This window comes from Parambassis ranga, chromosome 16 (assembly GCF_900634625.1).
Source record: "Parambassis ranga chromosome 16, fParRan2.1, whole genome shotgun sequence".
NCBI lineage: Eukaryota > Metazoa > Chordata > Actinopteri > Ambassidae > Parambassis > Parambassis ranga.
The window spans coordinates 7912552-8373335 of NC_041036.1; the positions used below are offsets into that span (position 1 = coordinate 7912552).

Below are 460784 nucleotides of genomic sequence, written 5' to 3' on the forward strand. Positions count from 1 at the left end.
AGTGTCACAATGCTACTGATGCCTATAACTCCTTTTTCAGGAAGACAGTTATTCCTTTACTTTGGGGGGAACCAATATTATTTGTAACAAAACCACAGATAGATAGATAGATATTCATAGATCCAGAGATATTTGGGATCTCCCAATCCGATCATGTCATCAGAAATTGGGCCGATTATGTGATTTCAGACTTGATCGAAATCGGGATACATATGTATCAGGGTGTTTCCACGGATTCATCCAGCGTAATGTCAATTTCAAACTTGTTAGAAAAAAAATATAATGGACACCATGTCTAAACTTTAAAATGGAAAACCACAGAAACTAAATCACAGAACCACTTTTCCAGCACCCTCTCCAAGCATCCTTGCCACCAGCCCATACGTATAATCTCAATCTCATATGTTAGCCCATACAGTGTTTCCACTGGTTCTTCAAGACAGCCAGAGGTTCAGGAAGCCATCCACTGTAAGCATCTTAATTCATAGAGTCATTGAGGACCACAATTTGTCTCATGTTGGCCAACCGGTCCAGATTTGTGTGCCAGGCCAAAAGGCTTTATCCTTTGTATGGCCTCGTCACATCTCTCTCTCTCTGTCTCCCTCTTTCTCTGTGTCTCCATCTCTTGCTGTCTGTCCCCACTCTGCTGTAAGTGTATTCCACATCTGACTGAATTATTGCCTAGCTGTTAGACGTTTGGCTGCAGTTCCTATTTGTGCTACAAAAAGACATGAGATTTGCATTACACTCATTTCAGGCGCTTGCCAAAATATTTCACATTAGTTTCAGCTGGATGTGTGAATTATTGTTCAAATTTGATGAGCTTAGTAATGCAAATAAAGGTCACATCAGAATTTCCAGATGTGCTTGTGTCAGTGGACGTGAGCGCGTTTGGAAAACAAGGATACCATTCAAACGGCAATGTGTTATGATTCTGTCATACTAAACTCATCCGTCAAAGTGCATGTTTGCAACTGGCCACTGAGAAAGAGCAGATTTGAATTGGAAGAGCCTCTGTCAAATCACAGTGTATCCCTTGTGTTTACAATCCTTCCCCAAAAAAAAGGTCATTGATTTAAAAAAAAAAACGCAAAAACACTTGAACCTGCTCTGAGCGGGGCCTTTTTCTTTATCTCACCCCAGCATTCCAGCAGTGCTTGAGGGGTGTAGCAGGCAGCAAACTACCAAGCACAGAGAGACAGAGAGAGAGAGGAAGAGAGGGAGGCAGGCATAAAATCTGCATGCTGGAAGAAACAAGATGGACATAAAAGATGGACTAAATTGCAGAGAGGACTTTTCTTGTCAAAGGCTAATGGAAACATTTCCACACAACACAGAGAGGGGAACGGAGGCTCCATTATCACAGCCGAGCAGACGGAGCTGGCAGCCATTCCAGAGAAGCGCTGAGATGTGCACAGTGGCCCCGGCTTAGCGCCCTCAGCCAGCCCCTCAGGCCTCTACCTGAATAATCTGTGTCAACAGGTTCCAAAATGCCCAGAAGAATCACATAAACAGACAGAGAAAAACACTTACTAAATAATTGTTCTTATGTTTTGTTTTTGTGCCCCCCCCCCTTTTTGTCTTCACTTAAACCTCTAATTAAGTCACCGCAGCCCCCCCAAAAAGCCCTAAGATTTTTGTAGTACCTTGTGTATCGAAGGCTTATGTGTTGTTTGCCAGAGGGGACCAAGAGATACCTTCCATTCATTTCCTTTGATTTCAGATCTCACCTCATATCACCCAAGATATGGAAAGAACTTGAAGCAAAAATAAATGATAATGTTACAAAACACATGTTATTTTCCTGGTGCTGGAATCAATTTCAAAAGCATTATAAGATAAGCTATACATGTTAAGTTCCATTTTGTTTGTTTTATCAAATTAAAATGAACTCTTTACCCAAGAGTTTCTTCCTCGTGTTTATTCTCCAACGCACAACTATGTCTCATGAGGCCCATGGGAGATTGATTCGGTGGTAGCATTTTTCACTGACAATTCCTCAAGGCAAGGGTTGCATTTGCGTGCTCTCTGACACCCAACATGCCCCGAGGACAGTACCAAGCCACACAGTCTGTTAGGGCCAAATCTGGATTTGTCGTTTTCCTGATAAGTAAACAGGAAAAAAAAAAAAGTGGAGATAAAAACAGACGATGAAGGACAGGATGACTTTTCAAATCTCTGGCTGCCATTTCATGATGTCAGGAATCACCACAGCATCACTGAAGCAGCGACTGAATTTGAGGGAGTCTAATAAAACAAAACAAAAAAACAGCAGACTATATGGGACTCCATAATCAAAAACAATCTGCATGCAAAATGGTAAACAACCAAGTTGAATAAGAGAGATGGGGAAGAAGCCAATCTGATGACTTGTTCATCTCATCTGCCTGTCTTCCACTCCAAATCATCCATTTATAATAAGCCTAGCTGATAAATGTTTTAATAAAATTATTGCATAATTCATTTTTGGCAGGCCTAGTTTTAATTGACTTATCGCAGAATTGTACTGAAGATCAAAAGCTTGATTAAAGCAATGTATATATTAGTGCCCCGTGGTTTCCCCCTAACACTATGTTTCAAAAAACATGAGAGAAGTGCGCTGTAAAAAATGTGATCAATTATTCACCAAGGTAATCAATTAAGTGATTGATTAGTGGATTGTTTTTGACAATGTTGAGGTCAGAAATACTTAATGTAAAGTGATGATACACAGCAGCAGCTGAAGGCCCACAAGGTTGCAATACAACGTCACAGCTCGTATTGGAGTGGCTCATTATTTGTCCTCTAAAAATGTAATTCTTTAAGGAAGCAGCAATGTTGACAGATAAGACAAGCGTTCACACATCACAGCTATTTGACACCTAATTACAGAGCTCTTAATAAGAGGTTCTCTGTGTGTGTGCCCCGAGTTCACACTGTCTCACAGCTATAATTATCTCGTCTCGGTATTTGACAGTGTTTTGTTTAACCTAGATACAAAAGGGGATTCTGCATGTCTTCCACCAGCTTACATATGAACTGTTAGCTTTCCTGATTAATTTTACAAAAGACGTGACATTACAGCATAGGTTGAGGTTTAACAGCTTTTGTCTATGTCTAACATGACCCTTGACCCCCCCGGGCCCAACTGGAATTGGTCAGAAGTGTTTGTATAGCTAAGTGCTACAGTGTATGGATGGTGAAGCGACATGTTTACCAAAATAATACATAAAAACACACAGGAGCTTAAGTTTGGCTTTAAAAATGAGAGTAAACGGGTATTTGACACTGAATGTTTTAAAAATGTGCACAGACCACAGCTACAACAACAAGAATGTGCGTTTCCAGGAGAAATTGCAGCATGATTGTTGAAACCATTTGCAGCCTGCTTGTATACCACAGCAACATGAAAACAGAAAAGTGATCATGAAGGAATGTGAGTATTATAGTGTGATAAAGCCAAAAATTATGATAATGCATATATAGGCTATATTCAAAATAAAAGCTTTGGAACCATGTTTCTAGCTGTAAAAGTGTTACTGGATTATGAACACTGATGACATATCTCATCACAACATGGAAACAATACAGCAGCAAAAGTACGAGTAAAAGAATAAGGAGATAGGTTGTGGGTGCTGGGGGTACATGCATGGAGTCCCACTAACATCGCAAGCTGTTTTGTTTCCATCTGCAGCCAGATTTTGCTTAAAAAACTTCTGATTAAGTTTAGGCATTGAAAACATGGCAAAGGTGAAGATAATCTTAAAACACACAGAATCCTACTGTTACACATTTAAACTAATTTTCGGCAATCATTCTGATGAGTCCCCGCCCCCCTTCACACGTAGAGATGTGGCTGGAGAAAATATTGACCTTGTTGCGCTGCCTGGTGAAGACAGGCTGAACAGGTATATCACACTGCTGTTCAGCTGGGAAAGGCGGGGCTGTTTAAATTAGGTAGCTTAAGAATTCTTACCCGGGGATCAATAAAAACTTACTACTACTTACTGTAGCAATATATCATTGTTTATTTGTTGATTATATTAGACATTATACTAAAACAGTACTTTATGACTGTAACTATAGTTTGTATTTGATGAGTTTTAGTCGACATAGCTGTATATGTCATATACAGAATGACACATCAAAGTGTGAGTTCCAGCTTCAAAGAGCAGCGACAGCACCGCTCTGTGTCACTGTTTAAGAAGCTATTATATAACTTGTGTTTATCGTTGAGTGATAGCATTTATGTTAAACATAGTTACAAGCGTATCAGATCAGAGCTCTCACTCCTGGCTTATTCTGACACTCCCTGCATATCTTTCATAAATATTAGACAGAGGTCATTGCAGAGCGATTCTACTGCAGCTGAGAAAGTTTATGTGACGATAACAACACATGTGCTGCGATAAATTCAAAATAGAATGTTTAACTACTATTTTGTTTTAACAGCAGCTCTACCTGACATTAAAAGGAAGAAGCGAACATGTTTGCTTTCCTCCTGTGGTCACAAATCCTGATATGTTTGCAGCGCTGTACTGTAAGTTACAAGGCGTGCTTAATTTGACACAAATGTGTTCTGAAAAGTGGGTTAGTGAGGAGAGAGTGAAATTTCCTGCTTTGTCACTTGGTGCTACAGTGGTAATTACCATGTAATGAAGCTAATATTTTCTGGAATTTACAACCTTGTATCGGTGGCAATGGTCTTTATTTTCATTGTCTTCTCTTTGTCCTTGCACATTGTATTTAAACTTCATATTCTTTTATTCTCCCAAAGCAAAAAAGGAACCATATATAAGGGTTATTAATTTACTACCTCTTCTCTCCTCTTTTTTAAGCCCTTATGTAGCTAAATCAGCAGTACAATCTTATTGACAGATGCCATATACTCAACAAAAAGGGTAGACAATAAAAAATATTTATTATATTTACATTTGCATATGAGACTTTTTCCACTTTAACTCACTCCCATCACTCTCCTTCTCTCTTTACTCATGTACCTCAGAGGTAAAATGAGAGTGTGAACCTTTAGCTCCAACCATAAACTAACCAGTGCCAAGGAAATTGAGAGTAGCAACCGCAGCAACAACAAACAAACATGACTCAGCCCACAGCGCTTACTGGGTACAAACACACACACCTACACATACATGGAGACGCAATCACAAAATCAAATGATCATGAAAGTAGACGACACGTCTCTTTTTTGCTATTGTCCCATGCACTATTTTTCCTCATCTTGGCTTAAATGCGTGCTTTTTTACAGTTCATTCTTTGGCTCTTGGAGTCAGAGGAACGAAGCTTTAGTCAGCAGGTCTCGACAAACCAGATTCGAACATCCACTTTGGGTGGAGAACTCACATGCACATGCATCACATCGCAGACTCTTACACACACACATTTACAGAGAGAGTCTCTGGGTGTATTGTTCTGACCTCGGGCCATCCTTCTTACACTGTTACTGACCTTTTAGAGCTGGAAGAGAAAAAAAAACAGCCTGAATCGTTCACAAACCAACCTGCATATAGTTGGACATAAATGAACACACACCTTCCATGCACCACTTTATAAATACAGTCGCACACCCTCACACACACACATGCGCACACACAGGCTAAAAGGCTGCTGCCGGGTACAAGAGGTCAGCTGGGGTGAAATCAATGGCTGTAAAACCAAAGGTGATAAATTATTGGGGGGGGGGGCTCAGACAAACGGCGAGGCAGTGAAAAACTTTGTATCCATCTCCTCTGTGCTCCACCCTTTTGTTTTGTTTTTTTATCATAGATCTTGATACAGTTTAATTTGTGCGTGGAACTGGAGTTGCTGCAAGATAGCGAAGCGTATGTTAAGTGGAGCGGCAAATTCCATCCGAACTTTAATAGGTTGTTTTGTTTCTCCTGTGATTTTTATACAATAGATGATTTACTGTATGCATGGTGTGTTTTTATGCCAGCTGTTGTTATTGTTTAAAATGCAATTATGATGATAATCTGTAATCAATTTTGTGGTATTTAAGTACCTTCAGCACTGCAGCTGTACTTGTGTGTGTGTGCATATGTATCAGCCATGAGTGAGCTGAGGTCAGGTAGTGATCCTATAATAAATACAGAAGTGTGGCCGTCTCTCTTCGTGTCTTCCTCTTTTTTATTTTCTTTTTCACAGTTGCTTAATTTTTTCCTTCATTCTTTTTTTTTTTCTCGGCAGCACAGAAAAAAAAAGAAAAACAGCCCTGCCATCTATGTGTCTCTCTTTTCCCCAGCAGATAACTAACTGGCTTTCTCACTCAAACAAACTGCTTGATAATGGAATCATCTCTATTCAATTAGTGGTCTAACAGTCTCCCATCTCAGCAGCCCAAGACACACACAGACACACAGACAGACACACACACACACACTGCAGCCCTCTCTCTCTCAGCTTTAATGCAGCCAGACACCAGTAATGTTGATGATGGCAGTAGATGCTGTTTTCTCCTCTTTCCCTTCCTCTTATTCTCTCTTTGTCATTAATCAGCGGTGAAGGAGAGAGAGGGAGAACGGGAGCAGGAAAAAGAGAAGGGAGAGGGAGAGAGAGCTGTGAGAGTTTGGTCGGTCGGCCGCACCAGAGTGAGTAATTAACTGGCATTAACTCATTAAACTGTCCCAGATGTGGCCATGAATATGTGAGAGGTGGGGAGACACTGAGAAGGAAAGAAAAAAGAGAGAGGAAGTAAAATGTGAGTTGTGGAGTGTTCTGTGTCCTCAACAAATCCTAACATACATAAACAACCCAAAACACAAATCGCAGTTCCTTTAGTGGCCACTTGAGGCCGACTCCAAAACCTCCAAAACCTCCAAAACCTGCATCTTTTATCACCCTGCTGACTTGAATAAAAGACAACCCAGGCGGTTACAGTAGCTGATTACAGAGCTGCTGTATGAAGCAGACCTTTTGGATTTTTGGGAATGGTTATTTGCATTTCTTCCAGTTTGAAGTTTCCAGCTGAGTCAGACTCATGTGTTTATACTGAGCTCCGTCCTGATAACTTGTGGCTCTGAGATTAGTGTGAATAACTCACTGGTTTGATTACATTGTATATGTTGCCGGCAAGAAAAAAGAAACCACAATTCTTACATCATACCTCTACCACATCACACCACCTGACTTTCTTTATGTGTTGGTGTATTCTCCCTGTCATTAGCATATGTCGATCCCTCTGGGGCAAATATTTGAACTTTTGTGGTGTAATTGATTTCTCTTGCTGGAGTCTTACAAAAGCATAGAAAGTGCACACAGAGTATAGCACGATAAGATAAGAAGGTTCATGTGGGTTTTTGTTTTGTTTGTTTGGTTGTCCTTGCTCTTGTTTTACACTGTGAAGTAATAATAAAATATGCGCTATTCATTTCAACAGACTAGAAATACAGCACTTACATGCCTCTTTGGCTCTGTCAGCTATGCTATGTGTAAGACTGATTGAATTGAAATGACTTACATTAACATTACAAATCTAACAACTGGTTGTTAAGCAAGGTAAAATATGTAAAACATGTGCTGGTGTAGGCGAAGGAACACCTTTGAAATGTGAGATGGCTGCTTGATAAATTGTCTTTCACAGTAATTGCTTGGGAGTTTGTTTTCTTCACTAACAAAGTTTTTTTTTTCTTTTGTTGAAAGTGGTGGGGTTTTTTTTGGATGCTATTTGTTATTTATGCATTGTTTATTTCTTTTAGGCTTACAATTAGCTGTATGTTGAAGAAGTGCCAAAAGCACCCCCTGGTATTTAGTGAATAGAACTGTCAGAACTAAAAATAAAGTAAGTAAAAAAAACAAAATAATAACCTGTGTTATAACCTTAATGATAAAAAAATCCAACTATTAAAGTTTTAAATGACAGTTAAAGTCACTTTAAGTCAGCAATACCTTATGAAGAGTATGAATTGCCTCACATAGTTGAAACTAGTATCTGCAACAAATAAATACAATTTAACAAAAAACTAAACAAAACAAAACAAAAAACACATGATTCATTTTGCTGTATGAGATCTGCCCCACAACTTCATTTGCATTTATCCAGTGTCAGGCATTGAGAGAGAGAGAGAGAGAGAGAGAGGAGTGTTCATCTGAAATGATGCATTGCTGACACACTGTGAGTGATAAAAGTAATCACTCTAGATGCCATCTTTGGAGTCAGTGTGTGTGTGTGTATATGAGTGTGTGTATGCATTCATGCATGCAAGGCACATGCAGGGTACAATGCAGGGACTAAGTGTGTGAGCTTTTGTTGCTGCATGTTTGTTATGTGTGTGTGCAGTTTTGTGCTTAAATTTGTGCTGTTTGTGTAAGAGTGTGTGTGTGTGTGAGGTATGGCTACTGTGAGTCTGCATGAGCATGTGCCTGCGTGTGCGCCTGCACCTTTTGTGTGTTTGACGGCGTCTTATTAAAGTGTCATTTAGACAGACACTTCTCAGAGTCTGGCCCCAGGCAGCCTGATAGATTGTAATCATGGACTAAATTACTACTTTCCCAAGCTGTAATCACAGGCTATGGGTGTGTGTGTGTGTGTGTGTGTAAGTGAGTATGGTTGTGTGTCTATTTGTAAGCAGTAGACGAAGAACCTCATTATTGTTTGGCATGTGTCTATAATGAGTCAAGTGAATATAACAATCCTTCTGATTGATTTACCGCTCACTTTGTAACTTATCTGCGCCCCCACACAGCTTTCACTGTCAAAGAATTAAACTAGATCTCATGTCATCCAACTCACTCACAGGCTGGTAAACATGTTGTAAAGTATTTTAGTTGTTGTTTTTTCAAATTGAAAAGAAAAATTTTATGATTAAAGGGTGTCTGGTATGCACGGAAACCTTACACATTTAGCCTCTGTGTGTGTTTATAGGCCTATATGTGTGTCAAACATTATTTTTGTCTTTTTACAGCTCTGTGCTGTAATGGGACTGCTGTGATGTAACATATATTCCAGACATCGCATCGCATCGCATCACCACTTCTTTATATGTTTTATTGAGTCAGAGCTACCATCCCAAATTCCAAGCTGTTCTACAATCATGCTGTTTTCAGTGACTCTGGCACTCAATAGTTTTGACAGCAGAGATCAGAATCCTGGGATCATCCTCTGCACCTCCAGGTTCATTTTTATACTTTTACATACTACTGGATACAGCCAGACAGTGTGTGTTGTTCAGGGATAGATTCTTTGTTCTTTGATGTCTACATTGATGCCAAAGTTGAGGTCAAACTTTGTTAAAGGCCACTCTCAAAGCAGTCAAAGAAAGTGATGGTCAATGGGTTTACACTGAATCCTGATTTTCATCCAAGATTCATCATCATCATCAAGTGCTTTTAAAATAAAACTGCAGTCTTTGATGTAACAGTGATGACAGCTCTGTCTAGCAGCACTCAGACTTGTTGAACTGTGACTCCAAACTGCTTAAGGTTTCTATCTCTGTTGCTTCCAATGCTTGACTATTTTAAGATACCGACAAGAAACACACACAAATACACACACGGGACAATTACAAGCATTCACATGCACTTGTTTTCCACCTGTGCACACACACACACACGTGGAGCTCCCAAATATCTCTTGACCTTTAGCAAAGCAAATGATGACAAGAACTGTCTTTCCTTTTAACCTCCTTGCCCCGCTCTTCTGCAGTTATCGCTGCCCTCTCAGACTTCACCCAGATTATGTCTCTTCACAGCTCGGCCACTCTGAACAGAATGTCGGCTGAAGAAAAGCAACAAACTGAACCAACAGGAAACGTCATGTTGTATTTCAGAGTTGTGACTCATGGCAATTAAGATCACAGGCTTGAGTAATGAGTTGTTAAGGAAATAAAATGGGACATTAAAAGGGGCACATGACTATTAGAAAGCTGACAGTTTTGTATTACATGGAGCACTTTTGAGTGCATTACTCATGTGTGTAATGTAGCTTCCTGTTAAGCTGTAATGCTCGAGGATGGCATTATTTGAAGTATTATGAGCTTACACATTAAAACATGCACATTCCCAGCTCCTCCTCCTCCTCCTCCTCCTGCTTTAAAACCTGCAGTACTTCCTCTGGCCTTTTTCTATTTGGCTGGCGAGGTGGTAACTTGATTGGTCAGCTGTGTGCCTTTCCTGTCTGATGATTGGATTTGGTTCTCATGTGTCCGGAGCACACCCCGGCGCACCGGGATGAAGCAGATTAACTAGATTTTCTGTTTTTCTATGCTCTCTCTTTCCCTCTCCATCCCTGGCACTGTTATTGGAAGAAAGTGATAATTCCCCCGCACTTCAAACACAGCCCCCTAACTAAGACTCTGCTTAAGTCTTCTCCAAGGAAAAGCTGCCTGCCTGTGCACAGATGTCTCTGATTAAATTGTATCTCAGAGAGAAAAAAGAGTCCTCCTTGCAGCCTTCCCTTCTCTTCATACTACCCCCTCCACACCCCCCCCCCATGTCTCTCTATCTGTCTCTCTGTTAGCTTGCTCAACTGGCTGTTGCCAAAAGAGCCTTGGGCGACGAATAAATTGCTTTGGTTTCAGCAGACAGAGAAGTTGGCCGAGACAAGCTGAATCAGTGCATTAGATGCGAAGACCCCCTCATAGACTGGAAGTTAGCCTTTAGCGCAATCATTGACCGTGAGTGATGATTATGTCTAATTGAAGGAGACTTTCGCTACCTGTAACACAGCTGGGGGGCCTTGAGCATATTGGACAGATGAAAACAGGCAGGCAGAATAGAGTGTGTGTGTGTGTGTTACAGGAGATGGTGGAGGGAACGAGATAGGTTTACAAAAGGATGGAAGGAAGATAGATGTGAATAGTAAATGAATGAAGGAAAGGTGGATAGAGACATAGAGGTGGCCTAATATGGCAGAAAGAACAGATCTAATAAGTGGCATCCAGTGTACATGCTTAATACATTTTAATCAAGTCATGGTGGGGCATAAGAAGTGTAACTACCAGCAGTCTTCTTTTATGTGAGTTCTATGGATGTTAAGCCTTCAGTATTTGGATAGATGAACATATTGGCTGCTACTGTAAATATGCATCTGCTTAAAATCTGCTTCTAACAAGGAAAATGAGTGCAGAAATTACTGCAAACAACCAGATTTCCAGCCTGTCTCATCGCCTTTCAAATCATTCCCAGAAACCATAAAAACAGTGCATTTCAATGCGGACTGGACTCGAGCTCAATATACAATATGCAAAAGCTTCAGGGCAATTTAGAGAAAAAAAATCAATATGTTCATTGTGCACTGGGAGGAAAAAAAACACATTCTCTCTAAATTTGAAGACTGGAAATAACAGGATATCATGCCATTTTCTTCAGGCTTCATTACAGCGAGTGTTTGGGACTGTGTATGTGTGAGCACATGAAGTCGCTCCCCCTTTGTCTGTGTATGAGCTGCTTGTGTGTGTAGGTGAATGTGGATATGCTTGCATTTGCTCGTAGGCCCCTCTGTGTGTATCTGTGTGTGCAGGAATGAACGGTTGAGCTGTGCAGACGGGTGCCAAAGACAAAAACAGCCACAGCCCCCCCCCCCCCCCCCCCCCCCCAACACACACACAAACACACATAAACACCCACCCACACCCCCCCTTTTCCCTCCATTTCCACATGGCACTGGGCTCCCTGGCATGAACGGTGGCCACGGGAGTCGCTTCAGATCATCTAGGAGGGTATTGGATGGCCGTGACTGCCTTTTGCAATAACCTGGCAAGGTCCAAATTCATTAGGGTAAAATTTGGCCCTGGCTGCAGTGCTGTAGTGCCCACAGCATTTGGCCCTGCTGCGCTGTGCTGCGCTAGGCCGAGCTGCGGAGCGTTTTTGCTGGATCCAGAGAGAGCCATTAGCGGCTGCTTGTGATGATGGTTATGCTCCCCAGTGTCAAACACAGATAGTTGCCTTTGAATGATTTGAGCGATTACCCTTTTCACACAAGCTATGGAATAATGGGTTAGGTGAGAGAGCGGAAAGAAGAGAGAGGGCGGGGGTAGAGAGAAAAAAAAGGGAACTGAGGAGAGAGGCTGATATAAAAGCGGGAGTTCATTCACAGAGTTTATCTTTTGAAATGAACGTTTTTAAATGCTGTCCTCTCATTGATTTTTATTTAGTCTTAAAACAAAAAACAGAATTTGTAAAAAGTATGTTGAACTACAACTCTGTGTTGGCTAACATATTAACATAGGCTGCATTTCACCTAACCACTCGACCAAAAATTCTCCTGCAACCTTTGTTTCTATTATTTTGACGGTGTCTGGGTGATGACCAGTGAACTGCCAGTAGGCCTACTTGCTGACTTCAGAGAGCAAAGTTGAATCAATACTTTGCCAAAAACAGCAAACAGAACCAAGGTGCTGACGAGAAACTGCCCAGCGATCAGAGTTCATACTGTGCAGTTTCTGTTCTTCTTTCAGGTTTCGCTCCTCTGGGGTTGCTTTCTCTGCTGAAGTTAACATCGATGTGATCTGAAACTTACAGACTTGTCTTTAATCTTTCTGTCTGCTTTCTAGTGAGGTATACAGTTTCTGGTCGGTTTCACATAAGACTTTTGTTTGTTTGTTTTTCTCTCCTTTTCTTACTTTGTTTTTGTCTCTCATGGTTTTACCTGCACACAGTAGGGCCAACACATTTGTCTACATGATTATGTTGTTTCCTTTCTCACTGCCTGTAGGTGTTCACTGCAGCAAGCTGCACATCTTTATCCTGAGTTCTTGTACTTTAACTCTGGCATAGCTGAAACTTTAAATCAAGCTGTTGAATGATTTAAGGGTTCTTGATCCAACTTCAAATTACACTGTTAAAACTCTAAATTCTCCTCCAACAGAGATGTCAGAGTGTGGACTGATGCAACATTCCTGCTTTGTAAGAATATCCACACTTACAGTTAGTTGAGTTCAGTTACAGTTTGTTTTGGAAAGCATAATTAGTGTTTTCGGATTTTGATGTTTGGCCTGTGGTGCTTTACTGCTGTAAATGCTATGAACCCTCATTGATTTCACTTTATCCTGCAAACAGTATGTCAGATATGCTTAAAGTGGGGCAGTGTGCGGTACTAACACTTCAAGATTTTAGTCTTTGGTCCATTCCATATCAGGGTCTCATCACCTTTTCCAGTCCTCGCCATGATTAACTCTGTTTGTAACATTGTATGTTAACCTCACAATAATGTTGTCCTGGCCTCAAATGGGTGCACAAATACAGTCAGGTGATGGCAGAACACAACTTTTAAGGTCAAATCCTACCCAGCCTGCATTGCACTACATACCAACTTGACATCAAGAGCACGTAAGAGCATAAGGGCCTGATCCTAATGGTCATCTTAATTAAATCTGTATGTTGGAAATGTCCACAAAATCTTCCACTAGCTCTAATACACTAGAAGAACTCCTGATTTGTGACCCACACCATTACGTGTAGAGGCACTTTTTCCCACTTCAAGCACTATACAACATACCGTAACTGAAAATGGCATGCACTGACTGCATGTACTACAGTTCCTACACAAATACAGGAATTACCAGCACTATAGTACACAAACAGATGGCACAAGTCCTAACAGAATTATGGATCTTATAACACAAGATGCCTCTACAACTATATGTTCTGATCACACTAAGCATGCACAACACTGTATGTGCCAGGATTATACTGTATGTACCCTGGGTGCCTGTGTTAGTGAACAGACATCTGTGTGTACTTGCATTCATATGTGTGTGTGTGTGTGTGTGTGTGCATGCTAACACAATCCCATTCTGCTGTACAGTTCAGCAGGGCCATAAACAGGGGGCACCTCTCCTATTTGATAACAGATAGGCTCCCGTAGGATCAGCCATTATTCCTTTGCATTTCGCAGAGCAAATGAACTTGACAGATGGTTGTGTCACCCAAACCCTTGACTACCAACCTGATTATGCAGAAAACAATACAATAGAATAGAGCAGGGGAATCATTACAGGAGGTAGAGACTGTGAGCTCCAGAGCACCCCCACAACACCTTACCCATAGTCGAGGACAATGCAGCGCGGCCAAACAAAATTACACTTGTGAAACTGAACAGGAAGAATGAGTTTAACATAAACTGGGTTACGGTCAGGCAATCTGTCATCAGACTAAAGCCATTGTCTAGGGCTGCTTGCATGGCATATGAACTCATCCGTCATCTCCAGCACCATTAATGGCTGCAGCTCAGGTTTTAAACTGTAGAGGTTTACTGGCTGGGGCAAGGTTCCCCTGCTGCCTGTATATGCTTTATGAGGAATGTGTCATTTTGTGTATGAGATGTGTGTGGGGAGGGTTAGCCTGAGACACGGGTGATGAATCCTACAGTTAGGTAAATACTGAGAGGATGCCTTTGTTTGCTCTCAAAAAAGAAAAAAACACATGTGCACAGTTCTTTTGCAGTTTGACTGCTATGACTTAACATATTTAATATGTTTGAGACTTCAAAAGGTGAAAATATAAATGGACTGAATTATGTTACATTATCATTTTATGTGAATAAGTCTTCTGTAAATGATTACTTCTCATCCAGTCACTACTTCACATTTTATAGCAGCCTATTGGACATTATTGGATATGAGCGTAACTTAATTTGGCACTAAAAACCTTGACCATAGCTTTATTACTCTAAATGAGTTCATAAATAGCTGTGTGTAGATCTAGAGACTTTAGAAGTGTTTACTGAACTACTTCTAAAATATGTAACCTATTTACCTTTAGGCCGACTCATGCAGCAGAAACGGGCGATGGTGAAGGGCGAGGTTGTATAAAGGCAGAAAAGAAAAACTCGAATCAGAAGACTGGGGTTCATGTCTTTTACCCATTACTTTTGACTTTTTAAACACTCATCACCCTCTAATGTTGTTTTCCTACTTAGACCGCTGCTTCTGACATGCAAGTTATCCGATTTGAATCTACAGAGACACTAAATTGTTTCGTTTGTTTGTTTGTTTGATTCAATTTTTTGTACAGGTCATTCTAACTATACTGATCAAAGCCTCTGACGTACAAATATTTCCTTATTGTTCATGCTTGTGGCATTTGAAAATGTGTTTTCTTAGAAGTTGCATGTCTCTCTCAAGCAATATGTATTTTGTCATGCAAATGAAAAAAAACACATACTTGCTGTCCAATGAGCTTTTGCCCTTACCCTGAGGCATTTTTGACCTCATCCCCACCACTTGCATAAACACAGAGGCTGCATTGCACACATTCTCTCAGTTCAGGTTGTGTGAGTTTCATTAAGTTCATGTTTGAATAGGCAAAACAGACTTTTCTCCATCACTCTAAACATTAAACTGTTAAGATAACAAAATGAGTTGAATGTGTTTCTTCTTCTCAATGTAACATGAACTTTAGCAGTGTAGTGGCAAGGGTGTGCTTTACTACTTCGACCTCATATCCTGAAGTTGGCAGTTTGGTCAAAGTATTTGTAAAGCACACCGTGTAAACAAAGCTTAACAGACTCTGAATGCCATAAATAAGAGACCTCAGGTCTGCTGCTAGAAAGTTTGTTCAACCTGTACCGCTTCCCCTCCGATTGCTGTGTTTCTCTCCTTGAGCTGTTGACAGTGTGTCATGCTGCGTTGCCAACTCTTAAAGCAAACCAGTAGTGGCCTTGCATCAGTTTAGCACCCTGATGTTGGGTATGTACACACGGCAAGTCAAATCAAAGACCTTGTTTGTGCTTCAGGCACAGTGCTGGTTTTCAGTGGGGAGAAATAAACCTTAAATAGGAAATCTCACACTGTCTTGTAAGTGGGCTAAAGAAGGCACAGCCTGAAAGGAGGTGGGCAAGTAAGTAGTGAGAAAAAGAAACAGTCTTTAAATGACTTCGATCTCTGGTGTGATGAATCACAGAGTTGCAAATCCCTTTTTAGCTAATTGCTACCAGCATGTGAGATTTCTCCCCTACTCCTCCTCCATGTTCAATATCAATTTTCAGGGAGAGATAGCCCTGGTCTGTTCCCCTGAGTCTCACCAGTGGCCTCACTGATAAAAACTGCACTAACAGCACTTAGCCATTTCAGAGACTTGGGGAACGGGGCACACAAACACACACATGCACATACACACACAGACTCTCTTATTCACAGCTGTGTGTGGTAATGAAGGAGAAAAGATGGGCCAATCGAAGTGAAACAGGGAACAGGCTGGTGTCATCTGCTCTGTGACCTTCTGAGAAGACTGTGTGTGTACACGCGCATGTGTGTGTGTGAGTGCTCTCCTCAAGAAGTCTGGAGGTCAGACCTGTGCTCACTGAAGGGAATTAACATTTGTCTGCTTCGCTAAGGACAGGCTGTCCCCCATGGAGAATGCAGGAAATGTGTGCATTCTCCATGTGTAGTTATGGGTCAGGCAGCACCATTTTCTGCTAAGCAATTAACATTAAAACGCTATACATGGCAGTTTTGTTCAAACAGTAATTGTTGTATATGGAAATAAGACGCTAAATAAGATGCTAATTTTGAGAATTAAGAGGGGAAATAAAACAGAGGAAGTTGCATGAAAATTAATTGGATGCCGGTTTGTTTTCTAACTCATATACATATACATATACATAGACATAGACATATACATATACATATACATACACATACACATACAATTCATGTCTTGACCATATGTACAGTGAGTTTCCAGTAGCTGCTTGCCCTTGACCATTATAAGAGGAAGGGCAACACAGCAGAAGTCCCATGACACCTTCTGCTCCACTCAGGCAGCTGCCTTGACAATTAAAGGACCACCTCCACCTCAGAATCCATCATGAAAAAGTGTGAGCACAATGTACTCCAGTCAATAACAATAACCAGGCACTTTAAAAGTGTGTGTCTGAGAGAGAGAAAGAGAGAGAGAGAGAGAGAGAGAGAGAGAAAACTAGCAGTCTTTCAATTTCTTAAAGGAACGTGAAATGGTGACATGCAGTTATTAAGTTATTGGTTTATGTTAAGAGAGACAATTTCCCTACACAATAGTCATGTTACCAACCTATCCCATGCAACACGTTTCTGCACCAGTAAGGAAATTTTAAATACACATGTATCTCAACCAATAAAGGGTATATTTAGCAATGTAAACACTTCGTTTCAATCTTGTTAACATTATGGTCACTACAGATTTTTCCATGGTGAAGCCTAGACATTCATGACATTGTGACATGAATTTGTAATTAACACACTTGTCTCAGTGACTGGACACTTATTAACTATACTATATAAACAGTTCAGAAAAGCTAAAAGGTAATAAGTGGATAACACTTCCTATGTTTTGAACTTTCTGGCTGCATTCTGCATTAAAAACAAATGAGCCACTTTAGCATCTAAGATCATTTGTAGAAGTGTAGAAGGTCAAAACAAAAGGCCCAAACTGCACCACCACTCACGTGTTATACAACTCTGGTCAGTTTTGTGCCAGTGATGTACCACATAGCGCTACACATGTAAATGAGTAGTTCAGTAGTAGGTTCAGATGACACATTAATATTATTACACGGCTGCAAGCTGTGGTAGTGGACATTTCCCTTTACTTTACCTGTCTTTAACCTCTTCATGTTTTTGTTTCATCAGTAGCTAAGAGGCTTTTTTTTTTTTGGGGGGGGGGGGGGGGGGGGTTACCTACTCCCCTCCCTGATTATGCAAAAAGCTTTTAAAGAGGCAAGGTGGAGGGAGGTTTGAAAGATCTGTGGCCTTCGCACCCTGCTCCCTCTAACCCCTCTGCTCTCTTCTTTACTCTAATCTGATTTCTAGCAGACATCTTTGATCTAGGCCAGGGCTGGAGGAAAGCAAGCTGCTGGGGCCTTGCCTCTACAGATGAAGTGAGTATGGAGATTAGCAGCCTTCCCTTACAGCTTTAGTGGCTAATACCTGATTAGGGCCCCAAGTCAGCCAATTGTCTCAGTGCTGGCTATCAATGCTAGCATTGGCTCTAGAGAGAGAGGGTGAGGGGGGCTGATGCATGGAAGTGAGTAGGGGAAGAAGGGATGGAGTAGTAGGGGTGGTAATATTGGGAAAAGAGGGTTGGGATGAAGGTTGATTCCGTAATGGATACTCATTTTATCCCACCCCACTAAGAAGATTAGGCCTTGGGGTGTCATATTAGCTGTGCTCCCTGGGCCTCTGGTGGTCCATACAGCTGGTTCTCCTCTCCTCTTCTCTCCCGTTGTGGAATATTCTCTTGCATTACACTGTACTACTGGATCACCGAGTGTTAAATATCCCTCTTTCCTTTTTTTAAAGGTATGATCTGCTGCAATGCTTAACATCTGTTTCAAGTTAGAGAAAAGCCCTCTCATCTTTAAAGGACTAAGCTGCACCAAGCATACTTTTTAATAAGAGATTGCAAGACTTTTTTGATGTATGAGGTGAGAGACATTGCTGGTGCATGCTGACAAAAAAAGACCTTTCCAAATCTGATGATATTTGCCAAAAATGACACAACCCATCCTTGTTTTTTTTTTCCTTCTCAGATGTAAACTATGTTTAGGGAGTGTCGTGTCATAATTAATTAATGTCACATCATTAATTCAAGACCAACACAATCATAAGTGTTCTCTTACACTGACGGTAGAGTGCTCTGAGACGTAGCTGGCAAAGAGGCCAAACAGAGGGCCATGAAAGTTTTAAAAATGTGTTGAGACAGAGTGTAGACATCTCATTCCAGTGGAGGGCAGTTTGCTCTGTCTGCAACATGCTCTGACCGACTCTCTATCGTTTTAAATCAGTCAGTTTAACAAAGACAGAGCAGCCCTTTCCAACAACGACAAGCTCAGCCAATTAGAGCACTTGAGACAGCCAAATGCCTCTCTCCTTTATTACTTAGGTTTATGCTCCCGTTAGTGCAAATAAGTGGTTATTAATACAATAGGGACTAGTATAACAGGCTACTCACAGTATTTAAGTATGTATGAGAATTTGTCTGGTTTTATAAACTCTACAGTTGGAGGTTGTTAGTACTTCACTGTCAGTCAAGTTCAGCCGTTGAACCTAGTTAGAATGCAATTACACAGAGTTTTATTTTGAAGTGAAAACACTATTTGTGCATGTCATTTAAAGTAAGGACCTAAGCTCAGAGACAGAAAACTACACACACACACACACACACCTGTGTATGCATAAATATGATTTGTGCTTTAAGTTTTGCTTTGCATTTCTTTTTTGAGCATTGTTAAAGAAAATAAACACAGGGAAGGGTGGGGGGGGGGGGGGGGGCAGGGAGGTAGAAAAAAAGAAACAAAATCAGTAGCAAGGTGCAGGAAGAGAGGTCGAGGAATAAGAAGAGAAGCTCATTCAGTCAAGCCTCAAATGCCTCATTATCCTAAGAGCTGCATCTTCTTATGAGCATACTCTTTATCTACTTACAATCTCTCACTCTTTGTTCCACAGTCCATGGCTCAGCACCTTTTAATCTGTGTGTGTGAGAGGAGGGGCCCAGGCTGCATGCTCGCTTGGCTGTGTGAGTATGCCTTATTAGTGTGGTGATGAACCTCTGGATGGGAAATTAATAAATAAAAGGTGGAGATTAGCTGCACGTGTGCACTATTTTGTTTTTAGGGAAATTAGGCCTGACGGACTTAACTCATGCAGATGATTAGTCCCTCATTATCTGAACCCTTTATCTCAGACTTGCTCGTCAAAGCGGCCTATTTGTCTGCTAACAATTTCCAGCTACCTGGTAGTTTAATGGCACTGTGTGTGAGATTAATTAACTTAAGAGTAATCTTGTTTGCCAAACTGCTGTGATGTCTTCTTCTTCTTTAAGAGGTGCAGCTATTATGTTGCTTATTTTTTCATGCTGATGTTGTGCACTTGAGTTAATTTGCACACAAAGAATGTTTGTGTCATGCATCGCTGGCCATTTTGCACGAGATACACAGCAGTTCATGTAATAAAAAAATAATAAAATAAAGTTAGTTTAACTCAATATTCAAGCCAGTTTTGTGGTTGTGAACTTCCCCCCCTTGCCCATCAGCAGCAGCCATAGACCCATTTAGAGTCCCGGTGGAGAAGCCCAGTTAACGCCTCCGCTCCCCCATGGTCAGCTAATGAGAAGGGGCATGCATTGCTACAATTCTCCTTTCTCTCTCACTCAACCTGCTCTGAGTGGAATCGATCCTTGATGTCAAAGGCCTAACATTTCTGGACTACTTAGCCCAGACTCCTGCGCACGCACACACACACACCTACTGACCTCCCAGTAGAGCTAAATTAGCAAACCTTCAACACTTCAGAGCCTGAATAAAATAAAGGTTACACTAGGACCTTTTCCTCTCCACTTTAACTTCTATGGTCAGACCACCAGCTTTTAAAGGATTATAACTGCAATGAATGCTTTATATTGAAGTCATGGTGTAAAGCATGGAACCATTCTGTGTCATTTAGCAGCCGAGTGCCATTGATACCATGGCACAGGATGCAGCTGACACTGCCTTTGTTATTTTCAAACTCCATTAATAATCTATGATCTCCTTGCCGCTCCTCGCCCCTAGAATGGTTGCAGGCTGTTTACATAAATTGACAAGGATGCCAAAAGGCATGCTGTGATTTTTGAAAAGTATTTTAGCCCCCAGAAGACACGATAAAAAAATGGTATTTATTAATTGGATGGTATCCGGGCTCTGTTTACATATTTCATATTCATTTATTATGTTTTCTTTGCTCAGCTATGGAAAGGAATTTGACTGGCACAAATACATTATTCTATTTGTGTGTTATGTCCCATGGGGCTGTTAATTATTTGTTTTTTCTTGAGTGAGGAAATTTAAAGGAAATACATCACAAGGACGATGTCGTTTTTTTTCTTCTTCTTTATCCGTCCCTTTCTTTACGTCTCTAATGTTTGCATTTGCTCAAAGGATATCGAACCATGGTACAGTTGAATACATTAATTAAAAGCAAAGTTTAAAAAAACAAGGATTATAGAAGGATTAAGGAGCATTCATTTTATCCTTTTAGGTCATTCTCCAATCTAATCATGTGTTGGCAAAGGACACAGAGTTTTGTCAACAGGCTGCTTATTGGAATTTATCATTTTTGAAGACAGAATAAGAAGCAAGGAAATGCATAGCTAGAACAATCCATTCTGCCATTTATTATTCTTCATTTATTATTCAAGTAATGAATGAAATGAATTCTCTGCAGGGAAATTGAGATCTGTATTTAGCTGCCAGGACCACTTTGGTTGAAGGATGATTGACATTTTGCTCTGGCTGACAACTAGTGATTTGACTAGTCATATTTACTTCATCACTTGACAGAGTGTGAACTAGATTATGCTTCATGTGGAACATGCAAATGTACTCTTTAGATGGGAGGAAGAAGACAAGGGTGCCAAAAAAGCCATTTCACCTTAACTTTGAAGTCAAATGACAATACAGATTTTCTTTCTTGAGTTAAAAGAATATATGCATTGAAATGTAGGTATTCTAAAAAAATATTATGCATGCCCTTGTCATTCAGTATTTGCAATATATCTCCACTTAGGTTGTTAACCAAATATGGAGATATTTCTGAGCTGCAAGAGCCTCTGTTAAGATGGTGTCTGTGTCTTTCATCCACCAAGGTTGAAGTGGAAAAAAAAAGTGAGGAAAAGAGTCTTCAATTTAGTGAGCACAACCTGAGTCATTATTAGAAATGACAGTGGAACCTGATGAAATTGTATTCCCAATTGAAAACCAAATTGCTATCAGGCCAACATGATTTCCGTGTGCTAGGACCATACTAATTTTGCGTCAAAACATCGGTAAATGTATTTAAAAGCTATAATAACATATTACCATGCAGTCTTCCTTCGCCCTCACACGTGGACCCCATTAATCTGGAACTTCGATTTGCATGTAAATGTGGTCAACTTTCATATCATCAAAATACATGAGTCTTACACCATCAGCAGGCCGGCAAGCGAGGGAGCCATGTTTGTGTGTGTGTGTGTGTTTGTGTATGTATACATAAAAATGTGACCTGCAAGCTTGCATTAGAATGTATGCAAGTGTACTTTTATATGCACAAGTTATTACAGATTTATATGTGTGTGTGAGAATGTCCTGTGTGTGAATGTATTTGTGCAGATATATATGTGTGGGTGAGCATAGGAGAATTCGGTCTTGAAATAATGCATTGAGGTTTGATGTGCAATTACTGGCATGTATTAGGGATTTCAGAGAGGTCAGACTAACAAGGCAGAGAAGGTGACAAGATGAGATGAGATAAAGAGGGAAAAACATATCAATATTGCAAGTGTGTATGTGTGTGTGTGTGTCAGTGAAGCAACACTATCTAGTATGATAACGATGAGTCCCAGCCCATTCTCACCAAAACACCAAAAGCAATGGTTGAATATTCAATGAAAACAATCAGTGTTTATGAATTATGCTCCTTCCTGTGGTCTCCTGAATAAGTTCCCAAGCAAGGCAGTGACTCGTCACCATGGCAACCAAAAACATGTAGAGAAGCTTGTTGAAGATGGATTAAGGTAACATAGATACCTATACATTCTGCCTGTTTATAATTATTGTATATATTATTATTATTTATTAATTGTATAGAAACAAATATTCAGGAACTGATGCCACAGCCTTTATAGCCATGTCCACAGCTATATGGATATTTTTGTGGTAACATAACTAAGAAACCTTTCACCTGCACAGGTTCCGACAATGCGAACTGTGAAGTTTTTATCTAGAGGGAACCAATCACACAGAGTGACATAGCCAGCCTGTCTTTGAGAGGATGTAAGAATGAGTGGATGGATTGATTGAAAAAAAAATCACGGAGGGAGTTTAGAGGAAAAGTGGAATTCGTTGGCATGGGTGGGGCAGAAGAGTAGCTCCAAAGGATGGTGAAATGGGTTGGGAGGGAGAGACTGAGGGAGAGCGTTGCAGGAAGCTTTAATTGGTCCCTCTGTCCGTGGATTCATCACTATTTCATATGCTGTTTCACCTTTGTGAGGTGAACTTACTTCAGGCCTCAGCAGCTGTTTGATCCGGCAAAGGACAGGACGATTCATTTCATAGCACCCTTATCTAATCTGTGCTCACACATCCAAGTGTTCACAACACACAGACAGAAAATTACCAACATTTCCGGATACAATTACAAATGAAAGATCAGAATAAAACACATGGCATTATAACTGTAATCTGGTTGGTCTTAAACACAACACCTGTGTGGACACACCACTTTTCTGATGTGACATCATGATACATTTGTCTGCTCAATCTGTAACTTCTGCAGCTCTTTGTAGAGAACACAAAGGCAAACTTGTCTTCTCAAAAACAAAGTTGATTTGGTCTTTTTTAAATGAGGTTTCTTTTGGTGTCAAACAGGTAAAAAATTAATAACAAAAAGTTATTTCTCTTTGTTTCAGTTCAAATATGTCATATTTATCATTGGTCATTACAATTTTGTTATGGCCCATAGCAAAGGTGATGGAGAAGAGGAGGTAGAAAAGAAAGTATAAAGGAAAAGACAGGTGTAGAAAGAGAGAAAAAAGGAGGGAAAAAAGAAACGAGGAGGGAAGTGAGTGCTCACTATGGAGGCAAACCTACTTTCCATCATTATCCTGTAAAATATCATTTGATTGGCTGCTCAGTGGCAGGGGCCCCTGGTGGCTGCAGCTCTGTCTGTCGTCGGAGCTAAGGAGGGAAACACACAGCTTTTCACTTTTTCTGTCAAAACTAGCTTTGCCCAAATGGTATCATTTTAAATGCCATGACAGTGGAAGGTGGAAGCGAGGAGTGTGATGGGCCTAAGGGTATACATAGACCCCATATGCTAGTGACACTGATACAAGTGTAATTCTAGACTATTAGAGTGGCACAGGAGATTCTCCCAACCCTTAGCCTCACACACACACACACACACCACAACCCAGAACACGCAGCAGCCGAGGGGGGGGGGGCATATGTGGAACAGGCTGTCATGCCATGAAAATTTAAGAAATTCTTTAACCTGGCCTTTCCTGATCCCCTCCTCCTTTGAATATTTTATAATGCCAAAATGATTTATTAACTTGAGACAGGTACAGCTCAGTAGGGCCAGGTAGAGCCACAGGGACAACAGCGGGGTAAGACCCACAGGGTGCAGCATCGATCAAAAGGGAAAAGGCTGATTTCTACCTTATTTTACAGTGACTATATATATATATACCTATATATATATATATATATATATATATATATATATATATATATATATATATATATATATATATATATATATATATACCTGTATATATATATATATATATATATATATATATATATATATATATATATATATATATATAGGTATATATATATATATATATATATATATACTATTTTTGATGGAAGTAGGCTGAAGAGAATATTTCTATTAAGCATCAAACAAGTGTGAACAGTTTAAAAAGCTAAAAGCATCAGTAAAGTTTCAGATAAACTACACATATATTTCATTTGTTTTTATTTATGGTGGAGCTTTATACAGTAATATGTATGATTTATAGGCTATCTAGGCTAATAGAGTAAGACTATAAACAGATCTCAATTCGAACAGACAAGAAAGCTGCAGCTGTGATATGAGTAATATACATAATGTGTCTCTCTGCACATTTTAATGTGAATAAAATGCACACAACATAATTTGTAGCCTGCTGTTTAATGTGTGCTAGTTAGACTAATCAGTAATGGTACAATGTATCAGTCTGAGAATATATATACCTATAATTTCATCTCTTTTATGGCTCATGATTGCCAGAGACAACGTTTGGCCAACAATGTCACAAAGGTCACTGGGCGAGGGGCGGGTGAGGAGGAGAAATATGGCAATCAGACATTCAATACTTCAAAGGATCCATGTCATAGAGAGAAGCAGGAAAGATAAGGAGAGAGAGGGAGACAGAGAGAGAATGTGATGGACAGAGTGAAGATACAAAAGAAAGAGAACAGGAAAGGAGAGCACTGAAACAAAAGAAATTATACAAGCAGCGAGAGATAGAGAGACCATGAACAAATAAATGAGACAGAAAGTGAGAACCATCGAAATGGAGCGAGAGAGTGAGGGAGCAGTGAAGCAGATAGGGCCCATGGGAGCCGGTGAGAGAACAAAAGCGGCCCTTCTGCTAATTGACTGCAGAATTAGCCCCATCTCTCCCAGTGGGACTGTGGTGAGGCAGTGGCAGATGGAGGCAGACTGGACACCGGAGCAGAAAAAAGGCCTGCAAAACCTGCCGTGAAGCTGCCCACAATTGTGGGTCACAACACCGCAACACGTTCCTTGTTTAACAGGACATGGCCAGGCACAGAGAAAGGACTGAGAGGGCTGAAGGGGGGGGATTAAAAAAGGTCAAAAGAGGTGGTTGGAACTACTGGAAGAGAGAGAGAGAGAGAGAGAGAGAGAGGGAGGGAGAGATGCTGGAGGGGAAGCTTTTTTGTTGTCGTTATTCTTATTTTCAATATTGCTATCTATGAAAGGCCTAACATACTCTTCTTTTTAAGATTTTATATAAATTCTCATGTACAGTATTGCCATTAAAAACAACACAACATTTGAGCAATAAATTGAACCAAAATGTGTATTTTATGCATTTTAAAGCTCCTTAAATGTGATGTTTTAAATGTTTCCTAAAATTCTATGATAGTGAGCTAAATAGCTGGAGACTTCTGACCTTTCATTAGAGAAACCGAGCTGTTTGGACATGTCGTCTTCTGCATTTTCACTGGTTTTAGACATCCGAACTATTCACAGAAACAATGAAGAAATTCAACAGGTTTATCACACACCATTTTTGTCTAACCTCAGTTATGTACTACAGCCCTGTCTGTTTGTGTATGTGTGTGTTTGCAAAATGGAGATTCTAAATCTTGCATGTATTTACAGACTTAGACAAATGTGTACCTTATACGTCTGGTTTAGAAAAATAAAGGGAATGACACACTTTCTGAAGTTCAAATACTCCTGCAGATGTATATATTCGGTGTTATGTGTAATTGCTCTCGAAAAGCTGCTTCTGGCAGCATACATGTCTACATGTCGCTACACCACAGAGCATGTGTGCATTTTCTAAATCTCACCTGCGTATACGGTAATGCTAGATTGTTTTTTTGGAACATGATCTGAGATTACAGAACACCTCAGCTTTCAGTAAAAGAGAAAAAAAAATATGCTGTGTCAAATTATTTATGAATTCAGACTTTGTTTGTGTCAAGTTTCCGAGCTTAAATAAGTTATTAAAATCTGAATCAATAACTCCCCAGATGCCAGGTTCCGAAACACTGATAAAAATAGATGAGAGCAGTACACACACACACTCAGAGACCAATATACCACCCTGCATAACCAAGTAGCCACTGTTACTATGAAGTTGAATTACATTGCTCAAAGCACTTTTTTTAAAGTGCCAAAAGCAACCATTCCTTTTCTAGGGATTACTCTGAGGAATGTATTTACAGTTTCTTTCTCTCATATAAAGGCTGTATGGAAATCAGAGGACTACAGACACCACTCATGGGCTGTTTTGAAATTCAAAGAAGGTGGGGAGTAAAACTATATTGTCCTTTTGAGGATGCAGGAGGATGCTTTCCATTCTGCACTGCACCATGACTGTCATAGTAATCTGATATGACAAATTCACATACAGTGGATTAGCTGCCGGTGGTGAAAGCCAGAGCGGTTAATATTTGTTGATGTTGCTTTTATCCAGGAGGTCTGGTGTCCCAGGGCTGTGGTTACCCTGATGAGGAGAGAGGAGAAAGGAAAGGAAAAAAAGGAGAGGAAAGGAAAGGAAAGGCTTTCTGGCTAGCAAGAAGAGTACAAGAAAAAAAATCTAAGGGCCACTGGGCTCACTCATCACTTTGTATGCTGTCAAAATCTTTGATGTTCCCCGACTCTTGATGTCGGGGGCTATGAAAAATGCTTAGCTCAATTTAAGCCTCTCGCAAAAAAGGGCTAACAACTGTAATTAAATCATTAAATTCTTGTCTACGCTTCACAGAGCATAGAGAAAATTAACTTCCCACCAACCTCATTTTCTACTTGAACATGAAATAATGATTTTTTTTTTCTCAAGCTCATATAATTACAAAGCTAACATCTGATAGAGTCAGCATCCAGGGGGGATTATCACATGCATGAGTATTAGACCTCATTACCAGCTTGACTGCAAAATTATTACATCTTGTAATTGGATGGTGAGATTTATACACAGATTGGCCGGGTTTCTGTAAGATTGTAATTACAAGCTTCATTGGTTTGCTACTTATCGGAACTTCACAGAGAAAACAACTGGTAAAATGAAATGAGCATTTCATTAACCTATCGCCTTATCAGGGGAAAAACCTGTGTAACGTTCATGTATGCATTAACATAAATAGGATCATTCATTCTGCCGCCAGATAGCCTGCTCTCTCTTTTTTCCCAAGCAAAGAGGGTATATAGAGAAAGAGGGTGCTGCTGGTGGTGGTGGTTTGATTGCAGTCAGGGTAGGAGGGGAGGAGGTTGGTGGCAATATTCATTCATTTTGACAGAGTTTATTTAACCTTCATAATCCTGTGTTGATGGGGAATGAGGGGGAAAAAAGGCACAGGGAGGGAGAAAAAGGAGGAAGAGGTGCCAGGGGAAAAGGAAAAAGGGAGGAGGGCGGGTGAGAGAAAAAATAATAATAAATTAGTTGTCTAACGTTACAAGGGATGAACTCAATATATCTATTACTTAAAGACTAACTGACTGTGAAAGTGCTCATTTCACGAGAGACGAGGCAGCGAGCTGGCGGGGACTCATGGGCCTCCAAGGTGGCTGCTCTTCCCCTCTTCTCTGTCTTTCTCTCCCTCTCCCTCTCCCTCTCTCTGCTTTGATGTTTCCCCTTTCACTATTAACAAACTCTGGCCATGTTCCTCTCCTGCTCAAACACAACAGCAGGTGCAGATTGGATGCCCACATAAATAACCTCCTCACACAATGACACCAGGGGATCGATCCAGATTTTGATGGGTGCTGCTCCTCATACAAAAAGAGAGAGAGAGAGAGAGTGTGTGTGTGTGTGTGTGTGTGCATTAAAGATGGGGTGAGCAGAAAATGAATGGGGATGAGCAAGATGGGCCAGAAGGAAAGAGGTGGAAAAAGGGGGTAACACAAGTGAAAGGGGAGGGGTATAAAATGGTTCAATTACAAGGCGAACACTATTTCTCTCTTCTTAACAAGAGATTTCATGGTATGGGCCAATGTTTGGCAGAAACAGCTGAGTGCCACTAATGCTAAAGCATTACACTCCACCAGATCAGCTGGGCCCTTTTTGAGATGGAGTCAGTTGTTATTGAACTTCATTGTCCAGACTGGTTTCTTTTTCAGCTGGGATCAATGATGCTTCAACATGGACGTGATGTAAAAGGCCATGTTGCAACCTGCCACCCGGTCTGAGTAACACAGTCACTGAAGAGTGCACCCTTTAAAGGTTTGTTCATGCACCCTTATGAAGGAGAACCTTCTCCCAATCTATGGTCATTTACTGTTTAGTTGCTGCACCTTTTTGGCATGTCAGTTATATGAACTGTGTTTTTCAATTGGCTGCCCAACCCATTCCAAACATTTTCCCCATCATGAGCCACCTATAATTAAAACAATAATGTTAACCTATTGTCATTTAAAATAATCTAGCAGCACACCTAAAGCTAATATAACACATATATTATTTTTGTTGCACAGCCTGGGCCAAACAGTAAACAAGCCAAAAATTACCAAGAAAATGACAGTATGTGGTCACATATTTAAGATGATTAAAAAATTATTGCAGAGTGGAACTGTGCCAAGACCATGGCTGAGAAACTTGATGCAGTTTTCTTCCCACCATGGAATGTGAATTACATGACTGACCTGCATACCAGCAGGTACGAATGACAAAAGTTAGCATTTGGATGTTGGAAAGTATGGTACCCTGTGACCCTGCAGTGAAGGACAAAGCGGGTTCGGATGATGGATGGATGGATGGATGGAAACTATTGTAGAGGATCTAATCCTGTACACAGGACACCTGAATCATTTTCAGTAGCAACATCTAAGCAACACAACTATTTGTCGTACTGCACTCTTTCATGACCATGAAAGCTCTATTTTAGAGGTTCCCAAGAAGTCCTGTCCTAAAACAATAGCCAGAATTGTATGCATCTCAGCTATTGTATAGCTTGGCACTGTTCATTTGTATAAATTGTATATCAGTACAAATAGGTGTCACATGGTTTCTAGCCTTACTATGCTAAGCTACAAGCCAGTGGTGGTAAGCTGATTGCATGAATAAAGTATATGACAAAAACCAAATTATTGCTTCACAATCACCAAATAAGAACCGAGGTTGCATACACTGAGGCAGTCAACTTGATTCACTTTACAGCTCATATTCAGGTTTGTCATGGTTGTCTAAACTGATAAAAGGAGATTCCGTGTAGTGCCTTTGCCTTTGCTCATCCACACAGGGAGATCTAATCTGTAACACAAAGAGCTAATCTAATACATCAATAGCCTGCTAACCCTTTTGAAAGTCTGTCTTTTTTCTCAGGTGGTTTCACTCTAACAACTCCCTACCCTCTCCTCCCCAGATTACTGCGTCTATAACTCATTACTACATAAGTGAATTTGACAGGTTGCTGTTTTCATCTGTGACCCCATAACACCCAAGGCCAGAGGGTGGGACCAATGGTTAGCCTACTCAGAAGCCATGATGGCATCAATAATTTGAATTCTGATTGTACTTTCTGGTTTTATAGATAGTCAAAAACAATGAGAAATATATTACTTGAAAGCTAGTAAGCCAAATTTAATTCAAACTTCCTACAAGGATATGAAACATTTCTGTTTACAGCGATATCTGAAGTCTGACTTTTTTTCTCCAGTGTTTTTTTTTTTTCCAGACATGTGTGTTTATAACCAATTAAACAGTCCATAAAGTTAAACCCCAAAGCATCTGAAACAGAGTCAGTCTGATCAGTGATCAAGGTGATAGTAGTGTTGTTTGGAGTGAGAGGCCGTGGCGTCCTGGGAAGCATGTCCAGCAACATAAAAACAGCAGGTTTCAACTACTATCAACAGTTAGAACAAAGACACACCAAAGCGAAAAGCAGCACAACATGATAACAGATGAAAGAAACAGCCTCATTAAAATTCCATTTGTCATGCTGTCTGTTGATCATTTTATCTATAAGTCTATCCTTTACACCACTATCAAAGAGTGTAATTTCAAAAGAATACTTCAGTGTAAAAAAAAATTAAATAAATAAAAATTTCCCCAAGAAGGCCGTTCCTTAAAATTCAATTAACTCAGTTCATAAATAAACGTGGGAATTGTATCATCTAAAAGAAGATTTGCATGCTCCCACCCCCCCTCCTCACTATTTCTGAGGCAGCGAGTAAACATTTGAAATGGGAGACTAACACTTATGAATATTTCTAAGCTAGTGTTTCAAACCAATATTTGTGAGTCTCCCTCATTCAGATTTAGCATATAATTAAATGCGGGGGGACAAAACAAGGACTTTGATATCTCTGCTCTCTTTGTCCAAAGTCTTTTTTGTACATATTACACGTTTACTGTACTTAGCATACATCTGCAACTGAATTATCCAGATATGCATATACTGTATAGGCTGAAAGTGTGTGGCTCGCTGCCTGTTGGCTCACTAGAATTTGATTTATTATTCATGGACAAGTTAAATACCAAGTAATGGAATTAGTTTGTGAATTGCCAAAATGGTTAATTAGCTTCTGCAGCCTGCTCTGTTGTGATCGAATGTATGCTGACGTGTACAGTGTTTATAGATAAGAATGCAACAGGTTTAAAAGTAGACAGTGATATTTAATAGAGTTACATTAAAAATGATAAATTGGGTGACCGTGAAATCAATTCTTCTCCAGACTCAAAGATGAAGCTGTCCTTGAGCACTCTCGCTTTTGCTGGAAATAGCTAGATTTGAAAAAGGAGTGTGTGTGTGTTAACAACTTTCATGAGTTCTTAATGTTAATCCTCTTAGGTCAGTAGAGCAATAAAACACTCAGCTCAATGCAATTAAAACCTTTTAAAGGCCAGTAGATGCTGCATCCTCTTCTTCTCCTCTCTCCCTGCATCCGTTGCTTTCGCTCTCCCTTCTTCTTGGCTAGCTAGAGCTATTCATTAGCTCCAGCCCCTATGGCAATGAGAGTCTTTAACCTCCATTAGATCTAATGTTGATATGTTTCCCCAGCAAAGAGCCAAAACAATTAACACCCCTTCTCACATTTCTTTCCCCTTGGCCCCTAACCACATCAAAATCTGGGCCCACCCGTTCATTACCCACCCCTGAGAATGCCCTTGGGAGGAAAGAAGTCAGATCCTTGGCTGTTGTCTTTTGTATGGTATGCAGTTAGAAGCCAGAAAGACTTAAAAGAAACTTGTCATCGATAATGATGTTCTGTGTTTTACCTGCAACGTTGCCTCAGTGTAGCAGCAAACGGGCGATATGTGGATGAAATACCTAATTGTTTAAGTATAATGAGGCAACACCTTCTGCTCTTAGTGTTCGGTGTTGTTTCTTCTACCTTCAGCAGCAAGTGGCTGCAGCATTTTTACTGCAACAACCAAACATTGCTGCATAACCATCGCTGCTGAAATGAACCTATTATGTGTTTTATTTATATTTGTGTGTATGCAGCAAGTTGGAAAATGGGTAGAATGTCGATTAGAATTCCTGCCCAATACTAAAGACTAGAAATGCTCAGGTGGTCGGTCACAGCACTTGGCTTCTTGGTGTAATCAAGCATGCACAAAGTTCTTCTTTTGTTTGCGTGTAAACTTTTGTGCCATGTTAGATGTTGGAGTACAATATACTTTAGACTGAAATGACCGCAATAAACTATGTAATGCTTATTTGAACAAAAATCAGGAGCCATAACTGAGCAACCCGTGTTACCTCAGCAGCTGCTGCTCTTTAGTTGTAAGAATGCATACATGTATTTTTTAAGGAACTGAAATCAGAGTTATTTTGGTGCAAACCATTGATCATGTATAAACATGGATACCCAAAAGTAAGGCCAAAATATATTGATTGCCCCCTGGTGGCTCTCTGTAACATAGGTTATTAACCCCACCTCCCTCCATGTTGGTGGACACAACCCATACATTTACATCACATTACAACCTTAAGTAATCCTTAACATACATTTCCCCCAACATGGTTCATGTCTTGTTAGCTAGTTCACATCACACTGGTTGAAGCTTAAACTTTGATACATTCATATTTAATTAGTTATTCTTGGCTAAAAATAAAAAAGAGGAAATGATGTCATCAGCAACCAAAAAGTTGAAAACGGGGTGCAACAGCTACCATGTGGCATCGCCCACAAGTGAGATATTTGGGGTAAACAATAGCCCAGTGGAAAACTTATTTTTTTATATTTAACCTTTATTTAACCAGGTAAAAAAACCCATTGAGATCCAGATCTCATTTACAAGGGTGACCTGGCCAAGTGGTCAGCAGCACACGTCAAGAACATTAGAACAACATTTTAAAGTTGGTAAACAAAATGAAAACAGTTATCCGAGCAGTAAAAATAAGTGCAGCAATAGAAAGATATCTTAAAAACACAGGCACTGATGAATGGACGCTTTTTGCCTAATGTGTAATAAAGAATTAAAGATTTTAAATGAGATAAGCTCAGAAATGTTTAAATCAGTTTGGAGGGTATTCCAGGCTGAAGGGGCAGAGTAGCTAAAGGCCCGCTTTCCGTTCTAAACAAACAATCTCCAATATTCTAAATTTTAATAAATTCTTGTAAAATCATTGCTTCAATGCACCACTAATAGAATTTACAATATAATGAACTACCACTCCCATTACTTCTGCAATTACCACTTCTCACCACAGGTGTCCTCATTAAATAATGACTTGTGAACATGCATGCCTAGACAAAGACAACACACAGGTATCTATGTACCTGCGTTCGGAGCAGGGCTAAACTTGTAGAGGCACCTTTAAATTTGGCAAAATTCAAGCCCAGAAGCTCATTGTCTCATCAAAATGTGGAAACACCACCCCTCCAAGTGTTTAGCTGTCAAGTGTATAACGTCTTGACCTTCTAAGACCCAGAATAGACCTCTTTTATTATCCAGGAAATTCCTAGTTTCCTTACCTATAGGTGTGGTGCAGTTGTCCGTGTATCAAATGTCTCATAGTAACACCAGTGGTCCTCTAGGTCTAACTCACAGCTGAATAGTTCAGTTGCTCTGACGCAGTTCAGGGAGAAGCGAAGCTCGAGTGTGTGTACATGCATGTTACAATAATAAAGGAAAGGCGACAAACAGTGGTGGTGATCCATTAATATCATTGATATTCATCTAATCTCCTCTCTTGAGGGGCAAAGGGAGGTTTGGTTTCAACACTTAATTTGATAATCTGTGAGAAAAGCACAAAAGGAACATTCTAAAGATTCTTAACCTTTCTTCAACTTTGGCACTCCCAGAGGCAGGAAAGGAGTATCTTTCACCACAGTTATTAGTTCACAGAGACACCCTTGACCTCTGCGGTGGTAGCCAACTGTCAACATAACCAGTGTTATTGTAATGCAGGTTACTCTCTTTGACTTCTATTGGAGTCATTCAGGTCTACCTGTTGGCCCGGGTCCTAGAAACCCGAGTTCAGGCATACAGTCGTCTATATAGGTTTTAATTAAACTAAAATAAGGGAAAATTACAAGACTTCACTGACATGACCTCAGACTTGGTTTTAAACAGTATGAATGACAGAAGCATGCAGGGTTTTTAGCAACGTTGCAGTTGATCGCAACAAAATAAGACAAAGATAAATAATTGCAGTCATGGAAAATCTACATACTATTACAATTATTATTTTGACATTGATATTGTTGTATAAAGTCTGCTTATTAAATTACCACCTGTATGTCAATTACAACCTCTTTATGTCAGAATAAAACAGTTATATATACTGTGTGTTTTTTTTCCATTTGATAATGGAGAAATAAACACACACACACACATATAAAATAAATAATGTACTTATATAGACTTCCTGTGTGACTTATTAAAAAGCCATTAAGGCATAGCAGCTTATGAAGAGCCTCCTGTATACATCACAAAACTATTGATATGAAAAGAAGAGCCTTTTAAACAAAGACAGAGAGAGATAGAGAGAGAGAGAGCGAGAGAGAGAGAAGTCAAAAATCGTTATGACGACGTGAGTGTGTGCACGTACGTGCGTGCGTAAAAGCGCGCACACCGCATTGTAGCGACGGATACAGATGGTGAAAAAGCCCATCTGTGTTCGAGGCGCTGCATTAGAAGTGAGTGTGATGTGGACGAGCTGAGGAGTGGATGGACGACGAGAGGAACCGGAACAAAGTTCCCCCCCCCCCGTGCTCTCCCCCTCCACCAACCCACACCCTCCGCCCCCAATCCCCCCCCCCGTCTCTCTTTTCTGTTGTAATGCGAGTTTAACAAGACTCAATAAATCAGTTAACGATAATGGTTTAATGCCCTCAACACGTGTCATAGCTTACCAAATCCAGCATTTTTTTAAAAACTTATTTAAAAATATATATAAATAAAAAATACCTTTTTAGGAGAAAATGTACAATAAAACCCATATATTTTTGACGTTATTATTATTGTGGTTGTTATTGTTATTTTCAAGCCCATTTATTTTATTTATTAAAATGTATTATCTTTCATTTCTGTATAGATATATTTTCTGTTTCCTTACACCTCTCCAGCACAGCCACCATCATATTTAGCCCCCTGCACACACATTTCCAGCGGGTTATCACAATTGCCATTCCTCCCCTCCTTTCTGATGTGTTACCCAGATTACCATCAGTGCCCCTCAGATATTTTTAACAGATCCTCGGCAGCTCGGCAATATCCACTCGGAGCCATCTGGTGCAGATCAAAATCTACTGACTTCTTGGGCTTCAGTCGTTAAGGCATTAAATCTAGATCTACAGAATACCCCCTTTGACTCGGGCTGGTGGGTGATATGAGAATCAAATCAAATAGAAATAGAACAGTTAAAATATGAACACTCTCCCTCCCGTGAGCCACATGGCTGTGTCAGGAGTGGACAGCTAAGCAGAGAGGTGAGTGCCCGACCCTTTTTTTTTCTTTCTTTCTGTGTGAGCTGGAAATTGGATAAGCAGTTCAAGAGGAGGTGACCAAAACTATCAGATTTTTTTTTCCCCACTTAAAGTCCCCGGAATTTAATTTTTCAAAGCCCAGTTTAATACAGCAAATTCATGATTTGTTAAATGTCCAAAATATATGAACAATAAGCAGATCTTAAGAAATAAATATATGATTTTAATTTAATTTAATTTTTATTGTTTTTTTTTCTTTTTGTTCATGTGCTAAAATTGTTCCACGTCATATTTAATTTATTTAGAGGCTAAAGGTGCGTAAAACGTTTCATGGCGCGCACAGGGACGTGCAGACTTCACAGCCTGGTGTCTCGGTCTTTGGCTTGTTCCTGGCTTTTCCTCATTCCTTTTCACTCAAAGCAAGGAAACGTGAAGTGACTCTGTTGTTACAAAGGACAACAACAATCTGGTTTAAGTCCACACACACACACACACACACACACACTCTCACACACACATCCAGGCACGCACGCAAAGAAACAGAGGGAGAGAGAGAGAGAGAGAGAAGAGGAGGGAGAGGACCTGGGTGATTAATCCTTTATGAACAAAATCAAAGGAAATCAAAACAGAAGTCAATAAAAACATACATAATTTATAGATTATCTGAAGAAATTTGCATGGATCTTCCTGTTAAATGAAGATCGGTGAACTGTAAGCTTTTAGTTAAGCTTAATTTCTTTAATTAGACATGTGTGAGAATAAAATATGTCTTTGTAATAACGTATTGTGTCTTTCTAATAAGTATATAAAGTTTTTAAAACGTTATATGAGCGGCTAAATTCAACTTTATGAAAAAGACTTCCAGAGAAAATGAGTCACTAATAAATAAAAGCACCAGCTCGTGTTAGTAAAAACTAATTCCTCGGCGGTGAGGCTTTCCCTTTAATTACAATTTAATTCTATTCAAAGTAAGTTCCTTCTTCTGACGGGTTTACTTCCCCCTGTGTCGGACAGCTGTAAAATCGTGTAGACAGGTTGTCATACAACAATCAAAGCCTTCGCTGAATGGACTCTAATGCTTGAACATTTAACATACAATAAGTCCAAACACGGAGGGAGAGAGTGAGAGAGAGAGAGGGGGAGAGAGAGAGAGAGAGAGAGAAAGAGAGGGAGAGAGAGAGAGAGAGAGAGAGAGAGAGAGAGAGGCCCCAGCCAATGTGCTCACTCTATATTCACATTATCCACATTGCTCCAAACGAGGAGGAGCTTGCAGGCTCAAGTAGGGGATGCCAATCAAAGCATCAACTTCAAATTGTATCTGAGAGATCAGCCTGGAGACCTCAGGGCCAGGCGCGTCAGTCGGAGCGCAATTGTTGATCTGATCACATCCAGCGGACTTTGCGCGAGAAAAGAGAGGAAGCCGAGATTTAAAGGCGGTTTGTTTTGACTGCATATACCCAGTGCATGTCTGTAGTAGCTGTGACTTTGGCTTAAAACACTTTCCCTCCACTCCTTCGGGTTCCCCCTTTTCTTCCTTTTTTTTCCACCCTCCTCGCACACTTTTTTTTTAAAAAAACGCACAGTTTGTCGGACGATAGAGCTGTGCGAGACAACGGTGGAGATGTCTTTCCCCCAGCTAGGCTACCCGCAGTACTTAAGTGCCTCCCAGGCGGTGTACGGCAGCGAGAGACCGGGAGTGCTTACGCCTTCATCCCGGGGAGGGAGCAACGAAATCGGTGGAAGTCCGTCCGCCACCGCAGCAGCCGTCACATCGGTGTTAGGCATGTACGCCAACCCGTATGCACACAACTACAGCGCTTTTTTACCGTACACCAGCGCGGACTTGGCTCTTTTCTCACAAATGGTAAGAATGGATGTTTTCTTTTGTTGTGTTTAGAGAAGTGCACAGAGGAGGGTTATTTCTTCAGGTCTGAAAAGAACAATCATTTCTTATATGAAGACAAACAGAATGGATGCATGTGCATTTTACAATGTGTTTTATGTTGATTCTTTAACGCAAGTCGCTGCAGAGTTGTTCGATTTTTGTTGGTCTCTCGGTGTGTTTGGCTGCAAACTGCAAAGTTTGTCAGATCAGTAGAAAATCCTATATATAGAAAAATACGGGTTGAAATATTCTCCCTGTTGTTTATTAAGAAAATGTGGATTATTTCCTTAAATAAAACTACAATGAGCGCACAAGAAAAAAAGAAACTGAAAAAAAGTTGCTTCTGAGACATTTTTGCTTTTTTTTAATTTGTTGCAAAAACAATTCTGTGTAACAAAAGATCTAAAAGTAAAAAATGCACATTATATTCAAGAAGCTATACGTTCGCTTAAATGTAAATGTGTGTGTGTGTGTGTGTTTGGTCTAAACACATTGGTGATAATAATTAACTTGGCAGTGTGTTCGTGTGTTTGGCCAATGTGTGTGTGTGTGTGTGCAGTATAGGCCCAGAGACAGCGTGTGCTGAGCTAAAGTTTCAAAACAAGACATATTATCTAAAATACGAGCTCCTGCGTTCCATGAATTGACGCTTGACGGCTTCTCCAAAGCAAATAGGAGCAACCCGGGGGATTCAATCCGGCAACAGAAGTATGAGACTGTGACGCGCGGAGGAAAAACTTCACTTATAGGCCGTCAGGCTGCTTTGTAGGGGTGCAGAGGGGAGCTGGCCAGGTAGCATCTATATATTAAAGCTGTCAACTGTTTGTTTACAATCAACTTTCTCTCGCCCTGCTCACTTTATTATGCGGATGATGTATGAAGAACATTTGCCAGTAAAAAAAAAGTCTGTGAGAGAGCAGGTGCCGCAGGCCTAGCATGTGGCATGTTGCAAGTTGAGAAGCTTATTTGTGGAAAGCTCTGAGTCAGGTGCAACTGTAACTCCAGGATTTTTTTTTGATAGAGGTCATTTTAGGTGTTTGAATTATGGATGAAATGCGTTTTTGATACGTTGTAAAACATTGCAGCACATCAATCTATTTTTTTTTCTAAGTTTGCCACGAGTAACACATTATCCTTGATATTTAAAGGGGTCCCAGTATGAGCTGAAGGACAGCCCTGGCGTCCATCCTGCCAGCTTCGCTGCCCACACGTCTCCTGCTTTCTATCCATACGGCCAGTTTCAGTACGGGGATCCGGCCAGGCCCAAGAACGCCACCCGAGAGAGCACCAGCACCCTGAAAGCCTGGCTCAACGAGCACAGGAAAAATCCATACCCGACGAAGGGGGAGAAGATCATGCTGGCCATCATCACTAAAATGACGCTGACGCAGGTCTCCACCTGGTTCGCAAACGCCAGGAGGAGGCTTAAGAAGGAGAACAAGGTGACCTGGGGAAGCAGGAGCAAAGAAGGTGGAGAGGACGGTAACTTGTTCGGCAGTGGAGACGAGGCGGAGAAAAACGAAGACGAGGAGGAGATTGATTTGGAGAGCATAGATATAGACAAAATAGACGACAACGACGGGGATCAAAGCAACGAGGATGATGACGATAAATCAACAGAGGGGAGCAGGGACCACAGGGGCGGTGTCGGAGCGGCTGGAGAGTTGGACAGCTTGGAGAAAAGACGGGCCTTCGCCCTGCAGGCCCACGAGGCCTTTGAAAAATCTAAGAGCACTATTTCAGTTCTCCCGGGGAGTAAAGAGAACTCGGACGGCAACAACAACAACACCACAAGAGTTTTGTCTCCGGACAGACCTGGGAGCTTTCCTCTCCCTTCTAACAATAAGCCCAAAATATGGTCTTTAGCAGAGACCGCTACTAGTCCCGATAGTTCATCCCAGAAACCCACGTCCCCCTGTGGCCCAGGAGCCACCACGCACCCATCAGCGCCCCACCATCAAATCCAAACGCACCCGGCCTTCCTGCCCAGTCATGGACTGTACACTTGCCAGATTGGAAAGTTCCATAACTGGACAAATGGGGCTTTCCTGGGCCAGAACTCCCTGCTGAATGTCAGATCGTTTCTGGGAGTAAACCAGCACCATCACCACCACCACAACCACCACCTACCGGCTCAGCAGCAGCAGCAGCAGCAGCCGACATCAGTGGTGGTGTCACCGGTTGCAGCTTCAGCAGCACTCAGCAACGACAGCAAGGCCGCGTCAGAGACCCACAGTCCAAAGCACATAGGTACACACGCACACGCACTGTTTTGACACGCACGCGCAAAGAATTTTATTTTGAAAGTACTCAGATTTGTAGTGTTATATGATTGTTTTAATAGTGCCTGTTACTGTTTATTTTTACAATATCAAAGCACAGTGCACACACATACACACACACTCAGACACATCCTCAATATTTACAAACTAGCAAACACTTTTTAAAAAGAGAAATAAAATGTGGGCCTGTATTTAATCCAGCGTGTAAATACTGACATGTGTATCTGTTTTATTTTTAGACCATGAAAACGGTGTAAGGTCTGAATCACCTCCAACGCAGACCCTGAAGTCTTCCTTTAGACCCATCCACGACAGGTGAGACAAGTTTCTCTCTCTCTCTCTGAAGTACAGACACGTTGACATAATTTAAAAAAATAAAAAGTGAATTTCAAATGACATGATTATTGCATATTTAAAAATACATACCTTATTTTTATGGCAATATTGCTAACAGCATTTAATAGAATGCCGAATTTAGGCCTTAAAGGCCTAAATTAAGCATGAATATATGAACAAATTATTATTAGTTATAATTCAAAATATATTCTAATTAAACGGCTGCAAAAACCTATAGTAACTGCTTTCCTGTATAAATCTTTTTTTTTAAATATTTTACTTAATATACTACGTAATATTACTACAAAAGAAACAAAAATTTGAAAAAAAATACAGTTTGTTTTGCGGGTGACAGGGGTCTTGACTCCCATCCCACACCCCCTTTAATTCTTCCCCTCTGGGGAGAGTGTGGCTACTTATCAAGTCACCGAGTAAAACGGGCTCTGTCTGGGCTGTGTGCTTTCCCTAAAGACCCATGGGAGACCCGGAGCCCAGGGGAGCGCTCTACCCCAAAGAAGAAAAGGAAAAAAGTTCACCTCTGTATTTAAGTGTTAGCCGACAAAATACCACCTCTATCTGTGCAAAATGATAATAACTTCAAATTATTAAGAATACACAAAGCAGGTAGTCCTTATTATTTTTATTATTATAATTACTATTATTACTGTTTTGAAGGAGGACTGCCGTCTGTTTCTACTCAAAAAAAAAAAAATCTGTTCAGCCAGGCACTTGAGATGCATATTGGAACCCGCTGTCCAAACACGGCGGGGGTATTTATCTACCTTTCTGTATTATTCTTTATCCAGATCCTCTCTGCCTTCCAGCGCCAGGAGTCCACAAGACGCCACGCAACGGGTCCTCACTGCCCTTTCTTCGGCTTGATCAAGACATTTTTTTTCGTGCTTTAAAAAAAAGAAGAAGAAAAAAAATAGAAAAAAAGACTTTACACTCCCTAAAAAGGACAATGACGAATAATAATGCAGCGTAGCATTCAGTCGGTACAGAACAAATGGCGTAATTTGGTAATATCCTGTGGATGGATGGATTACTTCCTCTATTGTTGTGTAGCCTATAATCGCGCCTATAATGTTACTCTCTCTCTCTCTATCTCTCTCTCCACTTTGCCCAGGCAGGCTGGGACATTTTGGTAGGCTTTTTATTATGATTATGATTATTATTATTATAATTATTTTTTTGTCTCTATCTTGTGTTTTTTGGTGTCCTTTCTTTAATGTAAATACCAAGTGATTTAAATTTGTAAATAGGAAACGTTGAAGGAATTTGTCCAGATCGTATATTTTGCTTAATAAACTAAATGAAATTATAGAGAAAACCTACGATTCTCAGCCTACATTATTATTATTTTTACATGATTATTATTATTATTATTATTATTATTATTATTATTATTGCGACGTAAATTATTATTATAAACAAATGTTGGTGTGGTACCAATTTAATTATTTATTTATTTATTTTTTTTTTAAAAAGGCTGGGAACTGGATGGAGGGGGGGGGGGGGACAAAAAATATATTGGCAGTCTGCATGCAACCAGGCTTAATTTTATTCAAGTTTGGGAGGAAAGCAGCGTGGATGCATTGAGGTGCTAATAAGTGTCCAGATGGTTGCTGGTGACAGAAAATGGACAGGAGCAGCTGGGAAGGTCATTAAGTAATAATATGGGAACGCCCAGTCCAAACAAAATCAAATGGTTAAAATCTAATCTGTCAGAGGGAGAAGTCGATTCGAAGATAAATTATTAATATTTTCTTTTTTTTTTAGGAGGGGGGGGGGGGGAGGAGAAGGCTGACACCCTGTGGGACCCTGTGGAGCAGGGTCACTGTTTTTGGGGGCCCTGTCTGTTCCGAAGCTGATAGTGATCATTACCTTATAAAAGCGGCTTCTTTGCTCCTCAATCGGTGACCAAAAAGCAAATATTGATTTACCACAACAGCCTAATGGGGTTTAAACATAATAAGGGGGGAAGTGCAATAATTAGTTGTGATGGTGGGTGATCTAATCATTGAGGTTTTTTCTTGTTTTCTTCTTATTATTATTATTATTTGCTTCAGTTATCCATACTTTAATTTTACTAGGAGAGCAGAAACCTATTTATTTTTACTGTGTACTATGAAATAGGTGATTTTAAAGCGTTACTTACATTGTTAACATGCTATTGAATACGCAAGAGCCACACAAAATAAGATCTTTCTTACAATAAGTTGACTACAGACTGACAACACTAATTTTGCTCTTTCTGTTAGGACCCTTTCTTTAATCACAGTAAGCTGCAAAGTGAGCTCTTCCACAGGATGAAGGATTTGAGCGTCATAAACCTGTGGAGTGACTTACATACATCTGTTTTGCAATATCACAGCGACCTCTATAGGCGGGGAATATATAGATTCAACCTGAAGCCGTTTTCTCCCATAAAGAGCTTTAAAACGCATAAAAACACTCAGTATTATACATGGTGCAGCATTAGGCTTCAAGGTTGTATAATTTCATACATTCTATGAGAATATCAGAATAGATGTCCCCTTTATATTTACTGAAACCGCGTGATCCATCAAAAACAAAGCCCATAATCATAATGATTATGTGACATTTTCTAATAATAATCTACAATAAATCATTCGCAGTTTGCAATTATTACCTTTAATACCTCCATTGCTTCCAAATGAAGTCATTAGAAATGCGTGCACAAGCCAAAAGGGCAAACCTGTTCTTTCTTTTTTTTGTTGTTGGTAAACGTTGACTAGACCGTAGCTGTGGTGGCATAGGGGAACGTCTATGCGCATAAATCCCCGTCACTTAAATGGTCATTCGCTAAACAGTCACACAGCGCAGGACCGTGTTCAAAAATTAACAGAGGTCAGTGAAGGTGTTGTTGTCCGCAGGAGGGTCATTGCGCTTTCATAATTACACGAAACCAACTTTACGCACAAAGCAAACGCATTATAATGTATGCGTGAATATGAACTTAACACTTCTTCCGTGTAATAACTAAGTTTGACATATTGTTCCAGCCACCGTCGAAATTAGAATAATATTAATTCATAAAAAAGACAGACATGACTCTTGTCAATTTAACTCATGCTACAGCACGTGTTTGGTGATAATGACTAATATAATGTAATATTGCGTCGGAGAAAAGGCAGGTGTGTAAATTTCATATCGCCCACCCTCTCCCTCCCTCTCTCTTCCTTTCCTCCGCATCCCATTTGCACATGACATCCTCTCATGAGCTGGCTTTTGGGGGCTAAAATTAAATAACCTCTCGGTGTCCCATTTATTTCTTTTGTACCGAAACAGCATGAGGTTAGCGCAAAAGGCGTTAGCTGCAGGCCATAATATTGTGTTTCCATAATATATACAAAATTATTCATTTAGTAAGTGGATGTACAGTGGATTGTCTAATGGGTAATGAGCGGAGTTGAAGCTGATAATTAGGCTGTCACTTCCAGCCATTTCTTCCCCGGATGCCCTGGGCCAAGATGCAGGGGAGGGGGAAAAAAAAAGAAAATAATTGAACATGGAAAAAAGAGGAGATAAATGAATTAAATGTAAATATAGCTAGATAATAACACTGCTTTGGTAAACAGATAATAATGTCTGTAGCTGTACTATATAATTACCCTATATTGGTGAACACAATTTAAATTAATGGCACCTATTTTGTCATTATTATAGTTACCATTTACTAAATCAAAAAAAGAGGAATTTGTTGGAGGAAAATATCAAATCAAGTCATCAAAACTATTTTCAAAGCTTATAAGTCTTTCAGAGGTTCGACTGTTTTCATCTGAGGACTGGGTGCTGAAGCCTTCTTGGGTAGATATGTAAATTATGGCTCATGCAAAGACAATAAGTTGTTGACCCTAAAACAATTTAGCATTCTGTCACAGGCTGTGCTCCCCATAATACCACAGTCTTTTGTTGGTGAACAAGGACCATCTCCCCCTGCAACTGAGACGTGTCACGCTGTGGCAATCCATTCATTTTAGTGGTTGAATTGTGCATTGTGACACTGTGTGTGTGTGTGTAACAGGAAGAGTGAAGGGGGGAGAGAGCTGACTGCATGGGGAGGAAAGTTTATCACTGTCTTGTCTTTTTTGGCAGAAGCAGGCTATTCTTACAACAGGCTCGACCCCTTGTTGTCCAACAACACAAATGTCTTTGCCTCTTCCTTTCCCTTCACCCTCCTCTTTCAACCAACACCCCCCCACCCCACCACCCCGCTTCCCTTCAACATCTCCGTTGTCTTTTCTCAAAGATGCCCGCCCATATCTGTGCCCCTCTAATCCATTTATCTAGTTTCATGAGTGCAGCACTGGTCGAACACTGACACAAAAGCACCATCCCGGGCCCCCCGGCTTCAGCCGGGGGAAAACACACAACAACAACAAGCAACAACAAGTCACTGGAGCCCAGCAGCAGCAGCAGCAACAGCAGCAACCCGCAGCGGGGCCACCATCGAACCCTGCTACACCATGTTCATTTGACTACTTTGGTCCTGCTCCTTGTTTCAGCGACACAATGGCAGTGAAAGGAACGGATGCCTTGGTCACAGGCTTTTCATTCCAGGAGCGATAGGCTGCTGTAAGACACGGTTCTTGCCACAGGAAGAGGTTGGAGGATTCGGTTGGAAAAGGGAAAGTGGAGGGAGGGAGGCTCTCAGCACGGCTACAGTCAAACACAAATAGCAACAAGGAGCTAGTACTTGCCTGACAACTGGCTGGCTGGCTGGCTGGCTGGCTGACTGACTGACTCGCTGCCGGTTAAGCAGCAACTCACAACAACTCAACAACCCATGCAGACCCCTGCTGACACACAAAAATCCTGGCCTGCCTTATAGATATACTCAAAATAAACATGGTCTCTCGCTCATGTTTGCCTGGTTCTCTTTCATTTGGCCACTCAAAGCGACATTCTCCTGTTTTGATCGGGCAAGAAAGACAGAAAGAGATAACAAAGTGAGGCAGGGAGAGCAGCCGAGTAAAGTTTTCTCTGTCTTAGCCGAACGTTCTTTCCTGACTCTGAGTGAAGAACACAGAAAAGCTCTTTCACTCTTCCACGATGAGGACAATATGCTTATTTGGATCTCACTCAAAGCACTGTGCCAGATATTGGGGCACTAATTAGCTGGCCTAATCTAGAAATATTATCCTCAAATCTGATATATCCTAATTGAAATGGTCTATTTTAAGAGACCTCGGCTGAACATAGAGGTTCATTATTATCTCCTTGTTTGCTACATGTTTGTTGATCAAAGTTATTTCCATGTGTCTGTTGTTGTTTAAAGGGCATTGACAGAGTCCAACATACACACAAGCTCTCTTGTTCAGACACACACACACACTTGTACTGGAGTTGTGCTTCTGTTCCATTAATGACTCCACAAACCAATTAAAGCCGGTCTGCCTTGAGTTTGCCTGAGTATCCGAACATTTCAGCTCAACCACAACAGAACTATATTTAGGGGAAAGAATGCCTCATGATTCGCCACCCCCCACTCCCCTCCATACCTCTATCTCGAACACCCACAAGCACGTACCCACGCACACAGACGAGCGCACACATTCCCCGTACAGACTGTTGGAGGATCAGAAATATTTTGCCTTAATTATCCTTCAGTATGGATCATGTTCTTCAGGAGGGACTAGTAATGATGGGGTTATTTATAGTCATTCATTCTCTCTCTCTCTCTCTGTAATTATACACTCCTCAAAATTGGAGTTTTTACATTTGGCATGTGCTTGAAAACGTAAATTAGACAGACAGCACTGTTGTTAAGATCTCTTTGAAGTGAATCCCCCCTCTCTAAACACAATATACGATGGAAAGTTTTATTCACTGCAATAGCTGCTTCTCTTTGTTAGTATAGAGTTTGTTTTCCAGCACTAGTTGTGAACTTGTGTTTTCTTCTGTAACAGTGACATTTGTAAGGCTGCACCCAGTGAAAACTACTGCTGTGAATGACATGTACAAATATGAGAAATGCCAGAAAACTCATATGATCTAATCTTGTTTTTACTGCCTACAAATTAAAAAAATCATAATAATAATAAAGATATAATTGTTTACATTTTAGCATAGCACCAAGCCATTATTGAGCACATGTATAGCAGCTCATAGGCTACTCATTTGAAGACAATTGTGTGTGCTTTTAAAATAATATAATGCAGGTTGACATGGCAGGGAAGCCAAGGGCCTTGTGCCCCCTTTTCCTCTCTGCACAAATATTTCCACAGCGACAGATAATAAAGTCTGATTTTCCTGTCTTCTTTTCTGATGTGATGCCATTGTGGTTTGGGCTAATTCCAGGGGGCTGTACAAAGGGAAGCGCAGCCATCTGAAGTGTCATACTGCAGCTGTGGCTGAAGCACAGGAATTTCCATTTAGTAGAGGATGCTCCTCTCTCTCTCTGTCTCTCTTTCTCTCGCTCTTGCTCTCTCATACTCTGTGAGCAGTCCCAGCACATGTGCGGCGCAGAGGGTGATATCAAATGCAACTCACCATTTCTTTTTTTCTGCCCCGCTAATGTGAAATCTTTACTCTCTCTCTGTCCAACTCTCCCTCTCTGCCCCTGTCTGTCTTGGTTTTTCCCTCATTGTACTGTGGTGAAAATCCACTTAAGAGTGTGAATGTAAATAAATAAACAATGTCCAAACTGCAAAATATATAATATAATTATTATGTTTTAAAATATGTTAAAATTTATGTCATGTATAGACAGAAAAATCCAATTAAAGTTTCCAAATGAACAATAATTTAAAAAATTTTTCATGCATGGTTTAGATAGGGTTAAATAATCTATTTGGTATTAATTAGTAGCAATAAAAACAAATAAATAAATATACTTTTTTTGTTTGGATAGAATAGGTTGAAATTATATGTGCATTAGGTCAAGCATTTGATATTTCAAGTATAATTGCATGATTTTTTTTTTTATTTTTTATTTCTTGGTTAATTTTTGCTCAGTCGAGGTTTCTGATATACACCTCTCACCATCACTTATCAATAATTTCTACTGAAAGGAAACATAAGATGTATTACACCCTCCATCCCCTTGCCCAAACCAGACAATTACAATGTCAGAAGCTGTCACCTAGAGTACAGTAGCCAGTACATCCAATGCCGGGTCACCTGCCAAAGCTGAAACTGAAGAAGAGCAGAACAAGAACACAATGTGTTGGTACTATCACTTCACACAGACACACACACACGCAAACCTGAACTAAATAGAGCCGGCCGGTCAACAGCCAGACTACCTCGCAGTGATACCTTTCCCCTCTACTTGAACTGCACGCTCTTTCTTCACACCTGCCGTTCCTCTGCATGGTACCCCGTGTAATGTTAGCCAGGGCACATACCACAGAATGCAAGGAGTTTTAACAGTAGCTAGCTCTGCTGAATATTAACCATAACAGATGCAAGGTTGCATTTAGTACATGTAAATTGTGTTTCCTTAAACATTAGTCTGGGACTGTTTTTTGTATGCAGAACGTGTTAAATGAGGGGAACTGGCAAATGATGCATTCAGAAAATCAACCATGTAGCAAATAGAAACAAATAAATGCATGTTTCCATTCAAGACAATGTTAATTCAAACTGCTACCTATTGCACCAACTATCACCAAATTCCTTTTCCACTAATACAAGATAATTATTCAATGTACACAGGCTAAATTGGAAAGAAATATTTGAGTTACAAGAGAAGAACTGACTTCAGATGATTCTACTACAAACATGTTGTTTGGCTGCTGACGAAAATATCCATCTACTATCTTGAGATGTTGCATGTGTATGACAGCCTAAGTCACTTTACCTAAATCGTGTCTTTTAACCGCTGTGCTAATTTATTAAGAGGAGCCAGCACAAAGGACCTGTGGCCATAAATGACCTCAAAATGAAGACTATCACATAGTTCTGTTGTAGCCATCATACCCACTGCCTCAGCCACTAACATCCTAAGCATGTTATCCCTGTCATCGAAGTATTATTCAAGTATGTGCCCATTCTGCATGCTACTAAATGTCCTGAGATCAACCTACACTATGCAAAGAAAGAAAGAAAAAAGTTCTGGATAAGCATACAATATGTATGAGCCCTGTTATTGAGACCATGTGAACCACACGAACAAAGCGTTTTTTCATGGCAAATCATGTTCACATCAAAGTTTAAAAATACACATGCACATCTTGAGGAAATGCCATCACGTTTTTCTTTTGTGATCTGTCTGGGCACATCTGTAGCCAATACTGTCTAGCATGTGGTCAGCTCGGTTTCAACTGCTTTATCTGTACTTCAGCCCACAGGAACAGTGGCATGGACTCTAGGATGGCTAATGCACTTCTATGCAGTCATTTAGATATGAACATACTGCATATATATATATATATATATATATATATATATATATATATATATATATATATATATATAGCAGGCATGTTTGTAAGCATACATCAGAATATATGTAATATAAAATTATAGATTAGCTTGTTGTGACATCTGGTGTTTACTGAGACTGTGTTGATGAATAGTGAATACTGGTACCAGAATTATGTATTCTAAATATGTAATTAAGAGTTAAATTAAATATTGGTGGTGATTATGGCACAGTTAATTTGTGAAAAATATAATAAAATTAGTTCTTTTAATGTATGCATATTCCCTCCCAAATATAAAAACAGCTTGCTTGCCAAACTGCTACCTGTTATTAGCATAATAGCTGCCATATGAAGCTGGTTTAGCTACATAAATGATGTCATAATTTACTCCAATGTAATAGCATAAATGTAGAAAACCATTGCAGAACTATAACCTCTCAATACGGTGCCAGGTTCCTGGTACTATGCAGCATTACAAATGTACATTTATTGTTATCTACATTTTCTTCTTTTAACTATACACACACATTTGCCAGCATGCAAATGGTTGGTTTACACAGTTTTCTGTGTCCCTCCATCCCAGCAATTAGCAGCATTATTTGATGCAGGAAAAAATGGTATACAGTGAGTTGCCTTTTAACTAAGATTAGTACAGTACTGATGCACTGCAGCCTTTAAAATATGTATCAAAGCTGTTCAAATGCCAGCAGTTGGTACGTGGCAGGCAGCGGTGGCAGTGGCTTGGACGATTGGAGTTATCCCAACTTCCAAGTCCTCAGCAGGCTACCCCCTGCCTGGTGTTGGCTTGCCAACCATTGCAATCACTGGTTCTTCACATGAAAAAAAAATAGGGGGAAGGAGTGCAGTCAAGAAGGGAAAGAGAGATGGATAGATAGAGGACCTGAGAGAGGGATGAAGTCAGGAAGCGTAGTGACTCTATCTTGTCTCAGAGCAAGGTCTGCCCCTTGATTGCCCAGCTGCCTTCCTCACCCCTCCCTCTCTTTCTCTCAGTCTCCCCCCTCTCATCTTCTCTCTTTCCTTGGTAAAGCACTTGCTGAGAAAATCTTTATGAACTCCTGGGCCTGTCGGCGTTGCTGGGGCTGCTAAAAAAAAAAACCTGCCTCTTTAACAGATGTGTGTATGGGCTCGGCCCCGGATAAAGCACTTGGAAGTGGCAGGGCTTACACCATAGGGTGAGTCTTTATGAGGGGCCCTCCTGTGTGGTGGCCGCTGCTGGGGCTGTTAATTGGCACACTCTGAAGTGCTGTATATCTGCCCTTCATAATCCGGACACAGGCGGAGGCAGCAGGGAAAACCAAACGTTTATCCAACGCTCAGGGCCCAAGCTCGCTCTCTGCTCCCTCTACTTCACCAATTATTTGTATAGCATATACATAGGACCACCCTATTACTGACAGGGCAAAAGGACACACACACAAAAATCCACACAGAAAGACACACACACAAGGCAGTGGTGGGACTTTGACCAAATAAACACAATGCCCAAGAAACCCAATAATAACAGTAAATATATATGCACATGCTGCAAACAGTTACACATATAGTAGAGGCCCACAGGAACCCCAGCTTTGTGTTAAGCAGCTTCACCCTGGTGCACCATGGGAGAAAAATAAACACACTGGTCCAGCTAAAGACCCCAGGATGCCATTTCCTCCTCAGCTGTGTTTTCTCTCTCTCGTGTGTGTGTGTGTGTGTGTGTGTGTGTGAGCCAGTGTTTCTGCATTACCTGCTGCTGGTGTTAGTGGTGTTTACAAAGTCTTGCAGAGATCAAACAGTGCTTATGTCACTATGATTAGCATTCAAGATGTTCTTTTTTTTCCTGTCTGCATTACAGCTTAGGTCAGAAACTTCTTCAAAGGCATCGTTCTCTTACTCATTTAACAAGATTAACTGTCCAGCTTGCTCTGCTAACTAAAGAATCTAAGCATCTTATATTATAGATATATTATACTTATAATATTCAGTATATGACAGTGCAACTACCCCATGATTTAAAATTAAACTGCCACAGTAGTGGAAGACATGCTCATGCTTTTTGAGGGAAGTAATATAGTATAAGTATATATACTACAATGTAAACATACTTGTTTACAAGTAAAGGTTCTATTTTTCAAACCTCACTCAACTCTGTAAAAGCAGGCAAGAGTGTGTATCAGGTATTCCAAATGTCATAAAGAGTCATTGTATTATATTGGTTATAAAAAAAAAAATCACATGATGATAATAATAACAATAAAAAAGGACTGTAACAAGCTGCCACATACAATGAAGTAAAAAGTACAATGTCTGCTCTGAAATCAAATACTTTACACAACTGCCTTGTGCCTTTCAAGCACTGAACCTAACAGCACTTTGCATGAGTCACAATATCGATGATGTAACAAATGATGGAAATGAAAGAATAAAGTCTTGAAAGTTATTACAAGATCATATCAAAAACATGTCTTATACTGATGGAAACCAGCAGCAGAGGAAGCAAAAAGAACGTGTGCTGTTTGTCCTCATAGGAAAGCAAACACGCCCTAACAGAAAAGGTCAACTACACTGAAGCCCAAAATGACACACTGTGTCTGTAGTGATTTGGCATAAAGACAGTGAAATAAAGTTTTCAAAATGGCGGCTGAATTAACCTACGGTAGTCCAGATTTTAACCCACGGAGACTGAAGCCTATGTCATGTTGTTGACCTTTACTTTTCCCTCAATGGACACTGACTGAAGAGATTAAGGCATCAAAACTACTTGGTTAGGTTTATTAAGCTGCAGCTGTGAACAGGATTATTTTACATGCACTCCTTCACATGGCTTGAGGTTGCTTCTGTCACTTTAAACACTGTTAGTTTAAATCATCTGACAACACAAAGATCTTTCCCCCCCCTCACCAGACATTAGATTGTGTATCTGTGTCATCATAAGCTTAAAAAACTGTAAAGAGTTAATATTACATCTCAACAGAAATAATTTTGGTTAACCCAAACCCAAACGTTTTTAGAAGTAAGGAAAAATCTTTTCTTGAAATTATAAAAAAAGGGAAAATCGTTTTATGAAGTAAGTCAGAATCCCAGTTCTGAGAAGTTGAAAACAGATGTAGATGCCTCCCCACTACCCCAACCACTGCAGCCCTCTGTTCCAGCACACGTTTTTACTGTCAAAGCATTTCTACTTCTGTTTTCTTCGCTTCTCTTGCATCCATGTGTATATAATAAATTCATATACATTTTACAACCTTTGACCGACCGGAGCTCACTTCATTTTAAATAATTTCAGGAAGTCTGGCTCTCAGCAGCACTCATTTAAGATAACCATCCTACAGCACTTTCTGCTTATTGCATACAGCGCAGTGATGCCAGCAGTCATACAGACGGCATCAGTTGGTGTCGTTTTTTTCAAATGGGAAATGTTTCAATTAGGAATGAAAGACTTAATATCACTCCACTCATTTATTTCTTCTGGAAGTGACCTCAGTGCTGAGTCAGGAGTTTTTATGTCAGTCTAGCATTAAATTTGTTACGTCAGTCAGGGCTGTTAACTGAGCTCAACTAGGCCACAGATAACGTGACAGCCTGGAATAAAAATCAGTTTTAGAGAAATGTTTGAAACACTGCTTAACATCTTTCCTTACCGGACTGGATCTCTGGGGCCATTTAGGCACAAACAGAGACCGTGATGGGGGAGCAGACAGAAGATGAACCGCAAAACCTGCACATGAACCTATGCACTCAGCAGATTTTACTCATCTGACAAATTGATTTACTCATGCTACAACCCATTCCAGCCTATTGCTGCACATGATGCACACATGAAAGCGGTACTAAAACTCAGCCATCAGCACATACCGGCAGATGACATGTATGAATAGAGACAGCTGATACGATGAGTGGCTTCACGAAAACAGAAGAGACAGTTGGATGGAGAAACAAAGCTGTGTTAAAAATAAGGGTTCAGGAGAAAGAAAGAAAGTAAAAAAAAAGGAAAAAGTGAGAAAAAGAAGAGGACAGGAGAAGAGAGGAAGGGAAGGGACGACAGGAGCTTTGGAGTGGATGAGCAGCCCATAAGGTTGCCAGATGAGCTTCAGCTTAACCACAATCCTCAAAACGGAGACAAACATACGCCAGTGTCTCCTGTATGCCTTCCACAGACGCCCCTAAACGACTGTAAACATTATTTCTTGAGAAAAAAGGGAGGGTTCCCCGAGGCCACTGTGCAGCAGATCACACTTACCTCAGCAGTGGTGCTACATAATCACCAACAGATAATGTTTGGTTAGCACGGTCATTTCTAAAGACTCATTTCACTCCTGATTGTGAAGGCGGCACGTTTCAGAGCAGCTTTAAAGCAAACGTCTGTAAATGCTGTAGCAAACCTGGAACGTGTGCTATTCAGGCGTCTTCAGTCATCGCTAAAGACGCAATCCTAACACTAACAAGACTCAAACTAACAGCGATGAACATCTGCAGAGGTTGAAAATGGGCCATGCTATGAGGTCAGATTGCATGGGTACATTTTGACAACATGACATGATATATAGATCAACGTTAGTCCCTTCGTTTGCAGATGTCTTTCTTTGTACTTGCCTTCACAAATATTTTAACTCTGTATAAATCTTACAAGTCGTAAATAAAGGTTAAAGAGATATTGTGTTTCTGTCAAACACGAATATTTCAAATTGATTGCATGATTTAAACGGTATTTAAAAGAAGCTGGAACGATAAATTATTTGTTATATTCAAAATATAATAAGAAAAAAAAACATTTACAAAATAAATAGGAATAAAATGTGAATGATTACTACAGGAAGCTCACTCTATCTTACATAGACCTACCTGACATATTTTACAAATCATGCCAGTTCCATAGGTGTTTATATCTTTCGTGCTATTGTGGCCTTGAGGTTACATTTCTGAGGAACTCCACATTGCTCTGAATCAGCTAATTATTTACTACATTTGTAACCAAACAAATCCAACCTCTCCGAGTTTACATTGAACAGGCCCCGGTTCTCATGGCATCTTTCACGGATGAAACATTGCGCACGTCACACAAAGTGCGTCTCCCTTTGTGCCTTGTTTTTGTATCCCTGGAGGACTACTTCACTTTGTTTGAAGTCTCATTTATTTTACCTACATATCAGCTTCAGAATTGATTAGGCTTTCCCTACATATACCCACCATGCGGTGTTAGTTTTACACCGACGTTTGGAGGCAAGCTCCTCCTCGCCTGAGCCATTAAAGACATAGCACGTCTTGACATTATTACCATTTCCAAGCTTCCCCAAAGGAATACAAAAGGAAGCAAAATGTAAACAAACCAGACATGTGAAAGGAGATATTTTATTCAAACTCTCACATCCTCTTTTCTAAGGTTGCCTGAAAATGGAAACCTGGGGTTTGTTTAGTTTTGACTCCCATGAGATTGGTAACATTTGGCCTCTAAGTATTAATTGGTGAACTGGCAGAATGTCCACAGCTGCTTAAGAAATTTAACAGTGCCAGAAAGTAAATACAAAATGTAATGAACACTGTGGGTAGTCTCAATTTAAGCTATAGGCTGACTGTAGACTGTAACTACACATTGGATAGGATAGGATTGAATCTCTGAAAAGCAGCCAGGCCCAGAAATGACCTTCTGACTCACATTGTGATTAAAATCCCCTCTCTGTAGACAAGAATTGATACTTGAATTAAACAACCATCTAATTAGATTATACCCTTGATGTGTGACACTGAACAGAATCTCCCATGTATTATTCTTGTTCCCATTTATATTATTTAGGGCTCTGATTTATTGTGCTAAGCAAAATGTCCGCAGTGAGCAGGATCAAGTTTAACGGTAGAATTTGTCACATATATTTACAAAAATAAGGGCACTTGTTATTAGGTCATGTTAAGTAACCTTGGGGGGAGAGAATTAATATCATAAAGTATGCAAGAACGTCAACAACTCGAGATTCAGACCGTCTGGAACGGCGGCCTATCCAAACAATGAGAACATTGTTATTTTCGTAAACCTGTTGACACAAGTCATTGAGGACCGTATTATATGCCAGACAGCTGTTTCGACATGAACTCAGGGGTAAAAACGGAAAAGAGGGGGGGAAAAAAAAAATTAATGTGTAAAACCCTGACTGAAGTATGATTACATTATCCAGTGTCCCAGGCAGTATACTGTAATCAAACAATTACAGGGGAGCAATTTACTGGTTGACTACTGCTGCATCCAGTCAGCTGCAGAATGGAGGCTGGTGCTGTCACATGTGACATAAACAGGACAATTACCATTATTAGAAGATATGATCAGGTTTCACGTTATGACCTATAAACATGAACAGAGGAGAACATTTTCACAAGTCTAAAGAGGACGATTCCCATAGGTTGATATAGCTTATTAACCTCTGGAGGGTAAAGAGATATGTGTGTGAGGCCATGTGGCAAACTTATGTGTAATCATACTGGAAAGGAGCAGGCAACTTACACTTCGTTAAGTCCGACCCTTGCTTTGTTTGCCTTCAAAGAGACAAAATGGTAGAAGAAAAAAAGGAAGAAAGACTGAACAAGAAGTGTAGAAAGTGCCCCACTCCTGGCGGCTCAACGCCGTCCAGCGGACATGCTTTAGGGGGCTGCATTGGTGGCATTCTGCTAGAGAATCGGGGTAGCATTCATCCGAGCCTGCCACACAGAGCCTCTGTGGCCAATCCACGCTGGAGGCCCTATAGGACAGGGAGTTTGTGCTGCTGAAAGCTTGGGACAACATAACTCGACAGCATCTCACACACACACACACAACACACACAGCGAGAGAAAAGGCAGGCTGGTTTCCCACAGGGCAGGGCTGAAAGCTACACCATGTTCAGCTGGTACAACATGATGAAAGTGAACTGGAACACATTGTGCTGGACTGCCACCGAAGGGACATCGCCTCTCTGGTGATCTTTTTTAAGCATGAAGTGGTGTTTTTTTTATTTGTGTGTAAACCCTGTAATGTCAACTGGAGTTGTTGGAAATACTGCTACCATGTAGGCATCAATCGATTATGTGACTTAAAGTTGTGAAGCAACTCGGACAGTGAGGGATCTCTGTAAGTCTGCTGTAAGCACGAATCTCTCAGTATTCAGGGGAAGCCATCTTGCTTCAACTTAACTTTCATTTAATAAATCCATTAAAGAAGACTTTTATCTCACTTTGCTTGTAGTCGAGTAGAACTGGACATGTTAGCTGGCATTTAGCTGCCATAGGTGCTTTTAAAGAACAAATTAAAGATGTAATAATTTAATTTTAACATTTTTAATTGATTAATTTCAAATGAAAAGCAAATGAATACTATGTCGAATGAAAGGCTTCAATGCTGACTCCTTACATAGACACTGGACAGCCGTGCACGTCCCTCACCCACATGGATACACTTTGTCAGCCATGTTTTGTGCAAGATTTTGTGTGTTAGGGTCAAAGGCGACCTCTTGACACAGGGAGTTTATACATGCTAATGAGGGCTGCACTCTAACCTCGCTGGTAAGTGCATATGGTGAGCACAGGCTCGCTGCTTGTGTTTATGTGGGATCAGTGTGTTGATCATTGAACTGAGTGCTGAGAGGCTTTCAGTCAGAAACTCAGAAACAGACAAAGGAAGAAGGATTGCAGGATTTTTTTTAACAATATATCTGCTTGTAGGGCACTGAAATATTTTTCTTATCTATATTTTAATTATCACATTATTTTCCCATAGAATAATATCAAATTAAATTAACACTATCTTATGATTATTTTTATAATTTTAACTCCCATGCCTCTTGACATTGTGTAACATTTCATTTGTACTTAGTGTCTTTTAACAGGGTGACTCTCATTCAACACCCACACACACACACACACAAAGTATATATATATATATATATATAAATAATCATATGCTTTAGAAAAAGTTGCAGCTTTAAAAACTCACTTTTCTCAGCCAAACTTCTTATACATATTTTGCAAGGAAATCAAAGCGTCTTTGTGGGGCTGGCCCTAATCCTTTCTCCGGCACATAAAGGATGTACCTTTAAACTGGCTTTCACTCCTCTGACAACCATGCAAATTGGTGAAAGGTAGGATGCCATCTCATTGACATTGTTTGTTAGAATAACATAGCGCAGGGGAAAGGTCCCGTCTCAGGCATTCCACTGAAGCCCTCCCCTCTGTGAAGTTGCCTGATGAATTGTCACAAGCTTGTTATTTGCCATTAGTTTCTAGCATTTCTTCATTCTGTTGGCCAAACTAATTCAATCTCTTTTTTTTTCTTTTTGGGGGGTTGGGGTAATCTTATTGAATCCCCCAGGAGGTTTGGAGGAACTTTTTTTTGTTCACTCCCCTTCACTTTTTTTTCCACCATATTGTGTTATACCTGACCCAGTTTATTTGGATGTAGTTCTTCTTTATGTTATTATCTCAACATAGTTTTTTAATTGTTGTATCAGAGTAACAAAAGTTAAGTATGACTCTTTTGAAGGTTTAATTTTTTAACTATTGTATAATGAGGTTCACACTATAACACTATATTAATGTAGGTTGTAATTAACATGATACATTTAATTTGCAGAGGAAACTAACAATGATCTTTGTATACATAAAAAATCCCATTAACACAAAGGGGGGGACAATATTCTTAGAATTTTTTTTCATGACTCCTGGCCAAATTAAGCACCCATATCTGTTCTGTAACCTGAATATTAACCCCCCACATTGTGACAGAAAAGGACGGGGATATGTATGTTTACTCTCAATGATCCACCCTAAAGGGCATCAATCAGAAGTCACATTGTAGAATGATCCAGAAGTGTGCTCAGATCAGAGCAGAGAACTGCTAACAGCCATATCCGTTTGATAGCAGTGTGACTAAGAGTTTAATTTGGGAGCAGCCATCACTTCAAAGGGAGATGTGAGTATTTTCCTGCTTATTTGCACCCCCAATGGGGCCTATACATTATAGTATAACCATGTCCCAGTCCTCCGCTCATGCACTAATGCCATCCTGATTACCTAATTTCTCATGTCAGCAACTTCTTCTGGGGAGAGAGAAGAGGACAATTAGGGGACAATTGAACATGATTGTGATGGGAATGTTCTGTGCAGCAGCAGGCAGCCCACAAGCTGCCTCACTGTAGGCTGGTTTTGGTTAAAAAGAAGATGTTTTTTTTTTTTTTCAATCCGTGTTTTTCTCAAAGTTCATCCTCAGGACACATCAGGAAGTGAGTGTGACGGGCAGGCAGTGAACAGTCACAAAAGGAACACTGCGGCTTCTAGCTAATTAAAAACATTTAGACACTCAACAGCAAACGGGTGGAATCACGGGTGGTTTGGTTTGTTTGACGATGCATGTGGCTTTTTGTATGCATGTGTCACACCTCACATTTAACTTGTTTATTTACTGTAGTTATCTTGGGACTGTGTATGAAAATTGATAACAGCGGAGAGACACATTTCTCTGTATTAGGGAGATTAAAATTCCACACTGGATGTGTATCAAATTCTTGTCAACAATCTGCATTTTCATGAAAATTATACTGTACCATGTAGTCACCACTGCACTATAACTATTATAATTCAGCACTGCAGTGATGCATACGTGCAGGCTGATACAAACACACATATAGATGTAATTTATGAAGTTTGTGTCAAACAGGTTACAGACAAATGGTCTGAACCCTGAAGTTGGCTTTCTATGGAGGAAAACACTGTTCAGACTTCCAACAAGCTTAAATTTATTAAGTTGAAAATGGAATATATGTAACAATGATGTACTGGAATACTCTAAGGACAAAGCTTGCATAATGGAAAGCTCAAGCAACACACTTTTTTTAAGTACTATCTCATTTCCAAAATGTCAGAGCTTTCAACTATTTTCCAGACAACAAACTCACCCGTGTGTGTTGGGCTCTCGAGTTTCACTGATACAGTATGTCCTTGGTTAGTACAGTGATAAATGCTGCTAAAAAGCCAAAAAACACAACATCAAAGTGCACCTAAAAATGGGGGATTCGAGGTGGGAGGGGGAGAGAAAAGTGAAGGTCTAATAAGTTTCAGTCACACATCTCAAAAGTGGCATTATCTGCTTGAGAGGCCATGTATGCATTATCTTGTGTTATTGGACTATTTGTCATAAGAGAACACTTCCCTTTGTTCAAACAAACCGGTCACTGTTGCAGGTCCAGAGCAGGGGGCTGAGAGAGTTCTGGTTTATCTTACCTCTGGACAAATAAACTATAATGCTGACTAATAACTGGCCTGGAATGTGAGGAGAGCTTAACTCTGGACTCAGTGTGTTGTTAAGTATAATGAATATTACAGGCCCCTCTGTATACAATGCCAAGACTTGGTTTACTTTACTACACATGGCTGAGGCCTTTTACTGAACATTGACCCCTGACTGAGACAAGAGAATTCACTTTGCACATAAATAACTGACTTGAATTAGCATAATGATGAAGCCTATAACTCAGCTTTTCAAAATAAAAGGCAGTGGGAGGTTGTAAAGGAGAACATGTTTAGTGCACAAGGGTATAAAGACGTGTAAAAAAATTAGAATTATATCTATAAATTCAGATTATGTATAAATTATGAGGTATCTAATGCAGTTATTTTGTGTCATTCAGCATGTATAAGACCCCAATAGCTCTCACAAAGCACTGATTATAGCAAACAGAACTGAACGGTCTTTTTATACATATAGCCATCGTCAGTTCTTTAGATATAACAGCAATAACAAGTATTTAACACAGCTCTTAATAAATCACATCTTAAACAACCAGGAGCTTCATTGGTCCCAATTCTTTATTTACACTGAAGAATACTGTGTAGATTTTCTCTGTTGCCATTCTCCAAGTTATTTAATTTCAGTTTAATGCACAAAAAAAGAATTATGTCTATAAATAAGCAGGCAAAAGGTTCATGCCACTCCGTGTTATAAGGGGAAGAATAGCAGAGTAGCATGGCTGTCCCGGCTGTCTATCGTTAACAGCAGAAGACACAGCAAGGCCACTCGGTGCCTCAGCGGGCTGTAGCTGTCAGGCTTTCCTGTGAGTCGACAGCCCTGGTGATAAGACCACTTTAAAGGAGAAATACCCTCCTCTCCTCCCCTTTAAGAGGAAATCTGCTTAAAATACCATGAATGTCTTGTATGTGGCTTATGCAGGGTGCGATCACTGGTGGCTGCTTTAAACTCAATGCAGTGACGGTTTGGCTTTGTTCAGGGCCCAGTGACTGGCACAAGCCATCAAAAACAGAGAAGGCTGTCACTATTTCTGTCCTGCTATAACCCCTCATTCTATATCTGTCTTGATGCCATCAAAGTTTGATAAAGATGAATGAGCTTTACAGTAGGATCAATTGCTAGAGTAAGTAATCAGTACACTGAATGAATATTTTGATCCATACACGCATGTTTCTTTACAAAGCGATAACGTCCTTCATGTGCTGTTTCTCCATACATATTTATACAAAGAAGAGATTTTATGAATAATGGCAACAAGGGCTTAAACTGACAATGAGATCAAGGTTAAGGGGATCAAAAGGATGTCAGGGGTGAAGTATGAAGGACACTAGATAGGTTACATTCTGACAGAGTAATTCAGTCTTCTGAATGTATGCTGTAGAGGCAGTGTACAGTTGAAGCTATAGAAAGGCTACCCAACTCCCCTGAGCCCTCTGTCTCTCTCCCATCCCTCTGTGACCTAATTCCCCCAGGGTTTCCAACTGCCTGTCAAAGTTTTGCACCAACTATCGAAATGGGAAGAGATTTCTGCGGAATGAATACCCTTTACGTTCAACCCAGTTGTAGGTATCTGTTTTGCTTGGAGTTGCAGAACTGAGGCAACATTCTGATGAGGACGTGTGGAGGTCAACACCTCGGTGAAAACAATGACAGATGCAGTAGCACAATATAAATTCACCATGGCATCCAGGCTTAACTGTCAGCAACATCAGAGGGCATCAGGGGAGCCCTGCGCGCAAAAAAAAAAAAAAAAAAAAAAAATGAGGGGGGAAAACGAGCGGAGGAGAAAGGCAGTAGAGTTTGTAACAGTGTCTATTACGCTGCAGAAGAATTTGCCTGGGAGCTCGGCTTGACAGATTAGCCCAGCGCTCGGATGGGGCAGTGCATTGGTGAAACAAGAGCTACTTTTATGAGGTACGTAACACAAGCCTGGGGTAGCTACGGCAAGGCCAGGTAAGCGATCTCTTGATGAAAGTGAGGGCAGTGCTCCACCTTTCATGTTTCCATAGGTTTTTATTTGGAGCACGCACAGACGGGGCTGCAGACAGAAATGACAGACAATTAAGATTGCACAAAGGCAAGGGAAATTCAGTATCGGGCTACATGACCCCTGCTTGCCGGCAGTATTTCAATGCATATGGCTGCCTTTTGTAATGAAATTCTTCGGGAAAACCTGTGTGTGTGTCAGTGAGAGACACAGAGAAAAAGAGAGAGGGGGGAGAAAAGAGGGCCTGAAGCTCAAGCGATGGGTAAAACACGCAGTTATATATACCTGGCAGATTCCAGTTTCTAAACCCACCTTCATGCATCAAAGAGCCAAAGCAATAGACGGGTGTGGGGATTAATGTGGAAATAAACCTTGGGCTTTCTACATATCAAAGACCAGATAAGCTTATGAAGTTTAATTCATATGTTTTATTCCGGTGAAAAACGGCCATTTGTGATGATGGCTGGGCTGTCCCAGCGGAATGATAGCATGCCGATAACGATCCGGCGCCAACACTTCAACTGAATCCATTTCTAAGGAGAAAGGAACAGGTCTGAGAAATATAAATTAACCTCACCTCGCTGAGAGTGAGAAAAGGGGGGGATTCTACCATGAATGTCCACTGACAGGGATTTCTTCATCCCAATAACTAAGACATCTAGTTTGAGCCAATAAGGAACGATGCCGCAGACAGGCAAGCCAGTGGCTCCAGACAGAATAGAACATTTTTTTTTTTTTGGTGGCGAGAGATGTCTAAATCTGGGAATGGATTTTATATTTCCAGCGTAATATCAAGGGCGAGCAGGTGAGCTTCCTGGGTTTTCATTCTGCAGACACCTAATCTTGATCTCCCCGCACATGTGGATGAGGGAATGAAGTCAGACAGCATTGAAAATATGCCCATATTGGGAAAGAATTAGAATGTGGCACATCTTTTTTTCAAATAAAGTTCTCAGAGTAACATCCCCAAACTAATGAAAAAAAATATGTATTACCTGCAAGTGAGTGTAATGTTTAAAATACGTGGCTTCACACACACATTACATCTGTTAGATGTATAGCTGTATGTCGCTGTTTATTGTTGTACACAATCACATTTTTTGTATGTGTACATTATAGAACACATTACAGAGGATCAGCTGTTGCCATTTGTATGGCATATATGATGCTAATAAAGGTTTGAACTGTAGAGGAACCTTCAAACAAAATGGACTGGATTCACTAATACAATATTACTGTGAAATTAGTCAACCCTTTGGATTATCACCATGTATTTAGTTTGTATCTGGAAGACTTAAAATGAAGTAAACAAATTGATCAATCTCGTAAAATAAGGATAACAAGTTCCCCAATATCAGGGGGATCAGGTACAGGATGTTTCTCTTCAGAGCAGCCACCACAACTGGAAACATTATTTATTTTGTCCCTCATTGAACATGTAAATCATTACAAAATGTTGCTCTGCAACCACTTTTAAACAGTATGCTAACATTTCTCTCTCTCTCTCTTTCTTTTTTTATTCACAGGGCTTCTTCACTGTAGAATTTCACCCAGGAGGTTTTACAGGATTGTTCCCTTTAATGAGTACCCTGGAAAAGCTTATTTTCCCATCTGTGGCCTCTCTCATTCCCATTCAGTTAATCAAATTACACGGCATCTTTAATCTTGCCTTATGAGCCAGTTTATTAACTTAAATTCTTCAAACCCTGCAGCAATGAGTGGGTGAGATTCAAAGGAGATCTATATGCAGCGCAGGGAAACGGTGCGTTTCCGTCTCTTTGACAGTCAGCCGTATCGTGATGATGACACCTCTGATGAATTTCTCGCCACAAACAGTACCTCAATTGATATTTACTCTCGACTGGAAGAGTAAACACATTTCAAAATGACAATCTACAAATCACAAGAGTAGCTTTATTAATTTTTCCAAAAACACTGATGTGAGTGCAATTACAGCATGCACTTGGGGACTACTCCAGCCCCATAGGGTGGAGTTATTAATGAATGCAACTGTTCTGCCAATCCGTTAATCGCAACCACACTGAACCACATCATATATCACACAACCTCGCTCAGACAGCCAGCCAGCAAACCGATCCGTCAACCAGCCAGGCACTGAGGCAGCACGCCAACCAGCAACTACAACAACTGATCAGACTGCAAGGCAGTTACTTAGACGAACATTCAGCTAGAAAGTTGGCCGGGTTGTCAAAGGCAACAAAGTTAACCTGACAAAGCTTGAATCAAGCCTGTCTGCAGAGTCAGTCAGCCAGTCTGTCTGCCAGCCAGAGCAGACTGTCTTGGCCCAAGTGTTGGAAGAAAACAAGCAGTATGCAATCTGTACACCCACCATAAACACAATGTGACACTTAGCACCACGTTGAGCAAGATTTATCACGCACATTCTTGGCTCTTCAGTTAATATACTGCTGTGACCGAACTTTCACTTCTGGCTCTCAGGCAGTGATTCTGTGACACCCCCTGCCCCTTACTATTAACATCTCCCTATTTCACAAACCAAAATATTTTCCAAATATCTTACTAGTAGTAAATCTGTTTTTGGGATTACTACTGAGCAGCATGGCATTTGAGCTCTTCTTGTCAAAGCCAAACTAAATCTTTCTAAAGCAAAAGCAGTTTTTGGTTTTAAGCTCTTGATATATGAAATAGTACATTGGTATTAGCAGGGTTCAACAAACAGGTTGGTAGCTGGATTCACAGCGCGTCCAGTATTGGTGGGGAAGGCAGAATCATGTTTCCTCGTTGTTATGGAGCTGCAGATTATTTTTAGGTGCACATATTAAAACATTTATGTTTCACTCAAGTTTCACTGCAGCACATGAAACTGCATATTCTTACTATGTCGGACATCTGTAGTGCAAATTACATGTGCGAGAGGCTCTCTTTTTAAACTTTCACACCATTGGATTCTCACTATATGATCCAGGAAACTATAAATCATCAAATGTCAAATGTCAGGAGGCATAAAGTGACGGCATGTCGTCTTGGTTGTAAGAGGGTCAAATGAATTTGTTCACAGCTTGCCTATGGACTTATAAACAGGTTTATTTTGTAATTTTACAAAAGAAACAGCTTTCTATATCTTAACTTTAACTGTTATTTTGAATAAACTGAAACTGGCCAACAAGTTGGTGTCACATTTTAGAAAAACAGATTGTGAACACATGTTAGAACCGTCTGTGTTCAAGAATTTGTCTCGCGTTGGAATTCAACTGCAATATATTTACTTATTTGGGAGCCTTTCCAAAATAAGGATAGATGTCTTGTGCCTTTCATTTTGTTATTTGCATATCCCTACTTCCCTTGATCTATGATAACTGCATGCTTTAGCTGCTTGAGCTAGAATAATGTCAGGGTCCTGTAGAGACTTGGCATTTTCAAGTGTCAACTGGTCTATGCAAAGTATGGAAGGTAGAAAGGCAGCTGCATTTGGTCCCTAAACTGCTCTGACCAACATACTATATTAAACCATATCACATTTCAAATGACATATTTACCAACCATTACGTATAGGCTTAAAACTGAAAGGATTGGTGTAGTTTGTAGTAACTGCTTTGACTGACACATTCTGATATATAAGCCTCAGAAAGACACTTCACATGCATACATTGCATTATTTTAACAACGCCCTATTGTCATGTACAATGGAAAAATCACCAAAACTGGACCTTGTGGTACACCACAACTATGAAGAAGAGAATGATTGTTTACAATATATTATCAATGATAGTGAATGATATTAAAAACAGTGCATACATCCATTTGGTAGAAATTTAGATAATTTTATTAAACATTACATTGCACTAAACTCACCCCAGCTAACCTTAGCAGGGATGAATTCCTGTTCTAAAGCTTCACCGATCAGTATGGAACAGTGATGGGGCGGTTTGCTGCCCCCAATACAACACATGCATTTAGAGGGGGGAAATAGATACTCAGATACCAACCCGTGTTGATAAGGGAAGTACAGAATTAAGAAAATCTAACAAAAAAGATCAAATGAAAATGCTAGGATAGCTGCTTTATCAGGTTTCCCATCAAACCCACTGTGGAACACCCATCTGTGCATCAGTCTGCGCCTCTGTGTCCAAAATATACCTTAACTCCAGTGTTGACCCAAGATTTGTTTCCCACAATGTCATTTGAGAGCAGCTCAGAAAGAGTATCACTCTGCTGTTGATATGACAAATATAGAGTCCGAGCCTTGAGAACGTAGCATAAAGGTCAGCCAGAATACAGCGATAAGACGGTATACATCCAAGACTATCACAAAGCTTTAAGTTTGCCAGATGTAAGGTAGCATGTTACAAAAGCTGCTGCTTATACAGATAGGGTAATTTCAAGCTCTGTGTTTGCTGAGATGAAACGATGAAATGATGAAAAAACAAACAGGTGAAATGTGATACTTTAATTGGGAGTTGCTTGTTTACTTATCAGTTTTCAAGGGTCAATAGGTCAGTTCTTGTTTGAATGACCTTTGCACATTTAATTCTCATCAAATGAAACATTCATTTGAGTACAAAGAATTTAAACTGTCATTCATAAAACTAATGTGGTGGTTATATCTGGATATGTCTATCTGTTTTTCCATATTCACCATCACTATCAATTTCACCTATTTATAGGTAAATATGTAAACAGAATCTTCAATCCATACATCATATTAAGACCCAAAACTTATAAGACAAATAAATATTTTTGAGAATATAATGCATAATCATCTGAAGCTATTTCTATGTTAAACGTGACACAGAAAGACAGAGACTGTTCTTTCTATTGATGCAGAAAAGCAAACAAAATCCTCCCCAGGCAAACATAAAGCAAGAAAATGTCCAGATGGAAATTAAGCCAAAAATTATATGAATATTTGTGGCCAGAAGCCCACTGTGAAGACATCTCATGCAAAACTGGTAAATAAATGCATTTCTCAGGTAGGAAAAACCACTCAGGTATTATTTCATTCAAATGAACCAATGTACAGTTGCAGGCTCTCTTGTCTCATTTGTTCTTCATACAGTATGTTTGTACACATGCTGAGCTGGTCACCTGCCCCAGAGGATTAGAATGCTAACCAGTTTACATTCTGCCCACAGCTTTTGAAATGATTCAATTTTCCTAATCTTGTTTAGCTTTAGAGTATGTGGCTTTGAGGCAATATGGCATCCTTTTTCAATCGTGCATCCTTTGAGGACATTTGCATATCTAAATTTTGTACTGAAATTCAGGACAGGCTCTGTTTTGAGGCCCAAACTAAGAAGCAATGCTGAGTCGACCTGGAGGCACAGTATATGTTTGATTGGTGGAGATAGCCACCTGCTTTTTTTCTCTCCCTCTTACTCTAGTCTCTGAGAAATGCTGAAACCCTTTATTGATGTTGAGGGGGATAGTCTGCTATTCTTAATAAGGCACATCCTCCATGGAAAACATGAACAGAGCTTCTCTTTTTTTATAAAAGTAAAATTTACTTTGAAGCATCAGTTACGTGCATTTTTTTCTTTTCTTGTTTGGACTAAGCCACTTTTCAAACATAGAAAATATCATATTTTAATTACTTTCAGGAATTCAAGGCAATAACAATGCGGCTAATCCACTTTACCATCTGATTCTGCACACAGATTAATTTGAATTAATTCCATCTGATGCAGAAAAAAACATGTCTCATGTCCTTCATTGGTTTGTACTCACAGGACCGGGTTTTTGCTGCAATTACCTGCAAGAGTTAATGTGCACCGATCTGTAAAATAATTGTGAAGTGCTGAGAGGTTTTCCATTCCAAGTGGTCCCCTATGAATTGAGTGTTAAGTCCTCATGGCACGATAATGCAGAAGACATTTGTTCCTCAGATTTAGCCAGCAGGGAAGCAGCAGACTAAATGAAAGCCAGATTTTCTCCTCATATTTGTGCAACTGCTTGGTTTACAAAGAAAGCTACAACTATGCACTGTATCTGAAAAGCTGGTTTACACTGTCATGTAGATGCTGCAAATACAGACGGTAAATTTTTTTGATTTTAGTCAATTCCAGGCTTATTATTTATTATAAGAATATACAGTAATATGTATTTTTTGTATGACAAAACAATAAAATACGCCAAACACATCCTTCTGTTGCAACAGGATTTTCTTTACACTGATATTTGCTTTAAACAAAAACTATTTTAACTTAACACTACCACATAAATAATTTATCTTTTTGAAAAATAGTATCTCTGTCAGTATTCTAAAATGCTACTTGTACAAAGAGCATAAACAAGTTTTTATCAGTGGAACTATAGAGCTTCTTCTTGTGTAAAAGGATGCATGTCACAGAATATGAATATTGTTTCAGAAGGCTTAAAAATATGACATGAAAAAAAAGAGATAAATCTTTCTAATCCCAAAAGACCATCTTGATCTCGGAGCTTGGATGCTCGCAGTGAAAAAAAAAAGAAAGTATTAAAAAGGGACAAATATCGCTTCTCCATTCGCCGCTAGATGTATGTGATAAAGCGAAATGTCAGCAAAAATACTAAAGCGGTATGTCAGCAGAGCCAGCTGACAGACGGGAGGGAAGAGGTAAAAATGTTCTATCATGTCCGACAAGGTGTTCTTTTTGAGATTTAAAGATCACTGCACAACTTTAAACATGTTTGTCACTTTTTACTCTGACGCCGAGAACTATCATGGGCTTCACAAGAACTTTATCTGCTCAGGCTCAAGGTAAGGGAGAGGCGAAAAAAAAAAGTCCATTCCCATTTATCTTAGCCAGGTTCCCTTCAAAGGCAACAAATAAATTACAGTGTACATTTGATACAAATTGATTTCTTAACTCAAATAACAATGTTGTCCCCCCAGTCAGGGCCATGTGTCACTCAGTCGCCAGTCTGAGTGAAAGCCTCAATCTGTCTCTGTGATAGAAATAGGGCTGACACATCTCCACCAAGGAATGCTAATCACGCGGGCCTGGCCTGGCCCTTTGTGGGCAGGCCATGATAAGGAAAATCAGTTTCCCCTCCTGTCAGACAGTGGGGCCTGCGCCCTGATCGCTGTCTGGGAGGAAACAAGCCATGGGCCTGGAAGTTACTGTCCTAGTTGTTTTGTTGTCTCGGTGTAGCTACATGACGGAGGATAGAGCAGCAGAGAGAGAGAAGGAGAGAGAGAGAGAGAGAGAGAGAGTTAGAGGGTGGGATTTTTGAATGAGGTGTGGAGAGACAAAAAAAAGTGAAGGAAATGGAACAGAGACTGGGAAAGACAGAAGTGACAGGTGGATGGTGGAGGAGCATGGAAAAAGACAAGAGAGGAGAGAATGGTGAGCAAGAGAAGGAGAGGCAGAGAGAGAGACAGAGAGAGATCGGGACAGATACTATGGTTTTAAAGCCTCAGTGGCAGCTGTAGCATCAGAGATGGCGCTGGAGTGAACCCCACTGAATATCTTGAGCCGATCTTATCAACGGCTGGGAGAAATGAGATATTGGCAGGAGCTGTTGAGTGCTCTCACAGCTGAGCAGGTTAATAGGGTTGGAAGGCAGGCCACAGGCTAATTGGATTTGCCGTGGCTTGATAAACAGTGGCAAGCCTTTTTTGCCAGCCAAACATACAGGTCGACTTCACCGCCCCACTTCACCCCCTGCCCCCACAACAGCCCACTCCTCTTCCAAACCCCCTTCGTAACCACAACAAGAGAGAGGGGGGGAAAGCAGCATGAAGGCTATTTTCTTCTCCTTATTCCCAACAGGCCAGACTAGGAGGGTCTGTTTGTGTATCTGTGCTTGTGTGCATGTGTGTGTCGTGCGAAAGAGAGAGAGCGCAGGAGAGAGTGAGTGAGAGAGAGAGTTGGCCATCTACTGATTTTAATCAAATACCATTTAACCTGTCTGACCTCCAAGAGTCATCACACATGGCCAGATCAAGCAGGGTTGTTCTTCTCCCTTGCTCGGCATTAGAGCAGCGGGTGTAAAGAGGTCGTCTGTGTAGACTGTTATTTCAACACCTTTCCCTTAAGAAGAAATCCTGCTTTCCACATCGCCGCCCTTTTTTAATCTCAGATCAAAGTATTATTTATTTGATAAGACTCAGTCAGGGAGCAATTTGAACACCTTTAAAGATCACCAGCTGAAAACTGTGAGAATACGAAAAAAAAGGAAAGATATCACAGAAAATATATATTGTGTCCTTTTCATGTATTGATGTCTTAACAACCACGGGTAAACACCCACAAATAATCCAAGTCAGATAATTTACCTGCACAAACCTATGCCCAGCAGGAAGCTCACATCAAAGACTACCACTTCCCACTCTTCCAGTTAAAGGTCATCCAATCAGCAATACAAAATCCATACATCAATGTTTGAGTGTGCAAGGCAGGGGCTTCTCTGACCAACTTGTGTTCCCACACTTGTTTTGATCATATTCTAGTAGGTGGCCAGTGTTTGATTCAGTATGTTTGTATACGTTTCTGCCAGTGTGCTGTGTATGCTCGCAATGAAGTGGGTATAGTGGGTCTTGTGTGTGGTAGAATTATTTGTACTTGGAGTGTGAGGGCAAGGAGGAAAGCGTATCCATCAAAATCTATTTACAAGGCGAGGGACTTTGAGGAGCATGCGACACAGACAGATTCATTTTTTCTTCTTCAATTTTTTTTTTTTGGAGGAATAGTACCCACTGTGAAACACCCTGGGGTGTCACACTGTCCTCATTTATATAAACAGCCCCGGCCGGTGGATAACTCCTCTGCATGCTTGGGTGTAGCCAGATTGGCTTAGTTAGTGAGCACCCCACACAAGACAACCCAAGGAAAAAAAGTGTTTGGAAATAGAGGGGGAGAAAGAGAGGACAGTACACCAGGCTGCCTCTGGATATCCATTTGCAAAAGAAAAACATCAAGGCCTCAGACAGCTTTGAAAGGAGAAACTAAAACGGTGATTGATGTGGAAAAGGATGTTGGACGTCAACTGTTGGACAGACTGCATTTGGTAAAAGTTCACAAATTTGCAGATAAGCCCCAATGTAAACGGAGGGGGAACCAGCCAAAAGAATGATAATGGCCTTGGGGACAGGGAGGCTACTATCTGTTTGTAAAGTCCATTTTGGGATAGGTTTGTAACATTAGACAAACAAGGCCAATCTTACGGTGCATGTACTTCTGTAGGAAAAACTATCGGCACTTTCAGTGGGGATATGAGCACTAAAAAAAAGTCATAGTTTGCTCCTGGGGTTCCTACTAAATGGACAGAGTCTTTACATTATATAAGGAAAACATACGGAAAAAGGGAAAGTATGGACACAGATGAAGTACAAAAAGGAAACAAGGATGGAGACAAAGAAAAAGAGACAGATACTTCCTTCATCTTTTTATCTCAACCATTGTGGGCGATGGCCGAGTGGAGGGGGTTTGGCATGAGCCATCTCACAGACTGAATTCATCAGCCCCTATAACTTCAACTTGGTCATAAAGAATTTATGAATCCTCCGATAGTAATCAGCTGCTTCTATTTCCTGTAGAAGAAAGGATAACTGATGTCTGTAAAACAGCCCGAAGGGACTGACCTCTACTTCTGGGTACAGAAAAGGGACACATGTGCACACTCACAGGCATGTATGTAGGTACTGCAAACACACAAAGCTGGTTTAACAGTATTATGACAAAAAATCTGGTATTGATAACTGATGTACGAACAAAGATATCAAATAATGTCGGGAAGAAAGATGAAATATGTTGAGAATCTGTCACTATGAATGAAGGCTCCTGTATTATTGGCAGATGCAGCTGTGTCTGAATCTTCTTTTTATTTTTAAGGTAATTGCAATAAATGGTGTTTCTGCAACCTGTGCACACTTCCACATGAGGTGTGACTTGCCACAATGGTCACCAAAAATGGTGGAGAAGCTTGCTTGTGATGGGAGAGGTTTGGAATGTGTTGTAGTAGTAGTAGTAGTAGTAGCTTATGCTCAACCACAACCTTTTTCCTGAACCTAGCTTCTGGCATTAACTCCAACGTTGACAGACCACAGAGGAGGTTAACTTAAAGTTAGGGTAGGAGATTTCATTCTGATGCACTTTTTGTTAAATTAGTGTAACTTCTCTTTACAATCTGATAGCAACCAATTAGTTTGGCAGTTTCACATTAAAACAGGAATATTAATCATCTGTGGAAGCTATAAAATGTTAAAAACATCAGCCAATCCTCCGGGACGACCCTGCGCGGAGGATTGGCAGGTTGTCAGTCTCTTCCTGCTCTGCGCACACCAGAAAGGTACGTGCAGGTAATGCGCATCCATGTGGTTGGGAGGCGTGGCTTCGGGGTGAGCTCCGAGAGAATGGGGCGTGTGTTTACTTTCAAATCTGGCTGACTCTCAATGAGTTTTCAAAATGAAAACATGAAAGCATTGGCAAAAACCACATTTTGTTGTTTATGTGTGAGGATATATTGAAAGTATACAAAACAAAATGTCAACACGTCCTCGTGGAAAAAAAACACCCTGCCACATTTGGTCAATAATACACCCACCAGATACGACTCATGGTTATGACATATGTGAAGGTATTTTTAGAAATACGACATTATTGGAGCATATGATGGTATTGGCCGACATCTTATCTTGAGACCAATAAAGCACATAAACACCTAGAGATGCAGCTTTAGGACAGACTGAAAAAAGCAAGTCCAACACTCACAGTGTCCAGAAATGATAGAGGATCTTCCACTTTTAACCAGACATGTTTTACTTCATCTGGTGTCATTCTGTGTCTATTTTAAATAAATAAATAAAAATATGAAGCAGAGAACAGTCACTGCTACTGTATGTGTGACAATGTCTGCATAAAAATGAATGAAACTAAACATTATAATGGAATCGATTCATTCATGTATTCTGTTTACAGTGTAAAACTATGGCAAAGCGCACCCTTACCTATAACTATTCTCCGTTTTGTTTCCCCATGTCTGCAGCAGTAGGTAGCAGATCATTAAACCCTTTAGTTGTTTTCAGGCCCATAAACTCCTTCAGGTTTGGGATCTGGCTCTGTAAGAAGTGGACAGAACATAAGCACCTTATCTGGTGTTGCCTGTGTTTTCACAGCTGACCATTCCCTTCTTTTTCCTGACTATCATCTTTCAGGCTGTGCTTAGATTCCATTCCTCACACATCAGAACGGAGACATTCATCTTAAGGATGACATCTGTGGTGAATTTCTCAATAACCTAATAGTCATTCAGCACAGGAGGGGCTGGGAAGAGGGTTTTTGAAAGTGGGGAATAAGGGATTATGACATATAAAATGCTAAAGCCCTGCTAGGTGGGCGTGGAGCGGTTGCGCATAAAGTTCAAATTTGGTAATTCAAGTTAATGTGGTTTGTGGTCCTCCAGAGGCTGGACCATAATCCTTAGCATGATACGTTTTACCAGGGCCATAGGTTCCATATAATATCATTACCTTGCAGTTAACACAAGACTTTGTAAGAGAAGCAAGTGTTTGTTTGCCTTCCTCTCAAGAGAAGACAATTGAAGCCAAGAGTAACACCACATTTTACATTGTAGAAGCACGTGTCATGCACTGAAATGCTTATGTTGGTCTTACTTCCATGGTTACAGACGGGATTGAATTTCTTCCCCTGCCTCACACCAGACATATTAGCAGTCTTTTCTTTTAAATTTAGCATTGCCAATTTGTACAAACAAACTACAAATCCTCTGTTTATAAGGCTCCTAATACTGCACCCTGACACATTGTCAGACAAAGGTGTTTTATATGACCTATCTCCTGCCCCATCACCTAAATATGTGATTTGTATCTGCCATGATCCATATGCTGTGGATGATGTGCTTTGAAGAGGCCCATCAGTCAGTTAATCTAAAAGAAAATAGTAGCAGCAGATATCTCCTTCTCTTCAAGACAAACCAAAGAAAGAGAGAGAGAGAGAGAGAGAGAGGAGGAGAGAGGGGGGGATTCAAAGGAGAGCAAAATCAGCTCCTCTCAGAGATGGAGAGGGTGGTTTAGAGGGGGGATTAAGGCACTCCCTCACTGTGGAGCCAGCTTTTATAAGGTACATCATATTACTCCAGCTTCACACTTTCATAGATATATCATCATCTGCCTCCCACCAAAGCCTGGCTGTTATGCCTGCGTATTCTGTCTCAAACAAGATTAATACTTACACACTTGGTGTGTAAGGAAACACTGTGACAGTAAGCTGACAGTACCTACTGTATGTAAAGCTTACACTCAATTCAATATCTTGTTTAATGTGTAACCCTGTGGAGATCGCACTCTAATGCACCGTGGTTCCTGATCAGCTCTAAAATGTAACCTTGTGTATAAACATGTTGTGTATTATCGTTATTTTGAGCTCCTTATAATGAGATATTGAATAGACTGATGTCTCTTAAGTGGAGATTTTAGGAATAGTCTACAAGTTATGTCCAATTTACTTCATCTCTTAATTGTGAGAGACTCCAAAAAAAACAGGAAATCTGACAAAGGTGTGGAAAAAAATATATAGAGATATATAGTGTTTCATGTCAAGTTGGCGTCCTTGAGTAAGATTAGGGCTGCTGTGAACATGTTTGACTAGTCAGTTCATTGCCTGGGGAGAGTCCCCAGGCAAAATCCATACAGTGAGTGCAGGGCTGCCTTTAGAAGCAAGCCACGGAAATGATTAGTGCTGCTCAGCTGAAAGGCACAAAGGGGCCCGTTGGCTGGGCCTGAAAGTTTCAAAGTGAAACCAGTACACCTTGTGTCTGTGTTAATTGATCACAGGCACATTATCTTGCCTGTTCAAGGCTTAATTTGCCCTCTGAATCAACACCTTTTGTCGGCTACTGCAGTCATTTGTTGGAAGGGGGAAAAAAAGAATCACTACAGCTTAATCATTCCAAGCAGGTATGAGTCCCAGCCAATTTTCTGCTCCCTTTTATAAGATAGTCTTCACATACAGGTTGTGTTTCATTGTAGAAAGCAGGAATTTACCATTTATTTCCAGTGTAAGGAATGAATATTACAGAAAACAGTGAGAACAGGCCTGTGTGCAATAAAGGAAAATGTTGTCAGATAGGGAGAAGACTGAGTTGTCTGGTAAGAATACTAGTCCTGTAGCCAAAAAAACATCAAGATCCAGAATTGCAATAAGTTTATGTGTATGTATGTGTTTATATTTTTAAATAAATTACATGTCTTGAATATTTTCTATACAAAAAAAATGCAGCACAACACAATCAATATTTTAACAATAGCTATTTTTATTTAATCCTGGCTTTTGACAATTCACGCATCAGTGCTTCAAAAGATCAGGAATCCATGAATACATAAAGTCAGAAAAATAATATGAAAAAGAGTAGCGTGACTTAAAGAATAAATCTCTCATGTAGCTCGCTGACAACTATAATACATTTATACATTATTTGCAGTGATATATCCCAAACCTATTTTACTGTGGAGCTGTAAACAGTGTTGAATGCTGGTACATGATGCATGTTTTTCAAAAGCATTGTCAAATGGATGGGGCTTGTTTTTATTCAAATTGAAATAATATTGTCATGTCGGTGGAATATTGATGTGATGGGCGAAGCTTTGCAGGAGAAAAACACATTACAGAAACTTGAGAGCATCTAACTAGATGGAAATCAGTATCACATGACTTGTTTATTTATTAATTAATATTACTTTTCCATCTGTGTTGCAAGGAGAAGCAAATTTGGTAAGAATAATTACATGATGGTATTTTTTTTTATATTTGTCGACACATTTTTTCATTTTTTTTAATATAAACTAGAGATGACATTTTTTGGGGTTTAAACTTAATTTCCTAAACATCTGTCCTTTATCTTTCTGCTCAATTCTGTCTTCCCTGCACGTCCTTATTATTATTATAAAGCCAAATTCCCGTACAAATAAATCTTCTTTTATTAACCACACATGTTTTCCTCCTAAGACTCAGTAGGCCTTTGACAAGGTGTTAAATGCCATTTGAAAAAGTGACTCATAGCCTGATTCTATATGACACGGTTGGCTTACTACAGTCGACAACTCACCATGCATTTGCTTTTGAGATAAGAGTGTTATCAACACCCTGGTGTCTGTGCAATGAGGGTGATTAGAAGACATATAGTACAAACACTTCCATTCTGACTTCAGAAATCTTACCTCCACCCATTTGTAGCTGCACAAATCTATCATAGGAGGGGATCAGCTGAGGGAAATGTGTATTTCATTTCAGTTGCTGTCCCCATTCTTAATGGGTAGCCATCCAGAGAGAATGAAATGATTGATTTTTGTCATCCTGAATGAGGATAAATGAATGGAAGCTAAATCTTCCATGAGGAGGAGGAGGAGGAGGTGGAGGTGGAGGTGGAGGAAGAGGAGTCGCAGGAGAAGGGTGGGTGGGGGGCTTAGCTTTCCTTGCACGTCTGGCTAGACGGAAACTCAGCAAACCTGTACGGCTGCAACAGGGGAGAAAGAACAGCATGTGTGTATGTGAGTCAGAATTACAGCTTGTGTGTGTGTGTGTGTGCACATGGGCATTCATGCACGTGTGTGTTCACTTACACTTTGCTTCTAAGGTTACCTAATGAAATATTGATGGGAGATGTGGGAAGTGCGGGGGCTGGGGTTGGCTGGGGCTTGGTGGTGTTGGAACTGTAACTGCTGCTTCCTGTAGCTTGGGACATCTCTGTCACTCTGGATCTCAGCGAGACAGCCCTGCCCTAATTTAATCTGACTTTGAATGAGTCTGTATCACAGGAGGTAAAAGAAGAAAAAAAAGCCAACTTACTGCACTGCAAAGAGTGAAACTGACAGAGGAAAGGTGGTGTTAAAATGTGCCGCCAAAACATTTCAAACACATTAGAATCAATATTTAACACTGCCTGTCAAAGATGCCTAATATATACTTTTTTTAAAGTGTGACAAAACAAAGAGCTGACTATATATATATATATATATATATATATATATATACGACAGAGCACTGCTCGGGCCATTATAATGTCTGACTGATGTTATACTGAGAGTGCGTCTCCGCTAATAGACCGAGATACATCTTGGGATTCATTTCATGATTAGATGCAGCTTCGTAGTTTCTCAGGCAAAAGATGGCAGAACTGTGAATTGAGTGACAGTGATGAGCTGCTCTACAGAGCGTCTGCTACATAATTACCTGCCTCTGACACCATTTACTGTGTCCATCTCTCCACAAAACCTGAGGCAGAGGGCTTTCGGTATCTATCACGAGTCACATTGTTTGAATCAAGACCGATGTTTTTTCAGAGTCGGCTTTGCTCTGTAATGTAAAACAATAAAGGTGGTAAATCTTCTTACTAATGAAATCGCAAAACAGATGTGTCTATAATGTTTAAAGTAGAGGTCATCTAAGGCCTATTTATTTAAAGTACCTTTGAAATCATGTTAAATGTGCTTTAAAGGTGAACCAGAGCTCAAGAGCAGACATTAAATTGGACGAAAAAAATGTGATCAATCCTCCGTTACAAACTCTGCCACGTTTTCTCTGTTTTTTTAGGTGACATGTAGTATCCTCACTTCCACTGTGTCTAAATAGCTGGATAAATGAGAGCACATGTGCCAACAGTTGAGTTCCCAATATGGGAGTAACTGATGCGAGCTTATGCAAGTTCAACCAAAGGATATTGAGACGTTTTAATTTATCGAAAAATGTAGCAAATCCAGAACACCACTGAAATTAGATATTATCATCCCGCCAACATTCTGAATGACATCCACAATAATTACACAGCAAGTTAAAAGCAACTGCCAAACTAAATGAGACACATGCTTGCGAAACGCGAACATGGTGTTTTGATTTGTTTGGCGCTCACAAATGCCAAAAAGTCATCTCATCCTTCGCCGTTAGAGATATTGAAATGTGCCAACCTGAGAAAAAAAAATGAGGTCTGCAGGGAATGAGAATGAGTTTTATCTCATCCATCATTATGTGTGTGTGGCAGGCATTTGGAATAATCAGTAAATACCAGTACAAAGATTTTTCATATTCCACTCTCAAGTACTCAAGTATTCTATTGTAGCAAGCCAAGCGTAAAAGCCTTTTAAGGTCCCGTTCAAAATAAACATATCTTACTTATCCATTTTCACCCACACATTCTCAGACTTATTCTTTTTTTTCTACAAACCAATACAGAAAAAATAGAATTAATAGGTTATATTTTTATTGACCCTCTTATCAGAGTTGGCGAAATGTATTCAACAACAGTAAACACAATGTTTTCCCTGTGCTATCTCTGCTAACATGATGAAGGCTAGCGTGCACTAATCTTGTAAAGTCAACCTTTTAAAAGGGAAGAGGCTGCAGATGGGGCTGGGAGAAAAGGGGGCTGGACAGACAGCTATGTACAGGATTGTATCCGCACTAGGAGCTGCCCCTGTCCATATCCAATGTAAGGTTATAGGAATATCATAATCCCTCCTCTGAGCTCCTTTGCGCGGAAGATGATGACTAAATTTCCAGTGTCTTATCACACACTCCCAGACTGGAACTAGTACAAGGGGTTCTGAGGGAGGAACCCAGCATGAAAAGTGCTGGGGATGAGATGATCAGATTAGCGGTGGCTATTGGATTTGTTTGTGGTGGTTGCAATCGGAGCAAAGCAGGCGTTGTTCAAAATGCCCATGGAGATGCAAAGCCTCCACCGATCCTTTCACCCTTAAAAAAATAAATAAATACTCTTCTTGGGGGTTTTTTCAGGAGTGTAATGTGGGGTACTCCTGCAGGGGTAGGTGGGGGGTTGAGTTGGGGGAAACAAATTTAACACTTCAGGGGTTGGAGAGGGAGGTGTGTGTGTTCAGGGAGGGGGGCTTGTGTATTTTATCAGGTGGGTGGATGCTGGACTGCTTCACGCAGTGAGACAAGTGGGATTGACTGGCAGTATTCAGCAGAATGGCTGGGGCTGGTGGTGGAGTGCTGATGGCTGCCTGCAAGGCGGAGGCTCTCCAGAAACCTCACCTGAGGCACTATAGGGAGGCATTGTGCATTCAGGAACCTCTCCTATATACACCATGGCTTGCCATGTGTGGGGCTGGATCAGGGAGGAGACAACAGGAAGCTCTGCTGATGCCTCGGAGCAAGCCAGAAAAAGTAGGGAGAGTAAAGAAGTGGGGGGGGGGGTCTGAGAGAGAGAGAGAGTTGGCACATGTAGGGGTGAGCTTCCAAAGATAACAGAGCGCAGGAAAGTGTGTCATTGTTCAATTAGACAGGAACGAGATCCAAGTAAAGGGATATTGCACATAGAAAATATGTCTTTTAAGGTTTCAATGGCAGTATCAATCACTGTAATGACTGTGGGATGGACTCTTAATGATGATGAAGTAAATACTACACACTGTATTGAGGAATGGAGGCTATTTCAAAGGAATCATTGCAGGACTCCTGGGAAAAGATTCCAGTGGTGCAAAAAAAATCCGCAGTGAAAACTCATATTAGGTGAATATATATTGCTGTCTTTTTGGTAAAGCTAATATAGGTGTTGCTTACATTATATCAAGACTTTTTTTTTACCTCACCATGGTGTAAAACAAAGCTGTCAGAGTCAAATCACACATTTGGCAGGTTTAAACGCCTGACTCCCATTAGGATTCCAGTCTTGCAAGCTATTTTCCCACATGTTTAATTTTGTTAAGTGATGCAAAAGGATGTCAATACCGGTCTGTACCACTTACCTTGAATATGTTGTGCGGACAGCAGACAAAGACATGGCTTTGCTTATATGACATAATACAGCGGTGCACTTTGTACCCCTAAGCCAGGTCATTTCAATAGAGAAAAAGCCACTGAGTCAGCTTGGCGAGACAATGTCGATAAGGTAATGGCACAGATCAATAGCAAAGATTTGAGCCAGATCTTAATTAAAGAAACAGCTGCTGATACAAATGATGTTTTCAATGTATTGATATTGAGGGGGGGGGGGGTGGAGTGGCTGCAGTGGAGCACCTGATCAATGTACTTAACATTAGCATTCCTTTTCATCGTGTACCAAGATCACTTAATTCTCCCTCTCTTCTTCTTGTTCTATCATTCTCTCCCTGCCTCCTTCCAAGTGCCTTTTTTAGAATCAGCTGTGTCCCCTCCCCCATGTACAAGGTGAACTTGAAGGTCTGCAAGGTGGTGCTTTAATGTGTCTCAAACTTCCTCTGGTCATTGTGTGTCAAACCAGAAGAAAATCAAAGACACTGTCAAGACAGCATCCAGCGTCAAGTATATGGAAATCAATTGTCTTTCACACAATTTCAGTTACACACGCTAATCATTAAGAGAAGCTAGTTTTCTGTCTTCAAATGTTTAGGTTAATGATGTCAAACAATACTTACTTTTTAACTTTTCTTTGTACTTTTTCCTTCAATGTTGTTCTTTGAAAGAACAGGTTGAAAAGGAAGAGCTTGTCACAAACAAAAAAAATAATAACAAGACAAGTTGCTGCTATCTCCAGGCAACAGTACAAAAACAATAAGATGCGGAAGCCTCTTGTGAATGGTAAAACAATAATTATTAAAAGGGAAGCTAAATTGATGGATCCCATTAAAGCTAACACTAAGTCTCCAGAGGCCTAGCAGCACAAACAGTCCAAAGTCAATAGTGTGATTCCCCAGGTATCCCTGACCAGGACCTAGTTTAAAGAGACATCAATCTGGCATGTCAGTTCCCAGCTAATGAAGCTACAGCCGATCAATATTCAGGATACTACTACTACCTTAAATGAAGTACTAATGCTTGTAGAGATTACACTGCATGGGTTCACACACTGTGAAGTGTTTTTGACCTATGACAGTCTGGCAATATCCTCGGTAAAAATTTTAAATAAATAAATAAGAAACTGTAGTAATGACTGTTCGGTTTGTTTTTCTTCATAAAGGGCAAAAAAAAAACAAAAAAACTTTTCAGATTAATACACCTAAAACAGAACTATACCAAAGTAACCTTCATTTTATAACTGATGGTAGTTACATAAACATAGAAATAATTTAGCTCCAATGATAATTTCTGCCTGCCACCAACCACCAAAAAAATTGAGTAAATGTGATAAGTAAATGAATTATATATATTTGGCAGCCTAGTTATCCCTTTGTGACGTGCACATTCTGTCCAAAAAAGTCTTTTTTGAACCTTTTCCCCCTCATTCTTTTATTTTATGCATCACATGTTAATGCTACTGAAAGTTTTATCATTCCCTTCCATTATCCTAATGCATGTGATATGTGAAAGCTCTTTAAATCATGTATTAGGGCATTGTGCTATGTAAAACAGACTGTGAATTAGACTGTATTGGGGGATAACAAGGACATTTGTCTTTGAACTCAGCTGATGCTTTCTAAAAGGAGACAGTAAGGAAGTGTTTGCTGTCTGCTTTTAAGTGCTGGAGAAAAATTAGATTTGTACCTAAAAATAAGTAAATAAAATATCTCATTATAAAGCATATACTGCTATATATACTTATGTTATATTCTTGTGTTATTGCAAACAACAACACATATTTTCCTGAGGCACTGTGAGGAACAAAACAACGAGATTACAGCATCCACAACCTTTGTCAAACCAAGAAGGTAATGTAGTCAATGTAGTAGCTCAATCATTACCAGTTAATAAGGGGGGGGGAGTTAGGTGTGGTAGTAGAGGATTGACTGACATCCTAATACTGAAATAATTTCCACTTTCTCACCGCCTCCCTCTCACAGGCAGGGAATTATTATTATCACATCAAAGGCTTCCTTTAAAATGGGTATAAAAATCATTTAAACAGAGAATGGTGGTGATTATTCAAACTAGGTTATTTGCCAGGGAGCGTATGTAATATGGCATCGTCGTCAAGACAACTTCATTTCCTGCTAAATTGCTGTCTGTCACCAGAATAAGTAAATTTGCCAGTGTTTTATCAGCATCATTGTGTCAAGTTAGAGGAATACATCAAACAGTCAATCTGATCACCAGGAAATGAACACACAGTAAATAATGCAATGAGTGAAAGGAGAGCGTATTGGTCTATTGATGTGCCGAATGTAAATTTCCCCTCCCGTGTTATTTTTTTTTTTTTAAACCTCCCATCATGCACTGAAACGTTGGCTTATCATAGTGAGTCTATGACTGTATTTATTACCTTGGGGAGCTATCGTATGAATTTCAAATGTATAATAATAATTCAGGACCTAAATGTATAGAGACACATACCTGTAGCTTAACACAGACTAAAGTCAATGTCAGCCTCCGCACATATTTCTTGTGAAATTATTCTGCTATTTGAATCCAACAGATAAATATGACCTCAGTGGGGATCATTTAACCACAAGATTCCAACACACTGAAATTACCTTTTCTTAAACTCTGCAGAGAATTGTGATACTCTCCAAAAGATTGGATGAGATAGAAGTGGGAGAAAGAGGCAGAGATAGAAAAAAACCATAATGGAGTTTGGAGGTCTTTTGTGGAGCTGATATTGTCTCTTAGTTTGATGTTTGCCTTCAGGATAAAAAGAGCTCCTTTGGAGTAACAATATACACCAAAATAAAGAATTGAGCTTGAAAGAAAAAGGGACAACAGCAATAACGGAACAATGGTGCACAATGGCAGGTATTTAACTGCCCTAGGAGAAGAGGGATGGGTTTACGGTCAAGTCTCCCGGAATAACGCCTCACAACTAAGGTCACAAGAAATGTTTCCTGGCTTGTCAAAACCTGCCCGGATTCATTATATTTTGAGGAGATCAGACCAAAGATTCATGAACAGTGGTTTAACCCCCCCAATTAGTCAAAGTCCCTCTGAGGCATTCTCTATCTCGTGTTGATACATGAGGCTACGGTGACAAACCTGCCCCGAGGTGAGGTGATCCAACTCCAAAGTGAGTTCAAAGCACTCTTGTTAAACTTGGAACACAATACTGCACTGCCGAGGGTATAGGTACACCCTGAACAGGCAACAATGGCCAGGCACTGTATTAGAACACCTGAAAACTATAGAAGGACATGGATGATGGCGTCACGTCATCGCTGTCCTCAATGTTGATTTGACACCAATGAGTTTATGACAATGATTAGACATGAGAGGTAAATCCCATGACAAAATAAGACATCATCAGGTGAATAACAAGACACAGGATTAAAATGTTACCCTTTTGGCAAGTATTAAAAGAAAGTCCTAGCTCCTTGTCATGTTATTTGGCTATTTCTGATAGGGATTGAAAAGCGTTATGTTGTTTATAGGTATACGGTTTTGGAGTACAAACCTACTAAATAGCAAAAAGACATTTTCAGTCACAGGTCTGCTGAAGACTAGGAAGAGTTCCCTCTGATAATACTTGATATTACCTGAGCTTCATGAGCATTGCATGCACACACAGCCAATGCTGAGCTTCACATACAACGCCTAGAGTCTTAAAAAGTCACCGATCTTGTTTCCATTTTGGCCCCAACAGAGGAACATAAATGTGTCCCCATTGCACAGCCCGTAATTCAAGATATCTCACTATAGTGGTCTACTCTAAAATGAATGCTAACCACTGTTACACGTAGGTGAATTCACAAACTATGAGTCCATCAACATGACAAGACAAAGTGGTTGGAGTCATACCGTAGACTGTAAAAGTGGGTACTGTGCTACGGGATCTAACAGTGTGCATGGTATTTTACGTAGGTGTGGTCTGGTTAACATGCAAAAAAAGACATGCAGACATATTTGACATAATGTCCTTGCTATTATTGATTTTTTTTAACATTGTGATTGTTACAGCTGCATCTAACTAACTGTAGTTATTCCTTCATTTCACATACAGTGCCACATTTACTTCCAAGTGAGACATCCATATAATCAAGTACAACTTGATATGTCATAAAGTTGTTGTTGCTAATTTAAAGAGAGCCAGATTTAATGTTATATAGATCAGAAATCCACATGGGTGCTTTTTAGAAATTACCTATTTTGTCATTTGAATATGAAGACCTCAGTGTTACAGTCGTGTAAGCTAATAAAAGGTCATTTTGCTCTCCTCTATTCTTACTAGAAAGATTAAACAATTTCTAAGGTCCAGAGGAAATGGCTCAAGTCCAATTCCATTTTTTCACCCTCATAATTCTGTAATAGAATTGTCAGGAGACTGGAGGTTTTTTTTTTTTCCTTGCCATTCAAAAGTGCTTTTTGGTTATCTATATCTCAAAAGCCTTCTACTCATCAGTGAGTAATTTCAAACTGTTCCAAGATGATAGGTGAGTGAATAAGAAACATTGCCTGCAGCAAATAAAGAAGGTGGTGGAAAGAGAAAATATATATCTTTATAAATATATAAATATAAGGGGCCGCGGTGAAGAATGCAAGGAAGATAAATAAGACAGATACTTTGTTTCATTGTCAGTGGCACTCCGGGGTTATTTGAAGCACTTATTTATGCACTGTAAGCAGAACAATACCGGCGAGCAGAAATGATTAAATACAGACTCTTCAAGCAATAGACATCTCATTGTGGTGGGCCCTGGCTTGCCACTGGGCCAGCTTGATAAAAGCTCTATGAGCTGATAGCTGATACAATTTGCCGGCGATTTGAATGGGAGGAGGCTGGGAGGAAAGGGGCTGCGGCTCAGTTGGTCTGTCGCTGACAGCCTGTATAAGCTATAATAAAATCATTAGAATGTAAATGCTTTATTGCAAAATAAGAGCCTCAAGCTAGGGTGACATTATCTGCTGCCACCCGAATGAAAGCGCCGATTAGCATTCCCTGATTCAATGATAGAAGCAACTTATCTTTATTAAAATTTTTCAAATCGAGTCTTCATTTTTTCATGATTGAGTTTTAAACAAATGTAATATCCAGTTCAGTTTGTGTATGAAATGGTTGGAGGGAGGGAGCATGATGCCCCAGAAATAATTAGTGTACACATTTCTTCCCTACATGTGTTTCATAACCAACAAATTGGATTTCATATTTGACGTGTCACTATCTAATGCATTTGCATGAAAATATGGGGCTGAGTTTACAGAATAATTACTGAAAGTGTACACCTCTTTAACATGTGTCTCATAAGAATGAAATTTGATTTGTTTGAATGTGACTATCGTGGTGTTGCCAAATAATTGTCGCAAAAAAAAAAAAAAAATGAGGGTGAGAGACTCTGACTTGATTTAGACGTTCATATTCATGACACACACATTTTCAGCTGAGTCCTTAAGCAGGCCATTGCTTAGTAGGCAGACAGTCAATTCTTATGCAAATAGCCTGGTACTGAGAGTGTGGGATATAATATGCTGTAGATCAAATGTCACGCTGGGAGTAAGAGTCTGTGTGATATAAAAATGGCTGACTTACATATTGTCTGTAATATATGCCTCCTCATTTAGATATATATTTTATCTTTTAGATGTAATTCCTGCAGATGTAAGGTTGTGTAGGAAAAGATGGTGACACACACACAAGATGTCCTCTGAGTTGTTTGTGACACCGTTGAAGAATTGATGAAAGTGATGATGTTGAAACATCTCAACATTCTTTACAACTGACTTATGTATTTGCTGTCATTTTTGATCCATTAGCCTTTCCCCCAGCTTTTCTCTTTGTCTACTACTACAACAAAAATAAAGCGTTGTATGCTTTAAAAACAATTTTGCAATTTTTAGTAAAAAGGAAACAATTGCATATTTTACATGTAAATAAATTAAATTCCTGACAAATAATAATGCTGAGATGTATTAGTCTCCCCTTCACCACCAACCACATTCACCCTTTGAGCTTTAGATCATGGGGTTGCTTCCCTTGTGTCCTTTGAGTTCTCTATCCCTCTGTATTGTTCTGAAGAGCACCGATACCACCAGAGCCGACAACAAGGTGTCTACAACGCTGACAAGCCAACACGTTGCTTTCAGTTGCAGTCAGTGTCAAGGTTTTCACATAGAACATCCTACATGCATGCTTGGGAGCGGTATTGTTAAGAGCTCAGAGTAGTCCTACACAATGCGGTTGTTATGTTGCACCCAGGAGGATTTGCAGTTGGAGTTCATGTGTGCCCCTCTTATAGCAATCACTGGGTCATACATCTTGTGGAGTAAATTCAAAAATCCCAGACCTCTGCCCCATTCATTGAAGACAAAAAGAGGGGGGACACAAATTGGTCCGAAAACACAGTGTAAAAAGAAAAGCTTACATTAAGCTCAAGGGGACTCAAGGGACCTGGGCCAATCGTTGTGTGCGAAGAAGAATGGTTGTGGAGTTAGGGACCGGGCACTAGTAGATAAATCACTGCCATCATGCAGATTTACTGTGTTGGAGTGAAAAGATAAATGTGTAAAAGGGGTGTGTGTCAGAACCCGCGGTGCAGGGCCACACGGTAATGCTGTGTCAGTAATTGAACTTTGCTATAATTATCCTGAGGAGATAATATTAACTTATAGTCTTTGCGTGAGAAAGAAGCTGGTCCATAATTCATTTGCTGGATAGGGTGATGGTGCTGGATGGCACTCTCTCACTGTCCCTCTCCCTCTCTCTTCCCTTTTTCCCCTGCATTGTGTTACTGAAATATGACGGCTCCATTTTTATCCTGTCACAATGACAACTGATGGGCTTATTTTCCTGTGGCCCCGGGGGATGATGAAATAGTAAGCAAACATTCTTTCTCAGGAGGAGAAGGGTGCTCCATCATAGTGGCTGGGGCCGCCATCGCCGCTTGTGTTGTGTGGCAATAACAGGAGGTTATGGGATACAATACACTTGGCCTCCCTCCTCTCAATACAGAGGGCCTATATGCACTGTCGCGCCTGCACAGTTTCTTTAGTGTCGCTTTTTTGCAGTTCACAACACCGCCAACACGACACAAAGAGTTCTCTTTTGGGTGAGTTTGAAGTCTTTTCATTTTAATTTCGTGAGCTGGATTATAACAGAGCGTCATTATTTAGCATTTGTACAGTGATGGAGTAATCATGGGTGGCGGCCTTGCTGCTTTACAAGAAGTATGATATTCGCCACATTTGTTTTAACAGACATACATGAGTCTTTTATCACTTTTCTATTTCACAGACTCCTTGTAAATTAGCCAGGTGTCAATTTTCCCCCCTGCTTAAAATTGATGTCATGGCCAAGCTGGGCTGATTTATAGAGAGGCATCTTGTAAAAACCTGACACCCAAGGGCCCATTATTTACACCAGGCAGCACTCCTTCACTCTAAGCAGCTATAGGCATAAGGTACCGGGGCAAGGTTGCGACATCTACAATAGGTCAAAATAACACTGCCACTTGGCTCTCGCTCTCTGACAATAACCCATTCATCTAATTTGAATAATGAGGGATACTGATGGACATTAGCTGAGGGAGTGAGGCTGCAGGCACCTAAAGGGGGCTGAACACTGTCAGCTCTGATATTCCCCGTCTAGTTTGTTAAGCAAGTGTGTGAAGCGGCGGCAATAAAAGCGATAAGAGCATTCCCTTCAGCCGCACTGCTGCTACTCCAGAGTAAACAGCGTCAGACCCCAGTTTATCACCATGCTAACTGGATTTAGACAAAGAGCTACAACAGGCAGCTTGAGCAGATATCCAGTGACAACAATCAAACAGTATAACAGCTCTCATTGTGTGCACAGTCATTTCCATTATTGATATCCAAAGGCGTTATTTTGAATTATAAATACACAGCTCTCTAATCCTCATTACTGCGTCTTTCTGTTGGTGGAATATAACTGCCTGCTGGAACACCCACCTTGGTGTCTTGTCAAGTCACAGCCAGCGGGAGCTTTTGTCTCCTTAGTGTAAAGAGAAATGACAGTGTAATGTGATTTACAGGCGATCGCTTCAGCTCAATTAAATTAAGTCCCCAATAATCCATGATGAATGCACACCTACGCCAGCCATTAGGATTCAAAACAAAATATGGGCTTATCGTATCACGGCACCATGAAGGGAACACACCCTTTAATAGATGGTGCTGATTCATTTAGTCATTTATGTCACAGTGTGTAATGCATTCACTGTCTGTTGGCTGCTAATGACTAGTAAGCCTCTCAAGATGCCCGATTCCTAAATCCAGGGGAAAAAAAATGACTGGGAGGCGAACCACCTCACAGAACACACGGCATATCAAAAGCAATTTTAATTAATAGGATTTAAAATTCAATTTTATCACATTTTTGGGGGACATTTCAGGAATTTAAACTGAAAAACAAACAGAGTGAATGCAGCAGCATGTTGCCGTCCTCCTCCCTTCTTCCCTTCCTGGGCGATTTTGAAGGCAAACAAGGAGAGCGGGGCAGTCAGAGATGGCTCGGCCACTACATTTTGATTGACAGTGTCATATTTGTAAGAGGGTTATGAACCACAAAACAAGGGTTAAAGGGAAATTGACCCAGCAGTTGACGGGTGACTGATACACTGAACTGGAGGTCTTTAATCTTGCTGCTGAGCTTACATGAAGCTTATATAACAAATTACAATGCCTACAGGGTAATACATCACCTGATGGACTCCTGCTTCTGTCTTCTCTCCCTTCTTTTCCACCCATGAGAGACGTAAATGTTCTCCGAATATTATCAAGATGGATGATCTCTCAGTGTTGACTAGATTGAAAAGCACTTTTTTTGTGTCTCTATATTTTGTTTAGATATTGAAAACTCACAGCTTTGAATTAAAATGACTATTTTTTTGGAAATATTGACTAACTTTTAAAGTTTTTGGACATGCTGTGACAATGTGACCCTAACACAAAACACATTTTAAAATAATGCATTACATTCTGTGCTCTTTTGCACACATTTCACAGTAATACAAGTGTATATGTTAAATTAAAATCATTTAATTTAAAGATGTCAGGGCTGTATATTGTGTAGTTTTTATTTGTTATTTATGCCTTATTTGCATTGGAAATCCTCTTTTTATAGATTATTTATCTTCACTTTATGTCTATTTCTCCTTTAGTGTGCTGTGTATAGGGGATGTGTTAAAATAACTTCTATAGTCATCTCAGTTACTTTTGTTTGTACAATTCAGTCTCACTCTTTTGCAGTACTGCTTATAAAAGAAGTAAAATAAATGCAGTTGACGTCATTCACAGTCAGTCATAGCAATTTGATTCTCAACCAAAACGACAGACTCACTACATTATCCATCACGCCAGGTCCCAATGCCGTCATTTCCCCTCTGAATCCCTGGCATCAGACACCTAAGATATATTCTCTCGATAAGAGAGACTCTGTCTGCCTTAAACCATGTCCTGGCTGCACCTGGTGAATGATAAAATGTATGACTTCTCAGATAAGCCCACAAGTAGAACAACACTGTCCAGGTGCAGATTATTGGCGAAGTATAAGCCCCGTCTTGGTATGCAGAAGGAGGCAGATTCTTCCGATAGCTCTGCAAAGAGGGATTCAGATTCAGCACCCCGGCTTTAGATGTATTCCACTGTTCTGATCTCCTCAGACTAGTGTAAGGTCAGAGGTCATCATAAGTGCTCACTGCAGTACAGTTTGAGATACACTGTCCGGATGTTAAGTTTTGATCATTGTTAATGCAGGCTGTCAAATATCACACATGTCTGGACACTCTAAAACTATGTAATTACAAAAAAACCCCTCCCAGCTCAGAGTACAGACATCACCGTTATTACACCATTTATAAAAAGTCTGGATCACACTATGTACAAGTTTAACTTCACTCGCAGTTCAACAAAGGTTAGAAAGTTACCTGTGGATATGGAGACCTTAACTGTCAAAATCCACACTCCCAAAGCATCTTTAAACAGAGCTACTGATCTCGGATCATAACCCCTCATACAGTAATTGGTGGTCCTGGTTCAGGGGCATGCAGTCAGCACTTCTAGCAGCGAATAAAGCTGTCTGAAGCTGTTCTGGCAGGCTGACTAATCAGGCGTTACCCCACAGGCAATTGAAGTGCATCTTAAAGTGGATGACAGAAGCATCTTAAATTTCGGTAACCTGGGGACGAGAGCGATCAATTTAAAACAGTGGTTTCAGCTGGTGAATCTGTAAGCTGTACGTCAGCTTCCAATATGAGGCAGATGCAGCATTTTTGTTTTTTTCATGAAGTTGGTTTTTCGATGGCCAACTGAAGGCAAAAGTCTGCATTTACAGCTGTCTTGAACCTGTATATATATATATCGTCTCTGCCTCTTTAAAATCATGTTTTTTGCCAAACACAAAGCTGATATATGAATTATACATTCCACTTGTGCTCCCGATTTTACAAGATATTGTGTACACAGTGTATAATAAGCATTACTTCAGATTACTGAGCATTCAAGACAGTGTTGTGTCCTGTTAAAACAGGGATGATATGTACCTGCATGCGTTCAAATACTCAGTACTTGCTTACTTAACCTTTATGCATCTTACTACTTCTATTCAGAGGAGAATGTTTGCCAAGTACAAAATAGTAATAACAACCACAGGTGACTTTGAAATGACTTTAAATAAGTATATTTTGATTATGTTCATCTTGTGGTGACAGATTGAGATACACATGTATCATTGAACATGTGTTTATAAGGCCTCCTCTGTGGGTGCACCGTGTGTGTGTGTGTTTAAAATTTTTATCAGTTCACAGTATCATGTCATGCCATTATGAACCAAGCCTGAGCCTAGCCAAAATATATTACTTCTACTTCCAAAACAAGTCCTGGTTTCTCAAAATTATGAAGCTTCGGTTCAAGGTCCAAAACTAATAATCAAATTCACAGTTGTTAACGTCTAAATGTTACTCAGCCTGAGCTCTTCATGCACAAAATTCTGTTCTACCCAAACGTTTATTGTAGTGTCAATTATTTAAACAGGTGTGGTGAAAAGAAGAATGAGCTAAAAGAAAACAAGGAAAAAAAAGTTATAAATCCTAATAAAACATTAAATGTGTTGCTTTAATTTCTTTAATATGGCTGTATATATTGTGCAACAATATTATTTTGGTCTGCAGACAAAAGCCCCACATGTCTTGAAACCAAATCCCCCTCCCACCCAAGCACACAGATGCCCGGGACTATCTCCCTTACCCCCGTCTCTCAACAGCTTTTGAGAGGTCTAAGTATAAAATAGCGAGGTGCACTAACAGTATCTGTCCATTGCAGGATACATATAGAGGGTACGTGGGAAGGCTCAGGTAAGAACTTGCATCAATCTGTCATTCGCTTCCCTCTGGGTGATAAGAGAAATTCCAACAGAGAGATAACGCTGGACATTCAACTTAATTCCGAAGGAAGAACTTTTCATCAGTGGGTCACATATTAGCTTTCAGAAAAACTCGGTGCTGTGAGTTTCATTTTTTTCTCCTCCCCCCCTTTTGCTCACATTGCACAGTCCGAGTACGAGGATGACATTGTGAACCCGTGTGTGCTCACAATTCCACTGCAGACATGCAGTTTTAAAAAACTGGTCTTATTTTTTTCAACATTTTCTATCACCATGTTTCCTCTCTTGCTATAAACTTGTTAGATAACAGTAACCAGACCCTTGGATGTGGGTCTTCTATGTCTTCTATATCTTCTATGTGTTGGACCAAAACATTACAAAATAATAATATTAAAAAAAAAAACATATGAAATTTTGAGGTCAACCGAGTCCTCCTGCTTGATTTGAAAATCCAAAAAAGAGTTGTCATTTCTGCAGGTTGATGTAGCTCAAGTAAGTATCTGTGTTAATTTGCAAGCTGTGGGAGTTGTGTGAAAAAAACAAACCCAGATTCCCGAAGAAGCAAATGAAATGTAGCATGCAGTCAAAGGGAGGAGGATACTGGATCACTAATTTGAGTGTACATGGCTTTAGTTAAAGTTCAAAGTGTCAACTGAATTGATTTCATGAGGTGCAGCTGGCAGCAAATTAGGTGCTAATCATTCACAAATCCCTCTTAGTCACACTTATTATGCTGAAAAACCATGGGCGTGCGCACAGCTGAAGAGTTATTTTTACTTTAAAAAAACGTACTAGTAGCTAGTATTGCCACTTCAAGAACAGTGTTCTGAAGGTACACTGAATATGACATAATCTCAAATGCAAAAAGAAAGTCGGCCTGCCATGTGTGAGTATGCTCAAAATGCATTTTGCTACATAAGATCCCATAAAGGGAAATAATGCAGTGAGAGAACACTGACATTGTGACATGGAAGACAAGTCCTTCCATACAGAGACAATTGATTAGCTTCATGGTGCAGCAATAGCCCTTACTCAGCTGGGGTGGTGTGTAAGTGCTAGTCTGGCTGTTTTTTTTTTTTTTTTTTTTTAGAAGGATCATATGGATCAATACAACATGGCACATTTAGGAGACCCCTACACTATACCCTGGGACATGAGAGGCAAGAATGGAGCCCCTCCTGCACCAGCACCAGCACCTCCACCCTTTTTTTTTTTGCTGATTGGAAGGGGGGGGGGGTTGAGATGGTGACAGTAATGATAGCAGATCCAATACCTCATACCCTTGTTCAAGTGCACGACCAACTGAAAGGTTTTTGTGTTTGATCGTGAATCTTTTATTTGGTGTTTTTTTATGTGGCACTTGTCTCTGACTGAAGGATGTTTACTGCACATAGAAAATATGAATGTTGACCTGGGCTTGGTTTAATAGCTGCTTTTTGTTAGTTTGTTGCAGGACAGCTAATAATCAAGATGTCCTCCTCTGAACAAAGACTTGGGCAGGTGGGGAGGTGAGATAAGCAATTAAAAGTGACCAGAGCCATATACTGTTAGAGTTGTAAATCAATCACTCAGGATGATGTAGGAATACAGAGACAAAAAGAAAAAAAGGATGCAAGTTTTAAGGTTTTTCATTATAATTAATATTATTTTATTTATGTATTAAAGAGTGATTCAAACATTTTTAAATAACACTAAAACAGTAAATTATGTAGTCTTTCATGTGACCATTTTGCATCACAATAACCTCTATAGTATAACACATTTAACCGCCCGTATGCTGCACATGCTGGGTCATTTAAATAGAATGAATGAATCATTTGAGCACAAAACACAAAAGGGGAACCTCAATTAGTACTAGTAAAAGCTGCTGGGGGCTGGAATTAGAGGTGGCACTGGGGTAATACATTTTCATTGGGGTCACCACAGCTACATAGGCCCCACTAATATATTGCTTTATCCTTTCAACTGTGTTCAAAACAGCTGTTTGGGGCTGTAGTATAATTCAAGTAAGGTTTTTTTTTGTCTATGTGGGCTTGCAAGGAGACAATGGAGACCCATCGATTGGAAGGGAGCTCGACATCCTTGCTTCTTGTCAGTTGAATAAAAAGACCATTACTCCTTCAGCTCTGGTTTGAAATACACTGCTGGGGGAAGGAAGAATTAGGACTTTTACTCCAGTCCCATCAACCCATATCTCCCCCTTTTCTTTTTGTCTCTTTTTCTTCAGTTTGTCCCATAATCATTGCAATCTTTTCTACATTACTGGGCTGAGTTTGTGAAACAATAGATGGAGACTAATAACTTCTCTCGGAGGCGCAGCGTTTTTTTTTTTTTTTGCCAAGGGGAAGAAAAGGGGAAGGACTGAGATGATAAAAGGACGGTGGCCTTGGTCAAAGGTCAGCCACTGTGATCTTATTGTCGTTTCTTTTGGCCCTTTCAAGAAAAGACTTCTGTATTTCATTACCTTGTGATGGAATTTAACCTATTTCTGTGAAACGTTGCAAAGAAATAAAAGCTGTTAAGAGCTGCAAAAGGCATGGACTGACATGCAAACTTTATTCATGTCATGTAGCCCACATTTTAGTTGGACGTTGTCAACAACAAATCATAATGAAACATTAATTGAAAATATAAGTAAACTCAACTTTACTTTCTTTTTTTTCTTTCTTTCTTTTTACTTTAAATGTTTCTAGTTGGTCTCTAGAATTGAAAATACATGTTATTTAGCCGAAATGGTCATATCTGATAATTCAGTATACTTAGTTTGACTGTATTTTATTTATTTATTTATATGTTGTTATATTTGTATATATATATTCTTTACATGATACAATTCATCACACCTGCATGTTCATTTTCGTGTACTGGCCACATATTGCATGATGCAAGGTGCACTATTTTCATACTGTATCGAGCCTAATGTGTGCTAAAATTGCCATTGAGAAAGGTTGTGTAAATCAATGGTGTACTCTGTTTTGGTTCAGGAGACATACTCCTGTACCTTGTAATGCTATTTGAGGATGCCATTGTGCATCAAAACGCAGCACGAGACCCCTTAACTTGGATACGGATCATGGCTCAGATTTAAGTTGATATGCCCTCACACTCTCCGCCCCCCACACCTTCATCACCAATTTGATTAATACACACCAATTTTCTGAGAGATAGTTTTCTTACAAAGAAGAGATCCATTTCGCCCGCAAGATCGAAAGTTAGAAGCCGCGGCATAATTGATGACCTCCCGGGACAAACGCTCTCATATTTATCACCACCTGACCTTTCCTCCAATCTCATCCATCATAAATTAAAGTTGTACAGCGGTGGCGTGGCCCTCTCTCCTCTCTCAGCACAACCTTTTGTCCAGAGGTCCCTTCCTTTGCTTCATTTGGAGCTGTTGGAAGGAGCAGCTTTAAAACCTGCAGTTCAGCACCTCTGCTGTTCAGGGCAGATGGTCATCACTGAAAGCATCTGTCAAACTCAGGCCCCCTCACTAGTGGCCAACCGGCATCCTCACCCTTCCATATTTTTTTTTCTTTGACACTCTTCATCTCCTCTTGTTTTTCTTTATCATCAGATTACCCTATGTATAATCTTATTACCTCTCCCTTTTTTTACAGGTTTTCATCTGCCAGTGCCCTTTTCCCTGTTGTTTTGCTCATGTTCATGTTCACATTAGAATTACATGAAATTATGCACTGCTGATTTACATCTGTCACTGTTAGTAATTAATGGCTCCTGCTTAGAAAACCAATAAAATTGTAGGAGAAACTACAGCAACAGCTACAGATTGAATTTCAAATCATCTACAACAGGAAGAAAATATGAGGAGTGTAACTTTCTTAACTGTCTTCTTCTCCAGCCTGCAACCATTCACCATCCATCTCTCCCCCTTCTCTCTCACTCCTCCCATTCTCCATCTAAAGACCCCACCTACCACACACACACACACACACACACACACACACACACTTACTAAAGGCTCCTTTTAATATTGATGAGAGGTAAGGCATTAATGTTAAAACTGAGCTTTGGGGCCGAGCCCTTATGACTCCACTGTAGTGATTAACACAAAGCAATGGAATAATTTATCACTTGTGCCATATTAACCAGGCGTATTTTCAAAATCTCCAATGAGAGGGGGTCAGTAATTATGGGCTAATATCTCTGCCAATTATGGATTTTATGTGTTTGGCTTAATGAAGGGTAAAATCAGTATTGTATTGATATAGAAAACATGCATTTTAACTATCTTGTCAGATCATCGGGTCACATCAATAATTAGTGGTAGGCTATAAACCAACTGTCTCCTTTTGTTACCTGCCAGAACAGAATTAAATACAATTTGGGTTCCCAAGTGTCTATTATTAACCAATCAAATGCTTTCTTTGTGTAAATTAAGATAAAACCTAGAATCCTGCAAAGCTGCTCTTCAACTGCTCTTGAGGAGGAGAATAAGAGAGAAAAGAGAGAGAGAGAGTGATTCATATGTTTATACATTGTCATTCAGTGCATGACTACCTCACACTCCCACCAGAGGCAGCCTACAAGTGACCCCTGAAAAGAGAGGGTCAGGGAGTAGGTCGTGCGGAATGGCCCGGCTGTTGGCTCTGACACTCTCTGACAGCTTTAAGTAGATCTCTTTTTAGCCATTTATTTGGAGGGTCTAGGGGGAGAGAAAGAGAGCAGGAGAACAAGAGCAGAGCATGACTTCCTCCTTAAAGGGAAACTGAAGCTATGATGCTGGAGTGAACTTTCTCTGAATGTCAGAGCAGATCCCCAAATCGAAGTCAAAGTTTTTTTTCGCTGTTTTCGCCCAACAACATTTAGACTAATGTAATAACCCCATATTTTGCAGCTGTGTAAATAGTCCTTTGTGAAACAAATGCTAGACACATGCATATGCTGTGGTGACTGTATGTCATGACAGTTTTATGCATCTTTTTTAGTCATTTTTTGTCTTAAATAAAAATAATAGTCACCTGCTGGGATATGGAAGGTTTGACTGGTCATTTCAAGAGGCAGCGTGCTGTGGGTCTCTGCATGAATAACGTAAGAGGGGAGTGACATGTTTCTGGACTTTTTGGGGAGCGTTGTCTATGTCATCATTGCAGTGACTCACTATTACTTTTGTCACTCAAATCATATGAAAGTGCTTTACTCAGCCTATCAAATGCAGTAGTGAGGGAATCATTTGGTAACACTGTACACTATAGATCAGGATTCCTGCTGCTATTTTTTATTATATTTCCTAAAGGAATTCTATGTAAATTGTGTAAATGTATTGTGTTGTATTGCAAATTGTATTGTGTAAATATTTTGACCTCATTTGTGTGAGTCATGCAGCCACTGACACCTTCTTTGGTAGACAGGGTGGAGCCGCACGGTCACCGTTCTGACTAGGCAGAACATTGAGCACACATCAATGCTTTGCATAGCTTGGCTGCTTCATTAGTCACAATGTTAGCTCCTGCTTTCTTAGGATATCAACAATACATACGGTAATTCAATATAAATGTGCATTTAAATACGTATCAGTGTAATAAGAACAAACTGACAATATCTGAAAAATATATAAAAGAAAGTGCTTTTAGGCTACGTTCAGACTGCAGGTCTGCTTAAATCAGATTTTTTGGTGTTTACAAAATAATACGCGACTGCTACCACTCTGCTGTGTGAACGGACTGCGGCCTTGAAGTGACCTGCATGCGCAGAAGAGGACATGACGTCACACAATGTGTGCTTGTGTGGCTTTGTTTATGTTAAGTCCGATCATAGCCAACATAATTACAACCAAATAATATAAAGAAGCAGAATGAGAAGGAAGAGAGCAGTAGCTGGGTGTGGGTGCGGAGTGGATAGTGATGTGACTGCTTTTAGCGACACTGACTTCCTTCATAATTTCATAATGACGAGAACCTTTGAGCGCCATTCTGTATCACTTTCACGGCAAGAGAGTCGACATCTCCCTCATCTGTGAGCAAGTGCGTTGGTGTTGGGCTCTACTTTCTGGCTTCCAGGAGCTCGTTGCTAACAACACCACTTGTCTGCCTGCTCCTGTGTTACAGAATTGTGACGTCCGTTGCCTCTTACTGACGCAAAACTCGGATATAAGATTTCAAAAGATTGCATTGCAAAAATCGGATATATATCTATCTATATCTATATTTAGGACGACATATGAAAGTGGCCTGGGTTGGATATAAAAAAAAATCAGAATTGAGCTGTTCAGACTGTCATGACAATATCAGATACAGGTCACATTTGTGCAAAAAAATTTGGGTCACTTTAGCCCGCAGTCTGAACGTAGCCTTAGTTTTTTGGGGCCTATGTCCCATCCATGTGGATGGGACATGGGCAGCCACCAGGGGGCAATCAGGGTGTTTTGGCCTTACTTCTGAGAGGCTATAATGTCATCCAGCTTTATATACAGTCTATGGCTTTAACTGTGAATGTAGTGGAGAATATAACAATGGACATTAGACACAGGGCCCATTTGTTAAAGCACAAATTTAAATCTTAGCGTAAGTTTTTTGAATTCATAAAAAAGACTGCAGTCAATAGGCCACATTTGCATTGTGCATTGCACTGTACTGAGAAGAGTCCAGCCCAAAACCATGTGTCTTGTGGTATCTAATGCATTTTTATCTTCACTGAACCAACAGACCATAGATTAGCATTATAGATTCTAATTTGAAGTCTTGTCACTGCTTTCCTTGTCTAGAATTGTAAGCACAAGGGCTGCCATCTGCTTGCAATAATGAGCCTGACAACCCTGGTAAATGTGCTTTTTACAATCATAATGGCTGGCGTATTGATCTTAATGGACGTAGCGTTGGCTTGTTCTATCAGTCAGGGGGAAACAGTGGGGCACGGTGAGCAACACCACTCCGCATCTAACAGATTAGTTGCTCCTAGGCAGCCCTCATGGCCACTTCATTGATATCATTAAGTCGCCATATGTTTTGCTAATTTACCGCAGTTTTCAGATGCCGTGCATAATAAGACACGCTCACCGTAAACTTGCTTCTGACACTGTGACAGGCCGTAAAGAATTTTACTCACTCTCCCCTCTTTCTCTCCTCTGTGTGTGGGTGTTTGTGGGAGTGTGTTTTTCATTTTAGTAAAAGCCTATCACGATTTTACACTCAGTGTTTTACCAGAAGCAGCGAGATTTTAGGAAATGCTGGATTTTTCTTAATCCCATGACCATAAAAAGGGGACAATTCTGCCACATATTTTAAGAAGAAAAAAAAACAGGTATTAATCTCTTTTTCCTGTCTTCTGACCAGAGTTTTATTGACTTTCAAAAAAAAGCACGGAGGACTGCTGTGATTGCACAGAACCCAATCAATTGCATATCTTTAGCTTGCAGCCATTTGTAAGCTTCACTTTGTTTGAAGTGGTGGGAAAAGATTCATCACAAAGTCTCATTTGTAACATCATTGACACGACAATAATGATCTTTTAGCGGTACAGAGTAATGGGTGGCTTTGCCCTTTAACCCCAACCTATGAACACATTTAGTTTAGGCCGGTGCCCAGTGATTTATTTCTGACAATATTACAGCTTCTGAAGTCGTAGAGCTGGACACATAAGCTCATTGAATGGGGGCAATCATTAACTGTGCAGGGCATGGTTCACTTTTACTCTCATTCCACTCTGTGAAGGTATTTAGAATTCACTCACCTTTTCAGATTGCTACTGGTTTATGGAGAGTAACTAATGGGACTGCATGTGATCCGGATAATGTGTTTGCAGTCTGAAACTGAATGTCATGAGATTTTTACATTTATTAACAGAATAACGAAAAGCACATGCCACTAACGGAAAAAGTAGACATTGCTTTTTTTATCGCATATACTACATTTTTCACATCATGTGATTCATTCTATATTATTTGATCGAATACTGGCAGAGCTTGTCACATACTGTAGCAGTAAAGATTGAATAAGGTGTTATGTTATTTACACAACTATTGGTTTGAGCGCATACTTAAAAAAACATAGCAAAAACTCTATATATAAGTGGAGAGGTGAGGGGGGGAAAGGGTGTAGGTAGAAATAATATAGAGAAGCAGTGAATTGATTAACACTGAGAGAGAGAGAGAACAGAGAGAAAGAAGAGAGAATGGGCTCAGGCTTCTATAAACAAATCAACACATCTATCACCCTGGGCCTCCTGTAAGGGCCATTGGGTCACTGGTGTGTTTGCACCAATCCCATCACTCACTCAGAGTCGACAGGCTGGCCATTCCCAACCAACCACAGTCTGCTTTTCCAATCCAGTCAACAAAGCCCAGGCCCTGGCACTGTCTGTTTAGCTAGAGGGGAAAACTGTCAGGAAAAGTAAGACGAATGAGCTGCCCTGATTGACTATTTCCTTAGATACTGAATCAATGGGCTTATTATCACCAGCAATTACAGTACTAATACAAACAGATGCTTGGGGAAAGACATCTGCTTAGAGAGATGAGACAACTAGATTTTCAGTCAATAGAGTGAAGAAAGCTCTCCGCTCACTGACCCTCAGCAGAGGTATTTGTATTCATGTGACACCCACAAACAAATGCACAACAGTGCACATGGAAACACACATGAATACTAAAGACTGAGGATATTTATTGCCACTAAAAGTGCGATTAATTTGAAATAACCACACATATACAACAAGGGATAACAGGCATTTTCAAGGCCATCCATTTACCAATAAACAGCTCAATTCTACAGGGAACAGATATATTGATTAACTTTAAATTAACTGTTTATAGAAGAAAATGAACTAAATAGCTTAAGGGGACAACACGATACATTTAAATTGAGTAGTTTTGTGTTGTCATATGTTTTTTTTTGTTTTTTTATTTGTTCATGTGTTACTTTTCTTCTTGCTTCTGCTTTCGTTGAAATGATCACAATCCTCAGTGGATGGATTATTGGATTTACTTTCTTAGGTGACCTCTTGTTTCAACATATTTGACCTGGAGACCAAAACATGGCTGCCATGTTATGCCTTGTTGAAGGAGAATAAAAAGGGGACCTGCTTCGCTTCACTTCCTTATTATGATGTGATTCAGTCCACAGATCTCTACACTGAGCCCCAACAGAGACACAATCATTTTTAACACTTTCCTCTCTCTCCCATTATCTCTCTTCAACAATAGCCGCGACTCAACACCTCTCCTCCCGTTGCTCTGACAGTGAAACCAGTCCATGGAGTTTTGGAGGGGAGTGAGGCATATCATTGGAGCTCAGGCCACGCAAACAGCAAGAGGGCCCATTCAGAATGGTCTCTGATGGACGTGTTGCCACTTGAAGAGGACATGCCTGACTTGCCTGTCCCTGACAACCGTCTGTGTTTGCCAGGTGGAGCATTGAGGGGCTGTGCAGTCGTTTTTGTCACGGTCTGCTCTGTTACCGTTTCCTCGCTGCAGGGCCCTTGCTATATGCCACCATGGCTAGCTCGCTCGCTAGCTCCACGCCTGAGCAGGTAGCCTCAGGAAGGTAGCCGTGCATAAAGGGCCATCCCCTTTCTCTCTTTCTATGCTGTTTCTCACATTTAATTATCTGATTTCTTCTCTTCCCTTGGCTGAGAGGAGAGAGGGATTGCTCCTCATGCCTTCTTGCTGTGGAGGGCTGTTGATTGTTCTCACGAAAGCCCACAGTGGACTGAATGAAAGGGCGCCTTCTTGTTTCACATGACATATTAGACTGCGCCACGCAGGCCCAAGTGTTCGTGAGCACTGGACCCGTGTTTGGAGTCAATGAGGAGAGCATTTCAGCCGTGTCACCACAGAATTTCCAAGAGAGGGGGAAATCTTTATTTGAGATTTGTTGCTCTGGAAACCAGGCTGTACCTCCATTCTCTCCATTGATTGAGGTTGCTGTTGAACCAGGATACTGTTCCGTATGAAATTGGATTCAGGTCTCCCTTCACTAGAAATTCCTGCTAAGGATTATTGGTAGGTTACATATACAGATGTTTTGCACACATGTGCCAAAGGACAGGACATTTATGCTCTACTGTTATCCACTTTTCATGCATCTTAATATCATAGTTACCGTCAGGTGCTCCTACTCTTTGTAATCCCTTTTGGTCCATACTTGCTTACATCCATACTTACTTGGATGTGACTTCGATTCCTAACCCCTTGATCGTGTTTTCAATATGTGGTGTAGTGTAGGATAAACAATGATGTGCCAATGAATATGAGGGTTCTGTCAATATTTTCTTTTTTTCAAGAACCGATTCAAACATGATCCAATCCAATCAGTCCGAACCATGTAGAAGTGTTATTTAGTGGTCTTAGAGACGTCATTGAATGTGCTATTAAACTTCAACCCTCCCCTTTTTTGTTTAAACAACCATGTTTTTAATTCTGGTTGGGAAATGTCGAATACAAATCTACTGCTAGTGTGGACAAAATGGATCCAACAACGTGCACATTAAAATTTAGGTTAAGATATAAAATGGTAAAATGGTCATTGCAAGAGTCTTTATTACAGAGATTTGGTGATGAAACTGCAGTCAGTGAAGTCACAGTCATTTAGTGTGAAAATGGTGCCTTGATGTAATAATCATGCAACAGCATTCATTTATAGTAAACCTACAGTCAAATGTGATCACGTTTTATATCCAATAATCTACTCACCACGTACCACATTTACTGTGCAGCTCTCCTGTCAATTACTGTGTTTTCTTTGAAGGTTTTGTCATGTCGCCTTCTTTAGTCTCCTTCTTGAAATGACACTGTAGGAACTAGTGACCTAAATCGCCAGCAAATCAGATGAATAGGCCGGGAGGAAAATTAACCCCCTACTTATGTGGCGATTCCATTTGAAAATCACCTAATTACGTGATTATGTCATTAGGAATGGGGGACATTTCAAAAGCCCCCAGTGAGTCTGTCTGTGAAATAAAAGACGCGAAAGGACCTTAAAGGTAATTAATCCATTTAACTCCCCAGCTCAAGCTCCACATGCCACAGCAGACAACACAGCGGTCCCACAGAACAGACCAAGAAGGGGAAGAATGCTAGTGGATTGCTTTACAGGAGTAGCCCTTTGAAATATATACATAAATGACAAACGTACCATTCTTCTGAAGCATAAGGCACAATGGGAAAGTCCATTTCCCCCCATCTCCCTTTCTCTGTTGTGAGAGTAGTTATGTGGCAGCAATTACAGGTTTATGTACTGTACAGGGAATATGGCAAAACAAGTGAGCGTACAATGGTTAATGAAGGCATGCTGATTGCACTACAGCACAGATACTGTATTGTATCTTGAGAAGTTGACAGTTTTAAGCTGGCTTTATGCTATTATTTAAACTTTTGCTTGTCATTTTTTATTTTAAAAACACAATCTAACATTAGAGGCTACAAAAACCAATACATATTAAATTAAATTAAAATTATTATCATTTGCCCACTAAGAACTAATATTAGTATACTAATTAGGTATCTTTTCTCAAGGCCTGATAGCCTAGATTATCTGTATACATCTCAGTGAGCACTGTGCTGCTTTGCACTAATACAGACAACATATTTCCTTGACATTGAATGGACCTGAAATTTAAATCAGATGCATAGATATTCAATATTTAATTCTCTAAATGCAACTGGTAGCTGTTGTGCAGCTCGGTTAATTAAGGAGAGCTGATTTATAGAAGGTCAGACAGCTGAATTGTGCCCTGTAAGGAAAATAACCATATAAGATTCATAACAAACTACAAACAGTTAAATATTACCTCTGTCGATAGGATTTATGATACAGACTGCAATAAAATGGTGGCTGATAAATTTTAATGGCGCTTGTTACTAATAAGGCCTTGAGGGAGGAGGAGGGGCAGCGTGCACAGTTGGATGGTGGTGTCAGAGAGAACTGCAAGAAAGCACAGGTTGCAAAACTAAAGACTCGAAAATTATATTCAGACAGCTTTTACTGTAATAATAAACTTTTTTTTTCTGATGCCGTTCCGATGTCCACACTCGGTGAAATATTACCAAAAGCCATACAGGCTATTTGGATAGGGTACAGCAGCGCACTGCTACAGTATACAGCGAAGCCAAGTTTCCGCTGAAGCCCCCATCCTGTGTACTGTAATAACTCACTGTGGCTGTCCTTGTCAAACCACCTAGCCTGAAGATAAATATGTCATTCTTTATGGCCCCCATCAGAGTCCTGAACAGATTCATTTGAGAATAAAAACAGGATTCCCCCTCCCAGTAAATCCATCAGGGTGATGAACAGTCATTGAAAGTGAGTGCACAACTCTTGACATTTGACTTTATGTGTCCAGTAATTCTATTTGAGATGGCCCTTACTGTAACTCCTGTACTTTTTTTTTTAAATGTGGTTCAGACACACCGGTTCAAATCAGTCTTTCAAATTCAAGGTTTACAGATGTAGGCTTATTTTATGTCACATAAACAAAGAGGATACAAACTGAGTAAAACTTTGAACTCCATTGGTGTGCAGTGATAAAGCAGCCCACCGCAGACCTCAGGATGTCCGCAGGAGCATTTTAGAGCCAAACTCCAACAGATTGGCAGAACAGTGTGGTGTAGGCCATTTGGCACAGAACACAGTTCACTTGCTGCTCCACAGGGAAACACTCCCTGACCTTATCCCTCACATCCTATATATGCATACTGCAAACAGTTAACTCCAAATGTTCAATATGTCCAATAATCAGGTTATGTGAAATAATCTGAAATACTTTTATTATTTTGTTTCACCACAAAACAAGAAGAAGACATTGTTTTGTCTTTTTTTTGGGGGGGGGGGGGGGGTGACTGAGCCATCTTGAGTATTATTCTCTCTGTATTCATAATGATCCACTAAAGGCTAAAGGATGCACATTAACATCATCAGAAGGTTTGCAGTGAGCCCTCCAAAGAAAAGTTCATCACCGTGTTGTCCACAGACACCCAAGTGAGCGTCTGCAGGATGATTGTGTTTCAAGTTGTATGATTATCCAGCTCCTCTCTAGAACTGAGCCAGCCTCCTGACCCATTTTAAAGGTTATTGGGAGTAAGTGCTCAACAGTGAAATCATAATATTACAAAAACAGAGAGGCTTGCAAACTCTTTTCTAAAGTTGCCGAATCAGTTAGCTGTTGGCAAAGAAGAAGAGTAGCCAAAATCAAAAAGAGACATAAAAGCCCTTGTGCCATGGTACCACTTCAGTTACCTATTATGGTTTCATAACATTCATAATATGTATCAAATCTTGCATCCTGATGTCATTAATAACAAGATCATTGTGGATTTTGATGGCTTTCATTTACTTTTTAACACTGTCTGTTTATAATTACATATATTGTAAGATGTCCTAATTGAAAGTACAAACTCTACCTAGAAAGAGGCAGACATGGGGAACAAAAGCGCACCGGGCCTGATGGTTTAGGAGGGTGAAAGGCATTCTGGTGTGTCTGCAGTTAAGTTAGAAAGGTAGAGAAGAGCGATTCCTCCTCCCCTCTCTCCCCTCTGTGCTTACCTATCCCTCTCACCTTGCAGTTTCTCTTTATCACTAAATCGTTCTCTATCTCTTTCTAACTCTCTCTTTAACTCCTTTTCACTCACGTTCACCCTCCTGTCAATTCTGGTCCTCTTTCAATCTCCTCAGCCGCTCTCACTCTCTAATACTCTGAAAACTACTCACTCTGCACCTCATTCTCTCCCTGAACACTTTTTTCTAGCATTTACCAGGCAACCTTAGTGACTGCTGGGCTGTAAAATGGCCATATGAGGGAGAAAGAGCAGCAGAGAAAGAGTCTGAGAGAGAGGTGTTAGATTCTTGACAGCGGGGTCTCCCATTATCTCTGTAATCTGGTGATAATTAGAATTAGTGCTTCGGCACCCCCAGGGTGAGGCTTTCAATGACTCACAATGTCTCTAAAGAACCTGAGGGTACACTCCCTCCAAAACACACACACACACACACATTCATTCACACACGCAAAATCCTTGACCTAACCTCACACTGGCCCTCAAACCTTTTCTTTCTCAGTGCCAACTATTAAAACAATATCAAAAACCCTCACATACCATGTTCACCTTCAACCTCTAAAATGCACACAGCCACTGCCTCAGTCCACACACATACACACACACACTTCACTCCAAAACTACAACCCCCACTTCACCCCTCTTCCTCGCCCCTGGGCGGTGCACAGCTGAAGGTAACAGTGGGTCGCTGGTGTTGGTAGTGTGGAGCCTTCACTGCCCATTAATCTGCTGCTAATTAGAATGCTCAATAGACTCCTAAAATAGATGTTAGCTGTCTAATTATGCTATCAGCCTGCTAGCTCACTATTAAAGGGAATTGATAAGAACGGACAGGAAGCAGTGAAAACTTGAGGTTGAGAGACGTTAAGTAGAGGAGGCCTGTCCTTTTGTCTATTACACAGTCCTGAAGGGGGAAAAAATAGTTCATATTGTGTTTATTAGCAAAATGGTGCATCACAAATGTGTTTTATTGAGGTGAAATTGAGTGAAATTAGTGATAATCAATCCATAGATCATAGTATTAGTGTAACCAAAAAAGCTCAACGAGTGTAAAGAGTTCAGAAAAACAGCATGAATGCATGAATACACTGCATTTTTTAATCCACATAGCAGTAAGTCCTGTTGTCCTTGGTAGATGTTGCACTGTTGAGTGCTGCATAATGGATGTGCACAGATGCAAAACAGTAGTTATTTCAGTTTAAATGTTAAGCTATTTTTGTAACAAATTAACTTGGATAATAATCTCTCTCTCACACACACACACACAATCCCCTACCAGTTTTATAAAAAGGAGATCATGTCTTTTTAGGAGTTTTATATCAGATGTCACACGGGTCTTTTCCTCACAAGTAAAAACTGTAGTTCTGTCAGGAAATGAGAATAGTAGAGTGCACTGGGCAAATGGTTGTTGATGAGGTGTGGTCGACCAGCAGAGGCCTGGCCACGGCCTTTAACCAGTGTCGTCTGCCATGAAATGTTGTTTTGGTGTCAGTCACAGCCACTGTGACCCCTGCTGCCTCGACACAATACCTCCAGTACCCCCCCAGCCCAGTGTGCAGCTCATTCACCGAGCCTCAACATGCATTCCAACCATTCACTTCCCCTGGAGACTCTCTTTTTTTTTTTGCCCCCTCCTCCTCTCTCCTTCTCACCCCGTCACTCGCTCTCCCTTTCTTTCACTCCGTGTCTCTCGTCCTCTGTTTCCATCCACATAGAAAGATTCAGAACAGAGCGGCACAGAACTCAGCAAGCTGGTAGAAAGAAGGAAGGAAGGATGGGTGGGAAAGAGAAAAGACACCTTAAATTCTGGTGTGGTAAAACTTCACCTTTTTTTTAAATTTATGAAAGAAGCATTGATTAATCAGACATAATCAGATATACAAAAAAGGTTCCCTAAGTTAAAAAATATGTAACAATTAAATGAAATGATGTTAAAAAGAAATAGTATCAAACTTTTCTTTTACTGTTAAATTCTCAAAACTCTATTTAGTGCTATGCTAACATGAAAGTGCGTTTACTGTAAATTTGGTCAGCAGTCTTTTAAAGCTTCCAGAAAAGAGAGGGAGAAAAATAAATACTGTGCTTGGGCACATTTCAAAATCTAATGCAATCAATACAAACAACATTTGTAAAGAGGACCATTAAAGCAATTTTCAATGTCCGACAGACAATCAATTTACATGTTTGAAGAATCAAGTGCTGACCTAAACTAAAGTATGTTCAGGGAAGAACAGGTTACTATTGATTTACTTCAAGATGAGTATGAGCCCTTGTGTGTGTGTGTGTGTGTGTGTGTTTTTTTCTCTGTGGGTTGTGTATAATGTGGACTCAAATTGACAAAATAGCCATTTAGTCAGGCAGGACAGCGTTTCCTTTATGTTGATTGTGCATTAAACTGCATACAACATAAATAAAAAAGATGAAATACACAATAGGCTGAAGCACCATGCAGTTCCAGAAATTAATTCATATTAGGATTATAAATTATACCTGATAGGCTGTAACAGACATAAATTTAAAAAATCATGCAAATATATTTTTTAAACTATTTTGAAAAGTTTGCAAAACCCAGAAATAAAGTGTTTTATAACAAGGTTACATTCAACAACAGTAATGAAGAGAGAACAAAAACCTTAACCCCCGAACTGTCCATTTGGAAACATACTTTTTCTCTCTCTCTCTCTTCCTGTGTCTCTCTCTCTGGCTGTTGTTTGGAGATCGATAGAGTCACCTTGGTTAGCTATTTGTAGCCTCACGGTTGGTGGGGTTATAACGTGTGTGGGAGTGAGTGCTCCGGTGCATGCGAGGGATGGGGCGGGTTGCATATATATGTGTGTGTGTGTGTGTGTGTGTGTGTGTGTGTGTGCATGAATGTACAGGAGCAAGAGCACACAGGGTGTGAAGAAAGCCATGGGGATCAGCATTAGCTACAGAGCCCTTTTTGCTCCTCTTTAAACTTGATCAAAGGCAATAGTAGTTGAAGCCTATTAAGCACGTCCCTTCTCAAGTGCAGGATAAGAATACCACATATTCAGAGAGGGGGCCCCCATATTATAAAACCGCCACCATTGAAACTGAAATGTATAGTTACTGAAAAAAAACACACACACATTAATGCCTAAAAAAAAAAAGTGAATTGGAAAATAAAGAAGTTTCCTGAAGGGGGTAAAGGCCTGAATTCAAAGCCACACCTTTGAAATCTTGCATGGCTTGATCCACACTTGCTAACTGGTTTATCAAAATCGCCACAGCTATTTGCTGTGGTTGTCTGAGCTTATAAAAATACAATTTCAACTTCAGGGAAATGTTTTTGATGGCTTTTCAGTCACATTTTTATACAGTCCTCCAGGCATAGGCTGCTTTCTTTTGAGAGTTTATTTTTCCTGTTCTCTACCTTATATTGTTGAAACATAATCACATTCCTCTGTGTGTGTGTGTGTGAGAGTGCACGCCTGTGTTAAAATACTGAATTAATTTTGTCCATACAAAAACTTACAGGTGATGATAGAAAGACTAAGATAGCTGACTTAGTATTATAATATGTCTGGATATCTCTCCATTAGATGTCTGGTTAAATATGTACTAATAAATAATACTTTATCGCATTAAAGGTGTGTTTACTTCACTGAAAGGCAGCTCCAGCTCCTGTATGAAGCTATGCTAAGGGTTGAACAGTTTACAGTTTGCAGTGGAAGTGGTTTGCGAATGAAACAGATACACGTATTATGACTTAAATGACAGATTAAGAACGGGCAGGCGGATGTTTCGTGGAGAACTAAACTGTGAAGTGAAGAGGTGCGGGGAGTTCCTCGTGCCACTTAAAGCTGGTGTGTCTGGTCGGCCCTGTATTTTTTTGCAGTCCTCTAGAGGGATGAATTAGAATAAACATATATAATCAGATAATTAGGCATTCACCACACACATAAGCACACATTCAGCTGCATGCCTCGGGCTTGGGAAGCCAATGAAAGTAGATTAGCAGATATTTAAAGACATTAGTGTGTTTATTTTTGTGTAATGACCACTTTAAGGTTTGATTTTTCTTCCTTTTGTCATTTATTTCAAATTGATTAGGAGGTTTTTATGAAGTACAGGATGTCATTTGTGATGAAAAATATATATAAATAGACATGGGCTTTAAATGCGATGTGGATTGACTTGTTTTAGTGCACCGCAAATTATGAATGTCAGCTACGTGTTCATCTTGAGAGGAACTCTAATCGAGACAGAGGCCATCCTTTCATCAGCCGTGGGTGATGCTGCCCTTGCTCATCCCACCCTGTCAAATTAATTAGTACCCATCATTAATTTGGTACCCAAACTGGCTGTGACCTGCTAATCCAGCTCCACATTGGTATCAAATCAGCCGTGTATACCTGTCAGATAAATTCTCATATCCTGTCCCATTTCTTATTCAGGAAATCTGTCAAAGTTACCTCAGCCTTACCCCTTCTCCCCACAATGAAAACAATCAAGCAGGAAGGATTTGCATTTGACAGTTATGGCAAAGTGGAGGGGGGCTTGTTCTGTTTCATGGTGGAATGACTGCACCCCCTAAAGGTTTGAGGAGGAATTTCATATCCCTACAACCTCCACTGGCCGTCCACCCCACCTCCACCACTAAGCTACCAGACAGTCAGCGGAGAGGGGAGAGTGAGGGGTGAGGATGAGGGAGAAGACAGAAGGATGTTCGTGCCACCAACATCATCCTCTCCTCTCCACCAGCCTGCTCTCGTCTGCCAGGGTGCTTATGATCCATTTTCCCCCAGATATGAGAAAGTTGCTCGCTCAGAGGAAGAAAGCAGTCAATCAATGCTACTGAAATAGCCCCACTCCATTAGCAGGCGGTAACAGGAGCTGTGCCCTTGCTTAGGGGACTTTGGTTCAGGCGGCTCCAGTCCCCCAGTCTCTCTCTCCTGTCTTTGACTTACTGGCTCTCTCTCTTTCTCTCTCTCTCCTCACCCGCCCAAACTAAAACCAGATCCAGATACTTTTACAGATATTATGGCATATCTTCCAACAGTTCTCTCATTTCCGCCTCTTTATTTCCTCTTACCTCAACACCTGCCACGACATTGCACTTTGTGTCATTTTAAAAGCCTGTTTGTGTCCGTCTAAACATCCTTGTCTTTGTCTTGCCAAGACAGCCCGGCAGTCGGTCAGTCAGTCAGTGCCCCGTTTGCCTGCTTAGCCGTGCTGCCCGTCTCTAAAGACCTCTAATTGTATTAAAAATACTCCCCTCTGTAGGCCCTTACACCCCGATCTTTGTGTCGCAGAAAGCCGATACCTCAAAGCTCCTTTTGTTTTATACGGGGAAAATCGTTTGGGAGTGGACCCCAGGATCTCCACCTGGCGTGCATGCCTCTCTCAACTGCAGATTATTACAAGGAACATCTGCTCGGGGGTCACCAACAGTGTCAGTTGGCACAGAAAGATAGACAGCATGGGTCATCTTCACTTAAGCCCTGCACCCTCCCTTATTTGAAGTGTACAGAACAAATGGTTTAATCCAGAGAAGTAGGAGAAAAAGAGAAAGTTTGATTATGCTAGAAAAACATATAAAGGATAAGATTAATTATTTAGGTTAAGCTTTAGAGGTGGATTAGGGTTAATCCCCTAATGTAGATTTATTGCAAAGGTGAAATATATATAATATATATATAATCATCCACTTGAAACAAAGAACAAGGTGTGGTGTTAAAATCTGTAAGAGAGACCTAAACTTGGTAAAATGTCATTTTATTAAATTATATCCTTTATTTGTCACCATATCATCAAGTAACACTGGAGAAGAGCTGCAAAACTGCATTAATCTCACAGATGTGCACTCTAGTCTCTGATTTGATGCTGTCTTTCCTCAGGCACACCCTCCCACACATCCCGCCCCACCTCAAATCCCCCCTGTCTTCTTCATCCCCCCACCTCGCCTGTCCTATCCTAACCCAAACTCAGCTGGGCGGCACAGAGATTGTAGCTGTGTGTAACGCTGTGTCAGGTGCTATTAGAGACTGTTAGGTGGCAGCCTCCATCACTCTCTGCCTCTCCATGTCCACTCCAGGGGTGAGGCAGTGCAATTGCCTTACATACGCGTGCACCACAGTGCAGTGACAGGAAGGCCTGATTGGCAGTGACATGACCATGTTGCAGAGGGATGGTGCAGCAAGAGAGAGAGAGAGGGGGCGAGAGGAGAGGGGGGGGGGACCCAGGTGGTATCGGAGCAGCTCCACAGGGTGTTATTCTATCCAACAGGACCTGAGGAGCTGATGGGAGAATCTGTGTGTATGTCCCAGGTGTGAGCATGGCCAGTTCCCCAGGTGCTCTGTTGGGACATATTACATATACTGTACAATGACAGAGATGGCCCTGGATGAGACCAGATGGACTGGTCAGGGGAAAAGGTGGTGTAAAACATGTGACAGAGTGAAGGATGTACTTGTCTGCTTCAGTAGAAATCTCCAGACACTGTGCAGATTACAAATGATTGTGTTGGACTGGATATTGCTGTAAATATGGCAGATTATGTTCCTCATTTTGCAAACTTAGGGAGACATAATGATGAAAATATCAATATTCTCTTATTATTATGAACTTTTTAATAATTTATATTTAGATTGGAAATAGTGTGCAACACAGAACAGGGAGATTAAAAAGTATCTTGAGCGAAACCTGTTTTATGATGAGGAGAACTAAAAAGGTTCGAGAGAGATGTGAGCATTAGGGCCCCCTGTGGGGCTGCCCTTGTCGCGCCTGATCCGATGCGTTGAAAAGCGATGGCAGCTCTCTGGCACGATGTCTCTCGTTTGTTTCTTCTGTTACTCCGCTTTCTTATTACCACCATCTGCTCTGTGTCGCCACCTTGAACCCCCATGTAATATTATTGAACAAATATGGCTCTTGATTTCCACAAGTCATTTGATATCTCCATATCAAGCACGCTAAATAAATATGTCTCATCCCTGCTGTTAATTGTTTTTTTTTATGTCCTTTATGGAGGAAATCTCACACTATGCTATGCCATCAGGTGACAATGTTTCTACAGATTCACGCCACCGTGTCACACTGCAGTTCATTCCTTCTTGCTTCATATCTACTTCTGCTCCATTTTTTTTTACCTCTGATTACATAGAATTCACAATAAAAGCACTACCTCGCCAGTAAATCCACCAGCTTCCACAGACATGGTATATTGTACTCCATGTTTCTCAGGTCACCAACAAATAGGATCCATCACACAATAATACCTACACAAGTAATTGCCTTTCTTCAGGCTATAAGGCCCCGAGGTCCTCTTGTCCAGCGAAAAGCTTTGCTCATAAACTCGTGATTCTAAAATTTGATATTGTGGAGGCACCGCTATTGTTGCTCTTACCAAAGCCTGGCTGATACCGTGTTAGCGCCTGGGCTAAATCTCATGTTCTTCACATTGTATCTTATAACCCGGTTAGCTTTTCAGAAACACAAGATGTTTTCACAACGCTCAGAGGGAGATGACTAATGCATCAACTGAAGAACTCTAAAATTATGACACAAACAAGTTGTGAATCATTTTTTACACCACACTATCATTTTTCTACTATTTCAACCACCATATCAAAATGAACAGTCATCAGAGATATTTTCTGATTCCTGCTTCGAATTATCAACAAAATATAGAAAGGCTGTCGGCTGTAAACAACCACTTTGCTGCCCCCAACATAAAAAAACACTGTCCCAACGACAAAGAAGGAACTCCAACAAACAATAAAGACAATTTAACAGTAATGCTCAGTGTAATTTTTAGAATCAGACAGTGTGGTTTGTCATTTCTTATTTGATTGAGTCTCTGTAAACAACATTACAACCTTTGCTTATGTTGCTTTGTTGCCTTTGGCTATCTGCCAAATGCAACCAACAAATCAGAGCTTATTTCATAAATGCATTTTCCGGGCTTATTGCATCGGACACAGGGAGATCAGATTTATTTAGGTATACAGTATGTTTACCACTCACTCGCCCGCTGCTCCATCATCACACCGTATCAGACGCTATACCTCTCAAAATACATCAGAATGGTTCATATTTCAAGTTTTCATTTTGAAGCATGTTGATACTAATGAAAGCATGTTGACTGAGAGTGGGCAAGAAAATAATTAGGCATATTTTCTCTTAATATATACAGTACAATATCACCAAATGGCCTTTACCACCTCACAGAGAGCTGTGTTTACATGGCCAGTTCTCTTTGAAAAGGGACAGACCTTATTAGCATTTGTTTGTCCCTTGCCTTGAAAAAAAATCCTAGCAAATGACAAGGGAGTTCATTTTCTAACATCTTTGAGCTGAACATGAAAGAACCTTGTGGTAATTAGTATATAGTGATTAATGATTGTCAGTAGCTTCTTCTGCTTTAATCAAATAAACACACACATATGAAAACACACCGTGTGTGTGTGTAACCAGGGTTCTATTCCCACTTAGGCATGGTTTTGTAGATTTTGAGAAATGACTATGTGCACAGGATCCTGCAGCACAACAAGGTTTTGCTAAATTAATGAGTACATAGTGCATAATATTTCAGCTTTTATCTGAAGCAGGGATGTGCACTTCTGAAGAATGCTGTACACATGTAATAATATTTAAAATGTTGAAAAGGAATGCCAGTTCAGTCAAACTAAAATAAAATAAAATAATAAATCAGAGTGCACTAGCAGTGCTACAGAGGTTAGCGAACATTTACTCATTCCTGAATAAAAATTACTATTAACAATATTCCCTGTCTGCAAGCACCTCTGTATCTTACGCATATATTTTCAAAGACATCCCATCAAACAGCAGTTGCTCAATAAGAATAGGTAAACAGATCTATGCTAGCAGGAGAAAACGATACACATGCAAGCAGACACAATGCATGCGCCAAAAAAAAATCATTGCTAATTATTTCAAGCAACACACTGATCAATCCTTCATAACATAACATCGTTCCACATGTAGGTTCTGGGCTACAATCTGATTCTGGTAATGTTTTTAAGGCTCTCATGTCTTTAGCTTTTCTATTGGCTTTATGGATTTTACTGCACTGGAAAAGAAAAGGAGACCAATTGTGTTCTGAAAGAGTTTATCATAACCCATCTGATTAGATTGACAAAATATTCAATAAAACGCTTGTTAAAAGTAATCTAATAAGGAGCCTTACAATGTTACTCAAACTAGGCTTATTGGTGAGGGTACATACTGTATATCATTAGCTGTAGTGGCAATTTTTTTTTTAGCTTTTTTTTTGTTTTAAAATACAAAAAGAAACCTGAATCCTTTCCTTCCTTTACATTTTGAGAAGATTTTCCAGACAAGAGCAGGTAAAGGGTATTAACACCTCTTGAAAATGTGCACTTCTGCACATTTATGAACCCCGGAGCTTCCCCTAGCCTGGATTTCTCAGAGGTGAAAGGTTCCAAATCCCTCTTTAGATGGGTTGATCTCCTCAGGCCCATTATGCCCCTTCACTGTGACAGACTGGAAGCCGAAAGGCAGTTCAGGCAAGAACAAAGATAAAGGAGGAATTAAAGACGAAAACCGAACTTCACTTCAGCATTTGTATAACTTACCCTATCTTACACCTGAGCATTAGCACAATTCAGTTTGTATTCCAGCCCTAATGCCTTGTTTCCCATCATCCTACACAACTACCAAAGCTAAAGCCCTTCACTATAAAATGTCAGTAAATCATTCTGAGACAGCCAAAGACAAAGTTTTGGTGGAAGTGAACTATTCTTCATTAGTATTAAACATCACATTGTATCATTTCCCCTTATCTGACCCTGCTTCTCCTCAACATTAAAAATGACCTGAAATAAATCCATAATTTTTGTACTGTACTAGTTAATATGCTATCACCAGAGATGGGTGTCTGAAGAGGGGCACATAAGAAAGGATTGCTGACTGAAAAATGGGTTTTCTTTTCTTTTTTATTTACTGTTTTTTATCATCTGTAACTGGATTATAGCAGCTCTGGCCAGTCCGCTTTTCTGGTGGGACAAAACGTATCTCATGACAGTAAGTTGACTTGAGTTGTGAGGGCAACAGCTAAGTCCCCAAAGAGAAAACTGAGATTGAACTGTTGGAAAACCTGGGGACAAGTCATCGCCTGAAGCGGTTGATCATAACACAAATGACAAATAATTGACTGGATGATAGATGATGAGATTAGATTTATGGGTTTAAACAAGGTCAAACATCTCCCTCCCTCCCATCCACCTGCTAAACCACCACACTGCTTCCAAACGATGGAATCAAAATTATGGTTATGTGCATGATAATTTTCCTATTGCAGCCTTGGGAAGGTTGTTAAGGACTTGGTGTGATATTCAATAGGTGTTGGGTTTAACAGCTGAGCCTACTGGGTCAAAACACAAGGTCAGAGGAACAAGGAGAGGGATCCATTTACTGCTACACGGGCTGAAGCAAAGGAAGTGGTTAAGTATCCTAGTCTGTGTCTGTATTTGTATATTGCAATATTAAGGGTTTACACAGGCTAATACTCAGAAAGCTATTTTCTTGGTTTTAAAAAAATAAATTTATGTCATAAAGTCAATCTCATAATTTTTTTTTTTTTTTTTTTACTATTAAAAAAAGTAAACATTATGAAGACTACGAGGTCTGATTATAGTTCCTGCATTTTAAAACATTGAGGCATATTTTAATTTCATTTATTTATAAAGGCAATTTTCACCGCTGATTTCAGGGCTTCACTTAAAGTGTGTGGTGTTTACCATAAATCCCTTTCTCTGATTAGATCCATCATTTGGTCATGAACTCCACACTTGAGTCACACAATGAAGGCCACCCTCTCTTATATGGGGTATTTCTTCAAGACAAAATGGAGCTTGTTTACTTTGCTGTTAACTCATGAAGAATAAATTACCCACTTTAAAGGTTTCCAACTTCACCACCGATGTGGGGTGGGGTGGGGGGGTCGGGGGTGAAGCAGGAGAACTTTACTATATATAGAAGGCAAGTGGTTAACTTTTATATGCACTTTGGTAGTTTTTGCACAGTTCGTCTCCTTCATCCGCCACGGCTCGAGGACAAGGAAGCTGTTAACTGTCGAGCCAATAAAATTGTTATTGCTGCTATCTTTAACATGCTGTGAATGAGCAGAGCCTTAAACAAACTACAGACTGCAGTGGAAGAATGATTAACTCTCGTACTTTTAATGCTCACTGTGTAAGGCAGCCAACCGTATTTTTCCAAATGGTTGAATTTTATTTATAGGACATAAATTTCCTTAATCTTTGCCAACACATCCACTGTCAGCTACAAGATGAGATATATAAATGTGTTCTTTCCTTTTCTAGAATAACTGATTTCATGAGAAACATTACTTTATCATCAGGTGGGATTAAGTGAAGAACCACTTTTGTTTTTTAACAAAACAAGCCTTTTACCCATTTTACTTTTTTTAACTATATTTGCAGAGGTTGTGCCAATGATTCAGACTAGATAAGCGTAATACTATTCTATCATAAAATGTGCATATACGACATGCATTTGGACCATTTTACCATATATATTTATTTACACTAGTCTAATAACAACATGTATTGCCTAAAATGCTACATTTCCTCAAAATACCATGTACCCTGTAATGCTGGAGCCAGCAAAACAAATGCAATGCACCTAACAGAGGGCAGCACTCCATCCATATGGATACCTATATGTTATGTTTATGAGTACCAAGTGAGTAAATACTTTGCTGAAGACAGGTCATTACTTAAGTAGCCATTGCACACACTTTGCTTTTTTATATATAATAATTTACCCAAGACCAAAATAAATCAATGCATAGTTACAGAACATATGTTACTAGATTTGGACATGCTGCAAAGCCAACCTCCATTAATAAATTGAGAATGTGAGGATTCATTACCGTATGGGTTTCAAGAGCATATCCATGCAAATGGCAAAGAAATGCAAATGCATAGGCGTCATCAAGCAGAGTGCTCTAAATAGATTGCCACAGTGGTGTAATCATGGAGCCCCACCACAAACATTTCCACCAGACTATGTGTGCTGGTCTATCAATTCAAAAAAATCACAATGTCCAATGCCTTCAAGATGGGCATACATTATGTCATGGAATATCTATTTGATTTGTTGATCTAAAGCTGGAGAGGTATAAGAACTACACGCTTTCTCTGACAAATGGCATTTTAACTTCTAAGTGAAGATATGAAATTGCTCTCCTTAATTGCCCTTTAGGACTGCAGTACCAATTATTAATCAATGGGTGTCAAGGGAGCCTGGCTCTCCCTGTATTTAAAGCAATAAATTGCTGAATTATATTCATATTTATTCTAAGTAGGTCTTCATTGTAATTGGCATGTTATTAGGCTGAGGGCTTTTAGTCTGTATCAAAGTAATTCAATTAAAAAAGTGAAATATAGATCTGTCTGGGATAAACAAACAAGCCAGCTGTAATATGACAGAAATGCGGTGAACGGTCTGGTTAAGTAGCTCATTATTTTTGCCCTTCCTTGAGGAAAATAGCTGCTTCAGGAGTGTAGAGCCTGTTTCCATTGTAGCAGCCGGGGACTATGGAAGCACCTCATCAATCCACTTATCCCTGTTCCGTTGGTTGGATAATCTGAGTGTCTGACACTAATGGTGAGGTTGCCTCAAGACTGAGAAAATATACAGAGAAGCCAGCTGAACCCCCCACCACCACTCCCTCAGTTCTCTTTCTCTCTCTCGCACACGCAAACACACACACACACACGTATGGACAAACATGTAGTGCATACTCCATCTCTCTCTCTCTTTTCCAGTGTTCAGTCAAGAGGGTAATCCTAAGCTCCTTTACTTATCTCAGGGAGGAATTTCCAGCATTAGTCATGATAAGACACAGGTCCTCACTGATAAAGCGAAGGAAAAGCTCTCCAAAGCTAACTAACGTGGAGATACTTCAGGAATGCAGTTTCTTGCAGGAAACCTGCTGGATGTGGATGAAAAACTATTGTCTCTAGTGATTTAAAAAAAAAAAACACCGTAAATTAATTTTGTCAAGACGTCACACATAATCTGTGTTTTGGTCTTGATGTTCTAATGCACCACAGTGTTAATACCCATAAAGAAACCGGTCTGCAGCAAGTTCTGTTGTCATGTTCTATAGTAAGCCAAACATCATCACAGATCTGTTGCTAAGCCAGTGTTAAATAATGACAATAGAATAGTTGGCCTGCTTTCCACCTCAGCTGTTTAACTTCAGCAACACAGACAACTCAGACATCATGATTCAAACTTATTAGGCAGAGATGATCCTCCTGTCTGTTGAAACGGTGGCGTTTACTTTGGTAAGATTTTGCAATTAGTTATGTTTTGCTACATATTGTTGAGAGGGTTTTGCAGGTCAGAGTGATTTACACCTTTGGAGAGAGTCTGGCTCATGTGAGGGTGAAGTGGAGCCATGAGAGGAGGGGCTGTGGGATGTAAAGATTTATCATTACTATGAACTTTTTACAAGCACCATGCCTTATCCAGAAACAACAACACAGGTATTTAACCTGTTCCTTGTCAAGCCATGCCTGGAAAACCTCCATTCCTCTTTAGGGAGTAGGTAGACATTTGTTTATTTTCAACTTTGGCTAATTGACCAAACTATCTGTTCAATTTTCCATAAGTACATGACTGAAATGAACATTTTACCTCACAGAAACAGCATCTGACGGATGGCGCGGGTTCAAATGAAGGTTAGGTTCCTACGAGCGTGGAGAAACTAAAACATCCCCCCCCTCTGCAACCCTGGATCCTGCTTTAAAAGAAAGCAGCTCTGTCACATTCATCTTGGAAGCAAACTTGCAAAGCAATTTGTTGAAGGTCAGCAGAATATGTGATAAAAGTGTAGTCTTGTTAAGCATCCATCAAAGGCTGATTCGGATTTTGAGCAAAGATGTAGTGACAAAAACACACAATGGGTTCAGGGTAATGGGTTTAGGCAGGGATATTGGTTTGGGTAATACAGTTAATAGGTCCTTGGATCTGGGGGCTCTTTTAGGCAGATATGAGAAGCATCACCGGCTGTCATATTCTCCGATGAGAGTATGCATTAGAGCAAACTCTATTTAGTGAAAGACAATTCAATTAGGGACTATTCAGAGACCCCGGATTATTTCCCCACGGGCATCCGCTCATTCCAGGCAATATTCAGATTTCATTGTGTTTTCAGAGTGGAGAAATGTCAGCGGCTGGCTCCTGCAGTGGTCGGGGGGCCTGTATGGACATTTATATTTCAACGGTCAAACAAATGAAGACAAAATTTTCTCAATACAGCCCTAATGTACAGTAGCAATATTTTATGGATTGAGTGGCTGCATTCATCTTACAGCACAGGGGGTGTTTATGACTCATCCTTCCATTTTCACATATTCTCCTTTAAGAATTGAAAACATCATGGCAGCCAACACCGAACGTGGAATTCATTCTACAGCATATTGTGCACACAGGTTTAAAACTTCATGTATGTTCCCTTCAAATCTGCAAAAACATGACTTAAATCTTTAACAGATTATTTCCATTTATACAATTTACATTCTAGAATTTATACCTCATGACATGTTGGGGCTTCTAACATTAAACATATGCTGTACATATCAGGTGTGACCATAGTAAGCAATATATCTTCCATCACGATGAAGCATGAAAGTATATTTCTATGTCATACACACATATGTTGCACATATTGTGTATGTCAGTGTAGTGCCGATATATATATATATATATATATACATTCTACTATGTCAGTACATAAAGGCATGTGTCTACATTATACACACATATGTTACACATATCATCAGACGCTGAGACTACACCTGTCTCTACATGAAACCAGAGACCCGTGCCTGCATCCAGGGGCTAACGCAGCACTGTGACAATGCAAGTGGGTCACAGATAGTCATAAATCCAACCTCCTAAGGTTATTACACAAGAAACTGAGATGCCAGCAAATCAATTCACAGTTTGGCAGTGGGCTCATAAAGCGTCTTTACTAGCTCATCTAAATCCAATCAGCATGTTTCCTATGTAAACAGAGACGTACAGTATTTCATGCAAAGGGACTTCCTGAGGATGACATTGCAACGGGGATGTGTCACATAAACAAGCAGGCCATTGTTAAACATTAGCAAATGTGAATCTAATCATTTCATTGTGATTCGGCAAGTCTGCTGTTTTGACAGTTGCTAACTATTTTTACCAAATACACTGACAGATCTGTGGGAGCACTGGAGTCCCGACAACTTCTTGGAAAACATAAAACTTCTCAATGTCTGTGCAATTAATGAAGCGCTTGAAGAGCTCTTTTCTTGAGCAAGGAAAAGGGCAGACAATTTCACCAGTGGAAAGAAAGCAAAGAGAGATGTCTCAGTAGATTAATTCATCGTAGTCACAACGGTGTTATTACCGGGAACAGCTCCAGGATTTCTCTTTTACCATGAGACCGCGTTGATAAAGTGCTCAGAGCTCGGGACATGAATCTACCCGTGCAACACAAGTTGGGCAGATTTTAACAGTGTACATTAGATATCTCCTGTGCAGACATATTGAATGACGAAAGACATGACATGATAGTGGCAGGCTACTAAGATTTATTCTGAAATCCAACCATATCATATAACTGCTTTGAGAACAGTAAACTTAGTTCCTGACTCCAGCTGACATTCATTTTAATCCACACTGAATCATGTCCTTCCTGCAGCTCAGCCCCATAGACACTACAAAAATGCTACGAATGCATTTTAACTTCAGGTCAAATAACATGCAGTATTTTTTTTTTCATTATACACATGCAAGTTTAATCATCATCAGCTCACTGGTGACTGTCCGTCTGTGAGGTGTATGATGTTGAAATATGCTGGCACTTCTATTCTTAAACTCTCAATGACAGGAGGGACCTTGGTAATAAAGAGCAAATGTCCGTATTCACATGTAGAACAAAGGAGCTTGATATCAGCACAATGCTTATAGGCCAGTATTTCCACCAGCACCATTTGTCCCAGAGGGGCTAACATTTTACCTCTGACTGACTGGCTGGTCAGTGCCCTTCTCCACAATTATATGGACATTAACTTGTCAAAGGAAAAAGGGAAACAACTTTGAGTGTGTCCTTTCTCTCTTTTTTTTCTTTCCCCTCACAGATCTTTGCTTTGCTGTGGCAAAGTTTGTCTGAACCTTTTGTCTGGGGAGAGAGAAAGAGAGAGAGAAGGAGAGAAGAAGGGGGGAAAGGGGACACAACAGCGACCATATGTTCAATGTGACCCTCATTATTCTCAATTAGGGCAGCCATCCATGGAATGGTCTTGCTGATAACAGCCCATAACACCTTCAGTGGAATGGAGCACAATCTTCCAGTGGCACGATGGACAAGCAGGGTGGCAAGCAGGCACGTTCACTCATACAGCGTGTGTGTTGATTTGTGTTTCTCAAGTAAATATGCAGAAGCTCCTTTTGTAATCTTAGTTAGCATACATTACACTGATTGTGCATCCTTGTTCATATGTATGTACACTGGATTTTGAATATATGAGGGACCTATGGGAAGGTGGGTAGGGTGGGCAAGGAGGCAGGCTCTGCCAGCTTCTGGAAGCCTTACAGGGGGTGTTCAGGGCCACAGCCCATGTCCCCAGGATGTCTGGATGGGTACGTTGATGGAGAGTAATGAGGTCACATTGAGCATATGATGTAAAGGCTAACCTTATGCCTAACCGTTAATGGCATTATGAATCTGGCAGCATAATTCCTCTTCACCACTTAACATAGGGCCTATAACAAGAACAATATTTAGACTGGAGTTGGGGGGGAGGATGGTGAGGGAGATACATGCTGGTCTTTGTTCCTCATCTCTAACCCTCTGTCATTCTCTGAACTCATTATTAGTGCAATGCTGGGCTGAAGGTGACCCACGCCAGAAGCGAGGACAGCAAGCGAGTTCAGTGAAAAAGTTTGTGAGCTGCACATTTCACGGACTCGTTTCAGCCCCCAGAACTGAAAAGGTTAATTTATTTTCCCCAAAGGTGACTGGTTTACATATTCATTCATATCCAGAAGTGCACATTTTCACAATATTTATTTATTTTACATACTGCATCTTATAAATAATGTGAACGTCTTTTATGGTTGACACTCAAAGTAAATGAACTTTCTTGCTGATGTAAATGAATGAGGCTCATACAAGTCATCTGTGACCATTTGGCCTGGCCTGCTTCCCGAGCTCTTACGGTAACCCAAGGAAGCGGTGACATCACCCCTCATTCCTCCTTCCACTGAATTCAAAATGGCCTAGGTGATTAAGTTCCCGATAAAGAGACGGGAGTTGGTGCAAGGCTGTGGCATTAAGCAGGCTCATTGATTAAAACCAAACGAGGGCCCATAGCACTCAGCAGGAACAGCAGCGCTAACTAGTATGTGTCTTTGATCTCGTTCCTCCTTTGACTATTGTCTCCATCGGCACACTTTTCCGTGGCAGCTGGCATCCACACACACACACGTTTTCTGCATTATGATGGACAGTATCATGACCCTTAAGCATGAGTCACCTATATAAAAATGCAGTTAATTTATAAACAATATGTAATTATTCAATACTGATTTTTTGATATTTAGATTTTAATAAAATTTATGATTGCCTAAAATTCAAAGCGTGACAGCCTATGTGGCTTGTGAGAGGACGCAGTGCTTGCTGTACGTTACATGTCGCTGTATGGCTCTGGTTTCCCGAAATGTAGTAAAATAAGCACAATGTCAAGAAAAGTAAATATATGGTGAGTTAATTATGCAGTTTTGACCTAAATTTACTCTTATTTTGAAAATTCCACTCCTAGCATTTCGCTAATTTAACTATTATCTAAATAAACACAGTAATTTGGCAATGCTTTAGTAAACCACGTTAACATTTAAACTGTCAAAGAAACAGCAGCAACTCTGAAGTTAAACCTTTTCATGCAACAGATTAAAAAAACACAAGCCAAGAAAATGAGGACATGAGTCTATACTGTACTGGAGTATTGCAAAATGAAATGAAAACACTATACACACAACCATAATCAGGCCACAACCTTCTCCTCCTGTGTATCTAAAACAGAACAAGCCCATACAAGTTAGAAATTGATGAGTGCACCACTACAAGTTCATGACTTTGACCTCCAGGGTATTTGATCCCTTGACACAGAGTTTATTTTTCTAAAGCTACAGCTTGATATTCCAGCACTTAATTTAAGAGTGCAGTTAAATCACAGAAGCCATAATATGTCAGGCAATCCCACTACTGGGGGTAAAAAGAGAGTGAAAACGTTGAGGGGGAGGGAGGGAAAACAGTAAGTAATGAAAAAGCTATGATTGCTTTTCTGTCCCTCCAAATGACAGTTAGCACCTCAATGACCTGCTCGGGGCAGGGCCATCTAGAAATGACACGCTAAGGCACAACGTCATCTAACAGGGTAGTTACAAAAATCAATACAAAACCCATTTCAAAGATGCTCGGTGAGCGGCTGTGTGTGAGAGACTGCGTGTGTGTGTGACAGAGAGGGAGAGAGAAGGACCTGCTGTTATGTTCATTTATTGAGTAGGCCTGAGGGGCAGAAAACAAACTTTTCTGATATACACATTACCTCGTAAGCAAAGGAATTCTGAAGGCTAAGCAATAACTGCACTCCCAGTCTATTACTTAAGTCATGAAGAGCCCTCTCCCACAGAAGGGGGTCTTTCACTGCATGTCAAGTACGGCTTAATTCTAAACTGCCCCCAGCCCTCTTCATTGTCACACTTTTAACTAAACTAGGTATTGGCCACTAGAAGAAGAATGACTCTTTGTCCGCTGGGGAATCGATATTCAGTCTCTCTGATATTCACTGAGAACACATGTAAACCAGCCGGGCCGGCCGTACGACTATCTTGTCTTGTTGGGATACGGGCAAACATCACCATATATTATCCCCTTTGATTTGTTGTCAATACCCAATCACGGCGAAGAAGTGCAGGTCTAGCGGACCACAAAGACACTAAGGAGTGTAAAACAGACAAATGGGCAAGGGGAACATCAATCCGAAGGGCACGTCAGGCTGGCCCCTGATGAAATAGGGCGCCATGTCGACGGCTGAAATTTATAGACAGTAACATGTGCAAGTCCTCACTCCTCACAGCCTCGAGAGAGGTCAATAGCCTGATGCCTCTGTCCAAATGGGCTTCTCATTAAGCCACTTCATTCACTGTGGCTTTCTCGCTCTCTCTGTCTTTTTTTTTGCACAACAGGAAAGAATAACTGGCTGTTTTGTTGTTGAAATCAAATTAACCTTTCTGGCCTTCTTCTTACAAAGGCTTTATGTAATATAAATTAACACCTTTGCCTTAAAACATGTTTTTTTTAACCCTTAAATAGATCTTAATTAGGTCATTAATTAATTTTTGGGCTACGCTGCCTGGAAAAAAAGCTGAAAACCATAAGATTTACTGTCTGTTTCTAACTTCAGCTTTTTTTGTGGCCTGTCTAAAAATTGGAATACTGCAAACGATTATGAGGAAGGATTTTGGGTCAGCGATGTGCTGGATTCAACAGGGATATTCCCTTAGAAACACAATCAAATATAGCTTTTACTTTGTGTCAGCTACATTTCCTGAGAGAAGCAGCAGCACTCCGCAGATCCGATCAGTGTTTCAGCCGCAGCACTGTTATATGCTATATGTGGTACCAGTAAATTACATACAATATGAAAAGGGCTGGGCTCTCGTCAATGGACCTGGGACAATCTCAGAGAACACACAGGTACATCGTCCGGTCGCATACACTCGCGCACACATATGCACACAGAAAATAAATTTAATGTTGTCACTTCCTTCAAAGCCATCAATGTCAAGAGAGACCACTGGCAATTCAAAGTAATCGGGAAGCCACGAAACAAAAATAAATTTGGGTCTTGACACGCTGTTGGAAAAGAATAGCAATCAGCAAATTTAATGCATTTCTGATGTATATTTAAGGCTCTGACACTAGGCCACAGATGTACATGTGTTGGGTTTCTATTTTGCAAAAGATATGGTTGGTGATAACCTATTATAGGACATCGTCAGCTTCCCCGCAGTCTCAGATAGGAAAAATTCCATCACTTGCTCTATCCAGGAGATGTAATATCGAAACAAATTATGGTTGGAATTGAAAAGTCACAAGCTTATTCTGTCTTGATCAAACCACTGCCAAGAGGCTAAGTGCAGAAGTGGAGATACCTCCAAAATGCTTTTTATTGCATTATCATCAATGACATCTACGGCACTACCAGTTCCCAGCCTTAGTGGAAGATATAAATATATATATATATATTGTTTCTAAAGCTGTAATCCAACTCACAGGGACCCTAAGACCTGACAGGAATCAACACAGGAATAATTGGCAGTTAGGTTGTCATTGTATTTGTTAAAAATCTGCAATTATTCATGCACGCATTAGCAATTGACAGACTAAGTAGACGAAGAACTCAAGACCTGAACATACTGCAGACAGTAAAGGAGTCTAAATAATGTAACAGTAAGTAGCACCTCTGCTATCAGTCAGTGTTAAGGTGTCAGAAGTCAGACCCAACAAGAAAACAAGCCATTAATGTGAGCCTGCTGCACAGACAAATTGGATTTGGTGGGACGTCGTTTGTAAGATGTAATGATCGCATCTCAAAGTACATAACGTTTGATTGGATGGCAGGAGTTTGTTCCGGTGGCAGCAATAATAAAAAGAAGTCTCATCTTGGTTTTATGGTGTAGCATATTGAACCATCTGAGTGCTGCCATGCTCTGCGGTGGCCTGGAGGCGCTTCTTCTTTCTCAGCAGTGATCAGTCGTGACACACAAGAGGTCTGCTGAGACCCAGTTAAAGATTTCTATTATCATATCAAATCACACACCAGTGCTCTCATTATAATTGACACATCTCGAACAGTGAATAAAGGCTGCTCTACATAATGCATAATTAGAAAGTTTTTTGACTTTTTTTATGCGTATGGTAATATATGATAAGAGCTGATGTTAGAGAGAATAGCCTTAGCGGGACATTAAAAGATCTCATAGAAGTTGGAAGATTATGGTTGGGTACACTGACCTCCTGACCTGGCTGGAACCCTCTAGATGGCTGAACTAACGGCGAAGCTGGATCCAGCAAAGTGAAGGGCCCGATTCACCCTGTCCTTGCTGAGACCTCGTTAACGACTCAGAAGGCCCCATCAATATTTAACAACGCTATGATTGAAATTTCAAATTCATCTCCTCAATGGTAAATCACAAAGGAGAGGGAAGATGGGAGCAAGCAGAGGAGGGAGGAGAGGGAGGACAGGAAGAGAGAGAGAGAGAGAGAGAGACTCATTTTATCAGAGCTATTTTGAATAAAGACTATGATTTAGTGAGGCCACACCAAGTCAATTAGGGGCAGAATATCTGAGCCCTGTTTAAGTAGTTACTGAATCACCACATTGGATCTGACTGTCTAACAATCACTCTGATATAAAAACACACTATTCCCGCTGTGGGGAATGAAGAGTGTGCGATACAAGACTGATCCTCCCTTCTCTCTCTCTCTCTCACTGCTCTTTTCATTCCTCCCCCTCCCTCTATTCCTACGCTGCACTTCCCTGTGTCCTTTCCATTTATACATTTCTCAACCCCTGTGCCCTCTCCTGTTCATTCGACAGACTTTGAGTCAGAGAGCAAGAGATAGTTTTACTATTTCATGAAGGGCTGAGGTTTCCAGGCAAGTGGCAGAGTTTTCTATGTCCGACAAAGTCCACTCGCTCGTGAGAAGATACTGAAGAGTCTGAAGTCACATGTTTAAAAAAGAGCTGTTAAATACTAGTAGAAGGTCAGAAAATAGTATGTGGATTATTTATCTAAGTAAAAAATCAAATATAAAATCAAAACATTCACAATAAATGAACTAAATGAACGGTTTTTCTTAACTCACTCATAATATTTCCTTATATATTACATCGTGGGTGTAGAGTATAAATCTTACACTGAAAGGACAGACAAAGAATACAGTGTGTGTGCTTAAGTAATTGCTTTCCTCCCTCTCTTTAAGTGCGTTGTGATGTGGTTGCTCTGAGTTTAACAGAGCAACAGTAAAACCAAGAAGAAATCACTTCCTGATGCAGCACAGTCATATTCTTCTGTGTATCAAAGACTATTTTTGTGGGAGTACCCCTCCCTCCCTACACACACGCACACACATCACATCCCTCCCCAGCCGTGTGTGGCTTTTGGTTCACTGGAGGTCAGGACGATCATTCACCCCAAGGCCTGAGGGCGCCCATATACTCTCCCCTTTATGGCCACATAAAGAAAGCCAAGTGCTCAGGCGTGCCTGATTAGCTGCCCTAATATGCTATTTGTGACTAATTTCAGAGGCGCTAAGTCACAGGTGATGGTCCCGGGCTGTAAATCTAACCCGGCCCAACCGCTGCGTGTGTATGCTTGTTTGTGTGTGTGTGTGTGCCCTCTCCCCCAGGATGCACTAGTAGGTCCCATGGTGAATATGCAGAGGCCATTTAGGTGAAAGGCAGGACATAAAAGTTATTGATGGTTGATGAAGCCATCTCGAGCTGACAAGTCAACTTATGCAGGGAAGAAGTGCATGTGCACCTGTGTATAAGTGTTCATATGCAGAGGAGAAAAGCTGTTTTGTTTTAGCACAATCATTACTCTTTGCCTCCAGCAAAGATAGACAGGTGAAATTTGGAGGTGTTACATTTGTACATTTTATGTGCTGTACTGATTGACTAGTTCACACGATGCAAGTAAGAATAGTTAAAATATAGTTAATGAGTGTCTTTTTGCCTGTATTGAAGTGGAACAAAGTGTTTTACACAAAGAACAAATGATTTTTGACCTTGTCCTATGTTTTTTCACTAAATATTACATTGCAGTCATTTGTCATTTTTTCATGTACAATGGTATTAGATTTTGTTTTACTTCTAAATAAGTGTTGACATCAATAAAATATTTTTTTCTTTTCTCAGAATGAATGCTAATTTGGAAACAACTGTCGATAGTTAACAGACCTTCGCTCTTTCCTCCTGCCTAAATCTTTTACTGTCTCATAATGTGTCAACAGTTCCCTGTTTGAGCTGTTTTCCTATTATCCCTCTGACCGCTGCTTTTCTGACCCCACAGTGGAGTTTTGACAGGATAAGGGTAGGAGATGAGTGAAGCAAAGCTGCTGAAGTGCTCCATGTTTGTGTGTGTGTGTGAGGGAAATAAAGAAGAGGAGACAGAAAGACAGTGTGTGTGTATGAGGGAAACAGTATGCATGGTTGGATGAGTGCATTTGTGTTTGTTGTGTGTGTATGTGCTCTAGTGACCTCTGCGCTGGCTGTGCTGTGTCCTCCAAGCTGACAGAGTCCTCTCCTCCAGCTTCTCTGTGTTAAACACCCAGGGTTTTTTCCCCAGATGGGCAGCCTTAAACACCCCCCCCCCCCTTTGCTTGATACACACACACACATCCTTCAGCGGTGTGAGGGCTGCGACTCTGCACCCTAACATTGCTCCAGCTCCAGAGAGGTGAAAGCCGTGGGTGGGTGGGTGAATAGGGTTGGGGGACTGAGCGACACTCACCTCAAAGCCACACAACCCAAAGGTTAACAGTTTTGCCAGATGTGGGGTCACCAACACTAAAGAATCACATTATTTCTATATGAATGACAATGTACAGCCTTGAGACATTTAGACTTGTATTTATTCAGCAGAGCTGACAGAATATGGCACCCAAGACATTTCCCGGTGAATTGTTGAGATATGCAGCAACAGGACTGAGACATTTTTAATCCATTTGCATTTATGAGAAATGAATGACAATATATTGTGAGTACAGGGCAGCAATGTCAGTGAAATTTCAGTAACGTTTTCCAGAGGTTAAAATATAACTATTATTATTATAATTATCATTTCGCTGGGACTTGTTTCTAAAGAATTGATCTCAAAGTATTAAGTGTATTTTACTTTGTAAGAGAAGGAGTACATCAGTACTAATTAAAAAAAAATTAACAGTATCTAAAATAAAGAGTCATATAATAAAATGATATTAATTGAACAAATATTTTAAAATGTATTTCTTTATCTATGTTTTGTAAATGCTTTTCAGAGGTGCTGTGTCTTATATCCCTGGGAAACCTGCCCACGCAGGTCATAAAAATCTCAGTCTCACACAATTGAACAGCCGAGGTTAAAGAATAGTCCAAATAATAAGATGCAAGCCTTCAAGTCTGGTAAATCAGTGTAAAAAACTGTCTTCCCTGCAGCCAAAATACTTCAACCTCCTGTCCCTGTTTTAAAATCATAAACAGCTCACCATCCCTCAACCAGTGGTAATGGAATGCAAAACAGTGTGTAAGAAAATATCAAAACCTGCCCGAGCTCTGTGTGCACCCCTTCGAAAAACACTTCAGAAAAAGCAGGCAGTATCACGTGGCACAAACATGGTTTCTGTCAGAGCCAAATTAGGAACATTAAAAATCACAGGCTGAGAACTTGCTAATTATTACACCCCCTTACAAACAGAGACAGTCGAGCTCTAACAACGAGCCACTGGCTGACTCCCAATGTCACTTTGTCCAGGTAACAAATATCCAAAGGTCAGAGTGTGTTCCTGGGGAATAGGGGAAAGCTCAACGGGGCTAAGTGGTGTGTGTCTGTGCTTGTATGTGTATCTTTGAAGTAATCTAGCCTCTTATGTCCTTTAAGACTATGCTGCCACCTGCAGCTCTGGGTACGAACAAAGACACTGGAGCTGCTCAGCACAATAACAGGCAGTAGGTCATATGCACAATTACCTTTAAAATTTGAAGCCAATTTAAGGGATAAGAATGATACGTACACAGACTTGTGTATAATATAAATTGAAGATTTCATTATCCTATATAGTTTTAATAATAACTTTATTTTTGAATAACATAGCTCGATCAGAGAAAGATAATTTTATTATCAGACACCCTATTAAATACTACTCAAAAAATGATTACTATTATGTGGAAAAACTGCGATATCCTTACCTGGAAGAATCCCTGCAGTGTCCTTATGGGTGAACTTGCGTACATTGAATTATCCCATCTCAGACACCTGCTTATTGTTTCACAACCCATTTTTTGTCGCAAAGGACAGCAAGATGTATGACCCCACAGCAATTAAAATATTAGATATCAAAGTGTCAAAGCCAGGCTCTGTTAAAGAAATGTGATAGTGAGCATGAGTAATGACAGCACACATGACTTGTCATAAATAGAAAAAAAAATGAAAGCGAGGGGGGTTGGGGGGGTGACCTCAAATGCAAGGATTACATATAACAATATTCCATTTCCTAACAATGAGAACAATATATATATAAATTTTTTTAAGGAACCCTTTTTCCACAAAGTGTACTGAACTTTGGACTGACACTTGTACAGATGTGGTAAGGCTAGAAGCCACGCTGTAATTAAAGCACTCACCCTGGGAAAAAAGGTGCGATCTTCTGTCATCTTTTGACAAGGCTCCGAGCACCGGGCAAAGCAATATAGTTACATGCTTGGTAGCAGCTGGAAAGAAGAATGACTGTGTGTTTGATTGCCTGATAGCCAGACTGTATCTCCGAGCTATTGTTTTTTTGTGATAGAGATCAAAGTTGTGTGTGTGTGTGTACATGTGTTTTTCCACATTATGTGCCACTCTAAACAGAAATCTCCCCCAAAAAACACCATTGTTATTAATTTCTGATTTGACTAAAGTAGGAATTAAAACAGATGTGATGTCTTCCAAATGTAACATAATCATATTGCTATGCAGCAATGTAACCAAATCCCTTTTTAAGTCGATGAGCATTTCAGTAAATATATTTTGACTTGACTTCACCGCCTTGTAGAAACCTGAGACAGACACCATATATGCTCTGTCAGAATCATTAAGTCAACATGCCATCAGGTTCAACTCAGAGTCTCTCCTCAGAATTTGAGAATGATACAGCCTGACGCAGCTTGAACTTTGCGTCTGCCAAGAGGGGCTATTCTCTGTCGGCTTCGCCATTCTCCCATGGCTTTAAATATTGTAGGCATCTTGGGGATGTGGAGACGCATTTGTCATCCTTGTTTGACAGGCTTGATGAAGGGGTTTGTCTGTCAGTGTTTCACAAATCCGACCAGACCACAAACCCCGCTGGTGGCGCATAGACAGTCACGAGCGGCGGGGAGTTCCCTCCCCTCCCGGCTAACGGGGGTAATTGTGATAATACTGAGATGGAAAATTATAGAGGGCTGAGTTAAGGAGATACTTGAGTTAAATGCAGAGGCTTGACACAGTGAGGAGAGTGTGGGTGGTCTGAGACAGTGAGGGCAAGTTGTTACAGTTCGCTCTTAAATGCTGTGATACTTGTAGCACTTACATGTACTCTGGTATTAAATCTAATAAGCCAAGCTTTTTATTTTGCCGTCTGTGCACACGACTGCAGAGGCGCTGAAAACTTCAAGCTTTCAAATTAGACCCTGCATTGTTTAACCTGTCACTTATTTTATAATAACTTTAAATGTCAACTGTCTTATATTTTCAGGTTCAACCTGTCAGGGTTTGAGAGAAGAAAAAAATAGCACATTTTCCAACCTTTTGCATAATATACCGAGATGATCTAACCCAGTCAGCAAACAGTGTAACAGTCCTATAAACTAACTTCAGCTGGAAAGACACAACAAACACTTTCTTTCTCTCCCCTCCCTCTTCTGCTCTGTCTCTGACATCAGGGTCAACCTAGCATATAATAGACAAACTTGGCAGTAATCTGGGGACTCTGAGAGAGGTCCGGGAGATTTATCAATCAACTGGCCACATTAAACGGATTTCCTAATGAAGTGAAGTCTTTACAGGGATTAATCCTCTACCACCTGCGAGGAGCCACCTGCTCGACTGCCATAATTGGCATGGATGGCACCGCCACCATCAGCAGAAAGAGGAGAGGCACAGAGAGAGGGAAAAGAGAGGGAGAGAGAGAAAGGGGGAGAGAGACAACTGAGAAGAACAGAGCAGGAAGGAGAGAGAGGAGGAGACAGACAGAGAGGAAACAAGTTGGAGAGAGGACAAAGAAGCTAGACATTGGGGTGTCAAACTCATGCAAATGATGACACTCAGTGTGTTGCAACGACACAACGAGGGAGGAAAATAAATAAAATATTTTAAAAAAGGAGACGAGACAGCACCAGGTCTCTTATGACATGGCGATGAGCATCCAACCCTTAGTTTGTGCCAGTCTTGCAGCAATCCAAGACCTTGACAGCAGCTCCTCGCTACATCTTCCAGCTGTGTCAAATCTGCCTATGTGCTAATGAACGTGTCAGCACCCCAATCGTGCCATTGCTGTGTGTGTTTCTATTCACCTCTGAGCAGTGAAATCCTACCCAAGGTGTACCAGCTTACACAATACATTTACCCACAAGTATTTCTGCATGAATAATTACACAGTCCCAACTTCGAATCCAGACTGGTGTCCTGATTTTACTGCCAAACCAATCTTCTTGATTGTGTTGCTATAACTTGACGGATGCTGTGCACGCAGTATGGGCAAATTTATAAAGTCTCTTATGAGACTCATCATTCTAGTTGTTTTTTCATTGACACACATGTGATTAGCCCAACAGTTTTTTTGGCACAGATTTGAAGATCCTATTTTCACAAATTAAGAAGGCAACTTAGGTAATGGCATAGCCTCATGGTGCATGCATGGGGGAGAAAGAGAGAGAGCTGTAGTACCTTTAAATTGGTAGTGGTCAATGAAATTACATCTCTTTGTGCCAGACATATGCACTTTGCATGCACATCGCTCAGAATGTGTATGAATTAAATACAAAATGTCACTAAAAACAGGATAAGGATGTTCATACATGTGTGTGACTAGTACAATTCTCAAAACTGGTTTACATTAAAAGCAAATTAACCTGCAATTAAACTATTTGTTTGAACATAGAGCTGGGCTTTCAGTAATGGGGCTTGTTTGGATTTTGCCAATGTGTAGTCATCAGTGGTCCTCACATGTTGACAACTTGTCCCAATGACCTTGATTTGACTTTGACCATGACTTTGTGTTATAAGGTTCCAAACTGCACTACTTCATTACTTTTGTACTTCAACATTTAGAATGCTTTACTAGCTGTGTATGTTTGTGTCACACCATTGACCTTAATACATTATTTGATTTTCAGGCTGTGCCTTCACTTAAGTCAAACATACAAAACAAACAATATCACAAACAATCTGCACACTAGGGTGTTTCCCACTTTTAACCTCAGTACAATTATAGCAAGACATGGAGTTACTAAAGGTTTTTACAGCATCACATAAAGTGTCAATGATTCTTAGTTGATCTGTTACCATTGCAATAAATTGTTTCAAATGACCCAAAAACAGTTAAAATACATATTAAACCAAAATACTTGATCAAATTATCCTAACTAATCCAAAAAGTTGACTTCTGTGCTTTTCATCCTACAGGTCACCTCGATCAAGTTAGTCACAACCCGAGTGGCATATGATGAGTGCGTGCCTGCGTTTCTGTGATTCCTGACTAATGATCAACTCTCTAGAGTCATAACTCCTGGGAAGAAGAGATGATTTTTGTAGAGTCTGCCAAGGGACGGAGATTATTGGCACAGCTAGGGTGTCCCTCATTTGTTATGGAGCCATACCGCCACCTTGCCAAAAGAGGTGCCAGGCCAAGGACAAACTGTGTGCGAGTATGGGTGTGTGTGTTTTTGTGCATGCAGTGTGACCCCCATCCCTGGACTAAAACCTTGGTGACAAGCCATACTGGCATCTAAAAATATTCTAATAGAGCTATAAAGTAGAAGGTTCTGAAAGACAGTCAGAACTCTGGTTACTATTCTTTAATTAGGTGATACGTACGAGTGAAAGGAGTTGGTTTTGATGTGTTTTTTACAGCCTGTTCATTGCTATGGGCCAAAATTGCTGAACACGTCCAACTTTACTCCATAAAATCTGTGTAACCTACTTAGATGAACATGAACGAATGCCATGTTTGTAAACTTAGAAATACTTTTTATAATTTACAAAGTTAAAGGTAAACATATATTTGTGAGTATAGTCAGAGGGCTTACTTTTCTAGTATACACACACACAGCTTCATCCAACTCTTCATCTTAGTCTTCAAGCTGTATTGTTTTGAGTGAAAGAAGAACCATCCCTAATCCACTTCACGGATCAGTTTCACAGAGACGGTAAAGCCATTCTCCCTCCAAGCTAAAGCAATTCAGATCAGACACCTTGATGTCTCAAAGAGCACACAGTGAGCTCTTGTTTTCTGTTTTGACTGCTGGGAATCCTTGCCAGACAGCACCCCCTGATTCCAGCTCAAAGATAAAACTAATGAGGTTTTCATTCAATCCGTTTTATAACAATAACTGAGTCATCGACAGACATGGCTGTTTTCACTATAGTGCCTTAGATTCTATGATCTGCTAATCTAGGATTTAAGGGGAGCTGGATTTCCAAAACTGAAGGTGTAAAGGCTGTACAGCATCTCAAATGTGGTTCCCCTTTCTTTCATCATTACTTCTAAATGTTATTACAAATGATCCTGCAGCAAGAACTTTCATTTTTGACTTTATTTCTGTTAACAAATCATCAAATTGCACATTTTGCAGCAATCTAATTATTTATTGAAAAAGACATTACTAATTTAATGCATTGCCTCAGTGTCACATACGCATTAGGAGTTTAATGCGTATGTGACACCCAGTAGAACTTGTGTCACAACACACCCTTGTTAGCGCTGCTCTGAGAGAGGTATCAGTATCATTAATGAGTTCATTTGCACCTAATTGTGCAGTAATAGGTGAATAATTATAGGGATCAACTTGCTGACGTATGCCTGGATACCTACCTACCTACCTGACACCTATAGGAGACACATGGACACTCCCGATGCAGCTATGTGTCCCAAACATTCCCCTAGCCACTCTCACCAGGAGGTGACACTGGCATTAGCGGCCGACTTAAAGATCAAAGGAAAGGCCTTAATCCTTTAACAATAACCCTGGATGTCCCTACAAAGACTTTGTTTACATAGACATCTCAGGTCTGACACCTCATCTGAACGTCTAATACAAGCCTCAGGGCGGGTGAGCTGTCAGGAGAATTCCTGAGAGCAGAGAAACTCCTAACTTTTGACCAATAAGGTCACTTTAACCTAAAATAAACATATTATGTATTTCAAATATACTACCAGGCCAGTTCTATATCTTTTTGTGATCAGCATAACAGTTCTGCTGTGCTAACATAATTTCACAGGAGTTTTCTAATCTTCATTAGGCTTTTTAACATGATTAGCTAACACAATGTTCCATTAGAACATAGAAATGATGGTTGCTGGAAAAGGGCCTCTGTGTACCTTTGAATAGCCTATATTCCATTAAAAATCAACCTTTTCTAACTAGAATAGTCATTCACCACATTAACAATGTCTAGACTGTATGTCTGATTATGTTATCTTCATTGGAAAAACAAAAAACAAAAAAACATTTAAAAAAAAAAATAAAAATTAAGACATTTCCAAGTGACCCCAAACTTTTGAAGTAGTGTTTATATAAATAAAATGACTTCATTTTCCTCCGGGGATCAATACAGTCTTATCTTATGTAATGTATGTGTGTACAGTATTCCTTCAAGAGACAATAGCAAATGAATAATAATATGGAATACACTAAGTGCATGTTTACGTGAGTATTATAGTATAATCTACAAAGAGTGAAACGCATCTTAAAAGTAACATCTGCAGTCAGCTTGCACAATAATGCCACACAAACAGCAATCCCATTAAATTAAAGCACACACAGTACCATAACTCCTATAATACCAGAGCTAAGCGTAGCTGTCTGGACTTGTTTTGAGTAATGACATTTTAACTGTTGCGCAGGTTTTGCTCAAACTTGTTTATTTATTTTTTTTCTCACTTACATCATGATATAAGGTAAACAGCTACAAAGTTGGCTCTAAGATATAACAAATGTAGGTAAAACTTTTATCCATAAGGAGAAAAAAAGCTGATGAAACCATTTTGAAAAGAAATGTGTTTTCCTGTGGTTTCCAGAGGTCTAATAAGTTGTGTGAACTAAGAGCCATACACCTCCTGGCCACAGGGTCACCACCAAACATAAATAACAGATTGTAGAGCCACTCTTGAGTGTTGGCAGGAGCTTAGATGGGCTAGATAGTGCAAAATAATATGGTATATATAACGCACACCTGGCAAAACAAAAAGAAGCACAAGCTCCTTCTAATAGGATAATCAGCCATGTATTCTTTTACAGGTACTGTGACAGAGTCCATCATTTCCCACTAATGTGTTTCCCAGAAGGAGGTCTAGATGCCCCGAAAGACCTTCTACCATACATATTTGTGAAACCGCACTTGATATTGTGGGTACTCAGCTTTTTCAGCATTTTTTCCCCCCATCCCCGCTCCTCCCTAGAGAACTTCCACACAGTTGTGGTTACATCAGCAAGTTGCCAATAACATTGTCTCACACACCATTTTAAGTAAACAGAGCTGGTGATATATTGGAAGAAATTTCTTGAAAACTCGATTTTGTCCGCTTGGACTCAGACACCGGTGCATACAGGTTTTCAAAATCCGACCCCCAGGCGTGACGGTCCTTCATCACAGTGATGTCATTATGTCAGTCTATAAGAAGACAGTTCAGCAATCGCAAACTGTTTCTATTGGCTTTGTCTTCATTCAAACTTGCAAACGCATTATGCGTCCCATGGATCCAAATTAATCACAACTCATGACAATGTCACTTTCAAGCAGTGCAAGTAATTATCAAAGCAAATCATTGTTCTTGCAAAGTCAGTTTGTGCGGTATACGCACCGACCGCGTCTTTCCGCTAGGCTTTCCTAATGTCAACGTTTCAAAGTAAGAATTCACCTCGTGCCCCAAATCAGAGGCTCAGTTAGCACTGACTTAAATCTTATGTAACTCTGGGCTTTTGACAGGCAGACACCTCTGCTGACTACAGATAGGTAATTTGTTTTGATCTGTGATTATACCCCTCGTGTTCAGAGAAAGATGTAAACCCTCTTGTGAAGCTGTTAGGCAAATCCTCACAATGTGGGGAGAAGTGCCCCTGGGGGTCTCAAGTTTTCACCCTCCCTTCTTCGTCTTCTTTCTTTTCTCTCTCTTTTTTTTCATCTCGTATGAGAGACAAAGCCTCCTGCCAAACACTGAAGCCCCCCAGGAGCTCATCATACAGAAAACTAGGGCTCCTCGGAGAACAAGAAGAACGAGCGGAGAGCAAGGAGGGAGGAGGAGGGCAGAGAGAGAGAGAGAGAGAGATGGAGTGAAGACAAGGGCTTGTATAAAGGTGGGAAGAGGGTGTGTACATGTGTGAATTCTGTCTACATTGTTAATGACTGTTAAGAGTCTATCAGAGCCATTGGGCATTTTGCACATCCCACACGCCTCCATCCTTTGACACCCTCCCTGCTACTCTCCTTAACACTGGCTTTTGTGGCTTGTGCCAGACATACCTGCAAAATTATCTACTAATTATCTGCTAAATATGTTTGTTCATGTTGGTTGAACAGCTTACTTAATTGAAGGGGTGCTCTACCTTCCCTCTGCTCCCCTCCTTCATGCCCTCCAAGTATGGGGAGGTAGGTGGGGGTTGTGGGCTTAGGAGAGTGGCTTATCTCCAAGAGCTCGTTATATTAATGCCAGTAATTATGTGTTTTGCTTACTTTTGATGTGCCTCTGTTCAAACGGGGAGAGTTAATAAGAGGATGATGGCAAATATGTCAGAGGGCCCTGTGTGTTGTCTTTGGGCTCTGGAAATTTCTGTGTGTACCCGTGGGGGTTTTTATATGAGTGTGTATGTGTTTCCTTTCGGGTGGGTGTGGGTGGGGGGGATATAAAGGGGTGGCACCTGACTCACAAGAATGTCAGTACACAGGTAATGGCAAGAGCTTATGATCAAGTCTTGACTTCATTTTTTATACTAGTGCTCTTCTCGGACACACACACACAGACACCACCTTCCTCTTGGAACCTTAAAAAGGGTGGGGATGGCAGAAGGAAGGGGTATTCATAGAGGGGATTGTTTCAACTCTATTTAAGTGGGTTCGAAAGGGAGCCTCTCTTGCCAAGAAGAGCGCACAGGTCTCACCGCTCTCCCCCAGGAAAAATGCTGGCACAAAGAGGCGCTCTCTAATGGAAAGAAACAATTACTAATGAGGGGAAATAAATAACAGGCTCATATAAAACCCAAAGAGGAGGGGGGTGAAGAGGGAGAGACGAGGACGGGAAGAACAAATGGTGTAAAGTTAAATTTGAATGATAGTCATGAGCACGGGCAAATACGGCACAGATAGACACGTACATGAACTCAGTGATGTTTAGCTGTCACTGCTAATAAGAGAGTGTGTGTGATGTAAGGACAGGAGCTTGCTGATGGAGATCCAAACAGACAGTTGAATAACATTATCTTCTCTTTCATTGTGCATTGTTTGTGTTTTCTCTTTGTTTCGGTGTAATGATTAATATGCTAACACAACACAAGCTCTCTCTCCTTTTTTTTCTTGTCCAATACAAGAAAGTTTGTATGTGTCACATTACTGTAGATATTATCCCCACACACAGACTGAAAGAAGAATAAATTAACAAAGATGTTAACTTTTATTTCTTTTTATTTTCCTTTGAAGTAAGCAAAGTAAAAGTTGAGGAGAGCTGCGTCCTTTGGGTCACAGGAGTAAATGTCATTTTCACAAGTGTGAGGTGAGCAAAAGAGATATTTCAGTCTCTGTATATGGCAACAAACTATTGAATTTTCTTGAAAGCACCATTCAGTGCCTGCGCTTTTATCACCTCAGTCATCGCAGTGTAGCTGTACACCACTGCACTGAAAGGCATATTTCATTATTTCTTTGCAAGTAAATATGTTTTTTTTGTGACATTTTTAAATGTAATGAAGTCATTTGAGGTTTGGTTTCTGCAAAGTTTAGCAGCCTGAAAAAAAAAGAAAAAAATATTCTGCTCCACATTCATACCCCTTTCTGCCTGTATGTGTCTTTTCTCATTTCATCTCTTTGTACCTGTCTATGTCCCTCCTGAGCCTCACTGCTTTGTAAATTCACTCCCAGGGACTGTAAAGGTGGAGACAGAGACTGGTTGAAACGCACTGCGGTTTCGGTGTTCACATTCCACCTGTGTTTTGACAACACATCTCACAAGAGGGATCTGAAGTGGTTTTAGAGTTTCTCTCTTTTGCCATTTGATATCAAAGAATGATCCCCGGCGATGGCAGAACACACAGGGAACTCCGTGGGAGGGATTAACGCAACATTAAAAGTAATCCCCGGAGTCAGACACCGCTCCTCAAACCAAAGGGAAAGAAACAAAGAGGCAACGGCACGGGATGTCTTTATCGGAGCGCTGATAGTTCCCATGAGTATCGGGAACAGGAACGTCTTCCTGTATGAAATGTTTACACTGCTAATATTAAATAGGACGACACTAGTGATGACAAGAGTAATAATTATCATTACATGCATGACTGCCAAGCTACCTCTAAGCCGAAGAAGAGATTAGGCAAAGATTACTGTCGTTTTCACAGTTGTTTGCCCTTGTAGCAATTTCTTTTTGTTTAACACCTCCAATAGGATGTTGCTACAGTGTCAATAGCTTCTTATCATGTCAGAAGTTTAGCAGCACGCTAAAGGTAAAAACTGTCTGAAGATGGTTCAACTAAAGCTATGTAAGAATTCTGCTGATATATTATTATGGAAAGTCCTCCAATGATGAGATACGGTACACACAAGGACAGTGATAACCACTACACACGAAGATTGAAATACATTACAAATATCCCAACCATATGGGGCACCAAAGCCATGTACAGCAAGAAAAGAGCTGCAAGTAACTTAACAAAGGCCTACACCGAGTACCAGCATGCTCTGATCAAGGAAAATACTTTAAGTTCCTAGCCTGAGATATGGCATTTCAGTTCTGCTGATTAGCATATAATTCAGGATTATTTTACTGTATGCTGATGATGGAACGCTCTCTTCAATACCCGTTGACCTCTTCTCTCTTAACCTCCTCCCTGATATCTCTCTGACTTTTAACACTGTCCCGTTCAACAGCAGCTAATGATGTAACGGTCTCCTTAAATATGTAAAGTATATAAGACTTAATAAAACCCAGCAGTGTGATTATGTTTTAAGTCTAAAACCCCACTCCTGGATATGCAGTTCTACAAGGTGATCCATTTTAAATCAGCCTCTTATCCACAGGAACAAGAGGAGAAAAGTTCATGTGTAATTTTTACGGTGGTAAGTTTTCCTGATCGCAGTTCCTCAAATTTTTATGGCAAGATATCAAACACTCATTAAAATAAAAAGGTGAAAGAGGGAAATGTCACAGGTGTCAAAAGGCAATTAGTCTCTCCGTGCTATCACAGTGTTAATCAGAGAGATGAAAATGACGATATGAAGCTCATTATCATGTATTCAATAGTAGGTATTGCTTTCATGAAAGATGAGACGGTACGAATAATGAGAAAACCTGAGACTGGCTCGCTGCAGAGCAACTTTGTTGAACATTTGATGATTTTGGATAAGATGAAACTGGCGATATGTTCCTAGAGGTTTGCTTTTAAAGTGGTAAGTTTTAATTGCTGGATGTTTTTTTTTTCATAAGCTTTTTCAAGTCAGTTAGTTCAAAACATGAAAATAAACAAGCAATCACCCAAAAAATAAAAATAATCTCACTTTTTGGCACTGATTTGGTCACAACAAGAGAAGACAGATCTCATTATCTCTGTTTGGAAATAACTGGAATGTTATCTTGAAACAACAGACAAACTAAGAGATGAGCCACTCTTTAAATTTGAGTGCTTTTATGCCAAAACACAAACAAGTAGGGGGAGGAGGAGGACCGGGGGGGTAGAGAAAGACAGACAGCCAGGAAGACAGAACAAAACAAATTCAAAATAAGAGAATGCGAAAGGGGAAAGGCATAGCTAATGGCATTGGTATCAGATTTATTCCAAAGAGGCAGCAGCAGCAGAAGAAAAAGGCAGGGAGGAAGGCTGGATGATTTCTTCGCCCCGTCTTCCCCTTTCCCTGATTATGAAAGGAGACATGGCGCGAGGTCGAGGGTCAAGCCAAAAGGAGACAGCATTGTGTAGAAACTGTCACGCACCGCCACCTATTTTGACATGCACAGGCCCGTTTGTTGTCTGTCGAACATGCAAATTGGCGAGCCCAGGCTGTCATATAAAGGCAGGCAGATATGTGCCGGTCGGGAAAATGAGAGACCACCTGTAACCAAGAGAATGGGGAGTGATGGACAAGCATTCAGTCAGCCCCGCTCGTCATTTCCAGGCCCGCCATTCACCCATCAGTAGAGTATCCCCCCAGCGCCCTCCTCCTCCTCCTTCTCAATCCTATCCCGAGCGTACACATATACATGTAAAATCTATTCTTAATATTCAGAAGCAGGAAGTGAAGGGAAATAAATATATACGATGGATGGGGATTGGAGGGGGTCTGTGGTGGTGGTGATTTCAACCTGCTGGCTGCCTAATAGGATCCTGCATGGAGACAGCTGAGGGTCAGACCCAGATAATTAGTTGTCCACAGAGGAAACATCACTCTTCCACGGGGAGTGGACAGGAGGGGGGACCCTGTGAGGTGGCCTTAATGTTGTGAATCCCAAAGAAAGTCCAGAATGTGTCAGGTAATCAACATTACACGTTTTGTCCATCTGAGGCTAGAAGCTACATTGTGTTGGCTCTATATGTTTAGGTTACCTGTGAGTGGTCACTGAGGCTAGACATAGCATTTATGCACTTAATTATACAAAAAGATGACAGTGTGTCATGTAAACTTGATGCCCTTATGTAAACTAACCAGGGTGTAAGGATGACCAGATAATTAGCTGTCCAGTCCAAACATCACCCTTCTGGAGAGGCTAGACAGGGAACAATGGGGAAAATGGCCGACAAATCTAGTGTAAATATAGCCTTTTATTATTTTTTTTATTATTATTATTTTGCATCTGGGTGTTTTGGGTGTGATCCAGACAGGATTGAGAACGTTATAAAAAACAAATTAAAATTATACACACACACACACACGTGTGGTAGACACTGACAGTATTAGGAAGAAACTGCATAAAAAGGAGGCTCAGGTGAATGGTGTGTGTGTGTGTGTGTGTCCATAAGCATTTACAGTCACAACATGGAGACTCATCTTACTTTTGTTGACAAAATGTAATTATCCAGATCACAAAACCCACCAACATCTGGTTTCTTTGTGTACGGCTGACATTTACATGACTCCTTGGTGGACAAGCCAATTGAGCCCTAACCGCCATATTACAGTCAGTAACTGTACTTTCCTATAACCCAGGCTCCATGAGTATTGGTGTTAGCATGAGCATCCCAATGTTAAAGACATTCTACTTTCATAATAATAATAAAAAAGTTACAAATCTGTTTTTATCCAATCCTGGTTCAGACCAACATGCAGGCTGTAAAGACTCGTAAACACCTCTGCCTGCATATACATATAAAAACAAATACTTTCTGACACACAAACATACCGAAACACAGACCGAGGCACTTCCAAAGTTCAGTCAGGCAGGCACCACATGTGGTGGGTGATCATGTGTAATTTATTATGAGATGTTTTGAAGTAAAAAAGTTAAAAAGAATTATTTTATTCCCCTAAGACGCCCCATTCCTGAACTGAGCTACCAAAACAAAAGGGTCACTGACTCCTTTTTCCTCTCTCCCAGTCAAGTTAAGCACTAAATCATTACTCATGTAGACTGAAGCTAATCACTGCTGTCCATTGTTGTCAGTTCACCAGTTCTTTCTTTAGCCAAATGGTACATTAATATTAAGAATTAGGGTCTCTTTTTCTGTTATGATATAGGGCAGAAACTGTCCTCATTATGTGATTTAGTCCAGTCAAATGTATTCAAATGCCACCTTTATTACCCTGGAGGTGCTTTGCATAAATTGAATAAATCCAGCGGATACTCTGCGAGAATCAAACATATCAAAGGTTTCCTGTCTTTGAAGTGTGGGTAGTCTCTAATTCCAAAACAGATTTTCATGATAAATAAATACATTATTTATGAAATATGGGATAGTGGCGGTATAAGAAGACCAAGGAGAAGACCAAGAAGAACAGGCAAAAAAAAAAAAAATGAAAACAACGATAAAAATGCATAAAACATTTTACGCTGCAGAAATGTCAAGAGACATAAAATGACACACAGAGTGGCGTGTGCCGACCAACTGCCTGACTTGATAAACAAACTGATTAGCATATGCACATTGGAGCATATGTTGTGCTCATTTGCTTACACAAAGTCTCAATCAGAATAATACACCGTACTCGACGCGTGTCATAAAAGTCTAGAAATATGTTGATGGAAATGATGAAGATGGAAACGTTTCAATTATTTCATTTCTGACAATTACACTGACGATGTGACAACCTCAACAACCAGCATGCAGCGTGCTGCCTAATTGCCCTCAGGAAATTTATGGAAATGAGAAGTAAATAAAAATAAGCCAACATGTTGACCAACTGCAGCTTGAGCTCGAGCATTTCTGTATGTTGACACATTGTCATGATAACTCTTCCACATAATTTAATGTCTTTTTACATGAAATGGAATTTGTAAATGTGCAACAAAACTAAGATGCTGCTTGCACAGGAGGCCGTGACAGAGAGTGATATTGCTGGTAACTACGCACGTTTGGGTGCTTTTCTTTTACAATTCCTTTTGGCAGAGGTGCAAACCAAAAAAATCTGAACGTGGACCTTTAAGGAGGTATCAGGGGTGGATGTTAACACAGCAGCAGATCGGGGAGGGGGTGGAGCAGCCAGTCGGGCGGCATCACTAACCTGCCTGAGAAAAGAATAAGCATTTAACGTGGCATAGAGATGGTGGGGCCATACAAGGCCTTTGAAGTGCTGCAGGATTCATGGAGACGGGTGGGGATGGATTCTTTGAATCTAAATCACACATTGGGAGTGCCTTTCCACAAACCATGTGATGTTAAGGTTTCCCAGCAGATTATTTGATTTATTAGCGCTGCGCTATGTTCAAGGTATATAAACTCTATAAACACAGTATGTGTGAGCATTCTGTACATCATGATGTGTTTCTTTTTCTATGCATGCACCATAAAAACTATTTAAACTGTATGTAAGCCGCAGGTTGTGTCTGTACAAGACGTATTACTTGTCTTGGTGCTATACAAGCTCACGCAGCAGCATGGTCATCATTTAAAATACCTATTTTCTTTCTGTCCCCGAAGGACCATGGAAAATGTGTATTAGAAATATTACAAAAAATATATTGAATGGAGTGTAAAGGGGATTAATCAATTAAACCTTTGAGTAAATAACCACAAAGGGAGAGCCCCATTGGGGGTAAATAATGGAGGTGCTGCACCTACGCAAACGTTCATTTAACCTACGAACCACAAGGTTATTTCTGTTAGAAGTGACGTTAACACACACTTACACATACACACATGCACACACACACGCAGCCAGCCTGGAGGAAGGATGATTTATGTGCAAAGATCCATCTTCATCATCTTGCCTCTCACCTTGGTCTCCATCAGTGTTAATTAAAGGAAGGTCAGTGTCACCCTCCTTACCCCCCCACCCCTACCCCCACCCCAAAACCAGCCCTCTTTTACATAATAAATCACTCCAGACACACAAAGGGAGCTGTTGACACAAACAGAATGCTCATAGCTAACTAGCTAACTGCAGTTGGTTGGGCAGAGGAATCAATTCAAAGCCTGCCATAAATAATACTGAATGTCACAGTGTTGCGTCTTTGTCTTCTACCCCTTTGTTCCGAGACAAAGACAGGTTGTTCTGGGACTAAATTAATTCAAAATATATACAATATGTACAAGCATATACAATATACAGATCCTATAATAATGATAACAAATAAGAATCTGTGAATATGATTTAAATGCTTTTGCTTGTTTTTAAATTTATTTTTCAACTTTTTATAATTTCTCGGCCACAAGCCATATCTGTAAGCAGCGGCAAGGCAATCTGTTGAAAACTTTGTGGTAGGTTGTGTCATTATGTCAACAAGTTTATCTAAAATCATCCGTGACTGAAAACAGTAAAACCCCAGAGTAGTCATTATGTGGGTGACTTACTGCACATGCTTCCATTCTTTCTTCTTCCACCCAGAACAGAATGTGAGCGTGTGGCTTAACTTAAAAAGAAAGATCCATTGGCATGAATGCACCACCTTCCCCTGAAGCGCTACATCAGTTTGTGTCTCAAGCTTTGGTCAGCCTCACATTGTCTACATCATTACTTTCTGGGAATCAATTTTCTTCCCCAAACGAAACAAGAAACATATGCTTTGTATTGTGTACAATTTCCTAGGTTTTCTAGGTTACTGTCAGACTTGCATAATGAGGGCCACGGCGCTGCAGAGTTCCCTCTCTTATCACAAACTAGCATGCATGGCCCTGCTGCTCTCTCCTCAGTCATCAAGCAATTGATGTAATTGAACCAGCCCTTTGCTGTCAAGCAAGCAGCGCAGCTCAATAGCATATGCTCCGAACACTCTGGACAATGAGAGCCACGCAGCCAGGCAGGAAGGCAGACTGGCTCGTTGCTGTTCTGTCAATAAATTTCAATTCCACTAATTGTCCAGAATTCATTAACCGAGCCTTTGAGACAATGTGGTCCCACGGAAAACAACACAACGGTACAAGGGAAAAAAAAGGCAAAGGAAGGGTTTTGATGATATGCGGTGCGCTGATATTGTTTTTTTTTTTTTTGCATTCTGTGGGTGGTGTTCCAAATGATGAGGGTACACTGGGGCTGCTCTGTCCTTTTGAATAAATATATTGAGTTAAGCAGTGAGTGATGGTGTAATACATCTGCAGAGGACATTTGGCTGTAGAGGAGTAATTAATGACAAATACATTGTTTAAACAGATCTGTTAATTGAGGTACAATTTGGATGAATAATTCCACTTTCAGCAAATATAGGAACACACTAATTTATCATGTAATTCTTATGCTTTTTAAAAAACTGTAAACCTATTTTGTAGCTCTAGCTGTGATACTACAATTAGAAACTATTTTTTTATGTTTTTCATCTTGAAAGGATTTATTTCTAAGTCTTTTAGTACTTTTATTCTTGCAATCCTTCTAACATAATGTGAAAACATGGCTTCATTCGGCATCATCCTCCACAGTGTTTGCTAGACTACGACCTGTGGTGTCCCTGACTGTATAAAAAAGAGGAGGGAAATATCTTTACACCCCCCTCTCCTCACCCATCAGAAGTCACAATAACAAATAACTTCTTTCTCCTCTGTTTTCCTCCTTCATCTGATTAGGACTGGCCTTGCTTTCCCTGAGTCCTTGTCGTCCTCCGACAAAGCCCTCAATGTCCTACGTATCTGCTTAAGTGACCAGCATGGGTTCAAGGGTCACCTGGAGCTGCCACTACCCCTGTCACAGGAAACAAGCAGCAGGAAGGCGAGAAAGGAGAAAGAGAGGAGTGCAGAGGAGGGAGGTGTTATTAAAAGCAGAACAATGACAAGGAGGTGCCTGGAATTAGTGCTTTCTTTCTGTCTCTTACACACACACACACACACACACATACACACACACAGTGGAGGGCAGAGGTTTAAGGTGGATAATAGCAGTGACAGGAAAATGGTTTAAAAGGCGAACACCATGTAGGTTTAAAATTATATGGGTGTTAGAAAAATTATAGTTTTTACATGTATTCTTCCAGCAAGAGGTGCACTCACATTTCCATAAAATGCAATGATATAAACAATCAGCACTCGTGGAAATCCATACACACACACTTCTTTACACACATATACTGTCCCAGTGAGAGCAGGGTTATGGTTGAGTAAGCATGGAGCCACTGCCTTTGTTCGGCCCTGTGATACTACACAAGAGGGATCACTAGATCACATTATCAATCATACAATGCTGTACAATCACACATGCAGTATATACTCTGTGTGCATGTGTGTGTGTGTGGTGCAGCCTTTCGATGTGTGGTACAATGGATCTTCCAGTGAGATCCGTGTAGACTGCATTACAGGCTATACTTTATGCATGAGATTTTAACTGCTGTGAAAACTGTGTAAAATATTCCACATATTTAATATGAGGCAGCACAGAAGCCTTACTTGTGCACTGCGGTGCAACAGTGCAACAGCAGGGCAGTTATCGTGTAAAAAAGCCTTAAAACTGGTGCAGTGGCTACATCCACAGAACCACTGATTCTCTTAGAGAGTACCAAAACAGCACTTAGAGTGGCGACACTGTCATCTCTCTATTCATAAAAGAGCATAAGCGTGGTTCCGTAAAATGAAAATAACTATTATCAAGAAGCTTCCGAATGTGCAGGCTGCCACAGCAGAAAAAAAGGTCCTTTGTGAGGCTATGAGCTGACATATACATACTGTATGCGAGTGCAGTTATAAAAGTTCTTTAAAATGCTGTGCACCTAGTTATTTCCAAGGCTGGCCTGTCATTATGTTTGATGTTGGTGCATGCTCCTCTCCTCTTTTTTTACCAGTCAAGCTTATTTGCCTTTGTTTTACAAAGAGCCGTGTGCAAGTGCTGAGGCCAAAGGAGTTAAAGAAAGGAAGAGTGTCTGGGTGTGGAGATGACTGGGTGAGGAAGTCAAAAGGTTTTCTGAAAGTTCTGTACTACTCAGGGTAATTTAAAATTAAAAATAAAAGGAACATTACTAAATATGAAACATTCCCACTGTCCACATGTGCGCACAATATCCCAATAAATTACATCCTTTGAAATCTTCATGAGAAGACCAGAAACACAGTGTTAAATATAGCAGCCAGGCAGACCAGAAATAATATTTGTTGTGCAAAGGTCAGTTGGGAGTATCACGCACATAAATCTAATATAATTTTATCCAATCCAAAAATAAAAAACTATACTCGATATTCTCCGACAGTCAACAAATTATGTTTTATTTTGAAATTTAAACCTTCAAGTTAATCATGACATGTAAATAACTTGCATTATAGCAACAATCTTTCATCAAGTACTGCCGTTCTTGTATCTTTCACTCCCAGTTTTTCCTGCTGATCCTGCTTACATGTAAATGCTAATAAAAGCATCAATATCATTAATTTTAATACAAACAATGATGCTCACCCTACAGACACTTTGGTACAGACAGCTCCTAAGATAGTAACAATCTTTCTGTCCTCTTTGACTAAACATTCTGAGGAAAAGGTGAGGCAAAACTTTGACATCATCCTCTTTGTTGAAGGCGTAGAGAGAGTCTGTGGTTAAAACTGAGGCAAACATGTACTCGGCCTGCGTGTTTACCCAAAACCCTGAGACTGCACTGCCCTCAAATGGCACAATGAGGTCAATGCATACGACTCTTTCATCCCATCCCTGTCTCCCTTCTCCCTATAACCGCTCCAGGACAAAGAAGCATTAATTAAGAAGCAACCATGAGCAGCCAAGGAGTCTAATACACACAGAGGAGCACACACACACACACACACACACACTGCAGTAACTCACAGCTATTCTTTCCTATTCTCCACAGCTTCTGATAACTGTGAAATTCACTCCCTATGCACAAAGACTGGGGAGAAAAATAATTTCAGTAATAGAGCTAATGGGTTTAAGTGAGACTGAAGAGCAGCCAAGAGCAGCTAAAGAGGAGGAGGAGGAGAGGGAGGGGAGGAGAAAGACATGCATGTGTGCAAAGGCTTGAAGAAAGAAGACAGCGACTGGAAGAAAGAAATGCAGAGAGTCTTTTGTATTGTTTCACGATTAGATTGTTGAGGAACAGAAGGGAATGCTCATTTTCTCCTGACTGCCATGATACAGTAGCTGATAAGAGTCACTCAATGCGCACAATGGGAGGATTTGGAACGGTGGTTAATTTAATTGATAAAGCCAAACAATGGCACAATGCTTGCAGAACGATTACATTTCTTTTTTGTGTAATCACCATACAGGGAGATAAACAAAGAAAAGTGAAGCTTCCAGGCAATCTGTGACAATTCTGAATACATTGCATTTCTTTCTTGTGAATAAATACACACAAATAGACAGAGATCTGTATTTAGAACAACATGGCTATGTAGTATATCAATTGAAATGCAGATGTGTTTCCTATTGGTTCACCATGCAGCCCTCTTGTTTATAGCCATATATATGTTTTTGATGGTAGAAGTAGTAACTTCAGTGTAACTTACTGACATGTAGAAGTATCTGCAGGCTGTTTAAGTGTCTCTATATTACTTAAGTAAATTAAGGGATATGTGAGGATGTTCCATTTAGGAAAGTATTTTTTTTTTTTTTACACTCTTTCCGTTATGCTTGGCTTAATGTGCTCCACACCTAGAGGCTGTCTTTGTCAGGATAATGATGCTGCACTATGCCAGCCCAGTTGTGGTTGGTTACCATGGTTGCATTTAATGTCACAAGCGTCTAATTTCTTAAACCTGACCAAGTAGTTTTGGTGCCTAACTTATACTGCACCTGAAAGCCTAAGTAAAGTGCTGGGTAAAGGTCTTAGCCTGGGATTCTGTTGAAATATACATGTTTTGCTGTTCACACGTGCTTTGTGAGTTAAACAGAAGACCCAATGAGTAACTTTTAATTACTGGGTTGACCACCAAATGCCCCCAGTCGTTGCCAGATAGTAATTTCTACTATTGTAAAAGTGGATATTTCATCCAAAGTAAATTGTGATTTCTTTTCTTTGCTGCTTGCAACACTGTAGTTGCATTTCTCCCCAGGGAACAAAGTTTCTGACTCTTAAATAAGCAATCCCAGCTAAAAAGCAAAAGAAGGCACCAAAGTATGCTTGTGATGATGGATGTGATAATTAAGCAAACTGCTGTGAAAAATAGCTATATCATCTCAGTTACTGGCTAAAACTGGCCTTAATGTAATTGCATTTGGTGGGATGCTTTCATTATATAAAAAGCCTGTGTAGAAAGGAGTTAGCCAGCAGCTGCTGACTGCTACATCAAGAATCAACTGTCACATCCTCAGCAGAGACTCAGCGAGAGAGAGAGAGAGGGCCAAATGAACCCCCTTTTCCTCTCCTCTTCTTCCCATCCACCCAGCCAACCATCCCAGTATTAAGTGAGGCGAGCGACAGAGATATGAATGTGATATTCCCTCTGGTATTTTTAACCGCCGTATTGAATTCTTATAAAACACTTAAGGCTCCTCAGCTTCTGCCTGATGGGAGCCTCTCACCAGGGCTATCTTTGAGTCTCTAGAGAGAGCTTCTCTCCTGCCATGAAAAAAAAAATTCTGTTTTCTCTCTTACACATTCATCCATCCCTCTTTACCTCCATCCGTCCGTCGCTTGCTCTTTGATGCATATGGGGGATTTCGTGTGGAGGCTCCCTTACCCGCCTTCACTCATAAAAACCTAATGAAGTTAGAAGGAAAAGTCCATAAAAATCTCATTAGGGGTTCAACCCCTGATATTGGATACAAATCAAACTTAGAGGTCCTCCTGAGGATTGGTGTAATGAGTAGTGATAAGTAGTATGTCTTTGAGAAATTCCAAGACATGTGCAAGACATGTGCTAACAGGATGTTTGGTCCATGTCATGTTACAGTAACAGGAAGACAGTGAGACGTAGAGATGACATGATGACTGAGGAGAGGTAAGCACATCTACAAACCAAATAAGGCAAAGGAAGACATTTACACTTCACTACTATTTTCAGTCATATGTTCAATAACTGTCTCTGAATCTGACCATAAAAGAGAAGACCATTAATGACTCAGTCTGAAAGAGGAAGTCCGCAGCATATTAGGGTTTATTATGAATAATAGACAACCCTGAGAGACGCCTACACTGATCGAACACAACCTTATGAATAATACTGTGATGGGTTTTCATATTTATTTCCAGGGCCTCGGCTATTTCTCATGCTTGAACGAGGCTTATCACTTAACAATCAATTATTAACATGTGTCAGAATAAGGAGTGCTATTACAGGGATTGAGGTGCGTGTTGTACTGTACCGCTGGCCAGAACTGACAACACTTCTTGTACTTTCACTCTCCTGTCTGTTTTGGGAGACTTGATTTTTTAAGGTGAAATTTCAGGCTCTTAATTTGTGAATTATGCAGCAACCCCAGAGAGTATGCATTATAACAAAAAATGTAGGAATAAGTGGGGTGGTACATCGGAAAGGTTTCCTAGTCTACATGCTTGCTTTTTTGCTATCATTTGCTGGAATATAATTAGATTTGATAGATATGGGCAGCAATTATTCTGCTCTTCAAGTGAGAAAAGTTAAAAGTTCTCTGTCTGTCATCATGATTAAACACAGCATATGATGTAAACACTTATTCTGAAGAGTAAACAACACAAACTGCTCAAGGTGCAAGGTTTAGCAATGCACATTATGGTTTTAAGAATTCAACTACTTCTCCTGATTAAGGTTAAAACTGGATGCCCTCGCTGCGGGAATATTAATAAGGCATGCAAGTCAGTCAAGAATATCATCATCACCTCCCCTTGTCCATCAACAATGGTACAGATGTAAGCTGTGGTAAACCTGATGACCGTTAAACAAAGACCACATTCATTATGCAGACAAATCATCGCTCCATATTCTATTCATTTGCATATATCACAATCTCATCTATTTGTATGTTAATCTGATGGTTGATGAAAAGTGCATATGTTCTGACTGGGGCTGAGAATGGAATAGGAAGGGGGGAAAAAAAGGGTGGGTGTCTTAATGCGGGTTTTGAATATGCAATGTGTGTCTGACCTCGTCGGGTAAGGAAGAGGAGGCATGTAAGATTTATAAGTCGTCTGCAGGCCCCTGATTGACTAAAACACAGGGGATCGTTTAGATAATGTATCCCCACTGCTAACAACTGCTTAGGGTCAGAAAGTAAAAAGAAGTCTGCATTGACAGCTGGAGCTTCAAATCCCAGTCATATAGATATATCACAAATATACAGTAAAGTATAAGTTATTGTCTCAGCTTCCATGTTTGGTTTGAATTGTTTACTTTCAGTTGGGTTGTGTATGATCTGATGTCATATTTTGTGTGTGTGACCTGAATCCCAAGAATGGGGAGGAGGAGGAGGGAGGACCCTTACCTTACTTTTTTTTTTTTTTTTTTTTGCAATGGCAATCTGGCTATGGGAGATAACAGAGTGAAAAATGTTGGAAGCAATCCACTCTGCCTTGGAGTAAGACCTTTACGATTTCACCACTTCATTAGGAAGTGGCTAATCTCTCCACTCGAGAGGCCTGATAAGGACTCTGCGCTAATGCAGGGGAAGTCAAAGTTCAAACAGCCTTCGATGTTTTGATGCTTAACTTACTAAAGTTCCTGTATGTTCATTAGACAGCTTTATCAGGAAACTCTTCTCTTACATTCTCCAATACCCATCAAGATTGGAAGTAGTGGTGGTGGTGGTGGTGAAGGTGGAGGTGGAGTTGGGTGGGGAGGGGACAAGGTGGAGAGCGGCGCATGCTGCAGCTCTGAGGAGATAACAGATAGCAGGGATACTGGGCTCTTGTAGAAGGAGAGATGGAGGGATGAAGTGGAGAGAGAAAGGGAGACAACTGGTCTGACCATCTTCTCTTCTCTACTCCACAGCGCTCTCTTTATCTCGATTAAGCCTTCAGCCCTGACTAGAGTGTAAAGCCAATAGTGTAAGTGTGTGTGAGTGTGTGTGTACTTGCTCATGTGGGTTCCTGCATGTGTTCTGCTCACATTTGCATGCATCTGCACAGTTCTTGGTGTGCACACATGTGTGTGTTTCAGGCCTTGATGTCCTTATGCAGTCACATCTCCATCCACACGACAACAGCCCAGGCCCCTCCACTCATCAATTTTGCATTGCCATATAAAAAAGCCTATCACAAGTTCCCCATCAGTTTCACATCGGCCCCTGGTGCACATAAAAAGGCCTATTTATACTGATCCCCTCTCCCTGAAATTGTTTTTCAAAGGGAAGATATTATTTTGTGCCCTTCTAGTATCAAAGGCTCGTCAGCACTCCAGAGAGTCAACCAATATCAAAGTAACACAGGAGCAAGAGGACACATCGAAGAGAGCATACACATTTAGCATGAACTACTTTGGGATGTTTGGATGCTCTTATTTTTGTTTACTGAATCTGGATTCTGTCACTTTGTGTCAGGCGACATGTGGGCTGCCTGTTAATTGGGTCTGACATGTTTCTCATCTTAGACTAACTTTACCGATGTACAAACATGCTGTTCATCCTTCACAGAGGAAGTTGTGAAAAATATAGAGTACAAACTCCAGAGAGTGACTGAATCAAAGGTTACAAAATGTTCAGACATACTGAAGTGCTGTGATGTGTTTGCGTGCACTCGATAAAGTGAGGTTGTACTGGGAGCTCCTGAGCACAGGTGCATTTAGCAAAGCCACGGATGGCACTAAATCCTTTAGACATGTATAAGAGAGAGCAGGGACAGTGGGTATGATGCTCAGCCAATGGAAGAGGATGGGTGCAGTGGTCAATGGGGGTGTTTTGGAGGTAAGGATTTGCTATTCCAAAGAAACGAGAAAGAATGCCTAATCATACCCAGTCATGACAATATCAAACAAATCCATATAGTGGTTTTATGTTCAGGTTTATGCAATGGTCAGATGACCCTCGACCAGATAGCCACTGCCAGAGCCTGAACTCAACAGAAAGCCTACAGTCATAATCTAATCCAGTCTCCTACTTGGTCTTTTTTACATTATACTGCTGAAATAATCCATTCTGTCTATTACATATAAATGCATGCTGGCTCACTACACCTGAAGCCCAAAAATGGTGCCCGTTGTCTCCAGAGGCTGCTCCCAGTTCATCAGACAAAAGACAAGCACAGTCAATTTAACCAATTAAGAGGTTTATAACAACATATTGCTATTGCAGTAATATATCCTACATTCAATCATGATCCAGTTCTTCCTCTAGACAGGTTTCTATTGTGTATTTCTGTAAGTGTTCCAGCACAGCACAGACATCATTGGACTTTTGTTACTTCACAGACATCCAACGCATCACTTCGAATAATAAAGAGAAGAAGTGAGCATGTCTTAGATGTTTTATTCTGACATTTCTCTCTACCTACACAGACTGTACCTCAGTGTATCTGTGAGCAGATAACAAATGAGGGTGCCAACTGGGCCACAAAATGCCGCAGAGATAATCTGCTATCAGTGAGCCTCACTGATCCCGGCGAAAAGAAATAGGGCTTAGAGGGCGAAGTGTCAACACCTTCGATATCTGTACATACTTAGCCCTGGAATCAAAGCTAAGGTGGCAGGACCTGCTCACTACTTAGCCTCATATCTCCACAACAGTGACATCTCTGTGCTACAAACCAAAGTGTCTCTTCACTTTCTGCCTGTGGAAGGCAGTGAGTATGATCTATAGGTGTGTTTGAGACAGAATGTAGTCCATATGTTGGTGTTGATTTCTAATAAAACAAACATTGTGGACAAACTGATTGTGCTTTTGTCCTGCTGTCCTTTTATGACCTTGTTTTACAGTTTATTTTTAGATTAAATGTAGTGAAACTAAAAACATGATGTTTTATATCTACAGTTAGATTGAAAAACAGATATTTTGCCTACTTACTTGCTTAATTATGCATAGTTTGTTTACTCACTTGGAAGGAAATCAAGAAAAACCTTGAACTTTACATCGACTTACAAACCAGATTATTTAAAAGAGACAAAAAGAAAGATGATCTGATCTAATCTAATGAAATTTAATGCAACAGGCTTCTTTTGTGACCATTCGGGGAAAATGAAAAGACAAGCCAGATTCAAACTATATTACACAGGGTATGCAATAATATGAATAATATGCAAGTTTTCTTTTCTTTGTGTTGGAGATGCTTGAGGTAAAATCTCATGGTATTAGGAGTCTGTATACAATGCCAGTATGTGATAAACATGAATCTTCTCCCACATGCTTCAACAGCATTTAACAGTTTTTTTACTTCCAAAAACTCACTCACAGGAGCGTTTGTCATGAATTATTAGGATTCTCTTCCTTTCTCTCATAGGAAGAGCCAATGCACATTTCTTAAGCAGCATAAATCTACTTATTGCAGTACAGTACAAATACAGGTAAATGATTCATATTGGTCTTTTCTGAGGCACTGGATTTCCCATACACATCAGCATTTATCAGAGAATTCCTTTGGCTCTCAAAAGCAGCAGAGTGGAAACTTCCACCATTGGAATAGCTTGGCCATCTCTATGTGCATGTGTCCCTGAACACGAGCGTGAAGGCACGGGCGTGCATACCTGTGTGCAAATGGGCCCTCCTTTTAAAAGGCTTCAGACAAATGCGTCAGCAAATCAAACATGAACTTTCCTTTATCCTGCTTTGCCATTTTTCCATTGATCTTAGTGCAGTCACTTCAAAAGACACAGACAGCTATAGCAGTACAAAGAGGGGCTCAATCCCTCTTTTACATGTGAAGGGCAGCCTTGGCCCTGGACGGTGCAATTCCCAACCCAACGCTAACAGTTCATATATGGTTTGAACCTGAGTAGAACAGAATAGATGTGAAATATTAATTTGCTGCTGGCATTAAAACATTTTACACACACTCCAAACACGTTTCATTAGCTGTCTATTTGCCTTTGATAGTGGACAGTAATTTACTTAGACACCATATTCCTTACCTAAATCACACAGTGTCACACACCCATTCTGAAAGGTACTCATGATATATATATATATATATATATAATACTGTACATACCTGTACACCATCAGTCATTTTCATACTCGCACTGAACATAAATATTCTGCTACCTCCACACACATCCTCAAACACCTTCAAATCGCAGCCCAGCAGCTTGATCTTTAGAAGTTCTCTTAATCAAAGTGCAGTTGTGAGGCTAATCAAAGTGCTCTAAATAACTCCATCTCCCAACACAGGCCATAGGAGGATTAAAAATCCACTAGCCAGAACTGGGTTTCTTCGATCTGGGGGCCGCTAACGCCTAATGAGAACTCCCCAAAGCCCCAGATCACAGCTGAGCTGCTGGGCGCAGCATGCTGAGGCCCCTCTTTAAATCCTAAAGAGATCCTATCAGGACGAGATGAAAATAGATATTGCCCTCTCTGGGTGTCAGATGATTAAAAGAATGGCAGAGGATTATAGAGTCCAGTTTGGATGTTAGTTCTGGGAGAGTGAAAAAAAATAAAAAGAAACTCAAAGTGTTTCTGTATTTGTGTGTGTCCTTTACATGGCATTAATGCCCTAACAGAGAGCAGTAGTCAAAGACCAAGGGTGAATGTAAAGACAGCAGTGTTATGCAGTCTTGGAAGGTCTACATTTTGTTTACTTAGATCTTGTAGGGATTACACAAGCGTTTGCAGTGACTCTATTAACCACTCTTTTGTTCTAGCTTGAGGCATGATGACAGTTAAGTGTGTTTGTCTTTGTTGAACCGCTATCTCTTCATTATGACATTTTGCCCTGACACTATAAAAGTGGATTATGGTGCTTTGGATGCGATGCTTCTGAAATTGCAGAGTTTCATTTGCAGTAATCTGGAAATGACAATGGTTATTATGTGCTTTAAAGGGCCACAGCACTGCATTTGCTGACATCTAGTGGTGACAGTGCTGATTGCAACCAACAGATGGCCACTTAAGGTAATTTTGTCTCTATAGCAACAGTGAATTTAAGCTCCCTTTTTTGAGCCTGCCTTTATTTAAGGTTTCTTAAAGGATATTCAAAAACTTAGGTAGTGAGATACATACAAATATTTGCTCAAAACACAGTACCAAAATGTATATTAATATCTGATATTTCTTAATAACTACAACTCCAGAAAACCACACCTATGTGTAATTTTGCATGCCCGTGCATGGATATTAATGCTTGCATTATTAAAATTGTGCAATTAGTCACCCATTTCCTTCTCTGAGCAAATAGACACACGCTCTCAACCTAACTACCTGTCGATCTTTTTAGAGTGGGGGATCTTTATGCTCTAACTAGACCAACACAGATCTGACAAGGTTGTGTGCACCTGTCATGTCCCACTCTCTTATAACTTTAACATGTTCATGTCTGGGCCTGGCAGGTCATTATAATAAATGAGGTGGACTCAGTGGACAGCCATACCTCGTTCCTCTGCCCTAATGGGAGCGGAGAGAAATCTGCAAACCCACTGCTTTACTTTGACTGATGCTGAAGGCTCAAAGAAACTCGTTAAAGTGGACAATTAGAATTACAGTGGGTGGGTGGGTGGCGTATGTCTCCCTGCCCAATCACATGAAATGTCCCATGCTATTTTAATAATTCAGACGGCAGCTAATTTCTACAGCCCAACAGTGTCAAGGTAATGTGCAGCTCACATGTCCTGGATGTGTCACTTTGAACTTGGTCACTACAGCTTCCAGAGTAGCACAGACAGATTCCTAGCAGGGGGAGATGGTGTGTGCTTTCAATTAAATCACGCACGAGGGATGATACTGAAAGAAGAGAAATGCAAGAGCTGCAACGCTTTTTATTGTGTGGTGAAACAGCTGTGGTGGTGCCTTTCTCTGCGCATTGTACATGTACAGAGGGTTGTATCTCTTTCTCAATTTGACATCAACCACATTCTATGCTCAGCCCTGCAAATGCTATTCACCAACAATATGTTGAATTGAACATAGAAAAGGCATAACTTGTATGAAATTCTCTCCCCCCTCTTCTGGGGCATATTCTGCCCTCAGTGCTTACACAGCTCAACAACAGACCTACACACATACCTTGATGCTCAAGTCTAAGGCTGTTAGACCCTCCACTCACATCTGAAGTGGCTTAGCACAAGTGCAAATCTCTCCAAACCAGACCCTGAGGACTCTATTTCATACTCACAGCCCTTCTCTGCCTCTTCCTCTTCCAATATGCCTGACCTAGACGTCTGCGCTCCTTTCATCCACATTCCCATGGAAACTCATTTAGCCTAGCTAGAGGGAGAAGGCAGCCCTGGGTTCAATTGGCTGGATTTACACTTGAGATATTATTCATTACATTAGCTGCCATGCTGATCTCTTGCTCGGCTGTTCCCTCTCTCTCTCTCTCTCTCTCCCCCTGCTCTCACTTTCTATCTCTCTCTCATTGTCTGGTGCCAGGTCTCTCAATATATTCCCTGTCTTAAAATTCATGGACTTCTCCTCAATACTATATTCAGTTTTCTTCTATTGTTACCTACCCTGTCTCACATAGCCACATGGAAATTGCATTCTTGAATGTCAAGAGCAATTTTTTTTCAAGGACAAATTAAAGCAATGACACAAAAGCTACTGCATAACAAAGTAAACTTGTCTTAGATTCATTTGACTGTATGCCGGCGATTGTAACAATATGCAAATGTGGAGATATCTCCTCTTTAAAAAAACAAATAAATAAAAAAGTAAGAATAATTGAATTGTTGCTGCTTGTTAAAACAATTCAACATGGTGTACAGACAATGTAACAGTGAGAGGATTTTTATATCTTCAAAAGCCAATGTGTGGCTATCAGTACCATGGAATGTAATGGCTAATTGTCCTTGCTGCTGCAGATTTTATGGTCTTTAAGCTTGTTATATAATTGCTTGCCAGAGCTTCTTTCCTGCAGTGAACTGAACCATAATGAGCCCGTGTGCAAGTGTATGTGTGGGTGCATATCAAAGAAATGTATGATTCTTCCTATTCCTATTTGTTCTAAGTCCTCATCTGTTATCCTCGTCACATTCAGTATATTTAATTAGGTTGTTCCTTGTTGGGGTACAGAACAATATGTACAATTTTAATGGGAACTACAATGGTTTAGTGCAAAATCTGCATGATATTTCAGCTGAAGTATTGGGGGGAGGATGGCTTCCTGTTCTGGTTACGATGTGTCTTAAAGACTCTTCTTCTGCTGGTTTGTATTGGACATCAATGGTGAACACACGGTAGTGTTATAACACTGTGCTTAGCAACAACCTACATCTTGGTCCCTTGGTAGGCACAACAATTAAGAGGGCCCTCAGCCTTAGCATGGCACCCCATCACCAATATGCAGGCTGCACTCGTCCTAGCACCTCTTTTTCCCAGCATGCAGCCTCAACAGTTATCTGCAGAGTTGGACCATGCTGTATTACAACATCCAATCAGAGTGGGCAAGCATTGAACAAAGATGGCTTAAATAAAGAAATTATCTAAAAAAACACACACATTTCTATCCAACTTATCAGGCAGATGGCTTTTTTGACCCACAGTTTAACTTTGGGGCTCTTTAAGATCACCTGCCATAAGCATTACAACACAACCTCTCTGTTCCAGAAGCTGAAAGGTTTCTAGCTGCCCATTTTGCCAAGCTGCTGTATGTACATGTCTCAAGAAGAGTTTTTTCTACTAGACAGAACTACTGGCAGATCCAGGTGTATTATGGTAAGATCTGATTGGTTGAAGCCGAATCACCTGCTTAATATATAAATACTGCTTTCTGTGTAACAAATCCAATTGCTTTATCCTGCATTAGTTTTGGTTGCAATATCATTTGAAGTTATTTTTCCTTTATCTAGTTTGGTTTTGATTTATTAATTTATTATAATGTTTGATGTATTTGCCGTGCACTTTGATATTTAAATCTTTACATCTGAACTGCCTTTAGAGCAGCTCGTCAGGAATCTGCAATGCATGTTAAATCACTTTAATCAGTATGAAAGGAGCACAGATTTGATTTTTTTTTAACCTGATATTACCTGTCCGTGTTCATATTTCCGTGTGTCCGTTTTACCTTTTTTATCTGCATGCATACACACAGAGACATGCAGGTGTATCTACGTTTGTGCGCTTATAGGTGTTTTTATATGTGCTTACATGTGACCGTGCGCATCCACATACTGTATGTGCACATGCCGTGTTGTCACACAGAAGAGGGGGTTGTATCCATCTTTCCCAGTCCATTTTTTGGAGATAATGACGACCATTTCTTCTTCTCAGTGACTGATGACAGGCAGAACTAACCGCTAATGGCATGCCAGTGCTGGAGCACGCCACTTATGTTATTTTTCCTGACAAGGCTCAGGGGAAGACTTCATTTTTTTGACACTTGACCATGCAAATTCACTCCTGCTACATTATTCCACATTTACATCCATCTCTCACCCCCCTCCCCAACCCCTGTGTCTGTCTACATCCACCCTAACCCCACCCATATCTTTGCTTTAGAAACGGCTAGTGGGTGCAGACAGTGAAAACCAGGGCATTAAAGCACCATTAAAAAAAAAAAAAAAGCTGTAATAGTGATACAACTGCAATCTGGAATAAAAGGTCCAACCTCCTATGTTCTGTAGTTTTTCAGCTTACATTAAAGCCGGTGAAGGCAAAGTGAACGAGCGCAGTGAAGATTAAATGTGAGATCCACCAAATAATTCATTGACACAGGATATTTCAATCTATGTCTTTGTTGCTGTACATTACAGAAGTGTCTTGTGACCTAGGAAAGCGCTCAGGAAATTTGCAAGATTTAGTAAGCACATTTTACAGGCTGCTATAGACTAATGCACAGATAGAAGCAGATGAGAGTTAACGTCGATTTGGACATCACATCAAAGATGATTCTCATATTTGTATTGCGCATGCATTCATCTCTTGCTCCAAAACTATTTTGTATAGTGCTGGATCTTTTTTTCTTTATTTTATTTTTATATCTGTGATCACAGAAAATTCTCTCAATTCCCAGATATTGCGTGTGTGTTATACTATTTTCAACTCCTTACAGGCAAGAACTGCAGCCCTTTTCAAAGAATTTGAAGAGGGTATTGTCTCGAAGGTTTGGTTTATGTGCTTGGCTGTGTAATTTGCTTGTGTGCGTGTGCAAACAGTCAGAAATTTTGTGCTTGCGCTTTCCGGCTGAGATGTAAGTTTGTGTGTGTAGGTGTGTGTGTCTAGTGTGAGAGAGGGAAGCGGGGGGTTGATGGGTCTTGGTGGGTCAGCACACCTGCTGAGGCTACAAGCACTCTGGGACAGCTAATGTTCTCCGAGCTGACAGGAATCTCCCCCACCACTCCGATGCCCATCCCTCCTCCTCCTCCTCCTCCTCTCTCCTTCCCCTTTAGCTTGAGCTTAGATAGATTGCCCTTGTAACGGGGGCTAATAATGTGCCACAGAAGGCTTTTTAATGGGGAGGACTTTGATAGGTTTTCCAGGACGCAGAAAAAGCCACACAGAGGAAGACATATGCATGGCATGTGCGTGAAGACAAGAACGGACACACACGTTGACGCACACATGCATGCCTGTGAACTCGCAAACTTAACCAAATATGTGCGTGTGTGTGTGTGTGCATGTGCGCACGCCTCTATGCACACACTCTACCTGTCGGCTTGTTTTACCACATTATTATGGCTGGCAGGGGGTCTCTGGCCCTCTGCTGTTCTCCAAAGGCAGCCTGTAATGTGTCAAGAGAGAGAAAATGAGGAAGGAGGTAAAAGAGGGAGGAAAAGAAAGAGGAGAAGGAGGAGGAGGTAGACTGCCAGCTGACAATGAAATAAAGCCCATTAGAGAGAAGTAAAATAACACAGGGAAGGAAGTGACAGCAGGCCTGTTACACATACAGCTTTACTGTCTTTAACTACTGTCAGCCCCATTGGGTGACAGCAGCTGCCATCTCTCACACACATAAAAGAAGCATATACACATGCACACAGGTACAAAAACATAAGAGCGCACACACACATATTCTCTGCTCGTAATCATCCACAAGCAGCCATGTGTAGACACACAACCACAGTTCCTATATGGACAGCATGTATATCACAAACGCACATGGCAGTGGAAAGATTGGTGTATGTAATGTTTTGAAAGTGTCATTTTTAATTACCAGCTGGTGTAATATATATAAACTGGTTTACTATTTAATACACTTATGAATATCGTACACTTTCACAATAGAAAAGAAAAAATCTTTTTTTAAAATGTCTAACAACACATACAGCATGTTGCAAATCTAGCAATTGTTGATATAAAATATTTTAAGAGGTGACACACTAAGGCCTTCTTATACAACAGGCAACAAAGGAAAAGAAAGGATCCTATCAAGACAAACGAAGCGCAAATGAGGAAGCATGTAGCAGGAGCAAAATGACAGCCCTGTATTAAAACCGAGACATCCAATCCAAAGAGTTAGGGTTTGTGGAAACATGAAAGACTTAAAAAAAAAATCATGTGCATCAATCAAAAACTATATATATGACAATAATGTAAAACATAAAACAGTTGGCAAGGAAGTGCCTCAATACTTACATTCACTGTATCATGGTTAAAACCTGGTGATCAAATGTACCTTAATAAGAAATAAGGAAATAAAACACTAAATAATCAATGCAAGCTATAAATGACTGTATGTTTTGTCATAAACTGTAATAGGTACTGGTGTGTTATTTCTAAGTAGCCACAGGGTCTAGTGGTCTTTAACCGCCTCCCTAAACTGTATGAGGTTGGCCCTTTGGACAGAAAATGGATGTCATGTAAAAGCAGATTTTTACTAATCTTGTCACCACAGTCATTCAAATGCACATTTTAAAGTGACATGAGGCTGACCTGTCAAGAAAAATGGACTTTTAAATGGTATAGACAGAAGACTTGTAAGGCCAGGTCTCACTAATATTCTAAAATATTCATGTGTACCCCCATCAATGCATGACTGAGGGATATTCTAATACATGCTCAATTATTCATATCCATAAATAAAACCTGCTTACCTAGATTAGGACTAAAAAAACCCCTACTGTGATGGCTTATGAGGACAGCCTAATAATGTATGTATGCAAAGGTTTTTGATGTTCAGCTGTACCTGCACATTAAGCTCAGGCCAGACTCTGTGAAAGACGGGTGTCACAACTAAAAGCGTAGCCATCAGATAAGTGCTCATTTAATATTCACACAGCACAAACTTTTCAGACCTTTACAGCTCTATATAAAATAGTTCAGCCACCTTGCACACGTCAGTATGTTTGCTGAATACATGAAGGCCAGTTTGTTAGGCTGTCAAACCAATGCTATAACATCATGGTTCAGATGTGTGAATGAATCGCCACTACACATGTTTCTGGCCTGGTTGATCCTAGCGGTGCTGTGTATCAGCACTTTCAGACCCTTCAGTCCCTGAAGGTAAACTCCCATGAGAGGACATCAAATGCTCGAGGGTGTTTTCTTTTTTTTCCTGTTTGCATTTGCAGTACCAATAGAAAAGCTGAAGTGAAATAATACCCAGCCAGCAGTGATGTCACCAAACCCCTCATGAGGATATGCTCCATCCCCAAGGCAGTGGAACAGATTCATTCAGATATTTCCCCTTTTCAACAAGAGCCTGAACTTAGGAATCAATAACTGCAGTTCCTCAAATGGCCACTTGAGGCTGCTGATATGCTGAAGTGATTGATTCCCATATATACACCTGTGTTAAACTGCACATTTTTGGATAAGCCAAGAGTCACATGATGCATAGCTGGCCACCGCCAGAGCAACTTAAAGGCATTCTTTAAATCATCAATTTATTATTTGACTCTATATTGATTATATAGGTCATTTTGAAGGTTTTAATGGCTGGAGTTTTTACATGTGTTGTTGATTTTACTGTCTTAATGTTTTATTTTGTTCCTCATTCTAGGTGAAATCATAGTTTATCTTGGCCCATATTTTATATCCTATTTTTTATTCATATGCACACTGTTGGATGGGTAGATATAAATGGGTATATATTTTATGAGGGGTAGCAAAAGAGTTATAGTATAGATAGCAAAGCTGAATTTCTATTATGTGTAGAAAATACTTTGGAAAGACAAAAATCCAATCCTAAAACAAAATCCTAATTTAAACATATATGCAGGGATTATTCAATAAAAAAAACAGAGAGGAAACTCATAAATTCATTACAAATAAACATGTAGCGGAAAACTCTCTCCACACTGTAACAAACAAGTACCTTGTTTCACCCTGTGGTTGTTGACAAGTCTAGTTTGTTGTATCCTCCAAATCTCTAAGACCACTTGTGAGACAGAATTAACTGCTAATCAATTTTATTCACAGGCTGTTAATATTTAATTGCATAAACAAACAGACACAAACAACTTAATGGGGAGTGCTGTGATAATGTTTTGCATATTCTCTTACTTAAAATTCTGTCCTTAAAAAAAATGCCATTATTGTTGAGAAAATTAATCGCATTATAATTATGTTGTGGTAGAGTTGTTGGAGGTAGGTTCAACTTTTTTTACATTGTTGATCATGACGTTACTGTGCAACATTTGTTGTAGCATCTTTTATGCTACCCTGAGCACAATTGGTTAAAGGAAACTCTTAATTAAATTCAGACTTCTGCTGTTGATTTGTGTGGCAGCACGCTTCCTGTTTTGCGTTTGTGTCGTAATATATTAAATTAAAAGATGTTTCATTCATTTTCTTTGATCTCATCAAACTACAAAATGTAAAGAAAGAATGCTTTCATCTGACAGCATTAATAAATCTCTACATTCACTTAAAAGCATGATGTAGTCAATGAAAGCGAACGCTCTAATAACCAGCGACCGCTGGCAGAGGAAAGGCCAGTTGATATTATTGAATAGTCGGTGAGTGCTTAAAGACCTCTGATGAGACAAGCGCAGTAAGCCTGTGGAGAATCTGAGAGGCAGGTTGCACAGATAATGAAGTCTTCAGCTGTGCTGTGGAACTGACTGAGTGTGTGTGTGTTTCTGTGAATAACAATCCCAAATTGTGTAATTAATTATGAACACGTCTAAATAGGGAAGAGATTTCAACAAAGGTCTGAGATACATGCAGAATGAGAGGAGGAGAGAGAGGCAGAAATACACAGATCACTGTTGAGTCGTTTCCGTCTTAATAAAGCTGCGGGGGTGAGAGATGAGCCTGCTGTGCCCTCCTGTGGCCACCGTAGTGAAATATTGTCTGTCCCAGTTCTCAGTCTGCGACTAATTGCGACTCACTGTGAATTCTATTACCCAGTGATAGAAGTGTGTTTTTTATGACTGGCAGGAGGAAGCCATTTTTAACATCAGGTCTGTCATAACATAATGACAATTGTTTAAATAATTGAATTCAGATATGGACAACAAAAAAGAAGAAGAAAGAAAGAAAGTGTAATACAATTGCTTACACTTAATATAAAATGTTTTATATTGAAAATTGTCTTAATTACTGGATTACCGATGATTCTTACAACAAAGAGTGTTGCAGATATAAGGCTAAATATTCCCTGGGTGCAACAGAATAAACACAATAAAAGAGAGGTTATAGTCCTTGTTACAGCTAACCTAATTGGGTGTATGCATCATTAACGAAAAAGAAATAACGCCACTGCAGTTTTCAGATCATTACCAGTGTTCAGTCTGCTATTTTTTTTAAGCGATTAAGCACCAGCTATTAATAACACTTACTATTATCATTCCTGTTTTGTTTATGCTTTACCCACCGAGTCAGCTTTACAGTATATGGAGAGACAAACAAGCCAGTCAGACAGCTGGCCAACAAGCAGACAGGCATCTCAGCAGTCAGTCAGAGTGACAGTCATTCCACCAACAAGTCAATCAGACACTCAGCTAATCCTTTAGTCAGTCAACAAGCCAGTCAGCTTCCCCAGTCAGCCTGCCACTCATCAGGTTATCCACAGTCAACATGCCAACGCATCTACCACTCATTTAATTTGCTCCCACACAGCCACCTAACCAGCAGCCAGTCAACACTTCAAATAACCAGTCACTCACTCAGTCAGCCAGACAGGAAACCAGTTAACCTCTGCCAATGAGTCAACCGCTCCATCAGTATAACCAACACCCGGACTGTCAGTGTAGCACAGTATATATTAAGTAGGGCTGGAGAGCACACATGACCTTTTCTTGCTTCCAACAGTAGAGGAGCCAAATCATTAACATTACTATGGAAACCACAGGGCAGAGGCACAAACTTCAGATACATAAAGACACAACCATTTAAGGATGGCCTCCCCCCCCGCAAACACATGTGCACGTGCACGAGGACGCGCATGCACAAAACACACACAAACACAATATATGACATGTGCCCATCTCCTCTGTTCTGCCCTTGGAGAATCTAAATGCTAAATGTATGTGCATATTTTTTCATAGCAAGAGAGATATTAGAATTTTTCCAACGACCCCCACTAACCCCCACCCTCATTCGCCATCTCCCATACGGGAGGACATGAAAGAGTCTGAAGCGCATAATGCTGGAGGAATTAAGGGATTCCTTGGTGGCCGTGAGTACCAGGGGCCATCGTAATGACGAGGAGGCTTAAGCGCTTTGTATCCTCCCTTTTACCCCACTCTGTCTCTGCCTGTCTTGCAGATTTCATTTTTCATATTATTTTGAGGGCGTGTGCATCATTAAAAATTCATTTCAAAGTAATAATCATCCTTTTTTTTTGAAAGAGGCACATAACAGAAAAGAAATATATTTGTTCCCTTGTTCGGAATGTTAAGAGACACAGCAACGAAGGAGGAGGAACATATCCTTGTCATGTGTTCATGCATGTCATGCAAACAATATAAAAGTGAGTTTTATTTTTTTTTTATATTTTAATCTGCCAAAAAGACACATCCTCCCCTGTGAGTCAAGATGATCTCACTCTTCTCTTTTATCTCTTCTTCTCCAATGATGGTTATTGATCTGGGTCAAAGGGAGGAAAGACAAATTGATTGAGAAATTCTAGCATGGTCAGAAAGGAAGGATTCCCACAAGACCTTCTGATTAGCGTTTGCTTCATATAGATTGCCATCTCCATCAGGGGCCACTTATAAAATAACCACCGCTGTCAAACAATATATGGCAGACAGACACTCTCACTCCTTTTTCTGAAAAACCTGTGTCAATTAGAAGTTTTTTGATGGCTGATCTTTAAAAAGTTGATGGGAGCCAGCAGGAAGCTTTGATTCACAGCAACAATAAAAAGCAATACCTTTAATTCTAACTTCATCTTTTTAATCCAAATTACCTGTAAGTAATATCCAACAAAAACCCTGATGTGGTTCAGGAGATGTTTGCAACAAATGTCCACTAGAGGGAGAGAGTGAACTGTTTACATCCACATTCTTTGTGGCAAACTCATTCATCCAGTCAGCGTACCTCCTCACAATCACTGTATCCACATCAGTCACTGTAGTCTTGACGTTTTACCTTTAATATGTGAGTGAGTATTTGTAAAATAGATTACTTAATAGATTAAGTAATACATAAATATTGCACTCTCACACATTACAAAAAACATATTGTGTTTCAAACAAACTGATAATTAAAACAAATTAAGGAATAGGAATTAATTGTAGGAATACATTTTTTTTCATTTCGTAACTATGTATAATAACATTAATCCCAGCACAAAGAACTCTTCAAACAGTCTGTAAATCAGTGGTGTCTCTGGATGGATCAAGCCTCTAATAGTAAAGTACTCTAACAATGATCTAAGACTGTGCACGAGACTGGACTGAACTAAAGTCATGGTCAGTAGGCTTACTGTAGTGTGGCGGGTCAGAGTAATGTTTTGTGTTAGTTTTGGCATTCTTCCCTGTGAGAAGCAGTGTGGACCTCTGTCAGTGTCATTTATCTTGAGCGAAGCAGACACCAGCCTGGCACAGCTACTCCCGTTACCCATATATGCATATACTGCATGTAAGTACATTATATGTAGTATATATATATATATATATATACACACATACATTATGTACAAAGAATTGAGAATGATTAGCACAATCGCCAAACACTCATCCATGCTGATACAGTATCGAATAATATACTATTCAACACACATGCCATAAATGAGACAGACAGGAGAGAGAGAGAATCAGTAGAGGAATACATTTGGGAGGGGAAAAAAAGGGAAGCCTTTCCTTGGAGTGTTAATCCCTTTTGTTGTTATCGTTAATTGAAAGAAGGAGCTCTATAACATGGTCCCCTACTGGGTCATTACTTAGCCCAGAAACCTCTCATACAGACTTCTAGGAAAAACTGAATTGCTGCTATTCTTTGAACCATCACACCTCATAATATAACATTTTTTTAAAAAGGCACTGACGCGTCTTCAGCTTTGGATGTGTTTTCACATTAAATAAATAAAAAAAAACAACAAAGAGCTACAGATGAGACGGTCCCTTGGTAATTGTAGTGACCCATATTGTGGTGAGCTTCAGGGTTAGGGCAGAATTCAGCAGCAATTTAGAATCAGGTTGTAATTTTTATATTTTCCACCTCCATTCAATTGTATAGAGAGAAACTCAGCCGACCACCAAACAACGTAAACACAGCAGTACAATTACATCTCATGCAAGACATATCTATATAGTTATATTGTTGTAGTGTTTATCAATGGAAGTAAAAACATCACTTGTAGTAACTCATTGTATGAAACTAACATTTAAAGTTTGGGGCATCACTGACTTTAAGTGTTCCACTCTTCCAGTTCTATAAAGCAGCCCATCCAGATGATTGGTGCACAAAGATGGCAGCGCAATTGTCTGCATATTTCAACTTTAATGACCTGCGAAAGGCTGCGCTGATATCCGTACTAGGGCTTATATTTCTGTGGGTGCAGCTTTATGCACTTCCACAGGGATCCTAATGTGGCTCTGGGGGGCTCTCAATGTAAGAACAAACCCTGACCAGCTGTTCACAGGATCTATAGCAGAAATGAAAGGCATCTTCCCCAGAAATTTTCACCTCATGGACCAAGCATGTGTCACATATGGGGAGAATGGTGCCCCCCCCCCCCATTCAGCTCAAATTGTTGTATGGATTTCCTGCTTTCTAAAAAGGAGTGATAATAATTTGTTGCTATGAGGGAAGAAAGTTTGCTTTCATAACATCAACTATATGGTTTCATATTTTAACTTACAAATGTCATGACACAAATAGATGTAAAATCATTAGCAAGTTAGTATTTTTTAAATGGGAGTGGGAGGTGGGGGGTGCACAATCAAGTCATTTACTGTGTGGATAACTCCCTCTGGTGGCCAGATAGTGTACAGCTAGCAAGTATCAAAAACATTTTCACAAATAAACACACATGAATCTGTTCCAAAAAAATACAGTGCACACATGCAAACTGATAACACACATCTGATGATCGGCAGTCAGTGGAAGGTCTCCACTTGCTTTCAATTTGGCTCAAATATCAAAACCTCATCAATTCTGCCTGACCAATGGCACATTCAGATAGGAAAGTGGAAATGTTTTAAGTGATAAGTTTACACCGAGGGCACATATTGCACATTATCGCTAATCTCCAAACTGCAAATGAAAATAATATGCATACTATGTTTGTGCACGCATGTGTAACATCTAAGCAGGTGCCGGTCATTCATCTTGCCAGTCTTTTCTCTTTTTTTAAAGTACAGCTCTAATTATCCTACAATCATAGAATAATATTTCTCCTTTGAAAACAAAATTACAGCCCCCACTCTTTTTCAGACATTGAGGAATGCGACCTTGGCTGTGTGTGTGTGTGTGTGTGTGTGTGTGTAGCACAGAAAGGTTGTCAGTGTTCAAAGATTTGGCACAGTCCCCTAGATACAGTATGTTACCATCTTAATTAGCTTGATTGAAATGCAGTCCTGGATTATCACGTAAAGGTTTCCACTCATTAGAAGGAGGCTGTTTGTCACAGAATAAAATGCATGAATTCCAATCTAGTTTCCATCCAGTCTAAGGAGGTACAGAGAACCTGAGTGCTTCACACTAAAGTACAAAGTACGGAGCCAACTGTCAGAATTACATGATGTACAGTACGATGTGTAGAAATTCATTATTACAATGACTTCCTCAAATCATTACGTGGTGACCTTAGCCATTCCTCTGTGATATGTCATGTCGTTTAAACAATACATTCAAGTTTACTTTAAACAATATGCAGTATATATACATGGATTCCTAAGACAATGGAAGCCACATGATGTACACTTTGTATTAAATCAATCAGGAACTTTAGTAATTTAAGATAACTTTAATAGAGTTAAAACCTGCAAACTTGTATTTATTGCTTAAGTAAGTTTAGAACTTTACTTTTGCTGGCATCTGGTAATTATAATATCTACCAAGCTATCGTACAGTTTTAAACAATAACTCACATTAATGTAAAGCATTAAAAAAACAGATTGGTCTTGCTGGAATGTAAGTCACCCACTGGTCAAGGCCACTAATCATTTTTAGAAACATCTGAAATGATCATTTCTGTCCCTGGAAAAAAAATATATAACATATCTTTCAATGCCTGACAAATCTACACCCTGAGCATCTGCAGGAACAAAGCAAACCAGAAAAAACACCTGTTTCAAGTGGCTTTAGAATCACAACAGGTGACTGTTCACTTGTCTCTTTCTCAAAAAACAGATCAAATGTATAACCCACAAAACAAAAAGTGGTATTTAGCATTTTGGAATTTTTGTTTGTGCCTTTTTCACCTCATCTTATCAGACAACTTGAGACTATCTGATACAATCAGTGCACTCTGCCTGCAAATGGCTTTTTACACTTACATTCAGTCTCTTATTGCAGCTATTACTGACTGATTATAAAAATGTCATCAGCCACCGTACTTCTTCATGTTTTTGGCATAAGCCAGGTTCTGCATGGTGCCACGATCATGACAAATTAATATCCGACTCCAAATTGGACTGGATGAAGGTTAACGTGCCTCTGCTGCAATGTAGTCGGGGCAGCTGCTACCAAAAGAGTCTGTTTCCAAAGAGAGGGATTAGTGTAAACCAGTTGTCACTGGATAGATGAGAGTCATGGGAGAAAGAAGACAAAAGCGCACACACACGTCCTTATTAAGTCACATGAGTACACACTGGCACCATGAAACAGATGCAAAGTTTTCATGAGAATGCTGAAATACACATTTTACAATATTGAAATTCAACTAAACACTTAAAGCAACTTATTTCTGATCAAAACATAGAGGAGTTATTCTCAGCGTCTTCCTTCCCCTCCCTGCTTTTGTTTTTTTGGAGCCCTGTTAAAGGTCTCATTTTTTCCTCCACTGCTGAATCCGCAGGCTTCCTTCATGTGGGATCTGTTGTGAAAGGCCCTTCACGCCAGCAGAGTAATGGTCTGCCATTTACAGATAATGGGCTTTTAGTTGTCTCAGCAATATGGAGAAAGTGACAACTACTGTGGGACTGCCCACACAAAAATACTTTTCACACAAGGCCTCACTTGTGGCAGAGAAAATTGATTGAGGACTGCTTAGAATGGCTGGTTCTATGAGTCCTCTCTGATTTAATTATTCTTTACGGACATTAGCTTTGTGTTGTTTTAAATGAATAAATAATTGGACTGAACAACAACCACCTTAATTCCTGTGAAGCAAAAATGGCACACCTGACTTGTGGATAACCACATCTAAAAAAAGGTGAAAAAAAATAGAATGAGATGTGCAAGATATTCCACCCGGGATATAAACACAGCTTGCTTACGCCATTTTCTGTCTGTATGAAACATCAAATTATTTTCAGAGTAACTGCAAACTTGTGGAATTTGAATCACAGTGAAATCCAAGTGACATAGACCTTTTAATCTTCAGGCAAGGATCAATGCAAAACTATAACTGTGGTACTATATCAAAACGATACGGTGGCCATAGTGGGGAGAAAAATACTGATACTAGGACTATACTGATTCAAGTTAATAGTCCGTGAGCTGGATACTAATAAGCAGGGGAACCAGGTATGGATATGCAGGGTCACTGCATAGCAAACAAGCAAAAACATTTAGCAAGAAAGTTGTGAGAAAAATGCACTAATACTCATCTAACTTATGCACAACAGCCAATCAAAAGCAACAGACATCAATAGAATCAGTTAGACAGTCATAGCATGGTGAAAGCATGGAGAGAATGGCAGACAGACAGACAGACAGGTGTGCAGATTGCTGCACAAATACCCAGGTTGATAAATATAAGCAGATACTCTTCTCAATACACCTGACAAGCAGTATGATCAATGAGAGGGAGTGATATATGTATAGATGTACGAGTATGACAAAGCACAGTTGTGGTAGCGCAAACATGTATAATAGTCAAGGTATGGCAGCCATTTTAGGGACAAAAGAACATGGAATGACAAACGGGTGTTAAATGATGGCTCAATGAATAATTACAGTAAGTTAGGCAAGCGGCCTAACACAAAATGAGACAGATAGGGCCTACACAACCAGGCCTCTCACAAACAGTGCAAACACATGAAATCATGCTCTCAAACTGAAACTCTATATTCTTCAACCATGAGGCCATAACAGTAATAAGTATTGCTCAGAAAGAAGTCATTTAGCATGTAGCTTAGCCTAAGCATTGTAGTTTAAGAAAAGCCAGACAGCACCAAACAACCAATCCACAGCTCATACTGCAACCAAGCAGCTGCAAGTGAAAATGGCCGGTAGCCTACTCACTGTGGGCGACGTTTCATGAAGATTTCTCTTCCCTTCTCAGACTTTGTTTGATGTCCACTTCCAGCTGTGCATTTTTATCCACTTTGCTTTGCAGTTCTTAGTCATTGCCTTGTTTGAACACATGGGCTAGCTCCACTCCTTTCCATTCCTCAACAGGTGCTTTTAAAACATTCTCAGTCTCTTTTACTGCTTAGTCTGTGTAGACTAGTTAACTAAACCAAAAACTAAAACCAGTCAAATCCATCCTGCCATGCACAGCAGGATTATTTTTTTTTTACTTCCTGGAGAGGGGGGGGGCACTTCCTGGAAATGTATGCATCCTGCTGGTGAAATGCTCCACACAGTGACAGGTCTGAGAATTGCACAAGTGAGCAGGCCGACAAAATGGAGGTTAGTAAATTTCCACTGTTTTCACTGCCCAACCCTGTCACACTAAGGAAGTAAATATATATACTGTTGGGTGCTTGCGACTTTCTGCGTAGTACTTGTTTGACCTGATGCACGCCGGGTAGAAATTTAGTTTGATTTGACCCGGAGCTGCAGACTGTACAAAGAGTTCAAGACTTTATTATTGCAAGATGAGTTAGTCACTTGTTGGTTGTATGTGATTCTTTACATTTCTTTTCATAGAAATAAAATGTTGCAGGTATTCCATCTGTGGGTTATTTTGCAGGCTCACGTCTTGTTCTTCTTCTGCACCATTTATTTCAGATTTCATTTCTGTGTGTTTTTCCACGGTTGGCCGAAGTGACCGGCGGGCCTGTTTACTGTCTCTTCCCGTCTCTGGAGACATTTCCAGTTGTCCACTTACAGGGAAGAAGAAGGTCTGTATGTGATTTCTTTTAACTTTCACAGGCCATTGCCACGAATAAATGCCCTTGTCAGTTTGCCTGGTAAAATATTATTGAATACATCTAGTATGAGTTGAAACGAATGTATTGAATGTGGTCTGATGATTGATAAGGAGCATTAGGTTTAAACTAAGCGGAAAAACAGCCAACGGTCACCATCGCTGTTCTTCAGTCAGACGACGGCTTTTGTTGTATTGTGTAAATAGTGAAGCTTGGGAAAATATTGTATGCCCTACATTATTAATGATCAGGGGACAATTATTTTTTGTTATTACAATAAATCAGTGGATTTGTAGTGTAGCAAAAAATGATTAGCAAGGTTTTCTCTTGCTAATATATTCAATGGCTTCACCTTTCTTGTGAATTTGTTGAACACTTGATTTAAACTCGTCAGAATTATTTTTATTTTTTCTGCATTTTCCCACTATTTAGAAAGGACAAGCTAAAACGAGCACAGATCAAACGTATGTGCACTACATTTCTCAACATCTGCAGGTCATAATGTGTGGTTATATTTTATTTTACAGTTTTTTTGTGTGTGAGCCCTTTTAAAAAAAAAATGTCTCAGAATGTCAAATCTGTCTGGCTTGCCAGCATCAGATCCCTCTGTCATCTTTTATCTTTGACCCAGATCGAAGGTAGGAATGTGGTTTTTACTGGTGGAGACATGGATATGTAAACTCCCTGCACTATGGGGTCAAAGGGCACGCCACATTCCAAAAGAGGCCTTTTTTTAAAGACATAACAGTAACAGCAGAATCATATTCACAAAGAATTTATGGGTGATGGTTTTATTCCTCATTGTCATACTGAGGAAATAAAAAACGTATGAAACATTACAAAACTGGGACTTTCCATGTTATTGTGTTTTGTGGAAACACCAAAACAAATGTTAAAGTCTTTATGAGGTTTGGCAGAGAGGGACAAATGCATGCAATGTCCTGATGTGTGACCAAAGGAAAGTGGGGAAAACACACACATTTAAAAAAAAAAATGAAAAAACCTTCCATGCAGACCCCCCATCCCACCCCTCCCCCCCCAATGCTTTCATCCTACAGTTTCTCATCCTCAGGTTTCTTTCAGTGTTTGATGCTTCCAATGAGATATTTTCAGGTTCACTCACTTTGCTTTTCAGGCAGCCACGACAAGCCTTTGAGCGTTGTTGAACCTCACAACCAAAATAGAGCTTTGCTCCTGCCATAGATGGTCACCTATTCTGTCGCTGACAGGACACATCCTGACGGAGGTGGTGACCTGTAATGATTGTCCGTTGCACGGAAAGCACAGTGTGTGTGATAAACCACTGAAGGAGGCCATTGTTAGAGCCAGGATGAGCCACTGGGAAGAAAGAGTGTAAGCAAATACATCATAAACAGATATGACACATCTTTGATCTGTGTCTTGATAGTCTTAACTCTGATTATTTTATCTATATTGAATCTGCACTAGTCCTCCTTCATGATCCTCTTACAGACTCACTCGTGGACAGTAACTCATTGCTGAGAGAAACCCTAGATTCAATGCCCATTAGTAAAATGCTTTTCAGCTTGTCTGCACTTTGAAGAAATTAAGCATTATCAAAAGAACAAAGCATGGCCTTCAAAGGGGAAGGTGCAGGGTTCCTGCGACCACACAAAGCATTCTCTTTAGTCATGACTGGAAATTTGTTGTAGATTGGAGCCATGGCAGCAGAGTTCAAAGATCCCAGGTTATTATCCAGGTGGAGAATAATTGTGCCACTGAGGCGCCTAGCAAAACACCTGCACACGCATTTTACAGGCAGCAATAGCCAAAGATGCTTTTGCTAATTTCACAACACTTGTGGAAAAATACAGTTTTACTTTCAGTCCAGCAGTTAGGCTGCTTCTGAATCATGCAGTGATTGTGTGTGTGTGTGTGTGTGTGTGTGTGTGTGTGTGTGTGTATTCTTGGGTGGTCTGTGAACTTTCCATAATTTGGATTGAGAGGGGAGTTTGGTCGTTGGTTTGGTGACTGGTGGTGAATTGAATTTTGTCAGCATTATGATCTTGATCCATACAACCACGTTCACACAGTGTAGTACTGTTATTCGAATGGTGAGAAGCCGGTGTGATCGATATCAGAACAAGCGGTAAGACACTTCTCTGTTTATTCATCTGTGAATAAACTAGCTAACATTAGCTGGGAGTCCGAGGTTCAAACCCCCCAGACGCCATGAGTTGTTTTGTTTTCACCATAACAATTGGTTAATGTTAGGCATTAAGCACTGGATACAGGGCTGAGCAAAGATCATCTTAAAATACACATGTTGTCATAATTTTTCTGCTATCATCCGGCCCACGAACACGAATGTGTGACCTAATGTTATAGTTTCTTGGTGAGGACAGGTTGTCCCTCTCCTGTCTCAGTGAATCAATAAGCTAATATAATCAACTATTATAAAGCCATGGAGGTTTTGTAAATTCTCTTCCACTCAGCAGGGATTTTGCAGGCATAGGATATGAGCTAAATGACGAGGTTTGTTCTTTTCCTCATTTTCCAGTTCCACACACTATGGACACTGGTGGGTTGTGTGGCACGGAGGTTCTTGCCCAGACATCGGTGACCACAGGGTGAAACCTCTTCTACTCTTGCAGACATGCAAATGTTTGAGTGCAGGCAGAAAGAGAGAGAGAGAGGGGCACTTTCCTTTGGGTTTGGCACTGTAAAAACGAGCTACTGTACAGTGCAGACGGTGGGGCCTGAGACTAGCATCACATTTATTTTGCATCAGTGCAGGATTCAAGCAAGCTTTCAGAAGCTACAGGCTTATTTTGCTTATTTATTTCTGCTTCAAACAAAGCTTTGTTACATACCCTCAGCAGCTCCTCTTCATCTTCTACCTCTCTACATCATCTCTCTGCAGTCTTTTTTTTCTTGCCTAAGCTGAAGGCAGTTTAATATAACAGAGCTGCTTACACAATACAGAGGTGGTGAACTTTAGCAGGCTCTCACCCCTGCAGAGTGTCATAAGACTAGCCACTTTGTTTTTAGGTTTCACCCCTCCAGAGATGCTCTTTCTGCCCCAGTGATCACATACAGCCGGCTACCAATAATTAGCACAATTCTTCAGGCCTTCATTTTCATTTTGGGTTCTCCCTGGAGTGAGAAGTGTTTTGTTAGCAAGTTAAGGAAGCCCTATTTAAAAGCAATAGAAGTAAAAATATGTACATGGGTTGTTGTTATGGGTGTCAAATGTTTCCTTGATTACTTACATTAAGGAACAGGGGCATAGTGTTATTGTTAATTACAGCATTTCAAAACATAAACAGTGTTTTTGATGGGACACTTGTTGCTGAAAATAACATGCAACTGATTGGATTAATAGTCTTCACCACTACTTGGATAGCAATACATCAACAGGATGATTACTACTATAAATCAGATTAATCAGGAATATGTCAGCTTCACCCAACATCGTGTCCCAGTGTGAACTGTAACTGCTCACATGATCAAACAGGGGCAGAACAGGACCTCCCATGCCGCACCACTTCTCGGGCCAACTGATGTGGAGCACTGACATCAGCACAATAACCTCACTAATCAGTGGTTATTATGAAGACTAATGCTTGAGTCACTCAGCCATGTCCAATACATTATCTAGTTCAGTGGATGCATTTTTGAAAGAGGAGGGGTGGAGTAGTACAGTAAGATGTTCCAAGTGCGAGTTTACCATTGGAGTGCCAGAGGGCCTCAAGATCATTAAGTGCTTCAAAAGACTTCCAATCTACTTTTTTTTTTCTTGAAAGATTAATATGTAGGTTTAAGAGGATTTGGAGTCTCTGACAATGGTTATATTTGTTGATTGCGCACAAGGACATATTGCACTTGACATACAGTTATTCTGTGTGTTCCTAGAAGGTGACAAAAAAGTACCATTTGGATGCAGTGTGCAAGCTCACTATTAAGGCCCCGTTCACACTGGAGAAAGTCATTCCAGCTAGAGTAGGATTGTATCTGGATAGTCTTTAAGCTGGATACATTCATACGTTCAGACCTATTTTCAAATCTGGCTATCACACAAGCGTGTCCGCACTTAATCCGGCTTGTTTGCGGTCCTCCAAACCACTAGGTGGCGCCGCGTAATATACAGAGTCCATTCAGGCTGCGGTAGGACCGCGTGTGCACATGCGTTGTGCCGTTTTTTTGTCCCGTGTCGCGCCCCGTGAACTGGAAGTAGCACATCTAACACTAACCGGAAGTGCCATGTCGCTAACCGGAAGTATCACATGACTAGCCGGATTCGCTAGCCACATTTGCGTTCACACCTGAACCACATTCGCCGGATTCGAGGTGTTCACACTCAGAAAAAAAACATCTGGATACATCTGGATGCAGCCCTTATCCCGCTTTAGCCAGATTTATTTCCCCAGTGTGAACGGGGTATAAGGCCCCGTTCACACTGGGAAAATCAATCCGGCTAGAGCGGGATTTGGGCCATATCCGGATATATCCAGAGAGACCTCGACCCACCCTTTCGGATTGGCCAGATTGGCTTGAATGTGCCTCAGGTCTGAACACAAATGCAGCTAGCAAATTTGGCTAGCAACATGATACTTCCAGTTCACAGGGACAGTGCCCGGGTCACGTACAAAAGCCATATGTAAACAACCATTGAGCTACGACAGCTTTGCCCCGAGTTTATTTTACACAGGGCTACAAAGGAATAAACTGCTGTTTGAAACGGGAAAAAAATGAAAGAACGAGCAACATGGGATAAAAAAAAGCTTGGTTTGGAGGGCAACAAACAAGCCAGATTAAGCCAGATTGAGTGCGGACATGTGTGTGTGATGAAAATAGGGCTGAACGTATCCAGCTTAAAGGCAATCTGGATTCAGTCCTACTCTAGCTGGATTGACTTTCTCCAGTGTGAACAGGGCCCAATAGAACCTCTGGTTCTTCACAAGAGGCCGATGGTGACAGATTTTGATTTTATTTGGCTATTTTATATTTTCACCAATGTAATCCAATGTGGAAAAAAAATCATGACTTTTAATTCAGAAAATGATCTGAATACATCATGATCTTTCATCAGCTTGCCATTCTAAAAACTTTGACATTCCCCTCCTCTTTCTCTGTTCCTCTAATATATTTCCCTACTTCCCCCCTCTTCTTTTTGCATAAAATGAATCTAAATTAAAATAAAATAACTATTTTTTCTTCTAAAACATAAGAGGATCCATGAATTACTGGGAATAGATCCAGCAGTGAACCCTTAGCCAAAACCAGACATCAGCACCATCTGCAAGTATTTATGGGAAATAGTGTTTCACTGTGTGCTGATGCATCCAAGGTGTATGGTTTACACTAGATAAGGTCAAGACAATAGCAGTGAAGGCATCAGTATTCTTAGACAGCAGTGCAGAATTTTAGCAAAGCCAGACTAAACCTTCAATCATAAAGCTAGCTGGCAACCACTGCCTCCTCTTGCCCCACTCTCACCTTCATCTTCCTCTCCCACCTCCCTCTGCTCTTGCTCCATGTCAGCTCCCATCAGCCTCCCCTCTGTGATGCTCAGAGAGGAATTTTACAGCTGCTGTCAGCTTGCTGCGCACGCACGCACACACCCGCCAGTACAAGCATACACGTGTGTGCAGCTAACAAAGACACACATGGACATAAATCACATAAAAGAGCAAGCGCACAAACGCCATGTGCTTACCACAAGTGTACACTTTCATGCACATTAACACACATGTTTTGCCTTGATGACAGTTTTAGACAGCTTATTAAATGAGGCCCCTAAACTACTGTACTAACCCAGTGAGGACTGTAAAACTTGCTAAATTATTACACTTTTGCAGCAGATAATTTAATTTCGACAGTTCACAGTGAGACATTGTGTGTTTAGTATGGCCAGTCCTCACCAGACAAACAACATTAGGTCGGTATTCCAGTCCTTAAAAACAGAAAATGCATATTAATTTCCCCAGCCACATCTTTACATGTTTGTTGGGGGTGCACTCATCCTGATAGTAACTGAAAATGGTGACCATGTGATGGGAATGGTTTTCTTTGGAAAATGGGTTGATATGTTGAATGTTATGTGTATTTTAAGATTATCTTAACCTAAACACTTACCCTGTTTAACCTATTTTTAATGCAAAATCCACCTGTGATAAAAAAACTGTGGCCAAAAACAAAATGTGATAGCGGATGAAAACGAAACAACTCGCAGTGTCATGGGAACTCAAACCTCAGACTCCTGAATGAAACGTCAAAATGACAAAATGCCACTTTAAGGATCACCTTTATTAAAAGAACCCGTTTCAGACATGATGTGTTCACTTGTCAATATGGAATGTTTTCTTTTTGGGTTTTTTATGACTGTATGTGTTTTGCTTTATGCCTCAGTGTGTCAAAAAAAAAAAACACACACCGGCATGAGTTCCCCTCATGTGTCAGTTCTCTGCCTTTGTACATCCCCTAGATGATATTGAAGACAGACAGTCAGGCAAATAGCCAAGCTGATATGAGACAGGCAACCAGAGGAACAAGCAGACAGAAAAGCCAGGCAGACTGAGAGGCATGGAGGAGCTTAGAAGTTCAGAGGTCAAAACACTCACGGCAGTCAGCTTCACTCCTTCACACAATACAGCATCTTCTATTCATTTCTTAACCTGTCCACTGAGCACCTCCCACTACACAGCATCCTGCTCTACATCCCACATACAGAGTGGTCAGACTGCTCCAGGGGGCGCTGGCAACTCTCCAGTCACCTGTAAACATTTGTGTTTGCTAAACAAGTCTGAAGACCTGGCTCGTGCAGAAATATGTTAGCAGCATATTTTCCATTATATTCACATGATAGCAGTAACACAGATGCAGCGCGGGTATTGTATTGCAGCGAGTGCACACATGTGTGTGAATGTGTGTATTCATGTAGAAGGAGGGGGGGTTACAGTGTGAGCAGCAGCTGACACTGTAAAGCACACATTTCCTCAGCCTCCAAACATATGGTAAGAATTGCATTCATGATGACATTTATCACGGATTAATTGCACGATTGGCAATTTTTGGTAGAAATCTGGGAGTAAATTTTGTATATGTATCCATTTTTTAGGCTGATGATGATAGTTCACAGATGACTTTGCCTATTTCTTATCTTATGAAAGTTCCATTTAGGGAAAAGATGGCGTTCAGCTTTGATGTCACTATATTGTCTTTATTATTCCTTGTTCTGTCAATCAGAACATATAAATCCTTTGCATGTGATCCCTAATCTTACATTGTGCAAACCATCTGGAAGATACACTAAACACCTTGCATTCCAGTGCAAAACACACCCTGAAGACTGCAGGACATTTATTTACCATGCTGGACAACTGAAACATGGCTGGCTTTTTATCAATCAGAATGGAGAGACTCCTCACAAACTGTGTGTCTGCATCAGCTTTGCAGAAACCATAAGCAGAATTTCAGCCTCTGTTCCATAGGCTATAGGTTATAAAAATGGGGGTTGTAACATCAACTTGCTTACGATCACCTCTGATTCCTCTCACTGATGCTGATATAGTGCCAAAAGGATCACTGCGTAAACCGTCACACATTTATTTCTCCTGCTGCACAGCAGAAATCTCATCTGGTTTTCCTTTGGGGAGGATGAAATGCTCCAGAATATGAAACAAAGCGCTCCCGATCCTTTTTTTTTTTGGCTCCCACACTCCTAAGCACTTCTATGAATGATTGTGGGGAGTTAAGAAATGTTGGCAGTCTGCCTATCAGTGCAGCTGCGGAATACGGGAGAGATGGGAGAATGACGAGAGGATTAAACAGGGTCAGAGGTTACATTTCAGATTGTAAACCATCACAAATTACTGATTACCTGCTGCAGGGTGAAAACTTGGCTGCCAGATTTAGACCATTGAATTCAAATAAATATTTTCGATCCTATTTTGGAAAGTATTTCTAATGAATGTGGAGAAAAAATATATTCTCTTTACAATGCATAAGGAGGAGATGTAATTGCAGCATAGGCTGTCGCTGCCAGCTTCCTCTGACATACACCTTCTGCAAGCCAAGAAAAGGATACAAACCACATCTCTCAACACAGGTGTCACATGTGATTGGCTACAGCCCCCCCCCCCACACACACACCCCACACCCACTCCTCAAAACACCCACCCACTCACCCAGTCTTGTGTTTTGTGCTCCCTCAAGAAACATAGTGGGACTCTGTGGGACTTTCATAGAAGTGTGCTGTTGCCAAGACGCAGACCTATTTAAGACAATCACATGATTTCTTTGGGAGTCAAAATGGTCCGCGGGGGTCACTGGGTAGAGAGAGAGAGCGCGGCAGAGTGAGAGAGAGAGCGAGAGAGAGAGAACTTAGATTCTAGTCTGAGTGGAAAAAAAGGAAAATGACTCGCCGGGAGAGAGAACTTGAGTTCACCGCGTCTGGATACTGCGCTTGGGAATGAATGGAGACCACTGTGGATGAACTAAAAACGGCAGCATCTTGAGCGTGTTGATGCTTCACCCATCACAAGCAGAACTGCTGCCTCTGCTGTTGCACTGTTTTTATTTGTACTTGTTGGTACTGCTGGGAAGTGGCGGTGTCATTTAGACTTTTTGCGCTAAAAGGTGATCTACAGACATGGCTTTCTTGCGTCTTTCTCGTGAAGAGTGGAGAAACCGGACGCTGCTCCTTTTCCACCTCTGTTGCTTTTTTCCACTGAGCAAAGTAAGTCTGTTGTATTACTTGGTGCAAAGCGTATAAAGTTGTCAACACTGAGGATCGTGATACATTTGCAGAATATAAACATGTTATGTTTTACACTTCCTTTCTTCACAGGGCGACATTTTAAATAATGGTGCTAACAGTTCTGAAGGCGCATCGGTTCTGCTCCGATCTCTCAATTTACCTCAGCACACAGGTATGTATGTGTTAACTGTTGGACATAATATCTGATATATTTCGCTAATATGTCTGTGATGAATATCGTAACTTTGATGACGTTTGCTGTGAATTATGCAGTGCTTTTTGACGCACACTTTCAGAATAAAGTTTGTCCACTGCATCCATTAAAACGGGCAAACAGCGCTCACCTGCGCCGGGTGTTACCTGTCTTTACCGCTGGGGGGCGACCTGCACCCTGACACAGAGACACCAGTGTCTGCTGCAGCACTTGATTTTACACTGTTAAATTCATGTTTTGAAAACCAAAGTTTACCTCCACCTATTGTGGAGCCATTGAACATAAAGAGTTAAATTAGTCCATCAACATGACACTGTGACATTCATCTTGCTCAAAAAAAAAACAAAACAACAATAACAATGCACTTAGATGGGTGAAATGAACTGAGGATTGACCAAACCTCTCTCCTAATGACGATGCACTGGTGCCTGTTTAGTCAATTATTACTGCAAGCAGTTGAGTGCAAGACCTTCATCTGGTCTTTGTTTTGTGGATGCACTGAGTCAGCAACTTCTTCGACTGTGCATCCCCCTTCAGATCATGTGTGTGTGTGTGTGTGTGTGTGTGTGTTGTTATTGTTGCTGTTTAGGAGTAAAACAACTTCTGGGTGCATGTGGAGATGATCCTCTCCATCATGTTTGTTGTCAGATCATCATAGCCAGAGTGTCAATAACTATTTAACTTTTTTTCATGTTATCGTGTATCACATGCATAAGTGCAATCAATTGTAAACTTAAAGGTAAGGTACCTACTGGTTAAAACTCCTGTCAGTGCTAATGGTTCTGAGGAGCCACTAAACTGAAAAACCAACAACTGCAGGATTTTGTCTCAGTCTAGCAGACAAGATGTGTGTGTGTGTGTGTGCTGCACTGTTCCCGTAGGCTCTTTGTTTGTATACTGTCAGACACGGGTCATTGCAGCTGTTTTTTGAGTTAGGGTGGGACAGTTAACAAGATGTAAGTGTGCATGCAAGTGTGTGTCTTGAGGGGGGGAGGTGGACAAAGAGGCATAGATATGCTCTGGTTTTGCCTAAGTGCTTTGGTGTCTGCTTGCAGTCCTGCAGATAGATAACACAGGTAGCACTTCACAAGGGTTGGAAGTTTGCTTCCCACCATGCACAGACACACTAAGATGCATGCATTTATATTAAAGCAGGCTGCTTTAAATAAATGCATCCACTAATGAGCATATGTCATGTTGCAGTTAGGGGCTTTGAGTCAGCCTCAAGGTGCACCAAATAACCAAATTAAATCTTCAAGCATTCAAGCTGCCAGTGATGACACACTGTCTGCCACTCGGCATGTTTCCCCACTGCCAAAACATGTCTGTCTCCGTGCTATATTTACTTATTATTAAGGCTTGCTAAAGCAGGCCAGTACCATAGAGTAACTGAGACTGTCACTTGTTGACTATATGTCCAGGAGTTACTGTTATATCTGTGCACTTCAACTTGAAAAAGTGACAGCATATCACATTGGCATGGCCAGGCTAGCCATATTTGCATAGACTGCGACAACAGTGTATCGAAATCAGTGGTGATGTTTTTTTTATTTAATGACTTCCTGGTTACTTATAGTAAGAAATGCATATTTTAACACATTTTATACATATATGTATTATAGTCAGAGTGCAAACCATGCAAAGTTTCCAAGAACTGATGTGCCTCATTAATTATATGGACACCCTCTGTTTGTCTGTCAGGCCTTTCCTTCCCACAGCATGAACATGAGCCGTGTGTACTGTCATGATTTCCCCTGGAAAAGCCATTTCTGTGCACCTCAAGGAATCAGCTACTTTTGGTTTGACCTTTTGAGGAAAGCCCATTAGCTTCTGTGACTGCAGCAGCATTAGGCGAAGATGCCAGGCTGATGACCTGCCTCCATCCCTCTTTATGACCTGCAGTTATCCAGCTCTGGCTGTAGTAGTAAAAACTGTAGTAAAACATGAGGTCAAACACGATTCACTCTCTGCTGAAAGGGGACAGCATTGAAATTGTCTAGAAGTCTTCCTTTTCTTGTAACTCTTCCTTGACCCTGCCAGCAAAAGTATATGAGGCAGGTCAAGGAGAACTGACATAGGAAAGGGAAAGGTTGTGGTTTTTCATCCAGCCTGTGAGGCAACTGAGGTACTGCAGCGCAGCATGATGTGCAGTGTATCGCAGTAAATGACGATGACACATTCAATTAGTACAGCAAGAACAATATGTGTTATTTTTGCCAAATAACATCTACAAGATACAGTTTCTGATGTCTCATCAGTTCTCTATATTTTTGATATGGCTACATCCAAAGGGTTTAATCTGGCTTTAAATGTTTTAAATGCTCTCTGTGTGCTGTTTGTTCCAATTTTAACACCAGGCCATACTTTTCTGTCTTACCCAGAATACGAGATTGTATCTCCATACGAAGTCAGCCACAGTGGTGTTTACATCTCTCATGAAATTGCCCACCATCAGCGCAGAAGACGACGTAGATCCCTGACCCCAGATGCAGACTCATCAAACACAGACAGCAGCAGTGAAACAGTCCACTTCCGACTGAGTGGCTTGGGGCAGGACTTCCACATGGAGCTGAGGGAGGCCTCCGAGAGCCTGATTGCACCTGGCTTCACCATCCAGGTCCTGGGAAAGAACGGCACCAAGAGCCTGAAGGCCTACTACCAGGACGACCTTTGCTTTTACCAGGGGTCACTGAGGTCGAGGGTCAACTCCTCAGTGGCACTGTCCACATGCATGGGAATGGTGAGTCTGAGCATGCACAGAGTCAACTTGCAGGAGGGACTGGGTGAGAAAGTGGGGAGTAGATAAGTCTGGATTGATGCACGTGGGTTTGTTTCAGTCACAACAACTTCAGGGCCTGTTCATCAAGTTGGTATTTTGGATATTTTTATTTTAGTTTGGGTTTGGCAGCATTTATATTGTATCATATATATTATATCATATATCAGTGCATACTGTAATCGTACTCACTGACCTAGAAGAAACAGTAAGCTTGAGAGCTGAAAAAATTTGGCTCATTCAGCAACCCTCAATAATATAAACACAGTGTCAGGGTTCCAGTGAAAGAGAGAGGTCATTGACCCTTTAAAGGTTTAGAAAACACAGAATTAACACTGAAGACGGAGCAGAACTAATTGACTGACAGCATTAAACACATCATTCACTGTCATTTTAAGTTAGACGATATTAGACCCCAGATGACATTCAGCAGAAGGAAAGACTGAGAGGGGAAAAGAGGGATGGAAGGAGGAAAAAAATAAAGTCAGCTGGTACATTCTAGATAAAACTACAATTCTCTCATTGTGAGACTCTGTCCTCATCTGCGACACATCATGACTGTCATCAATTAGTTCTTTCAGCATGCTTCTGTCGGGCTGCCTCTCACACAGCACTTGAGTCAGAGCATTGTCTGCTTGGTGTGGTCAGAAGATTGACTTATTTTTGACTTAGGTTGACTTAAAAACCCACTGAGTTAAGTTGGCGAGTGACGCACAGGAGTTTCTTCCTCCAGTCTGTCGTGCATCATTAGTTCTAACTCATTCCATGTATATTGTACTTTTGCCTAAATCAGCTAATGAATAGCTAATGAGTGGAAAAGTCAGGCCTGTGAACAACCACATCATGTTTGGTCTATAAGCCAGGGAAAAGAGACATACTAGCCAATTGTGCCAAAACAATGTGGTGGTGGTGTTTCATCTTCTTATTTAGCACACAGTATACTAGTCCCACCAGCTTTCATGGCTGACACGTGCATTTCAGTACACATATATATAACACGCCTTAACACGGAGCGGCATCTTTGCCTTAGCTGCTGGCATCATAAAAAAGTGAAATGACTGTGTTCAAATTGCAAAATATAGCGAATATAATTCAAGTTAATTGTCTTATAGGAAGGGTGGGGTGGTGGCATTTGAATGGATAGTAACAGGGTAGAAAGCTAAGTTGACACTGGAAGCAATGTTAATATTACTGTAATGTAAAAGCTGCACTATTAGTAACCTGATATCCAAATCCAACACCGAGCAGATTTATTGGTTAAAGTATGATGTGCAAGTTATGTTGTAGGTGTTAGGTAAGGCTGTAGTGTGTGAACCTAAAACTTGTGCTGCATTTGTTCTGATGGGGTTTTCGTCCTGGATAAAAGTCATTGTATTGTTTAGGCAAATATTCTGAATAAGGTGAATCCTAATTATCTGCCTCAGACTACTTTGCATTCTGTGGACAGTTCTGGCAGCATTTCTACTTTTTGCCTTGGTGGTCCTCTTCTTCTGCCACAAGAAAATAAAGGAAACATTCCTGTAAGAATGACATTAAGTATGCTGAATTGAGGCAGCTTCACCCCCAAGAGTCCAAGTGTTACACTAGCCCTCTCCAGCAGTCTGGACTGGAGAACAAAGGACTTCATGAATACACACACACATAATCCTCTCAGTGTTACGCTTACACGTAGACATTCATTTAGAAGTCAGCAGTGACTGGAAGTGCAGGGAATCAAGCTAAACTAAGCAAAGAAACATCTGCAGTGTTACTTGGTTGTAGATTTCACATTGAGGCCAGTGATCACATCATTTTTCTTCTGAAGGCAGATCAGATCTGCTGTCGTTTTACAGTTTGAACACAACAAATGTCTTCAAAACGCTTCACTCAGCATGGCCTTTCAATGTTTCTAGCTCTAATAAATTCCCGTCCTTGGCTCGTCTTTGCTGTTTTGTTGTTTATATTTTTCCTGTAGAGGACCACTGCTGTGTCTGAGAATTGCCCTCTAAAACTACAGACACAGAATGGCACATCTCCAGGGATGCCTCTTATTCTGTGTGTGCGTTCAAGTGTGTGTGTGTTTGTGTGTGTGTGTGTGTGTTAGTGTGTGTGTATGTGTGTGTGTGTGTGTGTGTGTGATCAGACCAGATCTCAATAAAAGATTAAGCCAAAGGGTCCTGGGGTTGTAGGGACTGTAAATGTGGTTCTCACGAATTGGGCTGTCTAGGCCAGAGTGGGTCAGTGCAAGAAGGGGGATTTTTCTGATGTGAATGAGGGAACCACCAAGCAATATTAGCAGACAAAGGTATGTAGGCTCCAGGGGAAAGATAAAGATGGAATTTGACAATAAGGGATTGGATGAGTAGAAGTCTCCAGAAGAAAAAGTGTAATGTTGTATATGAGTTTGCACTAAATGTTTGATCTGACTGGACAAGAGAGTCCACTAAGACACCTGAAGGCTTATAGGAGACCTTGCACTTTGACCAGTTTCATGTGGCTGGCAATAGGCAAATATTGACCAGAGGAGCACAGCACCTGTTCCCCCAACTGCACCATGATACCACAAAGATGAGACCATTTCATCATCCTTGTTTGCTCTGTCATTCTTGTGAGAAATTATCCATCTGCATTTAGAGTGACTCACACTGATGGGCCACTATGTTAAAGTTTCTCTTGTGGGAAGATAGATAGATAAAGAAACATCAGAGTGAGAAGAGAGGGCCATTGTTCCCTGTCTGGCATTTTGGAGCACTGAAACCCCCTTTGTAGAGAGTGTGATGTTGTAAAGTTGACGTCTAAGTTGCCTTTTCAAGTCTCCTCTTCTGCGACAGCCCAGTGGTTAGCTAGGCTTTGATGACAGTAGAGAGATCAGCCATAAAAATCTCAAGCAGGGAAGTGGTGGAATAAAAGTAGCAGGTCAATCCCAGCGATGGCACTCTTCACCTGCCAAATGGTTTCCAACGAGGTCGCACACATGTGGAAAGAGAGAGGATAAAACAGTTCCTCCTCTGTGTCGACTCTATGCTGCAGCATGATGCCCTTTACTGCAGATGGGTGCTGTGCAAGCATTGTTTCAGTACGGCACCATGCATCTTTATTTCTAGCATAACTCAAAGCAAAACTCATTGCATGGGCACAACTCAAGTCCAGACTGAAATAAGTTTATTAAGTTTAATAATAAGTTAAATGATACATTAAAAAAACTTTCACAATCATTAAGTTCTCACTGGACAAGCTTTGTAGTATTTTAACATCTACACTACAAGTAAAGTGTAGACAGATGTTAGCATGCTAACATGCTAAACATTTGCCTGTATGTAACTACTACCTTAGTCTACTTCTAACATTACCCAAATTGGCAGATCATTCACAAATGTCCCTCCACCCACTGCATCACTACTGCCATTGATAATGCTATATTCTGGCTAGCATTGCTAGGCAGTAAATGGGCAAAAATGATCCTATTCTCAGTAGCTTTAATGTCTTTTTAATGTGTCTATAAATATTTGAGAGCATTAATCTCATTTAAAACTATATTAGATGACGCTTCAGCACTGCAGCTGTTTTAATCTTGCTTCCAGATGTGGGTCTGCTTCATTATCACTGTGCTTACCACATTATCCTTTTGTATCAAAGGGAAATGTCCAGCCTGCTACAAATCACTTGGAGGGCATGTGTTTTCCTCTTGTAAAAAAAGGACGGGTGTGTTTCTGGCCTCAGGGCTTGTAGTAGTGGTAATAATAGAATGCTGCACATCGGTCCCACCTCTGGGATTTCCAAGAATATATGAGGGATGATCTACTGATGTGATGAAGCTTTGAAAAGCACACAGTGTGGTCTTGGCAGGTTGCTATCATCAATTTTCAACATGATATACATCAAGTGTTTTGCAAGGATTGTTACTAGTTTTATCATCACTCATGGTTTCCCCGGTCACACAGAGCAGACTAGGCACTGAGTGACGTGCACATGAGATGGGCTGCAGTGAGTTTGGAACAGTTTCCTAATTGTGCAGACCTCCAGTTTGTGTAATATAACCTGGAAATCCCTAATTGATGAAGAAATGTTGACTGTGTTAAAGTGTGCTGCTAGACTGTCAGTTCCAATTTTTCAATAAACTCTGTCAACACAAAGCAAAAGTTTGAATCCATGCCCTCGGTTACTAGAAACTGAGCCTTAATGGAATCAGTCTTTCTGAATCAAATGCAATAAATTATCCAAACATAAATCCTAGCTGAACTTTATTCTGTCAGGTTTTTTTCCTCTTGAAAAGCAGATGTGAGAAGACAAATTCTCCCCTTGTTTTTGCCTAACTTAACACAGCCTTATGTGAGCAGGAGATAAGGTTGCTTTAGACATTTTAATGTTTTACAGCAACAAGCAAGAAGATGTTTCAGCAGGCACATGGCTCAGGTGTCAAACACAGGCAGTACCTGCAAAAGTAAGGCTGGATAGTTCAGGTAGTGGGATGTACAACTCTGGCAACAAGTGAACAACATATCTAACAACAAACAAAGATACTAAAACACAGGTTAACGCATACTCTGCTGATTTTTCCTTGCTATCTTAGTTTCTGCTAGGAATAGCTTCCTCTAACAGAACTAAAATCCTTTTACTAAAAATAACTCGTAGTAGTAAGTCTTTGGTCTCCATCCTGTTGATGTGTTGCAGGTTAACGAGCGAAAAATGTATACTGCTCACAGTCAGGTGCACCTTGTAATGCACTGAGTGCCCCCCCACCCACCCCCATTTCCGTTTTCTTTACCCTCCCAACCCCCCGTTCCTGTCGCTGCTTGTCTGGATGAGTCTGTCTCCAGAGAGTCCAGCTGTTTGCGCCCTCCCAAGTAGTGTTTCAGCATTTTATGACTGCTATTTGCACCTCGTCGAGCGCACTGTGTAATCTGAAGACTTCGGCTATTCAGGAAAGGCACTAGTGTGGCCTAATCTCCTAACATAGTGGCCTGCATACACACATGCGCTTGAAGAAAGTGCAGATGTGTGTTGTTTTGTGCATGACGGATGGATTTACAGACTGAAGACATCACACAAAGAGGGGAACGTTTTTTGGCAAACATTTTGAATTTATTGTACTATACACACACAATACACGTACAGCACACTGTTGTTAGTTGTGGTCTCCATATGTGCCTTTCTGATATGGTTTACTCACAAAAATATATTTTACTCGCATTAAAATCTACAATATGAACATCTGGATTCAATATCGTCAGTACAGGACAAACTACATGAAGACAGCATTTCTTAAATAATTAGAGGCATTGATGGCAAATGTTGATGAAAGGAAACAGGAGGATGTGTGGACAGTGACGTCCAAGATGGTCCAAGAAGTTATATTTATGATATTTATTTAAAAGTTATTTGAAGATATAGATTGTTGGAAATATCTTTATCTGAGCTTGTGTCACATGCAAATACAAAACCATAGAATTTAACACATTCATGTTTTAAAGTGTCACTTTGACACTATATAAGTGTCAAGTGAAATTGCTCAAAAGTCTTTAATCTTAGAAATTATGATTAAATTCATGATTCCTGAATTATGTCTCACATACATATCTCTATGCTGTTCTAATGTAGAGTCATGTGCAGATGTAAACATAAGTCAAAGCCAAGTCATGTTTGCCACGTGAGTTAGAGACCCTTGGCAGCAAGCAGTTGAAAATAAGCTTACTGTAAGTAATACAGCAATGTAGATATCTTCGCTGTAAACGCAGAGTTCCTCTACCCTGTGCACTCCAAACTATGCTTTAATATGTATCAGAACATGACAGTTTCCATAGCGACTCGTAACTAAACAGTCCAGTCAGAACAGGCTGCAGGTGTGAGTCCTGTGATTGTCTCTTTCCATCATGGATTTTCAATGCTTTTATCTGTCCCATCTCATTTTACTGCCATTGGACTGGGCTGACCAAAAATAACCCCTCATGACAAAAAACATCATAAGACGGAAAATTTGATTCCTTTCTTCCAAAAGCATCAACACATGGCACCCATTTTACTGTACAGTATCTCCTCACTATAATGCTCCTATATTCATATACCACCCACCCTCCCACCCAGACAGAATAAATACTTAGCACGTGAAGTTTTGAAGGTTGACAGCGGCCCAGTTTGGGTCAGAGGCCTCACCGTGACTTGGAACTAAATCTTGACAATTGTCAGTGATTACACAGCAACGGGGCGGGTGCCATGTGGAATCATGCACCGGTTGTCACATGTGATTGTAAGTAACAATTCTGGCTTGGATATTTGTCGACCGCTGGCAGGCAGGCAGGCAGGCGACAGTGGAAGGTGGTAGTGCATTAGTAAGCCTCTCTCTTTTTTGCTCAATAATTGCTCCCCCCACCCTCTTTTTTCTTTTTTTTTTCTTATTCCCCAAAGTTAATTTGAGTCAATCATCTGTAGTCAGCGTTGCCTCTTTGCACTTGGAATGACATTGTTTTGGATTGTGAGGAAAACAACAGCTGCAGCATTTTAGGGGGTTTTTAACACAGACAGCAGTGGTAAGTTGCTGATGTAGGAAAACATGCTGTGTGCTTTATTATGAAGCATCCATTGTTGTTTTTTTTGTGTGTCTTTAAAAGATGGTAATCATCTCAGTAAGTACTGGTCAAGTGTGTTTCCGGCTGTAAATATGTCTCCAAAAAAAATATGTCTCCGCATCACTCTTTGTGGTTACCTTTTGTCTTTGAAACACTGGTTTACTGCAGGGTGGGAAATGATCATTATGTGACCCACAAACACCTGTAAACAACCGCTGGTTTGCAGTAAGAACGTGAAACCTAACAGTGGGATTTGAGCACGTATTCTTTCACACTTGACCATGAACCTGACACTCAGCAGCGCAGATGTGCATGTGTTATATAGATCAAGATAATGCAATGTGTTAGTAGTGATAGGCCAGTTTGGCAGCTGAAGAACTAATAAAAGGATGTAACTTTTAATGTGATGAAAGCTTTAAACTGCATGGTGACTGCTGTCATGGCTAACCTATCTGTTATTGGCTTGTATTCATCTGCACTCAGTTCATTATTTTCACATTGAATGCAGTCCAGAGACTCAAGACTGCTCCACTTCTAGAGTTAGCAAGTGATGATGAAACACATCAAATTTTGGCCATCAAAGAAACATCAAACAAATCACCAATAGAGGATCGCTCCTGCAAGACTGACTAATTGCAACGAGAGACTTTATTGCACACTCACACATGCATTTATAATCTCACTTTTTCCAGCTGTCTCTCATCCTTTTTTTGTCTCACATCCATTCACCTTGTATTAATTCACACATCCAGATATGCACACACACACACACACTCTGGACCCAGTCAAAACTACTGTGACAGTGTTTTTGTCAGCCAGCGAATTGGCTGCAGAGATGAAGGACCTCACACTCCCCTCACACAGTAAAAAAAAAGAAAGAAAAAAAAGGAGGCTGTAGTCAATTAAACGTATTTTAGGGAAATCACAGTTACTGCCAAGTGCAGTTAAAGTCCAAACTCTACGTGCCAGTTGACTGTCAGCGCAGATGTGGTGCGTGTTTAGAGAGACTGAGTGAGACAAAGAGACAGGCAGAGAGCTGTGTGTGTGTGAATCTGCTGGAGAGAGAAGTTTGTTGAAAATGGAATAAGGGTGAAAATGTCTCTGTCTGTTTGGGACAGGGACCGAAATAAACTAAAATAGAGAGAGATTAAGGTCAGTGAAGACATTTAAACTCGTCTTTCCCAAGATTGCATCTACATATGTTTTTGGCAAACATCATATTTCATCCATAGTAGATATGAGGAGTTGAGGGTTGTTGTGGCTTAGGGTTTAAATAATAACATTTTTCATTTGCTACATTTCTAATAAATGTCATGTGTTTACTAAATAATATACCATTAACCCTTTTGTTTGAAGTTCAGTCTTTCTGATGAAGGCTGGGTGACCCTGAACAGATGTTAAACATGAAGAAACAAGGCCAGTAATTGAGCAGCACAGAGGTTTTACAGGGGTCATGCTGTAGTGACCAAGAGTCAGATCTTGACTAATTGCTGACAGAGATGGATTGGACACTTAAAGGAGAAGCTAAATAAAGTTGTTGGTTAAAAGTTATTACTGCTGCTCTTCAGTCTGTTTTCAGTGTAAGACAATGTGCCAGCATATGAAGTGTTTGACATCAACAGTGTTTACTGCATAGGTCATTGTTTGTAGTTCAGCTTTATTACTTCATTTTAGTCTAAAGTGCATACGACTCAGGCGCTACAGCAGATTAGACCAGGCTAAATGCATCAAAGACAGAGTGCTGTAAAACTAATTGGACTTTCTGTTTTGCCTCTAGTCAGGTTTGATCCGCACCCAGGATGCAGACTATTTCCTGAGACCTGTGTCACGCAGCCTTGCACAAAGGGAGAACTTCACAGCACCCTTCAATCAACAGCCACACATCCTCTACAAGAGTGAGAGAAACACCAGGATGGACGAGAAAGGTCAATGGCCTCGGGTGCTTCAGAAGAGATCTGCAGATTCGTCTCATCACAAATCACACAGACACTTTGTTGCACAGACGGACTCCACCGTCAACATGTTTAATAAAGATCAATACAGGGGGCCGCAAGAACAGCGCGGTGATGACCACAGTTATCACTTTGACAAGAGTAACAGCAACAGCAGCAGTGACCAGATGAAGCATCATGAAAACCAGCATCACCGCAGCAGCCATCGCCATGACAGCGACTACAGGCATGGGGAGAAGCAGAGGCAGCACTTCTGTGGGAGAAGGAAGAAATGTATGTAAGGGCAATTTCTCATACTAATCTCTTTAGAGTATATGCAGTACCACAGCTACAGGACCACAAAACCGACATGTTCCCACCTAGAAATACTTCTCACATTGCACATTTTTAGAAGAGATTATCACAGTTTTTACAATTTTCACACAGAAAATAAGCAGCCAGCAGTTCACAAGGTCAGAAATGGTGAATGTTATGATGTTATAGTAACACAACTCAACACAATTTGGTGACACCTTTCAGTTATGCCACATTTTACAGGTTGACGCCACTTTGAAGGTAGCAGAGCGTGTGTTAGCATGTGGTTGTTAACACATCATTAGCCCCTTCTGTGTTAAAGAGAGAAACAGCAGTGTGTGATGCTGTTGATCCTCAAGCAGCAAACTGTAAATCCAAGAATTCAGCATAAGATGTGGCTTATTATATTGATCTAAGCTAGATTAAAGACAGCATTTTCACTTGATAGCTTTTAAACACAACAACATGTTTGAATGGAACCTCAGGATGGGAAGCTTTCATAAAAAAAGCAGAATCTCAATTTACATGGACATTTTTTTGGTTGACTTCACAAGTGACTTAACCTGTGAAAGGTTAAGGGAAAAGGATTATGTTCACTAATATGCACTGTGACAAATGTTTGCTCTCAAGAAATTACCACAAGATCAGTTAACATTGCTAGTGTGTCAGAGGTCATTTGAAAAAAGCACAGGGAGGGATTGGGCTGATACCACCTCCATTACCCTGCAGAACCCCAGCTGCCTGTCCCCTGTGAAAACACACGGATGTTTACATTTCCACGAGGTGACATCACCGAACACCTGTGCTGTGTTTTAGTCAAAAAGGCCGCTCACCTGCTTTCATACCAATATAAGCAAACTTTCCAGCCTTTATAGTTTATCTCAGCCCAGGCAGTGATAGGTGAAAGTTTTGATAACCTTAAAACACAAAAGTAAAGATTTGAGGCGATAATAACGTTAACATTGACACAATGGTTTTAAGGCGGTGCTGCTGCATTGACAGGTGTACTGTTGACCTGGTGTAGTGCAATGTAAGGTGGTGCTTTGATTTACAGAGGCGACCGAGCTTCAAAAAGGTGCATTAAAAGCATTTGATGGTTGAGATTAAGTGTATGAGTCACATGTTCAGTCATTGTAAATTAACTGCATTTTATATATATAAAAAGCTTTCCCTTATCTTATCTCTTGAGCAATGACACCATTTCTGGCACCATTCAAAATTACCCTTTATTCACAGATTCTGAAATGGTGAATGAAGCACGGACATGTTGATAAGTGAATTTGTTTTACGTTCTGTAATAAATATTGTGTCAGATCGGATTGTGAAACCGCATCTCCTCGGTGGCTACGCCGACAGAAAAATGGGTGTGATTTAAATCTTTCATGAGGCCAACAGGTTGTTGCGTATTGTGACTTTCAGTAGGCGCAGCTAATGCACAGCGTTTTACACTTTACTTAATAGTAGAATAACACTAAGACTGCCAGAGTCAACAACAGGAATAAAGCCCAGTCTGCAGTTTATCCCATGACATCAGGTCACAAAAGTAAGAGTATAGTTAATCATCTGGAGTGGTTGTCAGCTACTTGCCAGAGTCACTGGTTAAAGGTAGGGTAGGAGATTTCATTCTGATGCAGTTTTTGTTAAATTAGTGTAACTAACAATCCGATAGCAACCAATTAGTTCAGCAGTTTCGCATTAAAATGAAGAATATGAATTATCTGTGGAAGCTATAAAATGCTAAAAACATCAGCCAATCATCCGGATGGGCCCTGCGCGGAGTATTGGCTGGTTGTCACTCTCTTCCTGCTCTGCACGCACCAGAGAGGTATGTGCATGATGGCCGAAGTCACAGACTGCAGCTCATGTTCAGGTAATGCACGTCCATGTGATTGGAGGCGTGGCTTCGGGGTGAGCTCCGAGAGAAAGGGATGTGTGTTCACTTTTAGCCATTGGGCTAATGGCTATAAGTCAATTTCAGATCAGGTGTGGAATAGAAAGGTTCTATGTATGCCTCTGTTTCCACTCGTTGTAGCTCTAGCTGGTGCACTCCATAAACCTCCATTAAAGGGAATCAAAACAGTTAATTACTTCATTTATTTGTTTCCACAGACATGCCCAAACCTCCAGAAGAAGATGTGTTTATCCTCCCAGATGAGTACAAGTTTATCTCCAGGAACAAAAGGGCAGCACTGACGAAGAATCAGGGCAATCAGAAACTCAACGTAGAGACACTGGTGGTGGTGGACAGAAAGATGATGGACAACCACGGCCACGAGAACATCACCACATATGTTCTAACAGTCCTCAACATGGTGAGAGGAATGGGACAGAGCTGTGTGACGTTAGGATGCTAATGCTAATGCTGCGCTGTGACTTTGCATTGGCTTGTGATTTCCTTTGCTTTTCATTACACAGCCGATAATGACGTTTAAACCCACACAGTTTACTTATCAGAAACAGCACATCTAAAAACATGAAACTGATCCCTGTGTGAGACGATCGCCCTCACAGCACCCCCCCTTCCCACTCTCCTCTCAGTGGATCAAGCAAAGCAAATTCTGTCACACTTCTTTTGCTACTTATTGACTGACTGACAAATCCAAAGATAATCCATCTATTTTGAAAACATAGCCCCCTTCTTGTGAACACTAAGTTGGAGCAGGCGCAGGATATCACCTAAATACAGTATGGAGTTTCACAGAAACCACACACCCCTCTATCATCGCCTGCATCGCCTGCTCTCATGGATCTTAAAACATTATTGAATATTTGTTGAAAATAAGCCTCCTAGCCCATACTTAGATGTTAAAAAACATGCCGTACTATTATGCACCACAGAACACCGAAGCTCTATGGAAACGGATTGTTTCTTCTTCACTGAAAATACAGTGATTCACTGTTTTGATCAGATCAGACTTTACACATCCAAAACTCTGTCAAACACTGGTGTTCTAGGATGTCTTAGTTTAAGTAAAGTAGCTTTGATTGCCTCTTTGACCTCAGCATTTTCTCTTGCTCTTTGTAATGAACCAAAGCCATGTGTCTTCTTATGAGTCAGAGTAAAGGAAGACCGAACATAAGGAATGAATGAGAAGGGGAAAAAAAGATTTGTGAGTGGCACCTGATGTATACACACAGCAGGGGAGAAAGACAGATAGCGAACATGAACAAAAGATTAGCAGTCGACTTTCAAAAGCCAGACTGTTATGACTGATCAGATGTCTGCACAAGATGGTGAATTGGAAACAGCAGTTGGGGTTGTCATTTTTTACTGGCACCTTAAGGAGGTTTTTGTGTTGTTATTTTAACAAGAATGTCAAAGTGCGTTGTCTCATTTCTTTGATATATGATTCTCTAATGCTTGTAGCACAATTAATATCAAGGGTACTCATATGTTTGATGGCCACTACCTTTGCTCAATGGTTTTTAGTTGAGTCAAAGTTGTATATTTCATTTGTTCAATCATTGCAATAAAGAGTGTTTAACAAGCTGTAGCATCAATAATATGTCATCATGTTTTTTTCTGTGTCTACCAGGTCTCCAGTCTGTTCAAAGACGGCACAATAGGGGGAAATATCAACATAGTCATTGTCGGCCTCATCCTTCTAGATGAAGAGCAGGTGAGCATCTTCATCATGGTGCTGCAAGCACACACATAAAGCACCAAGTAACAAATCATTTGTTTGTTTGTTTGTTGTCATGCCTGAAAGGCTAAATCTCTTAGGAGATTTTCCCGGGGTCGTCGTAACTACTGAGGACTTTTACAGTGGTTAATTACAGAGTTTACGCTTCCTTGGATCTCTGCCACTTTTAGAAGGGAAATTCTTTTGGAGTGGAGTTGGAAAGCAAGCATGAGCAAAAAAAGTGTGTGTGTGTATGTGCGTGTGTGTGTGTGTGTGGGGGGGGGGGGGGGGGGGGGGGTTAGGAGAGGCAGGTGGGATACTGTCAAAAATAAAAGTCAAGCTGATGGAGGACAATGGCTTCTGCTTTTCATTCACCTGACTTATGATTACTAAATCTTACTAAAGAAGAGCAACCAAGAATCCAGAAACGTGCATTTAAAAACTCTTTTTTTTATTATTAGGAAGAGTAAAGTCATTCATTTGTAAAGACACCTTCTGCTCTCACAGGATGGCTTGGTGATCAACCACCATGCAGACCACACACTCAGCAGCTTCTGCCACTGGCAGTCTACGCTGGGCGGCAGGGACGGCCGACACCACGACCACGCCATCCTCCTCACGGGACTCGACATCTGCTCTTGGAAGAATGAACCCTGTGATACTCTTGGTATGTGCTTGTTGCTGTTACTCTAGAGCAGATTCTGCGGTAAGAAAAATGCACAAAGGTTTAACTTGCCCATGCTTGTGTGTGTTAGTGTCGTTTTCTCTCTTCTGTGTTGTCTGGGAAGACATCAGTGTCCTCTGTCACACTGCGTGACCCACAATCCCAACAGACAAACCCGATGTTAAAAATATCTGCTGCTGTGTGGCTCCCACAGCATTGCACACATGTATACTGCTGAACATCATTTCTGAATATTGAGTGTGAAAGCTTAAAGCTTAGAAGAGGGAGTGTGAGCTTTAAGCGTTCACACTCCCTGTGCCTTTGTGAATGTGCACCATCTAACAAACTAACAACAGCCTGTTTGTGGTAATGACCATGCAAACACATTGTTGTCTTCCGAACTGTGAGAAGAAACCTTGATTTGGAGTCCCAGAGGAACACAAAGTGACTCTCTCTCTCTCACACACACACATGGAGGGACACAGACTACCTTTAAGTTTTGACTTCAAAGTGTTGAGGCTAGCATTAGCTCTAATCATTGCTACAAACGCTTCAGTTCAAAGGTGTGAGTGTGCATGTGTGTGCATGGGAGTCAATGCTGACTAATTCCCAAAGGTGCAACCTAAAATGGCCATTTTTGAGCCAGCGGTCACAACATAACACAGTTTATTTGTGTTACTGTTACAGCCCTATTCCTCTATGTTTTCATCCATATTTCAAAACGGGTGTATAATACCAATGACCTACGTCTTTTCCCGACATAAAAAAGCAGCTAAATGGTAGTTCTCACAGTCAATCTGCCTTGTTATGTTTAATATCATTACTCACATTCGTTACGAACATGAGAACATTACTTTTGGGGGTTTTGCACTCTATGGCGAGTGACTTGAAGCTGTAAATTAAACAAAACACAAGGCTAAATTCTCCATGAGACGCCGAGACAAAAACGTTAAGAGAGGCCCCCCCGTGTGTATTACCCTTTTTGATTCAGAGCCAGGGGTGCTGTAAGTGTGTGTGTGTGTGTGTGTGTGTTGGATTGAGGGATTAGAGAAACAGAATGACACAGGCATGAAGAGAGTTTAATAGTAAAAAAGGAGTTTAATGAGAGATATAAGAAATAGGTAGCAGGGGGGATCTGGGAATGATTCCACAGAGACCCGTATTTTAACCATTGGATGAATTTGTACTCAGTTATGCAGTGTTTAATATCCAGCACATGCTGTCAAGCCTATTGCAAGTTTTCTATATTTTTTGTAGATTTACATTTTTGACAGGATATAGTCTGAAAGCAACCAATTGCAATTCCTGTTGCTGGTTTTCGCAGGATTTGCTCCGATCAGCGGGATGTGCAGCAAGTACCGGAGCTGCACCATTAATGAAGACACTGGCCTTGGTCTGGCATTCACCATCGCCCATGAATCTGGGCACAAGTAAGGCTTTAACCATACCCTCCCACGATCCCAGTGATGACAAATCAAAGTGTTCCAGATGTTACCACAACTTTGTGTATCCCGTTTCCAGTTTTGGCATGGTCCATGATGGGGAAGGCAACGTCTGTAAAAAGTCAGAGGGCAACATCATGTCTCCTACCTTAGCTGGTCACAATGGTATCTTCTCCTGGTCTGCTTGTAGCCGCCAATACCTCAGCCGCTTTCTCAAGTAAGAAGTCATATTTTCTGTTACCGCCAAGCCTTTGATGTGTTAAATGAATTATTGTTTATATTGAAGTTTATGGGTACATTTTCCTTGAACTCTTAAGTTTTCAGAGCTGCATCATATCCATATGGCACATCGATGAGTAATGAAAAACTCCTCGTGCCAGACTTTGTTATGGTCTCATACAACAAAGACATTTTAGTACTGTGTCAGTTTATAAAAGAAATCATTCAATCCAGCATTAGCCACTTTTTAATGTGCATTGTGTTTATATTGTTCAACATGTGTGACTGATAGATGATCATGTGTTATGTCAGTCACTAATGCTGGGTTAGGTGAAAGTGCTGCTATACTACTATGTTTATTATGTGTCAAGATACATGTAAGGGTTTTCAAGGGAGAAAGTTGTGTGTGTTTGTGTGGCAACAGCATTTTCATGCAAGCAGCTTAAGAAAAAAAAAACAGCCACACGGACATAGCGTCCATATGTCTAGCTGTGTTTCTATGTGTCTGTGGATGTGCTTGTGTGCTTGAAACTAGATAGGCCAGAGTAGGTGCCCTCCACTAAATTTACCAGTGTGTTAACTGAACTGTCAGGTCTCTCCTCTTAGAGCGGTGGAGACAGACAGTGTATTTCCTCGCTGAGTTATTAGAGCCGGGATGACCTCAACCTTGTTAGGCCTGTCAGCCTTATATTAAACTCCCGTCACCCCCTTTGAGGCCACGTGGAGGGGGATCTCTGCACAACTGAAGTAACCAGGGGTCGTCTTCCTGTGAATGATAAAATGGGTTGAAATGCTGTATGTTTTCCTAATTGCAATCAACAGAATGTTATGATGTCTTAGCTAAATGTGTCCCGTTGAGTTAAAGCCAAAATGTTTCCTTCATGTTCCTCTGCTATGAAGAGGAACGTTGTAGCAGCCAGCAGAGTGTTCATCACACTCTAAATCTGCCTCTCCTCAGTCAGCTGTGACAGAGAGGCTGGTGCCAGTGCTGCATGTATACTCTTTATTTGAACTTGCCTGAAATGGATGAGCAACTTTCATATAGGGAGAGAAGCCCATGAAAAAAAGTCTTTGAAAAATTAGTGACACATGAAAATGTTTGTCTTGGGATATTTGACAAATGTGCTGCTTTTGTTTCTTGCTTAAGTTTCATCAAGAAGCTTTGGCCTCACTTAGTTTATTCTCACTGGGAGCAATGACACAGCTAATCTGGCTGTGTTAAAGTAACAAGACCTTATCAGTACATTAACTTAGTATAAATAAGAAAAGAACACATGGTAGCAGGTAAATTCAGCAACACGTCCTCATAAAAAAATGCTACGCTTGGTTGATAAAACATCCGCCAAATAAGACACATGGTTACATTTATGCTAATGCAACAAGGATAGACCTTTTGCCTGACAGCATAGAAACATAGGATGGATACAGCCACAAAGGTAGAGTAAGGAGAGAGTAGAGAAAAAGGAGTCTGGTCGGGGTACATACAACGTGGCGTCCCCATCCCCATGAACATGTGGAGATGCAGCTGGAAAAATGCCTGCTTACAGCTTTCATTTTAAAGGAAAACGCTTTGTTATGAACTTCATTTGATCTCTGTGCCCATGCATCCTTGCCCATATGTGTACATGCATGCATCTGCTGTAATGTATTTTTCAGGAAAACCTCATTAGGTTGACAATAATATCAGACAAGAATATCAGCATATAGCAGAGCAGCCATTGTTCTCTGTAGAGACACATTGGGGCCCATAAAGCGATGGAAGATCTCATACACATCACACACACACACGCACACACTCTGCTAAAGTAATCAGGACCACTCACTAACACAATGAACCATTCCAACATATTTTGCCTTTTTATGCTCTTTCCACCATATTCCTGTATTATATTCCCGTGACTGTAGTGTTTAAGCTGTAAAACATCTCTGTATAGTAACCGTGATATCAGTTAACATTGGGAACCCCCCTGCTGGTGTTAGGATATGAGCGATATGGGCAAGGACTTTGTTATGTCTGTCATAATTGAGTGTCTGATGCATTGAAACTATTACATTCAGGTTTTGGCACACTGTTATGTTACCATAGCAACACTTTAAGGTTGTCCCAGCGTTGGAAACATGGGCACATGATCGCTGTCGGGGACTTTTTGTGTGCACAGCAGGGATTCTTTTATACCATCTACTTTATGTGGTGGCAACAGCTACATTTTTGTCTCAATCGACACAGGTTATAACACAGAAAATGTTCAGAGATTACCGATCGTTGTCTTTTCACCTGTTTTCCTTTAATCTCCTGTCCTCCCCTGACCTTTTGACCTCCCCCCTCCCTCCATGCTGTGGTCTTCTGTTCACTTCATTTTCTTGTGCCCTCGTTATCTGGCCTTTTCCTATATATTTTCTCTCTTGTTGCTCCAGTTCTGCACAGGCATTATGCCTATCAGATGAACCCAAAGCAGTCAAGGAGTATCGGTACCCAGAGAAGCTGCCTGGCGAGCTGTACGATGCAGACACACAATGCAAATGGCAGTTTGGGGAGAAGGCCAAACTCTGCACCCTCGATTTTAAAAAGGTAAATTTGATTTTGATTCCATGCATAAAATCCAGTTGTGTCAGCACTGTACAGCCCAAGTGTTTAATTGGTTTTTAAAAATCAGATGTACTGTTTCTAAGGAAAAACAGAGAAAGCAATTGAATCTAGGATGGGGTGACTGAGGTAGGGGAAAGATGGAAGAAAAAGAGAAGGAAAGAGGAAGGACAAAAGAAACATTCTCTGATATGCATGCATAGGCTTCGTCTCTAACACACACACACACACAAAAAACAAACAGCAAGAGTTATAATACCCATGCCCATGAAATACTCACTGGGACAGATGACTAAATATACACTGGAGCATTGCCAATGGGAATCTCTCCCTGTTGCTCTCCCATTGTCTCACTACTAGATATCCCAGGATTTGCTTACAAAATCTAAATTTAAGTTATTGAAATGAATGCAAATAATATATTAAGAAAGATTCACCACTCACATGGAAAGAATCCGGTAAAAATGAAAAAGTGGAGCAACAGGTTTGCCTGCCTTTGCTTGTGAAAGAATGGAAGTTCAAGTCCCCACAACCCAATTAAAGAGCTTATGCACAATCAAATTCCCCAACATATTAACAGTAATACCAACTTTCCAAGACAGCCGACACCTTGAGCCATAACATATGTTCGTGCAGCTGGTAGCAGCAAGGTGCACAGAACCCCAAAACTCTCTAAGAAGTCATCAGGCTCACTGTCTCTCCAGGCACTTGTTACTCATAAAAAATACCTCAGTGGTGCACTTCATTGTGTAATGAATTCATATTTCATGGAAATTTTTGGCAGGCGTAGTAGAGATAAGGTACCACAGGAGGAGACAAGTGATACTCTCCATGGTGTGAGTGGTTAAATAGAGATGGGTTACCATTGGAAAAAATAATGTATACAAGCTAGGTGTTTGATTTTTTTTTTTTGTCACACTCCGTCCATCATGTCTCTGTGAGCTCCTTCCCTCTTTGTGGCATTTTCACTGCTACAAAAGCCCTGAGCAAGCAAAACAGCTGGACGAACAGGCCTTGGGATGAGTTCCATCATGGCTTTTGGCAGTAACAAACCGAGGCTGAGGTGCCTGTCAGCATCTGCACTGAGTTGTCAAAATCTGATATAGTCATTCAAGATAGTAACAGAGTAGACATGGCAAAAAAAGTAGCAGGCTCTGTTTCTCAGGAAATCCGAGCAGGGAAACCACCGGGTGCTCCCATCTGAATTTTTAGACCACTGCTGAGAAGCACAGCCATGACATCATGTGAGTTTGGTAAGGCAATTGTGCCTGTTTAATAGTTTGTCTTCATCTTGACGAAGAAGTGTGTTTGACTTGTTATATTCTGACAGCAGAATGAATGAATGAATGAATAAATAAATGAATGAATGAATGAATGAATGAAGACGAGCTGGAGCAGAATCCTCCAGAATTCTTTTAAAATGTTATCCTAGCTACTGAGGCATACATATTGTGGAGATACACGATAGATTCCAGAGGTTTAACAAGGTTTAATAGCACTTAAGGGGCAAAATAATAATGTTATCATAATTTATTGTTGTGAGGAGGATCCTGATTGTCTCGTGTTGTCATCAGCTCCATATAAATGACACTTTCCCCTTTTCTAATGTTGTTCCACCAGGATATCTGCAAGGCTCTTTGGTGCCACCGTGTTGGGAGGAAATGTGAGACCAAATTCATGCCAGCTGCTGAAGGCTCTGCCTGTGGCCCTGATATGGTGACTTAACACGTGTTTTTGTGTATGTGTGTGTGAGGTAAATGGGGATCAGTGATACACTGCACAGGCTTTTTTTCACCTCAAGAATGGCATCACATGAGTGGCATGGGAACCACCGACTTCTATTGGACTTTTTTTTTTAATCCGTCGCCTTTGAGGCAATTCAAGTGGTCATACCAAAGACACCTCCAACAGCTATAGCAGGAGCATGCAGCTAGATACCTCCTTCTTCAGCATCTCATTAATCATGTTGTTGGGGAGGGGAAAAGAACCTTCTATTCAAAAGGGAGAGTTACCCTTTAATCATACCATCACTGCGATAACCTTTGTTCCACTTTAGCCAAAGGAACACAAATGATCCTACGATTGATACGTCTTTTGAAAAAGCCTTGCTTTGTTTTGTCGGTGTGCTGCTCCATGGCAACATCTTACCAAATAACACCAAACAAGAGCTTCTCACAAACAATTCCTTGAGGTGTTGGTGAGAAATGCTGAGAAAGCAACACAACTCCCAGCAAGAGCATTAAAAGTGACAGCTTTCCGATTAATATAGAATGAGTAAATGTTCCTCTTAATGCATCAGTTTCAGTGTTTCTGCTTAACATTAGAACTATGCGATTTAGCATGAGAGGGGGTCAAGCTTGTAAAAGTACACAAACACACGCATCCCTCCTCTGAGGGATACCACAGAGCTCAGGCAGTAAATTGCATGGAACAAAAAGTAACAATCATTTATACAGTGAAGATACATTTACAGAGCATTTTACTGTTATATACTGCTAATACTTCCTCTGAGTCTGTCTATTCCAATACAAAAGGCTTGAACCGAGTGACACTACATTAATGACACAATTACACAACAATGTCATTGTCCCAGCAGACTGTTAAACTTACTTGTAAGCTAAGTAAAGGATTTGGAAAACTTTATTATATTTCAGTTTATTTGAGTGCAGCTGATAGAGGTACCACGCTCCCCTTCTATAATTTCACCTCGACGAGCAGCTGCAGTTGGTTTGTTGCTGATGTGGCAGAAATATGCCATTGGGACTGGGGCCAAAAAGCAATCTGCAAACTTTATTTATTCTTTGTTTCTTTTTCCTTCAAGATGATTCTCCCCCAAGGCTCGCTCTCTCTTTTACCCTCGCTCCCCTGACAGCCTCTCATCGACATTTGCCTCTCAATATATTGAACTTTAATCTCGCCCTCTCCCCTCCACGGGACAATTAGCTGAACACAAACAATGACAAGCTCGCATAGGAATCCATGGCACTCAGCCGCAGGGGGAAAAAACTGAGGGGAAATCAGCTGTTCTAGTTCTTAGTCAAGGACCATGAGATTAGTTGGAGCGGTGTGTGTGTGTGTGTGTGTGAGAGAGAGAGTTTTGCTTGTACTAGTGTGTTTCTCAAGTGCAGGCATGAACACACAATGAGAACAAGAACAGCTGATGTTATGCCCCTTGCACGAGTGCACCGTGTGTGTGTGTGTGTGCGTGTTTGCACAGGTTCCTGTGTTCACTCAAAGGACAGCAGTTCAATGTATTGGACTGATGTCATCTTGACATTCACAAATCCAACTCATAACTGTACCAGGAAACAGCAGTGACATAATGTTGCTTTAATCTAGGTTGTGTTTCGCCTCTCACGTTACATTTTAGGGATTTCTGAGTGAAGTGCTGCTCATTTTGGACCTTGGGATGTGTTTGTTGTTGGTTAATGACTCAGTCTTATTTTTTTTAAAGTACACTGTATACTGTAAATTCAATAGAGTCAGGAAGGTGTGATGTGTTGATGTTCCATCATATCATGCAGTACTGTGTAAAAAAACTGCACTCCCAAAATTTAGTTTACTATTCCTCCTTATGTCTTGCCTGATTGCCTCATGGAGCACATTTTGGAAGGGTTTAGGGTTAGAAGCGTGACCCAGAGGGGGTGTGGATCCTATAAGAAGGTAATTGTACACCACAGTGAAGTTCCTCTCTACAGGCCAAAAAGAAGCAACTGGTGAAGTGGTGTGTGTGCATGTGCACATGGCTGTCTGCACACTCATCAGTAACCTAAACAATGTGTGTAAGAACATGCCCCAGGTTTACAAATATAAAGGCAGATTTAAATAAAAAAGAAAGAAGTCTGACTTGGCATTTATTTATTTTTTTGAATCGTGATTTGTTTGCATTAAGTGAGTATTGCAACAGGTTTTAATGCATGATATGGGCAAATTAATGCAGACTATGACAATACTAATATAACAATAGCACAGTATTACTTCACTGTCCTTTTCAGACATGAGACAGTTTTTCCACATTTCCTTTTTGTTTGGCTTCGCTCTATTATTTCTAGCTGATGACAGTTCAGGGTAGACAAGGTCCAAAAGGTAGCACAACTGGAGTTTCACTGACTCTGAGCATGTAACTAAGTCTGGACCGAAGCCTGTGTTTTGCATGTTTGGGCCTCCACTCCTTTGCATCCTTCTCATTCACTGTTCTTTTCTTTTTTTTTACACTCAGTGGTGCCGTAGGGGCCAGTGTGTGAAGCAGGGCGACGAGGGTCCCAGGCCTCAGCATGGACGCTGGTCAGAGTGGTCTGCCTGGTCTGCCTGTTCACGGAGCTGCGAGAGTGGAGTTACCTATCGAGAAAGGCAGTGCAACAACCCCAGGTAGGGCAACAAAGTCCATATTTAACAGCAGCTGCAGTGTATGTTAGTGAAGATAAGAACAGCAAGAATGTAAATATCTGCAACTCAGGAACTCATAGACTGGTACCACGACCATTATTTATGAGGTGATTATCTAAACTCAGTGAGTGGATGAGGCTCCAGTGTGCTTGAAAGAAAGTGTTAAAGTTAAATTAATAAATAATAAAAAAGTTAAATATCTGTATGCTAGGCTAGGCTAACCTCATCATAATGCAGAGACCTTCAAACTTCTTATAACAGGCCGAGATAAACCGTAGTGTCAGTGATTGTTTGACAAGTGGCCAAGAGTATATTAAGATGTGATTAAAATAGTGAAGATCGTTCACATGGGTTTGTCGCTTCATCACTTATCTGCTCACTTAGTCCGCTACTCATCAGTCACTCAGGATTAGTCAGTCAGTCAGGGGCCCCTTGTCCCAAATGCCAGGACCTCCTTTTTTATCATTTCATGCCAAGATCCTGACAAGTGGCGGGCTAAATTAGACAGAGAGTGATGAGAAGAAAGAGGGAGGAGAGGAAAGATGGTAGTGGTGGCAGGTTAGAAAAGGGGAGATGACAGAAAAGGGATTAAAAAAGTGAAAGATGAAATGTAGAGATATGAAAGTAAGGAACCTGAGAGTGAGAGAGAGACAAGTGACAATGTGATTGGAAGGCTTATAGAAGCTGTAATTGTCCTGTGGAAGGGATTTTTTTTTTTTAAAGAACATAGCCCCGGGATAAACACCTGTGATTTGAGAAGCCTTCACAAAGGCCCACTCACACACAGCCATTAAAGAACACTCATGAATTAGTCATGAGTGGACAATGAAGTTCAATGTTCTTTGTAACAGCACAGTTTAAATCTAGCTCAGTCTGCAAATCGGGAGAAGAGAGTTCTTTAGCATTTTCTTCCTTTAGAGAGAATTATGTCAATGTTTTGCAACCACATGCAAGCACATAGAAGATGTGCTGAATCAATGAAAACAACTATTTTATCTCTGCAGACCTTCATATGGAGGAAAGTTCTGTGATGGCCCCACAAGATCATACAAACTCTGTAATACTGAGGATTGTCCTCCAAACACCGTTGACTACAGAGCTCAACAGTGTGCTGAATTCAACAGCAAACAGTTCAGAGGATGGTACTACACCTGGAGACCGTATACAAGAGTGGATGGTGAGACAAGTTTTACAACAACGGATGGAAAAGTCCTGAACGTTCCCTGCTCAGCCTGTGGTTTACTCTTCTTTCAGATCAAGATGTCTGCAAGCTGTACTGCTTTGCTGAGGGCTATGATTTCTTCTTCGCCCTGGCCAGCAAAGTTAAGGATGGGACACTTTGCTCACAGGACAGCTCGAATGTCTGTATTGACGGACTGTGTGAGGTAATATTAGCTGCGCTGCAAAGTGTGAGAATGGATTTAGCATTAGGGAACATCAAAAGACGCCCTTATTTTCTTGCTGTCATCGAGTGCAGAATAAATGTTTGTAGTTTTTCAACTGTTTGTAATCGAACGTGTAGCATGATGTAATTCTTCATTTTATGGACTGCTTTGTCATTAAAAGCGATGATGTTTTTCTTCCACAGAAAGTAGGCTGTGACCGTGTTTTGGGCTCCACGGCTGTGCTTGACACTTGCGGAGTGTGTAAAGGCGACAACTCCACCTGCAAGATATACAAAGGACACTACACAAAGCAGCATTACACTAACCGTAGGTCATCAATTTTGTTGCTCATTTGCTAGGTTTTTGCCATAATTACATTCTTCTAAATGACCAGCAGGAAACAACTGTTTGCAAAATGTCCTCCCTCTCTCTCTCTCTCTCTCTCTCTCTCTCTCTCTCTCTCAGAATACTATGGAGTGGTAACCATCCCAGCAGGAGCTCGAAGTATCCGTGTGGTGGAACTGAATACGTCTAGCTCCTACCTGGCTGTCAGGGACACCCAGAGACGGTACTACCTTAATGGACACTGGACAGTGGACTGGCCAGGCCGACACCCCATCGCTGGAACTATTTTTGAGTACAAGAGACCGTATAACAGACCAGAGAGCCTCATATCAGTTGGTCCCACCAATGAGACACTGGTCATTGAGGTAATTTATCTTCCTTTAAACTTCTTCAAGTCTTGATTAAAGATGAATGACCACCATGTTGTTTTTCCTTTAGATATTGTTGCAGGGCTGGAATCCAGGAGTACGATGGGAATATACTCAAAAGAAAACTGATGAGAAGCTGATGAAGAATCACATCAAACACAATTACACATGGGCCATCATTCGCTCCCAGTGCTCAGCAACATGTGCCGGAGGTATAAGCACAATCTTTTTGTTGAGAAGAGTTTTCTTTTAAAGTCTATGCCACTGATGAAAAAGGGCAGATTGCCTGTAATCTAAATCTGGGCCAGGCACTAGATGAAGAGGGCAGGTTGTAGATCAACCGACAAGCAGCTAAAGCTTAGTCTGGCTACTCTGACCTATAATAAGGCTTTTAGCTGCAGGTTAAATGGAGAGGAGAACATTCCCATTATTACTGAGGGGACATTAGAGGCTCTTGTTAGGACCTGGTGGGATCTCTTCTTGTTCTTTTGGAGACCCACTATTACACACACACACACAGCTAGCAAGCACACACATGCACGCCAGTGGTCTTTGTCCCATCAGAGACCTGGTATTATACTAATACACAGGCAAAGACTGCCGTAGTGTCCTAGGCAGGTAATTTGTGGCCAGAGGTTAAAGGACAAAGGTCTGTATGCACACATGTGTGTATTCTCATATAGATGTGTTTGTGTATTTGTGCACTTGCTTGGTTTCATGACCATGAACAAAGCCCCCAGTGTAGAGTTCCTATTGATTGACCCTGCAGGTTAAAGTTCCCCACCCTGGTCTGGTGGAGTCCACCCTAAGCACCTCCACCCCTCTGTGTCCTGATTGTAGGTCGTGATGGGTTGGGCTAGTTTGCTTTATTAAAGAGTGTGACTGATTTTGTGACCTGTATGAGTTCAAATGTGCAGATTGACCTTGCCTAAGGCCAAGGGATCCATTAAGCTGGGATTCAAGTTTCACTTGAATCAAATTCTTTTTTTGTAGGATGCCGTAGTTAGATGTTATTTTAAAAAAAGACTCATAAAGAAAATGAGGTTTTTCTTTAAATATGATATGCCTGAAATTATTGCTCTCTGACCCATGCAGGCCAAATGAACACCAAGTCAGCATGCTACAAAGACTTGAGAGTGCAGGTGAATGTGTCATACTGCAATCCCAGATCAAGACCAGCTACTGGACTGATGCCCTGTAACACCCAACCATGTCCTGCCAGGTAAGAACCACTGTACTTTTTGTTGTGTTTATCCAGTGTCTGTGTGAATTCAGTCATTCATTGGCTCATTCATTCACAATTCACAGTGGCTATGTGTCAATGTCCACCATCGGCCATTCTTGTTAACATGCTATCAATGCCGCTCTGCTCAAACACGACTGTGCAGCCACACAGAGCTACTAACACAGCTCCAAACCGTCGTTATGAAGATGAGATTAGTTATTACAACTCATTCAGCTCAGTAAAGTCAGTGATAATTTGTGGTTCTTACGTTTGTAAATGACGTCATCAGTATATCTCTGCTCTGGTTTTAATAACTGGCTCTCAGTCTGGACATCATTAAAATGGTATTTTAACTGTGCAGACATTTCCTCATATTTTCCTGATACATACTTTGGATGGAAAACGACAAAAATGTTTGGCCCTCCTACACTTCTGGACTTCAGGGCATGATACTTATTTAGTTGTCCAATGGGTTTACCTAGAATCAGCTTGATGTTTTTTTTTTTTGATTTTGAAATACTTTAATAATCCCATCAGGGAAATTGCTTAAGGCTGCCCAGCAAAGAGCGCCACACACCAGTGAGTGCACTGGAGGCAATGCAGGTAAAGTGCCTTGCCCAAGGACACACAACAATGACTAGGGATTGAACCACCAACCTTCCGGTTATTGGACAACCCTGCTCTACCACTGAGCCACTGCTGCCCAAGGATAGGATAGTGTACTGCTGAGAATAGTTACAAGAGTTTGTTCATACATGTACATGTTTAGATGCTATGGAGGGTGATAACTTGCAAAAGAAAGGATTTAACATTAACTTAATAAGAGATGATCTCATGGACATCACTTTTAGTGTTCTTGATTTTTTTTTCCTATTAGTCTTTTCTCTGGGGTTTAGTCCTTTGTGTCTCTACCTTCTGTCCTTTTCACCTTTCTCACTCTCCACATATGTTACTGGTCTACAACACCTACACATCTGCGCTGTAATTTCTTCACATGCAGTGTCAGAAGAGCTGTTTATTGGTTGAGTCAACTCTTCTGAACTTCCCACACCGTCTCCTCATAATAAAGTGAATGAACGGTAATCTCCACCCTTTTCCAGCCTATTAAAGCACCTGTTCGGTGATGACGACATTTTCCTCCCTTTTAATGAAAAATAACTTGCATTCTATCCAAAAAAAAACATGTGTGCAAGACACAGCAAAGAATGGGAAGTTCCATCGGACATTCTGTTCGTGTCTTCATCCAGACCAGCATGATACCTCACGACCTGTCAGGACTGGTTAGCTTCTGTGTTTGTTTAAAACAGCAGGCCAAGGACTTGTAAACCTCTTAACATGCAGCATCACTGTGGGACACAAACTCATAACATAACACAAGTTCTCTGGCCATATCAGGACCCACCTACAGCTTTTTTTTTGTTTTTGATGCGTAGCTCTCTGTTGTGTGCAAAATTCGAAAGGACATGCTGGTTCACTTCCAAACTCTGGTGATTTTCCCATAAGTTTACACAGGTCCAAAACCAATTCACATATGGGAAATCAGAAATGTTATCATATGCTGAGGTTCACTTCCAGATTGTGGACAAGCAATCATTCCCGGACGTATTGAAATGTCACCTCGAGTGGCACAAATATTTCTCTATGATGAATGGCAATACCAGACATAGAGTGTAGGAGCAGGACCCATGATGATTGTGTGGTTTCAGGGTGCGGTTCTGAAGGATCTTGGCAAAGCTCAGTTGGTTTGGTCACTGTCACTCAGGGCCAAGGCAGAGGATCAAAGATCAGTCAACATGGTCGGATGCTGTGGACATCATTGGGAGTGGTTCACCCGTTGACAGGCAGAACATATATGAACACACACACACACACACACACAAGGGAAATGTCCCTCCCTCCCTCCCTCCCTCGTCTGTGTGCTGCTCTGGACAGTGTCACGTATGGTAAAACCATGGCCAGAAAACATATCAGTGAAAGACACACTTGGGATAACAGTGGTTTTAATGAATGACTTTGTTTCTAGTGATAAGGTTTCATTTAAAAACTATTTAAACTAAAACTATTTCTTGAAAAAAAATGTGCGCAGCCATATAAAAGAGAAAACACACTGTATGGGTATTTCAAAGGTTACACATACAGTGTGTATAGAGTTTATTGGCCACAGAAGCTTTAAATACCAGTCAAGTGTGTGCAGAAACTAACTGAGATACAGTACATCTTTCCAACAGCTGCAGCTGATGCATTAGCTCCCTTGAGTGTATTTGTAGTTGGAGTAATAACTTCTAAGATATCACGCAGAAGTGATCTCCTGGGCCTATAGAGAAGGTTACCAGTGCAACATATGGTAAAGATGAATGATGTTTACTTCTTTGGCATGGCGAGAAGCCTTTCTAGAGTTTGACACATATTGTTCACAGCTTCTATGGAATACAATAACAAGATTCACACACAAAAAAAATGAGCATAACCAAAAAACTGCTTGGTTATCTTTAGTTGAAAACAAATCATGATTCTGTAATTAAAGAGACCTTTACAGTGCTATAGTTTCAGAGCTATGCCTGTATTTCGAGGAATAACGTGAAATTATCTCAAGGCTTTTGACAGCTGCTGTTGAGGCGTCAGTTCCTTGGTGCCTCTATTCTGTGTATTCCCATGTACACCCTTAGCAATGGTCTGAAATATCAGCCAAACTCTTGCAAATGAAGGGGACACTGCTGACAAGTTGTGCCTTGATTTATGAGCAGAGAGGGGTTTTAGCTGAGACACTGACTTCATCTCAGTGAGTGTTGCATGCGCATGTCCAGAAGAATTCTGTTATGCGGTTATGTCCAAATGTGACTTTGTGTCCTGCATTTAAATGTCTTTTGTTATGTTGTGGCCAAACCAAGCTATTAAAATGCTTTAAGAGTTCATATAATCACTAAACATTAGAAGGCCGTGCAAGAGCGAGGCACTATAAAGCCTTTTCCTTCACTGGAAATTTCTGCATGATTGTTTACTTGAATTCTAAAAATAAGGAAAAATGAAATAGAACTTTTAAACAGAGGTGTGAGAAACACAAAAAGTTCTGCACACATTTGCTATTGTTACAAGATGGTAGAACGGCTGGACATCAGCTGCTGTCTGACACACACAGAGGGAGACGACAGGGCAGGGCAGGAACAGTGGTCCAGTTACTCTGAGGCTCAAAGACAGTTTAAGTGTCCCTATACTGCACTCCACCCCAAAACCAGTGCAGTCTCAAACCACAACAATCTCCTAGTAATACTGCATAGTCAAATCCATTCTTGGAACATCTTTGTTGTCCTCAGTGTTTCTCATTGGAATCCCCCTCTTGCTTATAAAGTCATCTTAATCTGCACTTGTGGTGTCCCAACACCTGCTCAATTTTCTCATGGATATGGTACAGGGTACCAACATTATGTAATCTTCCCTTAAATCATGGAATTATGTTAGAATTTATCTCGTGTTTTATTGTAACCAACAGCTGTTCAAAGGGGGATTTTCTTTCCCTTCTTCATAGTTGACTGTCACTGCCTGAATATTTCCTTCTAGCTCAGCTTGTGTATGTCTCCGTTTTGGAACAGGTATCCCTGGAAAATGTTGCACGATGACCACAGAGCTGTCTCATATTCACTGACATAAAGTAGTGATCGCATTGACAGGAAATCTCAAAGTCTTCCAGAGCTTTGCAAGGTCAGGCGTTTTAAGTAATGAGGGCATGCTTCTTGTGTCATCATGTGTGGTTATGTGTTGTATATTATGTAGTCATTCCAATTTTGTTTTCACTGCACAGATGATTCCCACCCAGGCTAAATAAAAAAAAGTGTATGCTCAGAGAGTTGTTATGTTAGCATGGCTACCACTTCATTCCACCTGCAGTCTAGTTTAAAGTCTTTTAACTATAGGAGTGTAATTACGGTTACCAAGCGGTTTTGAAATGCACACAAATATTACTTTAAGATGTTGAATAAATGAAAAAAGATCTGGAATCTTTCACTGCTCAGCTGAGATATACATACATACATTGACATGGTGATCTGTGAAAGCAGTGGAACCAATAACATTTTAAATGCTGCATTGAATTGCATTGAACACATGCAGAAACCAACATGTGAAAGGACATTTGTATGTTATTGATACGTGGCTCTGTTATTAACTATAGGTTGGTATATATGCAATCAATTTACTTGAGGGAGGCAAGGCAGAAATGGTAAGGAAACCACTCATGCTCATGTTATTAATACTCATGCACTCATTTAATGCACTCCAAACATGTTGAATATAATAGAATAGTTTAATGTATATTTGTCAGATAACACAAATTGACATATTACTACATATAAATACTGTGTATTATGTTTCTATGCAACGCTTACAGTGGAAAATGTAATTAGGCTCTTCGTAAATGGATCGCAGAAGGCATTCATCCAAAATCTGTCCTTAGTTTCTGACTGTCTGTCTGTTAGTTTCCTTCCCACACTCACACACACACACAACAGAGGCATAGGTGAAGCCTTCGGGGTCAGTTCTAGGGTCATTCTGTCCCACCCTTCATCCATCCTACTGTTATAAGTCCCCCTCTGCAGTGTCTATTACCTGGGTGGCTTCAGACTTGGCTGTAAACATATGTCTAATGGCCTGGACCCTTTGATGTGACGTCTTTCTTTTTCCTCTGTGACCTGTTCAACCCTGTTTAACCGCACACACACACACACACACACATACATACACTGGTACCACCCAGCGGTCAGCCAAGGATAGCTGTCATTCAGTTTAAGTTGTGCTCAGGTCGCAGCACTTCCAATCTCTCAACAGGGATTTGTGGGGTGCTGTGGCAGCATGACAAACACTCTCTACACTGTCTGTCTGTCTGTCTGCTCATCCGTCTGTCCTGTGTCTGTATATTTAAACACCGTGTATAAATATGTTCAGATTCCAACACAGCTACTCATGGATGTTCCTCTTTCCACTTTGTTTTCTTTCCTCTCACTTACCTACTCTCACACACTCTCCACCACTTACAGAGTTACACACACACACACACACACACCACTCCTATCAGCATTTACTCTTCTAATGGATTTGCGTGTTTACACTGAGCTGAGGAAGCAGTGATAATGGGGGCTGTAAAGTAATCTCACAACTGTTTACACTCATCTCCTACAGCTGGAGCTGCTTTGGTGCGCCTGCATGCACGTGAATGTGTGTTTGCGTATGTGTGCTAACATTCGATGGGCCATGATGGGAGAATAATGGCTTGTAATAAATAAGATAAGAAGAAATAAGAATAAGAGCATGGTAGACTAGACTGGCTGGCTGTACTCATCAGTCCATCTCGTGCTATTCTGAGGCCGTGTCGTTGTATTTCATTTTGCTGCGTCCGCACCGAGTGAGTTGGACGGAATGCACATTACATCATGGAAAGAAAAAAAAAAAGGTTTCCTATGCCCGCTCACATTTAGGTCATGATATCATTCTGTGGCTGTGCGCTGATATAAGCAAATAATTAAATAAATAAATGCATGCATGCATGCATGCATGTGAAAGGTTCAAGCACACAGAGCCATAAACACTGGTCACAGGTTATTTAATACCAACCGGTGTGCATGTAGACAGCGTCATTCAGACCTCAAAGGTTATCTGACACGATGTCTGCAGGATACCTGATACCTCCCACCACCACCACCCTCCATGCTTCTGTCCAGAGAGTGTGATGCTTACTCATCCTCTAACCACACTTTATGTTAGCTGGCAAGGCAAAGACCATAAGCCTGTCTATAACTTGATATGGCTTTAATCCTGCCCGTGCACATTCCTGTGAAGTCATAAGCGTGATAAATCCACAGTACAAGTAAATACCCAACAGTGTTAATTAAAGCTCTTATTAAAGTCTTTCAACCACTGTAGGTCAGATGGCTCTTTTTTTACTGTTCTGTGCAGAATGTGATATTGGAGAGGTTACTAAGTAGTGCAAGTGAGCCAGAAGTGTATGTCATTAAGTGTGATAATATGATGTCACACTGTAACAAGATGATAAATATTCTTACATAATGAATCCATGATAACAGCTAACCACTAACTGGCAGTGGTGGAATGTAATTTCCTTACACATCCCTGTCTAGATAGGGTTAATATTATTATGCATGTGTAATATCTGTATACCTACTGTATTGGTGACCAAATTATGAATGACGGGATACAAAAATGTAAGCATGTGCCTCTAAAACATGCTTTATCGTTAGTTAGTTCTTGACATCATTAAGACCTAGCTAATGCTAAAAAATACTACATCAGTGTATTTAAATATGCTACATGTATACTCACCTAAAAACAACTGAATAGAAATTTTACATTGCCCTTATGATTTGATGAAACTGCACTGTGTATCTTCCTTCTGACTATATGACATAATGTAAGACCAAATGGATTTTCTCCCTTTGTATTTATTTAGATTTAATGGTCCTTGCACAGTGCCCATTACAGCTATACTCTTCTTGTTCACCTTATACAACATTCCAAGCGAGTGATACGCCAAATTACTGCAAATACAGTTTACACTCTTCATATATACAACTCAAAGTACTGACAGCAATGTTTCGGAGTTGTTAGATCTTCGGAGGCTGGGTGGGTACATTGGGGTGAGTTTAGAGTGAGGATGACAAAGTATGTGATGAAGGATTGAGCTGCCGGCACCTTGAGTTTGGGGTCATTTGGATTAGATGTATGGAGGCTTTATGGAAGAGAGAAAGTCAGCTTGGGGATTAGGAAACCAAAGATATACTACTGAGATTTGTTTTTAATGATAAACATTATATAAAGTGTACTGCCCCAAGCTGAGGTGCATTAAAATAGGGCTTTTTCGAGCTTGTCATATTTTTGCAAACACCAACATATTTGGACTTTTTAGTACAAATGGAGGTAATAATGAAAGAAATATGTGGTGATGTTTAGTTTTAGTGGTGATGAGGGCTGAGTTTGGGCAAGCATGGGGTTTACAATTTTGCAGTGGGGTTTAGGTTACAGTTTAAAAGCCTGGTGTTTTGGCTGAAACCTGTCATCCATGAACAACTGCCTAACACCTTGTAGAGTTAAGCCTACAGCACTCCTCAGTGCCGGACATCACCATCCCATGAAGTCTCACAAAGCTATAATACAGTATGTGTTAGGGTGCAAAATATTCACTCTGCCTTGACCTGTTAACAGCAGCTAAGTTAGCACAATTAATAAGGATACTACATTACATTCTTGCCTTGACAGTCGCTTTTAAGAGACACAGCTTTGATGCAACACAGGGGGTCTGCTAGTACTGCCCTGGTATCATTCATGGATTCCCACAGTCTGTATAAGTGATTGAGGAGCTGTTCATGTTGACTCAGCGGCCTTGTGTTGTGTTGTCCCAGCTGGTCTGTGGGAGACTGGGGGATATGCAGCCGGAGCTGTGGAGGAGGGGAGCAGACTCGGCAGGTCCAGTGCATCCAAAGAACCAGCCAGACCAACACAGACGCCCTGGCTGACTCTCTCTGCGTCCAGCCCACTCCAGTCAGGAGGCAGGCTTGCAAAACACACAGCTGTCCGCCAGTCTGGATCACTGGACCATGGTCACAGGTAAAACATGTGCCTCTTTGGCGAATGGAAAAAACACTTCAAAGCTGCACACTCATGAGCCCTACACACTGTGTTGTTAAGTAGACCCTGGTCTTGATGGCTTCACCACATTTTATGACAGTGATCTCAGTGGCTTTAAACTATAAATGTGCCCACTGAGACCTTTTGTGTTTTGTTCCCCGTCCAATTCCTATACATTGTGTGTGGTGACTTGTCTCACTGTTAAACTTTTTAACTGCCATTTTACCCCTAATATCCCTAACTACATGGCACAAATGGTGTCCAGTTTACTTCATCTTTGGTACTCAGTGGCGTGGTGTAGTGCGTCACGGCCCCGTGTTTATGTTTATATGCTGTAGTGAAACTCTTTCAAGGTTTTGATTTGGACCGTGTCATGAGATGTGAGCCCTGAAACAAAACGTATACTGGGGGAACTGTTGGATGACCTCAAAGGAATTATTAAGGAAGTAGAGCACAGTGAGACATTGTGTGGAGAATATGAAAATACTGTATAGTAGCTACACTGAAAGCCTTTCCGTGCACAGTTGGCTTATTAAGGTCTTTCTAGCGTCACAAGTCAAATAAACTTTGGCTTAATTTTGATCAATTGTTTGTGCCAAAAAAAGCTACCTCTAAAAACAATGAGGGGTGTGCTTGGATGATCTACCACTGATAAAGACAGAGTTTTACATATCATCATGAACATGTTGCTTTTGGTTTGGCAGTGCTCGCGTAAGTGTGGCAATGGCTTGAAGAAGAGGACTGTGCTGTGTATGAGTGCCAACCCAGGTGCCCAGACACACACGCTGCCAGACAGCCTGTGTGGGAGCCTGCCTAAACCCACCAGTCAAGAATCCTGCTTCATGAAACGCTGCCAGAAACAACGCAAGGTCCAGTGGTTTGTCTCCACCTGGCAAGAGGTGATTCAACAGCAGTTATAATACCTGGCATGAAATATGAAAATAAAGTTAACAAGGCAGTAATAGTTCACTTTAGCTATAAATAACCTCTGTCTCCTTCTGTCTTTTTCAATGTTCAGTGTTCAGTAACGTGTGGTCGAGGCTATCAGGCGCGCCTCATCAAGTGCGCTGAGAAGGTGTGTATATATAATTGTTTACTTAAATCCTAATGCTCAGTCCCCAGCTAATATGTCTGACAAATGCTATTCATTGTATTAGACTACAAAGATTCTTGCATCAGCATCTCATAATATAATATCTCTTTCTGATAAAGGATGCTGCAGGAAAATACAGAGAACTTGCTGCCAAGAAGTGCCATCATGTACCCAAACCCACGGTAGAGCTGCAGAGGCCCTGTGTCCTGTCTGATTGCCCAGTCCGCACAACCACACCTGTCCAACGATGGAGGACGCATCCTCACACCTATCCACCCCAGCCCCTCCCACAACCTCAACCTCACCTTAAGCCCGAATGGCACTCATCTCCATGGTCTCAGGTTAGTTAACATAAAGCAGGATTACATAACTGGAGCAGTTTCTGCTTTGTTAATAGTTTATGCCAGTGATCTATTCAATTTGAATGAGATTCATGGTATCCAACATTGAGGGTGTGTTTCTTTGTTCTCTGCAGTGCACAGTGACATGTGGAGGAGGGGTGCAGGCCAGGATGGTGCAATGTCTAGTTCAGGGGAAGCCTGCACCTGGCTGTGGTCTCCATTTCAGACCCTCAGTGTCCCAAGCCTGCAACACCAACTTCTGTCCGCAGCCTGAGAAGAAAGGTACACATAATAAAAATGTAGATATAGACAGTATTAAAGTAATAGATGTAGTCAAGATGCTGCTCAACATATTTCTAACTTCTACCAGAGGGAGACTTTAGTGATTACGGCCTTACTTCTCACTTCATTTATTACAACAAGTTAATATTTTCCTAACATTTAATGGTCTCGGTTGGTCATTTTTTAAGTTTTCTACCAATGCCTGATGTTGATTATGGTCCTAAAACAGGACATATAGAGGCTTATCTTTATATGATGGCTGCCTTGTAACTGACATAAAGCAAGAACATGGATGGCATCCTCAGGTTCTCATCACTTTCTCATCCACTATTGCTTCCAAAAAAATCAAGCCAAGTTCCTAAATTACATGGTGAAGTTAAGGTTACATACACTTTAACGAATTAAAGAATTTCCTCCAGGATTAATAAAGTTTTATCTTATCTTATCTTCTTTTTTTGAACAGAGTAATCTAGATCTGAGTTCCTTAAATCATTTCTTTTCCTTTTCTCCTCTCCACAGATCTTGTGTGTAGGGATTACTTCAGCTGGTGTTACCTGGTGCCCCAACATGGAGTCTGCAACCACAAATTCTATGGCAAGCAGTGCTGCCAGTCCTGTTCGAATTCAAACCTCTAATCTTACACAGTGACTCAGTCTGGTATACAGACACATAGTTAGTTATAAAAGACTATATTTGAAGCCATGCTTGAAAAGACGCAAGTGTTTTTGTTTGAAGCGTGTGGTGAGCACTGAACAACATGGTTGGTTTCAATGGAGAGTTACAGTGCCCTTCCTTCTCCCTGCGATGCCGGACATCTGGATACAAGAACATAATGCTGACAACACTACACAGGAATGTGATCAGGAAAGAGCAACTAAAGGAGAGAATTATGAAAAGGAACGAGCAAAATCCGAATCTTGATTAAAGCGAATAGTACTGACATGTCTGAAAGAAACTGAAAACCTGAAAAATCCCAGCTTTGTTTATATACTGTAACTGTACCCAGGACGCCCAACATCTCCCAACCAAAAGGCGGGTGATGGCAAACCAACAGAGAAAAACTGTTGATGAGGTTTCAAGCACTGCCACGCAGCAACACGCGATACACCCTGCTCTGCCCCTGCAGTTCTACATCAATTGGAAATTTGGTATCTGATAATGAGATGGAATGTTTCAAAGAAACAATTAAGTAAATATGATTTTTACCCTGAGCTGTTGTCGTGTAACAGAAGAAAAGGAAAGAAAACCATCGTGCATGAGAGCGCTCGAGATGATAAGATGGGACACGGCTGTGTGAACTGGTTTTCATACTAAGTGGTGCTTTAAACATTGTCACATTGATTTCATCAAATCGACGTTTACTGTGTGTGACCCGTGTACAGTATTGTTTATTTTATTTATTGGCTTTAAAATACAGCATTGCTGGAAGACTGTATTAATAAGCAGTTTAAATGTGTCCTTTTGTAACTCTACCCTGAACCTTTTACTTTTATTATTATTTTGTATTATAATTCATTACATGCTGATAAACTGCACCTTTTTATGCAAAACATGTATTTTATTTTGAAAAGGCGCTGTCAAATTGAAACATTTTGGTCAATAACAAATCATATGATCATATTTTATTGTATAAATTGCATGTAAGGATAAAAATGGCAGAAACAAATGCATATCAAAAATGCATATATTGGTACATATGGATGGTTGAGAGGATTTCAGTGTGATTGCTTTGACGATGTAAATGACATTACATGACAGCAACCCAGCTATATAATGAGTCCAGGCCTTATTCTGTTTAGTGTCTGATAGGAAGTGTAAAGGTTTAAACTCTGAACGGACCCTTGTAAGGTGGAAAAACTCAAGACTCAACAGGGAAATGTAATCTCTTTTTTTAGGTAAAGTTTTTACCTGGTTAGTTTGCTGTCATCATGCCCTGACTTTCAGCTTATTGTTAACATCACTCTCATCACTGTTTTATTCTTTTATCTCCACAATCACAGGGCTGTTGTTTTGCATTTAATACATAGATTTACCAGCTGTGGTGTCCTTTTGTTAATGGTAATGCATCTTAAATCCAGTTTTTCCTTCAATTTGTCATTTGTTATCAATATCAGAACGATATATGGGTCTGGTACTGATATGATTTCCAACATAGAGCACATACATAAAACCTGTGCATCCCTTTGTTTGCTTTAAGGCCACAAATTATATGATTTTCAGGTTTATAAAACATTTTCTTTTTCATTAGATATTGCGATGTAACAGTTTTAACTTTATGCCCATGCATAAAAGCCACAAAATAGAGTTGGATATAGGACATTGGACATAGATGTATGTCTAATCAGCATCCTTAAAAAACTGCAGTCTTTGTCTGTTGCGTCTGTTTTGGTAACTTCAGCCTGTCCGATTATTTCTTGCTAAAAATATATGTGTATAACTGCTGGTTGCACACTTTGAAAAGGTTGAAAATGAACTCTTTTTTTAAGTTATATTCAACAATCTGTTCACACCTTTGCGATCCGTTTACATAGCCTCAGTCAATGTCATCAGATTACTGTGGATCCCTAATGAGCATGGCAACACGATGAATAAAAAAAAAACCTGTTTGCTTGTACGTGGGCTTGATTACAGCCAAGTGTGCTCTTGACTGAGCAGTTACTTTATATGACCGAAGCTCAAACACCACATTACATTTTGCATCACAACAAAAATGAAAGAAAATAATATGATAAACCTTTTTTAGGACTGCACGCTGAGGCCTAATGCTGAGTTCTAGGACTCAGCATGCGGTGGAGTGCAGCACGTAAGCCCGGGCCCTGGCTAACAGTAATGCCAACATAGTATTAGCCGTTTCAACACCTATGACATATTGTGTCTGGGCTTTACTCTTTGACTCATTTCTCAACAAGTCAAGGAGACACAGATGTCTGAAACAAAATAACCATTGTCATAATCCCTGGGGCACTGTCTTAAGGCCCTGAGATGGAGAATAGAAGAAGAAAAGTGTGAGAAGAAATGGAGCAGAAAGAAAAGAAAAAAACAGAGTAGGCAGGATATCTATGTATTCTGTGGTGTCAGAGAAAAATGTCGTGAGAAAGAGGGCGAGTAAACCAGAGGAAGAGGTGGGTATGAAGAGTGAAAGGGGTTTTCATCCTTGTCGCCTTTCTCTCTCGCTCATCAATTTATAGCTGGCCAGCTTGGGGCACTGTGTTCCCCTGTCTGTGTGTGTGAGGTTGTGTTGGTGAGTGTGTGTACTGAATTATTGAATGAATGTGGGCCAGTGCAATAATAGAGGTTTTTGTTCAAAAGCAAATCTCTGCAAGATCTTCAGAAATACAGAACAGTTTTATTAATCAATGCTAGTTTGACTCTTTAACAAGAGCAACAAATTCACCACACACACGCCATTCAGTCTTATGGAATGTCATCAGCCATTTGCACTCTTAAATAGAAGATATACATTAATTGAAATCAAAAGTGTTAAATCTACAAAACTATTCCTGCTCAGTGTGCAGTATAACCACAGAGGGACCAAATGCAACCACACACGAAGAAAGGGCTTAAGAGGATGAAGCCTTTCTTTTTTTGTTTATACTGTGATAGGTATCAGACAAAAGCTTCCTGTAGATAACAAAGGTGATCGAGACAAATCTAGCAACATCCAAAATGTTACCTAATCTCATAAGAGATTGTCTGTCAAAGACGGGCAGGAAGAGAGAAAGCTTGAAAAGCACTCACCTTTTCCACTTTAAAGAAACTATGCTATCTCTGACTGCATCTGTTTGGAGAGAGTGGGCTCTTTAGCCTTGAGGCTACACTCAAAGGGTTCATCTGAAGTTACAGGGTTATTATCTTTCCATCAGGATGCACCTACAGCCATCCCAGCACCTTTTGTTGTTTTGGCTCAGCTAGTGAGCAAAAACTGCTTTTAAGGGATCAGTCTATTTTAAATGTTATTTTTGATATTATTGCTGAATATTTGAATTAGTGCCAGAGTATGAACAACATATTTCATTGTTCTTTGTTTTTCCATAAGATGACAATACATATGGGAACATATCTACCTTGTACTAATAATTACAACACCTCAAAAAAGCAGAGGGAAAGCAGAGAATTTGTAGCCCCAAGAATGACCATAAACGCTTGGACAACCACATAAAATAACCTCAAGTCTGTCATTATAAAAAGTAATTGTCATTACTGTATCTAATCTAATCTAAATTTTAAATTTTATAAGCATTAGTTTAGGAATAATTCAGTGCTGTGCTCACTGGGTTTGGAGATAACACCATATCAGTCTGCACAGTTTTAAATTACTCCAAAATAAAAATCAGCATAGTGTAAACATCCCCAATATACACATACTACCTTAAATTACTCTCCCAATATCTGTGGACAGAAGAACCAATGTGTTTCATTATTAAAGTTTACGAAAGCCAGTACAACAGCACCCTCTGTTGGCTGCGTGTGTAGATAATAAAATAATAAAATAATAATAAAAAAATAATAAATAATAAAAAAATCCAACAGACGAAAAGCTAAACTACTTATTACAGGGCTACATTTGTCACGTATCAGTAAGGTGTTATTGGTCGACATTCCAAAAAAAAGCATTGTGAGGTCAATCAGACAATGTTAAGAAAAGAAAAAAAAAGTCTGTTCCCTGACCGGGAATCGAACCCGGGCCGCGGCGGTGAGAGCGCCGAATCCTAACCACTAGACCACCAGGGATCACTGAATAGTTATCGTGGCTACATGGTACATATGGTTAGAAGTTGTTAGAAGTACTGATAGAATTATATTTGGCATACTTGAGAAATGTTTGGTATAATCGTGAAATGGGTTTAAGAAAACAGCAAACTAATAAGTATTCATTCTAACAGTACAATAACACGACTGTACGGCATACTTATAAGCGTACTTATCAGTTATGCCCTCAAATTTGCCTGAATAAAATCCAGATATCCTCGAAAACCCAATTTAAATAAGATATAAACTACATGTGAACAACATTTGAACTAATGTCTAACTCGCTCCTATATGGAAAAAATACGCAGAGCAGAGCTATGGTTACAGCGTGTCGAATAAAAAATTTTATTTAAGCTTTTCCGGGTTTGGTGACGTCACCATGTTGGGTCCTGACTGGGGTCCTTCGTCAACGTGGGAGACGCGAAATGTTTTGAACCAGTTTAGAATATGTGACACCAAGACATGGTAGTCACTTTATAGTATATAAAAATAAAGGCTGTGCAGGTGACGTTAGAAACTGTATTACCATGATGCCAGGTGACAATCAATCCAAGATGGTGGCCATCGCAGCGGACGCGACGGTTGGAAACTGTCAAAACTGCTCTGTTTTGCACCAGGTCAGATGGAACTTTCTGACCGTGAATTCACTTAAAATATCGCTGCTTTTCATTTGTAGACTGAACGTAAACAGTCCTTTAACTTTTATTCCCTGTTCTAGTTCTATTTCCAGTGTTGTTATTTATAAATCTCATTGTTTGTTTGTTTTTTCCGACATTCCAGAGTCTGACAGAGTATGTGTCGTCATTTCTGGCGTTAAAACAGAAGATAACGGTTACAGAGTGAGTATTTACGAACAGTTATTGTCATCGATATACTTCCTAACGTACAGAAACTGCTATTAAGACTCCTGTACACAAGTTGGATATCTTCGTTGTTCAGTGAGCAGGCATCAACTGTAAATAAGTGGAATTAATAATAATTCGTGCAGACATATTAGGTTTCAAAGGTGCGTTTGTTGTCTTTGAAAAAAAAAATCGAAATCATAATTCCTTTATTTATCCACGAGGGGAAATTCTTTTTTGTTACAGTCAAATAAACATCAAAGATGAAATTGAAATATATAATAAATATCTAAATACCTAGATAGCGTTTAAATCTCTGAGTTGTATCTAAAGAAGAACATATTTACTGTTGTATAAAAACCTTTACATAGTAAAGAGCATGACATGAATGTACCAGTATGAATGTACAGTGTCTGAGTGACTGTTATAGTTTGGAGTTCAGTAATTTGATTGAGACGGGCAGGAATGACTTCCTGTGTCTCTCAGTGGTGCATCGTGGGAGTTGGAGTCTGTTGCTGAACGAGCTCCTGTAGCTGTTCAGCACAGTGTGGAGGGGGTGAGAGGGACAGTCCAGTATGGTCTTTATTTTGGACAACATCCTCCTCTCAGACGCCTCTGTCAGAGAGTCCAGGTCCTCTCCCACAACATGGCCGGCCTTCCTGATGATTCTGTTGAGTCTGTTGATTTCCCTCACCCTCAGACTGCTGCCCCAGCAGACAACAGCATACATGATGGCACTGGCCACCACTGAGTCATAGAACATCCTCAGCATCGTCCTGCAGATGTTGAAGGACCTCAGCTGCCTCAGAAAATAGAGGAGACTCTGGCCCTTCCTGTAAACAGTGTCCACATTCTTACTCCAGTCCAGTTAATGATCCAAGTACATTCCCAGGTATTCGTACTCCTCCACCTCCACACCGACCCCTTTGATGCTTTTAGGGGTCACTGGAGACTTTGTCCTCCTCAGATCCACCACTAGTTCCTTTGTCTTTGTCACATTGAGCAGTAGGTGGTTGCTCTCGCTCCAGGAGACAAAGTTACCTGTACTGTTGCTGATCAGTCTGTCTGACATACAGCTCTGTAGGCGTACATACTGTGGTCTGCCAGTCAGTTAGTCCTCCTAAATTTTCTTGCAACTAAATATTGATTTTCTTTACCTTTACCTTTTTGTAACAGTGACTCAATTAGGCTTCGACAACAGCTGGAAGAACTCCAGATCCGGCTGGTTACTCTGCAGAAAAAGGCAGAACATTATGACTCTGTGCAAGCAGAGCTGGAAGAAAAGAGGGTATGTCCCAATTCAAACAATAAACTGACAAGAATAATTTAATTTTATTCATTTTACAGCTTGGCTTTATGTATTTTATACCAGAATTCATTGTTTATTTCTCTAGGTTGCACTTGAGGCCTGTGAACAGCTGTCTGAAAAGATGGAAAAACTTAAACAAGAAAATAACACGACAGTTTCAGAGTAAGTAATGGTACCAGGCACAATCATAAAATCAATTTTTTTAGTAAAATGTTAATAAGTATTTTTCTCTAACTTTAGGAATGAGAAGCTTGAAGACCAGCTGAAGTCTGTGAAAGGTAAATATAATTTAAGAAGGCTTGTATTTTATAAACAAAATAACAGTTTGTCATAAATGTAACCGATTTTACTCTTCTTTCAAACTCTTAGATTTAAATGAGGCACAGTCATTTGAAATTGCACAGCTGAAGAGGGAAAAGGCGGTTGTGGAAAATGACTTACTGAAGACCCAGGTAAGAGATAGAAAAGCTCTAGAAATACATTTGCCTTATTTGAATATTCCAACATTATCGTTATTGATGTGTAAAATTGGCTATAATTCTGTGGGGCATCAGACACAGATCTTCCAACATCCGACCCAGGAAACATAATATTGTTTGTGTTTTAATTTTTCTCCTCGTCAGATGTCTTTGAAGAAATTCCAGCTAGAAGCCGATCAAGTTAAAAAGTTGGTGGAGGAGAATGCCAAGATGACGAGCATGTAAGAATTTGTACTTGCTTTAAAGACACAGATTCTTAAATTGAGCAATATTGGTTGTTATTCATAAATAAATTTATAGTTAAAAAGTATAGTTTTGTTTTTCTCTCTTCAACAGAAATGAACACCTTGAAAATAAAGTTACAGTTCTTGACGGTTGGCATTACAAATCAAATTTTACTCAACATGACACATTATGTTATTTGCATGTCTTGAATTTTTGTTAACAATAACAATACTTCAGCTGTAATTCCTTGAATGTCCTTTCAGATTCAGTATGTGAGCAGAATCATTTAATTTCCCAACTGACCAAAGAGAAGATTCAGCTTGAGAGAAATATTGATGACCTCCAGGTGCAGTAAAAAGTTGCATTAACTTGAAACAATTTGTGGTAATGCACTTAAACTGATCATTCCTTATGTCATTTATTTTTTTTTGTAGGAGAGACTGATGAAACTTGAAAAAGAAAGAAATAAAGGTAAAGTATATTTTTTACATGGTGTTTTTTACCTATTACTATTGCTCAGACAGTGTGTCCATAAGTAGTTAAGTTATCATGTTTGCCATAATTTTAATTGTTTAATTCAAAAAGAAATAACATATTGTTTTTCTCAACAAGAATATAAGAGCACAACAACCCAAGCCAGTGCCCCCGCAGAGCCAAAAGTTGACAAAGGTATGCAGTTGTTTTTTTACATTATGGTGATAAGAGCAAGCACTGACCCAAAACCAGTTTTGTTGATCAATTTTCGTCAATTTTGTGTGACTTTCAGAGAAGATCCGGATGCTTCTAGAAAATTTATGGGCTTGTGTCGAGCCAGCGCATGAGTCATCAGCAAAGATGCTGCACTTCCCAGGTAAGGCATGAACAAAACCCCTTATTATTACTGACATACAGTATGTGAATAGAATGTCTCATGTCCTAAGCATGTAAATTTGGTTGACCTCACCTCTTGGACTTTTCAGCCTCCTTAAATATCTGTCCGAACTCCTAGAGCTAGTTTAACAGCTTCAGCCTCTAAAAAGTGTTTTTTTTCATAATTTTAAAGCATCTGCCTTCATTAACCCTCTTTTTTTAATTTTTGTAATTTCAGAGTTCCATCAAGTTCTTACCTCCTCTCCCCAAAACAAACTGCACTCTCACCTGACCAAAACATCCCCATCTTCTTCGCACAAGATCAGTGACTCCCACAGTTACAACGCACTTACAAAAGCCACTTACATACAGTTAAAACCAACTTCACATGCACAATATGGCATCAGCCCCCAAGCATCTCCCCTGTCTAAAAGAGGGAAGAAAACCCCAGACACTCCAAAAAAGGGCAAGAGCTCACCCAAGAAAAAAAACACAGAGTCTTCTGCAGACACGGACCACTCTGAAATATCTATTGAGGCGATTATGGATTTGTTCAAACCAATGCAACCCTGCATATCACCGCTATCTGACTGGGTGAGAGTTTTTGTTTCAGCTGATCAATGTCCAGCTTTTTCACATTTAGATTTATAATGTGACATAATTTTTTTTTATGACATTCCTACTTTGATTTTACTTTCAGGACGCTGAGGTGGAATCCATGGAAACAGATGATAAAGAGAAAGAAAACCATGCCAAACCTCCTGAGGACTCCTCTCCTTTTAAAGAAGAAGAGCTTGCAGACAACATGACAGCATCCGTGTCAATTCAAAAGACTCCAAAATCCACTGCACATCTGACAGAGGAGAAAGTGGACACGACACAGAAGGACGAGTGCAACAAAACAGACTCCAAAGATGTGTTAGGTGGCATTACTACAATGGACAAAACCATTGCAAACAATGGTAAAAACGACCCACAGGAAGACGTGCAGGCTGAGCAGGAGCCATCATCTGTGCAGCTATTATCAGCATTATCATCTTCCACACAAGACATTACAGTTTCAGTTGACGCTGTCTCACTAACTGTCGAACCTCCGGAGCCATCCAGTGTCAATGTGAATCTCATTTGCAGTGATGCCAATGTTATCCCTCAAACTGAAAATACTTTAGAAGAGGCAATGGAAGATCAGTCAGAGAGTATTACAAAGATGGATGTAGACATGTTACTAAAAAAATCACCAAGAGCATGTGATGCCATCTCTGAAGTAGCAGAGGAAATCCAGCCAATTACATTTTCAACACTCAGTGACTCTCTGAAAGATACCAACGTTGCAAATACTGAAAATGGTTCTGGAGTTGAAACAAATGGTGACGATACCACTGCATGTAAACCCCAGGAAAACACATGTTCTATCAGCAAGGACTTAGAAATGACAGAATATACACCCTGTCCATCAAGCAGCAGCAGCAGTATCATGAACGTGTCCAATGAAAATCTGGAAGAGAAGCTAGAAGAAGATGCATCTAGTAAGCTGCTCGGGGAGGAAGATCAGGTGGCAATACAAGGAACGAGAGTGGATGTAGCAGCATCACCTTTGAAGCCAAGCGGTGATAATACATCTCTGGCTCCTGATTCTCTATTGTTAAAGAAGGTCAGTGGTGACCAGGATCAAGCAACTATTAACACACCTACAGATATCAACATAGAGACAATAAACAGCAAAACTGACCACAGCCCCTCTCCTCCAAACTCCCAAGAAATGACTACTGACAATATTTCTTTAAAGGAAAATACACAATCTCCTTGCAGGAAGTCAAACCGTACATGTCTGTTAGATTGTGTGAAACAGCAGCCTTCAACAGTTGACCCTAATCCAGAAGAGTTAAATAGTGCTGAAAGCACAAAAGCCATCTCACCAGACAAGAAAACCGTTGCCAGTTTAGAGGAAGAGGGTATCACCACCAGAGAGGATGCGAGTGAGTCATGTCAAACAGTGCCTGAAAAACAAAGTGTGACAAAAGAGGAAAAAGCAACTCCAGAGTCAAGTTTAGGTGCAGCTCAAACCCCAGAGGGTGTAGGCCACCTACTCTCTGAAATGGGTCCTCCACTGCCTCCTCTCCTGACCCCTCTGTACACACCTCCAAAGGCAGGCAAGTCAATCAGTCCGAGGCAGGCGGTAGGAAAACTCTCATTTCCCTCACCCATGGATAGATTGGTTTCGCCATCCACGCCGGTCCACACCCCCTCAACACCTAAGCAGCTAACTTCTTCAGCACTAAATAGCCCAGTCGCTCCAAATGGAGTCCCCTCATCACCTCTTCAGTTTGGCTCTGCAACTCCAAAACACGCTGTGCCGGTCCCTGGTCGCCTGCCTGTGACAGCGATGAATTCTTCACCATCCTCTTCTACCGGTGCTTCTCAGGAAAACTCCATGAGGATACTTGATACCATGTACCCAGAGCTCTCTGCTCGTGCCCGGACACTGAGCATTCTCAGAGGCAACGTCAGCCTCAATATGTGTTCATCAGAGAGTGGAACGGTGCCTTCAACAACTGACTGTCAGATGTCTGGCTTTAAAACCATCAACTCCACTGCAACAGCCTTCACCAAGACTGAGAATAGGGGAGAAAAAAGGCCGGCCAACAATTTGCCTCTGCCTAAAAGCAAATGTCTCAGGCTAGACAGCAGCTCTGCTCACACACAGGTTTCTTCTTTCTCCTCAAACAGCGAAGTGGAGACCACTTCACCCCAAACCCAGACACTTAACCAGCTCAAAAATGAGACAACCTTTCCAGCCGCAGAAGCTGGAGAGCAAAATCTAATAGTTAGCTCACTTAAGAAAATTGAAAACCAGTGCTTTGATCTGCTGCCTGTGATTAGGAGCCACCTTTTTGTCGGCAACCTTCCAAAAAAGCCTGTCTTGAGAGAAGAGGAGCAGCAGGTCATTGCTGAAATTTGCCAAAGCAGTTTGGTTAGTATACTTGGTAATTGTCTTTGCATATTAAACATTCTCATCCTCCATCAACCTAATGATGACGCTCTGGTGACTTGGCAGCAATTTTCCTCAAAAGTTCCTGTGAATTCTGTAAAGTTATTTTGAAATGACATTAGTAACACCAGTCATAACCTTTCTCTTCAGTGTCAGGCAGATGACATGACTGCGGCCATCCTGCAAAAGCTGAAGGCTGATAGAAAAGACATGAGCAGAGACTACATGCAGGCCCTGTGCAGAGTCTACACAGGAATCTGTAGACAGAAGCGAGACCAGGAGAAGGCTCACATTCTGGCCTACAGCATTCTTTTAGAAGGTTTGCGATATAACATTGTCGACACTACCATCCTACACCGTATCAAGTCAGCTTGATGTTATTAATATTTGGTTCTGTTTCCTCTCTGCAGATTTCCCAGATTCTGCTAAGCTGATCTTGTTTATGGTGACAACATGGCCCACTGTTCTCTCACACAACAGTTCTCTGTGCCAGGCCATTCATGCCATCGCCAATCTGAAAGCAGAAAAAGTGCTTCTCAGCTGCCTTTCAGCATTCCTTGGTTGGGAAAAGGTATTTTTGGAAACGATATTCTACATTTTCTATTTAACTATCCTCAAGTCTTTTTTTAATTAATTACCTAAAAATGTTCCACAGAGATTGAAGAATTTCCCCTCTGGGATAAATAAAGGAATTCTGATTGATTCTTATATTAAAGCCACCTACTTGTCGTTATCTCACATCTTTCCAGTATAACCTTCTCAAATTAAATTGAGTGCACACTCTAAAAACAAATCTTCCCATGTCACTGCAGAGTCCTCCCTGCGACATTGATCAGCTGATTTCCAGAACAATGTCTGAGGTCCGATCAGGGTCAAATCTGTCTTTCGCTAAACATGGCCGTTATGGGGATGACCTGGGAACCAAGGCGTGGGAACAAGTCTTCACACTGCAACTCCTTTGTGCACATAAGAAGTGGAAGTGGACCTATGAAAATTTACTGGGGTATGATATTTTTTTCTGAAATGAAATGACGATAATCAGTAGTTTTAATTTGACTCTTGTGAGTATGAAAATGTTTATTTTTCCTTTTGACAGCAAAGAGTTGTGGCCACTTATGGATTCTTGGATATCTCGTTCAAACACTCAAACACCTCCTGTCTCTGATGTAACTGTGGCAACTGTACTTAGACTTATAGGTAAGTTGCTTTGTTTGTTTTTGTCTGTGTGTCTCTATTAAGTGAAGCAAACAGTAATAGAATCATTTCAACGCATGATTTCATTATCTTGTGTGTTTTTTTTTTTCCTTAGGACGGCTCGGTCAACTTGGACTTAAGGAGGAGTGTGTTTCCACAGTGAAGACTGTCGCTAACGTCATCAACACATTTGGAAGACATGGGCAGAGTGAAGGTATGAAACTGCAGAGAATACTCTTCTTCACAGACACAAATCTGTTTGCATTTATTTGACATATCTGTGCCAAATAAACAAAATGCATCTTGAATTAAGAAGCCATCCTACCAGTTAGAGCTCTAATTGTAGTCTGTCTTTTTGCAGGCGTGCCTTGGGAAGTCCAGTTGGCAGCTGTCTACTGCATCTACGACCTGGCTCCCAGCAACCCTAAAGAAGCCCTGAACTCCCTGGCAAGTTGGAGAGGAGACGCTTCTCAGACCGTGCCTCCTGCTGTCACTAGCTGCATTAACCAGCTAGCCTCTGTTTGCAGGCAGATCAGCAGCTAAAAATGAACCAACCTGTCAATTCATACCAAACTTAAAGACAGTCAAAACACCTCCAGGCATTTTACGCCTTAAAATGTCTTCAGTTGAACTGAATTGCTGCATTTTGCATTTTTATTTGCACTTATGCTCTCAAATTGTATATAAATGTCTGTTTTTCAGTTTTTGTAGCAAGCATAAAATTTAGTTTCAACAAATTTTAACCTCACCTGGTAACAAATGTACTAGCATAAATTCCCATGGTACCACTGGACTCAGGTAAAACTGTAATATATGTATAGGCTATGTGTGTTCTGGTGTAGCTGTGAATGTTTGTGTGTGTATGTGTGCGTGTGTGCAAATTTAAATGTGGTTTGTATTCATGAAAAATCAGATTGTAAGAATGGGTTTTTGTATAGTCTAAACTTTCAGAGATTAAGTTTTCACATTAAAATGAGACAAACTGAGTCAAATTATTTTTCAGTGTAGTCTGTGTTTACCTGCCTCTCCTCTATTTAGGTGTGTGTGTGTGTGTGTCTTTGCAATGTATGTGATTGAGCGGTCTGAGCCAATAGACAATTGGAACGCAACAATGAATGCCGAATAGGCTTCATTAGAGAAGTTGGCAATAGGAGTCAAAATGAGGCCAGATTAACCGAACCAGCAAAGCGCTATCAGTTCGTTATAAATTCAACTTTTTCTTTCTTTCTTTCTTTTTTAATCAGTCGGCATTTCTTGGTTGCCACTTGTTTGTATTCTTTATATTCTTCCCGGGATCATTTGTGTTAAATTTGGTAGCAAGCATAGACCGAGATACGCCATTTCCTGCGTTATCTTCAAAATAAAAGCATAACCCTTTGGAATATGTGCGTTCTGTTCCAAATCTATAGGAATTATATTACTTTTTAATCGGCCCTTTAGTCTTGCGCAGTTTTTGAGATAAAGAATAACGGCCTATAATGTCAGTTTTGCTAGTTACATTGTAATCGATCAGAAATATTTTTGTGCCGTACTCTGCCAGACTTCCTACAACATTTCCTGTTTCAAAATGATCAATGAGAAAAAAATGCCAGGAGTGTGAATAAACAATATTTTATGTTGATAAGCATGTGTGTGCATTAGATTTTTCCCTTTGCTTTTATTTCTTGGCTGTAAAAAAGGCAGAACTTCCGGTGTTTCCGGTCTGCGACTATCATATTTGATTCCTTTCTGCCGGCTGAGGGGCGTGTTCAAAGATTTAAATCCCTCGAACATGCGCAGAAGCTGACCCGTGCTGCTGGGTGCGCCATATTGGCTGGCTGTATGGGGAGTGGAGTTGGGCAAGCCGCTTGAAAAATCTAACCAGTTTCCGGACATGAAACACTTCGAGGATAACGAGTAATTTAACGCGGTAGGAATAATTAGTTTCCTTGAGTGTCAAGTGTTTATTTTCTTGAATTGCGTGCAAATTTATCGTGAAGAGGTTCTCAGCAAACTCGAGTCCAATGGATTCCAGGACCGCTTGGATCCAGCCGGAGCAGAAGGGACCTGCCAATTCCCTGTGGATGCACATTTGGGAAACCTCTCAGGGATATGGAGCAAACTCCGGCGTCGACAACCACCTCCACCACCAACGTAACTTTGCAATGCATAGTGCAAACTCCACGGACTCACACGGCGAGTATTGCAGAAATGTAGCACCGCCGCCTGGAGTTGTGTTCGGGAAACTGCCGAAGCGAGACGGCGGCGGAGAGAGGGGAAGTGTCCGGAGAAAGAGCTCGTTGTCGCCGTCCTCCTCCTCTCTTGACTCGGAGGCCGAGAGCTCCTCGCCGTCCGGCTCCTCTCTACAGATCGATAATTTGAACGTCACAGAAGAGGCCAGCCAGTTTTTACACTACGGCGAGCACAAGTTAAACGAGAACAATCTCCGACACTCTCTACCTTTTCACGCTGTTCAGCAACACTGTCGCAGCATGCAACAATCTGGCGGCCACACCCCCACGGGGATGAAAAATCAGCACGGGAACAAGCACCACCGCTATCAGTCACACTCATGCGGCCGCAGGAGGCAGCTGAATAGAGCCAACACTTTCCACGGCATCAACCCACTCCTGTCCTACAGTGGACCTTATGTAGACTCTTCATGTAGCCTGTGGAAAACCAGACGTTACAGCCCGGGCATCAATGGGTAAGAAGACGGAGAGATTTTATTTAACAGGTCATTCCAATGTTTAGAGAGTATAATTAATGACACTCTCTTGAATTGGTGTTGATTGATTCCTCAGTTTATATTAGGCCAGTTTCTATTGTTTCTCTTTTCACTCTGATTTTGCATATGTTTTGTTCACTTTCAGTCTTCATGAGGAGATTGTGGACTTTTTCAACTTCATGTCCCCAAGACCTGAGGAAGAGACCATGAGAAGAGACGTTGTGAACAGAATTGAAAGCGTCATTAAGGACTTGTGGCCCACGGCAAGGGTGAGTGGGGACAGGAGAGAGGTGCAGGTGCTGTGATTCCTGTTGGTGAAAGCTATGGTCTAGTTTGGAATAAACACTGCAGCCCCTTCCACACTGGATTTAAAAACACACACATACAAAGACCCAGTAACAATTGGCTTTTGCATCTAGTGGGGAAATGTACAATAAAAACCATGGTGTATGTGCTCATTTTTATTTTTTTATTTTTGCAATGCACCTTCACTTGCCGCCATGAATTCTGGTCAGCTGAAGGTCCTTATATTCCAGTGTTAACCTTTGTCTGATCTCTTTGAAGATCTACACCTTTGTATTTCGTCTGGTCTGAAATATATTGAAAGGTTTTGTGTCAAAAAGGGAAACAAAATCACAAAGAGGCTATTCAGTGGCCATGCTATACTGAAAGCCATATTGTGTTTGATTTAAAACTAGCCAAGATATCTGTGAACTCGGTGAACTGAAGAGAGGAGCAATCATTTTTCAAAGTAGGTGCACACAGAAGCTTCAGGCTAGCCTCTCTCTCATGGGGATTAACGATTGGGTATACCTAATCGTTAAGGATGTAAGGAAAAGAGATTAAATAAATAAAATGGAAAGGCAAATGTTTTACATCTAATTATTGGTACAAAACAATTGTGGAAACACAATGCAAGTGTGTAACAAGTCAGCAGATGATGGAAAAGGCCTGGGTCAGCACCCCTGGGCAGTTTTCACACACTTCAAAGTTACAATTGGTGTCTTTTTTTTAGTGTACCGTACCCTTGGTTTTTAAAATTTGATTTCCTTGCAAACCTTTAATGCGCAGTATAAATAAATATTATTGTCTTACAAAGTCTGTATTCGGGTTGTTTGGAGCTGCAGTGTAGGCAGTTAACAATACAAATAACACCATATGTCACTTACTTTCCTATAGTAGGATTAGTGCCTCCTTTTCCCCTGTACACCACTAACTGAATCTGTGCACTTCAGAACAGATCTTTTGCTTTTATAAACTTATCTTGGCCCTCACAAATGGGCTTTACTTTATGGTTTCTTAAACTCTGGTAGCATATTACCGTAGTTTAATTTTGTAGCTGAATAAGATTCTGGAAATTAGATATACAGTGAGGCTTGAAAGCAGGATGTCAGTGCAGCTTTTATACATTTGTCTTGCTCTTTGCAGGTGGAGATATTTGGCAGCTTCAGCACAGGACTGTATCTTCCAACAAGGTAACAGTTTCCGTTCCTGTACAGTGTGACCTTACACTGGCCGCTTTTAAAATGTCTGTGTGCTAGTTTTAGGAAGTGGGAGGGCTATTTTTGGTAGGATATACATTTTTGTTTTTTGTCACAGCTATGATGCTAAACTGCTCACTGTGGCTGTTAACACTGCTGAAAGTTTTCTTAAGTAGTAAGAGTTGATTTGTAGAAATAAACCACATTTCTTGTGCAAATGAACTAGTTAGGTTGAGCAGATTATTTTTGGAAAGTTAGTTCTGAATTAGGACTTGGTTGCAAACATTTTGAAAACATGTTTCCATTTTGTTTTCAGTGACATTGACCTGGTGGTGTTTGGAAAGTGGGACCATCCTCCACTGCAAGAACTGGAGCAAGCCCTGAAGAAGCACAATGTGGCTGGGCAATATCCCATCAAGGTCCTCGACAAAGCTACGGTAGGTCACCAGAAGCTGTTTATTTGACTTTGCCGGTCTGTTCATCAGAAGATTTTGACAGGTTGCAACTTGCATTTTTAATAAATTCTTCATGGTTCTTCAGGTGCCAATTATCAAGCTTACTGACCACGAAACAGATGTGAAAGTAGACATCAGCTTTAATGTAGAAACTGCTGTCAAAGCAGCACAGTTCATCAAAAGCTACCTTAAGGTAAGCCTTTTAACATTTGACACTTTAAATGGACATTAAAGCTCTTTATTTGCGGGTTGACTGTTTTTTTTTTTCTTTCTCTGTTTTGTAGAAGTACACTGTTCTTCCACCACTGATCTTTGTTCTGAAGCAATTTTTGCTTCAGAGGGATTTAAATGAAGTCTTCACTGGAGGCATCAGCTCATATAGCCTTATTCTTATGGCCATCAGCTTCCTGCAGGTAGGGGTTACAAAAATAATAATTCGCATGTGTTTACAAAGTAAATGACAGACATTGACATCTAACTGTCCTCCCAATCACAAGTTACACCCTCGGATTGACACCCGGCGTTCCAACATTAACTTGGGTATCCTGCTGATTGAGTTCTTTGAGCTGTACGGTCGTGATTTCAACTACATGAAGACCGGCATTCGGGTGAAAAACGGAGGTGCCTACATGTCCAAGGAGGAAATGCTCAAAGCCATGGGGAATGGAAACAGGCCATCCATGCTCTGCATAGAAGATCCAATACAGCCAGGTCAGACTAGGAGTTGAAATGTATGAGTAAATATGTGTATGGGACATTGCTGTAGTAAAGATTCATCTTTTTTTCTTAAGGAAACATGTAAAATGTGCTAAAACAAGGAAGAACTAGTAATGGGAACAACAATAGGTGCAAAAACAGTTGATTTATGGGAGCTACAACGTTGACCACATGTTCTGTCATGTTTAAAATCTCCTGTGTTTTCATGCTGTGATCTGCAGGGAATGATGTGGGCCGAAGTTCGTATGGAGTTCTACAGGTCAAGCAGGTGTTTGACTTTGCCTATATGGTATTGAGCCATGGTGTTTCTCCCCTTGCACGTGCATACCCCAACAAAGAGTATGACAGGTTGGTTTCTTTAACACCGCCGTTTCTTTCTCTTTGTGACAACATGATTTATTTGTCATGGTGGCAGTTCCCCTCCTCTCATATTGTAGATAGAAACATGTATTAGAATAGATATCACAGCTAAACTATGTTCAAGTGGAGTCAGTAAAGAAATAGGTCACTTTTTTTAATAACGGTTTCAACATAATCCTGTCCATGTCATGTGACTAGTGCATATCATATTTGAATGCTGTATTAGCAAGCTTAGCAAACATGGCTGATTTTAAAATTTTTAATAAATCCATCATTCTCCCTGTTACAGCACCTTAGGACGAATCATCAAAGTCAGCCCAGAGGTGCTGGCCTACAGAGACTGGACAATCAAGAACTGGGGAGCTAAGCAGTTGGCGAAGCTGGAAAGCCACGGTAACTTTTGAGCATCACGTTGTACAATTCAGTCTAAACATTTCACACAAATGCACAAATCAAACGTCTTCTCACTGGTAGTATTCTGTTTAATTCTAGATGTAGATGCCTGTGAGCAGGACCTTGCCAGGCTGATGCTGGTTGAAGAACAAAGAGACACCTCTTCCCCTCTCAGTGCTGATTCCCTATCACCCTCCCCTGTCTTCCTGCCCAGCCCTCAACACCATTCGTCATCATCCTCTGCTTGCTCTCTGTCCTCCTCCTCTGGAAGTGACATAGTAAGATCAACAAATATTGTTTCTTGACGCATTTACGGAAAGGTCTATAACTAAAGCTCATTTTCATGTGTATTTTTCCAGGAGTCAGATTCTCCTCAAAACAGCAGTGCTGCTATCCAGCTTCACCCTCTCACCATGGCCACAGTTCATTCGATGATCCAGATGGCCACACGTCCAGCAGGCTTTATCCACACCCCTTGCCAGGTTTGTCTGACATTTTATCCTTTTTCTCTAATGTATCTAGACAAGGTTAAATCATTTTTCCCATCACAATACATATTTTTTTGTTCCAGGTCCCAATGTCCCTCCCAGAAAACATCTCCATCCCCTCTCTCTCCGAATGCCAGTTCTATCACGAGAACCCACCTGCGATCAGTTTTGTGCACCGTCATGCAACACAGGCTGCACAAGTCTGCCAGCACACAAACTCCACAAGCCCTCTCCCCAGCCCCCTCCACCAGCTTCACCGCCCTCAGGTAGGAGGGCAACAGAGTCACATGAACACATTGCGATCCAACTCCTATGGTTCATTTGAGCCACACAAAATCAGTTTTAAGCACAACCAAGGCGGTAGCCTCCAAGGCCAGAATCGCTCTCAAGTTAACTTCAGTCCCCAGCGCAGGTTTGTCCCCCAGGGTCATAACACGGCACCAGGTTTCAGGAACCAGCAGCAGCAGTACAACTCTAACAGCTGGCGGCGCAAAAAGAGGGACAATCTCCGTGCTCTTAACCAAAGCAGATGAAACACTTTCTGTTGGTTATTGAAGACCTTTCTCAGCCCATAATGACACATTTTGTTTCCTTGGAGGCTCTCAAAACTGCACTTGGGTTGTGCTGTAATTCAAATGTCAACTCATGTTGTCTTCGGTCTCAGATGTGTACATTTGTTACATCTGAGCGATGCACACCAGCACGGACTTGAGTTGACTGATCCTCAGCCTGGGTCCTCTTACCAGTCTCCTCCTGGCTGGCTGAAGAGCTCAGTCAAGGTTCGATTTTACATGCTACTTGAACACCTTGGAACATCATGTGCCATAGCAGAGATTCATAAAGCCACCTCTTGAAATTTTGACTGTTACTGGGCTTTTCGTATCGGGTATGATTCTGTCCTCTGAATGCCACATCCCACATTAGCTCGACTCTTGAGTAGGAGCTTTTATAGGTCAGATTCCAAACTCTGGACTGAAGTGAAGCACTACCTTTACCTGTTTTTGGTGTAATGGCACAAACCAGACCTAGTCTCAAGTGCTTAAACTGTGATGACTTGCTTGAATGTACCAAGTGTCTCTTTTTGTGTGTCATTATCTTTTGTTGTTATTTTTGTCACTGAGGGTTTTTTTTTTTTTCCACATCGGCACTATGATGTTCTGTACTGTAACCATTGCCACCTTATTTTTTACGTTTGTTGCATTTATGTGCAATAATAACTTGCTTTTAACTTAATTTATTTCACATTTTTAGTTTTATTTTAGGGGTTCTCCCCACTTTGTTTGCTTTCTTTTTTTTTTCTATACAATATTGATCTGTGCAATAGATGGATATAAGGGCCTAGAAGGAATGTGTCTGTGTTCGTCTGTAGAGCTTTCCAGCAGAAGGGGGAGCTATGGTGTAATGTTAGCAATGTGCCAAAAATTGAGATGCCAATATTTTTTTCTGTTGTCACTTGAAACTGCCTGTCCAGATACTTCTCTTCCATTATTTCCTCATCGGAAACATATCATTCAGTAGATTGCTATTTATTTATATGTACTTCCCCTGTCTGTATAGGGAGGGGATTTATCTTTAGCAGTGTTACTTGTCATTTCAAAAATAGTCGGTGCTACTTATTACCAGCAAAGTGCTTGTTTTCTGCCTTATCTCCTTATGATTCTGTTAAAGCAAACAGGTTAACTGCCTTCTTAAATGACCAAATCTGCCCTTTTTCCCCTGTGCATAGCCAGAGCCTTGTGTTTTATTTTTTTTTTCTTCCTAATATGCACTGCCAGTTGTTTTGGCTTTTTTTCTTTTTTTACATACTGCTCTAGGTGTCAGCTCAAAGAGCAGACTTATGCTGCGGTCAGTGATTGTTAGTATTATCCTTTTGTATTCGTCTTCATTTCAGCTTAGCTGTACAAGAGGTCCTCATGCCAGAGATTTCCCCTCTGCCACATTTACAGTCCAGTATTTCTACGACAAGGTTTCAAAACTACATGGTTTACACAGCAATCTGTCAGGAGATTTGGTAGAGCCTACAGCCAGAAGAAGATCTGGTGAATTCGTACGTGTCGAACATCTGACTATTGTAACACCCTGTGTACCAAAAGTATACTGTATGCATTTACCTATCCCTCTGTTTCCAGCGCAGCTTTTTAGCAAGTCGTCTCATGATCTGTAGGTTGCCACAAACCAAATCCCCAGCTCGTATCTGTGTAATTAAGGATGGGTTGTTGTGTGTAAACCACTGACGTATAGATGTATACCCTTGTTTTTTATGTAAGTTTTCTAATTTTTTTAATAAACATTTTAAAACGCCACTGCAAGTTTGCTGTGTTAATATTGTTTACCCTTTGAAGGGTTTCAGGTGTTTAATCATGTGCTTTCCATATTGTTGCTGCGACATGTAATGGTAGTATGTGTCCACATATTCAGAACACTTCATATTTATCCGTGTTCAGCACTTCATCAAGGAGCATTATTGCTCCTTCATGTTGTAATTCCTCGTCATCTCAGGTGGGGGCACTGGTGGATAATTTGTTGGATTTGCAGGAGAGGGGTCTTTTCACTTTAAGTATTAAAACGGGGTGAATGGAAGTAGAATATGACAAAGGAGGGGGGCTTTCAATAAAATCACTCCCCTTGAGGTTTAATCACTGGAGGGTTAGTAGCCGAAACCTTCATCTTTTTATTCCAATTAAAACAATGGCAAAAGGGTGTCCCCACAGTGACCCCTTTTACTCTTTCTTCGTTCAAACTAGCTGACTAAGGCAGTATGAAATTACCCTCTAAATCCACTTCAGCCACTTTCTTGGAACCATCTTTGATTGTGAAGGGGTGGTACTTTGGCTCAGCTGAAGTTCATAATATTGTTAAAAGCTGGCTCTTTGTTCCTGATGGATAGATTAACCAGATTACATGAGCATTGATCCTGTTCTGGAAATCTGCCAGCCTTGTCAGATAAGAAATTCAGTTTGCACAAGTTGTTGTCCACACAAGTAGTGTTGCAACATAGTCTGTGTATTTATATCTAAATGCATATCCACTTTAAATAAATGAAGCACATAGTCTTCAGGGACTCTGTGCCTCGAGCTTGCGTCCTCTGCAGTTAGTAAAAAGAACACTTGACTGCTCAAAATGCTCGCAAGAGGGACACAAACCCACAAGAGAACATCATACCAAGCATATAAAATCAAGTATTTTACTGGGTTGTTCAGTATCCAACATGGTGAGGAAATTTTTGTCTCAGCTCTGGTTCCAGAGGGACTATGTTTAAGCTTTTTGTGACTTTTCCCATGCAAATCAATACAGTATAAATGTGTGAAACCCGGGCATGCAGAAATAACCAGAGAAAGTTCTTCTTTTCAAATCCCACTTGCATTAAAACTAAAGTTCTTCTAAGAAAATGTCGATAGTTACCTACCTTCAGGCTGTTTGTGGTGGAACATCTGCATCTTTACCCTTTGTCGTCCCATGCACAGGATCTCCACAGTGCAATGAGAATTGGCATGTGGATGTAATTAGTGTTTGCAAACAGCATTGTTCAAATGGCAGTCAGTGAGGGCTAAGACAAAGGAGATGTCAGTCAAGTCTGAAGTGTCATGTTGTCAAGAGACTCCATTTAAGCAGACAGTCTTGTGAATAAATGTCATTTCTCAGTGTCCTTGTGTTTTTCATTTAATATTCAGCTATTCTGTTGTCATATGAAACTGCTGCCTTGAAAATATTTCCAGCAAGGTTAACACAACAATTATAATATAGTAATAATAATTACTTATGAATTTTAGTATTATTGCACTGTATGGCTTCACTGATGTTTAAATTGTGTTCCAGCTGTCACATGTGAATTGTGTCATGCCAATCACAGCTGCTTGAAAAGACAAACTGCACAGTTGAGTTAGCAGTATTTAGTATTTTGACCTCCAGTGTAAGCCAGGCTGACTCATGACTTAGCATATAGGATCAAGAAGAGAATGAGCTTGGGCAAAGTGTCAAACAATGCTGCTGGAAGCCTGTGCACTGATCGACTCAATTGATTATAAATCCAAGTCAAGCCTAGTTTCAATAAAAATTACTTAAAGGTCAGCCCCAAAGTCTGTTAACGTGAAGGTCACACCAGGTAGTCAAGCTATTATGCATGCAAACGTGTTTTTATGTAGGACGCTGAAATCCAATGTAAGCTTTTAGTTCATCTTTTACTCTAATGGCACCTTTGCTTTGTGGGTTTCTATCAGCTCATGCTGTAGTGGTGTTATAATGTTCTAAAAATACACCTCACATGCCTTTCCTCTGTTTTCTGCCAGTTATGCATTAGTTATTTTTCTGGCTTTTCTGTATCTCTCTGGAACACAGAGAAAACTGTGATCAAAGGCTCAGCCTTAACCGCTGACAGGAACAGTGGTTCAGAACATTTCTACTATTATGCTATTTACACCACGGGGCCACCCAGACACAGATGATGAGATCACAAAGTGTACGAAATGGAGACGATACTATGAGACATCCCGTCGAACGGAAGAGGAAAGAATCAATGAGAGAGTAAAATGAAGAAATGAAATGTTTGTGATTGAAAGATCCATTCAGAGTTAAATCTTGAATGCATCGGAAGCATCGTCATCAATAATTGTTTTCTCTTCAATTCAGAATACATCCTTTTATAGTGCACAAATCAAGGTAAAATATCTTTGATTTAGTAACACCACTTTAGGATTTCACTCTTCTTGCACAAACACACATATGTGAAGTAGAAAATTGAACTCATAAGGAGATTTTTTCCCCCTCTTATTGCATATTTCCCTTTAATCCATGTTTACACAGGATCTGTCTCTACATGTTACCAGTGTTTTATCACCATAGGCCCATAATTTGGGTTTGTTGTGGACCTTCAGAGCTTCATTTTAAACCACTTGCACATACCAGTGATCCCTCTTCCTTCTAAAACCAGGCACACACACATTAAGTTACCAAGGGATAGCTATTTAAAAATGTGTCTAAAATCAGAGCCCATTAATATGGGCCCCGTGGCTCTGTGTTCATTTAAGTTTTATTCGCACTGCAGCTTCTAAATAGCTCATCTCCCTTATTTCTTTCTAAGAGCATATCCCTCTCAGCTAAAATCTATAACCTCCTGGCCTAGATATCTCTACTTACCTTGATTTTCATTCACAGTTCAGTCCAGTGTGTTCACTTGAGATATCCTTTCTTCTCCAGCTCAAAGAGCCCTGATGGGTTCTGTATTCTGCCTGGTAAAATAGCTCCTTTCAGCCTCCATCCAGTATAAAGATCACTAATGACCAGTATTCAGGTGTTTCACACAAAACCTTTTTTTTCTGTCATTAGTTTTCTTTTTTTAAGAAACAAACCTCACCTCCAAAGCCCTTTAACGAAGAGTGTACCGGAGCCTATTTACACCTGTGTTTCTGAATCATTTCTTCATTTTTTTGATTTCTTTGATTTCTCATCAACAGTGTTGACAGTGCTCACTTTAAATTGTGTTAACAGTAACACCACTGAGGCATGACCCTCATTAGCCATTGTGCTTGTTAACACATGCTACTCTGGAAATTTGTAAAGGTGTTAGTAACAAAAAAAAATAGTAAGTGTGTGACTGTATCTCTCACTCACAGTGTTTATGGAAAAAAATATTTCCCATAGTATAAATCAGTCATAGAGACAAGGAATGACGTGTGGTGCTTTGGTTTCTGAATCCCCTGTGATATTTACGTGGTTTGTTTTATCGGTTTCTGTAGTGTTCAGATTGCATAATGTTAGCCTCCCACTTGGTTGATTGATTTGTTGGGTGATATTCTCTTTTCAAACAACAGGAAAAAAGCAGTACATCAATAATCCTTTATTTTCACATAATAAATGTGAGGATGGGGTTAGGCTCCTAACTATCGCACAGTAATGCTGGATTCTGATTGGTTCTGCTATACAGGAGTATTGCTATGTAGAACAGACCATCACTATGGATACAGTTCTGAGTTTAAGATTATTTTTAAATAAATAATTTCTGTTGTAACTGCATAAGTGTATCAAAATAGTCTCTTCTTGGAAAATGAAAACAATGAACTGAAATGTGCCAACTGACAATTAAATGGAGCCGGTAGGTTTGTAATTCATTCAGGTTTACAACTGATTTAATTTGCTCTTAATGGAAATATTCTTATCAACCATGCTTTCAACACATAATGTGTTTATAAATAAAAATCAACAGAAGCTATATTTGCCTCCAAAATGTTTATTTTTCGTTTTACTAATGCTTCTGAATGGATGCTGTTGTTGCTTTGTGAATAGCAGGGCTGAACATATTTATGCTTATCACACACACAAACAAAAATGGCAGTTGCTGCTGTTAGACAAACATGCAGGGGGTTCAGTTTGTATTTTTAGAGATATTGATTTTTTTCATAAAATACTTTTGTTTTTCAATGGTGGGTTCTTTGAGGGTTAAAACATTAAAAACAAAAAAAACAACAGCACATTTCAGACAAGAGCATCCTTGATTTGTAATGTTGGGGTTTGTATCTTTCCCTGTGGCCTCTTTTGCAACATGCTCAGGACATTAAGGATGGAACACTTGTATTTCTATTTCACAGAGTAAAAGACATACCATCTTTTTAACAATACCTGTCAGTCTCTGCCGACACGGCATGCTGTTTGTCACAGAATATACAAGCATGCTGAGATAATGATTGAGGATCTCCAGGGGACAGCTGTACAGACACATGGGAGGATGATCAAACATCTGGATTTGCAAGGAGAGCAGAGGAGACGTGTAAGAACAACAATCATATATCAGCTGCTGCAGCATTCATGCAAATATGTTCAGGTTGTGCACAGTCTTATAATTAGCTGTTGTAAAAAGCCGAACAATTTAATAATGCTAGGCTAGTGTGAAATGATCCCTATAAAATTCTACTGCATCTTCCATTCATGCTACAGCTCTCAAGGTCTTTTTTGCCACACAGCAGAAAGACCTTGCTGGACTTTGTTCCATGCCTTGTTCATTCCAAGAAAAAAGCAATGAAAAAATATGTTTTGTTGTATTTTTCATTTTATTGCCCACTTGGAAAATATGTAATGTCAAGTAAATGTATTAATAGTACATTGAGAACTGTTCTCAAAACATTGAATGAAGCAGTGGACGCCAACTGTCCTTGAAGAAGACATTGTTCAGAATAAACAACCAAAAAGCTAAAGTCTTGCTTTAGATGTTTACATACTGCTCAGCTGTGCTCTATAAAATACCAAAAAAAAAATCCTCTTACTCACATCCAGCATCCTTTCTCCGGCACTTTCAATAACTCACTTTTTTCCAAAAATGTACAGGCTTTATTTTGTAAATCGCACCCATGGGAACAACTTCTGTACTGCTATGTGAAAAATATCAAATTGATTAAATTTAACAACTTGTTTTCCCTTAAATGAAATCCACAAACAGAACCATGGGAACCTTGTCCACTTTATTTCTGATGGTATGCTGTGAAGCATTTCCCTCTCTCCGATCAAGCACAGGTAAACTGTGCACTTCCTACATTTCCATCTTAAAGTACCACTTGAAGCTGCTTCTCCCACAATGTCATTAAGAGGCATTGGTTTATCTTTTAGTAGGCCACAGTCTCTCTTGTACACCGGCCAGGCATTGGAGATGCACAGGTCAAGGGTTTATCCAAACAGGGGGAAGTACCATCGTCGTGACTTGGTTGGGGTCTTGTACAGGTGAACAAACATGTATGAATGAAGGATCAATGCTGGTTGTAAGCAAGAATTAGAAATAGGAATTTGATGGGAATCCTTGCTTTACTATCTTTGCTCCAATGTTGAGCAGTTGCCAGAGTGATCCCACAGGCGAATCATGTGTCATTCATTGGGAGAATGAATGACATTTCATTGCTCAGATGACCCCGCTGTCTATTCTGTGCATATGACAAATACATTTTTGAATGTCATCACTCAGATCAGCCTCAGAGTCTTGAGGATCTTCTGGTACAAGACACAGATAATTCCGTGGCCTTGAACCATAAACTTCCAACTTCTTGCTGGGTGACTGAGTGGAAATGTCTATTGTGATCTGCAGAGTGACATCTTGTGGATTTTTTTGAACATAGCACATCAGATGACTCAATGCAGTATAATTAAGTTCTCCACTTTTTTTAATAAAAGAAACAGTGACTTAAAATGTGCTCTACCAAATGGCTGAGCAGACTATTAAGGGGTTTTATACACACTTGAATGTGTATGCTCAGGTGGTTGTTTGTGTATCTGTCTTAATTGCTCTTTATTAAAAAGCCAATTTTAGTAGAATAAAGTATAAACTTTCACAAGCTACGAGTGAAAAACAGATAAAAATAAAAATCAATGTGGTGCTGCATAGCAAGTGCAAGGGTGGCAGACATGACCTGGCTGGCATCTGTCAAGTGATAGTTTACTCTGATAGCAAAAGGGAGTGTTCTGGATCGGTATTCATGATAAAAACATAAGAGCACTCAGATCAGCTAAAAATAGATATTTGGCTTTTGTCATTGGTAGCTGCTCTGTAACAGACCCTTGATCACTTTCTGCTGGACCCAAAGGCCAACATTCAGATTTTGGTAGTACACAGCTGGGGTTATAAGCTGAAATAAGGCCATAAATACTCAATTTATTCCATATTCAGGACATCACCTTCCATTTTGAGATGTATTGGAACTCTAATAGTCCTGCAGGAACATACTAGCATTATAAATAATAGCAGTAAATACTTAATGTATACGCAAAGATTTGTTTACTGCATTTAACTCCAGCCTCATCTAAATACAAGGTCTTGAAAAAACATTAAAGGCATCATACTGTGAAATATAAGCAGGTCAGAGACAATATTTCAGTTTGACAACAGGGTTGGAAATAGCCTGCAGTGTTGGGATAGTGGAGAGGAGTGACAGGTAAATTGCCAGTTGGATGATTAATTTTTTCTGGCAAAGATCCAGATCTTCCTCAAGTGTCAGTGAAAAAGACTTTTTATGACAGCGGTTAATGTCCTTTAATTGCTTAATTTTCCTCTCTGCTCAGCTCACTACAAGGCAACAGATTAAAAGATAGAATTAAATGTATGGAAATGCTCATCAAGCTTCTGACTCTGGGTGATAAGAGAGGGCAGCTTTTAATGTCTGAAAGAGAGCAGGAGAACAGGAAGGTGATTTATGATTTCTACATCTGTTGCCACAAGGCTTAGACATCACAGTACAATGGCTGCAAACTTGGTGGAGATCTAAGAAAAATATAAAGTTGTGTGTCTCTCTTTGAGGTTTCCAAGAAGGAAACTCCAACTACCAAAGTATTTAGGTCATTCAGGACATGGAGAATAGAAGTTCAACGTTTTGGTGTCTTGAATACTCTTTGTACTGTTGCTGTTTAAGTTTTTTGTGTTGCAAATGATCCAGTTGCAGCAACCAAACCAGAGTTTTCTTTAAAAAGTACATTTCTCATTTCATCTTTCGTCTATCTGAACTTGTTCCACCCCTTTTTTCAGTCATCAAGGCTGGGAGCTTTTTCTGCTGAACATCTCACCCAGGTTGTCATGAGCCTCACCATAACGCAAGCAGCTGTGCTCTGTTAATGACGACAGGGCTTTAATTACAGACCTTCAGTTCATTAACACATCCTGCTTCACATGCTGGCCAGTCAGCTGTGGAAAGTATTTTAGGATACTAAAATCGGTGAAAGTGTGTTTGTCATTGTTTTGTCACACTTCCCTTGTTGTTGGAATCCATGTGGCATTAGCAGTAATGCTGTTCTCTTTTCATTCCATTTTTAGGTTAAAATATGATAGCTGAATGACTTTCATACTCCAGCTTTCTGCAGTATCTTTTTTTACGGTAATTTCCAAACAATCTTCTCCAAACAACAATCTTCCAAACATTCAAGTCAACTTGAATACTCACTTTCTACTGTTGTAGCATTGCTTTATGTTCCAAATGGTATTGAGTGATTATGTTTTTGCTATGTTTTTACTCTGCACCTAGCTGTGTCTCGGTTTGGGAGCTGCATCCTTAAAAGAATGAATCCAGATTGTAGATTGCATTACAAAGTAGCTTTGGTCCAACAAGTGGTTATGAAATAACATGAACAACTCAAAAATATTTACAAAGAAAGAGAGCCTTGGTCAGAAATATTTGGGAACCACAGGTATATTCTGCCACACAGCTTACTCTGGACCAGCACAAACACTGAAGAAAAAACTTTGTTTGAGGACAGGTGACCTGCACAGGGTGTATGTACCCCACCTCTCACTGGAATAGGTTTCCAGCCAAGTTGCTGACCCCAAGGTAAGGTTTGCACCCTTTAAAGGATGCAGTCTCTATTTAGACACAGTCAGAAATGCAGTTCAATCATGAGAGACTCAGCAAACTGAATGAGAAAGAATTTATTAATACAATAATTGTGAATGTGTATTGGCGTCCTAGACCCCGTTGTGAGGACCACGTCCGAAAGTGAGTGCAGTGAAAGAGAGAGAGTGCGAGGATGGTGAAGAGGGAGAGGGAAGCGGATAGAGATAAGTGGTGGATGATGTGAAATAGAGTCTTCATGACTGAACTTACGCTGAGAGCTACATTACCTGTTATTTTGATATCTGCTCGAAACATTAACTGCGGACCCAGGTACAGTCATCAGTGAAGCTGATAGATTCTGAGAGTTATAAAAAACAGACCATGGATGAAAAGCATGCAGATCATGTTGATCATTTTTCATGCTGCCTTGCTGACAGCTTTCTATGGAAACATACATTCAATCTATAGATTTTAAAGACAGACAATAATGAAAGCCCTCCACTCTATCTGTGCTTTCCTTTACCTGCTGTGGAGTCTGTTCCTGCTATCAGGCTCAGCATCATGTGAGCCAGAGCCCTGAGCTGCTCCACACCATGACACCGTGCCACTGCAGCACATTCTGTTAGCTGCTCAAACACGGTTCAGAACACATCTGCTAAACTGAACTGCAATCAGGTCATGCATGCATACATTGCTATTTAGATATTTGTACTGTTATGATTTGGTCCTATTGCACATCTGCACCATTTCCTGGAAGTATTTGCAATGGGCGATGCAACATACTGCTAAATATCTCATTGTCCAACACCTGCACACAATATCACTCAACCATGAAAAGCAATCAGAAGCTCCCAGCATGGCATTAGTTCATGTGTCTCAGACAGAATTGGCAGAGTGATGGTTTCTTTTGTTTAATAGTGCTTGTCTGACTGGTGTCCTCCTACAGAACACTGATAAGAATGAGGGCCAGTACAAAGAGATGCGAGCCCTGGCTGAGCTGCTCTCACCCGCTAATTTATTATCATTCAAGTTTATTGTCAGCGCTGAGGACATCTGGACAATGACGCCGAGAAGCTTAGCAACTGTACCAAGTGTTTGCTTTTCTGTGCGTTTCAATCTGTTTAATACACCATGAAGCTCATTCTCTTGATGTGCTTTACAAATGACATGAAAGATATTTCATGAGGACATTTGTTCAGTGATATTTGTCTGCTGCGACACTCTCTCTAATCCATAACTGTAAAACTACCAGTGCAAAAAAGAGTGCTCTGAGCTGATGGTAGGAACACAGAAAGGTCAGACAACTATGTTGCCCATTGTGCTGTACCAGTCCCCAGAAATTACTTTTATTATATTGTCTTTTCCCTTTGATTATGAAAGGAATCGGACCGGATGTTGATCTACCAGAAGTTGCGGTCACAGAATTTACCCCTCTAAAATCTTTTTTGCACAACGTTTTAAAAATATTACTGATACCAGCTGCTCTTTTTGTTTGGGTTCCTCTGAAGATGTCTTTCATTTGTTTTGGTCTTGCTCTTCTTCTACCAGCTTCTGGACAGATGTCTGTAATTTGATTTCATCTTCTATTGATCCTGATTTTTCCCTTTGTTTGGAGAATGTACTGTTTGGCTTCATTACCTTTTCACTCACAAAGACTAATCAATATTACCTCATAATCTTATTATTTTGTTATTTAAATGGTATATACACAAATGTCGTTACACAGATCAAAAACCTGTTTTTGTTGCATTTAGGAATGAGGCCAAACACTACATCAAAACTATAGAAAAATCTCATAATTTGAAAGCTATAAAGACTTTACGTTTATGTGCTCTATACAATATTTTTGTATAATTCTCATTGTAAAAATAATGTTTGTATATGTAACCCCCTGGCACTGTTCCTTGTTTAAGTTTAAAAAAAAACAAAAAAACAAAAAACAAAACAAAAAAACAGAAGATGCGGTCACTTCCGGCTTACTTCCGCTTCCGCCGCGGGCCATTCCCGCCAATGGGTGGGAACCACGCCCGGTTTTCCCATGATTCTTTGGGGTTTTAGGACTTTTTGAACACCTGCATGCCTTCTCCACCTTGCCACATCATCTTTGTGGATTTCCCACAAAAGATGTTCCAGCACTAGTTGGATTACTCTCCTGTGTATAACCTTTGTGTGGGATATGATGTACTGTATTACACTTGCTAGCAGCATAATGTTAAACCTTTAACGCTCACATTCATTCTGCTAAATGAACATTTGGTGTGGCGCATTGGTCAAAAATATTTACTCATATGCCCACACAATGACCACAACATTCAAGAGGGAAAAAAGGTTCAGTGTGTTCTTCAACTGTGCCCCACATGGAGACCAGTCTATATATAATATGCAGAGTATATATATGAGTAAATATTTTTGACCAATGCGCCACACCAAATGTTCATTTAGCAGAATGAATGTGAGCGTTAAAGGTTTAACATTATGCTGCTAGCAAGTGTAATACAGTACATCATATCCCACACAAAGGTTATACACCTGCATGCCTTCTCCACCTTGCCACATCATCTTTGTGGATTTCCCACAAAAGATGTTCCAGCACTAGTTGGATTACTCTCCTGTGTATAACCTTTGTGTGGGATATGATGTACTGTATTACACTTGCTAGCAGCATAATGTTAAACCTTTAACGCTCACATTCATTCTGCTAAATGAACATTTGGTGTGGCGCATTGGTCAAAAATATTTACTCATATATATACTCTGCATATTATATATAGACTGGTCACCATGTGCGGCACAGTTGAAGAACCACACTGAACCTTTTTTCCCCCTCGAATGTTGTGGTCATTGTGTGGGCAGGACTTTAATTGCTCTCTGTTGACCTTTATGAATATAAAATAGTCATTTGGAGGACAGATGTCATCATGCAGCTCAGCTGATTACCAATCACTGAATGGATACCCCAGAATCAGGTGGAAACATCATCCCCTAAATCAGCTCCTCTGTTTGGTAAGAAGTAAAATCAACTCATGGAGTTTAACACTAAATATATAGCAGGCTTTACTCCCCTCAAGTTAAAAAAAAAAGTCAAGACACTTAAACCGACAGACAGGAAGAATGTATTAATTAACATGCCATTAAATATTTTTGAATTTCAAAACAGGTCTACTGAATGACATTGAAGACATTATTACAGCGCAGACATTTTGTTCAGACTTTATTGTGGAAAATATTACTAATGGAAACCTTATTGTCCACACTAATGGTTTTATGATGATTTTCTATTCAAACATTTAAAAAGACTATATATATATATATATAACAAGGTCCTTTCTAGACCAAAGACAACTAAAAAAAAGCTGATGTTATGATGATTTAAATGTGTTATGATCAAATGACACTAAACAATATAACACATGTTTGTATTTGAATGGCTACTTTTGTTGTGCTCAGCTCTCCATAGTATTTAGTCTAATAGCTATCAATGCTGATATACTGTATCTGATTATTATTATTTAATTAAATTATTTTATGTCCAACCTTCCTCCTGCCTCTTGAAAAAAATGTAAAAAGGAGACTAAACTAAAGATTGCTTTGTTTCTGTGGACTGAAGCTCCCTGAACAGGTGAGCTCCTAAAGAACAGGTGCAGTTTGACTTCATAATGACTGAGTATTAACACAGCATGGACCAAACACATCTGCACAAATCACAACCAGCATGTCTCTTTTGGCACCATCAAATAAAAGTAGGTAATTAAAAATCCAAATGGGGACTCTAGAAGGCATTATTTTCCTTTGATTTGGCACATCAGAACCTGACAACAAGTGAGAACACACTGTAAGACTCTCTGGTCTGGATCCCTTAAAATAGTCTTTTAATCATAGATTTCAACACCACCACTGGAGCTGCTCCATGTGACACTTATTTTCAGACAACAAGGTGGGTGCACCTGCCTCACTTGTGTGTCTGGAACCCAAGGGGGAGGGCAACAAGTGAAAATTAGAAAAAAAAGAAGAGATGATAATGAAATTGAGTAAGAGAAAGGTGGAAAAAGGGGTGAAAAAAGAAAAAGGCTGGATACTCTATGTAGCAGTTATCATCAGAACAGTGGAGGGAGATGAAGTCAGACAGCTCAAAATAGTGGTTGAGCTGGTGAATACTGTAAATGGCAGCAGATGATTGCCTCTCCATTTTTGAAATGTAATACAGTAAAATGAAGATGAAGTAACAGGAAAGGATGATTACTCTTGAACCTTTCCCAGCCTGTCACACAGACATTCAGGCTGTCATGGCACCATCTTGAGTGACAGTTTGTATGCTTTTTTTTTTAACTATAATCGTGTTAATTTTATGGTTTAATTCACCAAAGAGAAGTGTAATCACAAATCAAATAGAGAACCCGACTGGGAGCTAAGGGTAATATGGAGAATAATAAGTAGCTCAAGCCTTAGTCACAACATGTCATACACTATAAATGAAAGAAAATTTAATGCCACGGAGAACCAGTTAATAATTGGAGACATTTTCAAAGAGAGTGCAGTGGTAAAATCAGGAATATCTTGACCTCTTGCTCTAAATTTAAATAATTGTACCTTGTTGCCATTGCAAAAGAAGATAAAAAATAATATATAAGTGATAATTACATACAAACTGGAGAACTTTGGTAGAAAATTTGGATTTTTGTTGGGAGTTAGCTGCAGCTGTGGATGTAGTTGTTTTTTTTCTGAGACTACCTGCTTGCCTCGTCATCCAATGACGGACTTTTTTAGGAGCATGCGCCCTCTGTCGGACTGTAACTGGAAAATAAACCCACTAAAGAAGACGGCAGTTCTTTCATGATGTGTGTACTCGGTTATTTCAAAAGTATAGCACCGCTACGTTTGTGTAAAACACTGGTCACAGTTTGTTTTAATGTAAAAACATACACCGGAAGCACATTTTGGCTGTGCTCTTCTTTGCTGTTGCTGTCTGGGACGTCGTAGAATTAGCATAACAGCAAGCTAACTTGAGTCGGTGCGCATGAGGACTGTCAAAACCAAAATGGATGCCGTCTTCCTCTATCAGGTAAGATACTGTGAAATGCGTAAAACAGGGAGGAAACGACAGGTTAAATGTTTATTGCGATGAAACACTAACGCATTTGGGCTGAAAAAGTTAGATGTCGTTCACTGCTGGGCAGCTGCTGCGGCTGATATTGATTGCTTAATTAGTAGCGCCTGTCAATGTTTAAATTGATTATGCGCTTGGATTATTTTGGACATACATTATTCTCTTAAACCGACCAAAGGTTATGCCATCATAACTGATCACTTTTGAGATCAATGAGATGTAATAAAACTTCTAAAGCCTGAATAATGCAATTAGACTGCAGGGTCTATATGAACAGCTACAGCTTGGTTTTGCATTAACTTCTCTTTTTATTGTCTTCTTTTCCTCTTATTTAAAAATACTAAAAAAAAGCAGCTGATAAAAGATAAGCAGCCTGTTAACTGCTTTACCATCAGGTGGTTGGTTTAGTGGATGGGATCAATGGGATCCAAGCCACTTAAGCAGCATAAAGGGACTGAGTCAAGCGAAACCTGAATAAACGGCTCATGTTGCTCTTAAAAACACCTACAGGTTCAGTCATATTGACTGTCTATCATCTTAATTTATCAATGGGGAATGTAACTTATTGACAGACCGCCACTGGGCGTGATCAAAAGTTGTTTCCAAATATAAAAAGATTTAATTTGGTTGTTATTCCCATTTCATTTATTCTAAAGGCATTAAAAACATACACTTTTATATTACTCAACAACATTCGAATAGGCTACAGTCATGATGGTTGAATCTTGTGAAATAATAGCTTTTATCTTCAGCTAAGTTAAATTTAATGGTACACTTTTCTCACAGGAGGTATTAGCACTTTAGGATGTGGACGGGTGTTAGCAGCAGTTATATAAGTGATTGCAGAGTTGGGATGACTTGCAGCTAAATGGATTCTACCCTCATTTACTTTATTGTTTACACCTGTGATTTCCATCCTGCAGCCTGCCTAATTGGTTTCATGTGAAGATGACTGCTATGTAAGTTACAGGACAACCAAAAACTGCAGCTCGTGTTATTTAAAAGAAGCACTTTAACAAAGGTGTTTCTTCATGTAAAATTTCTTTGCTTAATTACAAGCACTCCAGGAAGTCCCCAACCAATCATGTTCAATGAAATATAAACGTACTGATTTGAATAAAATTTAAAATCTTTTATAATCTTGTTTCAGTCACAGTTCTTAAAATTACTTCCTCTTTCTTTGAATGGAACCTTTTACTTTGGGCATTAGAATAGAGCCTTAGTGTGAAGTATTCTTCTTGATTTTGAGGTCAGAGAGCTATATCAGAATAAAATTGCACTGGATTGTTTTCTAGTTCCTCATTCTCTTACACATGTTGACCACATCCCATTTATAATGGTGGGGCAAAGGATTGCAGATAATGGGGAGGGGAAAAGAAGAGATGGTAAAAGAGGAGGAAGTAGGTCGAGGTGGAATGAGTTCCCAATAGGAAACATGGGAGGAGACTAAAGGGAGAGTTACTGAAGGAGGTAAAATAGGAGAGATGCACAAAGAATGGAACGGAGGACCTGGGGTGGAAAGTGGTGCTCTTTTTGTAGAGGATGCAAACAAAAGTGAAGGGTGCAAAGATCAGAGAGGAAAGAAGGAATATTAATGCATGTAGGGAAGGATGAAAGTGGAAAATCACAAGGGAACGTGTGCAGATAAAAAAAGAGGTAAATGAAAACATGCTATGAAGTACAGATGCCCACAGATATTTATAAATGAAGGTTTCATTATGAAACCTTTACATTACAACATCCATAGTCAGCTCCACTTGTAAGGAAACAAAACCTGTTTGCTACACCATTTTTTTTAACTCTTCACTCTATTGGATAAATAATGCCAAGCCTCAATTTTGGAAAACATTTGGCTTTACTTCTAAGTTGGTAATAAAATTGACAAAATAGATAAGCATATTAATTAAACTGATTAGATAAAGCCATAATGATCCGCTGGGGGATATTAGGTCTTTGGAGGAGCAAAGAAACGGATATAGATAAGACCAGAGCCAATGCAGTGTATAAAAGATAACAATATAATTACAACTGAATGCACTGAGATAACAAACACTTAACTGATTGAAATGGGATTGTTTGCTACTTATACAGAGGGTGTTTTTAAGACATGTCTACACAGGAAGTATTTCACTCATGTCAATAATCTCACTGAACAATCCAGCTGCCTACCGGTCACATAACAGCTTAGATTTTTGAATGACCATATTAAGTGTATTTTTATGCTGCAAGTCTATTTTCCTCCATCTATTTTTGCTCATAACTACAATGTGCTCCTACATGGAACATTAGGCTGCTGCCCAGCGAACATGCTGCTCGCACTACACCTCCTGTGGATACACAGTGTTATACTGAATGGTGGGGAGTAACAGTTTTTGTTGTCTGGCATATCACATTTCTCGTCTAATGTTTGGGTGTTGTCTTGCTGGTGTCTTTTTTTTAGTTGTAAAAAACTTACCTCATAAAACTCACACAGGTTGTAATTGGGTTGATTATTTGGAACAAAAGGTTAAAAAAATGTTGTCTTGCAGATGCAATGTTTGCAGGTACTTCAGTATAGTAATTTACATATACTTATGCTTTCATCATTATGTAATGTGCTAAAAACATGCTAAGCTCCATATATCGTAACTATTATTTATATAATATATATTATTTAAATTCTTTATATTTATTAAATTCATTCTGATCATGTCATGTTTAACACCTTTTTGAACCTAATGGTAAATTGTGGTCATTTGATGGCAGTTTATATTTGAGCTGTTTTAATAAACCTGGGTGGGGGTCTGGGGTGTATATCTGTTCTGAAAATTCAAATGGGATTTAGCTCAAACCTGGTTTTCTTGGTTTCTCGGGTACAATTACAACAGTTTAATGCCACATATTATAGTGTCTAAATATATCGATGTAATCATTTCTCCTCCCTTTTTCTTCTCTTTCACTCGCTGACTTCTCTCCGCTGCTGCACCTTCTTTTTTCCCTCCCCTCCCCCTTAGCCCTCTCTCCCTCCCTTTCTCTTCACTTCCCTCCCACTTTTCTGTCTCACTCTAAAGAGCGCTCAGTCTGCACTTCCCTTCATTTTCCACCCCAACATGCTGGCAGGGGAAGAAAGAGGAGGATGCTGCGCTCTACCCTTGGTGCGTTCTTGCCACCGCTCCGGCCAGCGCACGCTGCCTCTGACTCAGACTCAGCCCCAGCCTCAGCTTTCAGTTGTCTCCGCCTGAAGGACTTAAGAGAGGAGGTGGAAGGGGAACCGAAGAATAGACTAGAGCTCAGGAGCTCTCACTCCTGGGTCTCCAACAGGAACAACAACAGCAGGAGAACAGAAAAGAGCAAGTGCTCCTCATCTGTTGTGGAAACTACTAATACCTCAGCAGTGAACACCTCCTCCTCCTCTGGTTTCCCTCACTCCTTTTCCTTCCTCTCAGCTCCAAGATCCATGTGGCAGGAGACAATAAGGAGGAAGCGGTATCTCCTTGACCGGACAGTGGAGTCTGGTGAAGTGAATAGAGGAGGAGGTGGTGGTAGACAGGAGAAGAGGAACAGGTCCTCGGACTGGTTATATGAATCCTACTACTGTATGAGCCAGCAGCATCCTCTGATTGTGTTTTTGCTTCTCATAGTGATGGGAGCTTGCCTGGCTCTGCTGACTGTGTTCTTTGCTTCAGGACTGGTAAGCTGCCCATTCACAACATTCAAAGGCATGCTCATGCATTACGCAAATTAAAAATGTACAAATGAATAAAAATTATAGACGATATTATATTCCATTATGCCTACCCCCTTGTCTGGGCTAAAAATTATAATGCGTAGACTCATTAAATGGTAGCAGACAGACAGAAATAGGGTCACACAAACATGCTCTCCATGCACACACAAACTTGCATATGTGTGCTTGTGCACACCTACATGCACGCACATGCAGACTTTCACAGTATGTGGTCTTCATTGCAGCACTAATGTGAAGAGAAGGGTGAGATAAAAGTGAGGGGGGTATAAAGGGCTTAGTTATTGTCTGAGCTCATGGTTGACTGACCTACAGAAAGGAGATCTGTTTCCCTCTGTCACCATTTGGACAGGGTTATCTTTGCTCTGAAAATTTCTGAATTTCAAAGCAGGAAGGCAAAGCACTCCATAAAAAAGAAAATGAATGAAAATGGAAAAATAGTCATTTTGAGTGTAAATGTTGATTGGCTGTGCCTTAACAAGCATTAACCTGTTTTATTTTGAAAAGGGCAGTTTTTTTTAGAACAGTGTATTTTCACAGTCTGTTGAATTGTATTATAGCTCACATTTTTGCATTAGGATAGTGCCTCTCCCATTGCTGTCTCCACTGAGTCTACTATTAAGAAGGGATTAGTCTAAAACACACAGACACAAAGCACAAACACAAACTAAAAAACTTGGTAATTCACGTGTAATTATCATGTTATAGTATGTATAGCATGTATGTCATTATAATTTAAATCACTAGAGTAAGGCAACATATAAGACTCACCAGTCTGCAGCTTTACTAATGAAGAGACATACATAACCTTATTACTTATGAATTTCAACCTGTGGAGAAGAATGTAACTCACCCTGCAATGTATTTCATTTCAAGACTTGTACCTGTACAGCATTTTGAATATCAATTGCTTTTCCTGTTCTACTGTTGCAACAAAGAGGTTTTCCACTGCTGGAGGCATGACATTGTGAGCAACATAAAAAAAAACCTCTTTTTACTACACACTACAATACTTTCTACAAGAACAGATTTTCTATTATTTATTATTATACAGACCAGAAAGACAGAGATTAGTGCTTTGGCCCAGGGATTAGTTAAGTCAAAAGCCTCGATAGGGGGATTCATGTTGTTTTATTGAAACAAGAGTACTTAAATAATCAATATCACACATCAGGACACCAATGTTTAGATTAGAACAGTGAGATCAGCCTTGCATTACAGGAATTTAACCATAGTGTTGCATCTCAAGACATATTGATGTTTTTAAAGTATTAAGTGTTAATGTAGAGTTTTAAGCATGGATGCTCTTGAGCCATTCAATTCCTAATTTAAATATTTCTCTACTATAGCATATTTTGTATTTGTTCTCATATTCACTTAACAAGCATCTTTGTAATTTGTTTCCTGTTAGTCTGTTTGTGTCAACATCCTCTTTTCCTTGTGCTGGATAGGCATGAATTTTGCTACCCACTTTTTTTTCTCTCTATCATCCTCTGTGTTTTGTCATTCTCACTCCATCCCTCATATTTCTGTCTCTTTTTTTTTTTATTTGCATCCCATCATCCCTCCATCCTGCTAGCTGGCTGACCTAAATCCTGTGCTGTTATGTAGCTCTGCTGTGGACAAGACAAACTCTATGTGTCTCTCTGCAGCCACACACGTATCCTCTGCTGTCCCAGTGCATTGACTGTGCATGAGAAAAAGACAGAGGATAGGTGGGGGGTGGGTGACTAAAAGATGGAGAGCCAGATAGCTATGAACAAGACTAGTGCAAAAAAAGAAGCATTTTTAGGCTAGCTAAATAAACAGATAGGCCACTTCTGAAAATGTAAAAAATAAATAAATAAATAAATGTGTTTTTAGTCATTAGTGAAAAACACATGAATCCATTAATTCAGCAAGCATGGCTGGTATTTGTTACACACTAGTTAAAAAGAGTGCTTGGGAAGAATCAGCCCATTAACTTGGATTATGTGGGGTAATTTACATAGTGTATACTTATCAGTAATGGTATCCATGGATGGAGAAACACTGTCACTGAAAAATGAAGTCCTTTTAATGAGCAAGTGTCAGTGGATTAGTAGCTGTAGGTTTATATTATGTTGGAATAAACATCAATACAAAAGAATTGTTCTTTTTTATAAATATTTCAGTGATAGATGTTTTTTTACAGATTACCTTTCCAGCATAACTAAAAGTAGCAGTAAAGATGTGAGACATCTGCATGGCAATGGTGAGCAGCACAAACATTTCACTCCACTGTGCTATCCTTCAACGTCCACCTTGAAAAAAACTCCTGAAATTTTTATCAGAACTTTCATATCTGAGTGTATTTCAAAAAGGCAGCAGCAAATCCATTATGGATGTGGCTTCAGCTTGCTACTATTAACTCTGGGAGCATTTTAGTTTCCCCCCTACTCCATAGGTGCTTTTGTCATTTTCTTTTATTTCTTTGCCTTACTCCATTCAATTTAATCATAGGACCTGTGTTACTCTAAGAGTGTAGACTATTCAACAGGATGAATAGTGATGTTTTTTTCGTTGCTTAGAAAGACAAAGCAGCCTGTACAGTTACTGTATATTTGCTATACATAGCTCTGAATAAAATGTTCTTTATGTTATATAGTATAGCAGATAATGAATTAGATTAGCACTGAGTATGTTCCATGCATTTTTCTACTTTGTTTAGTTCTCTCTCAAGAACTCAGCCACCTAAATTTCTTTCTCTGATAAATATCTCTTTGCATTCTAATCTGTGTGTCCAGATTTTGTATTGTCGTGCTCTCATGCTCTTTTCTTTCTGTTTCTTTTTTTGCTGTGTCCTTTTACAGAACATTGCGGACCATGTGGCCTTTGTAATCACCGTGCCCACGGCACTGGCTATATTCCTGGCTGTGTTTGTACTTGTCTGCATTGAATCCATCTTCAAGAAGCTTTTACGTCTGTTCTCCTTGGTCATCTGGGCTTGCTTGGTTGGCATGGGTTACCTTTTTATGTTTTCTGGAGGGATCGTTTGTCCGTGGGATCAGGTAAGACCTAGAAATTAAATCTGTGTTGAATTATTGTTGTCAACAATCACATGATAAGTCAGGTATGGACAGACCTTTTGTGCACACAATATCATCATCAATATCAAATGAAATTCTTCAAGTTTGCTACATTTGGTTACTTGGAACTAAGGATGAGGTAATTAGATTATGGTTGGTCAAGGTCATGGTCACTGACCTCATGTCCTATTGAAGGCCTTGTGGGAATTTCTTCAGATTTGCCCCAAATGTCCACTTGGCCTAAGACAAACTGGTTACAAGGGGGATGTTAAAAGCTATAAAAAGTATCGTTTACACAGGTCATAATTTGTTTGTTAATTAATTAAATAACCATAACATCTATGTTAACCATCAAATTCTTTGATGCTGACACTAAGACGCTCAGGATCTTATACAGTGTATTTCAACAGCCCAGCAGAAGTCCCCATAAAATCCAATTTTGCTGAAAAGATTTCAGAGCCGTTGACTCAACAGCATCATCAGTTTGGAGGGTGCAGTCAATAGTAATGTTGAACCTAAAAAAATGTTTTGTTCATATTTTATAACTCAGACTCAGATGTATACATAAAAGCAGATAACTACAAAGAACACTTTGTGGTATTCTTACCATTGCGTGTCACATTGTAATTGACAATGCTGAATATATTGTGTTGTTTCCTAAGATAGAAATCTGGGACAGCTGATTTTTGATGTTGCTGATGCCTGTCTTTTTTCCATTCCCTTGCTCTTTATGCTCAGATTAGTTTTATTCTCCTCTACTTGTATAACAACATCTGTTTTGCTATACAAGTGTTGTTTTTACAGTGTTTAGCAGTAACCAGATATGCAAACACTTATGCCTAACTTGCACCTTTCCACCTATCATTATTCAGTCCTACAAATATAGCATGGCACTTACCTAAAACATTTGCCTGATTGCCAGAAAAGGGCACTGTATCGGGTAGAGATGTGACTTCATATTATTCAGGGTGATCTAGTTTTCCTGTATGACCAAAAAAAAAATCTCCTAGAGCTATCACATCATCTCTTGTGATTACTGGCCTACTTCCTGAAAGAAGCTGTCTGTTAATCCCTACCTGCTATTTAGTTATGAAATTAAATATTAGTAACAGTAAATTAAATTAACCTTCTCAAATAGCACTTTAAATTATTTTAAAGTGGTATAATAATATCATAAGTCCAGCCTATTACTAAAGATATGATGGTGGAACTGTAAAATGGAATGATTACATATTCTGTAGATGTGTCTTGAATTTAAATCCATAGCTACAGCTGACACATTAAGAAGATTAAAAGACAAAATTATCAATTCATTTATCGAATTGAAATGAATAACTAAATGCTATTTTAAATTTCATAGACAGGGTGCTGATTACACATCAAACTGAGATGCATGAATCCAAACATATGGAATATTATTACTGTTTGACTAGACTGACGCACAGCAGACCATACATCAGTGGCACATTGGTGAAAAAAAAAAACACAGCCAGCTGGCACAGAGGACGGCTGGTAGCTGTGTTGTGTGAAGCTGCTGTAAATCAGCTTGCGTAAATCAATACACAATTTTTGTCCATGCATTTATAAGGCATAGAGGCTATTACTGATGGCATGCTGTCTATGTCCCATAGATCCCTCTCAATACTATACAGCCTCACAGTGTCAGTCAGCGTGCATGCTGGTTATCTGAGAGGAGTTTACCATGGAGTGTTTTTGTTAATTGCAGCAGAGACTAATAAGGACTAAATGCTCTACTGAATCCATGGGAAGTCGGTGCTTCCTGTGGTGATCAGCTATATAATTCCTTTATTTATACGTCTCATAATTAAGATTTCTAACTTGTATAATCTTGAGCAACTATTACAAGACAATTACCCTTCAGGGATTGATAAAGTTGCTCTGTTTGTTATATATAGGCAGCATATACATAAGGAAAGGAATCTGTGTGGCTGTATTTTCAGCCATATCTGCTGTTTGCTTGTTCTTGACTACTATTCAATTTATCTACTCCATATTGGGCCGTGTGTTGCTATGTACCCAAGTAAGGGCAGTATCAAGGATGAAGTGTTTGGAGTTAGCAGTCATCATATATTTATCAGTCATCATATATTGGCTACAAGTTGTGTTTTCCTTTGTGCTTTACAACAGTATGTCTTTATACTGAGTACTTCAATGGCTATGTTCTCAGAGAAAGCTGCAGTGAGCTCCTTGGTTTGGATTTTTGTTCATTCAGTCTTTGGTGATTGTTTGGCTAAGGGTTTCTTTAGAACGATGCATTCTTTAATGATCTTCCTCCCTATGTTGTGAATGGCACTGTTCTGTTCGACCTGTTCAGCAGTTGTTTTCAGCAATACCTTACCTGTCCGCCATGTATACTAGGAACTGTAGCATCTTCAGTTAAGACAACCAGTCCTTTCTTTTTTGCTGCCCCAACTTTATGCACCGAGCAACACTGAAGCTGCACAGTACATTGGGTCTCCATTCGTTGAAAGCTGTACTTCAATAGCACTTGGCAAGACAGATGTCTAGAGTGGAACAAAGAGGTAGCTAAAGATGCACCGATTCACACACCTTTCTATTCATTCCTTTCTTCATCTTACTGAAAATGTCAGGCCATTATGCCATTATGCTTTCTGACTGATGCATTTTATCATCCATTTTTTAACACTGATTTGAAGAAACGTTGTTGACAGGCATTGCAGGCATTTTATAGATTCAGGACATGAGCATTTTCACATGGTTGCTTCTAAGTATACAGTGTTCAGTATACTTAGAACAGAAAATGTGTTTTGTGTATTGTGTGAAATGAATGCGAGTCACATTACTTCCTGCAGTCAATGAAAAAGCTTTGAATAATACATGGGTATTTGGCAGTAACCCAGACTAAATTTTAGGGCCCTCTTAAGACATATTAGTCAACATAATGAACAAGTAGTTCTTGATATCTCAGGCTAAATATCTGTTGAGTCTATTTTTTTCTTGCAATGAAACTCAAAAGATTTCTTTCTTGCTTCATAATGTCACCGCGCACTGGCTGATTCTAAATTTAGTTTTCAGCTGTGTGGTTTTAGTGATCTTGTGCCCACCAATTTCTTTTCTTGATCTACAGAAGTGGTCTTCAGCTCTAGAGATGCATTTCTGCTCACTCTAAAGACTTAGAGAGTAGTTATCCGAGTTATTGTAGCTTTGCTCTGACCACTCTCATCAAAAAGGCATTTCTGAGTACAGCTGCTACTCACTGGTTGCTTATTGTTTTTTGGCATTGTCTATATAAACTCTAGAGACTGCTGTGGATGAAAATCTGTGTAGGTCAGTAGCCAGTCAGTCTGGCAGCAACAGCCATGCCATAGTTCAAGTCTCTTGAGATAACATTCTTCTCCATTCTATTGATTGATGTGAAAAATAATTGTGGCTCCAGTGCCATAGGTGCATGATTTATAATTTAATGATAGGGAGAGGTACTGTTGTTCGTGTTAAAGTGCTCATTGAGCACATCTTCATGTAAGTAATGTACTGTAGTAAAAAGGCCCAACCATGGATGGGAGTTGTAAATTAGCATTAGCTATAAACTGTATGTGCATCGCATCGGTTGCAGGCTTTGTGTTGTAACTATGTTTGATTGCATTGTCCCTGTTAATTAAATATATAAGGTCAAGGGGCTCTTTATGATTCCAGGGTTCCCCCTTTCCACTACTATTGCCAACTTAGCTTTCTGTTTCACTGTGTCTGCACCTTTGTTTAATACACCCAACCTGAATATGATGAACATGAATCTGGCATAGATGCTTTAAATCCTGCTGCTCAGGGCAGAGAAGCTACTCCTGGCAGAGCACTCAAACCTCTCCTGCTGATAATTTTACAGCTGGATGCCCTAACAAGCACAGGAGGACATGAAAACACACTTTTCCAAACATTTAATTTTAAAGCTTAGGGATGAATAACAATTACAACTGTCTGATTTGTATCTGTACAGAACAAACCCCTGCTGCACCCCACCTGACTCCACTTAAAGCAGTCACATTTAATGGATTAAATTTATTTGTGCATTTTCTTAACTTTCTGCCCTTGATGTTTACATTCTTCTACTTATAATCCTAGATTTGGAGCATGCAGTGCAATTGCTCCTCAGCCAATTATATTAATAACCAGTCTTCTGTGTCACCCGGTGCAGTTGCTAAGTGCATAACTGCTGCAGAAAAGAAACTAAAGGATTCAAAGTAAAAGTCAGAGTTAATTAAATGCTTTCTCTGCTGTAGCGAGGAGGTAGCCATGAGAAGTCACCTGTCATATATAGCCCAAAGCTCATTAAGAATGATGTCTTTTCCCTCTGTCTTTCATTCTGTGCTGGTCGATGGAAGAAAATGTTGTTCTCCACTGTCACAAATGGAAAAATTCAACATCATTCTTGGGCACATAGCTTCTAAGACACCAGCATGTATGCTGGTGTCTTAGATGTTGATGTGGAATTTTTCCATTTGTGCAAATCTTGATTTCTAATTTTGTTCTTTGCACTCCTGTAAACCAAAAAACAGGCTTGTGTTTATTTTTTTTATTTTTAGATACTGTATTAATCCCAGAGGGAAATTCTTTACGGCAGTGTCATACAATGACTAGCAAGGCATGCCACAGGCTAGGGTGAAGTGTCTTGCCCAAGAACACACAACAGTGACTAGGGAGGAGTTGGGATCGACCACCAACCTTCCGGTTACTAGACAACCCTGCTATACCACTGCGCCACTGTTGTCCCCATTTGATGCAAAAAAAAAGAACGCAACATAAAAAAAACTTTAAATGATGAGTGCACATAAAAATGTTAATGATATTTACAAAGAATATATCAGAAACTTTGTTTTAATGTGTTGTTATCTTACAGCAGATCTTCTAAATCTAGGTCAGCGACTGCTGTAAGAAATGGATTACATCAAATATTTATTGATGGTTACTACACCTGTAGACCCTTCATTGTATGCAATTTTAATTTGATTCATCATGGTAGAACAACTGTGCAAACCACTGCATGAAGATTCTTTTCAAACGATCAACTGTTTGGGTTGACCCCCAGTCAGTTAATGGAAACATGCATCATTTTGTGTGCTGTGATTGTTATAGATAGATTATTACGTTTCTGTGGCATAGCCGGTTTCTTTATTTGATGTTCAGACTATTGATACTATTGACACATCTTTCATTCAGGTTGTGCAGTTTGTGCTGTATACAACTCTGTAAAAACACATATAGCAGCACATGTTACATGTCTGTGTTAAAAATAGCTTCTCTATATTTTGCTCATATTACATTTGAAGCATGGTCAGCTCTCAAAATGTATATATATTTTCTGTGTTGTTGTTCTCAGAGAGACACAGCTAGAATGTGAAAGAACACAGATCTACATTACCTTTTACTCTGAAGTAAAAGAAACACAGAGGTGTTGATGGACAAAATATTCCCACAGTGGCGGTGCGCTCACCATCCCTTGTCTCCCAGAGTTAGTTTGAATAGAGTACACTTTCCATTTTCAGACCATAATCAATTGGATGCTTATCCTCTCCCCACAAAGCCCTCCCTGTTTGCTGATGGTGTGGAGAAGGGCTTATCTGTGTGGTCCAGCTTCTACCCCTCACTGAGAGATGTCTGGACCCTGCCTCATTTCCTCCTTTCGTTCTCTCTGTCTCTCAGTGCCAGATGCACACACACACACACACACACACATCTTAAATAGGGTTTAAGGCAGAGAGGAGTTTGTGTGAAAGAAATACCCTGTCAGGTTGAAACAGTGAAGAAGGAGGTAGCTGGCAATGAGACAAGAAGCAATATAATGAAAGGAGACAGGAAGCAATGCAGTTTAATTTAAAGAGGAGTATAATTCATTTTTGTTCTGAAAAGTTTATCTTTTTAATCACAGTTGATATGCCTGGACTTTGTACAAACATAGCACTTTGGCTGATTGTGTCTTATCCACTGCAGTTAATTCTGCATCTTCATTATGAATCAATAAATGTTACTTGGATGTAGTGAAAGTAGCTAGAAATGAAATGAGCTTCTGTATTTTTTGACATTAAATGACAGGCTGACATAGACACAGCACATGCACACATGGGCAGCCACACACAACACACACACACACACACACACACTCACTCACTCACTCCACATTGTAAATCTGCACTGTAAACTAATTACAGCCACACACTATGGACTAAAAGCCTGATGTAATCTGACACTCTGTCTCTATAATTTGTTTTATGAACCCACCTTAGTGTCGTTCTCAAAGAATTGATTCATGGGGTAGAAGCAATGTTGACCGTAACATGATGGACCACAAAAAAAAAAAAATTAACCACACAACAGGAAGCTCTTCACTGTTTATTACCATGTAATGTATAAAGTATGCAGGAGAGCTCAGCAGGTGTCTTTTTCCCAGCAGCTTCTCCATTATGCTTGCTACAGTTTTGTTATTAAGTTAGCAGCATTGGATTTCAGAGCATTCATTTAGGAAAAGGCTTTCTAGGCTCTAAGCAAATTATATTACTGTGCCAGATGATAGTTTGCAGCAATTAGCAACTCTCTCCACATTTAGGAAGTAAGTTAATACTTATTCTCTTCTTATTCCTTGTCTGACACAATGAATAAATAAAACTTTCTTGGACATCTGGTAGTGTAATATTCAAGGAACAATATGTTCCTCTTAGCCTCCAGTTAAAGTTATGGGTATTTAAGAGATATAATTTTGATTCCTGCATGGGGAGCAATGCTCAGTGTTATACCCCCTTGTTTACTTGTTATTTTGACACCATAAATTGTTAAAATAAAGACAATATGGCCCCCAAGATTCATGTAAAAATCTGAAAGAATTGGAGAGAAAAATGTAAATGATTGGCTGCTTGATGGCTCACATTATATCTACCATCTGTTTAGAGGATGTTATGCTCTGTGGGCTTTTGACAAGGTAAAAACAAAGAGCTTTCTGAACAAAACTCCCTCTAATACAGTACATTTGCCATATTGCAGAGACACCACAGCCAAACCTGTCAAGAGTACTGCAGGTGCCTGAGGTCTGCACGATCTCCCACCACCTTCAGGATTGTTCCTTGCCTGTACAGTGTCACACGTTTTTAGTTTTCCCAGCTTGTCTTCTTTCCACAGCTGTTTTGTCATTTGCACTACACTATGAACAGGTTACTCTCTAGACTCCTGTTAGCCTTATTTCTAAAGGTGGTTTACATGGCAAGTGCATTCATGTCATTTAAGCCAGTGGCCCTTCCTAATATATAGCATCCAAACATTTTCATATTTTTCATTGTTTGCATTTGGATCTTAACTATTACTGCCAGCTTGCTGAATCATAACATTGTACACATAAAATAGGACTGCAACCACTCCTCGGTTGTGGTAATAGGGCTACAGTTCCGCAGAGACCAAAACAAAGGAAATGAATGAAACCCTATTTACTGTACATTTGCTTTCACAAACAACATCCACTAAATGTGCTGATGTTCTTTCATAGTACTCTACTGGTTTGTCCTTGTGTCTTGCAGAACATGCTTTTGCATGTCTGCCATGACCAGTAAAAGCAACACCTGCAGATATTACTAGCTACTTAGAAATCTCCTTTTTTGCTTTCATTTTAGAAATTGCCAGCAATTATCTATGTAGGAAAACATTAATTCATGATTCTGCAAACGTACATTTTAAATTAAGCTGTTTAGTTTTATTTTCCCCTTTCCCTTATCATTTCTTGACAAAACAAAATTTTCTGTCTACAGGTTATCAAAAATGGTGGGTTTGTGTGCACTCTTCAACTGTGGAAGACATGCTACTAACTTTTTAAAACATTTTTTAATTAAGTCCTGAAATCGGCTGCCTTAAACAGATTAGACTGTCTTTTGATATTTGCTGCTATTTGCAGTCACAGCCAGACTTGGCCATTTAAAAAAAAGTAGCAGTGTAGAACTGTACGTTATTCACCCAAGCTTAAACAGAGAAGATACTGTTTCAGTCTGTCTCTGACTTCCTTTCCTCTCCTCTTTCCATCTCACTACACCCTAAGCCCAGTTTTCCCACTGGCCCTGAAAATAAACCAAGAAAGGTTAACTGGCACCTGGCTGTAGCCTATGAGAACACTGGCCTCTTTCTGTATGGCAGCACACGAGCAACTTTAAACAGGAGAAAGTGTATGTAGCTTGTATATAAAGGAAAGCACTCCACTCACTACAGTACACTAGAGGTGTCAGAACAGTCTTGGTGTTTGAACTTCCTACCTTATGCTCTTCTGTTCCCCACATGACTGTCACCACTGATATTTCCCCGTATTTCTTTTTTTTTTTCATGTGCATACAGGTGTGTTTTAACGTCTTTTTTTTTCTTCGCAGGTGTCATTCTTCTTGTTCATTGTGTTTGTGGTTTACACCATGCTGCCATTCTCCATGCGGGATGCCATCATTGCCAGTGTTCTGACCTCTGCCTCTCACACTGTTGTGTTGAGTGTCTGCCTGTCTACCACAGCTGATCACATGGAGCCAGTAGTATGGCAGGTAAGGTGTTCAAACGTTGGTGTTAATGTTAGCGAGTACACAAATAGAAATTATCTGAATCATTTCTTGCAGACATACATGACAACTCAACACAATTAATGAACACCAGCTAATGAGTGTCTGTTAATAGTTCCACATCTTTGGAAATATACTCATCACTTTGAGGATTATTAGTATTGTTAGAATGCTCACATGTATGATGCTGTTCACAGGCTGGGACATAACTGCACAGTTCTTCCCCCTCTGTCCCATCCATTCTTTATGGGAACAGCTTTATTATTATTACGCAGATGGAATTGTAATGGAAATGTATTCTTTTCTCAGACATTGGCATAACTAGAACTCATAGCCATTTTAGCCATTCAGTCTGTATTTTTAGCAAATAAACCCATATGACCTTTAAACTAAACCTAATTTAGCATAGCAGGTGAGCGATAGAAATTCTAATGTGTTTTTTCAAATACTTCATTAAAAGGTCACTGTCTTGCCAGCAGTATTGTTTGTGTGTAGAATGTTGAAGCAGTTGGAATATTCACACAAAAAATATAAAAAATATAAAAATATCAGGAAGGAGATTGTCAGGGCAATGCATAGTTTTCAATTCTGATTGCCAGTATACAGAGCTATTGATAAATCTATTTTTTTCCCATCCAAATCATGAGGGTTGCTTCTGTTTTAAAGTGGCTTGTTGATTTTAATGTATTTTTCACTGAAGTGACATGTACAGTTACTTCAGAAGAAATATAACTGAATATTTATGTAAATCTAAAATCCTCTTCTCCATTAATTTTCTGTTTGTATTGCAATATGTCTGCTCTGTTTCTCAGTCACAGCAGCATTGCTGCTGTATCACTGAAAAACTGGCCACAAGTGACTATTAACCTTAATAGGTCAATTTTCTTTCACAAGGTGATGCCACTAAGATGCTTTGCAGTCACTAAAAGATGGATACGTCTATAGGATTTAGAGAGGGGAAGAAAAAAAAGTCTGTTTTTAGTTGCCGCCCTCTTCTTTTATATATAACCGTACCATGCAAGCTGGCAACTGGGCAGCCTGGGGCTGTTAGCTGGCTGGTCACTATCTGCCACCTCCTCTTGTGCATCAGGTCAGTTTGTTTGCAAGCACAATTTGAGTGGCAAAACTGCCAGACCAGAGGTGCTCTTCTAATATAGGTGCAAAAGGTAAAAGAAAAGCAACAAAGGTTGTTATAAATTATAATATCTCTAAAGATGAATTACATTTTAATCACCTGATGCCAGTGTTAAAACAGGCAACATTTAGAATTTTGCCTGCATTGTACAGGCTAAATAATAAACATCACAGTTCACATATATATTCGCATTCGCATATTAAGTAGACTATCTTCATATTTTGTACAGTATGTCTTGTCAAATTTTTACTCATCTTGGTGTCTCACTTTAGGGAAAAGGCTCTCTCAGCGTTATCTTCAGAGGCCTTCATATCATTATTCCAGGCAGCACTGACTGGCAATCGCAAAGCTTCTGTCAAGGCTGAGTCACCCTCCTCTCCTATAAAAGGGGTTGACATAGCGTCACTTTTCATCCATTTTGCTGTACTCACTTAACACATTGTCTCTGCTGACTGCTAACACAAGTGCCTAGCTTACCAGTCCAACCAACCAAGTGAACAGATTGGTCTTCACAAGAGGAAAGACTTCTCTTTAAGCTAAACGCACCACAAAGCTTCTTTTGGACAAAGAAAAGTTGATCACCTACACAAGTGTTGAATTAATACATTCCATCATCAGTCTTCCCTAGCTTAGCATTAGTACATAAGGATAAGCTATACAGTACATTTTACTTAACCATAACCACTATACCCTGATAACAAGAACAAGTTGTGTCACCTAAGCACCTGCTTACCAACAAAAAAAGCTTAAATTGAATGACTGGCAAAGGTGCTTTTATAATTAATGGTGCGTGACACAAGCATCTCCACTATTGCCCAGTACTGGCTGTGTTATTTATAAAGATTTACAACCACAGAAAGACTTGTCACTCATGATATCAGAGAACAGGGGTTAATGGGGTAAGTTATCTCAAACTAAAAAGACATTGCTCAAAGTAGACAGATTGCTGCTCAATTGGAAGTCATGATAGCACACTGGGTAAGATGTGACTGCCAAGAAATTATTAATGCTGTTTTCTTCGAGTATGTTAACTGTGCTCATGGCCAAGTATGTCTTTTGTGGCCATGATGATAGCAGAGGAGAGATCAGGCATAGTTAGCACAAGTACTATAGGTGGAGTCCTCACTCTCTTTATGTCTAAAAAACCTATTAAAATTATAATATGATAAATAATAAATAAAGCAAAATAACCAAATGTGTAAATAATTTCCTTGTTTGTGGGAATATGCAATTAATGAAAAATGAGTCCCCACAGGTTCAAGCTTAAGCTGGGAGAATTGTACTTTTCTACAGTATGACTGTGATGATAATTGATATTCCATCTATGCAGGCACAATTATGACATGCTGATATGATTTTGCACCTGTCACTGATGTAGTTTAACTCTCATCATTTAGTTTGTAGTGACTTGAAAATTTATTCAGCATGCCACAAAAATAGCACTCTTTCATCGCAATATTGCATCTGTTCAAACTCATTTCAACAATTGCTGTAGTTTGATGCTGGTTCTCACTACAAAACAGCATTTAACCAAGGCAGCTAACAATCGCATGGAGATGAAGTGAAAAGCATATAAAGTACTTTGTACTATAGCTGTAGTTTGACCTGTGCACAATATGCTTGGATTTACTTGGACTACTTTTTTTGGATTAAGAATAAAATTTATATCTGAATATATCTAAAGTTGGGTTTAAAATACTGTAATCTGCTTGGAAGCACTTTGTCAAAAAGATTAATAAGAAATCCTGTGCTATCTATAATCTCCACTGTTGTTTAGAGACATTTAAGGGACTACATTGATTCCAAAAGGAGTTAGCTTTGTATGTCTAGATACTTTAACTACACATAGGTTCTTTGTTCATGTAATATATTTAATAAGCATTGATTTATGCTGTTCCTCACACAAATTCTGGGATCTCTAAAAGAAATGTGAAGGCAAGAATGAGCACAGTTGTACAGAGATTCAAAACCATGCTAAGCTTTTAGGAGAAATTGGACACTGGTATCAATTAAATGTGTCAATCAGTTTAATACGGTTGCCATACATTTAATTGTAATTTAATTGTAATTAAATTTAATTACAAATCTGTAGACATGATGCTTGTTGTAATGTCTAATGTTAAAAAATCAGTAAAAAAATAGAGCAAATACCTGCTAGCAACCTCAGAATGACACAAAATCTCCAGGAAATGAATAGGTGAGTTGTTTTTCAGAAAGTTTTAATATTTTAGATGTATTCACCAGCATGTTAAAGAGAGTCAGTCCATCCTTCCAGAGATTTGTAAATGTCAACTATTAAATGTCTACACTCTTAAGTATTGTTGCAGTGTGCAGTCTACCCCAACCTACCCAGGTGGCATTAACTGAGAAGGAACCATGCTGACATCTTTTTGTTTGTCAAGTTTATATTACACAACATTATTGTTCAGGCTCATTGGAGCCTTAATGAACCAGTTCGTTTACTGAAGAGGTGAAAGCTTCTTGATGGATCCAGATAGCAGGAATATGCATAGAATGTTGTATTATATATTACTTTTTGTTTGTAAAATGTTAGGAATATTCTGGCAGCTCATTGTTGAAATGCATACCTTTTGGTAGTTATTCTCCACACTGCTTATTATTTACTGTTATTGTTACCATGGTCAGACATGGCTTTTTTAAATGATGGAGGTTGTGTAAAAATACACCCTATAATAATGTGTAGCCTCCCAGGTCCACTGAGCAAGTTGATACGTTTTTTTTAATTATTTTTTTTAATAAATGTAGAATGGGTAGAACCTAAGATTATTCAGATTTTATCCAAACTGACTTGAGCTTCAAAGCGGTGTTTAAAATTATTCATGTGTGTGACCCACTATGTTTTTGTATCAGAACTTCTGTCTGACTCAAGACAACCTTCAGTTGCATATTTTGTTAAACATTTTTGAGTGCAAAATCATCAATAATTCATCACAGCACTCACACTTTATTTAAGCTTTGTCTGACAGGATTTCACATAGACTCAGAGTCATCGCAGCTGTTGAATATTACATATGTTACCTTTTTAGGGCTGCATTGGAATTTAAATGAAGGTTTTTACCTTTTGTGACTTATAATTTAATTTTCACTCTTCCTTTTTTTCCCTTATATCAGCCAATACAGGTCATTTAAATGAGGTTCACCCACACACTAGTGTTAGATAGCTGTTTTTACACATGGTAGTAAAATAACAGCATTAATGGCCTTCATAGGACTGAGCTCTGATAACCCCAGAATTCACCAGCAGGGCTCAAGGCCCTTGAGAGATCATTCTCACCTAACCCTGCTGTTATCTGTAATTGGGTACCAGCGAGTTACGAATGATCCGCACGGCCAGCCTATTTACACACCTGACCTTTGAGATGGTCCAGTGTGTCAGCGTCCTGTCAGCTAATAGAGTAGAACCCGTGTTTAACTGAGTGTAATCTGTTGTAGTGAAATAAGAGGAGTGTTTTTTTGATGGCCTTCTGGAGGGCAGGTTTATCAAAACATATGGCGGTAATATAGAAAGAGTCAATTATTTTCAATGTGGATGCATTTTACATTTACACATGCCAGTGTTTCTATAGCATACAGATCCCTCTTTGTAGAAGCTGATGGGTCTTTGAGATGAGCTCTTTGCAATACTGTGTATTTTATAGCTAGTTCAGTAACAGCACTACTTTGGCATCTTAGATGTCAACACCTCACTAAACTTAGTGTGGCATTCGTTATTTTTTTAGCATGTGGTGAAATATCAAAATGCTATATCTGAAGGAAAGAAAAACTCCAAGGGAGAATTTTACCTGTCCAAATTTAGATGTGAAGTATGCTAAAAGGAATCATTTCCAATGCTTTATAGATCTTGCTTCTTAAATACAGCACATTTTCAATTTTTTGTGTAGTTTTTAGCTTTTAACTATAACTTAACCCTGCCTACCTGCAGTTATTAATTTAAATCTTACATAAAATGCAAGCGCTGCAAAGATGACAGTATATATTGCCAGTTAAACAAGTATTGATGTAGTGTTTGCACTATATACAGGCTGTGAGCTGAAAGCTCTTTTATAAAGCACCTTACAAAGGCCCCAGTCCTATCTGTTTGTGCCTGTTTTCAGTCATTTAGTCTTCTTGTCTGAACCCTATGCTCTGAAACCTATCCTGCAGCACAGGCTCAGACTGTTATGTCAGCGTTTCCATTGAAAAAGGATGATCATGAAAAAAATACAAGCTTGTAGTTATTATGTTTTTTTTTATTATTTTGAAAAAAAGTAACAGGGTTTTTGTGTCTTTTTTCAGTGTTTTTTGAAATGTACAGTGGAGAGATAAACTCAGTGGTCAGCAAGAGAGGACATCTGTCCCAGTTACAGTGAATAGATATAAACATAAACTCAGCCAGCAGACCACACTCATGTACTTGGCCTCTCCCCTTGATGTTTGCTTTTGTCAAATATAAAAGAGAGACAGATACATTGCTGCTTTATCCATGGTGTTTTATATTTCTGTCTGATATATGGAACTGCTGTAGAATGTATACTTCATTCACCTCTGTATGGGTTCATTTTTTGGTTGTGACTTGTTTATAGGCATTGCATGCACTAGGCCCTAGTTATGGAACTCTATATATATATAGTAGTATAACTACATGCAGTTTATGTGTGTGTGTTAAGAGCAATCAATATCCTTTGTTGACTGGAAAAAGGCTGATTGGAGTACATTAGTTGTAAATGTGTGTGTGCATGCTTGAAAATACTTGACATGGGAAGATATATTCTCAGTTCTTTTTGCTCTGTTGCTACTGGAATATTTATATGCTAGAATCTATATGCAAGAATCTATAGACTGGAAAAGGGTGACCATGAGACAAGGCAAACTGATTAAGAGACAGTATGAAAGAAAATAAAAGTATAATCTGAGAAAATTATCTAATTATTCCATGTAATTTACCATAAAATATATTGACACATCCTATAACATTTGTTCCACTAATGGAGCTTCCTGTGCAGTGCTGCTATAAGTTATGCATGAGATGTGTGAGGAAATAGGCCACTGTGAAATCAAAATAAACAGAATAGACAGCACTTTTCACAGATTTGCACCACTATGGGAAGGGTGAAAAACCTTGGCTGCATTTATCCTTATGTGTCAGATTTTACACAGAAGGTCACTGTTTCATTTTGTCTATATTTGTAGTGGGTTATTGACTGAAAAAGTGGCAGTGCTGTTGCAGTTACCTTTACTGTCCTGCTTCAACATCATTTTGACTCTAATATTTGTTCTCAAAGTAATAACACTGAATACAATACAGCATAATCTGTAAGTATCAAATACATGGTATGATATTGATTCTCTTTTTATCTGTTATGCCTAAAGCCTGTTTTTTCCAAAAGTGTTAAATGGATGAAACATCTGAGACCTCTATGTTACTGTCAATTATTAAAGCTAGTGGGCCATCAAATGTCAATTAAGTGAAGCCACAACATGTTAAACCATTAGACTGAGAAGACACACCATTGGGTTTATTTCTCATTTAGTTTTCATTTCTCTTGTTGTGCAGTTCTCTTGCAAAGTAGAGCTAAGGTTGAAGAAGACACAGTCAAGCTGTGTGTGAACAATACGTGATGCTATTTTTAGAAAATAAACAACAGAGCAGGGGCAATAAAGGATCACACGCATCAGATTTTTTTTTTATTTTCATATTGTGTTGTATTTCTGTATCGCTAAGGTCACCTGCAGGGGCAAACTGTTTGCTTTAAATATCACTGATTCACAGGAAAATGAAATGAGTGTTGTGCATTTTATATGCCACATTTCCTTTAAACACAGTGTGTGGTGGTGTTGCATGTCGATGTCACTGCAGGATCTCAGTAGCTTAGACCCAGTATCCTCAGGAAAAGATTGTTTTATGGCTGACTTTTTTATGACTGGCAACTTTTCTACAATTAGACTATGTGATTAGGGATTGAAGCATATTGCTGTTTTCACAATGAACATAAGAAAACTGTAACCACTGAATATAATTGACTTTTTCTGATATTTGTTTATTTATATGCAATAGATAATACACCAACATTTAGTTTTTTGCAGCATTTATTTATTACTATTTTATAGCTTGATATGTGTGGTCTAATTCAGATGTTTTTTTGCTTTCTGTACAGATCTTGGCCAATGTTATTATTTTTATGTGTGGCAACATGGCTGGGGCGTACCACAAGCATCTGATGGAGTTGGCACTTAAACAGACTTACCAGGACACCTGCAACTGCATCAAGTCCCCAATTAAACTGGAGTTTGAAAAGAGGCAGCAGGTAAAATGATCAATATCTATCAAATAGTATTAATAGTGATAATGACAACTACAGTACTACTGAGCTTTACATTTTCAATATATTGTTTACTAATCTGATTTGTTATATCCATAGAATATAACACTCAAAATAATTTCTGTTATATCCAAGACTTACAACAAAAATTGTATTCATGCAGCAGTTGGTTCTCCCATTCATGATTTCCACCCTGCGTGCTATGAAGCAGCATATCTTCTTGTAAATATTAAGGTGTTTGATAAAGGCTTACCAATGCAAGAGAATGAGGTGTAGCTTAACCACAGCTGCTGGACTTCAGCTGTTTGAGAAGGAATTAATAATTTGAGGGTGCATCCAGCTGTAGTGAAAATACTGGCATAGGGGTGGAGCTGGTGGATTTAGCTTCTGTTATTAGAACTGCTATGAGAGAAGCTGGGAATGTTTGGGGTGGAGCGCTTCACAGTTGCCCCGGAGTGGTGCTGCTGCCTGTGACAGATGGTAGTAACTGTGCAGACACATTTCTCTCAGGCGCTCAGTGGATTCATAATATATGCTGTTTGCTGCATGCTTTTATCCGAAGTGCTCTGCACTATAGTGAATGCATACATTTTTAGGTCAAGTGGTCCAAGGAAGACCATGTTTTTCATCAGATACCTAAATCCCTTCACATAGAAGAGTAGTGCAAGGGAGATGATCACTGGTTGTCATGTTGGAGGTGACATTGGCTTAATTGTGCTTTTTCTCTATTTTTAACTTTTGTTTGCCCTAAGCTAAGTTACTGTACTGGGCAGATTGGCTCTGAGTAAAGCCTCCAGCCTGGGAGAAAAATAGAGAGATGCCTTAGCTACTGCTAAATGTGAGAGAAATCTGACTTCTGGCAATGAAATAATGAACACTTACTTTGCCTTATAGCAGCAAATCAATCTGACACAAACTACTGACCTTTACTTGACACTTGACCAGTCACGATGTTTTGCCTTCTTTTGCCGTTAAAACATACTATCTTTTAATTAGATAAACGTAAAAATATCAACTTCTATAAACGTGCCAAATGCGCAGTTGAGGTATTTAAAAAATGTGATTTCAATCTTGAAACCTTTTTAACAGTTACTACAGATGTTAATTATTTTAATAATTGCACTTTTTGTACTCAATTTTCCCAACAAGCCCTGTTTGCCATGCTAAATTCTTTCTCTGGTCTTGTGTTACTGCCATTAGGAGCGTCTCCTACTGTCTCTGCTGCCAGCTCACATTGCCCGTGTGATGAAAGCTGAAATCATCCAAAGACTGAAAGGTCCAAACTTTGGCCAGATTGAGAACACAAACAACTTTCACAACCTTTATGTCCAGAGACACACTAATGTCAGGCATGTATTATTCTGATTTATAATTGTTTAGTATTGTAAAACAGGTGTGACAGTAGCTGTGTGTGTGTGTGTAGAATACATTTACATAAAATGTTTGTGTATACATATTTATTTGTTGTCGTTTTACCCTCTGTAGTATACTTTATGCTGATATAGTTGGATTCACGCGGCTGGCCAGTGACTGCTCACCTGGAGAGCTGGTGCACATGCTAAATGAGCTGTTCGGCAAATTTGACCAAATTGCCAAGGTAAATAAATTATTAGTTTCTCATACAGTAGACTTTAATTTAGGTAAAGGGTAAAGGGTAAAGTCAAGTCAAGTGCATAAATATCCCCTCCAGACATGCTGAAAAATGTACTCTGCTTTAAATAAGGCACATTTTTAAAATGACATATGCCCTCTGCATTATTGACAAAGTGTTTACCTGAGGGGATGAATTTCTTGAACCATCTTGTATAAAACAAAACGTTGATTAAGACACACTTGTAATAGAAGGGACCTCAGCCAACTTTTAATGATGCATCATGCATTCATGGTCACTTTTGATTTCCTAGTGATATTTCTGCAAATACCTGGTCCAACATGGACAATTTGCAGTGACGATACATTACAATTAAGTGCTGCAGGTATCTTATCAAAAGATAAGATACCATTTTTTTCCTCAGCAGTCGCTATAATAGGTGCTGTTGGAGATTTGATGTCAGCATCTAAAAATCTAAAAGCTAAGATTTGTTTAATAGCCTGTATGCTCCATAATATGTTACACCTTTTTTAATGCAGGAAAATGAATGTATGCGGATTAAAATCCTGGGTGACTGCTATTACTGTGTGTCTGGCCTGCCGGAGTCGCTACCGAACCATGCTAAAAACTGTGTGAAAATGGGTCTGGACATGTGTGAAGCCATCAAGTAAGTGCCAGTTACATAACAGTGCTGCTAAAGAATAAAAGGATTTTTGCTTGACTGCTTGCTTCTATGTGTGTCTCACTGATGTTGGGCAGAGCTTCAACTCGTCAGATTAAGGCATAGAATGATAGTAGGAAATTGGAAATACAGATTAGCATTTTGTCAACAAACTTTGTTTACTTTGTAAAGAGCCTAGGGAATAGTTGGAGTTGCAGATTTCTATCTTTAATGCACCAGGTCTAAAACATGAGTGCAATGGGTGATGAGTTTTTGTCGATCGACATTAAAAGCCTGTTTTTGATCCATAATAGGAAGGTGCGAGATGCCACTTCGGTTGACATCAACATGCGTGTTGGTGTGCATTCTGGGAACGTTCTTTGTGGTGTTATTGGACTTCAGAAATGGCAATATGATGTTTGGTCACATGATGTCACACTGGCCAATCATATGGAGGCAGGCGGTGTACCAGGGTGAGTAGAACAGAAGGACAGTAGTTTTATTTTAGCTGTAAAAAAAAAAAAAAAAAAAAAAGCTTCCTGCCTTTAACAGGTACCATTACATCGCTGCCAGCTCCATGGTTAGGTTCCACAAAAGACCATTAATTGACTGAACTGTTCTTTACCAGGCGAGTCCACATCACCTCGGTGACACTGGAACACCTGAATGGTGCCTACAAGGTGGAAGATGGGGATGGCCAAGAAAGAGATCCCTACCTGAAGGAGCATGGAGTCATCACATATTTGGTCATTAACCCAAAGGTACTGTACAGTGTTACATTCAATATTGGACGCTGAAGAAATTGCTATAAAATAAGGCAGTTTTCCCTTTTTTCCAGGTTGAGCGCCGGAGCCCGCAGCATCATTACCGACCCAGACACGCGGATGGAGCAAAGATGAGAGCCTCAGTCAGGATGACCCGCTACCTAGAGTCATGGGGAGCTGCCAAGCCCTTTGCCAACCTACACCACAGAGACAGCATGACTAATGAGAATGGGAAGATCAACACTGCTGTGTGTAATTTTTTGTCTACACATGTTGCCATTTAGGTGTTGAAGTTCATCTGTAGCTGCTAACCTGTCTCTCTTCTTGATCTGCTCTTAGGATGTCCCGATGGGCCAATATCACTTCCAGAGGAGATCAGAAAGGCAAGCTGCTCATTTTCCAGCTCCAGCACAATTTTCGTTGACAGGATTATCATTCTCCTTTTACATTAGACACAAGCGATAAGATGGTTAATAAGACTAGCTTTTTGCTAGAGGCTTTGATGTGTGTGACGGATTTTATGTGAACTTTAAGATATTCTGCCTTTTTGCTGAAGGACAAAGTCTCAGAAAAAACGGTTTGAGGAGGAACTTAACGAGAGGATGATCAGGACCTTTGATGGGATAAATTCACAAAAGTAAGTATCATTTTCTAGCTGATAAGACGCTATATCATAAAAAGCATAGCATGGAGTAGAATACAGTATGTGAGTATATGTAATACTTGCTTCTTCATATTGCTATTGCAAATTGCATAACTTTAAGCCATTTTTTTCTGTATTCTGTTTTTATTTGGTCTATAACAACATCTTTATACTTCCAGACAGTGGCTGAAGTCTGAGGACATTCAAAGAATATCGCTATTCTTTCACAACAAATCCTTAGAGAATGAGGTAAGAGGCTGTACAAGAAACCTGGTATACATTCTCTGAATGTATTGGTGCAGCCGTTTCAAAGGGAATTATGGAACACGTTGTGCTGCTGCCTACCTTTAGCCTGCCCTGAAATCTTGTAAATTATATAGACTTGTAATGTCTGAGTGCATAATAGAGATACTTCTGAAGTGACTGGAATATCTGTTTAAAAAGCCGGTTAGTGATGCATAATACTTTTTTCTTTATCTTAGTACAGAGCAACAACCTTGCCAGCCTTCAAGTACTATGTGACCTGCGCCTGTTTGATCTTTTTCTGCATTTTTATTGTGCAGATTCTTGTCCTACCAAAGTATGTAAACTTAATATTATTATGTCGCTTTGCTGTGTATTCTAATGCAAAAGCTAGTTGCACTAAACATCAAATTCGTTTTTGTGTTTTTTGTAGGACAGCTATCTTAGGAATATCCTTTGGAATGGCTTTTCTCATCCTTTCCTTGATCCTCTTCATATGTTTCATTGGACATGTCTTGGTGAGTTGTGTGCCTCTTTCAGCTTTGTTCGCTGCAAAACATGGTTATTTTAGATACTTTTAGATGAAAACCCATATTTACCAGGATACGACCTTTCTCTAAAGGAGCTCTTCTGTCAGCAATGTTTATCCTAATGTCTTAAGAAAGGCCATGAGTGATCTGTGTGCCCCTCTGGTCGGCTTAACAGCCCATTAAGTGGCCCTCAGGTCAACACAAGTGCCATTTTGGTGTGACCATGGGGCTAAAATCCTTCCTCAGACTACAGAGTGTGCACATCATTGCTTTGATGCTTGATTCAGAGCACAGGTACTGTGTACAGATTCAACAGTAAAATGTCATACTAAAATATTTTCCTATCCTTATCTGTATGCTGGCACACACAAGCAGACCCTTGGTAATCTGGGGCTCATACCCTGTATATGCCATATCTTATAACTTTGCAAAACATTGTTTAAAAGTGAAAAGCTTCCTGTTGCAATTGTCTGCATTGGCTTGCATTTGTGGGTGTTTGCACTGGTTTGTGTTTCGCTTTATGAAAATTGCATGTCCTCACCAAAGTTTGTTCAAGAGCTCACCTGGATGGATTTTTATTTTAGTTTGGAAAATCTAATTATATGATAAGTTCCAGTATGTAATGAAATGTATGAAAAAGGGTTATTCAGAACATGATCCTGATGAACTATAAATAGTAAAATTTGAATTTCTTAAGTGCTTAATTTTACATTTTTTCTCCAAATTGGGTATTATGTGTCAGTCAGTTGAATTTTTAAACTCACCAGCATGCTTTATTCAGTCCTGATGGTTTTCATTTTCAGTCACGAAGTAAAGGTATTGACCTACTTAGCATTTCTCAGAAAAACCTTGTCACTGTTCAGCAGAGAAAATGCTGGTAGGGTACCTTAGAAAGGTCATGTTGAGGGGAAAAAAGCTTATTTCACCTACTTCTGCAGGATAAACCATTTATTTTGATGAACAGGAATGAAAGTAACACATAAGCTTACTCCAAATGCTGATTCTATCTAGATATGTGCACCCAAGAAAGATGGAGAAGATATTATCTGAAATCGTCCTTTCCTCACAAGTGATTAATCATTAAAGTACCAAAGCAAATTCTTAAGGTTATTTGATGATCTAACCTAGACTGGTCACTGCCTATCATCACATTTGGTACCCAAATAAACTCTGGCAGCTTCGTTTTTGCATTTTATTTCTCATTTAATGTCTTCGTCTGCCATCCTTGGTGTATTGCATTGAAACATACACACCAGCTATTAAAATGTCACATTCAGTTAGTCCCACTGATTCTCTGATAACGCTCAGAGATGTTATGAGCTTCTATTGTCTTGGAATGAACACTGAGCTGAATGCAGTGCTGCAAAGAGGCAAACCATTTGTCTATCATTGACCAAAATTGCGTATTATGCAAAAAGATTTTATATTTGCATCAGTAAAAAGTCATTATTTAAACATATTAAAAAGGCAATCTGTCTTCTACCTATATCCACAGAATGGAATCAGTTCTAGTGTGGATTTTCTAGTGCTGTTATTACCGTACATGTAATTTGAGTCATAATGCAGTGTGCCATTAATTTAATAGGAGCCCTCCTCATAATTGATTGGCTCTTGAACTTGTTGATTGACGCTGCTTAGAGAATCAGGAGTTAGTCACTAATAGGTGCTTCAGCGCATGAACTTGTTACATATAGTTTTTAAAATGTATTTCAGAGTAAGTGTCGTTACTCATCAAAAACAATGATTATGTGCAGAATAATTTGTTTTTGTGCACATGCTCATACACATATATGCCCGATTTACTTTTTTAATTACCTCACATATGTGGTCTCCACTGCTCCCTGTGTGGTCTGTTTGTGACCTTTTTATAGGTCAGTTTCCAGAACCTCTTGTATACCAAGGCTCATACATTGCTATATTCATGCCTTGTGTGTGTGTGTTTCCCTGCAGCACTGCAGTAAAAGCTCTTCCACTTCTTGGATGTGGCTGCTGAGGTCATCAGTCATTATTGCCAACAAGCCATGGCCCCGCATCACTCTCACCATGACAACCACAGCTCTAATACTCATAATGGCTGTCTTCAACATGGTAAGCTCTTATGTGCAAGGTGCTGGACCAAGGGTGGGGTAATGCTTATTAGGCTTCAATGGGAATAAAGTGTCACAGTCCTGCAGATTAAGCTCTTCTTTTTTGTGACTGCATTTTAATTAGAATGTAACAGTATGCAACACTAGTTGCCACTAGTGATAATAAATGAATAATTTCTTTATATACAAAATATCATCATTTTTGCAAAATCAGAATTATTTTCTCAAAAGAAATGGGAATTATTATCATTGTCTTAAAAAAGTTATTATATGCCTCAGTCTCCATGGTTAGGGGCTGTGAATGCATTTTCATGTGGTATTAATCAAAATGCTTTCCATTTGTTTATTAAGCCTCAGTCGTATTGGATATTTCATCACACAATCCTCTCTAGAACAATGCATTCTTTGCATTGTGTCTTATCAGCTGACTTTCCCACGTATAATACAGAGAAAACCATTTGCATGGTGTGATAAGGAAAAAATGTATACAACATTTTTATTGTTGCACTGCTTTTCTCAGTTTATTTTCAGTTTATCTGATTGAGGTTTATTTCTGTCGAGAAAAAAGAAAAAAACATAAAGGCTCAGGTGGAACAGTACCCTGAGGCCTGAGAGAAAGCAGTGTGATAAAGCACGGTGTCAGGACCCTGGTTTAGACCTTCACACAAATCGATTCCAGAGATTATAATCATGTTTTGTGTCTGACGTGGGTCAGTCGCTCTGGGCGGATGTACCAAATTAACTTGGCTTTGCTCAGTGGAGCAGCCAATCCTTGTCTCATCCTGTGGGCTCTCTTTAAAGGATATTATTGAATGGTTGTCACTATTGGCCTCTTATCTAACAAGATTCTATTTTCCTCCTGCAAGTGTAATGCAGAGTAGTTCATCTTTTCACATGCTGACAGCGAACGTAAGCAGATAGAGAAAGTGTCCATAATTTGCATGTGGGGTGTCGTCAGTTGTATAAATTCGAATTGCAAGATGTTAAAGCGCTTTTCAAAATGAGGCAATTTATTTTGGCTTTGTGTTTTTCCTTGCAGTTCTTTTTGGAAGACAATATGTTGCCTCCAGTTTCTGTTTACAATTCATCCAATGAAACCCTGTTTTACCCTAATGGGCAACGAACTGCCTTCACTGGAAAAAACAATTTCTACCTTCCTGTAAGTGAAATTATGGATAACATTATTTTTATGAAGAAGCTGTTGTATGTTTTCTAAATGTAAAATTAAATACGTGATATGTTTATCTGCCTCTTTTTTGTCTAGTATTTAATTTACAGTTGCATTCTGGGCCTGATTTCTTGCTCTGTGTTCCTGAGGATAAACTACGAGCTGAAGATGATCATCATGTTGACAGCAGTGGTAGTCTACAATGTCATTATTCTACAAACACACGCCCCTCTGCTGGATGAATATAGCAGATTTTTGTACAACACAGAAATTCTGGACAGGTAGGTGCACAGTGAGCACACACAGTGAAGCATGAGAAAATAGAAAGGCTGCCTGTGGTTGCCTGTGAAACAAAGTGATGGTTGTGTTGAGATGATGGTCATATGCCATTAATGCTGTTAATTAATGGAGAACCATGGCCATATAAAGACATACAGTATTAAAAGGCAAATGTAAAAAAATATGGTGATAACCTTGACTTTGTCTGCATGGTTGACACAAATGGAGGCACCCTCAACTGCCAGTGCCACCATAACAAATACTGAACACACTTTATTCTCAGAAGTCCATAACTGTTGAAATCATAACACAAATATGTATTTACTTACAGGATTCATTCATTTAATGCTGTTATAGTTTTCTATAGTGAAGTGTATACGATTGTGCTGTATTGTATATTGAAAGCAGATAGAGAGGGGTATTTGACCTCGGCTCAAAAATTAGTTAAAGCACTACGTCTTTTGTATTGTATTTAAATTAATTATACGTCCTCAGGTGGGGTTGTGAATGATGAGACACTCATTTGAATATCGACATAGATTACAGTGAAAATTGAATTACTTAGTTTTTGCATATTAAACATCCACAAATGCATCCACTGCAACAGTCTGCTATACACTTTCAATGTCTTTTGTCCAGAAATGGGAAAAAGGACCATTCTACAGAGTGCTCAACTAATTTATGTAGTTATTGAAGTGTGTGAAAAAGCTGATTTTGCATAACTCATGAAAAAAAAAATGGAGTGACTCTAGGTTTTACTAAAATGCTGCACAAAAAGCTTGAAAGCAAAAACTAGTATAACTAGCAAATGTCATAATTAGGTACTTTGAAGTTAAAAATGCTTGGCTTTGCATGGAAATCGGTGTTCTTGTTCTAACAAACATCACACCCGGTCCTGTCTCTCAGTAGAGGTACACACTGCCACACTGCAAGCAACCAACACTCTCACCTTAAATATATGTAGGTCAATTTAAAGGTCAAACACTTGGAAACGGCAATGAAATCAAAGTACTAGAAAGCAGCCTCCTGAGTCGGATTTTCAGTCAGTCATGGGCGAGTTCCTAACTGTGACCTGTGGTTAATATAAGAATTAGTTCCTCCACACGCTACTTTACGTTTACGTTCTCTCCTTTTAATGAATTCACTCTATTTCATATTCTGCATTCTAATAGCTGTCTGTTTTGCCAGCAGGTCAGGAAATGCACTGCTTAGGAAAGAATGAGTAGTGAAATGAGCTAATAGGGAATGAAGCCAGTTATTTTGGCAAAGTGTGACATGTGTGAAGTCAAGTAAGGCCAAACAGTGACATACGCTTGATAGGAAGAAGCCCTGGGGGCCTTAATAGCCAGTGTGGTTTCATCAGCTGATTTGACAATGATGTACCATAGGGAGGTGGACTGCTGGAAATCTGCTCAGTGGAAATAAATGGAACAAGATGTAGGCTAGAAAAATCAAATAAAAATGTACAGATGAACCCACATATATCAAAGAATAGTACAATAGATTAGTGATAAAGCCCTCTATCCCCTCTGAAGCATGCACACTAAGTACTGTGGGACGTTTGCTACCACAGAACAGCCAGGAACACTTTGAGGTTTAATTCAGCGCGTTTATCTTGAGTCAACTAAAAATGAAAACATATGGCTTCTACAAACATCCTTTTAGGAAGCGATATAATCATGACTACATCCAGCACCCCCTGCGTCCCTGTGACAGCAGAGTTGTGGCATTAGTTCAAACTTGGCTTCCCTGTTGTCAGGATGAGAGCTAATGGGATTCTCCATGCTGTTACTGCACCTCTAATAAACAGCTCCAATACTAAAAAGCCTACTTACAAATGAAATGCTTTTGAATGTAATGGACAAAGAACTCCACACTACCACTAATTTAAAAATTATAACCTCCAGAGCCACTAAAATATAATTCTTTTTAGGAAGGATTTTTTTAACATTAGCAACAACAAACATGACTTTGACCCAATCTCATTTTAAAGGGATATAATTCTTATATTGGAATTCTTTCATGTTTGCTAGTTGACTTTGTGTCACTAGGAAGAAAAATGTCTCTACCTCTGATTTGTCTTCATGTCAACACCATCTATTCCCAGACATCACTATTAACTCTATTAGAGCATTGATTGGATAAACCGAGCGAGTGCAGAACTTGCAGGCTGTTTTCTCAATTGTCTGCTAAGCTCTGCCCCAGATAAGACTAAGAGTCACATTAATATGCAAAATGTGTTTCCTTAAATTAGGATGCAACAGTCATCATACACATAGATCCTTATTAGGGATGACCACACCTCACTGCTGTAAAAAAAAAAAAAAAAAAAAAGTTTTACTTTTAATTTTATTGATTATTGAGTGTGTGGTTCACTGCCCTGTGGAGATGGAGTCTTAAATTTAGCTTAAATGTTGGAAGGTGGGAAGTTGAGTTTTAAGTATGTTTATAGTGCTGAGATTTCACAGCTTATAAACATGTTAGGAAATGTTTCTAGCGGATGCACCCTGGCAGGACAACTCAGCCACTGAAATGCAAATAGAAAACAAGCTCTCGTTACAACAAAGCAAAAGTGACAGTCTGAAGTAAGTGACGGCTTGGAATAAAATGGTCTGCTAACCAATCATGAGACACATGTCAGTACTGATTGCAATCTGAATTTTTTAATTAAATGTTCTCACACTTCTCTGTCTCTCTTTCAGTCTGTCACACTTTATCTCTGTAGCTTTTTTTCCACACCTCACCAACACATTATTTTCTTTTTCTTCTCTCAAACCTTCAAGACCAGGAGTTCTCAAAGACCTGAAGACTATGGGCTCTATCTCCCTCTTCATCTTCTTCATCACCCTGCTTGTGCTTGCCAGACAGGTAAGTCTTCGCTTTAATAGTTTGAATGACGTTATCGTCTGTCTTCTGCTGCACATTTTACCTCCACAGCTCTAAAAGTAGAAGAGCACTTTTCAGCTTTGTGCCATTATTATCTCAACATCACCCTTGCACACGTTTACCTCAATTTACTCTTGTGAGGAACAGAGTTCTGAATGATTTGTTGTACCAGAAGAAGCAGTGCAAGTGTAGGAACTTTCTTAGATCAGTGGAGTCATGCTGTGCCATAAAAGCTAGCTTTAGTCATGTAAATACACAGAAAATTGCACTTTAGACACTGCAGGTGTGTTTCTGTGCATCTCTTTAGTATCTCAGGGCTTGGTGGGGAAATAACAGCTCATATTTATCATCCATTTAAAAAATCAATCACTGAGCGTAGTCGAGACAGTAAAGCCTTACGGCTCCTGTTTCATACTGCAAGAGGGACATCTTGAGACCATTTTGTCTGACCTCCTCTCAGTGACTCGGGGCAGATGATTGAACAGAGAGCCTACAGTTACACAGGTGTACTTTGAGATTTACTAGTCTGGGGATAGAGTGCCCAGAGTCTGGTTATTCTGGAGAGTGGTGTGCTCAGGCTGTTCAGAGGTTATGCTGCATTGCAGGAAACTTGGATTACTCCAGATCAGTGTAGAATTGGTGAATTACTGTGCTCAGCTACAGTTAAGTCTTGGCATTAACATCAGCAATACAGTATGTATTTAAAGTACCATAACTGCTGTGTGACTCTCTTTATATTTTGATTACACCGTTATGTTGTGCTCTAATACTAGGTGCATGCAAAAACATGGGCAGGGGAATATTGCCTTATACTTAAATAGGTGTATTAAGCAATTACCACCTTTTATTACACTGCTCCTAAACTACTGCTTACTATTGCTTTATACTATGGATGTTTGTTTGGCATTACAGTACACTGAACATACAGTGTGCTTTCATATCAATTTACCATGCTTTTTCAGTCATCTCACAAACACCTTCTCCTTGGTTGTTGCATCCTCGTTATCGAATCAGTTCACCATGTACAGCTCAGGAACAGGATTAAATGAAGTCATCGCCTTGGAGCACCTGAGCTGTGAGGGGTACACATGTAGAAGAAAATGATATGTCACATCATCCCCACCAGAGAACCATTCCTTGCCTGTCCTAAAGCATCTTCTTTTACTTGTTTCTTAGTGATGTGATCTGCAGAGAGTTGCTGCCATGCTGTAATCATTGAAACAGAGCTTCATAAATGGTTTCTGTCTCTTTATCTGTGAATGTGATAAAATTGTAGCTCATTATTGCGGTTGCATTGTATTTGCTCTCTTGTTAGTGTCTATGTTTGTGTCAGTTCCTTTTTTTCTCTCTGTGACTTGTTGGAAGCAAGCTGTACAGCTGTACCTTCAGTCTCTTCACCTCTGTGTCCTCTTGTAACAGAATGAATATTACTGTAGGTTAGACTTTCTCTGGAAGAACAAGTTCAAGAAGGAGTGCGAGGAAATTGAAACCATGGAGAACCTCAACCGGGTTTTGCTGGAGAACGTTCTCCCGGCACATGTGGCTGAACACTTCTTGGCGCGCAACTGGAAGAACGAGGTATTCAAGTTTCGTTAAAAGCGTGTATTTCATGTACAAATATGTAGATTCTGTTTTGACAAGTGACTGCAGAAATTATGTATTATGGTCACGCAGAGGTCTTTCACTACCTGTGGCTATATGCCAGGATCCATCGCAGTCAGTTTAATGATGCATAGCAAAAGCAGCATACCTGGAAAAAGGGTTGTTGAGGAGCTTATGCAGAGATGAAGAATATAATGGAAAAATATACCTTTTGGCTCATTTTAATTGCATTCAGATGTTCAGGGTTACAATGTATGTAAGAGTTTGTTATTAAAATTCAAGTAGCCCTTACGTGGTATTATATTAGGGTTGTTAATTCCCTATTATGATGTTTGAACTCATGTCACAGTTCCCAAGTTCTTTTGTTTTGCCGTCAGGTCTAAAAAGTTTTAGAACTTAGAAGGTTTGGATGATGTGGCATCCTGGAGGTCATGTAAGTCTAAATAGCAATGCAGCATCTGCTGCAAATATTCAGAATGTGGAGTCAGCAAATGGCTATTCTGTTCCTGAATAGGATCCAAGAAAAAGCTGCTGGTCTGATAGATTTCAGAGCAAATGTTATTTGGATGGCAGCTTGGGTGATTTGCCTTCTTTCATCTGTCAGGTTTATCACTCATGTTTAGGCTGCCTTTACTTTACTGTCAGTTGTTTTAAGGTTATAAACTCTGATGTGATCCAGATCTAACATTTGTTCATCAGAACCGATATCTGTATTTCATCCATGTTCAAAAATCTGCCAGTTGTTAATTTTATGGCCTCAGTTTTAATATACTGCTGCTTTTTATCACACAGGACCTGTACCACCAGTCTTATGACCTGGTGTGCGTCATGTTCGCCTCTATCCCAGACTTTAAAGAGTTCTACACTGAATCTGACGTCAACAAAGAAGGATTAGAGTGCCTCAGGCTCCTCAATGAAATAATTGCTGACTTTGATGAGGTAAATAACCTCCTTGTGAGGACCCAAACTGTGATACCTTTCCAGAAGGTCTTTTAATGCTTTTAGTCATAGAGAGACAGATGGGAGGAAAGTGAAGAGGCAACAAAGCCTTCTTAGAGATCTATACAATTATGTGATGTCCATATGGAAATGTAGTCCGTGCAGCGGTCAGTTCTTGTATACATTTCCTAAATGTCTCTACTGATCTGTGGATGTGTTTGTATTTCTGTGTGCAGTTGCTCTCCAAACCTAAATTCAGTGGTGTGGAAAAAATCAAGACCATTGGCAGCACTTACATGGCTGCTACTGGGCTCAACGCTTCGACCGGGCCTGAGTACACATCACAGGTAGGCTATTACACACACACACACACACACACACTATGCTTCTTAAATGGTTCAAGTTGTTTTAATGTTTTGTTTATCTGTGTACATTCTGCTAAAAATATATGTGGTTGTGTTATTATTCTGACAGGAGCATGACAGGCAGTACATGCACATAGGTTCCATGGTGGAATTTGCATTTGCCTTGATGGGAAAGCTGGATGTTATCAACAAACACTCCTTCAATGACTTCAAACTCAGAGTTGGTGAGTTAAAAAAAGCTAAAGTTACATTTTGTGTGTTTGGCCCTTTGTATTTCTGTTGTCACTGCACTGTAAATTTGTCTTTACCATACTGCTCAAATACCATGTGTCGATATCTAAATAACAAGGAAACCACTGCCGCAGTAGAGGTAGAAAAGCAGGCCGATCCCAGCCCCCTGTGTGCAGTAAGAGTCAGAGTTCGATACCTTCAACCTGTCTGTGAAGACCCCAGCATGAGATGCTCCATTAACTCAGCAGTGTGCATGTGTGTGACTGTACATCCCTGCTGCTTCCAGACGGGGCCTAAAACGCTCCATCAGAGAAGGATACAAGTCTCCACCCACAGGGACTGGACAGAACCAGTGGCCGTGTGCCTGCGTGCGTGTGTGCGTGTGTGTGTGTTTCCTGCACATTTGTGCCGATTGCATTTTCCAACAATCTGGAGATCGACTCAGAGCTCAGGCAAAGAGAATCTCAGTGTCATGTCAGTGCTGTGAAAAGCTCCAGAGCCTGCTTAGCTGAGGTGCTGAGTGTGTGGGGATTAAGAGTTCAGCTGCATTTAGCTTCCACTTCTTCTCGTGTTCTGATGAAATCCTGTGAAAAGCTTTGTTTACTCTGAAAGCAGCACGTTAACGGCTGCAGGCCTTTTTGAACTGCACTCAATATTTAATCGGTAATATCAAAAATTGATTATATACATCTCCAGCACGTATAACACCAGACAGGGAAAGAAAATACAAGTTACTTCAACAGACTTAGTGTTTTCAGCTTTACTAAGGGCTCATCGAGAACATTATAATTTGTATTTTGCTCACCACTGTGTGCTAAAAACAATGAAATTCTGTGTAAATATGACAAACACAATGTCTAAAGCAGTGAAAACTGTTTCTAAATGTCCTCTGTGTCAGGTATTAACCATGGTCCAGTGATAGCTGGAGTCATTGGAGCCCAGAAACCACAGTATGATATCTGGGGAAACACAGTGAATGTAGCCAGCAGGATGGACAGCACTGGAATTCTTGGGAAAATACAGGTAACTGAAGGCTGTCAAAAACCATGTTCCAGCTGCTTCATATGTAAACATGTTTGATTGAAAGATAAAACCCTTTAAATGATACGATTTATCTTTCCGTCTGTGCCATTTATGGCAGCAAGAGCGTCTCATCTACATGCGGCATCTTCAAATCTTGTATTTGCTTCCTGTCAGATCCTGATGGTTTTTCACCTGGATGGCATGTAGCTGTGGCAATCATTCTGTCTTCAGAGCCTGTAATATGCTTCACAGCCTGTAGACGTTTGATAGAGCTATCTGCTGTGCAGTGCAGCACAACTGCAGCGCTCTCAATTGCATTCTAGGATTGCCTGTTGACATTTGGAGACATACAGACGGAACGAATAAGAAAGTTCCTCCAATGTAACACGGAAATCTTTTCCTCTGTTAATTCATATGTGAAACCCAAAGAAGACATGTTCTGTTCATTGTTTATTAATCCGCCTTGTTCTTTGCATGTCACGTGCTACTTTATGTGGCAGCTGCAGTGCTTTATGGCGTTCAATTCCCATATTGAATATTATGCATAAGCTGTGATGAGTCACGTTGCCCTTTATTCTCACAATCCCTAATTACAGGATTAGAATGTACAGTGGAAGCACTAGTGTTTGCAGCTCTGCTTGACACACATTGATACAGTCTGAAATTAATGTAAAGGTTAGTGTGTACACAACACATATCTAACTTATTTACTGATTTTGACCGCAAATATACAGCAGAGCTCCAAGCATGAAGCGTGGCACGCAGAGGAAAGTCTCTTCCTTATGAGTTAATGGTCAACAGATTTTTTTTCTGTGCCTGCAGGACTTTAATTCGGTCATGTAAGATAAGCAAAACGCACATGATGAATGTGATTCTCCCTGTAGGTGACGGAAGAGACAAGTTGCATTCTGCTGACCCTGGGCTACATGTGCTCGTGTAGAGGCATCATCAATGTCAAGGGTAAAGGAGAGCTCAAGACCTTCTTTGTCCACACAGAGATGACTCGCTCGCTATCACAGGGGAATGTAATGCCGTAAGACTTGTTCAGAGTGTTCTGAATTTACACAGGCACAAAACAGACTTTCACATGAACCGGAGGAGGTTTGATCTTCGCGGTGCTGTAACAGAAGCAGAGTTCAAGGGCATGAAGGAATCAAGTCCACACTACAATGAAGAAAAAAACTGAATTTACTATTGCATTGCCACAGCTGTAGTATTCATTTTGTCACTTATGTAACTGTAAGTGTAGCATGTACAGCAAGTAGGCAAAACCCCCTGAAAATATACTGTAACTTAAATGTTGGAGCCAGAAACGTCAGCCACATGTACAAGTTCAGTCAGAGAATAGTCCAAAGCAACATTCCGACTCAGTTCTGTGAGGTTTGCAGGAGGTAATCCACCAGAGAACCTCTTTGGTCAGCCGGGAGAATCAGACACAACTCCCACTTTATATGACATTTTGGATGCCAAATAATGTACAATAAGAATCGAGAAACAACAGTTTTCAGCAGAGTATTCGGAAGACAGAATGAACAACAATAGCAGCACAAAGACACGCTGGTGTTGTGGTTATAAGGAGGTTTGTGATTCCCCATCTCGAGCATTTTTTCGACTCAATTTCAAAGGCCACACATTGGAGATCTGATATTAAACTAGAAGCAAAGAACAAACAAAGAGGGAGCAGCAAGGTGTACAGTGTGTACATAACTCCATCAGCCTTGTTAGAAGCACGAAGTCTTGGATGTATTTTATAGATGGTCTAGGACTATAAAAGGGAAGGACGTTTTAAAAAAAAAAAGGGGGGGGTTCTATGAATATGTTATGATATTCATGCAGGGCCAGATTTTCCAGAACCGTCTTTACACTTCAATTGCCTGCGTTGACTGAAGTATTTAGATAAGGTCTGTCAGTAAATATCTGGAGCCAGATGCATAAACGCTTTGTTTGATGTATAAGACCCATGCTTGTATGACATTTATTGGTGTTTATAAGAAAATATGTGGCGGGGAAGGGCATTCTTCAGTTTGCTACCAAGCAGTCTGAAATATTCCTTATGTACTATCTTAACTATACATTACTGCTACATTAATTACTTTTGCGTCAGTGATTTCTTAGCATCATCCTCCACTCTAGACGTCTGTGTTAATACAGGTGCTATAAATTAACGTTTAATAATAATAGCAGCAGTGAAATTGATGGAAAACCAGGGACACATAAACTCTTTATATCTGACAAAAACCAGGTTTTATGCATCTGGCTCCTGGTGTCTTGGTGCTCAGATCTGAGCTATACAAAGATATATATCAGTATTTGAAGAGATAAAGATGCTTTCAGTGTCAAGATTGTTCTCTAGGAAATCCAAACCTGCTCTGTGTACAGGGTAGCTTTAGAATGCGTATGGTGGTTTTGTAAGAAAAGAAAATACTACCAAAAAAGTGTTTTGATGTTTTGATGCAATTGTTTTTTTGCAAAAACTTAATTAAAATTTCTATGTATTTCAGTTGCACAGAGTCCTTATTATTTATCTGTGGATGCTCTCATTCATCCAGATCATAGTCATTTCTAAGAGTTTAAATCGAGGCAAATGCTTATTATTGTTCCTATCAGGCCTATCAGGCCTGCCGATAGTACACTTGACATTGGACAAATAAAATATGTCTGGACTCATCAGGGCCAAAGAGGAACTGTTCAGTAAAGAGCAGTTTTTCATGTCAGCTTGGGACTGTAGTTTCCATTTGAATTAAATCTCATACATATGGTGTATGATTACACAGCCAACAACTGTGAAAACCCTCATACCATGGAGTGCACAGATGTTCCTCCTGTATGAGGTTCTGATCAAATGTTAGACTTTATGAATGTTGCAGATACTTAATTTCCCATTTTAGTATAATACACAAGCACACATTACACATACATTTACACACCTGGAATAATGGGCGTGAGTGTCAGTCAGTGTTAAGTTTGTTGACGAATCATTTTCGTCATAGTTTTCATTAACAACCTTATTTTGCTGATAACGCACGGTGCCAAAAACAAAGACGAAATGTATTGACACTTTCGTTAACGAATAAAAACGAGATGAAATTATTGATGGAGACGAAATCCAGTCAGAGCAAATTTTGTTTGTGGAAGGGAGGGACGAATCAGGAGACGGCGGCAGAGAGCCAATCAGAAGTGATCTCTGAGTAAGGACGTTACCCCGCGATGCTGGAAGAAGGCGTGCTCATGCGTGACAAAACAGGAGAAGGACAGACACACGGACACGTTTGATATCAAGACAAACAAGACGGTTTGCAAACTGTGGAGCGACTATCAGCTGTAAAAACACAATAAACGTGAAGCGACATTTGCAAACGTGTCATCTTAACTTCCGTTCAAAGATACACGTGACAAAATCTATAAATTAAGACACTGCTGCTGATGGTTTTACAGCATGTGCACTGGTTCTAAGTTGTCACTGAAGTATTTTGCTGTAGTTATGGAGTATTCATGAAGAAGGTCATGACTGAACACTGTATTCAGGGAGCGCAGCTCACTGTCCATTGGTTCTTTTGTGAAAAGGTAATAGCAATTAAATAAAGAGGTGTTTCAAATACCACAAGTTAAAGCTGTGCCTGTTTTATTGCACAATCAAACCATATTTCATTAAAAATATATATCATAGAATTTTTAAAAGTTAAAAATGTTGATGACTAAAATGTGACTAAAATCAAATTACATTTTAGTCACAAGACTAAAATAAAAACTAAATCAGAAATTGCTGCCAAAATTAACACTGGTGTCAGTGACTGTCAACAAGAAACCAATTATTTAACATCACAGAGGAGTGCCACCCCACGTAGGATCCAGTTTTCTGGAGAAAGAGATGTTTTCAGATCTACAGTTGCGATGTAATTCATGTCCGTCCTGTTTGGCTTCTTGTAGATTGGACAGGAATACAGGCGGGAATCCTTTACACCTGCAGCCAAACAAAAAAAAAACATTGTCACTTGATACACAGGGAGAAAATCAAAAACATTATTTTAAGGAGCAGCAGGCAGACCTGTCTCAAACATCTTTTAACTAGAGCTATTTTAAGTAAATGTAATATTTAGATCAGTGTGGAGATGTCACCAGGACACCCAGCTGTGGTTTTATGAAGCGAAATTCTGCTCAAAGCAGGCAAACAACACCAAATTAGTCTGTCACAACATGATGGACTGCTGGTGTCCTTTCTCCCATCAGCATTAAAATCTCAAGTGAACCTTCCTTGTGGAGTCGTCACAGGTCAAATAGGTGAGATGATAATAATCCTTGAGAGGGGGCGACAATTAAGCAAAGCAGCTCTCAGGACTCTTGTATCTTGCCGGCACCTATGCGCACGTCTGTCATTCACAGATGCTTTTCCGACCATTGGCAGCATCATCATCCCTTACTGGTCTCCTTGACACAAACTCAAACCTAGCAGGCTTCCTTCTTGTGGGAAAAGCTGGGAAGTGACCGGGTGCAAAGAAACCGCATTATGCGTATCATTGGATCATTAAATCGTTTCCCAGGCAGCCTTGCTCGGAGGCATTCCATGGGGACCTGCCTGTCTGAATATTCTCCAGCCTCATCAAGAACAAATACTGTGCCCCATACTGCTGGTAATCTATTCCCAGACAAAATAAATAGCACTTAGTCTGCTTGACATTTAAATGTTACCATCCATCCAGCTACTGCGTGGGATGTGAATGTTGAGGAGGAGAGAAGGGAGGCTGAAACATCTTCTTAAAACAGACAGGATTAAAGCTTGTTCACTGAGATTACACTTTTCCTTCAACAAGAACTTCCTGAATGAGATGACTCACCATTGTTCTCAGCGTACATCCGGATCACAGGCATCATCTCGAAGAGCACTTTGGGTTTGGAGTCAACGAGCTTGCAGCTGCGGCGGTCCCAGCCGGCTCCCTCCAGGTAGAGGCCGTAAACGTACACTCCCTCCGCTGGAGGCTGAGTGACGTCGTCCTTCATCCACCTGGTCACCTCGTTGCACAGCACCATGCGGTCCAGTGCCCAGCCTTTATTTGCCCGAGTGATCTCCTGCAAGCACAAATCAGGTTAGCAGGATAAGGCAGCGCTGTGACACTGCAGTGGCAGAGCTGACATTTGGCAGCTGTTTTCCCACAGAAAAATCAATTTTGATAAAAGGGCTGTAATAAAGGTACACACACACACACACACTGTAGGGCTGATAAGTGCACTCCATCTAAGCGCTTCTGTGAGCGACGCTGTCACAACAGAAAGAAAATAAATCCAATATGACTCAAAAAGCACAATAAGAGGGCACAATAAATTAAAGAAATGAGTGTTGCATCCATTCCGTCATTTCATCTTCATTTTCCGAAACCTTATTGGACAAAACTGAACAGATAGGGACTGATGAGAAATGACAGCCCACAACAGATCTTAGAAAAACAAGCCAGCCACTTCAAGCGAATGTTCAGTACAGACTCAAAGAACTGCATCTGCTGGGAAGGGGTGCACACTGTAAGATATGACCACTATGTTATATACAGACATCTGCATTATGAATATTCTCTCTGTCTCTAAAGGGTTTTTCTGAAGAAGTAAACTAAATCAATAAAAAACCTGATTCCTCTTCCATCTACTGTATATATGCAGGTACAGTGATTTCATAGTTTCTGTGATAACCACATTTAAAATGTTGGTCACCACACTCCAATGCTTTGTCAATGTCATGGTTCTAGACACCCCCCCCCCCTTTGGTGGCACTGCAAGACCTTCTAGTTTGTATTTGTGAATGATGACCTCATATTACTGTGATACATTGAATGCAGGGACGATAGGATGACAGATGCAAACAGACAGATGCATACTAATCCTGACAGACAACACAGCATATGCTTCCATTCAACGATAGTCAAAGAAAAAATGAGAACAAGAACGCTCCAAGCTGAGCCTCAGGTTATAAAAAATATGAATTGTTAATTGCAGAATAGATTATTTTATCCCATTTATACATGTTTTTCATGTTTGATATCAATTCAATGAGGATAATAAGAGCTGGATCAGTCAGTGTTGAGCATTTAGATTACATCTCTGTAATATCGACTCCACCCACTTTAATATAGTGGGGAAAACAGAGAGAAATGTGTGCCGTGTCACCGCGTGCATGTGTGAACGTGGCCGTGTGCCCGCTCCTCCCTCTGCGTGCCATCTGGTCTCCCTCCTGGCGGTGTGTAAACAGGTAGGTAGCCTGATGCCGGTGTGTACCTGTCTCATGGCTGTCAGGAAGCCCTGCGGGTTGAAGAAGCCTGTCATCCAGAAGCAGTTGGGCCGCCCTTCAAAGATCCAAGCCTGGAACTGCCGGTTTCGCTCAAGCAACTCCGTGAACCAGAACCCCAGGGTGCTGGAAGCCCACGATGCCTTAAAACAAACAACAAACAACAACACACAAACAAAACATTACAATAAAACACTAAAAAACTGTCATCCAGGTGGATCAGAAAGGAAGACAAAGACAGGAGAGGATTGGAAATTGTGCCAAGAAAAGAAAAAAAAAAAGACTTCAGCACAACCAGAATACAAAAAGCACAATAAGAGTGGAGGCAGGAAGGATTCAGGCTGTGAAATGGGAATAATTCAAAAGATGGAACGCTTGCTTGAATGCATCACTTAAATATAAGATACAAGAAAATTCATGCCAAGTCTTTGTGGTTTGCTCCCTCGCTGTCAGTAATGGCATTCTCTTCAATTCCAGTTGTCATAGAAATGGATTTGTACACTCAAAAAGTTCATAAATAACAAGATAATGAACTAAACCAGACGTTAGTCTGACTAATAATGATAATGTGCTCCTTTCTGCTGAGCATAAATTATCATGCAAACCTTAAAGACAATGAATAAGACGAGTAGTAAAAGGGACCGGGGTGTTAATTTGTGCTTTAGAGCTCTCTAAAATAGATTGTTGCAGGTCATTATTAAAAGCAATGGGACTTAATAGCTTTCAGCTTAATGGCTGTTCATATTTGTTCTGCTGTTTGTGCGGCAGAAAGAAAAATCTAAAAATCCAACCAAAAGGACAAAGGGAACCACTTGTAGTCACTCCGGGTGTAGAAAGCCACACAGGAAGTGAATCAACTCAAATACTGTTATTAATGCCAAACATTGCACAATCATTTGCCACCAGTGACTCTTATATCAATGTCACTGTGAGTTATTCTCTCAGCTGACCTTCTTCCAGCGCTCTGGAATGCGTGCGTCATACATGCAGTCCAAGGCGTCCCGCAGGTTCTCGCTCATGATGATGGTTCCGTCGATGGCCAGCTTGAGATCTGTGAGGGTGTTTCGGACCAGAACGATGACCCGCTGCATCCGATCGATCTCCTGACGCAAGAAGATGTTCATGGGCTGGAAAGGACCCATCTTCTGAAGGTGTTCTTTCACCTGGTATTTAAAATAAATGTGCAACGTGTGATGATACTGTACAAAAAAGTAAAGTATATCTAGAAGGATCCTGCACATTACATATACACATACGTTTTATTTTGGCTCCAGTGGTATTTGTACAGTAATGTTTCTCATTCCTGGTTTTGAGTTAGGCATGGTTGTGTATCAGGTGTTACTGTTCTTGTGTCCTTAGCTTCCTGTTTTATTTTGAAAGGCTTGTCTCCTTGTGTCTCTTTTGTGTTTTGCTTCTCCTTGATTGGCTGTCCTACCTTGATTATTCCCACCTGTGTCTAGTTAACCCTTGTGTATTTAAGTCTCGTCCTCCCCTTGGTCCGGTTTGTCCGTTTGTCACCCTTTGTTGTCTCTTAAGTTCTTTGTTCCCGGTTGGTTTCTCTTCAATTTCCTCTGACTTTGTGTTTAGTGTTTTTTTTTTTGGATGTTGGGACTTTTTGTTAATAAAGCTCATGTTATGTTGAAAGAATTAGTAAGACGACATTTGGGTCCTTCTTCCTCCCTGAACTATCCTAACTGAGGGTAACCTGTGTTGAAGATGTGGGAGCTGTAACACAGCTTGTTATCCTGTTGTGTTCCTGTGAGACTGTTTGCTATGGGATATGACTTTTAGTTGGAAAACAAACCTGCCTGACTGACAACCCAGGATATGGTGCTATCTGTCATCTGACATATCATCATTACTTCTGTTCTGTTGTCACAGCGCTACAACGCATCTCTCATTTTAAAACATCTTGTGGTAGCTTGTCAACATGGGATACCAGCTCTCTATTTTTAGCTCCTTTACACACTGTATAAACAGACCATGCAGATGCGAGTAGCTGACGTGGGGTGTGTTGTGCAGTGACAGTTTTCCATGACGAACTTAGCGCCTTGTCTTAGAGGAGTCTCACTTTCACCTTTAATGACAAAAAAAGCGAGAGAAACCTTAAAATAAAACGTGCTTCAGCTGTGTTCACACCCTTCGTCTATTTCTGGTTTTCTTTACACTCCTGTACCACACCAGCCTCTCTGCACTGCACACATGGAGAGTGGAGAAGCATTGCACATTTGCCTTTAGGCTGATACGCACACACACACACACACAAAATCCTACTTCAAACGGTACGTAGTCGGGAGGCAGTTTCTCCAGCATGTCATCAGCCAGCCTGGACACAGCAGCTTCTCTGGTTTCCCCTCCACCTGAAGAGCTGTCTTTCGGCTGAATACTGAGGATGGTGTCCAGTACATCCTTAGCCAGTTTACTCTGGAAGGTTATATCTGCATTTGGGTGGAGACCAAACACCTCTGGAGTATCGTAGGCTGGTAGACCCTAAGAAAAGAAAGAAACGATTATTAAACCAAGCTGTTTCTTCTCTTAGCAGAAAATAGACAGCCCCCATTGAGCCACACATTGTCTCAACCTGAGCTCAAACATTGTTTTGTCACCTCCACCTTCTCAAACACCTTTTTTTTCCCTGCGCAGTGGTTTTCATCACTGTTGGCTAGGAGGAGCAAGTGTGGACAGCAAGTGTCTCCGCTGACGCACACGGTGTCACCAGCTGCTTCTTTTCTCCCTCCAGTGAGGAAAATTATCATGAGGGTGTAACGCGGGTCTAACACATGGGCGATCGCGCTATTCCTCCAAGCAAAAATTGTGCACACCCTTCACCAAACATATTGGCATGTACATGGGCATGATCTCTCCCAAGCTTCCCGGAGACACGGCCAAATGTGTTCAACGGGCACACCACCGAGCCAAACGTTTTACTGCTGTGAGCTCCATCTCTGTGGTGATGGGTAGCTGTGCCATCACTGCAGACACATCCCTTCCATCTTTTTATCTGTTTATCCACCACTGTCCCATTGTCTCCCCACTGTAAGTAATAAAAGCATAAAAACCCAGGCAATAAAAACTCAGCATCGTGTCCACGCTTTTCTGCATTCAATTGATACTGGATAAAGGAGTCGATATCAATTTTCCACCTGGCCTCATACAATGTGGAAGCATGGCCCCTGCTAATATGGTGATTTATCATGTGGCCTGGAGAAATCCCCTGGCTCGTCAGCAGGGTTTATTTTACTGCATGTCTGTCATTATTGACACTAGAATCTATGTTTTAAGGCTCTTAGTTCTTCCAATAAACATCTAGTCAATAACAGTAGAACCTCTGCTGTTTTGATTGGTTAAAATATGCCTTTGAATGTTTTTCTCAGTGATGACCAAAAGATGGAAATGACATGATCAGTCAGCTTATCATCTGATGGCTTAGCCTCTGGGGGCAACAACCAGCGTCTCAGGGGTTGTAGTTCACATCAAGATATCTGGGACAAGACTGAGTGTTCCATGTGGCCATCAATCAAAGACTCAGAATCTATAACTGGACTATTAAAAGTGCTGCCACAGCTTTGTTTAAGGCAGACCATGTTAGCTTGTTTGCCGATGAGGTGTGAGCAGACCTCCAGGGCTGAGAAATAAAACCAATACCGAGTGCTAAAAAAATGCAGTTCCACAAATGGCCACTAGAGGCTTCGAGAAAACCAATGGGTGACTCTACAGAAGCTTCAAAAACATCCTTACCTGCAACCAAAGCCAGCTCAAACAAATCACAATTATCAGACTTGTTAATTGTGATTTGATTATTATTGTTATTATTATTTGATTGTGACTGTGTTGTAGCAAATTCATGGAACAGGACCTGTCAGTGAGTTGACTGCATTCTCCTTGTTCAACAGGTGTTTGATGATCGCCTCATACTGTCTCCATTACTGACTGATTTAACTGTGCATTCAAATAGAGTCAAACATTAGGAAAGAGCTGAGCTTATACGGCAAGAAAAATGAGGCAGAGATGAAAAAACGAGTCACATTTGGTGCTGGATAGAAAAGCCTTTGTCCCTCGCTGTGGTCATTTATTTTCTCACAGGGAGTTTTACCTTTGTTCCTGTCCGCCTGTATTTCATTTAAACACACACACGGGGACACATTGTGCTCTGTTGTGCTTTTTTTTTGTCTCTTCAGATAAAGTGCGAACACATGTGTGTGTATGTATGTGTGCTTGTGTCTGCGACAGAAAGAAGGGTTGTTAGCAAATTTTTGTGTGTGTATGTGCGTCTTGTGTGTATTCTCCAAGGCTGTGTTTGTCATTCTCTATTTGAGAGGTAGCGCAGAGGAATAAGCTTGCTGAGCCTGGCAGCCTTGAGCATCCATCATAATGAAACTAGCTTTAATGAAACAAGCTCAGGAAGTGCCCCAAGACATACACGCGCTCACACGAGAGCACACAGACACAAACCCACCAGTTAAGCACACAAGCACAATAATAAATCATATATAATCTGTAATAACATGAGCATGCCTGCGTTTTATCTGAACTCTCACATGGATGCACCTGTGTAGAGACTGACCTGGATGTACGTCAGATACTGGTCAACGCTGGAGCATTTTGGGATGCTGTAGCCCTTGTAGAAGTTGAAGGCGGGGCTAAACATGTCCTCACTGAACCACACCTTGGCAAAGGTGTTAAGGAGACGCTTGTCGTAGTCGTCAGTTACACGGCCGCCATACTGGATCTCTCCAATCATGTAACGCACTGTGTCCCAAGATACACCCTGTGGAGATTAGAAGCAGTGATTACATGATTTCTTATGTGAACAGTATAAAAGCATGATATTATAATGTGGTCACATTTGATTGCAGATGCTGTTAGCACTACTATGCATGCATGCTTCGGTTGAAGCATAGACTGTATATATAGACGGATGACATGACAGCTTTTTAAAGATGAGGCCAAACACTCGATTTCCCCCTGGTGGCTGGCTGAAGCATGGGTCATTAACCCCACCTGCTCTAGTTAGTGGAAGGGACATGGACCTGAGTAAAAACTAAAAACACTTCTCAGATTTTTTTCACAGAGATGGTTTATGACCTGTTAGTTGTTTTTTTCCCAGTGATCTGTGGTCAAGCACATTGGCTTGTGGCTAAGGTGGGTGGGTGTTTGGACGTCCTCTGCTGTGTTCCCGTAAGCAAGACACAGTATTTTGGTGTCACTTTTGTGCAATGGAGGCACAGCTACATCATCCATCTTTACACACAGGCAATGGGTTGAAGAATTAAGGTGCCTAAACATAGGTGTCTATGCTCTATGCTCATTGGGGTAGAGTAGCAAGTATGATGAGATAACACCCAGGTGTATAGCATGACAGAGACACATCTGTCTAAGCCAACTGAGTCATACCATCGGATGGTTACTGGTTGGTTCACTGTGTACTTTACATGCAGACCAACATTTGTGTGTTGACAGACAGACTGTCATGCCACCTGCCTTTTTAATGTCCATGTCATCGAGGTGGTTCTGGACAAACTGAATGGTGGCGTTGAGGTCAGCTTGGTTGAACTCGTAGGGGATGTTCCATCCCAGAGGGCCATATTTCCTCCTCTCCTGTACGGTGCTGTGGAGAAACGCTACTCCATACAGCATTGGCTTCCACTGCACCATGTTGCTGACGTCCAAAAGGTCCTGGTTTATACCTGGTCGGGAAGACAAGGACAACTATCAGGAGCCAGTCTAACAAAGAGAGCATTTAGTTACCTTGAGTATAAGATGGCAAAAAAGAAGTTATAGAAAACATAAAAAGGAAGGAATGAAAACCCAAATCGTTTTTTGAACTATTTTGTAAATAAAATGAATCAATATTTTTAATGTTCTACTGAAAAGACGTGTGACTGCTCCGAATCTGATGACATGCTAACTGTTAATTGCGGCACGGATTTAACAGCTGAAGATAATCTTGTACACAGACTCTCAATTGCTCTTCAGGACCCACACGTATCCTTTTTCCATATAAGCCAGTAAACGACAGCTGGTTAATACATAATAAATCTCCCTTTCTTCCTGCCTCCTTAAGGTTTGAATAAAAACATAAAGTACATGCTTCAGCTTGTTTAAAATTTCACAGACTTTCCCCCTAAGGCTTTTGGTAATTGGGTGTAAAATGCAATGAATTAAGCAGCAAACAGGTGTTTCTCTTGCATCTCCCATCTTTTCACTTTCCCCCAGGATAGATTGTGTGTGTGTGTGTGTGCATCCACAAATGAGTTGTTTATGCATGTTCTCATCAAGAATAATAAGACTCTCTACTCTGCATGCTCATCCTTCTCTAAAGTGTACGTCTGATCGTATGTTGAGAAAGCGTCAATAAAATTGACATTGTACCACCAACACGTTTATGCCCTGCACCATTTTCAGGCTACAACACTATTCAGTGCACTATTGATTCAGGGCAGAGTGTTTGCATCTTTATTCCAAGCACAGCTCCACCAATCAGGTAAAGCTAAGAATTGAGAATGCTGCGAGTTTTGAAGCTGAACTAAATCCAACCACACCTCCATAGGTCCTCTTAAGCCCCGCCTTGAGGCCCTGTGGTGGTTCGTTGGTGAACTTGATTGACATTTGCAGAAGCGTGATGGGGAATTGTCTGTGGGCCTCTGTTGTCATCCAAAGGCGGAAGCTGTCATTGATGACGTCGGTCTCTATCACCGTGTCCATTAGTTCATCCATGAAGTCCAGACCCAGGTGGCAGTTCTGAAGTAAGGCCCAGCCACCCTGGGGACAAGGATAGCAGCAATATCAATATAACAAGTACCACAAAGGTCAAGATCCGAGATCAAGTCACACAAACGATACAAATATCAGTAACTTCACACTACTGACTCACATTAGCCATGGTCTGCTGCAGAAGCTTGCGAGCATGGACTTCTTGTCCTTGCCCCATGGAGACATATCGGGTCTCAATCTTCAGCTTCTTCCCTAGGGCGATAATGGAGTCAGTTGGATCTGAACCCATCGAAAGGAAACAGATGAGAGGTGTCCGTGGGTCAGATTCCTCCCACATCTTCTCCAAGTCCAGAATCACCCCTTCAGTGTACTTCTCCCCCATTGCATCCATTATGTATTTACGGGCCTAGAGGAGAAAGGGGGAAAAATATGGGACAAAGTTAGATGTGTTTTTTTACTGCACCATAATGCAAAATGCCAAAACTCGAGGGGGAGGACATGCTCAGCATTGCAGGCCAAGTAAATATTGGAATAATTTTACTTTCTGGAAGGCTAAGGGAGTAGTTCAAAGGAACTCTTTACTCGTTTACTCTTTTCAGCCAACAGGAAAGACTGGGGTCAGGCAAGGACAACTGCTGGACTGTGAGTGTAGCAGAATAAATTCTACTCCAGGCTTAGTCTGCAGTGGACCGAAAAACTACCCATCAGTATAAAGTGAACGTCCATTAGCCATTGTAGATATTCAGGCCCTGTAAGCTTCAGAGGGAAAGCTGTGCCGCTTTTACTTCAAGGAGAGCTTTGACCAAGGGAGATATTATGGTAGTTTAAGTGGCTGTTAGACACTCTTGTTTTCTGGACACAGTCTCGTTAATGCAGCTTTACTCTTTAAGTCAACAGACATCTCATTCCTGGATTTAACCTGGGAATAAGATGCCCACATCTTTACTTCAGTACAAATACCAATAGAGCAATCTGCTACAAATACAAAATTCTTCTTGAGTAAATGACCATTAGCAGCAAGATGTAGTAAGATAAGTAACAGCACTGATTCGGTGTCTCTGATTAATATATTATTATACATGACTATAAACACAGTGTGATAAATATGCATATAATGATGCCACTAGGGAATGAGTATATATCAAGTATCAATCAATGATAAATATGTGTGTGATGTCTCAGGATGTTTCAACCTGTGCGATGGTTCTGTCGGGACACCAGCAGCGTATGAGGAGCAGGCGCCTGAAACAATCGAGGCCCTGGTCGTAGGAGTTCGGGATCACTTCCTCCTCCGGGGCCTCCTTATCAAACCAGGACTTCCACTGCTTCTCGTTACGACTTATCTGGAAAAAATATACAAACAGGTCTGATACAGGAATATACAGATTCAAACAAAACAAATGAGCAAACCTTTCATTACTAATGTTAGCCTCAGTACTGAGTACATTGTGAGGACAATGAGGGGGGAAAAACAAGGATTAAATGTTCCTTCTGTTAAATGCCAAAATGTATTCACTCTACTCTCCTGGATACACAACAGACAAATTGTCCAAATTGTCTTAATATGCTCAAAGACCATGGCAAGCATGTGCCTTTCTGTACCTGCACAACATGATTAAATGCTGATTATTACTATTTTTGTCCTATCTTCCTTTCTTTGAAACAGACTGAGAAAAATGAAGCAGCACCACTGCATGGTAGCACAACATATGCCAGAGAGCTGCGATAACTGGCTAATCACTGTGTTTACATGCACACAGGAAAGCGGGGGGTGTTTACACTATATATATATCAATGTAATATCCTGCATCTTTGGCTATGACATTTTCTCAATATTTTAATTGATAATATATCTTAAATCCCAATTTAAAAGCCTGAACACATTGTTCGTCTTAAAACAGAGAGTGTCTTTAATAAGTATTTAACGTGGAAGGTAAAGAGCCCTCTTCTGTTGTTAAATTAATTCAAAACTCTACTACTACTTGTCTTTACTTGTTGATTAGTCCCTGAGTGGGTCCACTTAAGGTTTTAAGGGGTTTTATAACATCTTGCATTAACAGTGGTTGTTGATAGAGGCTACTGTGTCACAGTCCTGACCCTGAACACCACAACCCAGCCTCACCTTGTTCCAAATGTTAATCCACATACCCTGGTTAATCACACAGAAATACTTGTATCTGTACATGCACACACACACACACACACACACACATTGCATGTCTGTGTATACACAACTAAAAGTAATTGATTAGAAGTTTCTCCAAACTAAGCTCATTTCACAGAGCGCTGAGTTTTCCCTCCATGGGGGCCACCCAGCTGTCAGTCACATGCAAGGCGATGTGTGTGTGTTTGTACATGAGTGACAGTCCATTGTGATGGATTCGTGTGTTTGTGTATAAAGGAGATGAACTGAGCAATGATGAGACTGATATTGACATGCTTACTAGAGCAAAAAAGAGCTGTGAAAAATATTTAATAAGCAACCAGAGACCACTGCTGTATCTGTGTGTGTGCGTGAGTGTGTGTCTAACAGATGAGTGCTGCTGTCTGCAGGCTTAATAGATAGTAATGCCTTGTGGGTAAATTGACTGTTGGCTAAAGAAAGGTATCATATACCTGTCAATGCATGTCTACATTGAAGGATCTATGTGTGTTTGTGTTTCTGTGTATGTGAGTGTGTTGTACCTGATCCAGTATATCAGAGAACTGCCACAGTTTGCTGAGCTCTACAAGGTTGAGCCAGGTCATGTCCAAGATCCATTTAGCTGGTTTTTGGGGGCAAGCCTTCAGGTCCAGGGATGCACCTCCTTACATGACGCAGACACAAAGGAAATACACACCAGCATGTCAACACAAACACATTGTATTCTGCAAAAAATGCATAGCTTCAATATATATATATATATATATATATATATATATATATATATATATATATATATATATATATATATATATATATATACATATATATATATATATATATATATATATACATGAAAGTCGTGAGGACTGTGATTCCGTGTTAAGCGGGTCAGAGCTGACAGATGGTGAAGCTGCATGCATGCAGCAGACTGTGTCTGTTCTGGTTTTGGCATTTATCCCTGCAGTGAGGAGCCCTCCATCTGATTCAGCGCATGTTACAGTACCAGTATATTGAAAATGTGTGTAAACACGGTGATGAGCTTTAAAGGAAAGCTAAATAATAAATACAGCAAACATGAAATAGATGGCAAATTTTAGTCTTGACAGCCTGCTTCTCTTGTGTTGATATATGACTGCTGTCATAGGCTTTGGTTGCAAGGTCAAATCAAAACAAATGTGCTGTATTTTAGGTACTGACACAACAAAGCAATATCAGATTGTTACATAAAAATATTGTATTTCTGTAAAACTACCTTTCTATGTATTATTGCTGACACAAGCTCTATTCTTTAGGGCACACAGAGAGTTGCATAATCCGCATAACAGCAAGTTTAATTCACGTAGCTGACAGTAAATCCCATTTAGAATAAATAATTATGCTTATGGAAAAAATCAAGGATCAACATGGATGCAAAAACATTATATTTTTTGCACATCTGCACACTCCTAAACCATTTGACCATGGAAGGACAACATTGCATGTGCAAATAACACCTTCACATTTCCCTCTTACCTTTAATGAGTGTTAGAAACTCCTCATGTCTGACCCTGCTGCTCTGCATGTCGATTTTCAGCGTCAACAGCAAGGTGAAGAGAAACTTGTGCTCCTCATACAGGCCCCGCGATGCATACTTATACACCTCAAAGGTCATGAACTCTATAATGTTGGAGATCCGTTTGCTGGTGATAGGGCTCTTGGAGGACCTGTTTAGGCAGAACATTGGAACACTTCAATGTAATTCAAGCTTTAACAGGTTACATAAAATATTATAATCAGAGAACAGTCCAGAATAGAAGATATATGTTCATTCAAATCCTTCCCTAAATACCAATACCAGGCCAATCTCTCACAGTAGCTATCCAAGAATTTAAATTCTTGTGTGTGGATGAATCACACATAATATATACTAAAGGGTGATACTAATCTGTCATGATGCTCCAGGAGGAACAACCATCCACTGATTGGATTTAGAAGATATTAATGAAATCCCTATTTGCCTTATTATCTCAGATATGCTCTACATGTGCTGCTGAGATCCGGTACAGGTGTCTCTTTTTTCCACATAACCCTGAAAGCCCAAAATTATCACAACAGACACGTACTGTAAACAACATAAAACAACAAAATAATGCCTGCAACAAAGACAGTCTTCTTTTATAATTCCAGCAGCTTAGTGCATTACAAAAGCATAATAAGATTCTCCTCTTGCATAAATAGATGAAGACAGAGAATAAAGCAGGTTTTAGAGAAGACATAGAAGCTGTCTGGCTTTAAAAATATATTTAAAATTTTCCAGTGAATAGAATGGGAAGCTGGCAAAATCCTTCATTTTTAGGTGAACTGCTCCTTTAAAGGGCAAAGCCGGTTTTATAAAAAGGGGCGGAAAATGATAAATGCCAAAGGATTCTCACCTTGCCAGAGAAAGGTCAAAAAGTCCCAGGAACTGTCTGAGAGAGGTCTGATACATGACGTTCACCATGCTCATCTCTGTGATCAGGAAGTACAGGATGCTGCCTCTGGTGGCCACTGCAAACACGTACGACACAAAGAAGCCACACTGTCTTATACATCTATGTTTTATCGTGAATTACACTCAGACACACTGTAAATGAAAACTCAAATCCTGTGCATATCCTGACTGAGCCAGCTGTATGACCTACACTACCTGGTCTGTACTCCTCCCTGGCAGTATTGATCTGGACCTCGGTCTCCGCAGCGATCTGTAGCTTCTGAGCGACCTCTTCAGCTGTGCGCTTTGTGCTGCTTAGAACGAGAATCAGACTCTCGTCATCCACCAGTGAACCCTACAAAAACACAAACACATGAGTATACATTACATATGTTTTTCATTGAATCTTTCATTGTCGGATCTCATTTATGTGAGCAGTTATGTAGCAGTCTGTCGCTTATCTCCTTCTATCACAGTAGGAGATGCAGTTCCTTGCCTGTGTGCTGGTCAGTCGGTAGAGAAGGTTGTCCTCTAGTTCCTTCATCTTTCTCTTGTTAGATGTCACGTCTTCTAAGAGGTCGGTCCTCTCCTTCTCCAGTTCCTGGTGTCATAGGATGGTGGCAGATAACACACAAATGCATAAATAGGTTAGAAAGCTGCAGGACACAGCTCAGGGAAAGGCCATGGGGTCCTTGGAATGAAAAGGTTTTGCTACCTGGAGAGTCTGACATTTTGGGCTTAGAGTGAGTAAGATGGAAGTAAAGCACTTGTAAGAGTTTTCCTGACAAAATGTTTAAAGCTGTCTTGAGGATAAATGCTTTTCATTTTCGGCGGACAAATGATTTTTCAAAGTGCCTTAAACTCCACCATACTGGGATGATGAAACAGCACAGAGACATACATAATAAATGTCAGTCAAGCACATGGGAAATGCAAGCCTGTGTTAAACGGTGTGCTGAATATCTGTGACTTGTGGAAAAAAGGATCTACCTCTCATGACTCTATACATATTCCTTGTATTACTGCCAATGTCTTATTTTAATAGCTTACAAGAGCAGACGTGTGTTCGACACAAAGTCAAAGCGAATGACTGAATGATGATGTTGGGCTCATGAAAGCTGCATGAGCTGCAAAGACAAGAAGCAGGTTTTTTTGTAGCTGTGGAGTCAGCTCCCATTATGATTAAATCCATATTTAGCACGCAGATAACAAGCTACTCTTCTCATCTGGCATAAATCTTCCACATCATGATCAACCATTTCTAGAGAGAAAATTGCTTCTCTGCAGTATGACCAGTCTTTTCAGAGCAACAATCAATGAATCCCCTGCGCTGGTGCATTTATAATGTGCCATTCTATTCCTCAGTATGAATGACTCGAATCCCTGATGTGTGTGTGTGTGTGTGTCTTTTCTGGGTGACTGGTTGTTTCGTCACACTGTCTGTGTCTAAGGGCTTAATGATTGCCATGTCCCATATTCAGTGGGTAATAATAACATATGAGTTATATTGTCAGACAGCTGGTGTTTGAGAGAAAATGAGATACACAGTGAGGAGAGCTGTTGGAAACCTTCAATTGTCTCCAAGAGCTTTTCAAAGAATTACAGGGATCTATAAAAAGTCAGTGGTAGCTTCTTTTCATGAATGTAGTTACATCAATTAGTATATTATAGCTTTGTTTAAAGCAACTGTTGTCTGCCACACCTTTGTTGTCATCACCATCACTGCAGCCCTGGAAAACCAGCTATTACTAGTTAATATGAATACATCACCACAGGGGGCTCACCACAGACACCAGATTTAAAACTCCGGTTTAATGCAATGAGAGATTTAATTAGAGCTGACAGCAAAGTGTGACCATTTTGCTTTGATGTAAAGGTTCATTTCTGTGAAAACACTGCAGCTAATACAGTGACCTGCCATCATACCCGTTTTTCAGTGAGGATGACTCTGCCCAGCAGCTGGTCCTCCAGTCCTCTCATGGTAACAGTGAAGTCAATGATGGAGGTACGAGCACTGATTTCAGGAGTGTAAGCCGGGTTAGGAAGCTTGGTGGTCATGTACAACCTGAAGCCCTTCATCACATCCACTTCTTTGTCGCCAACTTTTACCTGCAAAATAAAGATGGGGTGGCCATGAAAGCTGTGATTTTCAGATACAGCAGAAGGAAAATACCACAGGCCATACTAAGATTCACATTTATGTATCACGGAGCCAGTGAATAAACATACATTTCCTGTGTGTACTTGCGCATGGATGTGTGCTCGTGTTTGCTCTGATCATCATTTAATTACTCATGGCAGTATAACTTCTAATTATCCATCTGCTGGTTTGTCCCTGGAGCTGTTGACTGCAGACACCTTCACTTCTTCCTCACACCAGGATATTAATAGAAATTAAAGATTTTCAGGGAGAGAGAGAGAGAGAGCGATGCAAAAGAGCACACACACATAAACACACACACACACACACAACTCTCATTAGGCAGTCAAGACACTTCTGCTTAAAAGTGTTGGCTGTGTAACACACACTTGCTTGCAATCACCATAGGGTGTGTGCGCATGTGTGCCTGCAGTATATGCATGTGTGAGACAGGGGGAAGCAGCTGCAATGTCAGCCCACTGAATATCCAACATCATCCAGAGCCAGTAAAAAAAAAGAGGGGCGATAATGAGAGGCAGAGAAATGCCTGCAAGCGGCTTAAAATACCAAAATAAATATATAAGGAAAATCTGTGTTGTGATGTACTGTATAGTGCAATAATGACTGGATGGGAAAAGTTCAACAATAGAATGCATTTCCACTGACCTCTCAGTTGTGATTTGTGGAAATTATTGCTAAGTCAACTAGTGACACATAAAAAAAGAGACTTTCTTGTGTGCAATAAAAATGGTTTTTCAAAAGTTCAAACCAATTTGCTGGCAGAGAAACCATTTTGGAGTACTTCCTTGTCATGAACCGTTCTATATTTTCTGTAATAGCCACTTCAACAGCTTGATTCAGGTCTGTCATTTTGTCTGGCAAATCACTCAAATCCTCACCTGCAATCTTTTAAATTAAAAATATGTCAGTTCACTAAATAAAATTAGGACGGCAACCATCTTTTTTTTCTATTTACATAGAAATGACAGGAGAAAACTGTGATCCAGGCTTTACTGCTCACTTTGTAATAGAAATACATGTAGTCTGAGCCTGAGCTGTTAATGAAGGCATTTATTAGACTTGCCACGGTAGAAATTGTTTCAAGTGTGATATTGAATGCAGGAACACCATGTCTGATTTTATTTGCAATTACTTTGAGTAATAATTAAATTACCTGACTAATATTACCTAGATATGTTTTTCCCATTTCACGGTTTGCTGCTAAAATACAACACACACAGTTGAAGTAGTATAAAAACAAACTGCTATTCTTGACATCTTGCCATCTAAAACTAGTTGTATTTATTTGATTTTGATGTTTTTCTGGACCTTCTGTCCATATCAGATGTAATCTTCCATACTAATCAGAACCACGTCAATAGAACCAGGCTTGTTCTTGGTCAAAGTTGTGACACAGACCCAGACAAACAGGAAGACACCCAGTCACTCAGTGCGCACAAAATAAAACATTTTCTCTAGCACCAAGCACATCCCAAAACAATTAATATGATTTAAGCCAGGCGCTCCAGCTGGCATTGCTGGAAGACTCCACTCCTCCTCCAGCCAGTCCATGTTGTGCAGTGTGAGCCAGCGAGCTTGTTTTTCCACTGTCTGAGTTAATCAACCTGTGTCAGTACAGGTGTGACAGCTGGCATGGTCAGGAGGACCTGGCATCATGTCCTCCCACCTGTACTCAAAACACACCTGCCCATTTCGCACTCCTCTAACTAGGTTGGATTATTTCAGACATTTTACCTTGTAAGTGGAGCCAGTTTTAATGAAGTTTTTCTCCAGGATGTTGTCCAGAGCGGGGTCCAACTCCTCCCCTACGTCTTCAATCAAAAAGGGGCGACCAAGAGACAAACTGTCTTCAAGGTGGTTCTTGAAGTACTTATGGTTGAGTGAGGTGATCTTTAGTCAGAAAAGGGAGCAGGAGTATGTTAAAACAACAATATGATCTAAACAGGAACTCAGTCACATCCTCTCATCAGCAGTAGCAAAGACATGGCTGATTCTAAATGTGTGAGCAAATGACCCATTTATACAGAAAGCATAGAACATATGACTGTGTCAAATGAAAGAAGCTTGTTTCACTTCTCCCTTGTTCCTCCACAACCACGAAGGCCTGGGAATTGTGACCAATCATGCTAAAAATAAATCACATTTTAAACTGAACCATATTTAGAACAGGCTATAAAAATACAGTTAATTTAATGATGTCATTTGTACAAAGGGTTAAAACCCACTGCTGGGGAAGGTGCATTTTCAGACCTGCAGCTCATTCCTGGCTTCTTTGTTCTTGATCCAGATTTTTCCTTGTGTCTGGGGGTCAATAAGTAGGGGAAAGCGGGCAGCTTTGGTGACAATGATGCCATTGTGAATGGACAGGTCATCATTAGGGAGCCCCTGTCAATAGAAAAAATGACAACTAAAGCATGATTCTGAAGTTTAATTAAAGATGGAGCAAGTAAGTGTTGCAGATGAAGTAGAGGAGGAGGAGGAGGAGGAGGAAGGAAAGAAGATGAAGGCATTGGCAAATATTTGATCACGAACCTGTAAATTCCACTCACTAACAGTGGGCGCATCAATTAGAAGCTCAGTCAGATTGAGGTTGTTGCCAAAAGGGATGAAACGCTGTTTCAACTCTCGCTGCCAGTCATTCATCAGGAGATTTCGAAACTCCTGATTGAAGGGGCCAGAGTAAGAGAGGAATGCCGTGGCCAAAAGAACGTCACCTGGAACAGGACGACAAAGGGGGTGTGTTTTTTGTGTGTGTGCACACAGCAGCACAACAAACAAAAACAAAACATTTATTCATGACAGACATCTGTCTGATACTATAGTCCTTTGGGAAGTAGTGTTTCGAAACTCACCCACGAGGCGTTTGGTTTGAGCAGCAAACTCTTTGCTCTGTTCTGTCCATCTCTCCTTCTCACCGGCAAGACCGCTGATGAGACTGGACGCTGTCTGCATCTTGTGTCTGCAGCGCTCAGCATCCTCCAGCAGTGTCTGATGGGAGATGGGACAACAAACAGCTCAGTAGGTTGATGTGACTGTTAGGCCTCATCTGCCCATCAACTGTCCTACTATCTGCCTCTCAACTAATGCATGCTGGGATATCCTTGTAATGACTCTGGGCTCCTGTCTGCTCCCACTTTCTATCCAATCTGAATTTCAGCTTTCCCTGCTTAAAATATAGCAAAAGGTCAACAGCATCTTCAAGCCATGTATCACAATAATCTCTTTAGCGACTCCTCACAAGCAATAATGAGGCTGGCTTTCTAATAGCAATGAGGCCTATTTACACTTCTTTAATTAAGAAGCATATCAAAGTCAATAGCCCTCAAACCGCCTTTGCACTGAGACCTTCACTGTTGCTGGCAGCCTCTGCTAACTCCACATCTTAATCACAAAATTTTAAGAGTCAACCTGCGCTGTCCGGATTTCTTAATCACAGAGTCTATAGATCCACATACTGTTCCTTTTACAAGCTGTGATTTATAATAGAACATATAGAGTCCTAGTGATAAAAAAAAAAACACACACACACACACACAACTCTCAAACCTGCACACATAATTAATAGTGTGTCTCTGGTGTTAGTTACAGTAATTTAAACAAAATTGGAGTCATTTTCAGTTTCCTTTCATCTCTTCAGGCTGCATTTAGAAAGCAGGAAATAGCACAATATATTTTTTATGAACTCATTAACAATTTTAATAATGTTATTATTAGTTATCAAGAACAAATACAGTATGTATCTAACATAAACTTTTATGAAGCTTATCCTGGTCATAAATAGCATCAGGTGGTACCTGTTGTCATGACAACAGAAGCATAGGAAATTATTTTTTTTTATATAGAGATGTTAAGAAAAACATCATCAACGATGCTCAACCTTTAACAAGCTGAACTAGAACCCTGAACAGAGCTGTGCTGGAGTCAGGGTTGAATGATTCGATGAGCGTGGACCTGAGTTTATACATCATACATACTGCATGATAGCACCGTGCTGCTGTGAAAGAACAGCGCTGCTCTGAAAACCAACTCAGCACAAAGGCATCTGTATCATTTAAATCTATAGCACAGCCTGACAGGAGAATTAGGAAGGAAATGGGATTACTCGATTGTATCAAGGATCAACAGTTCACCGTAATGTGCTATTAAAAGTTACTCAAGCGTTGTTAAATTCTAATTGCACATTATATCACGGTATGATTTTCGGGAATGGACTATAGCCCTATAGTGCTATATTTAGGTGTAGACATTATCCCATGTTTTTTAAATTTGCTTGGGTAGACTAAATACATTTTCCAAATAGAAGCTGTTTTATAGTTGTGTTTAAGAGGATGTTTGCAAAGCTGTTAACCTGCTTCTCCATCATGGCCTTCTCATACTCCCCCTGCACCACATCCAGCTCTGCCTGCTTGGCATCCAGCTCAGCCTGAGCCTTCTGAAGGTCCACATTAGCTATGGCCAGACGATTCTGCTGCACTGCCAAGTTAGCCTGAAAGAGAAAAAGAGAGAGAGAGAGAGAGAGAGATGTGATGCTCTTATTGCACATGAAAAACCTGCAGAGGTTATGGTCAGTTCCCCGGGGAGCTAAGAAAGAGAAAGAAATGAAAGAGCAGAAAAGCTGACGACAGAAAGGATTTGACAGGAGAGGAGAGAAAGAGATGGTGGGATCGAGTGAGGAACACAACTGGTTAAATATGTTTAGATAAATGTGACAGCATGGCATGACAGATAGCATAAAGTAAGCAGGCATGGAGGTGAAAAGGTGTAGGTATCGATGCTTCACATTTGAGAAAAACATGTCAGAAGAAAACTTGGAGATTCATGAGTCAAACTGGGGAAAAAAAGAATAAAGGTTTTTAAATGTGAAGTGAGAGAAACTGGAAGTAAACAGTGACTGAGGGGTGACTGGAAGGCTAAGAGAGGAAGAAAATGTCTGAAGATGGCAGAGGACCCTTCCTCTTTTTAGACTAGAACAGTGGGGAAAGCATTGCAAGGCATTTAGAGTCAAAGATTTAGAGAAAAATATGTGTGTGTGCCCATCTGAGTTTGTTCACGGAAATCTGGTGCTTTCATTTAATATTAATTGACATCTGAAAGGACTATCCCCACTTGTCGCTCTGCTTGTCTGTCTGTCCAACTGTGTGTCTGGCGGTCTGTCTGGACAGTTTAGAGGGAAGGCACCACTGAGCTGGAAACCGGAAAATCAATTTGCAAGGTTGTGTTGTACTCTTAAGGAAAAGGTCAAGATCAAAGCAGGCAGGCAGAGGATTCTCATGGAGGTTACAGAGAGTACGAGAAAAACCAAATGTTTTTGTTTGTTTGTGTTAAAAGAATACATGAGAGCAAGGAGGAAAGCAGTGAGAGGGGCAGATGGGTGAAGCGAGAGACATGAAGGTGCAACATAAAAAAATACAAAATCTTAGGATATTGGGTTAAAAAGAAGAGCACAGATGTGAAAGAGATGTTAGGTGTGCATGAAAAATTATAACCAAAATTCTGAAATAAGACACATAAACACTTTCAAGACAACCTGAAAACCTTTGTTTTTCTTTACTTGAAATCAATCGCTAGGTTAAGTGAGCATGGAACATAGCTAACATGATTCCAGTACTCTGTGGGTGTGTGTGCTGTTGCTGCTCCTTATTAATTAAGTTATGGCACCCATTCCTGCTGAGTGTGAGAGTTTGCTTGGAATTCATAACACACACACTGACTAAACCTCTTATTACAGCGCTGAGAGTAATGGGTATTCTCAGATACTAGCTGTTTCTCCTTGAGAGCATTTCTAGGACACCATGTCATTAAATCCTGCTGAGGTCCTGCTCCAATGTCTAGGGAACCTTCAAGCTCTATCAAGGCCTTTATTTAAGCATATATATATATATATATATATATATATATATTTGTCTTCATCCTCAGCACCATCAAAGCAACCACAATCCACTACAGAATGCTTGAAAGGTATTTCTTTCCTGGCCTCTGCAGGATCAAGTAATTAGTGTCTCATGAGTGTTCTACTCAGGAGTCTATGTGTTGGACTGTGATGAGTTTTGTAACCAAACTGTTGGCCTGCCCGGGAAAATCCTTTTTTTTTGGGTGTGGATAAGAGGATTAAATTACAGGCCCTAGAAACTTGACTGAGACTGAGATGCACCCAGTTTTATTTCATTTTTTTCCACATGATCTGTGGATAAAAGCATAATCCTTCAGAAATGTTGGGGGCACTCCTATTACCTACACCATCAGCAAATTGTTGCTGCCAAAAATGAGAGAATATTAATAAATCCTTTTCATATCAGAGACAGTTTGTGCTTGTTCTGTAGCCTGGGGCTTTTCTTCAGAAAAATAACAACCCTCTTCCACTGTGTTTCTTATTCATCAGAGTGGGAGGCCATGGACTTTGCTCAGAGAGCGTGTTGAGCTCCACTGTGTAGAGGCGATGATGATAAGTGTATCACAGTGGATATGTTTGTGATGTGGAGTTTAGCAAGCAGATATGAAAACATACACATTTCTAAATTTCTTTGAGTTTACACAACAAAAGAATGGCGTTTCACTTGATGTGATTTTCCAGTTTATTCTTATTGTTGCGCACAGCACTGTGCTACAAAGGAATAACTGAGTTAGATCTGCCACACTGACTGTTACCTTCAAGGGCAGGACCTCCTTGTTAATAGAAAAGAAAGAGGCCATGGCTTTGGTCCAGGATGCAAGGCCGGCCACGTTGCCACACACTCTCTTGGCTGTTTCAATGTTGTAGTCAGACATCTCAAAATATGGCTGCAGCAGCTCCACCATCTCCTCATTAATGGTGTCTTTGGGGAATTGCTTCAAGAGAAAGAAAGAAAGAAGAAGAGCAAGGAGATGTAGGTTGATTTGAATGGAAAGAACTGGGACTTGTTTCAGTCTGTACACACATTAGCTATACATGTAACTCCTTTATTACTTTAAAGCACAGACTACACCTGACTTTAGTTTCAAATGTATAAAAATATGATATTGGAAAATTCACCTGCAGGCTGCCCAGGAAATTCCCAGCTGTCATGAGTTTTAGGGACTCCTGCCAGGAAGGAGTGTTGCAGTTTTTCTCCGGATCGATCTTCACAGCGTTGACCCGCCTCTGGAAGAGCAGCAGCACGCAGTCCATGATTCGCATGATGAGGTGAGGAGGTCGGCCAAGGGTCCGTACAGTGGCGATGTCGGATGGCTTGATTGTCTGTGTGGGCACAAGAAATAGAGGGGAAAGAAAAGAATTCGGACTAAATGATGACCTTTAGTCCTAATGGAATGTTCAATGTTATATAAAGAGACAATATACAAATCTGTAGTTTTAGAAAAGAAAAAAGCAAAAGAAGTATGAGAATAAAATACAACCAGACAGAGGAAAATAAAGATTGACATGGAATTACCTCAAGGGACTGATTAAGATGAGAGACAGGAGAAGAGTAAAGAAAATGTCCCAGTGAGAGTTGTTTGGCTGCTTCATCATATTCCCTGTCTGCTCAATCCTTTTTGCACTTTTCAAATTTCTGCTCTCTCCTTCCTGCTCCATTTCCACTCAAGACCAAGTCTAGTGTGAATTACCCACTAGAGGTTCTGTCAGCACACAATGCGGTCTATCATGTGTTTCCACCTTCTTATTAAAACATCTCAACAGGGTCCACTCAGCTAGATGTTTTTTTAATATTATTGTTGCCCAGAATTGTCATACGGTACATCTACTAACGTCCATGTTATTGCCACCATTGTGCATTAATGACAAAGGTTTGTGCTGTAAAGCAATATAATAAATAAAGATACCCACTGTGCACAATAGTACATTTTACGCAAGAGGTTGGGCAAATGACAACAAAACCTGAACTGCAGTGTGTCAATCTTATGACCTTGCACAATACGTACAACCAATAGCCCTCATACAGGAATTGATATAGAGAAAAATGGCACATGGTCAGGCAGTGATGGTGTATTTGACAGGCTTAGCTGAGCAATGTCTACCCTTAGAAAAACTCAATGCTGTTGCTTCAGTAGATTAATGGCAAAAAAAAAGAAAAGAAAAAGGAGTAGATAAAAGGCAGGCAGCTTAATGGAGCCCTGGGCTGTTAAAGGTCCCAATAGGCTGTGGTAGCCCCACTGATGCCAAACCCCCCCCCCCCCCCCCCCCCCCCCCCCCTCATTACACCACCAATGGGAGCCCATTCACTGACTGCAATTTTAAGCTTTGTTGCTTAATGATATCCATGACAGTGGTTATGTACATGCAAGTGTAATCGCCTAATTTCCATCAGTTTGTTTATATTTTTCCAAATATCACGTTTCATTTTATAATTTAAATTCATAGGGTTAAGATAAAATGGTGAATTATTTCAGTAAATTATTTTATTGTTTCAGTGTGATTGGAAATTGGACTTAAACAGGGATTTTAATGTTGTATTTCGATCTGTTATTGACCTTGGAGTTGATGTGACTTCCTGTAATCTCGCGTGAGCGGCGAGCTCTCGTGCAAGAGGGGACGAGATGACGGAAGGAGAAGAGAGGAGATGTCGGAGAGGAGCGCGAGTAATATTGTTCGGATTTCAAGTGTTTTTCTGTGTTTTCTTTTGGTCGAACATCACTCAGACTGTTTCTGCTCGACTCCGCCTGTGTGTCGAGAGTTTGGACTGTTTATTTCCACCTGTGAAGGAATGTTTCTCCAGTGAGAGTTGCTAGCTTAAATAGCTTAGCGTTGCGCTAGCTGCGTACTGCCGACAGGAGTATGACAGAGGACCCGCGGTTCTCCGGAGCACCTGGGTGTCAGGACTGCGGTGGTGCTCCGTGAGGAAGACGCTGTTGGAGGGTGTCACGGCCGGACTTCGGCAGGAGGACTGCTACGAGGTGGTAAGAACTCAAGGTTTTTTTCTGTTCAACGAGCTCCAATGCGCGCCAACAGGCAACAATGCAAGCTTGTTTAGACATGAACTAAACTGTAAATCTTAGACAGGAAAGCTTTATTGACCTGGGCCATACTATTTTTTGTCTTCACTCATATTGGGTCATGTCTCTGTAGTTTGTTCAACACGTTCAATACATGGCTGAATAACATGAATAAGTGTGTGTCGTTGTTGCTTCTGGTGCTTATGCCTGAACAGGTATTCTGATTTTCTTTGATTGCTGGTCTTGTTTTCTATTAAATCCATAGTTTTCCTGGTTATTTTAATAATAATTTGTTTTCTGTTTTTGAAGGACCTGTTTCCCTGCGTATGTGTGTTTTGCTTCCTCTTGTTTCCCTCCTTGGTGGTACCTGTGCTTTGTTACCCTTGTGTATTTAAGTCTTGTATTCCCATTTGTCCTTGTGTCCAGTCTTGCTTCCCTACATGTGTGTGTAACTGTGTCGTTTCCCTAGATTTCCTGAGTTGAGTTGTGGATTGTTTTTCCCATGTCCCTCGTTCCTGGTTCGGTTCTGTTTTGTTGTTTTGATTCATTGTTTTTTTCCATTGAAGCCTTTTGAGTTTCTGTTTGGACCTTTTGGATTTTTTAGTGATTGTGACTTTAGGCTTTCCCTCACCTTTTGTTGAACATTTACCTTTTGAGTCAGCATGTGGATCCTTGTTTTGAACCTTCGAATACTGGATCTCCTTAAATAAAGCTGCAGTTGCCTCATTCCATCAAACTCTCCCTGCTTGTTTGGATGAGCAAAAGGTGCTATAGGCCCTCATTTGATGCCAAACTCTGTGCACCACATGACATTTAGTCAGGAGGACTCCAATTAAATCATCTAGATCCCTTCATAAATATACCATTAAAATATATGGTCACCAATCTGAACAGATTATCCAGAGCTATCAGTTTGGAAATCCCAGTTTTCTATGTGCAGCAGCATGATAAATATTATAATGAGATAGCTGCCATAGGAGATCTCCATGCAACCATGCACCCAGAAGGACAGCTTTAATTACAATGCAGCTCCAGGCCCCAGACCACTATACTAACTTTAGACACACCAGGGTAGGAAGGCTGTAGGCAAAAACTTCACGCCACTTCACACAGCAAGTCACAGAGGGCTTGTAAGTGGCCCCCTGAAGCAACACAATGTAAGAGAGCAAGAAAAATATTGGTGGGTGATGCATTAAGCCAAACACTGAGGCACAATAAAGTGCTGCCGCACACAGTTTTTGTACACCTCAAGCTATCTTGTAGGGCAAATTTATACTGGCACAAACCCATACAAGAATAGGCAACAATTATCAATTACAGTGAAAGTAGTATGGTGCTACATGTATTTTGCACTGCCGTGGCTTATTAGAGCTGCCTGCCTGGCTTTTGATTTTTTTCATGTTCTTACCATTCAAAAACAAGTTGAGAACATTGGTGTTTGTAATACCTGCAGTGCAGCCTCTGCCTCCTCTAGAGCTGGCCGAGCAGCTTCAAGTTTCTCCTCAGCGATGGCCTTGTCAGCTGAAATGCTGTCTACGATGGCCTGGGCTTTGTCCTTTACCTTCTGCACTTCTACCTTCACTCGCTCTGCTGCCTGGGCTTTTACTGTCACCTCTTTCAACACCTGCAGCACACACACAAAGGTAGTAGAAATAATGATAATAATAAGCACACACTTACACGCATAGAAAAAAAATCCTTACCATATCAGCCTTGTCATTTGCGACCTGTAGCTCCTTCTCTTTCACCTCCAGCTCTTTGCTGAGAGCAGCCACAGATTCTGATGCCTCCTTCAGCTTTTGGAGACCAGTATTCATCCTAACAAGAAGATTTAGTTTACAGTCAGCCTAGCCACATGTGACATGTGACAATTCCAGCGATCTGCTACAATATGTGACAATGTTTGGAAGTCTGCACTTAGGGTCCTCTTTTTTTTGTAAATATCCATAAAATGGATAAGCTCAAGCTCTGACATTCTGTCTGAATCATTGACCTGCTGGGTACCAGGTGGTGCACATTTCTGCAAAGACTTTTTATCTTTGATTGGCTTGTGGCATGTGTCTAAGTCACAATATAACTTTAAAAGCTTTTAAAATAAGGACACATGGGTTCAATATTATGAAAAGTACAGGGACTGTATGTGGTTGTCAAATCTAAATCAAAAATCAAAATCCTGTAGTTTACTCAGCACATTGAGGAGTCTAATTTAATCAGGGAGCCTCCTGGTCATCTGTCATGTTCTGTGCCATTTGGGAGTTCTATTTTTGACCTATTTTACTTGCTAGGTAAATTAAAAATGGAAAACCACCCTAAATTTTAAAAAGTCTAAAAATGGTAGTGCAGATGCCCCATAAACTTAGACTACAGTCCAGCCCTTTGCTGTGTGCCAAAAATGCTTCATACTGTTTCTGTAACAATTTAATTACTTTTTACCTGTTAGCAAGAGTCTGGACTTCAGACCTCTTCTCCTTGTAGATGGTCTTGTAGCCCTGAATGAAGGACAGGTAGGACTTTGGTGTGACGTGAGTGGAGCGTCGGTATCTAGATTGGAATTAGTTGGTCTAAAGTTACTTCTATAGTTCAAGTAATAGATAAATATTCAGGGTACTGATCATATACATGTATAAAGTAGAATTACTAAAACACTGTACCTCTGGAAGTAGTCCACACTCTTCTCTGCCACACCATCTTGGAAGGAGCCCATGCACTGGACTACCTCCCTTTTGACCTGAGGTGTGCAGTCTATGTCATAAACAGACAAGAAGTGCTCTGAAACTGAAGGACAAGGCGAATGAGAAAGAACAGAAATAAGTAGGAGGAAAACATTGATATGTATAATCAACCTGACAGCTGACATCTTCAAAACTTGTAATTGATAAGTTTCTACGCAGGAATAGTTGTAACTGTTGAGGGCATAATGAATTATTGGCTTTTGTACTACTAGTGCTAAAACATCTGAGCCATACTTCTGACAGAATCAACAAAATACAAAATGGACAGTCAGAAATATAAATGGAAAGCTGTGGATAATTGGAAAATATTGATGTTTTCATATTTCTTTTTCTCAAAACAGACTTGTGGAGAGAGCCAAGTTATATTCTGATGTAAAACTGACAAATGCCCATGGTCGAGCTGTTTGGATTTAATTAGACTGGATTTGTCAGTTAATGTACCTGCAACCAGGGCATCTTTCGGCCAGCGGCTGAACCAGTCCATGGTGCAACCAGATATAAGTGCTGGAAACTTTAAGGCCCGGTTACGGAACCTTTCCCCGACAGGAGAGAAGCATAGGACGACGTGAAGATTATGTCGGACCCGTGACATGAAGTACTCATACAAGTTTTCATTGGTCGGTGGTCGTCTGGGAAACTCTCGTTTCATGATCGGGATGAGATCACTGAGGATCTCGTCAACCTCATCACGGGCAAACAAGTTTGACACCTGAAGAGAGACACATGCACAGTTTGTCACTGATTTCAAAGTGAGTCTTTTTTATTTTCCTACTCTGGGATGACGCACTCACTAGTAACGTAGTACATTTGTTCACATTGTTTTTGCGTCATTTTACAAAATCCCTGGTTACCAGAAGAAAGAGCATGTAACTGAGAGTGGAGGAGAGTGAGAGTGTGTCTTTAGGGAATATGCAGTGTTATGGTTAACAGCACCAGGTCTCTAACCATCTGCTGTGTTACTCTCACATAAACAACAACATCACAACTCGCTTTTTCATTTTTATTTTGCCTTTCTCTCACTGTCTCTTATCCTAACACCACTGTAACACAAACCTCTCTCCAACACACACATAAACATGATGCACTCTGTCTCACCTGCACACAGACAGCACCACTTTTTCCCTGTTTCCCCTGGTACAATTTACCTCCCCTGGTATACCAAGGTAGATGAGGAGTAAAAGAAGAGCAGGATGAAAAGGTGGAAAACAGACAGGGCAAAAAATGTTTCTATGATAAGATGGGACAAAAAAATATTAAAGAGAGCATGAAAAATAGAGGACTGAGACACAGCTAAATGAGAAATAAATAAAAGAAGGGAAAAAGAAGGGGGGAGAAATGGAAAACTAGAATGGCCACTGTGTGGTTGTTTGCCTCTTATGGTTTGTCAGGTTTAGCATCCATATCTATTACTCCATGGTGTTTTCAGCTTCTTTGTGTTGACCTTTGACCTTCTACATGTACAGTTAATTGTATTATTTTATTAGACACATGTCATAAATATCTTACCATTTCATCCTTAACAATGTTTTAAAAACACAGTGGATTCAAGTGATTATGAGTGGAGTAATGGAACTAAACATGTTTTCTGAAGTCATAGTGACCAAATTGTAATCTGTTTATCCTTAAGGATCTGTAAGTTATACAAATATAAACATGTTTTAGGATCACAGACATTTGACTTTTTATCACCATTTTTCTGAATTTCTGGATCGCTGACTCCAAGTAAACATTTGTATAATATATAAAAAGGTTTAGGAAATATTACTTGCTCACAATGATATCGACAATTACTGCTTACCAGAAAATGTACAGAAAAGAAAGGAATTCTCATTTTGCATGAAAACTGAGTGCTGGCTGCTTTTCAGATGGAACCTGTATCCAGCTGTAAAGATGAGTAGCAGAAGCACATACGCTAATAACAGGTGTGAAATCAAACCAATGATTATATAATAGAGGGCTAATTCTGCAATGTCATTCACCCCAACTACATAATAATACTACAAAGTCACCACAGAGGAGCAGTGGGAGTAAAAGTCTGCTGGAGGTGTAACAGAGTGTAATAGTCATGCTGCACTTGTGCATAATTTAGAATTGGTTCACTTACACTCCTAATGCTTGTTTGGCTGTGATAGATAAAGTCAGTAGGAAAAAAATATATATGAGCAGAGAAGCCCAAAGAGCAAAGTGTATAAAAAAAGCTGAGGAAATTGAAGTGGAAAGTGCTTTTCAGTTATATCACAGCCACTGGATCTAGTAGAGTGGGTGATTCTGGGCCTGCAGCACAGAAATGTGCCAACACTGGCTTCTGACCTTGAAGCTGCTTGTAGAGTTATGGAGTCACACAGGGGGAAAAATAAACGGCACTTTGGCGCTGTGCTGCACAGTGCTGTAGTATTATTTGTATTTGACTCTTCTGTCCATTAATTTTATTCCAACTAACTCTATGAGAAAATAATGTTGGGATACAATCCTATTGACAAGGAAAATGCAATTTGCTTTTTAATTTGATTGACTGATATAAGCTAAAGTGGTCATAACCCAGATAGAAACTGCAATATTTTCCTGTCTCCCGGTCTGTGCTGTCACTGCCTCGGTGTCCTGGTCATAAAATATTTATTTCACTCAAGGATGAATCCAGACAGTAAAGCTCTATGTGTGTCTTTTTGGTTTGTGATAAAACAGAAAAAGAAAAAGAAACATCTTACATATTTAGCAAAACCTTTGTATAGATTTAAGGTCACACAAAATGTCTTTTTTATTGTTATTTTTGAATTTATCTATATGTTTTTACTGACCTCTCCAGATGAGAGGACATTGTTCATGTACTCCAGGAAAGATTCGTCTTTAATTTCATTGTCAGTAAAGATGAAGCTGATGCCTTTTCCGTGTTGGCCTGCTGTTCTGTACAAACCCTTCAGGTCGTCCATCAGGTTGGCTGTGTTGTACGAGCTGGGAAAGCACAGAAAATGAAAAATAAGTATTTACTCTGTTTAAAAGACAGATGATAGCACAAGATTTCTCCAAATCTTAAACTGCTGTCAATAGAACACATTAGAAGACAGTTGCTTTGAATATGGATATATTAAAACAGTGCGTCAATTAGTGGGCAGTTACATTGAAGTGTCATTTAATTTTAAAGTTTTAAACGCTATTTTAGGTGGATGAATTAAGAAAAGGTAGCATGAGCTGACTGATACAAGTTTGATACAAAAGTAGAATTGGTGTTAATTTAATAGTGAAAAATTTAAAAATGGAAAAAAAACAAGATAGAAACTTTAAATATTGTTCATGATTATATTATTCCTTTTATGACACGCAACAGTTACATGTCTTTCTATTTTTACTATATTTACAATTTTGTTTTCATTATAATCCTTGGTTTTCTGTTATATTTCTTTTGCTATATTTGTGTTTTACTTTGCCCTGTTTTGGTTCTGCTTCCTGTTTTATTTTGTTACTTCCTTGTTTGTCCTTGTATGTTTTACTTCCTAGTGTTTTCCCTCCATTGCGATGGTCCTTTTGGCTACAGTGATGCTGTGATAAACACAAAAACCAAGGAAGGCAAAAGATGCTTTCTTTTTAATGTTCCCTATTCAACAATGTCATCACCAGCTCACTCTTTGCAGTCCAATACAACTCTGAAATTGGTAGGGGAATACAGCGTGGTACTGCTAGCCATTCTGTCAATGTCATTAAAGAAAAGAAAGAATTATTCAGACAGATCTGATGTTATCCAGTGAGGTGACAGCAGGTTTCCAGGGCAGCCAAACTAATATCTAGCTTGTAAAATTGTAAATATATTACACCTTAGCATGCAGAAAAGTACCTATTGTGAAAGCAGTCAGATTGCTTTTTATTAATATGTCTGGAAATGATGCAAGACAGAAGACAGTCAAGCTACAGAAATCTAGATGCAGGAAAAGTGTAACTGAGTCTCTCATGTGATAAGAGTTAATTGAATAACAAGTGACATCATGGCTGCTAGCCACTGAGGACTGCAGCGGTGATACACTGTAAGTGCTTCTGTGAATACCCACAAGGCCGTATCCCATTCCAATGAGTTGCATGAAAAAGAGCAGTGTGCATGAAAATGATAAATAAAAGTATAGTCTTCATGAAAAAAGGAGTTTAACTGTACTGGGTGTGCAAGTAAAAGTCAATAGTAGTTTGTGTGTGTGTGTGTGAGACAAGAGACTGCAGAGGAGAGAAAAAAGAAGGGAGCAGACATACAATAAAGGTGTCGATTTTCCCCAGAGGTGGATGTGAAGGCAAAAGGAGAAACATGAGGCTCATTCATATTAATGGCAAGCACTAAAAGTCTGTTCAGAGGAAAAAAGCCGTTGGGAAATATGACTGCGTCAAATGCACAGGGGGACTGAGGGAGAAAAACATTCGACAGGGTAGAAGAGGCCACAGTCAGACTCAGAACAATAAAGAGCAGGACAAAGCAAAAGGGAGAAAATGACAGCTAAAGCAAACGAAAGTTTTTCTTATTCTGATTAATCAACCACATGAAAAGAGTCTCCCAGGAAACAATGATATTGTTTCACAGAATAGACTGTGAAACAGGGCCAGAGCTGCCAAGATATACAATAAAATATCAGTCTGATTCAGTTTATTTCAGAACATCCTGTCCCGACAATTAATTCATACTGACTGCTGTGCCTGAAAGATGAATAATGAATCTTCCTCAAATGGTAAAACTAGGACACAATATTCATATATCTAAAAAGAAGGAAGGCTTCAAATTCAAAGTAGACTTTAAGAAAGACCTGACTGGCACACAAAGAAGATAGAGACTGGCAAAATCAAACATGCATTTAATTGCATTTAATAACTTATTCATATTTTCATTTTATTCATTTCTATATCTGTTCCCTGATTTTCCCATGATTTTGGTAAATATTAAGGATGAAACCTTTTTATAATTGTGTTACAATATCTGAGATGAGATTGATATTGATTGATCATGTGGCTGGTATGTGTGTAAATAAATGAGCATTACCGTGTGAGAGTGATCTGGAAGATCTTGTATCCGGCAATGAATGAGGCCAGTCTGGTCAGACTCTGCTTGCCAGAACCCCCAACCCCTACCAACAAGGCATTGCCTCCAGGTGTCCGGATTATCCTCGACACCTACACATACACGAACATATGCACAAAATGATGACGTAAACAAATACATTCTTGACAGACTGTGTATGAGAAGGAGACTACACTACTGTGGCTACATGATTAAAAAGTAAAACATCTGCACCTTGATTAGATGTATCATAGCATCCTGAAAGAAGACCATGTCCATGCCAGTACCCCTGATGCTCTCATTGTAGTGGCTCAGGAACATGTTCAGACGTTCTTTTAAACTCTCAAAAGATTCAATCGGCTCATACACTTTGGGCAGATCAAAGTCTGATTCTTCTGGCTCCTCTCCTGTGAGGAAGGGACATTATACATTAAAAATGTTCACATGATAAATCAAAGACCATGAACCAGAACACTGAAGGAATCCTGTGTCTGTTTGATTTGCTGTTACCTGTAGCCTCGGGGGCGTCACGCAGGAAGTCGACAAAGTATCTGTCCACTCCGCAGTCTACTATATTCTTGTGTTCTTCTCCAAGCTCTTCTCCAACCAGCTTCGCAAGAGCCTGGTCGAACCACTCCACATCTTCGGGCATAGTGAATCGATCAGCTATCACACGTTTGCACTCGTGCTTCCACAGTGCCAACAACACCTGAGAAATTGTGTTTCAGGAAAAAAAACAAACACTCGATCATTGTCCATGCTAATAGTTAAATAAATTTAAGAACTCACTGGCAGATTTTGCACACAGTAACCTGTAACTGCATTGTACTGCTCTGGACTACACTGGTTACATTTTGTTGTAGATATGTTAGTTTGGTTGGATTTTTTTTCGTCTTATTCTTAGTATATGTTAGGTAGTGTATTATCTATTTTTCAATTTTCAAGAGTGAGTGCCTGTTCCTACTGCAACAGTGAAAGTTCTGTCTGTCTATTCAAATATCTGTACTGTTTGACTGGCTTTGTGACTGATCAGTTGTAGTGTTGCCTCTGAATTGAGATGGCACCCTCAGTGGGGATGTTGAACATGCCCAAGGTAGAGGATATATTTTACAGTTTTCAGTTATTGTTTGATCATTCTGTCAGGCTCACTGGACTAGTCTATTATAGCCAGCACCAAACTTCCCACTACTACTCCTCTATTCACATTTTTGCATGCAAAGATTACATATTGACATCAAGTTTCAACTGTGTAATAAAATTCTTTTGCATTTGGATTGGCACAGTGAGAGACCAAACTTGTGATGTGAAGTCATTGATTTGGTTATTTTAGAGTTTTCATCATTCTTTTTCACTGCTTCTACTTCCACTGTCTAAATTCACAATAAAACCCTTGTTTGAGACCATATATTATTTTACAGAAAGCCATGTTTGTCAGTTTAGATATCAGATTGTATGCGCATCTTCTCACCTCTACAGAGTTGACCACCTCAGCACTGGTGGTGAGCATGCCTTGCCAGACCCTTGACAGGTCTCTCAGGTTGAAGATATAGTGGAAATTTGCAGGAGTAGGAAGCATCTTGACTTTAGTCAACTGCCAAAGGTGTCGGGTCAGAGACACTAAGCGAGGTACAATGCTCTGAATCTCTTCAATGAAACCTCGACGTGCACAGAAGTGTCCCTCACCAATTATACCTATGGTAAGGATGATGGAGACATTTTTTGTAAGAAGTGTATACACTTAAACTGAAAGAAAAATATATATATATTTTCAATAATTAACAATTAAATATATAATGATTCTGACACTGTGTTACCCACCAAATATCTTGTCTATGGAAGCATTGGAGGGCAGGGTGCAATTAAAGATGGAGAACTGCCTTTTCAGTCTCTGTGGGATGTCATTGCGCCCTCCTCCTGGATGAATCATAGCTGCCAGGAACTGAACATCCACAAAATTGGTGAACTCTCCTGGTTTTTCCAGATTGAAGAACCCGTTCTGCTCCATCAGCTGTCTGACAATCTCATTGGTCACCTTTGAGGAAGTGATGTGTTTAATGTAATTTTTTAAAGTAATATCAGCATTCTTAGATTCTGTTATCAGCAGAACAGTTCATTTCAATAATTAGCTGGGTGGCACATCCTCAATTGTTATAAGAACTCCAAACCTGGTCTCCCCACTCATTGATGACAGGCATGTTGATATCATCTATAAAAACAGACATTTTCTTTCCAGCAGGGGGTCCGTAGGTTGTTCCCATTCTCTTGTCCACATAGCTCTCTATAGTCCTCTGATTGACAAAGGGGAGGAGCAAAGAAAAACATAGGGTGAAACAAATACATATGATGTATTATCTGTCTGTAATGCCATGTAAGAGACATCTTACATCACTGTTATACAAGGCTGTAATAATACATTAATGTTATATATAGTTGTACTTGCTTTACCTGGAACATGAGCGGTGTGGTGGCAGAGGAGAAGTTAAGGCTCTTTCCCATGTGGGTCTCAGGGTCATATTTTGACATGTAGCTCTTGATGATCACAGTCTTGGCTGTTCCTTGCTCTCCAATTAGCAAAACAGCCTATAACGAATGGAGGGAAAAACATCTGAATGCAAAGATAATGCAACTTCAAAACAAACACAACAAGAAAGCAGAGAAACCTAACACCGTCTTAAATAGAATTCAATCTTGCAACACATTTTTGTTTTACAGTATAAATGCCCAAATGCATCACTATATCTTTAACATCACTGCAGAATTTGCATGATCACAACCAATTATTGTGGTTTATTTTTGTCCTGACTTTTGACAATTTGTTAAATCAGTTCCTTGTGCAGTAGAATTTCACCAAGGAAGATAGAGGTGAGTGTTACTGTATAACATGTAGAAGGTTTACTTCTGCTTTCGCCTGCACAAATGTTGGAGCCAATTAAAAATAATGTCACTTGAGCTGCATGACTTTATGTCACGTGTTTCCATTAGTTACATAACATAATGAAGTCTGTATTTTTAAATATTCACAATCAAATCCTATATAGTGAAATAACAAATTGCACACACACACAGACACAGGGGAGCAATTGATGGGCTTTTAAATAGAGTATCGACCATTATGTTAATGTTGTCCGTAGTAAAGCCGTCCTGCACCCAGCCATGCTGCCAATTTATTGATTTGAACGTGTGTACACATGTGTCTGCTCAGCCGTATCGACTTAGCATTTTACATTGAATAGAGACTTGGGGGTAACTATAAAATCTTTATATACACGTTACAAAGCTTTGTGGGGTGTGTATATGCCTTATGTTGCTGTTCGCAGTTGTTGGTAATCTTACCTTTCCCTGCTTGGCAATGGTTTGAATTAGGAAGTCTGTCCTAACATTGTCCACGTTGGGGACCAAGATGGAGCTGTACTCTGGCGTAATCTCAGATGGATAAACATATTCTTCTACTCTGGTGCTCCAGTGGACCCATTGGCCTGTAAAGAACGTTTACATGCATGGTAAAAATTAAGCATGGTGTAGAGATTAACATGGAAGTGATAGATCCAAGTAATCTTCCAAGGGGACAACTGTACAACTAATGTACTGATGCTCCTAAGATGAACTATAGCATGACATGTAACGTTTCAGCTTGTCAGGGAACAGTTTCAGATAATTTTGCAGGTGACAACATTTGATCAATGCATGATTACCATCTGCCGTGACATGGTAGTCAAACATTGTGTCCTCGCTGTCAAGAGGAATGTCTGGCAGGTTTAGATGGATACTGTCATTTTCTCTGAGCCAGATCTCCATCTTCCTCCTGTCGTCCAGTTCAAGTAAAGCCCCAGTGCTCCACATCAGGGCAAAGACATACAGCCGTTCCAAGTGCTCTCTGGATAACTCACCACAGTGCTCCTGAAGAGGGACAACTATTTGATTCAAATATGACTTTTACATATAGCAAACAACACCTAATATGATCTCAAGGAGCATAAAGACAATGCAAAAACCTTTTACAGTCTGAACAAAATTGGATGACAAGATGATTAAGCAGATACAGTAAACATGCGTGTATTCTCCACCGTGAACTGGAGGTGTGATTTAACTGTCACTTTTATTATCTGTCAACGACATTAACGCATGAAGAACATTTTCTTCACAGTGAAATTAAGTTTGATGAGCTACAGCACGGATCTACTGCACCTCTCCATTCCATCCATCAGCTTGGAACTGTTCAAAATATTCAAAAGTTGTTTCTGTCAGTATAAGTACATTCTTCAGCAGTCATTTTATCTTGACAGTTTATCATTAAAATATGCTGTTAGGGTTCAGTCTGTCTCCACTGATGGGATTTCAAACTAGCTGTATTCTTACCTTTGGCGGTATGAGTCCCTGCAGCATGTTTATGCACTGCATGATGACAAAGGCCTCCAGCATGTCCATCTTGAACTCTAGTGACTGCACGCTGAAGCGGTAGAGCTCAGGGAAGGAGGAAGAGAAGAGTTCCCTCAGTGTGTCTGCCTCCTGGCGGGAACGTTTCTTTAACCAGCCCTGAGAGCAGAAGAAACATCACAGCATGAATTATTTTAAAACAATATGATGTGTGTCTGCGAGGTGCAACAATGCCCCATAGAGCACACATTCATTCAATGCTGTCACAAAATGCATCTGCAACATTGTATTTAATTGAACATAAACACAAACGGAACGCTTTAATTCACCTCTAGTATAGGGCTCCAGTTAAGCACAGAGGAGCTCATGAACACCATGCCATTGCGTGAGACTGTGGCTGGAGAGGCATTGTCAATATTATGTGGCTCAAAAACCACTTTACAGTTGGGGGCCATTGGTATACGGTCTCCATTTGCCAATGTAAGAGTTCTGTTGTCATCCAAAACTGAGTTTAGATTTTCAATCCAGATGGCATCGACTGGTCCATCCAGGACGATCCAGATGTGCTCTCCTGTGAGAGAAAACATGGTTTTTATGTGTTTACATGGCTATGAAAATGTGTGTGAGTGCTGTCACCCACATACAGAGCCAAGCATTATATACTGAATATTCATTTAGTGCATATAAAAGTGCTTCAAGTTCTGCCCGAGTTTGTTGCTGAGCCTGCAGCTGTGTGTCCTGATTATTACCTGCAGAGTCATACAGCACCAAGATCTATTGGCTCTGTGTGGTGTCTCCATAGAGAGAAAACATTGTGTGCATTCACATGCATGGGGCAGTAGTGGAGAATTCATTAATTAAGGAACTGTATAAATGAATCCTTACGTGGGGACAGGATCAGAATCTGAAAGCAAATGTTATTGTGTTGTTACTTTTTTCTCTTTGTACAGTGCAAAGAATTATGGAAATGCATTTTCTCATTTTCTTTGCTAAAGGATGGTCACGTGTCCTAAAGGAGACTTTAAACAGCTCCTATCATGGCTGTGTCATGGTTAATTCTACTTCTTTTGTTATTTATGCTCTTTTTTTTTTTCCAAGCTTTGGTATATTTGTTTTGATTAGTTTAGTCTAATATGTCTTGTTGGTTTAATTGACTTAATGTTTAGTCTTCACTTTTCTCAATTTCCTGTTGTATTTTAAAAGTCAGGTTTCCTTGTGCATGTGTGTCTGTCTTACTTCCTCTTGTTTTCCCTCCACTGTGTTGCATGTAATTGTTTCCACCTGTGTCTTGTCTCCCACTCCCAGTGTATTTAAACTGTGTGTTTCACCTTTGTGTTTGATAGCTTGTCTCTTTGCTACCTGTGTTTCTTTGCTGAGTGTTTTCTCGCGTTTCTTGTTCTCGTTTGGTTTCAGATCTTTTGTTTGTTCCTTGTTTTGTTTCCTTTGGTCCTTGGAGTTTCTGTTAGGGTTTTTTTGTTTTTGGATTTTCTGGTTTTAACTCTAATCAAAGCTCACCTTTTGTTGAACACTCTTAGCCCTTGTCTGTTGTCTGTGCTTGGGTCGTCCATTAAACATGGACTCTAATCATTATAATATGATCCACTAGCAGCTGCTTCACAAAGGATTCATTAAGGCAAATCTACTGTTTCAGAATCAGCTTAGTTGCAGTGTATGTACCATCTTTTTCCCCAGGAAACAGCCACTCCTTCCTTTGTAATGATACTCCACTTAGTAGCTTCAGCCTCATCATAACCCAACTCTATCCATATGAAAACCACAACATGGTGTTGCATAAGTGGAACATGTTCTTAAAACATCGGATGCATATTTTGACAGATAAAAGAAAACACTCGGAATGTATATTCATTCCACTGCATGCTTATATTATTAATGATATGTGTATAGAGCAGTGTAAAGATAAAACTGCTGTTGGTGGTGCTTTGAAGTATGGATGCAAGGATATCCCAAGATACAGTATTTATACTTCTACAACATACTTGGACTGGAAAGTTCTCAACCCCCGCGATCATTAGGAGGATTCCTTTAAGGAATACAGGAGTAGGCATCCTACTCATGTTTTCTCCAATATTAGGAAGATGCCTGCTTTTTTGGTCCTTTGGCAGCCATTACATTTTGTGTTCATCTTCCTATAGAGCACAACTGTTTTGAAGTCTTAAATATTGTTCTGATTTCTTCAGCTTGGTTTTTATATTGCATAAAAATAGTATACATTTTTTATAAATTTAATGACAAATACACATTTTTTCTGACCTTTTTTTGCTCTCAGTGTTTTCCTCCAAAGTGTAGAGAAGATGCCATCAGTCCAGTCATTTGTGGCTACGTCTAGTCGACCAAACATCTGAGGTGCTGTGATGGCTTTGGGGTTCATGCGCATCTCTCTGTGAGGCTGCCCACACTCTGGGATTAGAAGACGTTGACATTCTTAATATTTATTAAATAAGTGCATTCCTTATACCGAATGGTGCACACAATAAGAGGCAAGTGCATTGTCTGTATGACCCACTGTGATCCTTAGAGCATGAAAACACAGCATCAGTAGCTTAACTTCAAGACAGAAGTGTAAAAAGAAAATGCACCTTAATAATAAAACAAGGCATGCCATCAACAGATGTACAGTCTATATAGGGTAACAGTCTAAGTACAAAGTGAACATTACATTTGTTTTTAATATGAAGGGTTCTTTACAAAATCTCAGAAAATATCCACAGCATTGCTTAGTATGTATGTCAAGCTTCTGGTTAGAGAGAACATTCCTTATCCAGTAGGACAACGAGACCTAGAGAAATATCTGATAGGAGGGCAGGAGGGTAGTGAAGGCATTGATTTTATAGCCCCAACTATGTACTGACACCACTTCAGGAAAAAATCCAAAGTAGAGCAATATAAAATATATATATATAGAATATATAATATTTGAAAAATAGTATTTTAATACCCCTCCAGGTTGGTACAGAGCCAGAACGTGTTAGATTTAAGAAGTACCTGTAGTTGAAAGATAAATCTGATGTACTGCTTAAAACTGAAGGAGAAACTGCTGAGTGCGTGTGGAGGAGGAATCACTTTTTTCCACAGGACTTAGCTTTTCTATCGTTCAGAAATTGTGTTTTCCACAATTCTACTAGACAACGAGGATGATCTATCATGTATTTTTCTTCTTGTCTTATAAAGTTTACAAATTAGTGTTCATGGTAACAACATATGCTTACAGGGTGATGTGATGGCCAGCTGCAATGGACATAAGTACAACAAGATATTTTGTAAGGGGGGGAAAACAGTTTTCTGCTAAACACAGACTCACCCAAATCACGCCATAAATCCTACCTGTCATAGCTCTCATCAGTGTGTGTATACAGGTGGTCTTTCCAGCCCCACTGGGTCCCAGGGCCATCATGCCATGTCTGACCCTCTGAGTCTCAAACAGCTGGATGACCTTTAGCTTCCAGGGCGGGTGAATGATCAGATCTGCATCCTCAACCTAGCAAAATATATACATCAGCAGTTCCAAATATAGTTATCACACCTCTCAGCTGTAAGTACAATGATATGTTCTGGGTAGTACCATTAAGACAGTGTATTGAGAGAGGGCAAGGATTACAATGGAGGAGTACATTACAGTACATTACTGCAGGAGTGAAGCCCTAGATTAATAAAACACTTGCACAAAAATGCTGTGATTTAAAGACCTAGCAGCTTACTGTATCTCTTACTTTCTATTTCCACTGCACTGTGTTTTCCACTGATGCTTAGATTAGGTCCTTCACAAATGATAAATGGCACCATTTGTATCCCTATGGGTTTTATATCTTGAGGCGTTTAAGACTGACATGAAAGATACAGCGGTCTCACAGTCCATTAAGTTGTTGCTCGATTTTACTGAGGCTTTTCATTTCTCTTACACCCACCGTTTACTTTTTCCTCTGTCCTTGTTCACACTTTCTCTCTCTGTCTGTATCTCCATGCTACACAGTCCCTCTGTGTTTCATCATCTGAATTTTCACTCTCCCTTCAGGAAAAAACAAACAAACCAGACCCTCGTACCCCTACCTGTCTGTCAATTGCAGACTCTAGTTCAGGGTAGCCTGCTTTATCAAGTTGGATGCCTGGGAAGAGGTCTTCAATCAGGCTCAGGAAGAGTGGCTCATCCTCATCAATCTAAACAAACACACACAGATGCATGCAAAAAACACAAATACAGCAGGGATTTACTTTGGCTTGAATGCATGTTTGATTTTCTCATCTGTGTATTTTGATTGTTTTTAATTAATTAGACCTTTTCCTCTGTGTACTTAATATTCATCTTCCCTTGAATTTTTATCAAATGAAAGCATATGTATTTAATTTATTATTATATACTGACCAGTTTGGAAAGGTTCATGTCCCTCAGAACCCTCATGACGATGGTGGACTCCGTGTCACTAGGGTTGGCTCGCTTGGCGGCTCCCAGTGTTCGCAGAACGGACAGAATATTCCGCAGGCCAAAGTCATAGTGAACCTGTACAATCACAATACCATTGTAAGTTCATTGAGTTTGCAGATAGCTGTGTAAAACCCTGTGATAGACATCAGCGATTCAGAAATCACTGCATTAACTAATTGAGTTCCACAACATGGCACATTATACTGATAATTCTGCACCCTCTTACTGGAGAAGCCTGTCACTGAGAAGTGTCATTATATATGAGCACCTGCTGTGTTTACCTTTATTGCAAATTGCATCATTTATCATTACACTCTGTGTGTCAGCCAGCCTTTTTATAGATTCTGAGGATGTATGTATGTAGATCAAAACAGCAAGGAGCCTGTGAAATGTCCCCACTGACGGTTTACCTACAGTCATCCTACTGCATCTAGAACTTCATTTTCTTACCTGCTTGGAGAGTTGTTCCTCACAGAGCTTGTAAAGGGTGAAGAACTTGCGTGCCAACTCCATGTTATCTATGAAGCCACAACTAGCCAGCTTTACTCTAATGATAATTTGACGGTCTGGGACCATCATGGCCACAGAGCGGAAGTTGATCTTCAAGTTCTCAGGAAGCTCCTGGCGGCCTGCATAACCTGGGTTCTGAGAAGATGCAAAATGAGACCTTTAGTAATAAATATGTGTAGACATTATTATAAATAATAATACATCTAGACAAGGCAAAAGACAGAAAAACATGGCAGATTAAAACATGTTAAGATAACCAACTATGTTTTGTAACTTGTTGAGTTTGTAACGGAATAGAATAGAAGTACTGTGTTTAGGGTTGGGCGGTATCCAAAGCAAAGAGGCTGAGATGGACCACGGAGTGAAAACATTAAAAAAAGTACACTCGTAGTCCGTCAGCACACGTTTCACTGAGATCTACTCTCTGCACTTCATCACGATGGTATTGATCCACGTTATAACGTTCATACTTGGATGTGGGAATAAAGCAGCAAATTTTGTAATTGCTTTATTCTTTGAGACATTAATATTAAGTTGTGCATTTGCAATGCCTTGATTTTAGTGAGGTTAGTACACAGTTATAACCATAAATGCAATGATACTAAAAATTGGCATATGTTTTGTTTCTGTGTTTCAGTTTTCGGCCTTGGATTCCTCATTTTCGGTTTTGGTCTCGGCCAAGAATTTTCATTTCGGTGCATCCCTTGTAAATACCGTGCCATTTTAATTTTCATGCTGGTAGCACGCTGCGTTATTAAACTTGTATGAGCCGCCAGTCCCAATGCGTTTTTGTTTTGGTAATTTTATCACATTAAGAATGCAGCCTTGTGCAGTATTTATATTAAAAGTTACGCATGATAATAAAGACACTTGTCCGGTAAACTAAAAACTTGCCGGTCACATTTTCCGCTGCCAAGTTTTTCTAATGGAAACAATTAAAGTTATAAATGTAAGGCTCAGACGGCACCAAACTGTTGGCTTGTGCCTACATCATTCAGAAACTAAATACCATCTCAGCTCTGGCTCGTCCTTTAAAGCGCAGCAGTGTTCTTCTAAGGGACCAGGTCACAGGTGCGACTATAGCACTCTCTCTCTCTCTCTCTCTCTCTCTCTTTGCCGCGCTGTCAAGTCATGTTCATAAACTTTATCAAACGTCTCCAAAAGTAAAATATATTATACTACTGAAGTAAAACTGAAGATTCAACCACACAAGGCATCAAATAAAATATGTTTAATATTTGATCCTTATCTTCTATATAAGTGGATTGCATTTTTTTTATTGACAGTATTAAAAATGATACCACCGCTACCTGTGTGCCTCGCCGCGAATACCTTAATACCACCCAACCCTAACTGTATTCATCCTAAGGTGGGAAATTCTGCCACATACACACTATAGGTGCTCTCACAGCCTGCAGAGGCTTTTTTATTTAATGATGATGATCATACATGTATCAGCTAGTTAAGTCCCTATGCACACAGTTCAGATCCTTCCTTTCATAGTCCGCCTTTGATTATTTTGTGTGTCTACACACACACAATGTGGGTTCAATCAGTGGTAAGATCCCCACAGATTTTTGTCCCAATACTGACACAGGTCCCCATGGGTCAGTCAACATTCAAGCAGTCCTACACACACAGAGTAAAAAAAATAACTGATCTCTGACTCCTTTCATCATAGGGGGAAATGATTCCTTTGTTCACTGTTTAATGACTTGCATTGGGAGTTAAACTACACTAAAAAGATGGTGACCTAACTACTATTTGAATGATGTTGTGTTTTGATGTTGTATTCTACAAACTGGGCTGCAATGTTCAAACTTAAGTATCAAATCCCAATCCTGTTTGTTGGTTGAAATTAAATATATCTTGATGCTGCAAATCCTAATAATAAAAATAATAATAATAATACCTAATTCTTAGATAAAGTATATATTCTAGTTAGTTTAGAAAAGACATAGTGTCACTGACCATTGTAAGGAAGATGCCAAACTCTGGGTTCATATCCACATTATCTCCATCGGTGAAAACAAAGTTTTTGCGGCGTTCCTTTTTGCAGGTGAGAACTATTGCAATCTGCTGGGCTGCCACAGACAGAACTGGTAGATCAATGCGGTTGAATTCATCGAAACAGCCCCACGAACCAGACTGAGCCAGACCTGGATATCAAACATTTTCAAACTTAGTCATTAAATTCACAAACAAAAAGGAACTCTATCATCATTTTTCTTTCGGTGATTTCTTACCTTTGAATATTCTTCCCAATCCTCTGAAATCCATTTGATCCGAACAGTTGAATACCACAACGTACTTTCCCAGACACCGACCCATGTCTTTTATGGTCTCTGTCTTTCCTAAAAGCAAAAAAAAAGAATGTTCCTTGCATATTTTTATGTTAAAAATTAAAAGCTCTTATTTCAAAGAAACTCCAAAACCCATCTTTTTATCAAGTAGTACCCACATGACCTCACTAAAGTGATTCTGCTCTTGTGATTTTGAAATACATAACATGCACCTTTTTTATCAGTCTTTGAGCAACCCTTGGGATTGCTCATGGACCAACTTCTTTTCACTATTTCATTCTGTTCCCACATGCAAAATCCAAGTGGTCAATTCCACTTTTAAAAAACAGATTTTTCAGTCTTACCTGTTCCTGCTGGACCAGCGGGGGCGCCTCCCATACTCATACCGAGAGCCTGGGCTAAGGTGATGTAGCACCTGAGCAACGTAGACACATACAGAGGTTATGAGGTTTTAGATGTTTTTATTTTCTCTTCAATTCATCACACTGTACAGCTAATGTGATGTGAAACTCCACAGGGGGGTTAGGGGGGTCAGGCACAAACCAAAGAACACTGCCTCTGCAGCTAATGGGGATTCAGTGTTTTGCTTGGGGATACTTCAGCAGTGAGGATGACTGACAACAGGACCTGACCCTGGCCCCCTGGCTCAGCACTGGTCCCCCTGTTCATCACATAGCTGGCCTCCAGTCAAAAATGATGGTACAACTGTGCTCATGACATATTTTGTGTCCTTCAGAGATTGTAGAAAAGTCACCACATACCATAACAAACATCACTAAAATTATTTTCTAATCATCATCCTTTTGCTATTTCAGCCTTTTTTTTAAACCAGAGGATTTGAGGGATGGAAGAAAAACACAGAAAAGCACATACAAAGTGAAGAGAATGAATCAGCCTGTGGTTTCAGGCAGGCAAAGATAGCAGTGTGAAAATCAGGACTCTCTTGGTGCCTTTGGCCATAAGGGCAGCATGCCACTTCTTTGGAGAGCTGCTGTCTGATGTCTGCTGGTAGCTCCCTCCCTGCCACTGTCCCCTCACATCTCCTTCTCCCTGTCTCTACTAATCTTTCTTTCTCTCTGTCCCTTCTCATATTTCTCCCTCTCTGTGTCTGTTAGGCTGACACTGGTTGTTAGTGGACTGCTGCCTCCTTCAAACCGTCTGATTCTCTTCTTCTCTCGCTGTCACTCATCCCTACTTTCAGGGACAGAGGTGATGATCACTGTGCAAGAGTGCCTGCTCCTCCTCTCTGTTTTGTTTCTTTTTGAAACTCTGAAATCAAATCATTAGTCAGCCACAAAAACTGTAATACATTTCATAAGAATTTATGTTATTGGCCTCATTTGTATGATACACGGTTGCCAGCACATATCTGAAGCAGTTTGATAACAGACAATTTTGTTGTTGTCATAAAATAGTCTCTTTTCTTCTGATTCTCTAACCTCACTAATGACCAGTCTTCCCTGATCCACAACAAGGACCATGCCCTTTAAATCCTTGTCAGTCATTCTTATTGGTTGCTATGTGTGTAACATGCAGCATAAACAGTATCAGGCACAAAGATAGTCATATTTTCTGCAGAATTATCCCCAGGTTGTTTTGTGCAAAAAAAAAATGTGCTGACAGTGTTTATCAAGTTTATATGAGAATGAGTGCATACCTGTCAGTCAAAGGTGTGATGACGAGCCTTTCAGTGCAGCCTAAGAATTCATTCTGGTATATAAAGCCCACATCTGTGATGTTGATGATCATCTTGTCTGAGTCCTCATTGAAGTAGAAACGGCACTGCTTTAGCCACTCAAAGTCATTGGGGCTTTTAATGTGTAACCGGCACTAGTTGGTAGTAAAGGTAAAGATGAGAGAAAAAAAGAGAGAGGAGGAAGATAAAAGCATGGATAGAGAGGGGAGCAGGAAATGGCAAGTGAAGAATAAGAAATTAAAGAGCACCGCTCAGGAGAGGATGTGAGGTGAGAGATAAAAGCAGGAAAACAGAAAATTTGAGGGTTGGAAGGGCATGATGCATGAGGTGACAGAAAGTTGGGTGACAGAAAGGTTACATTAAAAATGTGTCAAGAAAAGAGTCATATAAGATGATGATCAAAGGAGATGAAAATGGTTTAGAATGAGGGAAAAGGGTAGGGGAAAAGAATGATAGCAGGAAAGAGAAGAGAGTGCGTGGACATCAGTTATACATTGGCAGAAAGATAAAGAGAAGGTGATGAGCACAGCAATGAAATTAAATAATAAAACATGTGAGGGGTGAGGACAGTGGGATGGAAAATTTGTTTAATATGATAGCAAAAAGATGAGAAGAGAGGACAAGAGAATAATTAATACAGGTATGAGGTATTAAATATAACATGATATAAAACAAATTACAATATTAAGTATCTCCACAGTTTTTGTATTCAAGGAAGGAGAACTCTATCTCTGGGACTAAGTAATACTTAGTGGCCATTTAAACACTTCGAGGACTTAAGATTTAAGACTATGCAGTAAACACATTTGATATTCTGACATCACAGCCCAAGGGAGTGTGTATATCAAACACAGTTTTACAAAGTGGTATCTAACTTGAGCTGGAGATTTTAATTAGATAAAAACTCAAGCAGAAATAGTAGCGAGCTTATGTGTCTCCTTCAGCGAAATGCAGTGTACTAAAGCACATCCCCCTTCTGATGTCTCTTTGCTGTGTACTTACCAGCTCATCAAATATGTCCCTCTGGTGTACATGGATAGTAATGAGGGTCTCATATTTGGTCCTCTCTACGGCCTCCAGGTCTCTTGTGGTCATGTCAATCAGCGTGTTGAGCAGATCCAGAAAGAGCTGGTTGGTTTTAGGCATCATGCGGCGATCATATCGGGCATTAGTCAGAGCCTCCTCAGAGTCTCTTGTCCATATCATTTGGATACCCAGCAGACCTACCTGGAGGATATATAGAAATCACCATTATTATAGACTACAGTTAAACAGAAATTCTCCAGGAAATTATTCATTCTGTGACCTACTTGGGAAGGGAAGGAGTTAAGGAACTCAATGAGCTGGAAGCCTGAATCCTGGATAGCCAGAGCAGCCTGTCGGATCACCAGGTGCAAAGATCTCTGGGATTCTTTCAGCAGAGCATTGAGCCACACTTCCACATTCCCCTCTGCTGTCACAGGACGCTCCAGCTCCACAGTCTCCCCCTCTCGTGATGACACAGCCAGAATACGGTCATATGCCTGACACAATAAGATATATCAGTATCATACCTTGGTTTTGCTGTCAAAATGTATAAAAGATGCCATCTTGTAAAATTGACCTTTTCATGGAATCGGACGGATTTAATGTTGTCGAACACATTAAGAAGGTGGGCCTGGATGGTGTGGGAGTCAGAGGCCTGGCCCAGGATCTCCAGCAGGGCAGGGTCAGAGACAAAGAAGAAACGAGGAAAAAGCAGACGCTTCTTCTCCAAATAGCTGTTTGATGATATGATGCAGAAAACATGTTCTCATCTCAAAGCAGCAGAACAGACAACAAGTAAAACCAGACAGCTCGCAGTGAATCATAAAAAGGAATCATCTACACAGCCTGTCATTTTTTGTTGTTACTGTGTGAGTGGTTTTAGGGTTTCAGTCCTTTGTACTCACCCTGTAAGTGACTTCTGACAGATCTCCAGTTGTTCAAGGAGGTGAGGAAGCAACTGTCCCATGGTCTCATCTCCCACACATGACTGTACTACATTGGGCATTTCATGGGCTCGCATCATGATCTTCACCCATGATTTATCAATGTTGGAGAACCGTTTCGCTTCCTAAGATGAATTAATAAATTAAGGAATTCTTCCAGCGTCACAGGTAATGTTAGTGAGCTTTTTTGTGTTTTAATGTGTAAAAAATGTGAATTTGGTGTGCTTTTTAGGTTTGAGCATAATAGCCATAGAAAATTCTGCCTTTAATAATGAACATTGTAAAAGAATCAAGAATTCTCTGTTATCTTATTTACCTTGGGCAACTGTTTAGCAATGTCTCCACCCACAAACACAGCCTCCAGGTAGATCCATAGGTTCTGGACAGTCATCCAGTGTTCAATGATATCAGTGGTGTTGGAAAGATTCTGAACCCACTTCTGAATCTGGCCTTTAAACGGGGTGTTGTACCTGAGAGAGTTAACACACTTGTATTGGTATACAAGGCAATGAGATCACAATCCTCCATGTGTACGGTAGTGCAACACTTAAATTTTATTGCCCTCATCAAACTCAATGATGATTATGAGAATCAAGGCTCACATACCTGTTGCTCATGAGAGACCCCAGAATCATTAGGCTGTCTTCCATGCTGGTAATGATCTCTGATGTGCTGTCTCCTCTCAGCAGTAGCTCTCCGCGGGTTTTAAAGTTGGCAAATGTAAATGTCTTGTTGTCCCATTCAGCAATGACTTGCTTCAGCTTCTGCTCAATGTCCCGCTCTTTCACAGCACTGATACAGATATCCTGTATAAGGATGCAAAACATGTTTGAATATTATCAATACTATACATTTATACATTTAGTGTAATTAATCTTACCTCAATCTCTTCTTTATACTTGAGTAGAGGAGCCTCCATAATGTTACGCAGCTTGAATGTATCAGTTTCCACCTCAAAGGTGTGCCCAGTCACCTGGACACAAAAACTGAATTAAAATCAGATTTTTAAAGATATTTAAAGTTCAACCTCATTGCGATGACTCCGTTGTAAGTGTGAATAACAGCCAACAGCTACAAGTGCTCTGATAGTTATACACTCAACAAAAATATAAACGCAACACTTTTTTTTTTGCTCCCATGTTTCATGAGATGGACTTGAAGATCTAAACTTCATTCCAGATACACAATATTACCATTCCTCTCAAACATTGTTCACAAATCTGTCTAAATGTGTGATAGTGAGCACTTTGCTGCTTTGCTGAGATAATCCATCCCACCTCACAGGTGTGCCACATCAAGATGCTGATCTGACATCATGATTAGTGCACAGGTGTACCTTAAACTGCCCACAATAAAAGGCCACCCTGAAATGTGCATTTTGTTTCTGCTTTATTGGCGGTCTGGGGACTCAGAACCAGTCAGTATCTGGTGTGACCACCATTTGCCTCATGCAGTGCAACACATCTTCTTCGCATAGAGTTTATCAGATTGTCTATTGTGGCCTGTGGAATGTTGGTCCACTCCTCTTCAATGGCTGTGCGAAGTTGCTGGATATTAGTGGGAACTGGTGCACGCTGTCGTATATGCCGGTCAAGCACATCCCAAACATGTTCAATGGGTGACATGTCCGGTGAGTATGCTGGCCATGCAAGAACTGGGACATTTTCAGCTTCCAAGAATTGTGTACAGATCCTTGCAACATGGGGCCGTGCATTATCTTGCTGAAACATGAGGTGATGTTCATGGATGTATGGCACAACAATGGGCCTCAGGATCTCATCACGGTATCTCTGTGCATTCAAAATGCCATCAATAAAATGCACCTGTGTTCTTCGTCCATAACAGATGCCTGCCCATACCATGACCCCACCACCACCATGGGCCACTCGATCCACAACATTGACATCAGCAAAGCGCTCACCCACACGACGCCACACACGCTGTCTGCCATCTGCCCTGAACAATGTAAACCGAGATTCATCCGTGAAGAGAACACCTCTCCAACGTGCTAGACGCCATCGAATGTGAGCATTTGCCCACTCAAGTCTGTTACGGCGACGATCTGGAGTCAGGTTAAGACCCCGATGAGGATGACGAGCATGCAGTTGAGCTTCCCTGAGACGGTTTCTGACAGTTTGTGCAGAAATTGTTTGGTTATGCAAACCAATTGTTTCAGCAGCTGTCTGAGTGGCTGGTCTCAGACGATCTCGGAGGTGAACCTGCTGGATGTGGAGGTCCTGGGCTGGTGTGGTTACTCGTGGTCTGCGGTTGTGAGGCCGGTTGGATGTACTGCCATATTCTCTGAAACGCCTTTGGAGACGGCTTATGGTGGAGAAATGAACATTCAATGCACGAGCAACAGATCTGGTTGACATTCCTGCTGTCAGCATGCCAATTGCACGCTCCCTCAATGCTTGTGGCATCTGTGGCATTTTGCTGTGAGACAAAACTGCACATTTCAGGGTGGCCTTTTATTGTGGGCAGTTTGAGGTACACCTGTGCACTAATCATGATGTCAGATCAGCATCTTGATGTGGCACACCTGTGAGGTGGGATGGATTATCTCAGCAAAGCAGAAGTGCTCACTATCACACATTTAGACAGATTTGTGAACAATGTTTGAGAGGAATGGTAATATTGTGTATCTGGAATGAAGTTTAGATCTTCAAGTCCATCTCATGAAACATGGGAGCAAAAACAAAAGTGTTGCGTTTATATTTTTGTTGAGTGTATATATTTCACTAACCTCGGTTATTCTCTTCCAGTGGCGTGTCATCATAGCTTTGTTGGTCATGAGTTCCAGCAGGGGGCAGCACTCACTGAATTCATCAATTGTTTTCTTTAGATCCTGAAAGGCCTGCCACTCCTTCAGAGCACGAGGCAACTTACGACACCTGGTAGTTCACAAGATACAAAGCTGATCACTAAAAATTCTACATGATATTAGGCAGAAGTAGCTGTAAATTATTTAACCCTATTAGATATATACTCCATTACCCTAGCCAACATTATTAAAATTGCATACTGTTTGTAGGTAAATATTACAAGTTACTAATAATTTAGCTGGGAAGTGGTTATGGCATAAACGTTACATCTCTGTAACTTCTCAGATATTAATTCATGTGAAACACAGTTCAGAAGTTCATGCACCAGTTTATCCAACCTAAAGCAACACCTTTAAAACTGATAGACAACATTTCTGTCTTCTCCAACTTTTACATCAACACATAATCCCCTTGTGACTGCTAACTTTTTTTCAACCTTTAACTGCTTTCTCACTGTCAGGAGAGGAGACAAAAGTGGAGACATACTGAACATCAAAACAATTTTTTTCCCTTTGGATATATTTTTTTCTGATTGACCTCTACTGCATGGTGTAACCATTATAGAGGACAGAACCCAAAGATAAGTGTTCCAACCTTGTCTGAAAGTCTAGTAGCTCATTATTGATCTTCTCAATGTGGATGTCAGCCCAGAGGATATCATAGTAACCGTTGACTGTTTCAATGACATTGTTGTAAAGGCCATACAACTTTTGCAGCAGAGTCAGCTGCTTTCTGATCTCCAACAGCTGAGGATGCTGGGTAACAGGTAGTCCAAACAGCTCCTCTCCACCTGTGTAAGTAATGTACTTCCTAAACAGGTTGTCAAATCGGTTCTGTAGGAGGTAACAGCAAGAAAAACAGCTCAGATGCTGCATATTGGCAAATTATATATCTATAATTTCAGTAATTTATGCCTAGATGACATCACATCAGTAACAAACCTGGAACATGATGAGTCTATCACTGGCATCCTGAGGAGCCAGCCCCACCACCATGGGACCATCCTTCAGAGAGGAAAAATGAAAATATGTGCTGTAATTTAAAGAAACTTCATGTTGTAAAGTGACCAGAAACGTCTCCTTTCTTTACCTTTTCATATTCCTGGTAAAAGTGCTGACAGTCCTCCAGAAAGGTCTCCACATTGCCAACTAGTTCTCCTCTAAAGTTTGGCTGTAAGGCCACAAGCTCGTTTTGTACCTCAGTGCTGCGGGTCAGCAGCTTTTCCCAGGTGTAACGCAGGGTATCCACCTTCTCTGCCTCTTCTTTGGCTATTGACAGTTCATATTTATGAAGCATTGCATAGGATTCCTGTGAGAAAGAACAAAATGAAGTCACCTATAAGTCCCAGCACCTTTTTCTTACTGAATTTCTGCCACACTGTAGCTAAGTTTCACAAACATGATTCAACATAAACACTTTGATAAACTCAAATACTAAAATGCTACAATGACATTTCTATTACTAAAGGTCCAGATATAGACACTAAGCATTCAAACACAGTGAAATTCCCACTCAGCTGCCATTAGGCATGAAAGGCATACTGCAGTGGTATACCTCTATGGGCCCAACTTGAAAATCAATTGATATTTGGTGCTCTCGGATCTCTTTAAGTGCAGCCATGGCAACACGAATGTCGTCCAGGTCTTTGATTTGTCGATTCAGTTTCTTTCCTGCTTCATCCACAAAAGTAAAGATCTGCTCCATCTCTGAGCGATATTTCCTGTTACAGGCGAGTCCATAATCCACCATCCAGTTCTTGGTTTCAGCAGCGAGGGACATTTTTAGAGGGGCTGGGACAAAGAAACAGATATGAACATGCTAACTGCCTGGAAGTGTCTGGAATTATGCTGGTGGTAAATATACAGTCTAACCTGTGAACAGAGCCAAGGCCCCGACAGTGATGTATTCTGGTTCAGAGTTTATTTCCTGCTCCAGATCTCGATAGAAAAGGATCTGACTCTCAAACTCTGATAGCAATGGACTTTCCTGGATGAATCTATGGGGGGAAATACATGACAATATGCCATCTAAGAGTCAGATGTGAGTGAGAAATTCAGGTTAACCTACTTCCGCATGGTGACTTCATGGTCCTTTTTCCAGATGTGATGGTAGCGGCTAAAATGGTTGAGGGCATTCATCACGTCCTGCACAATAAGAAAAAAAAAAATTACCTTTAGATGACACAAATGTAGTTTGGAATAACTATTGTAGTCCTGTAGGTGTTATGTTTTGTAGACGTTACCTTTTTTGTGGATGTGATGGAGGAGTTGAGAACAGACACAAGTTTGACTATCTCCTTGTTCTCAGATAAACTCTTATAGTAATTTCTGGTTTGGAATGGGATGGCCTGGATTGCAGTTGCTGAAATATCAGAGATGCTGCCATCTAGAAAATATATCATTTAGACAGTTAACAGAATATATACATTATTGCAGGTTTAAAGGAGATCAATATAAATGACAAGTTTTTTTGTCCTTTCTAAAATACATAACAATTCTAGGATATCTAATAAAAAGCTTTTTTTCAGTGAACCACTGTGGGGCCTTTTTTATGTATTAGGTGAAAAATTACAACCGAAATCCTGTAGAAATACTCCTTCTTTAGAGTTTTTGTCCAAAATAATGTCTTGTGTGGTCCATTGCAATGGTTTGAACTTTCTATTCATTGCCCAAGTCACATATCCTCTGATTCTATAGGACATGTGAAAGTGAATGTCCATGTTCCCTCCAGACAATCATTTTCTCTGTCACATCGCCATAAATTATGATGCAATTTCACCATATTAACTCTACGCTGTAGTGACTGAATGGCAGGTCTATTCTTCTGTAGTGCCTTTCATCCAAATCTACTGACAAATCACATCCAACATCCTTATCACATGTGGTTTTGCTCTGCTGAGCTGTGAAATAAGGAGATCTGATGGGTGTGGGGAACAATGTGAATAAATGTCAAAACAGAATAAAATGGATGTAGAGACAAATTGCTGAGTTGGTGAACTGCTGTTGTTAACTTGTACCAGCCAGGCTTCTGTATGTTGTTGCTCCATCCTCTGAATCACTCTCAGAACTGCCTTGTTTCAGAGCCGCCATTCGTCTTTCACTCATTTTTCTCTGCAAAAATTAAGAGAATCAGTCAGGAGTTGTTGACAAAATATTGAGTGCATTAGATATAGTTACAGCAGCACTCAGCACAAATTATAATTAAATTAAAGCCACCTTTGAGATCCTTTCCTTGCTCCACTGGCCGACTCCTTTGCAGACACTGACTATACACTCCACAGCTCGGTTTAGAGCCTGCTGAACCTCCTCCAGAGTTGGAACCATTGCAATGTTGGGGATGGAGAGGTTCACGTTGACTCTGAAGATTGCCTGCTCACCACTGCTTTTGCCATAGCTGTGTGACTTACTTTCGGCTACAGGAGGAGAGAGAAAGAGAAAATATGATGGGATTTAAAGTTGTGAATTTTGTGAAGTCAGATCAGAACAGGCAAGCCAGACTATCTGATACCTGAAAGTGCAAAAAATTGTGGTCACATAGACATGCCAGGATAAAAGTGATTAAGAGCTATCTTTGGAGTTGGTGAAAGCATTGCTGATAGTGTGTCAGGTTTTGTATTTTGTACTTTATGGTAATATTTTACATGACAACACCCACCCACGAAGTGCATGGGTGTGGAGCTCTGTATGCGCTTGCGAAGCATCTCTAGGGTGTTCCGTGTTAATCTGAGCAAGGCATCCACATTGCAGTGGTTGAAGTACGAAAGCAGCTCCTGGGCTTCTTCTTCCATCACCTCCATCAAATCCCTTTTCTTCTTCCTCATCAGCAAGGGAGAGGAAGGGCCAACACTAGCAGGAGGCAGCAACGTATTTCTAGAGAAGAGATGGCTCTCTGAGTGGCCCTCATCTGCACCTAAGGACATGATCATTTTTAGCAACAGAAACTTTACATATTGATCGTCGTTCATTGATTTTGCCATTTCTAAGGTAACCTTCTTTCTAGCTTTCTGCATTACACCTTATCATATCCTGCTCTATTTGATGTTGAAAGGAATATACCTTCACTCTCATCGTGGTCTATGGCCTTGCTCCCAGTGCAACTTTCTTCATCAGCTTTCTCCACCTCCTTTGTCTGATTATGATCAAACTCCAGCAGCATGTTGATCAGTTCATTTGCAGCCTCCTCCACGAGTGAGCTCTTAGTGTGGAGATTCTGGGCTTGTTTTATGCACAAGTCCTATACATATATGTAAATACAGAATGATAGGCTGTACAAGAGTCATCCCTCATCAATAATTAATTATTATAATTGATTATAATTCAGAGAATAAACTTCAATTCAAAAGCATACTTTAAGAAATTTTAAGCATCAAAGCCTATATATAGTTCTATATAGTTATAATCTGTATTTATTCACCCAGGTTGTTTGAACGAACTCCTCACAGCTGACAGGCTCTTCCTCTGGCAGCACACAAAGTGTGGATACACTCATCTCCTGCAGGACCGCTTCTATCCTAAACTCTACCAGGTCGTTCACTCTGTCCATCAACAGCTCCAGGTCACCTGAAGACACAGGAGAACACAGAAAAGAGAGACAGGGGGAGGGAAAGATTGGAATTGGAAGAAGGGAACAAGAGAGGCGAAGTTAAATCACAAAAAAATAAAGAGGTCTATATATAAAAACTTGAAACGTGTGGAGAGAGAATGAGTTATCTGCATGGACACAAACACTGAGCACACAATGAACCCATTAATATAAACTTTATTGCTGGCTGCCAGTGCTGAAATGCAGAATTTTTTGCTTACCCAGTGCTTTGTCGATGCGGCTGAGATACTTGTCTATGTTCAGAGATGTCCAGGTGAGGGAGGTCAAACCTGGCTGTATAGCATCATCCACCTGTCAAGTCAGTGATGGATGGTATGCTTATGTTCTGTAAAGTCACTGCTGTGGAAATGGCCTCATATCAAAAGTCTGAATTGCATGAAATCTTACCTTTGCTACATGTGGCATGGCCAGCTGTTCAAAAGCAGTCTGAATCTTCGACCGCACTCTCGCATTTTCACTCAGCATTAACTGAAACAGGATAGACATCAATACACGGCGAGTCATTTATTAGCTTTAAAATGTATTACTACAGCAAACCTAATTTTTGGTAAACTGTTAGTAATGTACATTAATATATACATTAATTTTACTTTGCCTCTTTTAGCTTCAAATGATAAATTACTACCTGTAATTTGCTGTAGTTCCTTTTGAGGTTGTCCTGTTTCTGCTGCAGCAGAGCAGCAAAAGGTGGAATCTCCAAATTCATCTTTGTCATGCAGTTCGCCTCTCTGATCTGAGTCAGAATTTCTGGGTCAAAGTTCACAAACAGCTCTCCTGTTTCTGGAGACCTAACCAGCAGAGAGGCCTGCAGCCCGATCCTGGCATCCTCTGTCTGTGTATCACAGATCAAGGTTGAGAACGAGAAACAGAGAGGTGTTTAAAAGAAAAAAAAAATAAACTTAAGACTCTATTAAGTACTGCCTTTACACCCTTATCCATGAGTTTAAATGCTCATTTTACCTTTTTTATCCAGCCCTGATGGTAGACCATCTCAAACTCCAACAGGACCCTAGCAATACTGTTGAAGTTCTTGATGATTCTTTTAGCCTCTGATGTAGATAGAACCTCTGGGTGCTACTCAGGGCCAGATAGTAGGAAGGAAACATTTACTGTACATCCACAAAATCAAAATCTTATTTACACACACAGCTGCTGCAGTACTTCTTATACCCAATGCCAGAGAACATTCCCTATAGATTGCATAGATTTAGGCAGCAAACTATTTAGGTAAATTTAAGGAAAGATTCAAGGGTTTACATTTCTCTGGACACCTGGTTCTACCTGGTACCATCAACCATCCTGCATTACCTGCTGAAAGAGATCCATTGGACCCTGAATTCGGCTGTACAGCTGCCGAGCCCACATAATCCGACCAGCCACTGGTGGCAAGTCTCTACCAATGGGTGGGTCCAGTTTCTGCTTCATGTAGATGCGGGAAACCATTTCAATATCTCGGCCATAATTCTGCAGAATGCGCTGATACTTCTCATCAACACCAATATCTGGGATGCCTAGTCTGTTTTGTTTGTAATCCAAAAATACAAGTAATTGGATTTCAACAGATTTCAAAAAAGAGATAATGAAAAAACATATTAAAGAAATGACAAACAAAATCAAACTTAAAAAAAGCCAGAAAGATCTGGGGCACAACTAAAAATCATGCATTTTATAATTAGCTACAAATAATAATTTTGGTAAGACAATAAAGCATCAGTGTTTTGTCTGCTTTGTACCAAGAAATAAAGAGATTATGTTACCTTTCAAATTTCTTCAGTACATTTAAAGCTCTTTCTGTATTTTGAATTTTCTCAAAGGTGCTATCCATGAAACTCCTCAGCTGATTCTGGAAACACCAAAAGCAACAATGACCCCAGATAGATAGATAGATAGCTAGATAGATAGACCCCATGTTGTAAAGCAGATGTTTGATCAACACTGGACACGAAACTGTCCGTACAATATAAAGGACACAAAAGGTTGTGTCTGCAGGAGACTTACATGAAGCTCAGTGGTGTTTTTGCAGAATTCCTCATAGTCGACATCAAAATCGGATCTTCTCTGGTCTAGGAAACTGTAGGGTTTCTTCTTCATGTTCAGCACAATAGCCTGTTACACAGACATACAAACACACTCCTAACCTCAAAGTTTCAAAGCATGCTTGCACATTGCACTGAAACACATCCTCTAGTCTCAGAGTTAATCAGGTGTATAATAATGTCCAAAAAGACACCACAAAACACCACATCTTTAAGCTTATCATAAATTATGGATACTGTAAAGCTGTCGGTTTCTACAAAAGGAGAGGTCTGCAGTTTCTTTTAATCCAGCTTTATCTATTTATTATTTAAGTAATGATAGAATTAAAACTGGACTGCATGCAAATGTTTTAGTACATGAGGTTATGTTTATTATTTGGAAAGTCTCTTTGAGGTTAAGGTCTTGTTTTTTATGAAAACACTGATAACAAATTACCCCTACACATTTACTGAAAACAGCCACCAGGCACAGGGCTACTGCCTAAATTATGTATTTTAAATACATGTCAGTAAAGTCAAAGTCCCTCAAATGGAAGGAGTGTTTATGACTTCAATCTGTGTTCTGTCTCATTTAAGTTTTAACATTAGTATGCAGAACTTTTAAAGTCAGTCTCTCCTCTGAACTCTGAACTCAGCTTATAATGATAAATATATTAGATGTTTAAATAATAGCCTGGAAATAATGAAGACACAGATATGCTGATGGATCCTAGATGCAGTGATGACCGCCTCCCCTCTTCACCATGAACACAATGAAGCAAGTGGCACCGCAGCCACAGTGGCTTGTGTGTAGTGGTATCAGCATGAGAGAATTGTTAAATTCCAAGGCAAATGTTTAGAAAGGTTTTAAGGGCAATGTAGTAACAGAACTTAAAATGCTGGACGGTTTAAAGCATGAATAGTTATTAGAGACGTCAGGGAGTACAAAAATCAATCTTTTAAAATGGTGAAAGTAAATAGTGGTGGTAGTATTTAGTTGGTATTTTCATGTTAGGCATTCGTAAACTTCGTGCACAAGAAATGTCAATGCAGCATGCAAAATGGGGCATGCATTGCAGAGGTTGCAATGAAACATTACCTCCCATTTTCCCTGCATTTCTGCAGTCTGTACATCCAAGGAAGCAGAAACAAACAAATAGCTTACATTAATATATTCTCAAGAGGACAAAGTCTGCATTACCGATAATGTAATGCATGTTTATGGAAGAAAAACAGTATTATTTTCTATGAGTGGGCAGAATTGCACAATGAGAAACCAGAGAATGAGGACAGCAATCTTCTACACACTAACCTTGAAGCTTTTTATAAAAATATTGACTTACTGCAGTCTCTTCAGCTCTTCTGACATGTGTATTATGTCTCCATCTCAAAGATAATTTATCTATATATATATATATAAAATATTTCATGCATCTCTTAGATGTACAAGTGATGTAAAAGTTGTTCTCTTAATTCCTGTAAAAGCACAACATTTCCCACCCACTTAAATATTATTCCACATCGAAAGATGAAAAAACAAATGCAGGCTCAGCTGGCTATTTAGTTAATGGCATGTCTCTCTGGGCTAATTAAATATTCCAATAACAAGGTAACAATACAGTGTACCCACTTGAAACTTGGTGGCCATGGTCTCCAGTCCTTCTATCTTAGAGTCCTGCAGGGCGGAGTAGGTGGAAATGGTACTAAACATTTCCAGGATCTTGTTTAGTCGTCGCTGAAATGTGTCAAACTTTCCAAAAATGTACATCTCGCTGAAGTCAAACTGTCTCTCTGAAGGACTCTGCTCCAACTTTTGCTTTGTTTTGTTGAAAAAATGCTGGTATTCCTGGACAACACAAAATATTCTTAAAAATCCATATTTACGGTATAAACGAATACCTACATACATATAATAATTCATACTATAAACAATATTTTCAATAGTAGGTACCAGGTACAGTACCTGGTTCAGGTGAATGGCAGCTTTGATTTTGTCAGCTACTACTTGTTGAGGTTGTTCCCATATTGATTTAGAGGCATTGTTAGTGATGTAGGATTTGCAGGCTGTGATCATCTGGTTTGTGACCTGCAAATAAATGTGCTATCACCGAAATAACTTTTGATTGCTTTTCATGTGAACAACCAGAGACAAATAAAACAACCAAGGCAACTAAAATGTTAAAGTTTTTAAAATCTTAAAAATAGTTTGGTTGTTTTGCAAGAAAAACAGTTATGCACATACTATTGTGAGCCGTAATGAAAAAGTAAAAAGCGGAACATTTTTTGGACATCTGTCAAAGAAAATGTATTATTTCCGTTTTATTCATCCTTTAAAACATGTAAATTACAAATCAAAAACTATTGCAGAATGACAAACTTACCTTGACAAAAAGTGAGGTAATTCTCTCTGATGTGTTGTAGTAGCGGGAAATACTGTGAATCATCCTGATGGCGTTGATCAGGCCTGGGATTGCGTCCACCATCAACACCTGGGATGAAGCACAGATTACAGATTGTGTGACATGCAGGATGTATGCTCATAGGATGGTTTGCCATGGAAACAGTGAATTGTGATTTAAATGCAGCTGACTATTAAGAACAAGAAATGAAAGGTTTTTTTCTTACAGGGTCGCTGTTATAGAGAGGGTCACAAAACTTCTCCAGGCTATAGAGGTACTTGACATTGTCTTTGGCCTCATTGGCTGCATCAGTGATCCTTGTGTCCAGTTCCCGCCATGTCTAGACCAAATGCATCTTTGTTACATCTATTAAACAGACTGTGCACTCAACTTTACAGCAGCTTGATGCTCGGAAATGACAGGCAGAAGATTTTGTGTATTTTGCAGAATCAAAACATTTATTTGAATCAGTAAAATCACATAAATCTGTACACAAATCCACCGACGAGTTACAAGCATCTCTGACCTTTATTAGCTTAGATTTGGCCATCAGGAGGACACCGAGCACAGCCTTGACATGAGGGCTCTTCAGCTGGTCCAGGAGGTAATTGAAGCGGGACATGCGTTTCTTCCAGTGATCCAGCTCAGCCCGAGGACCTAAGTCATCAGCCTCCTTCCTAAGCTGGTCCCCCTCTGCTAGAACCTTGACAACATGCAGTAAGTAGCTTGTTCAAACGTCACTCAAAGGCAGTTTAGCAAACCTGAACTGGAAGTTACGGTTGTTGAGGTTAAATAAATCCTTTTACCTGTTCTATCTGTTTGATCCAGACTTTCATGCAGGCTTCTATTTTCTCTGTGGTCTCTGTGCTGTTGGCTGCTGCCATGTAGTCTGACGGGCCTTTTAGCACTCGCAAATCAAATGTGTCACATTCTTTTAAGGTGACCTGGAAGCAAGCCGTGATGTGTAATCCTTAATAAGTTGTCTAAAGTAATGCACACATTTTTGAACCAAAAAAGAGGCTTTCTAAAAAGCCCATTTACCATTAATTTATAGTTGTAGTCAGAGTGCTCCTACTCAAAGTCTTACTGCTTTAATTAAACATGCAATACTTGACTCTACTAAAAATGGTTCACACATGTTCAACCAAATATGCACATAATATAAATGATTTTTTTGTTTATACACATGTTTGATGAGTATGCACTGTTATTTTACCTTTTCTTGTAGGCTCTCCTGTGCACCAACCAAAACAGATACAAAGCTTTCCAGGGAGGATATAAACTCCTGTTTGACAGTCTGGGCTTGGGGACTAGCTAGCTCTCCCCAACCATGGTTCATCTTCCTCAACGTAGGGATGAAGATCTCAGATAGCAGCTGCTCCACACTTTTTAACAGACCCACTTCTGTTGTGTCCAGCATGTTGAAATTTACATCCTAGAAAGAATAAAGCACACTCACTGTCTGATGCATGCAAGAAATACATTCATTCATGCAAACATGCAGCGAGATGTTAGTAGGTTTTTATCATTCTGCCTATCAAGCAAACTGACACACAGTGTAAGTGTTATGGTAATTGTTGATTGTGGGTGAATAGACACCAGGTTGGCATGCACCTTGTTTCCATCTCTACATTGTTGTGCTAATCCAGCCATTAGTTGCCAGACTGGGTAAGGCTATGGTTGTATAGCTTTTTCCTTTCTCTCTCTCTCTCTCTCTCTGACTCTCTCCTCCTCCTCTCTCTTGCAGCGAGCACCCTGTAGCAAACATGACTTGTTATCAGAGGTGGTGATTATCTTTGGTGCAGACAGCAGGTGATCAGTAAGAATCAATAGTCAAAGCTGTCTCTGTTATTACAGGCCTACTGCTGAATCTCCCATTGTTTACTTGGTCCGGATAAAAAAATAAACATTTTATTTAATGGACACAATTTATCATGCAAATTGGAAATTACTAATTTTTTTTATGTATTTTTGCAAACTTGCAGTCAAACAGCTCCTGACAAACATTCCTTTCCTTCTTATGCTTATGTTTCCCAAAACACTACAAACTGACTTACTCTGTGTATGTTCTCAGAGGTGATGGCCTTCAAAGTGTTGGCTCTGGTGAAGAAGACACACACTCCGGTCAGTGCCATATCCCTCCCATCTGTTATAAACACTTTACATTTCTTGCTGTGACCAGGCTGCTGGCTAACAAGCTGGGCTTGGACAGGCGGTCCCGCTGCTGCAGCCGCTGAAGGAAAAAATTGGAGAGAACAAAAGGGTAACCCATGTTTGACTTCCCATTGTGATCTTAAACCAAAGGATCAGTTGATGCAATTAAACTGAAATTATCCACACATCTATTCTGTTTAAATACAATCAATCACCTGCTTCGACTGGCTCCGTGTTCTGGTAATAGAACATGAGGTGTGGAAGACTGTTGGCTGCAAAGAACTGCTCCATGCGGTCAATCTGGGGGAAAGGAATAACAACAAACACTTTCACCTTAACCATAAAGCAGTTTTGTTTTAGCAAGGATTCCAATTTATAAGTATAATGTACCTGATTTCCCTCCAATATGGCATCTTCCACCTCAGCTTTCTCCAATCCAAGGCACGACGCAACAATACTGAGGATGTAGTCATGTCTTCCATCAAGCTGGGCCCGCTTAGCTTCCCGCTCCTCTTTCAGCTTTTGCTAAACAAAACATAAAATTATTACTCAAGCAAAGCATAAACACATTAAACTTTACATTAAATAATGTACTTGTCTTGTATTGGTGAGGCTGTTGGTAATCACATTTGACTGAAGCTCTCCCTTGGCCCTAAGCTTTGGCTCAGACATCAGCAGTAATATATATAGAGATATAAATATAAAAGTTCTTATGTAAATAATCTTCAGTTTTGCATCTATAGCTTCCCAAAATATCCAGTTAAGGTGTCTCTCAATGCATCTTCATCCTTTTCCACAGCTAGTTGCAATGTTGGGACAGCAAAATCAGCCACAGTGGGTTGCCAGGTTCTGCTGCTTAGTAACACAGGAGCAAGGTTGGACAATATATTACATATAACCTGGTGCTGCATGGTGCGTTGGCTGCAGTGTGCATTTACATTCTCTTTTCTTTAACTCCTTCCTTTTATCTGTCTGTACTATAAACAGGTGATGACAAAGAGATTTCTTTATGGCTTAAAATACTTCTTGCATTGACGTCAGAAGCTTTTTTCAAAGGACCCCTTCTACAACAAAGCAGAAAACATCTTACAAAGACTTGCTTTGCCATAAATACACCACCCGAGAGACAGCTCCTTTTAATGTGCCGTTTAAGTAATTGTTAACAGCTGGATTAAACTTTAACATTGAAAAAAAACATAATAAGTGATCAAGCTTCTTTCAGGGTTATCTCTTGTGTCTCTTTTCCTTGTGTCCTTTACAAGATGGCTTTCCTGATACCTCAATTAGCATCTTTATGTTGCAGCAACATGATGCATTAGACTAAACAATAGACACATGGAGGACTTAAATAAATAAAACATGATTATTCATTATTATTATTATTTTTTACATTTTCCTTCTGTATTTGACGGTTCAGCTTTTTATGTTCTGGAGTAATTCCATTGTTTTATGAATTTATTTGTTTTCTTTATTTAGGCATATTTATTACTGGCCTTAGCAATTTGTCATGGCTGCAAACAAAACAAGAAAAATGTGCAGTGAATTAAAAATGATATAATTTATGTCTGAAGAAGCAAGGTGGAAAATAATGTGAAATGGTGTAAGTACAAATAGAGGGAAGAATAAAATAAGTGTCTGTTTAGAGGGAAGGTGAGCAGGAGATGAGAAGCACAGGCCAGGACATAAAGAAGAGCCAGATCTATATATAGGCTATAAATGTATAACAAGTCAGTGTGGATGAGAGTCAAGGTGCTGTGGTTCTCGTTAGTCAGAGCCCAGGGGGCTTGGTCATGTGAAGCCAGGGCGAGGAGGAACATGTCAACAATCTCATAAGTTGTGTGCGTGTCAACATAGTTCGTGAGAGCAGCAACACATTAGCCCATTAACAACAATAAACACAAACAGTGCTGCCAGCCTATAAACACTGAATGGTTTAGGCCAAGAATACTGTTTTAACATCAGCTTAAAGGATTTAAATCAAGTAGACCTCTTAATGCACTCAATTCCCCATGTTGAAACTACACATACTCGGCTATTAATGGCAGATCATACATTAGATGTGCCCCAGATGTGCCTAGAGTGCATTTAAAACAGTGGTGGTGCATTCAATTTTGTGTCTAACAGACAAATGTATGTATACTAATTCAATATGTCAAATAAATTTAAATAATCCAGTGCATACCTCTAACTGAATAATGCAAAAAACAACCTTGTTAAAATCTCTGAGGACATGTTATACACACACAAACACTCACATCACAGGTCGACCGAAAAAAAAAGAAGCCATACCAAGTCACCTTACTCTTCAGGGCAGACACAATACAATGCATTTTATTCAAACAAGCTTGTTTATACAAACAAGCAGACTAAGTCGTCACTCAATGGCATGCATAATCATACAAAATACACTGGCTAACAATAGCATCCTCCAAAAGTTTAGTCATTCAAATAACAAAGGCACAGAAGCCAGCACAGACAGACCCATGTAATATCAGCCAAAACATTAATAGCATTCTGAAGCAAACAAAGCTCCATCCAGAGATTAGCTATGGGGAGACTGATAATCTCTATAATAAACAAACTGTGGCTTTTGGAATTAAAGTGAAAACTGCTGTGACAAAAATAAAAGTGCAAAAGGATTTTTTTGGCATCTGTGATAAATGTAATCAATTTTAATCCAAATCTTCTGGGCAATAGAAACAACACACACTGCCAGAGACAACATAGAGAAGTTTATCAAATAGTTTTGTTTATTTTATTTTATTATAGCATAATGCAGTAGGATTATGTGGATAGATAAACAAAAACTGCACCTTGGATGACAATAACTCTCTTACCTTAATGACCTTGGAAACTATTTGCCTCCATAGCTGCTTTCTAAACACCTGCGACATGACAGCTCCTTGCCTCTCTCAGCTCTGCCCTTCCATATCGTCTTTATAGCCTGCTATCACTTTCTCATCTGCATGTACACTGGGGAGTTGTATACTCTCACCCTGAAAAGGGAGAGCCCTATCAAGTTTTCAGTGGTGACCACTCAGCCAGCTGAGCTAAAGCTATGCCTGCATTACTGTTTACATTTTTTGTGTGTGTCCACCTGTGCTGTAGATGGACATAATCCCTCGTGAGCTCTCACTGATGGTGGCCCAGTTACTTGTAAAATAAATGTAAATACACAACTGAGTAGTGATTGAGGAATTTGTGGGTGTTTTGAGCTCACATATTTCTGTTTTGATCAATTGGAAATGACATTTAAAAAAATAAACGATAAAATGTGTGTTGTTGAACATTACAATTCAGCAGCTCACCTTTTCACTACACACAAACTGCACTTGCCTGTAACAAGAGCTATGTAACTCATCTGCCTTAAAATTAGACCTGTGACTGATCGATCACCCGTCCTGCAAAAAAGGCACACATATGTGCGTACAAGGTACGACAGTGTTAGTTCAAATGTACGCAAAGGTCACGCAATTGAGGTATCACTGTTTCACAGGTTAGGGCAACAAGCCTGAACACAGCTGTCAATTTTCACCATGATGGAACTGTACTGAATGGAAGAACTTCTATTTCTTATTTTGATATTTTGATTCAATATAGAGATGATACAAAAAAAGCCAGAAAATGTGCAAAAATAAGTATGTATTGTTGCATGTAACAGGCCTGCACAACCCGTGGTCCACTGCACTACTACAGTAATTCACACCAGTGTTTTTGCCTTAATTTAGCCGTATACCAGACACACAATGCACACACATCAGCTGTCTACTGAATCCTGACACATTAATGATGAATTACATTTGGCCAAAGTGGCTAGTCAAGAAGCCAAGTTGTCTGTAACTTCAGAACTCTTGGGTCAGCTTACCTTGTTTTGATAGTCTGGCTTAAAATGCAGCATGGTCGTCGGTGGCCTTTCACGCTGACACTTCTTTTCAAGTCACCCCCCCACCACCACCACCACCACCCCTCTTAATTGGCTTTAGCTTTCATGACATTAGAGAATTATAGCTTCTAACAAAGAAGACAAGACAGAGAACAAGTGGCTTTGCTACAGTATGTGAGCAATCAGCCTGCGTATTTGCTATGTGAGAAAGGTTACTGCCCTGAAATTATGAAAGTGTGGCTCCTAAAAGGGGACTGCTAACTAGATAATGCGGTGTTAGGTAACCACCTGTCGGCAAGGTAATTATCAAGGTCCTGCTCTCCCCTTACAAGTCTATTACAACAATGGGATGGAGAGATGTGGAGGAGGGCGGGGGTTGGAAAGTTGTTGAAAAGAACATAGGTGTGAAACATTTGTGCATACAGTATGATGCCTTGAAATGCAGTAAACATAGCAGATACAGAATGTGTCAACGTTTTACTGTATGCATTACCACTGTATGCAAACAAACAAGCATGGGGTGTCTACAGCAACGGCTGTCAAGGAAGAAGCATTGTGTTGTTATTCTATCAGGTCACATGTGTATGTTTCCAGTGGTTAATTTGGTAAATAATTAATGTGGTAATAAAAAAAGTTACAATAATGATTGATGCTCATTGCAAAAACAGCTGATGTGCTACACTTATAGAAGATCTAAATCAATAGCATAATGTTTGATTTAGAGCCAAATGATTCTTAAATCCCACAGTTAGCCAACAAACTTACCACAAACTATTATTTTGTGTATATATATTGTAAAGCAAATGCCTTTTCTTTGTAAATGAATACCATTTCTTTGCAGCTGTTTTGTAAATGCTATCATGAGCTCTGTTTGTGTGGACATGTTATTGATTCAATCAGTAAATACAAGAAAATAATCAATACATTAGACTGTAATCTGTAATAGGGATTCGCTGCTGCACCTTTCATGGAGGGGAGCCCTAATCATTTACCCTGGGAAGACACACACACACATATAGATAGAGAGCTCTCTCACCGATTAATATTAAATTCAAATAGCTTGCACTGTGGCATCCAGCAGATGAGAAGCACAGCTCGTTGTGCGTGGATCTGAAAATGATTATGAAGCTTTGCATTAAAAATTGGATTCTCTCATCAATTTTTCACTATGCCATGACTGATTCTCTATGTTGGAACTGTCTGGTTGTGAGCTGCCATGAAACAGGAGAGTGACTTTAAATTATAAATGAGTGGGCGGTGAGATGTGAGACAGAAAGACATGGAGAGAGAAACAGGTCTGCCGTTCTCCCAGAGAATCTTCACACCGACACAGACAGAATAAACAAACCTGTAATAACACATGTGGCTCCAAATGTCACTTCACACGGCTCTCATTGTATTGATATTATTATTTCTCTGCATGGATTTGATTTTTTGCTGGGTTATCTGGGTGACCTATCTTGAATCAATCACAATACTAAAGTGCAGAATTTTCTATTTGTTTAATATTGTTTTTGAAGTATATAGTGCCAAATGTCTGTTTGGTCTTAACGCAGCAATTTAACAGTCAATTTTCAAGTGAAACCATGTGCTTTGAGTGAATGTAGATAAATAGTCAATACCACAGATTAGACTGCAACAAAGAAAACATGCTGGAATAATGGCGGAGATTTACGGCACTAAATGTAAACACAGCTGAAAGTCAGGTGTTGGAACATCTAGCCTGCTGAAGCTGGTCTAACATTACAGCATGAACACCCTGCCACCTGGTGGACTGGGACTCACAGTACAACCCACACAGACCTCACTGGTTTCTGCTACAACTATTTTTGACTACTGCTGAGAGACCAGGGAGTCTAATAGTGTAGAGATTCTCAGAGCAATTATCAATGGTGTTTGGGGAGTTCTGGAGTTGAAAATGGAGTGCACATTAATTCTTTTTTCTCATAAGAGACAAGAGAATTCAGCTTTCACTCCTTTAATAATCCTGCTCTGTTACACCTTGGTCTGTAGGGAGCTGGTCTAAAGCAGTGATCAAACCTTCAGAAGTAATGAATTCCTCTGAGAGACATTTTCATCAATACTCCTGTCTGACTTTTCATTTGTCTTTAGGGTTAGTGTTTACAAAGATATAGGTTTAAAATCTGATTGCAGGGAGAGTGTGTGGCAGGAAGAATCTGTTTTTGCACATCTACTGATTGCAAAACCCAAATAAAAACAATCACAAAGAAATAAACAAAAATTAAGGATTATTTGATGAATAATTTTCAGTCATATAAGCATTGGGGACAAACCTGCATCTCTTTCAGTGACTCCAAAGGCACGGAGGTCTGGGAGGGTCTGTCCCTGTAGCTGACTTTAGTGATCCGTGAGCTGAAGGACATGGCTCAAACATTCCTTCACAGAACAAATCTTAAACTTTCACTGCTTCACTGATGTTTTTCTGTTATTCCCGAGATTTGTCTGAAGCACTGGCTTCCTGTCCAAACAGCTCGCTGGTGTTGTTAGTGGTTTCCATAGTGAAGGATGGGGGTGGGGATGAGAAGTCCTGAAATAAATAAGGGGGGAGCACTGGCAGTTTCCTTACGTATAGAATACAATTAACAGGCAGCAAAGGGAAGACTGGAGCTGAACCAGAACCAAAAAGGGGCGTGGTGCGCATGCTCTGTCATTATTTTTTTCCATTTGAGTTGGTTTTTACAAAAGCTGTACTTATACCTGGAAATAATCCTGCACCACAGGCGTACACAAGGAGCATTTTACAAAGATGACCCCTAGATGGCAGCAGCACACTGTTCCTGGTTTAAAAGCACAGCGCTGCAGCTGGCAGGGAAGAACTGGGTTAGATTTGTGGGGCAAATGACCTCATACAGTAGCATCATCTTCATCTTATCTTATGGGAAATTATGGACAGCAATCTGTGATCAGCGTGTAACGACACTGCAGATCACAACTGTAGGGAGAGAAATAAATAATGCAGCACTAGAACTCAGTGACCTCGTGGGAATATTAAACTGCTTTTCTGCAAAATGTATATATTGCACAGGCCTGCGTGACAACGTGAGAAAGACTACACTGTCCATGCAGGGATGTCTGTGATCGTTATGGTATCTTCCTGATTACATCTTTTCTGGGCAATTAAAGCACATAAAATCATGAGGAATAACACCCACGCAGCCCGCATCAGCACCGCAGTGAGTGACGCTGGGGGGGTTGCGGCTGGTGTGCTGTGGTGCACGTTTGATTTTTGGGTGGCGCACAATGCACCAAAACCCCCCGAAACGGAATCCCAGGATATCCCACCTCCACCCACCCCCTCGAATCGGAATAGCCCTCCCTCCCTCAGCCGTCTTACTCCCCTCCTCTTTTTACCTCCGCCTTCTCATTATCACCCCTTCCTCCTCCCCCTCCTCCTCCTCCTCTTCAGCCTCTCACGTTCTAACTCGGGAGCGCCGCCGATCGGCCGCCAGGATTTTCCCTTCTCGGCCAAAATGGAGGAGAAGGTCTCTCGCTCAATGAAGGGAGTAGAGATTATATGACCGGATCTGCTTCAATGAAAGGACGCACTTTGAGTGCTAATCGTTGCAACAATACAAACGTTTGAGGATATCTGTCGCTATTTCCACACAAGCCACCGCAGCCATGAGCGCAGGAGAGGGGCTAGATGAGGCTGCGAAGGACGCGGCAGACATAGCGGCGTTTTTCAAATCCGGTAAGTCGGGAAGGGGCGAGTCTGCCTCTGGGAGAGCTACAGTTGAACTGTCGGCGTGATCGCTGGGGGTCTGCTACACTGTTACCAAATATGACTACTAAAAAAAAATCACTGATGGTTTTCATGGGCGGAGATGCATTCTGTGCGTCGGACGTGCTGGAAGGGAGAGATGCTCACAGTTTGTAGTTATTTACCACATCGTTCACTGGCTTGTCATGCCGCAGAATTTGTTAATGACAACACCATTTCAAAAATATGTGCCTTGATTATTAGGCAGTGACCCCATTTTGTTAGTTGGACCAAGGTGTGGATGATCACAGCTCGTGTTAACGGTGTAACATCACTAACCCAGTGGATGTGGGTCGACCTTTTTTTTTTATTTCAGATGCATGTAAATGTTGTAAACACACGTGAGATCACGCAAGAGGTCGTGGATCGGTTAGGCCGTGGACACACTCTGTGCGCACTGGGCCTGTCTGATGTGATGGCATCATCATAACAATTCAGGATAGGCCTGCCTACCTTATCACTCTGCATCCAAAGCATTAACACCTTTTATAGGTCCTAGGAGGCTCTGGCTGCTCATATCAGCAGCGCAGGAACACAAGGGGACTCTTTTATTTTTTTATTATTTGACCTATGCAATCCAATTTTTGCTTACTTCTGTCTGATTATTTTTTATGTGATATAGACAGGTATAGCCTGTCATGTGGTGGTGTGTATCTCATTCTTATACCTTGTTTAACCCAGACAGAGGCATTAGGAGGACATGTAGTGTTTTACAGCTTTTGGAAGGTAGAGTTTAACGTGTCGGGACCACCCCTGATCTACACACAAGAAGAAGCAGCTGTCTCCCTCTCTCTCTCAGCTGTTTCTTTCTGTGACACCTGGTGCCTTGAGGTCTGCAGGACACACACACACACATTTGCACACTAGTGAATATGGATCCATAAAAGCATCAATTTGCACATACACATTTTTTTATATATTTCTTTAAAACAGTTTATAAACCTAGTACACTCTCCCATAAATTGCCCCTGCCAGTCAGACGGTTAGGTATGTTGTCAAAATGGATTGTATTCAAATGCTTTCTTACGGTTGGTTGGTTGCCTGCCAATGTATTTTCCTATAGCTGCGTTGTATCAGGCCCGGAAAGTTGGCTCACCGTGAAGTTAAGGCTGCTTGGATGTTTATATAGCAGCAAACAGTTCATACAGTATTCATGATGGAGACAGAAATAGGTTATGCCCTCAGGAAACTTTTATAAGAGACGATTATGAAAAGAAAGTATGGAAAAAGAAGTTTGTGGGAGAGTAGCAGAAAAATGCTTAGTGAATTCTGCTGTGTGGCTCCAGCTGCAGCTCTCAGGCATTGTTTAACCTTGGCACACATTTTGAAAAGATTCAGATGACGAATTCATTAACTGACTGCACTTTTTAACTTTAAATTATTGATTTTTTTTATTCTGTTCGTTGGCACAGTGGCATTTATTCCCGAGTTTCATCTTTTTGTTATTTCTGCCCATCTTCTGTCCATCTCTTTTTCACAGCAGTAGTCAGAGCTGACACTGGTTCATTCATTATTGGCCTCCAGTTCACAATTATGTCCAAATATGCATCTCAGTCTTTGTATCCTCTGTTGCATGTTCTTCACACACACACCTGCTCATCCTAAACACTTTTCTTGCTGTGAGTCTGTGCATGTGTTTTGTTTTTATCTGGGGCGTTGGATGCATTTTGGTGCCCTAGTTACTTACTGAAGGCTAAAATGTGGCAGATTCCTCTGACGAATAAGAGCTGAAGTGATTGACATAGCTGCCCGAACAGCTTGTTCACTGGCTTAGAGGCCGACTTAGTGAGAGCCTAACTTCCTCACTGGCCAGATAACCAAATGTGAGCTTGTACATTAGCTACAAAGCTGGTCGGCTGTTTGGATGATTAAACTGAGATTTCCATCCAAGTGCTTGAAAGTCTTAGTTTCTGATCCTGCACTGGTGTGTGTAATTTGGTTCACCTGCAAAGATAATATTATCAGCGGCCGCCTGAAAATACTCCATGTTCTTCTCTGCTTGAATATTTTCAGCGAGCAGATGGAGCTCCATCTCTGAGTCCCACACCGTTGCTGTGGATCACAGCTCAGCCGCTGAGTCACTCTCCCTGGCTGCTCATGCCATGACTTAAAAGTCCAATCCTGAAATTGTTGCAACTGGTCAAACATGAGAAATGTTCAACTGCTTATCTTAAGCATTAGAATACAAAAACACTCTTCTTGTTTACTCTTCTTATCGACTGAATATTAGACTACAGTAATTCTATTTTGGACAGTACTCCTTTGTCAAGTCTTGGATTTTGACTTTAACCAACCGGTTAGAGTGAAGCATCACAGCTCAATAATGTACTGCTGATTACTGGAATATGTTACACTGTGTCATTTTTAATTAGGGTTGCTTCTAACCAGATTTTTTTTTTAAATTGCCAAACAGTTAGGAACTGTATTAAAGGGAGTCTGGAAGTTGAAGCACATCAGTCAGATAACACCACTCTGATTAGAGAACTGCATAGAATTGCGGAATACTTCTATGATGCATTAAAGGTGCAATGTGCTTGAAAGGTGTTATACATTCTCTCAAGACAGTTGCTGTTCAGTTCCTTTTTTCAATCTTTCTAACACATGTGCTTTAGTGTTCTTATGTCTTCTATAGCCAAACACTAGAGCATAGATCCAGCAACCCACCTGCACAAAATCTCTGCTTGCTACAGGGAATAGGCCTCTGTCCCTGTGCATTGCATGATGTCAGTGGTTAGGGGGAGCAGATGTTAATGCTGCATATGGAAGCAGAAGTGTGAGATAATCTAAAAGAAAACCTCAGCTGGTTGGCTTGTCTGTTAATCCTGCTCCAACAGAGTTTTTGCTGACAGAGTGTTTCAGCCATTGTTGTTTTCCTGTTTGTATTATTGACTACTTGTCGATCATGTCTGTCAATATGACTGATAAGAAGTTAAACTTGTTAATTATATATATACATGGTGGGGGCTGCTTCATCTTGATAATTTTTATCCTTGTCTGATTCATTTAGCGTTTTTAAAGTTGTTTGTGTCATTTCTTTACGATGACCATGATACGCTCTGTAGTTCATTATATCACCTTTAACTGCTAATTATATTGTTTTGCTACCTCCTCATTTGTCTGTAAAATATTATGTGATATTGATCTGGGTCTCTCTCGTGCAGAAAGTCATACTGACAGCAGGCCTGTGCTGTCAGTTCCCATGTCATTAAAAGTGTAAAAAAACTACCCAGCACAGTTGGCCAATGATGTGACATTTGTGTCACTAGCAATGGGACAGCATAAAATTACATTACAGTTGTGCATTACATCTTTAGATCAACCACTGTCAAATAAAATGAGGCACTATGGGGAGATCCTTCCTGACAAAAACCAAAAATAACATTTGCACAATAGTATATTTCAAGAGGTAATAATTCAAATATAGCCCCTTAAGTGATATATAATGAAGTTAAGGCCTCTATACAATAGAATTATTGTACAGAATTGCACTGGGAAACTCAATTGACATAAAAGCAAGCAGATGTAGGTTGGAATAAGATTAAATAACTGTTGGTACAACCTGCATAAAAGCTGTTAGCAGCTGCTCATAAGACAGTGGCCATCGTGTACAACAGCCCTGCAGTGTGTGGCTGTGATGATCTTTACAGTGTGGCTTCTTGTCATTACTAATGCAGACAGGCTTTCAGCTATACTTATGTGAAAGTCTTGGTGTCTTATCTGTACTGCTAAATAATAGATTTCCTGTTATACCAGGAGAATTATTGATAAGCAGGAGCGTAAGCTATAACCTCTGATTTGTGAACAAAAATGTTTTTATATAGTTTGTCCATCAGAGGTTTTTACATTGACCGAATCAAGATATCAGCATCAGTAATGGCAGTTCCGGTATTGACATCATAGTGAGCCATTTCCCTCTGTGCCCAGCGTGAACCCGATGACCTGTGCCAATGCAGGCTGCAATGAGAGCCAAGTCACAGAGCGGTTATTCTTTATTTTCTCCATGCACAGTCATAATCAATAGAGGCATAATGACCAAATGTTATCTTGCATACTCAAGCGTAAACCTTGTATAATCATGTAAATGAGGAGGAAGACTTCTACAGACCATGCAGTATGCATCTTAAAATATATCTATGAAAATCAGCTCAGATCAAAAAAAGGGGGGGGGGGGGGGTGGATAGAAAGGCAAGGACAAATGTGAACTGAAGGAAGAGGCAGCAGAGTGAAGGCGCAGAGAAACCGAGTCAAGAAAGTAAATGACATGACATACTTAGAGGGACAAACAAGCCTTCACTCATCAAATTATAGATCTGAGGCTTGGGTGGAGTACACCCTGCAAAATGTAGGCTACTCTGCTACTCCATGAGGCTGAAACCTTACGGTTACATCCAGGGGCAGCCTAATTGGCAGTTGGTCAGAGTTAAAGACTATAAGCTTAGACTGGCAGTGCCTGCACTCCTAAATCGCCTGGGCCCGCTTGACTAGTCAACTACCTCAGTTTTGAATCTCCAGAAGATAGAGAGGGCATACATATAGGTGGGTTTTGTACACTGAATTATTAATAAAGACATGCACAGTACAAAATAACGCTCACTTGCTTTTGCATTTTGCTGAAATTAGGTCAATAGATCGGTAGGTAAAGTATTTTAGTAAATGCAGTGTTAGGACATTTCTTTCCATCAAGTATGATAATGCATTCTAAAAATTACAGTATGTCTGTGATGTATCACACAGATTAGCAAGGTTAAACTATAGTATTTTTTTGTACTGTGTGCATGAAGGGTTACAAAAATGTTCTCTGCAAAAATGTGCTTGCTTCAAATCACAGGGATAAGAAAAATAGGGGACTGACATACAGTGTACTGCAGATTCTGAGCTGTGGCACTGCACTGATAATCTTGGTTGCATGAATAATGGATGTATGATGCACTGGAAGTCACACATCTTTGCTTGTTAATCAACAGCTGAAAATTGTAAAATATCTAAATTTGATCTAACCTGAATATGCAACACTTAGCTTAAAAAAGAAGCCAATGCATAAAGTGCCAAAAACTGGTCCAATAGACTTGAACATTAAAAATGGCTAACTACAGCCTGGTAGCAAAATCGTATTGGTCTCTATGGACAATTTACCCTCGACTGCACAGAAGTGCCTTACCTCTGCTCACACTCCACTATGTTTCCTGCATGGAATCACGCACTGGTACCACAAGCAATAAAATATAGTTACATGGCTGATAAGCTGCATGCAGGCTAACAAGAATGGCTCACTGTATTGAGTAATAAGAGGGAGTAATATTGCTTGATACAGCCTGTCCTTTTCTTTATTATTGAAAAGTTATTGCATAGACATACAAGAGGGTAGCATGGTGAGGCAATTACCTGTTTTACAACCTTACTATGTTGATCGATTACATCATAAGCTTTCAGCTGTTTTGACAGAGTCGTAATACTGTTTATGGACATGTACCCTCCCACCCCTTCATGTTGCATAGTTATTGATTGTTGTAAAATGTCATGGGGTCATTGAAAGGTGCACAGCAAATAGTCTGCCCATTCATTCAACAGTGAAATCATGTAAATAGATGTCTGTAACGAAGCTATTAAAACATCAGCTTGTTCAGGAATAAATCTCAGTAAAACTGAGACAAAGTCACCCATAGACTATATGCAGGGGATCAGTTGAGCAGTCCTCCGTGAATGAGATCGGTTGGTAGCCTCATGTCAATAATCAGGAAGTCCAATATGTTGGCAATGTGTCTGTAGAATACTAAGTGCGATAACTTCATTTCCTCAGACACATACATACACATGACACACACATGCACAGAGGTATAAATCACCACATCCCACCCATGTCGCCAGAAGCAAGGAATATAGGAGGGGGGGGGGGGGGGTGGAGGGATTGCGGGTCATAAAAATAGGCTGTGGGCTGGTCTGTATGTCTCCTGCAAATCCCCCATCTGATAAGAAAAACCTCTATCAGTCAACTGCAGACTCCCACTCATTCTATCCTTTTTCATTCCTTTCATCACCTCCTCCTCTTCTCTCCCACACTGCCTTCCATCATTACCTCATTACTTTCCTTGGCTCAGCACTGTCATATAACCGAGTAATGATCTTGTTTTGTAATATCTGGTCTCTTGTTTGTGAGTCCCACCACGACACATTTCTTACATTTTTTTTAATAAATGAAACATCCAGGAAAAGGTATTCCAAATTATTATGTCAGTCTTTCTGAGGCTTTGAATATTTTCTTGTTTCAATAAATGAAGCAGGGAGCAGTGAAAACAGATGAATGGGATATTCACTGTTATTCACCAACAAAATGTGATTTGTTCTTCCTCAACCTCTCTACTTTATACCCCTATGCAGCCAAAGCCCTTCCCCTGTTAACTCTTTTTCCCCACAGTTTAAAGGAGGGAAGCATCTGCATGATCTGAAGTCACAAGCCTCTTGCAGTGATTTGTGCCTCTATTTTGTTTAAGGGCTCATGAGGCTATGCTCCCCTTGAACGTCTGAGACACAAGTTTCTAAGAACTTCTTCTTGTCACTAGCTCAGCCAGGTGCGGCAGTTTTTTTCCATTCATAGCTGGCATGATTAGCATTTTAACTAAAATCATGAGAGTTTCCCCAAAGCTTAATGTTTAATGCTTTTTCAACTTTAGACCAATATAGTTATTACATGTTTCAGTGTCTGTCTTGACAGACTTGCGTCTTTTTTTCTGCAGTAATGTCATGCCTTCCTTTTAGCAGACAGTCCAAGTTCTTACTCTTGTTAGCATGGAAACAAAAACTTAAACTAAAGCATAACAGACTCAGCTCCTTTAAAATCAAAGCAAAGCTTGCAGTGTGTCTCTTTGCATGCATGTGTGAGCTTGTGTGCGCTGCCTGAGACTGCTTGTCTTCTGTCAACAGCTGCGCACAGTCTGTCCAACAGGAACTGTGCAGTCTCTCTTTTCCTCACAAACAGACTCACACTGCATCATTCCCTCTTGCTTTGAAGGCAGCAGCAGGCTCTGATCTGTGTCGCGTGAACAGTGCCAACCCAGTGCTCCTCCGGCTTAGGAAGGCTAAACTGCTGCTTGGCCTTTCTGGCTCTGGATAAAATGGGTTGAGGATCAAACATAACACCCTCCCATCCTACTGTAAAGGATTGCAGGCATATTACTGTTAATAATTTTATTTTTATTCCCATGAAAGCTGAATATTTGCACATGAGAGAAAATTCCTCACAATAACATGGATCAATATGACAAGGAGCACTGTTTAAGATTATTTGAAAGTACTTGGTCCTGGTGGGTATACGTCTTTTTAATCATCCTCCCTCTAGGGACTTGATACCTTCTTTTTTTTCTGCCATTCACCTGCATGTCTAACATTCTTTCCTCCTGCTGATCACAGCGTGATCAAGAAGGAGAGGCCAGACAATTCATGATGAGTGCTTTTTCACCAGATCAAACGCTCACTGTATAAAATGATGCGGACAGTGTGTGTAAACAGGTGCTTACTGTAATCCTTGCTAGGCAGCAGCATATGCCAGGCTGCTCCTCTTGGTAAGGTAGCCAGGAGATGTCAAGAGTGAAGAACTAAGCTGCCCTGTCACTCATTCCCCTCCTCTCTGTTATCCAGTGCCACTGTCATGTCCTACTGCTGAGTGACCCAGAAAGAATGTCTTTAGCTTTAAGACACATTAATGTTTTGTTCAAATCTTATTGGGACTGATTTTTGTGAAGATTAAGCTGCTATAAATTCATTTTCAATGTTTACGTATCAGTGTTTTCCTTCATGTCACTCTGCCGTATTTATTTATGACTGAATTTTGCTGAAATAATTAGGAAAGCTTCCATAATGAATCAGTTGATATTGATTAATGTGTCCGGAATTTACTGTGGTGCCAAAACTTACATCATCAATTCCTGCCCTGCTGTTCAAGAGGGGCCATATTTGTTCTCCGCTCTAATGAGTACCGGTATACCAAGCAGTGGCAGATGCATTGCTGTTCTGTTCCACAAATCTGGTTAAAAAAAATTTGAACATTTCCTTAAAGATGATTCCCCCTGCATTAGAAGATACTGATATAAACCATATAAATGATTTATTCCCTTATCGGTGCAGCACTGAGAGTCACACATAGCACTGTGTCTCTGAGGGAGACACTGTTAGACCATATAGGAAAGAAAAAGAGATAAACGGCACTGGCGTATCTATAGTCTCAATCTCCGTAATATTGTATTATGACTCAATTTCAAGTCCTCTCCAGCTCTGTGTATTAACTGTTTGTGAGTGCACATACACATTTTGTGCATCTGTGTGCAAGATGTGTAATGGTGTTTTATCTCAGGGAGGGACTATCCAGATATTCAGATCAAAGGGCTGCTCCACAATTGCTCACTTAACTCTCCTATTTGTACTCTGTAATTCTAAAGCTTTGATTTTTTTTACACTAAAATATAGTGAAGGTAACAGTGTCACGTTACACATGATGGAAGTTTGGTTTGCCACAGTTAGAGGGCGAATTTAGCTGATTGCATTTACAAAATTGATTTTGGTGAAAATCTGATACCATGACTGCCCTATGTTTAAATTATGCACAGCTACAGCTATACAGAGAAATCTTTACATTTTTTTTAACCCTTCATCCTCTCATCTTTGTGTCCTCTGCCTCTTTTCAGATTGCTCTCTTCCAAAATGTGAATCCAAACTGGATGGCCCTGGTCAAACCTCAGGTAGGTCTGAAGTGTTATGATAGATTCTTTTTAGTCAGACCAGTGCTTTTTTGTGTTTTACCTTGACTTGCCATGTTTCGACTACTTCCTGCAGTCTTCCTCAGAAGTCACATGATGTTACGTGACGTGTCTGCCAGCTGATCTTATGCAGGCTGTGGCGCCATTCTCCCACTACTCCAGGTAGTGGGGGAACAGCGCCACCTGTAGTCCGGCTTCCTCAGCGCTGTGTCCCAGGTGTGGGACAGCAGTCTGGTCTCCTCATGACAGTGTTCCAGGTGTGGGACAGTGTAAAAGTTCCCTCGTCCCGGTTCATTGTCCCATCACTTTTGCCCCATCTCAGTCCATAATGTGCCTTTCTCTTTTGCAATGATCCAAGATTGCTGATTTTAGGTTTTCTTGTTGTGCTTTCTGTTTTGTTTTGTTTTGTTGTTTTGTTTTGTTGTCTGAAGTGTTTGTTATTGACTCATGTAGAACTGCTGACAGTGCTGACAGTATATGGTATATACTTCCCATGCTGTATGGATTTGTCTTGACTTGTATGTCTGGTTGAAACTTTTAGGTGTTTGTAGTGGCTGCTATGTCTTCTCGTGTGGATGTTCATGTGACTTTGCTGCAGTATATCTTATATATAAGACAGCCTGGAAACATCAAGAACAACATGTACTATGCTCATTTTAAGTAGAATGTTGTGTTCTGTCGAAGCTCCACTATGTTGAATCCCATTAGATTCAAACCTCCTCTGTGGCATCAGCTAGCAACCATGACCTTGTGGGTTCTCATCGCTAATACCCCCAGGACATCCATACTAAAAATACACTAAGGCACGCTCTCCAGGGTGACTTGTGTTTAGGTATAAACAGGGCAGTTAAGTGGCCCATAACAGGGTATGTACATAGATTATCCTAAATAAATGTGGACTAGATTCCCTGGGCTATAGTTTATTCCGTTTAATCTCCTTTGGACCATAGTGCATGGTAAGTGTTTGGAGCTTTTCCATAGAAAGTCTGATTGAAATTGAAAGGCTTGGTGTAGTCTGTGCCAGGAAAGCTGACATACAGTCTGCAGTTTGAGTGGCCATGCTAAGAGCACTTTCTCAGATGGTCGTCATGTTGTGTGTGAGACGTGTCACCATCGGTACATGTGCTCCATTCAGCTGTGAGAGGCAGCTTTGACCTGATGTTTTCCAAATGGGTCAACCAGAGATGAAAAGAGCTGTTTTTAATTGACAGCTCGTCATATTATTCCCACTTGCCAAAATGTGAATGGGTGTTAATGTGAAATGATTGGGACATGCCAGCCAAATACTGTGTGCAGGCCTCTCTATGCTCACAAACCCCTTGAACCTCATCCCTGAGGCTGACTCACCAAAATTAGAGCTGCATTAGTGTCTTTGTGTGCTTTTACTGGCAGAAACACACGAGCTGTTCACAGCCTATCAGAGGTAAATTTGTTGTATTGGTCGTTTATGGTGCATTGTTCATTGTTCGCTTTCAATTACCGTGGAAGAAATGAACTTGCTGTTGAATTTATTGTCAATTTATCAAATTACCTTAAGCCTTGTGTCGGACTGTGCAAGACACGGAGGAAAAGTGGCGTCTAATATATCTGCCAGTTATTATGTGCTGATGTTGCACATTATAAACATTCATTATTTATCATTTTGCTTGAAAGGACACATGGTTTGTGTGAGTCTGTGTTATGGTGGATGTACACCCTCACAAATGCTGAACTGTTCTTTTTGAAGGGGGGAATACTTTTTTTAGGGATTTTTCCTTTTCTTCTTCCTTTTCTGCTCCTCCATATTGTTGCCTTCATGAAATGTGCTAGTTTTAGATTCTTTGCTTTCAAAAGACTTGACATAACCTCAACTGGGTATTTCCTGTTGTTTAATCTAAACTGGGCTTGTTTGGCCAACGTGCTTTGAGAAACGCTAGCCTTTTCACAGAGTTGTTTTGCTCAGAGCTCCTTGTGTTGTGTCTAAGTGTTTGATACAGCACATCCTGAAAAAAGGAACTGCATAAATTCTGCCCTAACTGACTGGAGTTCCTGGTTGATCAGCACATCAAGCCACATATTTTTGCTTTACCAGTCTCTTTGGATAATTTTAGGTTGCTTTATGGGAAGATAGGTTGATCATAATAATCAGTAGTCCCAGTCCAGAGATGTAGTTGCAGAGAATCTGTAGCCTTTAGTCCTGACATAAGTGCTGAGTGATGTCTGTGCCTCCCTAGACTCATGCCAACTTCAACCTGCCTCCTCTGCCTGATGTGTCAGCACTCATCTGTTCTACTCATATCATGTAGTACCACACAGGGGCCTGGACACAGTCTGCATTTAAACTTTTAGAGGTTCACCTACTTTCTTGCATTTTCGATTCTTATCAATAATACTTGGGAGTTCTTTGTCAAATTCTTGTAAACCGTTGGACATTGCTCCAGATTTAGTTTGCGCTAAATCTGGTGCTTAGACATATTTTGCACAGAGAAATAAAAACATGCAATCTGGGTGAGTGTTGTAGAAGACACTTAACCACAAAATCACAAGTGTCCAACACTGTTGGCCTGCATATGGATTTACAGACTAAGCATGCTTAGAGTAAATAGTTGGACTGTTCCCCAGATATGCTCTGGCTCTCATTCCAAGATAATCTGTAACAGTAGCCAACTGCCTGTTAAGTCAGGATGATTCTGATCTCTTGCTGAACTAATAATATGTAGCACGAGCAGTACAGTGAATTAGATGAGAGCGATTTGCAGTCCTTGTCTGCTAGCTGAAAAAAAAACACAAGTAAATAATTGAGGAATTGAGGAAGAGATGGTCTCTCCTCTCCTCTCCTCTCCTCTCCTCTCCTCTCCTCTCCTCTCCTCTCCTCTCCTCTCCTCTCCTCTCCTCTCCTCTCCTCTCCTCTCCTCTCCTCTCCTCTCCTCTCCTCTCCTCTCCTCTCTCCATATGTTTCTGTTCAGTTTAATTCAGCTGCGAGCTCAGGCTCTCATCCCTGCCCATACTGAGCTCACTGTGTGGTTCCTATTGAACTGGGCTTTGAATGCTAACCATGTGCACTGCGGGTAGACGAGCAGGCAGGCGTGCTCGCTCAGTCATACGCACACACACACATCTAAGCAGCGGAGGAAGTGGTTTTCTCTGGTGTTCATTGGATGTTTGTGTTTTTTTTGTTCTCCCCTGCAGAGGCCAGGATGGGGAAGACTAAACTCTAAAGGGTGTGTGTTTGTGGTTGTGAGTTTACTCACTTCACATTTCCTTCTTTTCTCTCTTGCTTGTCTCTACCTTGCTTATATATATATATATCTATAAATATATATGTATATATACACATATGTCTGGTTATAGTTCTCAAAAACTGGAAGTTTTTTTAGGTTTAAGAGTTTAGTTTGTGCTTGACATCAATGTATATTCCAAATTGCAACAAAACCTCACAAACCTAAAAATAGGCAGTCAAATGTATCTAATATAAAACAATAATTAATATAAAATCTGATGCAAGAGGAAAAGAAAGGGATAAGTAACAATAATAACTTTTAATCCTCAATGTCTTAAGTGTTAAGAGACACAAGAGTCAGCAGGGGGTGTTGTGTGCCATTGGGAAGCCACAATAAGTGAGTGTTGCAGCTCTGTCCTTGGCTGAATTTACAGCCTTTTAACTAATGTTGAATGTTATAATTTAGACAGCTTCTTAGAATTGTGTGTCAGCAGAAATAACGCTGCGGTGTTTTTGCATTTAAATTCTACAGCCTGAGCACGTAACATGTCAGAATTTAGTGAATTTTATAGTGTTTTGTAGAATCAATACATAGGACAATATTCACTTGTATTATACCAATACATTTTTAAGTCCTTACCTCTAAGTGCACCTGGTATGTGTTCAGTGTCCAAGGATTTGGCTGAACATCTTTTGAACTTGTCCTGCTTAAAAAAGCATACAATAAGACAGGATGGTGTTACTAAATGTGCACAGAGGCACGCATCACTGTGTGTAAAATCAGTGACCAACTGTGTAGCGGAGGATATAATAACAACTGACTGATGCTCTTGTACTTCAGGACCGGGGTGAAAAGAAGAGTTTGCATAATGGTGTTGTGTTTGGCGTCAGACCCTATTAGCAGCATGGTTAAAGTTTGAGATGGCAGGTTACAAATATTCATAGACTCCATTGACTATTATGGAGTAAAAACAGTGTAAATTGTCCACTGGAATGTGTAATTATACACAACAATATTATTGTTTCTTTTTGTTTTTAACTGACTTATAGACTCTCTCTCTTTCTTTCTCACTCATGTGAAAGAGAGAAAAGCCAGTTAGATTCCCTGTGGTGTCGTACACAGAGACAGCTGGACTCTGCAGTTGAGTTGACTTGAGTTTGTTTTTTGTGTCATGTCTCTGCGTGCACTTTTTGTGTGTCTCATGCAGTTCACACTTATGTCTGCGTGTGTGTGTGCGCACGCTGTGCACGTCATAACCTGTGTGTGTGTGTGTGCCTTGTTAGTCTCTAGTTTGTGTGTGTGCGTGTGCTCAGACGACCTTAATTGGATCATGCTGTAGAACACTGGCTGTGTTGCTTTCAGAAAAAAAAGCACAGCTTGCATCCTCCTGTCACAGGATATCAACATAATGATATCTGTTTGGCCGTGCAATATTTCCTGCGGCTGTAAATAATAAGACGATCAATTCCACAAAACCGGGTTGGTGGGGGGAAAATATCTGCAAAATTTCTTATTCCAAACACATGTATTATTTAAACTGGGGTTACTTAATGATGTTTTCCTTTACTTAACTGTGGAAAATGGCTCTGAATAATAATGTTTCCAGTTTATTTCCTGCATACAAAAAGGTTTGTATGAAAAAGATGTGCCATTAAGTAAGACGATTAAGAAAATCTTTATTTGTCCCACAATGGAGACATTAAAAACAACAACAACAACAAAAAACAGTTATATGTTTCAGGTAGGAACTCGAAGCTAACTGTTATTATGCTCATATTATCTTTGATCACTTATAAAACAATGGAAGGAAGCACCGTTGTCAGGAAGGAAATGGTTTTCTTTATACAGTCCAAATCATTCGACAACATAAAATAACCTGTAATTGTTATATAAAAACAAACAAGTGAAATGGATATGTCGTGGAAATGCCACATCTAGCTATGTATTATGTATATGGTCCGACACCTTAGACGTAAAGGCTTCTCTCTGAGTCATTTCTTTTATATTCCCTTTCGTAATCAGTGGTTGTAATGTTACTGCTCACGCAAGGTCTTATGCAGTGTGTGTGTGTGTGTGTGTGAGAGATGGAGAGAGATCTCTGAGACACGTGATTTTAGATAATGCTTTATGCGTCATCATGCTATGGCTGAAATTACGTTCTCCATTAATGATTTTTCTTCTTAGCAGGCATAGCTGACCGACACACAAACACACACATTAAATACACACCACCACACTGTCTGATAATGTGCTTCTATCTGTTGTAAGCTCTCACTGACGTAAAAAAAAAGGTTAATTCCTTTGCACTCATATCAGATTCACTCTTTTCCCAGCCCCCACCCACGCTCCCTCCAAACCCTCATATCATTCCCATTTACCACACCATCATCTTTGTCCTCTGTCTCCAGATCTTTTCCTGGAGAGCACTGATGCATAGAAAAGCAAGGTTCCGCTCTGTCACCCGTCCAATCGCCATCAACCGCTCCCCCCCCGTACACCAGCCAATCACTTGCTGGAGGTGGCCAGTGGAGGGGAGGGGCTAAACATGAAGGATGGGGCAGGGGGATGTGGTGTATATGTGTGCTTGCTGGTCGCTCCTTGACTCGAGGGATATAAAGGATGCTTGACTGCTTCAGGGACAGGAGGATATCACCATAATGCCTGCTACATCCTCTCCAGCAGATGTATTTGCAGGTTTTGACTGTGCTGCTGCAGGAGAAGTGCTTATTTATGCAGGGGAAAATCAGAAGGCTTTGTATTCATTCTTTCATCCAAACAAGCAATAGAACATCAGATTAGTGCAGATTTAGATCATTTGGTAGCAGCAATGTGGCAATTAGACATTTGTAGTATTCCTGTGCAGACGGCCAGTGACAGAAGGTGACACACACTATTGAAGAAACATAATGAAGAAAAACGCAGAACGTAAAGAAAGGAAAAATTCATCTTAGGAAGGGAGGGTATGCTTTCTTATTCTGCTGGAACTTGGATTGGATTTGGATGGAATTCCTCCGCTGGTGTCATGCCGCTTGCTTTATTGGTCAGTTGACTGGTTTGAGTGCTGAGACGAGCCGAAGACATGTCCATCCAGATCCTGTCTGCAGGACCATGTAAGTATGATATGACTCGAACGAGGCGTGAATGAATGATTTACAATCAGAAGGAGAGCAAAATGGAGCAGGAGCGCTGTGTTAACATTGTGTTTCTGATTTCCAGTGTAAGAATCCTTGATATCTACTTAAAAGTGCTTTTGGATTTCTGTAAAATGCTCTGTACTTAGAGCTACTTCTGGACAGCATCAAAGCAGCCTATTTTTGTTCTGCCGGCTAACTAATGAATGCATGAGTCATGTGGTCTCACTTCTCACTGCAAAGGTTTGTGTTTACATGGCAGGGAGGGAGTGTAACCCCGGCTTTACACCAGAAGCATTACAGAAGCAGCACGTTTTTACCGCCTCTCTGGAGTGACATCAATCCCCACCAGACGCGTTTCTGATGCATGGTGTATCCATGCATATGTTAAAAGCTCCTGCAAAATTCACAAAATCATGTAGTAGTCTGTCTGTTTACCTGATGGTTAACACCCTCTCTACATGTAACAGGCTGGGCTACAGAGCACGTCACTGAAACCTCTGTTTACTCCATCAACACACAAAGACACAGGGCAGCTCCACACTTTCCACTTTGAAAACAGTTGCTGCTGTTTCTCCCTGCCTTTTCTGATGTTGTCCGGTTAAAAAGCATGTTATATAAAATGCTGTTTCTCTATTTTCAAAATGAATCTCTCCTCGTACATGGCTGTGGCCGTTTCTCTGCCAATTGCGATGTTACACGAGCGAGAGTTCAGTCTCACAGCACTTTATTTTGAAAATCTACTGGAAACAGTCTGGTGTTCTGTTGCTTGACTTCCTGTCTTCTTGATGAGGTTGGTGCACAACACAGCGCCAAAATACAAGTAGTACTTTTTTTTTTTACACTTCGCAGGTGGTACTCTGATTGGCTAAAATGGAAGCGCTTCACAGCGGCTGTTGCACCGTTGACGATCATAACACTTCTGGTGTAAATCTGGCTTAAGGGTTTTGGGAGAACTTCTCTTTTCCAGCAGAGATATGGTGTCTGTATGTTTGAACAGAAATCCATGTCATAGTTTACAGTGAACATCTGAGACTGGTGATCCAATGGGTGTCTGTAGTTGTGGAATACATAGGATTACACTGTATAAAATGAACATCGCTTTAAAGCCTTTAGCTAGCACTTATGCTAGGATGCATTCCCTTGTGGATGCCTTCTAGAGTACTCGTCACGTGTTCAGGACCTTAAGGATGCACAGCATCATTGTTATGGGCAGTTCTAGAGAAAGCTTAAAGCTGACATAGCCAACAAAATTAACAAAATTGACACATTCCTATTTGTTTCTTTATGTCCCATTGACGTGTGGACTCTTGGCCTTAATAACGAGCTTGGTGACCCATCAGCTATTAATACTTAAGCAGCTCATCAATATGGATCCATCTGCAGCTGTATGATGGGAATATGAAGGTCAGGAATGTTAGGAATGTTCCTGTCACTAGACTTGCTTTACTTGTTTTAATTCTATTCTAATCGGGAACATTTGTGCATTTTTACTTACTAGTTTTTTTCCAAGGTGGTGATTTTAAAAACATAGAATATTATGATAAATAAATTGATCTTTTGTAACTTTATGCATCCCTTTTCTTGGTTCTGTGTCATCATAAAAGAATTGTACTATAAATCTTAAATACATTATTGTACATAGGTGTTTTTTAGTGTTAACCAAAGAGATAAAACAGACAGGATAAGATGACTATATATGGTGTCCTCCTATCTATATGCAGTCAGGGTGGAGTCTGGATTCAGATGTGATTCGGGGTTGTTTGGATTTGAGGCCCCACAGTCATAAAAACCCACAATTAAATGGCTTGAAGGGAGCAGATTGGGAGCAGACAGTCAGAAGCTGCATTTGTTTCGCTCTTTTTCTCTTTATGTTCTCCGGTTCTTTTCTCACCTATATCTCTGTTCCCTCCGCTCCCTCCTCTCCTCTTGCAGAATGGTTTGGAAACAGCCTTTAACACAATATGAAAATCACTAGATGAGATTAGATTTTGGAACTGCTCAGCTATCTAAATTGGTGTGAAATATTCCTCTATGTAGAAACACTGCTGTAAATCAGCTGGCAAGGTTCCAACTGGCAAGGTGCACTACTTGTTTACTTTAATGTGTTGTTATGTTGTTAATTAAAATCAGTGTTTGTCAAATATGCAACATTTCTCCCCCTCTTGGTGACCAATGATTATTTTGTGGGGGGTGGGGGTGTTTGTGCACAATTGCATGCAGCCATCCATGCATGTAAGCCAGATGTTCCACCTGATAGTCCTGTGGCTCCCTGTTTTTATAAGCCAATTGTTTTCAGGACTGTAATAACAGTGGATAGCCAGTGGGACCCACTAGCCACCTCCTGGCATGGAGGCTGGCCGTGGAGCCGTAGCCTGTAGTTCAGTGTCTGCTTTGTGTGTAATCAACAGGACATTGGTCTTTGTTGAGGACAAGTCTAGTGAAAATCTATTCACAGAGGAATGGAGTGACAGAGGCAGCAAGCAGAGAGGTGGAGGGTGGGATTGAAGAAGAGTGGAGTGAGGAAGAAGTAGTGGGAACTGTCTCTGACTGCTGACTGCTTGTGAACACTCTGCCTTTAGCCCTGCAGGTGCACACAAACACATCCAGTCACACTAAGAGAGCTGGGCAGTTTTTGGTCTTGATTTTCTGTTGATCGGTCCCCTCTGGACTAGAGGCAATCATTAGGGAAAGATGCTGATTATGAAAAAGAAAACGACCACTTGGTTGCTGAGCAGCTCTAAATGAGTTTTGTCACACATTTTATCTGCAACAGCAGTTGACGAAGGAAAGACAGACGCTGTTTACACTAACTTTTGTAAACAGGGTCACTTCATTTTGATCATTTTGGCTTTTGCTTTTGTGTTAATAATAGTCTCACAAGGAGGATTTCAGTTGAATACAACATTTTGATGAAAATATATTTTTCCATTGTTTTTGTGGTTTAACTGTCTGTTAAATTAATCACATGTTCATTGTTAGCTTTGTCCCTGACTTTTGGAGGAGTAAATAATCCTATTATCAGAGCTCAGCTGTTGCTCTGTTAGTCAGCTGAGGTCAAGGTTTGGCTGAGCACACAATCCTGCTGTCAAATGCCAGAATGCACTTATTAGAGTATTCTGTTTATTTATTTTTTTTGTGTATTGTGGCAGTGTTAAAAGTTTGCTCAGCTTTATGCTTATGCTCAACTTAAGCTTGTTTTCACCATCTGTCCTTTAAGCTGTTGGGCTAAAAATGATGTTTAATAGAACAATAACACATTGCTGCTTTCCAAATAAGACGACATGTGTGAGTGTATGGTGTTTATACGGAGAGTGTGACATGCACTCTTACTTTGATGCTTTATTCTTTTATTCTTTTTTTTTGTATATTTAGTTGTCTTTAAAGAATTCCTTGTCTATAGTCTGGATACCATGCCACCTTGGTATAGTTTGTTTACCTATAATCAACTGTGTGACAGCACATCTTATACATCACTCTCTCTTTTTCTCTTCGTCCCTTCTCCTACTGACGTCATCCCTTTCGGTCCCATCTGCTTTGAGCCACAGCTGTCTATAATGAATAAGGGAGAGCTGACACCGTGTTATCTCAGGCACATTCTGTTTCTCTCTGTCTCTTCTGCCTCCTTCTTTTTTGGGGACAGTTAGTAACACAGTGGACTACAGAGGGACACTCTCCCCTCTCGTCTGCTCCCTACTTGTCAAGTTATTTGGTCTGCTGTGGTTTATTGGCTTGGTTTTGTTGTGCAGCGGGACAATTGGATGGTTCGGTTAGAGGAATCTGATGAATGGTGTTCCCTGGGCTGTACAAAGCGTCCTCCTCTCCACTTCATTGATGTGTTGGTGCGGCTCAGCTGGCTGCCCAGCGAGTGTGTACTGTATACTGTTGTGGGCTTGCAAGCAGACAGATGCACATGGTTGCTCAGCACTGAAAAGGACCTTTCTTCCTCTTTTATAGTTGAGGTCCTTCTCAGTCACTTTGCCCTCTTTTTCCTCATGAGTCTGGGGTCTGCTACAGCGGTAATAGACATGATTGTTATCCTGTTTCTACAATATGGATATGGTAAGCTTACTATAACACAGATGGTAACAGCAGTCATAAGTGCACTCTCACAGCTGACTCCCTCACCGCCCCCTGTCTCTCTTTCTGAGAGGTGACAATCCCTGTCAGTTATTTATTCCAACAGGATCAGTCAGATATGTGACCTGGCCCGCTTGCATGCACACTGAGCTGACAGTCAGCTCACAGAGACAAGAGACTGTCAGCGTTTATGTGCTCAGAAGACGTCCAGCCCTCGAACACAGCTCTCCATTTTTATGTGCTTGAGTTATACAACTATTTTTACTCACTTTCCTGAGCCCTGAGAACATATTCAACACTTCAGGGATCATATGTTTTAAACCAACAGGATTAAGACTTTTGGATGCTCATATATGAGTCCTTGGATCGATATCAGCGACTCTGGTGAAAATGGCTGGTCTGACCATGTTGTTCCGCTTACACTACATGGGCTTTCTCAGGGACAGGAAAGGTCGCCTGACTGCGGAACCGTCACAGACAGATAAAGTTGGTAGGTGGTCTGCTAAAGATAAGAAACGTGAATGTAAACCTTAAAATATTTTGATTGGTGATATGTGACAAGCATGTCTGCACATGCCGTAATATAGTCACTAGTTTATATTTTGTGATGAGATTATTATTTTATTTATTCCTTGGTGTTTTTAATTAAAAGAGTCTATTGTGACATGCTGAATCATAGCCTTAGTATCATGATTTAAATCCCATTGACTGTTTCTTCAGCTCTTCAGTAGGAAGTTCTTGCTGCAGCTTAAATGCTGATAATATTGTATTAATTATATTTTTATTTTCTAGCTTATTAATTTCATATTATTCCATTTTACTTATTTTTTCCCTTTTCATATGAACAGTGAATGACCTCTTTATTTTGTTTCAATCAGGCAGCTATGAGTATTTGAACATACTTTATACTCATAAAATGATGAAATGAAATTTGGTTATATAATTTGTGCACATTGAAAGATGTTTCTGGTTTATTGATGTAAAAAAAATTGATGATGCAAAAGCTTCTTCCATGACTCTTTATGAACAAATGCATTATTTTAAACAGCTCTAAAGATAAAGTCAGGTGATGTATCAGACATTGTGAGGTGTGATAATGCACTCAAAAAGATGAGAAGAAGGACATTACATTAAGGTGGCCCATGCAGTGCAAAGGCTAACCGTGACCAATAGAATCTGAGTATTAGCCAGAGAGAAGATTACAACCAATCATTATTAAAGCCTATTTCACCCTCAAATCCACCAGTGACAAGTGTTTGGCTGGCTTAACTTTTTTTTTTTGCTGTGAGGAGCTAGTAGGGCACACGGGGAGGGGAGAAACAGTTTAATGCAAAGCAGCACTTGTTACTAAATCTTGTTTTGGGGAGGGGTTCATGACATGGGGGGGACACAGCAAAGAAAAGCCAGTTGGTGAAGGCAAAAAAAAGGAGCTGGCAGTGCCTTTGGCTCTCTGCAGCTCAGTGGGTGGTGGGGCGTTGACCAATATATATGGCACGGTGGTTCTTCAGTTGCCACCTCGCCGTGCAACAATGGTGAGATAGAACTGCTAGGGGCATAGGGGCATAGCGGCTGTAAGCCTGCGTGGAGTGCAGTTTAGGCCGAGATTGATTGGAACGGTTTGGTTGCTGGTTGTGGTTTAAAATGGCAGTGTTGGATAACCACAGCTGGCAGTACGCCCAGGCTGGGAAAATCCTGATCAGACTGTCAGGTAGAGTATGTGTTCTGTTAGGTTTATATTTGATGTTTTTGATGGTTAGTTTACTTCATTTATTAATCAAATGCCTGTTTAGTCCTCGTTTTTGTTGGTTGTTTTGTTGATGTTGTTGCATTGTTTGTGTGTGTTCTTTATTATATTTCCTTGAGTAAGTTGCATAGCATACACATTTTTCTGCACAATACTGATAGTTTCGTGCCTGTTCCTAAGGAAAATGATTGTTACTATACTACATATAGTATGTATGAGCTCTGTCTGAGGTGGGATATGGGAGGGAATCATTCAGTGGCTGAATAACAAACTGCACCTAGACTCCTATGTGTGTACTGATATTATTTCCTGGACAAAATGTACTATTTAGATCATGTTCGGTACGTTAAAGTGTGATGCAGTGCAGCTGCTTTATAGTCGATTCCCAAGGGAACCAAATTACAGGAACACGGAGTGACCCTTACAGTAAATCAAGCAAAATGCTGTTAGATTGTGAGGCTGAGCAGTGTTCCTCTGTACCATTTGACACACTAGTTTTATTCTCTTTAGTTGGTTTATGTTGGGTTAAATATTGCTCCAATGTTCTGGTCTCTATAAAAGCTGACACATAGATGTATGTGTTTATTGTTGATGTTTGTTGGAAGAGAAAGGATGCCAAAGGCTGCTGTCTCTGTGTGCATTGTTCCCTTATTGCTGTCAGCCTTTATGCTTGAGGCGCCCTCATTGCAGTTTGGTATATATGGGTCATTTGTGCTGTGCTGCGCAGAGACAAAACTCTTTTACTTACTGTTGAATATAAATAGAAGAAAAAAAGTTACAGAAAATACCCTTTGCATCACGTTTTGGACAGTTTATTAGCCTGCCTGCAGCTGCATCCTGCTAGCCGTGGTGGTGCTGAGACAGATTGCCCAGGACAGCTGGGCTAAGTCTTAAGCACAGGTGAGACCCAAAAGTGCCTGTGAAGAAGGTAAAAAAAATCAGGCTGGATGTAGCAATCCATCAGTCCTTTCTCTCTTGGTAAAAACAATTGTTTTTTGTCCCTACTTGCTCAGTCACAGGACTTGGGGCCTGCAGGGCTAATGAATGCAGGTGTCTGAGGAGATGACTGCTCAGAGGCGATTAGGAGAAATGGTGCTATTCGTCATGAGAGCACTGCAGGATGAGATCACAGCAAGGCCAGCTGAGGGGGAGCACAGCACAGCCTGCGCTGTGGTTTAATTTAAAATACATCTGCCAAACCCAAGACAAAACTTAAACCTGTGAATTATGGTTATGACTACCCAACTGTCAGATCAATCTTTTCAACTGAGAGGAGTCCTCTCCTTGTACACCAAAGAACATAAGGATGGCCCCTCTTTACTTTTACAGTAAGATCAATTGAAAACTTCATTTATAGACCCTGTAAAAGGTAATGTTGATGCACTGTGCTGCAATAGTGTCTTTGATGATGCTCGGGGAAACACAAAAATGCTGGATGACCCATTAAACCTTGCTGCAGACTGTGCTTGCACTTTTTGCGTCTCATTATGCCCGCCCAAGAAAATGTATTCCTGTGTATAAAAGATGGGTAGAACAGAGTTGGTCATTAATAAACATAAGAGGTGCTTCCAAGGGTTGCTGCTTTAGTTGTAAGATTTTAGAACTGATGATACCAGAAAGATTTTGTGTCTGTGTAGCATTATTTTTACATTTCCTGTTCGCCTGAAACATTTATATCGCTGTGATTGAAAAGAAATCAGTTTACATGTGGTACAACTTTTTGCCTCTGTGTAAACCCTGATTGTATTAAGTACTGACAAATGATACAGCATGTTGCCAATAGTGAGGCCTAGGGGAGCACTAAGTATGTCAGAAGCCAATAGAGTCAGCAGAGGGAGAGGCAGTAGTAGGAAATCAAATGAGAAATAAGAAACAAAGATATTTGTATATCGTACACGGAGGTGAGGTTGTTATTTAGGCTCAGTGAGTTGTGAAAAGAATACAGAAACAGCTGTAACATCATAACAACAACACACACAGCTCTCATAATCCCTCAAGGTGCATCCCAACCATTATTAATGAAACTACACAGAGAAACAATCTCTTTTTTTATATTTGTGCATCGTTCATTCATGCCTGCATACTCCAGCTTTATGTGTTTGTGCCTCATCTGCATATTATTGTAACTGTTTTTATAGCACATGCAAGACATTTCTAGGAATATATGCAGAGTCAAACCACTCTGGAAATCCGGGTGCATTAATAATGTCCTCCTCTTAATGCAACTGATTAGATAATATCTGTGGTATAATGGTGTGAGCTGTTTGCTCTGTGTCTGCATGAGCTTTGTTGTTTGTCCTCCTTGTTTTACGTATTTTCTACCACAGGATAAAGATGTGCAGATTCAGTTATGAGTCTAAATTAGTTATATATATATATATATATATATATATATATATATATATATATATATATATATATATATATATATATATATATATATATATGTATATATATGTATGTGGGGGAGTTCACCGTGAGCAGGTCAGCAGTCCATCACAAGACAAGCACAGAGAAACATCATCATATACATCTCTATATATATAGATGTAAATGGTATATCTATATATATATATAGATATAGTGAGAGATGTAAATGGTTGATGTTTCTCGGTGCTTGTCTTGTGATGGACTGCTGACCTGCTCACGGTGAACTCCCCACAACCAGCTGGAGTAGCATCTCAATTTTTTTGGATTATCCTGTCATTGTCCACTCGGGTGTGGAGAATTGAATTCTTGGACGTTTTCTCCTGAGCTGTTTGAATCTGTTTTGGCTTAGAGCAGGACAGGAAGAAAGGGAGGAAAGTGCACTGTTAATCAGCCTCGACATGGTCCTAGTTCATGTGGTTCCTCCATTTTTAGTTTGTTTTCAGACAGCAAAAAGCAGAGAGCAGGGGACATGTCCCCAGTGTGGCCTCTGTAAATAACTCCTGTGTGTGTATATATATATATATATATATATATATATATATACTTTTTAGGACAGCACTATTGTGAGAGTACAGATGTGACCACAGTGGAGCATTGAAACTTTTGATTGTGTCCTTCACTGGTCTCACAAACAGCTCAGTGAAGTAGCCTTGACATTCACATTTACTAAGACTGCATTGTTTGTTTGTGCATTGCTGCTTAACTGCTCACACACACACACACACACACACTGCTAAATAACACTTATATGTAGAGAATTGTGTACTGTATAGTGTGAGTTACAGAGCTGGTATTGGGCTGGTTTGCTATTCTGTGTTTTACATGACCACAACATTTTAGAGAGAATTTTAGAGAAATGATTCATTAATGAATGGACAGATCATTAAGGACAGCATTGTTTTGTTTGAAGTCTTCACACTACAGACAACAGATAAAGCACTTAGGCATGGTGTGAGAGATATAAGTTTTCGTTTCCTAGCCTCCCCTTCCCATTTGTTATGACTTATTCATGTCCTTTTTTGCTGTGCTCAGGGGTTATACTCAGGTCGATGGGTTGTGGTAGGAGCAAAGTGTTATTTTTGCTGTAAGCCACACTGTAACAACAGTATGAGAAACCTGATGAAAGTTGAGCTCACCACAGTCCCCAGGCCCCCTGCCAGCTTTGGGTGAAGGTCACTGAATTGGAGCAGAGTATAGCAGAGGCGGCTAGAAGTGGCTTTCTATGTAAGGGAAGAAGAGTGAGTGTGAGTAACCGTAAAAAAAGAAAAGGGGAAACAATAAATGAAAAGGACATGAAGTCAAAGACAGATGGTGAAATGAAAAGATTAAGCGCTCAGTAGTTTGTTTGTCATCTCACCCTGTTGCACCAAGGCAACACACACACACACAAACACACTTGCTGTTCTAGTTTAAGGTTGTCACACGGGACATAACGACTGCCCTTCTTGTAGCAACCTATCATAGAGACGAGGCCAAACATTCAAGCTGGCCACAACAACATGTAGTGGAATGACAGCTTGATATCCCTACACACAGGGGGGTGGACTGAAATAGTACACAAAAAGGCATCTTCATATGGCAGATATATCATAAATTCATTTCTTGGTTCAGGCTTACAATTTAATGTAAAAGAATTGGGTAGAGTTTTCTCAACTTCTTATGACTTATATCTTACTTATGTAGACTAATGAAGTTGGCTCCAAAGGACAGAAGAGCCAAACACGAACTTTAACAAAATACCAATTACAGAAAAGCTGGTTGGTATCACACTGTGAACACCGGCTGTGGACACCATAACAGCATCATTGCCTGGAAAACATGCTGGTTGATATTCAGAGATTTCTGCACAGATTTCTGGGCAGGGATAGCTGTTGTTGAATTTTTGTGCACAGGTCCTTTTTTTTTCAAGTAAAAGTGCCTTTACTTTAAGTGAGCCTTGCAAAGATACAGATGCCCACATACAGTAAAAATACATACACTACTGTTCAAAGGTTTGGGGTCACCAGGCCAGGTCTATAGCTTCTCTGATCTGTGATAATTTCACAAGAGTTTACTAATCATCAATTAGCCTTTTAACACGATTAGCTAACACAATGTAGCATTAGAACACAGGAGTGATGGTTGCTGGAAAAGTGCCTCTGTATACCTTTGTATATATTCCATTAAAAATCCAGAGTAGTCATTTACCACATTAACAACGTCTAGACTGTATGTCTGATTACTTTAATGTTATCTTCATTGAAAAAAACAACAAAAACTTTTTAAAAAAAAATAAAGACATTTCCAAGTGACCCCAAACTTTTGAACGGTACATATCCACAAAAAGGTTGACACAGACTGGTGGAAATGTACAGGGTGAGAGGGGGTTTCCAGAGGTATTGTCTTATACTGTCCAATAAGCACTTCTAATGACCCTGTAAACCAATCCACTCCCACACTTCCTCAGTTGCGGCTGTGTTTCCCTCTGCACATTTTAAAGCCCATCCAAGTTGGGACAAACTGAGCCAAAACCACGCTGAGCAGTGTGACAAATGCCTCCCAGTTCTCTCTTTTCACACAAACTCATAGAAAGGTTCACATACTGGGCTCTGACCCAGAGCTGAAGCATGAAAGAACCATCTGAAATCCATCACAGTCAAATCCACTGTAAATCTTTGTCAATAACAAAGACTGAATTCTAAAAAGTCATACTTTTTTTTCCACAGCTGTGATTACAAATAAATTGAAGAGAACATATTTGTAATGCTTTGAATCATCGGATATCACCATTCACCGGCAGCCAGAGTGTCTGTTATCAGGTTCGTGCTGAGACGGTTCAGGACAACAGCCAGGGGAATTGTACTGTAGTATATTTGTGCAGTATTATGTGACAGGCCTGCATGGTTCTACTGCACTACACATGCTGCCTAGCTTGTAATTGGTCTAAGTTTGAGGTTACGAGGTTATGAGCCAGAGGATTGGCATCATGTGGCGTGCCAGGCTGTACAGATGCACCATGTACAGTCTAGCCTGTGGTCTAAAGGATTGCAATCAAAGGGATTGGCCCTGTGCAGTGCGGCTGTGTATTCCAGCATTCTGGTGGAAAATGGTCACAGATATAAAGGTTTAGCTTATTTTAGATTATGAGTTGGGGTTACAGTGTTTGTAGGTGAAGGGATTTCTTCCATATCCCTGCATGATTTTGGTCAGTGGTTTGTTTATTATCTTCATTCTATCTAAACTTAGAGCATTCACTCCCCATTACATCTCATTAAACCCACCAGGAAACAAGTCTGCAACCCAGTTTGGATCCTAAAAGATGTAGGATGTTTTCAGGCTGTGGTGTGAAAAATCGAAACAACACTGAAGACAATCTGCTCTTTAGTTTTGTATTTAGATCAGTATTTATAGCTTCCAGTCTGTGGTTAGGAGAGAAAAGGGAAAGGAATTTTTACGCAGTTATGTGAATTGATAGATGAATGCTCATCTATTACTATAGAGACAACAGGGTGAATCTACCACTGCTTTTTTCAGTTTACTTTTTAAAATTATTGTAGAAAAAAAAACCGGAGTGAACACGCAGTGTAGTCAGAGCTCCAACTGCATGGAAAATATTTTCACGGAGACTTTGAAACTGAGCTTTACAAAAACATACACTGTGAGAAATTGTTCTAAAACCAAGCACAGAACTGTTCACTCCCACGTACGACTCAGTCATTCTGTGTCTTCAAGTCAAATGCAAGCTACAATTTGGTGTCCTCACCTCCTGAATTCTGTGGTTCTGTGTCCTACTAGAATAACACCGCTTAAGACTGGTAGCTGACTTCTGTTCTGTAACAAGTTGCTGCCATCACTGACTCAGTGGACAGTTTGTGTTAGTACACAACAAAAAGGGAGGTTGTGACTTTTTTGACTAAATTGAGTAATGCAGAATAGAGTGCTACTCTTCTCAGGTACTTAGCTGGGTAACATTTACAAATTTCATTGTGTCCTTGTGATGGATGTCTGCACAACATCCACTCCATTACTAAATGTGCAAGAGAAAGTGCACACGTGACTGCCCATGTATCCTATATGTGTCATGAATGACAGACTGGCACGCTCTGCTCATGTCTCAATGATCCACTACCTGTCATATGTGCTGTTTACACCTGTCTGGTTATCATTCGCTCCAGATGTTATGCGTAATAATCACACAATGGCTCACTGTAAAGGCCTTATTGTGGGGGATGTATGCATTTTTATCATGGTTACATGGCACTGAGTGCACACTGCCAGTAAAATGGATTGCTCTTATTACAAGTCTGTTACGAACAAGCAGTCTGTGATTGAAAAGCTTTATTTCATGCTCAGCAGACTTGTAAATGAATGGCTGCGTGAGTAGTTAAAGAGGAGAGATTGTCACATATATGCCTGTGTGTTAGTGGTGTGTGTATCAAGAGGCAATGATGGGATTTCATGAATCACTGTGTTCCAATGCTTCTGCTTATTACTGCAGGGTATTTACTGCATTTAAACAGTATGTGCACTTGTGTGTCTATTTTGCTGTGTGCACGCGAGGAGCCAGCACGCCATGGAATCAATACTCTCCACCAACAAATTACTCGTTTTCTTCACAGGATCGCTTTCATTATTAAACAAGTTTAATGGGATGAAAGTTATTGCATGATAAAAAGCTTTAGTTACACCAAGGTGGGTCTCTGCACGTCAAGGGCAGCAACACGCAGCATGTGTGTATATGCAAAAAGATTCCAGCATGAGAGTCCGATTTCATGCCATGTGGTCACAAATCAGATATCTGACTTAGGACCAAATCCTGAACTAATTTCTAAGTCTAATATCAGGATTTATAAATGTAAACCATCAAGATGAAGGCAAGAAGGCAACTTTGATCCATACAAACCTTATTTTCCTAAAAATAGTTTTGGCTCCTGTTGCACAATTTTACTTGCAACTCTTACAACATGAAAGGACCATAAAACACAGCTAAGGAATTGAGATGCAAAACGTCTAGTTTAAAAAAAAAATCAATGTCAAGAACGACAGCCACATCTGTTTCCAGATTGCTACAGTCCTCTCTATAAACCCGGTTCATGTATATCCAGCTATCTGCCAGGCTTGCAGACCTGAATGTGCAGTTTTAGCAGGGCTGCAGCAGAATAACAGAGGTCAGCCCTGGCTGTGTGCCAGAGCCAGTATCTTACATAAACCACCACAGTGAGAAATGTGTCTGGGCACACTTCACAGGAAACACACACACACAGACACGAGATAACACAATGTGCAAGAGATTTTTATTTTGAAGTCTACATCACAGTTTTCAGGATGGTTCCAGCTGCTCTCGCCATACTGTGTGTGTGTGTGGTAGCGAGACAGGGATTGGATGAGAAACAGGTGCAGCAGGTTATAAAAGAGACAGACAGAAACAGAGAGGGAGATCATAAAAAACATGAGTGTGAAGAGAGGCACTCAGCTTGTTGGCTCTTTTTCTTGAGAGTGAAACCATTATTGCTACGTCAGTCCCATCTTGTCTCAGCTGGTTGCGACATTAGTCGTGAGTCAGGTTATGTCCACTCAGTCCCCTCCTGCAGCGAGCTGATGGGCTGTCACAAAGGCCCAACTGCTGCTCCTAACTCCCTTGAACCTTGGCTGAAATCAATATTACAGGAGCCATTAAAACCCTGTAGAGTTATTTAACCATTTCTCTGTCTTTTTTTCTTTTACTTTACCACACATTCCTAATCTGCAATTTATATCTTTTCATCTGGCTCTCCATCCTTTCCATCTTTCCCTGCCTTTACTTTGCACTCTGGCCCAGCTCTTCTCTTCCTTTGTATTTTCAGGTTATAACTCATTTTCCAGCTGGATGCAGCTGTCATAGTTTTAATGGTACTCATGCTGAAAAATCATTAGTCATTTGATCATTTCACTCATATATAATTGTGGCCTGAATAATGTTTAAATGTCAAGAGTAAAAACTTGAAGTAATCGTTAGCTCCTGCTGGAGATAATGGTTGAGAAGGAATTCAGACTCATGGCTGGCTGGCTTATTGGAGAACATTTTCTGTGTGTGTATATGTGTTTGTTTCAGCACTCAGCAGTCTAGCCATCTAATTAGCCCATTTCTATCCTGTAGTCAGCAAATAAATGTTTATATTATAACTGTCAAGGCTCTTTCCTATGAAGCATTTCCCTATACTCTGATTTCCCAAACAGCAGACTACTTGCCATGATACTCTGTCTTATCTTTATGTGGCTTTGTCAGTATGTTAATCTATGACATCACTCAGAAGTAATCCAGCCTGAGTTAGTGCTAGCTCAGGTGATATAATTGTGATTACATGGAAGGATTTAATATAACAAAATCTAATATGAGATAATAGATGCATATTTTCTGTGTGTGCAGGTCTATTAGTAAGAGAGATGAGTCACATCTGCATGAGGAATATTGCTTTTAATTGCTTTTAGCTATACATTAACGGAGCTTTCCAGAGCTTTCCAGAAATTTTGCTTAATAATATCAGTTTTTATCGGTTACTATTACATGTGCTAAATGTCATGTGATATGATAATTGACTGTATCAATAACTATACATTACACTCTTCAGTGAAATCCATTGCATTGATGACTGCTCTGACAAGACAGCTCATCCGATTGATCGTGTGTGTGTCTGTGTGTGTGTGTGTGTGTGTGTGTGTCTGTGTGTGTGTGTGTGTAGAATTGCTCCATCTTGCTTCTTGGTATTAACCAAAGTGCCATCTGTTGAGGAGGCGAGGCAAAGGGGTTGACATTTGAAGATCATTCCATGACAGACTATGGCAGGACTGTGGAGGAAAATCCTGTGTGTCATTATAAATAGAATTTTGATGTAATACAATTGTAAAGAAAAGAATTGTCCTAAATGTGTTAAGGCTGTGCTTAAGTGTGTTGCTTTATTGGCAAATAAAGTTGTTTCCCCCGCAGACAGTGATGCTTAATAGATGTGATTTAAGTGAACTTTAAACACAGTGTAGTAGGTCACTTCACCTGCACAGTGTTATGAAAGTGTGTTTATTCGATTGTCCAGTTTTCTTATGTCTTGGCTTACCTCTGTGTTTTTCTTTGTGTTTCAGGGTTCCATCGCAATGAGGATATGAAGGCCATTGATGTGCTTCCCATCTTGAAGGAGAAGGTCGCCTTTCTCTCAGGTCAGAAATAATTAGAGCATAATACTGCATTATGATAATGACCTCATGCTCATCAGGTCCATGGTCACAACTCCTCAGCAAGTCATTCCATATTGTACTTTTTCTTATTGTCAGAGCCAGTATTGCCACACAGTCAGCTGTTGGATAGACTGTAGATGACTTGTGCATAGATGAGTTTAGCTGATTTAGCCAGTTATCTCCTGTAAGCCAGGACAACAACACTGGAACACACTGTATGTAACGACGCACAAATGTCACAGCATGCCAGATGGGGTATGTTTTCTTAAAGAATTCCAGTTTCCCTTATCATACTTGGAAGTTATTTATGGACCCTCACTTATTTCTCTGACTCATCCTGGTTCTGACCTGACCTTTACCTCATTAACTGCACAAGCATCGGCAAATATAGTTGTGTGTGATTTCAGAGAGTACTTTTCTCTGTTCATTGTTTGTTGCTGCAGTGTGACCAAAAGGCTATTACCAGTCTTGTCATCGTGAGACTAATTTGACCCCTTACACTTCAATTTGACTCAGTATAGCTGTGACTAATTGCAGACATATTCACAGATGGTACCCATACAAATGAACTGCTGTCATCTCAGAGCAGTGCTGCACTGTGTAAAGATCTCTTTGTGGTAGAATATTGGAGGGTATGTGACTCCACTTCAACAGAAGCAGCAGATATATCTGTCTTGCTTATAAGAGGAATGTAAAGCTTCTCTTGGTTTCTGTGTGTCTGGCTTCTCCCGAACAGTTCCAAAACAATCTCGGATCAATAGTAAATAAACATCTATATATTATGTATATACATAGATATGTATATATTTTTACTGAAATCTCACTCCTTGATCTAATTTCTGTCCAAAGGTGGCAGAGACAGACGCGGAGGTCCCGTTCTCACTTTTCCAGCACGGAGCAACCATGACAGAATACGACCTGAAGACTTGCGCAGGCTTATAGCGTACCTGGCCACTATTCCCAGGTAGGGACTGTATGCAAAAACACATACAGACTGAGTATGGATGTATGCTCTGCTAACTGTGCACAGAAACACAAGTGCACATGCTCTGATTCTCCGATCCTGGGCTAATTTGAAACAGGCCTCTCTGCTAACCTACACACTCCACCCATCTCATTGCTTTCTTTGTGTCACACTTTCCCACCTTGCTTGGATTTAAAAAAAACAATGAAGCAAAACCTGAGGCTACAAAGAGCCAGGATGGTTTAATTTTGTATTCTCTGGGGAGATTCAAACCCCCATCCTCATTTTTTACCCTCTCATTTCCTCTCAGCTTTCTAGAAAAAGCTACTACTCTTTTATGTAGGTTACCACTCACCCTGCTTAGCCACTCTCACACTCTCGCACTGTTATTGATAACGTCTGGTTCAACTGGGTTGCTTTCAATTAAACAACGGTTGAGCTCAAAACATGTAGCTACAGGAAGTTCATGCAGGCTTGATCTTCACATCTAAAAGCACTTGTGCTTCACATGTAATGCATACGTATCGCCCGACTGTCCTGTTTGGAGCCCATAGTGATAAGCTTGGAGGGATGCTTGCACTCTTGTGCTGCATCTGATCTCCTCTGTGCTGTTCTTTTCATGGCTTTGCAGGTCTAGTGCTTTAAAGTCTTTTTCACAGTAGAGTTTGTAGGTTTGTCTTAAGGCGCGATATGGTCCAGATAGTCACTGAAAGAAAGAAAAAATGGGTCCAGGAGCATGTCAGGGAAGACTATACTCAAAGCCAGCAGTTCCCTGGGTTAAACATTTGCTTGACAACTTTTCTTTCTTTAATTCTTCTCATTTTATATTTAAATTCCCACTATGTAGGATCATCCAGCAACAGATTGTGACTGCAGTAGCACATATTTTTTTTACATCTTTTTCAGAGAGAAATGTAAAATCATGTTCTAGGTTATATTCCATATAAAGACAATGCATATTTCTTCTACTAGTATTTGAGAGCATATTGTAGTGCTCAAACTGTCTCCAAATAAGTAATAATGTAATCATGATATTTATAAATGAGCTTTTTTGTATGTAAGTATACTTGACTCTGATCACAATTCAGCCACTCAGTGGAAGAGCGGATTGTACATGAATATGATTCCCATCATGATCTCCATGATGTAACTTTCATTCCTGTACATTTATATCTGGTTTCATGTAACACACCTTAATGTAAAGTTTGGAGTGCAGATCAAATTAAATATAAGGCTTGAGAGAGACCAGCTCCGTCTTGCCATTGTTGCTCAATGTTAAAAAAATAACAAATATGAGAGGATATGGTGCATTACTCTAAAAGGGCAAGCAGCACAGTCCTGGACAGTTGATGTAGTTGCTGTAAAAAGTATTTTTTAAGAAGACAAACAGATTAGTCAGAGGGTACCTGTAATCTGGTTTGAGAGCAAGAAGTATCATAACTCAGAATAAGGCCAGAGTTTCAGTTTTACCCTCCCTCCCTCCCTCTCTTTCACTCGCTCTCCTCTCTCTCTCTCTCCTCTCTCTATTTTCTTCTACCCATTTGGCCGCTGATGTGTTTTCAGAGAGTGAGGTCAGTGTGAGATAGAGCAGGAGGGCCTGTGTCTGCTTTTCTGTGTCCCAGCTAGACACATTCAGATTAAAGCCTATAATACTGAGAAACTAACCTTTTATGGAATTGTACAGCAGCAGGACTCCTGGTGAGTAGCGGTGGAAATTTCAACGGTTGAATGTTTTAACAGTTTTTTTCCTCTCCAGATGCTGTGGAGGACGGGATCTTTTGATTTAAATGATTTTTTTTTCAGTTATAACAGACCCTGTAAAAACAGCTCTTCCTGCAGTTTTCTATGTTAGTGTTGCAACGATTTATGACATTTTTTCTTTTTGTTTTAGACATTGTTAAACTCTGGTCTGGCCCAATGGTTTTGTGTTAGCACTGTAAAATCATTTACTCCTTTGTTTGACCTCTTTATTTATTCTCTTCTGCAGTGAGGAGGTGGCCAGACATGGCTTCACAGTCATTGTGGACATGCGTGGTTCCAAGTGGGACAGCATCAAACCTCTGTTAAAGATCCTTCAGGAATCTTTTCCGTCTTGCATCCACGTTGCGCTCATCATCAAGCCGGACAACTTCTGGCAGAAGCAGAGGACCAACTTCGGCAGCTCTAAGTTTGAATTTGAGGTGAGAGGCAGTCTGCCTGTCTTAGTTGACGTTTTTAATATGGGATTCATTGTCATCATTGTGATGTTTTAAAGAAGCCATTACACAGCTTTGCATGATCTATTTTGAGTGCTGGTGTATTTATTTTTACCTGATGAAGATACTGCTATTGCTCTGTTGAACTCTTGTTATAAGCTGTTGGATTTCTAGCTAGTTTAGCCTAGCCATCGGCCTCACTTTATCAGTCTCTAATTGGACTGCTGCTCTGTGACAGTGGCACTATTCTGTCCCGTGTGGGCATGAGGAGCTGGTATATTTAGTTCTGACCCAGTTACTATGGAAACAGATTATATAGGACATGGCAAAGAATCCCATCTGTAGTGATTTGGGTTTGGATAAGCTGCTTTTTTATGATGCACCATTGATAAGTGCTGCTTTGATAGAGGAGAGTCGAGATGTGTTTTTACAAATGCTAAAAAAAAAAATACTTGTATCTAGAAACTGGTGATAGAACTCTTCTTGCAGCATCTTGTAATGAATTTTTTAATGATATAAATCATTGAATCTTTCCTTAAAAGTCTTAAGATCCACTTCTGCTGTTTACAATTTAAATAAAATTACAAAACCATTTGCTTTGTTTGTGTTGTGTTCACTTTCTCCAGTGAACCTCAGCACCTTCTGTTTTTACTTCCTTAGAGTTTATATTCCTGTATTTGCAGCTTATTAACAAAAACATGAATGCTCTAGTTTTGCCTTTTGTCGCCACACCTATCTAAACAGTAGAGACGCAGAGCACTGACTTTGCACATTCTTTTCATAATCTAGGTTTAACACTGTAAATGTTTTGAATAGTTAACATTTAATTAAGTTGCAGTTTGGGGATGACGATATGTTCTGATTGTTCTCCTTTTCTCTCTCTGTCCATTATAACTCTTTTAATTTTGTTCTTTCTTTACTTCCCCTTCACTTTTATTTGTTCTACATTCACCCCAATGACAGACGGTGATGGTCTCCTTAGAGGGTTTATCCAAGATTGTGGACCCGTCCCAGCTGACAGCTGACTTCGAGGGCAGCTTAGAGTACAACCATGATGACTGGATTGAGGTTCTTATACTTTCATTTTTTTATATTTGTCACACAGAAGGTCTTTAACTGAGGACCTTTTGTGTGTTGTAATCAGCAGCTCTTCTCTTCAGTTCAATAGAATTTCAGCTTTGGAAAAACCATGTTGTTTTTCAACTTTTACCAGGTGCGGCTCTCATATGAGACGTTTGCCAGTGATGCGGCGCGGTCTTTGGCGCGCCTTGAGGAGCTCCAGGAAACCTTGTCCCAGCGCGATCTCCCACGAGACCTGGAGGGGGCTCGGCGGCTAATGGAAGAACATGCTGCTTTAAAAAAGAGGGCCACTAAGGCGTCGGTGGAGGAGCTTGACACGCAGGGACGCAGGTTGCTCCAAAGGCTTCAAACTGTAGGGAGTGGAAGCAGTGGTGAAAGTGGGTATGGCAGCCGTGGTGCTAGTGGAGATTCTAACGACCATCACCATGGCTTCCACGTGCATGCGGACGCACACAATCTGGTAGCTAAAGTGACTGGTTTGTTGGATAAGCTGCATGGGACACGGCAGAATCTGCAGCAGCTGTGGCACATGAGGAAGCTGAAGTTGGACCAGTGTTTCCAGCTGCGACTGTTTGAGCAGGACGCTGAGAAGGTCAGTGTTCTATTAGGTTTCAACATGTTTCAGATGTGGTTAACATGCTCAAGTTAATTGGGTCCTGACTGCTTCTTCATCAGTTTCTCACTAACATGTTTAAGTACCACCATGTTACATGTACTTCAGGCTGCATAGGAGGTAATCTTCTGCTCAATTTTAGTTTTAGTGTGGTTATGAAAACATTACATTATCTCAGACTATTAAGTCCTCTGACCAACTTTCATTCTCACACAGGCCAGATTAATATGTCTGTGTATTCATATAGACCTAAAAGCTTAAAATTATTTTAACTGTGTGTACATGGAACTAGAGAGCGGACCATCATCTGTCACGATGTTTGAAGATGGTTTGCTTCTAAATCAGTTCAGTTACATGTGATGAAAGCTTTAGGATAATTACAAACACATAAGAGGAGGCCCTGTTATTTCCATTGCTGTTGCTGAGATAGAAAGGCTTTTCATTTGAAGTTCCTTCTATAAAACTAACTGCATTTTCTCCATGTCGCCTGTGTGCAGATGTTTGATTGGATCATGCACAACAAGGGACTTTTCCTCACCAGTTACACAGAGATTGGAGGGAACCACCAGCATGCTGTCGAGCTGCAGACACAGCACAACCACTTCGCTATGAACTGCATGGTAAGACGCCGTCTTTGTCTTTGCTGTGAAAACACACACACATGCATAGAAACACACACACATGAAAGCTGTGCAATCACAAACTATCATCATTACTGTCATTCACAGTAACAGGCGCAGGCCTCTTGTCTCTGCACCAAACACCAAACGAACCTGCACCTCTTCTTGTTCACAGATTTTATTCTAGTCCATTCTCTCTGTCAGGCTGTAGACGGATATTTTCTGTCCTGCTACTGTCTCATATTATTCAGCTGTTTTTTTTACTGCTCTCCCTCCATCCTGCCCTGCTCTGCTCTCTTTTGTCATGGAGCTGTTCCTATAATTGACCCACATTGCCTCTCTGCCCCTCCTATAGCCATGTGCTGCCCTCTGCTGCACTGCCTCACACCCCTCCCCGCCCTTTCATACCTTAGTGTGTAGCTCTGCTGCAGACTAATAAGTGCAGCTGAGGACATTGTATTGTATCGACTCCTCAGTGTTAGAGTGGTCTGTTCTGCCAGTTCTGATCAAAACCTTTAACCCTTTGAGTGAGAACGACAGTACATCTCTCCCTGGCCATTTTCTTCCTGTTTGTTGTCCACATCATCCTTTTGTCCAACCTTTCTTTTTAATTATCATATATTGATGATGGATTATTGCTAACTATTGCCAATTATTGTGAGGTTGAACCAGGCCGTACCAGGCAAACTTATGTCAGAGAAATTGTTTTGGACTTTGGCTTGAAATTAGGGAAAACAAACAGCCAATTACTTCTAGTTTGAACATAAAAAAACACATTACAGTGAGGGGCACAAATGTTGAACCACTAACCTGTCTAATTGTATCTGAGTGTAAGCAAGGGAGTGAATGGTAAATCCCAAGTGTAGCAGTGTAACACACCATTTGTAGTTGGGTTAACACTGAGTGACCACCGACTCCTCCACCCATTCTTCCACAGGAAGCTGTGTTTCCCCTTCCTGTTGCCTGCCTGCATGGCAGAATGGAAATACGTAGTATATATATATATATATATATATATATATATATATATATATATATATATACCGTATGTGTGTGTGCGTGTGTATGCAAATGTATGTTTATATTGCGATTCTTCCTGTGTCCACTTACTTTTCAGTGTTTTCCCTGTATGTCTGCTTTCAGCAAGTACAAACAAGGTGACACTGATAAAGCCTTTGTACGTGTTGTATTATATTGTGGCAGTACACAGCATTTTGTTAGTATCAGCAAGACACAGAAATACATATGACTGTTTTGTGTAAGCGATGGTTTAGACCTAATGCCGATAGTGTCTATATGTTATTATGGAAGTGTTAATGTGTCACAGTTATGTTACTAGTATGCCCCCTATAGGAGGCACTTAACAAACACAGAGGAATGAAGGACAAACAAAGGTCCCTGATTATGTAGAACTATTTCACACGTTATGGTGCCTGAGCTAATGATGATGCTTGTTTTGATTAAGCAGAACAGAGATGTGTTTGATAGGAAATACAAGTTAATTAAGCTGAAATGATTTTATTATGTGTTTCACAAGATTGCAGCAGAACTTTTTGCAGAATGGATTGTAGCTTTCTCATGCTGTTCATTAGTAGAGAGGAAAAAGTACATGTTCTGGGCTTTAGTAAAACAGACAAGGTAACTTTGATAGTAGAATAAATGACTTCATATGCCAGAGGTGTATAAGCTATATATTTGAATTGAAACATATCACCATACAAGTGCAAATTAACCTTTAAAACATATTTTAAAATTACATTTATAATAATATGCAGATAGAATATGATATAAACACAGGTTTGCCCCAGTATGTTGTGTTTATTCATTGCCTTTCTAGCTGCGCTTGGGATAGTATTTTGTACAATTCCACGAGAATGCCATATCACAGCCTCCACCATTCATGCCCGGGCTATAGAGATAGAATGTAGTCCCATTCATTTTCTTCTGTCAACAAAAATAAAGTTGTTAATTGCTATCATTTAACTTTAATTTTTTCACACAGACATGTAAATTAGAAAATATTCTTACCTCAAGATCCTCATAATTGAGCACGAAGAGGTCAAAACATTCATTGTTACAGTCAGAGGGTTCAGTGCTGGAAATGTGGTAAATGGACTTGCTGACGTATTTAAACCACCCTTTAAAGATAAACAACAATCTCATTCATCTCTACAAGACAGATAGTTATGATGAGTCATATGCTCATTCACCACTTACCTAGTTCCTTTTTCAAAATATTGATTTCTGTAGCTAGATTGTCTATTTTTGCATCCATTCCAGTTAATCTGTAATCTGTTATGAAAGAGATGGTCATAAATTAGATGCATACACCTCACAAAAGATTTTTTTTCAATCAAATAATCAAATGAAATATTTAATATAGAGAGCAGACTCACAAGCAAAGCTCAAACCGATCACTGATGCGATTAACAGAATGCACAGCACCACCAGACCCAGTGTAGTATGCTTGAAAAGGGCTAAGAAGAAGATAATATTACTAAGTTACTGCTGTATGATAATGCTTTGTGTTTCTGTTATCAATATAGTTTTAGTACCTGAATTTGTACATTACCTAGATGTGATGGTCGCCTTTGTCCTTGTGCTCTGTTCGTGTGCCATCTAATAGTCTGGTACCTGTCAGATGGAGGGTGGAAGGAGGGTAGAGCAGGACCTGGGTGTCCAGTGTCCAGTGCAGCCCTATCTTTTCCCACCTTTCCTCTTGAAGAGGGGACTGGGTCTCTTCCACCTGAATCCTCATTTCTACCTATTGTATCGCCATTTTCGTAAATATCATCTTGTTCTGGCCATTGTTCTCCGTCCATTGTCATGTATTCTTCATCAGCATCACCTTGTGCTTCAGCAGGGCTTGCCATTGTTGAGATGGCTTGCATTGTGCATGCATTAAATTTCATGTTCATGTAAATTGAGTAGGAGGGAGAGATTTAGCCAGCCTGAATTATACATGATAGCCTGAACAGAATTTATAAACATGATTTGATTATATTTGGAATGGCTGCAGCCTTTGGGAGGTGTCATAATTATTTTGGTAGCAGAAGTAATGGGTTACTGAAACAACAGGAAATAAATATGTGATAATAACACCCTGACTTGTTCACTAGAATACAACTGGTAAACACTGAAACTTACTGGAAGGCATGGATGTTCATTTGGCTTTGGTTTGTATACGAGAAGATATTCATAGAGATTAGAAGTAGTTCCAGTGAAGAGAACTAGGTGTTGTGGGATGGTGAGATAACAAGTCTACCTGTGACAATTATTCAAAGCTGTGGTTTGTGGTTTAGCATTGTGTGGGTGGCTTGTTGTTGTTATGTTTTCACCGTGTACATGAACTTCATATTGGGAAAATCCAGCATGGATGTCAGCAGTTGGTTTTCTCTTATTACTGAAATGTCTGAACTCAACATAGTAATATGTTTAAAAGTACATCCGACTTCTCTTCAGAAAATACTTGTTTTCATGCCTGTTGGGCAAACCAAACAAGCTTATATGAAAACCTATAAGTGAACCAGTGGTCCACTTATTTTTCAGTTTATTCCTATACAGCTCGTGTACAGACATTCCTCTAACTTTTATCACTGGCAAGCTCATCCATTCACAGTATTGACAGTCTTTTTAAAGGCATACTTAATGGAGGGAAGGAAGGTTCAGGCTAATTGAGGTGTGCTGTGTCTCATAATGTAGAGCCACATTAAAGGTTTTTTCTATTTGTTGACAGTGTTTCATCCAGTTCTGTATTGTTTATTCCTCTGTAGATTTATTGATATCTGGGTCAAACAGTATTGTCCCTTTTTCTGCTTTCTTCTTCTTCTTCTTCTTCTTCTTCTTCTTCTTTCTCCCATGCCAGCATCAGGTTTTAATTAGGAATAGTATTTTCCTATCTCTCCCCCAGCCCTTCCTCAATCCATCAGTTTTGGATTAAGTCCTTACCACCCAGTGTGTTTGAGTAGTTGAGTAGTTTTTTTTTTCATCCCAGCCCCCTCCTCCTCCTTCTTCTTCTGTGTGTGTCTCCCTGAGGTATTATGTGTCCTCTCCAAAATAATCGTACTTTCATATACAACCACATAAAAGTTATTGTAGCTCAGAGACGGACTGTACTGTGATATTAGATTTGTGTGAATTTTATAATAGGATTATAGTAGTTCTACTGTGCACTGCTGTTCTTTTGTGTATTTGAACTCACCTACTGCTGTGCACTTCAGAGCCGTTGAATTCCCTTGCTCTCTGATGCGATCCATACTTCTTAGCCCACTGCTGTCTTGTTATCCTTGAGCCAACATAAGGCTTAATGTAATGCTTTTGATTTTTGATTATGGACAGTGGGGAAGGTCCTCTTTCATTACAAGCAAAATTAAAGCAATTAAAATACTATCTCTGCACTTTATTGTCAGAAAACAACCTCTGTATTATTGAGATATTAAGCAGAGGTGAAACTGCAGAAATCCTGTTTCTAGAATCATCCTGCCTCCGTCTGAGGTCTGTGGCTGGTGTTTCAAAGGTGCATCTTTCCTTTCCATTGTGATCGAAAGAAGAAAACTAAGAGCCATAATAGGCTCCACCAGCAACAATTGAATAGAATAATAACAGGCTGTTAACACAGTTGTTAATTAGCGTTTGCTGATCCGTGCCTATCTACACAAAACAGCTTGGAGCCCATATATTCAAAAAAACTGAAAGATTAAGAGGCAAATGAGCTTTTTTATTATTCACTTGGGGTAAGCTCCCCCATGTGAATGACTTTTTAATGTCCACAAGGTTGTGTGTGCCTCCGTCTCACTTTACTTACTATCAACATGAATGTAATTGTGGCGTTTATGTTTCCCAAACACACTTTAATTGCTTTGCACAGCCAATCTTGGCCATGTGAAGACATGCACCATAGCACACAATATATATAACCCCAACAAAACTGTTCCCAGCAGCCCATCAATGTACTTGCCCAGAATGCACAAATCGAACCAAAAATCTTTTAGAAATAGAAATAATTATTGAATCTGTCCTGCCTTTTTTTGTGTCTGTGTCTCTGAAAACAGAATGTGTATGTAAACATCAATCGAATCATGTCAGTGGGAAACCGGCTCCTGGAGTCGGGCCACTACGCCTCCCAGCAGATTCAGCAGATCTCAGGCCAGCTTGAGCAAGAGTGGAAGGCCTTTGCTGCAGCACTGGATGAACGCAGCACTCTGCTGGAGATGTCTTCCAGCTTCCACCAGAAAGCAGATCAGGTATAGACACACAACACTGCTTTAAAACGAGAAAACCAAATTAATGTTTGAAGGATGTCATTAGATCACCAGAGGCCTGACACATCACAAATGCATAAAGTAAAATGATCACAAAAATAAAAAATCTGCACACAGTATTTTCTGGATGTATTTATGTATTTTGTCATTTGTACTCTCTGGAATAATTTAGCTTTACTGTAGGGCAGTTATATGCTTTTTTAAAGGCAGAAACATTATAAATAGCAAATGGCAACAAAAATACAATTTACACTGGGGTAATTTTCAGAGACCTAAACAACCATTTAAACGATCAATACCACTTTCAATTGTTTTGCCTATGGTTGCAGTAACAGTGCATTAGTCAGTTGGTGACACCTGCTGTTTGCTGCTGTTTGAGTGGCTGCTTTTCCGTAGTCTCTCATGTTCAGGACATTCTTATAAGTTATTGATGTTACTTGTTGCTGTCCCTGTATGACATCAGTGTTACAGGCATCATTGTGTATGTTTTGGCCTCTACACATGACACAGGCACATGAAGTATATGTTTGAGATACACATTTTACATTTACAGAAACATAACTTCTTTACATTTGGGCAGTACAACCACATAGCACATAGTGTTTGTAACTTGCACAATGATACCAGAGTCTTAATGTCTGCATAGTACACTGTATATATAGATGTGGTGATATCATGCTTGTGTTGTCTATTCATTCTTCAGTACATGAGTAAAGTGGAGCCGTGGTGTAAGGCGTGTGGTGAAGGAGAGCTGCCCTCCGAACTCCAGGACCTGGAAGACACAATCCACCATCACCAGGGACTGTATGAGCACATCACCACTGCATACTCTGAGGTTAGTGGTCAGATGCCGCATACATACTGTGCATGCATGCTGATTTAACAGAACATGCATATAATATGAATATACAAATAATATACAAATAATACTACCCATTCTGATGTCTAACAATAGGACTGATTGTATACTTCAGGCACAATAATAAATATAAAAAAAACCTGTATACAAAATATGTCAGAGATATAAATAACATATCCACCTTTACAGGTAAGCCAGGATGGCAAGTCTCTATTGGACAAGTTGCAGCGACCTTTGACTCCTGGTAGTGCTGATTCACTGATGGCATCAGCAAACTACTCCAAGGCTGTGCACCATGTCTTAGACATCATCCACGAGGTGCTTCATCACCAGAGACAACTGGAAAACATCTGGCAGCATCGCAAAGTCCGCCTGCACCAGCGCCTGCAGCTGTGCGTCTTTCAGCAGGATGTACAGCAAGTAAGAGTCTAATGCAAAACCATATTCTGATTAGACTTTTATCAGGTTAAGTTGGGCAGTCATACACACGCATGTACACCTGTAAGGTAGGGACTGCAAAAAAAGTCCCTGCTATGTCTGCTACACTTATATACAAACTTAACTTTTCAAACACTTATTTTAAAATAATCACTCTACACTCTCATGAGGCATGCAAACCTGAGGCAAGCAATGGCACACGTACAGTTAATACATAAAAATAGGAAACTGTTCTATTATACGAACATTAGGGGTAATGGGTAGCAATATCCACATTAAGTGTTGCTGTTTATTTTTTTATGGGAATCCAGGAAATCTTTGTAGTTTTGCAGAGGGTGATACTGAGCATAGAATGTTGTAATATTCTGCAGCATTTTTAGTGAGATTCTCTGCTTCTTCCTGTGACTGGGTGTCTGGTTGGCAGAGATCAGAACTACTGAGTTAGTGTGTATAGCGTTGTCTTTGCATTTCTACCCTTTGGGCATGAACCCTTCTCTGCTGTATGTCTGTGTGTCTGTCATTCCCCTCTTCCATCCGCTCTTTCATCACCCTTTTCTCTTGGTAGTGGTTTCCATGGTGATGCAATTTACTGTCACATAAAGTGTCGAGGGCATTGTACGTGTGTGTGTTTGCGCGCCTGTGTGTCCTATCAAAATATTCTCTCAGAGACCTTGAAAATCCCTTTCATTACCCTGCATAGAAACAGATGGAGTATGGCCATCTGTTTAATAGATAATAACATAATTAAGTAGAAAGATTTATAGTTAATCATACCCACTATGGAAATGATGACACGTTGCACTGCTCTGGATTTACTGTTAAGTAAAACCCATGCTTGTTTACTTTAACATGACAGAATGCAGATGGAGAGTAAAAAAAAGGAGGGGGGGTGGGGAGAGGAGAGGAGAGAGAGATGACATCTAGTACACAATGCTGTAATAAATGGGATTTTAATATGGTCATAGCAGCCAGTTGCACCCCCTACTGTTTCAAAATATGTACTACACACAAATTGTGCATATATTTTAGTGTTTACATTTGCTGAAATTGTGTGTGTTTTTCAAGGTGCTAGACTGGATAGAAAACCATGGTGAGGCCTTCCTCAGTAAACACACTGGTGTTGGAAAGTCTTTGCACAGAGCCAGGGCTCTTCAGAAGAGACATGAAGACTTCGAAGAGGTTGCACAGGTATGTTTTTAGTGTTAAAGCACAACCACACATCAGATCTTTAGTAAAGAATGTTGATCAAATCACAGATTGATTGGAGAGGAGCACCATGTGCTCATTTTAAATACTGCATCTCAATGTTTTTAGAACACCTACACCAATGCTGACAAGTTGCTAGAGGCAGCGGAGCAGCTTGCCCAGACTGGAGAGTGTGACCCGGAGGAAATCTACCAGGCTGCCCACCAGCTAGAAGATCGCATCCAGGACTTTGTGAGACGAGTCGAGCAACGGAAAGTACTGCTGGACATGTCTGTTGCCTTCCACACACATGTAAAAGAGGTGTGTGTTCCCTCACCTTGCATCGTACTATATGTTTTGAAGAAATTGCCAAAGGTCTGCAGTACATATGTAAATGATATATTTAAGTATATATGTTCCAACCAACATCCTTTAGCCAAAAATCCCTCATTTCCTTTGGCTCTGTGGAGCATTGTTTATTCAATTTAAAGACAATATGACTTGTTTCTCCTTGACTTGAATGGCATGCATGCCTTGAAGTGTTTACGTTATAGTGTACTATAGTTTACATCATTCTTTAAGGTAGAACAAAGCTGTGCATGTTATGAGGATTTGGTGTGACTGCTCCATGACCTGACTGTTGTTATGTTAATATGAAAGGCATATTATTGCACATTTGACTGTCCAAATTAACCTCTATGGATGCATGTGTTAACACTACATCCTTTTTGCATAGAGCCACGGTGTTATTAATGAAGCTAGTCTTTAATGTCCATATGGACTAATCTCCTTCTTCCCATCTGTCAGCTCACAGTGGTACACCGTGTGTGAGCATGCATGTGTATGTTTGTGTGTGTGTGTGTGTTCTTCAGTGTGCGTGTGTTTGTACAAGTGAATGTTTCCAGCTCTCCTGCCCGTCACTTCTTCAACTTCTGTAGTTCTTTGGATGTGTTCCAGCTGGTTAAAAGGCAGCTGTTTACTGTGGAGACGGAGCATGAACTACATGAGGTCGCGTCTGCACGGGCTGTCGTTAAAATCCATCATCTAACAAAAGCATAATCAAAAATTCTACTGTAAATTTGTGTCCTTTGGTGTCAGTGCCTGCGTTAATGGAAGGTAATATGTAGCATACTGTAAGTGGATGATGAAAACACCATAAGCAGACATGTTTTTTTTTGTGTCGGCAGTGAAGTGTTAGACGAATAGTGGGTGCCAGGGTCTCTCTCCTGTAGCCCTGACTGTGTGCCAGGACTTTACAAAGCTGAGCCAATTCACCCAGATGGCTAATCTGTTACAAAGATGACCATTCACAAAACACTGATTTTGAACAGAATTGCTTGGATTTGTCTCATATCGTCTTTCTATCAATTCAGCAGCTTGTCAATCTGGGTTTAGCTCACATTGCCCCATGTTTCTATGGGCTGTTTAGGTACTTCCTGTGTGCTCTCCTCTTTTGATGGTTTAGACTTAACTGGCTTATGTTTTCTATCAACCCCTGTTAGCTGTGGACATGGTTGGAGGAGCTACAGAAGGAGCTGTTGGATGACGTGTACGCTGAGTCAGTGGAAGCAGTGCAGGACCTGATCAAGCGATTTGGCCAGCAGCAGCAGACCACCCTGCAGGCAACTGTCAATGTTATCAAGGAGGGAGAAGACCTGATACAACAGCTCAGGTGAACATTCGTATCATGTTTAAGATGTAATGTTTACCAGGGTTGATCATGGATGGAATCAACAAAAACAAAATATCACCTAATAACTAAACGCATACATCTGACCTCCTCTTTACACTACTGTCCTCTTATATTTCAGAGACTCGGCCATCTCAAGCAACAAGACTCCCCACAACAGCTCCATGGCCCACATTGAGAGCGTGCTGCAGCAGCTGGATGAGGCCCAGGGCCAGATGGAGGAGCTGTTCCAGGAAAGGAAAATCAAACTGGAACTCTTTCTCCAGCTCCGCATCTTTGAGAGGGATGCGATTGATGTAAGTGGGCAAGATATGGAGGTTTGGTGTTTGATGCAAAAATGATTTTAGTTTAGCCTGGCAATGCACTGTAGGGAGACCTACACCTAAAAAATTTCAAACTTTCATATAGGAAGATGTTATTGGATGAAAAGGAGATAATTTTTTATATTGCATATTGGCTGTTTTAAGTTCCTCCAATATAAAAAGATCAATTACATGTTGCTGCAATAATGACTGTAACTCTGAGACGATTGCACTCAAACGGCAAGATTCAATCCTGTCACGAGGATTCCAGCTGGCTGGTTCACTCACACTCGCTACAAAAGGCAAAAAAAAAAAAAATTTAGTTCCTTGATGCATCTCATCTACTGACTTATTCCAGTTTTATTTCCCCTCTCCCTAACCAGCAGTTTACTATGCATCCCACAGTGAGAGTGAATGCTTTTCTCAGCTGGCGCTCAGATTCAACGTCTGCTCTTTTGAAAATATTATCTTGTGATGTTTATCATGGACGTCAGATTTGTTGAGCCATGTCATGTTGACAGATCAATTGGCAGATGTTTAGAGCAGAGATGCAAGCTTATAATGATGATGATAGTGTAAGTAAAAAAAAAAAAGGATTGTGGAAAGTAACCGTGGCGGACATGATGAATGAAAATGTCTGTGTAGAGAAATGGGTTTCGATTATAATCCCATCAGCAGTGTGGCTCCGTGGACTGGCAATGGTCACGGTGATGGCACTCAGCTGGGCAACCGCTTTGTTCCAGACTGAAATATCTCAACAACTATGAGATGGAAAGGGGTAAAACTGTGTGCAGACATTAATATCCATCTAGAAGAAATCCAGGCGATTCTATCCTTATTGTTGTGCGTCTATAACCAGAACATTAGCTGGTATTGTCAACAGCGTACAAATATATTGGTAACTTAATGAAAGATTACAATTTCTCAAAAGCTGTGCAATATGTTCAGGTTATTATATAACTGTGGCTGGCTCCTCGGCTGTCGTGTCTCTATTTTTAAGTCAAAAGAAACACATAAGTCTCACAATAACTCTGCGTGTCAGGTCAAGGAATGGTGGTGAATCCTCTAATCACTTGAACCCTGAAGTACGCCCACACGTATTCACAGACACAGGATTAATATGACACAGTGCTCAAGCATGAAGATGGGTGGAGGAGGCATTTGTTTTTCCTCCACTCCCTGCCTCCACACACACACACACACACACTTAGGCTCTGACAATCCCTCCTGGCTCTGCAAGGGTGCATGTGTGTGAGGTGAGACTTCTGTCAGTGCTTCCTTCACTGACGATAAGTCATTTACATTACTGGACACGGCCAAGGAAAAGCTAGTCAAAGGGGAGAATTGTCTGTGGTTAGTTTTGTAGATGAAGGAAATGGTCTTTTTGCACACAGAGGGCATTTTACTCAACTGTAAGAAGAGAGGAGTTCAGAGGGCAAGTCAGTGCTTGGTAAGTTGATTAAACCTTGTTGCCAGAATTGTTTTATATACAATATTATAGTGTGTGGAATGGTTTGTTAAGATCATTTAGGTTGCTACACAGAAGAATCACATCTCAGTGCAGAAGGTTTGAAGCAGGGTAATTTGGAGCTGTAAGAAAAAGCTTTTTCAAAGGAGCGGTAGGCTAACAAACCTGCAGTTATGAGATTTGCAACATCAAGTGATTAAGTCCTCATCCAGATAAGGTGCAAAGAGAACTTGTAGCTTATTAAAGGGAACTAAACGTTGGAGAAATGTGTGTTCAGCTGCTGCTGCTGCTGCTCAGTAGGGTTTAGTGCTTGGGATTGTCACCATTCAGATATCAGTTCTGTAAAAGAGCCACAGTTAGGACCAAGGTTATAATACAGTATGTAGAAATGTTTTTAAATAATTTACCACTTCTTTTTTTACCATCAGCTGTTGTCACTACTGCTTCTGTGCTAGCACCATGATAATTGTTAATAATTGTGAAACTTAGAGGTAAACACCACCCAGTGCTTTGCTCTGACAGGATCAGTTCTACAGGAGAGGTGAGGTTTCAGGAAATTACATGTGGTATTGGCTGGGAAGGTCCTTTTGTCAAAATTCAGTCTAAAAGTGTTAGATGCTTGTTTACATTTCAGCTCAGTCACATGTGATTACATTGATAAGCCTTTCACTTTCAATGTTTTTTTAAGTCATTGGCTTCGTTTTCTTCAATGTTGGAGATCTTTGGCGACACACGATAGCAGTTTGTAAACTGAGGAGGACAGCTGCCAAGGCATCTCATTTTCATATATGTACACAGATTGGATTTTACCGCTGTTACATGGACGTCCACTTGTCATGGCATGACTACTCGGGTTACTCAGTGGCGACTTTAAATTGACACATTCTTTGCATGCTGAACGCAGGGCAGCATAAGTTCAAACTTTGGAAAGACTCTCATCCGTGTCACTGAAGTAGCTCAGAGCGTGAACGTGTGGAATTCCATGTTGGCTACAGTACTCTAAATGTCACTCTTAGAGTCACAAATCTGATATGATTCACAGCGTGTCAACACCCGAATAACAGCCAATAGGGTGTCTCTTCACACAGTCCAGTTTAAAATAAAGCCATTGATTAATGAGTTAAAATATATTTTTTCCAAGTTATCATAAATAAGGACAACTCTTTGACTTTTCACTTTAATACTGTATACCTCAGAGCAAGACAAAAACAATAAAACAGCATCAGCTCACAGACTGGAGCCAGGATCAAGGTGCCCCTGGTATCATGATTCATTCTGCGTGGGTAGAGACAGGCACTGACATCAGTCGTGCATCAGAAATGTAATATGTTTTCCACTATTATGGAAGTTGTTGGTTGCAGCTGTTAAAATGTCAAAGTTGGTGTTCATAAATTCTCTTACTCCCAGCGTAATGATGACTAATAAAATGGCTGTGATTTTTTTGTGCATTTTTCTCCCAATTCAGTATTTTTGTGTTCATGCACCTTGTTTAAGCGCAAGCTCACAGACTTTTTTTGTTGTTGTTGTAGAATTGTCTCCTCTTTCTGCCTCGCCCCTCTCAGATCATCTCAGACCTGGAGTCATGGAATGAAGATCTGTCACAACAGATGAGTGAATTTGACACAGAGGACCTGACACTGGCTGAGCAGAGGCTGCAGCATCATGCAGATAAAGCTCTCACAATGAACAACCTCACCTTTGACGTCATCCACCAGGGACAAGAGCTGCTGCAGTATGTCACAGAGGTCCAGGCATCTGGTGAGTGAGGGGATAGAAATATACATAAAGGGTTTGTTTAAGGGGCAGATAGTGCCTTCTCTATAGCAGATAAATCCTGAAAATGAGACAAAAATGCCAAATAAAAAATCCATCTACCGATGTTGGGATTTGCATGAGCAGAAAGAGAAGTATGGATTGTTTTGGTAACACCATGCACTTTTTGCAGGCGTGGAGCTGTTGTGCGACAGAGATGTGGACATGGCCAAACGGGTTCAGGACTTGCTGGAGTTTCTCCACGAGAAGCAGCAGGAGTTGGACCTAGCAGCAGAGCAGCACAGGAGACATTTGGAGCAGTGTGTTCAATTAAGGCATCTGCAGGCTGAAGTCAAACAGGTATGTATGAAGGTGTCCTGGGGGTCTGATTTTGGAAAGGAGCTTGGATTATTGTGGTGTTGCATTTAAGACACATTTACACATGTAGAGATATCTATAATGTTTTTTCCTCTTAATACTGTGGTCAGACAGCCACAGCATTCCTTGATGTTACAGCAGTGTGGTAGTGTTTACTACAGTGTGCTCTGTCTGTACATGACCAGGTGTAGGTGACTCATCCTGTCAACAGTTTCTTCTGTCTCTCTGTCTGTCACTGTATTAACTCTCCCTCTACCGCAAGTTTTCAGTATCAGCAGAGGGACAGTCCAGTCTTTTTGGACAGTTTTGTTCTTTAGGCTCTGTTTTATGCAGCTATATGTTGTGCATACCAGTTTATCTGCAAGTAAACAAGCAAGCCAGGTGGTGCCTCTGTCATTGCTTGTGGAACTGGCAGTCAGGCATCTATTTCACTGCTGACAGCAGCAACACGATAAATGCAGATACGCTTGTCACACATGACAAACTCACAAGATGACATTTGATCATTCAGCTTGACACCCACCCTAAACCTGAAGTTGAAGCAACCAAAGGACCTTTCAGGGTGAATAGATCTTGGCTGATTCACTTACTTACCAGATCTCAGTCTGACTGAGCTGCAGTCCGCTGTTCTGAAGACCAGACAAAAGGCAAAGATACCCGACAACAAGCACAAGCTGAAGGCTGCTGCACTGAAGGAATGTAAAAATATGACTAAGGCTACTGAAAAGTATATATAACTTTTAATACTATCTATGCTTATGAATAGATTTTGTGACTTTTATGCTGTGTCTTTAGATTATTGCACATTGAATATGCAGAAGTACGAAGCCTGGAGAACAACAAATGTGTTGCTGTCCAAATGTGTGTGGTCTAAATGGAAATAATAGGCAAAACCGAAGAGTCAGCCCAGAGAAAATCCGTCTTGATAGGGAAAAAATGGGATTGAATGTCTTCGCTTATTGTTTTGTCTGTGAAGGGCACGTCAAGTAGATATTTCCCTCCCAGTATTCATTCAGGAGCTGAATACAATTACACAAGGACGGTTGCGTAGGACAACGTATCCTGCTGGTGTTTCAGAGAAAAACAACAACAAACACAGAGGCAATTTTTACAACAAGGGCTCTTGTTGCAGCGATGCGGCTGAATAACAACAGGCTTCATGTTTCGACTAGCACTAGAATTAATGAAAAAGTGGACAAAAGCAGCATCAGAAAATGAAACCGAAACAAAACAAAACAAAATTAGATCCAAAGAGTCCTGTGCCTTGTACTGACTGAACAGATCTGACCATAAAATGAATGTATGATACTTATGAACAACCCAGTGAGAGGCTTTTTAGAGCTAGAGGGTGCTCTATGAAAGACCTAGCTATAGATATAAATACTATTGTTTGCATTTGAACTTGCTTTCTAATGGGTAGCATCTTGGATTAGACAAAGTCTAAAATATTTTTGTCCTTTATATGAGAAAGCTGAGATACTACACTCTCTGCTCTGACTCCTGTGAAAATACTAATTTTAGCTCCTATTCATGTTCCTGTGGTATTTATAAATATAGCGCCTTTTAATCCAGCCCAGAGATTACCACTGCACTAAATCTGCCATTGTTAGTGTGTTTTTCCCCCCTGCTTCCCAAACCTGTATTTGGTTACTTTAGAACTGCTCTCTGTATGCAATTATGAAATGGCAAGGCTTAAGCACAGGGACTGGGAATAGACAGTTATATCAAAGATAAAAAGACAGCAGCAATCGTATGATGTGATTTGTTCATGTATTACAGTTCCGTCACAGCTCTTCCAAAATGAAATAGCTAACATGCTTACCTGTCTCACCTCAGGGCATTGCATGTGCAATGTGGAAACATGGGCCCCCTGTCAAAAACAGGAGTCACTGTTATGCTGCATTTAATGACTTTTATAGCCAAGCTACAGTGGTAGCTCACCCACGCAGCAGGTGTGCTTGCTGAGTCAGAGAGAAAAAGAAAGGGAGGTGTCTTTGAGAGAATACCTTCAGGCCAGTACGAGGCCAGCCAATTTATGAACAAATGTGATTTTGAGCATCTGGCAGCATGTGTGTGAGACAGGGCAGTGTACAGTGCATGAGGGGAGGGAAGGGAGGTGCATATGTGTGCAGATTTTATCCAAGATAAGGAATTGAAATGTGAGAAATATGGTGTCAACTCCGGTTAGGTAAACTAATATAAAACAACAGATGGATACAAATACAAAAAAGAAGAAAAGAAAATAGTGTCAGAGAAGAGTAATACATTTTATGAACAGCCCACCTTTTTTTTGCTTGTGCGTCCATAATTTAAACTAATTCAAACCTTCCTATGTGTGCTGTAGGTGCTGGGATGGATCCGTAATGGCGAGTCCATGCTGAATGCTGGTCTGATCACAGCCAGTTCATTGCAAGAGGCTGAACAGCTGCAAAAGGAACATGAACAGTTTCAACATGCAATAGAGGTAAAAAAACAAATAAACAATCTCTTCCTATTCTAGAGGACTCGTGAAGCACTACATTCATGCTCATGTTTTCATTGCCACAACTTTTCTTCTTCCCTTTAATCAGGTTTACCTCGACTTTTTCTGTTTACTTCTGCTTCTCTGCTGCTTATTTGCCCTTCATCCTCCAACCTTTTGCCCTTCTAAAACTCCTTTCAGCTTCATACCTGTCTTCACCTCCTCTCCTTCCCATCACAAGTCACACATGAAATGGAATTATGAATAAGTAATAGCTCTTCCTTCTCTGCTTTACCTTTCTTCTTACTTCCTTCTTCTCTTTGCCACTGATTATGCAGGTTGCATTTCTTTGAACTCTACTGAGACTGGTTCATTTTAATGCAGGCCTGTACCTGACCTACTTCTCCAGAGCTCACATGCACGCAAAGGTTCAAGCACAGAAGAAAGCCAGGTTTACGATTATTGCTTGTGTGAGACAGGAATTTTAAAACACACGCTATGTCTGACTGTAGTCCTTGAAACTCACTTTGGAAGCGATGGCTGAGAAAGCAAAGGGGAGATGTTATAATATCCCCTTTGAACCTGGGCAGAAATATACCAGGCTAATGTCAGCAAAGGTGGCAGGAAATCCTTTATTTTCCTTTTATCTTGTAGTCAAAGTCCTTACTCCCAGTCTATCTCACAGGCTTACTACTATATCATATTTTCAGAATGCTCACTCTAGGCCTGGCTCTAAGACATAACCAGGCACTGCTTTTATTCTTTCAGCCGTTAAGTCTGTTGCTCCCTGGTCCACAAATCTATTACAAGCCGCCCTGCAGTGCCAACAGGAAGCTGATTCAAAGCAATCATTGCAATATGAAGATTCACATACTTCTTTTTAATGCATTCTTATCCACTGTGCAGAAAACCCATCAGAGTGCGCTGCAGGTACAGCAGAAGGCTGAGGCTCTACTCCAGGCCAACCACTACGACATGGATATGATCAGAGACTGTGCAGAAAAGGTGCAGTTCACTTACAGTTTCACTCATTTTTAAAAACGAAAACAAGACACTGCAGTAGATTTTGTAAGCTGTAAGTAGTGAAGTGATGAGTTTTGGTTTGACTTAAAGGTGGCAGACCACTGGCAGCAGCTGATGCTGAAGATGGAGGACAGGCTTAAGCTGGTTAATGCTTCTGTGGCCTTTTACAAGACCTCTGAACAGGTATGAATAACCAATCTGACTGGGTGTTGACTTTAAGTAATAATGATAAAAATGGATTATCATCAGTAATTTGGGAAGTTGCAAAGGCACAAAAATGTCGACCAGGATTTATTACTGCTTCATTACAGAGACGTTTCATAGACCGTACTATGTTGTGTGCCTCAGGTGTGCAGTGTGTTGGAAAGCCTTGAGCAGGAGTATAAGAGAGAAGAAGACTGGTGTGGTGGTGCTGATAAACTGGGGCCAAACAGCGAGTCGGACCATGTTACCCCCATGGTCAGCAAGCATCTGGAGCAGAAAGAAGCTTTCCTCAAGGTGAGAAAGATGAACACCTTTATGTAAAGAAAGAAGATATTATGCCTGAAACCCTGTATGTGACACCTGTCTTCTTTTTGCACAGGCATGCACATTAGCCAGACGTAATGCTGATGTTTTCTTGAAGTACCTGCACAGAAACAGCGTCAACATGCCCGGCATGTTGTCCCACGTCAAAGCTCCGGAGACTCAGGTTAAAAGTAAGCAGACAGCTCATCCTTCATCTCTTCATTAGAAGCATTTTTAATAACTTGTGTTGGCCTTAATTTAGTCGCAGATTTAATTTGTTCCCAATTAAATGTCTCAAGTAAACAAAGTGATTGTGTGTTTTTTCATCAGATATCTTGAATGAGCTGCTGCAGAGAGAGAACAGAGTGCTCCACTTCTGGACCATGAGGAAGCGGAGGCTGGACCAGTGCCAGCAATACGTAGTGTTTGAACGCAGTGCCAAACAGGTGTGTGCATGTGTGTTTATTTATTTATATACATGTGTAAGCAGCGGCAATAAGAAAAATGTGATCAGCACATCTCTACATTCACCACAAACAGAGAAAGTAACAAAAGTCTCCTCCTGACCTCGCTGCTTCGTTTTGTCTCTGTGTTTTTTGTGTTTTTGACTAAAGCACACAGTCTGTTTTTCTTCGTAATGATACAGTTGAGTGATGTAACCATGCAGACGTTTGCAGAAAATGGCTGTCATTATGTGGTCCAGTGAATTTCACAGGCCCGTTACTACAAAGCATTTCCAAAAATATGTCTCTAACCATTCATTTCAACACACAGGCAGCACTAAACATGTCAGCCCAATGATGGTTAGATAGGAAAACTTTGTTTTTTATTTTATTATGGCCCGAGCAGTGCAGAGTGGTGCGAAGGCCCGATTGAAACCATAATTATATTTCATTTTTTGGAAAAATTAAGAGATAGAAGCTAGGATGATGGATCAATATTTGTGTCAGATCATCAGTTCTGTGTCTCCAGAAACTGAGCTAACATCTGGGGTGTTTTATTTAAACGTGACTTGACCAGCAGTCAAACGTTACTTTCTGTGGTACTCTTAAATCTTTGCTTTTGTAAGCCAGGGCACCTGTTCAATACAAGGCACTTGGCTCCCTCTTGTGGTGTATGGATAGCATAGCAGATGCACCAAACAGTTTGTTTGGCCAATTAAATCAGATGACATCATACATGTTTCTAGGACATGGCTATCCAGGTTTTATCCCAAGGGCCCAAATGCATTCTGGTCTCACAGTATGAATGGACCAGTTCTGCCAGTTCTGGTCAGAGAGGTATCACCCTCAGGCACACCTTTAAAATACACAAGCCAAGGAAAGAATAGAATTATAGAAAGTAGGGCATTTTGAACCCAAGTATTTTACATTTGGTATCCAAGAATGTGATTTTGAAGATTCATTAATAATTCAGTCAGTCATAATTAAGTCAAATCAGGTGCTAGAAATGAAACATAACTGGTAGAAACTCTTGGTAGCTTAAATATAAACAAAGGCTCTACAGGATTGACCCGGATTCACCTTTAGTTCTAGGTTCATTAGTACTAGCTCGTACATGTCTTCTTATTTATGTGGTTAATAAAAACTGTGCTGACTTGTAACTATAATCCCTGCAGTGTTATGTATTCACTTGTAATTGGTTGCATCCTCAGGCCCTGGAGTGGATCCATGACACTGGAGAGTTTTACCTGTCCACACACACATCCACTGGCTCTAGCATACACCACACCCAGGAGCTACTGAAAGAGCACGAAGACTTCCAAATCACAGCAAAAGTATGTGCATACGTTTATCTATGAAGGTTGAAATAAATGTTTAGTGTGTAGTTTTTGGAGCCCGTTGCTTTACTTGATCTCCTGTGTGTATGATTGCACAGACCTGCAATCTGCCATGAGGCCCATTCCCAGGGCAGTGTATTGTCCTGTTCCCTCTTTGCTGTGTCACTCTTATTGTGTTACAGAACACGCTATTGTGTCCATCAACCTACGCACTGTTTCCCAACTCTCCGTCTCTCCTCCCTCATCTACCTTTTCTCTGCGGGCACTGCCTCTTTGTGGCCATCTCTCTCCTCTCCCCTCTCTCTCTCTCTCTCTCTCTCTCTCTCTCTCTTTCTCCCCTCCCTGAATATCTCTCTATTGACAGCAAACCAAAGAGCGGGTAAAGCTGTTGATCCAGCTGGCGGATGGGTTTTGTGACAAGGGCCACGCCCATGCCCTGGAGATAAAGAAATGGGTGACCTCGGTGGACAAGCGCTACAGGGACTTTTCTATCCGCATGGACAAATACCGAACCTCCTTGGAAACAGCGCTCGGTATATCTTCGGACTCAAACAAGGCTGTGAGTCTCACCATTATATCAAAGCTGTTCAGATGTGTTTTGATTAAAAATGTGTTTCAACTGTTGGCACCAGGTGGTCAGACAGATACTAAATATAGGTCAGGTTTAACCCCCTATCATGATCCTGTCTAAAGCCATACCTGTTTAGATTTAATCAAGCGCTGCTTAGAGCAAATACACTCTTGTGTGTTGACCACTGAATGACTGCTGTGCCTCGTACACATCCACATAATCACACTTGTCTCCTTTTTTTTTCCAGAGTAAAGAGCTTCAACTGGATATCATCCCTGCTAGCGCTCCAGGGTCAGAGGTCAAGTTAAGGGATGCTGCCCACGAACTCAACGAGGAGAAGAGAAAATCAGCACGAAGAAAAGAGTAAGAGAGATTTTCCTGCCCACACTAGATCACACCGGATTCTCAGAATCATGTTTTTTATATGTACTGGCCTGGATGAGTTATTCAGTCATTTCAAGCAAACATGCAGAAAAAAAACTTATTGCTTTTCTGTCCCATTACCATTTTTATAGCTGCAGCTCGTCATTTCATATTGTTAGGGTTATAACAATATGGAGCTTACTGTCAAATTACCCAGAGAGAGAAGATAAGGACATGAGAGTGAAATCTTCAAATCCAATCAAGTGTGTAAACGAAGGATAATTGAGTTTATGGTGCTTGACAACACGGACTGGTGATTTGTCACTAAATGCTCTAACGCTGCATAGAATGTCTGTGTTAAGTAATAGGGAATGCTTTATTGGTGAATGTGAGATATTGACACAGGAGGGAGTCCCTTAACAGCCTGTAAATTACAGTACATACATTCACAACCCATAATAGAGCCGTAAGGGAGTCATAATAATTCATGTTTGTCGTAGAATAGTTGGTTCAGGCCCAAATTGATCTCTGAACCGTATTTTAGGTCACACAGTCATTTCATATTTGTTATATTAATACATAAACACTTTCCTCTTCCGCTCAGATTTATAATGGCTGAGCTGATTCAAACAGAGAAAGCTTATGTCAGAGACCTACGAGAGTGTATGGATGTAAGTATTGTTCAGTTTTTTAAATTATAGCAGTACTTTTTTCTTTAAAGCTGTCACTTAAAAGTTATTTACACTTTTTTTTTGTAGATAGACCCCCTGTTATGTAATAATTATTCTCTGGTGTTTGTGCAGACCTATCTGTGGGAAATGACCAGCGGTGTTGAGGAGATTCCTCCTGGCATTGTCAACAAGGAACACATCATTTTTGGGAACATGCAAGACTTGTATGAGTTTCATCACAAGTGAGTTGTCTCTGTACTCTTTGCCATCATATAACTGAGTTGCTAATTATGCATTTGAATAGAAATCTGTTATCAAATCACTGCCTAATATGGATCCTAATTATTTTGATTCTCTGTACAGCATCTTCTTGAAGGAGTTGGAAAAGTATGAGCAGCTTCCAGAGGATGTTGGCCATTGTTTTGTGACCTGGGTAAGAGTAACACTGTATTGTTGTGATTTTTCTATTTTAGTCCCATATTGTGTTCAATTAATTCAAATGTAATCCCTTTCAGTCATCACTTCTGAGCCACTATTGTTGGATGCTACCTGAAATCTTTCTGTTGTCTAAGACCCTGTTTAGACTGGGGAACAATTGGGCAGTAAAACGCGTTAGCCATAGCCAACAACATCACACACAGAGTGTGAGAGCAGGACAGTAGTGATCAGGGTACACTACATTGCTTTTTCTCTTTGCTGACGATGAATAAAGAGCTGCAGGTCTGGGTGAGTGAAGGCAGAGGCGATCTAGTATCACACAGGTACACCTCAGAGACCACAGTGGGCAGGTTGATACGTGTCCAGCTTTGCCCGGAGGTGTAGATGTGTTTATTTGTGCCTCAGAAAGTAACTGGCATAAAATAACCAGCGAATAATATTTTATTCATTCATGTAATTCACTTATTTGCTCTTGCATGCAACAATCCCTCTTTTGATTCACTCTCCTCAGCTTGTGGTGCTGAGGCCACGTCTGAATACTGTCTTAAAAAAACAACATACTAAACAATTGCTGCAGTGTCAACCTTTAAATGGCAAAACATATGCATAATAGTAAGACTTGAAATGTTAAATATTGTTTCTTAGCTATCCAAAGCTCTTGATATATTGAAAGGTAAATGCCACTGTTATTTCTCTTGCTAAGGCTGACAAATTCCAGATGTATGTGAACTACTGTAAGAACAAACCAGACTCAACTCAGCTCATCCTGGAGCACGCTGGACCGTACTTTGACGTAAGTAGAGTTTAATGTGTAACTTTATAACATCCCGTCTAAGCCTGTCTAAGACATGTTTCTGTCTTCTTTTTTTTTTAAATCACAGGAAATCCAACAAAGGCATCGTCTTGCCAACTCCATTTCCTCTTACCTAATCAAGCCAGTGCAGAGAATCACTAAATACCAGCTGCTTCTCAAGGTACATGGTGCTTTTAAATCTAAGTGGAAAAAGATTTGGTTTAACATGATTCATCATGACAGGCAAAAAAAAAATATGAAGCACTTTTGTGCTCGTTACATCATTATTTAAATGTCTCTTGAAATATCACTGCCTCGCTTCCATTTTAGGAGTTGTTGACATGCTGCGAGGAAGGAAAAGGTGAAATCAAGGATGGTCTTGAAGTGATGCTTAGTGTCCCCAAGAGAGCCAATGATGCCATGCACCTTTCAATGCTGGAAGGTTGGTGAACACACACACACACACACACACACACACTCTCCCACTGCTCATGCATGCTAAATTACCACCTGTTCACTGTTTTCGCTTTGATGATTTTTGCTACTCTGAATGGATTTATGCTCACTTTAATAGTCATTGAGTGCAAATTACTCATCTGTGAGTTGAAATACCTTAAAACACCGAACTTCCTTTTAACACCCACACACAAAATTGCATACAGTGCCGTACAAATATGATTTTTCTCCTCTTACTTCACAACTTCAGGATTTGATGGGAACATTGACTCCCAGGGAGAGTTGATACTCCAGGAGTCCTTCCAGGTGTGGGATCCCAAAACTCTGATTCGGAAAGGTCGCGACCGCCACCTCTTCCTCTTTGAGATGTCCCTGGTCTTCAGCAAAGAAGTGAAAGACTCTAATGGGCGCAGCAAATACCTCTACAAGAGCAAGCTCTTTGTATGTATTGTCTGACTAAAGTCACTGGCTTTTGTATGTTCTCTCTTTTGTATATATATATATAATATGGTGATTTGTTTTTTTTTCCCAGACATCCGAGCTTGGAGTGACAGAACATGTGGAGGGAGATCCTTGTAAATTTGCTCTCTGGGTGGGCAGGACCCCAACCTCTGATAATAAGATTGTTCTCAAGGTACTGCATCAAGATTTGATTTAGGAGGATCTGTCATCAGTTAGGTGTTTATGCTAGTGTTTCATTATTGTGCATAATGAGCCCTTCAGCTAGTTTCAACCTCACCACTAGATGGCACTAAATCCCACACAATAGTCCTTTAAGAGTGAAGACAATAGAGCAATTTATGTTTATGTTCAACTCTATTTGCTGTGAATGATAATGTGAAAAGTTATTTTTTTTTTGCTTATTGCTTCAGCAGTAGTTCTCCTTTTGGTACTGTACTCAGTGTAAAAAATATCTACCATATGATTCCTCTTCTGCAGCAGTGGTCAAGGTGCACACACATTGAGAAGAGTCACTCCATGTCTGTAGTCCACCCCCACTAAAGCCCACACAGTTCCCTTTGTTCAGCCAAGAAAGTTCAGTCTCTGTAAGGGGGTGGAGTGTTACTTTTTGCTACTTTACTCATCACACAGAGACATTAGCATAGCACTTGATGGGTCATAATCCAAACTCACAAGCAACTTGGTAGTTAACACCAAGTGAGTGTGAGTCAGAGGCTATGTTTTATGCATGGCGTGTGTGTGTGTGTGTGTGTGTGTTTGAGACTGGCAGAAAGAAAGAATCCCAGTGTTACAATTTGAGCATGTGTGCTATGCAGCTGTCTTATTACATAATTTCTAATGACTATCTTAAACTGAATCTTATATAACCCAACTCCACAGAAGCCCTGCTACTGGTTACTGAGTAAAAGAAGAGGGTAGTTGTGCCTGGATACACATGGGCTCATACGTATATATATATATATATGTATATATATAGTTTGCACTGTTAAAACCCTGTCTGCAGCCACTCTGTTATCCTCCTTTCACACTTGAATAGAGAGATACAATATTGCAGGGATCAAATACATGTGGGATCAGACAGACCTGTAATTGCTATATTAGACCTGATACCCTGTACTGTACACTGTGTTATGGGCCATTGTTATTTTTCTGTGCTTTTCACATTGATGTTCTGTGTCTGTCTGTACATGGAAAAAAAGGTGCTGAAATAATAGCTGTGCACTAAATGTACCGTCTATCTGACCCAGTTTTGTATTTTTGTCACAGGCTTCGAGTATCGAGAACAAGCAGGACTGGATCAAACACATAAGGGAGGTCATCCAAGAGCGCACAGTGCACCTGCGGGGAGCCCTGAAGGAGCCCATTCACATTCCTAAAGCGACCACAACTAAGCATAAAGGCAGACGGTGAGCCTAAAGTCCTTTGACATATACATAAAAAAAGATACAGCTGTAAATATGACCACTAAACATGGCACAACCTAATGTTATACTACAATGTATAACGTTTACTGTATATGTCATTTCATGCCTGCAGGGATGGAGAGGAGCTGGACAGCCAGGGAGACGCCAGCAGTCAACCGGACACCATCTCTATTGCCTCACGTACATCCCAGAACACACTGGACAGTGATAAGGTACAATAGGAACACATATCCTAGCTTTCAGCATGCCCAGCATTCTGTGTGTTCACTCAGTCACCATGTAGCTATTCAAGCCATTGGTTCAGAGACATAGTCATCAATAGCTGCACCCTGTTTACATGCAGAACTGTCCTCATTTCCTGTAAAAATGTTTGATTGTGTTTGGAGGAAGAACACTCCATCTGACAGGGTTTTAAAAGAGCATGTGTGTTTGTGTGTATCGGAGAGAGAGAGAGAGAGAGAGAGAGAGAGAGAGGGAGAGTATCTTAGCTGACTGTGAAAAGGAACGGTTGACTGTGGTTATATCTGGTTATAGCACCACAGAAGGCTTGTCCTCCTACGCTCAGTATGATCTACTGTAAAGCTAACACACACTGACGGATAAAAAAATATTTTCAATGTTTTTATGACGTACTAATTATAAACTGGAGCAATGGACTTTCTTACATGAGGTCATTGTTGTCACACTTAATTTGGACTTTCCTGAAAAAAACAAGAAAGAAAAACCGTAAACGCAGGACAAAGCTCAACACTGTGGTTGTTCCACATAAAGTAAAAAGCATCCTTCAAAGGTGAGGGGTGTCTGTGTGCGCATGTGTGTGTCCTTTCCGCTTGAGACAAACGCTAATTAATTAGGCATGGTTCTCTCAGTTTAGTGCATACTCGCATGCATAAACATTCAAAACACACAGTAACACGTGCAAATTGAATGCATCTCTCTGTCTCTCTCGCTCAGTGAGGACTCTGTGAGACATTTCATTCAATAGCAGTGACAGTGGTGTGTTTGTGTTCCTGTGTGTGTGACTGACTTGTGTGTCAGTAGCTTCAGCCTCCCACGCTCTCTTCGCAGAGGATGCTCGTCTGTATGCCAGACAGGAGAGCACAGTTTTAAGTCCTAACAGCGATCGATCTTGCACCTTGCTTCAAATTTTGGGGAACCACAGGTTTTTTTTTCACCTTTTAATTTTCTTTTTTTTTCCCTTGACAAAATGGACTTTGGAGATGTTTATTGCTAGACAAGGATGGATTAACTGCTACGCTCCAGAAAAAAAAGATGCACAAGAGGGACTCATTTAAACTTCAATAGTCTGATTGTAAGGAGCCACAGAGGAGTGCTATCAACTGTTACACTGAACAGCAACAGGTTTCTGCAGGATTTGGAGTGTTTTGGCACATTTTTAGTGGATCACAGTAAATATCAGTAAGGTTTTGTAGCCTTTTTGGAAGTTATCTTGCAATGAGGGAGTGGAAAGCAATGGAAAGGCTGGAGGAGAGGAGTTCATACCCTGTGTCTCAGCTCCTCAGGTCTCTGGCTTTACCACACTACCAAAGGGTATGTTGTAAATAATGGGCTTTGCTTTGGTTTGATGAATGCATCGTACTGTGTTATGAAAAGGAAAACAGAAACATGCTTTAAGGCACTGTAATTAAGGAACACACAAGCAGCTGTACACCTTTTGTGTGTATGTTTTTAATGGTTAGAAATCCTGTGGTAAAATTACATGTTTAAATAGATGATTGTACTTTAGAGGACATGAACCTATAGGATTAAAAATAATGTAGCAAGTACTAAGTTCCAATGAATCTTTAATATTAAGGACTTGAGCTATACATATGTAAATATTTGTAGTATTCGCTTGAAATTAACATGTTCAGTAACACAAGCTAACTTTAACTATATCCAGATCAGATCAGAAAGATGTTTATATGTGAACAGTATTGGTGTTCTGGTTGGTTTACTTCATCAATAGCAATAAGTCACATGTTTAAACAGAAACACCTTTAACAATAACCAGTGAGGCGAAATGACTAATCCATCTTCTCCCACTTCTATCTAATGTCGCCTTTCTTTTCATAGATGCTCAGATGATCGGAGTCGCATTGTCACAGTGACGTTTTTTTAATTTGTGCACACATGAGTCACTAGTCATCCGTGCATAGAGACTTTCACTTCACAGTGCCACTCGAGTACCTGTGCTGTAAGCAAAGGGAATATTTCTCTTCCACAGTGATTGCATGAAGTATTGCCAGAGGAAGCAGATTATCACAACTGTTTGTGGCAAGACAAACTATTTATAATTTATTGGGCTCTCAAAGTGACAGCACACAGGATATTAGAGTGTCCTATATACTGACCTATTAAGAGCACATATTAGAAGTCACACTTTTACTTGTGTTTTGCTCCTAAATGTAGATCTACATAAACTAATAATACTGTTGTGCTTCTCATTGCAGCTCTCTGGTGGTTGTGAGTTGACAGTTGTGATCCATGACTTCGTGGCCAGCAATGGTGGCAGCAACGGGGAGCTCACGGTACGCCGTGGCCAGACCGTCGAGGTTCTGGAGCGACTCCATGACAAGCCGGACTGGTGCCTGGTGCGGACCACAGACCGCTCTCCAGCTCAGGAGGGTATTGTACCCTGCTCCATGCTCTGTATCGCTCACTCCAGGTCTTCCATGGAGATGGAGGGGCTCTTCAACCACAAAGGTGATGTGCTGAATTTATTTATTTCCACATAAGAGGTGCACTAAAACATGTTGTGATATTTCATTCTGATTAATTCACTTTAATTAAACAACCTTTTGCCACCTTTATACACATATGGCCACTTGAAATATTATGGACAGCTAATAGGATGTATTTCTTGCTGGGAAACATACTCTATATAATGACACGCTTCTGGGGGAAGCACGGACGTGTTGCTATGCAACACTGAAAAGTCTGCTTAAAGCTGGGCTCTCTTTTAATTATCTTGAAATATTTTCAACCTTTGAACTCCCTACACTTTAACAGCCATTGAAAATATAACTGTAAGAATGTTTTGTTTTGCTTAAACAAGCAACAGCATGCCCCTCCACTACAACAAACATTAAAATATTAGGTGTTGTTGTGAGGGTGCAAATCTGGAGGATATGATGCAACAGTCTGCATCTGTTATCGTGCCCAAAGGGTCTTATTATGAGGAGTTCATAATGTGGTTTACACACACACACACACAGACACACACACACTCACTGCTGCTTACAAAGGAAAATATCATTGAATCATTTCCTCCCATAGACCTAAGTCATAATTATGGGCACTGAAGTCTATATGAAATAATAAATGAATATTTCTGTACTATAGTGTACTTTATGAGAAGGATGCTCCTGTGGTGCATTCTGATGATCTCTCTAGTATACACTAATAATACATTGACGTTGTTCTTATGTGTGATGTGTATGTGAATGTAGTGACTCACCACATTTAAGTGTCAAATACTGCTCCCAGATTATACTATATAGTTGCAATTCTTATACAAATGACTAATAGCTGGCTCAGGTGGATGATGCTTGTTGTGGGCAGGTATGCATTCTTTTTCTGTAACTGATTCCTCCATCGGTTCACTTGCTGCTCTGGTGCTTGATGTCTTCCTAACACAGCGCACCTCTCCAGGATTGGTACATAGTATCAAACACTGACATCTCTAATCTGTTTTAGTGTGTGACGCTTGGGCCTTTAAGCCTAAGCTTTATTTTCAGCATATGTGCTACACAAGGTAAATACTAATAACCCTAAATCTAACGTTGATACATCTTCCTGTAGTGTGCACAATATATCCTGTATATTTACATATTTTTCCCTATGACCAAAACACTTGAAAATCCTAAAGCAAACAGTAAACAAAGAATAAAAATGCTAACAGATGGGAAGAAGAGAAAAAAGTATGACCACTGTTAGACTTGGAGTTGGGTGAGTTATGAGCTGCTGTCATCATGTCTTGACAGAAGTTTCTGCCTGTGCCTTTCCTTCTTTAATCTGGCAGAGTGGGTGAGAGCTGTACTGCTTGTTTCTATGGTGATATAGCATACAAATATTTTGCTGGCAGCCTCTTTGTAGTCAGTATGAGAAAAGGTCCGCATTTGTATTTGAAATTACAGGATGTTTGGACTGCGCATACAACAACTCACGATTTTGACATTAGCTGAATGATTTACTAGAACAGTAGAGAAGAAAGAATTTCCCAGCTTCTTATTTTATGCTTTCAACCCCTCATCTTTGTTGCCCTTACAGAGGCTCGAGTTTCTGTGGTCGCACCTAAACAGCCAGTTTTTATCTGTGTGTTTGTGTGGCCAGAAGGAGCCCCACACTGCAGGGGGTTTGCTCTCATCAAAATAAAGGCCCGTTCGCTAAAGAGGAAGACAAGGATGACAAAAAAATGTCATTGCAGTTTTTATCAGCCTTTTGTGTTCACTGACTGACCGTGGAAGCCGCTTTGTCCAAAGCTGTGGGATGGTGACGGTTTAGGGGATTAGGGTGTTTTCCAGAAAATCTCCCCTTTACCCGCTGTGTCTCACAACAAGGAATAATTGACTGTTCGAGGTGTCAGGACTAAAGGGGAGGATAGAATAGAATACTTCACATACAGGAGAATTAGTTAAGTGTATACCAAGCAGCTGGGCTTCTGCTGTGATTATAGGATTTTTCAGTGTGAAATAACAGTTGTCCACATGCATAGTATGCAGTGAGTGGAGGTGCTTTTTCTGAATCCCACTGCTACACATTCCACTTAAATTACTTTAACCTAATATTTTGGTAAGTGGAATTTAACAAACATACTGGTTGACGTTCTCACAGTTAAATAAAGACAAAACTACTAAGTGTTTTTTGTAAAAGGGGCTCTTTAAGAAGAGTATAAGCAAGCCTGTTTATGTGCATCTGTGTGCCTGTCCATAAAGGAGAGTGTGTTTAGAGCACAGAAACAGACACTCACGGTTAAACAGGGAGCTCTTTGTGCATCCAGACTGCACAGTGTCCATAGGGACATTATCTGGTGAAGATTCTGGAAAACAGAGTTAAGTGTTAGATAAATGTTTAGTAGAAAAATGCTTCAAAACTCCACTAAAGAGAATGCTGGAGGGGAAGAAAAAAATAGAAATATGCGTGTGTGTGAATACTTTCGTAACCAGCCGCTGAATATGACAGGTTTTTTTTTTTCCACCAAGCAGTTTTCTGTTCAGTTCTGTTGGATTTCATAACCAAATCTATATTTGTTCCAAGGATACTGCACAACTTGTATGCATCCTAATGCCTGTAAAATATGCACCCACCCACACAAACTGAGTGGGTGCTTCTACAAAGGGTAATACGGTAGATGTGCTGCATGTTTCCAGACGTCCCTTTGGAGCAGGAAAAAGGCACAGTGGAGGTTTGCCCAATATCCTCACAGCAGCCCACTCACGAGGGAGGAAAGAAGGGAGGGAGGGAGTTAAGGAGATACAAAGAAAGAGAGAGAAAACATCCTACTCTCTAATGCTGCATTTGACTCTTTCTTTTTCACCACACTGGACTTTTCTCTCCCTGGGATTTTATCAGCGTAGTTGCTGCAAATTTTTCTTTGTTTATTTGCAAGTCATGAGAATCCTGTGAGGATGTTTTGAGAGAATATTTCAAGTCATATATCAAGAGGCGTGACATTTGACTGCCATGGCCCGTGGAATTGAATCCTTAGTGTCTTTAAATCCATTTTTCTCAATGGATTCAGCACAAGGAGAACATTCGGACCACTGCAAGTTCTGGCTGCTGGATCTGGGTAGGTGACTGTAATCTACGGAAGTTTGTTTATCCTGCAATGGGTGGTGACAGAGTCCGAGTGTAGATTTATTTCTCTATGGCATAATGATTTTGCTCTCAAAGCATACAAGTGTTTCACGATTGCTTCTACCAGTAGTGCGGCGCAGTACAGACACTTAGTTTCTTTGGTCATCAGCTGATTTTATATGGATTTCACTTAAAGTGTGGATTAGGTCGTGGCATTATTGCAGCAAAAGTAATTTGGTGAATGCACCATTATGTGATGAGGTTTTAAATCTACTGAAATCACATTGACAGGATTATATCCTGTATGTCAGGTCATTCAGGGTCTGCACAATTTGGCAGAGTGGTATTGTTGACCCTAGGGAAAAAGGAAAAATATTAAGGTAAATATTGAATATAAAATAAATAAGAAACATCTTAGAATGTTTCAAACAATTACTGTATATTCAATTACGCTTAGCTTCGCCATGTGTAGTTGTGGGGGGTCTCTAAACTCCATATCTTCCATCCCATCAGCACTCCCTCCCTAACTGTGACTGTTGGTGGCCAACCCTCTCCAGTAATGTCCACATACTTACAGAACAGCTAGTCAAATCCCCTGGAGCCTTTCCACACGCTGCACCTCCGCCCCTAAAAGCACGTCTGTGCCAGTGCTGCCTGATGCTTGTGTGTGCCTGTGTGTGTGTGTGTGTGTGTGTTTGTAGGGCTTTTCCCAGAGAAGATAAGACCACACCAAAGACGCTCCCCTGGTGACACCTCTGGAATCTCAGGCATGCTTCTGTAGAGCTGCGCTGACTTTTAGGATCACTGCAATTGTACAACAGCCCCCCCCTCCAACACCACCACTCTCCACCCACCTTCTATTCTGAGATACACACAAAGTTGTAAATCTAGCATGTTCTTTGCAACCGCATGAATGAGCAGACCGAGTTTGGTAGCTTCTGAATGCAGTAGAGAACATCTGGACTCTTAGTTGGTTTCTCCTCAGGGACGTGCGACCACACATGTAAACCTAATAATTGAGAGAAGGACTTGTTTTTGCATGCCTAATTAATTACTTAAATTTCATGGTACTTGTACTTTACCTGATGAATTTCATGTCACTTTATATGCTCAACCCACTATTTAGAGGGGAATATACTTCCTGTTCCACTGCATATGTCGGACATCTTTAGATTCTTTTCAAAGCTTTAGAAATGGTTAATATAGTTATGTAGTGTAAATGTAAATAATCTAAATGCTGGTATCACTATTGACGCCAGCCATTTTACAATATGTTTGTAGGCAAGAGTTTGAATACTGAAACAAAACTGATGTTTACTCTGATCGTTCACTGAAGTACATTTCTGCTGAAGATGTTTGTGCATCAACATCATTGACATCACCCACTTGAGAAGTAAAGAGGGCTCTTTAATAAGTCGTGAAACATCTTTAAGCCGCCAATTTCAGACCCGTGGACTGTTTATGCTCTTATTATGATAGCTAGATCTAAGAGTCTTTAAGGATGATGTCCTCATACAAACAGAGATTTCACATTGATTTTTACCAACAAACATGGGTTACATTGGTGATTTGCATGTTATTATCAATACAAACAATAACATGAGAGGGTCCAGATCCAATTTCTGTTTCCATTTGTTTCCCATGAGCGAGAGCCTGACCAGCTGTTCTTTGGGTGTCTGCACAGTGAAAAACGCCCCGCAGGGTAAAGGGCAGAGTGCACGCCCTCTGTGTGTATGTGTCTCTGGAGTTATTTTCCACTAAGGAGGAATGTGTCAAGGCTGCTGACCCCATGTTTCAACATTTTACACACCTTTTAGCACATCGTCAGACTAATCAGAGCATTGTGATGCCACTAAATGCTTTTTTGGTCATGAAATATGGCCCAAATTAACACTTTTATTACATTTAGTTGCTATATACAACAAATGATTGCAAATGAATTTACTAATATTATACATTTATTTAATTCTAAGGCTGTTATGGGGACTTGTTTTAACATTTTGCACAGTTGCACAGTTACAAATGCAATTGCTGTATTTTTGTAGTTCTTTCATAAAATATGTGTCTGCTAAACATTCCCTGCAGCCCTTTGTAATAGCTGAGTGGTACTTGCTAACAGCATGACTACATGTTAGGTTGTGACCCCAGCATGTCTGCAGGAACCACGGTCTGTTTGCTCTACACGAGGAGTCCCGACTTATGTGTGCTCCCCCCAGTTTGTTGCCTTTAAAAGCCCACATTTTCACCTAACTGATGTGTGAAGTGGACATGGACCTGGTTTACGTTAGAGAACAATAGTTGTTTGATTCTCTAAACATGCACCGACAGGCATTTACCAAAGCTATTCTGGATTTTAAACACTAATAAGTCAAAGAACAGGGCACCACCTGTAGCTTTTGCTTTTGTCTATTACTCACTAAGTATACCAAACTCATAAATGAAGGATTTGATAGAGGCCAATAAATGCAAAGGTATCTGAGTCATCAGAATAACAGGCTTTTTTTTGGATTTGTAAAGGCACCCATGACTAAAATAATCCAGGGTAGTATGATAACCATTAATGGTAAAAACACTGGTTTTCATTTAGCGGTGGAGGAGAGATGTTGGACAAAGGTATACCACATAGCTTCCCTCATATAAATATCTTCCATCAAGCTGGCTTTAAGAAAGACAGACAAGCTCTCTGCTCCTCCTTTCACTGTAACTTTAAATAGACTCTGGGGATGAAATATATTGCAGAGCAGACCATGTTTCTTCCTTGTTATACATTTTACAGTATAACTGCATGAGTATGCAATGATGTGACATGTCCAAATTTGTATTAATCTGTCTAATAAAATCTCATAGCCAGCTTAAGCACTGCAGGATCATCGACAGGCTTTTGTTTTGATGAGCTGAGCTTTGTTGGAAGGAGGTTGCTTTGGACTCTTTGCCTGATGTGGGAGAGATGCTTGATATTCTGGGAACTGTTCTGCTTCTTTCCTCACATGCAATGTGAGAACACATGCTTTGTATGAGGAGCAGAGCACAGAGGCTGAATGACTGGCACGAACGTTCACATGCAGATGCATTTTATTCAGGCGGTGTGAAAGTGTACAGTGAGGGTAGGCCGGATTCCCACACCTGCCATTCAGCTCCGTAACATGGTTTAATCTTATTCATCTGCTTCATGATTGTAGAGCATCAATCTTTTAAACCCCTGCACAATATCTCTCAATACAGTTTGTTTTGATGTAAACAAATGAAAGTGTTGAGCATTGTCTTTATTTACCTTGGAAACTGGAGGTGAGAATAACTCCAAAAACCAATATACAGCTAGTATTAGAAGGCACAAACACACAGAAGCTTTCATTAGAGTTCTTTCACTTTTAATTCAGATTTTTGTATAGAAACATTTACACATTAGCTTGTGTGGAGTCTAGATAGAAAGACTAGAGCGACTTGCTGAAGTCATTCCTTGGAAGCACCAGTGAGAGGAATACTCTTAAATCAGCATGTTACCTTTTGTTGAACTGTGAAGTCTTATGGAAGGTGAAAGGTTTTGTCCAAGGAATTCTGTGTGGGGTTAGAGTTGGGATCCTGTTACACACAAAAATACAAACTCTGCATTAGCATCCCATGACGTGTGTTGTTAAGCTAGTCCAGGGTTTTTCCTTTTTGGTTACTTAGTAGTTTGCAGCAGCATGTTTGGGTCTGAATAAACCTAAAAAAGAAAAGTTGGTGCAATGGAAGAGAGAGGGGCGGTTGGACAGAGGAAGGATCTAATGAGCAGACGCACACAGGAGGCACCTGGATGAAGTATTCAGACAAAGCCGCAAACAAAGCCCTTTATCCTGCTTTATTATGCTCAGCGATCTATTTTCTAGTTGAAGAGCTTCCCTCCTACAGATTCCCCGAAGAATTGTCCTCACTGTGAGGAGGAAGCCATCCTGCCTACCTCACATAACACACAACCCTGTGCAAACAAACACACACTAATCTTTGTCATATATTGACTTTTTTTCTCTGACTGCATTTGCATAGACTCAGCATTTATAATATTACATTTTTTTTGTTTATCTTCTTTTTCAATACAGAAGTTAAACAAAACAATCCATAATGCTGAAGTCACAGCTGTGAAATGAGATATAAACTGTTTTGGATCAATAAAAATGTAAATTGTAGAATTAATTTCTTTTAAATTAATTAAGGACTGTTTTGTCTCTGGGTTTCAAAGATGTAAACAAACCTTTAACTACCACACAGCTCTTAATCACATGAGCTAGTTGCTTACTGTTATCCCTGAATTAACAGACCCATCAATCAATGTAAAACTAATTACGTATATTATAAAACTAATCTTGTGTTTGGATTTACGTTGTCTTTGTATTTGAACTTGTGTTTATGTTGTTCTCAACCTCCTCTCTCCTTTCTCCTCCACACTTTTAGACACCTTGTCTGTATCCAGTAATGATGCTCTGCAGCCTGGCTCCAGCCAAACCCTGGGTCCTCACAGCTCACCAGGACCCAAACGTCCCGGGAATACATTGCGAAAGTGGCTGACAAGCCCTGTACGACGGCTTAGCTCCGGTAAAGCTGACGGCCACGTCAAGAAACTCGCCCACAAGCACAAGAAGAATCGCGACGGCACACGGAAGAACATGGATGTGATGCCCGGCTCACAGAAGGACTCGGACGACAGTGCCGCCACTCCACAAGATGAAACTTTGGAGGAGGTAACACCTGACACTGTTAAGCTGTGAATGGTGCATTGAGGCCATATTGTTTTCATTCTGACAATCGTTTCTCCACTTTTGTCTGTAGCGGATGCGTAACGAGGGTCTTAGCAGTGGTACCCTGTCCAAGTCTTCTTCATCGGGCATGCAGAGCTGTGGCGAGGAAGAAGGGGAGGAGGGGGCTGATGCTGTGCCTCTTCCTCCACCGATGGCAATTCAGCAGCACAGCCTGCTGCAGCCTGACTCGCAGGATGACAAGGTGGGTCGCACAGGGTGGTCTAAAATGTATGTGTACATTACACAGCCATGGTATTCAGAAGCCTTAAACAGGTTATTTTTAAATTTGCTAATCTCAAAATATTCAAATTTTACTCATGTTAATCATCATTGTTATTGGCTGTGCAAAGATCAGATTTCATCCACTTAAATTAAGATGGCTAAATCTTATTTCAGGCACTAACATTTTTCTTTTTTTTCCTTCTTATTATTTTAATGGTTGCATGTTCCTTCCTTCAGCATTATGTTGATTTCTGTTCTGCTTCTCTTCTGTCCCAGTTTCCTCATCTATCCATGTAAAACCACTTATTCATTTCCAATTGGCATCCTTCTAGTTTTTTTCTGTCTGTCTTTCACTAACTAAATGTCATCCCTTTGTTATTTTATTTCTGTTGCTGAAGTGAATACTCCATTCATGTGTTTCTGTAGTGGCGATATGATGTGGTTATATTCAGAGGACCATTTTAAAGCTTTCCCTGCCTCTGTGCCTCAGACTTGGGCAGAGGCAAACTTTCTGTTAAATGGAGTATTAAGCAACACTGTTTGCTATATGTAAGTTGTTTGAGCAATCATGGTGCACATGCTTGAAGAGCACTCCAATCCCAGAGTTTTGCCCTTGCCCTGACCCTACCCTGAGGCCAGCCTGTGATTGGCTCCAACTTGGTCCCCATTTAACCCCCCATTTATTAGGGAGATCACACCAAGTCCATATTTGGACATGTGGAATATCGAGGTCCAAACACAACAATGGTGAGCCTGATCACATTCACAGCAGCAGAGAATATATGAGTTCTGTGTGCATGCAGCACACTGAGGATTACATTTATCAAGTTCGGTGCATTCATTCTCTGTTCCTTCTCTGCCTCTCTGTCTTTCAGTCTGCGTCTCGCCTGTCGGCTCGTCCCAGCAGTTCAGAGACTCCCAGTGCTGCTGAGCTGGTCAGTGCCATTGAAGAGCTGGTGAAGAGCAAGATGGTGAGACAGAAATCATAACCGACTCTCACAAGTACATACAAATGTGGCACAAACGATTCTAATCGATGTAAAAGGACACAAACACACACACAGACACACCAAACACTTTTTTTCTGGTGTTGGTGACAGAATGGCATCATGGCCTACTAGTCATCTGTCAGGATTGTGACTAACTATGCCAGCTGTCCTCTGTTCCAACCAATGGATGTTGCTCCCTGCCCAGTATCCCCAACACACTCATGTCCACTGACCTACATACATGCATTGTTTTGATTTAAATGAATTCACTTCTACATAAACATTCTCCTGTTTTTTTCTCTTTTCTTAGTCACTGGAGGACCGTCCCAGTTCTCTGTCTGTGGAGCAGGGCGACAGCAGCTCTCCCTCCCTCAACCCTTCCGATAACTCCCTCCTCTCCTCCTCCTCACCCATGGACGAGGTGGACGAGCGCAAATCTGGCTTCCTTAAGAGAAGGCAGTGAGTGTCTTGCTAGTGTTTTGATAAACAAAAGCTGCTTTAGTCCAGTCAGTTAATCATGTTTGTCTTCATTTGTGTGCTTATATGGAACATTTCTGATGTTCATCCACGGCTGAGTGTTACATTTGAATTGCACAGTGACATTTTCTGTTTTCTGTCTCTCAGCTATGTGCTTCTGGAGCTGGTGGAGACTGAGAGAGACTATGTCAGAGACCTGGGTTCAGTTGTGGAGGTAAAAAAAAAAGCAATCAAGTTATAAATGTATTTTAAAATGGGTTTTGTTGTTTTTACAAATTTTAATATGTTTCCGTTAAAGGGCTACATGAGTAGAATGAAAGAGGAAGGAGTACCTGATGACATGAAAGGAAAAGACAAGATTGTCTTTGGAAACATCCATCAGATCTATGACTGGCACAAAGAGTATGTTGACAGTATCAGTTCAGTTCATACAAAACAATATTATTAGACAGATTAAAAGTTCACGTTTCTTTATCCATCTACAGCTTTTTCCTGGGAGAGCTTGAAAAGTGTCTGGAGGATCCTGACAGGCTGGCTGTTCTGTTTGTCAAACAAGTGAGAACTATTCAGTTTGTCTTGTGTCCAAGTGTTTGTTAAAAAGTGATTAAATTGTATGTTCTTATGTGTTTCCATTATGTATTCTAAAAATAAATCATATCTTTTGTTCTAATTACAGGAGCGGAGGCTGCACATGTATATCGTGTACTGCCAGAACAAGCCAAAATCAGAACACATTGTGTCCGAGTATATTGACACTTACTTTGAAGTAAGACTATAAATCATTCCTGCATCATGTCGTCTGTATTGTATTGTTTAGTACACCATAAGATTAAATGTTTTTATCTTTCGTCAGGACCTGAAGCAGCGATTGGGACACAGACTACAGATCACTGACCTGCTAATCAAACCTGTGCAACGTATCATGAAGTACCAGCTCCTACTGAAGGTAGATTCTTATGTTGCCTCATGTTGAACGTACAGCATTGATCAGAAGAATCAACATTTGTATATTTTTGATCGTCAGGATCTTCTCAAAGTTTCCAAGAAGGCTGGAGTGGATACAACAGAGCTGGAGGTACCATGACACAAACTAATAATCTATTCTGAGCTAAGCTGAGCTCAATCTTTAATGACTTTTGTCTTACTTTTATGCAAGAACTGTCCTAAAGTTGTTGTTTCTCGCTTATGTTCAACTGTAGAAAGCTGTAGAAGTGATGTGTGTTGTCCCGAAGCGCTGCAATGACATGATGAATGTTGGGCGCCTTCAAGGCTTTGATGTAAGTCAAACAATCAAATGGTGTGATAATGTAAATCTTATGCGATGCAGTATTGTACCTCTTCTTAACTGCCACCAGGGGGCAGTGTGCACCTTTTTTAAGATTTAAGTAACGTTTGTGAAGGCTTGTTTGTTTTTCTATTTTTTTCTCCTGCAGAAACTAGAGTAAAGTTGTCCAAATTCAGAAGCATCTCTTGTTTTTCTGCTCTTCCTCTGTCCTTCAGGGTAAAATTGTGGCTCAGGGCAGATTGCTCCTCCAAGACACTTTCATGGTTTCAGACCAGGATGGGGGACTCCTGTCCAGAATGAAGGAGAGAAGAGTCTTTCTGTTCGAGCAGATAGTTATTTTCAGTGAGCCCCTGGATAAAAAGAAGGGTTTCTCTACTCCTGGCTACCTCTTCAAGAACAGCATCAAGGTCTGTGGATCTTAAGAGTACAGCAGATTTATTTTTCATGAAGTCATCATAAAGTTTAATTTGTTTGTTCTTTCCCCTGTCTCATCATTTCAGGTCAGCTGGTTGGGTCTAGAAGAAAATGCAGACGATCCCTGCAAGTTCACACTGACTTCCAGATCATCTAGTGGTAACATGGAGAGGTACACCCTCCATTCTGTAAGCCCTGGTGTCAGTCAAGTCTGGGTGCACCAGGTCAGCCAGATACTGGAGAACCAGCGCAATTTCCTCAATGGTAAGGGACAATTGTGCTTTTTTGCTATGTGCATAAATATATAAGCATGCCCCAACATATTGCTGCTTGACTGGATCTATGATATTTTTATAGATTATTATTATAGATTATCTTACGCCTTGTCCCTTCCCCCAGCTTTGACATCACCCATAGAGTACCAGAGGAACCATGTGGGTGGCGGTGGGTCGAGCGGTCCACCCAGCAGTAGCAGTAGTAGTACTGCAGGTCTCCAGGGAGGCAGCAGCAGCTCCAACAGTACCTCCAATATGGGAGGAGGAGGAGGAGGTGGTGGCGGTGGCGGCTCTGGAGGATCAGGGGCTAGTTCCTCCTCCCTGTGCGGTCCTCGCTCCCGACCTTCCCGTATCCCACAACCATCCTCACGCCTCCCCCAGCCTGTTCACCATCACCACCCCCCGGGCCCCGAGGGGCCCGACAGATCAGCAGGTATGTGGTCACCCTGCCACTCTCAGTCCCTCCCATCTAACCCTTATTCAGACAGCACAGCAAATGGAGAGCTGTTAACCTCAGAGGTCCCCAAGATGAGGATGCTGGATAGTCCTCATGGAAGTAACAGTAATAACAGCAACAGGCCTTCAGGTAGCATGGACAGCACTATCAGGCAGGCTCTGGGAAGCTTTGAAGAGATGCAGAAGCATCAGACAGCTGGTATACCACAGATGCCAGTGGCTCCTCTAAATTTTCCTCTTAAAAGCCCTCGAATTGGGACGGTTTCTCCCCTGATATCACCTCAGACTCCTGGAGGAAAGGAGCCATTTGTCCCCTCCAGCCCTGCTCATAAGGGCAACATTTTCTGGGCTATGGTGCCCACTTTGCCTCCGTCTCCTGCCAGCAGGCCTGGTTCATTCTCCTACCCTAGTGACAATAATGGTGGAGGCGACTCTCTGGGCAGAGGGAGCCATGGGATGCCCTCTCATCACCGCCACTCCAGCCACAGTAAGGACATAGACCGAATGAGCACTTGTTCCTCCACCAGTGAGCAGTCCATACACTCCATCCAGAGCAACGGGGTAAGATGCCAAATTAAGGCTCAGGCTTTAGTGAAGCCTATAGCCATGCACTAGTCACTAACTCCCACCGTCACTGGCTGCCAGTCAGTCACCCTGCCGCTGGCTCTAGGAATGGCTTGTACTACTGCTGAAGCACTGACTGACTGAAGAATAACGGCTATCTGAGTGCACTAACTTCACCAACAACATGTGTGTGAGAGAATTTTTTCTGGCTCCCCAAGAATGTACTAACAGAGTGGATCTGACTCACTGAGCAACGGCTGTATCTGCTTCTTGAGATGCTCCCTCTGAGCTTCATTATGTGTTTGCATTTCAGAACTAACAGCAAAAATCTGTCACTCCTTTCATTCTTCTGTTGGAAATATAGTCAAATGATCTTTCTTTTAAACCATCCTGTCATTTTATTATTGCAAGATCTTTGGTACATTAAGTCTTTTTCACTTCCTTTAACTTACTTCCTCTGCCTCACTCTGTTGAAGAACTTCTCTGTAGTATTTCTGGCCTGATGTTTAACTTCTGCTTACAGCTTCTCAGTCATCTGTACCAACTTGTCAGCTGTCACTTCAGATATAAACAAATGCTTTTTTTTACTGCTAAATAAAAAACAAAAATAGTTTTGCAATGTTTCCATTGCTGCATGAATTAAACATTTTTGTACATATTCCTGTCAGTCAAATCATACATTTGGTTGGTTTAAAGCCAAACTTGTGTACTTCCCGTCCAGAAATGTTTGTGTGTTTTTATGGGTGGTTTGTTTTCAGTGTCTCAAAATTGTGCAATCTTCTTCTCTCTCAGAGTGAAAGCAGTAGCAGCAGCAGCGTGTCCACCATGCTGGTGACCCAGGACTACGTGGCAGTGAAGGAGGATGAGATCAGCGTGGTGCAGGGTGAGGTGGTCCAGATGCTAGCCAGCAACCAGCAGAACATGTTCCTGGTGTACCGAGCGGCCAATGAGCACTGTCCCGCCGCTGAGGGCTGGATCCCTGGCTATGTTTTAGGACACACCTCATCCTCCATCACACCTGAGCTCCCTGAAGGAACCATCAAGTAAGACTAAGTAACATGTCTGAAAAGAGGAAAGGAAATTAAGTAACAGAATATATAAAATATACTGCCCTACTCCCTTCTGATCTTGTTTGGTTTAGAAAATCATTATCATGGCACACAGCACTCCGCATCCGTCGAAAGTCTGAGAAAAGAGATAAGGAGGGCAGAAAATTGGAGAACGGCTATCGGAAGTCCCAGGACAGCTTGGCAAACAAAGTCTCTGTTAAGGTAGAAAGTGTAACATTTTGTCAATTTTTTAAGTGGAATTTGTGCAAAAATCTAATTGTATTCTTTTCATTTCAGCTCTTAAATCCCAATTTCATCTACGATGGTATGTTCCTATCATGGCTTTTTGAATGAGTCATTATTTTTTTTATTCTTCTTTTATTTTTCTTTTATTATTTTCTACATTTTCCCTTCCTACCATGAGCTGTTACTCATAACTTTTACTCTTGTAGCTCCTCCAGAGTTCCTAATCCCTGTGAGTGATGTGGCATGTGAGAGCAGTGACACCGTCACTCTGAGGTGCAAAGTGTGTGGTCGACCTCGAGCCACCGTCACTTGGCGTGGACCTGACAACAACCCTCTGAGCAATAACGGGCGTTACAGCGTCACCTACAGGTATTAAGTGATAATACAGTCACGTGTATCTGTTTTAGCCACACTGGGTGCATATTTATGTTAACAGACACACTTGAAGATACAGCAAGAGTGCAGCTGGCACCTTGTGCAGTTTACAGTTTCACTGATTTGACTTTGTTTTCTCTGTTTTGGCAGTGAGACAGGAGAGGCATCCTTGCACATCCAGGGAGTGTCTGCAGAGGACACTGGTTTGTACACCTGTGTTGCCACAAACATAGCTGGCACTGTCACCTCTTCTGCAAGCCTCAGAGTCTCAGGTGAGTGTCCTCCTGTCATGGGATGACACTGCTCATATGAACACATTTTATAAGTCCATATGACCTATTGTAATACAACTTGTCTTGGCAGACACCCTTGATGATGGCAGTGAAGCCCTCTGGAAAAGCAGTTTTGAGTCCTACTACACAGAGATTACTGAACTAGGAAGGTAAGAATGAATGGGTAAAACCCCCTCTACATCTTAATGTTGTCATTTATCTTTGCCCTTTGACCACATCAAAGCAACTAAACTCTGCATATTATTGATTGTTTTTTACAAGTCACAGCAAATACAGTATATGTAAAGTACCTAGACTGCATTATCTACAAAATCTGGCATTATTTATATCAGCGTTTCCTGTACTCTCCACAGGGGCCGGTTCTCAGTGACTAAGCGCTGTGACCAGAGAGGGAGTAAACGCACTGTTGCAGCAAAACATGTTAACAAGAAGCTGCTGCGGCGAGAACAGGTGCTGCGGGAGATCAGGCTCCTGCAGACTCTCGACCATCCCAACCTGGTCAAGCTATTGGACACATATGAGACGGCCAACAGCTATGTGCTTGTACTAGAGATGTAAGCACCATCACATCTCAGTGATCATAAATATCCCTGTGAATTGTCACTGATGCATTGTATATTTATCTTATCAGGGCAGACCAGGGCCGTTTCCTGGACTACATCGTGAGCTGGGGCAACCTGACAGAGGAGAAGGTGGCTTTATACCTCAGAGACATTCTGGAAGCTCTCCATTACCTGCATGGTTGGAGGATAGCCCATCTTGATGTAAAGGTAAGCAGGAAATTAATTGCTCAGATTTTGGACTTATTAGTTTAGAAAACACCATGTTGTCCTTCCCTGTGTCTAAAATCTTTTTTCATTCTGCAGCCTGAGAACATTGTGGTGGAACATGCCTCCTCCCAGCCAGTAATCAAGCTGACAGACTTCGGTGATGCTGTTCATCTGAGTAATCCCTCCTCCTACATCCATCCTCTGCTGGGCAGCCCAGAGTTCTGTGCTCCTGAACTGGTCCTGGGTCAGCCTGCCTCACTGATGTCTGACCTCTGGAGTTTAGGTTTGTGGATGAAATCCTGCATACAATACAGTATATGCAGTGCAATACACTGACATTGTTGCTGGATATTTATACTTTTTTTGTTGCTAGTAAAATACAGAATAAAATAATAATTGTCATACTTCTTATACTCCAAAAAGGCATCAAAATCAGATCTTAGTACAACATTATAGAGCATTTCTATGTATGAAATCCTGCATCCTGTCTCACCAGTTACTAGCTGGCTGAGTGTCCTGTTAATTGCATTTATTAGTATAATTATGGTCTGGATGATTTACAGGGGTGGTGACCTATGTTATACTGAGTGGCGCCTCTCCATTCCTGGATGAGAGTCTGGAAGAGACATGTTTGAACATCTGTCGCCTGGACTTCAGCTTCCCCAAGGACTACTTTGAGGGAGTCAGCCCAGCTGCCAGGGACTTTGTCAGCCTGCTGCTCCAGGGCGAGCCGGAGCAACGGCCCTCTGCAGTGTCCTGCCTGCAAGAGCCCTGGCTCCAGCCTCGAGGTGGGTTAAACAGAGACGCTGGACACGCCACCTTAAATCACACACAACCACCAGCACATCTGGACACGTCCAGGCTCATTTCCTTCATTGAGAGACGGAAACACCAGAACGATGTTCGGCCAATAAGCACCGTTAAGGCCTTCCTTCACAGCCGCCTGCTCAACAACACATGACCAGAAGGAATTCCTGCCATTGATGCTCAGCTGATTCTTACTACTGAGAGGAGCACCAGTGGCACACTCGCAGTGATCCCATTTTCCCTCACTAAGCCACAGAAGTCCTGCTGCTGCTGACTGACTGATTGACCTCTGCTGATAAAACTCTTCCCCTAGCTCCCCTCTTTGGCATATTGTCGTTATGCCTGCACAACAAATGACAAACTTTTTTTGGAATCCCTTTGAGATTTCAAACTTTGACTCAGCAGGGAGAAAACCAAGCTTTCTCAACAAGCCAGCGTGAGCAAGTCTTGGACAGTGTTAAAAAAAACGAATAGAATATTGTATATTGAGAATAATTCAGGCTGCTTTCGGTTGAACACAAGAAAATGTTTTTGTAACAAGAGATTACTTTTTTGTAAATGAAACCATGTACAGTGCGCAAGAGAACTGTCTTTATTCATACCTTTTGGAGGACAAAGGGTAGTTAGTTAGTTAGTGAGTAGGGAGAAAACAAAAGAAATGAGACACAAGTGGTACCTGTCAGCAGGGTCCACTTCTTCTGGAACAACTACCGAAACCATGTTTTCCAGAAAACACACAAACGTTACGTTCAGTGCAATAGTTTAGGCTTATCTTTACTGACCCACTTCAGTTATGAAAGGTTAAATAATGTTACTTTCACACTAAGAGAAACTGAACTTGAACAAGCATTACCATACATAACATATTTGGCACAGCTTGTCAGATTTCTACCTGCGCCCGCCTTATTTGTAAATAATGTTTTCCTGCTTCTCATCCTCATTTTTGATCTGAAATAAACTAAATGAATTCTCTGAGTGTTAGTGAGTCCATGCAGTGATGCAGACCCGCTGGGCTGGATTTTCATTATGAACAAACCGCTACTAGAAATGCACTCGTATTTTGCATCAGTTTCCCCATGTGCAATGTTGCAGCTTTAACATTTATGCAACTATTTATGAAGACTTGTGTTGTAGCTGTATTCTTAAAGAGGCATGTACGTACCTGGTACTGCAGTAGATGTCTGTAATTGTGTTAAACTCTTATGTATTAAGTTCAGTATTAATATCTGGGGAAACCTTGAGACAATGGAGGGTTTCTGACATAATGTATAATAACGTGTATCTATAAAATATAGGCACTTATGCTTTCATTTTGTCCTTGTTATATTTTTATTTTCCGTAACAATACCAAAGTTGGCGATGCTTACTCTTCGGCTAATATGTGTGTGTTTCGTTTTTTTTTTTTTTTTAAATATGATTTTTAATGTTAAGTTATAAGAGACCAATCTGAACCCAGACATATGAGTGTTTACAAAAGGTTTAGTGTGGCTTTATTTATGCTTATTGTAAGAAGAAATAGTTTGGTGGTTTATTGCTGGAAAAGAAATAATATTTCACTTGTCTTTTTTCAAGCTGTGCACAAAGTGGTTTGCTGTGTGTTTGTCTGGCTTATGTAGGTGTATGTTGCTAGTTATTTTTATTTTACATCAATTGGTCAACATCTTCACCAAGCAATAGGAAAAAAAGGCCAGTTCACCATGGACTGCATTGAAGAATGCCTAATTACCTTTTATTATTTTACTTATATTCCCTTGATAAATATTCATCAGTATTAACAGGTATCTTCCTATTTATTTAAATAAGTCGATATTTTTTTTAAGTGCCAGTTGAGTGAGTCAACATAAAGAAGTGGGTAAAACTAAAATTTGTACATCATTTATAATTTTATTTCAAGGTTTTAACAGTTACCACTAATGACTCTTGACAGTCTGTACAGTCTTTAATTTTGTGTCATGTTTTTTATTTATTGGTGTGGATATGGGTTTCCCAAAATCATGCTGTTAATCAAAGTTCTACTAAAGCTGATTCGTGGAAGAATACAATGGTAGTAATAACAAAAAAACAAAAAAAATGCATTTGGGAAACCCGGCCTGTTCATGATGTAAAGATGTACAGAGAGGGTTGGAGGGCAAGTGCGCCCACACCCAGGATGTAAACCTCATAGCTGTCCTACTATTTTAAATACACCTAGAACAAGACTACAGCAATGCCATCATGAATGTCTTATTATGACTTATTTTTACTTTTGCATGTATATTTCTTTGTACAGAAAATTGTGTTTACATGTTACTTGCGTGTTGTAAATAATTTATTTTGTCCTCTGTTCTTTTGCCATTAAACGTACAAGGAACAACTGGTTGGTTGTCGATAATTTATTTCCCATAATCTGAGTGTGTGCTGCTGTATTCCCGGCATGAGTAGAAAGCAGGGAAAAACCCTGAACAAGCCTATCAGAATGAATAACCAAACAACAATTAAACAATTTATTTAATTAAAAAAACACACAATATATCAACTTTACGTGCATTTTTTTTCCATTTTACACTCCTTTATTCAAGAATGATGCTTTTATTATGTGGAATGACTTTTAACAATGAAAGAAGAAGTGTGTGTGTGAAGATAAAGAGCAAGAAGGAGGTGTGTACAGTAATTCTGAGTGTATTATTGTACTCCACTGAAGATCTGAACATGTGATAACCTATAAAAAGGGAACCAGAGAGGGGGTGTTGATGATCTTATCAGTCCCCTGCAAATGCTGCTGTTCTGCACGTCTCATGGGTGCAATGACTGTTGCATTGTTGCAAAGAACAGTTTCCCCACCAACTTGATCCATTCTTACGTCAGTTACAGGTGTTCAAGTTGTGATAAAGATTTTAAACTGAGCAGTGATGATTTTCATGTATTTGTACAGAATAGGAAGGTTGTTTTTCGTCGTCGTTGTTGTTATCGTCACCTGACCGAAACTCTGCTGTACCTCACTGATCAGTACGTTCACCTGGAACACCTGCCAGAAAGATCACACTGTTGTCACACTTTCTTATCAGGTGTGAAATCCATTTAGTTTTTCTTAGCTACAGCAGTAGCAGCGTGTTTTGCATAAAACCACAGAGATCATATCTGTGCTATCTTTACAGACAATCGTGTGATGCTAATCTCATGCGAGAGCTGTGAACTGTGAAGGTGATGCATGCTGGTGTCATGTTTCTCTTTTCTTTTGCATCTTGCAATGTGGCAAACAAATGTGGTTTTATCTATGAAAAAGGTCCTAACATTGGTTCATCTATAGTCATATTAAGCTGCATAACATTAAATAAATAGTGTATAACATACAAATGTAGTTGAAAACTATGATATGTGTTGAATGTAAAAACGCTATAAGTAAAGTTTTTAATAATAATATTTATTATATTTTGATATACTATAAATATTGTTAAAATAATAATGTCATAGCATTTCAGTATATTTCTCAGTACTATGACATTATTTCCCCATCTCACCTACATTGGCTTCTGAGCACAGTCTCCTTCACCCACTGAATGTGTTCACTCATATAGTGAAATCTTTATCTGGCTCTGTGTGTGTGTGTGTGTGGGGGGGGGGGGGGGGGCATACGCATGTGCCAGATAAGACTAATTTTCAGTAATGAAATACACCTACACAGTTCTGTGCTGCCAAAACACACAGGCTGTCAGAGACTAGATAGACCACTAGATGGCACTAAAGAGTTGATATTTGACACTGATTGCTCAAACACATTAAAACTGCCAGAGTATGAACTCACATTCCTTGTTTAAGTGAAGCCAACTGTTCAAGGAAAGAAACAGATGTCTTATCCTCAAAACAGTTCTGAGGTGCAGCAGGTCCCTCAAATATACTGCAAGCCAAAGCAGAGCCAGTACAGTCAGTCCCTGTTACTCTCTTTTATACTTAATATTTAGAAGTTTTAAAATTTAGTTACTATTTTTTCTCTTTCTTACCATTTCAAAATGAGGTTGTTTTCTTCACACAGGAATTTATTTCAGTCACTCAGTCACCTGCAGGTGATAAGTTTATTTAAACTTGTCTTGTCCGACTTAATAACAACACCCCTATAAAAAGGACAACCGTTGTAAACTCTCAAGTATTGATTGCATTATAAGGAAGTTATTCCACCATGTGCCACGTGTGGTGTCATTTAGCATCTTCAGGCTTTCTTTAAGCTGCTGTTTTGATGTCTGATCTATTTATCTAATCTAATGATCTAACCTGTTGTCATCATAGATCACTGTTTCATTCATGATTGTCCATAGCAGTCCTGCCTTCTAGAACTCACATCCCTTTCCTTTATAGAAATAGCTCTCTTGTCATCTGCTTGAACGAGTAAACTGATTTGTGCTGATATGTAATCTCTCTCTCTTTCTTCTCTCCGCTCTGTTTTTATTTGTGATCATGATAAGCTCGTCTGAGGTTGCACACATGAGCCGCAGAACTTAGTGTTACGCTGCTGGAGTCAGTGATTGATTTTAATCATAACACAAATATAATGTTTCATGAAAATAATAATTGTTTATTGAAAATGGTAATATGGTACATAGAGTAATGTCTATCTTTATACATCTTCATTTCTGTTCCTATTTTGATCTGTGTTTCTTCCGCCACACAAACTTGCCAAAGTTATTAGTAGCCTATAAACATTTTTTGACCATAAACTGAGGAACAACTCAGAGGTTACTCAGAGGTTGATGCCCTTTGAGTTACCATGGAGACAAGAAACAACCATAAACTGCCTGCTAAAATATACTAATATATATCCAGTCAAACAGTGATTTGTCTAAATGTCTGAACATATTAATACATGTCTAAAAGAAGAAATGCTGCAGGAGTAGCTGACAAACTTCATTTCACAGCTGAGCGATTGGATGTGTGCAGACTGCAAAGGTTAGCATGACAGCTTGGTTACGTTCTTCCTCTTGTTGTGGTTTTCTCTAAGTTTAGCTAAAGTGCATCAGCTCTGCGTCAGATGGTTAGAAATGCAGCTGCAGCAGAGACCTTTGGCTGTGCAACTCACTAATGCTTGCAACATGAGTGCAACTGAGAGACATCACCGCTTACTGCAAAATAATAATAATATTTAGTTTGGTTGCCCAGCAACCAAACTAAATATCTTGTTTGACTTTGTTTAACATAAATGCAGCTGATGTTAAACAAAGAGAAATAATTATTATTATTATTTTACATTATTATTTTACATCTGTGTGGAGATTCACACTGAGCTTCATGTCAGTAAAAAAAAGCTGAAAAATGAAATTGAATTCTAAACAACTTCTTAAGTGCATGAAATTACATTTATAATATAGTTATATTACATATTCTAATGTCATCTGTACAATGTATAAATGTATAAAAATATATAGTAAATATATACAGTACAGTACAACACTGTGGACAGACTGAGAAGCAGCTTCAGCAACACACTCCTGCTGCCCCGCTGCTCTAAGGAACGGTACAGGAAGTCATTCTTGCCATCCGCCATCAGACTCTAACTCATCTGTCAGAGCTGTGCTCACAAACTCAGACTAAAGCATCATCACAGGTGCACTTCAAACTGCTCAGTTACATTAACTGTGTTTTTATCTTCTCTTTGATCTGCTTCTATGTGTGTGTATGTACATATAAGAGTTTTTGCTTGTGTATATTGTATTTATTGTTCTTGATATGCTGCTACTACAACTTAATTTACCAATGGGGATTCATAAAGTAAATCTTAATCTTAATCTTATTTAGTTAACTATTACACAAATCATCCTCTTCCAACCATTTAACTCCCCTCCTCTTTATGAGTGGAGAAAAACACACAACCACAGCCACCACACCGCTCCCTGACTTTACACAGCGGTGCTCCTCTCATCCAGGCTGGAGGTTTGAGAGATGACTGACGTCATCAGTCTGTCCTGTGGTATGTACACCTTGATCACCTGACACAGTCTGCAGGGAGCCCTGTTTATCATCCTCAGCAGGTTCCTCCTGAACTTCTCCCCAACAAACACATACAGGATGGGGTTCAGGCAGCTGTGGGAGTAGGCCATGGCCTCTGTGACTTGTAAGGTCAATCTGATGGCCTTGCTGCTCTCGCATTCTGTGTAGATGTGCAGGAGCTCCAGAGCTTTGAAGAAAGATGCAATGTTGTAGGGAATCCAACAGCAGAAGAAAACGGCTACCACAATGAAAATTAATCGGATGGCCTGCCTTTTGGATGACTGGGTGGACATCAGTCTCCAGATGATCTGTGAGTAGCAGAAACACATGATGAAAATTGGAATAAAAAGGCCCAAAATGTTCATTTTAAAAAGGCTGAAGACTCTCCAGAAGTGGGAAGAACTGCCGCTGTGAGCTTGGGGATATTCAGGAGAGCAGAAAGTGTTACTGCTTTTCTGCATTTTGAGGAAGATGACATCAGGAAAAGAGGCCAAAATTCCTAGCCCCCATGTAACAGCAGCAGCAACCACTCCAAAGGACCGTGTCCGTGCTCTCATAGCATAAACAGCATGTACTATAGCCAAGTACCGGTCGATGCTCAACAGACTGATGAAGAAGATCCCGCTGTAAAACACTATGTAATAAACTCCCAGGACCACCTTGCACATAAAGTCTCCAAAGTGCCACTGGTCCCGAGCTTGGTGGGCTAAGAAGGGGAGGGAACACACCAGGAGAAGGTCAGCGATGGACAGGTTTAACAGGCAGATGTCAGTCATGCTGCGGAGGCGCACACCACAGGTGATGACCCAGATGACCAGAGAGTTCCCCACAAGGCCCAGGAGGAAGAAGACTGAGTAGAGGGCTGGAAGAAAAGTGGCACCATGCCGCGTGTAAACACATTTCCCATAGTCCTCCTGCGTGGAGTTGTAGTCGTAGTAGTCGTAGTAATCAGTGGTGACACTTATGAAGGGGTCTGCAGTAAAGCTGGTTTGGATAAGAGGGACAAAACAAAACGGTCAGGGAGTCAGCCATGATTGATATTACAACATAAAGCAAATTCTGATAAGCTTCATGGTTCATTTTTACTTTTAGATGTGAAAATGTCACAAGTTGATTATTATATGTCAGAAGCTGAAACAAATGTGCTAGAACATACAGCTGTATGAGTATCAGGGCCTTACAACCACCTGTGCCTATGTGACATAGGCCCCGTTCACACTGGAGAAAGTCATTCCAGCTAGAGTAGGATTGAGCCCAGACAGCCTTTAAGCTGGATGCGTTCAGACCTATTTTCAAATCTGGCTAGCACACAGTTGTGTCCGCACTCAATCCGGCTTCATCCAGCGTGTTTGCTGTTCTCCAAACCACTAGGTGGCGCCTCGTAATATGGCTAATAATGTGGCAAGCCGGATTCGCTAGAAACATTTGCGTTCACACCTGAGCCACATTTGAGCCAATCCTGCTAGATCCACCTCTCGAGGGTGGATCTAGCCGGCTTGAAATCAAACTGGATTCAGCTGGATTGGAGGTGTTCACACTCGGAAAAAAACACATCTGGATTGATCTGGATGCGGCCAAATCCTGCTTAAGCCACATTTTTTCCCCAGTGTGAACGGGGCCATAGATCCCTGTGGTGGGCATGATGTCATGTTGCAACAAGGAGCAGGAAGTAATTAATAAGAGACTTTAAATGTTTTTGACCTGAAAGGCTTGCCTGCAGTCAGACTACTGCTGATCACACCAACAGCTGGTTTGAATCACAGCCGCAAAACAAATACGCTGCGACAAAATAGCGGAAATAAAAGTCTTTTCTGGCTTTTTGCGCACAGTTTATTTCAGCAACACTGACCCTGTAAAGACGAACAGTGGAACTAACACAGGCTAACAAAGAAGGAGCAGGGACACAAACGGACACATGCGTAGTTTTGATCTTACCCTTGTAAAGTGCCTGCAGGAGAAGTGAACACGTCTGGAATGTTCCCTGATCTCACATACATGTTTGACCGGCTTTACCCTGCTGGCTGGCTGCTTCTTTTCAATTACACACGTTCTAACTTCAAAAAAGTTACTGTAAAAGTTGTATTCTCGGAATAAATGAGCCACATACCAGACAGTCTAGTCATACCGCAGACAATGATTGCGCATGTGTGATGTAAACCGAGAGGCTACGTATCATTTACAAGCTGGAATTTTAAGATGAGTATGTTTAAACGAATGTTTTCTGTTTCTTGGTCTGCAGCTTCCAGATGTTTACGCAGTGGTCACACGGTGGCAGTGTGCGTCACGAAGTGGGTTAATTCTGCAAACATTTCGCGCGGTGCATTATGGTTAGTTATTTTGTTCACGTTTGGACTAAGTTAAATAGAGGTGAGATGATTGACAAGGTCAATATTGTCTATAAATTGGGATATCAAACTACCAGTGGGGACTGTGGAAGTAATGGAGCTGCTGGAAGAAGCTGATACTCATCACCATCAGCATCTTCAGTCTCAGTACTTTTGCCGGTTCATGATTAGCACGCAAGCATTTTCTGGGGGTGGGTTTGTGTTGGCAGCTGTCAGGTCACTGGATGTTTTACGCTCCCCTCTCCTGTTGGTGTTGTTGGGTTTCCCTCACAGATCATGATGCATGCTGGGGGTTGACTTTGACTGTCGGCTGTAGTGGAGTCACAGCTTTGATATAATCTGTGGTTTCATATTGTCCCAGTTTGGCTCGAGCATCCCCTTCATGTCTTCATTGCCATCATCTGTGCATACACTGACAGGTTAAACCAGGGGTTTGCTGCTGGTTACTGCAAATTAACCCAAGGAACATTGTTGTGGTTAGTGTTGACGGAGGTGGTTTTTACTGTGTCTCAGCACTAGGGTCCTGCAGTGGTATATAATATATACTCCCCATTGGTCCTTACCACAGTAAGGGCTATTCTTCCTGAGGTCCACTTTATATATACAACAAATACAAAACATAAGAATGACAGTTAAACACATTCATAGCTTTAACAATAATGGTTTCTTTAGTAAGCCTCATTTCTGTCCACACAGACAGACATGATTGTGCATTAAAAGGCGCTATACCTTGCAGGCTGACACTTTGTGACACGCACACAAACACTACATGTAATACTTCAGCACAGGTACAGCACACTGAACTGCCCACTGTAGCCTTAGAAGGCACTTCTTGTCTGATGTCTTCCACTTATTATAAGTAAACACAATGATGGTGATCAGCACCTGCATAAATACTGAGTGACTATCACACTTTTTGATCTTCTATGTGCATGACTGGTAAACATTACACCAACCTTCTCATACTTATGTAAACACACAGATGTGCCTATATTTCTCAATGAGGTTTTATTATTAATTTAGCTTTACATCCAATTCCTACTCTGTGAAATGCTCTTTAAATTCGAGCAAGTTCACAAGTTATAAAATGACATGGGTGGAGCGCTTTTGTTTCTGATTCTACAGAATTTTAAAAATGTAATAGTTGTCAGTGGAAATGACTAAGACATCATCAGTGCATATTGCATTTCATGTTCCCTTTTGAGCAGGTTATTTAAAATACAGAAGCATAACTTAAAAAATCTTTTGTTTTGATAGTCAGACACAGTTAACTTAATAAATAATTCATGTTATTCTCCACAAAATTATAAATAATGTCACATTATTATTATTATTATTGTGTTCTCAACAAAATAGTACAGTTATAATAACAGCTGGCTCTTTTGTGATGGCTCCACTAAGAATTAAACATCTATAAATGTACATGTGAAAAAGTAGAACTTTACCTGCCATTGGTGATAGTATTGTAGCTGAGTGTCATGTTCATTCTGGACCACAATATGCGGAAGTGACTGGTCAGTCGGAAGAGTTTATAATCATAAAACGATGTGCAGGTGACTTGAATACGATGGTACACCAAGGAAGAGAAGGTGTTAAATAGAGAGAAGGTGTTAGAACTTTGTCACCCAGCCCCATACTCAACAATTAGAGTGGGCTTGTGGTCTTGCATATGATAAAATTTGGTTTTCTTGTTTCCTGCTTTCGAAACGGTAAAGCAAGAACCCACACTCTCTGCCTGCAGCAAATAGAGAACCACAAGTCCACATATGTGCATGCATTTAAAACATGCTCGGACCAGACCTGCAAGTGCATGCAGCTTGCAGAGCAGTGTGTGTGGTTTGTTTTTGGTGCTTTTTTTTGCATGAATAATGTGAAACTATTGATGCAACATAGCATTATTACTAAAGCTCAAGCTGAGATATGAAGGCTGTATTTCACAGATCTTATCATGAATTAGCTGGTAGCTGTACTGTGGGCCTGAATGACTAAACACTGGCTGGTTATTCAGGTGGGAAGTTGTCTTGTGACATAGGGACTTCTTGAGAATAATGTCTTATTTCTAAGTAGTGCTGCGTTGCACACGCAGGACTGTGAAACCATTAAGGCACTCTGGTGGAGTGGTGTGAGTATCTATGAGGTAAGGTTAGCTCTACATTAATGACTTGTTCTTAGAGAACAGACACTATGCAGTAGTAGCACAGAACATCAAAAATACCAATGTCTAAGAAAGGAAATATGCAGAAGTCATGATTTCCTTTTGCTTATAACACACAGTATATATAAATCAGATTTATTTCTCTCATTTTGGATTTTACAGTAAACAACATGATTTTATTTACATTATTTGGATACATGTTTCAAGCATCTATTTTGTTCTATGCACCTTTGAAATTACTCATTGTCTGAGCATCAGCGTTGCAGCTCTTAAGCTTTCGGAAGCGGAAACCACATGCACTTTAACACACACACACACAGAGTTTGTCTTTGTAGCCTCTCCATTCGAGTGAAAGAAAAAAAATGACAGTGCTGACAAATGCACCCACCACCACCACCACCACCACCACCACCACTGCACGTGATTTTTAATTTTTAATTGTCAGATCTCATTGGTGTGTTGGAAGTCTCTTTCTCTGTGGTGTCTCTGTAGCTGAAAGCCCCTCTGCTCTGGGAGCTCCAGCTAGTCACCATCTTGCACAATGACTTTCTGAACTTCTCCCCTATGAATGCATAAATGACTGGATTTACACAGCAGTGAGAGAGGGCAATGATCTCAGCAAAGCCCATTGCAGTGTTGATGATTTGCGAAGCCTGGCAGGTTTTAAGGATTTCAAGTAGCTCCAGTGTCTGAAGGAAGACTGTGACATTGTAAGGGACCCAGCACACCACAAAGGCACACACTATGGCGAATATCAGCTTCATGGCTTTGTCCTTTTTGGAGTTCCTGGACTTGGACAACACAGCAATGATTTTCACATAGCAGAAAATCACAATGGGAAGGCACACAAACAGGCCTACAATGTTCTCAGAGAAGTTCCGCTGCAGCTTCCAGAAGTGCCGCCTGTCTTCCGGGTACAGGGGCTGACACTGGAAGCTGTTGTCATCGGGGTCTATCTCCAGTGAGGCAAATGTCACCTGAGGGGTTGCCATGATGACAGACACAGCCCAGATAGGAATGCTGGCTATGACGCCATAGCGCAGTGTGCGTGCTCGCATCGCTGCCACAGCATGGACGATGGCCAGGTAGCGGTCTACGCTCATCAGGGTCACAAACAAAGTTCCACTATAGAAACCAAGCTGTTCAGAAGAGAAGAGGGGGGAGAGAAGTAAACAGGATGTGACATGATTTGAGGTTACATTTGCTATGCCTGAGTGTCTGGATATCTGTTACAATATCATATCTGAATGTGTACACAGCTTTCTAAGAAGCCCGTTCAAGTTCCGAGTTTTGCAGTTTGAGTGATTCGTCATTGTTTATGCTCTCAATATTTATGATCTATAATATTTACATCATTTTCGTACCCACCTGATAGACTGCTGTTATCAGTTTGCATGACGCAAGGTTCTGGGTATCGTTGGCCCAGAGGGGCAGGGACAGAGCCACTAAGAGGTCAGACAGGGCCAGGTTGAATAGACAAACATCTGTCATACTCTTCAGCTTTATGTACCGGAGGAGAACCCATAGAACTGTGCTGTTGCCTGTGAAATTGATTGAAAGGAATCCACATTAGTAAATTCTGGACACAATATATTCTAAATGTCTGGACTATACTTGCTATTGTAAGTAATATTTTTGCTTGTACAGATAGATACAGATTCAAAGTAGAGTACAACATTTGCTATAGAACTAGGGGTATTTTGGGGCATACCTAGTAGACCAAGACAAAACAGCACGTAGTAAATAACCCGAAGGACGGTGAATCCATTGAGGGACTCTGAACTGGTGCTTTGATCACAGGTGGAGTTATAATCATAGTCGTATAAGTATGATAATGACTCGTTCTCTGTTGAGTTCATAATGCTGTGGGAGAGACAAAACAGAACATTTAGTACACTTCACTTCAATAACAGCAGCAAATGTCATAAATACCCATGTGTAAAACCCATTTCAATAAAAACTGACAGAAGTCATGATCACATAATACATTTGCCAAACATGTAGACATGTAGCACAGGTTTCATACAGCAAACACACGAGGTCTGGTTTTCGTTTTTAGGGCAGGAGTTCCCCCAAAGAGGTGTTTTTGAATTCTTCAACAGAGAACAAGTTAGGGTTTTAAACTTAAACTCAACATTATTCTGAGGAGATCTGGGGAATCTGAAGCAAAAATACTCAAAAAATGTTTCCTACCATGAGTCTGTAAGAATAATATTATATAAAAATAATATTAAATTAACAATATAATTTAAAAAAACAGCAACAACAAACTGTCTTTAGAGTCCTTTATCTTTTTTCTCAGCCACAGTTCACTGTCTCAAATGCACATGATTCACTCCACAAAAGAATATAGTGTTACAGAGAAATGTGACCATCAACAACAAAACTGAGCTTTGATCCAAATATCTATGTCTCTAGAATGTTTGCCATAAAGAAACACATGTCTACTTACTGTATGATGCAGTCTTTTGACTCCTACTTTTTTGGATTTTGAAAACTTCTATAATTTACTCCAGAATTCTGCCTTCACACATAAAAAGGAAAAAAAGACGTTTCTGTTGTTTATCAGATACAAAGCTTCATGCACCATGATGACTGAACACTGAACTGAAAGTCCTCGCCGAGCATTCAGTGTACATAAAACTGAATAGGGGACAATTATTAGAAACTCTGGTGGAATTTCGTCCAGTTATAACTGGACTTCCCTGCCCTTTAATTTGACCTTTAGTGAGTCATGCCTGAAATGTTCCCGTAAGAAATGTTTTTTTTACCATTTACAGTTTTTCCAATGTGCTAGACAATAAGATAATAATCATAATTTCAGTGGAAAATGATGTTGGTAATTCAACATTTAATACTTTATTCACTGCTTTCTAACTATCAGACGTATAACCAACACCTGCCTACACGAAGATTTAGAGCTTATAAATCTAACTTCCCCTTATTCTGACCATAATCAAGAACATGTCATCTTTAAAACCACATCTCAAACATTTTTCTTTCACTATCAACACATACAGAACCACCTGCTTTGACACCCATGCCGACCCTCACTTCCTGTGGCTGACATCGTTTACACACACACACGCACACACGCTTACATGTGCACACAAAATCCTCAACTGCACAGTCTACACAGAACAGTGCAGGAGCTGAATGACTCGGAGTAAATCTAAGAGTTATGAATTAAAAATGGAAATGTTGACAAGCTCACCAGATTCTTTGGCAAAAATAACGTCTCTTGAATTTGTATGCTCTTGTGCTGCGCATCAACCTTTACATGTCATCCTGTCACAGCTAGCATCACTTGCCTTTTGTGTCAAATCCTGTTGCAGGACGCATTTCTGGTAAAGTGAATTCTTCTGTTTTGCCGTTTCCTCTGCATCGTGTTCAACCTGCACAGAGGTGTTAGTGTGGTTTTCTGAGAAATGCCCCATCATGACGAGGCCTGAAAACAGCTTGAGTGTATTCTGATTAGGATTTCTTCTAATAGTGATGGAAACTTTTGAAAATAGCATTCAGCTTGTGGAATTATAAATGATGAATGTAATTTTCTTAAACAACAAGCTAGAGCAGGTAATTTGGCATGTTGCCAATACAACAGTCATAATGACTTCAATTATTACTCAGTCTTTCTCTGTTTTACTACAGCTTTCACTTCTTTGTATCTTGACAACTAAATGTTCCTTTTTTTATTTCAAGAGCAGTTAAGAGGCATTCCTGGCATGAGCAACAAGAAGGGTCTCACATGTACTAAAACATGTTGTTTAGCTGAAGACATGAAAGGCTGTGTCATTTTTTTTAACAATCTCTTTAATAATTTTGGCATGGCAACAAAAAATAAAAAAAATAATATGATACAAGAAAAGTATAAACATCAGTCATGAGCAATTCAGTGCCAATTAATAATTGTAATAATGTACAGATTTGGGGTAAACAACATAACAGTACACATTATATGAGGCATAAAACTTGAAGGCTGTTAGAATTACATGATAAATGATGCCATTTGAATATGTAAAATGTGCCAGTTTCACACTTGTATTTGTCATCATTTCACATTTAAATGAATCTTAAATGAATCTTTTCCACATGGAAAGTGAAAAATAAAACGTTCCATGTCTGTTTTCATGCTTAGATATGTTTCTTTTTACAGCTTGCTGGCTTGTTTAAAATATGTGAAGAGGAAGACGTCTTACAGTAGGCAAACAAACGTCTGTGGTTACAGGCTGTTACAAACTCTTCAGGTTAGAGGTGCTGCAAAGTTTCCTGCGACATCAGCAAGAGAAGGAGGAGCTTTGAAAAAGACACTAGAAATTACTGGATGGGCCTACACACCAACCATCCTACAGTCAAACAGCACACATTGCAAATTCAAATGGGAAACTGAGTTCAAAAGAGCACGCAGAAATCCTCTGAAGATGACATAGCTATGAGTAACAGCCACAGGCTGACAATGGTGTGACAAAAACAAGCAACAATTACTACGACAGTTGTTTGGTTTGCAGTTTGAACAAAGCAGATGAAAACATGTGCAGCCTCTACATGATGAAGGTGGAGGTGACATCGGAGGACTTGGATGCAACCGAGCTTCTCCTGGATGAGCTGTATGTCGAGGAGAAAGGCACCCACTTTTTCAGAAGCTGCGAGGCTCGCCTCATAAACTTCTGTCCAACAAAGGCGTATATGATGGGGTTCAGGCAGCAGTGAGTATAAGCGAGGGTCTCAGTCACTATTGTGGACAGCTTTGAATTATTGTCCCAGGTGCAGTCAGTTGATATTATATCTTTACGCTGCAGTAAATTCAAGAAAATGCTAATGTTATATGGGGCCCAGAACAAGAAGAAGACAGTTACTATGGAGATGATGAGCTTGACAACACGGTGCTTCTTGGCCGTCCTCATGTTCACCAGCGTAGGGATGATCCTGGTGTAACAAACTACCATCACCAACAAGGGAATCAAGAGACCCAGCACATTTGTTGTAAATACCGTATAATCCTGCCAGACCTCGTCATCTGTGGAGTCACATGTCACCATGTCAGACTCATTTTTCACATTTGTGAAGATAAAAGCTGGCAGAGAAACGCACAAGCTCAGCATCCAAACAAACACGGTCAGAACAATGCCTGCCTTCATTGTACGGTATTGTCCCACCCTGTGAGCGTGCATTATGACCAAATAGCGGTCCAACGTCATGACAACCATGAAGAAGATGCTGCTGAAGAAGCCGGCCTGGTGGATCCCAGAGACCACACGGCACATGAAGTCTCCAAAATCCCAACGACTGACCACAATATATCGAGTATAGAAAGGCAGCGTAAGGACAAAGAGGAGATCAGAGAGAGCCAGGTTGAAGAGGCAGATGTCTGTCAAGTTGGTCTGGTTGCGATGTTTCACCAGGACACACACCACAAGGCCATTACCTCGAGAGATTAAAAAAAGAAATACATATTAAAACCACATTCAGGCCTGCCACACACAGAAAACAAGTCCTCACCCATTACCCCCTTACAGGACATGCACATACAGACATACCTGTGAAGCCCAGGATGAAGACCAGACTGTAGAGAGTGGGCAAAAACACCAGGCTGAAGTCCCGCATTTCAGCATAGGTGCAAGGAGCGGAGCTTGTATTCTCATCATAGTAAGATGAATAATCATACGTCGTCATGGAGGAGTTGTAATCTGCAGAGATTACAACAGAGATTATTGTTTTAATATCAGCATTTGTTTTTTTAAATTAATAAGTCACTTATTCCTAATAAGCATTCAATTTCAATTAAAACTGAAGTGCCTTTAGAGACATTTAGAATAGTCTCTAGGCCCTGATGGTCGGGTAGAGGAGGAGAGGAAGAGGTGGGTAGAACAGGGTGGATAAACAAGAGAGGAAGAGGAGAAGGCTGAATGAGTATTTATTCAGACATAACATAAGATAAAATATGATATGTAAGTAAAATGTAAGTAAAATACTTTAATCCTACCCCTTTGTGAAACATTACATCAAATCCACTTTCCAATGAACATTCTTACACACAGTAAGTGCTCACAATAACTTTGTGTGTAATCAAACAAACAAGAGACACACATAATTTCTCGCAGAGCACAAACATGGCAGGTTATTGTATTTGTAAGGCAAGCTAAAAGTGTTGTGACTAATTATATTACAACTGATATGTTGTTAAGTATCCCAGTACTACAAAGATGAACAACATAGGCAGGTATAGACAATGAACATTTGGGTTGATGAAAAAATTACCAAAAATGATTTCAAAAAAATCATGTTCAAAGATTTATTAAGGGAGTTGTTATCTTAAAGGAAACATGTCATATTCTGTACAGTGCATTATTAAGAAGTGTAAGGACAGAAAACAGTGCGTACCAAATAAGGTAAAGAAACATCCCCATGTGTTATTGCAAATAACAATAATCTGTCTGCATGGATTATAGTCCCAACAAGTGTGATCATTTGTAACTTTATTGAGACGTCAACCAAAGCCAGTGATTGATATTGGGGGTTATAGTGCCACCTACTGGGTGGTTTTTGCAATTGCACCACCTCGTAAGAAACGAAAAGATGAGGGAACATTGTAAACACTAGTTTTAAAACGGGTCAAATGAGGCTGCATGCTCATGCCACCTTTAGAACCTTTCTACAGCTGCTCATTCTACCTGATGCCGTTACTGTTATATTTTCTAATTAGTGCTTTTGGTTTATTTTATGAGAATGTTTTATTCCCATGTCAGACATATTTTCTAAAAATGTGCTTATCATATATATATATATATATATATATATATATATATATATATATAATAAGCACATTTTTGCCTACAGCACACCATACAACATCTGAACTGATAATAAAATGATTCTAAGACTTGAGAAATAGTCGAATATAAGATAATTAAAAGAAGTAATTAAAAAAGATGATTGATGCATTGAATCAAATAATCACATTACCACATACCGGATTTTCAAAAGGTCTACTTTGACTAACACACCTTTAAAAATGTAATTGAAATGTATTCACCTGACATGGTGATATCCCGGAGATTCCTTTTCCAGTCTGGTTAAATCAATAAATATCCTCCAAGTCTCTGTCTGTCTCAGTTTGCACCTTAGTGGACACGATGTCCTCTTGAACTAAGTGTCTGAAAGTCAGCAGTCCTCTAATTATGAGTAGCACAGAGACAGGGGTGGATGTTTCCTGTACATCCCCAAAGAGAGATCCTTATCAGGAGCACACAGTGCCTTTCACACGCTTCAGAAAACCAAAGTAGCACAAGACAAAGCATGAACGTAGTCCAAACACACACACTCTCACACACACACAAACTTCAGATGGTTGCGTCAGCTGTCCAGCCTATTTTTTTTTTTTTTTTTTTTTTTTTTTTAACCACAGTGTTGTTGGAATGCACATGTATTTGTATGTGCTGGACAAATCTTTAATCCCAACTTTAAAGTAAGGAGCTGCATCTATCACTGCATCATCAATTCATACCATAAACCTGATATTTCAAACGACCGTGTGGTTTTAATGTTGGACCACAAATTTCTGTGTTCAGTTCTTAATTTGCTGTTATAAAGACACCATTTTCGCTGCTCAACTGCACTCAGTTTAGTGCTTGTTGTGAAATCTTGGCGTGGTCTATGGTGACCTCTGGTGGTAGAAAATCATATTTTTGTAAAATCGGGCAAGAGCTACCACAAAGCATGCTGGGAGAAAGGTTTTGAATTCCCATAATAGAATTTCAATGAAGTATTATCATAAGGGCATTGTGACATACCAGCTTTGTTCATGAGTTTGTTTGTGACTCAAAGGTCCTATTTCTTCATAAATTATGTGGAAATAATAGTAATCACATAAGATAAGATCATCCTATATTAGATCCCCACAGGGGAAATTCACAATAATAATCAGAATCAGAATCAGAATCAGAAATACTTTATTGATCCCCAGGGGGAAATTGTTTTCGTTCCAGGTGCTCCATGTATACTCAAAAAAGACAGAAATACAAATAAGGTAAATACATTTCACATAATAATAATAATGTATTTGTATTATTTTGCACATTTGTTAGTTTACGTTGTTGTGTAAATAGTTTTTACACATAGTTTTTTTCACATGGCACTGCGCACCGTGTCCCTCCAGCTGGCGCTCATTGAATTCCCTGTGAGGATGATTGACATGAGATTTGCCGACGA

General features: G+C 40.3%; 11 protein-coding genes and 1 non-coding gene across 18 annotated transcripts; 6 read left to right on the forward strand and 6 right to left on the reverse strand.

Moving 5' to 3' along the window:
• The first annotated feature begins 36379 nt into the window (after nt 1–36379).
• On the forward strand, nt 36380–40757 carry irx1a (iroquois homeobox 1a). Its single transcript, XM_028425360.1, has 4 exons — nt 36380–36915; nt 38085–39186; nt 39458–39533; nt 40361–40757. Exons 1-4 carry the CDS (start codon nt 36673–36675, stop codon nt 40434–40436), a joined length of 1497 nt encoding a protein of 498 aa, XP_028281161.1. The 5' UTR covers nt 36380–36672; the 3' UTR covers nt 40437–40757.
• Nucleotides 40758–179530: 138773 nt separating this feature from the next.
• On the forward strand, nt 179531–218805 carry adamts16 (ADAM metallopeptidase with thrombospondin type 1 motif, 16). Its single transcript, XM_028425670.1, has 24 exons — nt 179531–179905; nt 180017–180098; nt 182522–182880; nt 191236–191683; nt 193814–194016; nt 195241–195324; nt 195835–195994; nt 197316–197421; nt 197513–197650; nt 200068–200221; nt 201857–201952; nt 204456–204604; nt 205627–205799; nt 205877–206007; nt 206211–206334; nt 206473–206717; nt 206791–206932; nt 207816–207942; nt 215349–215553; nt 216279–216473; nt 216593–216649; nt 216787–217008; nt 217143–217290; nt 217810–218805. The coding sequence occupies exons 1-24, from the start codon at nt 179819–179821 to the stop codon at nt 217923–217925; spliced, it is 3951 nt and encodes a 1316-aa protein (XP_028281471.1). The 5' UTR covers nt 179531–179818; the 3' UTR covers nt 217926–218805.
• A 3144-nt stretch (nt 218806–221949) lies between these two features.
• Nucleotides 221950–222021, reverse strand: trnae-cuc (transfer RNA glutamic acid (anticodon CUC)). Its single transcript has one exon. It is a non-coding gene; the product is annotated as a tRNA-Glu (tRNA).
• A 422-nt stretch (nt 222022–222443) lies between these two features.
• Nucleotides 222444–230866, forward strand: ice1 (KIAA0947-like (H. sapiens)). The gene is made up of 20 exons (XM_028426319.1): nt 222444–222656; nt 222820–222878; nt 224058–224169; nt 224276–224352; nt 224431–224468; nt 224560–224642; nt 224814–224890; nt 225006–225043; nt 225158–225240; nt 225329–225365; nt 225507–225563; nt 225661–225744; nt 225982–226337; nt 226444–228714; nt 228883–229051; nt 229143–229303; nt 229545–229735; nt 229829–229929; nt 230042–230140; nt 230288–230866. The coding sequence occupies exons 1-20, from the start codon at nt 222567–222569 to the stop codon at nt 230467–230469; spliced, it is 4365 nt and encodes a 1454-aa protein (XP_028282120.1). The 5' UTR covers nt 222444–222566; the 3' UTR covers nt 230470–230866.
• An 872-nt stretch (nt 230867–231738) lies between these two features.
• LOC114448399 (terminal nucleotidyltransferase 4A-like) lies at nt 231739–238710 on the forward strand. The gene is made up of 12 exons (XM_028425317.1): nt 231739–232612; nt 232779–232902; nt 234062–234108; nt 234431–234551; nt 234655–234762; nt 234854–234982; nt 235067–235280; nt 235508–235634; nt 235936–236039; nt 236139–236317; nt 236399–236521; nt 236611–238710. Exons 1-12 carry the CDS (start codon nt 231930–231932, stop codon nt 237058–237060), a joined length of 2409 nt encoding a protein of 802 aa, XP_028281118.1. The 5' UTR covers nt 231739–231929; the 3' UTR covers nt 237061–238710.
• Nucleotides 238711–255344: 16634 nt separating this feature from the next.
• Nucleotides 255345–291633, forward strand: adcy2a (adenylate cyclase 2a). The gene is made up of 25 exons (XM_028425315.1): nt 255345–255593; nt 258479–258676; nt 267064–267225; nt 274531–274680; nt 275896–276044; nt 276181–276292; nt 276826–276953; nt 277262–277420; nt 277576–277708; nt 277786–277959; nt 278051–278094; nt 278268–278348; nt 278534–278603; nt 278837–278934; nt 279031–279115; nt 281078–281215; nt 282254–282373; nt 282479–282663; nt 285445–285529; nt 286967–287125; nt 287942–288088; nt 288325–288435; nt 288563–288677; nt 289583–289707; nt 290592–291633. The coding sequence occupies exons 1-25, from the start codon at nt 255360–255362 to the stop codon at nt 290742–290744; spliced, it is 3315 nt and encodes a 1104-aa protein (XP_028281116.1). The 5' UTR covers nt 255345–255359; the 3' UTR covers nt 290745–291633.
• A 1883-nt stretch (nt 291634–293516) lies between these two features.
• dnah5 (dynein, axonemal, heavy chain 5) lies at nt 293517–361660 on the reverse strand. Its single transcript, XM_028424940.1, has 88 exons — nt 361571–361660; nt 355784–355918; nt 355609–355693; nt 355297–355472; nt 354456–354674; nt 354046–354183; nt 353766–353942; nt 353466–353579; nt 353222–353329; nt 352804–352926; nt 352471–352686; nt 351940–351966; nt 350824–350931; nt 350583–350668; nt 350134–350341; nt 349786–349899; nt 349451–349657; nt 349213–349293; nt 349026–349116; nt 348637–348782; nt 348321–348456; nt 347878–348132; nt 347439–347635; nt 347240–347333; nt 346466–346608; nt 346291–346367; nt 346095–346219; nt 345778–346013; nt 345313–345531; nt 345165–345227; nt 344818–345056; nt 344145–344292; nt 342279–342371; nt 342005–342204; nt 341715–341868; nt 341360–341523; nt 341032–341188; nt 340739–340951; nt 340431–340655; nt 339390–339562; nt 338077–338147; nt 337676–337783; nt 337401–337588; nt 335370–335564; nt 334860–334994; nt 334547–334654; nt 333824–333977; nt 332753–332899; nt 330811–331052; nt 330464–330640; nt 329800–330004; nt 329441–329583; nt 328553–328687; nt 328273–328395; nt 327926–328139; nt 327576–327799; nt 326618–326816; nt 326342–326514; nt 326090–326220; nt 323880–324033; nt 321526–321793; nt 321004–321127; nt 320786–320893; nt 320056–320170; nt 319800–319976; nt 316455–316658; nt 316091–316270; nt 313794–313931; nt 312298–312433; nt 311978–312159; nt 311696–311830; nt 311180–311335; nt 309211–309393; nt 307781–307885; nt 307501–307639; nt 307247–307361; nt 306348–306538; nt 305375–305496; nt 303883–304032; nt 302850–303095; nt 302518–302737; nt 301457–301662; nt 300540–300743; nt 298250–298465; nt 296926–297138; nt 295966–296118; nt 294540–294771; nt 293517–293668 (listed from the first exon to the last, which is right to left on the reverse strand). Exons 1-88 carry the CDS (start codon nt 361658–361660, stop codon nt 293517–293519), a joined length of 13956 nt encoding a protein of 4651 aa, XP_028280741.1.
• Nucleotides 361661–362736: 1076 nt separating this feature from the next.
• On the forward strand, nt 362737–444430 carry triob (trio Rho guanine nucleotide exchange factor b). 3 transcript variants are annotated; one of them, XM_028424638.1, is made up of 61 exons: nt 362737–362988; nt 371733–371786; nt 393482–393556; nt 394424–394538; nt 396526–396718; nt 397697–397801; nt 397947–398405; nt 398924–399046; nt 404098–404289; nt 405011–405142; nt 405356–405586; nt 406670–406792; nt 406919–407110; nt 408292–408461; nt 408601–408775; nt 411812–412007; nt 412195–412361; nt 414724–414843; nt 415747–415845; nt 415954–416046; nt 416212–416361; nt 416447–416561; nt 416701–416816; nt 418025–418147; nt 418515–418709; nt 418969–419084; nt 419689–419755; nt 419888–419997; nt 420119–420188; nt 420897–420986; nt 421075–421167; nt 421317–421428; nt 421693–421883; nt 421975–422076; nt 423171–423310; nt 423441–423540; nt 425782–426034; nt 433556–433842; nt 433931–434101; nt 434997–435092; nt 435421–435569; nt 435735–435801; nt 435886–435989; nt 436073–436142; nt 436264–436353; nt 436441–436533; nt 436612–436662; nt 436787–436864; nt 437088–437279; nt 437373–437550; nt 437686–438578; nt 439374–439624; nt 439723–439852; nt 439928–439955; nt 440083–440245; nt 440402–440523; nt 440615–440693; nt 440898–441098; nt 441176–441314; nt 441411–441597; nt 441878–444430. In XM_028424638.1, exons 1-61 carry the CDS (start codon nt 362919–362921, stop codon nt 442273–442275), a joined length of 9444 nt encoding a protein of 3147 aa, XP_028280439.1. In that variant the 5' UTR covers nt 362737–362918; the 3' UTR covers nt 442276–444430. The 3 variants fall into 3 exon arrangements, with proteins under 3 accessions (XP_028280439.1, XP_028280438.1, XP_028280440.1); XM_028424637.1 differs by having other exon boundaries at nt 439723–439955; XM_028424639.1 differs by lacking the exons at nt 439723–439852; nt 439928–439955; nt 440083–440245; ... (4 more) ...; nt 441411–441597; nt 441878–444430 and having other exon boundaries at nt 437686–437994; nt 439374–439457.
• LOC114448028 (uncharacterized) lies at nt 400687–401895 on the reverse strand. 2 transcript variants are annotated; one of them, XM_028424642.1, is made up of 5 exons: nt 401619–401895; nt 401443–401523; nt 401264–401338; nt 401075–401184; nt 400687–400987 (listed from the first exon to the last, which is right to left on the reverse strand). In XM_028424642.1, exons 1-5 carry the CDS (start codon nt 401872–401874, stop codon nt 400880–400882), a joined length of 630 nt encoding a protein of 209 aa, XP_028280443.1. In that variant the 5' UTR covers nt 401875–401895; the 3' UTR covers nt 400687–400879. The 2 variants fall into 2 exon arrangements, with proteins under 2 accessions (XP_028280443.1, XP_028280442.1); XM_028424641.1 differs by having other exon boundaries at nt 400687–400990.
• A 3332-nt stretch (nt 444431–447762) lies between the features above and the next one.
• On the reverse strand, nt 447763–452011 carry LOC114448548 (C-C chemokine receptor type 5-like). 2 transcript variants are annotated; one of them, XM_028425557.1, is made up of 3 exons: nt 451867–451959; nt 450012–450867; nt 447763–449060 (listed from the first exon to the last, which is right to left on the reverse strand). In XM_028425557.1, the coding sequence occupies exons 2-3, from the start codon at nt 450071–450073 to the stop codon at nt 447986–447988; spliced, it is 1137 nt and encodes a 378-aa protein (XP_028281358.1). In that variant the 5' UTR covers nt 450074–450867; nt 451867–451959; the 3' UTR covers nt 447763–447985. The 2 variants fall into 2 exon arrangements, with proteins under 2 accessions (XP_028281358.1, XP_028281359.1); XM_028425558.1 differs by lacking the exon at nt 450012–450867 and having other exon boundaries at nt 451867–452011.
• Nucleotides 452012–452998: 987 nt separating this feature from the next.
• On the reverse strand, nt 452999–455921 carry LOC114449026 (C-C chemokine receptor type 4). Of its 3 annotated transcripts, XM_028426338.1 has the most exons (5): nt 455791–455921; nt 455029–455100; nt 454288–454439; nt 453945–454117; nt 452999–453715 (listed from the first exon to the last, which is right to left on the reverse strand). In XM_028426338.1, exons 3-5 carry the CDS (start codon nt 454433–454435, stop codon nt 453011–453013), a joined length of 1026 nt encoding a protein of 341 aa, XP_028282139.1. In that variant the 5' UTR covers nt 454436–454439; nt 455029–455100; nt 455791–455921; the 3' UTR covers nt 452999–453010. The 3 variants fall into 3 exon arrangements, with proteins under 3 accessions (XP_028282139.1, XP_028282137.1, XP_028282138.1); XM_028426336.1 differs by lacking the exon at nt 455029–455100 and having other exon boundaries at nt 455791–455905; XM_028426337.1 differs by lacking the exon at nt 455791–455921 and having other exon boundaries at nt 455029–455774.
• Nucleotides 455922–456406: 485 nt separating this feature from the next.
• Nucleotides 456407–459894, reverse strand: LOC114449027 (C-C chemokine receptor type 5-like). Its single transcript, XM_028426339.1, has 3 exons — nt 459610–459894; nt 458114–458263; nt 456407–458001 (listed from the first exon to the last, which is right to left on the reverse strand). Exons 1-3 carry the CDS (start codon nt 459614–459616, stop codon nt 457118–457120), a joined length of 1041 nt encoding a protein of 346 aa, XP_028282140.1. The 5' UTR covers nt 459617–459894; the 3' UTR covers nt 456407–457117.
• Nucleotides 459895–460784: the final 890 nt, after the last annotated feature.

Excerpts from the sequence above, each read along its gene's own strand:
- irx1a (XM_028425360.1), top strand. The coding sequence starts at position 36,673 with ATGTCTTTCCCCCAGCTAGGCTACCCGCAGTACTTAAGTGCCTCCCAG. Across the intron at positions 36,916-38,084 it reads TGGCTCTTTTCTCACAAATG|GGGTCCCAGTATGAGCTGAA; the intron begins GTAAGAATGGAT and ends TGATATTTAAAG. Across the intron at positions 39,534-40,360 it reads TTTAGACCCATCCACGACAG|ATCCTCTCTGCCTTCCAGCG; the intron begins GTGAGACAAGTT and ends TTCTTTATCCAG.
- adamts16 (XM_028425670.1), top strand. The coding sequence starts at position 179,819 with ATGGCTTTCTTGCGTCTTTCTCGTGAAGAGTGGAGAAACCGGACGCTG. Across the intron at positions 179,906-180,016 it reads GCTTTTTTCCACTGAGCAAA|GGCGACATTTTAAATAATGG; the intron begins GTAAGTCTGTTG and ends CTTTCTTCACAG. Across the intron at positions 191,684-193,813 it reads CTGTGGGAGAAGGAAGAAAT|ACATGCCCAAACCTCCAGAA; the intron begins GTATGTAAGGGC and ends TTGTTTCCACAG.
- ice1 (XM_028426319.1), top strand. The coding sequence starts at position 222,567 with ATGATGCCAGGTGACAATCAATCCAAGATGGTGGCCATCGCAGCGGAC. Across the intron at positions 224,643-224,813 it reads ATGACTTACTGAAGACCCAG|ATGTCTTTGAAGAAATTCCA; the intron begins GTAAGAGATAGA and ends TCTCCTCGTCAG. Across the intron at positions 225,241-225,328 it reads GAAATATTGATGACCTCCAG|GAGAGACTGATGAAACTTGA; the intron begins GTGCAGTAAAAA and ends TTTTTTTTGTAG.
- LOC114448399 (XM_028425317.1), top strand. The coding sequence starts at position 231,930 with ATGGATTCCAGGACCGCTTGGATCCAGCCGGAGCAGAAGGGACCTGCC. Across the intron at positions 234,983-235,066 it reads TGGCCATCAGCTTCCTGCAG|TTACACCCTCGGATTGACAC; the intron begins GTAGGGGTTACA and ends CCCAATCACAAG. Across the intron at positions 235,281-235,507 it reads AGAAGATCCAATACAGCCAG|GGAATGATGTGGGCCGAAGT; the intron begins GTCAGACTAGGA and ends TGTGATCTGCAG.
- adcy2a (XM_028425315.1), top strand. The coding sequence starts at position 255,360 with ATGTGGCAGGAGACAATAAGGAGGAAGCGGTATCTCCTTGACCGGACA. Across the intron at positions 276,293-276,825 it reads AATTTGACCAAATTGCCAAG|GAAAATGAATGTATGCGGAT; the intron begins GTAAATAAATTA and ends TTTTTAATGCAG. Across the intron at positions 282,374-282,478 it reads AAAACAATTTCTACCTTCCT|TATTTAATTTACAGTTGCAT; the intron begins GTAAGTGAAATT and ends TTTTTTGTCTAG.
- dnah5 (XM_028424940.1), bottom strand. The coding sequence starts at position 361,660 with ATGTCCTTCAGCTCACGGATCACTAAAGTCAGCTACAGGGACAGACCC. Across the intron at positions 329,584-329,799 it reads CTACCATGTCACGGCAGATG|GCCAATGGGTCCACTGGAGC; the intron begins GTAATCATGCAT and ends CGTTCTTTACAG. Across the intron at positions 311,336-311,695 it reads AAGCCAGGAATGAGCTGCAG|ATCACCTCACTCAACCATAA; the intron begins GTCTGAAAATGC and ends TTCTGACTAAAG.
- triob (XM_028424637.1), top strand. The coding sequence starts at position 362,919 with ATGAGCGCAGGAGAGGGGCTAGATGAGGCTGCGAAGGACGCGGCAGAC. Across the intron at positions 436,534-436,611 it reads AGTACCAGCTCCTACTGAAG|GATCTTCTCAAAGTTTCCAA; the intron begins GTAGATTCTTAT and ends TTTGATCGTCAG. Across the intron at positions 440,694-440,897 it reads GAGATTACTGAACTAGGAAG|GGGCCGGTTCTCAGTGACTA; the intron begins GTAAGAATGAAT and ends TACTCTCCACAG.
- LOC114448028 (XM_028424641.1), bottom strand. The coding sequence starts at position 401,874 with ATGACAATGGACGGAGAACAATGGCCAGAACAAGATGATATTTACGAA. Across the intron at positions 401,339-401,442 it reads GATCGGTTTGAGCTTTGCTT|ATTACAGATTAACTGGAATG; the intron begins GTGAGTCTGCTC and ends CTTTCATAACAG. Across the intron at positions 400,991-401,074 it reads TCAATTATGAGGATCTTGAG|AAGAAAATGAATGGGACTAC; the intron begins GTAAGAATATTT and ends TTTTGTTGACAG.
- LOC114448548 (XM_028425557.1), bottom strand. The coding sequence starts at position 450,073 with ATGTATGTGAGATCAGGGAACATTCCAGACGTGTTCACTTCTCCTGCA. Across the intron at positions 449,061-450,011 it reads CCTGCAGGCACTTTACAAGG|CTTTACTGCAGACCCCTTCA; the intron begins GTAAGATCAAAA and ends TATCCAAACCAG.
- LOC114449026 (XM_028426336.1), bottom strand. The coding sequence starts at position 455,846 with ATGCGCAGCACAAGAGCATACAAATTCAAGAGACGTTATTTTTGCCAA. Across the intron at positions 454,440-455,790 it reads TATTTTTGCCAAAGAATCTG|CATTATGAACTCAACAGAGA; the intron begins GTGAGCTTGTCA and ends TCTCTCCCACAG. Across the intron at positions 453,716-453,944 it reads TGATAACAGCAGTCTATCAG|CTTGGTTTCTATAGTGGAAC; the intron begins GTGGGTACGAAA and ends TCTTCTGAACAG.
- LOC114449027 (XM_028426339.1), bottom strand. Across the intron at positions 458,002-458,113 it reads CTTCATCCTGGGCTTCACAG|GTAATGGCCTTGTGGTGTGT; the intron begins GTATGTCTGTAT and ends TAATCTCTCGAG.